Raw genomic sequence first — 576,716 nt, 5'->3', positions numbered from 1 at the left:
TTCTAGAAGAAAGAGATGCAATGCAGAATATGTTGGTTTATGTGGAAAGACATGTACCTACACTGGGACAACTGACCCTGGGATCTCAAGCTTATGGTACATAATGACCATTCACACAGTATTTTGGCCATCAACTACACTTATGGAAGCACTTCCTGCTCTTATCTCATAACCGAGCTTACAGAACCTCTCTGGAATGCACTTCTGAGTTTAAAGAAGACATTTATTGTTATTATTTCTTCACCACAAGGTTCCTGAGAGACGAAATTAGTAGATTGGAAGTACACGTTCAAAAGTAGTCGCGGCAATGAAAGCAAAATATATCAAAGTACTTCTCAGTTGCAATGCACACAGCAAATACATGTGATTATATTATAGCATAACTTCAAAGCAAAGCATAAAAGTCAACATTTCATCACCGTAGGGCCTATAGCTCAGCTTCATCTTTCTGGGGTCTGCAAGTTGATGAAACCGGTCAACTGCCAGAAAGAGATTTTCTACCCGAACCGGAGACAGGCAACTGACCTCTCCGTTACTGTCTGAAGTCAAAGCAGATTCAATCTAACTCACTCTGCCGTTGCCCAGAGCCATCATTCCAAAAGCGTGCCCCCTCCTCTCAGACTTGGGAAAACTACGCAAGCCTTTGGAGACTGGCCAGATCTCCTAGACTTCTCCTCTTCCCAAGGCTGAGCAGAAAGGAAAACACCAAATGTACTCTCTCTTATCAGCTACTGTATAGTCTGGTGTGAAGAACACAGCTTGGTCTGTCTTGTGGAAAAACACAGCTTGGAAAAACACAGCTCATCTGCAATGTCTCAACTGCAATGTCTAACCCCACGTTAAAGCCAATAGGCAGCTAACCTAAATATCAAATGTAATGTCTAATGTCATGTCAAAGTCAATAGGCAGCTAAACGGAATACAGAATGTAATGGCTAACGCCATGTCAAAGCCAATAGGCAGCTGACCTGAATACAGAATGTAATGTCTAATTCCATGTCAAAGCCAATAGGCAGCTGACCTGAATACAGAATGTAATGGCTAACTCCATGTTAAAGCCAATAGGCAGCTAAACTGAACACAACGTAAAATGTGCTACTGGTGAACATTGAGCAACTAATATGCGCAGTGGTGAAACACAAAGTCATTGGTCAAACACAATTAATAGCATCACACTTAGTGAGTGAGAAGGAGTAAGATTTATTTTTTTATATTCAGCAACTGTAACATGCAGCAATCATGCGCCGATCACAAGGCTGCTGAAAAGCTCAATACGTAATGGTGCTGCATTTCTTTCAAATGAGTGATAAATTAGTTATTTTGTAGTCTATTTATTTATAAATTCTTTGAAGAGAAATTATGTACATAGCAACAGTTGCATGGTGTGTATATATACTATTGCCATGATGATAACATTTTAAAGTAGGTCATTGAGTTGATGGGTGATGGAGGTTTAACAGAGACATGCTCTTGCAAGAAAATTGTTCTTAAACAAATGTAACGTATTTAGAATACTCTATTCAGTGACAAGTAGATGATACCCCAGGCATGAGGTGATCCTTGAACACAATCTTGAAGGAGATTGGCACAGAGATGGAGCACAATTGAGCTAGGGGAGACTTCCATTGCAGGGGTCCCAGTAAGTAGAAGGACCTACATTTTGAAGATGCAAAGAGAGGTCTGGGGTTCCTTGGTTCTGCCTAATGCTGAATTGCCTCTGATAGTGCAGAGAACCATGTTAACACAAGGCACCTATGATGACAGGTGTATATTCTGCTGTTGATACATATTTTTTAGAAAAGCGTTTGTGTTCTACTGACTAACAAACTGTTATTAGGTTCCTATTTCACTTACTACAAATATTGTGTTGTTTGTATAGTTATGATGTGACATCTTTAAGAGTATGATGTGTGAATCAAATGTTACATTTTAACTCATACTCTTATGGGAAAATCACAAAACAATTCAGGTATGTATAGTAGTACTACAACAGCACTACCTCATGTACTCATAAATACAATTCACATAGATGTGGGTGCAGCTACAAGTGCATAGAAGTACACCCATATTTATGTTTTCTGCATAAGTTTGTGAGAGGCAAAGGGGAGTAGCTTAAAAAGTGAGACTACTACAAATTGGAAGGAGAGAAGGGAAACTCAAGGAAGTTAATAAGGTTGGACATACAAATAGAAAGTTTCACCCACGAAAGGGTAAGTTGGTAAAATTCATAAAAGGTACAACCACATCTGCTCAAGTAATACAACAGCCCAAAAAGGTTCAAATCTACCTCAGCTAAGTGTTGGAGGAAGTCAAATACCACACATTATCATTTGAAAATGCTGCAACACAATACCACTTAAACCAATGGAAAAAGGCACTAACACTACCAGCAAAAAGAGGAAGATTAGAAAAAATAAATAAAAAGAAGAACCCACAAACAGCACACACATTAGATAGACCCAACTGCACAAATGCAAAAATGATGTCCAAATAGCAAACAAAAATGTATTTTCACATCTAACACTCTTGTTAATACAAAAAGTAAACCTTAACATTAACTTTACATACCCACCATCATGTGAAACATAGCAAATCCTCAACCAATCATAATCAGCGTAGTCACATAAGAGTCCACAAATCAGCGTAATCATTTTTTTGCCATTTTGGTGAATGTGTGTCATGGCAATTCTCTTCATTTTGAGGAAGAAATCCATGAGATGGGGGGAGAGAATATACAGTCAGATAATGAATCAAATAGGTAGATCCAGATAAGCAGTACTGGTCTTACAACTGCCACACTTGTGGCGGTCTGGACTCCCGCCAATGTGGCAGTCCGACAGCCACACTAAAACCCTTGTGGTCGGACCACCAGGGAACCTCCAGCTCCATTAAGATCTTGGATCCTGGTGGTGGCGGAGATCCTAATCCACCAGGTCAGCGCTGCCCTGGGGATTATGACCTCATTCTCGGCCAGCCTTTTCATGGTGGTAACACCGCCAAGAAAAGGCTGGCGGAGAACCGGTGCAGGGGGCCACAAGGGGCCGCCTGCACTGCCCATGCATTTAGCATGGGCAGTGCAGGGACCCCCGCTCAGCACCATCTGGTGCACCCTGCTGGCTACAGCATTGCCGCTGGCTCAATTTTGAGCCAGAGACAATGCTATAGTCTGTTTCCCACTAGACTTAACAGGCGGAAGCCGAGGTTTCTGCCCGCCAGGCTAGCAAGAAACTCTTAATTAGTCTGGTGGAGAGGTAGCCTATGTGGCGACAACCTCCCCGTCGAAAGTTCAGTAGACGGTGAGAATTATATGCTGAACTCCAAATGAGGCCCTATGTTTCCTACAGGAACAAGCCTGAACATGGTTGCAGATTGGGAGTAGGAGCTCACTTTACCTATACCCTACTCCCATGCTATCCATGCCCTTGTCAGTTTACTGACTGCACTCTACGTCATGACACTGGATATTTCTAGAAGGTCACCAGGGACACAATTTGCATATCACCAGTAAGCAAATCCTAGTGGTCATGATGTACTGAGATGCATCTTAAGGTGAGTATACCAGTATATCAGCTTGCCACAGTAATTGCTAGAAATGCATTGAGTGGTACAGCAATTCTATAGCAATACCCTTTTCTGTCAGGTGATAGGAGCCATCAATTGCACCCACAAGGCTCTTTAGTCACAGAGAACTGCATTTTTCACAACTGACATCAGTGGCACTCCATCAATGTGAACACTGCCTATGATGCAAATTTATGGTCCAGTCATAGAAACCATTGCTGATACCTATAACATTGCCAAAAGCTCTTTTTGGGAAAGAACAGAGATGGGTTTACAACTTCAGATCCATATTACCGGGTTAACTGATGACATATCATGATGGAATTTTTCAATTAAAAGAGATGTGGTTCACTCTGACATCCTGCTGCCATTGAGGCAATATTCCCTCCCCCATAAGTGTCCTAACGGATGTCTCTCCTGTTGTCCCCAGAGGCATCTGGACCCTTGTGAAGACATTGTTTCCATTCACTATAAACTGGAGCATTTTCAATTTCTACATATTCCAAGTGAAACTTACTCACATTCCTTGGAGTATAGGACCTTTTCACTTTTACAGCCTGGTCCATTCTTCTCATGTTGCAGTCCCGGGTGGGAGCATTTTAAATTTTGGTGTATTCCAGATCGGTTGGGCATCTCTCTGCCCTGCTGAGATCTGGTCCTCTTCAGAGGGCCAAAAAGCTCACCTAAATCCTATCAGGCACGTTGTATTGCGCATGAAGTCATTTGTCCAGGTGGGAGCATTTTAAATATACTGACACTCCAGCTAAGACAACCTTTTTGCTAGCATTCTCACAAGTGTTGGTATTTTTAAATAAATTCCACACATGCCATTTTAGCCATCACTGTTTCATGTGATATTTTGGGTCTTTACCCTGTACAGTATGTGCCCCTACCTGGTATCCTTATTTCCAGTGACCTGTATACTAACCTTTACATAAATTTGTGTTATTTTCTCACTGCCAGATTTGCAGGAGCTGCATTGTCTGTGATAACCTGAGGGGCCCTTCCCTTGCCAAATGGGGGTAAGATCCTCTCTCTGTATGTTTGTCTTGACAGACTCTATGACTCTGTATGCTTGATCTCTATTCATAAACATGACAGCATGAGTTTGGTTTGATATTCTTAGCACATTACCTAATTCACCAAGTGTGTGTATGAGGACCCTACATGGGAAAGTTCATTTATGTTTAATGTTGTTTGCTATTTTGTCCAGGTTACCTAACAAAGAAGTACAAATACCAGTATGAGTCACATTAGGTTGTAGGAACACTTTTCTGAGAGAGTATTCTTGCTCTCTCTGAGTGAGGATTAGGTTTGCATTTCTGTTTTTTGGTTCTGACGAAATGTTACTCTATCCTTTGGACTTTTAAGGCTTGAAACATGTCAACCACTCTTCTGTAGTGTTTTTAATTAGACACACAGGATTACACTGAGGAGAAGCTGGGAACATTAATTCTGGTACTTTCCCCCATTGTTTTTAATCAATTAATCAAGGATTTGTAAAGCACGGCTAATGACCCATAGGGTCTCAAGGCGCTGACATAGGTATTAGCAACCATAGTAAAAATATAGCAGCAGTACCTATAGCCAGTTTTAAGTCTCACCTTTTCCAGTCTTTCACTTCACTATATACTGGGACACACTTTTTACCCGCAGTATTATCTTGGCACCCATCAAAAATTTCTCTGGCAAAGAGCCCCCTCGTGGGGCCCGTCGGGCATTTCAGCACCAGCCCGACAAAGTGCAGGTCTGATGATGAAGCATGTCATCTATGGGTGGGTGAGGGCACTTGCTCCTACTAAGGAAATGCTCTAGGTGACCATATTGTTACTCCCAGCTGGAACTGAGGATTAAATATCACCAAACAGTGTACCTGGATTTATTTAGTGTTTATCTTCGGGAGACTGCACACTGGACTAACCAAACTTCCCAGTCCATCCTCATCTGTGACTAATAGCACAGTGGTTCAGCAGTAGGAATTTCCCTTGTCCTTTGAGGAGCCCACATTTGCCACTCTTTACATCATGTCAGATTTTCAGGGCCTGAGTTTTGATGATGGCATTGTTGACGACATACTCAAGACACCCTCCAACCTAGGTGATGACAGTGGTGGTCCATTAGGTAGTCTCAAGAAGGATTAGGACAAGCTCTCCACCATGAAAAAAGAATTGATCAAGGCTATGAGCTTGATTATGATCTTGGAGGATGGATTACTCTGTCACAAATGTGAAAGGTATTCCGTCCACCATACGTGATCTACATAGGATATAATAGAATTGTAATATGGCAGACAGGATATCCATTATGTTTATGACGGAGCAACCCCATCCACAAAGATCGTAATCAACTCCTATAATTCATGGTTCAAAAATGACAGACTACGTAAGTGCCAACATAGCCTCACCGGACTTCTTGTGACCAATGTTCCAAGCATTTTAAAAATGTTCTGGCATTCAGCAAAGAGTGGCCACAGATCGCATGGAAATGCATGAGAAACTTGCTTATTCTGATCATGAATCCAGCCAACCGGCTAGCTGATGTTGTTTCCATCAGAATCACTATGGCCAAAAATGCATTAAAAACATCAGTACAGATCCCCTTGTCTAAGACACACTTGGTGGAAATCAATGCAGAGATAAATGAAAGTAAAGAGTACATCACCCAACAAAAGATTTCTAAATTGCAAAATGACAACAAGAAGTTCTGCAGGGAGAAAGTCTTTCATGCACCAAGGAAGACTACAAAGACAAAGGCCCATATTTATACTTTTTGACGCAAAACTGCGCTAACGCAGTTTTGCGTCAAAAAAATTAGCGCCGGCTAACGCCATTCTGAAGCGCCATGCGGGCGCCGTATTTATTGAATGACGTTAGCCGGCGTTAGCCGGCGTTAGCCGCCGGCGCCGTCTGGTGTGCGTTAAAAAAAACGACGTACACCAGGCAGCGCCGGCGTAGGGGAAAATGGAGCTTGGACGTCAAGAAATGGGGCAAGTCAGGTTGAGGCAATTTTTTCGCCTCAACCCGATTTGCGCCATTTTTTTTCACTCCCAACCCCCATAGAAATGACTCCTGTCTTAGCAAAGACAGGAGTCATGCCCCCTTGCCCAATGCCCATGCCCAGGGGACTTCTGTCCCCTGGGCATGGTCATTGGGCATAGTGGCATGTAGGGGGGCACAAATCAGGCCCCCCTATGCCACAATTTTTTTTTAAAAAAACACTTACCTGAACTTACCTTGTGTCCCTGGGATGGGTCCCTCCAGCCTTGGGTGTCCTCCTGGGGTGGGCAAGGGTGACAGGGGGTGTCCCTGGGGGCATGGGAGGGCACCTCTGGGCTCCTTCAGAGCCCACAGGTCCCTTAACGCCTGCCTTTTGCAGGCACTAAAAAACGGCGCAAAAGCGGGCGTACGTCATTTTTTTTGACCCGCCCACTCCCGGGCGTGAATTTTGCCCGGGAGTATAAATCCGACGCACATGCCTCGGAGTCGATTTTTTAGACGTGAACGCCTACCTTGCATCTCATTAACGCAAAGTAGGTGTCCACGCTAAAAAATGACGCAAACTCCATGGACTTTGGCGCTAGACGCGTCTAACGCCAAAGTATAAATATGGAGTTAGTTTTGCGTCGAAATTGCGTCCAAAAAAACGACGCAATTCCGGCGCAAACGGAGTATAAATATGCCCCAAAGTCTAATCTAAATCATCAGCTAAGTCAGATTTCAAGACAAAACAGAAAAACTACATTAGTAGCTCAGCCTCTGATGGCTGGAGCTGTGATAGCAATTGGAGAAATAATCCAGGCCGACACTACACAATGGGTCCTTTTCCCTTCCAGCAATCACCTATGTAGCAACCACACTACCCGTCTTATCAACCTCGCCCACCAATGCAATACAATAATTTTTTAGTAAGAGGCAGGGACAGAGGACGAAGCAGAAACAAAGAAAGAGGGAAACAGGTACAGTTGGAGGAAGAGGAACCCCAAATGGTGACAAGGAGTCACGGGAAAGAACAATCCCTATCCTATTCCACACTTATATGACACCTCTGGCCAGCATCGTCAAAACAGGGTCCTGTTAATTAGCTTAATAGCCAAGTCTTCAGGGACTTTCAGAACTCAAGAAGAGATGGGGAGGTATAGAGATGAAGGTGTAACTTATTCCATGTCGTCACTGCTAGGTAGGAGAAGGAACAACCTTGCATCTGCTACCTCAGACGTGGGGGGTGAGGGTTAAAGAAAGGGAAGCAGAGCAGAGGTATCTGGTAGGCTGATGGATGTTCAGGAGCTGGTTCAAGTAGGTGGGTCTTCGGTTGTCTAGGGCCTCATATGCACGTGTCAGGAGCTTGAATTGGTATCTTTTCTGTACAGGAAGCCAGGGGAGGTACCTTAGGTAGGACGTGATGTGGGTACATCTAGGGAGATCCAGGACGGGTCTGCCTGCAGCATTATGTATGGTCTGTAGTTGTCGGAGAAGGTGAGCTGCGATCCCTGTGTAGAGAGCGTTGCCATAGTCCAGTCAGCTTGAGATGAGGGAATGGGTGATGGTGTATCTTGAGCTTTGGGATAGCTATTTGAATATCTTATGAAGCATGTGGAGGATGAAGAAGCAGAAGGAGGAGATGGAGTTGACCTGAGTCATCACGGTTAGGTTGTTTTCAATAATGATGCCTAGACTCCTTGTGTGGTCAGTGGGGGTTTGTGTAGGTCCAAGTTCTGAGGACTACCAGGATGCATCCCATGGGGAGCTTTTGTTTCCGGAGATCAGTGCCTCTCTCTTGTCCATGTTGAGCTTCAGGAAGTTGTCCTTAATCCAGTTGGCAACATCTGTCATCCAGTTGGTTGGTTGATGACTTTTTCTAATACTTTGGCCGGGAGCAGGGAGATCGGTCAGTATTTGTTGAGTTTGATGAGGTCTGCTGATAGTTTCTTTATGAGGGTGTTTTCTTCTGCATGTTTCCAGTCCTTGGGGAAGGTGGCTGTGGCAATTGAGGTTTTGAACAAGGTGGTGAGTACATGGTTGATTCTGGCTTTGCCAAGGTTGAAGATTTGGTGAGAGTATTGGTCAGTTGGGGCCCCTGAGTTAGTTGGATGCCAGTGGTGGTAGCGGGGTCATAGTGTTGCTTGAAGAAGTCAGTGGCCCAGGGCTGGGGTTTGAAGTTTCTGTAGATGTTGCCAATCTTGTTGTGGAAGAAGGATTGCAAGGTTGTTGCAGAGTTCCTTTTGGAGTAATGCAGTTTTTTGTAGTTGAGAGTTTTAGGGACGATTCTTTGACAATGTTGAAGAGTTTTCTGATGTTATTGGAGCTTGATTTTATGTGTGAGGCTAAAGCCTTTTTCTTCAATTATCTCAACTGTCTGTGGTAGAGGTTGATGGCTCTCCTAAAGGCAGTCTTGTTGGTCAGTCCTTGCTGGTGGGCCACCTCCTTTCCAGGTGTTTACAGTGCTGTTTAGTTTGTTTCTAGTTCTTCAGTGTACCAGCTAGACTGACAATTTCCTACATGTTCCAACTTTGCTGTTTGTGGAAAGGGTGACATTGCTGTGATTTGGGGCTATAAGTGGGGGCCTGAATCAATTATATTTTACTCTTAATGATTGCTTCATGTACAGAACGAGGTAAGACTGTGGGTTAGGTCTCTGGGGTGATGGTAAAAGCAGGTCAGCTCTGGACAGTTTTTTAAACGACTCAGGGGCATATTTATACTCTGTTTGCGCCGAATGTGCGTCAAACATTTTGACGCACAATCGGCGCAAACCCTGCCCCATATTTATACTTTGACGTCCGACCCCGCAGCATCAAAATTCTACCATGTGCGTCATTTTTTGGAAGGGGGAACCAGCCTTGCGTTAATTATATGCAAGGTAGGCGTTCCCTTCCAAACAATGACTTTAAGGCCTGTGCCCCATATTTATACTCTGACGTCATTTTGACGCACAGGAGGGGGTGGGCCTTAAAAAACGACGCACAGCCTGATGGGCGCTGTTTTTTAACGCCTGGGTCAGGGCAGGCGTTAAGGGACCTGTGGGCTCAGAAGGAGCCCAGAGGTGCCCTCCCCTGCCCCCAGGGACACCCCCTGCCACCCTTGCCCACCCCAGGAGGACACCCAAGGATGGAGGGACCCATCCCAGGGAAGTAAGGGTAAGTTCGGGTAAGTATTTTTTTCAGATTTTTTTTGTGGCATAGGGGGGCCTGATTTGGGCCCCCCTACATGCCACTATGCCCAATGACCATGCCCAGGGGACATAAGTCCCCTGGGCATGGCCATTGGGCAAGGAGACATGACTCCTGTCTTTGCTAAGACAGGAGTCATGTCAATGGAGGTTGGGCATCAAACAAAATGGCGCAAATCCGGTTTGAGGCCTGGATTTTGCCTCAAACCTGACTTGCCCCATTTTTTGACGCACAACCCCCATTTTCCCATACGCCGGCGCTGCCTGGTGTGAGTCATTTTTTTTGACGCACACCAGTCCGCAGCGCCGGCTAACGTCATTCCATAAATAAGGCACCCGCATGGTGCGTTGGAATGGCGTTAGCCGGCGGTAAAAATTTTGACGCACAACTGCGTTGGCGCAGTTGTGCGTCAAAAAGTATAAATATGGGCCTCAGTGTTTTTAGCGTAAGAGAACGCTCCAGGCGTTTGATTTACTTGTAGTTTGAACTGTCCACATTCTATCTTACTGTGACAGAATTAATTTAGCTGCAGCTCACCTGACAAAGTTTTCAAACTTGGATACCATTTCCTTAAGGATTTTCGAATTGTTTTGATGCTTTTTCCAAATACATGCATTTGAGGATCCCAGCTGGTGCAGTCCTCAGACGGTAACAATTCTTAACAAATTGGACGTCAACAGCCATAGAAAGGTTGACCAACAGGCGAAGTTTTAGGTAGTCCAAATACCTTCCGAATTGCCTCTAACTGAATTTGCACCAAGTAAGGATGCAGTTTGATGCCACAGGTTGGTGCACCGTAAACGATAGCTGGTACCAGCTTGGCTTTAAGGATCTGCAGCGCACTCCTTCCGGTAGAACAGTGCAGCCTATTATTTACTGATCACAATTAATGCTGCAGATACTGTGCTTAGCTTTTCGTGGCTTTCAGTTGATTTTTAAACGGGACTTTTGAGGCAATCCAGATTCCAAGATATTGATAAGCATGTGTCGTCAAAATCTTTTGGTCTGCCAGACAGCGCGTTAGTTTTACGGAAACATTATCACTTTCTTTGTCAGATTTAATTTCGAATCATTTGTTGTATTATATTCTTGAAGAGCATTTATGGCGCTTTGTAGGAGAATTTCAGTTACATTTAAAAGTGTCATATCATCAGTATACTCGAGCAAAGGAAGACATTGAATATCCATTTACAGGGGAAAACTGATTTAGGAGCACTGGTTGAAGGTCGGCTGTGTACAAATTAAAAAGAACAGGCGCCAAGGCAAAACCCTGTTTCAGGCCCTAATTAGTGCTTATTTTCTTGGACAAAGGTGATCCATTTCCATATACAAAAGTCAATGTCAGTGAACAGGCTGTCTGGAATTTTTCAGTCATTCAACTTCCGCAAAAAAGAGTGCTCCTATTGACTTTATCAAGTCCACCTCATAGTCCAGAAAACACACGTACAATGATGACTTCTATGCAATCGCCTTTTGTACCAACAGCATATTAGTGCGTACGTGATTCAGTTTTAATTGCCTTTTCTAAACCCCGTCTGACTGAAAGGTAACACTTTATGTGAATTGTTCCAGATTTCTAGGTCGGCCAGCAATAACTTAGCAAACACGTTAGCTTCGGAGTCTAACAGGGCTTTGGTTCGATAGCTTTACGGTTGAACAGTTGATCCTTTTTTATGTCTGGGATGTAAGATTGGCCCCTCCTGGATCTCTGGAATTGAATTGGAGCTTAAAACACCATTATAAAGTTTCAATGGGCATCTCGCCATGTTTTTGTTTCGTGTTTGAATGCTGCCAACGGGACTCCATTGGGACCTGCTGGTGGTTGCTCTTAAAAGCAGCAATTAAGAGTAATTTTACCAATGCCATGGGTTGTGCAAACCTCAGATGGTCCTTTTCCTGGCCCAATAGCTCCTGGTCCTTTTCCGTCACATTGTCCTTTGAAGTGGACTTTGTGAGTTTGCATATCCATGCCACAGACTGATGATCTACAGGTATTTTCCTCAGCACAGTACAACTGTAATTTATATTTTTCCCAAATCTCTTCATCAGTCCAAATCATTCCTGGAGAAGGGCCATCCAATAAGCTTCCAAAATGCATTGCTTTACTTAGTGCTAGCCCATTTACATATGCTGTGCCGGCTTTTGTTTTCAAAATCTGATTTTGCTTTTAGCATTTTTTACTATCTTCATGTTTCAATTTGGTGACAAGTTCTTTACCCACCACCTGACGCCGTTTCTTAATGCTCGTTTGAAATTCTGATATTTCTTTCTTTAGTAATTAATCTTCATTCATCCGTGTACCATGACAAATCCTTTTGACGATGATGTTCACCTGCCTGAGGTGAGATAAATTATGTCTTTTGGATTCGCCCAGGTTGATAGTGCTCTATTAACAAAGTGACAATGTTTTCCTATACAATAATTGTGAAGTAGTCCTCAACTGATTGAGTCATTTCTTTCAATAGGTTATCTCCTGAACAGCTCTTCCACTTGCCATATACTGCTTGTGCAGGAATATTCCATTTTACTTTACGTAGTTTGAGATCTTCGCCTAAAGAAGCAATGGCCTAATACTGCTCTTTGTAAGTACACTCCAAGTTGTAAGAACAAGTCTGAAAAAGATGACCACTTTTGGCTCGGGATGTGATTTGGAAATAAGTAGTCATTTCAATGAGACAAGTGGATACACATGTGTAGTTCAAAATATTTGACACACTCCCAGCCTTCTTTGGTGGCTTACATTGGTATACCTGGTTGGAATCGTCCACTAAGATTGATCAGCCCATTGTCAAACAAACTGGCCCAAAAGCGTTTGTTACCATTAGGTGCTTTAAAGGGGAAAGGCACAATTTCTGGAATCCTACAATATTGTTGGAGTTCCACTGGTGCTGGCTCTTATAGGACTGCCAGAGAAAAAACCTGATTTGAATCCCCCATCAATATTATTTCATGCTCTGGGAATGCCTGCTGTAGAATGTCAAGTTGCTACAAGAATGCTACTTGCATCATTATCTGGTTTACAGAGTCCAATGGAATGTAAACATTTAAAAAAGGATTCCATCTTTACCCCTTTCGTGAAATGCTATATTAGTTACAAGGATGTAACTGGGCCTAGTCTCGATTACCGGCAGCTGCAATGTAATTTAAGTTACCAGGTCACTTGAGTCTGCAATGATAGGATAATTTTATTTCTGTTTGAATGTAAGAATTGAAACGGTTAAACCAACTACTATATTCATCCAAATTCATGTAAACAAATTATAGAAACATTGATTTACCCAGTATATGATGGTCGGGTCTGTTTTTAGATTTTTTAGCCCCTGTAATAATCGAGAATAGGAAGAGGGGGATATTCTTGTTATTCCTAATCCAGAGTGCATCTTTCAGCTAGGGCTGTTCACAGTGTGTCATCAATGACCATGGTAGCCACTCCCAGTCTATAAGTGCTGATGCGTGGGTTTCATCATTAAGTGTGACTCTCCACTCAGCTGATCGTGTCTCCATCTTCATGCTGGAGATGCACAGTAATTTTTGCCCAGATGTATCAAGCAATTTTGCATTTGCAAACAGTGCGAATGGCAAAATTCGGCTGGTTGCGAATGCAAAAATGCCTTTCAAGATCGCTTAAAAATCGATTCCTTAAAATTGCGACCCCATTTAGAGAATCGCAAATTGCGATTCTCTTAATAGGAAATCGCAAATAGAGAATTCCTATTTGCGATTTCCAAAGCACATGCATCAAGCATATCCTAATGGCGAATTGGGCATTTAGGAAATGCAATTACCACCAAATCCAATTTGGTGGTAAGCATGTGCAATCTTAAAAATGCATTATAAATGCATTTTTAAAAATGACATGTAGCGCACACATGCCCTTAGGGCATGTGTGTGCTTCACATGTCCGCAAATATTTTTTGGGGGTGCATCAGAGGGGGCCATAGGCCCCCAGCACCCTGGGGTTTGCATTACCTAATTTGCTAATTTCTAACTGGAATTCGCAAATTGGGAAATGCAAAACCATTCGCACCTGTGGGCCTACAGGCCCATAGGGATGAATGGAGTCACATTCTCTAATTGAGATTTGGTAATAGCGATTGCGAATCTTAAGAAATCGATATTACCGAATTGCAAATTTCTTACATCCCATTTTGCAATTAGGCGATTTCTTAAAATTCGCTATTTAAGACATGCAAAACGGATCTTTGAGATATCTGGCCCTTAGTCTGTTTGATTTCATGAGATGCCCCTGTGTGCTTCTCAACTTCGACTAATTTATATGATTGGGACGAGTTTTACTGATCTCTGCAAGTGACTTTTTTAGAGATGCTGGGTACCTGGGGCAACCTCAAAAACTATGTCAATGCTCCACTCTAAAAATGTTTACTTTTTAAAAACATAATAAGCTTTATGGTACCTGGATCCACACAGCTTATTCTGGTGGCTTCTATTACCTTGCAGCTTGCCCCCATTTGTCCTCTGGAAAAGTCATACATTCAGTGTCACTAGACTTTATGCAGCCAAGTCAGGGACAGCACCAAAAAGTCATAGGAGGGTTTCCCTATTTAAGATGTCGTAGCTGCCTTCCCGGCAATAGTGTGGAATGAACGATACACTTCAACTTTCTTTGGGAGCTTTCTGATGCATTGTCTCAATAGTGTAGCTATTGTTAGTGATTGATAATGCAGCTGCCTCTGTGTCTGTTACCCGACATCCCTCAGACAACGCCGTTAGATTTGATGTCAAGTGTTTGTTATGGCCAAACTGTGTTGTGCCGTTATCATTTGCTAGCCAGGCATGGGTATGCAGCAAAGTAGTTTCAACATGAAGTCAACTGCAGATAAAAGTTTGTAATGCATGCCCCATATTTTCAGGTCACCTATACATTGAGTATTCTATCACATTTACAGCTGAGTTGCAAAGGACCTTCTTGACCGCTATCATTGGCTATCAGGAAGGGATCACACTGCACTTCAATAATTTTTCTCTGATAAACTGGGGGAATGATTGGCCAACCTGAGTATTATTTAATATACTGATCTCTGTTTCCTTAATGTCTGTTCTATCAGTATGGCAGGTGGCTGATACTTCAGCGCACATCTTTCTAGCAGACTTAGCTCTTTGATGCTCCCTTCTGCTTCAGGTTCCTGTATTGTTTATGCCACGGGAGAGTTTTGGCATGATTGAGATTCATGTCACTGTTGGAAGATGACCCCACGGCATTCACGGCCATCCCTAGAGTATCAGCTATATTGGTTTTCACTATCCCCTGCCATATCTCTCCAGATCTGTCCTCTTAACTGAGCAACCGCGGACCAATACAGATTTGATTTCAAAGTTAGATGAACCTCCCTTTGAAATGATTAAAGGATATATTTCCAACTGAAACTTTGAGGGTTTGCGATCCTGCAAAAGAGCTTAATAATATTATTTGATCTGTTATTATCTCTCTTAAATAGTGTTTTCAATTCTTTTTGTTTTTCTTGAGAGAGTTGGCTGTTCTTTTTTAAGATACGACCTGTTGCTATTTACAATATAAACGTTTTGTATCAGTATTTTCAACCAACGGCTGCTTTAATGTGTGTGTTAGTCCTAAATTCTAAGTTTCAGGGACACACACATCTTTTCAGACACTAGAGAATGGCCCAGTTTGTGTAATTTTGGAACTACTGGCAGTCGGGATTATTGTTTCTTGGTTTGGGTCAGCTGGGCTTACTTCTATGGTGATGTACTTCCTGATGTCTCTTTCAATGTAGAGCTAAGCTGTTATTATTGTGTGTAGTATACTCGGAAGGGTTCCTAGTTTTTCAATAATTGCTGCCAAGAACAGTGACTACCAATTGGTTCCAGTTCTTTACTTTTCAGTCCTTCAGAAGGCATTGTAGACCATTTACCATCTAACTCTTGCAGACAAGTTGATATTTTTCAAAGTATGTGAATTGTATGTTCATTTTATGAGTTTGATTATCCAATGAGTCTGTTATCAAAGACAAAAAAGATTGTCGAATTTAATGACATCAATAGCGGGTCAGACTGTGTATGCATCTCAGATTTATCAAACATTGACGTTGGGTGAGTCCTATTTCTCTGGGCTGGGACAGATGGGTAATCGTTGTGGAACCTTCAAGAGCCTGTGAAAATTGTTATTACTGGACCTTGTGCAGTGGCAGTGGCCCTTAACCGTGCAAGAACTTTGTGAATGGTACACTCCGAGTTCCTGGTGCAAAATGCTTAGAAGTCTCACTCAGACCTTCCTGGGCTGACATGACTTAATCATTCTTTGCACTCGATATAAAAGGGCTGTCCACCCCAGATGGAACAAAAAGGAGAAAGTAACCTGTGATTCCCTTGAGTCCCAACTATGTGGCAGCTCAGTTACAGACCCATCCAGAAAACACCTACCTGGGGTGCGAGCTGATGGTGTGGACTTTGATCCATGCGTGTCTGCACATGAACTGTGTTCAAGGTAGGGTTGACATGAGAGGTGACCTCTCCTTCGCCCTGTGTTCAGTTCAGATCTGAGATGCTAACTCTGCATAAACTGGAATCCTCCAGTGTCTGTTAAGTATTCTGCTTCTCATCTAACGGAGGAGAGGGAACTGATCTAACTGTAGGGGTATGACTCAGTGTTTCCAAAAGTACAAGTGGGGTATCTGCTGAGTGATCTGAACCTATTCCCATACTCCACATCGCATCCAAATTCGTATCTGTAGGACTCTCAAAACCCACATTATCACAGCTGCGATGATCATATTGTTCTTACAAGTTTGGCTCACAAAAACACTGGTGGCATCAACTCTGCCAAAGTCTTATTACCAACTGATTCCTTGACAGGAGACAGATTGCATTTTTCAATGGAAAATGTGTCTAAATCATCAATTTCTACTTCTCTATAACATTTTCTACTGTTGGAAGTTGAAGCCATAGTATGGCTAAGTGCTCTTGTTGATAGAGCTGCTAAACTTTTCCAATAATATTTAGGTTTCACCTTCTACCCGTTCCCTTGATTGAGGTCAGGCCAGATTTTTGTAGCTTTGGTCTGGCTCTAGTCTGTCTCAATGCAATATTTAGTAACTGGTAGTGGTAAAAGTCTGTCTCTAACAGTAATGATGCACTTGTGCAGTTGAGGTCTCTACAAAACAAAGGGCTACACCAAGGCTTTCCAATATTCTCTTCAAAGTCTCTCAATGCCTCACAGCCTCAATGCCTCAGACCCTTAATCTCCAGACAGAGAGTGGAGACCACTGCAGATCATCGAAATTAACGATTGCCAGGTACACTGGCCACAATTTAGGAGAGCAGATGGCAGCAGAGAGCAGCAGATGTCAGGTAGTAATAATTAGTGTTAATTAGCAGTAGCATCGGGGACAGCAATAACATCTGGTACGGCTTTTGCACCTGCTAATACCTTTTCAGGTGCTTCACAGGCCCTGAAGTCCTAGCCCAGTTCCTTTTCAAATGGGAAGATGGTGGGATGGAGTTGTGGGGGGAAGTTGAAAAGGAGAAACAGAGGTGAGAAGCCGGAAAGCTCATGAGCTGCTGCACACCCTCAACTCCTTCAGCTCCATAGCAGCTGCAAGCTGCACCAGCCTAACATCAGCCGCTTCAGTGCACTGTGGGTGCTGGCTGTAGTGTTATGTAAGGATGAATGACTGAACTCTTTTGGTTCCTGAAGAACTCTGTAGAGCTGTGATGTAAGTTTTAGAATGTGGTGAAGTGAAATGCAGGTTTAGAATGTGGAGTTTGAGGCTGCAAACAGACAAATAAAGATGTGTAATACATAGCTCCGTGTGTAGCATATTCATTGGCAGGTACTCAGGCTGGGGAAGACACTACAATTGGCGATGAGATAGGGGATACTTAACCCAAAGATCAACAGTACTCTCCCAGAGAGTGTGCCGTGGTCCAAGCTGTTGGAGGCTGGCCCTCTATGTAGTGTACAAAATCGAGTACACTATGCAGAGGGTTCAGGCAACCACACGTTGGTTTCCAGAGGTAAAAATCAGACCACCTAATGCTCCATGTTTTAAGGTAGCTGGTCGAGCAGTTAGGCTAATCCAGGAGATGTGCTAAATATTTGCTGTACTCACAATTCCAATCATGCACCCCACACACTCAATGAATAACTCAAGACCAGAATTTATAAACATACTTCAGACTTTTATATACATTTTAAGACCAAGATCTTTAGAATACGTTAAGTACTTTTCAAGTTATGACTTTTTGAAGTTTTAGCAAAGTTAGTCTCTCTGTGCGTAATTACACACCATTGGAATCAATGCACAGTCACCTTTAAAAATGCATTAAAAATCACACAGTTGAGTTACCAGTCTCTTCTCTTACAGGGTGGCTGGAGTGGTCGGTGGGCACACTGTGCCAGCTGGAGAGTCTCGGGCGGCTTCCTGTTCCGGCAGGAGCAGCATTGGAGAGGTTCTTCGCACAGGCACAGAACCATCTGGAGGCGCCACTTGGAAAAGGAGCTGGTTTGCAATTTTAAAGATGGTGTCTTGGGGTTCCCTTGGGCTGTTGAGGTCTCAAGGGGTTGGGGACCCGGGGCACACAGCAGATCCCGTGATGCAAGGCCCAGGGCAGCCAGGTGCAGGGCGTTTTGGAGGTCTTGAATGCCATGTGCCACGGAGTCCACTGGAGCTGGAGCTGAGTCTCTTTGAGGGTGGCTTACATGCCAACGGGGACACTCTGGTCGGAGATTCGAGGTGTTCCTGAAGTCCCTCAACTGGGGATTCCTCCCGATCCTTTTTCAGCTCTGGGGGAACTGGTTTTCTGCTGGTCCAATGTCAGCTGACCAGTACCGAGGGTATTGCTGTATCTTGGCCACTAGAGGGCGCGGTGCCACCAAACTTGGCACAAATGTGGGTCATATCCAGGTGGCTGTTGGTGTTTCTTCGGGTCCAGCTGTGCTCTCCGCTCACAGAGATATCAACAATTCAGTGAAGCGATGCTCACTGGTTTGTTGGTCCTTTGCAGGATTCTTGATTTTCTTGACTGGTGCCTCCACTCAGGAGGGAAATTTAGGCTACTTGCAAAGCCTGGAGGTCCTCTGGGGCTTTTGAGGTCAGTCCAGTGGTCAGCTCCTCCGCAGTGGCGATAGTTAGGACTCTGGTGTAGCAAGCAGGGGTTTGGAGCCTCTTCTGGTGCAGCAGGTCCTCGGTTCTCGTCCTGGCAGGTTCTTTGGTGCTGTCTTCTTTCTTCCTGTTCAATATAAATCTCTGGTCTAGGGGAGACCACTAAATACTGAATTTGGTGGGGGTTTTAGTGGGAACCTGGTAGTGTCCAATGGGACACTTACCCTTGGGTGGCTACACCCACTACAGTGACCACTACAAGTGGGAAGGGTCACTTCCCTAAACCTGATTGGCTATTTTCCTCAATTCCAAGATGGAGAAAAATGAGATAGAGGGTCCACTTCGCATGCAAACCCTTAGGGGTGGTGCATGCTCAGTGAGGCCACTCCTCCTACCCTTTGTCTTATTTCCCTCCTTTGCTCCCACCCAGAGTGGGAGTTTTCAAAGGGGGGAAGCCCTCTGCTGCTAGCAGAAGGCCTGGGGGCTTGAGTTTCAGGGGCTGTAGCCCTTTGAAGCACACCACCAGGGTGTTGCACATTCCTGAGGGAGGGGGAGTTAGCTCCTCCACCCAGGAGGGGCATTGTCTTACAAACCAGAGAGCCATGGCTCTCCCCCAGGTTTGTATATTGTCCGTCTGGAGTGGCAGGCTGGATGGAACCAGTCAGCAACTATGCCAGTTAGGGTTAGCTTTTGTAGGGGGCACCTCTAAGGTGACCCCTGGGTACATTTAGGGATAAATCCAATACTGGAACCAGTTTGGATTTATCATTCTGAGTTGTTTGATACCAAACAACCCAGGGTGCAGAGTATCCATCATGTAACTGGGAAACTCGTGTTTGACCAGTGCCCAGTACATGCATGTAAAATGGCTGCTCTGTTCACTCACTATGTCTTGGGTTTGTCTAGGACACAGTGGGGGCATATTGCTCATGCAGCTATGCCCTCACAATTGGTACTGTACACCCTGCCTTAGAGCTGGAAGGTCTGCCAGAGGGTTGACTTACCGATATTATATGCAGTGTAGGGTGGACAGGGCATGCAGAGGGTGTGTCATGTCAAGTTTGTCTTTTTAGGTATGCCCCAGTACCCTCAGCCTGCAATGGCAGAGCTGAGTGCATCTGGGTGCAGGACCCTTGGGGATGGCACAATCAGTGCTGCTGCCCTCAGGGGTCTACTCTTACTAGCTCTTGCCCTGGGTACTGGGGTACCCATTTATTAGTGACTTATGGGGATCATTAAGAGTGTCTCCAATTGTGCCAAGCATCACAACAGATTTAAGGGAAGACCTCTCGCCGAGGAAACCTGTTTAGTAGGGGCCCTGAGCACTACCAACTTCTGGAACACATCAACATCAGACAAAAGGTGGGGGCTAACCATGCAAAAAGAAGCCTTCTCTCACGAAAGCAAACTGCTTGTGTGTGCCACGTGTGGCTCAGTTGAAGTGCAGAATCAATGTTTGGCATATGTGGAGTCAAAGGGCAACTCCAGTCAGGGGGGGGGGGAAGCATTTGAAGATGAAGAAAGCTTCACTGAAAAGTCTACTCATCGCTGGCCAATAACCTACTAACAAGGCAATACAGAGAGGTACCACACTACTATGCAATATAAAGCTATATGTAAACAGAGTGATAACACTAAAGGCAATCACAAACAGATACAGAAAAGAGTGCTAGCTGACAATTGACAACAAAATATACTGTTGCTACACTTACCAAAACCTCGAGAAGAAGAGCTCTACCACCTCAGCAGAGGTTGAGGAGACCCAAGAAGAATCACAGGAATTGTGCTAACTGAGCTGCCAATACCTATATCAGCACACCACCAAAGTTGCCGGTGGTGGCTGAGCATTACTCCAGAAGTCCCCAGAAAGTGAAGGGATCCAATGGAGACCAAGAAAGAGTTCACAGTTCTGCAGATTTTACAAGATGACGGTCAGCAGATTACATGGCCTGGCCAATGGCATGAATGAAACAGGTCTTAATGGAGAGCAGATGAAGCTGGAGAAAACTCTGATATCAATGTTAGTAATTTCCATAAATGGTTATAATGCTGCCACCTTCCTGAAACCACCAGCATTGTTTGATTCAGTAAAAAAGCAAAAGATTGGTGATAAGTTGACTGTCTGGATAGAGGCATTTGATGATTTCATTGATGCATTAGAAGAAACAAATAACAAAAAGATTGTCAAATACCTGAAGAATCTTGCTAGTGAAAGTGAGAAAGAAGTTATAAAGAATATGCTGCGAGCTGATGAAGTTACGTACTGTCAAATTAAAGAAGCCTTGAATCTCAAATTCAATCCAATGCCAAACGTAGGTTATGAATGGTACATTTTCAGTCAAGAACAACAAACAGTTGGTGAAACCTTAGACAGATTTGTTGAGGGACTGGATACACTCATCAAACACTGTAAGTTAAACAAATGTAAAAATGAGGAAGCAATATGTCTCAGAGTTATTGACGGATGCCTGTCAGATTCATTCAGACGACTAATGCTGAGAAAAACTCTTAGCTTGGAGCAAGTTCTCATGGCTGCCAGAGCAGGAGAGCATGCCAATCAATAAGCTGCTGATATTAAGGCAAGATGTGCCCAAAGTGAGTTAGTCATGAACGTGAAAAACAAGCAGAAAAACAAGGCTGAAGGACACAAGATGATGTCTTCAGAAAAAAAGAAATTACGTGTGGGTGTATTGTACTGGGAGAAAACTAGGCGCTCTGGGTAGCGAGGTGAATATCAACGAAAAATGTCGAATCTCGAAATGGTGCACTCTTGAAAGACCACACCCAAAAGGTCTTGATAGATGCTAAAAGCACTATTGCAAATATAAAGTACAAGAGGCACTCATGTTTTTTTTTTTGATACTTCATCGATACACACGCGTACTCGCGCTTCACGTTTTGACTCATTGGAAGGTGGATTGATCTAACTGATATCAGATAAGTTGCTTAACGGAATTATTCTGGGATTCGCTTGTAAGGGATACTTGTGATATAGGACGCATCTACATATATGTTTAGCCCTGATGAAGTCATTGGGAAACTCCCGGACGAAACCCGTGTTGGCTATCAATTTAGATGCGGCTGCTAAAATTTAAATAATAAGCTATGTCATCCTTTGAAGAATATGATTGAACCTTGATTTGAGAAAATCTGGACTGGCTATCAATTTGGATGCGGCTGCTAAAGTTTAAATAATGAGCTATATCATCTTTTGAAGAATATGATTGAACTTTGATTAGAGAAATCTGGACTTGGACTTTGGATCATAGCAATCTTGGAACAACAGATCAATTAATTCTACTATTTGGATTTGGACAGCGATAATGTAATTGGGGATTATGTTGTAAATAATCCTATTAATTTTCAGAAATATATGACAAAACATTGCCTATGTATACTGACTCATGAGTACTATTATTTTTCATGTTATAATGAGTGCCTTTAATTGTACTTTATATCGGAAAAAAAGAAGTCGTATTTCAGGTGTGGCTTGTCATTTCCACACAAAGGTAAACGTCCCGCCATTGGACAGATATGCAAAAGTTATCAGAAGGAGAACCAAGGCAAAGGAAAAAGTAACTGCATTATGGCGAGAAGACAAAATGGCTGATCAAAAGTTCCAGATGCAACATTCAACACACGTTCGCAAGACCAAGTGACAGCATCAGTTGGGACAAATCGACACCAAACAAAGTTGATTGTTATCTAAACCATAACCAAAACGTTTGTCAGTATTAATATCAAGTGAAAGTGAATAATATGATTGTGCAATGTTGATGTTTACCTCAGAAAAATATACAAATGTTGGACTGGCCACATGTGAAGAAAAATACCGGTCAAAGAACAGTCCACATGCAAAAGCACCAAAGTCGTTCAAAATTGTCTGAAGATGACACTGAAAATTAATGGTTGTTCACTGCATTTCATTATTGACAGTGGTATGTCAATAAATATTATGCCTAAGAGTAATATAATGAACTATCTCCATTGCCATGACTGACGCCATGTACACATGTAATGCATCGGCACCATTGAAAAGTAAAGATTTATTCGTAGCAAGGATGTAACACAAGAAAACAAAAGTACAAGCGCTCATTCATGTGCTTCAAGGTATGGTGTCAAGTACCTGTTTGCTCAGTTTCATCTGAGCTCATGATGGGGGACTGATCTCAGGGAACTACAACACTGCTCATCACGAAATAGTAAGACCGTTCCCTTTGTAGTTTCATGGGTTATAAAAAATTAAGACTATGAAAGTACAATTGCATATTAACCCATTGGGTGCTCAAGACGAGCTGTCTCGCCCTCGGCAACAGTTGCACGGTGCTGAGGACGAAACCAGCTCATCCGGCTATGGGAAAGGGCGAAGCACCCCCCTCTCCTGGGCAGGGATGGAAGGGGAATCGCTTCCCCTTCCACCCCCACCCCCTCAACCCTCCTTTGGCATCTGACGACGTCAGCACACGACCGCACGCTGACCTCATCAGAGGCCTAGCCCTCCACGCTGGAATGTCTCCTCCGATCTAGTGGAGGGGGTGAGAGAGGCATGAAAGGAGAGGAAAAGTCTTTCCTCTCCTTTCATGTCTCTCTCAGCATTTCTACTGCCTGATCACGATGACATCGGACAGCAGAAATGCCACCAGACACCAGGGGGCAGATCAGCCTATTATAATTAGGCCGATCTCAGAAACCCCCAGACAACAGGGATCTTTTTTTGTTGTTTGTGTTTCTATTTTTATTTGTGGGGAGCGACCCCTTAGGCAAGGGTCGCTCCCCTGGGAGCAAAATGAACTCTAGGCCATTTCTGCCCCCTTAGGGGCAGATTGGCCTATTTTTATTAGGCCAATCTGCCCAGGAACCACTAAACACCAGGTATTTTTTTTTGTCAGTTTGACATGAGGGGAGTTACCCCTTAGTAAAGGGTCGCTCTGCTTGTGCGGGCAAATTTTTTTTAGGCCATCTCTGCCCCCCTTGGGGGCAGAAACCTCTAGGCACCAGGGATTTTTTTTTGTGGGAAGTAATCCCATAGGTAAGGGTCGCTCCCCTGGGGCAAAATTATCCTTAGGCCACTTCTGCTCCCCTTGGGGGCAGATCGGCCTATTTTTATTAGGCCAATCTGCTCCCAAGGGACGCAGAAACCACTAGACACCAGGGATTTTTATTTTTTTGCACCAATTTCACGCAAGGGGAGCAACCTTTTAGGCAAGAGTCGTTTCCCTGGGGGCACATTTATTTTAGGCCATTTCTGCCCCCCTTGGGGGCCAGAAACCACTAGGCACCAGGAATTTTGTTATGCGCCAATTTCATGCAAGGGGAGCGACCCCTTAGGCAAGGGTCATTCCCCTTGGGGGGAAATTTATTTTAGGCCATTTCTGCTCCTCTTGGGGGCAGATGCAACTTAGGCACCAGGGATAGATGTGTGTGTATGTGTGTGTTTTGTTTGAGGGGGCAGCCCCATGGGCAAGGGTCGCTCCCCATGGGGGCACATTACTGTTGGCCATACCTGCCCCCCTTGGGGGCAGATAGTCTATTTTTAGAAGGCCTATCTGCTCCCCAGGGGGGCAAAAAGCCCACCAGAGGCCAGGGAAGATTTTTGTTTAAAAAAAAAGAGGGTGGGGTAAGGCCATACACCCACCCCAAATAAATGGGGCCAAAGTTGTTCTGCCCACCAGTGGGCAGATGAGGCAATTGCCCCCGATCCACTCCCCACGGGGCACAAAGCCTACTAGATGCCAAGGAATTTAAAAAAAAATAGTGGGGTGGTGGTTACCAACTAGTGTGGGCATGGTTATGCCCCCACCCCAACTGAAGGGGGTGACAGTCTTTCAGCTCTCCCCCGCATACTAAAAATTCTTATCCCACAGCAAGCAAGAGGGCATTTGATTATTTTGGATTTTGGTTTTACATTTGTACCATGAGAGTTTGTCTAACCCTCAAAATCGTTCCACTTGGAATGGTGAGGGCTGCACTTTTTGGACCTTGGGACGCTGCCATGTAGAAAACTCCACAAGAACTAGACACATCTGAAAACTAAACATCTGGGTGAGTCCAGGGTGGTATGCTTCACATGAACCTGCACCATTTTACCACAATGCCCTGCAAACCTCCAACTTTGCTGGAAATCACACATTTTTCCCACATTTTTGTGATGGAACCTTCTGGAATCTGCAGGAACCCACAAAATTCCTACCATCCAGCATTGTCTCATCTATACCAATAAAAAATTCTGCCCCACTTGTCAGCCTAAAAATGTTTTTTTTCAAACTACCCTTTTGGACCCGCTTTGCTTCCCCCTCAATTTCAACATGTTTTTGGCTCTTCCCTGTCACAGGCACTTGGCACTCCTACACAAGTGAGGTATCATTTTTACCAGGAGACTGAGGGGAACATTGGGTGGTACGGACTTTGTCCTGGTGCAGTGATCCCACACAGAAACATGGGAAAAATTTGATTTTTTAGCTAAATGTGAGGTTTGCTGAGGATTCTGGTAAGAGAACACTGGGGGATCCACGCAAGTCACCCCTCCCTGGATTCCCTCGGGTTTCTAGTTTTCAGAAATGTTTGGGTTTGGTAGGTTTCCCTATATGGCTACTGAGCCTAGGACCAAAAACGCAGGTGCCCACCCCCCTGAAAAAACAGGTTGTTTTGGATTAGATAATTTTGATGTGTCCACATAGTGTTTTGGGGCATTTGCTTTTGCGGGCACTAGGCCTACCTACACAAGTGAGTTACCATTTTTATTGGGAGACTTGGGGGAATGCTGGGTGGAAGGAAATCTGTGACTCCTCTCAGATTCCAGAACTTTCTGTCACCGAAATGTGAGGAAAAAGTATTTTTGAGCCAAATTTTGAGGTTTGCAAAGGATTCTGGATAACAGAACCTGGTGAGAGCCCCACAAGTCACCCCACCCTGGATTCCCCTAGGTGTCCAGTTTTAAAAAATGCACAGGTTTGGTAGGTTTCCCCAGGGCCAGGTGCCGGCTGAGCTAGAGGCCAAAATCAACAGCTAGGCACTTTGCAAAAAAACAGATCTGTTTTCTTTGGAAAATGTGATGTGTCCATATTGTGTTTTGGGGCATTTCCTGTCTCAGGCACTAGGTCTACCCACACAAGTGAGGTACCATTTTTATCAGGAGACTTGGGGGATGCTGGGTGGAAGGAAATTTGTGCCTCCTCCCAGATTCCAGAACTTTCTGTCACCGAAATGTGAGGAAAAAGGTTTTTTTTGGCCAACTTTTGAGGTTTGCAAAGGATTCTTGGTAACAGAACCTGGTGAGACCCCACAAGTCACCACATCTTGATTCCCCTAGGTGTATAGTTTTTAAAAATGCACACGTTTGGTTTTCCTAGGTGCCGGCTGAGCTAGAGATCAATATCCACAGCTAGGCATTTTCCAAAAAACACGTCAGTTTTCAATGTAAAAATGTGATGTGTCGATGTTGCGTTTCCTGTAGCAGGCATTAGGCCTACCCATGCAAGTGAGGTACCATTTTTATAAGGAGACTTGGAGGAATACAGAATAGCAGAACAAGTGTTATTGCCCCTTGTCTTTCTCTAAATTTTTTCCTTCCAAATGTAAGACATTGTGTAAAAAAGACGACTATTTGAGAAATGCCCTGTAATTCACATGCTAGCATGGGCACCCCGGAATTCAGAGATGTGCAAATAACCACAGCTTCTCAACACCTTATCTTATGCCCATTTGGAAATACAAAGGTTTTCTTGATACCTATTTTTCACTTTTTATATTTCAGCAAATGAATTGTTGTATACCCTGTATAAAATAAAAACCCATTGCAAGGTGCAACTCCTTTATTGGCTCTGGCTACCGAGGGTTCTTTATGAACCTACAAGCCCTATATATCCCCGTAACCAGAAGAGTCCAGCAGACGTAACGGTATATTGCTTTAAAAAAAATCAGACATCACGGGAAAAAGTTACAGAGTAAAACATGGTGATATAGCTGTTTTTTTACCTCAATTTAAATATTTTTTTATTTCAGCTGTTATTTTCTGTAGGAAAACATAGTAGGATCTACACAAATGACCCCTTGCTGAATTTTGTCTATGTTTCGGAAATGTTTAGCTTTCTGGGATCCAGCATTGGTTTCATACCCATTCCTGTCACTAACTGGAAGGAGGCTGAAAGCATAAAAAATAATAAAAATGGGGTATGTCCCAGTAAAATACCACAATTGTGTTGAAAAATGTGGTTCACTGGTTCAAGTCTGCTGTTCCCGAAAGCCGGGAAGATGGTGATTTTAGCACAGCAAACCCTTTGTTGATGCCATTTTCAGGGGAAAAAACACAAGCTTTCCTCTGCAGCCCTTTTTTCCCCATTTTAAAAAAAAAGCAAAAAACGTTTTGCTGCATTTTGGCTAATTTCTTGGTCTCCTTCAGAGGAACCCACAAACCCTGGGTACCTCTAGAATCCCTAGGATGTTAGAAAAAAGGACACAAATTTGGCATGGGTAGCTTATGTGTACAAACAGTTATGAGGGTCTAAGCACAAACTGCCCCAAATAGCCAAAAAAGGCCTGGCAGCTGAGGGGGATATGGCCTGGCAGCGAAGGGGTTAAATAAGATGTCCATACTGTTGCTCAAAGACACATACAAATTGCATTTAATCGACAAGAAACTGTTGAAAAGCAACTGGACTCATTATTTAAACATGATATTAATGTGTTTTCTTCTGGTCTGACGCCATAGATTTCTTCCATAGTGGTAGTGCTTAAAAAGGCCAGTGAAGGAGCTGTACGCATTGGCGTGGATATGTGTCAGGTGAACATAGGCAATTAAAAGAGAACGCCATACCAGTCCATACATTGCTGACATGATAACACAAAAGAATGGCGCAAAGGTCTTGCCTCCCCTTGATTTAAATTAATGATATCATGAGTTGAAACTCAAGGGGAATTGCAGGTACCTTTTCTACACATATTGCTCTGTTTCGATATGAGAGACTAATTTTTGTTGTGTCATCAACTGCAGAGATTTTTCAAGATGTCATTCAATGCATCATACAGCCTGTCATGAAAGCCTTTATCTACAGCGAAGCCATATTGTTTTTTGAAACTACATGGAAGGAGCACAATAAAGCTCTCAGGCAAGTATGTTGGTTACTTGTTGATGCAGGGTTAACGTTGAATGCTGAGAAATGTGAATTCAATAAGACAAAGCTAAAGTTCTGTGGCCATATCTCATATACATATGAGACTTTGCCATTTTGAGTGCTCCATTAAGAGAAATGGCAAAAAACAATGTTTCATTTCACTGGTCACTTAAATACGAGCAAAGCTTTAAGATAATCAAATAAACTATTGATTATGTTGCTGAAATTGAATATTTTGATCCAAAGCTCCATACAGAAGTTGTTCTGGATGCAAGCCCAGTCAGGTTAGGCACAATCCTTGCACAGCACAGCAAACACCCGCATCCTCAAAGACATATTCTACCATATGTAAGTAAATGTTTGTCCCAGAATGAACGTGCTTATTTACATCCTGAAAAAGAGAGTTCAGGAGTGGTGTAGGCTTGTGAACATTTCCGCATGTTCTTATATGGACAACCTTTTATGCGTCTGACACGTTTTCAAGCATTGCTGACCATCTGTGGCAATCCAAAGACAATGATGCCTCCTGGCATTGAATGTTGGGGTCTACGGTTACAAGAATACAACTATACAATTGTGCATCATCCAGGAAAAGATTAAAACCCTGCTGACTATTTCTCCAGTGTGCCTATACATTGTCAATGTACCCCTTCTAAGACAGCTGAAGCCTACATAAATTTAATTGAGAAATTAAACATGCCTACTGCCATTTCATTAGAACAAAATTGTCACTGCCCTGAATCAAGATAGTGACATGTTAAAACTGAAAGACATTATTATAAATCAGTCATGGAACCAAAATACTCAACCCCTTACCAGTGAAAGTGAATACAAGAACTTTAAAAATGTCGAAGATGAACTGTCCATGACACGAGCAGTGATTGTCCTGAGAGTCTGTGGCAACAGATAATACAAGTGACCAAAGATGGACATTGTGGAATCATTGCCATGAAACAAGCTCTCCAAGATCGAGTTTGGTTTCCTCATTTAGAAGAAAGAGTTGAAAAAGAATTAAAGGCTTGTCATCTATGCAACTACCAGTCATCTCAAACCATTCAACACCTCTGAAGCATATCAGAGTTGCCAAAGCATGCCTGGGAAAGAATTGCTGTTGATTTTTTCAATCTACTTGATAATGGACATCACCTGATGGTGATTGTCAATGAATACTCCCTTTTTCCATTAATAGAAGAGCTCTTGTCTGTCACTAAGGAAAGAGTCATTGAGAGATCATACAGCATCTTTGCAACAGAGGCATTTGTGCAATATTAAACTCTGACAATAGCCACTTTTCAATAGTTGAGAATTCAGAGACTTCCTCAATCTGCTTTATGTGAAGCATCAGAAGAGCACACCTCTTTGGCCATAGGCTAATGGCCTTGTTGAACGTTTCATGACTACATTAAAGAAGGCTGTTTAGTGTGCTGCATTGGAAAAGCTTGACCTCAAGACTCTTTTGAGTTCTACCTTACAAGCTTTCCGTTCGACGCCTCACTCGACCACAGGTGAAAGTCCTGCAACATTGATGTTTGGTAGAGCAATGATGACCAAGTTATCTCAATGGACCAAAACAAGATCAAGAACTGAGGAAGCAACCCATATACAAGACTTGGATCTTAAAGGGAAAATGAAGGCATGTGCTGACAAGAGACGAGATGCAAAAGACATTGGCCCAAACTTAAGACAAGTGGAGCTGTATTATATGCAGCGCCACTTTTCTTGTGCCCCTTAGCACCCCCCTAATGCCACCATGTGTGTGCTGTATTTAACATATGGAGCACCATGGTGCAGGTTAGGTACAATAGCCTCATAATTTTTGATGTTATTGTACATTGCAGGATTAGCGCCAGAAATTTTGGTGCTAATCCTGCAAAGCACATATGTGCCCATTATGAATAATGATGTGCCCCTCTTTGATGCCTGCTCTGGGCAGGCATTAAAAATAGCCGCTAAAAAGGACCCAGTGGAATCCCATAGATTCCACTGTGCTGTTTTTGCGGTCCCCCTAACAGGGGAACGCCCCCTTGCATCCATCATGCCTGGCGCAGGTATAATGTAGCGCAAGGCATTACAAAGTAGTGCAATGCATGCATTGCACCGCTTTGTAAATCTGGTGTGGCGAATTTTGCCTTGGGGGCCACATTAGAATCATTTAAATGACACTAATATGGCACAAGGAGGTGCTAGGCGTTCTTAAATCTGGACCATTTTCTTTCTTAGAGGAGACTGAGTGCTCGTCCATCAGCTGAGAAAACGTAAGCCTTGCACCCCATTTGATGCTGAGCCAATCAATGTTGTAACCACAAAGGACACATGGTGAATTCCCAACATCCTGGAAAATCCTTTACGAGGGATTCCTCGCATTTCAGACATGTGACTAATTACTCGTCAGATAGTGATGTCAACCTAGAGACTGGTTCAGAATGGACAATTGGAAAACCCAGACTGCTGTTGCTCCTGCATCACCAACGCAGCTCATGGACACTCCTATTGCCAATTTCCAGTTTCCAAAGACAAAATCGGAATGAGTAATCAGAGCACCAAGAAGGCTCATCGAAGAGCTATGATTGTGTATAGGTTTGTAAAAAATTGATTTTTTTTTATTTAACTGAGGGGGAGATGTAGTGTCATGTGAGTATGAATGACAGAAACCTTTTGGCTTCTGAAGGACTCCATAGATTTGTGATGTAAGTGTTAAAACATGGTCAATGAAATTCAGGCTTAGAATGTGGAGTTTGAGGTTGCATGTGGATGAATAAAGACGTGTAATACACAGCCCTGTGTGTGGCATATTCATTGACAGGTACCCTTGCTGGCGAAGATACTACACTGGTAGCACCTAATGCTGGTGATCCTTAACCCACACCCCGTTCAGGCTTGGGCTCAAAGTTCGGCGGGCTCCCCTCCTCCTCCTGCTTGTAGGTGCTCAATTTTTCACTCCACATGGCCCACCACAGCACCCATGCCCCACAGCTCACTCAAAGAGAGTGGCAGCAGCCCAGCTCAGAGATGGGCAGTTTTGTGCCTACCATGGCAACCTCCTCCACCTCCGTGTCTGTGGGTGACTCACCGACCCACCAGATCAGCAGAGGCCAAGGCTTTGAGGACTTCTGTGGATTTTACGGAGCAGCCACTATTAAAGCTCCATTGAAGACATTGATACTTTGCTGAGTGGTCACCTTGGGCCATATTCATACTTTTTGACGCACAACTGCGCCAACGCAGTTGTGCGTCAAAAATTTTAACGCCATTCCAAAGTGCCATGCGGGTGCCTTATTTATGGAATGACGTTAGCCGGCGGAGCTGACTGGTGTGCGTCAAAAAAAAGACCCACACCAGGCAGCGCCGGCGTAGGGAAAAATGGAGCTTGGGCGTCAAAAAATGGGGCAAGTCGGTCTGAGGCAAAAAATCTGCCTCAACCCGATTTGCGCCATTTTTTTTTTACTCCCACCCTCCATTGACATGACTCCTGTCTTAGCAAAGACAGGAGTCATGCCCCCTTGCCCAATGGCCATGCCCAGGGGACTTCTGTCCCCTGGGCATGGTCATTGGGCATAGTGGCATGTAGGGGGGCACAAATCAGGCCCCCCTATGCCACAAAAACAAAATATATATATATACTTACCTGAACTTACCTTATGTTCCCTGGGATGGGTCCCTCCATCCTTGGGCATCCTCCTGGGGTGGGCAAGGGTGGCAGGGGGTGTCCCTGGGGGCATGGTAGGGCACCTCTGGGCTCCTTCCGAGCCCACAGGTCCCTTAACGCCTGCCCTGACCAGGTGTTAAAAAATGACGCAAAAGCGGCTGGACGTCATTTTTTTTGACCCGCCCACTCCTGTGCGTCATTTTTGCACGGGAGTTTAAATAAGGCGCACATGCCTTGGAGTCATTTTTTAGACTGGAACGACTACCTTGCATATCATTAACGCAAGATAGGTGTCCATGCTAAAAAATGATGCAAACTCCAAGATCTTTGGCGCTAGACGGGTCTAACGCCAAAGTATAAATATGGAGTTAGCTTTGCATTAAAAAAAACGACGCAATTCCGGCGCAAATAGAGTATAAATATGCCCCCATGTTTGATGAGCCAGTTTGGCAACGTTTTTCGTTTTCTGAAAAAAAATCTTCATACCTGGCAATTAGCTTTCATATAAATTAAGGAAATGGCCATGTCATACAGGTAGGTTATTCCCTACACGTCGTGGTCATTGCACATTTTCAAAGCTTCAGACTGCCATGTCTCACCTAACAGTCCTGAGCAGGGAAATCTTGTGATGGTCACCTCATCCTAAATAGGACGGGGCAAGCACCGATGTGACCTGTGCCCAGTACACTTATAGTGTACACAAGAGTGTTGTTTGTACCCCATCTTGTTACCAGGGCTACTTTCACTATAAATATTCAGTTTCCAGACTGGTCAGAGTACCTGATATCTTACTGAGTTATAGCATCTTTATAGATTCACAAAATCATTTATGAGTTCAGGAAGTAGTAATACAGGAGTACTGTTTTAAATACTCTGACATGCCTTTATCAATTTTACCCAAACATTTAAAATGGAACAAAATGGGAATATCAAAACAATGATATTCAGGCCCATATTTATATTTTTTTAGCGCCGCATTTGCTCATTTTTTGACGCAAAAGCAGTGCAAACTTCCAAAATACAATTGTACTTTGTAAGTTTGCGCCGATTTTTCCTCAAAAAACGACGCAAATGCGGCGCTAAAAAAAGTATAAATATGGGCCTCAATTAGTACAAACGGAAAGGACAGCTTCCTGTTTGCTCTTTTACTAATAGAGAACTGGATATTTCTGTGCCAATTCACAAAATCATGTAAGGGTACATCAAGGAGTACCCAGGAAGTACTACTTCCCAAACTTGCAAATGCGTTTGTGAATGCCCCCTTTTAGGATTTAATCATGTTTTTAAATTTGCGAAAAACTTCTCCTCACTTGTGAAAATATTGACTTACAGTCTAATATTCCTGACCAATCACAGCAAAATAATACATAGCTCTCACGCCTAAACATAAATTGCTTATCAAGGTCTTTGTAAAGGAATCCCAATTGTATATTCTCCTTTGCTCAGATTACTAGAAAAATCTTAATAGAACTGACTGTTATGCGCACAATCCCGAATGAGCCCAAAACTGACCTAATGTTCTCTGAGATGTGGTTCTTGGTAAGTGGGAAAATCTTCCTAAAATAATTGCTTCAAGTGCAAACTATGAAACCACATGAATTGTGAAGTACTCGGACTTTCCTAGAGATGGGGGTGAAGTTGTAAAATTCGCTAAACCCCATGAAAAACAAGCATTCAAAAATATCTACACTGTGCTTCCTTAATTGCCTTTCCGTTTGTAATGCATTTCTGAAATATAATTGTTTAATCTGGCATATTGTCCTGTCTTTAAACATGGGGTTTTATACCTTTTTTGTGCGGAGCACGTGCATCTGCTCAGCAACATTGAACCGAGCATGAAAATTCAAAACATATCTGTTTATTAAAAGCATTAACATATGGCGAACCAAGCTATATAATGTAATTGCATTTGAAAGTATTCACTCAGTATATTTTTTAATATTGCTTGCGTCGATTCTCCAGTTTTTCATTCAGAAATTGACAAATGTTTCAGCATATCCGGATTGTATTTTCTCTTTCCCCTCATCTTTTCTTTTCTTTTAACCATTGGCCCAAACCGCGAATGGAAGTGGAAGATTCCACTGCTGTGGGCAGTTCCATTACTTTAAGGTTATGCCCTTAAAGGTTTCACAACCAGTTTTCTTATACCAATTAACTCATTGACATTTCGTTTTAAGAAACTAAGTTGCCACAAATAGCAATGTGCGCAGCAGAACCGCTTCGTGTTCTTTGCTTTTTCAGCACGTCACTTCGGTGGGGTCTTCTAGCACACCTAACCCCTCCAATCCTGGCACATACACCCTGCAGGGAATCACAGAAACTGCAGCGGCCACTGACAGGTATTATTAGTAAGACTCTGACCACAAAACTCCCTTTTTCTGGGGGCTCGCCTTATCATTACACCAGTTGGCATCACCCAGACACTCATCTCTCATTATAGAAGGCCACTACATCAATATAAAAGAGAACAAGCTAGAACTCAATTAATGGATTTGCCAATTTAAGGCCTTACCTAGTGTGTATATTTGCTGAACCGACGTAGTCCAGATTTTGATATTTTCCCTGTTTTAACAGTTTTATAATAACAGAAACTGGACAGCAATAAAAACGGAAGGAAAAAAACATTTAGAATGAGAGACTTTAAATAAAAGTAACAAAAGCCGGTAGTAGCCGGACAAACATATTTTACCCAAATAAGGCTTTCGGATCATCACTATGGCTAGATGTCAACTGTGCTCTAATAATTATGTGTAGGAGGCTGGACTGGCTTGTAGTGAGTACCAAGGGGTACTTGCACCTTGCACCAGGCCCAGTTATCCCTTATTAGTGTATAGGGTGTCTAGCAGCTTAGGCTGATAGATAATGGTAGCTTAGCAGAGCAGCTTAGGCTGAACTAGGAGACGTGTGAAGCTACTACAGTACCACTTAGTGTCATATGCACAATATCATAAGAAAACACAATACACAGTTATACTAAAAATAAAGGTACTTTATTTTTATGACAATATGCCAAAGTATCTTAGAGTGTACCCTCAGTGAGAGGATAGGAAATATACACAAGATATATATACACAATAGCAAAAATATGCAGTATAGTCTTAGAAAACAGTGCAAACAATGTATAGTTACAATAGGATGCAAGGGGGACACATAGGGATAGGGGCAACACAAACCATATACTCCAAAAGTGGAATGCGAACCACGAATGGACCCCAAACCTATGTGACCTTGTAGAGGGTCGCTGGGACTATTAGAAAATAGTGAGAGTTAGAAAAATAACCCTCCCCAAGACCCTGAAAAGTGAGTGCAAAGTGCACTAAAGTTCCCCTAAGGATAAAGAAGTCGTGTTAGAGGAATAATGCAGGAAAGACACAAACCAAAAATGCAACAACAATGGATTTCCAATCTAGGGTACCTGTGGAACAAGGGGACCAAGTCCAAAAGTCACAAGCAAGTCGGAGATGGGCATATGACCAGGAAATGCCAGCTGTGGGTGCAAAGAAGCTTCTACTGGACAGAAGAAGCTGAGGATTCTGCAGGAACGAAAAGGGCTAGAGACTTCCCCTTTGGTGGACGGATCCCTCTTGCCGTGGAAAGTCATGCAGAAGTGTTTTCCCGCCGAAAGAACGCCAACAAGCCTTGCTAGCTGCAAATCATGCGGTTAGCGTTTTTGGATGCTGCTGTGGCCCAGGAGGGACCAGGAGGTCGAAAATTGGACCAGGAGGTAGCGGGGACGTCGAGCAAGACAAGGAGCCATCTTAGCAGCAGGTAGCACCCGGAGAAGTGCCAGAAACAGGCACTACGAGGATGCGTGAAACGGTGCTCACCCAAAGTCACACAAAGAAGTCCCACGTCGCCGGAGAACAACTTAGGAGGTCGTGCAATGCAGGTTAGAGTGCCGTGGACCCAGGCTGGACTGTGCACAAAGGATTTCCGCCGGAAGTGCACGGAGGCCGGAGTAGCTGCAAAAGTCGCGGTTCCCAGCAATGCAGTCTAGCGAGGTGAGGCAAGGACATACCTCCACCAAACTTGGACTGAAGAGTCACTGGACTGTGGGGGTCACTTGGACAGAGTTGCTGGATTCGAGGGACCTCGCTCGTCATGCTGAGAGGAGACCCAAGGGACCGGTAATGCAGCTTTTTGGTGCCTGCGGTTGCGGGGGAAGATTCCGTCGACCCACGGGAGATTTCTTCGGAGCTTCTAGTGCAGAGAGGAGGCAGACTACCCCCACAGCATGCACCACCAGGAAAACAGTCGAGAAGGCGGCAGGATCAGCGTTACAGAGTTGCAGTAGTCGTCTTTGCTACTATGTTGCAGTTTTGCAGGCTTCCAGCGCGGTCAGCAGTCGATTCCTTGGCAGAAGGTGAAGAGAGAGATGCAGAGGAACTCGGATGAGCTCTTGCATTCGTTATCTAAAGTTTCCCCAGAGACAGAGACCCTAAATAGCCAGAAAAGAGGGTTTGGCTACCTAGGAGAGAGGATAGGCTAGCAACACCTGAAGGAGCCTATCACAAGGAGTCTCTGGCCACTCAGAGCAGCCCAGTGTGCCAGCAGCACCTCTGTTTCCAAGATGGCAGAGGTCTGGAGCACACTGGAGGAGCTCTGGACACCTCCCAGGGGAGGTGCAGGTCAGGGGAGTGGTCACTCCCCTTTCCTTTGTCCAGTTTCACGCCAGAGCAGGGCTAAGGGGTCCCCTGAACCGGTGTAGACTGGCTTATGCAGAATTGGGCACATCTGTGCCCAAGAAAGCATTTCCAGAGGCTGGGGGAGGCTACTCCTCCCCTGCCTTCACACCATTTTCCAAAGGGAGAGGGTGTAACACCCTCTCTCAGAGGAAGTTCTTTGTTCTGCCATCCTGGGCCAGGCCTGGCTGGACCCCAGGAGGGCAGATGCCTGTCTGAGGGGTTGGCAGCAGCTGCAGTGAAACCCCAGGAAAGGCAGTTTGGCAGTACCAGGGTCTGTGCTACAGACCACTGGGATCATGGGATTGTTCCAACTATGCCAGGATGGCATAGAGGGGGCAATTCCATGATCATAGACATGTTACATGGCCATATTCGGAGTTACCATTGTGAAGCTACATATAGGTAGTGACCTATATGTAGTGCACGCGTGTAATGGTGTCCCCGCACTCACAAAGTCAGGGAAATTGGCCCTGAACAATGTGGGGGCACCTTGGCTAGTGCCAGGGTGCCCTCACACTAAGTAACTTTGCACCTAACCTTTACCAGGTAAAGGTTAGACATATAGATGACTTATAAGTTACTTAAGTGCAGTGTAAAATGGCTGTGAAATAACGTGGACGTTATTTCACTCAGGCTGCAGTGGCAGGCCTGTGTAAGAATTGTCAGAGCTCCCTATGGGTGGCAAAAGAAATGCTGCAGCCCATAGGGATCTCCTGGAACCCCAATACCCTGGGTACCTCAGTACCATATACTAGGGAATTATAAGGGTGTTCCAGTAAGCCAATGTAAATTGGTAAAATTAGTCACTAGCCTGTTAGTGACAATTTGGAAAGAAATGAGAGAGCATAACCACTGAGGTTCTGATTAGCAGAGCCTCAGTGAGACAGTTAGTCACTACACAGGTAACACATTCAGGCACACTTATGAGCACTGGGGCCCTGGTGAACAGGGTCCCAGTGACACATACAACTAAAACAACATATATACAGTGAAAAATGGAGGTAACATGCCAGGCAAGATGGTACTTTCCTACACAACCCCCCCTCCCCCAAACGAAGGACAATAAGACTAGCCATGACCTGATGAGTCTTCATTGTCTCAGTGGAAATATCTGGAGAGTCCATCTGCATTGGAGTGGCTACTCCCAGGTCTATGTTCCACTGTATAGTCCATTCCCTGTAGGGATATGGACCACCTCAACAATTTAGGATTTTCACCTTTCATTTGTTTTAGCCAAAGTAGAGGTTTGTGGTCTGTTTGAACAATGAAGTGAGTGCCAAACAGGTATGGCCTCAACTTCTTCAGAGCCCAGACCACAGCAAAGGCCTCCCTCTCTATGGCAGACCAACGCTTTTCTCTAGGGGTCAACCTTCTACTAATAAAAGCAACAGGTTGATCCTGGCCCTCAGAATTAAGTTGTGATAGGACTGCCCCTACTCCTAATTCAGATGCATCAGTTTGGACATAGAATTTTTTAGAGTAACAAGGGCTTTTCAGGACAGGTGCAGAGCACATGGCCTGCTTCAGCTCCTCAAAAGCTTTCTGACAGTTTGCTGTCCATAATACCTTTTTAGGCATTTTCTTGGATGTGAGGTCAATAAGAGGGGCTGCAATGGAGCCATAGTTCTTAATGAACCTCCTGTAATACCCACTGAGGCCTAGGAAGGCTCTCACCTGAGTCTGAGTGGTAGGGGGAACCCAATCAATAATTGTTTGGATTTTCCGCTGAAGTGGTGCAATCTGTTCCCCACCAACAAGGTGTCCCAGATAAACCACCTTACCCTGCCCTATCTGGCACTTTGAAGCCTTGATAGTGAGGCCTGCCTTTTGCAGGGCCTCCAAAACTTTCCATAGGTGGACCAGGTGATCATCCCAGCTGGAGCTAAAGACAGCTATATCGTCCAAATATGCTGCACTGAAAGCCTCCAGCCCTTGCAGGACTGTGTTCACCAACCTTTGAAAAGTGGCAGGTGCAGTTTTCAAACCAAAAGGCATTACTGTAAATTGTTAATGGCCTCCAATGGTTGAAAATGCAGTTTTAGGTTTAGCATCTTCTGACAATTTGATCTGCCAATACCCTGCAGTCAAATCAAAAGTGCTTAGATACTTGGCAGATGCCAGTGTATCTATGAGCTCATCTGCCCTGGTTATATGGTGAGCATCAGTTTTGGTTACCAGGTTGAGACTTCTATAGTCTACACAAAACCGCATTTCCTTCTTTCCATCTTTGGAATGGGGTTTTGGTACAAGTACCACAGGAGAAGCCCATGGACTTTCAGAGTGCTCAACCACTCCTAGTTCTAACATTTTCTGCACCTCTTGCTTTATGCAGTCCCTGACATGGTCAGGCTGCCTATAGATCTTACTTTTGACAGGTAAACTGTCTCCAGTATCTATAGTGTGCTCACACCAAGAAGTGGTACCTGGCACAGTAGAGAAGAGTTCAGAGAATTGATCTAGGAGATTTATGCAATGGTCTTTCTGCTCAGCAGTAAGACAATCAGCCAAAACTACACCTTCCACAAGAGCATCTTGTTCTGTGGAAGAGAAGAGATCAGGTAGAGGATCACTGTCTTCTTCCTGTCCCTCATCAGTTGCCATGAGCAGGGTGAGATCAGCCCTGTCATAGTAGGGTTTCAGGCGGTTTACATGGAGTACCCTAAGGGGACTCCTTGCAGTGCCTAAGTCAACTAAATAGGTGACTTCACCCTTTTTCTCAACAATTGTGTGGGGTCCACTCCATTTATCTTGGAGTGCTCTTGGGGCCACAGGCTCCAAGACCCACACTTTCTGCCCTGGTTTGTACTGAACCAAAACAGCCTTCTGATCATGCCATTGCTTCTGGAGCTCTTGGCTGGCCTGAAGGTTTTTACTGGCCTTTTTCATATACTCAGCCATCCTTGATCTGAGGCCAAGTACATAATCCACAATATCTTGCTTTGGAGCTTTTAAAGGTTGTTCCCAACCCTCCTTGACAAGTGTTAGTGGACCCCTAACAGGGTGACCAAAGAGGAGTTCAAAGGGGCTGAAGCCCACTCCTTTCTGGGGTACCTCCCTGTAGGCAAAAAGGAGGCATGGTAACAGGATATCCCATCTCCTGCGGAGTTTTTCAGGGAGACCCATAATCATGCCTTTGAGAGTTTTATTAAATCTCTCCACCAGTCCATTTGTTTGTGGATGATAGGGTGTAGTGAACTTGTAAGTTACACCACACTCCTTCCACATGGCCTTTAAGTATGCAGACATGAAATTGCTTCCCCTGTATGATACTACTTCCTTTGGGAAGCCCACCCTAGAAAATATTCCTAGGAGGGCCTTTGCCACTGCAGGTGCTGTAGTGGTCCTTAAAGGAATTGCTTCAGGGTATCTTGTGGCATGGTCCACTACCACCAAGATAAACCTATTGCCTGAAGCAGTAGGAGGGTCAAGGGGGGCAACAATGTCAACCCCTACCCTTTCAAAGGGAACCCCAACCACAGGCAGTGGAATAAGGGGTGCCTTTGGAGTGCCACCTGTCTTGCCACTGGCTTGACAGGTTTCACGGGACTTACAAAAATCTTTTGTGTCCTCAGACATTCTAGGCCAATGAAACAGGGGAACAAGTCTGTCCCAAGTTTCCATTTGTCCTAGATGCCCAGCTAGGGGAATGTCGTGTGCAAGAGTTAGGAGGAACTTTCTGTACTCCTGAGGAATCACTAATCTCCTGGCAGTTCCAGGGTTAGGATCCCTTGCTTCAGTGTACAAGAGGTTGTCCTCCCAGTAAACTCTGTGAGAGTCACTGACATCCCCATTAGCCTGTTTGACAGCTTGCTGTCTTAGACCCTCTAGTGTGGGACAGGTTTGCTGTGCCACACTCAGCTCCTCCCTGGCAGGCCCCCCTTCACCCAAAAGCTCAGCAGTGTCTGCTTCCAGCTCTTCTGGTGTAGGTTCTGCACAGGGTGGAAATTCTTCTTCCTCAGAAGTAGAATCCACTGTAGAGGGAGGGATAGTAGGAAGTGTTTTACTTCTACTAGCCCTAGCTTTAGGGAGCACTTGGTCCATTGTTCCAGGATCCAAGCTTCCCTGTCCTTTTTGCTTTTTGGCCTGAGCCCTTGTTAAAGCAAAAATATGCCCTGGGATGCCCAGCATTGCTGCATGGGCCTCCAACTCCACATCTGACCAAGCTGATGTCTCCAAATCATTTCCTAGTAGACAGTCTACAGGTAAATCTGTGGCTACCACAACTTTCTTTGGACCAGTAACCCCCCCCACAGTTGAGATTAACAACAGCCATGGGGTGGCTAAGTGTGTTGTTGTGAGCATCGGTTACTTGGTACTGGTGACCAAGTAGGTGTTGTTCAGGGTGGACCAGTTTCTCTATGACCATAGTCACACTGGCACCAGTGTCCCTGTAGGCCTGAACCTCAACACCATTTATTAGGGGTAGCTGCTTGTACTTATCCATGTTAAGGGGACAAGCAACTAAGGTGGCTAAATCAATAGCCCCCTCAGAGACTAACACAGCCTCTGTGGCCTCCCTAACAAGGCCAACCCCAACTAAGTTACCAATAGTGAGCCCAGCTACTCCCTTGGATTGGCTATTAGTAGGTTTGCTCCCACCACCACTTCTATTAGTAGGGACACTAGGTGTAGCAGTAGGGGTTGTAGTGGTAGGAGGCTTGGTGCTTTTCTTTGAACAACTGGGTTCTGTTGTCCAATGGCCTTTTACTTTACATAAATAGCACCATGGTTTCTTTTCTTTGTTTTGATTAAAGGAGGATTTGGACCCACCACCCCCACCAGAGTGTTTTTGTGGGCCTGATGAAGACTCATTTTTAGATTTGTCCCCACCCTTGTCAGAAGACTTACCATCCTTCTTTTTGTTGCCATCTTTGTCACCCTCTGTATGAACTTTTCTGTTCACCCTTGTTCTGACCCATTTGTCTGCCTTCTTTCCCAATTCTTGGGGAGAGGTCAGATCAGAGTCCACCAAGTACTGGTGCAACAAATCAGACACACAATTATTAAGAATATGCTCTCTCAGGATCAAGTTATACAGGCTGTCATAATCAGTAACTTTACTGCCATGTAACCACCCCTCCAAGGCCTTCACTGAATGGTCAATGAAATCAACCCAGTCTTGTGAAGACTCCTTTTTGGTCTCTCTGAACTTTATCCTGTATTGTTCAGTGGTTAAGCCATAACCATCCAGGAGTGCATTCTTAAGAACTGTAAAATTATTGGCATCACTTTCTTTCACAGTAAGGAGCCTATCCCTACCTTTTCCACTAAATGATAGCCATAGGATAGCAGCCCACTGCCTTTGAGGGACATCCTGTACAACACAGGCCCTCTCAAGTGCAGCAAACCACTTGTTAATGTCATCTCCCTCCTTATAAGGGGGAACTATCTTGTGCAGATTCCTGGAATCATGCTCTTTTGCAGGATGACTATGGGGAATACTGCTGCTGCCACCATGGGTTTCTAAACCCAGTTTCTGTCTCTCCTTCTCTATTTCTAAAGTCTGTCTATCCAAATCCAGCTGTTGCTTCTTGAGCTTCAGTCTGGTTTGTTCCACTCTCAATCTATTGAGCTCCCTTTCTAACAATCTGTCATCAGGGTGGGTGGGAGGGACATGCCTTGAAACAGAAGTATGGTGAGAATGGACAGAAGGAGACCTGTCCCTTACAGAGGGCACCCTAACAGCTTGGCTAACAGAAACATCAGTACCACTGTGGTGAGAATAGATGCTTTTGCTATGATGTGAGACAACACTATTAGTATGGTGTGGCTCTTCATCATTACCAACTATGCTAGACTGTCTAGTAATGGGCAGACTAGGAAGTTTCTTTCCTGAATCTTTTCCTGGGGGAGTCCCTGGATCAGATTGGGAACCATTAGCTACTTTTTCTACAGATGGGGCACTTCTAGCCTTATCCTGTTCTCTAAGCATGTTAAGTAACAGTTCCAAGGAAGGATTCTTCCCTACACTCAAACCTCTCTCTACACAGAGACTCCTTGCTCCTTTCCAGCTAAGGTGGTCATATGCAAGTTTGGACAGATCAACATTTTGGCCTGTGCCAGACATTTTTAGAGAGAGTTAAAGTGATAGAAAAAGAGAAAAAAGTTTGTCAGAGCTTTTAGAAAGACAGAGAAAAAAACTTTTTAAACATTTTAGAAAGTTAGAAGTACTTTTCAGCACTTAGAAAAGAGTGAAAAGAGGAAATGCTAATTTTTTTTGGCTATGTGTATATACACTGAACTTGTTTTGTATATTTTTCTCTTATGAAAAGTACAATGACAAGAGTGGTAAGTAGTCTTAAAGCACTTATCCCACCGCTGCACAACCAATGTAGGAGGCTGGACTGGCTTGTAGTGAGTACCAAGGGGTACTTGCACCTTGCACCAGGCCCAGTTATCCCTTATTAGTGTATAGGGTGTCTAGCAGCTTAGGCTGATAGATAATGGTAGCTTAGCAGAGCAGCTTAGGCTGAACTAGGAGACGTGTGAAGCTACTACAGTACCACTTAGTGTCATATGCACAATATCATAAGAAAACACAATACACAGTTATACTAAAAATAAAGGTACTTTATTTTTATGACAATATGCCAAAGTATCTTAGAGTGTACCCTCAGTGAGAGGATAGGAAATATACACAAGATATATATACACAATAGCAAAAATATGCAGTATAGTCTTAGAAAACAGTGCAAACAATGTATAGTTACAATAGGATGCAAGGGGGACACATAGGGATAGGGGCAACACAAACCATATACTCCAAAAGTGGAATGCGAACCACGAATGGACCCCAAACCTATGTGACCTTGTAGAGGGTCGCCGGGACTATTAGAAAATAGTGAGAGTTAGAAAAATAACCCTCCCCAAGACCCTGAAAAGTGAGTGCAAAGTGCACTAAAGTTCCCCTAAGGATAAAGAAGTCGTGTTAGAGGAATAATGCAGGAAAGACACAAACCAACAATGCAACAACAATGGATTTCCAATCTAGGGTACCTGTGGAACAAGGGGACCAAGTCCAAAAGTCACAAGCAAGTCGGAGATGGGCATATGACCAGGAAATGCCAGCTGTGGGTGCAAAGAAGCTTCTACTGGACAGAAGAAGCTGAGGTTTCTGCAGGAACGAAAAAGGCTAGAGACTTCCCCTTTGGTGGACGGATCCCGCTTGCCGTGGAAAGTCGTGCAGAAGTGTTTTCCCACCAAAAGAACGCCAACAAGCCTTGCTAGCTGCAAATCGTGCGGTTAGCGTTTTTGGATGCTGCTGTGGCCCAGGAGGGACCAGAAGGTCGCAAATTGGACCAGGAGGTAGAGGGGACGTCGAGCAAGACAAGGAGCCCTCTTAGCAGCAGGTAGCATCCGGAGAAGTGCCAGAAACAGGCACTACAAGGATGCGTGAAACAGTGCTCACCCAAAGTCGCACAAAGAAGTCCCACGTCGCCGGAGAACAACTTAGGAGGTCGTGCAATGCAGGTTAGAGTGCCGTGGACCCAGGCTGGACTGTGCACAAAGGATTTCCGCCGGAAGTGCACGGAGGCCGGAGTAGCTGCAAAAGTCGCGGTTCCCAGCAATGCAGTCTAGCGAGGTGAGGCAAGGACTTACCTCCACCAAACTTGGACTGAAGAGTCACTGGACTGTGGGGGTCACATGGACAGAGTTGCTGGATTCGAGGGACCTCGCTCGTCGTGCTGAGAGGAGACCCAAGGGACCGGTAATGCAGCTTTTTGGTGCCTGCGGTTGCAGGGGGAAGATTCCGTCGACCCACGGGAGATTTCTTCGGAGCTTCTAGTGCAGAGAGGAGGCAGACTACCCCCACAGCATGCACCACCAGGAAAACAGTCGAGAAGGCGGCACGATCAGCGTTACAGAGTTGCAGTAGTCGTATTTGCTACTATGTTGCAGTTTTGCAGGCTTCCAGCGCGGTCAGCAGTCGATTCCTTGGCAGAAGGTGAAGAGAGAGATGCAGAGGAACTCGGATGAGCTCTTGCATTCGTTATCTAAAGTTTCCCCAGAGACAGAGACCCTAAATAGCCTGAAAAGAGGGTTTGGCTACCTAGGAGAGAGGATAGGCTAGCAACACCTGAAGGAGCCTATCACAAGGAGTCTCTGATGTCACCTGGTGGCACTGGCCACTCAGAGCAGCCCAGTGTGCCAGCAGCACCTCTGTTTCCAAGATGGCAGAGGTCTGGAGCACACTGGAGGAGCTCTGGACACCTCCCAGGGGAGGTGCAGGTCAGGGGAGTGGTCACTCCCCTTTCCTTTGTCCAGTTTCGCGCCAGAGCAGGGCTAAGGGGTCCCCTGAACCGGTGTAGACTGGCTTATGCAGAATTGGGCACATCTGTGCCCAAGAAAGCATTTCCAGAGGCTGGGGGAGGCTACTCCTCCCCTGCCTTCACACCATTTTCCAAAGAGAGAGGGTGTAACACCCTCTCTCAGAGGAAGTTCTTTGTTCTGCCATCCTGGGCCAGGCCTGGCTGGACCCCAGGAGGGCAGATGCCTGTCTGAGGGGTTGGCAGCAGCAGCAGCTGCAGTGAAACCCCAGGAAAGGCAGTTTGGCAGTACCAGGGTCTGTGCTACAGACCACTGGGATCATGGGATTGTGCCAACTATGCCAGGATGGCATAGAGGGGGCAATTCCATGATCATAGACATGTTACATGGCCATATTCGGAGTAACCATTGTGAAGCTACATATAGGTAGTGACCTATATGTAGTGCACGCGTGTAATGGTGTCCCCGCACTCACAAAGTCAGGGAAATTGGCCCTGAACAATGTGCCAGGGTGCCCTCACACTAAGTAACTTTGCACCTAACCTTTACCAGGTAAAGGTTAGACATATAGATGACTTATAAGTTACTTAAGTGCAGTGTAAAATGGCTGTGAAATAACGTGGACGTTATTTCACTCAGGCTGCAGTGGCAGGCCTGTGTAAGAATTGTCAGAGCTCCCTATGGGTGGCAAAAGAAATGCTGCAGCCCATAGGGATCTCCTGGAACCCCAATACCCTGGGTACCTCAGTACCATATACTAGGGAATTATAAGGGTGTTCCAGTAAGCCAATGTAAATTGGTAAAATTAGTCACTAGCCTGTTAGTGACAATTTGGAAAGAAATGAGAGAGCATAACCACTGAGGTTCTGATTAGCAGAGCCTCAGTGAGACAGTTAGTCACTACACAGGTAACACATTCAGGCACACTTATGAGCACTGGGGCCCTGGTGAACAGGGTCCCAGTGACACATACAACTAAAACAACATATATACAGTGAAAAATGGGGGTAACATGCCAGGCAAGATGGTACTTTCCTACATTATGTAAAGTAGTATTTGAAGAGCAATGATGATTCGGACCACCGTAACTTCACTCCATATGATAAAAATATTTTAAGTATAAACTATATTTTTCCAGAAAAGTAAACATTGAACTAATGTACCTCATTGTGAGAGTATATGAAGATAGAGATAGGAAGGTAGCCTTATTGACTGTTAAACGTTCATGTTTCCAATTAAATTAAGTTGACACTTGTCATTGTGAAAAATAAACTTTGGTTACCTTCGAAACCTTCTTGAAGGCACAGAGTGATAGGGCCAGACTGAACAATGGGATCAGTGGTTTTTCGTATTCTTTCTCCCACTGATGGATTATTGCACATTTAGGCCCTCATTCTGACCCTGGCGGATTGAATCCGCCAGGGCCGAGGGCAGCGAATGCACCGCCAACAGGCTGGCGGTGCATTCATGGGCATTCTGACCGCGGCGGTAACGCCGCGGTCAGAAACGGGAAACCAGCGGTCTCCCGCCGGTTTCCCGCTGCCCATGGGAATCCTCCATGGCGGCGCAGCAAGCTGCGCCGCCATGGGGATTCCGACCCCCTTCCCGCCAGCCTGGTTCTGGCGGTTTACACCGCCAGAACCTGGCTGGCGGGAACGGGTGTCTTGGGGACCTGAGGGCCCCTGCAGTGCCCATGCCAATGGCATGGGCACTGCAGGGGCCCCCTAACAGGGCCCCACATTGCTTTTCAGTGTCTGCTTAGCAGACACTGAAAAGCGCGACGGGTGCCACAGCACCCGTCGCACACCTTCCACTCCGCCGGCTCCATTCGGAGCCGGCATCCTCGTGGAAGGCGCTTTCCCGCTGGGCCGGCGGGCGATCTTTTGCAGATCGCCCGCCGGCCCAGCGGGAAAGTTGAAATGCCCCCCGCGGTCTTCTGACCGCGGGGCGGTGTTTGGGCGGTTTCCGCCCGGCGGGCGGCGTCCGCCGCCCGTCCGGGTCGGAATGAGGCCCTTAGTCCTCATAACATGAATGTACAAAAGAGATGACAATTTACAAAGGTTATGATGCGATCTAGGCCATATTCATCTGCAGTGGCTCTGAGGAAAGATGTCCTTCTGTAGAGCGGGGCGCACCAGACCCTACCGCTTCTGCCTGGTACAGCTAAGTGAACATAATATGTGATTTCCAAAATATCCATGATTAGCAAAATTACTGAACCTAGACCAGTAACTCTGATTGTAATGTGCCCAATTAAGGTTAAGAGGTAGGCATATCCGAAAACCTATTACCTGAAACTGAAAGAAAGAAAGAAACCCTTGAATTCCCACCAGGATGTATACATGGCAGTAATTGGAACTCTATGGTCAGGAGAGCTTGAGCTGTCACCTAATGGCAGTGTGAGAGTAGTAGACTAGGCAGATTCAGAGAAAGGGTGGGTAACAGTAATTGGAATCTGGTACTAAGACTGCTTAAGGATTAAGAATGTATCGGATACAATGAGCAAAAGTGCTGACAGGGAGCAGTAGATTAACCTGCTCAATAAAGACCACAAGAAGATGGTCCGTGAGATATTCTTTAATAAGGTTTTCTTGACTGAGAAGAGAACATCAGGGGGATGTGCTTTTTTCTGCCTCTCTATGGGCCAGATGTATCATTATCCCGGTTTGCATTTCTTAAATAGCGATTTTTAAGAAATCGCTATTTATGGAATGCAAAATGGGATGTATGAAAATTGCAATTCGTTAATAGCGATTTCTTGAAAGTCGCAATTGATATTACCGAATCGCAATTAGGGAATGGGACTCCATTCATCCCTAGGGGCCTGTAGGTCCATAGATGCCAAAGGTTTTGCATTTCCAAATTTGTGAATTCCTGTTAGGAAAAAATAAGGGCATGTGTGCACTATGTCATTTTTAAAAATGCTTTTTTAATGCATTTTTATAATTTCACATGGTTACCACCAAATTGGATTTGGTGGTAATTGCATTTCCTAAATGCCCAATTCGCATTCAGGAAATGCATACATGTGCCTTGGAAATCGCAAATAGGAATTCCCTATTTGCGATTTCCTATTCAGAGAATCGCAATTTGCGATTCCCTAAATGGAGTCGCAATTTTAGGGAATCGTTATTTTTGCAATTACTTAAAATTGCACTGCGAATTCCTTTCATAAAAAAGGAAAGGTGATTTTGCATGCGCAAACAGTGGAATTTTGCGATTCGCACTGTTTTGCGAATGCAAAATCCTTTGATACATCTCGCCCTAAGTGTATTAGGAAAAGTAGAGATACCCTTTGGGTATTTGGTATCAGACATTTAGATCACGCTCAAGGTAGATATTTGCTGCTCAGAACTTGATTAGATCCTATTAGAGCTGCAAAAGAGTAGCAGGGAAAATCTGGAACTATATGAACAAAGAGGTTTTTTTTTCTCTTTTACTTTTTATGTTTACATGTTTGAACCATATTGTTCCATTCTGGCTAAGGTGGTCTTACTCAGAAAGGTGCAGGAGGTTGTGAATTGAAAGGGTTCAACGAGGAATGCTTGCTGAGATGTTCTATTTGTTTAGTCAAAGTGCAACTATTGATCCTGGACTTATCTTCTTCTGCTAAGCATTACATTATACAAAACAGTGATAGATGGAATTCTTGAATTAATCTCAGCCACTGGTAATTACTCGGGCTGCATCCCAGGCCATTGTTATTTTGCACACCATGGCACTTTAGTTTGGACTCACCCAAATGCAAATCATTCTTGACCCTGCTCCAAAGGGAGCAGTCCAACTTTATCTTCCAGGCACTCTCTGAATCTGAACAGAAACAACCAAGGACCGGTTTCACCCTAGTTAGAACTCATCAACAAGATACAGCTTGATTTCAGTGACACAGTGTGCATGGGACTGACGTCGGGCCCACGTTTATCAAGCCTCTATGCTGATTCTGCTGCTTTTACGGAATCTGTATATTCCCATTCACCCCATAACTACCCCAAAATTGTCTTACTCCTAAGCAAAAAGTTAGCATAATGGAAGGGAGAAACATTTAATCAGTATATATCATGTAGGTACAGTAGAGTGGAATGAAATAATAAAAAACATTAAAAAAGTGACCACTAAACCCTAAAAGTTTGTCTGAATGAAAAAATGAAATAAAATAAATGCTTATCAAAGCTCCTAATGTCTTTAGTTTCCTGTTAACAAAAGAAAGCTATAGGTGTAATGTTCATCGTGAAAAAGATCTAGGCCCGTATTTATACCTTTTGACGCTAAACTGCGCTAACGCAGTTTAGCGTCAAAAAATTTTGCGCCGGCTAACGCCATTCTGAAGCGCCATGCGGGCGCCGTATTTATTGAATGGCGTTAGCCGGCGCAAGCAGACCGGCGCTGCCTAGTGTGCGTGGAAAAAAACCACGTACACCAGGCAGCGCCGGCGTTGGGAAAAATGGCGCTAGGGCGTCTTAAAAATGGTGCAAGTCAGGTTGACGCAAAAAATCGCCTCCACCCGATTTGCGCCATTTTTAACGACGCCCAGACGCCATTTACATGACTCCTGTCTTAGTAAAGACAGGAGTCATGCCCCCTTGCCCAATGGCCATGCCCAGGGGACTTATGTCCCCTGGGCATGGTCATTGGGCATTGAGGCATGTAGGGGGGCACAAATCAGGCCCCCCTATGCCAAAAAAAAAAATTTAAAAAAAAAAAAATTATACTTACCTTAACTTACCTGAATGTCCCTGGGGTGGGTCCCTCCAGCCTTGGGTGTCCTCCTGGGGTGGGCAAGGGTGGCAGGGGGGGTCCCTGGGGGCATGGGAGGGCAGCTGTGGGCTCATTTTGAGCCCACAGGTCCCTTAACGCCTGCCCTGACCCAGGCGCTAAAATCCGGCGCAAATGCGGGGTTTTTTGCCCCGCCCACCCCCGGGCGTCATTTTTGCCCGGGAGTATAAATACAACGCATTTGCGGCGCAGTCATTTTTTTAGACGGGAACACCTACCTTGCATCTCATTAACGCAAGGAAGGCGTTCACGCAAAAAAATGACGCTCTTTCCTCATACTTTGGCGCTAGACGCGTCTAACGCCAAAGTATAAACATGGCGTTAGTTTTGCGCCGAATTTGCGTCGAAAAAACCGACGCAAATTCGGCGCAAACGGAGTATAAATATGCCCCCTAGAATGACTTTTGGAGCATTTTTATCACTACTCCGAGAATAGTCTCCAGCTTTGTTTCTCTGATGCACATTCGCCACCTTCTCCCATCTATCTCTGTTTTGGTACTGGTTTGTCAAGATGAACTTAACACCTAGACTGTTGAAGAACATGTGAAGATGCATCAAATGGAACCAATCTGTCCAACGCTTTCCACAAAAAAGGTTAAGCCACTCAGTTCCTTCCTGGAAAGTTTCAGAGTGATATGTCAAGTAGGGTAAAGAAAAGGAGAGGTCCCAAAAACATGCAATTCCTATAGGGTTTATACGAACAGCACTATAGCCAAAACATTGTTGTTCAAATTTATGTTTGTATAGTGGTGCGGTACCGTAGAGGAGTAGTGTAAGCTCATAACGTGCAATCTAATTGGTTGACTGCAACCTAAAGAAAATGTTGTGGCTGCCATTTCATGGCTTGGGATCTCAGTCGCTCTGTCTTAAGAAGTAATAACATATAAAGGCACAGGGCCTGGCTACGCTGATCCCCTAGGCCTTGTGAGGTGGTCCCAGAGGGACCCACCCCATGTGGTCAAATGAAAAATATTTTTGTTTGTGGTGGTGGGATACTATCCCCAGGGTGGTCCCCTGTAAAAATTCCCAGACACACAGCGGTGCCATGAAAAAAATAGTGGGGACCTTGGGGCATTGATTGATCATGGGGGTTGGGCAGAAACTGGGGGTGTGGTGCCTGCAGAGGGTTGGCCACCGGCGGTGGGCTTGGATGTATGCCCTACACCCAAACCCACTCTGTGCAGCACAGGCTTACTATGGTAAGGTATGGTAAAATAATATTACTTCACATTAAAAAACGTAGAAATTCAGTGAATAAAAAGGTTAAAGTGACTTTACAGTTAGGTGAAAATGTTAGTTTAAACATACCATTTTGTTAGTTTAAAACATACCATTTTAAACACACGAAAAAACACTGACATTCACTAGTTGTAGTTATGTCAAGTAGCTATACCTCATGCTGTAAGGTAACTTTAACTGGCACCCTCGCCATGCACTGCTAAAAAACCCACATATTACATCACTCATGACATGTTCTATGACAACACTGATAATATCTCTGCAAAATCTGCAATTACATCATTGATGCATGGCGGGGTCTCACGTTACAATTATGTTTTGGACATGTTTAGTTAATTTTAACTTGTCAGTATTTTTCCTTCTGATTTGCTTCTTGGTGTTCCCAAGGTACTCTATAGGGCATACATCTGACGATTGAGTACTTTCAGTCACACAGACTGACCAAAAAAGATCTCTGGCAAATATCCCCCCCCCCCCTTAGGGGCCCATTGGGCATTTCAGTGCTGACTCAACAAGGATCACGGCTTGATGATGAAGCCGTCCACCTTGGTGGGTGAGGGCCTCTCCCTTCTAAGAGCCTTTGATGGATCATCTAGACTACTTTTACATTTTGTTACAGAATTGCACAATTATTTTGATGATAACTGATAAAGGGAGGTGGGTGGTAAACCATTCATTCCTCTCAATCCCCTCCTCCATTTTTTAGCTTGTAGCACACTAATGACCATTTCTAATCACTAGTACTGCATACAATCTAATGACTTTGACAAATGGAGTTGAAATCTGCTATTCAATTTCACATAGAATCATTATTCAACCGCTGTCTCTGGGCTGTAAGGTTTATTTGAATGCACACTGAAACTGTTCATTTGAGAGGCTTTTTCTGAAATGGATATAGTCCACCTCCACACTAATGCATGGGTGCCATGTGTTTTACAGTCTGGATCTTTGAACTACCAGGATCTGCCTTTATGATTTTCTATTTGAAACACTGTAAAATAAGGTTTGCCATAGATAAATGGAGGTTTCTTTTGGACATGGACTGAATGGCCAATTACCACAATTATTCTGTTGAATTGCCCAAGTAGACCATGAGTACGATACAGAGAACCTTTGACTTCATGCTTGTATTCACCATAAACCTGTTAAGACACTGAAATGTGGTTTTCTGTTGCTGAACTTTTGAAGGGTCAAACACAGGGTGACCAATTGGTTCTGGAGCACATAAAGCCTGTGTAGGAGTTTCTTTAAGAGTTTGGTGTAAAATAATGCTGCAGTGGTCAAGATGGATCATCACAAAGGATCTTGTCATCTTTACTTGCTGGCCAGTTGTGTATAAGGGAGATCATAGAGCTTTCTTGGAGACTGAATGACAGTTCAGAGTTGAGTATGACTTACAGATTACTGACTTTCACTGTGTTGATCATGGTAGAAAGAATGTGATCTTGTCTGAAGAGTCTGGCAGCGAGTGCTGGGATCAGTCCACTGCACCTCTGTGCTGATCTGTATGTACCCACATATACTTCCTTTCACAAACCACTGTTGTCTCCAATCACAATCGCAACAGCAATACCAGCAACAAGTAAGACAGAGCAGCACGGAGAGCACCTACCCTTGCAATGCCAGATCTACAAATGCATTTCTTTGCATTAAACACTGTAGCTGTTCTGCTAGTGGCTAATTTCAATCAAAGGTAAAGAATGAGATGCAATGCTCATTATCACCCACACGTCACTGTGGAGTAAACAGAGTGAGCGGGAGATGTTTTCTGTGTGTTTTTACCTCCTCAATATTATAGGCCACTCTTGGAAGCTAAACTGGATTGGACAGGACAGTCCACAACTCGCTGTGCACCTCATACTGATGCCTCAGACTTCAGATGCCTGATGCTCAAAGTGGCCATACTTGTTACACATGAAGGGGTTTTGTGGTTGCCTAACAACATTTGTAACACCAGTACTTGAGAAGTACAGAACATTGGATTGACTGTCTTGTTTGCTCTTTGTGGCCCAACAGGCAATCAGTAGCTGGATTATTGTACTTTGTTGTGTTAATGTAGCTTAAACAGTGACACTGAACCTGTGTTTTGCTTATTTGGGTCAACCCACTGTCCCATTTATTCTGTAACAATTCCATCCATCTACTCAGAATATTTTGCATGAATAAATTAAGAAGCTTTCTGAACACTCTGTTCTACTAATAATCATCTGCTTTTAATACACCATGTCCGGCATACTTCTCCCTCTCATTTTCTACTATCTGCAGATGAGGCTCCCATGGAATGGGCATGTGGTACAAGGGTGTCCTGTCGTATGTGAAAGTATTAGAAGGTGAAATGTGTACCCTTCAAAGTACATTATCTCTATTCAAACATTGTCTCAGTGGACAAGGACTCAAGAATTGAAAGTACTTCCACCGATAGGTCCACTGGGGTGATATGAACGTGTTCAATTATGTTGTGAAACCATTGCCAGGTCCATCGGGGTGATATGAATGTGTTTAATTATGCTGTCAAACCAATTTCACCATGTTATGGAAGAATTCAACCCAGAAATTGAAAGATATACATGTTATTCAAGGAGCCATAAAGTTGCAGGTCAATAGAAGTATGCATTGTTGTATTTAGATCGTAGGGAGCAAGCAGTGATTTTGAAACTATAAACATTGATCAGGTCCCAAGAGATCAGATACATATGTAGACCAAAACTATAAAAGTCCAAGAAACTGATTTAACATTGTACTCAGCCATAAATATAGAGCATAGAGGGTGCTGAAAGACTTGTAGAAGAGTTAAGAGGTCAAACCTCACTGGAAATATATTCAGTAGGCTACAAAGTATTGACTGACAGACCATAGAAACAGATAGATGGTAGATATACAAAGAGAAGAGGAATTCTATCAAATCTTATATTTGTGGAATTTTGAGACACATACAGAGTTCAAACGGTTATCTAACCATAGATAGGATGTGCACAAAATACAAGAATAAATTACATGTTGGATGAGTTTGTAAAAATTCTAAAGTGAGTTTAGTAGGTGGGAAGAGAACAATAGTTTGAGTTTAAATCTCAAAGTGATATTGGGATTGTGTAGAGGCAGAAAGGAAGGGCAAAGACCTACCCAACTGCATGGTTGAAATTAACAGTGCAGAAATAGTGATAAAGGTGGACTGTTGTGCTTGGTTTACCATACTAGGAAAACATTCAGTGCACAGATTGTGGTGGGGCAGCCAGAGTCATTTATGCACAGATATTCATCCTAGAGGTTACACTGGATTTTGGACAGAATTGGCCTCATATTATTGTGACAGCATGCCTATCAAAATGGGAAGAATCGGGGGTACGTAGACAAGAAAGGTGATCCAACTTTGGGGTGGCCACACCAGGAGGAGATGGGATCAGATAATATCCGAAGGCGGATCCCCCAGTTTATGTTGCTGAAAGTGAGGATAACCATGATGCTGATGTTAATTATCAAATCAGGTGGACTTTGACAACTTAAAGAAGATATTTTGTCCTGGGTTTAGCAACACTATGGAATGGGAAGAAATGTACCTTCCTTTATAGTATGGAGGAAACATCAAATACATTTTGCAGGATTTAGTTACAAAATACGTCAATGAGCTTATTGAGTCCTCTCAATAGGTTGCCCCTGTGGTGATATCACTACTTTAGGGTGATCTCAAATTGTGCATCAATTTGTACACTCCTAATGTGGCTATATGGCTTGACAAACACCCTCTCCCAAACCACCATGAAATGTTATCAACCATAGCTAGTGCCACAATATTCTCCATAGGTTGCTTTTTAAATGTCTGTCATCAGGTGGTATGTGCAGGAAACTGCAGACATTTGACTGTGTTTGTGATACCCATACCCGTATACACCTTTTTAATTGGCAGGTGCTGCATTGGTTCCAAAGAATTACGAAAGAGACTTTGAAATGGTTAACCCGTGTATCTGTCATTCAAGATGACATTGGTATTTAGAGGAACCAACAGGAATATGACACAAACTTTCAGAAACGTCTTTTAGCACTCGTAAAAAAAAGTTAACTCCGAAGTTGAGCAATGCAAACTCAGATACCGAGATGTTGATTATCCTGGACAGTGCATATTGAGTCAAGGTACCATCCTTAAATTAAGTTATGTTAAGGATGAAGCTGCGGAGCTTGACTCTAAAGAATAGTTGGTGTCTTTTATAGAGATCATTGATTTTTTCCCCACATTTGTGAATGGATGTGCTTTGAAGGTAGGGCCTTTGAGAACCTAACTGAAGACAAAGTTTACATTTTTGTGGGGCAAGCATCAAAGGGACACTTCCAGACTTCCACACAAAAGAAAGTCATTGTCATAGTCATTCATCATCATTTACTTTATTTCGGTAAAAACATACCATAAAAGTACAATACATACAATCCAAAAGAGAAGTGGTGAAAAGAAAATGCAAATAAAATAAATTACAAACACTTAAAAATAAAATGTTATAACAAGATATAACAATAGCATAACATTTTTCCTTATAAATATGATACTAAAAAGACATCCAGACCCTGCTAAAACATCGGAAAAATAGGCTTGCGCTAAGATGCAACGCCAATCCTACTACTAAAAACTGCTACCAAGTCTTGTTTTTTAAAATTGCTAATCTAAAGCGCCAAATTGATTAAAAACTTTTTGCCACAGAGCAAGCTATTTGTACAGATGGGTCTGATTTAAGTACTCTCTCTGCAGATAAACAGTTCCTAAAAAACATTTGTTTGCATAAGGGAGTAATCCAGAGGGCCCTCTGCTTGCCATATGCACGACATTGGAAAAGAACGTGAAGATCAGTCTCTTCGTGCTTACAGCCCATCGGACATAACTTAGACTTGTTCATGGAATTGGGACATTTGTAAGTCAGAGAACACAAAGGAAGAGACCCTATTCTAAATATATTGTAAAGAGCACGGGCAAGAGAGAGTGCAGCATCCATAAAAGGCTCGAACTCATAGTGGCATTTAAATTGCAGAAACCTATCCGAAATAGAAAAGGGCACAGCTTCAGTCATTTGTGCAATTTGAACTTTAAGCCAGAAAGCATCCTTCAAAACCTGAATAGCATTTTTGGAAATAGAAGGGGGGTCTTCCAATAGGACCCGAGGCCAAAATGGAATAAAGGCCGTTCAACATAAGCACACCACTTAATTTTGGTATTGGATTTAGTGTCCATCAGTTTGGGCAGCCCGCATCTAAAAGGAATAAGAGCATCGGTTGACCATAGCCGAATCCAGAACAGTAGTGGCCTTAAAGCGGCGATCTGGTTGATTGGAAAAAGATTTAAATCCATTTGGATAAGCAAAGAAGGAGTACTAGAAGGAACTCTTAACAGCGTCTTTAAAAACTGGTTTTCTGCCCTAGCCAGATCCTCTAAGTTGCAGTGGCCCCATAACTCGGCACTGTACAAAGCTCCCCCCCCCCCGGCTTGTGATTTGTATATTTCAAGAGCAGGAGTCCCAGCAAACCTGGGGGAGCGGGTAGCAAATCTCACAATGTCACCCACCCTTTGCTTCAGGCATATCAGAGATTTCTGGAGGTGGACATGCCAGAAATGAGAGTCTTCTAGTTTTACACCTAAGTAGTCAAAGGTGCACACTCTTTCCAGTAAAGCGCCTTCTAAATAAACAGGTCTTTTCATTTTGTGCTTTTTGTCTCCAAAAACCATATATTTAGTTTTTGATTAATTGATTTCCAGACCTTGATCTTTACAAAACTCCACAAATCTAGCAAGCAAACTAGAAAGGCCCATAGCTGTTCGAGAAAGCAGCAAAGTATCGCCAGCGAATAAAAGACATGTAAGCTTCTGTCCACTCAAAATGGGAGCATCACAAGAGCAGTCCAAGAGATAGGGAATACATGCGTTGATGAATAAAAGAAATAAAGTAGGCACAAGTACACAACCCTGTCTCACACCACGAACTGTGGGAAATGCTGTAGTCAGTTCGCCTGCCAAACCCCATCGTACTCTAGCACAATTACCTGAATAGAGGTATTTCATTGAGAGATACAAATGTATTGTCTTTCATACTAAGTTGAGATCTAATGGGGATATACCAGCTTCTTGGCCTACTGAGTTTTCCAAGTGATACGGTCATCAGGGCTACAGCTCGCTCATTTCTGCAATATAGGCACAATACAATTATTGGGATTGTGTGTTGATGATGACATCCTGTTAGCATCATTTGTATGTTTTGTGCCAGGTGTGGCTTTTGTTTTGTGTTAAACCTGTTTAAAAAAAAAAGCTACTAAAAAAGAATGTATTGACTGATGAATACTAGTAACGCTGGCATTAGGGAATTTGTGGTTTCCGAATCATATAAATGGAGAATGAATAGTAGCCAATAATAATTGTGAGGTATTGAAAGACATTACTCAGTGGTAAAAAAAAGAGCTTCTGGCCTGTTAGTTGGCTGCAGAGCAGGACAGGATGGTTTTTGGGGGACTACGTTTATTTTACGGATGGCTCATAAGCTCTTGTGAATGTGTTAGCTACAAGTGGGGTGAGAACATTTACTGAAAGGCTTGTTATGTTAGCAGCAAAGCTCCAAATATTTGGGTTTTCAATTGAGTACGTTCTTGGGAAGAACAACTTACTTGCAGACGTGTATGTCATCATTACCTCTCAAAGAACATGAAATGTTATGTTATGTGATGTGATGTGATGTTATGTGATGTGATGTTATGGTCAGAGCTCCTTTTATAGCGGCATGGGACAAACAGGAGCCAGTGGACCCAACCACAGTGGTTGAGACCTTCTACTCCTAATGTCCCGGGGCCCAACTAAGGGCCTGATTTAGAGTTTGGCAGAGGAGGTTACTCCGTCACAAACATGTTGGATATCCCATCCGCCGCATTACAGTTCTATTATAGCCTATAGCATATGGACTTGTAATGCAGGGGACAGGATATCCATCATATTTGTGATGGACTAACCCCTTTACCAAACACTAAATCAGGGCATTAGTATGAGCTCCGAGCAAATGGGCCCAGTACTCAGCGGCAGCATTTGTTGAGCGGTCAAAAGCTTCTCATGGCTGAGGTAAGTGTAGGATGAGCACAAGTTCACAACTCAAAATACATCTAGCAATCCCCAATAAATGATTGTCCAATCAAATACTTGCTTTTACACAAAAGGCAGTATTTATATATGAACACAAACTATAATATGGCACACCACAAATAATACACACAGGGCCTCATTATGACATTGGCGGTAAATGCCGCCTACTGCCATGCTGACAGTCGCCAACATATCACCATATTATGACACACACACACCAATCCGATAGAATACTGCTACATACAAAAATCCGCCAGCCCAAAGGTCAGTGCAAAAGTGGGAGTCCCAACACCCATACCGTTACTCCAACAGAACAACGCCCACCACATTATGACCCACAAATCACCACAGCGGACATTCAATGCTGGTAAACCATTGGCGGTACATACTGCTGCGCTCAGAATGGACACCCACATACAAAACACCACCACATTGGCCAATACGAAAAAAACACACACCTGACACCCATACACACAGCATATACACCCACCCACAGCAATATGAAAAAAACACCCACATTACCCACAACCCTTTATAATTACAAATCATTGCCACCAGACTAACACCAAGACCACTGAGACAACTAGACACACACCACTTACACCCATACATCCCTCACGTACCCCACATTACACAGGCCACCACATTACTCAACACACTCTCAACAACACACACCACACACCACCCATGTCCCCACAAGGCACTCCTGTTTAACTGAGGAGGAGTTAAGGTTACTGGTGGAGGAAATTGTCAGGGTAGAGGCACAAATGTTTGGAGCACAGGTACAGCAAATATCCATTGCAAGGAAGATGGAGCTATGGTGGAGAATCGTGGACAGGGTGAATGCCGTGGGACAGCAGCCAAGAACAAGGGATGACATCAGGAAGAGGTGGAATGACCTACGGGGAAGATACGTTCCTTAGCAGCAAGGCACCAGTTCGCCCTACAGAGGACTGGGGGTGGACCCCCACCTCCTCCCCCACAGCTCACAGCATGGGAGGAGCAAGTCTTGGCAATACTGCATCCTGAGGGACTCACTGGAGTAGCCGGAGGACTGGGCACTGGTAAGTCAACATTTTACACTCATCACCCCCATATCTGCATGCCATCACACCCCCTCACCCTCACTCCCATCACTCCACTCCATCCCACACACTGCACCAGCGCAGATGCCTAACCCCAATGCCAAGCCCTGCATGCCATACAAATGCATGGAAAGCCCTCCTAGCGCTGCATGGACACCCATTACCAAAGCATGCACAGCATAGTGGAACTAACAATCCCACAATACATCACCATACACAAGCAAAGGTGGCAGGGCAACACCAACAGTAGAGGAGAAGCCAGGGATGCACAATTTGTACATCCCCACAGGTACCCCAGACAAATATCAGTGGGGAGGAGGTGCCACAACTATCCAGTCCCCCCACAGAAGATGCCCCCAGTGATGACAGTAACTCTGGACTTCAGGATCTGGATGACCTCCCTGGTCCATCAGGGACCACTGGATAGCTGGTCACCCAAGCCCACTCACAGACCACCACAGAGCTTCCCCTTCAGTATCCAACACCATAGCACCCACCCAGCGTACCCACACCTCTGTCCCCAGGACACGTCAATCAGCAGTATGCCCACCTGTACAGAGACCCCAGGCCACACCTTGTCCCCAAGACAATCAGGGACCTGGGGTCAGCGGCAGTGGGCACACCGTTCAGGGGACAGGTGCACAGGCCACCAGGGACACAGGGAGGAATGCTGTGCACCAGGGAAAGCACAGGACTAGGGAACCAACTCTCCAGGGGGTACTCTCCGAGATCCTGGGAGCCTACCAACATTCCCAGGACACAATGGGCCAGATCCTTGAAAACGTGCAGGAGAACAGGCAGCTGCAGGAGGGACAATATCAGGGGATCAGGGAGGACTTGCAGGCCATCAACACCACCCTGATCTCCACATCAGGGGTGCTGGCAGACATGGCCAACATCATGAGGGAGGCAACAGCACAGCAGCGGGTCCCTGCCACTAGCCAGTCCATTGACCAGCCCTCCACCTTCGCTGCCACTAGTGGGCAGGAGGCCCCGCCCCAGGTCCGACAGGCCACCAGCACCCCTCCACCTGCAGAAGGTGAAACTCTCCCAGCAAACGTTCCCTGCGACCCAGACAGAAGCAAGAGACACTTGCCAAGACCACCCGCCAGGAAATTAGACTCTCCTGATTGTCCCCCTTGTGTCCCACTCAGTCACCTTGTCCACCTTGAACTGCTGTTGCTCCCCTTCCTGTGGCCCCTTGGACATTGGACCTGTGCTACAAACAGACTGGAACAATACCCTGGACTTTCCTCCATCATCACCCCATTCCATTGCACCTTCCCCTAAATTTCCTAGCACTATAATAAACACCCTTGAACACAACTCGACTATTTGTATGTCATGTGTTGAAAATGTCTATTTATGGAAACATTTACATCCATTGCAAATAAACTGTACATTGTGAGAGCATATAAATAATGACCTATAGCTGGCTGTAGTCAGCACATCAGCACACTGTTGTTATAGCACCAACATCTGTAAAATGACAAACCATATGTGACAGTAAGTAGAGGTAAAAGGAAGTTAATGCCATCATGCCACAGCCACACAGAATACACCAGTAGTCATAGAAATGTGAAGTTGCACTGTCTCACCTGTGTGTCATTGGAAGTACTCACGGATAACTGATGTTCTGTTGTCCTCATCCTCAGCCTCTTCATCCTCACTGTCATCAGGGTCTACTGCTGCCACAGGGGCATCTCCTGTCTCCTCCTCCAGCAGAAAGGGTACATGGCGCCTGAGGGCCAGGTTGTGAAACATGTAGCATGCCACTACTACCTGGCCGACCTTCTCGGGAGAGTAGCACATGGATCCACCTGTCACATGGAGGCACCTGAACCTGGCCTTCAGGAAGCTGAAGGTCCTCTCGATGATCCATCTGGTTCACCCATGTGCCTCATTATACTGTTCTTCAGCTCTTGTTCTGGCATTCCTCAGAGAGGTCAGCAGCCATGATAGGTTTGGGTAGCCAGAGTCACCTGCAGGTATTGAGGGACAACATTTAGCCACACACAATCCTATGGCGTCAGCACCAGAGGCATACACTTACATACAGTGGGTGGGGACCAAGACTCACCTATTAGCCACACCCTGTGCCTCTGTAGTTGGGCAATCACATTTGGGGTGCTGCTATTCCTCAGGACAAAGGCATCATGCACCGACCAAGGATACTTAGCATTCACGTGGGAGATGTACTGGTCTGCTAGGCATACCATCTGCACATCCAGTGAGTGGAAACTCTTACGATTCCTGTACACCTGTTCATTCTGGCTGGGGGACAAACGCAATATGTGTCCCATCAGTCGCCCCAATAATATTGGGAATATGTCCCATTGCATAGAATCCAGCCTTCACAGTGGCCAAATCTTCCACTTGGGGGACACGTGTTTTATCAGGGCAAACAACACTCTTGCCAACACGATTGAGAACATTGGCTGTGACATTTTTGCTGCCAAGCCCACTGTCACTTGGAAAGAACCAGTTGCCAGGAAATAGAGCACTGATAGCACTTGCACAAGAGGGGGGATCCCAGTGGGGTGACAGATAGCAGATATCAGGTCAGGCTCGAATTGGGCACACAGCTTTGTGATTGTGGCCCTGTCCAGTCTATAGGTGAGGATTATGTGCCTGTCCTCCACTGTAGCCAAGTCCACAAGGGGTCTGTACACTGGGGCATGTCTGAGCCTCCTGTTCATCCACAGCAGTAGGTACCTAAGGGACACAAGAGTGAGTAGGTTGTCACAACTGGAACAACTAAACCACAACTGCAGTCCACATTGTGCACTTATGTACTCGGACAGTATTAATGATGCAGTAATTGTCGATATGCCTGCCCCCCCCCCCCCGAAATGGCGAACACATGTCCTGTATGTACGGACAGGTGGAAATGAGGTAACTCCGCCGACATTGTGGTGGTGCAATTCCTCATTGGATAATATGGGGCTCTATGGAGTAGGCGGTATACACCCCGGCGGACATGACCGCCATTTTCTATCTGATTCCTCACTTGTTTTCTGACCTTCAACAGGAGAACACCTACACTGGGTGTGCTGCTGTGACCTGTGTCTGGAACCTACCATGGCCTATGTGACTGGGGAAAGGGCCCCAGCATTCACTTCGAAGGAGTTGGAGCAACTGGTGGATGGGGTCCTACCCCAGTACGGACAGCTGTATGGGCCTCCAGACCAACAGGTGAGGTCACTTTGGGCACGATGCAATGCAGAACGATGCATGGAGATGTGTGTGCAAGCATCATGTCATCAGGGGGTGAGGTAATGTCTTAAGGCGGAGTACATGTTGTGAGCTGGGCTATGTGTGTGCCAATGGTGATGGAAACGGGTATGGTGGGCCATTTGCGTGACAGGCTGGAGTGTTTGTTTAATGGTGTTCTCCTATCTGCATTGCCTCTGCAGGCCAGACATTGCAGTGTGGGTCGTCTGAAGGGCAATGGATGTATTGCAAATACAGGTGACCTAGGTTGCTAGCTGTCCTTTTTAGCCAGGGCATCGTCGGTCCCAGGAGTGCTGCAGTTGGCAGTGTGTGCTCCTCATCTTGCCTTAGTGACTAGCCATATCACTGGTAGTGCAATACATAATGCTTAAGCCTGTTCCCTGTGTGTGACGGTGATGTATATGCCAATAATGGTGTTGTTGCAGTCATTGACCCAGTGTATCCTTTGTCTCTCTCCCCCATTTCTTGTTTTGTCATCCTGTCCTTGTGTGCATTAGCATCATCTGGTGGAGGAGCAGGGGCACCAGCGACAGACCCAGGAGGCAGAGTCCACCGTGAACCAGTGGGACGGAGGGTGAGGGGAGCACCTCAGCGGGGACTGGAAGAGACAAGACAGACTCAGATACCTCCTCTGATGGGAGCTCCCTGGTGGTGGCGAACACCTCTGTGACCACTCCAGGTGCAGGTACAGCCACCACCCCGTACCAGCACTGCCTTCCCAGCAGCCTCTCAGCGAATTGCCCATGCCCGCTCACCCAGGAGGGTGGGCATATTCTTCGTCTCAGGCACCTCAGGCCCTGCCTCAGTGAGGAGGCTATTGACCTCCTGAGATCCATCTCTGTATGGCAGTCAACCATTGTGAATGCAATCCAGGGGCTGGCATGCCAGATGCAGCAATGCAATGCAATCCTGGAGGGCATTCACGGTGGATGGCGGCCCCACTGCGATCGATTCAGGCTTTGGCCTCCTCTCTGATGGCAGCCATTGTCCCTGTTTCTACCGTCCCCCCTCCAACTTCCACTTCCCAGTCCCATTCTCCTCAACCCCAACCCATCCCAGGCACACATACAGACAAGCATGCACACAAGACAACACCCAAGAGTGTCACAGGCAAACACAGGCACCACACTTCATCCCACAAGCACTCACGCAGACATGACAACATCCACTGCCTCTACTGTCTCCCCCTCCTCCACCTTCCTCCCAGTCACGTCCACATTCACACCTGCATGCACTACATCAACATCCACCACCAGCATTACCACACCAAGCAGCACACACAGCTCACTAGCAGACACCTCCACAACAGCCATGCACGCGTCCCCTCTGTCCTCTCCCACCCTGTCTGTCCCCCCTCCTAAAGGACACAAACGCAAGCACTCACGCACCCAACAGCCATCCACCTCACATCAGCATACAGGCCATGCACCTGCACCCAAATCTAGCAGACACCTCCTAAAACCACTCCCTCAACCTCCACTCCCATTACTCCTCCCTCCTCCCACCCCAACGTCCCTAAAAGGCTTTTCCTTTCCCAACTTGAACTCTTCCCTCCTACCCCCCTTCCTGCCCGTATGAGCAGGGTACCAAAGACCCAGCCCAGCACCTCAGCCAAACAGTCTACGGGACAGTTGTAGCACCACCTACTCGTGGTGGTAAGGATACCACACCACCATCGAAGAAGGGGAAGGAGACTGCATCTCCAGGCAAGAAGGGGAAGGAGCCTGCACCACCAGGCATGAAGGGGAAGAAGCCTGCACCCCCAGGCAAGTAGGGTAAGGAGCCTGCATCCCCAGGCAAGAAGAGGAAGGAGCCTGCACCTCCATCCAGGAAGGGGAAGAGGCCATCCACCCCTGCCAGGAAGGGTAAGGGATCCACGCCCCATGTAATGGAGGAAACAAAGACCTCTACTCCAGTGGAGGCTTTCGGGGTGACACCTACACCACCACCAGCTGTTATGGGCCCCCACCGCCAGCTGATGAATTGCAGCCACCAGCAACTGCGGAGGCTGCCCAGGAGACTCCCTTGGACTGGGCAGTGTCCCTCTGTGTACATGTGTACATATCTGTTTCATTGACAAATTGAATATATTTTTTAGATGTTGATTTGATTACAATCACTTTCATCCATTCCTGTTGTTTTTGCATTATTCTGCCGTTTTTCGGGGACTAGTTGTTTTTAGTGTGCAGTTGGTTGTGTGCATGGTGTGTGTGTCTGGTGTGTGTGTCACTTTCGTTTTCCTCCCTCCCTCTCCTGTGTGCTAGGCTGCTGTACTCACACTCGTCGTCTTCGTCGGCATTGGTGTTCCAGGTGGAGCATAACGTAGAAGATCATCGGGAAAACTTGCAGTTCATGTTCCATGGCGGCGTTGTTCTTCTCTGTGTCCTCGATGGTGAGTCCTTTCTCTTCTGTGGTGCGCTTCCGCCAGACTTTTGATGGCGTTGGTACCACCGCGGAAAAGGTGGCCGATTGTAGGCTCACAATATGGTGGGTGGTACTTTGTCTTCCACCTGGCTGTTGGCGGCTACCACTGTAGTGAGTGTTGTTTACGCCCTGACAGTTGGTGTGGTACATTGGCTATCTATGGGAGTTATCACCGCCATGGTCATATTTTGCTGGTAGTTACTGCCAGCCTGCTGGCAGTATTACCACCACTTTATCACTCACCCCCAGGGTCATAATGAGGGCCACAGTCTTCTCAAGACAGGCCCACTAGCCTTTCTCAGGTCAGTTTCTCAAGTAACACCTCCCCGTATAAGATCTTTTGTTCTTACCCAGTTATGTGAGGTGACATTCTAGCTAGGTCCCTTCAATGAGTTCAAGTCTTAGAAGCTCCACAATGGTTTGACCAAACCCACTGTCCATGTGCCATACCACATAAGTCAGAGTAGGCTTCTCCCAAGGCCCGTGGACCAGTATTCAGTCTTATCTGCTGGAGTATTGAGGCAGAGTAACTGAGCACGTCTGTAGCCCAGCGATAAGCAGAGGTCTGGATCCTGCAGTTAAGGCTTCACGCGTCCACAGTGCCTTTCCATTCACACGTTAAGCCTTCCTGAATTCAGCGGCAGGTCTGGTTATATTTTGTTATGTTATTGGTGTTTTTATAGCAGTTAATCACCCGTGAGGATAGCCAAGCACTGTGTAGCAGATGTGTGAGGAAAGCCCTGGGAGCTTACTCGAAAAGCCAGGTCTTGAGCCTCTTGCAAAAGTCAAGATGAGAGGAGGAGCCTCTGATGTGTTGTAGGAGATTGTTCTAGGTTTTATGGGCCAGGTACAAGAAGGAGCGGACCCCTGCTCTGCTTTTGTGTATGCGTGGGATGTATGCTAATGAGATACCAGCAGAGCGAGATGTCTGGAAGCTTGAGTGCACCTGGATTTGAGAGGTTGAATCATTGATCTTCTTACGCTGGTTAAGACCTACTTCTTCTTCATGGCTGCCGGTTGCCTCAGGACAATGGCCCATTCACTGGCATACCTGGGATCATGAGTATTGGTACACATGGCAATGCCCCCTCCAGCTCACAGCACTGTACAGGGAGGTGGTCTGCCTTTCATTACAGTAATACATAAGACAACATCCCTCAATCTGTTCTGCGGCCTGACTAAGTATACGGGGTGCTGAGCAGTACCAATGAGGTGATGGCCCTCTACAGGTCACAGCACTGCACACAACATTAAGCCCTCTCTTACCACATTTCCTTCCTGAGATGGGCCCCAGCCCCTTTGACCTGTGAACTCTTTCAAAATCAAAGCCCCCTTTTTGGAGTATATTGGCAAGCCGGCTCTTCTTTCCTCTACTGTGAGTTCCACCCAGCACGCAGGAATGCAGTAATCCACAAATCTGTCTAGGGGGAATCTTTGTCCCTCCACTTGTTCCTCCAAACAGACTGGGGGTTTACAGTCTGGGCCTAGAGGCCTCATGCACTATACCACTCCCAGGAACTCATGCATCCATAGTGATGAATGCAAACCTGCCTGTAGCTTTCCATAAACTGCTACCACTGGAACTCACACATAACAGGATGCCATGTACAAACCTGTACACAGGTCTCCATGCACTACTGCAATGGTCAAACATACATAGCAGCGAGCCGAATAACGCATGTCCTTGTCCGGCACTCCATCGATCCTGAGGTAGGCCAAGGGCAAGGTAAGCACACAGCAACAGAATGTCAGTAAAGTTGGCCAGTAGGCCCTACTCTCATGATGCAAGTACACCGACTTGGCATTGCTACTGATTACTGATTGTGAAACGCTTTGATGCATTCACTATGCTTGTGCTACTTAGCTCTTGGTAATGGCTGAAGCCTTCACCACTATGAGGATAGCACATTGTGCACCCCTCCTGGTCTAACCACACCACAATCTGTTAGACAGGCCTAGGTCATGATGCACACGGATGTTCTGTATTCACCATGTGAGGGACTTTTCCACCCCAACAGTTATATTATGTTATGTTATGCTATGCTATGCTATTTCATGTTATGTTATGACAAAAAAAGCAACAGACATCTTAAGTTCTCTTACCACTAAGTAAATCGGAGAGAAATGGAAAATAAATACATCACTTAAAAAGGGTAGTCTTTAGTTTTTTCTGAATAAGAGTGCAATTAAATGCTTCTTAATTCTAACTGGAGTTTATTCCAGGGAAGGTTAGGCAGTAGTGAAAATGATTTGTCTAATGTTTTCAAAAGGGTTGACTTAATAACAAAGCTGATGATGAGCGATAAGTACAAGAGGGCTTGTAATAGCTGAATTTAGATTTTCAGAACTCTGGGACCTCACCAGACCACCAAATGGAGGATGGAGAACCCACAAGTGAAGTTGCTTATGTTCTAAAAGATGTTGAGAATGGGCTGGTGTTTGCATGGGTGAGGTCTCAGGATTAGTGGAGAGAGAAAATAGATTTGGATACAGTGTGCACATTAGTGGTCCATTAGTTGGAGAAAGGCTGGTCAAAAGAGTCCAAGAAGGTGAGGGTTTTTTGTGAAACGTAAGGAAGTATTTTGATGATAGGGGACAGGAGAATGCCCACATTTACTCTGAGGGGTGTATTCTGAAAATATGCCACATGAGCCTTTTGGGAGTGTTAGGAACAATAAGGGAAGCCAGAGAGTAATGTTTGTGGCCTGGGGAGGATGAGGGAATCAACAAATAGGTTTGTGACTGTCAAATATGTAAAATGAGCCATAAGTCTGCAAAACCATGTGTTGTAAGATCAAACCAGTAGACACACAGGAAGGAACATGGTGAAAGCTGGATGAGAAAATAGTTGGGTCTTTTCCTATGTAGTCTAGGAAGAATAATATTGCCCTGGATTATTTTGCTAAATGGTTCATGGTAGGGAAATGAAAGCTAGACAGTGGCTGAGACTTATAGTGCCCTGCAATCCTAAGAAAGAGGATAACCTGTAAGGGTTGTGGAAGTCCTTAATGCAGCAATAACAATCTGTAATTGATCTGGTTGGAATTTGATTAGGATTTTCTTTTGTAAAATGGTAAGGAGGTAGAGAGGTGGTGATGACATTAAGTATGAAGAATATTTGCAGGGAGTGATTAATGTGTTTCTTGGTGTTCCGGGGGCTGAATCATCTGGCCATGAGATGAGAGAAAGTGAAATTGCTGTTCAATGGGTGTGAGAAGTTGGAATTGCTAGTGGGAAGCGATATGGAGTTGTTGAGGAGTGTGCTACATTGTGGGACAGTGCAAGGGAAGGTTAAAAATGATACAATTATTGCTCAAGGAGAATTCCCATGAAGTGTAAAGATTATATTGTGATTTAAGGTTCAAGCATATGATGTTTTTTTCTGTTCACAATTTTCTTGTGCAGTGTTGATGCCTATGTGAAAAATGTAAAGGAGGAAAGTGTGGGGGTTTGTCTTTAGGTAGAGTCTGTTTGAGGTGTCTGTGGAAATCCAGTGCTTTAAGTGGGCAGGTACTGTCCGGTACTGAGTACCTGCACTTCCTTAATTTAAAAGGGAGAATACCTGAACATCTCAGCACTGCTGCAATACATTTAATGAAAGAGTACCAGCCCTTCTCAGGAGCAAACAGGTACAGTGGCTAGTGAGTACCAGCACTTCTGTGTTTCCAGTTAGAGCACTGTGTGTAATGCATAGTGCATGTATATGGAGCACATGTGGAATGTGGTGGGGAGAATGTGGAATCTACTAGGGGAGACAGTTAACCATGCAGGGCAACAGCCTTTCTGTGTTGCTCTGTATGTACCCATTTCTACAAGCATTTTCCTGAAGGCAGCACCATGTCTGTTATTGGCCCATGCAGTGGCTCTCATCAATATTGATTTTCAGTTTGTATCTATGCTAGCCTTCTGAGGTCATATAAGATGCAATGTTCTTGCCTAAAATTAGACAACAAGTATAAATAAAGTAAAAGTAAAACAAATCTGTATTGCTTCCACCTCAGCAATCTCAATGACGGCAGCTCCGCAAACCTCCTGGATAAATTGAGCAACATCGGACTCAAACAACTGGGCACCAGTTGCACACACAATGCAGGACATAACATAACCTGTATCCCATTGTCACAGCTAGAGACAGGATCAAATTCTCCCACTCAGCAGAGCTAATATGGACTGACCACTGTATCATACACTTCACCATAACAAGCGCACTGGAACCCTCCTTTGCACCCCCTGCCCTCCACACCCAGGTGGGGAAAAATCACTGAGCTCCAATGGACCACTGCCCTCAACATCAACAGGCCCAACTCCTCAAGCAGCGTGCAGCAAGTCTTCAACTTCACTGACTGGAACCTCAACTGCACCAATGTAATCGCCCCCAAAAGTAATTCCAACACCAGAAGATCCAGCAAGCCTACCAGCTGATTCACACCCGAACTCCACCCACTGAAGAGAAAATGCAGTGACTAGAAAGATGATGGTGCACAAGCAAAAACCCAGCTGATCACACCACCTTCGAAGCAGCCCTCAATAGATAACATCACCACCACAGGGAGGCGAAAAAGGATGCCCTGATCAACCGCATCAAGAAGAGCACCAACCGCTCTAAGGAACTTTTCAGCATCATCGAAGAGTTCTCCTGCCTGGTAGCCACTGAGAACACAATCCAACCCCCCAGGCCGTCTGCGACATGCTGGCAGACTACTTCCATGACAAAATAACAGCCATCTACTGTAACCTTGCCCCTCCACCCACCAGCCTCCACCACCTTCTAACTCTGACTGAAGAAACCCACGGCTACCTGATCACTGACTGGAAGCTGCTAATGACTCAGGAGACAGCAGACATTATGAGCTGGACCCACTCCGGATAACCCAACAACCCTTGCTCTCACACACATCTTCAACCTGGGACAGAAGATCAGCCGTATTCTCACTCTCATCCTCAACACCTAAATCACAAAGGCCACCATTTGTAAGTTCTGGAAGCACGCAAAGGTCGAACTGCACCTGGAGAAATCGTCCGCCCACCCTAATGATCTCAAAAATTACTACCCGATCCCATTGCTACCTTTCCCTACCAAAGTTCTAGAAAGAGCCATGAATCACTAGCTCTTCGAAGACCTGGAAGAACACAATCTACTGGATGCCTCCCAAAACAGTTTCCGCTCCAAGCACAGCACAGAAACTGCCGTGATCATGGCAATGGAAGACATCAGAGCCCTCTGTGTTGAGAGAGTAGCCCTAATCCTCCTCAATCTCTCAGCAGCGTTCACCACTGTCTCAAATCACTCCCTCATAACCAGACGCCACCACATCAGAGTCCGGAGCACAGCCTTCAAGTGAATCCTCACAGGTTGCACCCAGAGAATCTTCCTACCACCTTTTACTTCTGAACCCAAGAATATAATTTGCAGTGTTCCCCAGCGGTCCTCACTCAGCTCCACCCTCTTCAACACCTATGTGACACCACTGGACAACATCGTACATACCCACAGACTCAACATCATCTCATATGCCAATGACATGCAACTCATCCTATCCCTCTCTGACGACCACACCAACACCAAAGCCAACATCAGCAATGACGTCGCCGAGAAGATGAGATCCTACTGCTTGAAACTGAACACAAACAAGATAGAAGTGATCATTTACGGACACAAAAGCTCCCCCTGGGATGACACCTGGTGGTCCACCTAACTCGGGCAAACTCCGACAGACCACCCCTGCAAACTCGGCATCATCATCAACAGCCAACTCACCTTCAAGTGACAGATAAACACAGTGGCCTCCTCCTGCTTACTCATCCTTCGCATGCTCCGAAAGATTTTCAGATGGATTTTTGTTTCACAGTCGCCCGTGCGGGGTTATTTTTGACGCATCCAAAGTACATTTTCACACTAACATTGTTAGTGTGTGTTTAAAACTACATGAAGACTCTTTTTGCTTTTTAATTGATGACTTGTGCATGGTGGACTTTTGCCGTTTGGTCTTGTTTTGTTTAGATAAATATTCTCTATTTTTCTAAACCTGTGCTGGGTCATTTTGTAGAGTTTTCATTAAGTTATTGTGTGTGTTGGTACAAATACTTTACACTTTAAGCCTACTGCTCTGTCGAGCTACCAAGGCGGTAAGCAGGGGTTAGCTGAGGGTGATTCTCTTTTACCCTGACTAGAGTGAGGGTCCTTGCTAGAACGGGGGTCACCTGACTGTCAACCAAAGGCCATATTTCTAACAGATACCCATGGGAGCCAGAAGAACGTAACCCAAGCCCTCATCACCAGCAGACTAGGCTACGGAAACACACTATAAGCTGCCTCCACTGCCTCCAAACTATTCAGAATTCCATAGCCAGACTCATTCTAGGCCTCCCCAAACAGACCAGCATCATCCGTCATCTCAGAAGCCTCCACTGGCCTCCTGTCCATAAGAGATGCAAATTCAAGATTCTAACCCTCGCATACAAGGCCCTCCACAGCATTGAACCCAAATACATTAACCACCGCCTGACTTTCCACCAACACACCAGAGAACTCCCCTTAACCTTCCTCTCCCTTGCACACATCCCACACACCTGCTGAAGCCACTGCGGAGACCGTTTCTTCTCCTACCTCACTGCCAAGGTATGGAATGACCTCCCGCCCAGCCTGCAAACCACACAGACCCTTCCAAACTTCAGAAAAAGACCCAAGACCTGGCTGTTCATTGAGAGGCCGTTACTAGTCAGCCTCAGTTCCCCAGCACCTGGATACCCCCGGGGTGATAAACCGCGATCTACAAACTTCGATTGATTGATTGATGTAGTTAAAACCATTATAATTAAACACTACGTAACATCAGCATAACAATTACATTACCCAAAAACAATTTACCAACCATAAAAACAGAATTCAAAATAAACAAATTAATTGAGGCAAGCTGAGAATTCAGATGATTTACAATATTATTTAAAAAATCAAGCATTCACCCAGTTGCTCAAAACAACATTGAAAAAGTTTAACAATCCTGTCACCCAATTGAACATTCTCACGGAGAAGCAGTGTGCATGCACTCTGTTGTTATTCTATCTTCCATTCCTTTGAAACATATAATGAGTTGCCCTAACATTAAGGACAATGCAGATTAGTGCAAGATATCATTAACTGCAAAGCCCAAAGCAGTCATACTAATGTGATGATTTCTCATATTTCGCGTTAGAGAGTATAACAAGAACATTTGAATTTTGGGTTCAACATATGTGTGAGTATGTACTCTGAGAAACTTTTTTTTTTAAAGAATGTGTTTCTTCTTTAAATTAAAGGGCCGCCACCTCACTTTTATAAATCATTTAAAATAAAAATAGAGAGAAACATATTTCAGCAATCACAACTTAAGTGGCATTTTAAAACAGGATTGCACCATGGGCACGGTTCTTGTTCACTACCACAATTAATTTTGATCTAAATCAGAGCCTTAAATGAATCAGTTGGATGATATTACTGACTGAACACTAGAGGCAGACCTAAGCTTGGGATACCACATCTTGATCGGAGAAAGAGGCACCAGGGGTGAAAAGCAAGACCCTGTGATGCGTGGGGGGATCCCTACCTTTCAGGGGCACCCAACATTTCAGTGGCCCTCATCCAGCCCAAAGCCAATTGTCTTTAATTACTCTGAGTAGTGGGGCAACAGTAAGGATAGCAAGAGTGCCCTATATCCTGAACAGGGCAAATGATAAAGTGCTCACCTTTTTTCTTCTACTGTTTTGATGACATTTATGGTTTGCACCCTGACAATACACACTCCCAAGTAAGTAGGTACATGAACTGGTTCCAGCCATGGAGAGCCCACTTACCAAGAAATTAAGATCAACCTAAGCCTAAAGGCAAAAATCTTATTTTTTACATTTGTCTGCAAATCATTGTTCTTGTCAGTGGTCAAAGTGCATTAAAAAAAGCATGGGAACTGTTATGGTGCATGCAGTGGGGAGGGGTCAGTGAGCGTTGGGGCTGGGTCAAAGATATCGTTAAAAAATGTAAATATTCTGTAAGTTTTCTTGGTCTTTCACCACCAGGTAGCTACATAAGAAATAACAAGCAGCTTAAATGAAAAATACATTTTTAAAAGTTGCTACCCATTGGGAAATGCACTATGTTACATTATGAAACTTTTATTAGTTAATGCACTGAAGAGGTCTGTGTGTAACCAGAAAGCTACAGAATGAAGGTGGTATTCTGAACATGGCAGGAAAGCCCACTCTGCCCGCAGTGGCAGTAATTACCGTCGACAGCATCGCAGTGTACGATCGGCATATAAAGATGACATTAGTGAACTGGCTGCAAACAGGCCTGGAAGCCAGTTCACTACTACCCACTTCCAGGCCTGAATCGACTGCCGGGCCGAAGGTAGCCACCTTCGACCCCGTGGTCAAGCATGGATGGGTGGGATGATGATCCCATTTCCACCTGGGATTTTCTGATGGGATACCCCACCAGGTAATCCCTGGTGGAATGCATACTTGTGACAGGAATACTCATTCCTGTCACCAGTATGTGACATGCTAAGCCCACCCCCACTGCCACAATCCCCAAATACCCCCCCAAACCCCTGGACCCCCCCGAACTCCTAAATCCTAAACACTACCCTTCCTCCCCGATCTCCCTGTAGTCCCTCCCCAACCCCCTGACCATACCCACCTCAGTTTAGCCCCCCCAACCCCTAACCCCACAAATACACATATAGACATGCACACACACGTTCATACACGCAGACACACATCCCCCATCACAAACACATACACCCAGGCATGCAATCACTCCACACAAACCCCCGCCCCTTCTTCCCTTCTGGGCAGCACTTACATGTTCCGTGGCACTTCTCCGGGAGGGAACGGGATCCTAGGATGCTGCTCCACCAGCATCGCCTCATCTCCATACACCGCCATGCCTATGACTGCATCATTATAGGCGTGGTGGTGTCTGGCTAACGTTGCGGTGAGGGTGGAGCAGCGTCCACCCCGACACCGACAACCAGCATGGCTCCAGACGTCATTATATGGCGGGGTGCCTACCACCGCCACTCACGGTCTTCCATCGACCGTCGGCACGGTTGTCGGCAGTGTATTCCACCATGTTTAAAATGACTGCTAAATCTTGGTTGGTGCAGTGGAGAAAAGTGTCTTGTGTATTTTTTGTGCTGTGAGGTCACACCCTGTGGCAGAAAGCACTGTGAATATGTAATGAATTATTTGAAACTTACATTACATACAGTATAAGATAGACTGCTACATAATGCACAAAATGTTTAAGATAAAATATAGTGTACGACAAATTTTTTACATTACTGTACTTTCAACACTTCCATCTGTAGTAAGCATGCTATGAATACAATTACAATTAAAAGCACACACTTCACAGCCCAGTTGTTAAATCTTTGCACTACTATTGAAAAAGATTTAGGGCCTCATTATGACCCTGGCAGGCATGAAATCGCCAGGGCCGCGGTGGGGGGCCAAAGCAGTGGCCCGGCCTCCACATTATGACCGTGGCAGAGCTGCCACTGTCGAACCGCCAACACCGACAGGTTACCGCCAGCTGACAGCCTGGCCAGGCAAAGACTTGTGGAAAGGGGGTGCCAGGCGCCCTTGGGGGCCCCTGCACTGCCCACGCACTTGGCATCAGCAGTGCAGGGGTCCCCATGTATAGCCCTATCACACTTTCCACTGCCCGAATTATGGGCAGTGGAAAGCACGTCGGATGCTGCTGCACCCGCCACATTGGCGTTGGCTCGATCGACCTGGCGTCAATGTTAAGATCCAGTTCACCGCAGGACCGGCGAGCGGAAAAGTGAGTGGTGAACTTGTAATATGGCTGGCGGTGTTTTGGCCGCACTGGCAGTCAGGTGGTGGCACACATTTGGAGGGCAGCCTCCCCCACCCACCAAACTCATAATGAGGCCTAAATCTTTGTCATCACAAAGATTTGAGTGATGAGGTCAATTAAAGGCAGTACCGGCTCCAAAGCATCATTCACATTTGCGGATTAACTTGTTGTGCACATTTGCATTTCATTCAGGCAAGCAGGTGCACTGGCAGGAAGGCTTGTTTAGTTGTCTGCCCAGCTTCAGTTTCACCCCCAGGAGGCTCACTACACACTTCAGCAGAGGCATTTAAACTGTCTGAATTAACTGTCCAAGCATGTTTTTTTGTTTAGTTTTTTTACAAAAAGGGGAACAGTGTTTCATAAATTATAAAGGTAGGGGCACATCACGTCCTTCTGATCCCACACACTTCAACCATTGGTTCTTGTGTATAAACCGTCAGAACATTTACATAAAGTTAAAAGCCAACTGCTGTATCTTCCAAAAGAACAGTGGGGCCCACGGAGATTGAGGGACCCACTTCTCGACACCTAGAATTGTTTTCACTACTTACAAAAGAATGGGTCTTCATTTTGTTTTCTTAAATTAGGGTCCATGACACACTTGCCACGGTAGTGGTATGCGTAACATAGACAAACAGCTATTGGCAAAGCCAGTAGGCCTCACCTATATGAGAGCTATTAGCTTTTGCCAATGTCTTTTAGCCAGTATGCAAAATATATTATGAAACACTAAAATAAAATGTATTTATAGGACTAACCAACAGATTTGAGTAAGAGTAATCAAAGATTTTAATAGTACATCTATTTTTGTTACATCTTGAGTTTCAAAATTAACCATACTTTTTTACCTCTTAGCTCATTGTAGTAGGAACCGGGGACCATGCTAGTCTGGCCCATTTGCGGGAGTGAATGGTGAACAAGTAGTGAAAACAAAAGAAAGACTCAAATTTCCTATCCCACACTGAGCAAATACAACAGGCATGCTTGACTATTTATAGGAGTCATTCGCTGTCATTCCCGAGCAAGGTAGAAAATAATGGAATGCTTTAACCTTCTTTGTATATTAATTAACTTCATTAGCTACAACAATAGTGCACATAAATGGCATGGGATGGCAAAATGGAATGTACATAACAACTTAGTATACATTAAATAACACATGAATTCTATTTTTTGCGCTAGAACTGCATTAACAAGTAATCAGTTGAAACGACTATCATGTTTATTCCAAAACTGTTCTGTTCATTACCAATTTAATGGAAGCTTCCGTATCCTACTTGTAATAAGGGAGGTAGATGACACAGAGAGGAGGGGTGAGAGGGAAAAGTAATGGACAAGTCTGAAAACACAAGCAACCATATGGAGTGCTTGAAAACATAAAACAAACAACAAAGACAAAGCAACTACAGGGGAAGCAGTGATGTATACTATGACAGAGTACATGCCAGGTGGCTCAATTAGTTCAAAGCACAAACACTGGAAAAGTGAATGGACGGCCCAATTTGAATCTATGCATTGGCTCAACATTGTATGATTCTGAGCAAATCACCTAATTGCCCCGTCCTTAAGCAAAAAACAAATAATAATAATAATAAAAAATTAATGTAACGTTTAATGTGTCTCCGTGTCTAAATAAAACAATTAAATAAAAAACATGAATGGAACATAACTGGAGCTCAGATTAAGCACTCCAATACCTTCAAGTTGTGTTTCTGCTAGAGGGGAAAGAAGCACAAGAGGGAGTGGGAGGGGAGAAAAAACAAAGTAGTATCTTAATCATACCTCGAGCAGCAGACGGACACTAATTAGGTTTAATTGATTTGTGCTTTGTTCATGCTCCACTGAAGGAACAGAACTGTCGCAATGGACTATGATGCCCAATTCAAATTGAAGAGTAAAGATTGAGTGAACCAATGGTAAGAAAGGGTGGGCTTCAAGCCGGTTACTGTAAACAATACCCCTTAGAGCAAACAGCGCATGTGCACTGTTAAGTGAGACCTAAAAAGCAATGGGGCCAGGATACAGCAGTGCTCAAACCCCCTGTTGGTACAGATTTTCTTAATTATCATAAAATCATTGACTACCCTTGCCAGGCGCAGGAGTTAATGTATCAGAGCACTATTAATCTTAGTAAGCTGATACAATTCCTCATTATGTCAACTTCTGCAACAAGAAGACTTGAGGCATATAATCATGCAATGGCATGTGCTCTTCTTCTAATCATAGACGGCAGTGCTGGTGTGTTGCTGATGGTTTCATCATCACATCTAAACCCTATTTGGTACATGGAGAGAATGTCAGTGACATAGTGGGAGTACTTGAATCCTAAACCACAGGTATAATCATCATAGAATCCCCGCCACTGGTCGTATGGACCTTTGTTCTTCGACAAGAAGAGGAACTTAGGAGCTAGCATTTAAATACATTTCATAAACAGTGAAACCATTAGTCCTCACAGGACATGGCAAGTAATATTTAAATAAATTCAAAAAGGATTTATTAACAAGATTTGATTAAAGCAATTACATTAATCCATTAAGAATTCCAGTTCAAGAAATCCTAAATTTAAATAGCCTAAAAGTCTATATTTTAGGACAAGGAAAAACAGAACATTAGTGAGACTTACATAAAGAATACAGCATGTCCGAAAAGAGTGTGCCATAAAGGAAATCCCTAATCAAATTTAGCTAGTTTGCCTCAAACAAAAAGTCATTTACTCCAAGCAAGTAAGGTAAGGGGTCAGTTTCAGAAAACCAAATATATGTCTCTGAATGAGAGAATAAGAATGTTAAGGCATAAAGATATTGCACTCGGGCTGAAGAGATCAGTAGAAGTTAGAAGGGTCATCTTAGTTTGAAGTAAGCAAGCGGAACCTGGGAACCTCACTATCAGTCGACTAATTAATAACAAATATCTATTAATTAGCTAATAAAAATACATCCAGAAAAACACAGCATTTGCAATGAAAAAAAACACAAAGTGCAAAACAAATGAGTATAAAATGTGAAGGTCTTTTATCCTTTCACTTGTAAATTTAACATTCAAAATGATAATGGAAAAAGTGGCTAACATTAACTACTTAACATGCTAACTTGGGTGCTGCTCATAATAGCTCAATGTAGTCACCTACTACACATCATATGATTTATCTGCACGTTATTTAGCAATGTAAATCACATAGAATAGCCATCACATCAAACACAAATAAATCTCCAATGAACACCTCATAACTGTGCTAAATCCTTCATCTTATCATTAGAGATTTGCAAATCCTTCATTTATTTATAAGCTTAAAACATTTTCTCTGTCATTTCCATTTCCTCCTTTCTTTCTTTTCTGCTTGCAAACACCTAAATCTCTTATATAAAGCAAATACACGAACTAAGCAAATTCCAATAATCAAAATAGACCTTAATTTAGGACCTTGGATTTCATCACCAGTGCTTCCAAACGAGTTACTTATAGCAGACGTTCCCTTTCCTAGGGTCCCTAAAACACTAGTTGATTTCAGATCTTCTAATTCACATTTCAAAATCATATATGTTCTTTGCAAAACTCTCTTATTCTTTGCTCTTGTCAGGTATGTGTGCACAGCAATGCTGTACTTTCAACTTTTTACAGACTCCACTTTTTTCCACCAACAAAAATATTTAAAACTACTCTATCTTGCAACACCATACACCTAATAGTCACTAATTCTGTATCTATTTCTAAAAGAACACTAGATGTACTAGATGCTAGTTTATCCAATACTGAAGAAAGCTTTCTAATCTTCTCATCATTCAGGACTACACCTACTGAACGAATAATCACACCAAAAATAACTCTCACTAAATCTGCCTCATAATTAGTACAAAGCTTAGATCTATGAGTTGTTTTTTTCAAAGGCCTCTAAACTACTTATATGACATTTTTGAGAACACTAAAACTAGTTAGCAGGTACCCTCCCAGTCAGCGGTCAGATAAAAATATGCATCCTGAACGCACACGAAAAATACTCCAGAAACAACACGGTCCTCTACAGTAAGAATGTGAAATGACCTTCAAAATATGTGTGCTCACATCCACTTAATCCTATATGTCAAGTTCAAGTGTATGTTCTTTTTTTGTAAATGCACAACTTTTCTTTCAATCATCAGTCTAATTACGATCTAGGAAACACCTCCTCTTTTTTTGTATTCATCTTTCTCCTTTTTCTATACATTCTTTACCATTTCTTCCACTTTTGTTGCTTTATGAAATTGATTGATGGAATATGTCTAATTGTCTTTATATGCCCCAACAGTCTGAATCCTAGTAGGGAACCCAAAGCAATACCAAGCTGTCTCCATCTTCTTATCTTGTGGGTGAGCGTTCATTCTCTTATGAAGAGGTATCTTGGAGAGGATAAAATCATAATTGGACAAATAAAACTCAAAATGTTTCTGACTATAAAATAAACTAAGCAATATATTACAGGTGATGCCATACAAAAGTGTAATTAGATGATGTTACTTCCTCAGCAGCTGAAGCAGGTGAATGTGTGCATAAATAACAATACTTAGCATCTAGAGCATGTTGGTATCCTTCCACTGATCTAGAGAAAACGTTTGATGTAAATCTTTCTCTGACGCATCTATATATGAAGCCCTAATTTGTATGTGATCTATGAATGTGCAGGAAAAGTAGATGCGGGGGTAGATTTATTGGTTCCTGTAGCAGGAGGAATACTCATACCAGCTAAAAGTTGTATTTATACGAACACAACAACAGTTTTGTTTAAATAAATAAAAAAGTTATTTCTGTTAGGCAATAAAGAAAACAACAGCCAGAGTTCAGTATCCTACCCCACCAACCCAGTGTTGAGAGCCAGAAAGGTTGGGGCTGTGTGTGTCACTCAGACACCCAAATATCAGACATTGGTTGTCGCACAAGGGTACCCCACCTTGGGAAGCGTGTCAGCCAGAATCCAAAAAGCGTCCCCGGGAGAATAATTTAGATTTATGTGGGCTAACATGGAGTCCTGAAAGCTCTCCAAACTCGTGCATGACATTTAACAGAATTATCACTGAATATGTCTGTTGTCACAGATATTCTAGGGTGTCATCAGCATAGAGTGGGACCATGTGATTGATCTCCAACAGCATCGTGCTCCATGAGCCCATCGTCCTGCACAGTCTTTCTGCCAGAGACTCCATGACAATGACAAACAGGAGGGTTGAGAGGGGGCAACCCCTCCTGGTAACCCTACACAGTTGGAAGGGCACCCGAAAGCACCCTGGCATAATGGTCAGAATAAATCCACTGGATATATTTAGGGCCTAAGCCCATTTATCACAACACATGCCATAGGTAGGTGTTGCGTTTCAGGGTGAATCCCAATTGGTAAGTATATATTATAGTTGGTAGCCAAGGAAGTAAACGTGCTGCCAGCATGCTGATAAGGAGTTTCTTGTCTATATTTAGGAGAGAAATTGGTCTGTACGTCCGTAGAACAATCTTCATTGCCTCCCAATCTAGGGCCCCGCTACTCACTGGGTCCCAATTTCTATCAAAATAATTTATCAGTGTCTCATGACTGTCATTGCAAACAGTGGGTTCATCAACCCCTCCACACAGAGGCGCCACAGAGGGATTCACAAACGCCTGAGTTCCCCCCCCGAATCTCGGCAGGACCAGAGACTGGTCCAAGAGATATTGGGCCAAATAGGAGACTTCTGTTATTTTTTTGGGGCCATCTCAGCAGAGACCAAACAGTAGTCCAGTCGACTGGGAGTTCTGGTTGCAAGGGTATAACAGGAGAACAGTCTCCTCATTGGGTGTCTATCTCTCCAGACATCACAGAGGTGTAAGACATGCACCATGTCCTGGAGCGCCTGGTCAGGTGGGATTTTGTTTGGTCCCTGGGAGGCTTCCGATCTAGTACACCATCCAAGACACCATTACAGACCCCCCTCAAACACCGCAGCCACATTGAGGTACGGCGACGCATCAGCTGTGGCCAGGGCATAAAAATCTGGGCAGCCATTACTTGAGTCATAAACATTTATTAAGCATTCTTCATAGCCGTTCAGTGTCCCTTGTAAGATGATGTAGCAGCCCTCAGGGTCAACAACGTGACTCTCATGGGGGAACGGGATGCCCATGGCCACCCATATGAGCACTCCCCAGGGCATATCCTGAATATGAGGTTGCAAAATGGTTGGAGGGGGCAAAAATATGCTGACAGGAAATACATTCACCCCATACATGCATTTCCTTGAGGAATGCGCTTAAAACTTTGCATCATTTCAGATAAGCATACACATGTCTACGTTTGTCCAATTGAGCTATACCTCTAACATTCCAGGTTATAAGTTTTGTTACGTGAGCAACCGGATGCCATAAATACCATACAGGCTAAACCCACCAAACCAGTGCAATCTTGTGCACATACAATCCATAGCTGGATATAATCTGACCAACGAACAGTACGCATATAGTCAAAAGCAGAGCAAACTTCCCTTCCCTGACTCTTTAAAAAAGTGAAAACCTAAATTTCCCTTTAACTCCCTCTTTCCCTTGGTAAGTGTGACCAACCCTTCATGTCCAGTCAATGGCAAGTTGTGAGTCAACATACGACGCGCCATTACCTCAACGTTTTAGTTCATGAAGAAACACAGGGCAAATTATACACCCTCCCTGTGACCCCCTCTCCCCAAGACATTGGTGTTTCACCAGAAGTTAGGCCCTCAGGGAAGGTGCAAGACCGAGGTACTCAACTCCCTCACCGGGGCTGCTAGCCTATTAATTGTTGACCTTCCCTCTGTCATTGTTGGGACAACTGGAGAATTAGTGATTATAATTTTTCCACAATTATATTTCCTTGTTGTCCAAATAACTTACAGTGCGCCATGTCGTCCTGTTCCATTAATTCTTTTATCGTCCTCCAGGCTCTTTCAATGTCCCTTTCGTCACTGGAGATGCACTGACTAGTGCTGCATGCATGGCTGAGACAAGCCCTGTTGACTTGGGTCTTGGCTAGATGTATGTGCCATTGAGTCCAGGAAACATTGGCATCTCCTGGAGTAAAAAGGAACAGGACCTTTCCTTTGTGGTGAACTCTCACTTTTACCAGGAACATTAGGCTATATTTCATATTAAGGTCACAAAGTCTTCTCTTGACAGATAGAAACATTTTTGCTGTTCCTTTACTCTGTGTATAGTCGGAAAATATAGAGATAGGATGTTGTTCAAACATCAATGGGTCTCGTGTGCGGGTGCTTTACAGGATGGTGGCACTGTTGCATAAGATAAACAGACAGACAATTCGGCGGTGGAGCCAGGGCCCTGTGCGCCCTTTCTATTGTAAAAAACTTAGAGTTTCCACTCTCAGGAACCAATCAGTTCTCTCCAGGAAGAAGGAGTGTAGTAATCTACTTCTCTAGAAGAAGTTTGGGGGATTGTCCCTCCACCCCCTCCAGGAACCCCACAAATCTTAGGTTGTTTCTGTAGGGTTGCCCCTTGGAGTTTTCCATCCGATCATCAAGCGGGTCACCAATTCTGCAGACTGATGACTGTGTCACAGAGGGACGGACTTCCTCTTGCAAGGAGTACACATATTGCTCCGTGGTCGTCACAAGGTCTTCCACTTTTCGTAGATCAGTCCCCACCAGGTTGACATCAATGGCAACAGGTTTAATCTTGAGAACCATCTTGTTGCGTGAATTTTGGATTGACACTAGTAGGTCTGCCAGAGACAGAGCCGCACCTGCCACCATATCCATTTTCTCTGTTTAGCCAGGTGATGCCTCCTCTGCGATTTGTCCTTCTGGGGGAACAGGGTGTGTGGAATTGACAATTTTATTCACTTGAGCAGGTTTAATCCCCTCGTTTTTCTTGTGAGAACAGGCCGCCCACTGAACAGGGAGACAAAAGTGTGACCCTCTGAAAGACTTCAGTGATAGCCACCCAACACCTCCATCTGGTGGGAGCACTCATCAAACAAGGCCACTGCATACAACAGCAGCGCTAGGCTGGGATAAAGTAGATCATTCACCGTCAAGAAAAATTCCTTTCACTACAGCCCGAGACAAAAGTCTTAGGGCATAACTGGCATTATGCAAATGTAGGTATGTCTCATGGCCTGACTAGACCCTACTCCGGCAATCTCCACGTAGCAGCGTGCTGTCACGGGGGCAAGGTGGTTGCAAGCCAATGTACTTCCCTTTGCACTGGGTATTCCCCAGTGCTGGTAGGTCCTTCTTGGCAAGTGGTTAGGGCCACAGCTGATTCACCTCTTTCTGGGCCCCCCAGTGGATCTACTTAGTTTGTCGAGGGGGGCAGTGGAGGGCAACAGATTGATGGTTTGCAATGGATAGACTCTTGTGCCTGCCCTGTACTTCTAGGACCCCTCCTCTGGATTTGGGGTAGGTGGGCTGGGGCCCTTTCAGGAGGCACTCACCTGTGGGTGCACCCAGGTGGGGTGCCACAGGTCTAGGTGCAGCACTTCACCTTCAGGGCTAATGGTGGGAGTCAGAGTGTGCCATGGATGCCGCCCGACACTGCCACAAAATGCCCCACATTGGACTCAATCTGTCACATCCCAGCTGAGCGCTTGGATCCCACAGGTGTTCACCATGGGGCCCGTCCCATGGTGCAGCCTCTTCAACTCCTCATCTACTTCCTCTCAGAGGGATCGTGGCCCCCCCCACCAGTCAACCAACAGCAGTGACCAACAGGCTACTTCACATCGGGCACCAACACAGTGCGGGCCAAGGAATCAGGAGGGCCTGCCCGGCACAGATCGCCAGTCCCTGTCACATGCTCCACAGTCTGGCAGCAGGGAAGTCAGCCACCTCTCCCCTGGCCCAGAAATCATACTTATCACCTGGGGGACCTTGGGGCCTGCAGCATTGGGATTCCCAATGTAGCTCATGGCCCCCATGCTTCTCCAGGCTAGATCGTCATCTGGAGTCAAAAAGGCGCTGACCTGAGTGATTGAGGCTGCACTCACTGGCGCTTTACACAGTGGCTCGACAGTCTGCAAAGGCTAGCATCCTGTTGAATATCAGCACAGGAGCTGGCAAAAAGTGGTGGACAAAATTAGCAGGATGAGCCGGGATTAAGGTAGGATTCCACTCGCTCCGGACTTGAGCGCTGAAAGGAGCATTTAAGTGTCCATCTTGCTTGGGCCCCCCTAATAACTGCTAATGTCACAGTAATCACGTCTCTGCATCTATTCTTGGTATGGAAACTCATGTTTGTCTACAGTCAGACGTTGAGTAGATTATAGCATCAGCAGACAAAAGTAATCTTCTGCAATTGGTTCTACTTGTGCAAAGTGAGCACAACTTCATTGTTGTTAGTTGTGGTAATTTCAGCCATTTTACATACAGCGATCTTCATAAGACACCTCTAGCCCTATGCCATCTTCTTCTAGCCCTATTCCATCTTCTTCTAAACTGAAAACCCTACTCTTAGCCTACAACCTTGGTCACAAGGAATCTTTGGAATTCTTTTATTTTTATTATTATAATTTGTTTACTTTTACTCAATAATTGCAGAGTTTGTTCCAAGTCAGTTCAGTCCAAACACAGCTCATTGGTGTCAAATCAAATTTATAAAATTTGGGAAATCAATCAGCAATTACTATTGTGGCACATCATAGGGGCTCAAGTGGTTTTGCTCTCAGTTCATTTGAGTCATAGATTATCGAATTAGACACATTATGTAATAAATGCACTAAGGCACTGACTATCTGTGACACGCTACTCTAGCTCTCTTTGAGCTTCTTGGTGTCTGCTGATCACCTTCAGCGTCAATCACACCATTTGACTCTGTTTCTTTAACAATGGTTTGTGGTAGGCATTCAACTGACACACTTGATCTCAGCCTCTCTCTGTTCCTTGGTCATTCTTCTCTGCATTTGACTCTCCCACTTCTCTCACTTGCCCCTTCACCAGGGTCACTCGTATACACCTGTGGCTGCCATGTGGCACTTCCCATCTCTGGTCTCGTCTCCTTCTCTTCAGACACTTCTGTTCTACTCTGTGAGACATCTGGGACTTGGACAGCCTAGAAACTCTGGAGCACAACACCCACCTCTGGTCATTTTGGGTGGGCAGGCACAAGAGGTTGCAAACTTGCTTAGAGACAGGCAGGCACATAAGGTTGCAGACTTGCTTCTGGACAGGCAGGCACATGTACTAGCAGACTTGCTTCAGGCTTCACCACATCTTCGAGCTGACATCTCACTCTCTGAGTATAAAAAGCATGTATCCAGTTAGGTAATCCTCCACACTTTATGACAGTGTTGGTGATCAGGATCACCTGATAGGGACCTTTCCACCTCAGTTCCAAATACAACATCTGAACGTGTTTCTTCACCAGAACCCAATCGTCAAGATTAGGGTTGTGGCATTAATCTTGATATGGAAGGGCAATAATAACTCCAACCTAGTGAGAGACATCGGCCATTCTTTTGGAATAGGCATCATGTCATCTGTGATATTTACAAGTGCATTTGCAGGTACAGCATGCAATCTCATGGCACGTCCCACAAGTATTTCATGTGGTGTCAATCCAGTTCTTCTGATAGGAGCACTTTGGAGACATATCCAAAGCCAAAGGCATAGCATCTGGCCATTTCAAAGAAGTGCACACACACACTTTGGTTTAACAAGACTTCAGTGTTCAGTTCATTGATCTGTTCTACAATACCCGAAGCTTCTGGTCTGTAGTTACAATGTAATTGTTGTTTCACTTGTAGTGCCACACACAGCACTCTAAGAATTTCATTATTAAAATGAGTTCCTCTGTCAGACTCAAGAGAAACTGGAAATCTGAACCGTGGTATGATTTCTTGAAAGAGTAGCTTGGCTACAGTAAGGCTGTAATTTCTCTATGTTGGGTAGGCATCCACACATTGAGAGAAAAAGCACACTATTACAGAACATATCTCAACCCATTGCAAAGATCCAATTGCATCCTGAGAAAGGATCCTCCTGATATACCTATTTGACTCAATGTTACTGGTGTTCTTCTCCCTGGCTTCATTTGCTGACAGGTCATACACCTATGGCACCATTCTTCAACTAGAACCCTAAATTGGGGGTTGAACCAATCCTGTCTGAACAATCTCAACTTGGCATTTCTCCCTACGTGTGGAGGACAATGAAACTGTCAGCTCATTGGAAATAGAAAACTGTGAGGTAACACAGACCTTCCATCAGTTGAGGCCCATATATCATTTACATTCTTGATACATCCTGCTCTGACTCATCTTTTCTGTTCACCTTCTGACACATTCGGCTGCAGTTTCTTAACTTTCTCCCAAGTATCAACATCAGATCGCACAGATTCAACATTATCTCCTACGCAGATGACACCCACTTATCCTCTCACCGTCAGAAGACCCATCAAACACCAGCTCTACTTTCAGCTTTGGTACATCTACTGATCTAATTTTTACCCGGCTAATTAATGGTAACCCAGTCTCACCTTTCTTTCTTCTCTGCGGATTCTCTTCGAACCGTGAAAGATGTTGTCATTAAAGTATCCCATACCTCCTTGAACTACTGATGTTTTGTAAGATAAGTCTTCCTCTGTCTTTTAGTGATTGTAGATTTTGTGGTGGCCTCCAAGCAACAATCTGAGAATTTTGTGATGTTGGGATAAAACCTGTTTTGGCCATTCCACTTACAGTACGTACCTGAAGCTGCAGGATTAGAAGCAATAGTCACTTGGGTGGGTACCACAGGAATAGGTACATTTTGAGCTAGCATTGTTAGTCCCATTGGAATAGGAACAGGCACAACAGAGGCAGGAACAATCCGGGCAGTCAAAATAGTGTTTGTCTCAGTAGCTGAAAGAGTTGCAGGTAGTGTTCCAATCTCCATTTGGTTCAACAGGGGCTCTGGCAACAGTACTACTGCTGGTAGCACCACTGACTTGAGCTGTGGACTGTGCAGCATATGGTGGTGGACATGAGGACAATTCATCTAGGAGATCATCACTAGAGTCACTATCCGTGCTAGATTTTATGCGGCATCAGCATCTTTGATGCCTTGTGTTCTTTTCTTTTTGGCTTCTTGGTTATTAATGTAGGATACATCCTAGTTCCCTCAACTATGCATCTCCTCCACCTAGGCTGCATTTCATCCCATTTAGCATCAATGTAGGTATGCACTGTTTTCTGAGCTCTAGTCTGGTATTTCTTTTTCTCTTTTGTAAGGGCAGGTCACGTCCTATAATTTAAAACCCCAAATTCTGCTGGACTTGGAGGAGGTTTCATATAATACAGTATTCCCCTCAAGTTCTCAATAACTCTCAAATTAAAGTTGCCATATTGTGGAAATCTTGTGCCATTGACAAAGGCACAAACATGTGTGAAGCCCTACACTTGCTGCCATGTAATGACACAATGTACCTTCTGGTGAAGCTTCCTCATGGACAGGAACGTGCAAACTACCCCTCATTGCATCTCCAGTGGCTTTGAAACATTTCGTGGTTACAATGATTTAGCAATAAAATGAACATATTTCAATTTTAAAAAAAATGCTGCATTTTAATCCAAATCACAATGTAATACAGATCGACTTGTATCCAATCTCAGTGCAGTTCTTTTCTCCTTGGACCTATGACAATGTAAAGCTTGATGACACAACAACCAAACACAGTGTGGCACTTCATGCCAACTGACCTATCCCAGCACAGCACCTTCTGACTAAATCCTTACTTTCTGTAGCAGTTCACCCTCCTTTATAATTCCCCGTTCATCAACTTCCGCAAGCACTAAAATAAGCAGAATTATCACTAACAAACCAATCTAGTCTGCTCCAATAAAGAATTCAAAATAATCACTCACATAAGGAACAACCAGAAATAACACTTTCTATCTTACACTCACACCAATAAAATGTCTGCTAGAGGGAAAACACCCTGACCATTGCAGATTCTCTTCTGGGGTCTACCAGCACTAATCATTGTTAGTACATTCACAACAATCATCTATAGGACCCTCCCTATCTCAACTGTGCAGCCGTTGATTCCTCACAAACCAACACCACAAAACCAAGTAGACAAGTAATACCACAATATACTTCTTATCTATTCAGGGATCCTGGGCTGCAACAAGCCCAATAGTATCTTCAACTGCTCAGCATCAAGGGCACATAAGCTATATACAACTAAACCATAAACAACATCACAACGCAAAACACACAATTTTAACACAACATTGTAAGCTCAACATAAACAATTGTGATATACAACCCTGCCTCCTTCACTGTATATCACCTTCGGAACCACTTGGCGATCTTCAAAGTTGGGTCATGATTTTTAAGGGCATGGGCCATTTGGGTTGGGGCACAGTCCAAAAACATTTAAATTTTCTGGACCTTCTAGCTCCTTCTCTCCCATGACATAACTATCAATCTTCTACCACTTAATCGACTGGTGTACTTGAATCAGTTTATGAGTATTTATAGTCATACAAATCCCACCACAGATCATAAAGACCTTTGTTCATCGATGGGGAGAGGACGTTAGGAGCTAGCATTTAAAAACATTTCCATAAACAGTGTAACCATTAGGCTCCAAAGGAAATGACAAGGAGAATTGAAATATATTCAAAAAGGATTTATTAACAAGATTTGATTAAAGCAATTACATTAACCCATTGAGAATTCTGATTCAAATGACATTAATCCAATAAGAATTCCAATTCAAGCAATAATCAGTAGCAATGCAAATCTAAATAGTTCAAGTCCTTATTTCAGGACAAGAAAAAATTGAATATTAGTGAGAATTATACAAAAATACAGCATTTCCAAAAAGGGTGTTCATTGAAGAAATCCCCAATCTAAGCTAGCTACTATGGCTCGAGGGAAAATGCATTTACTTTAAGCAAATAAGGTAACAGGTCAGTTTCAGAAAATCAAATAAAAGTCTCTGAACAATGGAATAAGAATGCTTAGGCATAAAGCATTGGTACTCAGCTGTAGAGATCAGCAGAGGTGAGAAGGGTCTTCTCAGTTTTAAGTCAGCAATCTTCTCTCCTAACTAACCTCAGGGACACACACTATTATGATTCAATAAAATTATTATTTGCAACATTTAAGCTTGTTTCCACTCTCAGGAACCAATCAGTTCTCTCCAGACTCTGGGAGCAGGTATATTCCTCACTTTCTCATGTCCATACAATGATCCATGCATGGCTCTGTCACACTGGATAGAATGTTGGCTAGTCTGCCCTTCCCACTGGTCGCTCTCCAACACTGGCATCTTCCTTTCTTACATGAGAATGTCACTGTCGCTCATCTAATGCCTGACAAATATCTAGTCACTAGCTACTGAAAATAAATCTGAAAAAATGTGTCTGCAATGAAAAAACATATAACGTGCCAAGCAAATGAGTATATAGTATGCAGACATTTCAGCCTTTCACATGTAAAGTTAACATTTAAAATGACAAAAGAAAAAGTGCCTAATTTTAACTATTTAATAGGTTAACTCAGATGCTGCTCATAATGGCTAAATACAGTCACCTACTGCAAATTGTATGATTAATATACACATTATTTAGCAATGTAAATCACATTATTATACTTATAAATGTGTTCATTATGCAAATATAAAGTTGTGCTTCTCGATCTAAGCTTGACATGTCCTCACAATAATTTTTGCAGAGATGTTTTCCTCAGAGGTCATACGATAGTAACTTGTCAGGATTCTCTTTCTTAGGCACTGAGAGCCAGGGTCAGATAGGGACAGAAAATAGGCCCTGGCACCACAATAAAAGTTGTCCGTCAGTAAATTAAAAATCTGCAAAAGTGGCCCATGTATGCTGTATGTGTTTTGGAAGGTGTGGAGAACAGTGTGCATTTGAGCTTTCTGGACACAATGTCTGTTTAATATCATGGAAATTAACACTAAAAAAAAGTTCTGTAAGTCAGTTTGACCCTGTTGGGGGCAATTGAAACAAACGCACCAGGAGTCCAGAAGGGTGGAAGTTGTGCAGAGTGAGCTGTCTAGAGGTTTAAGAAATTATTGTCAAAAAAGGATGGATCTAGAAGTTTGTTCAAATCATTTACCGCTTTGTTTTCTACCACCTTTATGTTGCATCGTGCATTAAGAACAACCATGTCTCCCAATGGTTTGATTTGCTAACATTTGTCTTCATGTTTCCTCAAAGAAAAATGATTAGCTGCCAAGTGGAAGGCATGGGCTTTGGACAAAGATTGAACAGAGGATCTGGAATCTAAATTTTTTTCAAATAAAATTAAAGATGCAGGATTAAAATTGATAAGGTATCTTGAAAGAATTAAAGATAAGAAGAGATGCATTAAAGCCTGTATTAACCTTCCTGCAAATGTATTCCAAAGGATCCGAAATTAAGTTTAAAATAGAAAAGAAGGCAACTATGCACAAATAAGCATAAATCATTTAGAGATGGGTGTTGCCTAGTAGAATATCATCTTATGAGAAATGCTGCAGTACTTTTTAAAACCAGATTCTAGAACAAAGGCTAAATAGCCCATTCATCATAGGCATTCAGAGTTGCGCACGACATTCCAACAAATGTCATATCCCTTCTACATACTTTGTCCTCACCTTCGCTGCAATATAAATTGTCTACATCTTCAACAGGGCAATTCATCTTTTCAGAATGTCTTAAAGCTATTTTTCTTTTCGATCTGGCATTTAGCGGACTTCAGTAAAATCATAGGGTTTGAGTCACCTCATTTATTCCACTAACCTGTATTTATGGCCATATTGGCTCCATTAATGAGTGAGAGCCATCCTCAAAAGCCTGTCTATCAGAAGTAAATGGTTTCAGGCTGAATAATTCTTACTGAGAGTTTGGATAATTCTGCAGTAGTAAATCTCATGCAACAGGTGGTGACTGGGCAGATCAAGGTGCGGCTTGTCTTGAAAGTTTGTGAATGCTTACAAACTTGTACGTTTACGCGTATTCACAAACACGTACCTTGCCCTTTTCAACTCATCAAATGAATCACCCCCAAAGTTGGAAGGAGTAGAGCAGAAATGTTTTCTCTATTGGTAAAATTGTTTCTGTATAGTGAAAAAAGAAAGACAAGTTTTTGCATGAGTTCCTTTGTAAATTGGGCTCTCCCATTTTGGTAACCCAGTTTGGTTAATTGTGTAATGACAAAACCACAAATGTAATTCCTATTACCTCAGTCAAAGGTCAACACAGCCTCCTGACATCTGCCCTCGAGGAATTTCATGTACGATTGGCTTTAGCCACTGCTTTCATGTACACTGTTGCAAGGACTACTTTCTCCACTTTTTATCTAACCACTGGAATAATAGGGATGGTGCTATACCTATGACTGTATCTAGGAGCCCCTCATCAATGCTTGGATAGCCATCAGTCAGAGTTATATATTTCTTTAGGAACCAAAACAGCCTTAGACATTGTCCTTATCAAAAGTCTTGATTCCTGTAGCCAAGCAGACCAAATATTATTCAGTTTATTGGCTGTTTCCAAACCTGTATCCCACCTCATGACCTCTCACCTTGGGGAGGCTGCAGTACTAGCCACGAGTCAGACAGTTTTTCTCTCATAATTCAATCTGAATTTAAACTTGTTCATGGCTGTATCCCTCTAAGCAAAGGCCTATCGTTTATGTGCGGAGTTCTTCACCCTAACTGCAGGGTCTCCCTTGTCATAAAGTTACTTTTAACTCATAGTCTGTGACTACCCCAAAATGTAAATTTATACAAAAGTGTAAGTTTACCATTATAAATTAGGCCCATAATGTCTGCCAATAACAATTCTGAATTGATAACTTACTGTAGTTTTGCAACAGTACTCATTTTATAGTTATTGTAATTAAAATTGTACCACATAGTTCAGTTAATTGTATACAAAGCAAAATGAAACATATAACAGCATTTACACAGATGAATGTAATTATAAATGCGTAACATTGAAATAATAGATCACTGGTGAAAAACAATATTTTACAACATGTTTGTGGTTTGTGACGTTTAGGAAAGGTTGTTAGCTTCCTGGGTGAGTCCTCCATGAGTTGTATTTTCCCACCCGCAGGACTGATGGAAAAAAGGACAAAGAGTTATACAGTACACCTATTACTTTAGTAGCATTTCAACTGTATCTTTGTTCAATTAACTTTAAATTGCATGCCAAGCGTAAGTAAGGGGCCTCACGCCCGAAGATTTCAGTCATATGATTGTATTGTCCTATGAACTACCATGGTAGTATGAACTATAGTTTCTCAGTGTGTGAGCTTTCTAAAACTCTTTCAGATCATAACTCAGTCACATAAGGTGTTAGAACATGTTAATTTTTCTTGCGTCTATCCCAGTGTTTACAGTTCTTCATGTTGCTTTTGTAAATGAGTGTTCTTAATTACATAGCTGCAACTGGACAGTGAAAATTATTGAGTGTTATTACTTTGGTTGTACACATTGAGAATTGTAAATCGTTTCTCCTCCTACATTAAGCCTTACCTGTCCAATCATGCTTCAACTTGGAGAGCAATATGTGCTATAAAGCAACCTGTTGGTTCCGGTGACATTTAGGAACCAATCAGCATTAGGCCTCACACTTTATTTTGTGACCTAGTCCCTTTAATGGCATTACTGGACCACAGAAATACAGTTTTCCCATTTATCATGTGTCTGTCTGTAGGTGAGTTATATATCACAGCAAACACTTTGTTAAATGGAAGCTATTGTTATTTTCTCACATTATGAATTGTGTTCTTATCAACTAAAAACACACAAAACCCCTTTAAAACAACTTTGGTTTAGGGACACTACAGTAATGGCCTAAAACTTTAAAATCACTGAAAGTTTAGACATATGGTAACCTTTAAAGCCATCTGGTAGCATTGTGAAGCATGAACCATAAAAATATAAATACATGTAAAAATATTGTCAGATAACCAAAATAGCAACAACAAAAAAAAGACATCTATGGTTATAAATATATCACACCTACACATTAACTAGAAGAGTTTAGAATGGTGCTCCACTTCTCCTAGGCTCAGCTTCCACAGAAGCTTAACCAATAAACAGCATACACTCATCTGAGAAGAGGCACTCAATTATTTTTAACAAATAAACAAAGTATCATTTATATGTCAAATAATTTTCCTTCTGGGTTAATTTCCTTAATATATCAAATATAGTCCGTCAAACAAAGTGGTTCCGTCAATATCCCCATATTCCATGCATTTGGTCTTGCAGATAGGATGTGTACTTTATAGCACAGCACCAATATATTGATGAATCCACCAACAGTCCAATATTAACACCACTCTTCTTTACTGTATTCAATTACATCTACTTTATTTCAGAACATTCTTCTTTGAAAATACATCTACATTAGTCCTTGTGGTTGGACAGGCTGATGTATATGTGCTTTTAAAGAAGGATTGTGGTATGAAATAAAGAGACATCATTGAATGCAATTGTTACAACTAGACTGTTGATGAGACCCTCAAGATATGGATACTGTGTTAGAAAGTACACATCCTGTCTGACAGACCAGATACTTAGAATATGGGGCATTGATGAAATCACTTTATGATTGAATGACTTAACTAGTTATATTAAGGAGATTAGATCTGAAGGAAAACTTTTTTAACAATATGACTGATACAATGTTTATGTGCTAGAAGTAAGTGAGTGCCTCCTCTCAGATGAGTGAAAATCAAAATATCAACTTTACATTCATATAATGTGAGGTTCAAGAATACCGATTATAACAATACTGTGGGCCAAAATATTGACATTTCAATAATTAGTAATACTGACCAATATTTATACGTAATGGACATTATTGTAATTTCTTTTTAAAAAAAATCTACATTTATATTAAAAAATGTAACATATTTAAAAATAAAATGTAGAATAAAAATAACAAAAAACTCAATTTATTATTGTATAAAATACTTAGGGCCTGATTGAGAGTTTGGCACACACGGTACTCCATCTACATTTGATTGCGTACCCTGTCCACCAAATACACAGTCGAGCTGCTTCATTTAGGTTTGGGTGGAATATAAGTGTCCTGTTGACAAAGCCCTGGTTGGCTTTGTTGATGGAATACTTGATCTGAAGTGGTAAGGGCCGTTGGTGGAAGGATATTACAATGTCTATCCTATTAGGGTGGCTGTTGTAATGCCCTATCCTTTTTTTCCTTTCAGTCGCCATCAGGAAAGATCTGGCAGTGAGGCCTGAAATAAACAATAACGCGCTATTAAATGAGTCATCATATTTTTGGTTTTTCACAAACAAACTCACAATTTGAAAGTTTGCTTTTTAAAAAACAAAACATTGTGAAGAGTTTGATGGCTGGCCATCATGGCTGATGGAACCATCCATTAAACAGTTCCTACACTGACAGGAAATGCCATGACAGCAGTTCCAGTCAATGTAGAGAGAGGTCCGTGGAGCCTGTATACATCTTCACATTTAGTAGACAGGATGTCCATCAGGGCAACAGAGTAAAGTACTCCGTCATCCTGAGGGACATTAATTCGTCCACCAAACTGTAAATCAGACTCTTAGTTTTTATAAATAGATATAACTTTAAAATAAACATGACAATGAATCTAATATTAATGTACACATTATAATATATTATTTGTAAATAAAATATGACTTGTAAAGAAAAATATTTATATAGAATGATTTAACAAAATATAAATATGTATGATTATAAATGCTTTTTAAAAGCACTTACTTACTTCTTTATTTATCTAAGTTTAGACCATTAAAGTGCAATAAAAACATCAATACATAAGGAATAAAGCTCTTGACAAATAGTAAAAGCAGACACAGTCATTGGTTTCCTTATAATCTAGAGGAAATAATTAAAAAAATATTAAAAAACACTTAAAACACTTAAAGGAAATTGTATATTTATATGACATTGTATAATAATTAAACCAAAGACGATACATTTCATAGATACGTAATAAAGGGTAATATATTTTAAATATTAAATTGCATATAAATGTGTAATAATTGGCAAACAAAATCTGATTTAATATTCTAACACAAGTTTAACAAACATTTTGGAAATAGAATACAATGGAGGTGGGGGTTCAAAGTTACTATTCTAACTCTTGTCTACTAAGAAAAATTGTGGAAGGTGCATATATGGGGGTCAGATTTAAGTCTTAATGCCATTTAACACACACTGGGGAAGATGCATACCTTGGGGGGAGCAGTCTCACTATTCTTACTCCAGTTAAATATAAATTGTGGAAAGTGCACACATTGGGAGGTGGTCAGATGTACCACTACTCTAAAATCAGTCTTACAAACAATGGGGAAACTGCATTCATTGGTGGGTCACATTTTCAAAGCTAGTTCCTTCCAACAAATTTACATGGGGTAAAAGTTAATAGCTAACAAATATTTGGAAAAGCGAACAGTTTCAAGGAGGTCAGATTGAGTGGAGAAGTGTGTGGAAAGTGCATTTGTGGTTAACGTATTACTCTGATTTCAGTCCAAAGACTGGAGAAAGCGTATTCATTTACTATTCTAACTCGGTTCTAACAAACACTTAGGTAGGTGCATATATTTGGAGAATCAAATTCACTACACCCAAATAAAATAAGTACCCATAGAAAATTATTTAAGATATTCAATGAAAACATTTGAAAATCCTATCTTACAATTGGATAAAACAAATGATAAAGATTTAAATATGATAATGATAACTAAAAAGATCCTTCAGACTTGCAGATACAATATACAAACCAAACAAATATTTTACGTACTTAAATTGTAAATTACTAACAACTCATTACATTTTAAAAATAAAACCACCCTCACATTACCTTAATACGCCCACAACCCATTCAAAAATACTATCATTTCTTTAAAAATATATAAACAAATATTTATTAATTTTCATATTAATTGGACATACAGTTACTTCATTTCAATTAATTAAAAATGCCCTTTTAATATATTAATTAATATCAATTTGTATACAAACATTTAAAAAACTACCTTCTTATATCTTAATAAACCATACAATCTAAATTGACAACTTAATTCATAAATTACATCAATTAAGCATTTGAACAAATAAATGACAAATAAAAAATATGTAATAATTACCTTAGGAACCAACTCCCATTTGATAAACATATAACTAAAAAAAGACTATTCCTAAAAAAGACTATCCACCAAAACAGCCAATAAATCCCACAGCCCGAATTAAAATTTTATACAAAAATAAAACAATTAAACATTAAAAATAAGAGTTTACAATTATATATTAATTACCAAATTATTGAAGTGGCATTAATTAATATATAGTTAAAAGAAAAATCAACATCCCCTAACCCTCAATCAGCTAAACATCCCAAAGAATATACTTTACTACAACATTTTAAGATAGTTTGAAAAATAAAAATAAATTTTACAATGACATACAAACTACAGTTTAAAACATAATGTAATTCAATAAAACAACATTATAGAGCATTATATTAAAGTAAACATAGATTTAACCTTTGATAAAACTGTAAAAAGACACAATATTTTGGCTATAATATTATGGGCAGACAATTGTTTTGAGTCGATATGTAGGTGGAATAGGCCACTATCATGCTGATAACTTCTAATGCGATATGAAAACCGACATTAAAAATGCCATTATGTGTTTTGCAATTACAACACATTGTCAACGATTTTGACTTTGCTAAGAAATTGTACATCACTGCACTTGGAATTGAAAATTCTTACGTTTAACATTTCACTGATTGCTACTGATTCTCAAATTGATGATCAGAGATTCAAGAGACACATTAGTTCTATAATTGTTTCTAAATAAGGGGGGTGCGCTGAATCGAATGGGGGAGCCTGAAGTCCAATCCCCAGCATCATTTGTGGCAGGAGGAGGGACGCCTTTCCACAACTGGGCCTGGAGGTGCATAAAGCTCACTGACTGCTCCTGCGGCACAGGACTCACTGAATCGAACGGGGGTAGCCTGAACTCCAATCGACAGAGTCACTTGAGGCAGGAGGAGGGCCACCTTTCCGCAACCATGCCTGGAGGTGCATTAAGCTCATGGACTGCTCTTGTAGCGCAGGACACGCTGAATCAAACAGGGGGAGCCTGAACTCCAATCACTAGCATAACTTGCGGCAGGAGGAGGGCCACCTTTCCACAACTGCGCTTGGAGGCGCATAAAGCTCACGGACTGCTCTCGCGGTGTGGGATGTGCTGAATAGAATGGAGGGAGCCTGAATTCCAATCCCCAGCTTCACTTGGAGCAAGAGGAGGGCCACCTTTCCACAACTGTGCCCTGAGATGCATAAAATTCACGGACTGCTCCTGCGGCGCGGGACGCGTACAGGCATGCCAGGGCCAAGACGAGGAAAAGAGCAGGCCCGTCTGCGTCCGTCCGCTCCTGGGCGTGGCTGGGCTGGACCTTGTCTCTTGGTTTTGCCTTTTATGGGCCTAAATTATAGTTTCTTTGCTGTTGTTAATCCTGTATCCAGATTAGAGTAATGGGCAAAAGCAATGTCAGTGCATCTGTTAACTCTAAAAGAAAAAAACTACATCTACAGTCTCCACAGTGTCATTTCTTACTACAGCTATGTCCACATTAAATACCGAAATTGAATCAGTTGAAGAGAGATTGGGGACTGGGACTGGGGACTGCAAAGAAATCATTTGTCCCCTCTTCTCAGTCCTTGCAAGGGTCAGCAATCAATCCAGCTTGGAAAGGGCAGTGGGTAAGGGACTATGTGGAGGTTACTAAGAAAAGGACCGACCATTAGACACTAAGGGTTTCATTACGAGTTTGGCAGGCAGAAAAGGCTGCCCGCCAAACTTCTGCGGCCATGGTGCCGCCAGTGCGGTCACCTGCCTGCACACCTCATTACAAGTTCCCGGCTTGGTCAGCGGGTGTAAACTGTGTTTCTGCCCGCTGGCCCAGCGGGGAACAGCCCACAACATTGACGTTGGCTCATACTGAGCCAGTGGCAATGTTGTGGTGCATAGGGTGTAATAGCACCTATCGCGCTTTTCACTGCAATGAAAAGTGCAACGGGGCTGTCCATAGGGGCACCATGCCCCCGTTTCCACAAGCTTTTACATGACAGTGCAAATGTCATGTAAAAGCTGGTGGAGAGGGGGGTCGTAATCCCCAGGGGGGCACTGCATGCAGCGCTGCCCTATTTGATTAGGACCACCACCAGTCCCTCCAGTAGAGGGAAACTGGTGGTGCTGGCCGTTCGACCATTGTCCAATTGCCATGGTCATATTGTAGTGGTCTGACCACTGTCAAAGCAGGGTAGTAATTAGGGCCTAAGTCACCAAAAGAGGTGTGCTTTTTACGGGGAATTAGATTTTTCTTCTAGTACAGATGGTGATCTGACCATTAATGCCAAAAATGTACGATTGGATGTCGGTGGATGCTGCACCACCCTCACTGCCACGTCAGTCCATACCCTGCAACGCCTATAATGATGCATTCATAGGCATGGCGGTGTATGGTAAGGCGGCGATGGCGTCGGTGCAGCATTCAGGGAGCCCGTTCCCTCAAGGAGCAGAGCCACGGAAGAGGTAAGTGCTGTCTGAGAAAGAAGGGGGAGGTGGGTGGGTGTGTGAGTACATGGGGGTGTGAGTGAGTGTATGTATGGGGGGATGTGTGCCTGAGTGCATGTATGCATGTATGTAAATGGGTGCATGTGGATGTGGGGGTTTGGGGGGACTTGTATGTAGGGGCGGGGGTGGGGGATGGTGAGGCGCAAGCTGGGGGGCCTACGTGGGGTTTCGGGGTGGAGGGTTGAGGGGTCGGTTTTCAGGGTGAGAGGAATCTAGGGGCTTGGAGGGGTGGATGGGTGTAGTGTCAAGGGGGGCTTGGCGTGTCACATACAGGTGACAGGAAGGGTATCCCGCCAGGAAATCCCTGGTGGAAATGGGATCAAAATACCACCGCCGGTCCGGCCTCCACCGCCAAGTCGAATGTGCCTACAGTTGGCCTGGCGGTCGAATCTGGCATGGCTGTGGGTGAAGCAGCCGGTTCACTACTGTGTTCAGAATAAGGCGGTCTGGACCGCCATGCCGTTGGTGGTGATAACCGCCACCACCGGCGTGGCGGTCCAGACCGCCATGTTCATAATGACCACCAGAGACTCTCTCCTCGGGGCTGTCATTAAGCCTTCATGTGGCTGCACATGAAAAGGTTGGTCAATCTGGACCTAGAGGGCCCATTTAATCAACAGTTACCCCCACGGTTCGGCCAGAGAATGCTGTTGAGATTTTTGAGAAACCCATAACCGTATCCTTAGGAAATTACGAGAGAGTGCGGGCTTGAGGCGAAAAGGGTTGCAGAGTTCTGAGTCTGATCATTTTCCCAAAGGAAGAAACCTACAAGTTTTGCAACTTCCCCCACAATGCACTCCTTATGTATTTGTGTTAAAAAATTTCCCTGCACTACCTAATACAATTATGCAGCAGGAGAACCAACTGAAAAGCAAGGTGGTTTTCAATTTGAAAAACTCTTTGAGGGGAGCAAATGCAGAGTTTCTTTGGAATGGTATTATTGGAGTGAGCACAATGGGTAGAATATAGAAAGAAATGATTCCCCGGTGATTGTGTGGTGGTAAATCTCAGAAACCCTTATCAGGTAGCTTGGATATTGGACCAGCTTGGAACACTGCAGGACTGTGATTCTAATATCAAGGCTGTTCCGTTGCGATACTTCTATCAGCCCACTCAAGCAGAGTGTAGTCGGCTGGGGGGAACGCCCAAGTTTTGCATTTCTAATCAAAATCGCTATGGCCCTTTGGGCACTCTTTTGGAAGAGGTAGATTGACAAGGGGTGAAGGTTGAGTTTTTACCCCCAGCCAACTCGGCGACCTTGAGTGATTCCCCCAGTGCTGAAATGGATGGGGTTAACTGTAGTTCCCCACATACTGGTTACATGAGTGGTGGTTTGGAGGCGGCGAGGGCGGGAGCAAAGGGTCAATCCACTCCACAGGAAATCAAAGTGCAAGAGCTCTGATATACAAGGGTTAAACTCTACTACGCAATATGTGGTGGGTGGAGGGATTTCTCTGCATCCTTGGCAGATATTATTCTGGAATGTGGCCATTATGGGGAGAAACATGTCAATAGTAATTGGCTTGCTCTGATAAAAAAAACAAGCAGGTAGCCTGTTCACAGGAAACATGGGCTAACATAGACATTTATATTAATGGTTTCCAATCAATAACAACTTTGGCTAAACGGATGCCTGCAGGGCAACGTAGTAGGGGTCTGCTAACTCTGCTTAATATTTCTTCAGCTGTTAAAGTGATTAAATATAGAACTGATTCCCCATACTTCCAATTAGTGGTGTTATCATTGAAGGGTAGCATGATAATGCTGTTAGTCAATTTTTATCATAATTTCTTGAGCTCTAATATTGAGATCATACATTCCCTGGCCAAAACTATTGAGGAGATGGTGTTTTATGGATAAGGATTTTATAATCGTGTGGGGAGGGAATTTTTAATATCTCCCTTTGTGCTGTAGGGGATGGTAAGGTCTGTGGTCAGTGACCACTCTCACTTTACTCATAATTCCTGTGGGGATAAATTAAATAATCTTATGAGATTATATGATTTAGTAATGACAAATGATATTTCAATTAATTATACTGCCCCTGATATAACCTTTACTGGGAAGTGGTGTGGCTCAGTTATCGATAATATGTGGTGTCAAAGTCATGGCTCCATAAAATGGGTGGCTTTCAGGTAATTCCCAGTGGCCTAAGCAATCGTAACCCATTGGTCATAACAATTAATAATGAATTTAACAAAGGTAACTCTCAGAGAGTGGGTTGTCCTACTGAATATCAAAGAAATAAAGGTGTGCTTTGTAAATGGCAAACAGTGGACACAAAGGCTCTCTTATCCTTTATAGTCAGTAAAAATCTGAGTTTTTACAGGCATCTGTGCATCCATAAAGGGGTATCTAACGCTTCCTATTCACTGTGACGGAATCAAACCGGTAAAGTGGTTTGACAAAACATGCACACATGCCCATGGTAATCTTATCAGGGCCTTAAAGGCTACCCCAAGAAATCTGACAGGGCAACGTAGTAGGGGTCTGCTAACTCTGCTTAATATTTCTTCAGCTGTTAAAGTGATTAAATATAGAACTGATTCCCCATACTTCCAATTAGTGGTGTTATCATTGAAGGGCAGCATGATAATGCTGTTAGTCAATTTTTATCATAATTTCTTGAGCTCTAATATTGAGATCATACATTCCCTGGCCAAAACTATTGAGGAGATGGTGTCTTATCTTGATTTTCTCTATTAACTTATGTAATGTGTTATTTAGGTTATTTTATGGATATTTTTAAAGATCCAAATAAGGATTATGACTGACTGACTTCTATACAAGACAAAATAAAGCATTATTAATTGCCCATTTCAGAATTCGCCCTTTACTTTTCATTGTTTCTTTTGCTAGGGGTTTGGTTTTAGAATTGGTGTGAAATGAATCCAGAGTCTTGTACCTTTCCAATGTAATTTACAAATGATTTACAATGTAAAACAGTTTAGCATTTGAGCTTACTAATTCTCTTTTGCTGCTTTTAATTATATTTTAATGGTGCACACATTTATTTATTCAACAATGTAGAGGCCAGATGTACGAAAATGCAATTTTGCATTTCTTAAATAGCGACTTCATAGAAATTGCTATTTAAGAAATGCAATGAACTAAGATACCGATTTCCTAATAGCGATTCTTACAAAATAGGAATCGCAATTAGAAAATCACTATTAAGAAATCCGATTTCATTTGAGTCAATGAGACGGTTTTGCATTTCCAAAATAGTGATTTCTTATTAGGAAATCGCTATTTAGGAAATGTAAAACCAAGGAAGGCAATGGGCAAAAAGACCCCCTTAGTGCACCCCCATAATAGCGGTCCACCTGTAGAGCACACATATGCCAAAGGGGCATGCATGTCCTCTGTTGCAATAAAAAAATACTTGGGGGTGCTTTCTTGAAATTGCACCACATTACCATTGATTTCCAGTAAATGGTATATGCACCTCCTAAATGCCCAAGTCGCATTTAGGAAATGCATGGTACATCAGAGTAGGAATCACACATAGGAAATCCCTATTTGCGATTTTCTATTCTGAGAATTAGAAATTGTGATTTCTACAGGGTAGACATCGCAAGATTCCTCAAAGGGCTTTGTACATAAGAAAAGCCCAGTCGGGGGCGGAGCATGCCGCCAACAAAGAAGGTCGCGTTCTGAGCGAGCTCCGGCACCGCCGAGGTGAACAGACCCCCAAAATCCGACATCATTCTGATAGTGACGGGGCACAGTGCAAGCCCCGAGCCCCGAGCCCCTAGACCCTGGAAGCAACAGCCACGGACACAGCGATTAGAGCACCGAAGACTGCATAAACAGAGCCTACTGATCGGTGCAGTCGACCAGAAAATGGCGGACAGAGCAAGGCAGCCTGGCAGCGGTAAAGGAGGCGAGAGACGGACGTGAACAGCCCCCATCGCTGCCTCCTGCTTTTCCTGTCACTCCTGAGAAGCAGACAGCAGGACAGCCCTAGAGATCTCAGATGAATGCCATCGGAGATGGCCGCACGCTGTATTAGCGAGACCAGCAGAGCTGAGCACAGACCCGAAGGAGGGGACAGCGGTGTGGTGTGTGCCATCCCTCGCAGCCCGACCGCTGTGGACTCCATGGCACAGACCCCCAGAGAGAGATAAGGGGGGAGATCTGCAGAGTGACGACCAGGAAAGAAAGAGCAGGGGCAGGAAGCCAGAAGCAACCGGACAAAAAAAGCAGAATAGGGAAGGCCCGGGGGGCACACAGGAGATACGCATGTGGTGAGCCTGGCAGAGCCTAAGTCTGGCCATGATGCAGCCAAGAAGGGCAAGCCCATTACGCAGATCATGACAAAGCCTTCTTGAGAGCTTGCCCGTGGGGCAATTCAAGGATGACCGAAAGGAGGCAGGCAGCTTCAACGTGTGCAAGCACAAAGTGAGGAATAGAAGGCTGAGACCATGGATAAAGGCATTTCTCCCAAGCAGTCACAAACAAACAGCCCCCTTTACTGGGGGTGAAGGAGACGCAGTTAACATGTGCCGCCATAGAGGAAAACATAGTTTGCCTGGATGAGGCCACTCTGGCCTCAAGTGCTCCCGGAAGCTTGAGAGAAACTGAGATTGAGACAGATGGAGCTGAGATCTCTGGCAGAAAGTCATGCCAGGCAATACGCCATAGCGGTTCAGTGCAGGCACTATGAGGTGGATGACAAGGCAGGCAAAGTGCTAGCATGCCTGGAGCGCAGGGACATAGAACGTGCGTGGGCACTAAGGGTATAAAACTCAGAGCGGGCCATGCAGACAACTGGTGCAGTCATAGCAGAGACCTTTGCAGATTATTATGAGAGCCTGTATGTATTTAGGACAGATATGTCCACTGAGGACTAAAGGGACTTCCTCAGAGAAATCCAACTGCAGGATCTGTAGAAAGACAATAGAGATGCATTCGAAGTTGAGATGATGGAGGAAGAGGTGACCCTTGCACTGCGTGACTTACAGATGGGGAAGGTTGCGGGCTGAACGGGATCCAAGTCGAACTGTATAAAGTTATGGCCACTGTGATTGCCAGTCCATTACTAGAGATGTTTAAGGAACCAAGGGACAAGGGTTGCCTACCCGCAGACCAAAGAGCAGCAATGATTACAATGATCCATGAGGAGGGGAAACCTCCGGAAGCTTGTAGTTCATATCGGCCCATATCTTTACTAAACATGGAGGCTAAGGTACTAACCAAGGTGTTAGCCAATAGGTTGCGGGGGGTAATGGGATCCCTGGTATATCCAGATCAGTCAAGCTTCATGCCGGACAAAAGTAAGAGACTCAACTTTTGACGCCTGTTTGGTGTGTTGCACCAGACCACGGGGCCTCACGCGGACCAGGCAGCTCTAACGGTGCTGGAGGCCAAAATGGCGTTTGACTCCCTGGAGTGGAACTATATGTTTGCAGTCCTGGAGCGACTGGGGTTCAGGCCGCAGTTTTGTGCATGGACCAAGCTACTATATGCCTTTCCCATGGCGCGAGTGATGGTCAATGGGGTGGTGTCACGAGAATTAGAGTTGAGGAGGGGCACCTGACAGGGTTGACAACTGTCCCCCTTGCTTGTTGCTCTACCGTTATAGCCACTAGCAGCATGGATCCAACAAGATCCCTTGGTGAAAGGAATATAAGCTCCAGGTGGCTGGGAGGTGCATACATCATTACACGGGGACGATATTCTCCTCTATGTCTCAAGGCCCTCACTGACGATAGGCAGACTCATGCAAATATTCAGAGTAATTGGTGACCATTTGGGATGTACAATAAATTGGTCAAAATCGGTGGTGTATCCGCTTTCCTGGGAGAGGCCCTGCCTACCACGAGATTGCAGGGCCACGGTTGTGACAGAGGGCTTTCGCTACCTAGGAATACATAGTTAACCAGAGACCCCAGGGACTTTCTGAGGAGAAATCTGACCACCCAGTTGGAAAAACTTAAGGGGGATGCGACTTATTGGCATGAGTTTCCCTTGACCTGGATGGGGAAGGCTGCTCTTTATAAGATGATGAGCCTGCTGCATCTCCACTATGTCATGCAAAACACTCCATACAGCATTCCACATGAGGTCTTTGGCACAACAGACTCGGAAGTCCGGAGACTGTTATTGGGGTGGTGGGTGCCAAGGATTGCTCTAGCCAAACTGCAGAGGGGCTATACAAGGGAGGATTGGCGATACCGGACATTCAGAAATACTATTGGGCAGCCCATCTTCTCTTAGTCAATGACTGGGTGTCTGGAGACCAGCAAGACCCAGCATACAGTTTGAAAAGACACCTTATGGGAGTGGGGGACCCAAAGCTCTGTTATGTGACACTCGACAGGAGTGAGCCCTACTGCACCACACGAGGGCAGTGATCCGGGCCTGGAAAGAGGCAACTAAACACTTAGGGTGAATTGGAAAACTCACCCCTTTATTGCATAGTGACGAATTGGCTGTAGTGCGAGGCCTACAAGGATTACAGAAGTGGGAAACTATAGGCATAAAGCACCTGGGAGACGTGTGGAGGGGGCAGGCATTTGTTAGTCTTGAGATGCTCAGGGAGGAGTACGCATTGGCACCCAGTGAACATTTTTGGTACATGCAACTGGGGCATGCATTGAGTAGACACATCAGGGAGGGGGACCATCTGCCGGACGCTTCCCCTTGGAAGATCAAATCCTACTGGAGCCACTTCCTAGGCGGGAAATTTTTGCAATTTATAAAAAGCTAATCAATAACTTCCCTGACCCGCTGAGTAACTTGAAGGAGAAACAGGAGGTTGACTTAGGTCCCCTAGAGCAAGATGAGTGGGGGGAGGCTAGTGGCAGCGCCAAGGATATAGCCATTAGGGCCAGATTCAGGCTGGTACAACTAAAAATTCTGCATAGAGTATATTACCCCCATACTTTGCTAAAATTGTCAGGGTAGAGAATCCGAGCTGTCTGAGGAACTGCGACGAAGATGGCACATTTATACATGTACAATTGGAGTGTCTCAATATAAGGGAATACTGGCCCGAATAGTTAGAGAAATGTCTTGCATCACTGCACTTGACTTTCCGTTGGACCCTAAGTGGCTTATCCTGGGAATATCAGGAGAGCACACCTGGCCCAGATACGCAGAAAATTGGCTGAAGCTAGCGGCTGGAGTGGCTAAACTTAACACTGCAAGAGCCTGGGGGGGGGCACAGTCATCCCTTAAATATTAGACTGGCAACGCAATCTGGACTGGTGTCAGCCAATTGAGAAGGTTATATATAATGGCAGGGGTTGCCCCAGGAAATGGGAAAAGATATGGGGGTGTGGATTACGACTCGAGCCTAGACTGTGACCCATAGGAGGGCGGGTAATGAGGGAAGGAAAGGAAAGCAGTCTTTTGCCAAGACAGTGAGGTGGCCGTAAAGGCGCCATGGAGGACTGGATGACAAATCCCTCAATAAGTTGTAAGATGCTATGTAACTCATGTATGTACCCTCTATGCATTGGTATATATGACAGTATGAATCCTGTTTATGGTTTGAAAAACAATAAAAAGAGTTAAAAAAAAAAAAAGAAAAAAGCCCAGTTAGCATTTCTTAATGGCCAGAAATAGCGATTCAGACTGTTAAGAAATGCAAACAGGCTTCGTACATCTGGCCCTAAGCCTCAAAAACTTTGCACTTATTAAATTTGTGGAGTAACCTTTAAAAATACTGCTGTTGTCATTCAATAATAAAAACTGTTTTTCTTGATATTAAGATGTAATATTTTGGTTTTAACATGTACGTTTATTTAAAATATTTTACTCAATGCATGGCGTATATTTTAAGCTATAACTTTTGCTCGTAGAATTTTCATCTTTTAGACACAGAAATAGTCACTCTATTATTATATTTCTTTCAACTGTAGACCAGTTTTGAACTCTGAGTTTCATTGTCCCCTGCTGACTTACAAGTAATAAAACAGCTCAATCAAGTCACTGAAAGATTTGCTTTATCTGCAAATCTATTTGTACCTGAAGAAATTGCTCTATCTATTCTGCCTACAGATCAGGTAAAAGATGGCATGTTTGTTCCTGTTCCTGAATGACAAAATGGACCTCTGACATCCTGGAGGTAGTAACACTGTCTCAGCCTTAAGGTAACCGAAGCGGCTGAGTACACAATCATAAAACCTTTAAAATCTGCAATCAGGAATTGTCTTGTGTATGTTGTGCCAAGGCTAAAATCCAATGTTCCTTTGAAGTAAATGCTCTGTCCAGATACATTTAAATATGGGATTAGAGAATGCATAAAACTTTGATATAACCCTACATAAAGAATGTCTCTAGGCACTATATTACCGCTAAGACACCTCATTTTCCAAACAAGAGTAATTAGGATTGTGGAAAAGAAGTGTTTCCAGTTTGGTTTTGAATGCCTCAGTTGTGGGAATATTTATCTCTGATTTGTTAGAGATGGAAGAAATCAAATATGCCACATGCCTTTTGACCACAGGCTATTGCTTTAAATCCATGCACGAAGCCTCGCTATGGTCCTGAGATATGAAACGTCTATGTGGCACGAGGGTTCCCCACTTTCTCCCATATATAACCCAGGCCAGGAAATGGAAGTACTTGAGCGTAATGCATAAAGCCTTGAATCAAATTCTAGACATTAATTAAAGTCAGGGTAGCCTTTATCTTGCCGCAGGGATGGTCAGGTGAGCTAGTATTTATTATCAGACAGTATCCCAGATTCTGTACCATCTTCAGTCAGCTGATTAATTTCTTTGACAATTTCATATAAAGGACAACACCAAAGTCAATTCAGGAGTGCATTAATGCTCCGACTAGTTGATACTGTTTGGGGATTCAAATTGACTATCTTTACTCATCGAACAGGTGTTTTGCCACTTTTCCATTTGTCATTCTAAGTACAATCAAAAATTCATCCAGTAGGTACTCCAAATTTCTTACATGTGATTTACCACTCATGATAGATTAAAAAAAAGACCTGTAATGGAAGAGAACTCAATCTGTTTGAGAGTGCCCAAACTGACTCTGGTCCCTATGAAGACCACCTACGTTTTCCCCGCTGAGCTTAAGCTACCTCCTGTTCATCTAGGTTTTGACTTTTTGAAGAAATGATTGCAAAGTTTCCTGGTTCCAGGAGTTCCCCTCCATCCCTTAGAACTCATATTGGAGGCCATAGAAGGGAATACAATGTTGGTCTCTGATGCTCATTAGTGGTCTGACTTTCAATCACACCCAGGAGAGCCCGTCGGATATAATCCTACCTGGACCACAGATAGTACATTCCTGGAAAGTCTCTTTACATGTCTGATTATGTGAGTGTGACCCAGATAAATGGGCAGAGATGTTTTTTTTTTTTTATGCTGCCATAAAGTTATGCGACTGAAGGAACTTTCAGTTAAGCATGGGCAGTTTGCATCTGCATAATACAAATTGTAGAAGAGGCAACAAAAGTGTTTATGTTCTCTTCTGTAACTTCAAAAAGACACAGAATGCTTAGAAGTTGTACAATTGTTGACTGTGCTCCCTGGTCCATTTGACTATGAAGCCCTAGTATTTTCTTTGCACACATTGACAAAATCCTCTTGTTCAATATTATTTGGGCATAGACTTTGACAGCTTATTAGGCTTCAAGAGCAGGCTATGTGTTTTTGCCAAGCCATTTACTGTTGTATTTAACCATTGAGCATATCTGTTGGATTTGTTCAATGAGTTTTCCATACCAGACATAGGGTTAGATGAACAAAGCATTGTTTAGGTTGCAAACTCTCTGATTCGGAGTTTGTGACCCCCAAAAATGTTATTTTTGCAATATACTATACCTGCCCTAGGAGCTGGTAACGGTTTACCAACTCCAAAAATGGGTTTAGAAATAGGTACAGAATCTCTGTTTGGCAAGTGCTGTCATGGAGGTATCCCTTCTAAATAGTGATTCCTATCCATATGTGTCAATGGGTAATTACCAAAATAGTGGTTGTAAACCATTGAAAAGTTATGGACCCCCAAGTTGGAGAGGTAAGCCAGTCGCAAAAGAAAGGGGCCCTTGTGAACCCCATCCCCTTTGTGAATGTGAACAAAATGTTTATAGAGAGCTAGGCAGTGAGCCATAGGACCACTAGAAACTCTCAAACAAACTTAAAAAACAATCTTTTTAAACATAGCTCGGTTTTCCTGATGATAACAGTCTGCGTTAAAAAAAAAAAAAGTTTGCAATTGAAGAGAGGTTCGATTTGCAACTTCATATTCATGAGGCGGGTCAGATCAGTACACATTAGATCTTAAAAATCTTTACTGGACGTAATAAAATACTGCCCGCAATTTGCAACCAGTATTTTGCAACCATATATTCATATATCGCATCTATGATCCTAGTCTTGTTGTGCCCAAAGTCTGTATTACTTCTGAGCCCGCTAGGCATAGTCTCTAGCTGAAGAATATATGTAGTAGGCCATGCAACAAATTACTAAAAGCAAGATTATCAAAATGCCAGACTTTTATCAGCCTGCTGGAGTGGTTACAGTCCTTTCTCATTTAGCTTTCTACAGAATTATTGAGCATGTCATGCCATATGTGCAGACCCTCCACATACATGTACAGCTAAATCTTGTGATGTGAAAACTATGAGCATTTACTGGGCTCAAAATCTACCTACGAAACAAGCCTTGCATCCACCATCGAAATTGTGTTAATTCTTCATGATCAGGACATGATGACTAGTTTTTGAGTGATTTTTTTTTGTCTCCTGCTTTCTTGCCATTAGTAGTGGTAATACATATGTTTTATTCATACCTTGTCATCTCTATTTTCAATAAATAGTGATAGTTTGTAGATTTAGTTGTTCTGTATTGACAGCTGATCCAAACTACTTACTGGAACCTTACTTTTAACTCTATGTATCACACATAACACTATTTTCTGTCTCATGTTCTTTTCATTGTCCTGTGATTATGTTTACCTCTACTCTACGCTATGTTCTTTTGTCCACCATGCTGCCTCATTTAGAAACCAGTCATATGCAAATCCGTCCTGCCTGTGCTCCAATAAGAACAGCACAGCTGAACTGATGGGCCGAGTCCTCCCTTAATCAGAAGACAAGCAACCCAAGACCGGGTTCCCCCTGTTAGTCAGGTGTAGCTTGGCTCCAGTACCACAGTGAGCAAGTGACCCACGTTTGGGCTCATGGAAACTCTTGTTCCCTCAAGCATAGCTGGAGGAAGATTTATGAGACTTTAAGCTGCTGGACAGACCATCATTTGAATTAAAGCTATGGTTCAAAATCAATGGATAGGGGTTTCTACCTTCTAACTGTGTCTTTGCGGTTGCCCACCATAAGTTCAAACAAACACTCTACACTTTGGGGCTTAGCATGTGTATGGATGTAAAATGAATGCAGTATTATGATAGAAACACATACAATTTGAGCAGTAGATAAATTGTAATAAATACAGTATGTGTATAGTGTATTACATTCACCATGTACAGTTACAGCTTTTTGGTATTAATGTTAGTAAAACGGCATTAATGTTAGTAAAATGAATGCAGTAATATGATGGAGACAAATACAATCTGAGCAGTAGATGAATTATAAAAAAATGGAGTATGCGTATAGTGTATTACATTCACCATGCATAAAACCACAATTTTGTAGCATTAATGTTTATAATGTGCAAACAAGAACACTCTAGAAAGTGTAATTGTTGCTAGAATTTGTGCTTTGTTGCAGCAATTGTGAGTGGAAGAACAGATTGGCAAGGAGGTATAGCACTTTGTAGCAAAAAAATCTGTCTACAAATCAGCTAAAATGAATATTTGTCAAATATTATCTTGTATTGGTGGACAGTGCAAGACAATGCTTTTGGATGAAAAACCCCAAACGACAGTAATAGGAATTCTGATACTAGTAAACCTCGTTGTACACAGGAGGACCAGAGAATAAAATTAAGGCTGAGTGCTACATTGCGGTCATTAACTGTCTATCACTGGCATTTCGAGACAGTGTAATGATATGTGGCATTGGGTCCCTCAAAAGATTTGTGAACAACACCGCATAGTGCTCCAGCATTTATTGTGGACCCAAGAGGAACAATTGCAGCAGCTATTGTCTCATCAGGTATAAAGAGTACATCAATCAGTGAGACAGGAGATGAGCAATAAGAGGAATACATGATTATACACAATCAGTTGCACTTCTAACACAATTAACAAAAACCCCAATTTCCCCTAAGTTTCTAGCAAACAATGTCTACCCAATAAAACAGAAAGGAAACCGGACAATGAATGCAGCATATCCCAACACCGACACTGAAAAATGCATCCACATGGCCTTCCCCAGTGCTCATAGAGTACAAATGTGCATGACTGCACTCACTCAAACTATTCTTCAACACATGATTGACTTACTTCACTGGTACACTGTACCCACTCAAGCAATTAAACTTCTGACTGACTGCACTTGCACAGACAAAGTCCATATTACTATCACATAGTGGACACACTTAGCAAAAGGCAATACTATATGTTCACCCAGAATTCTGGGTCACATGTACAAGTATTTACAATTACATGACAAAACTCACTCCCCCTCACATCCGCTGAATACATGACCTACAAAAATGACACTGTGTACTTCAGTTGCAAATTTATCAGAAAGGGCAAGCATGTGCTCACTCATTAATTCAATTACAGGTGATGAAGATGGTAAGGAGGAATAGACAAGGGTCTTTGAGTGTAATTGAGATGCAAACCAGAAAATATCATTGCCATGTCCTTAAACGTTGGCAAGAGAGCTGTAAGAAATTGGGTTATTAGTTATAAACACAATCACTGTCAGAGAGAGCCAAAAAAGTCACTAAATAAACCTGTGCATGATACTCTGGTAGCTTGCCACAAAAACAGTCAGGCTTAACTTAGAGGTAATGTGTAAAGTATTTAGGCAGTCCTCAAACAGTAGTAAAGTGAAAACACAACACAAGGAAAACCCCAACTCAAAATAGTAAAAAAAGAGATAACAAAAAATATTCAAAATTATTTGAAAAAACACATCATTTAAGTGAAAGAAGCATTTCTCTGTCTGTTATCAAACTGAAGTCATCACTTATTAAGTATAATAAGGTAATCCAGTGTTAGTCTATAGAAATAAGGGTCTTACAAAAGTGAAAAAATGACTTCAGACGTTTTTTTACTGCCAGGACATCCAAAACTTAAGTACACATGTCCTACTTTTTAAATAGCATGCACCCTGCCCTCCGAGTGGTTGGGGCTTAACTTGGGGGTGATGTATAAGTATAAAAAAGGAAAGTTTAGGCCAGGAAAAAGGTTCATTTTGCCAGTTTGAATTGGCACTACAGGTTGCAGTGGTAGGCCTGAGAAATATTTTACGGGGCTATTTCAGTGGGTTGCCCAATGAGTGCTGCAGCCCACTCGTAGAATTTCATTTACAGGTCCTGGGTACATGTACTACCATAGACTTGTGATATATAAGCAAGTGAAATGTTCCTATCAGGTGTACACCAATGCTATCACTTTTAAAAGGGAGAGCACAGGTACTTTACAACTGATTAGCAAGAATAAAGTGTGCAGAGTACTAAAAGGCTTAAAAAAAGGAGTAAGCAAAGAAAGGCAAATATCCAAGTGGCCCTGCAGAAAGGGCCAGGTTCAACAAAGGCTAAGCAAGTTAATACTTGTTGCTGACATCTGCTGCAATTTAAGGATCATGAGCAAGGCATATTCAGACTTCCATCCTTCTGATATTAGTCAATTTAGAAGCATGACATGAGAAGAAGTAGTGCCGGCCATTTAGAGAAGTTTGAAACAAGAGCAGTGCAGCATGACCCACTAGATTGCAAATTATTGTATAACACCCCATGGCCTATTATCTGTGGGATGGAAAGACAAACCAAGGTAGTCAATCTATCTTCTCATCTCAATAGAGACATTTGCAGCAATGACAGTACCTTCAACACTGTCCCTGACAAAATCTGGCGATGTGATAATACAAAAAGAGTTAGGAGGTTGCACAGCTGAGGTGGATGTTGAGAAAGCCCAGTCAATTTAAACATCTGGAAACACCTCAACAACATGCACTATTGGTAATTGCCCAGCATTCAGATATTGTCATACAGTTGGCCAGAACTGAGGCAGAACAAGACTTTAAATATAAGGACTTTCCTAACAGCTGCAGATACAATCAATAATGGTTGATACCCTATTTGTTTTTAAATCAATATAATAGGGTGTGTTAGGAGCTATAGGGAACCAAGTCAACAACATGGCAAATGTTTGGGTGGCCTAAAAATAAATAATCTCTCCTTGGCTCAAAATTTGTGCAACTGAAGGTGGTGAATTGCACATATTTCATCAGCTAGTATGAGCAGTAAAGCCATGACTTGTATAGCAGAATCATAACAGACATCTTGGAGTTTCAGGGCACAATATTGGCACATATGTCATACTCCTGCTTAGTATTAGGTCACATCTCCATGTTCTAGTTATCCAGTCCAGGCTAATGTATTTATTAAGGCAACACATTATTTCATGAGCCTCTGGTGTCCCACTTAATGTGATACCTGAGAAGAAGAGATCCAAGAACTATGGCTCGGACAAGTGTTTTCCTATGCCATCCTGCTGAAAGACAGCTGGATGTGGATTGTCCTCTGGATAATACAGATCACCGCTGTCAATTAGTGGGTACACATCACCTTGTGGCACAGGCACACTGTGTTATATATTGAAACTATGGAAAATTCAGCAGGGAAATATGAAGTGATGCACTCTTTCAGCTCTAAGTGGTGGAGGTGCCCCAAATGTTGTTTAGGGTAGAAAACGTGTGTTGTGTTCGGCACTGTACACATGTGTGCAATATGTTTTTTGTGCTGCACAATGTTCAGGAGCCATAGCATGAGCAGATGAGCAACATCTACTATGGAGACAATTGGGCATATACCTAAAGAATTGGGATTAACATCACTACTCATCTCAGTTCGGATTTCAAAGAAACAAAACTGATTGTTACTGCCTTACCCTAGATTGTGAGCATACATGCCTGTGTAGAGGGGTGGCAATTATGCCTACATGTCCTACCAAATATCTTGGTTGTAGACATGCGTGTTCAATCACTTATATATCCATCTGTCTGTTAATTTTATAACCACTGTACTTTTCCTCATTACTGTTGCACTTTGAAACAATTTTCAGGTTATGCTATCACAGTCAATGGTTGGGTCACCTTTTTACTCCTGTTTGACTCCTGCTCTATGCATTGCTCTGAAACAAAGTTTGGAGGAGTATGTGCTTTGTAGATCAAATAAAATAAACAAAAATGCAAAATCTGAAAAACAATGCCTCATTAAAATGGTTGAAACGTTAGTCAAAGCGGACAAGCACATACATTTATTATGTTAATCAACCATCCCTTTCCTCAGAAGGAGTCCAGGACTAATAGAGAAATAATTGGGTACCACCACAAAGCCTATAATGTAAAGTAGATGAGGCAATGTTTGCCCATTTAAAGGAGAAAATAATGCATGCAATACATAACAACAGTGATAAATAAGACAAATACAGGCATTACCCACATTAGTCTATTGGGTGGTGCTGAGCCTGACGACTATTTCCATATGCTGGTATAGAACATACTAGATAATTTTCTGAAAGAAAGTACGAGCATACTTTCGAATTGGAAGTTCAATGTTCCATCCAGGAGCATTGATAAATATGGCAGAGCTGCACCCACACCTCAGATCCCTACAAAGAACTAGACAAAGAAGAACAAGGACTGCCCTGCTGAACCTCTGACCAGCACCTGGACACTGCACTCTGAAGGACTGCACCAGCTACACACTTAGGCTTCACCACTAAAAGGACTTTGCCAGCCTTCTACTGCTTCAAGAAGGGACTCCCTCTTTTGCTACAGGTACAAAGGAGTTGCCCAAAGACTCTGCATCAAGTCCTGTAAAAAGAGCCCAGCTGACCAGTGTCCATTTGAGAATTCTGACCATGTGCATTCTGGGAACTGTAGTCCCAACTCCCAAGGAGCAACTCAGACCTTCTGGAACCCTGGATCATGTTGTGGACACTTCAAGGACCCAAAAAGGATCTCTGGAAGAAGATCCAGCCATTTGGAGACGTTTGGAGCAATTCTATAAGTGGAAGAGGTGCATTGTGGGAGTTGTACTCCCAGACCCCCAAGAGGCAAACCAGAGCCTCTGAACTTCTGGCTGGTGCTGTGGACCTCTTTCCTGAATCAAGAAACTCTTCTGACACTTGCGTGTGACACTGTTACCTTATAGGTGGCCTGAACTCTGGACTTTGTCTCTTTCCAGTGTGGCCTTTTTTTTTTAACCCTTTGAGCTCTAGTTGCTTCCATGTGCTAGAAAACATTAATTCTTTAAAACATCATATCTCCGGTTCCCCTTATCTGATGTTAATCATTTTGGTATCATTTTAAAGACAGAAATATAATCTATTGTTATAAATTGGTGTTGCATTTTAATTCTGTTTTGTGTTTTACTTAATTACTGTTTTGTGATTTTTAAATGCTTTACACTCCTTGTCGCTCATTGCCAAGCTAAAAATGGTTGAGCTGGGTTTAATTTATTGAGACCTAACTGGACCTAAGTGGAGGTTAGTGACCTATTGCTAAGTGTAGGTACTTAATTGCCCTTACCAATAATGCACTTTCCCATAATCATCATATGTTTGATATCCCTATGCTTGACCTCTAATAAATTGCCTCATTACTAAGGTTTTAAGTGAAAAATAGGACAATAATGCCTGAAATTAAATGGGTTAGTTTGTGATTTTTAATATTAATTCAGTCAATCAAACAAATCAGCAAAGTCTCACATTTCTATAATTTCCAGATGATCTTTATTCTTTAAAGTGGGTGATTTCTTAGGTATAGCTCCTTAAGGTAAGTAGACATTTTACACCAGCATAATGAATAGCAGTAATAACTCCTAATCTAATTATACTTCACAAAGACTACTGTTTTGCTTCATAGATCATTAGTGTTTTTATATTGGTTCCATTGAACTTGTATTCAGAAACTTGAAAGTCTTCAGCCTTTATTTCCTAAATATTCCCACATCTCTTAGAGTGGCTCCTTAATATAGAGAAAACCACCTGCTTACAGAGTAATCCAGTGTGATCCCTTCTGAATGGCAACTGCTATAATTTCTGCATTTTATCTAATAATTATTACCAATGCCCCAATTTTAAGTGTAAAAAATAAAACAGACTAGAGTCACACTATCCTGGTACCTGATATAAATTTGAATATTTTTCTTGATTAGAGTAACTCTTTAGCCTTTGTACCTTTTGCCAAATAAATAGGTATTGTATTTAATACAACTCACAAGGAATTACATGTTTTGTATCACTGGACAAAATATTCCCAATTGGAAGTTCTTCATCCTACATAAAAACACATGAGAATAAACCCTATTCAATTTCAAGGATCAGATAAAAATCTACTTGGTTGCCACAACTTCTGAGAATATTTTACATTCATCTTAATGTAAGAATTTTGACATCCATGGTCTTGGGCCTATATGCCTGGTTTGAACATCCAGTGTGTGAAAAAATCTCCAGCAATTTAGAACACTTAATTCTCCTCTGAAAATGTTCAATAGAGTAACCTTGATTTTATCTTTCAATGCTTTATAGAAATGTAGTAGAAGACGTTTCTCATGCTAGAGCACCCAGGTTCCAGACCACAATCAGTGTTCTATTTGTAATTTCTGCAGTCACATTACTTCACCAGTTTTTAATATTGCTAGGTCTAGTATTTTCCTATTCATAACCGTTTTGTTAAGAATTTCTGTCCCAAGAGATTGTTTCAGTGCGTTTTTGTTTCATTCATTCAAGCTCCTCTTTATTTTAGTTTAATAGATTTATAAAGTGCATGGCTACCCGCAGGCCTCCCAGCGCTGAAAGAGGACAAAGGCATCACAGTGTGAATTTGTGCTGGAAAGAGTAGAGTCTTCAATTCACCTTGAAAAGAGAGTTTGAAATTGTCCCTTCATAGTGACATGGGGAGGGCATTTCATGGATTCGCTGCTTTGAATGTGAAGGACCTACCTCCCCATCTTGTTTTTTTAAGAGCACTCTATTCTGTGTGTATTCATTTTCAGTACTGCATTGAGATCTTGTACCAACTTTATTTTCATTTCTTTTATGGACCTCTCAGATATCAATGTGATACTTATTACACAAACTATAAAAGTGTTTAATTCATAGACCTCTGAGCTCTTACTGAACTCAAAGTGTGTATGTGCTCCCATGTGTTCTACGAAAATGGCCTTAAAATAACACATCAGGCACCTTCAATCTGAGATTTGTGTGTGTTTTTTTGCTGTTACTATTTATATCTTCACTTTAATAGTGTATGATATGATATGAAAACTAATAACTGATTCTATATCAGGCTCAGGCAAAATTTTCTGGCAAATTTGGAGAGTCCATGTTATGCTTGCTATGTGAAATTCCCAAAATTACACCATGTTGCATAAATTATAGCATTGGAACAACCAGAATGTGAATGGCTGTTCTTCATGGGACTTGTGCTGTTGGTGCTATCTTTTTTAGCATAAAATGGATCCTTCTGTCCAAAATGAGCAGCAGGACTCATTTTGCTATAATATATAATGCCAGATTCGCATTATATTCCTAAAATGTCTCAAAATTACATGAGAGCAAAATATGCTAATTTAGCATACCCTCATTTTTTATCTTCTTTTAAAAGATCACCAACTTAGCATAAAATAGGAAAAATTGAATACTTGTGTGTGTTTGCATTATTAAAATAGAATCTAAAAATCCCTATGGTATCTGGACATCATACTCAGATCAATTTTCATTATCTCTAGGAACTTCAAAACCATGATGTTGATTGTGCTCTTCTTCGATAATGTATTATCTAAATTGCACCTTGTATCACATCACCATTATCTCCAAGACCGTATAGGTTTAGCTATAAATTCATTAAGATGATTGAGGCAGTTCCCTACAGCTCATACATTGCCTCATTACAAGTTTGGCAGTCCCAACATGGGACTGCCAAACTCACAGGCAGGACACCACCGCCATAGCAGTAACGTTTCCCCAAGCCTCCCTTAAGGGAGCAGAGGTCAATATCCTAACACTCCAACACCCTCCCTACCAGCAAGGACGGAGGTCCTTTGGCAGTCCGACAGCCAAAGTCGTAATTTGACAGTCGGACCGCCAAGCAGCGGCAGTCCGACCGTCATTGAGTTTGGCAGTCTCATGACCGCCAAACTTGTAATGAGGCCTATAGTCTTTACATAATACTTGTAATTCATGTATTCATTTTTAATCCGATTGATGCATGTATACAATAGATCTTATTTCTATTTTCAATACATTTTCAAGTGTCATTTTTCTTGAAGTTATTGTTTCTTCAACATTTATTCATGCCCACCTCCACTAAGTCTTTATCCCTTTTCCAGTTCATGTACTCCCAGCTAACCATCTTACATGGGGGTCAGGGAGACCAGTGTCACTTGTCTTCTAAAAAGTATGCTTGAGCTGTGCTTTTTTCTTCCATTTATGATGTTTCTTGCTGCTCTTTTTTCTTCACATACTAACTTTTTTTCTTGCTAGGTTACTTTTTCAATAATTTCTACCATGTCTTCCAGTCATTATCCAATTCAATTTCAAACACTAAACACTTCTCCCATATGCCACAGCTGACTATAGATTTCTTCAGAGCCACACCTTCATTGGTTTGTATTACCTTTCCCTTCTTGGATATTTTGAATAAAATCAAGGTTCTGAGGCTTCTTCTATCTGTTTACTAACTTCAGGCTTGTACTCTTGTCTAGATAAATAGAGTGACACTATGGGGGACAGAAGTCAACTTGGAACCAGCATTTGTGTTACAACACATAATCAAAAATTTTGGCCCAGACTTGGGTCCCTTGCTCACTGTGCCACTGGATTCAAGGTAGCCTGGCTGATGAAGGGTGATATCCTGAAACCGGTCCCAAGATGCTTGTTTCCGGTCCAGGGAGGACCTAGCCTGGAAGTTCAGGCTGGACTGTTCCCATGAGGAACAGGGTCAAGACTGATTTGCATATAGCTGGGTCCAAACTAGGGTGGCATGGTGCGCCAAAGAATGATGGATTAAACCCAGATCTGTGACTGGGGGGGGGGGTAAGTGTTTGAAAGGTTTCAACACTCCATCCAGCACCCTTTTGTGTTGCTAAAGTTGCCCTAAGTGGTAAGGATATGCCCAGACGTGGGTCCCTTGCTCACTGTGCCACTGGTTTCAAGCTTGCCTGGCTGATGAAGGGTGATACCCTGAAATCGGTACCAGGATGCTTGTTTCCGGTCCAGGGAGGACCTCGCCTGGCAGTTCAGGCTAGATTGTTCCCACGGGGAACAGGGTCAAGACTGATTTGCATATGGCTGGGTCCAAACTGGGGTGGCATGGTGAGCAAAAGAACTATGGATTAAACCCAGATCTGTGACTGTGGGTGAGTGTTTGAAAAGTTTGAACACTCCATCCATCATCCTTTTGTGCTGCTAATGAAAGCTATGCTCCTGCCTACAATAACTTATGGGAGCGAAATACAAAGAGGAGGAGACTCCCAAACTCTAGATCACACAGTATGTAAAGTTTATCGAATTAACATCAGCCTTCCGAAATACACCTCTCCTGCCCAAATTAGACTGGAGTTCGGTCTATTGAATCAGTCTCTGGCAAGACAAGGTGCATACATAAACTTCTGGAGTAACTGATTGATGGGGGACACCAACTTCTCACAGCATCTTCAAAAAAGCAGCCTCGAGGTCAATTAAGCTCCAGTCCTTGGTGGAGGACAAAGCAGCCTTCTCAAGGAGGACCCATGCAGTGCATAAGGTCTCTACTAGATAAGGTGTTACTAAAGGTGAGTAACTTGTCCATCTGATAGAGACATCTAGTTTCAGTTTCCCTACCTTAGAATAGATACCCAAGCAATACCATCTCTGGAGGTGGTTCTGCAAACCAAGATCACACCAGAAAGTCCTGCAGGAGCGAACGGGCAAAGTACCCATCCCTACAGACCGGACTGTCCAGGCAGTATTGTTTGACAAACATGTGCAGAGATGCCCATGTTGCTGCCTGACAGATATCCACAACCGGAACTCCACATGCTAATGCAGTGGTTGCAGTTTAAGCTCTGGTAGAATGAGCAAGCAATCCCTCAGGGGGTTGCTTCTTAGCCAATGTGCAGCACATTTTAATGCAGAGTAAGACCCATCTGGAGATGGTTCTCTTCTGCACTGCCAGACCTTTCTGAACGCCAACATAACCAATAAAGAGTTGATCATCCACCCGGAACTCTTTGCTATGAAAGTATGAACAATAGGACCTCACAGAGAGGGTCTGAGAGGGGGTCAACAGTCTTGTCTGTGCACCATTGCACAAATTTCTTCCAATGACAGGCGTATACCATTTTGGTGGAGGGATGTGTGGCTTCCAAGATAATGTTACAGACTTTTGGCAGAAGGTCAAAAGCTGTCAACTGCCACCATTAAATCTCCACACAAAAAGAAGTCTTGCGACAGAAGATTCTACCAATAGGGCAGTCTGATCAGAGCATCGATGCCCCTGTTCAATAGCTCGGGATACCAGACTCTACGTGCCCAGACTGGAGCCACAAGGATTACTTGGGCCCAGTCATTCTTGATGTTCTTGAGAACTCTGGGCAGAAGTGGTATGAGTGGAAAGGATACAGGAGGCCTGAACTCCACTCGAGACAGAAAGCATCGCCAAGCGAGTGCCGCCTTCGAAACCCCAAAGTTGAAAAACTGCTGACATTGCATTTTATCTGCAGAGGTGAATATATCTAGCCAAGGCTCTCCCCACTGCTAAAAGAGCTCTTGTGTCACCTCTGGATGGAGATGTCATTTCTGATTGACTAAGCATTGTCGGCTGAGTTTGTCTGTTCTGATGTTCAGAATGCCTGCCAGATGTTGAACCACCAGGGATATGCCCTACTGTTCCAGCCACGTCCAGAGGCACAGAGCCTCTTGACAAAGGGTCCATGAGTCTACTGTGCTTGTTGCAGTTCCATATGGTGGTGGTGTTTGATATTAGTGAACTCCTGCACTACGTTCCCTTTGAGAGAGGAAAGAAATGCTTTCATTGCTAGTCTGATTGTGCGGTGCTCCAACAGTTTGATGTGGAGTCTGAACTATGCCGGAGGCCAGATGCCTCTGATCTCTACCTCTTCCAGGTGGCCGCACCATCCCTGGAGTGATGAATTTGTCACTTCTATTAGATTTGGTTGGGGAAGGGAGAGGGATCTGCCTCTGACCCAATTGTAGTTGGTTAGCCACCACTGCAGATCTTGCACTTCTGAGATCTGGACCATGTCGGAGAGATTTCCCTTATGCAGCACCCACTGGAACTTCAGGTCCCACTGCAGAGCCTGCATATGCCATCTGGCATGTGTCACCCGCAGGATGCAGGCAGGAATGAGGCCCAGCAGCCTCAGAGTCATTCTCACTGAAATCCAGGATAGAGACTGAAACATTGGTATCATAGCCTGAATATCCTGGACTCGCTGCTGGAGAGGATAAGCCAGAAACTGCACTGCATCCAGAACAGCACTGATAAAAGAAACAGTCTTTGAGGAAGTTAGGTGTGATTTTGGCATGTTTATAGTGAACCCCAGCAAATGCAGGAGGTCTGCCGTAGTCTGGAGGTGGGAGAAGACAGCCTGGGGTAAGCCCGCCTTGAGCAGCCATTTGTAGAGATAGGGGAAGACTGAAACCCCTGATCTGAGCAGATGAGCTGCGACCATCGCCATCCCCTTTGTGGACACCCGAGGGGCACTGGTAAGGCCAAAAGGGAGCACAGTGAACTGAAAGTGCTTGTGACCCACTGTGAACTACAAGTAACATCTGTGTGCAGGCAGGAAAGGAATATGGAAGTAAATGTCTTGCAAGTCCATCACTACTATCCAGTCTCCTGGGTCCAGTGCAGATAGGACCTGGGCCAGAGTGAGCATTTTCGAACTTTTCCTTCTTGAGGGGCAAACTGAGTGACCAGAGGTCTGGGATGGGGCAGAGGCCTTTGTCCTTTTTGGGCACAGGAAGTAGCAGGAATAACAACCATGACCTACTTCTGACACAGGGACCCTTTCCATGGCTCCCTTGGACAGGAGAATCATAACCTCCTGGCGGAGACGTACCAAGTAATCCCCCTTCATCCCATCATAGGATGGTGGTATGGATGGTGGAGTAGTCTCGAATGGGAGGGAGTAGCCCCTCCGGACTCTCTGCAAAACCCACTTGTCTGACATGATGGGCTGCCAGCGGAACAGGCGATGGTGAATCCTGCCTCCAAATGGTCCCTGGTGGTAAATCCTCAGACTAGGAAGGTTTGGAGGCAGCTGTGGGGAAGGGCAGTAGACTGGCCAGACTTATGGCTCCCTGATCCACGAAGACAGTGGATCCCACATCTCTGGGCATGCAGAGGCTGGACAGCATGTGCATCACGGTGGCTGGAGGGGAACAGATGTGGTTAAATGCCCCTTCTGTAGCCACAAATGAGAAAAAAAGCAGGCTGAAGTGAAGGATGGGCAACCACAAAGCCCAAGGACCTGGCTGTAGCACGAGAATCCTTGAAGGGCTGGAGAGCTGAGTCTGCTTTGTCTTCAAAGAGATGGGTGCCATCAAAGGGCATGTCCAGAAGATTGGCTTGGACATCTCCCAAAAAGCCGAATGTCCCCAATCAGGCTTGGTGCTTCAGAGCCACCGTTGATGCAACCACTCTGCCCTGTGAGTTGATCGTGTCCAGTCTACATTTGATTGGGAGCTTTGCTATGTCTCTCCCATCAGCAACAGCTTGAAAGAGTACAGCTCAGGCCTCCTCCAGGACCTGTGGCAGCACTTGCACAACTGTATCCCACAGCATGCGAAAGTAGTGGCCCAAAAGGCATGCAGTGTTCACGGACTACAATGCCATGCTGGAGAAAGAAGACATCTTCTTCCCAGGTTGGTCCAGCCTTTTGGATTCCCTATCCGGGGATGTGGAAGGGAAGGCACCCTGGGATGTAGAGGTTTAGATAAACAAGCCTTCAGGGGAAGGATGTTGCACCAGGAACGCTGGGTCAGTTGGAGCAGCTCACTGGTGGTGGGCAACAGTCCTGTTTACAGGAGCCTCTGTGCTGGGGTTGGCCAGGGTACCCAGCAGGACATCTGTAAGGGTTTCATTGTGGTTCAGAGTATGAAGCCCCAGGCTGAACTACCTCTGTCAGGACATTAGTCCAAACTGCCACCAAAGGCAGCTCAAGGCCCAGGACCTCAGCTGCTCTTCACATCACCACGGAATAGGACGCTTCCTCCTCAGTAGCCACGGCAGGAGAAGAAGCATGCCAGCATCAGGGGTTGTATCCAGACCACTGGGGTCACCCAGGTCCATACACCAGGTCAAAGTGTTTTGTAGCTGTTATTTTGAATGGTCCAATGAACCCTCCCATTCCTCACTGTACCCCCAACCATTAAAGTAAGCATCAGGATCCGACATAGGGGCAAGGCCCCTGTCGGAGTCGCATGACTCCGGTCTAGCTCTTTGTCAAAGTCGGCAATGAGGATTGGGTCAACGGCACCTGGGGACCCAGCACGGGCAGTGTTTGGAGCACCGAATTTGGAACCACTGTGGGGAAGGTCGAGGTTGTAAAAGAGATGCCTGTTCAGATCCAGGAACAGATGCATGGGTACCTCCTGGAGCAGAGGCCGATGCCGCCGCCGTGGAACCCGAGGGGGCCACTTCTGACCCTGCAGTGCCTGAAGACATTCCAGGGGAGTCAGACTTTCCAAAGATGAGGCGCATGGTCTCAGAAAACTCTCTAAGGTGTCAATCCAGCTCCCAGAAACTGTAGAGCTGACCCAGACACAGGCTATGAGGACAGAGGCCTAGAAAAATGATGCTCCATTTAACTCCTCTCGTTGGCCGACAGATAGGGTGAAGTTGAATATTTTTTCTTCCTCTTCGACTTCTTCTTGGGTCTCATCTTAACCGATTGCCCTGAGGACTTGGAGTAAACAACAATAAAGGGGGGCTCCTTGACTGTTCTCAGGGCCTTCTTCTCGATCAAGATCAAGACCGATGCAGAGCCAAGCGCCGGGCACTCGAGCATGACTTTGGATCGTGGTTACGCTCTAGACACCACAGGCACACCAAGTACGGATCTTTTATGGACATCGACCAACTGCAGGATATGCAAGGGTTGGACCCGGTCTTCTTCGATGCACCAGGAGTGTCAACACTCACAAATCTTTGAGAAAAAAAAGTTCAGTCAAAAAATGACTGTGGCGTAGCTCTTCTTTGGATAAGCGGTAGGTTGGAGTGGAAGGAAAAGAACTGACGTCAGAGCACCCAGGCAACATCATATCCAGCATGGACAAGAACGGGCACGGAGCTGATGGAATGGCATGCAGGGGTACTGCTTGAGAAAAATCTCCAGATCCCCTGGGAGCAATTCTAAGGTAAGGAATCTGCAACTAGATGACTATCAGGTGCTCAAATTTACCTGGCTTGGAGCTTTCCTGCTAAAAGTCAAAGGTTTTACCTGGACTTTGGCCCATGACTATTGTGAAACCTATATCGACCACAGACTGCTGATTCACTTTGCTGATGATTTTTTACTTCTATTTTCAAAGATTAGGTCAGAAGATAAAATGGTCTCCAGGTCCCTGTATCCGATCCACGCTCCTTTTCATTCTGCCTTAACTTTTGACTATAAAATGATATAGGGTGACCAGATACCCGCAGTTGGCGCTTTGTACTTTTTAGTGCTAGAAAGATCTCAAAATTTGAAAAATCGTATCTCTGGTTTGCTTTAACAGATTTTTCTCATTTCATGTCTTTTTTATCACTAAATTTTACTAGTTTCATATATTGAAGTGTGATTTTGATTGTGTTGTTTTTTACTCATGGCACTCACAAATGATTTAGACATTTCTCCTATGTTAAGCCTATCTGCTCAGTGCTACAGCTGCTAACGGTTGAGCTCTAGTTTAAATTATTGAGGCTTTACAATCTAGTGAGGAATAGTACCATTATTACTTCTAGAGTACTCCCATCTACTTCAACTAATATTACACTTTCCACAGGTATACCAAAGATTTTTATTTGTTTTGGGCTCTGAAGCCAAGTGACTGAAATGACGTTTTCATGCAATAATGAAAATCTTGTTTTAACAAAGCAATATACACAATTGTGAGGGGGTGGTCCTAATGACTTGCCAATTTCATTGGCTCTCCTAATCTATCTTTTAAGTTGGATAAGTTCCTTACTGTGTGACAAAGTCGATTATGGAAGCTTAGTATGGACATTGTGCTAGATTGTTCAAGATTTAAGACAGGTAATGGTGTATGCAATACTAGGGTTATCCCAAATGAATAAAGGACTACTTGTTCCCAGAGCTCATGAAAATTGGTTAAAATAAAAAAAAAAAAACCCTAACTTCTAGTTGTCTGGGCAGGCTGTTGAAGTAGAGCACCCATTGGGTAGTAAATGGAGAAACTGATTGCTACATGGTCTGACCATGTGATTGTCTTCGTATTGAATGATGATGAAATCAAGACACAAAAAATTAATATAATGTGTGTCCTGCCTATGAATGGTATCTGTCATCCTTTGATGTAAAGCTGTTCATATTTGTCACCGTTTGCAAAACTAAAGATGATGGTGCAGTGATGTCTTTCAATAAAGTCTGTGACTGAAATGCATTGGACTCCAAGGCAACCGGTGATGTCTAGTGAGCTATATCGAAAAAACAAGCACAGTATTCAGCGGTGAGACATCCATAAAGGGGAGATGAAAAATCAGAAAAGAGTTGTACGAATGGTTACAGGTTTAATGTGGTAGAGCAGTTAACTATTTTTTTTACTCTTTATTTTCCTTATACAAATACAGTACAAATAGGAAGAAGATATGTTTTTAAATAGCAATAAACACATATAGGTAGTTTTCAAATATAATGATGTAAAAAAATCCATACTACAGTGTCAGGTCCATTAGAGAAAAGAATCAATGAGCAACTCCCCAAGAATAGGGAGTCGCCACATAGGTTACAGGTCATTTCATATTAAATGAATTAAAGTGCCCAGATCTCAATATCTCCGACATCTTTTGGATGGTTTATACTCAGCCTGCCAATGTTCAAAATTATAAATATCTAACATTTTCTCTGACAAAGTGGAAGCTCTTGTAGTATAGAATGATTCCATTACCGAGCAGGTCCCAAAACAATGTCTAAAATTGCTAGAAAAAACAAAACAAAGATCTGGTAATTAAACAGCATCATCATCAATATGGAATCTGGTATAAATAGAAATTTAGTAGCAGCCATGACTCAAGAAAACATCTAGTTCCAATAGTAAGTTAAGCTTGAATATATATCGAACAGATACTTCACTATTGTCGTCAAGCTGTTGCTCAGCATAATAGAGCACTGGACAGAATCTAAAGGGTAAATCCTCACCAAGCCAGTTTGACCATTTATATGTCCATACATCAATGCTCCATAAAGATGGTATATAGAAGCTTGCTATTTTCCATGAAGTCGTGCTCAGTATGGTCTTAAATACATTTGGAAGCACATCTTCCTTAAATATTGCCCTAATCAAAGATATCAGTGCTCTAACCTTTAAATATCTGAAGAGATTTCCATTCCGAATTCCAAATATCTCATAACTTATGAAAAAATTTGAATATTCCTTGTGAGAAAAGTTGGTTAACAAATTTAATTTGAAACCATGGAGATTCCTTCGGTATGTGGATTTGATTAGAGTTCAGCTGGTCTAGGGAATCCATGAATTTGTGGAACAAATATAGCCACGCCTTCTTATATATTTAAGTGATTTATATTTAATATGTTCAGGATGTAATCTGGAGTCAGAGAATCGCAAGAGGTTGTATTTGAGGAAGATTGTCCAGTACTCCTGCAATAAAAATTGGTGAGACCTTATCAAAATATATCAGCTTGGCCCACCTACCCCAGAGGTCAGCCCAACAGTAATATTGGAAGTTTAAAAGGGCCTGTCCTCCTGTATGCACATAAAAATAAAGATAATCTAACTACTTTTTGTGGTCTACGATATACCTATATAAAAAAATAAATGATCAGTCACTATCGTTTTTGAATTGTTGAAGATGTATATGGGGAAAGTCGAGAACAGACATTTTGGGGAGAGTAATTATCTTGATGATAATACCCCGGCCTATTAAAATATTAGGAAGTCCTTCCCAATTAGTCAAGAGTTGGTAACTTCCTGGTACTGTGCTTTGTAAATGGGGTAAAAAATTCTGCATAATTTAAGGTGAGCCTAACTTTCAACTAACAATGTTTTTCACCTCATAAAGCCTGATTAGAGGTCTGAGAATGTACCAATATGATTTCAGTTGTCTGCTCATTCAGTTTATATCCTGTTAAATTACCAAAGTAACATGCAGTTTCTTGAAGCACTGTTAAAGCTGGTAATGTTTTTGGTGTAACATTTAACAGATCATCCATGTAAGCTATGCGTTTAATTCACAGTTGTGGAGTCCAGACCAGTTCAACTACAGGATTGCCCTGGAGTAGCCAAATTAATGGCTCCATATATCAGGCATATGAGCTGGGTGATGGGGGACAATGGGTGGAATGTGTGGTTTCTGCCTAGTCATTTAATACTGTGGCCAATTTAGAATGAGCTATAGAGCCCCGTCCCTAAATTGTCATGTTGCCAGTGTGAGATTACTTTTTCAATTTTTGGAGTTAAGTCTAGCAGCAATAACTCTAGTATTGATTTTATAATACTAGCAGAGCAGCAAAATTTGGCAGTATGAATCTATTTGTTAAGGTGGTTTATCCTTCTGGATTAGCAGAGTTCCAGGATTCCAGGAATTAACCATAGATTTGAAATTGATATATGAAATAAAGTAAGTATTGCAGAAGACAGTTGTAGATATATTTCTACTGGTAATGCATCTGGATCAGTAGCTTCCCCTGCAGTAGCGTGTGCTATATCTTGGGTTGTAATCAGAGTACTGCTGGAGTGAAGGTACATGTGGTCAGAATCCTTGTGATTTCAGACAGAATAGTATCCCAGGATTTTGTGTTATATAATGACTGGAACCCCTTATGAATGCTTTATCTGAAACTACCGGGCCCTGAGCAGCTACTAATTCAGTTATATTAAACTCAGTGCTCTCAGCCTTTACCTGAGAAGCCAGGTAGCTGCCCTACCTTATCGCCTGAGGAACATCTACTATAGTGGCTACTAGGACTGCATTAATCAGTATTTTAATTCTTGACTAATTAAAGGTATCCCCTGCCAAATTACCCATGCATTATAATCTGTCCTTATGTCTGAACTTTGATGCTGTTGTTGTAGAGTGAGCATTTCCTGCTCCTCGATCGTATGTGCCCACTTAATGAACACATTGTACTCTTAAGTAAACTCTGTAATAATAGCCTGCATTGTGTCCCAGACCACTTGTAGCTTTGCCAACTCTACATTGAGATTCAAATGCTACTGCAGTTAGGTAAAAAAAAAACAATGATCTTGTAGGAGATACTTTAGAAATATCCAAAATCTGCATTTTGATCCCTCTCAACAATAGTAACATCTCGAGAAAGTGGAGCCTAAGCTGATACCCATATATAAGGTGATGTATAAGAGAGGATTGCCCTAACAAACTAGCACTGATCAAAAAATAATAAATTTGTGAGTACGGGGTCTGAATCAGTGAAAAGGCAGAATATTTTCAATCAGTATTCTGCCATCTCCATGGATTCAATAATATCAAGTTAATTGACTTTATGGCTTGCTTGACTTTACACATCCTGGAACGTGCTGCAAGAGTAGTTTATCAAGTTTTAATAACTAGATTCAATTAAAATCCCCTGCTAGTGTAATATTTCCAACTTTCGTTAAAAGCATGTTTGATATATCATAAAATAAATCTGGGTCATCTGAATTAACACCATTGACTGAGTATCTGTTAATAACTAGGTCATTACATTTGATAACCACAAAAGCCCATTTGCACCCAGAGTACACCTCACGTGCCAGTATCTGAAACCAGGTATTAAACAATAATATAGCTGACCCCTTAGGCAAAGCATTAGTGGAGATGTCAAATATGTGCTTGGCACCTAGTTATTTATACAGATGTATATCCTTGGCTGCAATCCTGGTCTCTTGGAAGCATCCTATGTCGGGATCAAGAGTCCATAATTCATGTTGAATAATTTTAAGTTTAATGCAAGTATTCATCTCTTTCACGTTAAAGAGGACTATCCTAATCTTGGAGCTACCTGTGTCATTCACCATATGGTAAAAATGTGGAACACATTGAACATCTTCCTAAGGGTTTTTTAAATGCATCCTTCCCTCGCCCCTCTGCCTTAATACCATGTCCTCGGTTTACCTTCAAGCCTTCTCTACCCTTTTCTGCTGTTCCTCAATCAATCCGGCCAACAGCTGAGTGCCCCGCCACTACCTGCCCTGGGTGTGTTGACTACACCCGATGATGCACAGCTTCACAGCAGCCCTGAACTCCCTTTTAATTAATACCATTGCACAGTTTCAGACATATAGGGAAAAAGATTTTAAAAAATAAGGGATAGAAAAACATTCCTCTCAAAACATAATATATTGTGGTTAACGAGGGGTATTCTCTTAGTCTGGGTCTAAGGCAGAGCCAAGTCCCTGGTCTATGCCTTAGTCTGATTCTGAGTAATAAACTGATGTGCATCTTCAGGCTCTGAGAAATCCCTGAACAAGCCCTACCAATTAATCAGTAAGTTAGACCCTCTAAATGAGACCGAAACCATGAGTGATTTAATCTCTGCAATAAGGGCCGTAAAATCACAATTTAGTTGGTTGTTTTAAAGCAGGGGTCCTCTAACTATGGCCTGCGGGCCGGATCCGGCCCGCCAGGGTCCTGAATCCCAGGGGCCCTGTCAGCGCGACCGGGCCCCTTTAAAAAAAATTCAGACGCAAGGTAATGGAAGGAAGTGACGGCCGGTCACTCCCTCCCAGCTCCCTCCGCGCGGGAGGGTCCCGGTCAGCGCTGATGCATAGCGCTACCGGACCCATGAAAAAAATACAGGCCCAAGGGATTGGGCGGAAGTGACAGACGGTCACTTCCTCCCCGCTCGCTCCGTGCGTGAGGGGCCCGGTCGGTGCTACTGCATAGCGGGCCCGGGCCCATGAACAAAATACAGGCCCAAGGGATTGGGAGGAAGTGACGGCCGGTCACTTCCTCCCAGCTCCCTCCGCGCAGGAGGAAAGAGACAAGGCTTTGCTTGTCTAGGGGCCCGTTCAGCGCTGCTCCATAGCACGTCTGGGCCCATTAAAAAATGCAGGCCCAAGGTAATGGGAGGAAGTGGTGGGCGGTCACTTCCTCCCTGCTCCCTCGCCTTTGTTTGTCTAGGGGCCCGGTCAGCGCTGCTGCATAGCGCGACCGGGCCCATTAAAAAAAATGCAGGCCCAAGGAAAGTAATGGGAGGAAGTGACGGCCGGTCACTTCCTCCCAGCTCCCTCCGCGGGGGAGGGAAGAGACAAGCCGCGAGGACAGGACAGCCACGCCGACCTCCATGAGCCACAGCCACTCTCCTGCAGAAAACAAAAAAGTAAGGAAAATTAGCTGTGTGCTTATACATGTATGTATATGTATGTATGGCAGTATCTATGTCTGTATGTATGTGTTTGTATATCAGTATGTATAAGTCTGTCTGTCTGTCTGTCTGTGTGTCTGTCTGTCTGTCTGTCTGTGTGTATGTATGTATGTCAGTATGCAGGTCTGTCTGTGTGTATGTATGTCAGTATGTGTATGCCTGTTTGTCAATATTAATTGCATCAAGCAAAATCAATTGCCACAAGTGTGTCCCCAATAATTGGGCATAACACAAATGTTGATGTTTACTGTATGTTTGATGTATTTTGCATTAATTGGATACCACTGCCCACCCTCCATAAGGGCTTCCTGTGAATGTAGGAAGCTTGTCAAGTATTATGAGGCTTCTTTGGCAAGCAAGCTTGGACAGTGATGAAGCATGATACCCGGGGGGAGTGAGGGGTCATTCATTACACATTATTGTGATAAGTGCCTGCTAGTGAGAGAGTGTGTGTGTCTGCTAGTGAATGTGTGAGAGAGAGAGAGAGAGAGAGAGAGAGAGAGAGAGAGAGAGAGAGAGAGAGAGAGAGAGAGAGAGAGAGAGAGAGTGTGTGTGTGTGTGCGCGCGCGTGTGTGTGTGCGCGCCTGCTAGTGAGTGAGCTTGTGCGTTACTGCTGAGCTCTGACCATTTCCGTTACTGCTGAGCACTGACATTTTTTTATTTTTGTTCAGTCATTATTGCCGGTATATATATATATTTTTTTTGTAGCTGTGTATTTTTTGGTATTTTATTAAAGCAATTTTTAATCCCTAGGAAATCATTGTGTCAACAAAAAGAAAAATTGACTCAGAGTGCAGGGTATTCAAAGAACAGTGGACTTACGATTACTTTTTCACGCAGTACAAAGAAAGAGCTGTTTGTCTTATATGCCAGAATTTAGTGTCTGTGTTCAAGGAATACAATCTTCGTCGACACTATGAAACTCAACATAAAGATCAATATAATTGTTTGGTCGGACAAGTGATAAAAGATAAAATATTAAAACTGAAAAATGGATTGACAACTCAGCAATATACTTTTGTGAAGCAAAAGCTGCTAAATATATCATCATTGCAAGCAAGTTTTCAAGTTGCCAAGCTCATAGCGTGCACTGGCAGACCATTCGTAGAGGGAGAATTTGTTAAAGAATGCCTTCATTCTGTTGCCAAAGAGATGTGTCCAGAGAAGGCTGATTTATTTACTACAGTGAGTCTTCCAGGACCTACAATTACACGAAGGACTGGAGAAATGGGGGAAAATTTGCAAACCCCCTCAAAAAAACGTTGCTATTTTTCATTGGCACTCGACGAAAGCAATGATGTTCATGATTCTGCACAACTTCTAATTTTCATTAGTGGGACAAATGATTATTTTGAAGTCACAGAGGAGTTTGCTGCACTGAAAAGCATCGAAGGAACAACAACAGGAGAGGATATCTATGAAAAAGTTTGCCAAACTGTGAATGATTTGGAGCTGGACTGGGCTAAACTAGCCAGTGTGACAACTGATGGTGCTCCTAGCATGGTGGGGTCTATGAAAGGAGTGGTTGCATGCATTAAGAAAGAGATGGACAAACACATCCATTCACATCCAATATCCATACCCTGCCTCATCCACCAACAAGCACTGTGTTGTAAATCACTGAAGTTGGACTCTGTCATGAAAATTGTGGTATCTTGTGTTAACTTCATTAGAGCAAGAGAGTTGGTGACCTGATCCAATGAAGTATACCGGGTACAAATACAGTTTTTCGTAATCGTAAGAGAACAGCCAAGTATTCACTGGTCCAATACAGTTTTTTATGATTGAGGCTTCAGATGTGACGCGATCCACAAGCAGGCGTGACTGGAGACCGGCAACAGACGTATCATGGTCTCCGGACTCCCTTCTAACGCTAGATATACCACACATATCTGGTCTATATTCATGACCACTGGAGTATAATAACACTACCAATACCTCTAATTTTCGAAAGCCTTGAAAAAGTCCAGTGTGACGAAACACGTGTCGGCTGTTTTCTTTCAATCATAAAAAACTGTATTGGACCAGTGAATACTTGGCTGTTCTCTTACGATTACGAAAAACTGTATTTGTACCCAGTATACTTCATTGGATCAGGTCACCAACTCTCTTGCTACAATCACCAAGGAATAAATGGCCTTTACTGTGACCTTGAGATGTGCCGTGGTTTTCTGTTTCACTTAAATGGACTGTGACCTACTTAGGTTACGACCCTCACACCTTGTGGCTGGGTGTGATACCACTGGAGCACTCTTCCTCACGAATAATGACTCTCTCAGTATAAACTTCAATCATTTATTTTGGCAGACATTTTGGAAGTGCGCAACACTCTTACACAGCCACATCTGCTGGTCTTTCTGTTGTTGATATATTGTGTACCCTCACCCAGTCTTTTGGGGAGGGGGGGGAGTGGGAGTGCAAAAGGACCATGATGTGCTTGTGCAATAGAAAGTAGAGGAATATCCTTAAACTTGTGTCAATATTTAGGCAAGTTTTTAAGCAAAATGTGAGCTATTGAGGTAAGAGTATTTATTTTGCCATTTTCAACCACCTCCAGGCCAACTATAATCATGAGGTTCTAGGGACCCGATCTATTTTTTAAGTCCTTACATTTTTTGGTCAACGTAAAGAGCCGACAGTTATAAAAAGACTGATGCACATTTATTTGCTCTTTAGTATTGTGAGGCGATCATCCATCTTGTGTGCTGATAGGGTAGAACATTTAGAAACCATATTTCGGCTTGCATTTCAGTGTCAAAATTAGGGTGATCAGAATTCTAAAGCCAAAAACCGAGACATTTCACAAAAATAGAAGGACTACAATTTTACTTCAACCCAGCACACAGAATGGCAGTGCTCACAAACATAGCATTACAGAACAGGCACTAAGAACAGAAATAAAACAAATGTTTTGATTTCAGTATCATGCCTATTAATTAAATTGCTTTCTTACAACAGCTAACTATCCATTCTTTGGAAAACATAAAACGGCACCTCCCTGTTATAAGTACCTTCTCTAAAAATCGGGACAAGAGCTGAATTTCCCCAAATATGCTGGGGCAGCTGGTGAAAAACCCAGTACTGTCCTGGCAAATTCTGGACACCTGTTCACCATAGTCAAAATAGAAGTTTAGTTTGAAAGATATCCTTAAGGATATGGGCATAGCCTCCTCAGCTTTGGAAGTCAGTTCTGTCCCACACAAAGCTCTGGAAGCACGTAGGGAAGGCCTCTTCTACAACACAACCCAATGTGGCAACTTTAAATAATGGCTAAAGATTACAAATTATAACCCAAACTACTATAGGCTGGATGTGGAAGGCCTGCTTCACTAAAGATATGGTATTTACTAACATGATGGCTAGTTTATGGGAAACAAAGGCAGTAGCCACCATTTCATATGTAGACACATCTGACTGGTGATCATGCATAATAGAATGAGAAACTGGTGCTAACTCAGGCATATATGCAAATCTCTTTCTTGGTTTCCGCAATAATCTAGGCAGGAGCCATTCCACAGGGATAATTAAAAGATAATAGAAAGGACTGCAAAAATATGAAGAAAGTTACGGTTGCTTATTACGAAATGAAAAAAAAATTCACATAGGAAGGGAATAAAGGAAGGCGATAGAGAACAAAGATTCTAAATGCTTTTCTGGTACGTTGCCAAATAAGGTAATGATACTGAATGGGAGGAGCCTGAGCTTCTGAATTAATTCATGTCAACAAACAGGACCCTATGTAATGAGAGGCGCTATGATTTCAGATTGAAGCTCAGATTCAGAAACAAGTATAACAGGAAAAGACTGTGGCACTGAAAACAATTCCACTTACATCACAGAATGTATTTCATGATGTTTAGGATGCATTATCAGTGTGTATCTTTAAGCTGTATTCAAACTACATAGAGTTCAAGAATCCAAGACAGACGCTAAAGTACAGCCTCCCTCAAAAAATTAAGTAGCATAATCTTTATTGCTATTACCCATATTTCTTTATTAGACATGCATGTCAAGCTTTATGGAAAAGTCATCCTGCCACCTCCCAAAAGTCAGAGTAATCCACTTTGATTGTTTGCCTTTCTCACTGTGGGTTGTTACACTACAGCCAAGGGCTATACCAGTTGTTAAAAGAACTGAACTAGAGTTATAGGCCCAAGCCACAGGTGAGGGCCTATGTCGAGGGAGGGGGCCTTTGACAACCGGTGTAGCCCCTGCTGGGAGGCCTAAATGGGTATTAGAGTATTCCACCTACTGACACGACAATGTTCTAAATTAAAAAGTGAGAAACAGAAAGACAAACATTGGTATGTTTTAGCAGATGGATTATACCAGACCTTATTAGCCCTGAACCAATTAATTGCCTTCATTGGAGATCCCAATATTAAAATGTTCTAATCCTGCCTTATAGCCTGCTGGCAGGGGTTATACCAGTTGGTAAAGGTCCTGAACCCGGGTTATAGGCCCAAGCTGCAGACCAAGGCCTATGACAAGGGAGTGGGCTTTTAACAACCAGTACAGCCCTCGGCATAAGGTCTAAAAAGTTATTAGAACATTCCACCCACTGAGGGTAGAGTATTCTAAATTAAAGAAGGGGAAACTGAAAGACAAAGATTGGACGATTGCAGCAGATGGCTTATATCAGCCCTTGTAAGTCTGGGTCTACTCCATTGTCTTCAATGTAGGTCTCAAAATTCCACTGTTCTAATTGGCATTACACAACAGAAAGATAATAGAAAAAGAACAACTCCATTTAGCCCTTATGGTCCTAAGCATTGTTTTGACAAAGTTGGGAGAGTCGCATTCTGTACTGTTTTGTAATCTTTAGTAATCAAGAAAGAAATGCTAAACTTCTCAAGTCCTGAGAGCATCATGGTACTGTGCCATTTTAAAGTTCAGGGGCAGACTTTGGCCTCTTTATATTGCATGTTTAAGGCCTCCAGTTTAAAGTTTTTAGTGGTATTTGTACATCAATACAATGAAAAACCCATCTATTTATTTCTCTGTCTGTATTTATTTTTTTTCCAAAGAGAACAAAATGGAAAATGTGTGTGAAAGGCTCAATTCGGTCATATACGATTGTTAGTTCAATGATTGTGCAGATGACATAGCAAGGAGTTAAAAGGGATTTTTCTAGTAGGTAGGTTGCTTCCTCCTCACCTTTCGCTACTGCCAGCTGCCTTCCTCTTGATTGGTTTCCTTTTTCTCTTCTCCCCGTGCATTTTTGCTTTTCTGATCGTCGTTGCCGCTGCGCCCCCGTGGCCCCGCCCCCTCCCTCCTCCTCAAGTCTCCCTCCGTTTTCTTGATTCCTGCCTAGGAGCCCGGCTGCCCCGCCCACCTGCCTCCTATTGGTCAAGCCACCCCCTCCTCCCAGCTGCCACTCCCTCCCACCTCCCCTCTTATGCCAGCCACAGTGTGGTGAAGGCAGCGACCTCTGACCCTGCTTCTAGCAGGTAGGTCGTTCCTCCTCACCTTCCGCTACTGCCAGCTGCCTTCCTCTTGATTGGTTTCCTTTTTCTCTTCTCCCCATGCATTTTTGCTTTTCTAATCATCGTTGCAGATGCGCCCCCACGGCCTCCCTCCTCCTCGAGTCTCCCTCTGTTTTCTTGATTCCCGTCTCGGAGCCCGGCTGCCCCACCCCCCCCTGCCTCCCATTGGTCAAGCCATCCCCTCCTCCCAGCTGCCACTCCCTCCCACCTCCCCTCTTATGCCGGCTGCAGCGTGGTGAAGGCAGCAACCTCTGACCCTGCTTATAGCAGGTAGGTCGCTTCCTCCTCACCTTCCGCTACTGCCAGCTGCCTTCCTCTTGATTGGTTTCCTTTTTCTCTTCTCCAGTGCATTTTTGCTTTTCTGATCGTCGTTGCCGCTGCACCACCGCGGCCCCGCCTCCCTCACTCCTCCTCGATACTCCCTCCATTTTCTTGATTCCCACCTCAGAGCCCGGCTACCCTGCACTGCCTCCCATTGGTCAAGCCACCCCCTCCTCCCAGCTGCCACTCCCTCCCACCTCCCCTCTTATGCCGGCCGGACGTGTCGCTAGCGCGCCAGAGGCACGCCAAAGGCAAGCCCGTCTGTATCAAGACCGCGCCCAGCACCAGACCCCCTGGCCAACACGCCCCCGCGCCACCCTTCACCATTACACTACCGACGAACTCCACGCCCTCAATCCAGGATGCTCCTATATCTGCTTCCAGTCCACACCGACGCGCACCAGAGGACCCTTCTCCTGCAAAGCCTGCAACTTCACCTGCAACTTAACCTCCAAACACCATATCAAAATAACAGACAGCCGCCTAAGATGCATCCTGCTCAACACCCGCTCCGTCCACAAACATGCAGTTGAACTCTGGGACCTTCTGACCACATACTCGCCCGACATCGCATTCCTCACCGAAACCTGGATGAACGCAGCCTCGGAACCAGACATAGCCATAGCCATACCAGAGAACTACAAGATAACCAGAAGAGACTGCAGCAACAAACCAGGAGGAGGAATCGCCATAGTCCACAAAAACACCATAAGAGTCTCCACCAACTCCGTCGACACCATCAAATCCGCCGAGCACCTCCACTTCAAAATCCACATCACCGCCAACAACACACTCAGAGGAACACTGGTCTACAGACCCCCTGGCCCTAGACCGCAGTTCCGCAACGACATCGACGACACCATCAGCTCTCAAGCCCTCGCCTCAACGGACTACATCTTCCTCGGCGACCTGAACTTCCACCTAGAAAATAACAACGATACCAACACCACCAACCTAATCGACAACCTCGCCAATCTCGGCCTCAAGCAACTCGGATCTTCACCCACCCACTCCGCAGGCCACACACTCTATCCCATCTTCTCAGCCAGCAACCACGTCTCCTACAGCCACACCACCGAACTCAGCTGGACAGACCACCAATGCATCCACTTCTCCTACCAGAAACCAGTCACTCACCACCACCGCACACAACCCCCTGATGCAACTGGAGCAAAATATCAATAGATTAACTGATCTCCACCATCGCCCGGGCCCCACCCCTGGGGCCCCAGACCCCAACAGAGCCACCACCAACCTGCATCGCTGGATAGAAGGCTGCGCCAACACCCTTGCACCGCTAAGAAAAGAAAAAAAACACCCCCCCACAGAATCAAGGCCAGCTGGTTCACCCCAGACCTACAGGAATCCGAAAGGCTATGTCGCAGAATGCAAAAAACCTGGCACCTTGACCCCACCAATTCCAACAACATTGCCTTCAAAGATGCCCTACGCAAACATCACCAACTGATCCACAGCACCAAAAGGACCCACTTCAAAAACGGCATTGACACCAACGCTCACAACAGCAAAGAGCTCTTCGGAATCATCAAAGAGCTCTCCACCCCCAGAACCTGCTCCAACGAACCCCCGCCATCACAGGAGTTCGGCAACTCCCTCGCAACCCACTTCCGTCAAAAGATAGAAGAAATCCACAACAGTTTCAACCTCCAGACCCACCAGCTAACTACAAACACCTACGAACCCAACGCTCCAAGCAACACCCACTCCCTCCACACCCGCACCCCCGTCAACATAGAAGACACCGCCAACACCATGGCCTCCATCCACTCCGGATCACCATCGGACCCCTGCCCACACCATATCTTCAACAAAGCTTACACCATCATCGCTCCAATCTCTGCAACACCATCAACAGCTCCTTCGAGTCAGCCACCTTCCCAGAGAGATGGAAGCACGCAGAAATCAATGCCCTGCTGAAGAAACCAAAGGCAGACCCTGACGACCCCAAGAACTATCGAAAAATCGTGAATAGTCAACTATCCCGGTTCTTGGAAGACAGCAAGGTACTCAACACCTCCCAATCCGGATTCCGCAAAAACCACAGCACCGAGACCGCACTCATTGCTGCCACAGACGACATCAGGATCATGCTCGACGAAAGAGAAACAACAGCACTCATCCTCCTGGACCTCTCGGCAGCTTTCGACACGGTATGTCGCCACACTCTCAGCACACGACTCCACAACGCTGGAATCCGCAACAAGGCACTGGATTGGATCTCGTCATTTCTCACGGGCAGAACCCAGAGAGTCCGCCTGCCACCGTTCCTGTCAGAAGCCTCCGGAATCACTTATGGCGTCCCCCAAGGATCCTCGCTCAGCCCCACACTCTTCAATGTTTACATGGCCCCCCTCGCCAACATCGCACAAACACACCACATCAACATAGTCTCTTACGCAGACGACACCCAGCTCATCCTATCTCTCACGAAAGACCCTACAACTGCAAAGAACAACCTCCACAACGGACTTCACGCCATGGCCAGCTGGATGGAATCAAGCCCCCTGAAGTTAAACACAGACAAGACAGAAATACTCATCTTTGGCACCAACCCCTCAGCTTGGAACGACTCCTGGTGGCCCACCTCCCTAGGATCCGCACCCTCACCCACCACCCACGTACGCAACTTGGGCTTCATCTTGGATACCACACTCAGCATGACTCAGCAGGTCAATGCCATCTCCTCTTCCTGCCACAACACACTCCGCTTGCTCCGCAAAATCTTCAAGTGGATTCCCGTCAAAACCAGGAAAGCTGTCACCCACGCCCTGGTCAGCAGCCGATTGGACTACGGAAACGCCCTATATGCAGGAATATCAAACAAACTCCAAACAAAGCTGCAAAGAATCCAGAACGCGTCTGCCCGCCTTATTCTAGACGTTCCACGCCACAACCACATCTCCCCCCACCTCAGAGACCTACACTGGCTACCAATATCAAAGAGGATCACCTTCAAAGTCCTCATCCACGCACACAAAGCCCTCCACAACACAGGTCCTTCCTACCTCAACAACAGACTCACCTTCCACACCCCCACCCGCAACATTCGCTCCGCCAGCCTTGCCTACGTCCCCTGCATCAGTCGCACCACTGCCGGAAGATCCTTCTCTCACCTAGCCGCCAAGACCTGGAACTCCCTACCGCTCCACCTCCGCCAGACCCAAAACCTCGTGTCATTCAAGAAACGCCTCAAGGCATGGCTCTTTGAGCAGTAGCCCTCCCCCCGCGCCTTGAGACCCTAACGGGTGAGTAGTGCGCTCTATAAATTCTCGATTGATTTAATAATCAAGTTTAAATAGCCAGGGAGGTAGAAGTGTTTGAAACACCATACTGTTTCAGAAGGCAATTTTGTTGTACAGTAAATGGCGGCTAAAATCCAACAAGTATTCACTGGAGTTTGCATTTATTTATCTTTGTCCACAAAACACAAGACAAAACCGATAATGATGAAACCAGCAACACAAACACTGATACATACAGAAATGTGAAAACATGAATACCAAATAAGTGAGAATAATATTTACATTACATATAAATGGTACTAAAAGCTGAGTCAATGTTTAATGCTAGCCAAGCAAAAAGTAGTAAACCTGGTTGTAATTCTATCTGTATTTAACAACTGACTCAATTTTGTGCTTAGCTTAGCTCCAGATGCCGTCACATCGGCGGCACAGGTATTTTTCCACGCATTGCTTGTTTTCTACACTGAACAAGTTTATGCTCTTCTTTCTAGCACAAGGTTACACCGTGTTGGAACAAAACATGGGGGATGTGAAAGGTACATGATAAGAGAAGGCTTCAGCCCTAGGAATGTTTGCATCAAGGAAAAGTACAGCTTCTCTGGCATGCGCATCGGGCATTCCTTTGCGTGTTTGAGATGCAGACCATTCTTTTGCCTGTTTTCGACGCAGATTGAGCACAGACAGCACTTGAATTTCATAACTTATGCCAAGGGAGGGTGATGATGCGAGAACCTTCCTCTTGGGTTTGTTTAAGGCATATAAGGTGGGAAGGCTTGGCACTGAGTTAGGAGTTCTCCTGAACGTAGATGCACGGTTCAGGGTAAAATATCCCATGGTGGATAGATCTCCTAATGCCTCAGCCGTCCAGGTCTCCTCAGCTTGATGTTGGCAAGGATGAAGAAGTGAACCCTCATGGTGATGCATGTAATTCTTAATTATCTAGATTTGCTATATATATGTTCACTGCATGCATATTTATTGTTGATGTATTGCACTTTATCTACCTAGCCTTATTCAGCTGCTGTGAGTATTTTAGTATCTGCATGTGTTCTGCTGCATTCAAGTTAAATGCTCATGTTAAGTTTTTGTATGTCCTTGTTTGAGATCTGGGAAGTGCCTTAATAAATTCATTACTCAGAATAAGAGTGCTGCATTCTTTGCATTATTTAGCTGTGTTCCCTCTTAGTATGAAGCTATACAGAACACTGGTAAAACTATTTTTGACAATATGTTATATTTTAGAAAAGAGCTGAAAATTATCAAAATATATTGAGAGTTTTGAGGCATTCAGCAGGGACAGGCCAATGCCATGAAATTAATCAAAACAGATTTACAGTAATAGGGATTTACAACTTAAAGGGCTCATGGCTATCCACCACTCTATCTGAGTTCCAACACATATACAAGGGAAAATTATAGCCAAAACATACTAGTGGCACTTTAATTTCCATTAGCACAAAAATGGTTGAAAATGTGTCAAGGCAGAATATCTATAAAGACAATATTTGTCACCATGGCAGCTTGCACAGCAAACATTTGTGGGAATAGTACTCTAGAAAAATCTCATCTACAGAAAACAGGGTTTGAAGATAATGTAGGTCACTCAACAATGGCCACAGAAATTGTATGATTTAAGGTAGTCATGTCAAATAACAAGGATTACATTGAATGTAAATGTAGTTACAATGTCCCAAGTTAGGCCAGCATAATGTCTGTCATTGTCTAATGGATACAGCTTCCAGCAAATTGGTCACCTTATGAATGTTCTTTCCAAGCTTCAGAGCAGTCTGGAAAACGTTATTACTCAGCACTGCCTCTCCAGCTTCACCGGGTGGTACTAGACAGCTAGGATTCCATTTCCATGCATGATAACAGCAGAGTATATAAGGAGCTGAATAACACAATGGTATGGGTTACCGTTTCTCAATGGTTCTTTGACACGGTCTGAAGGTGTATCTCCGGACTCCCTGACAAATTCGTTAGCTATCAACAGTGTCTAGGTAAAAAGTCTCTTCAAAAGGCCTCAGGCTTCAAGCCTTGTAAAAAAGTGTAGAAATAAGATGCCTCCTTCAGATCCCCATGATGGCTGCATGTGGTGTCAGAACATGAGCCGGTGGCCTGTGACTCCTGTGTCTCCATTCACCCGAAACCAATTTGTTCCCTTATAGCCCCTGAGTGAAGGAAACAGAGTCTAAAGAGCACAAGCTCTCTCCTAGGGATAAACACAATAAAGAAACCTTAAACGGCTGCCTGCTTACTATTCACAGATATCTGGCACTAATTTCCATATATTAGACAAATAATTTGCTGTGAAGTGTACAGAAACCAAGATACCATCAACAGTGTCCTACTGTATCATTCATTTATTTAGGGATTGTATTAAAAATTATTCATGTTATGATACAATATTTTACATGAGGAAGTCATTGTGTCATTTGCATGTTTGCCTAAGCTTGTTATGTGGTTCCTACTCAGATAATAGGACTATGTATTTCGGATGGCAGAGTGTGGGAGACTGAGGGGCTCATTCCGACTTCAGCGGTCTTTTGCTTAGACCGCCGAAGTCGTGGGTGCCAGAGGACCGCCAGTGCTGATGGTCCTCTGACCGCCATATTCCAAGTACCGAAGGATTTCCGCCACAATATGGGCAGAAATCCTCCAGCAGTCATGCTGGCAGTCAGCAGTACAGAGGCGGTTCCACTGCCGACCCCACCCGCCAAAAGGACTCTGCCAGCCGTATTACGACCTGTAATATGGCCTGGCGGTGTCCTGATGGAGGGGCTTGGCTGGCAGTGGGAGAGCCGGGTCCGTTCCCTCAAAGAGGAGCACCTCGTTGGGCGAGGTAAGTGCCCTCCGAAAGGGGAGGGGTGAGGTGTGTATGCATGTCATGAATGGAGGGGGTTAGTGGGGAGTGTTTGTGCGTGCATGTGTGTGTAAATGTGGTGATGGTGATGTGTGATGGTGATGTGTGTCTGTATGCATGAGTGTAAGGGTGTTGTGAGTGAGTGTGTGTCACGGTGTGCGTGTCTGTGGGTGTGTGTGTGTGTGTGTGTGTGTGTGTGTATGCGGGGTTGGGGTTAAGTACGAAGATCAGGCGGGTCATTACTGGGAGTGGAGGGGGTGGGGGATTCATCTACCAGCAACAGGAATGCAAATTCCTGTTGCCAGTAGCCTTTCTGCCAGGGATTTCGTGGCAGTGCTACTGCCACAGAATCCCTTGCGGAAAGGGGTCTCGGAATACCGGCGGCAGTATTGGGTGGCTGGCCGGGTCTCCGGCCCGGCGGATCCAACCGCCCTGACAGTAGGAATGGAGAAATGGCTGTTTGGCACAGGCCAAACCGCCACTCTCGTTATATGGCGGTCTGCACCCCCAACCTGGCGGCAGTCAAAAGACCATCGCTGGCGTGGCGGTTCAGTTCCCGCCATAGTCGGAATGACCCCTGAATCTATCCACACCATGAATGACTGTTGGCCTAACTCCTGGCTAGCTCACAACGCCTCACCAGGGGTGCAAGATGATTTTGGCAACCTGAACATGACACGCCCCTTCTCAAGGAAACAGATTTGACCCTTTTTGTGTTGTTCCTCCTGCATGACAATGTGAGACACAAAAGAAGCAAGATAAGTTTTTACTACATTCATTGAAACAATTGCAATCTGGCATATGAAGAGTGAGCTGCAATAATTAGTCAGATGAAACAAAGCAAAGCAATACAAACCTGGTGAAAAAGATAAACAATATAGCCATGGTGTATGTGGTTCTAGATGTTTCAGAGGCTCCTACCTAACCCTAAGTCTACGCTGAGAGCGTAGCGGGTGTACCCTTCTGCCTACCCAAATCTAAGAGGTTGCCCCAACCCCATACCTGGAGACAGTGTCAGGAGTTAGCCTGTGGTGTAGATAGAAATCCTGTCAGGAGGCTGGTGGATCAGTGCCAGCCAAGCTGCATGTTGCACAGCATGCGTCGTGGAGGGAATGCCCGCTGCCTTCTCTGGGTCAGTGCCCTGCTTATATAATTTTTGGAAAGTGGGGTTTTGGTAGTACGAAGCTACCACTGGGACTAAGGGCACTAAGGCCACTAACCAAATATAGGCTCAGTAAAGGTCTCCGTGAATTAGTCCCTTGCTCAACCTTTGGTAGTTGTAACAGAGCAGGCAGACCTAACTTAGGTGACAAGAGTGTAAAGCCTTCAAAGACACCAATACAGTAAATAAGTGAGACAACACACAATAAAATCACATATACAAATGTAACCAATTTTTAAAAATGTGTGAGTAAATAGACACCAAAATGACAACAATTCAATGTAGGGAACAAGATATATGAATTTTAAAAGAATAAACATTTTCTAGCACTTAGAAACACAAAGTGCCAACCTTACCAAAATTCTCCAAACTTCAGGAGGTGTTTTCTGAAATCCTCCTTGCAGGTACAAAAGGTCCAAAACACAAATCCGAGGGTCTAGAATCTTCTGGTTGGCCCTTGGAACCGGACATATGATTTTGTTTAAAGAATAAACACTTCCTAGTGCTTAGAAACACAAAGTGCCAACTTTACCAAAATCCGCCAAACTTCTCCAATCTTCAGGAGGCGTTTCCTGAAGTTCCCCCTTGCATGTACAGAGGGTCCAAAACACAAATCTAAGGGTCTGGAATCTCCTGGATGGTCCTTGGAAAGTTGGACCACAATTCCCACAGTGCACCTGGCCAAATCCTTAAAAGTACACTGGATGCACTCCAGGCTGGGGAAGATGCAGTTGAAGCTCTGTTAACCTGTAGCTGCACAGAGTCCTTCTTGAAGAAAGGCACCATCCCCAGGGCTATAGTACCAGAGTGTGCTGCAGGCACAGTTCACTCAGAAGTGCAGGCCAAGGGTGCAGATCCAGATTCCAGCACGGCAGTCCTTCTTTCTCTTGTAGTTTCAGGCAGCAGATCTGAGAGGCTTTGCACCTCTCGCATATTTATTCCCAGCTCCTGGGCATCAGGAAGGTGGGCACCCAACCAATAGAATGCAGAGTGATGCCCAAATGCATGACCACTTCCTCCAAAGTGTAGCATATTCCTGTCCCAGAAATCACCATTCTTCCAAAATCCATTATGTCTGAAACTAAGAGATGACTAAACCATCCTCCAGTGTGGCTCATTTCCATAGCTATCCTCCTCTTAACATCTGCAAATTCCTTCCTTAAGCCTGATATCTAAAAGAGTGTGTGTGAGAGAGAGAGAGAGAGAGAGAGAGAGACAGAGAGAGAACATAGCACTGGCCAGGGCTTGGCTAAGAGAGCCCAGGGTAGAGTCAGTTATCATTAGCATCACTCCGCAACAAAACAAAAAAAACAAATGGGGATAAACAGGGAAAAAAGATGACTATGCAACAATAATAAATACGATGTTGAAAGTGCAGCCACAATGCAATGCAGCGTCTAGGTGTCAGAAGCGGTCTCCTAAACAGGCATCACAAACTACCATATTGTGTACAGTGTTCTTAGCCTCAGTCAGAAAGTACAGATTACATGTGGTGCAAAGGCTAACTAAATAATCAGTGTGTTCCTTGTATTCCCAGAATAAAAGCAAGATGAACAAGTTACGTACCTTAGGTAACACTTTTTCTGGTGGATACAGTAGCTACCTATGGATTTCTCACCTAATGAATTCTCCCAGCATTCGACAGAAACTTTCTTTCCAGCACTTCACGTCGACGAGGACATCACAATTGCACAGCTCCACACGCAACTCCGTCTGACGTCACTGTAGCAATAAGTCCTCGCCAGCGTGCTGATGTCAGTTTCACCATTTTCTACGTGCCTTCGAGGTGAACAGGTGAATACCAGCTTTCACAAGACCAACATATACATACCAATCCAAATACAAATCACAATATTTGTTTAGATTAAAAAAACACCAAAAATATATACATTTATAGCACAAGAAATCTCAGTATGACAGACAGGCAATGGGTGGGACTATGAGGAATCCACATGTAGCTACTGTATCCACCAGAAAAAGCGTTACTGAAGGTAACTTGTTCTTCTGAGAGATACAACTACCTGTGAATTCCTCACCTTATGAATAGAATCCTAAAGCAGTCCTGCACTTGGATGTGGGTGTCTGACCGGTCACACCAAGAAATCATGCAAAAGAGAACATGCAAAATGGCTGTCCCTCCTAACTTCTGAGTCTAAGCAATAATGCTTTGCGAAGGTGTGTCAGTAAGCCCAAGTTGCAGCTTCACAAAATTCAGCAACTGGGACACCTCAAACCAAAGCCAAAGTGGCAGACTTATCCCTGGTGGAATGGGCCCCAATACCTTCAGGAGGAACCTTCTTTGCCAGTGAATGACAAATTTTTATGCAAAGAATGACCCACCTGGAAAGAGTTCTCTTGTGGACGGCTTTGCCCTTCTTCTTGCCCACATATCCAACGAAGAGTTGATCATCAGTATAAAAGTCTTTTGTCCTTTTAATGTAAAAACTCATAGCCCTTCTTGGAACTGGGCGATTAAGTCTTTCCTCCTCCTTTGAAGGATGGGGAGGAAGGTAAAAGGACAAGAGTGTTATAGATTGCCCTGTATGAAAGGGAGTGACAACCTTAGGAATGAAAGCCACCCTGGTTCTTAGCACCACCTTGTCAGCATGAAAGGATGTAAAAGGGAGGTTTCACACTAAGAGCCTGGAGCTCACTCACACACCTAGCAGATGTGATAGCTGTGAGGAAAATGTTTTCAAAACAAAGTCTCAACGGACAAGCATGCATAGGCTCAAACGGTGAACCCATTAAAAAAGTTAGAACCAAATTCAGATCCCACTGAGGCATGAGAAACAGAGTGGGAGGAAACTTGTTAGTCAGGCCTCTCAAAAACCTAATAACGATAGGATACTTAAGTAAAGAAGGCTGATCCGCTAGGCACAGAAAGGCCAACAACGCTCATAAATAACCCTTCACAGTCGCAACTGCACATCCCTTCTGTGCCAAGGAAAGGACGAAAAGCAAAACATCAGACAAATGGGCCTTCAAGGGATCAATTTGCTTCTCTCCACACCAAGCAACAAATTTTGCCTATCTGTTAGTATAGACAGTCTTGGTGGAGTGTCGCCTGGCCGATAAGATAACATCCACCACTTCTGGAGGGATTAAAAAGGAACTCAGATTGACCTGTTTAATCTCCAGGCATGTAGGTGCAGGCTCTGGAGGTGGGGGTGTAGAACCTGGCCCTGCGAATGTGATAGGAGGTCTGCCCTGAGAGGGAGACGGAGCTGAGGGAACAGTAAGAGTTGGAGAAGGTCTGAGTACCACACACTTCTTGGCCAATCCGGAGCTATTAAACTGACTTGAGCCCAATGTTGGCGAATCTTCCTCAGAACCTGAGGAATCAGCGGTGGAGGGGGGAACGCGTAAAGTAACTGGTCGCACCAAGACATCTGAAATGCGTCCCTCAATGCTTCTTGCACCAGATACTGGAGGCTCCATAACGACAGGCAGTGCGCCTTCCCCCTGAATGGCAAACAGATCTATCTGTGGAAAACCCCACATCCGGAAGATGTGACGAACCAGGTCTGGATGGAGACGCCACTCGTGATCGGCCGAGAAATGCCGACAGACTGTCCGCACGTACATTGAGAACCCCAGCCAGATGGTTTTCTACTATGCTAATCCGATGGGCCTGAGCCCAAGACCAGAGCCGAAGAGTCTCTTTGCAAAGAAGGTACGACCGAACTCCTCCCAGCTTGTTGATGTGCCACATAGCGGTTGTGTTGTGAGTCAAAACCTGAACTGACTGACTGCGAAGGGACGGGAGGAAGGCCTTGAGAGTCAGACGTATCACTCACAATTCTAACAGAATTATGTGAAACATCTGTTCCACTGGAGACCAATGACCTTTGACCTCCAGGTCCCCCAAATGAGCTTCCCCACCCTCTTGTGGAAGCATCCGTTATGACCGTTGCCACTGGAGTTGTTAGTCAAAACAGCCTTCCTTGGGAAAGGTTGCCGTCCACAGCCCAACATCACAGATCCATTGCAGCGTCTCTGGAGATCATTATCGACTCTTCGAGATCCCCTTTGTGTTGAATCCTCTGCTTGCGGAAGCACCATTGGAGAGCCCTTATGTGCCAACATGCCCGAGTGACCAACAGAATGCAAGAAGCGAACAGACCGAGCAGACGTAGGACCTTGAGGACTGGAACAACCGCTCCATTTTAAAACATTGGAATCAACACCTGAATGTCCTGAATCTGCTGAGGCGGAGGACAGACCCGATTCAAAGCTGTGTTCAGTACTGCCCCTATGAACAGGAGGCGATGTGAGGGCTCCAGGTAAGACTTGGGCACGTTCACCGAAAAGCCCAGGTGGAACAACAACCTTGTCGTCTCTTGCAAGTGATGCAGCACAAGATCTGGGGACTTGCGTTTTTATCAGCCAATTTTCCAGGTAAGTGAATACAGATACTACCTTCCTTCTGAGGTCCGCTGCAACCACCGCCATCACCTTCATGAAGACCCGAGGTGCAGACCAAAGGGAAGGACCGCAAACTGGTAGTGTTGCGACCCTACCACGAAACGGAGATACTTCCTGTGCGACTTTAGAATGGGGATATGAAAATAAGCATCCTGCAAGTCGATAGACACCATTCAGTCTTCCTTCTTCAACGCCCGAAGCACCTGTGTTAGAGTCAACATTTTGAATTTCTCCTGTTTGAGGAACCAATTCAAAATCCTCAGGTCCAGGATAGGCCTCATTCGACCATCCTTCTTGGGAATCAGGAAATATCTCGAATAGCATCCCTGACCCCTTTCCTGCTCTGGAACCACCGACTTGCACCTCCTGCTGGAGCAACAGGAGATGATCTTCTGAACAAAACGAATGACGGGGAGGGACGGGATGGGGAAACTCCTGAAAAAGAAGGGCATAACCTTTCCCCACAATATTTAGTACCCAAGAGTCCGATGTGATTCCCACTCGAGGAGAAAATGAAATATCCTGGCCCCTATGGGAGAAGCATGATCCAAGATGGATAGAAAACTAGGGCTGCTTTCCTTGTTGGGTTCCCAGAGAGGAAGAGGATGAGGCAGGGTGTGCTGCTGGGTGTCTCCATGTATCCAACCTTCACCCGCCCTCTAAAAGATCTATAGAGAGGTTAGCAGGAAGTTGAGTGCTGGACTGTGTGTCCAACCCTCCCCCGCCCTCTAAAAGATCTATAGAGAGGTTGGCAGGCAGTTGAGTGCTGGACTGTGGCCTTCCATGATAAGAGGATCCACAGCCAAACCGCCTAAACCTCCAAATGGACCTAAAGAAAAAGTTACTTACCTTCGGTAACCCCTTTTCTGGTGGATACCCTAGTTACCTGTGGATTCCTCACCTAAAGAATTTTCCCCCATGCGCCAGCATCCAATGGAAATTTTTCTTCTAGCTCTGCACGTCGACGAGGACGTCACAATTGCCCGACTCCCACGCGACGCCGTACAACGTCATCCAGGCAATAAGAGGTCCTCGTCGGCGTGCAGACATCAGTTATCACCATTTTTTACGTGCCTTTGAGGCGAACAGGTGAACATTGATACTACATATTTGACATGAACACATCAATCAAAACTTATATACCATCATTTAATTCAACCAATAGAAAACATAACGAGTAGAAATAAACATCCTACTGTATACAGTTCTACAATATCAAATATATCTACATATAAATATATAAATATAAAATTATATACACATATAAAAATAATTGCATCAGTATATACATATCAACAACATACATATGCTCACCCAAGGAAACCTTGGTAAGACCAACCAGGCAACGGGGAGGCGGTGGGACCGTGAGGAATCCCCAGGTATCTAGTGTATCCACCAGAAAAGGTGTTACCGAAGGTAAGTAACTTGTTCTTCTGATGGATACAACTACCTGTGGATTCCTCACCTAAAGAATAGAGTCCCAAAGCAGTACCGCACTCGGTGGTGGGTGCCTGAATGGTCAAACCAAGAAATCCTGCAGCACGGACCGCACAAAATGGCCATCCCTCCGGACTTCAGAATCCAAACAGTAATGTTTAGCAAATGTGTGGAGGGATGCCCAAGTTGCGGCCTTGCAGATGCCAACCACAGGAACACCTCTAGCTAAGGCCGAGGAGGCCACCTTAGTCCTGGTGGAATGGGCTCTTAACCCAACAGGAGGTTCCTTCTTTGCTAAAGAATAACACAATTTGATGCAAAGAATGACCCACCTGGAAAGCGTTCTCTTGTGGACAGCCTTGCCTTTCCTCTTCCCCATGTAACTGACGAATTGTGACATCATCGTCGACGTGCAGAGCTGGAAGAAAAAATTCTGTTGGATGCTGGCGCATGGGGGAAAATTCTTTAGGTGAGGAATCCACAGGTATTTGTACCCATCAGAAGGGTGTAGATACTGGCGCCTGTAGCCCCAAAGATCTTTGAAACGTTCTAAAGGGGAGTCTGCCTTTGACACAAACAACTTTTCGCCATCAAATGGGAGGTCCAAAAAAGTTGTTTGAACGTCTGTGGTAAAGCCAGAAGACCTAAGCCATGCATGCCTCCTGGTCGCCACCGAAGTGCCCATTGCCCTGGCTACTGAGTCTGCTGTATCTAGACCAGACTAGATAATCTGTTTGGCCACCACTCGAATGTCCAAAAGGAGCTCATCAAAATGCCCCTGTATATCCTGAGGCAAGTTCGGCACTACAGCTCTTGCCTTGTCCATCAGGGCATGAACATACCTCCCCAGCACACGGGTAGTATTCACCAATTTCTGGGCCATACTACATGAGGAGAAACTTTTCTTGGCTGCTTGCTCCATTCTCTTGGATTCCCTGTCTGATGGAGTAGTGGGAAATGAGTCAGGTGCAGATCGGTCAGAACAAGAAGCTTGTACCCCCAAGCTCTCAGAAGTCGGATGTTGGGATAAAAATGGAGGAGCTCCAGGAGCAACCCTGTACCTCCTTGCCACAGTCCTGGAAACCGCTGGAGACATAAAAGGTTTTCTCCAAATGTCCAAAATAGGCTCAGTACGAGCATCATTGAAAGGGAGTAGGGGCTCCACAGAGCTAGAGGAAGGATGCAACACCTCCGTCAAAATGTTTGTCTTTACTTTCGAAGCTGGTAACGGAAGTTCCAAAAATTCAGCAGCCTTCCTTATGACAGTATGATAGGATGCTGCCTCCTCTGTAAATTCACCCAGAGATTAAAGATCCCACTCAGGGGAGGTATCCAGTCCACTTGCAGAGTCCGGACCCTAAAACTCCCCCATAGGCTCAGGAATCTCTCCTTACTCTAACAACTGTTGCTGGTATTCCTGCTTTTCCAAGAGCCTCAAGGCTCTCCTCCTTGATCTCAATCTGGCCTCTAATCTTGGCGTCAGAGTTAGCCGACATCGACGCCGCCAGCCTCAAGGCAGATGGACGTGGTGAGGGAGATGGTGGAGATACACTGAGTACCGACCAGGATCCATCCGGCACCGGTATTGACTCCATCAGCGTCGGTATTGACTCCATCATCGCCATCCATGTCATTGGTGCCAAACCAGCACTCTCAGCCAGATAGAATGTCACAAACTGAGCCGACTTTACGGCGCTGGTGAACCCAAGGAGAACGCTAATGGACCCGTGGGACCGGCCAGTGCGCCAGCATGGGCCATAGTTTTGTTAAAAATGCTAAACACAGCATTAAGAAAAGCCGCTGGATCCGCTCCCAGGGTCAGGAAGGTAGAAAACCTCTGGTCATCTTGAGGCGCTTGGGTCGGATACGAAACTTGAGCCACCGGCTCCTGAGCCAACATGGGTGAAAAGTGAGTCGGAGGACTCGCCGGGGACTCGATGACCTCAATCAGTGATGGTGCCAGAGAAGCCTGTGGACTCTGAGGCTGGGGAGTAATAGTTGGACTGACCTCCCACACCGTATGACGTCGTCTCAGAGGAGACAGAGACCGATCTCTGGAAGAACGGCGTCGAGAATCGTGTTGGCGCCGCTTCTTATGAGATCTCGATGACTTGTGAGAAGAGTCCCTCGCCTTAGATCTCCAATGACCCTTGTATCCCCCTCTTAGCTTTTGCTAGGAAGAGCTTAGCCTCTCTTTCTTTTAAGGCTTTCAGGTTCATCCTCTGGCAAGACACGCACCCTTCCACATCGTGGTCCAAACTTAGACACCACAAGCAGTCCTCATGAGGGTCTGTGACTGACATAGGACCCCTGCACTCACGACAAGGCTTAAAACCTGATTTTTTTGGCAGAGACATTGTAACAAGTACAACAAGACACCTTCGAAATAATAGCTGTTCGAGAGTCAGGAAAAAAAATGTTAGCGTTGAAGGCGCAAAAAAAAAAGGGAACTGACATCAGCACGCCAGCAAGGACTTCTTACTGCCACGATGATGTCAGACAGAGTCGTGTGCGGAGCCATGCAATTGTGACGTCCTTGTAGACGTGAAAAGCTGGGTGGAAAGTTTCTGTTGAATGCTGGTGCATTGGGAGAATTCATAAGGTGAGGAATCCACAGGTAGTTGTATCCATCAGAAAATAAAAATATGTAAAAATCACTGTTAAAAGCCGCCTTACTAAAACGAAGACAATATAAACTGTAAACTGAGGCTAAAACAGGGGTGACCAACTCGGGTCCTAGAGGTCCTCGCAACAAGCTTAATTCCATAAACCAAAGTTACAAATGAAGAGCCTGCCAACTTCTATTTAACTACACAATTCTTCAATCAATCCATTTTATTTTGTGTAATAATGCCCCAGAATGTGTTGATGCGTTCCCCACTTATGTTTTTACAGATCTTCTCCAGACAGCAGCAAAGACATCAACAAGCTCTTTAATGCTTTCCAAGGCTTTGTACTGAGATCTTTTCCTAAAATGATCCGTGCCTATCGTGCAAACTGCATCTTTAATTTTTGATAAAGTCCTTTCCCTCCTGTCAAGAATATGTTTGGGAAGAGGACGTCACAGAGGATGATGTTGAACATGAACCCTGACCAAGACCATGTGGGTGCAGGGACTGGGATTTAATCTGTGCCGAAACCTTTACTCTACAGCACACTGACAAAACATTCTAGCATGTTGAGAAGCCCCAAAAGTCAACAGATTATTTTCTATTTTTTAAGCCAAGTCATAAATTCTAGGCGCTGTTGTGGTATCCTGGAAGTAGGACTCTTTCTCCATCCCATCCACCCCAATGTAATCAGTATCTCCGCAACCCGGAAATTAGTAATCATTTCTTAGAAGTGTTTAAGGTTTATCTCCTGAGGCACAATATTGTTGGTACAAGTTATCTTTTTCTGATGTTTAACAAAATGTGTTATTTTAATATACTACAAAATAACTAATCGTACATTACAGAAGTCCTAGAGTAAAGGGATGAAAAGACTCATCTAAATATTAATTGAAACTAGCCATGTGGTAAACTAATTTTAAGACTTTGTCTATGGTCGCTTGCACAGTGGAATGAAATGATGTTCATCCGAAGAGTGTGGCTTTTAATCTACCATGCTCTCCACATAGTAATAGACCTGGGAAGTGCATGTTAACGTATTCCATATCGTTGTGAACTTCAAGTTAACATTCTAGCAAGACTCATTATCAGGTAATCACGTGCTGAATGGAAACAACCGAAACTGACGTGAGATCACTGTAGAGGTAGTCTTTATTTTTAGGGGGATATAATTAGTACATTTTGATCATAAGTCAGAAAGAAACACCAAAAGACTCCAACTGGCGAGTAGTGTCTTATATGTGAGCCTGTTCATACTTCATCTAGTGGAGAAAAGGCCCTTGAATGTGGAGTTCATTGAGAGATGTATCATAGGGTCCCTTTACTCTAGCTGCATTATTATGCCTGCATGGGTTCTACTAGGTTTCGGGTGATGTCCAGGTTAGGCTGGTGGACATGCTCTTTAATAGTGAGTGGTTACTTAAAGAGAATGTTGTTTCTCCCTGGAATGATTAAAAAAAATAACAGGACTCCAGCACAAGTCTTGGACCTGGCCTCCCCAACTGGCCAGTTCCCTCAACAGTACCGAACGTTTTGTGGCTCTTCTAGAGCTTTACTGTCTTGAAAGTGACTGCTGTCACAGTCCACCCAAACACCACAATATATATATTCTGCTCCTTTCAAAGAAGAGGAGGCTCTAAGAGACAATACCTGCAGAACATCAAGTCCCTGTCCTCCTCTGCGTGTTATATCGCTTCCAAGACCCTCTGACCCCTACCCGTCACATCATTTTCTGTGGGTGGTAGGGTGCCCCATCTTGTCACCTGCTGGGAACAATCAGGATGGATTGCTGTACCATTCGGCTAATCCACCAGGATGAGATGCCTTACGTCCTTATACCCTTCTCAGTGGCATTTGGATAGATCCATTAACCCATGAGTATTGCATGGATGACACCGACAAGTCCCACAGGTCAGGCGCTGGATTGACCGCGATTGCGTCTTTCCATCGGAGATTGAACTACCTCTTTTGGGCCTTTATTGTCTCCATTTTATTCACTAGTAGGTCAGCATCCTACACTCGGCAGTACAAGTTCTATATCTGCCTACCACAGTGTTCAGAGGCCATCAAGCAGGGTGTTTAGTAGTACTTAAGAAAAACCTCATTCACAATGACAGTCACGTCCCCGGTACCATAGATTGATAGTTATCACGCACAAATACACTGGGCAATAAAAGAAGCGAGTAGGTATTAAGGGACACATCGAACTCGGGGTGTGAGATCAAGCGCATGATAATCAAATGGGTGTGAATGAAGCCATGCCTAAGAGAAAGAAGGCATCTAAGAGGCTGGTAAATAACGTTCATGGAACAGATCTACCAATACGTTAAGATGTGTAGATGCAACATGCAATATTTATGAGATGATGATCATGACTGGAACAAACATTAAAAGCACACATTTTCAAATGGTTGGTGTACGTAGCAGAGCGTCATGCGGATTTTATTAATCCATTCCAATATAAATCAAAATATTATCGTGGCTCGATTTGTTGTTTTACTACTCAAGTAATCGCATTTCCCCAGGGGCTAGATCAGTCCTACAGAAAAAAAAACCTAAAATAAGTAAAATAAATTATGTGCAGAACGTAGTTACAAGACAATCACACGTTAAGCAGTGCAGAAGTATAACCAGTAGACCTAGAGGCCATCTTTTATGAACATTCTCGACTCTCTAACTCTTAAATTGGAATTGTACTGGTGAACCCTAATTGTTTACATCATATTCCCTGGACAAGACTCTTTTAGTAATCATGAAGGGAATTATGTTAATTAGGCCTCTTGGGTGGGCCTGCTGTCCGATAAAAGCGTAATGAATAACTGCACCCGGGCAAGTTTGTTGCTGGGCTTTAATGACAGCACATGGGCATGACTGGAGAACAACTCAATATGGGGCTCCACCTGGTTACGTTGGACTTCATTGGTGGAGAGGGAGCAGAACCTGCTTTATATATATATATATATATCATGGTACATCAAGGCTTATGAAATTTTGATGTGGGAGTGATGTGTGTCTGTTCCTACGGGGCTGTACGTGTGCTTGGGAAATAAGGGAAGTGGCTGGGCGCACAAGAATGAATCTCATCGCAGCAGTTATGTCTTTGCGACGCGCGCTCTACCACAGGTATGGACTTAAAGCATCACTTGGGTTTTGTATATTCTTACCCTGGTTATGGTATTCTACCTCATACCGCGGTTTAGTGGTGATTGTGAATTCAGATGAGTAGTGCACTGTGTGGGGCCATCCAAAGTTTGTTGTAATTGAAAGGTAAGATGTGAGGCTGCCTGTGCCATATGATGGTATATTATGGATATGTGAATCTTTAACACATAAACAAGTCTTCATGTCCGTCTGAAAATGCACCCAGGTGCACAGGGCTTCATAAGGGCTGAAAGGGTGTGTATGACGGTGGCACCTGGAATGAATGGTAGCATCTGGTCACATGTTGCTTTTCTCGAACAAATAAACCTGCATCTGGCAACATATGCCTCTACCTGACCAAATTAGTATACATCTGGGAAGATATTTAAAGTACCTATGCATACAGCCTTTACCTATTATTAGAATACCTGTAACTGACATATGAGGCCATTGTCTTGGTTTACGTGATCTACTTTGGGATAGGATACCTGTATTTGCCACGTCAACTGTATTGACCGTATGAACATTCAACTAGGCCGATCATGGCCACAAATGGGCAAATTGCCATAAGGAACTTTGGACAGGTGTTAAAAATAAAGCTTGGGAGATTAACAGTAGGGTTGAGGGGCAGTGTTGTGCTCTTCTTTTAGCAGATGAATGGCATACCATCCTGGCAGACACAATGCAGCATGGCATCCTGTTAGTTCCAAGGTACATTAGCAGTCTACATATTGCATCAAAGAGGTCCTCTCCTCGGTGATGAGTAGTATTGATTAGGTTTCTTCTCTAAGACTATAGCAAACTACCAGCAATTTTGCTATTTGCGTTCTGTTGGGCAGATACCTTTGGTCTTGTGAAATAGTGCATCAGAAATAGGAGCACATCTATGGAGTAATACGCCTGCCAACTCATCATGATATAAGATGCGTTAATCAGGGTAGAAGGATTTATCGGTAAAGGACCAAGCTGGAAGCTCGAACAGTAAAACAACATTAGCCACAGGAGAAGGGTTATATAGGTTATTTCGGAGGAAGGGTGTTTAGCACACACTCAGATGTATAAATATGAAGGGATGATGGCAGAAAAATGATATGAATCTAACTCTCATACACATTTTGGCAGTCCAGCCTACAAAGTTTAAATTGTTCATCATAATTTAAATATTTGGACCTATGTTTCTTTTCCATCTGATTTGGGCGTGAGCAAATGTATCAAGGGCTCCCAAAGTGAAATCAACTTTATCTGCAGAGGGCATCATAGTGTGGCTATAACCATCCATTTCAGCTCGTTGGTAAGTGAGCCAATTTTTACGTCAATTCATAATCCCTGGGATTTGGGAAGAGCACCCATATATAGCTATGGCCCGTCTGAGTTGTACAAGAGCCAAGTCCTCAAATTTATACTTGGATTTGAACGTCTTATGATATGGGCACCAGTCCAAGTAAGTAGGTTTTGGGGTACTACATGTTTTGTTTAGTCTACCTGGCCACACGGTCAGATGGGTGGGGATTTAGTTGCACCAATTCAGAATGTTATAGCAGGACCAGGTCATGTGCCAGAAGGCGGCTTCATCCGCAGGACATCTGGGGTAAGTGTGCGGTGAGTTTAAGGAACATGGTATGAACATGCGCAGGAATAAAGTAGGTATGGTTTAAGTAGTTGAGGAGCATATTCCGAGACACACCTTATACATGTTTCAATGAAACCAGCCATTCATTGTTGGTTCCTCCACATGATTGCTGTTCCATTTAATTTTAGGGCATTTAGGTTCTCCTTACTTGCCTCTCCAATTGCCTTATACAGCGTGGTAACTAAACGTCATTGGTGTCTCCACCTGAGAAGAATTTTGTCTGTTTTGCCCATTTTAGGCTTATTTTTCCCGGACTTAAATGTGTGCTGAACTACATTTGTTAGAGTGGTATGCCTGAGGAACTGACCCAGAGGCATACGGTGTCTCTTGTGCAGTGTTCTCAGGGACATCAGTGTTTTTGTGTTATATAGTTGAGCCACAATAGTATTCAGAGTCTGTGTCAGCTGCATTCTCCATTGTCTAAACCTGCCTATGCTTCATAGTTGTATGGCAGAAGCGTCTGGCCTCCCTCTGGTATGTCACAAGTAGGCGTCTTAGAAGATCGGGTGGACTGACCAGATTAATTGGTGGTTGGCAGCAGTCACATTTTTCCTTGACAAGGATATACTAAACGCTAATACTGAGGGTGTCATGCTTGCTTCCATGTGAAACCTTAAGGTGTTTTTTGCCTGGATATACATGTAAATAAAATACGATGAAGGAGACCTTGAGACACGTTTTAAGTTCAATCACCTAACAGTGGCTTATGCGGGGGGTAGGTAAATAATAACCCATTATACTTATCTTTTGGGGAAACATGTTGTAAAGTCACTAACCAGAAAACAGACACGAACAACTGAACCGAGTGATGTTACAGCAATCATTTAATGCAGTTGGAATACAATATACATTTAAATGTCATCAAAAGGCTTATTAGATTCAGCATCTGCTGCAGATGCATGCAACTTATAGGACTGAATTCAGACAAAGACAGCCTATCATCCTTCTATGGCCAATACCACTGAGCTGAGTAAATAATATAATCTAGTATGAACAGGTCTAGATAAAGGCAAATTCTGCAGAAGCAAGTATTCCCACCACTCCCTTTTATTCATAACTGTGCAAGAGTGCGTTAGGAAACTACGTTTAAGGAATCATTCTTTTGCTAGGACATACCTCAAAGTTACTTAAAAGCATTATGTTTGCAAACAAACACACATGGACAGGCTGAGTTAAAAGCAAGAACTAAGAATACCTATGTGTGAAGTATGAAATCAACATAATAAGGTAATACACTACTACAACTTACTGTAAACGTGCTGTTTGGTTCTAATGACCAACAAACTGAAAACAAGCACTGCACAAAGCAAGCATAATTTGTCAATTAAATAAAGAAAGGCTGCTTGTGGACTACATACAGTCTGTAATGCCTATAAAGCAAAGACACAGGTTTCATTGCTGCTGAGAAATGCCATCAAGATCATCATTTGTAACCCTGTCTCCTAAAATAACACTTTCCGCATTTTATTATTGGATGTTCTTGACATCTCCGATAAGACCTCTAACCAGGGTACCAATTAGTGTGCATTTGTACGTGGTGTAAACCTGAATGAGGTCGAGCAGTTTATTCACACGCTGAAATCAGTAACTATTTAACACACTATTTTTTGCCTTTACCACGGAAGCACTGTAAAAGTGCATGGCATTCCCGGAAGACTTTTACGAAAATATTAAAGTGAATAGGCTGAAATAAGAGAAAGATGAAGAGGTAAGTAACTGTCGTTATTGACAACAATTTAAATGACAATGTAAGTACAGATCCTTCCTAGCATTGCTTTCTTGTACCTTGCAGTAGAGGTAATGTATGTCAAGAGTCCAGAAGCCAATTAGCTCATATGCAAATTAAGATCCTGCATACAAATAATTATTAATGTACACTTAAGTACTGGGGTACAGCGCAGATCTCTGCAATTGAAGGGTAAAAAAAAAAGCACAATTTTTCAAGTGCGCGTTTCCAGGTAAACAGAGGTATTGCATACCAACAGTAGCTAAATGTAAAACAAACAATCATGTTTGCCTTCGTATTTAAAGTAAAACTTGGCAAATTAATACGTTTAATTTGGATGCAATTATCACATTTATCATTCACTCGTTAAAAATATCATAATTGCTACGGATAACCCTTTTCTTATTTACATTGTCTCCAAAGTGTTGGCAAACGTTACTGTAGCTATTCCAACAAATGGTGTAAAACAAAACAGCAAGTACTCGGGAGACTAGATAGGTGTAAATGTTTTTATTATGCAGTAACAATCAAAATATATATATATATATGCTACAGTTTTTCACTGCAAACTGCTAGTAGAAAGTTGATCAAAGTTGGGTAATCTGACATTTTCTTTAAATGCTTTGGAAACTGCAGAGACCCCGACACAGGAAACGAAGTGATTGCACAGTAGAGACTGAAAGGTGTTGCAGTGCTGCTCTCAAATTGCAAATGATGGCAGATGTCTTCCACTTAGCCAAATAAATCCTCAGCAGTCCCCAGCTCACAATATTTGAAAAAGACAAATACATAAAGCACTGTTTGGATTTTTGCTCTCAATTTACTATTTAAATACAACTGTATCCAGCATAGCTGCCAAACACTGAACAATATTTGATGTCATGAGAACATCCACATGTTCTTCCAAATGGCGTTTAGGATCCTGCAACAAAAAGAAAAATAATAATAAATAACCAATAAGCACGTTTAGGGACAAAATAAATGTTTAAGCCTCAAACATACGTAAAACGATCGTCATTTTGTATAACCTATGCCATTTTCTACAGCAAAGTAAAATAAAGATTTGTTGAGCTGCAATAAAACAATTTACTCACCTGTGAACTTGAAACGCCAAAACTTTCGATTTTTAAGTAGGTTACCATTCTTTCGCTTGTCATGGTGAGCTTTACCCTACTGCTGGACTTCACAGGCAGTAGCTCTCCCGCAGGCACGATCAATCAGTTTGAAGGGCAGCACTGAGAAGCAGTGTGCAACTTCATGCATAATGGTTGGGAGGTACAATGGCTGCAATCAGAACAAGATCAACATCGAAGGTAACATGAACGGGAAATTTGTGGAGTCCAGCCTTATGGTGGATCCTCCCTTCTCTGCCCAAACCACAACCACATGTTAAAGCTTGGCAAGCATAAGCACTTCAAGGCACGGGGAAAGTGGGCCATTGCCCAAGACCCCCACCTTGTAAGGGCCCCCTAGTAAAGTGACCAGCCTCAGTTTCGATCACGTTGTCTAACTTTTATTTATTTCTTTGTCAGGACGTCTCTCTTCCTGCATCTACCTCCGACTCGGTCTCTCTCTACACATTGTCTTTTTTAAGGACTGTTTGGCTGTGGGCGAGAGTACTTCAGCAGCTTCTGTATGGAAGTTTAAATATAATATTGTTTGGCATCGTGCAAGCTTAATTTTTCAGAAAATAGGCCATTAAAATTAAAAGCTGTTCCGAACAGGTGGCCCCAAAACATGCCTTTCCTGGGGCCCCAAAACTCAAGATGACACTGTTGGCGTAAGACAATCTGAATGAGCAAAGTGATTAAGAAATAGCTATTGCTGTGCATTTCTGTCCCTTGCAAATATATTTTTTGTTTTTAGGGTCCTTATCCAAACAGGGAGTAATTAGGCTTTTGAAAAAAACAGGCTCAAATGAAATGCGGGTGGGAAGGGTAGTAAGGTCTTTAGAGATGGTATCTATTTTCTGCTACAAACTATGATTTGTGGAGTGGGGTTACCTTTTCCACAACCTGGAAGGGGACTGGATGGGACAAGCTTTCATCTCTAAGGTCAGATTGTTATATAGCTCCCTAACTGCAAACACTGATTGTGTCAGATTTCGGTCCAGTTCGAACAAGATTAATTGGGGAACATGCTAGGGCTGTCCCCTCTCCATCTTTTTTTCTTGCGGACCCTAGAGCCTCCATCATCTACAATGGGCACCTAAGACGTCAAAGAAGAGAGACAGCACTGCTGGCCAACTTAAGGCCATCCTCTATGTAGATATTATTATTCTTATGATCACAAGGCCAGAAACCTCCCTTTCCACACTAATGCCCATCATGTGAGAAACACTACCAATATCACACATCACCAAAGTTAGCCTACATGTATGCAATATGAAGTGGGTAAACGGCTTAAATACCTCTGGCTCCATATAAACAGGAACGAAAAAATATGGTGTAATAACTTGAACCCCCCAATTATTCAGACCAAACAATGATTTACCTATTGGTTATCTCTCAATCTGCCTCTGTGGGGCCGAGAGCAGATGATTAAAATGACGATGACACCCAGGTATAAGAGTTTTCAATATACCACCACTGTTAATTCATACATTTCTGCATTTAAAGACTGATGAGGATATTAGGATGCGAGTTTGATGTGGTACAAGGCCCAGACTGAAATCTCTGAAGGTATGGGTTAATGCCACATTTTGGACTAACAAACATGGTAACATACGACTAGGAACACCAATTTTACCCAGTAATCATACTTTCCTTCACTTGTGACACATGGTCTAGTATAAGTCAATATAGAAGCACGGCACTCTGATGTTCATTGGGTCTGCCTCTGGAATGCATCCACAAATACCTCCCACCGAATATCAATGCATGCTGACTGACAAACTTTATACATATAGGAAACAAAGTGAATCCTCTAATGTATTGCTTAGCCCGCTTCAGCATAATGAGGGGCTACTGGATGGAGATCCTTCCTGTTACAATGGACAGACTGGCTCTTTCTTGAGGGATCGCATAAAAACATTTAGTCATTACAGGCTGAATGTGGACTAGAAGATAAACATTCCTGGCAATATCTTCAATTACTATCTGCCCGAAGAACCTCCTAGCGTCTATCTGACCAGGCTACCTGAATCCCCATAAAAAAGTGTTCTTAGCCACTGAAAATTTTAAGAGTGTGACCGGGAGGGATGTGATTTATGGTTTATACTCTGAGACTGTCCCATTCATCAGAGGTAATGGGGAGACATATGAGATTGGTTGTCCGCCACTAGTGGACTAAACCACTCCAGTGGCACACCTGGTTATCTTGTTTGACATCACTGTAACCGCAAGATTGTCTCATCCACAGCCAGAGATGGATAGCAATGTCTCTGGCTACAGCCAAGATCTGCATTCAATATCACTGGAGACTTGATTTGTACCCATCGTTGACGATAGGTTAAATGAACTCTTATGACTAACACTCTGTGAACATATGATTTATAAGGTTAATTATCAAAGGGGCACCTATGAATAGGTGTGGGTCCCCTTCTCAGACAGGGCACACTATGACTAATGTCAATAGGTTAGGGGTGTCCTCTATATGCACCGGCTCTCCCACTGGTGGGGGCCTGCTGACCCTGCTGGGAGGGTTTCTTACTTCTACATGAATGAAGGACTGGTTTGAGGTGGCGATTAACACCGTAGGGGTCTGTTATTTGCAAAACAAGTATTTGAGCTTCATCTCTAGGTGGAAGAAGACTCATTGCCTGATTTGCAATTCCTTGTATACGAGGATTACCAGAACAACACATCATCTCTGGGGAGATGATCTTGCAGAACTGCAGACACACAAAGCCTTACAGGTCCTACTCATGTCAGGTACAGGGCGACAGCTAGTGTCCTGGCTTTGAAAATCACTCTTGTCCATGTTCGCAAGACCCCATCAGACACTGTGCACTCACTGGGAAGGTACCCTGAATAGGTCATTCAAAGATAAGGAGTAGGGCAGGTACTGAAGCATCCATGTACACACAATTCAGTTTCCTGCACACAATGTACTTAACACAACACAGACTGAATTGGATAGCGGGAATGTTGAAGATATATGGGCATTCATATTTTTATGAATCATTAACATCAAAATTTAGTTTTACTCTCTAGTACACATGAATACACTGATTATAGGTGCTAATAATTTTGAAATCATTGTCCTGTGACATGCAGAAGTGTGATTTCCAGACCCTTGTTGACTAGGTCTCAATTTAGGCCCAGGTAGCCACATTTCTTAAAATTGATGTTTTCCCACAGCACATTTCATCATTCTTTATTTCGCAACACACAATCAAGTAGAGTCATGTTTATTTCCACTAAAACTGCTCTTACTGTTCTAAATGAATTTCCCCGATTTGGGCACAAAACTGTAACTATCCCCAAGGTCCTTCTGTTAGCTCACTGTACCCATTGCCATTCACAACAGTTTGCTGTTTATATATCTACTTTATTCTACCATCTCCAAATGACCTTAGCATAGAATGGGCTGAATCAATATTCATTTAGTGGGATAGTGCTACATGCTAAAGCAATAGGACGTTAAAAAAAACCTGTGTTCTGCTTTGCTGAGAATGCAACATTTCTGAGCATACCACAATGAATTGGCAGTTTCAGTGATTTAATATAGGAAAATAGGGTACATAAACCCTTGATTTTGGGAGTGAGCCAGAAGATTTTCTGATTCCATAGGGATGTTGTCCATTTCTCTATTGATTTGTTGCACACTTGGGACAAACTATTTCTGATTTTGCACTACTCTATAATGATGTACTTGCTAAGAGCCTTCAAGGCATTTATTCTGAACTGCATCTTTTACATTTTAGAATAAAACCATTACATTTATTCCACTGATCTAGAACTCAGTTACTGAGTCCCCCCTTTTCTTAAGTGGCTGTTGTTTCTGATATTTTGATGTATTGGGAGATGCCTCACCTTGAGGACACATTGCCTCTTGAAATTGAGGTTTAACACCATCTCCAATTCATCAATCTGTGGGGGGACTGTTGAGGTACATTTTTGGAGTGAAAGAATTGAAAGGGGACTCTGTGCCCACAGGAACAATGGACAGGAGCTGGCTTAGATGTAGCTTAACAGATGTGGACTTCAGTCACATGGTTTGGGATTGCCTCACCATCTCTCGATTCTGGGGAACAGTGGTGTCTGACTTGGAACGAACCATGGAGAGAACTATCCTACTTGATCCTGGTGTATGTTTACTAGGTATGTATCTGCGCATTCACCATGGGCAAGTGAGTAAAAGGTCTGTAGATTTGGTGTCAGTCCTGGCTCGAAGAGTGAGGCAGTGCATTAATGCTCTACTGAAGGTCCCTCACACTAATTGGAAGAAAGAGCTGAAGAAATGACTGTGGCAGAAGGTTCCACATTACTCACAGAAGAACACCGTGGAATCCATAAACATCATATTGAGGACAGTTGGTCAGCTGCATAATTTACAAATACCAATACCAAATTTATTTGATGGTGGAAGAGACAGATGATACTTAAGAGGAGGCACCACTGACCCCTCCCCCTTATGGTAGCACCTCTATTCTGACCCCATGGTAATGCATGGTTTCAAATGCCCTTGATCTACCGTTTAAAACAGATTAAGTTGTTAATGCCAACTTTATTATTTATTTTGGTTTCAGCGCAACATGGAGGTCAAACAATACAAATGATGGTAAGTCCATTTAACAGGTAAAAAAAAAAAAAAAGTGAACATATAGCTCTAACTGGCCTAATTATCACTGATGCAAAATGTAATGCTGCATATTTTTCTATTGTATACCAACAAAACTCAATAAAGATATGCTAAGAAAAAAATAGACTAAAAGGCTGTCCAAATATACCTTACTGTGGATGCCCTCTGTTTTCAGCCATATTTATTAGGACACACATAGGGGTTCTGTGCAACACTGTCTTATTTTGATACGAAACCGCTTTACCCTGTAATATCTCTGATGCACCCTAAATTCCATGCTAACTATGCCAAGACATATGCTCGCAATTTCAAATGGACTGAAACAACACCTCTAGTAGATATGGCCAATATAAACCTACTAATAACGACAAAAGTCATTATTCAGATTCCTACCAATGCACAATGTCCAGTCTATTCCTGGGGTACATAGGGTTCTCAAAGGATTTGTAAAATGTTAACGTTCGATTTTTTATTTAAATTGTGTGTGTGTTGCTGTTACCCGTTTCACATGTTCCATCTTACACTCACTCCACATATCACCCTACCTCGGCTCCATGACTCTCGAGCATGATACCAATTGGTTTAATCCTACTATTTGTTTGCTGATGGTGTTCTTATTGAAAGGTTTGCTGGTTTTCAGATTGTGTTACTGAGTTTACTGGGTAAATATCCTCGTCTGAATTTAAAAAAAAAAAAAAAAAAAAAAAAAAAACTCCCGGAGGCCATTAAGGGATGTGTTAATGACAGAGTTCACAAAATATTCTTCCCTGCCCAACCCTTTAATTTTTAAAACAGCTGGCTGGTATCATTTTCTTTACACTCTGCAAATATGGATGCGATGCTGGAGGTGAATGTCTCCACCACCTGAAAACAGTCCTATGCCTCTCTGTACCTGGACATTTATCCGTCATCTGAAAAACATAAGAGATGTGGTTGCCCATGAAGCGCTATTTCCTGAATTGAGTCAGGACACATAGGAAAAGGAAGTAAAGACTGGTATCAGGAAAATAACTGCGAAGGAATGGACCTACTACACCCTCAGGTGGATCTCTTCCTGGAAGAGGGGCTGAGAGCTTTCAACATTATGTGGTTGGGACATATTAGCCGAGGTGTAAATCGGCAACCAAGCAGTCTACTCCTTTTTATATAAATGAATCATCCCGATGCTGAAGGTCATCAGAACCTTACACTGAGGAAGCAGCCAGCAGCGCCAATAAATCATTGGTGAATGTACACTACATAAAGATTTGTTAACATAACATAGCACATTGCTGTATAGTGAACGGTTCCCCATTTTTTTTTTTTTCCCACAAATGCCACCTTTGGAAATATGGCTATAAACACTGTTGGCCTGGAAATGCTTAGCAATATCTAATTTATTGAGGAGAGGGATAGTCAAAATGAGCGCAATGTAATTACAGAAGTAAACCAATGCATGAAAGTCTAGGAGAGACATGAGTGTAATTTGCAGATTCGGAATAATCAAATATGGATAATGAAAGCAAACAAGGCATCCTAACATTTCATCTTTAGGTCAACTGCACCACTGATCAGACTAAGCTAACCACCCGATAAAGATATGTTGCACAAATAAGACAAGGAGCCACATTACCTCGGTGGCCTATCAAATGCTATAGAGAAAAAAAACGTCATATCTGTGAAATGGTTTTCTTCTGTCCCTATAATATGGTAGGAGAATTGGCACATTTTAGAGGTGCTTCAAAACTTAAAAAGGGTTGGGTTGCTACAAGAAAGTGGTAAGCTTTAAGTACCAGTGCAGATTGTCCTCAGCATGGAAGATGGAACTTACTAGTTGTGCACAGAGGTATACTTAATTAGGAATTCAAATGATTTTTAAAAACTGTGGAAGGCGATGAGCTCTCCAGTTTTTCTGCTGGTCCAACCAATCCAAAATGTATGAAGCAACAGTAATGCATTGTGACGGAACTTCCATCTGTAGAGTCCCCACCTTTTGAATTTCCCCCGGTGCCAGACTGGACCCGGAAACTCTTGCAACAGGTCATACATGCCAATATGTGGCACCATTTCCCCGCCATGACTCCATTCCATCTCTGGACATGGAACTCAGAGCTACATATATATGTATCAACCCTGAGCACGGACATTTCCTAGTGTTCAATGCCTTTTGATGCAGATCCAGAGCTCAGCTCCTACCTATTTTTGTATTTTTTACAGAATCCCTTTTAATTCCAAAGCTTACTTTAACAGCGGTTACCCCTGAAAAAAGACAGGTTTCAAACCGTGTAGCACATTGCAGAAAGAGACTGCAATTGCTTTATTCTCTAGTCTTTAGCAAAAATTATCCAAAAGAATAACGTGAACAGGTAGGTTTTCAGTTTTTTGAAAACTATTAAATCAGGTAATGTACTCACATGAACTGATAACGAGTTCCAAATACTTGCTGAAGCACCAGTAACGGATTGCTTCAATGTTTGTGTTGTTTCCAATTTCAGCCATCTAAGATGCAGTGACGTCTTGCACACTGACGGTGTAGTATCAGATAATATTGTCATTAGATAGAGTATTGTGGTCTTCCTAAGTGTATTGTTTTAAGTGTCAAACTATTGTACATTTTATAAGTTCCTCCAATGGAAGTCAGTGCAAAACCCTCAAAACTGGGGAGGTGTTGTCGAATGTGTTCTCCAATAGCAACAATGCATATGAGTGAAGTATTGCTTTTACTGGGATTAGAACAATTAATGAAAGACCCGCCATGATGGCTTTGTCAAAGTCTATTTTATAGACAGCTGTTGCATGAATGGATGTCTTTAGATGGTCTCTAATGGGGGAAGTTGTATTCTTTTTAGTAAATGAAAGAGAAAGTTGGCTGATTATGCTACTAATAATTCTAAATTTTCACAGCTTGGTCACAGAGTTTAGGCATAGTAGCTGATTTCGTAACGAGGCTGCTTTTAATGTTGTAGATTTTATTAAAAGAAACGCAGGGGAACGTTTTAGCATGTTTATTTATTGTTTGCTTTAAGCCATACTTGTCAACGAAAACTTTTAAATAAAGCATTAAGTAAAAATATTTGCAATTATTTTGTGTATTTGTTGCTAGAAACCTCTCTTTTTTTCTCAAATATTTTTTCTAAAAAACACTTTCCAATTTTAAGGCATAAATTAAAATCTTTGTTTTGCATTTATATACAGATACAATTCCCGGTACATTTTAAATTTTCACTTTTTTAAAAACCAGCAAAAGAGCGAAACACAACATTATAAAAAGGATTACGCTCTGAAAATAATACAGCATATGTAGGATCAATTCTGGTTCAGCATTTCCATCTTCTAAAATAACAAGCATATCAATAGAAGCCTTTTCATCCTCATAGGTAACAATCCCAGTCTCATCAACAGAAGCAATTGTCTGGTTTCCTTTGATTGTACGTTGGTTAAGCGTTGCACGGTCTTCCACGAAGTGGCCTAATCAAGTACAGTGTTGTAATTTTTCTTTATTGCGCAGGTCGTTAGGTCACTCTGATAACTTTCCGCTCTCAACAGTACTTTGCTTTTATTTTCTGATTGCAAGGTGATTGTGACCATCCTAACTCAGGGTTTTCATTTGTTTTTCAAGCTGGCAAGATTTGAATCTACGTTCCTATGCCATGACACCTGATTATTCTGAAGACAATCTTGCATAATATGTCTTAAAATACAATTTTGAGCATTCATAATACTTTTGTATGTAACAGAATTCTAGCATAATATTTATATGGCAACACTCATAAGACCAAGACTGAGCCTTACTGCAGTCTCAAAGGAGCCCTTAGGCAAACTTAATTTTTTCAGATCTTCATTTCAATCTTGTAGAATTTAAGAAGGTACTTTCATGTGCACAATTCACAACCAAAGAGGAGTAAACATGCTATTTTTGAATGTAGGTTTGTGAATATGTTTACGCACAATTTTGTCTCACTGCAGAACTGAACTAACAAAATACCTGATTTAATTCCAGCTTTAATTATTACTAAATATACATTTGGCATTAATGACAAATTATATGTAAACATAACACCTTGATAGTGAAAGCCAAAGAGGAATAAACACTATATTCTGATCATAGGTTTGTAAATGCTTTTTCCACAGAACTGTCTCATTATAGAATTTAATTAACACAACTCCATATATAATTACTGCTTTAGGTATTACTAAACATTCATTTGGTTTTAATGACAGCTTATATATATGTGAAAGCTTGACTGAATCCCCAATTAGGTACTATTTTACCTAAATTCGTTTTTTTATTAATCCCATTCTGAAGATCATTACCTTTGTTTTTTTCACTATATGGCTTCAAGAAGTTTGCTCTACACTATACATTAAAGTTATACAGGATTTGCTAAAAATCTATTGGTGCTGGATTGAACAAAATTGTGTAGTTTGGTTAAAAAAAAAAGAAGACTGTAATGGTTTTAAATGCAACCTTGGTGGAAAGCGCGACCACGCTGGAGAGCTTTTTGTGTACCACTATATATATCTGTTTGAATAGCACTATGCACTTTGTACTCTACATGAAATAAGAAAATAAATTACCTCTTGAGCTGATGGACGGTGCCGGCGTCATTCCTGCCATGAGAAGCTGGTAAATATTGCCTCTCGGATGCTGTGTGTAATGATTTATGACTATATATATATATATATATATATATATATATATTTTTTTTTAAAGTAGAGGTGCAAATATACAGTCCTGCTTTAATCCATTGAGATCCATTATTATCTGGGGAAGTGCTTCATTCCCTCCAATTGGATTCTTGTCCATAAATCATTATGGAGTTCAAATATTAATGCTAAAATTGAAGCTAGTATGCACCAAACTGCCACACTGGCCAGTAGAAAGTTTCTATCTACTAACACTGATACAGTGGATACATCAATTTATGCTACATAAAGATATATTTGCTTATCTATAGCATCTTTCTATACTGTACGTTTTAATACTAAGCAACAATTGATAGTCAAATGGATATTCCTGAAACCCATCTGGACCGAGGTAGAACCACCTGCTTGTTTCATCCCTTCCTCTTGATATACATCTATCTTTTATTAACAAAAAGTAATACAGAGAGATTGCCATGCAGTCAACTAAAGTGGAAAAAATACCACTGTTGTACATAAAACGATCTGGAAGCCACTTCTGCATCTATGGTTTAGTATAACCAGGTTCTGTTCTTTAAATATCCAGATTTTGTATGTCTTGACTTTATGGACGATCTCTGAATACATTTTGCATTCTGACAAAGGCTTGTCTGATCTTATATGGAGTCTACTTCTGCTTTTTGTATTTTATCTTTATAGACTTTTCTAGATTTAACTGTGGTCTTTTGAGAGCAGTTTTTATGTCTGACATTTCTTCTCCAGTGATGCAATCTGATTTGGTACTTAGGAAGTATCCCACTGGAACACACATTGCTGCTTGTAACTGAGGTACTTTTGATTAAATCATACTCCATTATGTACAAATTCTTTTTTAGTTTAATCCTTGAACATTTTGCACACATTTTCGTTATGTTCCATTTACTTATTTTTGGAATGAGAAGTGTATTCATGGAGGATTCTTTGATGTTCATGGAAAATCTAACTCAATTTTAATCTTAGTGTTGGTACTGAAATGACAGCCATTGAGAGGAAAGTAAAATGGAATTGTGCAGAGTTTCAACCAGCCCAACTGGTTTGGTGGGAGACATGGAGTGTTCTCAACTGATGCTGTTATAAAGTCTAAGAGTCTGCCTTTATTTTGTCTTGAGTGCTTGGAAAGTTGGTTCATATTGTGCAAATTAAAAGACTGACTGCATTCTGACTGAACTTGGAGGAGATGTTTCCTAATTCAATGTAGAAGTGTTCCATATATATTTTGGTGTGTGATAATATTTGATTTTGAGTAATATAATTCGGCCACTGGATGCATAAAATAGGATGAAAGTACTGGTGGTCTGTACATTAAGTGTATGTTGAGGGTTGACCAAGGTGACATCATTATCACCATTTTCAGGCACTGAAATGTGGAGTAGGTGTTTGTGGATACCGATCTGCAAGATGTATGTTTTTTTGTGATGACTGCCAATTCAACACCTCCACTTGGATTTATCAGATCTAAGTAAGCTATATTTTGGCAGTACTGAAGAGCACAAGATGGTTTAGGAGAAACTCTTTAGCAAAGTGTCTTAAATGCATAATTGGTCCACATTATTTTTTTATGACTGAAGCGATTTATGGGTAATAGTCATTAGGAGACTGTGTACAGGTCTATGTATTTATTTTCTGTTGATGTCTTCAATTTAACCTGAGTACTTCATTTATAAGAGGTTGCCCAAATTTGCCTTTTTGTCAGAAGCAGGCTTGGGAGGATGGCCATGGTGAATAAAAGGTATCAGTCTATATATTTTTTGTATACAGATCTTGAAGTGTTTTTGTCTGACTCCAAGTAAAACAAAAGACACATGTATGGGTAAAGGTTTCTCAGGAGTGCGACTGGACCTAAATGTATACTTTCTACTATAGTGATGTTAAGAGAATACTTTGTAGTGAACTCTTTCCGGCATATGTCTAATGTGCTCTATACTGCATGCAAGACTATCTCAACTACACACAAGACTAGTGTAATTCTGTAGCAGGGTTAAATTAAATATTCAGTGGGTGTTTGGCTCTGACTGGTGCAGCTACATGCTCTAACTACAACCTCTCCTGACCTGGACGCAAGTCTCTGTCTCTAGCATGCTTAGACAACACTTGACTGTGCCTATATATTAGTAACTTGTGTGGTAATATTAAATTGTGGACCCCTGCAGTAGTCTTGTGATTAGGCGATTTGTTGTAGCTATCTTCTCCCTCACCCTGACTTGTCCCAGGGCTTGTCCCACTAGTCTCTTTCATGTGTTTTCTGATACCAATAGGGTTGCTACAATTTAATTTTACTAGAGAATCACATCTATTTGGTTTTAGGATACCCCAGGCATGGATGGTTGCTCGGCTCTCTGTGGTGTAATTTTTTACGCCTCCACCTGCCTTCACCAGAGTTAGGTATTTTGTAATTATGTGTTTATGGGTTATTTTTCCTGTGTAAATTTCAGAGTCAACAACAGTAATATTTAGCTTGAGCTTCAGGTCCTGCTCCAGTTCAAACTGTTCACCAAAGGCATGTGAAAGGTCTCCTGTTTCAATTTCATGACTCTTAGAATTTACACACTGGCCATTTACAGCAACTTGCCAACCAATTCGCCTGGTTACATTCTTTTAAGGGCATGGTTGTTCCGCTTTTTTTGATATTTGGAATTATGTTGACGAAAACAATTTTATTGTAAAATGCCAGGAAACTGCTGCAAATTCTGTTTTATTTAATTAGTGGCTCTGTCTTGGAAGAAAGAGTCTGGGACACCTCATAAGCCACTTTTCATGGCTTTGTCAAATATATGGAGCTAAAATCATTTGGCAGAGAAGGCTAATTTCCATATATTGGAGGAAAGGTATATACAGCACAAATGTTTGAGTTAAGGATCGTAACCCCTTCTATGCCCAGGACGTAATGGTTACATCCTGAGGCACAGTGCTCGTGTGCCCAGGACGTAACCATTACGTCCTGGGCACACGAGCCCAGAGGGAGCGCTGGCGCTCCCTCTGTGGGGTTCCCCCCACCCCACCCAAGGCAGGGATGGAAGGGGAAGACCTTCCCCTTCCACCCCCGACCCCCCCCCCCCCTTGTGACATCAGCGCGCAATTGTCACAAGGCCTCCTCCTTCGATCGGAAGAGAAATGCAAAGCATTTCTCTTCCGATCACGTGGAGGAGGCAAGAGAGGCTTCAAAGGGAAGGAAAATAATTTCCTTCCCTTTGAAGTCTCTCAGCGTTTCAAAAGCCGGATTGCAAAGCAATCCGGCTTTTTAAACGCCCACTAGACACCAGGGATTTTATTTATCTAAATGAAACTGGCATGAGGGAGCGACCCCTTGGGCAAGGGTCGCTCCCAGGGGGGTATTTCTTTTTAAAGCCTTTTCTGCCCCCCCCGCGGGCAGAAACCTCTAGGCACCAGGGATACATTTTTTTGGGTTGTTTTTTTTTGTTTTTGATTTTAGAGGTGGGTCGCTCCCATAGGGGGCAAATTATATTTAGGCCACTTCTGCCCCCCTTGGGGTGCAGATGAGCCTACTTGAATTAGGCCAATCTGCCCCCAAGGGGGACAGAAACCACTAGACACCAGGGAGTTTTTTTTTTCTTTGTGAATTTCACGCAAGGGGAGCGACCCCTTAGGCAAGGGTCGTTCCCCTGGGGGACAAATTTATTTTAGGCCATTTCTGCCCCCTTGGGGTGCAGATCAGCCTATTTTAATTAGGCCGATCTGCCCCCAAGGGGGGCAGAAACCACTAGGCACCGGGGATTTTTTGTTGTTGTTTTACAGATGGGGAGCAACCCCTTAGGCAAGGGTCACTCCCCTGGAGGGGCAAATTGTATTTAGGCCATTTCTGCCCCTAAGGGGGGCAGAAACCACTAGGCACCAGGGATCTTTTTTTTTGCGCCGTCATGCAAGGAGAGCGATCCCGTACGCAAGGATCGCTCCCCCCTGGGTGGGGTGGGGGGGCAAATTTATTTTAGGACATCGCAGGAAAAAGTTAGAGTAAAACGTCGAGAAAAATGGCTGTTTTTTTCACCTCAATTTCAATATTTTTTTTATTTCTGCTGTTATTTTCTGTAGGAAACACTTGTAGGATCTACACAAATGACCCCTTGATGAATTCAGAATGTTGTCTACTTTCCAGAAATGTTTAGCTGTCTGGGATCCAGCATTGGTTTCTCACCCATTTTGGTCACTAACTGGAAGGAGGCTGAAAGCACAAAAAATAGTAAAAAAGGGGTATTTCCCAGTAAAATGTCAAAATTGTATTGAAAAATTGGGTTTTCCAATTCAAGTCTGCATGTTCCTGAAGGCTGGGAAGATGGTGATCTTGCCACCACAAACCCTTTGGTGGTGCCATTTTCAGGGGAAAAAAAACACGAGCTGCCTTCTGCAGCCCTTTTTTCCCAATTTTTTTGAAAAAACAAAACCAAATTTTCACTGTATTTTGGCTAATTTCTTGGTTTCCTTCAGGGGAACCCACAGAGTCTGGGTACCTCTAGAATCTCTAGGATGTTGGGAAAAAAGGACGCAAATTTGGCGTGGGTAGCTTATGTGAACAAAAAGTTATGAGGGCCTAAGCGCGAACTGCCCCAAATAGCCAAAAAAAGGCTCGGCACACGAGGGGGAAAAGGCCTGGCAGCGAAGGGGTTAAAGATGAGAATCTGTAATTGACTACACATGAAGGAATGTTATTTACTGAGGTAGTTCTAAATAGTCATATGATAGCCCAAGCTTCTTTTGAGGATGGCAACAGAGCTAGCTAAAATCTTGTTGGAAGTTCAGTAAGAATTATGTACAGGTAAGTGTAAGTACAGCACTTGCACAGAAAGACAATGAATTATTTCAAATCTCCACCCCCACCCTGCCCCAGGTGCAGTATCTAAGTTTATAACCATTACCTAATGAGTTATTTTGGGAGTAGCTATGAAGGAGGAAGTGGTGAAGGGGATAGCCATTTCACCATGTCATTTATAAAAAAATCAATGAAATCTCTTCCTACTCCATCTTGCCTAATTACATCTCCGAATTATGGATTACGGTATTACATCCAACAGGCATCTCTCGAGATGTTCCTGAAACAGAGCAAAGGTAGAACAGCCTGCGCGTCTAAATTTTATCTAATCTTTATAAAAAAATACTGTCAATTTAATCTCAGAGAGATTGTTCGCAAACACTCATGACGAGCGCAGTGTCTTATATTTTGTGAAAGTGCTCCAGCAGTAACTTTAACTTTCTTGTACAAAGAAAAGCATTCGACCCACTGACCGGGGTATTCCTGTTTCAGGTTATAAAGAATATGAAGTTTCCTTTCCAGTTCCAGAAACTAATACAACAGGTATGAAACAGAGCTTCCGCTGTGCGGCTATTTAAAGGAAAGGAGACTGGGGAATTTGGACTGAGCAGGGAATGTGTCTGGACGTGTCCACTATTTTAAATTATGTTGGCAACGTACTTTGGGACGCTTGCTTGGGGAATAAGTCTTCATCCTGTTTGGATAGACAGCATAGAAACTGGGGAGGGGCGGGGTGGGGGAGGAGGTGGGTGGGGGGGGGATTTGGGGGTACCATGCACATGAGAAATCATTACCCCCGGGCATTAAGGGTTAAGAAAATAAAAAGCAATGCATTGTATGTCACCTGGGCAATTAAGGGTTGCCATTGGTAAAACAAATATATCCTCAATATTGTACCTTAGTTAAACAGAATTTGAGGACAGTTTTATAACCTGGTGACACACACATTCGTCAGTGGTGGGTTTAATTAATGTACTGAAGATGCTAATCATCCCAATGTTTTCTTGTTTCACGCACTCCCATGACCGTTAAGTGAAGAACTGTAAAGACACTGGTTGGACAGGTGGCATCATTTGTGGGGTCACACTGTATCAGCAGACTGGATCTAAGTAGAACGGAGGAGAAGGGACGAGTGTTTTCAAAGCTCCACTTTAGTACAGTGATGGGACCTCTTTTACGAAGAATTTTAGATAGGGAATAAAAAGGTTTTTTCCAATACTGCTGTAATGGAATAAACTCACTGAGGGGAATGACCTCCTCCGAGATGCTAACAAATATTAACTCCGCATTTGTTTTTTAATTATAAACTTTTTCATGAGAGTAATGTGTGGTATTCCATCACACTGACAAGACTGAGTATGGATGATTCCAGCACTGCCTTGATGGGCATTTCCACTGCTTGCAGTTGAAATAAAATCATCAGGTACTTGAAAGATCAGAATTTTGCACAGCTGATAGGAGATAAATCTTCGATTTCTTACTTCGAGATAAAGCAAAAAGAGTGGAAGCATATTTTATACAGCTCACTCTAGTTTCACATATACTAGAAAGACATTTTCATAGTCTTGACCCTAATAAACTAGCATACATAATCCTCTGAACCTCCCAGATACACAAGACTGGGTAATAGCCAAATGATCTAGTCGCTCTAAGATCTCATTTTCTTTGGATGGCTCGTAGCTCGCTTGACTGCACACAACTAGAGTAAAGAGACAACACTGACTCTGAGGAAAGGGGTTCAATAAGATCAAATCTTTAATCAAACCGGAGAACGTTTATTATAAGTTAAAGTGCCAATTAGATAAGGTGATCAGGTCTGAGGCAGCTTTTACAGTCAGAAGACATCACTCGCAGGCAGGGGGTGCTTTTATGTTAATTCCTATAGACTCTTTAGACACGCCTGCAGCCCGAACTGCTGATCTGTATTACACCAAATTTAGATTTTGTTCCATAGATCACAGCTTTTGTTTTTGGTATAAATCCGTTCAGTAGTTTGGGATATTAAAGCAAATCCAAATGTGTTTATCTAGAAGCGCAAGTACTTCGCAAAATAGTTCTGACTTCATGCGGGGATTTGATTGGCTGTCAACACTTCAACGGGTAGGAGTTAGCAGCCATTTTGTGAGTCTGCTTCAGGGGGCAGGGTAAGTATACCCTAAGCCCTTAGGCTTGGTCCAGGGGTTCCCCTGGAATCCTGCTAGGGCAAAAAAAGCACTGTTTAAAAAGAATTCCCAGCAGAATTCATTACTTTTGCTGTGAATCTGGAAAAAAAGCAAGCATGGTCTCCTGAGCTTGCTATTAATTTTGCCACCAGGGAGCCAGGTAGCGGGGGAATATTTATTTTAATTATTAAGGAGGAGGGCACACAGGGCCCTCCTCCTAGGGCTGTTAAAAGACCCAGGGACCACCACATCCCCGGGCTATGTTTTACAACTAGGTGGGGGTGTGGGCAGCGCAGACTCCACTGGTCCTGGGGACCATCACCTCCCTAAGGCAAGAAGCAAAAAAATGAATGGGGGGGCCCCACGCTGACCTCCCCAGGCTCCGGGGACCACCACCTATCCAGGGCTACATTATTCAAATATGCAGGGGGCTGCGCTGACCCCCCCTCCACTCAGGGACCGCCACTTTATCGGGGCAAGAAACAAAAAAATTAATGTGGGGGGGCACGCGGAAATCCACCCCACGGTACTGGGGACCATCACCTCCCCAGGGCTACATTATTTAAATATGCAGGGGGGGACGCAACTCCCCCAGACCCCAGGACCACCACCTCCACTGGGCTAAATGTGAAAAGTTATGGGGGGAGGCACGGACCACCCTGGCCTGGGGACTGCCACCTCCCTAGGGCTACAATAACAATTAAAGAGGAGACCAGGACATGAGGCCATACACCACAGCGCATGGTCTGCGACTTGGACCTACGGCCAAAGCCCTTATAACCACCCAACTTTTGCACCTTGTTTGTGGAGCACTGTGGCATCTGTATTGGATATCTTCTCATTTCTGACCAGGTGGAAGATGATCTAGATGCTTAATGCAACACCTATGACTGTGTACTAAAGCTTTACCGAGGAACCATTTGTGTCTTAGTTGCAATTAATACAGGTATTCCTGTTTGGGATATCGGGATGGCCCTTGGGTCAATACTAACTGAAACCTTTCCGCAGGTCACTGATTCACTGGTGAAGCAAGGGTGTATGCAAAAGTGCACACGTTACAACACAATGGACACATAGTTTTACCTTCATGGCAAATACTTTTTCTGGATGGTAGAATACAGCTGATAATTGTACAATTGATGAAGATCTCAGAGCGGCTTTTAAAAGTTCAAATATATTGCAGAACGTTCAGATTTAAATAATCTAACATGAACCTCAACCTAGATTACTATTACGCAGATCCAAAAACTTGATTTGCAGTTATCTTACACTTTAGTGTACTGTACCTATGTGTCTTAAGGAAGGGTAATTTGAATCACAATGAGAACGGCATTTAAATATATTACTAACCAGCAGCAAATTAGATGGCTAAATTCAGTTCATTTTGAATACATTTAAAGATAAAACAAAACATCTTGTTACTGCAAGGAGAAGTCCGTTCTTAAAAGTTACAAAAAACATTATGTAGTAACTATTCAAAAGTATTATTCAATAAAAACGTTCCCTGGGAGAAGGGGCTCGCGCCATGAACACTGAACACTGAAATCGGAGCACGAGAGAAAATAATCTAAACATTCTACTTTAAAATAACGTTTCATCCTATCCAAATATGCATATTTTAAATTATTGTCTTGTTAGAATACGAGTAGAGGAGCACAACAATTCCAAAAACGCATCCTTGCCATGACATGCGAAAATGACCCTTGCTTTAAGTCGGACACTTTTCTACTCCAAACCCATGATACAACTTGCAGAATCACATTAGGCTATCAATCGAAGGCGCAGGCCTGATGAAGACCCCGTAGACCGAAAACATGGTGGCAACCTCTTAGACACTATATAAAAACTGAAATACAACACAATACAATAAAATGAATTGCTCTATTACAGATTATTAAGCCTAACAAAAGACACTCCCTCTCACCTGCTTTCCAACATTTTTAATTGCCAGTTGTTCCGGTGTCATTTTATCTTCTTCTTCCACTGCCTGTTAAGTACAAAACAAAAGTGCATACATTATTGTTTTCCTTTTCGAAGCATTAGCATTGCAGAGTTTTACAAAATATTTTATTTATACTGATGGAAATCTTGCCCTGGGGTCTGTGAACACATCCCGAGGCCTTAAAAGGCACGGTAAGTAAGAAATAAAAGATCAAAGTGAAAGACTCAAAACCAAATATGCAATCAAAAACGAAAACAAGAAAATACTCAATGATTTTCGACTGGAAAGCCAAGCTTAGCACAAACAGATCGCGAGATTCTTTTCACAGCGCCAGAGTGTGTTTTATGACCCAGAATTATAAAGCAGAGGACACTGTACACATACATTGTATCGAAGTATTTACCGTTAATCTAATTTGAGTCGATACTTCATTGTCGCAACTCTCACTCAATGAGAAAGAGCCTACGTTTCAGCAAAAGGAAAATATTAGCATTTAATATTTAGACATATTTTAAGCCTGTTTATTTGGGGACCCAGGTATATATCAGTCTCAATGAATTTCAGATCTTTAAATACATTCATAAAGGACAATCCTATAATTGCAGAGTACAAGTGTACTGTGTGAGAAGTCAATGATATAACAGTCTATGATTGCCCACAAATGCAGAAATTAAAGGATAAGAGCAAACACCTATTTGTGCTGTTTTGATGCAGGTGAACCGTGCTGTGGAAGCAAGGCTAGGTACACTTTCGAGCAACAATGAACAAACTGCAAAACGTGCAGTAACAAATTTGGCAGCTTTAAAATGTATTTTTTATTTAGGAGAGCACCCAGTCAATATTGGGCAACTTAGCTGACGTACTAGTGCCAGTAGATATGTCCCTTAACACTATTTCAGTATCAGTCGATAACTACCTGGAGCGACCTACTAAGGGAAACGTTGATATTTTAAATCGGAACCTTAAAATTTGGGGTGGAGTTCATAAAATTCTTTGTTAGATTGTCGACTTTTTCAAGGTAATATGTGGGCGGGGGTATCAGGAAGTAAAGTTGTTGCACTTTTGTGGTCATAAACCTACATCATTTTTTAAAAATATAAATGAATCGAACTGAGTGTCATTTTCTGGGAGGTCAAGAAAAGGAGTATTTAAAAATGAAGACAACCCGAGTTTTAGTCACAAATGAAATACTTTGTCAGTGAATACAACATTAATTTTAATCAGTGTTGCAAAGTTTACTGTGACTTAGCTGTTTGAAAAACTCAGATCTACTGAGCTCTTATGAACCATTTAAGAGAAAAAAGTGTTCTCTCATTATTTCTTCTGGCACCTATGGCTAATGGTCCTGACCAGTGCTTAATCTGTAAATAAAAACGTGCCTTTGCCCACAGCTCTCACTCGAAACACGCAGCTGCTGCAATTACATGTGCGAGCACAGAATACTGAGGCATCGTAAACCTGAAGCCATCTCTGGCCTCTTTAATCCATTTACAGACACTCCCTGCCTCTTCAGGTCACTCTTGCAGCTTTTTTTCTTCCTTTTTGAAGCTTTTTCATTTTCTCTTCCTCCTCTTTCCCATATGAGGCTTTTGCTCGCAGTAAATGCTTGAGGCAGCAAAATAAGTGCCGGCCCTCAAAAATAAGTGCTGGTGCCCCATACCGGAAACCACTGGCTCAAATTAAGCACTGGTCCAGACAGCCCAAACGTTCTATAAATTCACAATTAACTTCTGCATCTATTTGGGTAAAAAGTGTGGAATGTTCTAGCAAAACATACTCCTGCTGCTGTTTGAAGAAAGTGTACATCAGTTGATTCCCACTGTCACTTCCACACGGAGTTCTAATGAACATCTAGGTCGCTGGTCTTCTAAACTCTGATAAAACTAAATACCTGAATACCCTGCTGCTGGAGCAAATCTGCTGAATTTAAACCATTTCGAATGGAGAAAGTTGCAGCAAATGAAGGATTTAATTTAAATGTTTGATGCAAAATTAAGTAGGATTTTTCAAAAATTAGAAGGTAAGTACTTGCTGTTAGAAATGGGGTCTCTAGTTGGCAGAGGTATTCCCCTTTGTACAAACAGAGACCACAATCCCAGTCAGGGTAAGTCACTCACAATCCAAATTATCCTGGGACCACCCTCTGGTAGTTTGGCACAGAGCAGTCAGGCTGAACTTAGAAGGCAATGTGTAAAGTATTTGTGCAATAAACCATACAGTAACACAGTGAAAACACCACAGAAATACACCACACAGGTTTAGAAAAGTATATGATATTTATCTGATTAAATTGAGGTCAAAAAGATAAAGATTCAATAAGCACAAGTTGAAATATCACTTTTGCAGGATTAAGAAGAACCTTAAATCTTAGAAATCAACAGTTCTCTAGTTAGCACAAAGTACCTGGTTTGCATAAAAAATAACACGCACGGAAACCGCAGAGGAGGAGATGCATAGAAAAATAGCGTGTGCGTTGGAATTTCTGGCGCAACACAGACGATGCGTTGTTTCCTTCCACACTGCAAGGGGCTTTGTGTCAATTTCCAGCACGAAGGCTTGGTTACTCACTCCGATGCAGGGATCTTTTTGACGCCCAGTGACGATGCATGGAAAACCTGGGCGTGCAGAACGAAGTCACAGACATTGCATCGATCTGGTATAGCGATGCGTCAAATTTTCTGCCGCACAGCAGGCGCTGTGTCGATTTTTCCCTTGGAACTCAGGCTGCGTCATCCCGGTTTGGCTGTGCAGCAATTTTTGCATTGCGAGGCGGGCTGTGCGTCGATTTTCGGCGCACAAGGAGTTTCTCGAAGAGATAAAGCCTCTTTGGCCCAGAAAACAGGACCCAAGCTCAATCAAACCCTTAGAGAGCACTTCTCAGCAAAGTCAGAGGGCAGCAAGGCAGCAGGGCAACAGGACAACAGCAGGGCAACAGTCCTTCACAGCAAAGCAGTCCAGATGAGTCCTTTGGTCAGCCAGGCAGTTCCTCTTGACATGTTGCAGGTTCTGGTCCAGAAGTGTCTGATTTGGTGGGGTTAGAGACCCAGTTTATATACCCAAAAATGCCTTTGAAGTGGAGGAGACTTCAAAGAGTGATTTTGAAGTGAACAAGGCCCCCTTTCAGTACAGGTCTGTCTGCCAGGGTCCCAGTTGAGGGTTTGGCAGTCCATTGTGTGAGGGCAGGCCACTAGCCTTTGAAATGAAGGTGTCAAGCCCTCCACCCTCCCTGCTCAGGAAGACCCATTCAGTATGCAGATGATTGCAAGTGCGACTGTGTATCCTGTGTTTGTGGTTGTCTGGGTAAAATGCACAATGGGGCTGTCAACCAGCCCAGCCGTGGATTGGAGACAGGCTGTAAGGCGCAGATGGATTTTAAGTGCAGAAAAATGCTCACTTTTTAAAAGTGGCATTTCTAAAATAGTAATATAAAATCAAACCTCCACAGTAAGTAGGATTTTGTATTACCATTCTGGCCATACTAAATATTACCTGGTTACCCCTTTCTGATCAGAATCTACCACTCAAACATTATATGGGTAGCCCTAATGTTATCATATGAAAGGGGCAGGCCTCACAGTAGTGGAAAATGAATTTAGGGGGTTTCCACTACCAGGACATATAAAACACACATGTACTGCCTTTTACCTACATAGCACCCTGCCCTATGGATTACCTAGGGCCTACCTTAGGGGTGACATATGTAGAAAAAGGGGAGTTTAAGGCTTGGCAAGTACTTTTAAATGCCAAGTCGAAGTGGCAGTGAAACTGCACAAGCAGGGCTTGCAATGGCAGACCTAAGACATGGTTAAGGGGATACTTATGTGGGTAGCACAACCCGTGCTGCAGGCCCACTATTAGCATTTAATCTACAGGCCCTGGGGCACATGTAGTGCACTTTACTGGGGACTTACAAGTAAATCAAATATGCCACTTGGGAATGAACCAATGTTACCATGTTTAGGGAGAGAGCGTATGCACTTTAGCACTGGTTAGCAGTGGTAAAGTGTGCAGAGTCCTAAAACCAGCAAAAACAGTGTCAGAAAAGTGGAGGGAGGCAGCAAAAAGTTGGGGAATGACTACCCTAAGGCTTTTAGGTCAAATACTCGCTTTTAGTCAGTTATGGCCCACAATAATTTTAAGGCTTAAAATAATTAATAAAATACCTCCCTATTTATCTCCAGCATCCTCTTACTATAAGTTTCATCATACTGCCCATCTTCTTTGCTCAACAACTCTTTACTTTTAAAACAGTAGCATTTTGGAATTCAAATAAGAGTTTTTTTTAACATCTTACTTTAATAAAACAGATTTTAAAGGGGTAATCTACTATTTGCAGACACATTAGATAAATGAATGTTGATCAAAAGCTCAATTTATGTAACACAAAATGCAACAAGTTCTGGCCAAAAATCGGAAATCTATTAAAACATGGTTTGTTGATCAATAACTTTCCTTTGTCTTAATTATTCCAATACTTGATCTTTCATTCTGTAGTGAAATGAGACTTCTGCGTATGTGAATTATGTGTACTAAAAATACACAGACAGAAATGAATAGTTTTGTGCTCAACTAGACAGTCATGCTTTCCAAACGTGCTGCTTGGACATTGTTTTTCTTTTTGCTTCCTTTTAAGTAACTTGCTTTAGCATTTTCTTACATTAACCCCTCAGATGCCCTGGACGTAACGGTTACGTCCTGTGCAGCTCCGCTCGGGTGCCCAGGACGTAACAGTTACGTCCAAGTAGGGGCCTTTGGAGGAAGCGTTAGCGCTCCCCCGGGTGCCTCGCACCCCTCTCTCCTGGGCAGGTATGGAAGGGGAATTGCTTCCCCTTCCACCCCACCTTACCCCCCTAGCGTCTGATGCTTCAGCGCGCACCTGCGTGCCGACCTCATCAGAGGCCTACCCCTCCTTCCAGCGCTGATCGGAGGAGAAATGCAACAGCATTTCTCCTCCATCCACGCGGAGGGGCCGAGATAGGCATCAAAGGAAAGGAATGGCCTTTCCTTTCCTTTGATGTCTTTCTCAGCATTTCTGCTGCCCGATCATTATGTGATCGGGCAGCAAAAATTCCACTAGACACCAGGGATTTTTTTTTTTTTTCCTTTTCAATTATTGAATAAGGGGAGTGGCCCCTTGAGCAAGGGCCACTCCCCAGGAGGGCAATTTATTTCTAGGCCATTTCTGGCCCCCCTTGGGGCAGATCAGCTATTATATTTAGGCCGATCTGCCCCCAAGGGGGCAGAAAGCGCTAGACACCAGGGATACATTTTTTTTGTTCACTTTATATTTTTTTATATGTGGTGAGCGACCCCTTAGGCAAGGGTCGCTTCCCTGGGGGCAAAATTAATTTTAGCCCATTTCTGCAGATCAGCCTATTTTTATTAGGCCAATCTGCCCCCAAGGGGGGCAGAAACCAATAGACACCAAGGATTTTTTTTTTTTTGCGTCAATTTCACGCAAGAGGAGCGACCCCTTAGGCAAAGGTCGTTCCCCTGGGGGACAGATTTATTTTAGTCCATTTCTGTCCCCCTTAGGGGCAGATCGGCCTATTTCTATTAGGCCAATCTGCCCCAAGGGGGGGGCAGAAACCACTAGGCCCCAGGGATTTTTTTTTAGCCAATTTCACGCACAGGAAGCGACCCCTTAGGCAAGGGTCACTCCCCAGGGAGGGGGGCAGAGGGGAGGGGAATTTATTTTAGCCCATTTCTGCTCCTCTTGGGGGCAGATCGGCCTATTTCTATTAGGGGGTACGGTGGGGGAGGGCAGTAACCACTCAGGCACCAGGGATTGGTATGTGTGTGTGTTTTGTTGTGGGGGCAGCCCCTTGGGCAAGGGTCGCTCCTCATGGGGGCACATTACTGTTGGCCATATCTGCCCCCTATTTTTGGAAGGCCCATCTGCCCCCCAAGGGGGCAGAAAGCCCACCAGAGACCATGGAAGATTTTTTTTTCTCCAAAATAAGAAGGTGGGGGTATTTTCTATGCCCCCACCCCAAAGAAATGGGGCCAACGTTGTTCTGCCCACCAGTGGTCAGCTGGGGTAATTACCTCCATACCAATAAAGTGTCAGAAAGTCTACTAGATGCCAGGGAATTAAAACAATAGTGGGGTGGTTGGTACCAACCAGTATGGGCATGATTATGCTCCCACCCCAACTGAAGGGGGTAACAGTTTTTCAGCTCTCCCACGCACACTAAAACATCTTATCCCAGGGCAAGCAAGAGGACTTTCTATTATTTTGGGTTTTGATTTTACATTTTACATTTGGGCCATGAGATCTTGGCTAACTCTCAAAACCGTCCCACTTGGAAAGGGGAGGGCTGCACTTTTTGGACTCTGGGACGCTGCATGTAGAAAAATCCACAAGACCTAGACACATCTGAAAAATGTACATCTGGGTGAGTACAGGGTGGTGCGCTTCACATGCATCCCACACCATTTTCTTACCCACAATGCCCTGCAAACCTCAAACTTAGCTGGAAATCACACATTTTTTTCCTCATTTTTGTGTTGGGACCTTCCGGGATCTGCAGGAATCCACTAAATTCCTACCACCCAGCATAGTCTCATCTATACCGATAAAATTCTGCAGCACTTTTCAGCCTAGAATTTTTTTTTTCAAACTGCCCTTTTGGATCCACTTTCGTTTCCCCTCAAATTCGACATGTTTTTGGCTCTTCCCAGTCACAGGCACCTGGCCCACCTACACAAGTGAGGTATCATTTTAACCGGGAGACTGAGGGGAACGTTTGGGGTTAGGTAATTTGTCCCTTTGCGGTGATCCCACACAGAAATGTGGACAAAATGTGATTTTTTTTTTAGCTAAATTTGAGGTTTGCTGAGGATTCTGGGTAAGAAAACACTGGAGGATCCACGCAAGTCACACCTCCCTGGACTCTCTTGGGTGGCTAGTTTTCAGAAATGTCTGGGTTTGGTAGGTTTCCCTATATGGCTGCTGAGCCCAGGACCAAAAACAAAGGTGCCCACCCCCCTGAAAAAACAGGTAGTTTTGTATTTGATAATTTTGATGTGTCCAGATAGTTTTTTGGGGCATTTCCTTTCATGGGCACTAGGCAACCCCCACAAGTGAGGTACCATTTTTAACGGGAGACTTGGGGGAACGCTGGGTGGAAGGAAATTTGTGGCTCCTCTCAGATTCCAGAACTTTCTGTCACCGAAATGTGAGGAAAAAGTGTTTTTGGCCTAATTTTGAGGTTTGCAAAGGATTCTGGGTAACAGAACCCGGTGAAAGCCCCACAAAAGTCACCCCATCTTGGATTTCCCTAGGTCTCTAGTTTTCAAAAACTGCACAGATTTGGTAGGTTTCCCTAGGTGCTGGCTGAGCTAGAGGCCAAAATCCACAGCTAGGCACTTTGCAAAAAAACAGCTCTGTTTTCTTTGGAAAAATGTGATGTGTCCACGTTGCATTTTGGGGCATTTCTTGTCGTGGGTGCTAGGCCTACCCATGCAAGTGAGGTACCATTTTGATTGGGAGACTTGGGGGGAACACAGAATAGCAGAGCAAGTGTTTTTGCCCCTTGTCTTTCTCTACATTGTTTCCTTCCAAATTTAAGACAGTGTGTAAAAAACACTTCTATTTGAGAAATGCCCTGTAATTCACATGCTAGTATGGGGACCCCAGAATTCAGAGATGTGCAAATAACCACTGCTTCTCAACAAATTATCTTGTGCCCATTTTAGAAATACAAAGGTTTCCTTTATACCTATTTTTCACTTTTTATATTTCACCAAATGAATTGCTGTATACCCGGAATGAAATGAAAACCCATTGCAAGGTGCAGTTCATTTATTGGCTCTGGGTACCTAGGGTTCTTGATAAACCTACAAGCCCTATATATTCACGCAACCAGAAAAGTCCAGCAGACTTAACTGTATATTGCTTTCACAAATCTGACATTGCTGAAAAAAGTTAGAGTAAAACATGGAGAAAAATGGCTGTTTTTTTTCAGCTCAATTTCAATATTTTTTAATTTCAGCTGTTATTTTCTGTAGGAAAACCTTGTAAGATCTACACAAATGACACCTTGCTGAATTCAGAATTGTGTCTACTTTGTAGAAATGTTTAGCTCTCCGGGATCCAGCATTGGTTTCATACCCATTTCTGTCACTAACTGGAAGGAGGCTAAAAGCACAAAAAATAGTAAAAATGGGGTATGTCCCAGTAAAATGCCAAAATCGTGTTGAAAAATGTGGTTTTCTGATTCAAGTTTGCCTGTTCATAAAAGCTGGGAAGATGGTGATTTTTGCACTGCAAACCGTTTGTTGATGCCATTTTCAGGGGGAAAAAATCACAAGCCTTCTTCAGCCCTTTTTACCCATTTAAAACAAAAAACGAAATGTTCGCTGTATTTTGGCTAACTTCTTGGTCTCCCCTTCAGGGAAACCCACAAACTCTGGGTACCTCTAGAATTCCTAGGATGTTGGAAAATATGGACGCAAATTTGGTGTGGGTAGCTAATGTGGACAAAAAGTTATGAGGGCCTAAGTGCGAACTGCGCCAAATAGCCAAAAAAAGCCTGGCACCTGAGAGGGAAAAGGCCTGGCATTGAAGGGGTTAAAGTGGAGTGAATTCAAAATCAAACCATGTTGCCTGTGAGTCTAATGTAAGAGAATGATGAAACATCTAATCATTCTTATTTACTAGGTACAAAAATCTGCTTTAAGTATAAAAATACAACTACATTAAAACTAATTATTTATAACATTCTTTAAATTAAAAAAAAAAAATCGTCATCAAACAGGCTAATTTGATACCTGAGACCAGGGAGTCAAGATCCAGTTCCTGTTCATTCCAAAAGAAAAAGTTACTTACTTTTGGTAAACATCTTTCTGGTAGATACCCTTATCTTTCTGCCAAATTCTTATCTGTTGAATATCCCAGGTGCCAGACTGGATCTGGAAACTTTTGAAATAACTCTCCTGCCAGCTGGAGGTGCTGGCTCCATGCCGACAAAAGAGCCATGTAACACCTGTGCCAGAACCCTGACGTTATTTACCCATCTGTTTTTCCAGTGCCCTTAGAGGCAGACATTTGGAAATTATATCTACTATTATGGTAGTGAAGTGCAGAAATCTAAGTTTGAACTTAATTACTAAGGATCACAACAATTCTTTAGAACAGGGAGGTGGGTGATATCAGTGAGGAATCTGTAAACAGAGTATCTCCCAGAACAAATATAATTGAAAGTAAGTAACTTTTTTTCTTTGATGGATATTTCTACCTGCAGATTTCTCACCTGTTGAACAGATCCTAGAGCAGTCCCCTCTCTAGGTCTGAAGGGTAGTCAGACGAGGAAAACCTGGAGCACTGAGCATGCGAAATGACCGTCCCTTTACACCTCTGAGTCCAAACAATAATGCTTGGTGATAGTGTAAATGGAAGTCCAGTGTCACCGCACAACACATATCAGCTACAGCAACTCCCACGGCCAATACAGTGGAGAAAGATATTGCCCATTGGGAAATGCCTGGATTCTCTATGGTGGTTCTATTGTTGCAAATATGTAGCACATTTTGATCCATAACATTATCCAGTGGAAGAAAGTTTTCTTCTGGACTACTTTATCCTTCTTGTTGCCTGTGTATTCAATAAAAAGCTGGTCGTCAGACCTAATCTCTTTGGTAATTAGCTGACTGCTTGCCTGGGTTCCAGCTGGTGTAACTGCTGCTCCTCCTTGGCGAGATGGAGCGGGGGCTTCAAGGTGGGAAGGGCAATAGGTTGTCCCAGATGGAAAGAAATGAATACCTTGGGGAGAAAAGCTGCTTTTGTTCAAGGCCAAGCTTTTCCAAAAAAAGCATGTGGACAGCAAGCATATGCTCAGGTACAGAGTGACTTGCTATAAGTCCAACTAAACCTTTGCTATCTGGCTTCCACCTTCCTAAAAAACTTTGGTGAGATATTTAGGTATAGATCTAAAAATATAAAGATAATAATGAGGGAGCATGACCATTTTGGTCACATTGTAACGGCCTAAATATAATTCATCCCATAAAGATGATCAATGGTTTTAAGACTAGTGTATTATAAGTAAACTCAATAAAATTCTAGTCTTCATGGATATTTGCACATCAAGTCACTTGACTGATTTGGTCCCATAAAGTCTAATGTTAAAGCAGGAATGTAAGCCACCATCTGTGTTTTGTCAACATTGAGCTTCAATCCGGACAGCTGCCCAAACTACCATGCTGCCCTTTTAATAGAAGTTAGGGCACAAAATAGCAATGTCATCTGCATATGCTAATACTTTAAGGTCCAGATCCTGAAGATGTCAAGGGGGCAGTGAAATAGATTTTTTAGGCTTAGATGTAGGGATCTAAATAAGGAGCAAAAGTCTGGAGAGACAAGTGTCAGCCTTGCCTTGTACCCCTATTTATCTGAATGTGGTGCAACAGCCCCTCCCCAAATAAGCCGAGCTATTCATGAAATGTACAGGGCTATGTCAAGACCCAAAAGCCTGGGTGAGAACCATAGATCCATGATAGACCATAAAAACCACTGGGAGACTCTGTCAAATGCCTTTTCATTATGCAATAGAATTATCCCGTCTGGTCCCTCATACACTACGAAACCTCTTCTGCAATTATTGCTGTATTTATATGGAAAGTTGTGTCTCTGAAATGAATAGAAACATGTTACCTGGGATCTACACTGCACTGTGGTTAGACAATTAAAAGGTATTCTTGAATAAATGTTAAAATCTCAATTAATCAATTAAATTGGCTATTAAAAAATAAATAAAAATAAAGGTCTTGCCCCTTGAAGGTGGCACCGTATAAAGTGATATCAGTGAATTAAATGAATCATGTCATCAATGGCATGAGGGCTCTGAAAAAGCTTTATAATATTCCATGGCTGTATGGTCTGGGCCGGTAGCCTTGGCAAGGCTAATCTGTAAAACTGCCTTTTCTATTTCTTCTTCCATTATTTGTGCCACTAACATTCCAAGCTGATTTCAAGCCAGTTATTTGTATTTGGAACTTCCTTAAAATATTTGCTAATTTGTTTTTGGAAGGCCTTGCAATTTTGGTTATATAGTGTAGCACAGAACTGACAAAACACTTCTCTTATCTCGTCCTGATCCATCATCAAACCTCCTGAATTATTCTTTATTTTCAAAATGGAAAGTATCTTTTTAAAAAAAATTTTTTTTTTACCTTTAATCCACATGCTAATAGGAGTCCCATCCCCTCACTTTTTACAAACCGAGTAATCTGATGAGCCTGCAACTTTGTTAGCCCGATACGATATTCTTTTATGAAGATCCATTTGAGCAGCCAGTAGTTGCTCAAAGACTCTTGATGATTTAGCCAGTTATTAAAACAATCCAAGCAGCATGCTCTGTTTCTAGTTGCAGGAGAGCCACACTTAGACAGGACTCCACAGACTTTTCTAACTGTTGTTTTTGAACAGAGAAGCTCAGTGTCCGATTCCGCACTAAAGCCTTCAAAGTATTCGACATCATCATAATAGTTGTTGAGTTTACATTCAAGTCAATAAAGCTTCTAAGCCTAACTTCCATGTGATTGATATATTGGTCAACTAGCAGCAACACATGGTTGAATGCCCAATGGAAAAAGGAAGCAAAAAGACCAAATAAAATCTCCCTTTTTACAGAGGGAGAGAGCATTATGATCTGAAACTACCCTCGGATTAAAAGTAATACCTAAAACGGAGCCATAATATGACTGACAAGAGACATAACAATCCAAGATGCTGCCTATGGCGGGCTGAAAAGTACATAAATCCATGTTTTAACAGACTGCAGCTTCGCCATGTGTCAATTAGTGCATATGATTCTTTGATTTTTTTTTAATGAACCCCTTCATTAGGTCGAGCATAGCAGCGTGCTAGCACAGTTTTTTCCAACGTGTTGGTATGTATCTGGGATTTTAACCACACCCACTGCATGCCCATCACAATCAAACGTTCATGGGCTTGCCTTTCAAAAATCCTTTGTTTTCATTGGTAACTGCTTTACATCTGTCCCTCCTTAGGGCAGTTTTGTTACCGCCTTAGGCATCGCCCCTGTTACATGGATAATTGCACTTTTGTCAATAAGTTTGACTGGGAGCGAACTTCTTTTTCCCGTTTGTCTCTCTCTCTTTCCGGGTTCAAGGCGGCGCTTTTGATGCGCTCGCTTATGTCAACTGTTTTATTTTTTATTTTGTTTGTGTGGAAAGAAAGGTCCAGTTAGGAATTTACAACGCTATTAGCTTTAACGCGAGACCCATTGCATTGCAAATGCTTGTTTTTTCATACCACCAGTGCTGATTAAATCCTTTCATATAGCATCAAGTCCAGGTTGTACGACTACACTGAAATCACCAAATAAAACAATAGGGTCAGGCCACCGTTGTTATTCACCCAACAAAAATATCGTAGTCTTGTTACCAAAAGTCTGTTGGACTCATTTAATGATATATGCATCTCCTGTTAGCATAGGATGCATTGTTTAAGTGTGGATAGTTCTTACTTAATAAGCTCGATTTTGTATGACAATCTCATGCCATTAATGCTCCTACATATAATGTGCAGACATTGGTCACTCTCACATACCTTTTATCCAGTACATTATTGTTCTGGCACTCCCTGCTCTTAGTGAGCTGCTGACTGTATTTCGTTTCCTTTTTTTGCATTATCACCCTTCTGCTGCACAGCTCATCATGTGCCAAAGCCCAAGTAACTTTTGCCCTATCCCCATCTCCGCTCCCTACAGCCACCTCCATCCACCTTCTCATCCCATTCTCCACATTAACTGTCCGAGTTATAATGTATATGTAACTTAGTGTCTAGTCAAAATAGACTCTAATGACAGAGGTAGACTTCAGTACAAGATGCCTAAGAGACTACCAGCAGCATTAGCAACAAGTAAGTATAGGTTTTTCTATTAATCATAGCTTTTCCTATCATGCTTTGATAATAGCGATAGGCTGATGATTTTAAACAATACATAAATATATAAAGAGAAAAAAGAAAAAACAAACTAACATTATACCACCAAGACAGCCATGACCGTTACTCATAAAGGCCACATCCTCTGATGCTCAAAGCAACAGATAGCTTAGATATCAGAATTAAATTTAAAAGTAATAATGTTCCCCTAGGGAATGAGTTCTGCAACCCTGTGATTACTGTCATTCTTATGCCGCTGTTTAGGGAATTCCTATACTTTTGTTAATCTTCACAGTAATATCTCTGGCCCTTATAATTGATTTTTAAATTAGCTTGCTCCAGGAGTAAGAAGGAGGCCCTGATTTTTTGCAGGGCAGGAATTTGCACCCATGAACACCATCTGCGCTCCCCTGCCTCATGACTGAAGTCAGATATTACGAAGACCTCCACACCAAAGGATCTAATCTGGGAGTGCACTTGGGCCCCCATGAAAAATAAGATGAAGCACCATCTGCTATGCTATTATGGGCCTCTTGACTGTTTAAATCCCACTTCTAAGGTATGTGACCCTGGGTCCAAAAAGCTGTGGGAGGATGTTACCACTGGCTCCACCTTTGGAACGCACTTCACCAAAGAGGTTTGACTGCTTTAAAACTCAGGAAGTTTCTCTCCAGTTGATTTGCCTATCTGCGTAGAGTTAGAGAGCACAAAGTAACTCAGAGTTTGGAGCAAGGTTTCTTGATCTGATCGGTAGAGGCAACACAGTTTTAGAAAAAACAGGTAGTCTTCACCTGAGACATGTATGCTTTCTCCCTTGGCTCCCCACAACTGCCCTGTTTGTTGTAATACCACATGACACTGGTGCTGTCTGTTAACACCTGAACCAGCCTTCACTTGACAGAGTGAAGAAAGGCTTTCAATGCCAAGCAAATTGCTCTTAACTACAACAGGTTGATGTGGAGCTAAGACTCTGCCAGAGACCAAAGTCCTCTGATCTTCATCTCTCCAAGATAGCGGCCCCAATCTAGAACTGAACCATCTGTCACTACAGCTCCGTGTACTGTGTGGGGAAGGCAGAGGAGTCTGCCGCTGACCTAATCGCGTCTCGTCAGCCACCACTACAGATCTTCTGCAGTTCCCCCTAATATCTGAACCAGGTCAGAGAGATTACCCTGATGTTGAGCCGACCTGGACTTCAATTCCTGCTGCAGCGCCTGAATACGACATCGAGCATGCGTTACCAGCAGACTGTACAAGGCCATGAGGTCCAGCAGCCTCCAAATCAGTCTCACTGAAATCATCTAGGATAGAGGCTGAAACATCAGAATCCTCGCCTGAATATTCTGGACTCGCTACTGTGGAAGATAGGTCTGAAACTGCACCATCTCAAGAATGACTCACATGTAAGGGAATGTCAGAGGGATACAGGTGAGATGGTGAACCCCAGAGAATGCAGGAGGTCTGCTGCAGTCTGGAGGTGGGAGACAACTGCCTGAAGTGAGCCTGCCTTTAACAACAAATTGCAGAGGTACGGAAACACTGCAAACTCTGACCTCTGCGGATGTGCTGCAACCAAAGCTATCGCCTTAGTGAACACCCAGAGGATACAGGCAAGGCCAAAAGGGAGCACAGTGAACTGAAAGGCTTCTGGCCCTCTGTGAACGCCAGTTAACACCTGTTGGCAGACAGGACAGGGAAGTAGGCATCCTGCATGTCCAGCGCTACCATTCAGTCGCCAGGATCTAGTGCAGACAGAACCTGAGCCAACATGAGCATCCTGAATTTCTCCTTCAGGAAGAAGTTGAGAAGACACAGGCCTAAAATAGGGTGGAGGCCTCCTTCCTTCCTGGGCACCAGGAAGTAGCAGGAATAGTAACCATCACCTACCTCTGATGCTGGCACCTTCTCAGGGCCAAAAGAGCCTGCACTTCTTAAAAGAGTAGAGAGAGGTGGTCCTCTGTCAGACAGTTTGGAGAAGATGACATGGACGGTGGCGTTTATAAGAAAGGAATGAAGTAACCAAGCTGAACAATTTAAGTGCCCACTTGTCCAACGTTATGGACTGCCAGCAGGGCAGGTGATATCAGATCCAGCACCTAATGTGTTTCAGTGATGGCAAGTAGGCAAAATAAAGGGATTTTAATGCTGAGGGTGCCCGAGGTGGTGAGGGGTAGCAGACTGGGAAGACCTCTGGCTGTGTCTCCCATGAGGCTTGTGAGAACTGTATCTGCAGGCATGGAAGGACTGGAGAGACTGTGGCCCTTTGTAGCGGAGAGTGGATGAATGCAGCTAGGAGCCCCTGCTGTGGCCATGAAGGTCCAAAAGGCAGAATGGTGTTGAGGTGTGGCCATGGAGAGACCCAGCGACCCAGCAGTGGCCCGGCTGTACTTAATGCGCTCCAGCACGGAATCTGCCCTATCACCGATGAGGTGGGTGCCATCGAAGGGCATGTCCATAAGAGATACCTGGACATCCCCCGAAAAGCCAGTAGATCTCAGCCAGGCATGGTGTTGGAGTGCCAAGGATGATGCAACCGCTCTCCCTAGCGAGTTTGTCTTATACAGTCTGCAGCCTATTGTGAACTTTGCTGCTTCCCTGTCATTGGCAATAGCTGGTGTCAGTATGGTTTGGGTCACCAACCAGACCATGGGCAGCACTTGCTCAACTGAATCCCGAACTAAATTTGGTGCAACAGGCCAATAGACTCACTGTGTTCACCGACCACAGAGCATCTTTCTACAAAAATCACCAATGTTTTTATTCAAATGTATATTTCAATAAGTCACACAATTCAATATTTAATAATATTGTTTTTAAAAAACATATCTGACTCTTTTTAAAAAGATATCATTATTACATTTTGTGAGTTATAATGGTTAAATAGAGAGATATATTTAAAAAATCTGTGTTTCTTTTAATGTTTCCATCCAAAAATGCAATTATTAACACAACCAAAGGAGGGCCTTGCAGGTCCAACTGAAGAGCAAAGAGCTCCAGCTAGGAGTGCTTTAAAAATGTATGATAAGTTCTCCTATAGTCAGAGGATTTAGTGACCCAGGAGACTTACTGTTTTTATTTTAATAGTTCTGGGTGGCTGTTGCGACTCCCTGCCCTTGTCAAAATTACATTGGTGGTGTTCTCCCCGTTCTAGGGGCATCAAGCTAAAACATAAGGGGTGCTCCCTCCTCAGAGTAGTAAATTATGAATGAGTGGATCCAGTCGCTCATTTATTGTTCACTTTCAGGCCTCTAAAAATCATAAAAACTTTACTAGACCTGCAGGTCACGTAACTTGAACAATCGACTTGATCTAACTGTAATGTAATTGACCCGGAAACAGGTCTCAAATTGTGTGATCTTATGTAAATATTGTATTTTACAGTTGGCTTATTCTTCATTCTCACATATGAGTGCACTTTCAAAAATGCGAGTTCAACATTTCTGCTATAAAAAAAAGTCCTCTTTTGTTTGAATGAATACACTAAAGGTTTGCTCCATGTATCCTAAATCTAGCCCACATATAGGCTACACATGATCCACACATGACTTGCCCCTTCGTTTACTAATAGCTTTGCCATAAGGACAGGAGTGTTTCTCAGTTCATGTTTAAACACTCACTTTTAATAAGTATATTTTTGAAGTATGATGTGGTACAGTAAATTTCCAAGAAATGTCGAAAAACCTTCCCACGAACTTGCAGCTTTACTGATAAAACTATATAGTGTATTAACAACAATCTGTGAAAATTAGGTTTCAGAAAAAATATGTATAATTTGCACATCACCAAGTAAAGTGTTCTGCTTTTTCATCCTATTAAAATATTTTTTTCATCACACTAGTACAAAAAATGGTCTTTCACAGCTACTGAAATATATTTTGAAATGAATGTTGAGTTGACTTAGTTATATAAATGTTGTGTGTTAGGAAAGGCCCGATACCCACAGCCTTTCATTTCACACGTCAGACAGTTCACCTTACAAAATCCTGGAACTCTGCAGTCACAAGGAAAAGTATTTGCATTGCAAGAAGACAAACTGACTTTTGACCTCTGTCTCTGAAAACAGAGCAAATGTGACAAGAATAAGATTTAAAGGGATCTTAATTGCTAATTCAGTTTCTGTCTGAAAAGAACACCTGTTCTTTGTCCACTCGCCAGAAGGGGAGAGTAGGTTCTAAAAATAGCTTGAGCTCATAAAAAATGACAGTGGTTGTGTAGATTTTTCGAGCCCTGACTTTTTTGTTTTTGTTTTTTGTTTACTGTGGGTGTCCCGGTGCCAACCCAGGGAACCAGTATATAATCTTTTTATAATTTGAATGGGCATGTAACCCTCCTGCCGTGCCATAAGTGGCCCAAGGGAGCCTATCCCCAGAACCTTTTTCTATTAAAATAAGGCAGGTGGAGAGTGGCTCTGCTCCTCGAGCCAACCAGGGCCCAAGAGACACCATCCCTCAGGGGTCATAATTTAATGATAAGGGGAGGTGGGTGTGGTCCACCTCCCAGAGCAAACAAGGGCCCCAGGGACCACACACCATGGGGCCTCTAGTGGGTGCTCCAGTGCCAAGCCAGGGCACCCACAGCTACTATGTTGGAGGCCGCATGGGACCCAAGCCCCCGCAGCCCTAAGCTGGATCCCCAGCCAGCACCATACATGATGCTGGTGGGAGCTGGCACTTTGTCTTTGCTCCGCCTGGCAGGAGCAGCTGTTTTAAACTGCTCCCACCTGGCAGGAACAAAGTGGAGTTCCACGCCTGTGAGAGTCCAGGCCCGCACTTTCTCAGGCAGAGAACCAGTGTCCTAGGGAGAGCTCCCCGGAGCACTGAAGATTATCACGCTCCAAAGGATGGGGGACCTAGGGCAGATAGAGGCATGGGGAGAGAGGCACATGGACCCCACCCATTCTTTTAGTATTTTAGCCACGGGCATGGGGTCCTCAGGCTGCATGCCCCCGCCCTTAAATTAGCATTTGGTCTTGGACGTAGGGTACTAGAGGCCCTCTCAGACTCAGGGCCCAACTGATACCCCGCTCCTCACAAATACTCAGGATCGCAGCTTCACTTACGTCTGCCCCAGGAAATGGGGTCTATGGAGCCCTTTCTTGCTTGTGGGGGAGGAGGGCACCCACTCACACCCCCTCCCCCAAAATATAAATGATAAGATCTCCAGGCCTTTCTCAGGGGTATGTTTTATTTATAATCAAAATGCTGTTTTTTTTTTCTTGCTTTCTGGTACAAGATACATCTTCCTGCAAAATTTTGTGTAATTCTGTTTTGTTTTGTAGTAGCGCTGCCTAAAAAAGTGTATGGAATATGCATTGGGATTTTCAGTTTTGGGAACCCCCCTTTTATCTCTGCCCTTGCTTGATAGATCACCCTGAAACTTCCTTGCGCAAACTAGCCAAGTCAAAACTCTCTTTACTCGAAATGTTAAAGACAATCTAACAACATAAATGACAAACATCAACGACAATATAAAAATACATTGGTTAAAAATCAAGACTCTTCCAGTAAGTCACAGGCGCCTTAAGATAACTACTCACTCTAAACCAACCTCACTACCCCGCAACAGTTTTAAGAACCTGAGGGTGACTCAACATTGCTTAAAATTATGAAATTTAAAAAGAGGTAATAATTAGCATATCCTAAAAGGTTTGCACAATGTGCAAAATACCATAAAGTGCAGTAAAGAATGCGTGGAGACACTGTCACAGGCACATTTCATATCAGTTAAAGTGTCACTATGACCCCATGGGAAACACAACATATAACATATGGTACCCACCTTGAATTTTATCAATAAAGCTCTTTCCCAGTTATTGGTCACATATGTTCAATACGGTTGTAGACCAACACTGATTTTCAGAACTGATTTATTCCGCATTAGTGTTTTTTCCAATTCCAGATGTTCATTTCAATACATTTACCCAGAAACAGTTGTTTCACAATAGTCTTATCGACCTTACATACAGATAAAGGATTGCCAAACTACATTTGTCCCAAGTAACAAAAGTATGTTTAACATAAGCAAGCCACGGAATATACAAGCCTCGAGTACACCAAGTACAATCTGTAATAATGTTTTGAGTAAGAGAGGCCTCGTGATTGTTCCAAACGGAGAGCCATAATAAAAACGGCCCCCATCTCAATAGATTCCTCGAGGTACGGTACAGTAGGGCCATCTCTTCATGACAGGTGTAATGGGGCACTAAATGTGGAAAGGAGAGAAGTTGTCTACAAAATGATTTTCTTCAGCTTGCAACAAAACAAACTGCCGTCACTGTAACCCCAAATTCAACCCCTGTAACTTGCAACAGGTACACATTGCTTGGAATAAACATCAAGGAGAGAGATAACAGGCCTGCCCCCCTGCAGATTTACAAATGTTAAAAAGGCATCAGATAGCTTGTTTAAATTTGGAATTTCTAAAACGAACATTCTCTGCCCAAGAGCCATTAGAATCAAAGACTAATCCAAGATATGGAAACCTAAAGCACTTTCCATACGGTTCACATTAACCAATAAAGTATGCATCGAATTGCGTTTGGGGCTGCAAGCCATAATCTGTGATTTAGTACAGTTGGTGAGCAGGTCAAGATCGAGTATAAATTCCATAAAAGCTTGCACCAGACTTCTGAAGGGATTTGGAGTCCTTGCTTTAAGCACGGCATTCTCAGCATACAACAATAAGGGTACAGAGGCAGAGTTGAAATGAGGAACACCAGGAGAAACAGTGCTTGGATAAGCGTTAAGCTTATTAATATATTAAATAAAAAGGTGCTAAAAAACACAATTGCTTGACTCCACATTTTTAATTGATGGGGTTGGATAATTCGCCGTTGGGGTCAAACCTCACTTTAGCGCTCAAATCTTGGTGTAGATAAGCCAAAAAGGGCACATTATGGCATCTACACCCACCTCCAGCATGGCCGCCCATAATTTGCTGATAAATCCAATCAAAGATTTGGGTCTGTATCGGTTGGGGTCAGCCCGGCTGCCTTTTTTAAAAACAGGAACTGTGATAGAACTAGATCATGAAGAGGAAAGGGCATTCAAGTCATTAAAACATTGGCCAACAGCGGGACCCAAAGATCGACTCTGCACTTAAAAACATCAATGGGTACTCCGTCTGATCCTGGGGCTTTAGAGGTGGAGCTACTATTAAGAGCACTAATCACCTCCGCCACAGTAAACTCAAGCTTATCAGCATTATCTTTATCAACTTGCAGGGTTAACTCTGTATAAGAATAGCTATCAGAAGTACCGCAATAAATCGTTAAAATGAGCTACCCATTGAGCCCCAGTAATATGGCTACTCAATAAGGGTGGAGACGTCTTCTGTGCTTGTAATTTCCTAACTACTCTCCAGAATTTCTGAGGATTTTTAAGAGATGCTGCACAGGTTAAGGGATCCCAATAAGCCTGTTGAATTCCTCGCTTCCTGGCTCTCAATACTTCTTTATATATAACCCCAAGCCTGGGCAATCAAATCAGGGTTTCTGGGTTTGGTTGACAGAGCAAGTCTCAATTCCCTATATGCTTGGGAATAGGATTTATCAAACAAGCGGTGGGAGGACAGGCTGGTCCAATAAAAGGCGCAAGCAACAGATTTTTAATTACATTGCACTGCAGTCAAAGCATAGATTATCCCCTGGGGAGATTACAGCCAAATGCTTCAGAAAAATATCTAGGTTATCCCAGAGAGGTTCACCCAGACATTTTGCAGGAGCAGACAAACGCCATGCAAGCCTGAGGCCTTTATGCAGGGGGGATGGCTGCAGGACTGCTTCCTTGGACCCCTCAATAGTGTCTGTAAGTAAACAAAATATAGCAGTCAAAGGATTGTGGTCACTAAAAACCGAGCACAATTTCTCGCTTTTATCCAACTACTGTGAGAAGCCTTGGGTAATGAACAATAGTCAATGATAGATTCACAACCCCTGTCCCCAGTAGGCATGTACTCTAGGTACACTATCATAAACAGACACATGCATATTAACAAGATTGCAACCCAAAATATAGTTGCCCAACTATTCACCTCTCCTATCATTGGTGCCCGTGGCTTCTACTCCAACCTACTGGTGGCCTACCACTATGGTCAGAAGATGGATAACTAAAATTTAGCATAAAAATCTCCGCAAATCATAATGTTGCAGCCCAAAACAGCAGAGCTAAAATTAAGCACACATTTATCAAAATCATTGTTATAAAAATCAATAATATAAAATTTAAAACAATGAAAGTCAATAAGTTCTAGCACCTGAGCCTTTGGTCAGCTAAGGTTCACACGTGTTATTTTGGTCTTAACTCAAAGTTGGATCTACACTAATATGCCTCCCTTTGGTCACCCTGAAATAGGAGTAGCAGGAATGGAAAAACAAGAGTAGCCATTAAGAACTACCAGGGATATAGTCCAGGTTTCCTGCAGAATAATAAAATCATACTGTCCAATCGGGGCGAGTCAATCTCTATTACCCAATTTGCTATTAACACCAGCAATATTCCATGACAGAAAAGAAAACTTGTGAAGACCACCCCTGGGGTTCTTGCAGGGTACTGAGCTCTGGACAGATAAGGTGACCTCCGTTCTTTAAGGGGATGAGAAATCTGTAGAACAGACATCTAGGGTACTGGCCCTTATTACCCAAGAACAAACTTCATTACTAGTAGCCTTTGCCACATTTAAATGCATATTATCCATGCAGCGTGCAGAAAGCATCAGATATGCCTGCCAGTCAGTCACACCCCTCCAACCTTTCAAGGGGCATAAATTTGTTACAAAGAGTGACCCCCAGAGAAACCGGAGGTGCAGTGCGCAGGATTGTGTCTCATAGCAGGAGCTGGTCCAAAAGATGATGCAAAAAAGAAAGGCATATAAAAAGAAAAAGCCCAAGTGAAGGGCTAATATCTGAGAAGACCTAGGAAAGAAAAGTTCTGGCTGAGTTATGGGGCTACGGACAACATTCTGTTCGCTAAAATTAACAACTATACAATCGCCTGGGAATGCCTTAGAGGATGGCTTGATCCACTCGACCCTTCTTGCCATTAGGATTTGGGCTGAGAACAAGATCAAATCCCATGTACTTGGTTAGTCATTAAGGAACCCTAATAATCAGCTCTTCAGTTGACTCAAACCTGGGCCAGCTTCAATCTAGGTACATTTGCCAAAATTGAAACATATGGACACACCTATGGGGCAGATTCAACAACATTCCTTACCAGAATTCCCATAGCACCTGTCTGAATACTCAGGACCAGTAAGATCAGCATGCTCCACATATGTACAAGATCACAGTTGGTGAAGCATGACTGCTTGCATGGACAAAGGGAGAAAAGGAGCAGGAGTCATAGAAGTTCAGAACAGGAACTGACAGTCATTCGCTGTTCGGGGCCATGAAAAACAAAAGTATTATCCTGTGTATCAGGGCCACACTGCTCATTAGAATAGAAATTGTTAGCCACGTTACCCCCGTTACGCTCACTAATGACAATCTTGGGATTACCCCCAGCTAGAGGCCCGTCTGATAAAATACCAGCAGAGGGGTTAGCGCCTTTAGGTTTGGATAGTTTGGTCAATCTGGCCTCTATATTGTCCAAACGATCTTGCAGGGGCTTTAAATGCATTTTTTAGTATTTTTTCAAACCGAATACAAATTGTATGGGATTTGGACACTTTAGAAGTAGCCACCCCTACATCAGGTTTAGTTTTACCCCCTTTCGGATGGAGCCTTTCTCTGCATGGATCTTCCTTTCTTCTTTTTAACAGTGGCTCGTTAGCTGAGGAGGAGGCAGGATTTTTTTTTACACAAACTATATTAATATTCATGGGATGAACAGACAGCCCAGCAAAGTCATTAGAGGCATTAGATCCCAGTGAGTCATGAAGATGGACGGTTACAGTGGTATCCCCCATGTCCACTCCAAAAGAGAGTTAGAAAGAACCCATGCTGCACGTAACAGGAAGGAGTCAATAGTGATGTTCGTGTAATCCGCAGTAGCGCAGGCCACAGTTTTCCTTTTACCCATTGTAGTGGGCTCAATGCCTTCCAAAAGGAGTCAAAGGAACAAAAGGACAAGCAACCTACACCACGGAAGTGAGTCTCCTAACACTGAGGATTTTGAAGGATGGAATACCCTGTAACGGGCCGCTCAACTGAAATAAAAGCTAATAACCCATTGAGTCAATAAGTCCTTAACGAGAGCAAAATTGCATAGGAATATTATCTGAGACCCCCCCCACCCTTTTTGTCCAGGCAGCCACTTGACCCCGAAACTTTGAAGGAAGGTGCTGACGTGGATGAACTTGTTTTTCAGGAACGTTTTGTGAGGATTTGTCAATCAATGCCAAAGTTATTAGCAAACCAAAAAGGCTCTTCCTATCTGAACTAGGTTCAAACTATAACTAAAAAGTAGATACACCTTAATTTATGATTTAAAAAACATTCTGAAATGCTAATAACAAACCACAGTTATAAAACACTCATTGTTAGTAAATAAAGCAAGAAAAAGAAAAAAAAAAAAAAAAAAATACACCAAAACTGACCAGTTATGGTTAAATGAAACAAACTAGACTTTGTGGCCCCTGCCATGGACACCTGCAAGATATGTAAATATCAATGGCATCACTGTTAATCTGGGGTTCAGCAAACCAGTATTAGAAGTGGGCAAACGCAAAAGTAGGTTAAACTGGGAACACATCCTGTAAGTTACTGTCTGTAGTTATACTCTAGAATCAATCAACCTATAAATACTTCCTAAATTGAACATGTTTACAAAAAGTGTAAGTCCAGGTTTTGAGATTATACCCCGCCCCAGCAATTCTTACTTCAACATCATGAGAATTACTGTACTTTCACTATTCTCATTCCTCCTGCCTTCCTCTGTTTATATTTGCTGCTATCAACCTTCCCAATATATGTCTATTTCTGCTACCACACATCGATATCTTAATGTACAGAAAGGTTAAAGTATTCAAAATTATATTAAAGAAAGCCCTTTCAAATTAAAACTACAAAAACATATACTAGAAACAATACACAATCAAACCAGTAAACATCTTTGTCTGCCTAACCATTCTGCACTTTCTTTACAAGACCCTACTCTCAAAAACATCTTCATTGTTTTATTAGTAAATATGAATAAATGCATAACATGCTAAAAATACTACAAAGACATTATTACCTCACTACATTTTCAGCGTCAACAAACATTATTCCAACAACAATTGAATCCATTTATTTTAGTGTATAACACGGGAGTCAAATCAAATGAAAATATATCCCCAGTCAAATATCTACTGATAGTCATAATAAATTAAACCCTTAATGATTTCTGGGGCCAAGACAAACATTTATGCTGTTATTCCAAGAACATTGCCATTTGGTGGCTCAACTGAAAATAAATCAAATACCTTGTTATAATTCTTTGCCAATTCCAGCATTTCCTTTACCACGCTCTCATTGAGTTTGCAATGCTCATTGTAGTCTTGAAGAGTTAATCCTTCCATCCAACTCTTTTTATGTAAATTTAGCAGCATCTGAAAAGCAAAACCATGTCTAAGTCATCAAGAACATATTTCAGCACCAATACTGTTTCACCAAACGTGTTCTTTCTATAGGGTACCAATTATTTGTAATTATGTATAAGCCCATCACTTTAGATGTATCACCTCACAAAATGATCAAGCAACCAAGATGGAAAAGCAAGTGTTGACAATTTCTACAGCACAGATTAGTCTCATGTTGCTGACATATCCTATGTACAATTATTATAGTCTTTCACTTAAGTAGGGAGCCATGGAAGGGATGCAAGCCAATGAAAAATGCAACTCAGAGAAAAAGTAGGAGTTTCATAAAATACTTTCTTCTTTACATCTTGACAATCTCCATGACTTTCCACCCCATGTTCAGTTTGGTAAATTATAATTTACCAGAATCAGGATGTAAGGGGTTAAATTTGAGAAGTCATCAATGATGCTAATTAACATGTCATGAGTGATGTGATGTCACAAGCAGTGCACGGTGGGCAAGCAAATTATAGTAATCTTAGTAAACTATAACTTGTAAACTTCAGGTTTTCTTTGGTAAATGTTAGTTTTACCTCATTTAACACTTAGCTATAACCACTTTAACCTTTGGTTTTTCCAGTTGATGAATAAAAAAAATGTACAAAATGCTACTAGTTTAACAACTGCAGAGCTTTTAAACAGCCAAGAAGATGGGTAGGCTAAGTAAGCAGATGTGGAAAGGGCATACTGTACTTGGGCAGATGCCTATCTCTTCAACTTTTCGTAGCCCCTTTAAAATACATTATGCTTCAAATTACTAAAAGCCCACATCTTCCCTCACATTTTTAATCCTCTAGCTTCAAGTCTCCATTAACAGCTCAATGCTCATTTACTTCAGCCCACTCTTCGGGAAAGGCCTTAAATTAAAAAAATAAAACATTTCAACTAAATTGTGCTCAGGATTGCCTCACTTCTGTCTTGAATACTAGTTTCTCATTAGACCTTTGAGGTTTAAGCTTCAGTTGATCACTATGGAGTTAACAACCAGGCTTCTGCTGGGGATGAAATAATGTTTCAATCTGCAGGTCAGAATGTTTTTCTGACATGGATGAAGAAGATATTTGGGAATTCATAAAATCACTAATTTTGTTAATTTCTAAAGGAAATGCTTTAGCTTTTACAGCTTTGAGTTCATCCAGGTAGATTCAGGTGTACCGCTGTTTGTTTATAAATGGAAAATGTTAGCACTCAAGTTGATCATTAGAAGGCTGGAGGAAACTGCAGTAAAAAACTGGGGTGTCAACTAACAGACTGCTGTTGTTGGAAGCCCATTCTACTCAGAATATCAGCCTTTATTCTCACATGACAAAGGAAAAGGGTGTGAACTAATAGAAAATGTGCTCTCATTTTAGTTTCTGCAGCAACCCCCACAACCTCCATACCATAATCATGAGAGAAAACAGTTTTCTCTCAAATACTGTTCATGAAATCCCAGCAGAGGACCAGCATTTTCCACAGGACAGAATCATTTGAGAACACACAACTCCTAAAATTAGTATTGACCCACCAACAAACGATTTAAGCTGTGACTAAAATGTTATAAAACCATTATTTGTGCTCTTGTATGCCACACACCAAAAGAAGCCTTTAATACATGAATTTCCTTTGGTTTGGGGGGTGGGGGGGGGGGGGGAGGGTTGGAGAGGGGGGCATGTTCCAAGTCCTTTAAAGGCGGCCCCAACACTTTGCTTATGTTGAAGCCATCCAATCAAATTGAGTCACTTTGGGACTCACCCACGTGCCCCTTGGGGTTAAAGTGTATTCACCAAGGCCCCTCATATTTTTTTTATTCATTTTTATAACACAGGGACTATGTCTGTGAGTCCTGTAATGGCTGCTACAATATATTGTGCAGGTTGTGGCCAGGAAATCAGCATTAACTAGTCCACGTTAAATTTGCCAATCATAGATCTGGACAGCAACAGTCCAAATATATCTGGATTTTTAATCCATCCATAACCACCCAAGCAACTCTTTAAACACAGATGTCTCAAAAACAGCTTAACGGATTTACTGACTTCTGAGTAATTGTCTAACTTTCTGCCAATTTTGGTGTAATTCCGTGCATCTGTTTTTTCTGTAGCTGCTTTAACATGCTCTTATGGGAAATCAACGTTTTGGGGACCCCACCCCCCCCTTTTTCTTAGCCCCCACTTGATGGATGACCCCGAAACTTTCCTGGAAAAAGCTGAGGTGGATGAAATTTCTTTGTGAAAAGTTTTGTGAAGATTCCTCAAATGGAACCAAACTGAACAGTAAATATTGGAAACGCCGATGACCGCCACTAGGTAGTTATAGTTAAGGCAGCTGTTTCATAAGAAAAGCGTTCTTTCCAAAAAGGTGCTACTTTTTGACTAGTGTGTGCATGGAAAATTTTGGAGTGATCTGTCTAGCAGTGGCTGAGAAAACAAAAGGATGAGGTCCCAAAACGCGAAATTCCCATGCATTTTTCACAGACTTCTTTAGACAAATCTACATCAAAAACTGCTGAATGAAATTACATCACATTTAGTGGAAAGCTAGATCTTGTACTTTTTGTGATTTACTGTAAACCTGTTCAGTAGTTTGGGATATCATAGTTGAAAGAATATCGATATCTGGATAATTGGGTTCAAGGGACTCCAACCCAAATTAAAAAAAATAGAGTGCTTTGATTGGCCCAGTGAGCCTTTTTCTCTTGGGCCAATATGCTCCCGCAGGAGTCAGACTCCAGCGGGAGCAAGTGTTCAGTTTGGCTGCCAGCAATATGAGAAAAATGTTCCTGGCAGCCATTACAGGAAGTAAAAAAAAATATATAAGGGGGCAGGGTAGGGATACATTGATCTACTAAGTCCCCATGGAGGGGAAACCCCAAAGGAACACTGGGTCTAAAGAAATACATATATATATGTATATGACCAGACATGGCATGGACGGTATGAATGAGGGTTACAAAGGTCAGTTTATACCACAAGTGGAACTGTTCTCACAATGTTAAAATGATTATTTCACCAACCACATGCTTTGAATAATGTACACCCTGTGGCTTGGAAAAACCTTGAAAATAAGATCTACTAAGGATGTGAAAACGTCTACGGGTGTAGAGAAAACAAGGTTTTATGGTCTTTTAATTTATGTGAAGATGGCGGCAAGGTGATTAAAGAACTGAGTGTGAACAATCAGTCCGTTTTCACTGACAATGTTTGCACCAATGATAACAGGGAAAAATGTTTAAAAAGGAAATCAAATGAGAGACCTATTGATTTACGAACCAGCATTGAGAAAGGCAATTTCTGCTGAAATGCGTCTGCCTAGGTTTGAATAAATTGAAAAGTGGAAATCCCGAGAATGCTTGGAAGTTCCTTCAGGAGCAGTGGAGTTTGATTTAAAACATGAATGCCACCACCTCTGGGCCACAGTTTAACCCTCTAGGGAGTAGGGATGCACAGGCCCCTTCCTCCGAGCCTTCAGAGGCCCCTTAGAGCCCATCCTGGCAAGCAATCATTATATATGGGGAGTGGGGACGCACGCCCCCTCCCGGAGCTATCACTGACCCCAGGAAACCACCCTGGTGGCTGAAATAATTGAATATGAAGAGGACAGCCAAGTGGCACCCCTCTCCGAGCCATCACAAGCAACTGGGAGCTCACCCCTTGGGCCAAAATATGTCATAAAGGGGAGTGAGGGACACACAGCCCCAATCCTTGGGCCATTAATGGCTCCTGGGACCCCATCCCCCAGGGCTGGCTCACTAGTTATTCCCTTTGGAGCCCAACTCTAGGTACATAGCAGTTTCACTGCCTGCACCGGTGTGGGCAGAGAAAGCTGTGTTTGTTCCCCCTTAGCAGGAATATGTTTGTATCTCAAAGCAGGAGCAAACGAACAAGTTACTTACCTTCGGTAACGCTTTTTCTGGTGGATACACCAGCTACCTGTGGATTCCTCACCTTATGAATTCGTCCTTGCGCCAGCATCCAACGGAAAGTCTTCTTCCTAGCTGTCCACGTCGACGAGGACGTCATAATGGCACGGCTCCACGTGACTCCGTCTGACGTCACCGTGCCAATAAGAGGTCCTCGTCGGCATGCTTACGTCAGTTTCACCCCATTTGTTTACGTGCCTTTGAGAAGAACAGGTGAGAACCGACCCATAAAAAAATAAAAAAATACATATACACAAGAACACTTCCCATAATTGCATATATTCACATGAAATATAAATATCAAATTATTATAGAGATATATATATATATATATATGGAAAATGTCACTTACCCAGTGTACATCTGTTCGTGGCATTAGTCGCTGCAGATTCACATGCTGTGCACATCCCGCCATCTGGTGTTGGGCTCGGAGTGTTACAAGTTGTTTTTCTTCGAAGGAGTCTTTTCGAGTCACGAGACCGAGGGACTCCTCCCATTTCGACTCCATTGCGCATGGGCGTCGACTCCATCTTAGATTGTTTTCCCCGCAGAGGGTGAAGTAGGAGTTGTGTATGCTAGTAATAGTGCCCATGCAATGGAGTGAATGCGTATGTACATAATGAAGTTTAAAGTTTACAAATGTACAAATGTTTAAGATCTACTTCTAAACAAAAATAAAGTTGTTCTACGGACAAATCCTAAATTTTTACCAAAAGTAATCTCACCGTTCCACTTGAATCAAACAGTAGAATTACCAGTGTTCTTCCCACAGCCAGATTCTGTAGCTAAAGGGCACTACATACATTAGACATCAAAAGAGCACTAATGTACTACATTGACAGAACAAAACAAATTTGAAAGACAAAACAACTATTTATTGCCTTTCAAAAACCTCATACAGGAAATCCAATTTCAAAACAAGGCATTGCTAGATGGATAGTTAAGTGCATTCAAACCTGCTATCTTAAACCTAAAAGAGAACTGCCTATTACACCAAAGGCACACTCAACCAGAAAGAAAGGTGCTACCATGGCCTTTCTAGGAAATATTCCAATGAACGAAATATGTAAGGCAGCAACATGGTCTACGCCTCATACATTTACCAAGCACTACTGTGTAGATGTGTTAACTGCACAACAGGCAACAGTAGGTCAAGCTGTACTAAGAACATTATTTCAAACTACTTCAACTCCTACAGGCTGAACCACCGCTTTTGGGGAGATAACTGCTTACTAGTCTATGCACAGCATGTGTATCTGCAGCTACACATGCCATCGAACTGAAAATGTCACTTACCCAGTGCACATCTGTTCGTGGCATTAGTCGCTGCAGATTCACATGCACCCACCCGCCTCCCCGGGAGCCTGTAGCCGTTTAGAAGTAGATCTTAAACATTTGTACACTTTAAACTTCATTATGTACATACGCATTCACTCCATTGCATGGGCACTATTACTAGCATACACAACTCCTACTTCACCCTCTGCGGGGAAAACAATCTAAGATGGAGTCGACGCCCATGCGCAATGGAGTCGAAATGGGAGGAGTCCCTTGGTCTCGTGACTCGAAAAGACTTCTTTGCATAAAAACAACTTGTAACACTCCGAGCCCAACACCAGATGGCGGGATGTGCACAGCATGTGTATCTGCAGCAACACATGCCATCGAACATATATATATATATAAACCTTTGCAACTATAACTGTGCAATCAGGCAGGCAACGGGGAGGCGGGAGGGACTGTGAGGAATCCACCGGTAGCTAGTGTATCCACCAGAAAAAGCGTTACCGAAGGTAAGTAACTTGTTCTTCTGATGGATACAACTACCTGTGGATTCCTCACCTTATGAATAGAGTCCCAAAGCAGTACCGCACTCGGTGGTGGGTGCCCGCCTGATTACACCAAGAAATCCTGCAATACCGAGCGTGCAAAATGGCCGTCCCTCCTCACCTCAGAATCCAAACAGTAATGTTTTGCGAAGGTATGGAGGGACGCCCAAGTTGCCGCCTTACAAATGTCCACTATTGGAACCCCTCTTGCCAGGGCCGAAGTGGCCGACTTAGCTCTGGTGGAATGGGCCCTGATACCCTCAGGGGGAACTTTCTTCGCCAGTGGGTATCAAACTTTTCTACAAAGGATGACCCACCTGGAGATAGTTCGATTCTGCACCGCTCTGCCCTTCCGCTGTCCAACATACCCCACGAACAGCTGATCCTCCAGACGAAAGTCTTTTGTTCTCTCCAAGTAGAAACTAAGAGCCCTTTTAGGGTCCAACCGATGGAGTCTCTCTTCATCTTTAGAGGGGTGTGGAGGAGGGTAGAAAGAGGGAAGGGTAATAGTCTGTCCCATATGAAAAGGAGTGACAACTTTTGGCAGGAAAGCTGCCCTGGTTTTCAGCACCACTTTATCAGGGAAAAACATGGTAAAGGGAAGTTTAATGGAAAGGGCTTGAAGCTCCCCAACCCTTCTAGCAGAGGTGATTGCAATCAAGAAAACAGTCTTAAGGACTAAATATCTTAACGGGCATATATGCATGGGTTCGAAAGGCGAACCCATCAGAAATGTCAAAACCAGATTTAAATCCCACTGAGGCATGTGAAAGGGCTTGGGAGGAAACTTATTAACTAAGCCCTTAATGAACCTATTTACAATTGTAGATATGAATAGAGAAGGCTGGTCCGGAAGGCAAAAAAAAGCCTACAGAGCCGCTAAATAGCCCTTAACTGTAGCTACCGCGCAGCCTTTCTTTGCTAAATCAAGAGCAAACAAAAGAACATCTGAAAGGAGGGCCTTTAAGGGATCTTTTTGATTCTCTCTGCACCAAACCACAAATTTTGCCCACCTAACGGCATAAATGGATTTAGTGGAGTGTCGCCTGGACGATAGAATAACATCCACTACATCTGGTGGGAGAGAAAAGGAACTCAGGTTGCCCCGTTCAATCTCCAGGCATGAAGGTGCAGGTTCTGGAGGTGGGGGTGTAGAACCTGCCCCTGTGACTGTGAGAGGAGGTCTGCCCTGAGTGGGAGACGGAGCGGAGGGCACTGAGAGAGTTGAAGAAGGTCTGTGTACCACACCCTTCTCGGCCAGTCCGGAGCAACCAAGATGACTTGGGCCTGGTCTTGGCGAACCTTCCTCAGAACCAGAGGAATCAAGGGTATGGGGGGAAACGCGTAAAGCAACTGGCCGCTCCAGGACATCTGAAACGCATCCCCCAACGCTCCTTGCATCGGATACTGGAGGCTGCAGAACAACGGACAGTGCGCGTTCTCCCGAGTGGCGAATAGATCCACCTGAGGCGAACCCCACATCCCGAAGATGTAGAGGACCAGGTCCGGATGGAGACGCCACTGGTGATCTACTGAGTAGTGACGACAGACCATCCGCACGTACATTCAGAACTCCGGCCAAATGATTTGCTATTAAGCACATCTGATGGTCCTGAGCCCAGGACCAGAGTCGCAGAGCCTCTCTGCAGAGAGGGTACGACCCTACCCCTCCCTGCTTGTTTATGTACCACATCGCGGTAGTGTTGTCCGTCAGGACCTGAACTGACTGACCGCGAAGGGAAGGGAGGAAGGCCTAGAGTGCCAAACGTATTGCCCGCAATTCCAACAGATTGATGTGCAACATCTGTTCCACTGGAGACCAATGACCCTTGATCTCCAGGTCCCCCAGATGAGCTCCCCACCCTAGAGTGGAAGCATCTGATACCACTGTGGCCACTGGCGGTGGTAGCAAAAACGGTTTTCCTTGGGAAAGGTTGCCGTCCACCAATGAAGATCCGCTGCAGTGTCCCTGGAGATCCTTATCGAATCCCCGAGATCTCCTTTGTGATGGAACCACTGCCTGCGGAGGCACCACTGAAGAGCCCTCATATGCCAGCGTGCATGAGTGACCAACAGAATGCAAGAAGCAAACAGACCGAGCAGGCGTAAGACTTTGAGGACTTGAACAGCCGCTCCATTCTGAAACATTGGAATCAGCGCCTGAATGTCCCGAATCAGCTGAGGCGTGGGTAGGCCCGAAACAATGTTGTGTCCAGTACTGCCCCTATGAACAGGAGGCGTTGAGAGGGCTCCAGCTGAGATTTGGGTACGTTTATCGAAAAACCCAGATCGAACAACTGGGTTGTCATCCGCAGATGAGACAGCACAAGCTCTGGAGACTTGGCTTTGATTAACCAATCGTCCAGGTAGGGGAATACCGCTATTCCCTTCCTTCTGAGATGTGCTGCAACCACTGCCATCAACTTTGTAAAAACTCGAGGTGCTGAAGTAAGCCCAAACGGAAGGACCGCAAACTGGTAGTGTTGCGACCCCACCACAAACCGGAGATACTTCTTGTGCGACTTGAGTATCGGAATATAAAAGTACGCATCCTGCAAGTCGACAGACACCATCCAGTCTCCTTCGTTCAACGCCAATAGCACCTGCGCTAGGGTCAGCATCTTGAATTTCTCCTGTTTGAGGAACAAATTAAAAATCCTCCAGTCCAGGATCGGTCTTAGACTACCGTCCTTTTTGGGGATCAGGAAATATCTTGAATAACAACCCTGACCCCTTTCCTGCACCGGCACCAACTCTATTGCGCCCTTTGATAACATGGCCTGAACTTCCTGTTGCAGCAACAGAAGATGGTCTTCTGAACAAAATGAAGGACGGGGGGAAGGGAGGAGGGGACTCCTGAAAGGGGAGAGCATATCCTATTTCCACAATCTTTAACACCCAAGAGTCCGTTGTTATCGACTCACACTTGCGGAGAAAAAGACTCAGCCTTCCCCCTACAGGAGAGGTATGAATGATAAAGTGGGGAAAACTAGGGCTGCCTCTGCTGTTGTCCACCAGAGGAAGAGGATGAGGATGAAGGCTGCTGGACTGCCCCTCTAGCTCTACCCCTGCCCTCTAAGGGAACGATAGGGTGGATTGGCAGGTTGTTGGGCAGAGTACTGGGGCCTCCGAAAGGCAGAACCACGTGCAAACCCCCTGAACCTGCGAAAAGGTCTATAAGGAGTAGCAATGGTAGTCTGTAAGCCCAAAGACTTAGCTGTAGCCCGACTGTCTTTAAACCTCTCAACAGCAGAATCCGCCTTTTCTCCAAACAACTTCTCTCCATCGAATGGTAGATCCAACAAAGTGGTTTGAACGTCCAAGGAAAACCCGGAGGACCTCAACCAGGCGTGCCTCCTAGTAGCCACAGATATCCCCATGGCCCTGGCTACCGAATCCGCCGTGTCCAGGCCAGACTCTATGATCTGCTGCGCAGCCGCCTGGGCATCTGAAAAAAGAGATCCAAAGGGCCTCTGTACATCCTGCGGTAGATCTCTGACCATCTCCTTAGCAGAGTCCATAATGGCGTGGACATACCTGCCCAGCACACAGGTCGCATTGCAGCCTTGAGCGCCATGCTGCATGATGAAAAGATCTTCTTTGAAGACTGCTCCATCCTTTTGGACTCCCTATCAGTTGGGACCACAGGGAATGTTCCTTCGCAGAGCAAGACGCCTGGACTACCAAGCTTTCAGGAGTTGGATGGCACGACAGGAAACCCAGATCCCCGGGTGCGCCCCTATGTCTCCTTGCTACTGCCCTGTTCACCGCTGGAGTCGTAACCGGCTTTCTAAACAGATCCAGAATGGGCTCATTCAACGCCTCGTTGAAGGGCAGTAAAGGATCAGCAGTGGACGTAGAGGGATGCAACACCTCAGTCAACAGGTTGGTTTTCACCTCCGCCACAGACAAAGGCAAGTCTAAAAACTCTGCTGCTTTTCTGACCACTGTATGAAAAGATGCTGCCTCCTCTGTAAACTCCCCCAGAGATGCAATGTCCCATTCGGGGGAAGTATCCAGGCCGCTTTCAAACCCCAAGCCTTGGTACTCATCCAAAGGCCCAATCTCACCTTCTTCTAACTGCCTATACTCTTCCTCCTCCAGGAGTCGTAATGCCTTTCTTCGGGACCTAAGGCGTGATTCCAAAGTCGGCGTCGATAATGAATTTACCGACGCCGAAGACTTCGAATCCCGGTAGGGCACAGGAAGAGTTGGATGACTCCTAGCATCACCCCGCGCCGACACGGACTCCAATGACGTCTTCCGCGGAGCCGGCTGGCATGAAGGCGACGGGGCCGGCCGGAAAGGAGACAACATTGACCTCGAATGATGTAGCGATGGTGTCTGCTGACGCGATGATGGAGCCACAGACCCAGCTGGTGAAGATCTTCCACGACGAGACATCCTCGGTGCCGAACCGACACCTTCAGCTGGGCAAAATGGCATAAACGGAGCCGCCTTAAACGGCGCCGGGGAGCCCAAGTCAAACGCCAAAGGCCCCGTGGGACCCGCCGGTGCACCAGCAGGAGCCATGGACTGGAAAACGGCAAACATTGCATTTAAAAATGCTGCCGGATCGGCTCCTGGAGCCGGGAAAGCAGGATATTGCTGTTCTTGAGCCTGCTGCACATCAGGCTCCTGAGGCTGAGGCGTCACAGTAGGGCTCACCTCCCATGTACTTCAGCGTCGAGTAGAAGGAGACCTCGATCGGCTCTGCTCCGAGAGTCGTGACGGCGTCGTGAATCATGGTGACGTCGCTTCTTATGCTTTTTTGGCGAAGCATGGGACGAAACACTCTTATGGCCCTTCTTCTTGGCTTTTGCCATGAAAAGCTTAGCCTCTCGTTCTTTTAGAGCCTTAGGGTTCATGCTCTGGCACGACCTACACCCCTTGACGTCGTGCTCAGAGCTAAGACACCAGATACAATCCAAATGTGGATCGGTTACAGACATCAGACCTCCACATTCTTTACAGGGCTTAAAACCCGATTTCTTTAGGGGAGACATTGTAACCACCAAAACGCAACAGTAATCAATGAGCCAGGAAAGAAAAAACCGTTAGCGTCGAAGGCATGGAAAAAAGGAAAACTGATGTCAGCACACCGACGAGGACCTCTTATTGGCACGGTGACGTCAGACGGAGTCACGTGGAGCCGTGCCATTAGGACGTCCTCGTCAACGTGGAAAGCTAGGAAGAAGACTTTCCGTCGGATGCTGGCGCAAGGACGAATTCATAAGGTGAGGAATCCACAGGTAGTTGTATCCATCAGAAACATAATCTACTCCTAGCGGGTGGGAGCTTTGAAAATACTGCCAGCAGACTTTTGATGCGGGCAGGGAACACATCAAAAGTCTGCTTCTGCCTGGAGGGAGCAGCATTAGTAGCTGCTCCATGTGGGCGGGAGCAATGCCTGCTCTCCCACGGTCCCAAGCAAATCTATGATGGGCCCTGGGGAATGGGGCCTCCAAGGTCATAAACCCTTGGAAAGGGGTGCTGTGCGGCCCAAATTCCTTTTTTTTTAATTTATTTTTTTAAGTAGGAGTCCTGGGAGACGGGGTCCCCAGAACCTAATAAGGCCCGGGCAGGGAGCCACGCAGCTGCCATTTCCTTGGCCCTGGGCGATGGGTTACCCAGGGTCTAATAAATCTCTGGGAGTGGGGCGACTTTCTTTAAAAAAAACAAAAAAACTAAAACAAGAAGAAAACAAAAAGGCCATGGGAAATGGGGTCCCCAGGGACTTATAAGGATCGGAGAAGGGGCCACACAGCCCCCCCCCCCCCACCCTTTTCATTTAAAAAAATGTCTCTCGTGGTCCCTTGGGAGGGGGGCCAAGTGTATCCCCAGGGCGTAAAAGGGCTCCCGGAAAGTGGGCCACGATGTGGCGACCCTCCCCTTTAAACAACATTAGGCCCTGTGGCCAACCCCAGCCGTGCTGGGCCTTTGGGAGTTGAAGTTCCGTATGGTAATAAAATATTACTTTGCACTTAAACACTAGAAATTCACTGAAAAACAAAAAGGTTTAACTAAGGTTATAGTTAGATGAATAGGTAAGTGACAACATTAACGTTTCAAACTGGGAAAAACACAGACATTCACCAGTTAGTACAGCGAACTATAACTTGTGCCCATGTCATACACTGCTTATGACCTCACATATTAAGTCACTCATGAAATTCTATGACTTCATTTATAACATCAATGATGACTTCTCAAATTACATCATTGATGGCATCGGTGATAATATCACCGACGACCTCATCCAAGTTTGTTTTGTACTCACTGGTCTGCAAACGGGTATAGAGCTCTGAAATTAAGTACAAAATAGCTCAGAAGAATATGAGGCATTATCAAAGCCATCACAGAAACAACTCCCTTGGTGTAGAAAGCATGGCTTCTGTGCCTCACTGACCATCTACCACACAATTCACTGCCAACGCCTCGAACACTGCCAGCACACCAGCGCAGTACAAAAACAAACATACTACAGCTAACATTCTAACCACTAAATTGAATTCATAAAATTACCCAACACATCTCCCCCCTTTACAACCCAGCAAAACATAATGAAGGAAATATACAACCTGCAAAAAATAATAATATAAATTGTATATTTTTTTCCCCTTTCTTAAAACATTTCATAACTATCAAAATATTTAGATTTGTTAATTTTCTTCTTAAGTCTCCCCTTTAAATTGCTGGCACAACTGCTAGGCACTACTCTATCAAAATCATCAGAGTTGTTTCTTTCACTTACTTGTACATCATCAGTGACGTTTCTATCATTAACTTGTGCATTCCAGACTGCTACCATGTTTCCCTCATCAGCTTGTACCAAATCACCACTACGTTGTCCAACATCTCTCACTCTTCCTTCTTGAATCAAATTCTGGACTTCACTTATATTCTGATTATGATCTCCACCAGTAACAACCATGTATTTCACAAATCCACCACTCTCTAAACTCGCATTCCCCCATTTGTCCTGCACTGATTTTTCCAGAAAGCACCATTGCCATCTGGAATCTTAACAACATCTCTCTTGTTCCACCACGTGCCATTTTTCACCTTTACAGCATGTCTGGAAAATAAAACACCTTAATTTTGAGTCCTCCTCACATTACTTCTGCCTCCTACACTGAATTGAACATCACTCACATTTTTAAGCAGGTCATATCTCATTTTGCTTGCAACTTGTGATTCTTCTACTCTTCCCTTTATTTGACTCACATCGTGAATTTAATCATTCACCTTAGTTTCTTGTACTACCCACCTCGGAGACAGCTCGTAACAAGAATATCTTCCTCTTGACGTGACAAACGGGGACACCGCTCTTGTAGAATGTGGTGTTTTATGATAACACCAACCTCTTACCGCTACAGCATCCTGAACTGACCTCCCTGAAGTAATGGCTATTTGAATAATCTTTTACTCGTTCCACCAAACCACTACCTTGTGGACTGTACAAAGCAGTAGTGATGTTTAATATTTATGCTGTCCAAAAACTATCTGATAAAATGTGACAAATTGTACTCCATTATCCGTGACTAAAAATGCTAGTATACCCTCACATCGAAATAATTATTTAAAAAATGTGACTACAATTTCAGCATTGGGTTCCATTTGGAATGATAGCACACAGCCACCAATGCATAATGTTAAAGATCACACAAACCCCCAATAGTGTCATGACCACACAAACTTGCCAAGTCAAATCAAAGAAGTGCATGAGAAAAGCAAAGAGATATCCTCAGTGGAGACAGCAAAGCCCTAACTGGAAGAAGGTTTGCAGAGTAATCTTGCGCTTATTTCAAAGGAAGAATCAAGAAGAGAAGATCCAAGATGGCCGCTGTGAGTCCTGAAGGTTAGTTACAGTTCTAGTCTTGCAATCGGTTGGTTGCTAGGTTACGAGCTCTCCAGCTGGAAGCCTTGCACTTGAGGTCTGACAGGAATCAGCTGTGTGGAGAGAGAGCGCGCTTCGGAACAGAAACTCGTGTGAGGTAAAATTACATTTGAAGATTATATTACAGAAAACAGATAAATATTGTCAAGGTTTATTCGAAGAGTTTGATAGTAGACCGGTCCCGTGGAAGTCGGCAAGGCTACAGAGTTAATGTATGAATTAACCTTATGTTTACAAGGTTCTTGTTTAAGATATTAAAGTCAAAGAAAAAACAAACTTCAAAAGAGCAAGTATCTACAAATGTCAAGGTTATAAACAAAGGCCAAGTTTAAAGGAGAAACGAACTGTCAACAAATAAGCATTTACAAATTCAATGGTAATAAACCAAAATAGAGTTTAAAAGAGAAACGAACTTAAATAAACAAGCATTTACAACTACAAGTTATCGACAGATGTCGAAGTAAGGAAGGAGAAACTAACTGTAATAAACAAGCATTTACAAATACAAGTATTGACAGAAGTCACAATAAGACAGGAGAAATTAAATAACATCAGCTGATTTGAAGAACGCATTATCACCAACTATATATATATATATATATATATATATATATATATATATATATATATATAGCAACATAAAACCAATCTCTAACAAAGGTTGAGAAGTTCTTCCAGAATCAGTAATAAGCATTTTTTAAGAAGAGCTATCATTTATAGAGAGAAGCAAGGCTACAGAGAACTCAGGGTGAGTGAAGAAATAATAGAATTAAAGAGAATTAAGTGTTGAGAGTAGAAAGTAAAAAACTGATGTTGTATGTCCCTAGTAATTGCGACTGACTCTTGCAGGTGCTGTATCCAATCTTAGATGTGAAGAGGCAGACTGAGTACTGGCGTTCATCATCTCTGTGGCAGTCTCTCTACCATCCCATTCCCCTTTCCCCCTCCGGGGTACTCAGCACGAAGGATTAATATTCGTTGTTAGTAGCTCGGGTCGGGACTGAGGAGTTATCTTCTGCTTCTGAGGAAATCGAATTGAAGTATCCTGACAAATAGCTCCTATAAAGTCCCTGGACACAGTGGTACATTACGAGTGCGCATTCTTTTACCAGCTTGTCTACACTTCATGCAACTGTTCCCCATCATCTCGATTTCAGTGTCCATTCCTGGCCACCAACAATACAAAATCATAAGTTTTTTCATACCAGTAATACCAACATTACCTCTATGAGCCAAATTTATCAATCTCTCTCTCAGTTCCACGAGCGGATTCACGTTCACTCAAACCTCCTTCTACACTCAACTCTTCTTTACTTTGAAGTAAGGCACATATCCTCAGTCAATGACCCTTCTCTAGGCCAGCCATTTAAAATATACCTTTCAAGAATTTTTTGACGTTTGTCCTTGCTCGCAAACTCCCTCCAGCACCGTTGTAATTTAACTCCATCCACCACACTCACTCCGTCAACCATTCCAATCACAATTTCTTCCTTCTGACAACTTTTTCTACACCCCTAGATACAGGACATCTGGAAATGAAATCCGCTCTACAGTTTTTTCCCCTCGCCACATATTTCATCTGAATATTAAAGTCATATAATTTGGATACCAACCTTGTTAATCTAGGACTAGTCTTACTAAATGTCTTGTCGTTCTAGGGCTAAACCAACAGGTTTTGATCAGTAACTCATATAAATTGTTTGCCCCACAAATATGTAGCAAAATGTTGTGCACCCCACATACCAGCTAAGGCCTCTATCTCAATCGTGCTGTAATTTGCTCCAGGCTCAGACAATCGCCTAGGTGCGAATGCTATTGTGTTCTCATTACCACCAACTATTTGACTTAGTACAGCACCTAAACCCATGCCACTCTCATCAACAGTCACTACTGACATATTATCCCAGAAAGGTTTTCAATGTGGGGCATTGACAATAAGTGACTTAAGTGTCTTAAAAGCTTCTTTTTGCTATTTTCCCATAAAAATCTTTCCCCTTTACTCAGTAATCTTCGTAGCGGCTCAGTCTGTAGCACAAACGTCTGTACAAACTGTGATTATATTCACAAAGACCAAGAAATGATCTTAACTTGTCTTTGTCAGTAGGTGATGCACATTTCTCAATCCCTATAATAAGATCTTCCTTTGGTGATATACTTGAAGCTGATATTTTATGTCCCAGATATTCCACAGTTTGGCATAAATTTGCACTTTTCTCTTTTCACAGTAATTCCATGATCTTCCAGAATGCTTAATACCTTATCCAGTTTCTGTAAGTGCGCTTGAACAGAATTAGAACAAATCACTGTGTCATCCTGAAAAGCCATTACACCTTTCATTCCTTCCTCCAAATAGTTGATGCATAAGTTTCTGAAAAACAGACGCTGCCGATGCTAGCCTAAACGGCATGCGTAAGAAACTAATGCACCAAAAGGTGTAAAAAATGCTGTCAGAGTGATAATCTTTGCTAAATTCAACCTGGTGGTAGGCTGCTTTCAAATCAATGGTAGTAAAAACTTTCATAAATCTCCAAATTGTGCTAGCATGACATGAATTCTTGGCAATGGAAAACAATCCACTTGTATGTTTTTATTGAGTGTTCTTAATGTAACAATTAGGCCAAGAAACAGCTAGGTATTTGTTAGTTCTTTATTCAGAGTATCCCATCCACTTTCACACAGCAACAGCTATGCCAAACTCCAGCCTGGGGAATAGAATTCCCCTTACATTCTACATTCTAAAAGCAATGTAATACATCTCACACCACACACCTTCCCCCCCCAATACATTTGAACATAGGGAAATACATAATATGAACTACAAAGAAAGAATAACTCAGAACACTAAATATGAAGAAAACCTTAGTAAAGAGGAACAAACGAAAAATTAAGTTAACAATTTCATGAAACTCTTTTTGATATCACAACACGATTGAGGTTCCATATCCTCCCATCCTTAATTTTGACAGCATTTCTGAAAAGTTTAATGACTATGAATGGACCCATGAACTTACTTCCACTCTTACATAAAGGTTTCTTCACCAAAATTTCATCCCCACCCCAATGCTAGTGTTTACTACACTCTTCATCATAATATTAATTCCTTCTTTCCAAACATTTACTCGCACGTTCATTCCCCACTTTCATCCCAGACCAGGAAACACTGTCATTTTTACCCCCATAATACCCAACCCGGAGCCAACTGAGTGTTACCCTTGCGACCTCTGAACATTATAAAGGGAACCTCACCAGTCGTTGAATGTGGTGTAAACCTGTAAGCTTGCAAAAATTCTTTTAGATCTTCTTTCCAATTCCTACCCGGAGAAACTTCCAACTGTACACATTCTTTCACACATTTATTGAATCTCTCAACAGTACCATTACCCTCAGGATGATACGAAGAACATGTTGTGTGCCCAATGCCCCTGAACCTTAGAAATTCCTTCATCTCAAAAAACACAAATTGTGGGCCGTTATCAGTAACAATCGTATTAGGTAAGCTTTCATGACTGAAAATCTCATTAAAAAACTCAATTCTGCTGACAATGCCTATTTCAACCCACCTAGAAAACTAATCTATCAAAACCAAGATACAGTTAGACCCTCCTTTCCCATGTATCGGACCCACAATGTCGACTGCCACTACATCCCATGGCTTGTTAGAAAACTCCCTGACACACATCGGAGGTACTCTAGTTTTGTATACTTTGTCACTGTTGCAACAATCGGGACATTCTCTGACCAGCCTTTCAATCATCAAGTCCATGCCTGGCCACCAATAATTGAGACGAATTATGGCTTTCGCCTTACTCATCCCCTTGATGTCCAACATGTCCCAACTCCATAATTTTGACAATCAATTCAGATGGAACAACTTATCTTAAACCATGCAAAAGAAAAACATCTGCTACTGACAATTCATCCTTTACTCTCCAATATCCACCTAGGACCTCATCACGCTTTACACTAACTCCACCCACTCTTTAGTGCTTCACAAACTCGCTGTAAAACAGAATCTTCCACTACAGATCTCAACAATACCTCTTCTTCCACTATCCCTTCCGTAATGCTACACACACTGATTACATCCTCCTCATCTTCCTCATAGCAATCTTCAACTTCAGAACTAAGTTTTGACAAACAATCGGCAATTTTGTTGTTCGGTCCTGGAACATAGAAAATTTCAAAACAAAAATCTTGAAAACCAACGATCCATCTGCTAATCCTACCAGAGATCATGTCTAGTCCCTTCCTCGTAAAAACCACCACAAGTGGCTTATGATCTGTGAGAATAGAAAATTCTCTTCCCCACACAAAATTCTTGAATTTGTTGATTGCCCAAAACACACTCAGGGCCTCCAGTTCAATCGTTGAATAATTCATCTCCGCTCCTCGCAACGTTCTAGAACTATACATCACAGGCCTGAGATCATCACCACTTGCAATATCCTGCAACATTACCGCCCCCAGACCTTTCATACTGGCATCCGTCATAGTTACACATTTCTTCCCAGGAGCAAAGGAATTCAAACAATCAACTGTCGACAATTCCTTTTTTATACATTCAAATTCCCGCTTACACTCCTCATCCCAGGTGAATTCAATGCCCTTCTTAAGCAGGCTAAAATAGGCAAAAACTTTGCATGAAATTCTACCATCCCAAGAAAGGACAACAGCTCATCTTTCCCTTCAGGATTATGAAACTTTAAAATGTTTGCCACAAGATCATCCTTTGGATATAGACCCTTGGAAGTAATTTTGTGACCTAAATATTGAATCTCTGTTTTATTAAAAGGACATTTTTTTCAGTTTGAGAGGCAAACCATGATCTCTCAATATGTTTTAAACTCTTTTTACCCTCACTTCATGCTCTATTTTAGTCTGCCCATGAATCAATAGGTCATCTTGAAAACATTTTAACCCCTGGTTCTGATCCAAATAATCCATATATCATGAGCTGAAAAACGACAGCAGCTGACACTAATCCAAATGGCATCCTTATGAACCAAAAAGTCCCAAAAGGGGTGTTAAATGTGGTATAATCTCTTGAGTCAGGATGTCACATGACTTGATGATATGCAGAGGTCAAATTTAGGGTGCTGAAAAACTATGACCCATGTAGAAGCAAGACCATCTCAGTTATGTTGGGAAGCTTCTTTGATCACGGACTACACATTTATTGAGACCCCTAAAATCAATGCATAACCTGATGTTGCCAGATTGTTTGCACGCAACGACAATTGGCGAACTCAACTCAGACCATTCTACTGGCTCAATCACACCATATTTGCATAACCTCTTTATTTCATTTTCAACATCATCCTTCATTATAATCCATTGTGCTTTGCATGCGTGGGTTTGAATCCCATCCGTGTCGCCAGTGTAACAATTAGTCCACGACACAGCTAGGTATATGTTTATTCTTTATTCAGAGTATCCCATCCACTCTCATACAGCAACAGCTCTGCCAAACTCCAGCCTGAGGAATAAAATTCCCCTTACATTCTACATTCCAAAGGCGATGTATTACATCTCATATACCACACTTAAGTCAATGCATAATCTGAGATCACCATTTTTCTTAAGAGCAACCACTATAGGTGAAATCCATTGAGATGGGTTTATAGGCTCAATTACATCTTCATCATAAAGACTTTTAAGATGCTCTTTTAACCATCCTCTGATGCTTAACCCGACATTACACACTCTGTGAACAACAGGAATAGCATCAGGTCTGAGAATGATTTTGTGTTCAAAACCTTTCACCATCCCTAATTTATCTTGAAAAATAACCTTACACTTCTCAAAAACATCCTGAAAGGAATCCACTTTCATTAAAATTTTCTCCACCAATGTGATTGGTTCATTGATGCCAGGCCTAAGTATCATTCCAAATTGTCCCTGGTCTCTCCATCCTAGTATGTTATATCCTTTCTTATCTACATACATTTTGGGTTTTATACACCTGTGTTGATATTGAATCCATTCTTCAAAATAATCATGTTTCTTATTTCCTGACCACCCCCCTCCCCCAACCAAATGCAACAATTGTGATGTCAGGTGGATATAATGCAATTCTCTTCCATTCTGAATGATAATTAACCTCCAAAATTATCGTAATTGGTGAACCTGAATCTACAGCGACCTTCATAATACAGTCCCAATTTTCAATTCACATATTGGATCCTTAGTGGCATTAAACATATTACTATGTGATGCATCAGATGATGAAAGGATGTATATTGACATTACACATTTCTTATCGAAATTCAATTCATTAACATCACTCTGTATAATGTGATTCTTTTGTTCAAACATTTCATTCTTTGAATTCTTATTTTTATACGCAACTACAGCTACATATTCTGTATGTCTGACCTTTGCTTTACTTAACTCCTTAGATGCCATCACAGAACATTCAATACCTCTTTCTACCTCCAATGTTTCATTTAAAGTGGGATTACTGCAACATAACATTTTTGCTTGCACTCTTGTATCAAAATAATTCAAAACTAAATGATCCCTTACATATTGATCGTAAGAACCTGTAAACTTACAAGTGGAAGATTAAATTCTTAATTCTGCTAAGAAATTATCAGCAGTTCCATGTTGAAACTGTTTCCTTGTGAAAAATGTTTGCCTCTCTACTATGAGACTAAGATCATCTTTAAAATGATCTTCAAGCCTTTTCACTGCTTCAGTGAATACATCCCATTGAATAGATGAAGGAAGATACAACTGTGGTTGATGATAAAAAATTATTTGACCTTCCGCTCCAAGACAATTATACAAAATTGCCTTCTTCCTCGTAGCTGGAAAATGTAACCCATTGATGGCCACTAAATAACTTTTAAATGTCTAAACCAATGAAGCCACTTTAATCTAGGTACACCTGGTTCGGAAAGAAATGGTAAAGGCAGATTAGTAGTTTGCATTTTTACTGTGAACATAAAAACGTTAATGAATTCTTTAAATTATTCTTTCTGTAACACGTTATTTTATGTACATACAGTAACTAGACAGCATGTCCATTGCCAACATTGCATACCAGATAAGCGTTCCTATCGCTGTGAAACAATAACCAGTTAAAGGTTGTAAAGTGTGCCCATCGCTGAGTGAAAGTTGCTTCTTAACCACACAATGTAAAAGATATAAAGTGGCAGGCAACTGATAGTGTGCCTATCGCTGTTACAACCTAGTATAAAATGAATGCTCCAAAAGATAGGCTGTGACAGGCAATTAGAAGCGTGACCATCGCTGTTGCAATTTTATGTAAAACAAATGCTCCGCAAGATGTGCCATGACAGGCAAGTGAGAGTGCCTGTCGCTGTTACAACCTTGCTCCAGTTTAACGTTGCCCAACTTCTTAAAATGGCCGACAAAACATTGTTAAACATGAACTTTCACTATCAATAGGGCATGTAATTTGTACGCATGGGCAGACCAAGACAATCCTCACTCCAACCTGAACGAGGATGGCGCATAAACGGCTCACGACAACAGGCCAAGAACACTTCGATAAGCAAGTAAATATTTAAAATGTGAGAGCGTCTAGGTTGTTGTTGTGACAAGGCCGAAATTTTAAGATGTGCCACCGTATATTAGTAGGCCAGAGCAGACAATTTGAAATGAGAAACCATATTAGCTGATATTAGACACTGCAGCACATATTCAATCTTAGTACACAGAAGCAGTTTACTTGGGGAAAAACCTGGCCCGCTAGCAGAGGACATAAAACAGGTAGGCAGTAACAAGTGACAAAAATGTACGCAGGTTCTACGAACGGTGCTGACGAAAGCCTGTCGCCTAATTATTCTGTGATGGTGAATAACAGGAAAAGGCTTTAAGTCAAACATATGTCTGGATAATGTTTTATTCTTCCAAGTCCTTCAGCACTAGCATCCTCACAGCCCCGACAGTCATCAACTGCCAACGCCTCTAACACTGCTAGCACCCCACGCAATACAAAAACAAACATTCTACAACTTAATTCTACCACTACATTGAATACATAAAATTACATAACTTTTTTTTTTTTATGCTGATATCTTAAAAACTACTTAACAGGTTTACACCAAACCAACAAAAGCATGCTTTCCTTTCATGCCAAATATGTTACAGTTAATATAATTATTAGAATTAGCATGTGGAAGCATCCTTGCTCACCACCATCCACATAACATTATTTTTCCTCTGTACAGATTTGCACATAAATTGCTATACTAGACCTTAGCTTACTACACAAAGCAATTGCCAGATTTGGTGCAAATCTGTTCCGGGCCATAGGTTTGGCAAATCAAAAAATGTTCTATCAATGTAAGGATGAACCATTATTAAGCATTGGTGACTGTCACTGTGTTCTACATGTTTATTTATTTAAAAAAATATATATACTAGAGCAGAGGTTCCAATTTTCTTTTTTTGCAAGAAGACCTACGTTGGGTCACTAAAAACTATCTTAAACTACAATAAATATTTGCGCTGTCACAACAGAGAGTACATCAGGCAAAATTACATATTAGTAGTTTCCCATTGCAATATTACCGCTAATAGTTGCCATCTACTGCCTGTGCATCTCATCGGGTTATTAGCCATAATGTCATAAAAAAGCTTTATCAACATAAAATGTCTATACATGAATAATGAAATTCCACAGATAGTGGCAAGTTCCTCCAAGAACAGAGGAAATATTAGTAATAAGTCTTCTCCCCTTAGAATGAAATACTATTCCACTATCAACACAAACTATATTACAAAAATGCAGTCATCTCAATTACAAACAACAGTTTGTTTCTGAAAATAAATGCATTTTGTTAGCAAATACAAGCTTTTCATATGTGGTAAAAATACACCCAAAAAACTCCTCCAGAAATGTTTGGCTCACAAACATCAGATTTACATTTTAATTAAGTACTTACATGTAGAACTTCCTAGCATGAACTGTTTATGCCTTACACGCTCAAATGTTAAACACTACATGCCAGGGATGTCCACGATACTCTCAAAGATGTCCACACTATGCCAAGGATAACCATTATGTGAGAGGTGGACACCATATGGCAAAGAGTTCCCAAAGTATGCCAAGGATGGCTACCATTCGTATGCTAGGACCGACTAACACAAAGCAAAGAATGCAAACAATGTCAGATATGGCTATCATTTTCCCAGAGACAACCAAGGATAGGCTAAGAATTCCCAGGATACATTTAGGATAGCCACAATAAGCCCAGGGCTAGTCATGACTAGGCAAAGGATGCCCAAAATATACCTTAGTTGGTCACTGTTATAACAGTTCTGAACACCATTACACAAAGGAACTTCACCATTATGGCAGGAAAGGTCATGTTTAGGCCAGAAGTGTTTAAAATATGACTGACACCAGAAATGGCCAACTTTATCAAAACAAGGACCCCCCATATACTTCAGTAATACTAAATGAAACTGGGTTTAGCAGTCAGGTATTACCATATGGAAAGAGCACTGTCTGACAGGGAGGGTCCATCCTACACCCATCCCCTCCTCAATTAGACCTAGGCTTAGCTACACTCCAACTTTGGTTCCTGTACTTTTTAGTTCTTGAGAAGTTTTCATATCCAAATCCCACACTTACATCCTGATTCCTGAAGTCCTGAACTCAACCACCCTGCTTTCTTCTTCCCTAGCCTCATGCTCACTCGTACACACAGGAACTGACTGCATGGAGGTTTGCAACACAATCAATCATGATGCTGCCATGACAACTGTCTTTTGTGCTGTGATGGTTACTGTCACACACACACACACTTGTGTGAGTGTAGGATTCTGCTACTGATTAATCTAGCTGCAGGTGTTGAGATGAGCAGAACTTCTTCCTGCCTGATGTCCCTGGAGCGGACTACAGTTCAGCACCAAACCATCTAAATAAAATACTGGATTAGACTACATCTCTCTAAACTAACTAGCAGCTTGTCAGCTACTGGTTTCGCTGGAAGTATCTGTTGGTGATCCTCGTCTTAAAGGGATGTAACCTCTTTTATAAGGTGCTTTGGGGATACTCAATGTTCAAATGTGCCCTTCTGCTCATGCATATATTTTTGTAAAACTCTGAAACCAAGGGATTATGCAACATGCCTTACTCACAATCACTGGCAAATCCAATAGGTCTTGCCTTCAGGACCTACTGTTTTAGCCAATGGTTTTAGCCATGCTGTACAGCACTGCTAAAAAAGAGAAATAACAGTCTATGACTTGGCCGGTTGCATCATTTTGTATTGCATAAAGCAAGTATGGGCACACCTATAAAAAAATAAAAGAGAGAGAGTTTTTTTTGTTGGAAATGATCATGTTTTGTTTTGTATTCCCTCAGCTTTTTCCTGAACCCTGTTTTGTTGGCACTAGGATTATCAACACTTGACTAAAGCTAACAGTGGTATAGTGCTCTCCATTCCAAACATGATAGAATTGGTATACCCTTGATTGACATATTTAATTTACTTTTAAGTACTTAGTAAATGGTACTAGATGCATCCAGGGCATGCAAAGTAAATGTTACAAGTCAGCTGCAGCACTCATTGTGACACCACTAAAGTAGCATTGTAAAATATGTTTCAGGACTACCACTGCGCCAGCAGTGCAGGAATCAACCTTCCTTTTTAATACGTATAAGCCACCCCAAAGGTGGGCCCTACAGTCTCAGAGGGCAGCGTGCATGGTATTTAAAACGCAGGACATGTGTACTTTTACTTGTCTGGCAGTGAAACGTCCCAGACGTTTTTCACTGCAGCAACGCTAGCTCTCACATAGACTAATACCTGGTTACCTAATTACATTTAAAAGTGACAACTTCAGTTTGTCAACAAGTAAAAAATAAATACTTCTTCCACTCATTTGAATTGTAATTCACCATCCTCTCTGTAAAGATGATTTAAAAATACTATTCTAAAAATTCCACTTAGAAATTTTGGCAAAGTTGCCATTTTTCTGCCTAAAACAAATGTACCTTCTTGCGGATGTCCAGGATCTCATGACTGCATATCATATCACACTACACAAGAGCCATTGATATTCCTTTCAGACAGGGGACAAAAGTGCATTTGGTGTGGGTGTGTTCCTCTTCTGGCCTGAGAGATGGACTGGGGGTTGTACTCAGCCCTTCCTTAGCTTCAAAGGTTAACCTGAGGGATGTACCCAGCCCCTTCCTAACTTCTGAAAATGCCTGCCCTGTCACCGGCAAATGCAGCTAACATCTGGGCCTGCCTGCCCTTTGTTTCCCTAGACAGACTGGAGACAAAAAGGGGAAAGGGAAGAACCAACCATAAACAGTTTAGTGTTAGACAATGTGGGTGTCTGCCACACACATAGGCTGACACTGGATATAAAAGTGTCATACTCAGAACCTCTCATATATACACTCCTGGACCTGTGGGAACTCAAAGGAAGGACAGAAAGAACACTGGCCCTGCTTGCATTGATCCCAGGACCCCAGAAATGCCTCCATGGGTGACAAGGCTGACAATCTGAGCACAAGGGACACAACAAACTTCAGGAGGCTTTGCTGTAACTGCCCAACTGACCAGTAGGAACTGGATCTTCCTTAAGCAGGCTGCTGGCCTCTGTTGGAGTGAGTCCTAAAACCCAAGAGGTGCCCAAACCACCCCCATCTTGGACTGTTGGTTGATGTTAAAATGTACTCCTTTAGCCATAATGCTGCAAGAAGTAGACTGCAGATGAGAAATCAGAGGTTCTGGCTTCCTCAGCTACAAAAGAACCGTCCCCGGTCTTCTTGCAAACCACAGAGACGATTCACCGAGGTCAACGCAGGACCGGCATGCGACTTCCGATGCAACCTTCCCAGACACAGACCTCAGACTTCACTGTCTGGACCTCTTCGTATTCACAACACCCACATCGCATTACCCGCCAATGCGAACTTCTGATGGTCTAACAGCTCTTCGCACCAATGACTGCACTGAGAAAATGAAGTTCCAGACAAGGCCTACAGGCTTCAGCAAACCTCTGCTGACGAGACCCTCTCTGGATCAAGCCAGCACCCTTACCGATGACAACCTAGTAGAGAAGAGCCTCTCATGTGAAAACTGGTCGACGTTAGAAGGAAAACTTTCCACTGGCATGAACATGGTCCCTGCATTCGATCTATGCTCCATCACGTTCAGCCCTAAGTTTTGAGGCTGATGGAGAAAGAACTAGCATCAGCGTGGTGTTTATTGTAGCTCGCAAGGTCACTTTGACATGGGATCAGGTGTCATCTGTTGAGTTGGCCTGATTTGAAATAAAAGGGAACAGGCGTTTAAAATATAAGTGGGACCCTAATATGCACATGCAACCGCCACAACTGTGGGATTATGTATTGATGACCTTCATCATATGGTCTACGGGTTAAATAAATGTGGATGCCCTGGAAAAGTTCACAGTGCTGAACAAAGTCCGAAGGTGTTGTCTTTGGCTGTAACATTTGGGATTACGAAATATCAAGATTGTCTTGAAATCAAAATCAAAAGTTGTAGAACATACACAACTGAGTAAAAAGTATTAATTAAAATGATGTGTACATTGTGCAGCCTTCAACTAATCTGTCCTAATATTTCAGAACCAAGTAAAAAAACTTCAAACATACCTTCTGTTCAAGCTCATTCTTCCTGTAGTTGATGGTGATGGAATAATAATGTCGATTCAATCCATGAATAAGAGCCTAAAAGCACATTAAAATATTAACATGTAATTATGAGATGAACTATATAAGGTATACATATTTTAAAATTTTTATTTATAGAAGCATAACGCCATATGTAAACCTTACAATATGTAAACATTACAGGAAAAGCTAGCTGGGCCTAGACTCTGTTAATTGGATCAAAATGTAGACACTGACCCACTTTGATTGCTTTCTAATAATCCACAAAATACAGACACGACTAAACTTTTATCAATATGACTGAATATGCTGCCTCTTTAGATAACAGTAAAAAAATGTTTTTTTAAAAGGTTTTGCACATACCACAGAGCACTGTGTCTTCTGCACTTTGTTAAATATCTTTATTCAAGTGATGATATACCCCGTGAATATGTCTGTGTGAAAGTCAAGAGAACTTTGGTCCCCGTTGTACTTCTATTTAAGTATTTTGGCATATGTTACCAATTGAATAGAAGAAAATATATTTATGGCCCAAATTAAAGGAGTAATGGTAGAGATAGGTAATTACTAACAGCATTTCAAGGAAGCATTTTTGGTTTGTTCTACTTGGGGTACGAAGGCATGGGTGGGTTCGTCCAACAAGCACTTTCAAAGGATTTTACAGGTAAGGAGTGCAACACTTTTAAAGATAAAGCTTTCACAGCCTTTTCCTAAGAAAATTTGGTTTCTGCAGGCTCTCTCATTTTGGTGCTCTTAGACAGAGGAATCGAAGTTCAACTGCACACCAGCAGCTCACCAGACAAATGGGACCTTAGTAGCTGCAACAGAGTTTGATATCTTAGTTGATCGATACCCTTGTAGCTTCCCTAATATAACGTTTCCACGACATTCGTTCCTGGCTCGTATGAAGTGAGGTCGTGTCAAATGTGCTTACAAAGAACCCATTTTTCCACTAGTTGTATTATTTCTTTTAATGGATGTGGTAAAGTCGCAGGTTAAGTAATCCAACAATTTGAGGCATTCAGAAAAATAATGTTAGTTTTTAATGGTAGGTGGCTAGGCAGAATACATGGAGCTCAGCTGGCTGATCACCCTTCCACACCAGGAAAGCCCGAACTTCCAGCACTGATTGGTCGTTGTCACAATTGCCAACCCAACACTGCACACTCTTCTCCACCTAAGATCGCAGCTGTGCAGGGTTTTTTGGGAGCGGGTGATAAGGACAAGGTTTGGGTAACACAATGTTGAAACGCATGTTACAGAAGTTCCCAGGAGCCAGGACAGCTGCTGGGCATGTGTAGTCTAGTATTACTGACTACTGTGCATGTGAACATTTGTAGAAGTTGTATCTTAGAATTAAACCGTCTACTTTTTACAAGTAATTTCTGTGGTTTTTGACATAGGTTACAACTATTTTATGCGAATCTACTGAAGAAGAACGGCCTTTCACATGTGATGCTATGCGAGAATGTGAGAATACCTTCAGTAATTAAGACATGTCCACTCTAAAGCTTGGTGGTTGGGTTAATCTTAAAATAATGAAATAATAATGAAAATGGTGGTGTTGCCAAGGATCCTGTACATCCTGAATAATATACAACATAGACAACAAAGCTACGCTTCACAGAAGAGATGAGCGTTGGTATCGATTTGTCCCCTCAAAGAACCAGTCCTGCTTCTGGAAACACTAAACAGGGCATATGTGTTTCAAGCATGAACAAAATTTTAGTGTTGGGCAGACTGACATGAAATGATCAGTTTAACTAAATAAATGAGTAATGCTCAACAACTCACAAATGGCCTTTGTTGTGTATGGTTGTATTACATTTTCATACAGAGGACAGTGTTAAAAGTACATTGCAGCCTAGTGCTCAAGTGACTTTGCTGTACAAAATATGGTATTGACTAGAAGCACAGAGAATTGCATTATGACGATTAATGAGCTGACAGTTTCCTGCAGAAAGAGGACAGAACATTAAGGATTAATTTTCCTACAGAATTTCACTTGTTCATGGTGTAGTACGGAAAAACAATAATACAAATTATAAACATTTTTATTATTTTTGTGAAACCCATGACATTCCAGGAATGTAGTTGAAAAGTTGTCTGATGTCCCGGCGCAGTGAGTCATGTCAATAGGAGGGCCAAGTCACACACTCACCATCAAACATTATCTCTGTTCATAAAGTGTGCTAGTATTATCAGGGACGTCACTGAAAATTGTGTCCATGGTGTCATGTGTGAGGCCATGATCCGTGCCTTGTGAGTTACAGTCTGTGCAGCGTATAGTAACTGAAAACTGTTGGTTTTTTTTTTTTTTTTTTTTTGAGGTGTTTTTTTTTTCTTCTAGATTTTGTATTGAAAGCATAAGAGGATAACAGCATAAATCACTTCAATTGGGTTTACACACAAAAAAACTTTATGGTTGTGAGATAAAAACAATAACAATACAGATTATCAACTATATTAACCCCTTTTGTGCCGAGGACGTAGTGGTTACGTCCTTCGGCACAGTGCTGCTGTGCCGAGGACGTAGCCACTACGTCCTCGGCACACAGCCCAGAGGGAGCGCTCTCGCTCCCTCTGTGTGCTTCCCACCACCCCCCAAAGTCAGGGATGGAAGGGGAAGCCCTTCCCCTTCCACCCCCCCACCCTCCCATAATGACGTCAGCGCCCGATCGCGCGCTGACTTCATTATGGGGATATCGCCGCACAGGAAGCCATTTGCTTCCTGTGCGGCGTTGAGGGAAGAGGTGAGTTCCTCTTCCCGGTGGGTGGGGGGTTTGGGCTAAAGAGGCACTGGGGGAAAGGAAAGGCTTTTCCTTTCCCCCGGTGTCTCTTTGAGCATTCCTGCTGCCCGATCGCATTGCGATTGGTCAGCAGGAATGCCCACTAGACACCAGGGATTTTATTTTTCTGTATTTATGTACTGTTTCTGGCACGCGGGGAGCGGCCCCTTGAGCAAGGGTCGCTCCCCCTTGGGGGGGGGGGGGCATGTCTTTTAGGGCCATTCTGCCCCCCTTGAGGGCAGATTGGCTACTTTTTAGCCAGATCTGCCCCCAAGGGGGGCAGAAAACACTAGATCACCAGGGTATTTTATTTTTATGTGTATTTATATGGGGGGGGGTGCCCCCTTGGGCAAGGGGTGCCCCCTCCAAGGGGGCAGAGAACTGTTGGCCTTTTCTGCCCCCCTTGGGGGCAGATCGGCCTATTTTTATTAGGTCCATCTGCCCCAAGGGGGGCTGAAGCCACTTAGGCACCAGGGATAGTGTGTGTAGTGGATGGGGGGGGCGCCTCCTTGGGCAAGGGTCGCTCCCCTTTGGGGGGCATGTCTTTTAGGGCCATTTCTGCCCCCCTTGAGGGCAGATCAGCGTATTATTTTTAGGCTGAACTGCCCCAAGGGGGGCAGAAACCACTAGAACGCCAGGGATTTTTTTTTATGTGTTTTTTTGTGGGGGGTGTCCCCTTGGGCACGGGGCGCTCCCCCCAAGGGGGGCATTGACCTGTTGGCCATTTCTGGCCCCCCCACTGGGGGAAGATGGGCCTATTTGTTTAGGCCCACCTGCCCCCAAGGGGGGCAGAAGCCACTTAGACACCAGGGATAGTGTGTGTGTGTGTGTGTGTGTGGATGGGGGGGGGGGGGGGGGGCTTGGGCAAGGGTCGCCCCCCACTTTGGGGGCACATGTACCCAGGCCATTTCTGCACCCCTTGGAGACAGATCAGCCTATTATTTTTAGGCTGATCTGCCCCCAAGGGGGGGCAGAAACCACTAGAACGCCAGGGATTTTTTTTATTTGTTTATTTTTGTGGAGGGGCGTCCCCTTGGTCACGGGGCGCCCCCCCCAAGGGGGGCATTGACCTGTTGGCCATTTCTGCACCCCCTGGGGGCAGATGGGCCTATTTTTTTAGGCCCACCTGCCCCCAAAGGGGGCAGAAACCACTTAGACACCAGGGATAGTGTGTGTGTGTGTTAGTGGATGGGGGGGGGGGGCCTTGGGCAAGGGTCGCCCCCCACTTCGGGGGCACATGTACCCAGGCCATTTCTGCACCCCTTGGAGACAGATCAGCCTATTATTTTTAGGCTGATCTGCCCCCAAGGGGGGCAGAAACCACTAGAACGCCAGGGATTGTTTTTATTTGTTTATTTTTGTGGGGGGGGGGCGCGTCCCCTTGGTCACGGGGCGCACCCCCCCAAGGGGAGCATTGACCTGTTGGCCATTTCTGCACCCCCTGGGGGCAGATGGGCCTATTTTCTTAGGCCCACCTGCCCCCAAGGGGGGCAGAAGCCACTTAGGCACCAGGGATAGTGTTGTGTGTGTTTTTTTTTGTTTGAGGGCTGTCCCCTTTGGCAAGGGTCGCTCTCCATGGGGACACACTACTAAAGGTATTTTCTAGCTTCCTTGGGGCAGACAGGCCTATTTTTTTAGTAGGCCCATCTGCCCCTATGGCAGAATCCACTTAGGCACCAATTTCTAAATGTTTGATGGTGGGGTGTTTGTCAACTGAAGAAGTCTTTGCATTTGTGATAAAAAATGTTTTCCTCCTTTTTGTTCTAGTTCAAAGCTTTTGCTTTATTTGCTGTGGCTCCTTGCGGTTTTGGCAGTGGTTGACCTGCAGTTTGCACAGTTGCATGTTTTAGGTAAGTAAAAACAATTTACTCCAAATATTGTTGCCATGCATGAATGACATGTTTGTAGGGGGTGTACTAAATGCAGGATTGTGTGTGAAATTGTCCTTAGGTTTGTGCACAATGATATTTCTTTTGTCTTATTTCTAATTTGCCTTTCTTTCTTTATTTTTAGTGGGATATCATTGGTGATTGCTGTGTAGTTGCTGGTGAATCAAGCTTTTTCAGGCAAGTGAGCGGTATAGTTTTTGAGTTTATAACTCTTACTAACAAAGCTACACTTTGTTACTTGTCTTACACAGTGCTGGTTGTTGGTGGTGAATTTGTCCAGTTAATTTTAGCAGGAGAGATCATGGCTAGCCGCAGGATGACCGCTCAGCAGGTGGTTGGTATGCTTTTTGAGTCACGGTCTGATCATGACTATGAGACGGACTCTGCATCTGAAGCAGAGGAGGAAGTCAGAGATTCTGGCAGTGATGTTTCTGTTGGAGGGGAATCTTCTGATGATGAAGCCACACTCAGTGCAGATGAAGGGCCTGTTTTAGAGGAGGACATTGATGTGCCAATAGTGCAGCAACCTGGTGCTGAAAGGTTTCCCGTTATAAGACCTGATGTCTGGGTTGCCCCAAACATGGAGCAGCCAGTGTTGCCTGCCTTTACTGGTCTCCCGGGGTGTAACGCCAATACAGAGAACTTTATGCCTATCAATTTCTTTGAGTTATTCATGGATGATATGTTTTTGGAAGAGATTGTTGAACAGACTAATTTGTATGCGGAGCAGCATTTGAGGGACAACGCTGCTAGACTTAGGCCACACTCTAGAGCTGCCCAGTGGATTCCCACAAATTTGGAGGAGATAAAAAAGTTTTTGGGTTTGACTTTTTTGATGGGGTTGATAAGGAAGCCGTCACTGGCTTCTTATTGGTCTACTAGTCCCTTGATGGCAACAGCTATATTTCCAGCGACCATGAGTCGTAATCGGTATTTGCTTCTTCTTAGGATGCTGCATTTTGTTGACAATGCATTAGCCTTGCCACAAGATCACCCAGTTTCTGACCGTCTTTTTAAGATTAGGCCTGTCCTTGATCATTTTGTAGATCGGTTTTCGGAGGTCTATGTTCCAGGCAAAGAGTTAAGTGTGGACGAGTCTTTGGTCCTCTTCAAGGGTCGTTTCGTTTTTAGGCAGTACATTCCTAGCAAAAGGGCACGATATGGAATTAAATTGTATATGCTGTCTGAAAGTAGGACAGGATATGTGTATAGTTTCCGTGTGTACACTGGTAGGGATTCCAATATTGACCCCCCTGGTTGTCCTCCCACTTTTGGAGTTACTGAGAAAATTGTGTGGGATCTTGGTAGACGACTGTTCAACAAAGTTCACCATTTGTATGTAGATAACTTCTACACTGGTGTGCAGTTGTTCAAGGAATTGTTTAGAGTGGACACAGTTGCTTGTGGCACAATCCGTTCTAACCGGAAAGGCTATCCAAGGGAACTTGTCTGTAAAAAACTTGAGAGGGGACAGTGCTGTGCCTTGCGGAACGAGGAGCTGCTAGCTTTGAAATTTTCAGACAAGAGGGATGTTTACATGCTAAGCACCATCCATGATGAGAGTACTTCCCCTGTGACTGTTTGGGGCCAGGTTGCTGAAGTGCGCAAACCTGTGTGCATTTTAGATTATAATAAGCACATGGGAGGTGTAGATAGAGTTGACCAGAGGTTGGAACCTTATGCTGCTATTCGTAAGTCTTACGTTTGGTATAAGAAGTTAGCACTTCACCTCTTCCACTTAGCAACCTTCAATGCTTTTATTGTGTTTAGGGATAGGTCTCCAGAGTCAAAGATGACATTTGTGAAATTTCAGGAGTCCGTGATAGAGAGCCTTATTGTGGTGGAACAGGCCAGACTTCCTAGAGAAGCAGTGGTGGAGGATGTGGCTAGATTGAAAGATCGCCACTTTGCTGAGCACATTCCTCCCACACCCAAAAAAGACTTTCCAGCTAAGAAATGTAGAGTGTGTTTTCGATGAGGTATCCGGAGGGAGACTCGAATGTACTGCCCAGATTGTCCTTCAAAGCCTGGGCTGTGTGTCGGTGGTTGTTTTTTAAGAATTACCACACCCAGAAGAATTTCTGGGAACAACCATGAGTGTAAACTCATGTCTGTTTTGTATTTTCATGTGTTTAGTTTCATGGTTAGCATTTCTGTCATGTTCTTAGTTAGAGCTTTTGTGTTCGTAGTTTTGTAATTCTTTCTACTTAGTTAGGGGTTCCTCTGATTAAAAATAAAAAATAAAAAATGATGCCATTGTGTGTGGAGTGGGGCTTGGCTGAGAGTGTACATATTGACTTGCTGTTGGCTACTGCAACACACTGCCAGCCAAACACCAGTCCACACACTCCCATCAGCTGGTGTGATTGTTGTATCAGGCATGTGGGCGTATGTAAGTGATGGGCCCTTGAGTGGCGCTGTCTGTCGATGTGAGTGTTGTAATGTGCTGGGCCCGTGGCTGGCGGAGTGAATGGCCTTGTGTGTGTCATGTATGAAAGTTGTGTGAATGGACTGTAAAGCGGTTGGTGCCTTGTCGCGGCTTTACAGCTCACGAGCTGTGAGTCATTGGTTCAGTTTTTTGCCTTTCAGTTACTAACAGTGCATTTCATTTTTGTGAAAGCTCTTGTTAGTAAAATTTGATCCACTGAACCATCACTCACCCTCGTGCCAAATCCAACCAGTATGTGTGGTAAAAATGACAAAACCTGCTCCGCTGTAATCAGGCGTCGCAGCACACCTGTGACACGCTAGGTGCCTCAGGTGGGACCCCGATGATGAAGCATGCCACCAACTTGGTTGGTGGGTGAGGGGTCTTTTTCACATAACCTAAGTGTGTTTCTTTTCAAAATTTTAGTGTGTGGCACATCACGGACGTATGTGGGCACATCAAAACGATATATTACAAAACTATCTGTATTTGGGGGGGAGAGGGCACCTATGTTTTTGGTCCTGTGTGCGGCCTTCATCTAGGGAAACCTACCAAACCCAGACATTTTTTAAAAATAGACACCCCAAGGAGTCCAGGGAGGTGTGGCTTGCGTGGATCCCCCAACATTTTCTTACCCAGACTCCTCTGTAAACCTCAAAATTTGCTTTAAAAAAGCATATTTTCCTGACTTTTCCTCGAAGGATCACCACTCCAGCACAAAATTCCTACTCCCCAGTGTTCCCCTCAGTCTCCCAAGTAAAATGACACCTCACTTATGTGGGTCCCCACAGCAGAGTCAGTCTAAAGATGTATAAAAGAATATGTCCTTATAAACTCGCTGTGCTATCCCCTCTATCTCTACAAGTTTTGGGCCTTATTCTGTTGCAGGCACCTGGCCCACCCACACAAGTGAGGTATCATTTTTATCGGGAGACTTGGGGGGAACGCTGGGTGGAAGGAAATTTGTGGCTCAACTCAGATTCCAGAACTTTCTGTCACCGAAATGTGTGGAAAATGCTTTTTTTTTAGCCAAAATTTGAGGTTTGCAAAGGATTCTGGGTAACAGAACCTGGTCAGAGCCCCGCAAGTCACCCCATCTTGGATTCCCCAGGGTCTCTAGTTTTAAAAAATGCACAGGTTTGGTAGGTTTCCCTAGGTGCCGTCTGGGCTAGAGGCCAAAATCTACAGGTAGGCACTGTTTTCAATGAAAAAATGTGATGTGTCCACGTTGTGTTTTGGGGCGTCTCCTGTCGCGGGCGCTAGGCCTACCCACACAAGTGAGGTATCATTTTTATCGGGAGACGTGGGGGAACGCTGGGTGGAAGGAAATTTGTGGCTCCTCTCAGATTCCAGAACTTTCTGCCACAGAAATGTGAGGAACATGTGTTTTTTTTTAGCCAAATTTTGAGGTTTGCAAAGGATTCTGGGTAACAGAACCTGGTCCGAGCCACACAAGTCACCCCATCTTGGATTCCCCTAGGTCTCTAGTTTTCAGAAATGCACAGGTTTGGTAGGTTTCCCTAGGTGGCGGCTGAGCTACAGGCCAAAATCTACAGGTAGGCACTTTGCAAAAAACACCTCTGTTTTCCTTCAAAAATTTGGATGTGTCCACATTGCGCTTTGGGGCGTTTCCTGTCGCGGGCGCTAGGCCTACCCACACAAGTGAGGTATCATTTTTATCGGGAGACGTGGGGGAACGCTGGGTGGAAGGAAATTTGTGGCTCCTCTCAGATTCCAGAACTTTCTGCCACAGAAATGTGAGGAACATGTGTTTTTTTAGCCAAAGTTTAAGGTTTGCAAAGGATTCTGGGTAACAGAACCTGGTCCGAGCCACACAAGTCACCCCATCTTGGATTCCCCTAGGTCTCTAGTTTTCAGAAATGCACAGGTTTGGTAGGTTTCCCTAGGTGGTGGCTGAGCTAGAGGCCAAAATCTACAGGTAGGCACTTTGCTAAAAACAGCTCTGTTTTCCTTCAAAAATTTGGATGTGTCCACGTTGCGCTTTGGGGCGTTTCCTGTCGTGGGCGCTAGGCCTACCCACACAAGTGAGGTATCATTTTTATCGGGAGACGTGGGGGAACGCTGGGTGGAAGGAAATGTGGCTCCTCTCAGATTCCAGAACTTTCTGCCACCCAGAGAAATGTGAGGAACATGTGTTTTTTTAGCCAAATTTTGAGGTTTGCAAAGGATTCTGGGTAACAGAACCTGGTCCGAGCCACACAAGTCACCCCATCTTGGATTCCCCTAGGTCTCTAGTTTTCAGAAATGCACAGGTTTGGTAGGTTTCCCTAGGTGGCGGCTGAGCTAGAGGCCAAAATCTACAGGTAGGCACTTTGCTAAAAACAGCTCTGTTTTCCTTCAAAAATTTGGATGTGTCCACGTTGCGCTTTGGGGCGTTTCCTGTCGCGGGCGCTAGGCCTACCCACACAAGTGAGGTATCATTTTTATCGGGAGACATGGGGGAACGCTGGGTGGAAGGAAATTTGTGGCTCCTCTCAGATTCCAGAACTTTCTGCCACAGAAATGTGAGGAACATGTGTTTTTTTAGCCAAAGTTTAAGGTTTGCAAAGGATTCTGGGTAACAGAACCTGGTCCGAGCCACACAAGTCACCCCATCTTGGATTCCCCTAGGTCTCTAGTTTTCAGAAATGCACAGGTTTGGTAGGTTTCCCTAGGTGGCGACTGAGCTAGAGGCCAAAATCTACAGGTAGGCACTTTGCTAAAAACAGCTCTGTTTTCTGTGATGTGTCCACGTTGTGTTTTGGGGCATATCCTGTCGCGGGCCCTAGGCCTACCCACACAAGTGAGGTATCATTTTTATCGGGAGACTTGGGGGAAGATAGAATAGCAAAACAAGTGTTATTGCCCCTTGTCTTTCTCTACATTTTTCCCTTCCAAATAGTAAGACAGTGTGTAAAAAAGACGTCTATTTGAGAAATGCCCTGTAATTCACATGCTAGTATGGGCACCCCGGAATTCAGAGATGTGCAAATAACCACTGCTTCTCAACACCTTATCTTGTGCCCATTTTGGAAATACAAAGGTTTTCTTGATAGCTATTTTTTACTCTTTATATTTCAGCAAATGAATTGCTGTATACCCGGTATAGAATGAAAACCCACTGCAGGGTGCAGGTCATTTATTGGCTCTGGGTACCTAGAGTTCTTGATGAACCTACAAGCCCTATATATCCCCGCAACCAGAAGATTCCAGCAGACGTAACGGTAAATTGCTTTCGAAAATCTGACATTGCAGGAAAAAGTTACAGAGTAAAACGTAGAGAAAAATAGATTTTTTTTCACCTCAATTTCAATATATTTCTTTTTCAGTTGTTATTTTCTGTAGGAAACCCTTGTAGGATCTACACAAATTACCCCTTGCTGAATTCAGAATTTTGTCTACTTTTCAGAAATGTTGCGGTTTCTGGGATCCAGCGTTGGTTTCATGCCAATTTCTGTCACTGACTGGAAGGAGGCTGAAAGCACAAAAAATCGTAAAAATGGGGTATGTCCCAGTAAAATGCCAAAATTGTGTTGAAAAATTGGGTTTTCTGATTCAAGTCTGCCTGTTCCTGAAAGCTGGGAAGCTGGTGATTTTATCACCGCAAACCCTTTGTTGATGCCCTTTTCAGGGAAAAAACCACAAGCCTTCTTCTGCAGCCCATTTATCCAATTTTTTTGAAAAAAAAACGAAATTTTCACAGTTTTTTGGCTAATTTCTTGGCCTCCTTCTGGGGAACCCACAAAGTCTGGGTACCTCTAGAATCCCTAGGATGTTGGAAAAAGAGGACGCAAATTTGGCGTGGGTAGCTTATGTGAACAAACAGTTATGAGGGCCTAAGCGCAAACTGCTCCAAATAGCCAAAAAAAGGCTCGGCACAGGAGGGGGGAAAAGGCCTGGCAGCGAAGGGGTTAAAAATGATTGTTCACATGGTCCCCCAGCATTCCTGGCAGCGAAGGAGGCAGGGCCAGCCTTCCTGACGCCGCAAAGGCTCAGTGGCACTCCTGCAGCGCGGGGCATTTCTTCTAGGGCCGTCTGAGGCCCTGCTGCAGCACGTTAGTCTGCTGGGGTTGGACTCTGTCCCCCAGCACTCCTGGCAGCGCGGGAGGCAGGGCCAACCTTCCAGATGCGTTAAAGGCTCGTGGCACTCCTGCAGTGCAGAGGTGCACCTGAGCCAAGGGCGGGCCTCTCTGTGCCCATCTGCAGCCGGGCCCCCCTTTATGATTCTGACATAGGAAGGACATTAAGGAACTGAAACTCTTAAGGTTCTGTCAAAACTTAATTGCTGCTACATCATACATTATTTTCACAGCCTGGGTCAACATTTTGTGTTGGACATAGAATAAGCTGAATGGGGAAACGTAAGACAAATCCACTTTGGACAGTTTTTTGCAGCGGGCTGTTGAAGCCCTGAATAAAGAGATTTAACTGGCCGAAAGTAGATTATCTCTCTCCTTGCCCGCTTCCTCCCCCACATGGCTGTGGCCCAAGGTTTAGAGAAGGGAGGAGGAAAGGTCCAAGCAGTGATACAACCAGTGGTCTGAACTGCCCCACCTTCCCCTATTGCTCTTTGTAACCATCATACCAGCATTCAGCCTACCAGTCACTCTCAGGATATTGAGAAAAGTACAGGGGACGGCTGAAAGTTTTTTAAATCCAGGGGGGGGGGGGGAAGGAGGAGAGGAGGGGCGGGCAGTGTCTAACTTCTTCTAAGAAACAACATTCAACTCCTACAAGGCATACGCAAAATAACAGGATTCAAACTCTTTTTGAGGAACTCTACCCTAGTATAACAAATTTCCTTGGTTGATGCCCTAAAGCCGATAGTGACTCATTTGGAAAAGACAGAAGAACAGCTTTTGTCTTTATTGGAAATTGCCAAACAAGAACATCGAATAAATCCCTCACAAGAGATCAGAGGGGACTTGGTTCTCAGGACTTAGCCAATCAATTTACTACTGAAGCTCGAGGTTCCCAGGTTGCCATCTGCCGTTGCTGGATAATCTTTTCAAGACCAAGGTTTTGTTTCTGGTTCTGCTAGGTGTTCTAGTTATTTAAGGACACAGGTTGTAGCGATGCCCGTCTTGTTGGGCTGCTCACAGGATGTTTCAGACACCCCTATTCCCAGGACTTTGAACATTTGTTGTCAGCAATCTATTCCTCCACTTGAATCCCAGTCTCTAGGTGTCTCTGATATTTCGCCCCTACCCCTAGAATATACCCATATACAATGGTTTTAGGGGGAGTTGCTCCTTAACCTAAAGGAACACAGAAATCTTGCCAAAGTCTCAATAATAAAGCAACCTGGTGCCTTTTTTTTCCAGAAAATTCATCAAGTGGCGTTGAGTGTCACATTCGAGATTACAATTTAGCAGTCACTGGAACAAATAATCATGGTCCGCAGAGTAAAATGGATTGATCCCACAATGAAATCTGCTGACAGAGATTGTATTGACTTAAGCTTTAAGGACCAAGGATGTGTAGGTTTTTTGCTGACCCGATTGAACGCTGCATGTCTAAATTCTTCTAAAATAAGGGCTAGGCCTTTAGGGGTTTTTTTATCCTCCACCACCCAGTCACACCTTTCATAGACAGGCAAATCGAATATCTAGACCCCACCAAAATCAGCCACCAATAGTAAACTTTGCCCACCCCAACAGATTTGAACCACTATCAGGGCTCACAGAAGATGATTGATGCTGGAACCACACTAACAAAGCGAAGGTAAACGTTCTACAGGGGATGGTTAATACCCCTCCATTATTGGTCACATCCGCACACACTTCAAATACAGTAAAGATTAATGTTGTGTGGGCATGTGGGCTTTCCTGGAATATTATGGGATTTCGGGACAAATCAAATAATGAAGATTGGCAGGCATATCTTCAACATATGATGTCTTCTGTTGTCAAGAAACTTGGGCCATCGACCCCATAAATATAAAAGGATATAAATCATAGTTCACAAGCTACTCCTTCACCAGCTGGGAGAGGGAATGGAGGTTTGGCTATTTATGCTTCATGGCCCATTAAGAATTTGATGGTAAAGGAAATGGTGTCAAGTCTGTCTTATCTTGTGAAATTACAAGTGAAACATATGTTAAATGTGGTTGTAGTCAATTTATTTTCTTTTCAGTGCAACCAGTAGAGATTATTCATGAATTGGGGAGATTACTGTTAGATATTGTGGATAGACAGGGAAATGGCGACAGGCCAATCAGATAGGTAGGATATTTTAATATTACTAAATACCTCGAAAGTGGGAATTGTATCTGTGGATTTTCTAATCTTTTGGGGGGTGATATAAATAATTTTAAACACTCATCATATGGCGAATCTTCAAACCAGATAATCCAAATTCATAATTTGAGTTTTGCCTCAGATTATTGTCCAAATGACAAGTTATGGAATCCAACGTTTACAAGCAGATGTAGGTGGAGCACTGTAGACTTTGTTCTTTCAACAGCTGATTTCGCTCAACCCCTTTTGCAATATGAAGTGTTTGCTTCCCTTTAATGATCATAACCTTATTGCTTCGCCTTTTGACTTTAGCCTGTTGGTTAGAGTGGGTGCAACAAACAAGTTACCTGTTTGGTAAACAAAGGGGCTAGAATAAATCTGAGTAATCTGGAACCAGATAAATTTTTATATAACCTGACCAGTAAGGTTTATGCTGACATTATTTGTTGCCTCTCCTTTGACATCCCCCAGATAGGCCTCTGATTTGACTAAAAATAAGCCACTGAGGGTGCGTGCCCCCAACTCGTAGTTTAGCCTAAAATGTACAGCAGCCCTTAAAGTTTTAAAATAAACCACCAACAAAGTTCCAAGAAATGCAGATATTAGGGCTGCTAGGAAGAAATACAGGCAAACTCTCGAAAATAGAAGGCTTGAGATTAGATCTAAGGCCTGGGAGGATCTAGAAAAAGCAGATAATATTTGAAAGATTCTAGGTTGTGCTGGGAAGTTGTCAATCGGCCTTTTTTTCAGAAAATTCCTCAAGTAGTACTGAGTGTCACATTCCTGAACAGGACTGGATTAACCATTTCTCTACTATTTTTTTTGTTCTGTTAAATCGGATCAAGAAAGGATTGCCCATAATAACGACATGATGCTTGAGCTGTTACTAAAGGAGGATTGACTGGCTGATCTTGGAAATATTCTGTGACAATAGCTATTCAGGCTGCAGCTAATGGTAAGGCCCCAGGCTCAGATGGGGTACCTATCGATCTTTTTAAATATAACATTGATCTCTGGGCCCCTCTTTTAACAAATGTTTTAAGGGCAGCAGTTAGGGGAAACTTAATTGAGTCACGGAGAGAGGCTACAATAATACCAGTCTTTAAAAAAAGGTGATCGGAATCAGCCCACTTGCTATTGTTCAATCTCACTAGTAGATTCCACAGCTAAGATTCATGGGCGGGTTATCATGGAAAAATTGAGGAATGGGCAGAGAGTACATCGTTTTTTTCACCTCTTCTATATGGTATTTGGCCTAACTTAGGAACGGTGGAGCAGGCCCTAAATCTGCATCTTATTTGGGGGAAGTACATTAAGGACAGGAGAGGTGCCCTTCATATGACATTTATGGACCTTGCTCCTGCCTTTTACTTTGATGATAGGACGAAAGTGTGGGCTTTAATGGAACCGGCAGGTGTGGATCCCATTTTGCTGGACCTTATTAAATGTTTGCATTGGAATTCATCCCTTAAATTGTGTTACACACATGCAGGGAGGGGATTGTACTAAATCAAGAACAGTAAACAGAGTAGTGAGGCAGGGCTGTGTTCTGGCCCCTTTTCTGTATTTTATATTAATACTCTTGAAAGATTTTTGGGGGCATGTAGTAAAGATATCCAGAGAATAGGTTCTCGCTCAGTGTCAGTTCTTTTGTTTGTGGATGAAGCTGTTCTCCTAGGGTTAACAACAAATGGTCTCCAAAGTCTCTTAAATGGTTTTAATGCTTTCATGAGTAATTTAATTCAAAGTAAATCATCAAAAATATTTTATACCGATCTGGAACCCTAAATGTACAAAATCAAAAAATAAAATATTGGAGGGACAATGATAGAAAGGGTACCTTCTTTTAATTATTTAGGCCTTTTAATGAATGCTGATGGATCTTGGGAATGTTTAATTAATCAAAGAATCCAAAAGATGGGGACAGCCTGCAAATCGTTATGTAGATTTGCACAAAAGCTAGGGCATAAACCGATCAGGGTGATGATTCAATTGTGCAGAAGTAAGTGCCTATCTCTTGGTGCCTATTGGACAGGACTGTGGGGCTTTACAGATCATGGAAAACTCCAAGTAGAAGAAAATAGCTTATTATGTAGACTCTTATCTTTACCCAAATCCACCCCAAGTTTGATTACACATACGGAAGTGGGGGTAGGATTTCTGGAAGATCTTATTCGTATAGCTCCCTTATTATGGGTAAAATTATGGAGCACTCTCAGGGCTGTTTTTTCCCCAGTGAAATTTTGAAGGACCATTTAAACCTTGACAACATGAAGGCTATTCCATGGCTGGATTATGTCAAAGTTTTTTATTCGCTTGGTTTGAGTGAGCTTTTTAACTCCTCTGAAGATATAGGTTTTTAGACCAAGGAAAGGCTTAAAAAGGTCTTTGTCCCACACCCAGAAGAGGCTAGGATTGAAAAGTATCTTAACTCATATACAAAATTAACTACATGCAAATGTGTAATGTTTCTGGCACTGAATCTTATCTAACTTGGTTTGTAAATCCGCAGTACAAATTTTCTCTGACAAGGTTAAGAAAAAACACAATTCATTATTTAGTCACCTTTCTCCTGGCTGGTTGTTGGGTTGTTTTCCTTTCGAAATGTCCATGTGATGCCGTCTCTACTTAATCTACCATGCATTTTATGCTGGTCTGTACTTTGTACCATTCATTAAGGGCTAGGTTTTTTCGTCCAATTCTCTCTGATACAATATTTAGGTACCCTAGAAATTTGCAATGCTGTACTTAGTTATATTATTGCAGATGTGAAACTTAGGAAATTGTATGCAATGTAAAACACTGTTTGCTGTGATTTTAGATTCTTTAATTTATTTTTTAGTGATTGTATCTTCGGATTTGCCATTTTATTTTTTTAATCTGTGACCTCTATATTTATTTCTTTATGTGCTTTTATGACCACTATATTGGTCGAATAAAGATTTTTGAGTGATTGTTCACACTAAATATGCAATCAAAATAAGCAGATTAGTTATCTTGAGCAAAATAGATTTGTTGCTCCAATTATATTCTGTGAAGGTGTTGCCCTAAAAAAGCATAGACCTATCGCAACAGCAACTGATTATTTAAGAGGCCCCAGTAGTTGCAATTATGGTGCACTCAAGTGCTATCATGACAAATTAGAAGAACCAAATTATGTCCAGACAAGATTAGACTTCACTCAAAACACTCACTGAATGCAAGTTGTTTTTAAAGATGTCTCACACTCCAAACCATTTTAAAGTACAGGGCATGTCTCTTAGCCGAAAGGGGGGGGGGGGAAGATTAGTAACTGTAGTTAAATCAGTGCTTTAATTGGGCTGGTACCTTCCGGTACTGAGTACTGGCACTTTTTTATTTTGAGAGGGAGAGTACCTGCACTTCTGCAGAAAAACGTTATACTTTCAACTGGAGAGTACCGGCACTTCTCAGAAACAAGTAGGTACTCTGTTACAGAGTATCTGCACTGCTATTTTTCCATTTCACGCACTAGGTTTAATTCAAAGACACCCACAGAAAATAGATCTGGATTCATTGGAAAACACAAATAAAAATCTGAAACATGTCATCTATAAATGGGACTGTAAACATGGACATACCTGAACAATCAAGTATCTCAGTGAGAGTGAATCAGCAATATAACTAAATCTCTTGGTTTGTGAATTCCAAAATAACAGCACATGTGAAATTTAAATTTGATTAAATTAAAAATGCTACAAGAACAGAGTAAAAAAAATATCATTCTACTTGTGTAATGTGCAGTGAAATAACCTTCAAATTAATTCTATTATTATGCTGAACCCAGACAACATATTTTAACTTGCAATTAGTGAACACTTCAGGAAAGCAATGAACTACACAGTAATCACTTTGGTCTTCGTTGGAGATGCTACTTAACCTTTTGCACAAAAATAATGAAGCAGTCTGATGCTATGGGGTTTACATGAGAGGTCATTACATATAGGCTAAAAAGGTCCGGTAATATATTCTCCTGAAACATGCAAGTATGGGCTTGCCTAGACCCAATCAAAAACAGTGAATGCTATTCCATGCTCATTATAGGTATCAGCTTCTTCCGATTTATATGTCAAAAAATGTTTTTCACTTGATGCCTGCGATACAATATATTCGTTATGGAAACAAACAAAATAATACAAGTATACAATATATTCGTTATGGAAACAAACAAAATAATATAACTATTACAAAACTGAAGGGATGCCAACAAAGTCGCCCAAGTTCCTGTAAGCTTTAAAAAAACACAAATCCCATGACATCTGTCTAATTGTAAAATATGGTAAGTTTCAAATTTCATTTATGTTCTCCCCCGAAATAATAGACTTGTTTTGTTACCAAAGTGTGAATTTTTGCAACCATACAGTAGCAGCTACGGGTGCCACGCACCGAGTTGCTGTTAGTGAGCCTGGAAATGCGGTGTTCAGGGCGCTTAAGAGACAAGAGGAGTAAACAACGGAATTTCATAGCACAACGGCATGTGTTCCAAAGCAAACGAGACAGCAGCGCAATGAAAGTGGCATCCATGTTCAGATTTCTTTGGCAAGTTTGAGTAAATTGCTACACTTCCAGATGCTTACTTCAGATTTGTTAAAGTCAAGGTTTCTACCACAAAAGCTAAATACAATATTAGGGGTAGCATTAAAAAATAAAAAAGGGATACCATTTGTAAAGCATTTTAAAAGGCACCCTCTGATATTTAACAGCAATTGTTTACTACCATCTAGCGATTTAATGTTTCGGTAACGGGTAGTCGAAGAATACACAAATTCGTAAAACTGTTCGGCAAATATGCTTTTGTCACCGCACCTGGAAAATATTTCTAAAACTACTAATCCCTGCATATCATGTTTGACTTTGCTCGATTCACTTCAACAAGACTGTAGTAGGGATGCAAGATATTTATGTGCAGATGGAAAGTCGTCTTCCGTATGTTCAGTGAGTGATAGTCTACGATTTATGCCATGGTATCCCGCTGATGTAAAAAAAAATATATATATATATATAACTATCCCGAACCAACCAATGGCTAATTAATGTTCTGAGTAGACATTAGACGGCCTTTAGATAATTATAAACCGCAGGTACTAACAACAGTGAAAATCGTCTGCAGTCAGGTATTGTGCTTTGCTCACTGCTTTGAGTGATATTTCGAGTTGTTTTTCAGTCAGGCGAAATATCACGGCTTCACAGGTCGCCACTCTGTGGCCAAACCTTGTTAATATCGCAAAACACGTACCAGCCCTGTAACTGATTAAATAAGTGAGAAGTGGCAGGATTGTAGGGGGCTGAAAAGATGTTTAGTGCACCTACATAAACAGCGCTCGTACACCTGCTCTGCGGCAGACTCGCTCAGGCTCCCTTGCATACAATATGACTTACCTGTATGGATGGTTTATTTAAGTGACCCAGATTTGAAGTTGTCTGTCTTGGTTCATGCCCTAGGACCATCATGTTAGCGTTGATCAATCTGAAGGCATCAATAACAACCTGCAAAAACAAGGTGTCAAATCAATGTTTTTTATTTAAAGCAAGCAGTTGGGTCGTGTGAAAGAGGCTTGATCTGTTGCTATGGGCTTTGGCCTAATTCCAGAAAAGCGTTTAATTATAATAGTAATAAAGAACCTCCTGCTGACTGAGACATCATCACACCAGCAACTAGCTCGCAATGTAACTTGACACCAATTACTGCAATATCTCGGAAACATGAGGATAGTTTGGGGAGAATTTTTAACATATCGAATCCAAAACCAATCCGAGACTTTTTGTTTCACCTTCCAAAGCATGCACATGTTTACCAGCAAAATCATATCGCCTTGAAGTGAGTGACCGGTAGATACACAAACAGTAAGTGAGCGCCGGCTTAGGGACCTTGTCTGAGGCCCAAGCCTGTCACATCAATTATACCAGCACAATGCTCAAAATGACAACAAAATTATAGCCAGCAAGGAACTTTCCCCTTGCATTTCATTCTAGTCAGATGCTTCTGCCTCTCTGGGCTACGGAACAGCCTGAACCCAGTTTGATGCGTTCACATTTCCCAGTGGTTCGTGCAGTTCAGGGTAAAAACAGAATAAAGAAAATTCAAGGTCATATGTAGTTTTTGAAGTGAACTAGGCACCATCTGGCTAATACTTTGATTAGTTTTAACTGTAAATCTTTATTCTGTCATCTCTTCTGTGGTTTGCCGCTCTTCTGTTGTTATTATCTTGGCAAAACACCCTTGCAATGTGAGTAACAGTTCAATGCAATTTGTATTGGCTGCTCTTGGATGAATGCAAAAATGCTCAACATTTTAAAGAGTAATTTTTTCTAAAGTAAAAAAATATAATGAATAAGAATACTTATATTTAACTAACACACTGTACTTTAAAGTGCCATTTAAGTACATAATATTGAGTCCGTGCAATACAGGAAAAAAAAGAATGCGTCCAATTACCCACTATCTTTCACGGGGGACAGGGCAGAGCTGTCCAAAACTTATAAGATTCTAAGATGGAACTGGTTCCCTCTCGAATAGCCAAGGTTTATCAAGCAACGCCGTTAAATTAATCATAAATTGTGTGCCATTGTATGTTATGGAAACAAAGAATAAGTACATTTAGACCCTCATTAATAGTTTTTCAACATATTACCAACCTCCACCCCTTTGCCTAGCATTACCTTTACCAGAAGTCCTGGTAATTCCGGGCTGAGGGGTTGGCAAATGGTATTTATGAGATTTTCAGGAATAACATCTGGTTGAAATACCTCTGATGTGATGCGTTGTGTTCCTATGTCTGGTGTTCTCATACCTTCTGCTACTGGCCCATCAGAATTTACAGGGCACTTGTAATGAAGGCCTAAGTGGCACATATTTTTTAAATTAGCAAGTCCCCATACATTTGCAAGCTAAATACGAATGAAAATCTAAAACTATATACCACCTTGATATTTTCTTTCTTACAGTGTGATGAGTGAATTATACATCTGCACAAGGAGCAAAACACCCCTTCATATTGTTGTCCTTGAGCAGATGGTAGTAGGAATCCTACACTGTAAGTTGCAATGTGCAAGAATGTTATACAAAGCCTTCACCAATCACCTTCAGGTTCTTTATGAGAAAAATTCTAACATGTTATTCTAAAAAAACTGCATGCCAACTCATTCCAACGAAATAAATCACGTGCTTGATATTCCAACAGACAACGTCCTACCCTACACAATAAAATGTATTCACTCTTTTTTGGCCTTAATATAAAAGAACTGTAACACACTATAAAAACTCTAAATTTCTTAAGAATGAACACAAGTTGCTCCTATCACTGGTTAATGACAGTTCTTTCACTTTGGGATTGCTATAACTACTATTGTGGTTAAAGGCAAAGTAGTACCTAGAAGATGATCTTTATTAGAAGTATATGCTGAATCACAAGCTATCTTGTTTCGCTACCTCAATTTAGGTTTCATCAGGAACTCTGGCGATGTAGACTTTTACCAAAATTCTGTTTGGTTTCTAAGAATAGTTCGGAGGTATAGGCTCTCTCTTAACGGACACATTTCCGCCCTGTTACATTGTGCAGAACATAAACATTATGGTGTTGTTCTCCGTCAGGAAAGCAACTAAACATGTACTTGCTGATAAAACTTACGTAGCCACTTACCACACTTTCTAATACAACATCATTTCAGCCTGGTAACTGTGTAACATTCGGTACACAGTTATAGTAAAGCTCCTAAATCTATTTGTGGGGTTTCAAAGGTATTTTAAGAACAAATTGTGCCCACTGTAAATTAAGACTTGGTTCACAAGTTTAACGTGTATGTCTGTTTACTGGGTTGTCTGCTTTTTCCGTATGCTAGCCTGTCTTTAGAATTTTCAATGAAAGGCTTTGTTCAAAAAAGGACATGATATTTGTGATCACCAGGAAGTGAGGATGAGAGTAGACATTATTAAAAGATCTCATTTGAGCAGAACCATTAAATGTGTTAGCCAGTTCCAAGGGGAAACCTAGACTCATAAATGTTATACAAACTTTAAAAGACATCTTTCCCCAGGACAGGAAGGGCAAATGTTGCTACATTCTCCAATTATGATGTGCAATGATGTTCTGACAGGAAGCAGGTACGTAGATGCTGATGGGAAAGAAACTAATCTGCATAAGATTTGCCTTAACTTCATTGGTCTTGCAAGTGAGAATACTTGCCTTTTCCAAGAGCTTACCTTAAGTCAACATGGAGGATAGTATTCTCTCCAAACATGGTTATGGATACTGTAATTACAGACTGATTACAGGGCCGGACAGGCCATAGCGGGCATCAGGCTTATTTTTTTTTTTTTACCGGTGGGTGGAAGGATGGGGGCTGTTTTTTCAGCAGTGGAGGCGGGTTTTGTTCCGGATCAACAAAAGCAGCAGTACTCCACCTCCCCTCAAACTCTCTCCCCCCCCCCTCCCCCTGGACAGACCTGGGGGCTGGTCTGACAAAGTTTCCAGGGCTGCTGTGGGTTTCCCAGTCCAGCCCTGACTGAATAGCTCAACAAGCAGAGGTAAACCGGACCTCCTTGCCAATTGATGCTACACACCTAGTCATGTATATCCTCCTGTCAAGCACGAGTTTTGTAATGTGATACTGAAGTTGTCTGCAAGACCTAGCTGCTGTGAGAACATGCCAAGATATAACTTTTTGACATGTTCCATAAGCCCTTAGCTAACATCAAGTCCATAGAGACCACTGAAAGCAAAGAGCTTGCAGTTGCTTAGGGAAACATGTGCCCCTCAAAGGAGATGGCTGGGACGATCAATATCTGAAATGTGGCAGGGGTTGTTGGTCTCAACAACCAATATTATTGAGATGTAATAACCCTAAATACTTCAACAATACGGGCAAGATTGTTTTTAAAAAATAGACCACAACGTTAATGCTTGTAGAACCTTTGCAGTCAGACTCATTTCATAGTATATTGTTTAACCGAGTTGTATACAAAGCATGGACAAATCTCTATTTATAAGCAGGAGATAAGTGTGACTGACATCAACAATGTATGTATGCTGTAATACTGAAAAATCAATAAAGATTAATTAAAACATACTATGTCCCTTATAAAGTGTGCTTTGAAGCTCTCAATATTTATAACTGTTGAAATGAGAAATGCCAGGTAGCTGGCATGCCCCTTCAGTAAGAGAATTAAAAATGTATATTTACTGTGAGGCTTTCAATGCTTGAACACCTCCATTATGTAAAAGAAAACAAAACATATTTCTGTAACTTGGCAGGAAAATCTATCCTTGCAACATGTTTCTAGTTAATACAAATATAATAAATTGGTGAATTTGGTTGTTAAAATAAATGTCACAAAGATGACTTTCTGAATAGTCGTTTATATTTGTCTGAGCCACCACGGCCTCTTCACCCGGATCTACCAGGCTCTCGCTCCTGAACAGATAACTAGATTTCCCTACTACGGGGCAGACCTGGTACAGGTATGAAGTACAGCCATCACCAGTCCTCCTGGAGACCAAAAGGACTTTTGTGGCATTAGCCTTGCTTGAGGATTCCTGCAGAAAGGCAGATTAACATCAGTTACAGGAACATCAACCAATATGCCCCTGAGAAACATGAAGGGAGAGAAGTTGTTACCAAATAGCCACGAAAGGAACAGGCAGGAACTCTGGAAAATATTTATGTGGAAGTGAGGAGCTGCATCTGAAACTAACATTTCCCCAGCCAGGTTGGCTCATTTTACTCATAGAGGTGGCAAGTAAATGGAGTGAGCAAGTAGGTGTTACACTTAAGGGGACATATTTTTAAAAAGCAAGCCCTTTGGCAGATTAGGAAAGCTACAGCAGTTGTTTAGAGTTCTGCCATTTCATAAAATCTTAAAACAATGGTTTCTGAGAAAAATTTAGCTTTACATAAGAAGACATGTTGTAAAGTTGGGAAAGACTGTTGTAACTAGGGGCCAGATGCATGAAACCATTTTGAGATTTCAAACCCTATAACAAATCACATGGTTTGCAACAATAAGATGACGTTTGCCATGTCTTGAACCCACTTTGTGAGTCAGCAAAGGCTTTCTAAATTGCAGAATGGGAATAATGACTCACTTTGAATCACAAATACGAGGGAGTGTGAAAGGAGCATCCCTTCCCATTTGCTATTCGCAATGAGATGCATCACAGGCTTTCAAGAGAAACTGCAGTTGCAAACCACTGACATGCAATGCACTCAAAGGAATTGGCAAGAGGTTCACAATGAAGAAGCTGTCCACTTTGGACCACTTTGGAAATCAAGTTGTGCCACCTTGTGCAAGCAGGAAGTGGTCCAGAAGGCAACTCACTACCTATTCCCACCAATGTCTTACAAGGAGGGATTTTCTTCTTAAAGCTGCAACGATTCCTTTAAAGGACAGTTGTTTAAATTAAATTAAAAAAATAGAAAAAAAAAAAGATAAATCCTGTTTGCTAAAGAATAGCGAGGGATGATGAATTGCTGTTTCTTGCAGGCCACCATACCATTGTTTGTAGCCACTCACACAGAGTCACAAACAGCAACATTCCCATTAAATATTCATTAGGCAGGTTATTCTGCAACACTCTGCAACTAGAGATGTTGGTACACAGTGTATTATCACATAGGATCCATCACAAACGTAAAGACTGGTCACAAAGTGAGTATCACAACTGAACCTAAGCGGGAATATTATCACAGACCTGCAGCAATCAATGCTGGTGTACCTCTTGGGAATCAGAACAACACTGAACTAAGACAACAAGGTGGGCAAAAAAAAGTTTGCTTGGTCTCTGCCTGCAAGAAGACTAAGGCCAGGGCTCTTGTTCACTTGTGCCCAATGTTCAAAGGCAATTCCTTTTTTTTCTCCAAACTTTTTTTATTGGTTTTGCCGTCATGAAAGAGGAAATGGTACAATGAAAACAAAACACATACTGTGTATAAGATTGCCCCTAACAGGTCAATGTAGCGAGGTTGTCAAGTCCAAGTGCATAGCAATCTTAATCTGTTGGTTGGTATCGGACGACTCCGCGGGTGTTGTGGTTACCGTGTTGATGTTGCGGTCATATATAGGCACCACCACGGCACGCTGACGTCAGTTCTTTTCTTTCCACGCCAGCCTATGCGCAGATCTGGAGAAGAGCTACACCAGTAATTTTTTTGACTAACTGCGACATTTTGTTGAATTCGTTTTTTTGACGAGTTCTGATGCGTCGAGGGATGTCCCGCAAGACCGGATTCAAGCCCTGCGACTCCTGTCACCGCATGATGACCGCACCACGTGTGCCTCTAGTGTTTAGAGCGTGACCACGACCCGAAGTTGAGCTTTGAGTGTCGGGCCATGAACCCAAAAGCTTGGAGGTATCGGTCCCTAAAGCTCATGGCAGCCCGACACTCAACTCCGCGTCGTTCCCGGTCCCGTTCGAGAGGATGGTCAGGATACCGGTCATGAGTTCTTCTTCGTCCAAGTCATCTGGACATTCGGGTAAGAAGAAGAAGTCAAAGAAGGCAAAATGTTCTTCGACTTCGCCCCGTCGCTCGCACGACGCAGGAAGAGAGTCAACGCTTTAGGTCTCCATCCTCGGAGTCTCCGTCTGGGTCCGCTCCGCGCCTCCCCGAATTTCTGGGAGTTGGAGCTACCCCTGCCCAACTAAAGGAGTTCTAGTAGGCCATGCGCCTCATATTTGGGCAGCCCGACCCATCCTCGGCGCCTTCGGGCCACGGAGAGCCGGTGAGGGCCCCCCTGGGGTCCAAAGTCAGCAACGTCGGTCTCTACTCTGGAGGGCACCTCAGGATACACTTCCGGATCTGTCTCGACGCCAGTCATGCCACTATGATCTTGGCCGGCGTCCGGTCAGACCTCAATGCTTCCGGCGCTGACTGGGCCCACAATCGACATCGATCCAATACTCATCCCCAACAACCCGGAGCTGGAATGACGTCGATTGACGCCGATACCGTTTTCCACGGGCTCTGCTGTGCCCAGGGTTGATCCTGAACCATATTATTATGGGTATGGATATGGGGATAGTGTAAAGAGGTCGCTGGGCCCTATAGAAGACCAGCTTGAACCCGAACTGGACTGGCTTCAGGATTTGGGTGATGCCATCGGGTTGGAAACCTCCCCTGACACTGGTATGTTTTCTCCCCGTGCCGTGGCTATGGAGGAGGGAGCATCATACTCAATGGTGGTGAGAAGGGCAGCTGAGGTTCTGAACCTCGAGCTTCTTTCTGTGGAGGTCAGGCCTAACCTCTGGACCGATGTGCTTCAGCCAGGGGCCTCCAACTCTGAACTCCTTCTTCCCTTCAACGAAGCACCTACAGACGTCCTACTGGGGACCTGGTCCAAACACCCAGCACAGGGGCTCCTGTGAATAGGACAATCCAGTCTGACGTCAGGGTAAGTTCAGGATCTGCAACTAAAAGTCTCTATCAGATCAGGTGTACACATAAAGGGTGTCGGAGATGGAAGAGAGAAGAGGTGCCCAGCTCTCGAAACCTGCCAGAGCTTCCCTCCCAATTCCCAAGCAGTCCCTAAGGCAGGTATGCCCCAATTTCGGCTTCCAGACAACCCAGGAGTTGGGGGACACAGTTCCAGCTGTATCACTCAATGAGTAGCCAAGCATTCCTAAATTTTATAGTATTTCTTAGAGCAACACCTGGCAATATATATAGGACCCTGCAGGCCAAAGGCAATTTTTAAAAGTTCAGGGATGCTAGTCTCCTGAAAATCACACAAATTCAGGACATAAGTCCATCTTGGAGAAGGAAGTACCAAGCCTATTGGGACTGGAAAGTGGCCCTAAATAAGACAGGGTGGAGTGGTCTGCATCCCTCATGGAATTATGGCACGGTGACCTGAAAAGACAATTTGGAGCATCCAGAAAAATGTATCAAAAATTCAGAGGAGTACAGACTTAGAAATATTTTGACCTGTGGAGAACCAGGACAACGGTAAAAGACTACACGAAAATCACAAATTCTGCTGACAAGATTTCCTGGTTCATCACTTGGATTCCTCGTTGCACAATCTTTAATAGAACCCAGGTATTTGATCTTATGGCGCCCGGCCCGTGATGTGCACCAGGTTTACCACGTTAAAAGTTTGAGCTCCAAAAAAGTGACTACATTCTAAAGTAGAAAGAGAGCAAACTCTACATGTACAGCCAACTTAAGACTCATGGGATTTCTACCACGAGAAAAAGTACTAAATTAGAAGGTAACACTGCTGAGCAGTGCAAATCGCTAGGCTTTGCCTGACAAGGGCTCCATTAAAGTCACCCTGAAACAGCAAGTAGAATCCATACACCCGTGTCTCAGGCTAACAGGTATTTTGTATTTCCCCCATTGCTCTTAAAAGATGCTTTGTCTTTTAAAAATTCATAATCCGTGAACCTTCTAATCATCCTATTTTTGGATCGAGCGTATGCGTCCGACCTCTTGTGTACTTTTAAGTATACTTCTTCTGTGGGCTTCCAGCTATTTAATTTGTCAGTTTCAGTGACATTTAAAAATTCTTGCTTGCTAGTGGTCAGGCATGCCTCTTTGTCCTTCCTTCTTCTGTGTGGAAGCAGGGTCCAACTACTGTATAATTATGCTTTGTCCTGTTTATCTGGTATGTAGGGGCCTTTCTTTTTTACTTTGTTTCCAGCTCCTGTCCAGGGAAGCTTCCCTTTTCATTTGCAGAGCATTCTTCCTCCGAGCTTAGCTGTAAACAGGCTATAAATCAGGCTGTTATCTTGGTCACATTCAGTCTTTGTGGGCTCTCTGCACCCTCTCTCAGCCGTCTGGCTCCCAGCTCTTCCTTGGCTTGGATTTTCTTTACCAAGTGTGCTGAGAGCAAGGGCAGAGGATCGCTTGTAAATGCTTATCACCTAGTCACCCAGCTGTACCAGGGCTCTGCAATCCTTAGAGACAGTGCCCATTTCTGCTCCATACTGGGATCCCACTCACAGCTCCATCAGTGTACCTCAGTTCACACATTCCAAGTCCTCACCCGTGCCAGTGGCAGAAACCCCACACACGCTGTCTGCCAGAGCACCTCAGTTCTTGCAGTCAGTATACTCTGCTGCTCTAGTACTGGGACCTCGGGCGCAGCTCCATCATTGCAGCGCGGTTCAACACACCAAGCCCTCAGTAGTGCCAGTGCCAGGAACCCGATACACGCTATCTGCCAGAGCACTTAAGTTCTTGTAGTCAGTATACACTGCTGTTCCAGTACTAGGACCTTGAGCGCTGCTCCATCAGTGCACCTCAGTTCTACGCCGGCGAGGTCACTTCCTTTCCTATACTGGGAGCACACTCACATACAGTTCAATTACAGCAGCTCAATTCTAATATTTAGTGCCACTACAAAGCCAATACTGGACCCAAACGAGCAAAACAAAGCTCAGCCAATGCACCTCAAGTCTAACATCGAACGCCACTGTTGATGGGAACCACCACAGCTCCGCCTGAATCCATAAATTCTAACATTCAGTGCACATTTCTTCTCAGTACTAAGGCTCAAACACACGCCATTCAGGACTCCTCGCTTCTGTGGTTCAGAGGCAATACAACTCCCATACTGGGCCTCACTCGCAGCGTCACCAGGGCACCTCCAGGCTAAAACAGGGCAACACTGGCACGCCAATGCTAGGTTCTACACATAGCTCCATTAACATACCTCGTTCCTGACCTTGTGTGCCTGTTACTAATCCAGTACTGCAGCCCACATACAACTCTGTCAATGCAACCTCAACCCTAACCTGCAGCGCCTCATTATTCCAATACCAGGAATTACAAGGTGCTCCGTTTCTCATTCCTCACCCACTGCCTTTGTTATTCCAGCACTGGGCCAGGACACAGCTCTGTCTATACCCCCAATCCTGATCTGAAGTGCCCCGATATTGATGTATTGGGGTTCACATACAACTCTTCTAATGCACCTCCTGCTGTTCTGCAGTGCACTTTGCTGTTCCACACTCTGACTTCTGTTTGAGGACATGCGGAAGCCATCTTTAGTTGGAAGTGTCTGTTTCACCTACCTCACTCTGTTCTTTTCTTTACTCTGTTTACTCTCATTGTTTTCTTTCTTACCCACTTTTCAACTGTTTATTTCTACTCCTCTCCCTTTTTTTTTTAAATTTCCCTCTTCCTCTTGCTACCTCCTCTTTCAAACTTGCAAAATCTTGGCTATTGCTTTCGTTGTTTAGTTCCTTTCTTTTGTCTTCATCAGGCATTCATTCTTTCACAATTTTTTTCTCTTCATCCCCCTTCATCCTTTCTTTGTCTTTTTTATTTGCTCTTTCCTTTGACTCGGTATGAATCCTTTCACTTTTTTTTTTTTATCATTCTTCCTTACTTTTGCTGGTGTTTTTCTCATCTTCATCTGTCAATTAATGTTTTACTGTAAATCCCTAGAGCCCCGATCACTACACCCTGGGTTTGTATGTTTAAGCCATCAGGTACTTGTCAGGACCCGAAGGGTCAAAGTGATTTTCCCATTCTGTGTCAGTGGGAAATGTGTGTGGACATACAAGCCCTGGTTCTTTCGCTGCTTGTTTCTCTCACCATCTCTCTTTTTTCTCTAATGTTCATTTTTCCCTTTTTCACACTTCCTTCATTAGATTTCCTCTTTATCTTTTGATTGCTAGCTTCATTCCCTTTTTCCTTTTGTCTCAAGGTTACCCTATTTCTTCTCCTAGTTGTATTTTAATTTTCTCATTCTTTCTTCCCATTCTTTCTTTTATTTCTTTGCAACCACTTTTCTTTCTGCCTTTTGTCTGTTGTATTCCTTTTGCTTCCCTTTTTCTGCCTCATTCGCTTTCTCTCCTGAGGCCTAGTTATGAATGAAGCAACATGTGCAGTGGCATCGGGGCCCAGAGACCTATGGACCTCAATCAACTCTAATTACTGCTGTATTTTCCTACCGGAATTTCAGTCAACCATTTTCCTTTCTTACTCCAGGGCCCATGACAACGTTACTAAGCCACTTGTCCTCTCCATCTTTACTTCCGACTCCCTCTTTCCTTTCACCCTCAATTACGTCCCAAATAATATTTTTGTTATGGTGTTTTGAGCATTACACTCTAATGCCAAAAGTTTATTTCTGCAAAAGGTTTATATGATAATTGTATATGTTTTAAGATGGGAAAGAAGGGACAATGGAAGTGCTATAGTTTAATGCTGGACCACTGGAATTATACAGCTGGAAAAGACAAAATTATGAGGCAGGGTTGACCAATTTATGAGGTCAGGAAATCCTAGTTATGAATTTACAATGCCAATAGCTCTAACTCAAGAAAATGCAAGACCTACTGCATTGAAAATGTTTGTCTTTTTAGTGTTATTTTAGGTAAATATTTTTGCGAATTATTACTAAGTTGGTTTCAGAATTGTATCTGTTTATATTCTTTATTGTAATTTTTTTTTCTATGAGGATTCTCTTTACACACTTTTGCTAGGAGAGAAGTTTGCGGTTAGCAGGATTAAGTTTAGGATTTCTCATTATAACTTGTTTTTTTACATCCTGGGCCCTGTGTTACTTTACTATTTTGGAGCTCATCTTTAATTTCCCCTAGTTAACAATTCATTTCCTCATTAATCCTGATAGATATTTGCATTATGCTGTTCTCAAGTACTGCAAGCATATCAGATGAGGCAACTAGTGGACATACAGAACTATACATTGGGTGCACTATGTGCTGCTTTGACTTAAAAGCACCTGCATTGTATGTGGAAAATCTAACATAACATTTAAAGTTCCTTTGAAATAAAAAAAAATACTGTTTGTCATGGGTGCATCTGGAAGTAGACAGTAACTCCTTGAGGGCCCTCTGACAAAAACTCTTAAGCGCATCAAAACACAATGTAATTTTATGTGCAGTAATTTTAGCAGAACAGCTACATTTTAGGTATCTCAATAGCCACTCTAACACAATTAGAACTAGACGTTTTCAATCTTACAATTATTTTTAAAAAAAGAAAAAGAAATATATATATATATATATATATATATATATATATTTCTCACATTATCAGCTGTAGTCGTTAATCTGCTCCACAGGGAAGACATTCTGCTAATACCCTCAGCAAATAAGTAAAGTTCTGGTTGTACCATGGAGGTTACATATCCTAACTACACCACAAAGAATGACACTGAGAAGAAATGTTAGCATTCCTTTTGAGAACCTTTTTTACAAGCAGTAAAAATTAAATGCAACTAGAATTAGAACTGAAAAAGACTGAGTTGAAGATGTTGTCAAGAATGGATACAATTGCTACTCCTAAATTCAAATACGGATGTAGCAGTCCGTGTTACACTCTTGACTCCATTAAGAAGTGGAAGCAGACACAAACTGTGGCTTTCTGAAAGTTTATGATATGAAAATACATCAAAAAGTAGTTCTTGCCTAGTTTCAAAACAGTTGGTGTTTGATGGTAAGCTGTATGCAGAAGAAAATAAAAATTAATGCATAGAAACCACTGACGAATTGGTTATTTAGTTTCACCTTGTTGCATCACGAAATTCTTTATACAATGCAATGCCTTTGATTAAAACACACACTGCATCAAAATGAAACTCTGAATTTCTGTTTTTAAACCTGCTTCAAGAAATTAAGCATCTCATCCAAAACATACTGGCTACAACTAATTTTAAAAGGAATTTGGAAGCACGCACGATTACAATCGATGTTAATAAATGGATTTTCCAAGGTAAAAAAAAAACAGATCAGAGCATCTCAAAATAGACTAATTAATGTCCAGCCCTCTAAAGGGTAATGGGTGAAGTAAGTGTTAATTACACCATGGTACCAGTCAAAGAATATACCCTGAGGGCACTGAGACGTGCACACACACTATCCATTTAGATGCAAAGTATGATGACAGACAAATGGCCACCAGATGGTTAAAACAAAACCCAGAATTGTTCAGCCCACATAGCTTGGGCAGAAAATAACTGTGAAAAACAGATTGCCAATAATTCGGGAATCTTTCACATAGCAGAATCCATAAGATTTTATTTTAATGTTTATATTAATAAAATACCATACACTGCATTACTGAAACAAATGACAAGTGAATGGCAAGTTGTTAAATTGTACTATCTGCTACTGTCAAATAAATCATGGAGTGCAGTAAAGCAATTCGAAATACAATGAGTACTTTGAAAATGATTCACTAGACAGACTCTATGGCCATTTTATTTTGCTGGTATAAGTGTCTGGAGACTTTTCAGAGGTCATCTCACTGTAGAAGGCTTCTAACAAAACCATTAGCGGTTTGGCGAGCAAGGGGAAAGCTCTTCCTTTCTCTTTTTGTTTATTATCACTGCATGAATGTGTAGCATACAATAGTTTATAATTTCTCGGGCTTGTTAAATTCATGTTAAAGGTCTATTTTCTTGTTGAATACAGTTTGTTCATATATTGCTGCCTATTTCATACCCTCAGTTTTAAATAGCACCTTTGGTCGATGCGCAAATCACAGATCAAAACAGAAGACTAAAAGAGGGGCTGATGATGCTATTTACATGTGTGATTCCTGCTGTCTTCTTGTTAGTAGCTTTAATATAATAGAAGACCTTGTCTGTTTTGTAATTAACACATCTTTACTGGAGAGATATTTGGAAGTGATTGCTGTGAACGTACCGACTGGCTAGTAAAATAAACACAATCACACACCACTTTCTGTTATCAGGCACATTTGTGAATAGTACACATACTCTAGATCAACAAACCGATGCATAAGCCAAGTAGAAGACGCATTTGTATAACTCTTTATTTTTCTGGTAACATGTATTCACTCTGACCTTGCAAATATAATTAGCAAGTAGGATGTGTGGATTTCACCACCATGGACATGTACTAATTGCAACTCTTGGAAAATGGATGCTAAATACTTGGACGCTGCCAATAAAAACACAAATGCATCGTTTGGTACATCTGTGTTAACTTGGGAAAATGATAATACGATTTAATAATAAAGCCTGCTTTCCATATGTATCCTACACAAAAACGTCGAGTTTATGACCTAGATATTGCACTTATTGTGAGGTTTGTAAACTCCGAACTACATTCAAGCCCTCAACTTTGATTTATGCTTGCTGAAACAGCTGTGCTTCAAATGTACAAGCGATCAGTGAATGACACAGGTTTTAAAGGATTGTGTGGACTATGGTTCAGTGTGCATGCGGGATGCATTCAATGTACACACAAAGTAATTATAATTTACCAATCTATATTTGCACAACACGATTATGGTCGTGAATCTATGACTATGCTCAAGCGGATAACATTGACTATTGTTTTAAAAGTCACTTGATCTATTCAAATTATTTGGAAATGAACTGAAAAAAGAGTGGAACATTCTAGCAATTAACAATTAAGGCTAATAATGTGCTTAAATTCCGCAAGCTATATTCCAGTGCTCAAATGAGAAGTCAAATATGTTTTAAATTACCACAAACAGTAGTGCTTTTATAGCAGAGAAGTAGGATGACCTTAAATTAATCTGTAAAAAGCGCTGTCCTATTAAACACAGCTAGTAAAGAAAGATGAATTTGCAGAGAAATGCATCCCATACAAGTGAGATTTTTAAGACAGTGTTAAATGCGAAGATTTACTCTTGTGAGAGTTCTAGGACTGAACACTGTTAAAACCTGGCCCATGGAAGTTCGTCGCAGACAGAACCTTAAAGTGTTGAAGGAGTGGCAAGATTCATCACCAGGATACTGGCAGATTCACTGGGAGGTTTTGTCAACTTAACAAGGGATGCAGCATTTATCAGCAATACACGCCGCTGCAGCATCTGGTTTAAAATAATCAATACATGTAAACACGCATACCTATATACCCTTAAAATAGAATCGCATGGTACTTAAATACAGAAAAGCATACACTGTCAATATCGTCATGTGACGCTGTCGGGGCAAGAAGGGATCAATGATTTCCGAATGCACCAATAAGGCTTCAACACGAATTTGTGGGGGTCTCTAACTTGTTAGCTCAATATTGTGTTTGTGTTAAAGCAAACGTACCTATTTTCAGCTACCAACACTGAGTTCGGATTTTGGGGTGACTACAGAGGCTGGCTGGTGGCGTTGAGGTTGCAGAGGTCATAGGGAGATCTGCCATTTTGACCAGTTAATCATTATGGAATGGAAAAAGTCTAAGTCAGTTGTTGATAATGCGCCATGCTAGTAAGGCCCAACTGCAGAAGTACCGCAGCAAACTAACAACACGTTAAAGAAGTATTTTCAAGTGCTTAGATTCTGCCATCTCTTTCAGTTGATTACCAACATGGCATGATTTAACAACCTCCCATTCAGAACATCTCTACTGTGCAAATGTGAAGGCAGCCATACAAGCTGAGCAAATGGGAAAAGTGAATAGCAATGGAGAGACTGACTACAAGGCAAGGAAGGAGGACGATCAGGAGAGAACATGGCTAGAAATGGGAAATGATCAGACTCAAGAAGATGGGTCTAGAATAAACACCCCTACATAATTCTGATGCTTCTGTTACCTCTAGAAGAACGTCAACATTTCTAAATGTGGCTGGTTTACAACATTGGTTCTACCATCAAGTAAAACATGATTGTCTTCAAAAAGCCAACACCCAATATTTGAGCCTTCATACTAAATTTCTAGGCTATCAAATTTTTAGCTTGCTCTTGAGAGAGTTTCTTCATACATGGCATACTTCAGTCCTATTTCAAATGCCTTACTGATTTCCATACCAATAGATGTTCAATTCTGAGCTACCCTTCAACACAAAAATGTACTTTTGCAGCAAATTAATTTAGCACAGAGTGGGTCACTCTTGAGGTCTGGAAAAACTAACAATTGTTTAATATCAAAATCATTAACAGCAGATGGAAATTACTTCCCATTGCTTCACATTGAGCTACACAAACTGATAAGTTATATCAAGTCATACCAACTGTGTTTTCAAGGTTTCATAGGTCAGCTCTTTTTCAAGAGCTTCTTACATTTAACAGCTTAAGTTGCCATTTTTGAAGATCTCTTTTCCATGCCCGTCCCCCAAAAAGTACACCCAAAAGTTTCATTTTACACAATTGTTTTCAAACTATTTGCAGGACGTCTTCATTGTCATTTGAAGGTGTATACTTCCAAATCCCATTACCTGACAACAAACCGTTTTTAAAAATCTTGTACATCAGTGCCACACCCTAAATCAGTCTGACAACTGGCACGCACTGCTATCAGGTATAGCTCTGGTTCAGTCCAGTTATTCAGCACTATCACTGTCTCGTTCTGTTGAGGGTTGCTTCTGTAAAGTTTATATCTCAAAAATATTTCCTTTGCGGTGATTTGTCTATAGTTTATCACTTATATAGAAACTGCTCCTTTCAACCAGCATTTACAGTTGAGAAATATGGTATTGTTTCTAGTCTTTCAGCAAAGGCATTTACAGTATCAGAAATCCACAATTGAACAACATTAAGACAAATGTTGTAGAAGGGAAAATCATTGCATACTTTAATTTAACGTTGCAATTAGTAAGCACAATTTATCATCAAAAGCTTTCCCAGAGCCAAACTTGTAGACAGATCCATGGGGGTTAATTTACCAAAAATCTAAATCCCTCATATAAATTACACACATATGGCGTATTTAGCAATGTGATCCACCCAGAGCAAACACAGTTTCATGAGATGGTGTAACTTTTACATCAACAAGCATTCACAGTCTTAGAGAAACAGATTTAAGAAAATGTGCAGTCTCTCCTTTGCAGAAGTCTAATTAACAGAACAGGCTTAGGTTTAGCTTTTGGCAGTACAAATACACCGGAAAGCAGGTTCATAGAATGGTACTACTGAAGACCAACCACACTACAATTAAAGTCCTGATCAGCAAGTAAACATTTCAAGAGTGAACATTTGCAGGCTATTCTTCCACTATAAGTTCAGTATTAAAGTTTTTCATCTAAGCAAATGCATAAGAATGTGCAGTTCTCTGCAGCAGAACTATTTAAGGTCTCAATTTGCATATTTAATACAATTTTTAGATAGCTTATTCACACTCTTCTCATCACTCTTAACATTTCCAAGATATAACCATAATTACAAGAGTTTACAAGGGATCATTGGAGCACAATGACAAAGCAAAGCGCAGAGAATGGCAGTTCCACATGTATGATGCTTGGTAATAAGGATACCCAATGTATATGATTGTTTCAGTCTCATAAGGGAGTCCCTACAGTAATCTGCAGAATGACATTAACAGTACAAGGGTTAAGGAGCAAGTACAAATAACTATCTACAAACTAACAAAATGTAACGGGTCTGTATTGGAAGTCGTGGATGTGTTAGTGTCAGTGTTCACATACAAATTCCCATTTAAGCTTGTGTGTCATAATGCCCACAAGTTTCAAATAAGTTGTATGATTGGGAAACTATCCACCGTGCACTTAAGTATTTTTTTCATTTATTCCTGAATGACTGACATACTCTTTGTTCTAGAGTAAGTGCTCAAAAGAGATTTTATTCTTCTATGTACACCAAATTTCCCAACTAACCTCTGTACGTACATGTAAGCAAAGCTAAACGCAACTGTATTGTTAGCATAAAATAAGGTATTATGGCAAAATTGTCAAGCACTGTTTTGAACTCGAAAAATAAAAGATGCCAATACCTTCATGTTTAATATCTCATTAGCAACCTAAGCAAAGAGTTCTAGCATACATTGCCAAACAAAGCCTGTTTGATCGTCTTACATTGGGCTCTATTCATGGGGGACACACAACTATAAGCAAATAGTTTCAACGGGTGTCTAACAAAGTTATCATGCAGTACAAACCTACTGGGGTCTGATGCCCCATACATTTTTTCCTTAATTGTCATCATTAAGCTTCCCATGAACTGGATTTTAACACTGTTGCAAAGATACATCTAAACAGGCAAAGGCAACGAAGCAAACCATGCTAAATTTGAGGAAGACCTACACATATTATATGGGCCAAGCACTTTGGACATATTCAGCTTGCCACTTTCACCCTTTGGTTACCTACATGTAACTGGCTATTAGGGCCTGAATAATTTTCAAACAAGTGTCATTTCTGTAATGTACATTTAGGAAGCATACCCATTTCCATTTTCTTCCCTCAATAACATAATCACTAGCCATTTTGAACCAAACATATAAAGCCACCTACCACAAGATTTTAATTGTATTCATATTTTGTTTGCAATTAGATTTATCTAAGCCTTCTTTATTGACACATCCTACGAACATTTACAGTTTCAACAATCATAACTTCAAATAAAATACATATTCCTGCTATGTAGGTAGCTTTCACAAATGGCTGAAATATATTTTATGATGGCTTTTCAACTATCAAAGGAACTCGTTTGGTACACTCTTAACAAATGTTATGAACTCTACTGTAAGTACCAGCTTTCAAACAATCTTATTAGGACCTCTGCATTCACATAAGACAATCAGATGTATGATGTGGCCTTTAGTCACTTATGAGACCTGGTGGTGTCACACCATCAATGTATATGTTCACTAAATAAAAAATTCAATACTTGAATGCAGATCCAGTGTTAGATTATCAAATTTAATGGCTACCAAAATAATCTAATCAGGAAAGGGTTTATCAGAATGTATCCAGGCAAAAGGAAATTATATATTTGCATTTCAGCTCTCTACTGATCGCCTTATCTTGGGACCCGATGCCTATCTGCGTTGATATTATTAAGTAGCTGCTTTAGGTATTTCAGAAAATCGTTACCCAGTGCCTGCATTGATTAACATTAGTCAGATTTCCATATGATTAGACAACACACTGGTAAACAATATAAAGACTTGTTAGTCACTTAATGGATGATTAAACACAGCTAGTCAGCGTTAAGCGATTCCTTGATTAACATAGTTAGACCACTCAAATATTTGCCTCTGATTTGATTCTGATATTAGAGAGAAAATATATATATTTTAAAAAAAAATCATTAAACGTGTCCTTTTGGGTTGTCCCAAAACGACGAGCTGACTACACTGAGAAAAAAATACGTTGGAGATAGTGTATTGAGGATATGAAAATGTTATCTACATGCAGTAAAGAAATATTGAAAGAAAGGGTAACAGGCATAAAAAGAAATTAAAACACCAGATTAAAATAGCAAACAAAAATAGCGTTTCCACTATAAAAACACAGTGTGTGTATGCGCATATTTGTGTGTACACGAACTTGTGTGCACACAGAAAAAAAAACAGAAAAATACATACAGAAGTTAGGTAGTTTGCCTTTTAAATTAAATTAATTATGAAACTATTGAATACATATATGCACTTCTTTCACAGCAACACGTGAACGCGTTTTCCAACTGTACTGAAGCAAAGATTTTGTGATTAAATGCACTGAAGTTGAATTATTTGTAAAACTATTTTGCAAAATAAACATTTAAAAATTAGGGACAGTTTACTAGATATAATTATAACTTAATAGAAATATAAACCAGGCCTCTGTATTCGCTGTAATTATAGGTGAGAATTAAAATATTAAAATAACAAATTCATACAAAACAAATGTCCATCAGAAGGCAGTTTAAGTGTATGCAAATATAATAATTAAAAATACATTAAAAGCTTAGTGTTAAGCTATTACATTAAAGAAGAGATACAATTTTACCTCAGATAGCTTTAGAAAAAACAATTTACACAGAGTGTAAAAGATAATGTTGATGTAGTGGTAAAATTATTTCAAAACGTTTCTGATAGAGACTTTAAGCCTCAAGTTACTCACCTTTTGAATCCTCCCCAGGCAGGGGACTGGCTCAAGAAACGTTTTTGTCGTACCACTGCTTGCCGGGAAGTTGCGCCGTGCAGCTCTGCTCTGCCGTCATTCCACTCCAGATATGACGTGCAGGGCCTTTAATGGCACTGCTCCCGCACACCGACATAAATTCCTTTGTTTCCACGTCTCTAGACTCTGGTCTTCTCTCATCTCTCAGGGACTGCTTTTTGTCAGTTAATTCTTCACATTTTTTTTTTTTTTTTTTTTTTACAGTGTGCAAGTAATGTCGCCCCCTAACATGACAGGTTTTAAGCCCTGTAAGGACTGTCAAAAACAGATGTCTGTGACATGTTTGTCTGTGGTTGGAACAGGACTCCAAGACCTGCGGGAATTGCGTGCGGATGAGCCTAAAGGCCTATCAGGGAATGTGATGTGAAACCTTATGTCACTAACCACAAGAAGACAACGCTTGGACCAAGTTGAATGCTCATTCCCACAGTCAACCAAGCCGCACTCGAGGCCGGTCTTCATCGAGCTCCAAATTCACAGGTAAGCATATGAAACTTAAAAAGTTTAAGCGGAGTTCCGTTCCTTCGTGAAACTCCCATTTCCTTGACAAAGCACATGGTCAGCATCAACTGTCCAGTTCCCTCTCCTGAAGCCGGTGACTTCAGAGCTGATTCCACAGCTGGTTCCGCCAGAACCAGACATTCCAGGGACTTCAGACACACCACACTAAATCTAAAAGTTTTGCTCGGCTATGAACTGGGTCTTTGGTTCTTTATCCACTCCTCTGGCCCACCTTTTGGCCTCATGGAGCTCAGAGGCCTACCACTGTGATAACCATCAGTGGGTTTGCCCTCTGCGCCAGCTGGACCTAATGTGACGATTCCGCTTTCAGCTCCAGTACCAACATAGCCCTTTGAACCCTTACCCAATCCAGGCCTAGGCACATCAACTTCACCATCTTAAGAGGAGGCCCAAATGTCCTTTCTGATACAAACCCTACATTGGCCCGCACTCGATCAACACCTCAACCGAATCCAAAAGAGGTTTCTGCTCTTGTCTTACCAGGAGGCAGGCCACACTCCTTATATCATCTTTTGGGCACAGACTCTGACAACGATCCTGATGAGGTTGAAGAGTTCTCTCAGCCCTATGCCTAGGGCAATTGGTATGAAGACACAGCCCTTGAACAATTTAAAGAGAGCAGGGCTACCACTCCCTCTCTCAGCCTTTCCAGTCAGCCTTGTCAGCAACACTTCTAATGTTCCTTTTGAGGCTTGGGCAGAGGCATTGCCTACCACCAGCCTATCCGCCTAAACAGGGAACCAAGCAGTTTCATAGGAGAGGCCAAAGTGCCCACAACCCCAAGGCCAAGGTCAACATGCCCCTCTCACTCCACCTTCCCCTGCAGCCCCAGCTGCAAAGCCCCTTTAGTGGACCCTTACAGGGTCACAATGGCCCAGTGGGAAGTAGAATCCACAGATTCTATCCAGACTAGCAAGCGATCACATCGCACAGGTGGGTCCTCCAACCTGCTTGCAAAAGCTATGCCTTACCATTCCTTTCATTCCTGCCTCACCTTCCACTATCTACTCAATGACCGACACAGGACCACCTCTCCATTTCGTGGCAGGAACTGCAAGCTCTTTGGGCCAAAGGGGCTATCGAGAGGATGCCAATGCCAGAAGTAGAACAGGGTGGTTATTTCTGGTAGCCTCCGGTGCCCAAGAAGAAAGTTGGTCTTCAGACTACTCTAGAACTGTGACCTCTCAATCCCTTCTGCTGGAAGGAGAAATTCAAAATGCTCACAACGGTCTGGTCTGCCCTCAACCGTGAAGAATGGATGGTAGTGTTGGACCTGCAGGATTCCTGTCTCTATGTACCCACCCTGCTGGCCGATCAGTGCTACTTGTAGTTCACAGTCGAAGAGGATCATTTTCAGTTCACTATGTTCCCCTTTGCTCTCAATAGCACCCCTCCAGTGTTCACAAAGGTTGTGGCATCCTACCTTCAGAGGTCAGGGGTGCCAGGCTTCTCCTATCTTGAAAAGTGGCACTTGAAGGTGGGCTTGTTCTAGGCAGTTGTCAACCACCTCCAGACTGTGTCGACTTCCTATCATCTTTGGGGTTCATTATCAATGAGCCGAAGTCAGACCTGACTCCTCAGGCACTCCCCTTCATTGGAGCCACTATGAATATGGTTTGGTTTCATGCCTTTCCCCCAAGAATGAGGCCAGGACATTCATGCTACTATCTCAATGTTTCAGCCTTGATTTCAGCCTTGACCCTGGATTTCATCGAGGTTGACTCTGAGGCTGCTGGGATTGATGGTCTGCTGAACTCCTGTGGTTAAGCACACCAGATGGCATATGAGGGCTCTGCAGTGAAAACTGAAGTTCCAGAGGGCCCAACATGAACCAACCACATCTAGATCAGGAGGAAGCTGCAACAGATCTGCCTTGGTGGCTTCTGGGCCACGACTGGGTAGGAGCGGCAAACACCTTGCCTTTCCCCACCCACAACTGACAACGGTGACTGATGCATCACTTCTAGGTTGAGGGGGCCATCAGGAAAAAGTGGAGCTCAGAGGCCTCCAACCTATTGAGTGTTCATGAATACCACTACCACCATGTAGTACTGCAACAAACAGGACTGGTAGGGTCATAGGCCTTGTGCCTCTGAAAAAGGCTGGGCCCCCAAGGAATTTTCCAGGTGGTGAATTATCATACAGGCGCTTTCATAAGCAGGGCAAACTCATGGCCTTCCAGTAAATACCAGAGTTCTCAAGAAGATCAGGACAGACCAGGCCCAAGTCTTCATAGTGGCTCCAGACTGGGCACAGAGAGTATGGTATCCAGCACTCATGGGCTTGAGAATCTGTCCTCCAATTCGCTGCCTCTCTGGGTGGACCTGCTGTTGCAGCAACAGAGCAGGGTTCTTCACCACGGCCTTCACAATCTTCCACTTCAAGTGTGGAGATTTAACAGTGACAGCCAAACACCTGTGACCTTCCTCCAGAGGGGGTTGATGCTATCTTGGAAGCCAGGGGTCCCTTGACAAAAACTATATACACCTGTTGCTAAGACAAATTTGCAGTTTGGTGCAGCGCTCACCAGACCGACCCCCTCCATGTCAAACTATCTGATGTTTTATTATTTGTGCTGTCTCTTGCCCGACAAGGCCTTGCCCTGGACATAGTTAAAGGTTATCTTTCAGCCCACTGAGCTTTCTAAAGGATTCCTGATCAGCCTTTTTTCACTTAAATCACCTGTTGTGGTGCATTCTTTTAAAAGGCTGCAACATATGTTTTCCCTGTGTCCGTTTGTGATGCCGCAATATTGTCAGTAGGTGTTTGATGAGTACTCCATTCGAGTTGTTCAACAGCTGTGATTTAAAGCTCCTCACCATCAAAACTGTGTCCCTGGTCACCATTACTTCTGCACAACGTAGGAGTGAGCTTCAGGCATTATATGTTTATCCTTCATACACCACCTTCTTTCCCGACACACTGGCTCTGTACTAGGGTATCCTTCCTCCTGAAGGATGTAATGTCCTTCCACATCGGCTAAGCCATCACTATGCAGCATTATATGCTCCAACTCACCCCACTGAGGTGGAGGAGAAGCCCCATTGCTTGGGCCTCAAGAGAGTGCTTAGCTTCTACATCAATCACACCAAAGACCACCGGGTGGAAGAGCTCCTTGTGGGATTCATTGGAGCGAAAAATGGACTGGGCTGTGCAGAAGCGTACCAACTCGTGCTGGATCATGCTCTGCACTGGTGAAACCATCTCTGGAAGGACTGCAAGCCTACTCCAACCAGGGCAAAAGCTGCAACCACTGAGTTAGCATGCTGCTTCCCTGTACTAGACATTTGCCAGGCAGTTACATGGGCATCCCTCCATATGTTCATGAAGCACTAATGTGTGGACAGCTATGTCAGCTGAAAAGGGAACTTTGCCCGCTTGTTCCTTCTGGTGTGAGTCAATCCACAGCTCGCCTCCCGTAGATACAACTTTGGTATTTATTTAAAAGGTAAGGAATCTTATGCTAGAAGTATCTATCAGAAGACCAAATTACTTGCCTACAGTAAAGCTCTTTCTGGTAGAGACTCTTTCTAGCCGCAGATTCCTCACTGACACTCCCAAAAGCACAGGCCAGCAAGAGATCAGGCACAAGTGAAGCACACCAGCAGAGCCACTTACAAAAAGAGAAAAGCACCATGGCCTTGCATAGCAGGGGATTGTGCAAGATGACACCAGGACCATCTCTAGTTCCAAATGTTTGTGGGCCTCTAATGCCTGACTGAATACTTCTGCATTAAAATCTCCTGTTATGATCATCTGAGCAGAGGCTTCAGAATCTAAGGTTATTTCAATTATTCTTACGATTTCCATTAAAAGAGAGTTATAATGGGATCTGGGGGGACATAAACATTAAATAAAAGTAAGATAATTCCAGGAAATTATTCCTAATCCATTGCTAATAAAGGGAGCTTGGAGACCTTGTTATATTTGTTTTCATTCAATTTCAAAGAAAGCCAAAAACATGTTGTTTCTGAGTCTTTGTTAGCCGCAATCGGAGAATTTCAGTTTCTTATGTCTTCCCTCTTGGTCTGCATGTATTGAAATGTCAGCAGGGCCCTGTTAAATATACCATATTCTCCAAGCCAAGTAGAAGAAAAAGAGGGTAATTTCCTCTTGTTGCTCAAACAATGACTCAGCTGTGGTGAAGGGGAAAATGCTATATCACCAACGTCAAATCCATTTTTATAGTATTTCACATTTTTGCAGGGTTATAGAAGGAATCTGAGCAGACCAAAAACTCTACATGTACAACAGGACAGTCAAAGGAGCCCAATTTTATTTCAGCTGCGGAAAGAGGCTACTTAGAGAATACTGCGAAGGACCCCTATTAATCTTTGTCTGTTCAAAGAGGTATTAACATTTGAAAAGAGATCAAGAATCTCCAAACCCTGATAAGTGTTGGAAAGAGATTCTACCTTCCCTAGATCTAAATTATGTTTAGTGCTGGCTGCTTGGCTAAAAGATGGATGCCCTTTCGCCAGTGACTTCGTATTAGAGAATTCCAAAGTATACGGTTTTAACATTCCTTGTTGCCTGTGGTTAGCGTACAGGGAAGAGGAGAGCAAACATTTACCTCATGACTAGAGTACTATGAAGTTTTCCCATAACTGCAGGTGTTTTATTTCAACGGTGGTCATCTTGTTTCTATTTGTAAATAAAATGTTTTTCTTGGTAATTCTTCTAACTCTTCTCCTTTTTTCCCTTGTTTCTTTGTTTTAACCTTGTTAGCCACTCTAAGAAGATCATCTTTTGGAGAAATTGGGGCTTCAGATATTAAAGAATGGGTATCTATGTCATTAATAGGTTTATGTTAAAAATGGGTAAATCCCATTGAAGATAATGGGATTTAGATTTCGACGGAGACGATATCTGTCGCCGTTGTAACGGATTAAGCTGTCCGCCAAGTTCTAAATTAGGCCCTTAGTCGTGTTTTTTCTAGAACATCAAAAAGGGTCTTCCTCAGGACTAAGACTCTATGCAGCCTGGAGTCACATGAACTTTAACACAATTTAATAGCCCATTACTCATTATGGTTCAGAGGGCACATTCAAAGTGTCTACCCGTATAGTGTGACCCCTCCCAGTCGAGATGGGGTGAATAAGAGTGGACCAATCAAAAGTCCACAAGTCACAATTTCCTAATCTTTTCGATGTTGGGCAGGAGAAAAATGATTGGAAGGGATAGCTGCTCCAAGTGCAACACTTCTTAAGAAGAAATGCAACTAGGACAGGTTGAAACGTCAATATTACATAAATGTTGTGCCCTGCATTTATTCTGAATATGGCAAAATGCATTCATAATTGATAGAATGGGACAGTGTGAAACAGAAGCTCAAGGAACAAAACAGCACTATATTGATTACATTGTTTTTTCTTGTTTTTGTTGTGTTGTTTAAAAGTCAATTGACCACACTGCATGATCACTTCACTTTTGTCACTCCTTAAGACAACCTTGCTGAAATTATTTTTATGTAAACCTCGCTAAATGAATGATAATATATGTAGACAATCAGATTATGCTCTGTCTGAAATAATTTATTGATATGTCTAAGTTATATACACAAAGTATATATTAATGAAAATATTTCTTTCCCCCCGAAGGCACCCCTTGCCTAACAGCAGCTGCAGGCTTTATCAACAGTGCCAGACCCGCCCTCATGCGGCGCCCCACGGGTCAAAAACCTATTGGTGCCTTTGACCACAAGCTTAAAGAGTCATTTTGGAGAAAAACTTCTCAGGGGCTGGCCCACAGCCACAGTACCGTTTTGTCCCTCCCCCTTACAAGCACAACACCCCTGAACACAGCAGCCTGATACTCACCGAAACCTCAGTTGGCAACAAGTGCTGATACTAGTGCTGGGCGATGTGTGAGGGGAGGGGAAGTAGGCAGAAGATAAGCAGAGAGAATCAGCCAGCCACTGCCAGAAAAGTCAGCAGATTCCAACTGATTCAGGTGGCGCATGGGCAACAGGAGAGTTGTGTAATCCAATTTGTGACCCGTAAGGGGCTGACACGTTCTGGATGGCTTCAACACAGGGGCACGAAGGCTGGATGGGGAGGAGCCAAGATCCTGCGCAGCATACAGGCACACAAAGCAACTTGTAGCACAACTGAAACCAGGACACTCTCTAGAAAGAGATGTAGATCCTAAAGAGCAGGCCACTTGCGCAATACGTTCAAGAGAACGTGTGTGAGTGAAGCATGTCACCAAGTTCTTGAGTGGAAGAGCAATGAAAGTCTGTGCAACAGGATAATGTATGTAGGGCAGTAAGCTACCAATGCATTGTGCAGGAAGCACAGATCACAAATCACATGCACAGAATACTTGTGAAGGCTTAGTTTACAAGACTGCAAGTTACCATGGCTTTGTCCAGATACTGGTGTTTGGAGTATTATCAGAGAATATGCAAGAAGACTAGAGCTTTTTGCAGCAGGAAACCAAATCAACAAACGGAAAACTTGTCGCTAGAGCCTGTTCAACCATGGGGCCACCAAGACTTTTTGTGCACCAGAAGTTCCTCTGCAAGAGACAAGGGCACAAAACTAAATAAAAAGGCCCACTACACCTGTTGGGAAGAAGCTTCAAAAATGTTCACAATGCATCCTGAAGTGCCAATAACACAGCGGGACAGGATCTGAAGGTGTTCTCAAGCATTACAGGTACTGCACATCCTACATTATTCCTCTGGCTAAATTAGCATGTCACCATGGTCCTGAAGCAGATGATCAGCTGCATGAGGAACACCTACCAGTCGTTATACTGCACCAGTCAACAAGAGTCCAATTCATGTTTCCAACAATAAATAGTCTAGTAGGAGGGGTGATAATTAAAAGTTATTTACCATGGGTAACAATATGTCTGGTGGGTACATTTCCTGTAGATTCCTCACCTCTGAGTACACCATCCACTGTTCAGAATGGGCTGAAAAACGTTTCCCAGAGATGACTCTCCAGCAACAGGTGGCACCATGTTTCTCCAACTGCAACTCTACCTCCAGCTGTGACAGGATCAGAGTACATTGGACACCAAACACTGACCTGGCATCAGTTCCTGAAGTTCTCAGACCCTATGTGCGGTAGCTATCACGGGTCATGGGACTTTCAAACGTCAAGATGTCAGACAGTTGATTTTTTTTTAAAGAACTGATGTCTTCTGAATCACACTGAACAATTTTGTTCCAGCAACCTGCTTAGACTGACTTATATTTGAAATATTGTATACCACCCCTATGCATACAGAGAAGAGGAACAGATCAGCGAGCAAGAAAATCTTTGCCCAGTTTGGTGCTATTAGAATGAACTATAACTGATAGCTTTGCACTTTCTGCATTATGTTGGACAGAAGCAGGATCAACAGCAAAATGGTAAGCAGACTCTGAGACCACCTGAATCTGAAGGCATCTACCAGGGAACCGACTGGATAGAAGTCAAAGGCCAAAAGCTAAGGACACTTCCAGTTCAAGGCTGTGGTAAAGACATCCACTAAAGGAAATCCTAGTCTGGAGAAGATCACTCATTTCATTTGTGGTTCTCAATTGAGAGGCAGCTGAGCACCAATTCTCATACTGAGAGAGCCAGCAAAATGAGCCCTGAGTAGGAAGATTCCCCATTGTTGCACACAGTTTGACAGGTAACTTGCCACCCAACATACAGTCCATGGCGCCACATCACCCTGTCTGGTGAACAAATGGACAGTAGTGATGTTGTGAGACATGTAGTGGTGTATGTGGTTCCCCAAGAGTGAAGGGAGCCAGGCCTTCAAGTGCAACACAGACCAATCTCAGCTGAAGCCCATTTCTATGCAGTTGCTATTCTCACGAAGACCAAAGGCAGCAGGCTGTTATTTTGCCCAGAGGAACCCCAATCCAGCGAGGAGGCATCCATGAGCACAGCAGAGTGAAGCCACACTGGGATGAATGGGCAGCCCATCAAGAGGTTGAAAGGGTTCATCTACCAGTGCAAATAGGGATGCAAAGACTGGAAGATGTTTCCGGATACTGAAGTCACTGCCTTCCCAGACAAAGGAGGACCCTCATCTATTATTTGGTGTGAGACACTATGATGATGCATGAGGCTTGGAGACCTACCAGCTATAAGAGCTGCAGGACTGCGATCCAAGTGAGAGTGAGACTGAGCAGAATCATCATCCAAATATCTGAGATTGCTTTGGAAGGAGAAAAGGCCTTTCCGTGGGTTGTGTTGAGCACTGCTCTAGTAAAATCAACCTTCTTTTCTGGAGGTGAGATTTTTTTTTTTGCATTGATGGTAAGGGCCAAATCGTGGAAGAGGCACCATCTGGAGATTTCCATTGGCCAACACCGGGGACTTTGCTTTCACCAGCCAGTCACAAATCACAGAAATATATGCATTTTCGACCATTGCATTGATACTGTCCCTTCGTAAAGACATGTGGGGGACTGTTATCAGTTTGAACTGTAGGATCACAAACTGAGATTAACTGTCAAATCTCAGTACTGTCAAAAAGCACATGTGGTTGGGGAGAACTGAAATATGAAAGTAGGCATTCTAGAGGTTCAAGGACACCAAACGATCTTTGGGTTGAAGGCCATGAGGGCCTGGCTCAATTACAGCATCCTCGATTTGCCCACCGGATGAACATGCTCAGCAGGCGGAGATCCTGTAAAAACTTAGGTTTTCATCTTTGGGGACCAGGAAGTAAAGTCCTGTAACCCTCTCTTCCAGAAGCACTACTTCCATGGCCCCCTTGTCCAGCAAGGCAAAAACTTCCACCTCTTGATGGCTGAGCCAGAGAGCACACTGAAAGAATGGGAAAGGCATGGCCCGATGGATTAGTTGGAAACCCAGCAGTCTGCAGCCCTACAGTAACCACAGACCGTTGGGGATTATTGGAGGAACGGCTGCAGTTGGAAGGCTTGGGCTATGAAGAGATCCATAGTCCTACTATTTTGAAATGTTTCAAGAAGGAGATGGCCTTCTCACCAAACAGCTGTTAGCCAGCAAAGATCATGTCCATAAGTGTAGCCTGTATTCCTCTAAAAAATATCCAGTGCAATGAATCCAAGCATGCTGATTCAGAATGGCAGCCGTACCCATATAACCAAGCAATGTTGTCCGCAGTGTCAATTCCATATTTTAGGATCTTTTTGACGCATGCATCACAGGTGTGAAAACTGCTTTTTCTTGTATTACGCAAGCTGATAACTACGTTTTGCAAATTCCCATATGCCATGTACATATTGATCTAGAAGGCAAGTTACATAAGCAGGTCATGAAGGTAAAACTGCTAGCAGCAAAAATCTTGTGGTCCAAGGCATTGTGTTCCTATCTGGGATGATTTAGTGATGACACTGGGAGTTTGCATGGAAGAATACATTTGAAAACTAGCTTTTAGGGTTATTGGGGAAACGAATAGGAACCGAGGATCACCCAGAGAGATCTATGCAATATGCCTATGGAAAGAAGGGCCAGAAAATGGTTTTGACTTTACAGTCATGATAGGAGGTGGGCCTTATGATAGCAGGCATAAGGGTTCCACCAGGGTTGTAGATGATTGGAGGATTTCTGTTAGAATTTTAGATTTTACTACCGCAGTGGGATTGATATGATCAAAGGCTTGTGCCAAAAAACCTCAGCCGCAATGGGGCCACAGGGAGAATTCAAGCTACTGACATTTTGTAAGTCAAGATACAGCCCAGATTCTGTATTTAGAGAAGGAAGTAGGTGATCAGAGCCTGAGACCTCATCTCGATATGGCCATAGAGCTTGCCAGACAGGTATAGATTCTGAATATGAGCCAAAACCTTCCTCCAAATACCTAAACCTTAAAGTCCATGTCTTTTTGGATTCCCGTTCTGACTGTAGGCCATGTCTGCGGCCAGACCATGACATAACTTCTTGTGACTCCTTTGCTTTCATGCGCCTAAAGGCCATTAGGGGGTGGGAGGTAAAACTACTTTTGGCTATGGCCCACAGGAAGATCACTGAAAGACCTTCCTCGTCAAAAGGTAAAACACCATCCTGGGAATGTCAACACAAAGGGATCGTAAAACAAACAGTGCAACACAATGAAAAAGTGTTCTCACACATTGAAAAGTCTTGCTCCTGAGATCATCAGCATCAGTAGCCTACCGGGCCGACCTCTATGCTGAACAAGGAATTAAAAGGTGAAGAAATTGTTCGAGTCACAAAGGTGAAGGTTAAGGCCAATTTTAAAGCCAGCCCATGTTGTGAACCCCTCACAACATGAGGGGGTCTCGAAGAACTCATCCACCCGAGATATACCCCACACTAGGCTGAGATAGTTTGGACACTTGCGACTCCATGATAACTCCAGCTCAGGCTGTTGGCTCTGACCTTGAGAGACACCTGTAGGTGATTAGCAGTTAACCAGGTCCACTAACAGTGTGTCCAAAACCACAATTTCAACACCTACATACAAAGGAGGGAGACTCTAAGTCCCCTTCTTGTTAACATATCACACTGATGTTGTGTTGTCCATCAAGATCTGCACAGACTTTGGATGGAGGGAAAGAAGGCCTTGAGTTCCAGCTGAACTGCTCGCAGTTCCAAAAGGCTGGTGTGAAGAACCTGTTCTTCTGGAGACCAGAGGCCTCTGATCTCCAGAGGAACTCCCCACAGCAAAGTGAATGCATCTGTCACTACTGTACTCAAGGCTGGAGGGGGGAAAAGGTCATCTCACAGTTGAGGTTTCCCTCACTCCCCCACCAAGCCACATCTGCTGCAGTGCTGTGAGAGATCAGGATGGAATCTGCTAGGTTCCCCAGTAATGTAGCCACTGCCCGCTGAGGCACCACTGCAAGGCTCTCATGTGACTATGTGTGTGGATGACTAGGACAATGCAGAAAGCTCGCAGACCTAGTAATCTCAGAACCTTCAGCACTAGAGCTTGCGCACCTTGCCAAAAAGTTAGGACCATTTTGAACGTCAGCGATCCTCTGAGGTGGGGGAAAGTTGAGAAGGGTAGTGTCCAGTACCGACCTTAGAAAATGGAGTCATTGGGGGTGTCAAAGGTGAGATTTGGGCTTGGTGACTGAAAAGCTAACTTCGAACAGGAGGTATACTGTCAATTACAGATGGCTCACTACCACCTCTTGCAAGCTGGCTTTGATTAGTCAGTTTTCCAGGCACAGAAAGTCTGGCCATTCCTGACCGTCTGAGATGGGCCGCAATGACTGCCATCACCTTTGTGAAGACTCTGGTGCTAATGTTACGCCAAAGGGCAGTATTGCAAAATTGTAGTTCGTAGAACCCACCACAAACCACAAGGGCTTTCAGTGTTACTGCAGGATAGGAAGTCGAAGTATGCATCCTGGTGGTAGACTTCCATCATCCAGTCTTCAATCTCCAACAGCAGCAACACTTGAGCTAGGGTCAGCATCTTGAATTGTTCCTTTATGAGGAAGAAATTAAATTCACTGGAGGTCCAGGATCAGACACAGATAGGCTTCCTTCTTGGGCACTAGGAATTAATGTGTGTAACATCTCTAACCCTTTTCCAGCTTCAGCACTAACTCCACTGCTCCTTTCTGTGGGAGAGCTACCACCTCTTGTAGTATAGCCAGGTGGGCTGGAGGAGGTAAAGAGGGTGGTGTGTAATGGAGGGCATAACCTGAAGAAAGGGAAGAGAGTATTATCTTTATACTATTTGCAGGACCCACTGCTCCCAAGTAATGGCCACCCACAATAGGCACCACAAGGAATTGGAGGAGCTGACCAGCTCGCCTGGAGGTACTTTGGGGGGGAGGGGGAATAGAGGGGAGAGGGAGGGGAGGAGGCACAGTTGATGGGTGCATCCACTGAACTTTCTTCTGTCTCTATTCTGACTGACCAACTGGTTTGGTTGCTACTGGCTTTGGTTGGCATTGCTGCTATTGGCAAAAGGAGAATCCCTTGAGAAGCCATGAAAATGCAGAAATTCGCCATAACATCTGGAAGAGGGCGTAGCTGAATTCCTAAGGAGTGGACTGTAGTCTTGCTTGCTTTAAATCTCTGACACCATGTCAGTCTTGTCGCCAAAGAAGCGAGCTCCGAACAGAAGGTCCATCAAATTTGCATGGAAGTCAGGAGAGAATTTGAAAATACGGAGCCAAACATGCCCCCAGGTGGATATTGAGGTACCCAAAGCACGGGCCACTGAGTCAGCTGTGTCCCGGATTTATTTTATAATACTGTGAGAGGCACTCTTGTCTTGGTTCATTTCCTCAAAATGGCCTCTCACGTCTTACATCACATGAGGCACCTCTATCCAAGCCATATCGCAGAGGGCGTGGGTGTCTTGTGCAAGGAGACAGTCGGTGTTAATGGACTTTTGAGCCATACTTTCTGCCAATAATGATTTCTTTCCCCAGGCCACAAAGTGCTTAGATTCCTGAAGGAAATGTTTCCACCAATTATCCCAATGTGCAGGAAACCTGAATGGCCAGACTCTCACATGAAGAGTAAGCTGATAGGAAGAGCAGATCAACTGGAGCTGGGCGATAGCGCCATACCACCAGACTTGTTGACAGCAGGAGTGGAAGTTGTTTTGCCCCATAGCAGTCAGGACTGGATCTAAAAGGCCCATCATTAAGGGACAGCAAGGACTCCACAGTTGCCGTTGTTGGATGTTAGTCCTGACGTCCACCATTGGTAGCTCAGCAGACTATTTTGGTACTTCTGTATGGTGATCTCAGAAAGTCAGGCATACCAATATCACTTCTGGCGTTGGAGGGCTATTTGGGAATTTCATATCTAATGCTTGGGAGGTATGCAGGCCAGCAGCTGATAAAATGCCTTCAAGGTCATGCACTTAATCGCCATCATAACCCTCATGTCAGTAAAGATCCAGAGTGTCTGAGTCTGTCCAAATAGGTCAAGTAGCCTCCTCCCATAGTTTCCCTCGTCTATGAGCTTGTAAGCCTCTGTGTGCTTAGGAGCAAGTTCAGGGGCTGGTGCTGCACACACTGTATCTGGCGCAGGTGGAGGCAGAAAGGGTGCCAGTGGAAGCGGGCCGTCCAGACAATAGGCACTGTGTAATGCTGCACCAGATCAAATGTATGTGGAATAGGCATCAGGCCCAAAAGGGGTGATACAACACTAAAAACTCAAAGAAGAAATTGGGCCCCAAAGGTACACCAGAAAGAAAAAGGCAGTACATGGTGCTCAAAAATGCCACAGAATCAAAACATGGTGTGTGGAACAAAGGAAAGACTGAAGCAGGGCTGCTCGGAGGGGGAACTATAGGCTCCATGGTAACCAACTCCAATTCAGAAGACGAAGAATCTGTAAGGGTTAGAAGGCACCAAGGCGAATTGCCTTTCCCATGCTTCTTTTTTTTCCTGCTGAAGAGTGTGAGGAAGGCGATCTAGAACAAGGTCTTGAGTGTTTGACTACTCGTTCTTCTCTGGCCATAAAGAGTTTTGCTTACCACTCTTTGAGAGACTTCAGGTACATGCTCTGGTATGATTAGCAGGGACAGGAATCATGGTTTGATCCGAGGCATTAGAGGCATATAGAGTGGGGATCTGTCATTTTTACCTCACAGTCTCCACAAGGCTTAAACCTAGATTTCTTTGGGGAGACATGGTCGTACACAAAAATTTGGGATAGGAGGAAAACCCCACAGAGGGTGCTCCAAATCCATGTTTAAGGTGTGGAAAAAGGGGATTGGTGTTGTTGCTGCTCTGGGGTGGGTGCTACATGCCTAAGTGAGGACTTCTGTCACTACTTTCAGCACAGACACAAACCCGGCACCCCTCCACCAATCACAACATGAAAACATTGAAGTCTCTTGTAGGAAGGTAGCCTCTTTCTAGCCTTGTTACCCCCACTTTTGGCCTGTTTGTGAGTATATGTCAGGGTGTTTTTAGTGTCTCACTAGGATCCTGCTAGCCAGGGCTCAGTGCTCATAGTGAAAACCCTATGTTGTCAGTGTGTTTGATATTTGTCACTGGGATCCTGCTAGCCAGGACCCCAGTGATCATAAGTTTGTGGCCTATATGTGTTCCCTGCGTGGTGATAACTGTATCACTGAGGCTCTGCTAACCAGAACCTCAGTGTTTATGCTCTCTCTGCTTTTAAAATTGTCACTGCAGGCTAGTGACTAATTTTACCAATTCTGATTGACACACTGGAACACCCTTATGATTCCCTAGTATATGGTACCTTGGTACCCAGGGCATTGGGGTTCCAGGAGATCCCTATGGGCTGCAGCATTTTATTTGCCACCCATAGGGAGCTCAGACAATTCTTACACAGGGCTGCCACTGCAGCCTGAGTGAAATAACGTCCACGTTATTTCACAGCCATCTTACACTGCACGTAAATAACTTATAAGTCACCTATATGTCTAACCCTCACTTGGTGAAGGTTAGGTGCAAAGTTACTTAGTGTGTGGGCACCCTGGCACTAGCCAAGGGGCCCCCACATTGTTCAGGGCAAATTCCCCGGACTTTGTGAGTGCGGGGACACCATTACACGCGTGCACTACATATAGGTCACTACCTATATGTAGAGTCCCAATGGTAACTCGGAACATGGACATGTAAAATGTCTAGGATCATGGAATTGTCACCCCAATACCATTCTGGTATTGGGGGGACAATTCCATGCATCCCCGGTCTCCAGCACAGAACCCGGGTACTGCCAAACTGCCTTTCCGGGGTCTCCACTGCAGCTGCTTCCAGCCCCTCAGACAGGTTTCTGCCCCCCTGGGGCCTGGGCAGCCCTCCCTTTGGAAATAGGTGTGAAGGGCCTGGGAGGAGTAGCCTCTCCTGGCCTCTGGAAATGCTTTGAAGGGCACAGATGGTGCCCTCCTTGCATAAGCCAGTCTACACAGGTTCAGGGATCCCCCCCAGCCCTGCTCTGGTGCAAAATTGGACAAAGGAAAGGGGAGTGACCACTCCCTTGACCAGCACCTCCCAGGGGAGGTGCCCAGAGCTGCTCCAGTGTGTCCCAGACCTCTGCCATCTTGGATGCAGAGGTGTGAGGGCACAATGGACAGCTCTGAGTGGCCAGTGCCAGCAGGTGAGGTCAGGGACCCCTCCTGATAGGTGCTCACCTTTCTCTGTAGCCAATCCTCCTCTGAGGGCTATTTAGGGTCTCTCCTGTGGGTATCTCAACGAAAGCAAGAGCTCACTAGAGTTCCTCTGCACTTCCCTCTTCGACTTCTTCCAAGGATCGACCGCTGACTGCTCCAGGACGCCTGCATAACTGCAACAAAGTAGCAAGAAGACTACCAGCAACATTGTAGCAGCTCATCCTGCCAGCTTTTTCAACTGTTTCCTGGTGGTGCATGCTCGGAGGGCTGTCTGCCTTCACCCTGCACTGGAAGCCAAGAAGAAATCTCCTGTGGGTCGACAGAATCTTCCCCCTGCTAACGCAGGCACCAAACTTCTGCATCATCGGTCCTCTGGGTCCCCTCTCATCCGGACGAGCGTGGTCCCTGGAACACAGGAGTTGGGTCCAAGTGTCTTCGACAGTCCAGTGGCCCTTCTGCCCAAATTTGGTGGAGGTAAGTCCTTGCCTCCCCACACCAGACAGTAATCCTGTGTACTGCGTGAACTGTAGCTGCTCGGGCTTCTGTGCACTTTTGCAAGACTTCCTTTGTGCACAGCCTAGCCCAGGTCCCCAGCACTCCGTCCTGCATTGCCCAACTCACTGAGTTGGACGCCGATGTCGTGGGACCCTCTTTTGTGGCTCTGAGTCGACCGTTGTCCTCAGATCTTCTAAGTGGCTGTTCAGGTGCTTCTGCAGGTGCTGCCTGCTTCTGCGTGGGTTCTCTGTGTTCCTGAGCGCCCCCTCTGTCTCCTCCTCCAAGGTGCGACCTCATGGTCCTTCCTGGGCCCTGGCAGCACCCAGAATCCTCAACCGCGACTTTGGCAGCTAGCAAGGCTTGTTTGCGGTCTTTCTGCGCGAAAACAACTCTGCATCCTCCAGCACGCCGTGGGACATCTTCTGACCAAAGGAGAAGTTCCTGGCACCTTCCGTTCTTCGGCTTCTTCCACCCGGAGGAGCACTTTTGCACCTTCATCCGGGGTTTAGTGGGCTCCTGTCCCTCCTGGACACTTGCGTGACTCTTGGACTTGGTCCCCTTCCTTTACAGGTCCTCAGGTCCAGGAATCCGTCTTCAGTGTTTTGCAGTCAGTTGTTGTCCTTGCAGAATCCCCTATCTTGACTTTACTGTCTTTCTGGGGTAGTAGGGTAACTTTACTCCTACTTTTCAGGGTCGCGGGATGGGGTATCTTGGACACCCTTAGTGTTTTTTTTTACACTCCCAGTGACCCTCTACACACTACACTAGGCCTGGGGTCCATTTGTGGTTCGCGTTCCACTTTTGGAGTATATGGTTTGTGTTGCCCCTAGGCCTATTTCTCCCTATTGCATTCTATTGTGTTCTACATTGTTTGCACTACTTTTCTGTTACTTACCTGATTTTGGTTTGTGTGCATGTAATTTGTGTATATTACTTACCTCCTGAGGGAGTATATCCTCTGAGATACTTTTGGCATATTGTCACTAAAATAAAGTACCTTTATTTTTAGTAACTCTGAGTATTGTGTTTTCTTATGATATAGTGCTATGTGATATAAGTGGTATAGTAGGAGCTTTGCATGTCTCCTAGTTCAGCCTAAGCTGCTCTGCTATAGCTACCTCTATCAGCCTAAGCTGCTAGAACACCTCTATTCTACTAATAAGAGATAACTGGACCTGGCACAAGGTGTAAGTACCACAAGGTACCCACTACAAGCCAGGCCAGCCTCCTACATCTCTGGATCTATTTGGCACCAGGGACTACTCTACTGGCCAGTTATCTGTAGTTAGAAGTAGCCATCTAAAAGAATTTAGGAACGTGAGTCATCTGCTGGATGACGTATGCATCATAATTATCAGGCTTGTAAATAGGAGATCATAGGCATAGTAAGAGGTGAATGTCTAAGCGTGAGAAACATGGCTAGTAAAGGTGATTACAGGATCCCTTACTTGGAAAGGCATCATTACTGTCAGCCAGATCAATATGTCTGAATAAAGAAGTTACCATCAGGAATGTCAGTTTGAAATAAGTATCTGCAAGGAATGCTGATTACTGGCGCTCTCAAAAGGAAAAAGAACCAACACAAAACAATTTCACACAGTGACAGCATGGAGCACTGGGGACATGCTCTGCAACTGTTGCAGAAGTGATTTCTTCTAGAAACACGACCATGAAAGCGCTATGTTATTAATGCACTGCCACTGCAGAGTACGAACAGTTCACCCTTCAGGTGCAATTGAATAGGAATGTATTAACACAATTCCTGTCAATCAAATGCTGAGATTACATATCTAAGCCAATCAACAAAGATGTTGTTCCAACAATCACCATGTTCTTTTGTTTTGCTGTTTGTTTTTACTTTTTTTTTTCTTGTTATGACATGGGCTTTGGCGAACATCTAAAGCGGTCTCTCAGCATACTTAAAAAACCTAGCGGTCTTTTTGGCAAGACTACATACTTTTTTCACATCATTATAAAAAGAGCTTATTTTTAAGTTGAAGCCTCCCAGACAGCATTGCTGGTTGCTAAAGACTTTACTGGGGATATTAAACTAACCTAGGAAAGCATTCTGCCCATTGATTACAATTAGCTTTGCGTTTTTTTAACGCACATTTACTTGCTTTTCACTTGCTAGCTTTAAGCTGTCCAGCATGTTTTGACCACTGCAGTGGAGCATAGACTGTTTATTGCATTCTTCCACAAGTGCTTGCTTTCTGTAAACATGGTTTTCAATTTTGTTCTGATCTTGTCACATTTGCTGTAGAGTCAATGACAGAGGTCAAATGTAGACTCTGTCTTCCAAGAAAGATTTTCTTCTCTGAATTCAAGGTGAGAGGAATTACCTGAAAACTTGGGGTTGTGAAATAAAAGGCTTTTTTTTTAGCACGCAACACAATTTAAGTGTCTGTAAATGAACTGTGGAAATATTTCAGAATGTATCAGAATTAGGAAAGCACAAATGAAGTACACTTTTTGGTAAGCCTGAAGCGTGCTGGAAACAAACATTTTAATATGATCAAATGAATACACTAGGTGCTGCCACTTTCACACATTATCGTAAAACCGTGTCTGTACAACTATAATGCTCATTTCAATTGAAAATCTGTTGTCTATAATGGAAGTGCACTACCACACCATGCGTACTCCACTCTTCGCCACTCCATTCTACGGCACTTTATGCCACTTCAGTTTATCCCATTCCACGACACTCTACTCCATCTACAGCACTCTATGCCCCACCACTCTACAACACTTTACTCCTGTCCGCTCTAAGCCACAACACCTTCCCCAATCTATACCTCTCAATCATGATACTTTACTCCATTCTACTTTACACCCCTCCATTCTATGCCTTTCTGCTCTATGACATGCCACTCTACTCCACTCTATGCAACTCCCTCCATGCCATTTCTATAACATACTACGCACTCGATGACACTCCACTCTATGCTACTCCACTCCACAACACTATGACACTCAACAGCACTCTATGCCACTTCACAAAATCCAATTTCATAGCACTCTAATTCACTCCGACACTACACTCTATGCCACTATGAGGCTCTTCACTCCACAACACTTTAACCCACTCCGTTCTACACCTCTCCACTTTACGACTCTCTGATCTACTCTCCGCACCTCCACTGTGCCCCACTCCCATCCTACGACACTTTATGCAAATCCCTCTATGCCACTTTACTCCACTCTAGTCCACGCTATGCCCTCCACTTTATGCCACTCACCGCCACTCCACAACACTCCACTCTCTTCTACACCACTAACTTTCAGCCACGCTAAACAGCAGCCACACTGGTGTACACCATGGCTAAAACAAATTGGCAAATCCAATAGCTCTTGCACAGGTGAGATCTAATGGTTTGCCATTGCTTGTTCACTTAGGAGTTCACCCAATCCTAGAAGAACATGTGGAACACAGCATAAAAAAAAAAACACAGAAATACAGACTTTTGCTAGTTAAAAACAAATATTTAACAATGCAACAAGGTTTATGAAATAGAGATGTACTGAACTATAATAACTATGAATTTCAATTACTTCAATACTAAGTAATATAGGTAAAATTAGCATAACACAGCAAAGTTTGAGTGAAGCTTAACTGTAATTTACTTGTAATTTAAGTTTTAGTATGAAACCTTCACTAAATAGTAATCATACACTATTCGATTTAAAAGTCGAAAAAGAACACCCAAAGAAAAAGACTCCAGCTCTTGTGCAATGCTGACGTTTCTGCGCTGATCGCCTGTCAGTGTACTTAATAGAACTTTTCTCGTGCATGTGGGAACATAGAATCGTATGCAATTCTATTTCTAAAAAACCCTTGAAGAATGCTAACAGACCAAAGATTTTAATTCCTTACGAATACATATGCTGAAAGAAGCAAACACAGAAGCATTTTCATCCCACAAAGAAATACGTCAAAGAGACATCAACCTTATAACACTTCCGATTGTGACAATGTTGATGTGCCAGGTGTGGAAACAGAACTAAAGTCCCTCTAAAATATCTTTTATCGCCGGCAAAGACCCCGTTATCAACTGCTTAGTATGTTTCTAGAATGTTTAAAAATTAAACAGAACATGTGACCCGGGAAGTGCAGCTGGGTTTATGACCATTTGGTTATTTATGCTGCCATGCACTGTCAGGCATCCACAAGTAAAAAACATCATTGTCTGTCCCCTGTAAGCCCACCGCATAAAAAATTCAAAGAAACGTTACTTTTATGCCATTCCCGCCGAAAAGCATCACAAGTTAAAGCTGCTTCATGCCAAACGAATATCAGTGAATTTGAGTCTGACGTTTCAAACACTGAAATTATTTATACAATGTCAATTTTGACTCTGTGAGCGTGACTCCTAGGAGTATGTACATTTCCTTTACAATCCTTAGAGGATTTCGTACTTCGTTCGAATCTATTTCTTAACTTCAATGAACATATCCAAGGGCAACAAAATCAGTGGAGATTAACCCATTTATTTGACAAGTGAAGGCTAGAGTGGTGGCGACACACTTTGTCAGAAAGAAGTCCTTTCCTGATGTGTATAAATGTGTCATACTTTTTGAACAATGCAGGATAAACGTTATGTGCTTTAGGTACTAAAATAAAAATATTTTTCCGAAAAGGAATTTATAATCTACTAATTTGAAATGTACATGTCGAACAACAGCGGGTAACTACTGGAAAAAGGAATCAAACAATACCAGGTTTTAATTGTCTGATACCTGGGATGCTTAAATTGTCCTTAGTCACCAAGACATAAAAAGGTTAGGTGAAACTTGTTATAGCTCAATTGGGCGTCACATTAAACCCCAGATAAACGACATTTTAGGACTTGGTCACTATTCTTGTACAAAAACATGTAATGGATGTTAAGTTCTATAAAAGGTTTCCTATATTGTTTCCAAGGGCCTCAATAAGAGGGTCTTCTTTTTGCAAGAAGCACGGCATGTTGGGAGTGCTAATGCTAGCTGGTATGCAGGACCCAAACAAGGCCTGCGCCCTTGAAGCACAAAATTAGTTGAAATTGTCATTGTTTATGTACCAGACGATGGGACAAGCAATATTCATGCAATGACGAAACAAAAAGGTATCAAGCAGTACTACAAAAGAGCAGAGGTGATGAAAGTAAATAATGTACATTTGCTGTACCGGGAAAATTAATGATCTAGATGCATCTTCATGTCGCACCAGAGTGTTACACTGTTATTTGTGCACTAGGGGTGTGTCAAGCTACATCCAAATGGCTAAAGACTAAAGAAAAACATGTATATATAAAAATAAAAAATAAATTAAAAAAACAGCCTGATATTTGGAAGATCTGTTCTCCAATCATTCCAGAAATGTGGGGTAATTCATAGAAAATATTTAGGTGCAATAACATGACAGCAGTAAAAGTAAAGTTCTAGAAGTAAATTTGCAAGCAAGTTTACAAGAAAATTTGTATAGAGTATACTGATGGAAGAGCAGAGCCACGTTGCCCTTTTAGGAAAACTTATGACAACCATCCCAGGATCTTCCCTATGCTGCCCGTCACTCTATCTTCTTATAATACATGGGAGCTTACTATCCGAAATAACAATTTTCTTATTACAGGTGACACATGACACATCTAGTCACTTATAATAAAGAAATAATGCAGCCAATCAACTGTAATGTAATGGATACAGATGGGAAAAACCCTGATGTGATTATTGTATTTTAAAACAATATCCCAAGATGGGTCAATCAATGAGACTCACAGGCCGACTTGCAGAATCCAGGAATCTTACACAACGGTGAACAGTCAGAAGTTTTAATCAGAACTTAAGGATTGTGTGAAACTGTACTGTAGAAAATGCACTTGTACTAACCAACAGTACTGACCCAAGAGTGTTCACCACCTCATCTGCAGTATGTATTTTAAGTTAGCCTCAAGGAAGAAGCTGATTTTTTTTTCTTTTTGGGGTGTGTGCGTTGTGTTATACAGATCCTGTGAGTTTAGTAGGACTGTGTATCTTTCAACAATACCTTCACAATATAGAGACTTAGTATGCATATATCATCAGCAAATGTTGGTTTATTTTGGATAGCTCACATTACCACATCCAAACCCCTAACCTAACCAAGGCAATAAATGTTACTGGTAACCTCACAAAGGACCACTGATTCCCAAGGAATAAGTGGCGCTCTAACCCTTTCGTTTGTTACTCTTGCATGCTCCAGATAAACACAAGAAATATACGAAAATTTATTTTCAAAACATTTGTTGAAATTATCATGCTCTTGCAAAGAAAACGTGAGCTGTGGTTATTAGACAGATGAGACATTACTGTAATGAGCACTATTAGAATGGTGACCAATACAATTCAAGCATGTCATTATCTATGTTACTCTACTCCCATCTGTCTCTAGCACCTATACTAAAGAGAGCACGGCGGGAGCACCCCATCAGTGGTGTGGAATTTAATAAAATATCTACTTAAACAAATTGCTTCTTAAATTTACTTGTCCTGTAAAAAAATCTACTTGTCCTCCTTTGGTGCCAAATAGTATGGCAACAAATTATGGCATCAATCTCTTTATGTAAGAGCTCTGATAATAGCCTCTCTGATTGTGCCAGTGCTACTACTATAGTAGGGATGGAATACTTGCAATTCCAATCTCTACTATAGTAATTTCCTTATTTTGCACCTTTCCGCAGATCTACATACTGAGGCTGGAGGAAGCAGTAAGTAGCAGTTCCTGGGCTGGAATGCCTTTGAGTCTGCAAACCTACTAACTTGCACGTTTTAAGGATTTCTTCTCTAATCTTTTCCCATAATGATAAAGGTTGGAAATGTACTCATGACAATGGCAGAAGTAGAAGTTCTTCCAGGGTTGGGGGGTTGTGAAAAAAGTGGTTGGAGGGAAAGTGAACTTGTAAATGCTCAATAGATTTTCACGAGCAAATCTACACATGCCTATTTGCTCATGCTAAAATACAGTTCACAAATATTGTTTAGGAGGGCGATTTCCTGGCCTACTTCAGTGAGTTCTTGTGAATTCATGAAAGCCACTAATCCAAAGACGTGCCATGGGTGGACTTTTGTGACTTTCTTTAAGAATTGGGTCCCTAATTAGGTCTGACATTAACAAAAACATTTTGGGCCAGATTTACAAGTTCCTAGCGCCTCTTTGCGCCACACTACCATCATTTTCTTTAATTAATGTGGCGTTAAGGAGGCCATTCTCCTTTGCCATTTGTACATACTGGCGCAATGATTGCATTGTGCAACTTTGTAACCCCTTGCACCACACTGTGCCATTTTTAGCTTCTTTTTTAACACCTTCTCAGAGCAGGCATTAGCATAAAGCAACCGTTACTTTCAATGGGCCCTCTTACTTTGCAGCATTAGCGCCACAATTTATAGCTCTAATTCTGCAAAGTACTGCAATAGCGTCAAATTCTGGCACTACTGTCGCAATGTGTGCCATGGTGCACAGTATTGTAAATAAAGTGCACACATGGTTTCGTTATTGGGTGCAACAAAAGTGGCGCACCACAGCTGATATGGAATTTTCCTGCAACTCTGGCTTTTTGTTTTTATTAAACTTCTATTTCTTCATCTATCGGCTGGCTTTACTGTGATATTTGCACCTAATCAGAGAACATTCTGGGAGCATTATACTTAGCCTCATATTGTTAAACTTTTCAAACGTGTGTACACTTTTATTTTTTATTGGAACCACTGTCAGTAGTGGAGTGTGACCTTAAAACGTTGATTTACAGTGCTCACCCTAATAATGAAGGCTTTTCATTAATGAACCATACATACAAGTTCAAACAGCAATAACATATGGAAACACATGTTACCTCAACAGTACAGTACGCTTCTCTGTAAACTGGCAGCCAAAGGGTTTGTTCTACAGGGGGTTGGGACTACTTGTCCAAAGGACAAAATAAACATGTCAACTTTTTGCCCTTGACCCCATAAGTCCCAGGCATCGGGAGACAGGAATTCCACATCTCTGACCTTATGTTAGATCATCTGGGATAGTCTAACCTCCACCCCTTGGTTTTAACTGTCAGGAAGCCGGTCTAACGGGACAGGTCATCCTACTTTGCAGAATGAAGGTAGAAGTCAGCAAGGCTGCATCTCTGTCACAGTTCCCAGTGGTTCCCAGCATGAAGTGCTCCTCTCACCGAGCCTAGCATGGATGTTGTTTATATAATAAAACACGTTCGTTATCACACTATGGCAGAGGTGCAAAACAGCTTCTTTGGCTTGTCTAACATAAATAGGTTGTCTCAGATGAGCAAAAGGCAAGAAAACAAGGGCACTGCGTTCTTATTGTAGGACACTGGACTAAATGTGCAGACTTCAGGGCGACAATGCCTACCAAGACTAAATGCATATGTAGTACAATCTTCTGTTAGAGGAAAATATGTATCAAGTCACCATTAGGAAAGGATTTCAATGCAAAATGCATTTCTACATTTGAGTATAAATGGAACGTAAAGCAATAGGTACAGTTTTACCTTCATTAAAGGTGACTTATGTGTAACCACTGCAACCTCCAATTATGCAGCTCACCCAATTAGTTGTGTTAACATGAGTATGTAAGGGCTTAGATGCAAGCATGTTTGTTTGTAAAGTTTTGAAATATTAGTATGTTCAGTAGTCCAATGTTAACTAGAAAAATCATGACAAATTACATCATATAACGGTTTAACACACTGTGCATAGTAAGGTATGTATGTTCTAGCAATGTTTTGAAAGCCTAAAAGCGATTGAAGCTTTTTGTAATGTACTTGGTGGTTGTAAGAGGATATACTTCTCTAAGAAGTGTGGTGCAAGGCTTCTGCCTTGATTTGATAATTCATATCCCAGAAAGAGGACACTGATAAAAGCAATTTTAGAGAACTAATGGGGATTGTGCAAGAGTCCATTTTGCAGCATATGCTTCTTTAACTTCTTTAGGAGCAAGATCAGAAAAGGATGGTAGTATTACATACTTCCCCTCTCAGACTTGTCTAACAAATTCAGATGGCCAATCTACCTTAGCCAAGAGAACATCATATGCATTAGTCAAATTCTGCCAGAATATTACTTTCATAGTACGCAGTATATCACCCTCAAATTGGATGGCCAAATCATACAGTTTATCAGGAGGGTTTGGCAGCTAATCTGGAGTTTCAATTTGCATGTAGTCATTAGTCGGTATTGCTGCCAGATACTCTTCAAGAGTCTGGTGAACTATTGTGACCTCTGCTGTGCAATCAGGCAGAGTTTTCCCTGCATCTGGATCAGAAGAAGAGTTCTGAGTACTTGTGACATATTTAGTGGAAATTCCTGCCACTTTCCTCTTTTGAAATTGCAGTTTTTATGGGGAAGTTTCTCTTTTGCTTTTATGATGAGATCAGGAGCGCTGAGTCCATTTTTGGTTTCACATACTCTTTGGGAAGCATTCACCATGTCCCACTCTCTGACCTTTTGCTTGAAAAAGTCCTGTAAGGAATGAGAAGGATGTGTAGCAGAAACTGATACCTATTAAGCTGTTTTACTGCATCACGGTTACGTATATTATAACTTTTTCATAGGACTCAGGTGGCAGAGATCCAGTCTGTGTTTCCGTTCTGTCTTTATTTTTACCCCAGCCCTTTTTAGAAGACACAGGTGTCTGCTGGTAGAATCTGTATCAGATTTTGTATTTTTATTTGAGGCTTACTATGCCTGGGTCCCAAACTATCCCGACCTATTCACATATAGGTTTCAGAAATAATTTTAGGTAGCTCAGGTTCCCGACCGGCAACGGATGCCAATGTGAGACACTGGCATATCACCAAACAAGATGCCTCCCCTTTAATAATGTTTACATCTATTTAAGACACAGTGGACAAGCTTCAATTAGTTCCATTCCAAACCTAGGGCAGGGCCTGTTCATTTTGAATTTGCTTAAGCACTTCAGAAAAAACAACAATTGATGGAGCACCATGTGTAATGACATAGATGGCAGAAAAGACAGTAAGTAACCCATGTGGCACAATCTTTAACTGAGGGAATAGTTCCAATTGGAAGACACATAGTGAGAATTCTAAATTTATCTTGGGGTTCCCTACGATGAAACACTTCTTCAAGATGATGTCTTTTTTGTGCAATCTAAAATGAAATTTTATCCAGTTTGGTTGTTATTTCTAAATATTCATATGTTTTATAAGCAGCTGGAGCTGCAGTGTTTGTGTGAATTGCCTGTGTATTGGCATTGACTGCAGGAAAATTAACCCAGGAATAAGAAACTTTGCACTTATAAGCTTTAAGTGCCTTAATCACGAAAGTAACATCTCCACCGTCATTGGCGAGTCCATGTGCAAGTAAGTGAGTAGTAACAGCCTATCCACAGGAATATTCACTGGCTGCACCATATTTACTGAATAAAATTAAAAGAAAGGAAACACTGTAGTGGGGTAAGCCTTTTAAAGGCTCAAGCTTGAACAACCCACAGACACAGATAGGTTCTCTCTATTAAGCCGAGGAGCATAAACATTTTTCACCAGAGACGCCTCCATACGAAGGTGGAAAGCAGCCTCAGCACACATAAGAAAACTAGTCAGGAGATCCATTAAATAAGTACCTGACCTAGAACGCTGGTGGCACCATGTGATATGGTTCCTATGAGTTAAGTAGGACTGTGTGTGTGTCACAAGAACTTCACAATATTGAAACTTATGGCCTCATTACGAGGTTGGTGGCTCGTGGAGACGGTCAGACCACCGTAACTGGCAGTCCAACCGCCACATTACAAATCTGCCGGGCAGACCCTCCAGGAGACCACTGTCCCCACCAGGAACATGATTGAGACAGCGGTCTGAGTTTTACTCCAGCACCGCCTGGCTGATTACAACTCAGCTTTTGCCAGCCTTTCCATGGTGGGGACCCCGCAATGGAAAGGTTGGCGGAAAGCCAGTGCGGGGTGCCCCCTGCACTGATCAAGGCATGGGCAGTGCAGGGGCCCCCCCCAAGCCCAACACCCTCGGAATGCGCACTGTCTGCTTTGTGCTGTGCGCATTCCGAGTGTGCGGTGTGCTAAGATATTGGCCTTGGCTCCCTTAAAGGAGTCAAAGGCCAATATCGTAGCACTGTATGATGTTTGGCAGTTGGCTCATCTGGCCGCCAAACTTGTAATGAGGGCCCTAGTCTACATATTCAACAATAAATGTTGGTTTGATTTGGCTAGTTCACACTACCACATCCAAACTCTTAACCTTACTAGAGTAACAGATGTCATTGGTAACTTCGAACACGACCACTCTGATTCCCAAGGAATTTGTGGAAATAGATCTAACCCTTTTGTTTGTTACACTTGCATGGCCAAGGTATACAAAAGAAAGATACGGAAATGATCGTGTTCTTGCAAAGCAAATGTGGGCTGCGATTATCAGGCAGTTGAGACATTACTGCAATGAGCATTATTAGAATGGTGAAAAATACAAATAATTTAACCATTTTAATTATCACTAATGTTACTCTACTCCTATCTGCCTCTAGCACCTATGCTAAAGTAAGAATAGCGGGAGTACCCGCTGCCAGATCAATTGGGACAGTCGAACCCCCTTACCTTGGTCTTTTGAGTTAAGAAGCCACTCTAAGTGTACAGGCTATCTTCCTTTGCATGGTGAAGGTCGGAATCAGCAGGGCTGTATCCCAGTCACAGTTCGCAGCAGTTTCATGATAATCCCAGCATGAAGTGCTCTTCTTACCAAGCCTATCATGGATATTGCTTATATGATAAAACACCCTCCTTATTGTACTATGGCAGAGTTGCACAGCAGCTTCTTTGGTTTGTCTAGCATGAACAAGTTGCTGACAATGCCTACCAGGAATAAATGTGTGTGTGTAGCTTATTCTTGTGTTTGAGAAAAATATGTACAAAGTCCCCATTAGGAAAAAATTTCAAGCTAAAATGGAAATCTAAAATGGAGACTAAGTGCAGGTCCTACAACAGTTAGAGAGGCATGAGGGGGGGGGAGAGTTGTGCAGTAGCCTGGCTGATACGGTATATGGTTGCCTTTATCAAGCATATCAAGCAATATGAAGAAAGACAGATATGTTCTAGTGACCATGAATTGCCTTTGAGGCAAACAGTATGACAAGAGTACCTCAACATAGAAAACAGTCAGTCATTAACTTACCAAGAAAGGTGGCTTCTGTAAATCCCAGGAAAATCTTAAATCAACACACAGGCTACACCACGAAAAAAAAACAGTCCCCTCCTTTGCAACTACCACAAGTTCATACACTTCTAGAACAACAGAACACTCAAAGTAGCTGGTTTCCATCTGGGAAGACATCTCAGTGGCATACCAAGAAACTCCTCAGTTGTATGCTACTAAATATATTAAAAAAAAAAAAAAATCAAGTGTTTTAAAAGTTCATGAGCATTCAAATTGTTAGGTATTCTTCAACCACAGCTTTTGTAATCGTGCACGATGGCAAAATGTATCAGTACAGTCACATTAAGAAGATTCTAAAAGCCATGGGTGGGGCATTTTCATTGCTTGAGGCCCAGTATGTATTGTTTGGGGTCAAGCACAAGATATTTCGGGTTTAGTTTACACACTAGACAAGTAGGCCCCAACCTACTGCAGCATAAATCCTTGACACTCGGCTTACAGTATCACAGTTATGAATCTGTGAAAGAGGACTGTGTGTCTCTAAGGCAAGGTTTTTGTCCATATGTACAGGTTGCTAAAACTTGTATTAATTATTCATCAAAGCAAGGGTTTACTATTAGGGCAGGCACTCTAAACAAATGCATAAGCTCAGTTGCTTTGCCGACAGTGGTTCCAGTATAAAAGCTTGTAATCTGTTTTTATTAACGATTTGAGGCTATTCATAACGCTAATATACCCCATAATAGGCTGCGAGACTGCAAATTTCCCATCCCTACACTCTTTTGTCCACCTGAGAAAAGTGTTTTACTCCTGCTCATTACAGTAGTAAATTTCCAAGCAATTTCCGGACAGAAAAGAGAAAGGAGTAGTTGATGAATGACATTAATTAAACATGTTAGCTTGTGGGTGTGTGCAGATTTACAGTCATTCCAACCCCATATCTGACAATTCCGGTCTACTTACAGTCCCTCTATATAACTTGCAGAAATATGACAACATCAAAGCTTTTCTAGGATCCAAACTCTTGCATAATATGAGCCCTAAAATAGTGAAAAAAGAGGCTATTAACAGAGCTTGGGTATGACGAGAATGCTGGAGCAATTTGTCACTGCACTGCATGGCACCAAAAATGAAAAGTGGACTTTGTTTAAGGATAAGTACACTTCTGAACCTTCCCATCCCTAAGACAAGCAGATATTTTATAAAGGTCCACACTCTGAAAAAACCTCAGCACTTGGGCCCCTCATGGTTTTGCTTACACAAGGCAAATATCCCACAAGAGGGAGTCAAAGAACCGTATTCATGGCACTTGTACAGAGATGTACAAACCGGCGCCAAAATAGCACTAAGTAAATCCGATCCTCTGCCATTAAAAGGCCTTTGAGAATTCATAGCACCTTCGGGCAATACGTCACTGCTCGGGGTTTCCAGATTTTTATAATGCTACTTGCAAAATAACCCCACCTTGCAGTCCTGCTTCAAAAGTATGAAACTACAGGCTATCCATACACAGCATTAACATTTTGATTGCTACCTTCTTGTGCATTTAGGCCTAGGCAAACCATAAGTCAGAGCATTTTGCACATTGCGTCACGGTAAATTTCTTATCTGCATAGCTTTATCATGTCCTGAAAATAAAACAAACAACTTAATTTCAGTTTATAACCTGCTCAGAAAGCTATATTAACAAAACTCAAAGGGCGCACGGAAAAAGCCAAACTGTGGTGAAAACAAGCAAATTTGTTTAAGTGCAACATCCTGAGTTCATAAGGAAATCGTCTCAGGCGCACATTGTGTAAGAAACAAACGAGTATGCTTAAAAACTGTCAGGTCATGATTTACTGCACTCACCTCTGAAAATGGTTTCTCTAAACTGCTGATGTGATCCTGATTGCAAATTAAACATGACTCCTATCAATCGTTATTAACTAGTCTTATTAAAAAGGTACTAGTCCTGCTCTTTTCCTATCACACTCCCGAGCTTACTAGATATATGGTCCTCTTGCGGCTAGACTACAGCAACATTGGTGAATGTACCAAACTTTCAGAAATGCAGACTCAAGAGGCCTGTATATACATTAACTGAATTATCATATGCACACAACCACTGTCTTGAGGTCTTATTAATGGCTCTAAGTAGAACAACAAAACTAAAATTGCTTAGATCGACCGCAAAGAAGCCCGATTAAAAAAAAATAAAAACATGGAGGAGACGATCCACTGGTCACTTACTTTATAACACGATTACCCAGACACTGAGAACACGACCAATTTACCAAATATTTAGGAATGACCTGAAATTATATGTGCCCTAATTAGACAGTTTGTGTTGACTACACTGCCACAGAGGTATCACCCACTCTCTCTTCATACTCCTCCAAAGGGGAGAACCGATTATCAACCTTGCATCTGGTGTATCAAACCTAACTAGCCCCACCAAGCACATCATCCGACAAAGAGAAGTTCAGGTCAGCCACTAGATATTAATTCAGAGATCCTATAGGTGTAACATTGGCCCTACTATTGTTAATTATAACTAGTAGTTGTATGCCACACAATCTGTTATTAGTTTAGCATGTCTGTGCCTTCTGGTAGTCTAGAGAATGACTCTAGAAATATTTCAACCGTAGACCAGCATCTGTTTTGGTTTTGTGGAGGAATATGGTAAGTAGAGTATGTATATAATACTGTCAATCTCAGTCTTCGACTCACAAGTGCTCATTAGAGCCGAGAACGCAAATGTTTATGTCTCCAATTTTCTCCCAAATAAATACGTATATATGCCACAGTGACTGTTCCAGTGGGGCCTACAACCAGATCGGACAACCATTAAGGAACCATTAGGAAATTGACAACAACAATCTCTTAACGTTATTAGATGGAATAAAGTCAAATTGGCAGTATTAATTCATACACAAAATGACACCATTTACAAAAGGCTACAAAACACCAGCTATTTGGATCCGATTAAAAAAAACAGTTCCATACTGACAAAGAGTGAAAAAAGGCACCACAACATGTTCCGGACAATACATGGGTGAAAAAAGGCCAATCATAAAGTCACATGTGAAACCTCTACAACAGTGTGAAAATTTATCATATAAGCAAACTCTATTTATCCATTAGCAATGATCGACAAAGGAAGCTGCTCATTTCATTTCTTTTCATGTCCCCACAGTAGAGAGGATGATGGGAGTAAGGTTTATGTGACACCCCAATTTAGCTAAATAATAAGGGCTGCATGTCACGAAGGGGTTGACTATAATATCTGATTTAAAAATGATTTGAAGTCACAGCAATATAAATTTGACTTGATATGACAAGAACATGGTTAATATTCTTCAATACGAATTCCGCAACTGCCCTCAAATACAGAAAAGAAATATGCATTTTAGGAAGCGATGCAATTGCTACTCCCGCGGTACAAAAAAAAAATAATAACTTTCATAAATCGTGTTTTATTATCATTTTATCCAACATTACAATTGAAGTACATGCTCAAACAAGACACCTCAGCAGTATTTTAAAGCAGAAAACCGTCTAGTCAATTTCTGTATATTCTGTAGTTTTTCTAATCCGCTCTCCCTGTGGTTGAGCAAAATCGAATTGCCTCTCACATTTTCAGACAGCTCTGTGAAGGTGATAATAGAGCTGCTCCCTGCTGTCATGAGGCAGGAAATAGGAAAATGGCATATGGGGCTAGAAAGAAATAATAAAAAAGGAACTACACAAGAACAAAAGAGATCTCAACAAAGGACAACTAGAACCCAATATGCCTGGTTAGTTAATCTCTTTTCAGTCATTTAACATACATAATCATTCATCTGCATTCTCACTGCAAGATGTGAAGTCTTCAGAAAAACTTTAATTGTCTTCACCATATTGTCTGCATCTAAAAACCGAATGCCATGTAAAAAAAAACACTGCCACTAAGCGCAGCAACTGAAAGTTAAAAAACGCCCTATGCAAATAATATTTTTTCATTTTTGATACTCATTTTACATTCATCATTTACGGAAATACAGCAATGCGTTTGAAAAAAGAACAAAAAAACATTCATAATTCCAAACACATCACTTATAAAGCGAAGTGACAAAAGCTGATTATATATTTGTTGATGTTACATGCTTTTTATTTGACTAAAGTAGGGATCTGCACAATAACATCAAGGTTACTTAGCTGTACTTTACAAAATTACCACGCCATGGATAGGTTTGAGGTCGGCACTTTTTACAAAGATTTCAAGTTATTTGTGAAAAGGGGAAAAGCTGAAATCTCACCGTACCTTGCCTTTCACGCTCTGTATAGGATCCACCACGACTGCCACAGCTCTTTCCGACAGGGCTTCAAAGCTCTGCTGAGTGTTGATATCAACCCCAGAGAGCCAACAGCCAAAGCCAGGGTGACTGTGATACCAACCAACAACCATCTCTGGCCTGAAACAAATAATTTTTACAAGCTTAGGCATTAACAATGCGCAATATGAAAACAAGTGCCATGCGAGATAGGCTATACATTAGATGAAGGCCACTCAGGTGTGAAGAAGCACCACTAGAAGCATTTACCATATGATCGTGAAAACAGAGACAGGAACAAGAGCGACAAAGGAGTGCTATCATTAAGGATACACATTAGCAACTGTAGATCATGCTTTCAATTTTTCACCCTGTTACCACACTTCCCTGAGCCAGTTTTACCCTTTCAGCACTTGAGTAAATATCCACTCTTTAAATATCAATTAAACCAGCAGTAGAAGTAGGAACTCTGTCGAAAAGCAATTTGCACTCTTCTGCTCAACTGCTGAGCCTTTCGCTAACATTAATTTTAAAGTTTTTTCACAGTAGAAGACTTTTAGCAAGCAGATGACAACTGCTCAGAGGAAAAGGATAACATTTTGCAGTGTTTTGTTCAACAATGCTTTGGCAATGTTTTAAAGGATTGGTTTACAAATAATGCAATTTTGCACCTCCGACAGTAACTGCTACACCATCTTTGATGACAGATACAAAATGTGCACATAACATTAACATCTCATAAGAAATGGGAGGTAATCTGCTAGGACACTGCTCACATGCAGAGGCAATGAGCCGGCAAATCTCTGCAACAGAAGAGTGCAGAGATAAAGTTTATGAAGAAAAACGACCAGCAAATGTACATATGAGCAAATAAATTTAGCGTGAGTGGCATTAAATGGGGAAGGTTTCCCCACCATGGTATCTAATGCTAGATAATGAATAAGAGCAAAGCTTGTGCTGTAGGAGAGTAAGGCTGAAGCATTAAAGGCACTCTCACTTGGTTCAGAAATTATATCCTGAGTTTTGTTCTCTAAATGCCTGCCACTTTACAACTGATTTGCTCCTCGTGAGGTTATTTGGGTTTTTTCTTATTCTCTCCACAAAAGGTGAAAATGGAAGGAGAAGTCAAAGGCAACACTAAATAAAAAACAGTAACTTTGTTGGGAACAAAAGAACAATATTTGAAGAAGGAAAGTGGGAGTGGATGGTGACAGCATCTGCAGATCATGTGGTACTGGATTAGGCACAGCTTTGCTTCCTTGGAAAAGTCAAGCAACGTTAGTGGTGGGACACCGTCTGCCGTTCAGTTGCAGGAGTTTGGTGCAGGCATGCTTAGTCTATGCTGTGCCTACATGGTTTAGGTCGGGACAACACGGAGCAGCACCCAATAAACCAAGCAACTTAGTAAAGTGAAATTAACCTATGTTAATTTGAGCTTAGATGGGGGGCACACAGCTGACTGGTGGCACAATGGTACAGAGGGTTGATTCTTAATTAGTTAGAGGCAGTCAAAGGCTCAGGTTTTGAGATCTCTATTTTGGTCAGTTTAAAAACTTGAGGCTGCCGGGCTGAGTCAATATTACACAGTGGTCTGCAATTACTAGCTGAAGCTCAACTAAAAGCACTGCAGAGTAGCTTTTTGTAAAGTTTGGCCTGGCAATCACTTTATCTATCTTGCCAGACTCATGCTTTCCAAAAATAAATAAATAAATGTTTTTCGAAAAGGAAATCATAATAAACAAGCTAATAACATACTAAGGGGTAGTTCTTCTAGAGGATCCGGCGCTCACCTTTCTAATAGTAAAAGTATAAATTCTACAAATATCCTTAATCTAATCCGATGGTGCTTAAGCTAAGGAAAACCCTCCCCTAACCAAAACTTAGCAATGGTAACATCAAAAAAGGTTAACCTTAAGTCAAATCACGTTATGCACTCGTCATCAACAGTAAATTATCCTTCAGTAAATATAGAAGAGCCCTCAATTAAGTCCAATAGAACCCAAAATTTGGCATAAATTCTTCTTTATTCTTCTTAATAAATTTTGTCCCAAATTTAGTTCCTGCCAAGCCAACGTGTTTCGTCTGGGAATTACCCTTGACTTCTTCAGGGCTTTCTGTATCTCTTTAATTCCATTTGGATAGGACCTCCTGTAATTAAATTCGTCGTTTCAGTCGTTTCAGTTGTCACTGCTTATATCAATCCTATTTGTGCCAATCTTTATTACCAAGAGGCGTGCATTGGTAGACAGACAGAAAGGTAGAAAGACAGATAGACAGGTTGATAGACAAGCTGGGAGGTAGATAGACTGGCCATTAAAACAACATGTAGCTAGATAAAGGAAGACTTGTAAATATGCATACAGGAAGATATAGTGACAAATAAGCACAGCTTCAATTAGTAATGGGTGTTAAATATCTATATGCACATGCCATACAAGAGCACTGAAAGCAAACTAGAAAACCCTACAAGCAGGACATACAGACTAAAAAGGACAAAGTATGATTGTAATCATCCATTATAAATGCATACCATTATGACATACATAAAGAAGTGCAGTTTTAAATGCACTTCATTGTTTGCATACTAAAAAGAGGATAAGTTTATAAAGAACAATTTCAAAAGACACAAGCATTGGCAAAGTCAGGATATCTTGCCTTAACTCTTTGTTTAATATGTCTGTACGCAACGTATTTCTGATTGTGTTCAGGACTTTTAAAACATAGTTTTAAAATATGCAGTCTTAAAGCAGGAATCAGTAATTGCAAACTTACAAAAGTGTGTTATTCTATTGCTAGCAGGGTGGCTCAATAAGCTAAACAGTTGAGGCAGACAAACTGCATAGTATCTGAGTCCGCAAGCTGAAATCACACCAGGATTGATCCTAGGGTTTCCACTTCACAACATGCGATTACTGACACTGCTTCAAAACCTGGGCTTTCATATCACATGCTAATGCATTCTGGGTGTTGTAGTGTTATGCTTCCAATGAGTTAAGTAGACTATCACTCCTTCTAGAAATGGTTAAAAAGCCAGAATTTGATTAGAGTGAAGAAGGGTCCTTTAATACATGACCTAAGGGTGACGAAACCAACTAACTCACATTTCCATCCTCCTGTGGACTGGTAAATTAAGTACCATTAAATAAAGATAGACAGACGACAGAAAATGTACATCTCTTAGCTGAAGTATGTGTGCGCTATGGTGCACTAGATGAAAGACAACTTGTTTTAATGAATGTGTTTGGAGTCAGGTTAGAAAAGTAAGCTCAAGATTGGTGGAAGTATAAAAGCAGCGCCTTAGTGTTTCTTTAGAAAATCAACAAAAAAAAAAAACAGGCCACTGTTTAGATTAATAAGGCACACAGTCTGTTAACAAAAGGTACTGTACCTGTATATTGGTGTTATGCACTCAGCAGAGCGCCCAATTTATTAAAAGATTCATACAGAAAGTAAAAGTCGTTAAAAAAAGACCAGGAGAGGGGAAGAACCACAGGAAGCCAGGACAAAAAGTAAACGTGCGTCACAAAAACAAATAATGACACCGAGGAAGGACATTACCTGGTAACCCTTCATCTCCTATATTCAACACAGAGGCATCTTAAAAGGGAATACTTTTACACTGAGCACTGCACATTACTATAGATTTTTTTTTTTAAACTGCCATTTTTCGCAAACACAATTTAGTAAAGTATTCCATAACTTTTTTTAAAGAAAGTTCATACTACTGTAAGGTCAGATAGTAGAACATTTAAACATGAACGCGAAAAGCGCTCTGCAACATGAGAAAAATTACTAGGCGTGGTTGGGGCATAATAGACTATTCTTTACAGCTACGCTAACAAGATTAATATGGCAGAGCAGAAGGGACGCTTTGTTCTCATTAAAGCACGGACCAAAAAACAGGGTCTTCTTTAACCCCAGTGAAACACTGGCAAGTAAAGGACACTCATTGTGAGGTGGCTGCACACATGATTTACGCATGTGGATAGGCAAATGCATCACAGGTCGAAGTAGCCAGTGGCTAAAATTGGCGGACCCCATGCTCTATGTTAGGGCGGGAAGAAGAAAAATATGAATGATACAACAGACCAACAGATGAAGTGGAATGTCTGAAAGGCCCTATTGGTAAGTATAATAGGAATATAATTTTGGTAAATTTAGAAGGTCTTGGCTAACGCCAAACCTAACAATGCATACATATATATTATACATACATACATACAGGGCCTTTCCATTAGCCCTCTTCATCCATCAGTATGTTCAACTCTCATTCACACTTTCTTCCACCCATCACAGCATAAAGAATGGAACAGTAGTGGAGCCCACCCCATCCACTGATAATCTTGCAAAGTGGTTGATGACATTTGCCTTATCACATGGGCAGAGCCACCTAAAATGAGAATTGGGTGCTGGACCATTTCTTTATTCGCATATTTTTTATAGGTTTGGCAATTGTTGTACATTTTGTTTATACTTGGTAAAAAATTAAGTTAACTATTGCATTCTTGCTGAGGCCAGACCTATTGCCTCTGTCAATTCTTGTATTTAGTTTGACCCACTGTTAACCTAAAAAAGAGGGATGTTGAGCTCCTGTTTCTGAAAAGGAGAGCTCTTCATCCTTCCCATGTGCGCCGAAATGTGCCCACTGTAGGTGAAGATCTAGTTGTATTCTATAGCTTGTTGCTCAAAGATGCAACAACCTCAGGGGCAGAAGATGCCATGATGTCGAACAGGATGCCGTTGATGATAGAAAATAATGTGACACTGAAAGAAATGGCAGTAATCACAGTGCTTATTCGAAGAACCCTATTAAGTACAGACACAGCCCAACACGAGTGGAGACAGAGAACTCTTTTGACTTAACCATTTTAATGGGATGAGACTCTGTACAGTGTACTTTAGTTTGTCCAAGATTTCAAACCAAGTTCTTTACGGTGAGAATCTCAAAGGCAGACAACCCATATGTCATGCTTATATTTCCAGTACTTCATTTCACTAAATAAGTGGTACTTATCAAAGAAAGCAGGTAGGGTGTTAAATAACCAAGTGTTGTTGAGAAGTTCCCAGTGAAAAACTTCCAGGGTGCCTCATTAATACGCGTGTCACGTCCCACACTTATGGGAAGGATAGGTGGGGCTGCGGGAGGCTACAGGAGGGCAGGGGGCAACTATTACTGCCACCAGCTCCTCCCAGACTGCATTCACCAACCTGATCCACTGTGATCGGTTAATGGGAAGAAGGGAGGTGGGAACAAAGGAGCAAAGGCAGGAGACGCAGTTCAACTCATTTCTCGCACATTCACCACTACCATCCTACCAACGGAAGAAATAAATCAGGAGAGGTCAATTGGACGAAATCAAACTAGGGTTGTTTCCAATCCCTCCGTTCCAATTGCACCTCCTCTCCCTTTCAATTTCACACAGCTCCATAATTTCACAATACTTATTTGTCCAAAGGACGCCTTGTGAAATAAAGGAGCTGTGTGCCAGTGCCCCCACATTTTCTATGTCTAATAAAAAAAATGCAAACTGTTTTAGGCTTTTCTTGTGGAGAGACACACAATTCTGTGCCTCATGCAGGAGCCAGAAGTAGTAACGATTTGTTCTCATAACAAGAAATAATCCAAACTGCACATGATTTGTTGCTAGGGCTTAGACAGAGTGCTCCTTCCTCTCACAATACTTCTCTTTTCATAAGAAATATTGTCAAAGGAAGAAGCTTTGGCCCTCATTAAGACATTGGCGGTAAATCGCACTTACCGCCACGCTGACAGCCACCAACTTACTGCCGCTGCGGTGCATATCCTATCACCATATTATGACACACACACCAATCCGACAGAATACAGCCAGACACACAAGTCCACCAGCCCAAAGGTCAGTGATAAATTGGCGGTATCAAAACCCACACCGTTACGCCAACAGAACAACGCCCACCACATTATGACCCACGAATCACCACGGCGGACATTCAACTGCGGTAAACCATTGGCAGTACATACCGCTGCACTCACAATGCACAACCACATAGAAAACACCACCACATTGAACAATTCAAACAACACACATCTGACACCCATACAAACACCCACATTACCTCCAACCCCTTACGACTACAAACCATTGCCAGAGAGACACCAAGACCACTGACAACTAGAGCCACACACTACTCACACCTATACACCACTCACGCACTCCACATCACACACACCAACACATTACCCACACACACCAACACATTACCCACACACCTCACAGAACACCCATGGCACCACAGACACACCCCTATTTCACAGAGGAGGAGCTAAGGGTCATGGTGGAGGAAATTGTCAGGGTAGAGCCACAACTATTTGGAGCACAGGTGCAGCAGATATCAATAGTAAGGAAGATGGAGCTATGGCGGAGAATCATGGACAGGGTCAACGCCGTGGGACAGCACCCCAGAACTAGGGATGACATCAGGAAGAGGTGGAACGACCTATGGGGAAGGTACATTCCATAGCAGCAAGACACCAGCTCGCTATCCAGAGGACTGACAGTGGACCCCCCACCTCGCCCCCCACAACTCACAGCACGGGAGGAGCAAGTCTTGGCAATACTGCATCCTGAGGGCCTGGACGCAGTCGAGGAGGACTGAACTCTGGTAAGTCAACTCTCTACTATTATCACCCCCCTTACTGCATGCCATCAGATACCCTCACCCCCATCACTCCACTGCATCCCACACACTCCACCATCACATCTCACTAATGCCAATGCCAAGCCCTGCATGCTGTACCAATGCATGGAGACCCCTCACAGCCCTGCAGGGACATTCATCACTACAGCATGCACACCATAGAGAACTAACAATCCCATCATACACTAACTTACACAAGTGAAAGCTGGCAGGGCAAATCCAACCATAGAGGTGAAGCCACGGCTCTACAATATGTCAGACATATAAACCATAACACATCATTTACATCCCCACAGGTACCAAAGTCACCGGAGAGGAGGTGCCAGCACTATCCAGTCCCTCAACTGAAGAGGCCTACAGTAATGACAGCAACTCTGGTCTTCAGGATCTGGATGACCTACCTGCCCATCAGGGACCACTGGAAAGCCGGTTACCCAGGCCCAGTCATACACCACCACAGAGCCTCCCCCATCAGGAAACAACACCACAGCACCCACCCAGCGTACCCACACCTCTGTCCCCAGGACACGTCAATCAGCAGTGTCAAACTCGACAGGGACCCAGGCCACACCTCTCACACAAGACAATTAGGGACCTGGGGTCAATGGCAGTGGGCACACGGTTCAGGGGACAGAGGCACAGGCCACCAGGGACACTGGGAGAACTGCTGTGCACCAGGGGGAGGACAGGCACAGGGAACAGACTCTCCAGGAGGCACTCACAGAGATCCCGGGAGCCTATCAACATTCCCAGGACAGGATGGGCCAGATCCTGAACAACGTGCAGGGAAACAGGCGGCTGCAGAAGGACAGTACCAGGGGATCAGGCAGGACTTGCAGGCCATCAACAACACCCTGATCTCAATAGCAGGGGTGCTGGCAGACATGGCCAACATTATGAGGGAGGCAGTCTCACACCAGCGGGCTCCTGCTACTAGCCAGATATCTGAACAGCCTTCCGCTGCCACTAGTGGCCAGGAGGCCCCATCACAGAACTCACAGGTCACCAGCACCCCTCCCCCTGCAGAAGGTGAACCACCCCGCAAATGTTCCCTGCAATCCAGACAGAAGCCAGAGACACTTGCCAAGACCCCCGCCAGGATATGAGACTCTCCTGATTGTCCCCCTTGTGGCCCACTCAGTCACCCTGTCCACCTTGAACTGCCATTGCTCCCCTTCCTATGTCCCCTTGGACAATGCACCTCTGCTACAAACAGATTGTAACAATACCCTGGACTTTCCTCCATCATCACACCATTCCATTGCACTTTCCCCTCTATATATTAGCACTTCAATAAACACCCTTTGCAAAAAATCCATTTGGAGTATGTCATGTATATCAAATATGTATTTATTGAAACAGGTACACATATTGCAAATTAACTGTACATAGAATGAGCATAGATTAATGAGCTGTAGCTGGCTGTAGTGATCACACCAGGAGTATATTTCAGGTCACCAACATCTGCAAAATGAATTGCCAGAGGGAACAGTAAGTGGGCACAGAAGTGGGAACTATCAGCATGCCACTGCCGCAAAGATTACAAACAAAGTCATTAAAATGTAACGTTACACCGTCCTACCTGTGTGTCACTGGAAGTATTGTTAAATAACTGATGTTCTGTTGTCCTCATCCTCATCCTCTTCATCCTCACTGTCCACAGGGTCTACTGCTGCCATACGGGCATCTCCTGTCTCCTCCTCCTGCAGAAAAGGGACATGGTGCCTGAGGGCCAGGTTATGCAACATGCAGCATGCCACTACTATCTGGCAGACCTTCTTGGGTGAGTAGCACAGGGATCCACCTGTTAGATGGAGGCACCAGCCAAAGGTCCTTTCAATGATCCTTCTGGTTCGCCTATGTGCCTCATTATAACGTTCTTCTGCCCTTGTCCTGGCATTCCTGACAGGGGTCAGCAGCCATGATAGGTTTGGGTAACCAGAGTCACCTGCAAATATTGAGGGACAACATTTAGCCACACACTATCCTATATGGCCCACACCATACTCATACACCAACATATACTGGGTGTGAACCAGGGGGGCTCACCTATTAGCCACACTCAGTGCCCCTGTAGTCGGGCCATCACATTTGGGATGCTGCTATTCCTCAGGACAAAGGCATCATGCACTGACCCAGGATATTTAGCATTGACATGGGAGATGTACTGGTCCCCCAAGCAGAACATTCATGGAGTGGAAACTCTTACGATTCCTGAACACCTGTTCATTGTGACGGGGGGGGTGGGGGCAGATGCAATATGTGTCCCATCAATCGCACCAATTATATTAGGGATATGTCCCATTGCATAAAAGCCAGACTTTACTGTGACCAAATTTTATCAGGGCAGACAACACTCTTGTCAGCACGTTTGAGAACATTGGCTGTGACATTCCTGCTGCCAAACCCACTGTCACTTGGAAAGAAACAGTTGCCAGGAAATGGAGTACTGGTAGCACTTGCACAAGAGGGGGGATCCTAGTGGGGTGACAGATAGCAGATATCAGGTTCCAATTGGGAACACAGCTCAGTGATTGTGGTCGTCAAGTCTATAGGTGAGGATAATGTGCCTGTCCTCCAGTGTTGCCAAGTCCACCAGGGGTCTGTACACGGGCGTTTGTCTCCATCTCCTATTCATCCGCAGCGGTAGAATCTAAGGGACAAGAGAGTGAGGAACCGGTCACAATCTGAACAATGGCGCTACAACAGTAGTTTGCATTCTGTAAACATGTAATGGGTCAGTGTGATTTGTCCAGTATGTGCTAATATCTCTTGTGACACAGCATTATTCCAGAGGCTGGCCTGCCTGTCCCCCCCCCCCCCAAACTGGCGTCCGCCTGTCCTGTGTGGAGGGACAGGTGGAATTGAGGTAATTCCACTGACGTTGTGCATCGGGAACCGCTGTGCAAATCCTTATTGGTTAACACTGGGCCCTATGGAGTACAGTGGCCAATGGTGATCTACGCCGGTGGTGACTGTACGCACCGCCGCGGACGTGACCACCATTTTCTATAATATTCCTCACTTGCTACCTGACCTTCCATAGGAGAGTACCTACACTGCATGTGCTGCTGTGACCTGTGTCTGGAACCTACCATGGCCCGTGTGACCAGGGAAAGGGCCCCAAGCCTTCACTCTGGAGGAGCTGGACAGACTGGTGGATAGGGTCCTACCCCAGTACAGACTGCTGCATGAGCCTCCAGACCAACAGGTGAGTGCACTGTGGGCACAATGCATGTGAAATGAATGCATGGAGTGGTGTGTGTGTGTGTGAAGGCCTCATGTAAAGGGGGTGGGTGGATGTCCTCTTGGTGGCGTACAGGTTGTGTCCTGGGCTATGTGTGTGCCAATGGTGATGGGAACGGGTATGGTCGGCCATGTGTATAACAGGCTGGACTCATTGTCTAATGGTATTTTCCTGTGTGTATTGCCTCTGCAGGTCAGCCACCATCAAAAGAAGGGTATATAGCATGCCATTGCCAAATAGGTGCGGACCCTGGGGGTCTATGGCAGGCGGAGCACTCACTGTCGCAAATGGTGGGAGGACCTGAGTCTTTGGGCACGGAAGACGGCGGAGGCCCAGCTGGGGATGGCCTCCCAACGAGGGAGGGGTGCCCATCGAACCCTGACCACCCTGATGGCCCACATACTGGTGGTGGCCTATCCAGGGCTGGATGGGCGCTTGAGGGCATCACAGCAGCCACAAGGGGGTGAGTACAGTTCCCATTATTACAACTTACGCATGGTAGGGTGGTATCCGGGTGGTGGATGTGTGTTGGTGGGTGCCTCTAGGCCAGGCCTGACATTGCAGCGTAGGTCCCCTGGTGGCTAGGGTTGTGAAGGGATAATCAGCTACCTAGCTCATAGGCATCCACTACTGGTCAAGGCTGTGTGGGTCCCAGGTGTGCTGCATTAGCCGGAGTGTGCCGCACCCCATGCCTTGGTGGCTAGCAATATCACTGGTAGTGCAATGCATAGTGCGTAAGCCTGTTCCCTGTGAGTGAGGGTGTTGTGTACGCCAAAGGTGGTGTTGGTGCAGCCATTGACCCAGTGTATCCTTTGCCCCCCCCTTTCTTGTTTTGTCATCCTGTCCTTATGTGCATTAGCATCATCTGGCGGAGGAGCAGAGGGCAAGGGGAGCACCACAGCGGAGACCGGAGGGGACACTTCAGACACAGATACCTCCTCTGATCGAAGCTCCCTGGTGGTGGCGGACACTTCTGTGACCACCACAGCTACAGGTACCACCGCCACCCCCGTACCAGCACCTCCATCCCAGCAGCCCCTCTATGAGTTGCCTGTGCCCGCTCACCCAGGAAGGTGGGCATCTCCTCCACCCCAGGCACCTCAGGCCCTGCCCCAGTGAGCCCTGCTGCTCTGAGTGAGGAGGCTATTGACCTCCTGAGATCCATCTATGTAGGGCAGTCAGCCATTGTGAATGCCATCCAGGGGCTGGCAGCCCAGATGCAACAATCTAATGCATTCCTGGAGGGCATTCACACTGGATTGGTGGCCCGACAGAGATCGATTCAGGCTCTGGCCTCCTCTCTGATGGCAGCCATTGTCCCTGTTTCTACCGTCCTCCCTCCAACTTCCACCGCCCAGTCCCATTCTCCTCAAACCCAACCCATCCCAGGCACACATACAGATGAGCATGCACACAAGACAACACCCAAGAGTGGCACAGGCAAACACAAGCACCATACTTCATCCCTCAGGCACTCACACAAACACCATCTGGTTGCAGACAAAACAACATCCACTATTTCCACTGTCTCCCCCTCTCCCTCCTCCCACCTAGTTATGTGCACACTCACACCTGCATGCACTACATCATCAACCACTGCCAGTATCATCACCACACCAAGCACAACACACCTCACTGGCAGACACCTCCACAACATCCATGCACACGTCCCCTGTGCCCTCTCCCACTGTGTCTGTCCCCCTCCTAAAGTACACAAATGCAAGCACTCAGACACCCAACAGCCATCCACCTCACAACAGCATTCAGCCCATGCACCAGCACCCAACTCCAGCAGACACCTCCTACAACCACTCCCTCAACCGCCACTCCCATTCCTTCTCCCTCTTCCTGCCCCAACGTTGCTAAAAAACTGTTCCTATCCACCATTGACCTCTTCCCAGCCCCTCCTCCTCCCCTCTGGCCTGCACATATATGGCCAGGGTATCACAAACCCAGCCAAGCACTTCAGCCACACAGTCCATGGGCCCAGTTCCATCCGCACCTACTCGTGGTGGAAAGGAATCCAGGCCACATTTACTGGGGAAGGAACCTGCGCCAGCCAGCCTAAAGGGGAAGGAGCCTGCACCAGCCAGCCTAAAGGGGAAGGAGCCTGCGTCAGCCAGCCTAAAGGGGAAGGAGCCTGCGTCAGCCAGCCTAAAGGGGAAGGAGCCTGCGTCAGCCAGCCTAAAGGGGAAGGAGCCTGCGTCAGCCAGCCTAAAGGGGAAGGAGCCTGCGTCAGCCAGCCTAAAGGGGAAGGAGCCTGCGTCAGCCAGCCTAAAGGGGAAGGAGCCTGCGTCAGCCAGCCTAAAGGGGAAGGAGCTTGCACCAGCAGGCAAAAAGGGCGAGGAGCCTGCACCAGCAGGCAAAAAGGGCGAGGAGCCTGCACCAGCAGGCAAAAAGGGCGAGGAGCCTGCACCAGCAGGCAAAAAGGGGGGGGGGGGCCTGCACCAGCAGGCAAAAAGGGGGGGGGGCCTGCACCAGCCAGCCTAAAGGGGAAGGAGCCTGCGCCAGCCAGCCTAAAGGGGAAGGAGCTTGCACCAGCAGGCAGGAAGACCAAGGAGCCTGCACCAGCAGGCAAAAAGGGCGAGGAGCCTGCACCAGCAGGCAAAAAGGGCGAGGAGCCTGCACCAGCAGGCAAAAAGGGCGAGGAGCCTGCACCAGCAGGCAAAAAGGGCGAGGAGCCTGCACCAGCAGGCAAAAAGGGCGAGGAGCCTGCACCAGCAGGCAAAAAGGGCGAGGAGCCTGCACCAGCAGGCAAAAAGGGGGGGGGGGGCTGCACCAGCAGGCAAAAGGGGGGGGGGGCTGCACCAGCAGGCAAAAAGGGGGGGGGGGGCTGCACCAGCAGGCAAAAAGGGGGGGGGGGCTGCACCAGCAGGCAAAAAGGGGGGGGGGGGGCTGCACCAGCAGGCAAAAAGGGGGGGGGGGGGGCTGCACCAGCAGGCAAAAAGGGGGGGGGGGGCCTGCACCAGCCAGCCTAAAGGGGAAGGAGCCTGCGCCAGCCAGCCTAAGGGGGAAGGAGCTTGCACCAGCAGGCAGGAAGACCAAGGAGCCTGCACCAGCAGGCAAAAAGGGGGGGGGGGGGGGGGGGCTGCACCAGCAGGCAAAAGGGGGGGGGGGGGCTGCACCAGCAGGCAAAAAGGGGGGGGGGGCTGCACCAGCAGGGAAAAAGGGCGAGGAGCCTGCACCAGCAGGCAAAAAGGGGGGGGGGCCTGCACCAGCAGGCAAAAAGGGGGGGGGCTGCACCAGCAGGCAAAAAGGGGGGGGGGGCTGCACCAGCAGGCAAAAAGGGGGGGGGGGCTGCACCAGCAGGCAAAAAGGGGGGGGGGGGGCTGCACCAGCAGGCAAAAAGGGGGGGGGGGGCTGCACCAGCAGGCAAAAAGGGGGGGGGGGCTGCACCAGCAGGCAAAAGGGGGGGGGGCTGCACCAGCAGGCAAAAAGGGGGGGGGGCTGCACCAGCAGGCAAAAAGGGGGGGGGGCTGCACCAGCAGGCAAAAAGGGGGGGGGGGCTGCACCAGCAGGCAAAAAGGGGGGGGGGGGCCTGCACCAGCAGGCAAAAAGGGGGGGGTCTGCACCAGCAGGCAAAAAGGGGGGGGGGCCTGCACCAGCAGGCAAGAAGGCCAAGGAGCCTGCACCAGCAGGCAAGAAGGGCAAAGTGCCTGCACTAGAAGGCAAGAAGGGCAAAGTGCCTGCACCAGCAGGCAAGAAGGGCAAAGTGCCTGCACCAGCAGGCAAGAAGGGCAAAGTGCCTGCACCAGCAGGCAAGAAGGGCAAAGTGCCTGCACCAGCAGGCAAGAAGGGCAAAGTGCCTGCACCTGCAGGCAAGAAGGGCAAAGTGCCTGCACCTGCAGGCAAGAAGGGGGGAGGGCTGCACCAGCAGGCAAGAAGGCCAAGGAGCCTGCACCAGCAGGCAAGAAGGGCAAAGTGCCTGCACTAGCAGGCAAGAAGGGCAAAGTGCCTGCACCAGCAGGCAAGAAGGGCAAAGTGCCTGCACCTGCAGGCAAGAAGGGCAAAGTGCCTGCACCTGCAGGCAAGAAGGGCAAAGTGCCTGCACCTGCAGGCAAGAAGGGGGGAGGGCTGCACCAGCAGGCAAGAAGGCCAAGGAGCCTGCACCAGCAGGCAAGAAGGGCAAAGTGCCTGCACTAGCAGGCAAGAAGGGCAAAGTGCCTGCACCAGCAGGCAAGAAGGGCAAAGTGCCTGCACCAGCAGGCAAGAAGGGCAAAGTGCCTGCACCTGCAGGCAAGAAGGGGGGGGGCTGCACCAGCAGGCAAGAAGGCCAAGGAGCCTGCACCAGCAGGCAAGAAGGGCAGAAGGGCAAGGAGCCTGCACCAGCAGGCAAGAAGGGCAAAGAGCCTGCACCTGCAGGCAAGAAGGGCAAAGAGCCTGCACCTGCAGGCAAGAAGGGCAAAGAGCCTGCACCTGCAGGCAAGAAGGGCAAAGAGCCTGCACCTGCAGGCAAGAAGGGCAAGGAGCCTAGGCCAGCAGGCAGGAAGGGCAAGGAGCCTGGGCCAGCAGGCAGGAAGGGCAAGGAGCCTGGGCCAGCAGGCAGGAAGGGCAAGGAGCATGGGCCAGCAGCTGTGACGGAGCCCCCACCACCAACCATTGTTGTGCATCCATCTGAGGGTGCAGGGGATGTGTGGGAGCCTCCCATCACCATCTGCACAGTGCAGATGTTACCGCCAGCAGACGCAATGTCACCTTGCGTCCATGGGCTGGTGTGCGGCCTGTCCACTCCAGAACCAGTGGGCATGACACTCACTCGAGAGACTGTGGCCTTGCACTCCCCTGGTCAAAGCACAGGGCATTGTTGTGCCCTCCAGAACCAGTGGGCAAGACACCCTCTCTAGAGACTGAGGCCCATCACTCCCTAGGACAAAGCACATCACTCCCTAGGACAAAGCACAGGGCATGTTGCCCCCTGCAGAACCAGTGGGCAAGACACCCACTCGAGAGACTGTGGCCCATCACTCCCCAGGACAAAGCACAGGGTATGTTGCCCCCTCCCGAACCATCGGGCAAGACACCCACTCGAGAGACTGTGGCCTTGCACTCCACAGGACCAAGCACAGAGCATGTTGCACCCTCCAGAACCAGTGGTCCTGTTTCAGCTGCCGGCTGAGGTGACCCCTCCCTTCCCCCGTCTCCCCGAGGTGCCTGCCTATTTACAAATTGATGCCCCTGCAGTGTTCTTTCCGTGTTGATGCAGGTGACAAGTAGGGCTTTGGACTTTGGCCTGTGGCCATGTGGCCCAGTCAAAATGAGAACTGGGCTGTGTCCCTTGTTCTGTGCATTTGTATATATCTGTTACATTGCCTAAATTATTATTTCTACTGTGTTGAGCTTATTACAATCAGTTTGGTAAAATCTTTTTGTCCTTGCATTATTCAGCCAATTTAGGGGGATTAACCTGTTTTCTTGGGCAGCTGGTTGTGTGTATGGTGTGTGTGTGGGGTGTGTATGGTGCATGTCTGTGATACTGTCGTTCTTCCCCCCCCCCTTGTGTGCTAGGTGGCTGTACTCACCGTTGTCATCTTCGCTGGCCGTGGTGGAGCAGAACGTAGAATATCATCAGGAAGACTTGTAGTTCGGGTTCCATGGTGGTGTGGTTCTTCCATGTGTCTCCAAAGGGGAGTCCTTTCACTTCTGAGCTCAGTTTCCACCAGGCTTCTGATGTCATTGGTACCGCCCCGGAAAAGGTGGCGGATTGTGTTGTTGTAATATGGTGGGCGGAAGACTTCCGCCTGGCTGTAGGCGGCTACCGCCGTGGTGGCTGTTGTTTCCATCCTGGCGGTCGGTGTGGTACATTGGCTGTCTTTCGGAGATCTTTCATAATTTGGCGGTAGTTACCGCCAGCCTGTTGGCAGTATTAACGCCACTTTATCACCGACCGCCAGGGTCGTAATGAGGGCCTGTGTGTTTCTACCCCTGCAAGGAGCCAGATGGTGTTTGGGCACACTGAGAAAAACTGCAAACAGTGTCTGACTCATTGCTAGGGCACAGTGCACAACAGGAGGTCAGAGTAAAGATTTCTGAAAACTAGACACCTGGGAAAGTCCTATGTAGGGTGGCTTGTGCGGATACAACTTTTTTTTTTTTTTTAAACTCTGAATGTCTTGCAAACATCAAACTTTTATTAAATTAACTGAATTTCTCATATCCGCGATGGTAAGCTCAACAATTGTTTGGGTAACAATAAAAGTGCCACCACCAAATGTTCCCATGCTTCCACCAATAAAAACACTACCTCACATGCAGATATGGCCCTATTATAATGGACAAGAACAGGTCAAATATGATCCTGTATACTCAATGAAGCATTGATCTGGTATTCACATGTTCAACATTTTGGCCTACTCCTCTTCAGTGAAACAGGCCCACCCCCATGTGGTCCCATTTCTATCAGAAGATGTTTTGGAACATTGGGCGTCAGGACTTTTGCAGTGTGCTGGAAATTTCAGAAGATTTATATCACAGAAAAGTGGATATTGTGTTTTTAATCAATACTTCAACGTTTGCTAGGCGATCTAGGTAACGATATGTGATGGGATTCAGGTATGCCACATCACTCTAGGTTCCTCTGGGTTTCTGCTTTTAAGGAATGCCTGAGGTTGGCAGGTTTCCTTGGGTGCCTTAACCAAATTCTGCAGCCATTTCCAAGGCAGCTTTCTCTATCAAAATCATTCCTTGCTGTCTAGTGTGAGGACCTGTAGGAAGTTGGCTCTGTATGTGCTATTTCAAAGTAAGGAATAGCATGCACAGAGTCCAAGGGTTCCCCTTAGAGGTAAAATAGTGGTAAAAATAGATAATACTAATGCTCTATTTTGTGGTAGTGTGGTCGAGCAATAGGCTTATCCAAGGAGTAGTGTTAAGCATTTGTTGTACATACACATAGACAATAAATGAGGTACACACACTCAGCGACAAATCCAACCAATAGGTTTTTATATAGAAAAATATCTTTTCTTCGTTTATTTTAAGAACCACAGGTTCAAATTCTACATGTAATATCTCATTCGAAAGGTATTGCAGGTAAGTACTTTAGGAACTTCAAATCATCAAAATTGCATGTATACTTTTCAAGTTATTGGCAAATAGCTGTTTTAAAAGTGGACACTTAGTGCAATTTTCACAGTTCCTAGGGGAGGTAAGTATTTGTTAGGTTAACCAGGTAAGTAAGGCACTTACAGGGCTTAGTTCTTGGTCCAAGGTAGCCCACCGTTGGGGGTTCAGAGCAACCCCAAAGTCACCACACCAGCAGCCCAGGGCCGGTCAGGTGCAGAGTTCAAAGTGGTGCCCAAAACACATAGGCTAGAATGGAGAGAAGGGGGTGCCCCGGTTCCGGTCTGCTTGCAGGTAAGTACCCGCGTCTTCGGAGGGCAGACCAGGGGGGTTTTGTAGGGCACCGGGGGGGACACAAGTCCACACAGAAATTTCACCCTCAGCAGCGCGGGGGCGGCCGGGTGCAGTGTAGAAACAAGCGTCGGGTTTTCAATGTTAGTCTATGAGAGATCTCGGGATCTCTTCAGCGCTGCAGGCAGGCAAGGGGGGGATTCCTCGGGGAAACCTCCACTTGGGCAAGGGAGAGGGACTCCTGGGGGTCACTTCTCCAGTGAAAGTCCGGTCCTTCAGGTCCTGGGGGCTGCGGGTGCAGGGTCTCTCCCAGGCGTCGGGACTTTAGGTTCAAAGAGTCGCGGTCAGGGGAAGCCTCGGGATTCCCTCTGCAGGCGGCGCTGTGGGGGCTCAGGGGGGACAGGTTTTGGTACTCACAGTATCAGAGTAGTCCTGGGGTCCCTCCTGAGGTGTCGGATCTCCACCAGCCGAGTCGGGGTCGCCGGGTGCAGTGTTGCAAGTCTCACGCTTCTTGCGGGGAGCTTGCAGGGTTCTTTAAAGCGGCTGGAAACAAAGTTGCAGCTTTTCTTGGAGCAGGTCCGCTGTCCTCGGGAGTTTCTTGTCTTTTCGAAGCAGGGGCAGTCCTCAGAGGATGTCGAGGTCGCTGGTCCCTTTGGAAGGCGTCGCTGGAGCAGGATCTTTGGAAGGCAGGAGACAGGCCGGTGAGTTTCTGGAGCCAAGGCAGTTGTCGTCTTCTGGTCTTCCTCTGCAGGGGTTTTTCAGCTAGGCAGTCCTTCTTCTTGTAGTTGCAGGAATCTAATTTTCTAGGGTTCAGGGTAGCCCTTAAATACTAAATTTAAGGGCGTGTTTAGGTCTGGGGGGTTAGTAGCCAATGGCTACTAGCCCTGAGGGTGGGTACACCCTCTTTGTGCCTCCTCCCAAGGGGAGGGGGTCACAATCCTAACCCTATTGGGGGAATCCTCCATCTGCAAGATGGAGGATTTCTAAAAGTTAGAGTCACTTCAGCTCAGGACACCTTAGGGGCTGTCCTGACTGGTCAGTGACTCCTCCTTGTTTTTCTCATTATTTTCTCCGGCCTTGCCGCCAAAAGTGGGGCCTGGCCGGAGGGGGCGGGCAACTCCACTAGCTGGAGTGTCCTGCTGGGTTGGCACAAAGGAGGTGAGCCTTTGAGGCTCACCGCCAGGTGTGACAATTCCTGCCTGGGGGAGGTGTTAGCATCTCCACCCAGGGCAGGCTTTGTTACTGGCCTCAGAGTGACAAAGGCACTCTCCCCATGGGGCCAGCAACATGTCTCGGTTTGTGGCAGGCTGCTAAAACTAGTCAGCCTACACAGATAGTCGGTTAAGTTTCAGGGGGCACCTCTAAGGTGCCCTCTGGGGTGTATTTTATAATAAAATGTACACTGGCATCAGTGTGCATTTATTGTGCTGAGAAGTTTGATACCAAACTTCCCAGTTTTCAGTGTAGCCATTATGGTGCTGTGGAGTTCGTGTTTGACAGACTCCCAGACCATATACTCTTATGGCTACCCTGCACTTACAATGTCTAAGGTTTTGTTTAGACACTGTAGGGGTACCATGCTCATGCACTGGTACCCTCACCTATGGTATAGTGCACCCTGCCTTAGGGCTGTAAGGCCTGCTAGAGGGGTGTCTTACCTATACTGCATAGGCAGTGAGAGGCTGGCATGGCACCCTGAGGGGAGTGCCATGTCGACTTACTCGTTTTGTCCTCACTAGCACACACAAGCTGGCAAGCAGTGTGTCTGTGCTGAGTGAGAGGTCTCCAGGGTGGCATGAGACATGCTGCAGCCCTTAGAGACCTTCCTTGGCATCAGGGCCCTTGGTACTAGAAGTACCAGTTACAAGGGACTTATCTGAATGCCAGGGTGTGCCAATTGTGGATACAATGGTACATTTTAGGTGAAAGAACACTGGTGCTGGGGCCTGGTTAGCAGGGTCCCAGCACACTTCTCAGTCAAGTCAGCATCAGTATCAGGCAAAAAGTGGGGGGTAACTGCAACAGGGAGCCATTTCTTTACAGGACCCCTACCCAAATCCATTTAAATTCCACAGTTCTGATAGTCCCACAATAAGAAGACCGATCGGAACAAAGATGGGGGTCAAGCTTTAGCAGAGATATGTTTCTGTGCAAAGGGGACTGGAGGGAATTGCTGTGCTTTGGAGAAAAGTTTATGAAAAAAGGACAAACATCATATTCAGCATGTCGTGCTGGCCAGTCAATCAGGGTGCCAGAGATTTGGCACCTAGCTACAGAAACCTCAGGATGTGTAGATGTTGAAAATATATGTTTTGCAGTTTCATATAACGCAAAACCAACCCAAAGGCATTGGAGCGATTTAAATGAGCACCAATTACATTACACAAGACACATTAATTTTTTTCAAACACATTTTTAACACAGTAAAATTAAGTGATTTTCCCAGAATCACAGGATGATGAGCTGATACTAAGACTCTAACCTGGTTCCCCAGGTCCAAAGTCAGCAGATCGGCCAGCAAAGCCACATACCCTTCCGAAGGAGCCTGGGTGATACTTCCAATCCAAAGACAGGTACCTAAAGCACTGTTTCATTTGCTGTTGCTTTAGAATTTTCTGAAATGCCCTGCATCGTGTTTACCGCCTGTGTGCACCCCAAACCCATACAAGCATGTTATCCCCTGGTCAGAAGCCCATGCCTTATTGATAGGAGATGCAGCAATTGACAGCTCTAAATGTTGCAGAAAAAAAAACATGTATTGATGCTCTAAGATACTAAAGAGGTACCTGTGTTTTTACAACCTAATGCCATTTTTTTCAAAACAGCTCCGTTCAGCACAAAGGTTAACAGACACCCTTAGCAAGGATGAAGGATTTAAGGTGGCAGATCGATGTGAAGGAGCTTTATTTCCAACTTGGTATTCTTAACATGTAGTTCTGGAGGAAAAAGAGCTTAACAATTACAGATAACTGTTTTTATTTAAAAGTAAAAAAATACACAAAAATATTTTGAAATTATGAGCATACTTATGTATTATAAAATTGTTTACGAATAAACAGATAATCGGCCCAGGATCAAAGAAAATCCCATGATGGAGAAATGCTTATTACCTTGTATTGAAATTTCCACTTTACAATTAGCAAATGGAAATTGTGGTTAGGCTGAATAAAAAAAAAATCATTAAGTAGTGAACGTCAGGAAGGGAAGATGGGTGTTTTCACTCTAGGCAAAATTGACCATTTTGCCACCACTGGCAAGCTGCAACAAAGTGTGATTGAGAAACCGTAGGAAGCTGCCTTTTATTACCATGTCAATGGATTGTCCTCGCCACTGGAGCAACATCAGTGAACCACTTATGAATAAGAAAGACCGTTCTAGATGCACAGGATGCACCAATATACGCCAAAAGAAAATGTACAACATGAAAAAGATTTTTAGCCGGTGGAAAAAAAAAAATCAGATATCAGAAATCTGCACAATTAAATATTATCTGCTTTGTTAATGGCAGGTAACAAGAGCTCACGAAGGATGAATGGTACTGTCAGTAATAATTGGCCTAAACTCATCGATGGTAGCGCAGGGTAAAGTTTGTGTTTGAGACGTGTTATGTTTTTATGACCCGTTTATCCGTTGGCTGATTGATGAAGTTATTAAAAAAAAAAAACTTTATTCATAATCACGTAAAGTACTATTTTTGGGATTAGAGAAAGCAGATGAGCTCAGAAATTAAAGAGATCATGTCATTAAATAGCTTGGAAGAATAAAGAACAGGGTTTGTTTTTCGCCTATTAATCTTGTTTTACTTAAGTCTCAGCAGCTTACATTGTGTTACGCAGACAGACCCCTCATATAAGCACTGAAGCAGAAGTGTAAACTAAATACCTGAATACAGTCAATAGATTTAATGTACACAAATTGCTTACCTTCCTGTCTGCTTCAGCATATCCAACATTTTGGCCTGAAATACAGGATCAACAGCCTCCACACTGACACCCTATTTCAAGAAAATGGAGAAACATTTTAAAAAAAATACAAAACCTTACACCTTTAAACATACAGGAGAACAGAATAAGACTGCTACAGGTTTGTTTCTAATTTTCAAATCCAGGGCTGAAAGTAAAAATAGTTTTGGGACAATTATAAATAAACAGACCTGCCTATAAGATAGACAATGTACACTCAATCAATCAGTTTTTATAAAGAGTGGCTTCTCACCCATAAGTGTCTCAAGATGCTGGGGGGCCTCATCCGAAGAGCCACGTCTTGAGGTTCTTCCTGAAGATGGTGAGCAATGGGCTTTGTGTAAGGTGCAGGGGGAGGTTGTTCCAGCTCTTTGCTGCAATATAGGTAAAGGATCGTCCTCCAGCGTTGGTTTTACGAATGCGAGGAACGGTAGCTAGGGCCAGTTGGGTGGAGCAGATGGATCTGGTGGGGGGGTGGGGTGTGGAAGGAGGTGTGGTGATTCAGGTAGGCTTGTCCTACGTTGTATATGGCCTTGTACGTGTGGGTGAGTATCTTCAAAGTGATTTGTTTCTTGACCAGGAGCCAGGGGAGGGTCCTCAGGAGTCGTTCCTTGCTGAGGTGGCATTTTTCCGAAGGATAAGCTCGGTCTTGTCAGAGTTGAGCTTGAGGTAGCTTTCTCTAATCCCGGTGGCGAAGGCTTCGATTTGTGAATGGAAGTTCCTTTTGGCTGTGTCCGTGTCTTCGGTAAGGGAGATGAGGAGTTGTGTGTCATCGGTATAAAACACTATGCTCATTCCGTGGCTTCTGACAATGGCTGAGAGTGGGGCCATGTATACGTTGAACAGTGTTGGACTCAGAAAGGATCCTTGGGGGGAGTCTGCAATGGACTCCAGTGGGTCTGGATGTGTAGGGCAGGAGTCTGTCCCTCTTAGTCCTCCCGGAGAGGAAGGAGTGGATCCATTCCAGGACATTTTTCTATGGATTCCAATGTCGTGGAGTGTGGTGCCTAGAGTGCTGTGGGAGACCATGTCGAAGGCTGCTGAGAGGTCGAGGAGTATGAGTGATGCGGTGTGGCCACGTTCGAGAAGTGATCGGATGTAGTCGGTAGCTGCAAGAAGGGCAGTCTCTGTGCTGTGGTTACTGAAGAATACGGACTGGGAGCTGTCCAGGAAGATGTGGGCCTCGATGAAATTCCGTAATTGTGCGTTGATTGCTTTCTCCAGTACTTTGGCAGAGTAGGGTAGCAGTGAGATGGGCCGGATTTCTTTTTTAGTTCTGATGGGTCGGCCGAGGGCTTATTCAGGAGAGGTCGTGTTTCCAGACCTCAGGGAAGGTGCCAGTGTTGATGGAGCAGTTTATCATGTTTCGGAGCTCGGGGTGATGGATGTGCTGGCTCTGATGGATATGTGGTGTGGACAGTGGTCTGTGGGGGCTCCAGAGTGGGTGCTGTTCATGATGCTAACTGTTTCCTCTGTAGTGAGCGTGAACCAGCTGTGGATGGTCTGGGTGGGTTCTGGTGGGGTGGGTCGGTCGCAGGTTCCGATGCCAGGTTTGTCTTCCGGGAGGAAGCTGTTGTAGATGTCCTGTATCTTGCAGTGGAAAAAAGGTGGAGAGTTTGTCACAGAGGTCCTGTGACGGGGGATGCTGGTGGCTGCAGAGGGGGGGGGGGGGGGGGGGATTAGTGAACTTGATGACTGAGAAGAGTTTGTTCGTGTTGTGTGTGGCGGAGTTGATGCGATCTCGGAGTGCGTCCTTCCTTGCGTTCTTTATGTTTGAGCAGTGGGTGGCGGTTGCGGCTCTGAAGAAGGCGAGGTCTTTGCTGGTTTGGCTGTTCTTCCATTTTTTCCTCTAAGCGTCTACGGGTGCGCTTTGATTCTTGAAGTTCGGTGGTGAACCAGCTGGCTTTCTTTGGTACGCGTTTGGGCGATGCAGAGCTAGAGCGTCGGTGCATTCGGTGATCCATGAGTTGAGATTGCGCTCTGCGGTGTTGGTGTCATCGAAGGAGGGAGAGATTTGGCGGGAATTGGGGTAAGTTGCACAATGGTGATTTTGTTTCATTTCCTGTGGGGGGTTCTGGGGTTGCGGGTGCGGATGCTGGGTGCGGTGATTGTGAAATGTATGCAGCGGTGGTCTGTCCAGTCTGGGGTGGAGATGGTCTCGATGGTGATCCGGCTGCTTGATGTGAAGATGGGGTCCAGTGTGTTTCCTGCAATATGTGTAGGTGCTGAGACCAGCTGTTTGAGGCCAAAGGTAGCGAGGCTGTTGAGTAGAGCGGTGGTCTTAGGATCGGTGTGGTCCTCGAGATGGAAATTCAGGTCACCAAGGAGGAGGTAGTCATCCGACGCAAGGGCCTGAGGGTTAGCAATGTCTACCATGTCGTCTATGAATGCTGGGCAAGGAACACTCATGTTCTGCCTTTCCAACTCTTTCCCATTCACCTAACTTTGATGATCTCTGACACCTAAGGGTGTGAACCGAACTGCTATACGCCTGTTTATTATGAAGAACCACATCCATGCATGCATGCTTGCCCTCTTCTGGTCCCTATCTTCAGACGAATGGTATGCATCTGAAGCTGCTTCTCTAGAACTCAGTACATTTCTTAAGGACTGCCTAGCCCAGGTCTTTCAAAATGTTTGTTCTCAGTCAGTTTTTCAGCTTGTGTACACACCTTTAAACTATGTGCTTTGCAACATTGGTGGCTTTCAGCTACTGACCTTCATAATCTCTTAATTTTGTTCTTAGGAAAACACATCTGATGCATGCCCACTTTCTCTTTCCTTCCATCAGTTGAAGGTCACTTCGAAACCACCTAGCATGCTTATAGAGCAAAGCTGCAATGATTCCTAAAGAAATATTGGATTTAGTTATTGGGACGTAGATTCAGGAGATGAAAACTGTATCTCTGGCAAATGGTGAGTTGCAAAATCTTCTGCCTACCAGTGAAGTAGTGGGGCATTCCCCCAGGGACTCTGATTCTTCCATATGATGGACACTATCAGTGACTTTAGGCAAGTGGTGTGAGCAACTGTAGGCTTTTCAGACAACGTATTCCAGACAAACACCGTTTTTACCCTCCAGTGAAGCAGTCTCATACGTCCCTGAAGCCGAATGCCCTTCAAGGTGAAACTCACCTGCTCTGGCGATTTGTTGGAGCATGAAATCGACTCCGGGTTGTCGTTTAGGCACAGAGGCTCAAGACAGTTGCTCAGAAAGATCAAAACAGGCTGTCTTTTAGAGTAAATTACTATGAGCTGGTAGCACAAAAAAGTTTAGTCAGCCTGGGTGAAGTATAGAGTATTGAGAATCTGATCTCTCCAGTAACTAGCATTAGGTATATAAGCCCAAGTCCAATTTCGGTAGTCGGTTGCAGTTCCTTTCTGCTCAAGTAGGCCCAACTCCTCCTCCACCCACCTGGTTCAGCCTATCGACTGAATTGTGCACATGGAAGTTGAGAAGAAAAGCAACATCCTGTCAACAAGCAGAGCACTGGTGGATAAAGCTGAGGAAATCACCAACGGAAGGAGCTCTGCATGGGGGAGTAAGTTCCTAGAGGATGTGGTTGAGAATAAATTCCAAAATACTCCATACCATTTTACAGGCATTTGGAAGCAAGCACCCAAAGATCATCAGAGATTAATACACATTTACACTCCAGAACTAAGATGTGAGAAGCAAGGGTCAGAATAATTTGATCCAAGGGTAATTAACTCTGGGCCACTTTTGATCTATGCTTGAACAAACAATATATAACAATAAAAAGATACAAAAAACGAACCTCTGTCCCATTTGTATCCCATAAGAGAGGAACTAATCCAGCGTTTCTGTTTTTAAGCAAGCCCTAAAGATTTGTCAATCCAAGAAAGGAGTCAAAATATAAAAAGATATGGTAGGTATTGTATCCAACTAACAACTGCCTTCAGAAACATCATAGTGCATCCTATAAAAAAAAAAAAAAAACTATCTTTTAAGCTTGCTGTTACTGAGCATTTTTAGATACAATACCGTTACTACAACAGTTCAGGGTGTTTAGTCATAACAACGAGAGATTCAGTGTAGTGGTACACAAGATACATGCATCCCTTGATGGAGGGTGAACATGAGTGACGTACTCAAGAATATGTGAACAAACAAGGAAATAAACCAGGAGGAAAGAACCAGATACACACACACACACAGTCAGTGCATAGGAAACATCTATGTTCTTCTCACATATACAAAGCTGTCTGTTGTCAAGTAGAGCACCAATACTGCAAGTGGATGACAGAACCGGGGGTGAAGAAGAATGGGGGGGGATGGTTTGCTTGCAATTACAGATGGTCGAGCAGGGCGGCAGGTGGAGCAGCTATTTCATGCAACTGGCAGAGGGAGTGGGTCTCTAGGGTGGGCTCTGTGCTAGCAGTGGAGTAGTGTGTCAGGGAGGTTGGTGCACTGCCCCAGATTTAAAGGCTTCAATCAAAGTGTCCCATTGTTGCGAGATGGGATATTTCTACAGACCTTGCAATTCCTCTGACTGTAGGGCTGTGCCTTCGGCTGACGCCCATACCTCCACCTACCGAGTTCATGGAAGCTGCTGAAGGGGGAATCTCACTTTCTAATAGCGTGTGATCCTCCTCTTAGCCAAAAGAGGTGCTAGTCAAGGAACCTGGCAACTGCTTTGTTTTTCTTTGTGCGCATGAACAAACCAAGGGCGCAAACTTCCTAAGTGCACAGTGAGGGGATTCCAGTGGTGCAGAAGAGGCGGGCAGTGACAAATGTCTAGTAACCTGAAAGTTCATGGCACAACAAAAACACATGTATGAAATCTCCATCCTTGCCTAGGCATCAGGGAAAGAAAGCACCCACTCAACGGAAGATCCGATTGATCTTTGCAGGGGTGAGAAAAGCTCTATGAAGGATACAGAAATGGATTAGGTTGAACCACGCATTCCAGGGTATGCCAGGATCGCAGCCAATTCCACGTTTCTGCACACCCTGCCCAAATCTCATCCCACCGGTCGAGAATTGAGAGGGACAAACTGATATGTTCAGGCAATGCGCTGGGGAACCACGTGACCAGGTGGTGCCCCGTACCCAGTGAATGTAGATATTGGAGCACCTAAATGGTGTTCGGCTCGGGCTGCAGTGTACCCTAATGTGCTTTCAGCAGGTCGATGATCGAACTGTATGTGAGGAACTGCCCAAGAGGAAGCCTAGTTCAACTTTGCAGGTTGATAAACGGGATGAGTGCAGCATCAGAGAAAGGGTCATCTAGGGTATGGAGGCCTGTTTCGTGACAAGGGGCAATAGCCGTTGTTGTGACGTGTGTACGTCTTCAGAGTGTGTTAAGTAATGGGTTAGAAGGAACATACAACACCGATGTGTTAGTGCGGCAAAAGCATCACAGTGCCACAGACAATAGACAGATGTATGGAATGGGCTTGCGGGCAAGCTGGTGAAAGAGACGCAGCAAGCATTTCAAAGCCCATAGGGAGGATGTCAGCATTGCCGTGTCATCTAGATTGCAGCTAGGCAGCAACATTGTAGTGCTTAAAGTTGGGAGCCCCTAGTCCACTCCTGACAGTTGCAGGTATAGCTTTGCCAGTTCCACTTGACTACGGCTGCCATGCCAGATAAAATCACCAAGCATATGCTCAAAAGCAACAAACAAGGATTTCTGCAGGTATATTGAGTTACTGGTAAAATAGTATAGTAATTGTGGGAGTGCCACCATTTTGGCGAGAGCAATGGGTCACACCAGCAACAGTGGTAAAGTCTTCCAGAATGCTACTAGCATGTGAAGGGAGGAGAGTATGCGCTGCGTTTGAACACTTGTGGGATACTGGATACTGAAGCCCAGTCGGGGTGAGGTGGCAAGGAAATCACACTACCACTGGTATGTCTCCCCGCACAATCGCAGGCCTTTGTCAGTTCAGTGAAGAAGTAGGATTTTCGGTCAAGAACCCTGTGTAGTCGGTCAGATAAAAGCAGAGTTTTAGAGGTGAAGCTTTTATAGTTTGAACTTGACGTGCTCGAATGTGGCCCTCTGGGACTGCACAGCCAGTGAGTAGTCTGGAAACCGCATCACATGGTGAATGTCCACCATCAGTGGACCCGCAGTGTGAGCCACGTGGAGTATAGCGTCTCTATCTTTGAAGTACAGAAGTTTGAGGACTACAGGACATGGTCTGACCACGTTGGGAGTCGTCAAGTCAGCTCCCTGTGCGCTCTCTCAATGAAGAAAAATTACAACAGGGCATCTGAAAGCATGAAGGATCTTAGCCAGCATTCCATGTAGGCAACAGCATTCTGTCCTTCCACATTTGCAGGAAGGCCCAAGACATGGAGTTTGCTCCTGCACAAGCATTCTTCCACATTGTCTGCTCGAGGCTCCAGTAGTTTAACAGTCCTGTAGTGATTGCAGACTTTTCTGAGTGTCTGCCAACACTAGTTGGAGATGAGCTAGCTCAAGTTCAGTACCAGTAATTCTGTCCACCAGTTCCTGTGGTCATCTCAGAGGATACAGAAGTCTACTGCCAAAGAGCTAATCTTGTTTTCCTGCGGAAAATGGATTTATTAACTTGGCATGAGGGCTCCATCTTGTCTAACCTTTAGCTCATTTTTTTATATGCTACGAGCAAAATTGTATGCCTTCAGCAGCCATGCACACTTTCATTTCATAAAAATGTGCTGGTTTCTTAGAATTGCTTTCAAAACTTTGCAGATGGCCTAACTGCCCCTTGGTCTCAGAAATTTTATTTCTGTGCTTGAACATCCTGTTCTTGTGGTTCAACGGGGTTACAGGAAATGTTTGCTTGAATGTGTTTGGAAATTATGACGCATGTATAGTGTGGTAAAGTGGGTACTGCAATAAAGACATAGGAAGGAGGGGGAAGAGGTCAGTTGCAGTTGGCCAGAGAGAGTTAAATACACTTTGTGGGGGTGACCCGCTGCAGCGAAATAAAATGCTATCTAGAAGCCTTCTCCCAATCCTTGTATTCTATCTTGTGGACATTCAGCCTCCTAAAAGAAGAGGAAGGAGACCGCGGATCGTGGGGGCCCCTTCTAAAAGACAAGTTTCTTCCAGTTGCCATCTAACGTCGCCAACGTCCATCCCCTGTAAAGAATTTCTCCTACTGAGACCCAGTAGGAGGCCGAGGAGACATTTGATCTTAAGAATACGAGGATCCGGACCTGATCTATTTAGTGAGACTGTTCTATGTCACTTGTAACTTGTAAACTTATATCCTGGTATTAACGTCACATTGATCTTGGTACGTGTTTGTGACCTTCTCAAAGGTAAATTCTGCATTTAGGACAACCATGAGTAAGCTCAAGAAATGCATTTCTAAATGTTGTTGTTGTTTCTGGACCCCTCATGTGGACGAGTCTATACCCATGCCAGCCAAAGGTAGTCTAGCCTGGATAGTAATGAAAAGATATGGTGGGGAACCGACCCTCTGGGGCCCAATCTGGCACAAGTATACGAAGAAAGGGGTAGACAGACAGTGGCCATTAAATGGATCCTTTGACGATGACAAATGACATTTTTACAACAGACATTATTTAAGAAAAATATTAGACAGGCAATGTGGGACAGTTATCAGACTTGGGAAAAAGAGGCTAGAAAAAGGGCCATAAAAGAGGCCAAGAATATGAAAAAGAAAAAGAAAAACTGCCAGCCTTGAAATTGAAAGAATATAGTGAGGCTAAAAATGAACAAAATATTGAAGAAGGAGACAGGGAATTTAGAATGACTATAAATAAAATGTGTCCCTCTCGGTCAGAATATGACATACAACAAAGGGCAACAAAGGACAAATTGTTGGAAAATCTTTTGGAAAATCCTCCGCCTTATGTTCTAGTCCAACCCAATGCTCCAGTGCAAAATGTTAACGTTAATATCCCTAATCCTGTTCCTCATGTTGCTATTCTTCCTCCCCCTGGATCTGCCCCTAATGTCCCCAATGTTGGCAATCGGGTTCTTGGCCCTCAAATATTTAATCCGGCTCAGACTATAAATATTCCTCCCAATCCAGTCCCCATACAAACTACACAAAATGCTGCTATACCAAACACTACAATGGGAGGCACACCTCAATTTAATAGTACTCAAAGTATAATCTTGACTCCACAGATTCATTCTAACATGCAACAAGGAACTATTTCTTATACTCCACAACAGGCACCATACATTAGTAACAATGTTAAATCTAAGAAATACAAGAAGGGACACAGGCCCTCCACTGTAGGACACACTTCAAACACCACTCCATGTAGTGCTCGGAACAACCCCAAGGTGACATCTCCTCGCATTGGTTTGCAAGATGGTCTCCTCTCTGAAGGTGAAAGAATAAGTAGATCCCTGTAAAGAAATGGCTCCCTGTTGCAGTTACCCCCCACTTTTTGCCTGATGCTGATGCTGACTTGACTGAGAAGTGTGCTGGGACCCTGCTAACCAGGCCCCATCACCCGTGTTCTTTCACCTAAAATTTACCATCGTTTCCACAATTGGCACAACCCTGGCACCTAGGTAAGTCCCTTGTAACTGGTACCCCTGGTACCAAGGGCCCTGATGCCAGGGAAGGTCTCTAAGGGCTGCAGCATGTCTTATGCCACCCTAGGGACCCCTCACTCAGCACAGACACACTGCTTGCCAGCTTGTGTGTGATGGTGGGGAGAAAATGACTAAGTCGACATGGCACTGCCCTCAGGGTGCCATGCCAACCTCCCACTGCCTGTGGCATAGGTAAGTCACCCCTCTAGTAGGCCTTACAGCCCTAAGGCAGGGTGCACTATACCACAGGTGAGGGCATATGTGCATGAGCACTATGCCCCTACAGTGTCTAAGCAAAACCCTAGACATTGTAAGTGCAGGGTAGCCACAAGAGTATATGGGCTGGGAGTCTGTCAAAAACGAACTCCACAGCTCCATAATGGCTACACTGAATACTGGGAAGTTTAGTATCAAACTTCTCCGAATAATAAACCCACACTGATGCCAGTGTTGGATTTATTAAAAAATGCACACAGAGGGCATCTTAGAGATACCCCCTGTATTTTACCCAATTGTTCAGTGCAGGACTGACTGGTCTCTGCCAGCAAGCTGCTGAGAGACGAGTTTCTGACCCCATGCAGTGAGAGCCTTTGTGCTCTCTGGGGACAGAAACAAAGCCTGCTCTGGGTGGAGGTGCTTCACACCTCCCCCCTGCAGGAACTGTAACACCTAGCAGTGAGCTTCAAAGGCTCAAGCTTCGTGTTACAATGCCCCAGGGCACTCCAGCTAGTGGAGATGCCCGCCTCCTGGACCCAGCCCCCACTTTTGGCGGCAAGTCCAGGAGAGATAATGAGAAAAACAAGGAGGAGTCACTGGCCAGTCAGGACAGCCCCTAAGGTGTCCTGAGCTGAGGTGACTCTGACTTTTAGAAATCCTCCATCTTGTAGAAGGAGGATTCCCCCAATAGGGATAGGAATGTGACCCCCTCCCCTTGGGAGGAGGCACAAAGAGGGTGTACCCACCCTCAGGGCTAGTAGCCATTGGCTACTAACCCCCCAGACCTAAACACACCCTTAAATTTAGTATTTAAGGGCTTCCCTGAACCTAAGAATTTAGATTCCTGAAACTACAAGAAGAAGAGGACTGCTGAGCTGAAAAACCCCTGCAGAGGAAGAACAGAAGACACCAACTGCTTTGGCCCCAGACTCACCGGCCTGTCTCCTGCCTTCCAAAGAAACCTGCTCCAGCGACACTTTCCAAGGGACCAGCGACCTCTGAATCCTCTGAGGACTGCCCTGCTTCAAGAAAGATAAGAAACTCCCGAGGACAGCGGCACTGCTCCAAAAGAACTGCAACTTTGTTTCAAGGAGCAGATTTAAAGACCCCTGCAACTCCCCGCAAGAAGCGTGAGACTTGCAACACTGCACCCGGCGACCCCGACTCGACTGGTGGAGAACCAACACCTCAGGGAGGACCCTCTGGCGACTCCAAGACTGTGAGTAACCAAAGTTGTCCCCCCTGAGCCCCCACAGCGACGCCTGCAGAGGGAATCCCGAGGCTCCCCCTGACCGCGACTGCCTGAACTCCATTTCCCGACGGCTGGAAAAGACCCTGCACCCGCAGCCCCCAGCACCTAAAGGAACGGAACTCCTGTGCAGGAGTGACCCCCAGGAGGCCCTCTCCCTTGTCCAGGTGGTGGCTACCCCGAGGAGCCCCCCCCCCCTTGCCTGCCTGCAACGCTGAAGAGATCCCTTGATCTCTCATTGAAAACCCGACGCGTGTTTGCACACTGCACCCGGCCGCCCCCGCGCTGCTGAGGGTGTACTTTTTGTGCTGACTTGTGTCCCCCCCCGGTGCCCTACAAAACCCCCCTGGTCTGCCCTCCGAAGACGCGGGTACTTACCTGCTGGCAGACTGGAACCGGGGCACCCCCTTCTCTCCATTGAAGCCTATGTGTTTTGGGCACCTCTTTGACCTTTGCACCTGACCGGCCCTGAGCTGCTGGTGTGATAACTTTGGGGTTGCTCTGAACCCCCAACGGTGGGCTACCTTGGACCAAAAACTGAAACCTGTAAGTGACTTGCTTACCTGTTAAAACTAACAATAACTTACCTCCCCCAGGAACTGTGAAAATTGCACTGTGTCCACTTTTAAAACAGCTTATTGTGTTTTATGTAAAAAGTATACATGCTAATGAAATGATTCAAAGTTCCTAAAGTACTTACCTGCAATACCTTTCAAATGAGATATTACATGCAAAATTTGAACCTGTGGTTCTTAAAATAAACTAAGAAAATATATTTTTCTATAACAAAACCTATTGGCTGGATTTGTCTCTGAGTGTGTGTTCCTCATTCATTGCCTGTGTGTATGTACAACAAATGCTTAACACTACTCCTTGGATAAGCCTACTGCTCGACCACACTACCACAAAATAGAGCATTAGTATTATCTCTTTTTGCCACTATCTTACCTCTAAGGGGAACCCTTGGACTCTGTGCATGCTATTCCTTACTTTGAAATAGCACATACAGAGCCAACTTCCTACAATCCCGAACAACCGGAGTGGCCTTGCCGTCACTGTAAAAAGGTGGATGACGGATGCTCCATATACAAATTCAGCCATCACTTTACATGAATGTAAAAACTATTATGATTTTCAGCAACACTGTCTTTTGGACTTGATGTCTAAATGGATCAAGGGGAAATGTTCTGAAAATTGCATCGATATACCAACTACCATAGGCCTTACCCAATACCATGCTGGCACATTTAACATGGCCCCTATTGACAAAATAAAGGCAGTCAAGGAGTTGTTAGACACTGCATGATTACTAGATGAACTTCTTAAAGCGCCATGGTGGGATGATAGTCTAGATGACCTAACACGTCAGAGACCCATGAGGGAGATACACCCTAGACCTAACCAATGCACTTGTTTCACAATATGTACATACTACCTGGCAAAGATTTGAACTTCTTAACATATGAAACGGCCTTCCTGACAATAGAAAATAATCCATCCAAATTTTATGAGGAACTTGAAGCCGCTAGTAACTTATGTGTCATGACTTTTAAGGATATTGAAATGTTTATTGGCACTCTTTTACAGATCTCGATATGGATACAAATATGGGACGTAGATGATGTGGCAAGGTACGTGGCTACTCGGAATGTGTTGGAAGGGGATGACACCACCCGAGTGGCTTGCGACCTCCCTTCTCAGCACCTTCATGACTTGCCTGAGTGCATCATACAACACCTCCAAACACTCATACCTAGAAACTATGTAGATTGGGACAAAATAACAGCTTGTAAACAGAAAAATGAAGAAGAAGAAATATCTGATTATTTTACTAGGTTTGAAGAAGTGTTTCGTGATCATAGTGGTCAAGATATTAATACACAGACTGGCCAACGAATATTAGCATATAAATTCATGAATAACATGCAAAACAACCTCTGTGACTATTAAAAATACTGAAAGTACATGGCCAACTAAGAGCCCTTTAGAACTCCTAGTTATGGACACATATTATAAAAATGTGTTCAAAAACAAGAAAGAAGTCTGTGATAAGAAAATGAAGGATTTGAAAACAAAAGCGTTAATGCACCAGGCTTTCCCTAATCAGGCCCAGGGTACAGGACAGATACAGTGGGTAAGAGGACGTGGACGGTGGGCTGGCAAGGGACAAACAAATACTCCTGCGCAACAAGGAAGGAGAGCCATAGGATATAATACCTGTAGATATTGTAAACAAGAAGGGCATTGGAAAGACTTGTCCAGAACTACAAAATTCTGGCCAAGGAATGCAGAGAGGAATGGGAAATAGGAAAAGGCAGGAAGGAAGAGGTGGTCCATCTAGACAAGATTTTGCTGCACATTCTCAACAACAGATGCACACCAATTACTTTGATACAACACACATGGACAGATCATATGTGATAGATGACCAAGTCGACAATATGGACTAGGGATGCACAAAAGAGGGCGAAGGGAGATTGGCAATTCCAGTAGATCAGCGGGGACCGTAAGTAGACATGCAGGTGTGTGGTGAAAAGCAGCCTTTTTTGTCAGACACTGGAGCTACCCGCACCTGTGCCATTCACAGCCATCTTCCTGGGGCTTCCCTCTCTGGGTCTATTAACACTTCACTTGGATTTGCTGGAATGCCCGTATGAAGCCCCAAATCAAAGCCTTTGGATTTTACTATTGGACCTTACAGTTTTCCCCATTCATTCATCCTCACTGAAGACTGTGCCGAAAATTTGTTAGGGTTGGATTTGTTAAAGAACTGCATGCTCATATTTATTGTTCCCCTGATGGGAGTATATGTGACAATTGCTAATCCTTCCATTTCAAAGAGTTACCCTGTTCTTTCCGCATTTAATATACCCCAGGAGTTGTCACATATAGATCCGTCTCTTCAGGCTACAGGTAAAAACAATGTGGGTTTCATAAACATGGAACCAGTCAGGATATGCGTTAGAGAAGGCGCATCCTTGCCCTGCATACCACAATACAAGTTATCCCCCGAAGCTGAGGAAGGACTTTTTTCTGTAGTACAGGACCTTCTTCATAAGGGTATTGTGAAGGAGAGTTATGGTAGTTCCTGTGATAGTCCCATACTTCCTGTCATCAAGAAAAGTCCTACTGGACAACAGACAGAATACAGATTGCTTACTGATCTGCAAGCTATTAACAAGATAGTAGTACCACAATTCCCAGTTGTACCAGATGTCACTACACTTTTCAATATGATTTCCCCCACTGCCAAATATTTCTCTGTAAAAGATAGCTTTCTTTAGTATACCAATTGCTGAGGAAAGTCAATATTTATTTTCCTTCACCAACAGATGTTTCAAGTTTTGTCGAGCTGCCCAGGGGTATACGGAAAATCTGTCACTTTTTTCGCAGACTTTGAAAAGCCAATTGGACACTTTAAAATTACCAGATGGCAATGTCCTTTTACAATACATTGATGATCTCCTCATTGCATCTGACACACTTGAACAATGTCAACAAGCCACACAATTGTTGTCATATTTAGCTATACATGGACATAAGGTTTCTTTACCCAAGTTGGAATATTGTCAACAGGAGGTATCCTATTTAGGGCACCTCCTGTCGAAGGAGGGGTGGAAGATTAGACCCACAAAGAATATCAATAATTTGCAATTTACAACGCCCACAAACACAGAAAGATGTTCGAGGTTTTATAGGTATTACCTCATATTGCAGACAATAGGGACCTAATTATTTCCTCATAGCGAAACCTTTGGTTGACCTCAATCTCAAAGATGTACATGTACCAACTACTTGGAATGATGAATGTGAAAGAGCCTTCTATGAATTGAAAAAGGCTTTGTGTAATGCAGCTGTGTTAGCCACCCCAGATTATCAGAAATCATTTACCCTATTTGTACAAGAAAATGGTTGCAGTCTTGCATTATTGACACAATCACACGGAGACAAAAACAGACCATCTGCTTATTTTCCATCCACCTTAGACCCAGTAGCACGAGCATTGCCACATTGTTTCAGGACTGTAGCAGCAGCAGCAGCAGCAAAACAGAGTGAAGGATATGTGCTTGGACATCCATTAACAGTGATGGCACCCCATGCTGTAGATGCCATACTGAACAAAACACAGACACAATATTTGACAAATGCTAGGTTGGCAGGCTACAAACTCACTTTGTTTTCTCTGCATATCACAATACGGAGATGTAATGTTTTGAACCCAGCAACTATGTTACCTTTACTTAATGAAAAAGTGTTACCAGAAGAAATACATGACTGTAATATCAGAACAGAACAAGAGACCAAAGGTAGAGTGGACCTCACTGACAGGCCATTGGAGGAGTGGGATGGAGAATTGTGTGTTGATGGTTCCTGCTCAAAATTATCTTATGGGACCACAGTTGCAGCCTATGCTGTTACTACGTTACAGACTATAGTGGAAAGCAACAACAACTCTGCACAAGCTGAATTGAGTAAAGAATTGAAAGTTAATGTGTACACTGACAGCCAATATGCATTTGGTATAGCACACTTGTTTGTTAAATTATGGAGAGAAAAGGGGTTTATGACCTCTCATGGAACACAAATACCTCATGGCGAACTTATTGTAAAATTACTAAATGCTTTAACGTTACACTAGAAATTGGCGGTGGTAAAATGTTCAGCTCACAAGAAAATTGAGAATGATATAGGAAAAAGAAATGCATTTATAGACAGGACAGCAAAAACATACTGCACAAGCTTTGTACAGTACCATGTATGTGACAGGGACAGCTTGATGGTTACCAGAAGTTGAATGATGAACCAGACAACAGACTGTGTAAAGGATATTCAGGACGCAGCTACTCTGGAGGAACTTGCTGAGTGGTATATTTGTGCCACTTTAGATAGTGAAGGATGTTGGGTAGACAAGACAAATAAAAGGAGATGGATGTTACCTAATGCTTAGGGGAATGCCATAGTTCCCTCAGCACATGTCCCTGCACACATTAGAGCTCAAGGAATAGTAGATACATTGGATCAAGTATGGCATGACAAGAACATACCAAAATATGCATGTTCTCATGTACAAAGGTGCATCATATGCCAGACATACAATGTAGGAAAAGGCACTTTTGTCCTTAAAGGAAATTTTGCACCACCGGACTTACCATTTGAAGTCCTGCAAATGGATTTTGTAGAAATGGAACACGTGAACAAGAAAAGGTATATGCTGGTGGTAATATGTACCTTCAAGTCGATGGGTGATTCGGCCTGCCTCGAACAATTTGGAGTGACAATGGAAGTCATTTCACTGGGCAAATAATGGATCTGGTCTGCAAAGGGTTCATTGTGCCTATCATCCACAAGCAGCAGGTTTAGTGGAATGCTGTAATGGTACCTTAAAGAATAAATTAGCTAAGATATGTGCTGAGACAAAACTAAAATGGCCAGATGCACTGCCTATAGCTTTACTGTCCACGAGAAACACACCACATTCTAAAAACAAAGTCTCTCCTTATGAGGTAATAATGGGGCGACCCGCTAATGTTTGGGGTGTACCTAGGACAAAGAAATTTGCTGAGATAGACTACCCACTGTTTCTAGACTATTGTGTGCTGTTAACTGAACAATTGCGTTGTATCCATGAACAGGTCAAAGAGGCACTGCCCAGGAGACTTGAGGACTCTGGACACTCCATCAAGCCAGGAGATTGGATCTTTGTAAAGAATTTCCAAAGGAAAAGGAGCCTTGAACCCAGGTGGAAGGGGCCCCTGCAAGTTCTCCTGGGCACCCAGACTGTGAAATGTGATGGGAAGAAGGAATGGATTCATGCATCACATGTAAAAAAAAGTGCCCTTTGCTTTTTTATGACCAGTCGATTTTAGACAATTGCCCGGATACTGAGACTGAGCACATTCCGTACCAAGTTCCTTTTAGGAACGCAGAAGTGATTTTAAATGGTGAAATAAGGACACCAGAGGAACACGCAGACAAATCCACTTCTCCCTCTGAACTCTTTGATTCTGCGATATATGGACCTAGATATGATTTGAGAAACAGGGTACGGCTGAACTATAAAGAGACTTAAAGGAAGAAACAGTCCCAGGAGATATTGCCCCCCAATCCGGTGGTCAAGACCGCCAACATCCGGACCAGTATATAAGCTTGACAGTGAGGCTTGGAAGTAAAGGACACCGGGGATTATTATATATTTTGTCTGTTAGAGTAGGGAAAATAGGGAAAATGGCAAGGTATGACAATATCCTGGAGGAAAGAAGGGTAATGAACAACAAAAGACGGGGAATCAGAATATTTGCTGCATTGCTTTTTGTTTGTTAACTTATATTGGTGGCGTTTCTATTGCTTGAATGGTACGTTTCCAAACATAAGGTTCTTCACACCATTGTTCCCTCTCCAGAACATCACTTCATAACTTTAGAACCCTACAAGGAGGCCCACAGAATAAATGATATGAATTGTACCTTCATTAAAATATTGGGAGCAGCCCAGCGGGCCTATAACAAGCCCAACTGTTACATTTGTGGTCTGTTGCCTCTTTCTACCGATACTACAAGCCCATTTGTTCCTATATCTTTTACCAAAAATGGAGGATGTAGAGCTTATTATGAAATATCCAAAGTGGTTAGTTCAGCAAAAAAAAAGAAAATAATTGGACACGCACCCTGGTAAAGGACATAGCCAGAATATGCTGGGCTGATTATACTGCAAATAATGGTACCGCTCTGGAAATGGAAGAATATGATTCCACAATAGACCGACTGGTGGAGTGAAAACAATGCAATATTACCAATGTAAAGGTAAATGGCAGACTATGTATCCGTGCCCATGGCACTCGTCCTATGGCTAATAGTGATTGCTCCATGGTAATAACGTTAAACTGTACCAGATGTCCCTTGCTTTTACTGTCCACATATTCATACTTTATATGTGGAACAAGTGCCTATACTTGGTTCCCAAAAAATTGGTTGTGCACTTGTTTTATTGCTTTCTTGGTACCTTCCGTCTACCCTGCCCCACCAAATTAGCATAAAGATCATCGACTGCAGAAAAGAGGTAAACCAAAGGGACACAGTAGGGGAGGTAACAAAGGATTTCTTTTTGGGCCTATTCTTTCCAGTGGGAGCAGGTCTTGCTAGAAGAGACATAGGAAGACTTACATGAGTAGTTGAGGCTGTCATAGATGAGACTGCAGGAGCCCTGGCTAACATAACTGTTGAAATGCAAGCCAACAGATTAACGACCCTTCAAAACAGAATTGTTTTAGACAGCATCTTAGCTGACCGTGGTGGTGTTTGTAGGGTCATAGGGTCTTCTTGCTGCATTTATATACCAGATAACGCTCTCTCAATAAATTTGGCCATAAAACATTTGCACAGAATAGCTGCCGAGATACACCAGGAGACAGGTACCTGGTCCCTTTCAGGATGGTTCTGGGGCCTAAATTCCACATGGGGATGGAAAGTCTTTATTGTATTGCTTACAGTTGCTTGTGGAATATTGGGATTTTGTTTTTGTATCAACTGCTTGCCTATGATATGTTCTATGTGCGCATCTGGTTGTCGACCACCTGCTGTTTCAAGAGAAAGGCAATGCATGTTAAGAGATGTAGGCCATAGGGAAATGTGTGAGATTGAGTAGTAGACAAATTGTTCGCCTCACGGCCAAAAGGGTGATTTGTGGAAAATGTATTTCTTAACGTGGCGTGAGGGCTCCATTTTGTCTAATCTTTAGCTCCATTTTTTATATGCAATGAGCAAAATTGTATTGTATGCCTTCAGCAGCCGTGCTCATTTTTGTTTCTTAAAAAATGTGCTGATTTCTTTGAACTGCTTTCGAAACTTTGCAGATGGCCTCACCGCCGCTTGTTCTCAGAAATGTTATTTCTGTGCTTGAACAACCTTTTCTTGTGGTTCAACGTTTGCTTGAACGTGTTTGGAAATTATGACGCATGTATAGTGTGGTAAAGTGGGTACTGCAATAAAGACATAGGAAGGGAGGGGAAGAGGTCAGTTGCACTTGGCCAGAGAGAGTCATCGACACTCTTTGGGGGTGACCCGCTGCAGCGAAACAAAATGCTATCTTGAAGCCTACTCTGAATCCTTGTATTCTATCTTGTGGACATTCAGCCTCCTACAAGAAGAGGGTTGTAAATTTTGTTCACATTCCAAAGCGACGTGCGGCCTATCACGTGCCACCAGTATTATGTCTAGTTTGTATATTATATCTAGTTTTCCTCAGCAGTGGGTGGTTGCGCTGCTGTGTCACCAGTAGGTTTGTCCCTTGTCTCCCCAACAGTGTGGTCCCATCATACGGACCCTAGGAAGGTGCAGCAGATCAAAGGAGTTCAATCGAGAAGTGGCCAATCGTCCTGCAGGCAGGCAGGACAGCACCCACGGCAGGCTGGAAATTTCTTGGGTCATAGAAAGAGGGATCTCTCCAGTTGCAAATGAGACCCCTGTGGGTCAGCATAGCTGGCAGTCCCGCATCCAGGGCAGATCTTGCGCATCCAGCTGGGGTTCAAGTTCACAGATCCCTTCAGCCCGCCGGTTAGGTGAAGTACGTCCACACAGCAGTGAATTCACATTGCCAAGGAGCCTCGCAGTCATCAGCAATCCACTCCACTGGGGCTCTTTCATCTACGGGGGAGGCCCCAAAGGATTGTGAGAATCCAACCTCTCCACCCAGCTGATCACAAGTGTGAACATCAGATACAGAAGTTTATCCTTCCCCCCGATCCACTTCGCACAGGCCCGCAGCAGAGGGGGCACAAATGATCAACAACAGATGCCTCAGTATCTTTGACCTTCCCAGTGAAGATTCAGCCTCAGCTGCATGGTCACCTCGCCGCCCATCCACAGGGAAGGGGGTGGGCTGGGGAGGAAGAAGTAGTAGGCGGTCCTTAGCCAGGAGTACAATCCAAGCAACTAGGCACGGCAGGGGTCACATCCCCCAGACTTCCCCCACTTCGTGTCACAGCAGACAGGGCCCCCTATGTCAGCCCCCACTGCAAGCGTCAGGTTATGGCACACACTCTCAGGTCTGGTGGCTACAGCATCAGCAATTTCCTGCTGGATAGTCTCCGCTGCAACTCTTTTGCAGATGTAGGGGGGGAGGGAGAAAGAGTATAGGCTGGGGACAGCTGCCACAGTGTCCTCTGTCTCTATGGGACCAATCGGCAGCCCCAGTCTGCTCGCCGCTTACTCCCCTTGGGTTCAGGTCGGCTGCTGCACCACCAGGCATTCTCCTAGCATGGCAGCGAGCAGGCCTCATGTGTAAGGGCCAACCAATAAGCTTCAATGTCTACCGCGCCTCCCCACTTAAGACGGGTGTCAGAGAAGGTGGATGCAACAAGTAGTTGCCATCTGCCAGGAGGATTAGGAGGTCACCTACCTCAGGGAAGTCAGTCTGCCATCTTGGCCCACCAGACCATACCTCCTATAAAAGCAACTCTATTAGGGAGCTGTTTATGCATGGACTCCTCCTACTAAGATTCCATTCAGATAGCTTTACCAGATAGAGAAGAGACCACAAGGCAGAAGGTCACTACATAGCAATTGCATAAATGCAACTTTTCATGGACTCCAGGCCCACCATCCAGCATCTCTGAAAATTCTATCTCTATCTACATCGGAAAAAAGGAAAGGCTGGCATCGAAACCATTCATCACTAAGTTCAGCACCTAAAAGTTAAAGTCCAATTAAGCCTTCCACTGTATTAAAGGTGTCACAGAAGTCTGTTAAATTGTTTATGAAAGTTAAGTTACATTTTACAAGTGATACTTGTATTTGGGAAAAATTTTTCTACTGTAGTGGGGAGCTAAAGGAAGTATTTTTAAGGCACTGGACACTTCAAGCATGTTAATACATTCAAGCTTTACCGCTGCAGGCACAGAGAGAGTTCTTTTGGTAATTGTAAATGTTTGCTAAACAAATTTGTTCTCCAAGATTTTCAGAAGGCTAAGTTATCCACTTTTCCTGAGAGACAGGAGTAGTGGCTTTAACTATTGTTTTTGTATAGAAAGTATGCCTGAAATTTTCCCACTTGCTTGAGAATAGAAGGAAATCATTTAATCTGCTCTTAGTATGCAGTACTGAAAGTAGTCCAAATCTGCACACCTTAACTGTTGATGTGTGCCCTTCCATAGGGTCTGCCCGTCAGAAGGGTGCTGCTCTTTCTGGCTTGATCCAGTTAGCGCTACAATGACAGGGAAGTTGGGACATAACCTAAGCTCAGAAGGGCTACCGCAATAGTACTTGTAATATTCATTTTCATTATCCCTAAGTGTACACCAACCTACAAGATACACTGTTCATAAGTGGTAAGGTTTCAGGTCTGCTTTTAAAAATATATTTGACAAGAACTCCTTGAAATATCACATTATGGGACTATGATTGATACAGCTCAGAATTCTATTGCCATAATTTTTTTACTCAAAGTTTAAGACAAAAAAAATATATAGATAAAACAATAGCGCTATGGGTACTAATCAGTAGTGTTGTCATTAAACACCACTCCTCTACCAGTATAAAGAACCTAGCCAGGAGCAGGGAATATGTTAGCAAGGTACTCGCTTCCCCTTAAAATGCCTCCTCGGCTTATGGTATTGAATTACTTTTGACTCCTTCCACCGAAATGGGTGATTAAGTACACACAAGAGTGAGGATGGTAGGCAAAGTGTATAGAGCATACTTACTCCTATGCCCTTAGACCCATTTTTCCGTAATGCAGAGATTTCCCAGCATTTATGTGGCAGTCAACTAGTAAAACATCCACAACCGTCCTCATCCCCAACCTCGGCTACAACCTTCAAAAAGTAGGTTCATCGAAAAACATTCCAACAAATTCTTGAAAAACTAAGGCATCTGCTCTAGAGGTAAGTTTCAATGTGTAACGTTTATTAAAAAAGTGAGGCATAGCTCGAGTGACAACACTGCAGATTATGCCCTGAGGGCCTTGTATTAAGAAAGTCATTGATACTGCACTGGGATCATTTGTATGAACATTCCTGGCGTAAAAAGGGCAAAACGCTCTACACAAAACATCCTTCCAGAAAACAGGAAACAAAACATTATGTTATATATCTGGAAATCACTGTACCCAGAAAAGGGCCACCAAAAAGTAGCATAGTTTGTCAGGAAGTGAACGAAATCGTCATCTTCGAGAAGACGTTGGGAGCCCTAATGACATCCAGATTATAAAGGATGCTTTTAGTATGCAAAGAATGGTTTAGGTTATAAATAGGACGCTGAAGTTCCTCGTAAAATGTAAGTCGCACAAACGAAGGAATTTGGGATTGACTTCAAAAAACACTTTTGTGCCTCTTTTAGGATTTGTACTCATGCCTGCATCATTTTGTTTGCTTACTACAACGTTCACAGACTATGCAAGCATAAAACTTTTTTTTTCTTCTCCTAAAGTGCATCATTTCTGAGGGCAAGCTAGTGCCTGAATTTCATAACTGAAGGGAGGAGGGACTGCTAGAATCTTCTTCTTGAGTTTAATTAAGGTATATAAGGTGGGGAAACTTGGCACTGAGGAAGGAGCTCACCTGAAAGTGGACGCACTGTTCAGGGAAAAAAATCCCATGTTGGGAAGACCTCCTGCCTCAATCGTTCAGGGTTCAACTGGCTTGATGCTGGCAAGGATGAAGGATTCAACCCCCATGGTGATGCATTTTCATTCTTAATTATTCTAACTAAGACTGCTGTATTCTTTGGCATTGTTTCCTCCTAATTTAAAGTAGAGCAACACAACTTGGAGTCACAAACGGGATTTTCGAAGTAGAAGATTAAAACGTGAAAATGTTTGGCAAAAAAAAAAAAAATCAAAGGCAGTTTCCCAGGTGCCAAATGACATACCAGGGAAGGAAAAAGCACCCTACAATGCTCTTGCAAATTAATGGGCTTGCGGTTTAAGTGAGAATAGAGGAGCATGTCTTGTAGATGCAAGTATTAAATTGATTGCAAAAAGTGCCCATAGATAAGGGGCGGGAATTATCTCTCTTAGGCAGACGGGGCTGGATCCCGTTATCTCCTTATAGAAAAATGCATGAGAAATGTGTTCAGTTAGATCAAGAAAATCAGCAATTGGAGAGGCAGCTAGTTGAAGCCAAGAATAAATTGATCATGCTGTTGTCAGAATAAATTACTGCAAGGTAAAGTTGACACTTACCAGTCAGTGGCAGAGAAAGCTGCAGTGCGCATTGCTCAGTAGAAATACAAAAAGTGCAAGTTAATCAAAAAGAAAGTTCATTTAGCCATTGCTAAAGCAGATCTAGACTGGAATCTGGATGTTTGGAATGCTAATATTTGGGATTCCACTGACTTTTCTGATTCTGGCAAAGAGTCTTGCCAATATAGTGGTGGTCAGGGCGAGGCAGACAAACAGAAAATTATTAATGTGTAGCCCATACACAGACGAAAGCTACAACATGGACTGTAATACCCCCAGGGGGGGAACACTCTGGACTCTCTAGAGCAGTGGTCTCCAAACTTTTTAATGCCGCGCCCCCCAGTTGAAAAATAAAAATCATTGCCCCCCCCTCAGAATTTTTCACAATTATTTTTATAAAAATGGCAATGTTTAAATATGTCTAGATGTATTTAAACATTGCAGTTAAGCACTGTAGCCTTTTAAAAAAAGCAATAACATGTTTCTGCTAAAAAAAACAAACTACTGTTATCTGTGTAATGCTTATTTTAGACAGAGCCTGCCCCCCCCCCCCCCGGATCACATGAGGCCCCCTTAGGGGGACCTCCCCCCCCCAGATTGAAGAACCCTGCTCTAGAGGATTATACTCAATGGGAAGTTAATGATATTAGGGGAAATATTGCTTACATGGATGTTGCGATTATTTGACACAGGAGCTTTGGTAGTGATACTAGATATAGGCGATGCTCTGAAATTTTGCATACTTAGCATTGATCCCACAGTACAGGAGCAGTTTTGGGACTATCAGGGTAACCAACAGATCACCCTACTGCAGTTAGTAGTCATGGGGTATAATAAGTATCCTAGAGAGTCAGACTGGCCACAGAAGGATAAGCCCAGGTATACATTAAGGGATTCAATGCGAGAGAATTAAGGAAGAGGGCACGAAAACTGCAATTTTTCTGTTGGATGGACTGCTGACTGTGTCAGTGTGAAACTAAATAATTTGCTTTGCTCCCCCGGCCTACAAAGATATAACTCAGACAGGTAATCCTTTAAAGGATGTACCGAAGGCGGTCTGTGAGCTGGGAGACTGATCAAACCTGAGAGAGCCTTGAGGTCTGAAGGTCATACAGATAATAATAGAGTATCTAGGAGGGATATGTTTATGTCATTACTGAAGGATGATGTCAACAAGAACAGATAGATGGGATAGATATCAAGAGTCTGTAGGAGATGTATCGCAAGCAAGGGTTGGACAGAAAGGAGGGAAGAAGAAAGATGAATAAGCAGGGTAACGAACGTATGAATCAAGGCAAGTCACAGATGCAGGAGGAAGGAAAATAGAGGGAGAAAAATGTTTCTCAGAGGGGGAAGGAGGAGGAACACTTGAACACTGACTGGCTGACTGAGGAAAACAGAAGGAGAGAAATCTCCTTGCAGATATGAGAGCATATATCCAGACTCGACTTGGGCAAAAGTCAACAGGGTTAAATCAGATTAGGAAAAAGGCCAAACTCCGGTACAGGGGTGGGCTCGCAAAGATAATAGACCCCATGTAGATTTTGAAATTCACTGGAAACATAAAAGTGTTCAAAAGGTTCGGGCCTTGGTGAACACTGGAGCGGAGGCCACTTTAGTATATGGAAATTCGAAAAAGTTCAAAGGTCAGCACTACACCATCATACGGTTGGGTGGAAAGCAAACTCCAGCTGTGCAGACTAATGTTCAAATGAAAATAGAGAGAACACCAAAAAGAGAAAATAATGTTGATTGCGCCCCTCTTAGAGTATATTCTTGGAATTGGCATTCTGAAGGGAATCACTTTATATTTGGAGGATGGGTGTTATCAATTTGGACCAAAGAGATACATTTCAGTGGCAGCAGTGAGGATGGGTCATCTGAAGATACCCTCAGTGAAAGTGCCTCCAGCCACCATGATGGTTCATTTGAAACAGTATCGTATCCCGGGAGGGCATGAAGAGATAAGTAAGACTATACAGGATTTGATAGAGGCAGGTGTGGTGATCCTAGTCACCACTGAGTGAAACATTCCTCTGTGGCCCGTACGCAAATCAGATGGGAGCTATATAATGATCAATTATTGAGAATTGAACAAATATACATCCCCTTTGACTGCTGCAGTTCCCAACACAATCACTTTGTTTGAAAAGATACAAAAACATAAAGGGACCTGGTATGCAACAATTGGTATCGTTAATGCCTTCTTCTCCATACCATTGGCCCCTGAGAGCTGGGGGCAATTTTCTTTTTCACACCGTGGAAGACAATTTAAAACGTTATGTTTGCCTATAGGGTATGTACATAGCCCAACCATCTGTCACCAGCTGGTGGCACAACACCTAGATAAAGTACCTATTATTCCAGGGTATCATTATAACGATGATGTGATGATTCAGGTAGAAATGCAAGAACAGATGCAGACTCAGTTGGACATGGTTGTGAAACTTGTGCAAAACTAAGGGTAGATGATCAATCCAGATAAGATGCAAGGACTCTCTCAAAATGTGAAGTTTCTGAGAATTCAGTGGAATTGTTGACATAAGGTGGTGTTGCCACAGGTAATACAAAAGATACTAGAATTTGCCTCATACCATAATTATCAGGAAACTCAGCAATTCATTGGATTGGTTGGCTTTTGGAGACAGCATATCCCTCACGAGTCAGATGTTGGCCCCTTTGTACAAGGTGACTCGAAAGAAACATGAGTTTGAATGGGCTGAGCAGCAGCAGTGTAGGTTTGAATTGGCAAAGAAGGCAATTCAACAGGCTTTAGACCTATGGCGAGTAAAGGAAGGAGACATTGAATTACATATAAGCATTCAGGGGAAATATGCAAATTGGTGTATATGGCAAAAACAGGCTAGAAAGTGGATGCCCCTGGATTTCTGGACCAAAAAGTTACCAGATGCTGGAGAACGATGTACTCCCTTTGAGAAACAGTTACTAGAGTGTTATAATATTCACTTTGACCTCCAGTGTTTCGGTTTATTGTTTTTGATGCACATTATAACAATTAACAAAACAATGCTGGTAAGAGGCACTCATAAGAACCTGTCCAGACTTTCCCATGTTCCGCATTCGACCTGAGACAAGGTGGTGGGGGCCCCGTTGGTTGCCTTGGATACTGAAAAGGATTTGGCACCCTGTCCTGGGAGTACCTCTGGGAGGTACTCCAGCAGATGTGATTAGGCCTGGGCTTCCTGTCATGGATCAGGCTACTGTTTGTGGAAGCCAGGGCGAGGGTGTGCACAGGACAGCTAATGTCTGGCACATTCCATGTGGAAAGAGGGACTCAGCAGGGCTGACCGCTGACCCCACTCATCTATGCACTCCCCATGGAGCCTTTGGCGATACATTTAAGGGTTGAACTTAATGAATGGAAAGTGCAGGTGAGAGACATAACTCATTTTGTATCTATGTATGCAGATGACACACTGCTATATGTAACTAACCTGGAGCATTCAGTGCCTCTCCTCCCGAGACCTAAGGCCAACTTTGTGAAGGTGTCTGGCCTGCATGCTAACCCCCACAAAACAGTGCTCGTTCCACTGGCATCCTTAATTGGAAGAGTGGAGGTGGACCTCCCGGTGTTGGGACTGAAGTGGGAAATGCATCAGTTCCGCTACCTGGGGATGCAGATAACATGTCCCGGACCAGCAGTAGGAGTTAAATATCGAAAGGGTGATGGGTGCCCTCATGGCCTCTGTAGAGTTTTGGAAATCATTGCCACTATCAGCTTTTGGTAGGATACCATTAAGTGAGATGGTCCTGCTACCCCGATGTCTCTACACAATGCAGAGCCCATTCTGCATCATGCCAACCTCCTTATTCTGCAGACTGAACAACTTACTGGTATATCTAGTGTGGGCCAGAAAGTGTAGAAGGGTCTGCCAGGAGGTCCTGAAGTTAGATATGGCTGAGGGGCGACTAGGCCTCCCAGACCATAAGTCATAAAAGTTAGCCAGCCTTCTCCAATATACGGCTCAGTCGGGCGAAAATGGTCGTAATTGGAAAAAGATGCTACTGGAGGGCTCAGCCGCTGCAGCCGCTGACCTCCCTAAATTACTCATGCGAGGTCCTTGACTGCCAGTGGGCACCAGCATGGGAACCAACGGTTCCACATGCCCTGAGACGAGTGCCCTATGCTAAACTTATCCTTATTTGGGGGTTGCATCCTTTTATGTGCATACAAAACTCCATGGATGTCACACACTGGATAGAAGGGATAGAAGGGGGATGTCAGAGAGCTGGAGAACTGTATCTGAACAAAGAGGCAGGCACACACTGCGGAATCAGCCTGGGACAGTTCCTGCAATACGCAAGTATGGCCCGGACTGTTAGGGAAATCTGGCTGAACTTTCCAGATGAACCTAATGAATCAAACATTCTGATGGTGATGCTGGAACCAGGGTCCACTAGAGGTACCATCTCAAGGTTATGTGCCTCCAGGAAAAGTGACAAACAGGCGTGACACCTTCGCGGGACAATTGAAACAGGGACTGGGCAGCCCCACCTATCTAAGGGGGAATGGAGACGTCCCCGAGCACTAGTGCAGGAAATACTAGATTTAAGTTGACACAATTTAACCATTTACACAGAGCGTATCTGACTCTGCAATGTCAACACAGAGTTTATCCAGGCCCGCTCTGCTGGATGTTAGAGATGCAGGGTTTCGCAAGGCGACTTCGAACACGTTACATGGACATGCCTGGCATTGAAAACATTCATGGAGTAAACAGTACAGGAGATGCAGAGGATGTTGGGCGTAACAACAGAACAGTGTGTCATTACCTACTGGTATTGTTGCCACTCCCTAAAAAGGTAGCAAGATGAAGTACCAATCTGCATAACTAGGGCTGCTTCTTGCCAGACGCCATATCGCTATCCACTGGGCTAGCCAAGCGTCACCGGCAGGGAGCAAAAGGAGGGGGGACCTACCGGAATGGGCCTTGGCAGACGAGTGTCAGATCAGGAGGGTCAATCTAGACGATATTGCAGAAAGGGACCTAGATATCTGGGGAGCAATGATGCACCCTGGTACAAGTTGATGAGGTGACAGACAGCGGCTCTGCCCTAAACTCACTAGAAACTGCACCTGTGACCACAGATGCAGAAGACGACGACTAAATCAGACACCCCAGCGTATCCGCAACCCTGTTCGCCTTGCACAGGTGGAAGGTTTCATGATAACTGGTTGAGTGCATTGTGTGGCGGGGACGACCTAGGAATATGCTGATCACAGGGTAGATGTAAGGTATGACAATCCAGCACCACTGAGAGCCCCCCCAACATAATTTCTTCATCTATGGTCCTCTGACTGATAAGACATGGGCTATCTAGGAGATGTACTGGTGTGCCCGTGTCTCTCTTCCCCGCGCTGCCCCCTCACCCTCTCCCCGCGCACCTCCTGCCCATCCTCTCCATTTCGAGGAAGCTTGAACACCCATGTTGGACAACCACCTCTCCACGAGGAGATGGGGTATCACTGATGTGCTGCAGGTTTCTTTGGTTTGTTAATGTTCTGGTTCAGAGTATCACCCAGGCGGCTCTTTTTTGCATAGATGTATGAACTAACTTATTACGAAACTGCAAATAAAGAAATAAATAGTAATTAACAAAACAGAAATTCTTGATCCATTGTCTAATGTCCTTAAAACCGAACAGAGTTAAACCTTGAGCTTTTACAAATAAAGGTAAAAGGAATCGGGAAGAGAATCCTCACATCAAGGGAAGCCATGCGCTGAAAAAATTTACAGGGATAAACAGTTAGAATAAACATCATTAAAAATCATTTCTGAACTTAGATGGCCATTTCTGATTAAGTAATCCATTGTAACCTCTCTTGACAACATCAAGTTTATGTGCAGAGATTAATCTTTCATAAATTATAGTTTGCAGCAGGACACCAATTACTATAAAGCTATGCAGCCAACTTAGGAAGTCTCCAATGCCAAATACATTACTGAGTGTGTGGTAAGAAAGAAAACTTTTATCATAATGCTTTCTCTAGCCAATCTTTAACCAAGATCCTGCTACATAGTCTTGGCAGCAAGAACCCAACAGAACTTATATTCATCTACTGACTGCAGTGGAGGGATTACAGAAACTTCATCTTATAAGTGAATGCCAGAACCCATTTTAAAGTGTCTGAATTGTTTATCTGAAAAAAAACCAGCCGTTTTCAAAATGCTAAAGCTTACAAACAAAAAAAAAAAAAAAGAGAAATGCTTAAATCCCACAAACCAATTCCTGTACTGTGGCAAATACACTTTTCAAGGCTGGTTAGTTTTAATATTCTCATATAGTTGGAGCAACCCATTTATATTAGTGTCTCTGGTACTAATAAACCATCTCATTTGTAGTGGTGTTTTTTTCTTGTTTTGGCCCATAGTCATTGCCAAGGGTTTTACAAATGATATTAGATGCACCTGGGCATATTAATTTGTGATCTAAACTACAGCACAGAAGACTGAGGTAGCCTACTGTGGCCACTGGAGCACAAAAATAACCATGAAGGTACATGCAGTCCTAATATGGTTATCAGGAGAGAAATCTAAGAAGCATCAGAGTTTGAACACACAAAGATTACAAGGACTGACTTCCCTGTAGAGATCCTCTATGTTAGGCAAATGTAATTCCAAGATCAATAATTGAAAATGCCCTGACAGCAATGGAGAGATCGGAATGGCACTGCATTGGCAAGACACTCACAGTCTTGCCCAACAGGATAAGCGAACAAATGGCATTAACCTGCACAGCTGTAAATGTGGATTCATTTATTTCTCAATTCCTTCATCTAAAGGCCTTTGCGGATTAGAGAGAACCAGGTGCCAACTACTAGGAGTCTCTGAGAATTGGATTCCTGAACTACACTTAACAAAACAAATTCACCCAAACAACAGTTCACTCACAAGTCAAAGAAAGGAAGGACAGAGATAGCTACTCTTTGGTGCATCAGCAATCCACAGGGATAAACTTAGTCTCCTCAGAACTCTCAGGTTTGTTTCTATAACCCCCATTTGATCTCAAGAAGACATGTTGCTGTCAAAGGCCAGGGGATTTATGTACATTTTTTAGAATTAGCTGAATTCTGCACAAGTAGATTAAGTGTTTAACACAAGGAAGGATGACACAGCATACAATTGAAAGATTGGGTCTTCATGCCTTTTCACTGTTGCACACAAAACAAACTATTTCACAATATTCTGGTGGTAGCATGGCAAAAGGTACCACAATTTAGAACAGCTTTTTAAACCTTTAGGGCAGTGCTTCTATTTGTTTTTCTTATGGAATTCTCTAAAACAAGATAAGTCGCACATTTTCAAATGTTAAATGCAGTGGATGAATTAGTCACATACACTGTATTACTTTTGTACCTTTGTAGTGTAGTGGATACGAGTTAGTCCACCAAAGTAAAATAAAAAATCCTTTTGTTGCAACCTAGTGTCACAGTGACAAAAGTGAAAACAATCGGTGTCTTTAGACACTCACTGAATTCACTTTCATTGGTGTTTACGGTTGGGGGAGGGATACAACTCTGCCCCGAATACTGATCATTGCAGGAGGGTGGGTAAGATCCCGCTTGGGGATCACCAGAAGGGAACGATCCCAAAGAAGGGATCTGTCTTCTACACTACCAGAGATTAGATGGGTGGAGTGCCCCCCTGGGCCTTGGTTAGTTCTCACTCTCAATGAAAATTTGCTTTTTGCCCTTTTTGGGGATTTACTCCCAACACAGCCTCCTGGGGAAAGAAAGCCCATTAGACAGAAGGGAACATCTATTAAAAAAATTAAGTGGGAGATGCCCACCCTGACACTGGGGCGTACCCCCACCCGAACCAAAGGGCTGAACAGTCTTTCTGACCCTGACCCCGCCCCCTGCCCTGTTTACACCCAATTTACATAGGGGGAGGGGTGAAGAAGAAAACACACTACAGCAGGAAAGGTCATTTATAAAAGAAAATGGAGTTAAGGATGGCCTACCCTGATATCAGGCCCTGCCCTCCACCCTACAAAAGCACAACAGTATTGCTGCCTCAACTAACGCACCATTGAGGGGCGTTTGACAGCACAGTCACACAAATACTAAACATCTGAAAGAGAACAAATCTCAATTATCAAACCAACTGAGCATGAGGCTCCTTGGTTCTAAGGAAGAGAACCTGCCGTACTAAGGAATGAGAACTATCAGCCAGAGGGCAACATGAAACAAAGTCCCAAACACTTTATTGTAAACATGAAGGAACTTTACACCAAGCACAGACACTTTCTCTAGCTGATAAAATGAAGGTCTGGTCCTGGGAATTCCTAAAATGAATTCAAACACTACATTACTTAAAAGAAACTGGATGTGGGGTAAACCTTTCTAAAAGATAATATAGGATCAAAAAAGTACACGGTCCTCTTTTTTCGTAAACTGTATGCCTGCACCAAACAATATGTGAACAGCAAGGGTTCTTTTTTAAATACTTTGAAATTCAAAATAATTATATTCAAAGACTTAAAGACTTGAACTCAAAATAAAATCTTGGCAGTACTGCAGGCTTGGTTAGACTTTGTACACATTTGGCTGGATAGATGTCATTCTAAGGAAGACTGTTGCTGACTTTAACAATCTTCCCATTTGTTCAAAGTGGTGTATTAGAAAAAGCATGTATGCTAGTACCTGAATAGTGCAATAACATGATTTTGAAGGAAAGCGTATCAGTGCCCCATAGCAATGTTTAATTAAAACATTATAACAATGTAATACATTGTGCCATATGTTTATAATGGCAGTCAACAATGCATATGCTTTTTTAAACACACACTAAAACAAGTGCAGGAGTTTGACAAACTTTAACATATTTTACACCTGCAATAATCAGGTGGATAGATTTTATTATCAGTTAACACTTAGTGTCACTGCAAAATCTTTAAAAACATTTGTGGACAGAGAACCACATGAAGGATATATTTACTAGTTTAATAATATACAATTCTAAAATAAACAATGCACAATCTTTTAAGGAATACGAAAATAAAAATTCCATATTTGCAGCAGTGTTTCTGATTTTACCCTTTAAATCTGTGCTATATCTATGTTTGTGAGACTGACCTATTATCCAGTACCGAGACTACAGTAGTAATTTTTGGGATTCCACTTTAATCTTAAAACTGCTGCTTTCACAGAATTTAGGTTATCCTGATAAATGTATTAAATAATTTTGTCCTGCTCCAAATCTTCTCATTAGAGACTTTACTTTGATGGAACCTAGCAAACAAATATACACTAAAAATTATAAAAATTTTAATTACTGTTGCCTAACAAGAATTAGTCCTACCATTATTATTCAGACCCTAAGATGTCACCTGGTTTACATGATAAATCACATAACTCAGGCGATGTCTTATAGCTACCACCTTAAAAAAAACATTTTTTTTTAAATGTTATGTCACCCTTCGAAACAGTCACACAAATGTGATGAACTCTTTTCTGAATGAAACGCTTGGAGCAGAAAAGTAGACACTTATGCCTGTGTTTATTAGCTTACTTTTGATAGACGTTGGTAAGGATAGATTTCACTATTACTTATGATGTGCTTTAGACCCAACAAGTAATTTAATCAATATAGAATTGGTCAGACAACACTTTGAAAGACTGGCAATATCATCAGACCTGGCATCCTTGGGGTGGTAACCCCTGTCTTTTTGCCTCTACTTCCTGTATTTTTGACTGTGTGCTAGACTTCATTTTTGCTGATTCTGGTACTCTGGGCACTTTACCACTGCTGACCAGTGCTAACGGGCAAGTGTTCTTTGTGTAACTTTTAGCTCTAATTGGCTTTTCCATGATTGGCATATTTGACTTACTACTAAGTCCCTAGCAAAGTGCACTAGAGGTGCCCAGGGCATGTAAATCAAATGCTACAGTGTGATGCAGAGCTAATTGTGCCACCCACATGTTTAGCCCTGTAAACATGGCTCACACCTGCCACTGCAGTGTCTGTGAGTGAAGTTTTAAAACTGCCAATTCGACCTGGCAAGTGTACCCACTTGCCAGGCCCAAATATTTCCCTTTTTGTACATGTAAGGCACCCCTAAAGTAGGCCCTAGGTATCCCCATGGGCAGGTGCAGTGTATTTAAAAGGTAGGACATAAACTGGTGTGTTTTACATGTCCCGATAGTGAAATACTGCCAAACTCCGTTTTCATTATTGCAAGGCCTATCTCTCTCATAGGGGGCTGCCTTTACATATCTTTTAAGTGCAGTTTCCCATTGGGAGCAGATGGAGATGTGGAGTCTGGGGTCTCTGAACTCACAATTTAAAAATACATCTTTTGGTAAAATAGGCTTTTGGAATGTCAGTTTGAAAATGTCACTTTTAGAAAGTGGGCATTTTCTTGCTTAACCATTCTGTGCCTCTGCCTGCCTGTGGAATCCACATCTGGTCAGACTAACAGTTGGGCTGTTTGTGAATTTCTTCTAGACAGTATCACAAAGGGAGCTGCAGAGTGTCCTGCATATCCTCTTGAGTCTTCTCGACTAGAGTAGGGAGGGAGGAGCTGACACTTACACCTGAAAGGGTTGTGCCTGTCCTCACAGGATGCAGTCTCCAACCCCCTGGTGTGTGTCTGGGCAAGAAAGGATCTTATGAACAACAGAGACTTTCCTTTGAAGTTTGCATGCTTCAAAGTCAGAAATGGGTATAAGTAGTGGAACCAAAACCCCAGATTTGTAGATTACTTCTGGATCAAGAGGAACCTCTGTCAAGGAGAAGAACTGAAGAGCTGGAGGAAGAGTACTGCCCCTTTGTCTATGAGTGTGCTTTGCTGGGTTTGCCTACAGTTGCTTCTTCTACCTGAGAGAGGACAAAGACTGGACCATGTGGTGTTTTCCTGCTTGTGAAGTGTGTCCAAGGGCTTGGACTGAGCTTGCCCCCTGTCCTGAAGTCTCATGGCCATCAAAGACTTCCTCTACCAAAATCTGGACTCTCTTGCTGAGACTCCTACAATGCCAAGTGGTGCCCTATCCAGTCCCTGGGCCATTGAACGGAGAAGCTGGTGGAACCAAGTCTGAAATCCACACCCAGGAGCTGAGCGGGAAAACAATTTAACATAGCACCCACCTCGCGGCTGAAAAATAAACACACCACCTGCACAGCAGCTAGAAAATCAATGCAACACCTGCCTGTGGCTGCCGAAATAGATGCATCTCCCACACAGCAAGGTTCTTCACCACCACCACGCGCCAGGATTTTGCACGCATCACTGGGCGTCAAAACCACAGTGAACCTGTACGGACCCGAGGTTGCCCATCCGGAAAATGATGCATCGCTCTTCAGCAGGAGAGAGAAACGACACATTGCCTACCCGACCAGAGAAGAATCAACACACAGCCTCACTACCAAGTCAGAAATCAACCCATCACTACTTTTCCGACACGCTCACCCGTGCTAGCTTAATTTTTGACACATACCAGGTACTTTGTGTAAAACCAACACAACTATTGATTTCTATGGGTTAAGACTCTTTTTAGTTTAAAAATATGTAACTTTGTTTGTGTATGTTGGATTCTTGTTGTTTTGGTCTTCTTTGATTTAGATAAATATGAGTTATTTTTCTAAACTGGTGTTGTGTCCCTTTAGTAGTGTTTTCACTGTATTACTGTGTGTGTTGATACAAACACTTACCACATTGTATTTGAGATAAGCCTTACTGCTTATGCCAAGCTACCAAGTGGATAAGCAGGGGTTGTCTGAGGAGTGTAACTCCCTTACCTGGAACTAGAGTGAGGGTCCCCGCTTAGACAGAGTGCCGACTGACTGCCAACCAGAGACCCCATTTCTTAATATCGTCATATCTATCCAAGTTGCTCTTAAACAGATTTTAGAAATAGGTTTGGATTCATCCATGTACATGATTACTACCTCGAGCGCTATGAGGCACGCCATTTGGAAAAAAATAAATAATAAATGGGTTAAGATGTTAAAGTTTGGAAAATAAGTATATGTTCATCCTTAAGGTCTAAATTTCTCAATTGGTTAAGAAGATGTTGTACAAATGCGTATTGTCATAAATGTCTAAGAACTATAAAACTTCGGACTACAGGGGTTGGAATGGAGTACCGTTTGAGGTAAAAATGTATTAACAACTACATTTAGTGCTGGAAAGAAGGAAAACAACAGCTGTGCAAAGGTTTGGTGAAAAGTCAACAGCGCTCAGGAAAATTTCAAAACTAGTAGAAAAAACATCAATATACTACAGTAACACTTCTGATGACCTTCTCTGATTAAAAAAAAAAAAAAAGTAAAAAAAAAAAAACTTAGCCAGATCACTGCTGACCACTGGAAGCCTTCAGAGCAAGTACCTTTGCACACATATAGAAAAGTAATTCAAAATATCCAAACAAAAAAGTTTAACAAATGTGTCCTTTCTACATTCAGATGAAAGAGCATTTTAGAGACTACTGACTAAATTTTGTTGCAATAATGAATTATATCAAAGGTTTCTTCTCTAGTAACCAAATGATGTACCTTTAAAATCAGATGTAAAATGCATTGTGATTACTTGAGTAGCATAGTCAATTTTTTTTCAGTGAGTACTCACCGTTCCAGACTGTGGCATAGCAAATACATCAATCACCCTCACTGTGTAATCATCAACAAATTCTCCAAGCATCAAACCCATAACTTCCATGGGAACACCAGCGCGCCCATGTTTCAACATCTGAAATATAAAAGGAAGCCAAATGTTCAGACTCACACCTTTAATATATATATAACCTAACATATCTTGAATGACTGAGCATTAACTTACAAATACTGAAGATATGTAATACAAGTTTTTCTTTCAAGTTATAAAAACATTCATGCAAACGCACCTGCTGACTAAACAATGTTTTTTCAGGATGCTGGAATTCGTGGTTTACAAAGAACCACTGAGAGAATAACACATCCCTCTGGCAATTCGGTAAAGCACAAGGCCACGTTTTCCTCTCACTATTTAACTGAATTTGTTAGTCATCTGCCAACTGTCACATTTGATTGTAATGTCCACTTCAAATAACTGCATCACGCTGAGTCCCAAACAATGTGTCTCATTGTTATAAACATTTAAGAGATGTCGGACTATGAGGAGCAAAGTTATGTTTGAAATGACAAAATTTAAAATCATGAAAACTCAAAGCTTGTTATTTTGGGAATAGAATTTCCGGGGTGCGGAATTCCAATAGTCCGACACACAGGACATATTGTTTGGGGGTCAAGGATAACAAGTTTTCATGTTTATTTTGCTCTTGGGACAAGTAGGCCCAATCCCCTGCAGCAGAAACCATTTGGCTGCCAATTTATAGGGAAGGTAACTGTTTGCAGTTGAGGTAGTATTTGTGTCTATACGTTAACACTGTTTGAACTTGTATTTATGGTTCATTAATGCAGAGCCGTTATTATTAGGGTGTGCACACTAAATAAACATTGTAAGGTCACACTGCACTACTGACATTGGTTCCAAAAAAAAAAAAAAAAAAAGTGTACACGTTTGAAAAGTATAACAATAAGTTTAACAGTATAAGGTTACTTATAATGCTCCCAGAAAGCTCTTTGATTAGATGCAAATGTTCTAAGAAGCTTGTAAGCAAGATTAATGATTCTTTACTTTCAAAATAAAATGTTTAAAAAAAAGAAGGAAAAAATATTTTGCTAACTCACTGTGAAATTTTAGGCTCTATTTCATTGAAGCATCATCTAGTAAAATGTGTTGATGCATGCAAGTATTTCCAAAATAATATTCATAATAGAAAATCAGAGTAACTATTTTCAACAAGATTATGGGAAACAAGAAAATAAACAAGCACTGGCAGGTGTGTGGAATTAAAAAAATAAATCTACTTGTCCATGGGACAGATTGCTTCTTATATCTACCTATCCTGTAAAAAATGTTGTACTTGCCCCTTTGTTGCCATGAAGTGCGGCAATAAATTATGGCAGCAATCTCATCATGTAAGAGCTCCAATAATAGCCTCTCTGATTATGCCAGGGCTAATACTATAGTAGGGCTTGAATACTAATCACAAAAGTGCACCAATGGTACATGTCTTTGAATTTAGTGGCTTTCATGAATTCACAAGCACTTCCAGAAACAAACCAGGGAATTGTACTCCTAAAAAAATAATATAATGACATCAAAACATGTTCAGGGTTTGCTTTCGCTTATTCCACTTTGAATTGGATGGTATTTTACCAGTCCAAACCTGCAATACTGTGCCTGGAGTGGTGAAAAGCTATATGTTTTTTGCTTGCCTATATCTTTGGCGTCGCTTGACGAATCTTCATGAAAATTTCCCAAAGAATTTGAGAGACACTTGAGCTGCTGTTTGGAAAGTTTTGGGATGATCCGTGAAGCGGGGGTTGGGCTAAAGGGGGGAAAAATTGAACCGCGATCGTGCCAAAATCACTGGACAGAATTACACCAAATTTGGTAAAAAATATAGCTTTTGGTCCAGAAAGAGCCCTTTTTGTTATTTGGTGTAAATCCATTCAGTAGTTTTTGAGTAACTGAAGAAAATCCAAATTTGTATACATAGGTACGCCAAGGCTATGCAACTGCTTCCGATCCTATGCGGAGATCTGATTGGCTGCCAACACTTCAAATCAGTAAGTGTTGGCAGCCATCTTGTGGGGGAAAAAAAAAAAGGAGGGCAGGGAAGGGTACAGACATCGTGACCCCGTAGCTCTGGTGCTGGGGTCCCTCCCAGAGCAAAAAAAGCTTTTTCTTTTTTTAATTTTTTCCTGCGGACCCAGCAAAAAAAACGAAACAAAAAAAGGTAAAAAAATATAAACAGGCTTCCACTTCGTCTTTTTGAAGCCCCTGGGTGGGCCAAGTCCTGGGGACAATGCCTATTGAAGTGTGTTTGTGGGGTGGAGGGAGGGGGTTTGGGGGGGCGGGGGGGAAGCATCTGGTCCCCCTACAGCCCAAGGGACTGCCACCACCCCAGGGCAAAGTTAAAGAATAGGGGAGCCGTTTCAGCCCAACCCACAGCCCCAGGGAGGGCCATCTCCCTGGGGCACTAAGTGAATTGTGTGCATGGGGGGGGGCACTCCCCCTCCCCCCTACCACAGCCCCAGGGGCTACTAATGCTGGAGGGGGGGCACACATCCCCCCTCGTGGCCCCAATGATGACTTTGAAGGTGCCACCAAGTCACAGCAAACGCTCTGCTCCGATGAAGGGAGAGCTGTCAAACAGCATGGGAAGCATGCAGAAAAAATGTAATAATTGAATATTTACTCTGGGCCCCGGGAGATGCGGTCCCAGGGGCCAATATCGGCCTGAAGAGGGGGACCATGTGGCCTTAGGGACTGGCTGCAGGCCTTGACCTGCGGCCAACCCCAGCTGCGCACGGTCAAAGCAGAGTCCCACAAAATAATGTGGGAAAAAAAAGAAAAAGGGGCCAGGGTAGGGACACCCTGACCCTTAAGCTCTGGTGTAGAAGCCCCAGAACCTCGCCAAGGCACAAAAGCACTTTCATAGAAAATAAAAAAAACATTTGCGCAATGTTTTTATGAAGCGCCCAGGTGGGCCAGGTTTCGAGAGCATGTTGAAATAAAGGAGGGGGGTGCGCTTCTAGGGAAGTTCTATGCTCCGCGTACCGCCACCTCCCCGGGGTTAAATCACAAAGAATGCAAGGGGGTCAAACAGCTCCCGCTTGCAGAAAGCGGAGTTTTCACCACTGGCGCACCAGACATTTCTGCAGTGGACGCATGTGTAGTCAAGCATGTGGCACTATGGCAATGCAAGATGCCATCATGCCTCATAGCCACATGACTGTCTTGACCTATAGGTGTTGATTGAGTTGAAATTTTAGTAGCAGCTTCTGGATATTTTGAAACCTGGTTGTGTTTGGGTAGGCCAATCCCACCTGTGTGTTGAGAATATCACCTAAATACAGCTGAATCTGTAAAGAGTTAAGGTGTGCTTTTTGTATATTGATGGTAAATAATAGTGGATTGAGAAGATCTGAGTGTTTTGATGACATAGAGAAAGTGTACTGGCTTTGATGAACCAGTCATCCAGATATGGGAAGACCTGAATGCTCAGTCTGCGCAGAGGTGCTTGTACCAGTGATAGACACTTGGTGGACACACAGGGTGCTGTAGTGACTCCAAATGGGAGCACCTTGAACTGGTAGGGTTTGCCAGCTATAACTAACCTGAGGTATTTGTGGTGTGCTGGGGTGATGTGAAAGTAGGCATCTTTTAAGTATAGTGCTGACAGTCACCCTGCTGGAGAAGTGGGATCACATCCTGTAGGATGACCATATAAAAGTGCTCTGATAGGCTGTAGAGGTCTAAGATGAGCAATAGGAATCAGTCTTTTTTGTGGAGTAGAAAGTATAGGGAGTACATTCCTGAAGCTTGATGTTGAAGAGGGATGGACTCAATGGCTCCTTTGAGCAATAGAGCCTGCACCTCCTGCTTAAGCAGGTTTTGATTTTCTACATAGAATTTGTGTTTTCGAGGTGGTATGTTTGGAGGAGTGGTGATGAGCTCCACATAATAACTATGTTGAATAATGTCCAAAACCCACTGATCTGATTTTTTTTTTCCCGGGTGGGGAAGAAATGTTGTAATTGACCCCCGACTGGTGTTAGATGGTTGAGGGATTGTAAAGGGAGTCACTGCTTTGAGGTGGATGGAGCGGTACGTGCAGAGGCACCTTTCCCATGACCCTTAGAGTTGTTTCCTCTGTTCATGCCCCTGTAATAGCCCAATGCAGGGGAGGTTTGACTTTGCTGCCTGTATAAGGGGGTAGAGGTATCAGAAGATGTTATATGAGTCAAGTCAAAAAGGGCCACAAGGAGTCAGGGTTTGGAGTGCCCCCCCACCCCAATTTGGCTACCTTGGTGCCCTTTTTTCATTTTCTCTAACACTTGGTCTACCTGGGTACCAAACAGGTGCTCCTTATCGAATAGAGCGTTCAAACGTTTTGGCTGAACATCTGGCTTGAAGCCAGAGATTCATAGGCAAGCATGCCTGTGCAGCAATGCACTTGTAATGATGCCTCTGACAGCCATGTCTGCTGAATCTAGGGCACACCTGATTGAACAGTCATTCAAGGTAAATTAAGAGGGCATCGGGAGTTTGCCCTGTCCCCTTTTTTTATACTCCTCAGGGAGATGTTGGAAGAGTCCCTCCAATTTGTCCCAGTGGGCCCTACCGTATCTTGCCAATAAACACTGTGTTGGCAATTTGCCACAGATTGTCAGCTTGTGCTGCCGCACTTTTCCCTAAAGCGTCAGTGAGTTTAGAGTCCTTATCAAGTGGTGGAGCATCAACTGTGGTCCGTGAATTAATCCTTTTACATGAATTAGACACGGCCAGTGAATCTGGGGGAAGCTGGCCTCTGATGTAAATAGGATATGAGGGTGCTGCCTTGTACTTTTTGTCAACTCATTTCATTTATTTCATCCATGTGGCGCAGCATTTCCTTTAGCATAGGGAGGTACTGGCATGCCCTACAGGTGCTGGATAGTGTTTCGAAGTGGAAATCATCTTTGATAGGTTCTTTATATAGAGGGACCTGGTTATATGCTGCCGCCCTACTGAAGTTCCTAATAGGATGTTGCATCATACAGGGGTGATGGCTTGGCTGGATAGAGATCTGGGTCAGTAGCTCCCAGGGGATCAATATCATAATTGTTTCCAGTATCTGTGAGCGGTGGTAAATCATGTTAATCATCCACCTTCCCATGATCACTTGTGGAAGAATGTAGGGATCCCTGTGGTGTAATGTTTCTGGGATCACCATGCGAATAAGGTTGTGAAGGGGGTGGTGGTGGAATGAGGGGGTTTGGCGGGTAGAGGAGTAGGTGGGGGTGAAGAAGCAGGAAGAGGAAGCCACAAAAGACTGGTGGTTGTTCTTTCTTTTGGGAAGCATCAGCAAGTCTTTGGCTTCTTCAAAGGAGAGCTGGCACCAACTGCACAGGCTTGGCTAAGATACGGCCAGTCAGAGTTTGTATATGAAGTTTCTTTTGTCTGGGATTGAGCCGCTCCTGCGTTGTTTGAAGCACTGGTTCTGGAGTCGATTTCAGTGCTGAAGTGATCGGAGCAATGGAGGTGGATGCCAGGGTGCTCAGACCAGAAGAGGCAGATGGACGGCTCAGCGCCCAGGCTGGTCGGCTTGGTGCAGAAGAGGATGGTTTTGGCTTCCCTTTCAGTGCAGAGCCCAAAAGCGGGGTGTCCGCAGCAGATGGTCGGTGCCTACCATGGCCTGCTGGCAGTGGGGGCCTGAGAATAATATATTTGTTTGGAAACAAGTGTTTCTTGGGTGGCAGGTGTTCATTGATCTTGAGGTCTGAGTCAGAGCAGGAGTCTTGGATGGAAAAGGTTTCTTCTTCAGCCGCAAAGGCCTCGTGGATTACTTCCTCAACATCCTGTTGTCCAAAGATGTTGTGTGTGTACTCTACGTCCCTGAACTGCATCTCCCTGTGACGCGCCCCCAGGTCCCATTATTGTTTCTTCAATTGGAAGGATCAACAGGCCTCGCAGTCCTCTTCCTTATGGTCAGGAGACAGGCACAGGTTGCAAACTTGTTGAAGGTCGGTCCTCTGGTACTTAGCGTGGCAACTGGGACAGAAGCAGATTGAAGTGCATTCCATTAGTAACGCATTGTTAGTCGAAGCCGATAAGATGGAAAATAGGCCCAAAAGGGAAAGGGTCGAAGGCCATGATTGGAGCACGTCAGAACCAACGGCCGATGGTTTTCTATTCATTTGATTTTTAACAATGGAAATGTGATTGAGAACAATACAGATGAGAGTAAAAGTGAACAACGAACCGAAAGGAGAACAGTCCCGAACCAGAGCACAGATAAACATGTCACACACACACAAACATTTATATATATATATATATATATATATGTGCTATGCCAAGCTAAATACCATCACCCGTACCAAGTCCAATCGGCTAATACCACAGGGAGTCTATCGTATTACACTGGTTTTAAACTATCACTCCTTTGGTATCCACTACAGAGTAACAAGAGCAACAACAACAAAAAAAAAGAGCTCACTACCAACCAAATGTCATTTAACTTTCTGCATCTCAAATCCGTATGGGTTCCTCACCTTCCTTACTACACTCCAAATAAAATCTTCCAAAAACAAATATGAAAGCTAGACTCTATGACTAAGATCCTTCAATTCTCTTTAAACTCCCAAACGAGCCCGATATAGACATGATACGTTTGAATATCATGCTCCAATTTGCTTAATCAACCTGAACCACAATCACACATATCTTTCATTCCCTATGTCACCTTCTCCCCAAAAACAACTAATGAGTCAACCACAAACCAGTTCACTTTCCAAACCTGCAATGTGCCTATCTGTGGAGCGTGCACCAAGTAGTAAGGGAGAGAATGTCAGATGGTGATCCATGATGTTGCCATTCTCTATTAAAGTCCAGTCAAGATATACCGACAAGCATGTATTGGTTCTCTTCTGCCAAACCAAAAAGCATATCTACTATGCATAAATAAGGCCTGATAAACAAAGTGTTCTGGCACTGACAACTCCTTGGAAGTGCACCATAAAATATCTGATCGAATCCCTTTATTTTAACACTCCTCAAAAGTGTTTAAAATAGTCAACATTAGTCAACTTCCTTATAAAGAACCCAAGAAAGACACATGAGAAGGAGAGCTATATAAAATTACAAGTTTGAAGCCCCAACAGCAATGGTACAAACATTCTGAAAAGCCAATGAGCTCAAGGCAGCAATGTCAATGCTGCAGAAGAATTTTCTAAGGAGAGAGAACGGTTTGTATTAAGAATCTAAGACCACCTTTTCTTTTGTTGCAGAAGGAAGGCTCAAACACCTGATCTTCCAAGATAAGCTAACTGTTGCACTTCTCAAAAATAGTCCTGATTCTGCCTGATAGTGAGACTCTTAGGAACATTTTCTAAATCTTTACTAAACACCTCAATGCTCAGGATGTGATCACTATGGAGGTCCTATTCTATTACCTATCTAAATGGAACACTATAAATACTTGCACCAGCAGCCTCTGTTCCACGCCGTACTATCCTCGACGATAGTCACTATTCCAGAGAACCTAAAGAAAGACTACAGAAGTCAGATTGCCTAGTCATGTGTCATCAAGCTATACTGAGATCACTGCTGCGTACATTACCAATGCACCAAAGTGAGCAGCATGGCAGTTTAGTGCACTACACAGAATGTAAAAATAAATAAGCAAATAGTACTGTTGTTGAGTCCGGGGGAAGGGTAATCGCTAACACCAACACAAGTAACTCGAGACTGGCTTTGTCCTTATTAGGTGGCTTCAGTGGGTGTAGCTTTGTTCTTGTGGCCAAGTGAGCAAGGGCAAAACTGGTGTTAGGTTGCTTGTATTCTGGTTCTGAGAAGACCTGTTGTGGCAGTTTGGGCTGGACTGTTCCTATTGGAGCAGGACCAAGAGTGATTTGCATACTGCTGGGTCTAATCTGAGGTGGCACGGTGAGCAAAGGAACAATAGGTTGCAAGGTTACCCCGAGGAAATGTCAGGGGTTAGGCTTGTTGGAAGCATCCTCCCATTAACGTTTGCATGTTTGATGTAACATTTAAGCTGACTTCAAACACATATGCAGAATTAAGATATACTTAATCTGTACCTGGCGGAGTCTGGCACACTGTAGGATATTTTTAAAGTGTGTTCTGGATCATTAACAGAATCCTGGATTTTTTTTTCATCACCTCGCTGATACCTAAATACCCTACTATTGGAAGGCAGCTTCCTGGTAAGAATTATAAATACTTTGATTATTTTATATATTTCTTTTTTAATTCTGAAGGGCCCTTACATGGCAAGTAAACAATGACTGTTCTAGTAATGCCACACATCTTACACTGCTTCAGCATGTGGCACAAAGTTTTGTTTCTAGCTGCAGGGCACAGATTACATGAAGGATGCATACAATTTGATACTGCAGAAAATTATTCTGTTCCAAATCATGAAGAAGGGAGAGTTGCATCAGGGGACTCTACGCTGAAATCATAAGCACTGAACTCTACCGCCAAGGTGGGATATGCTATTGCACTTAAAAAAATAAAAATATAATTTTCTAAAATAATATTACAAATCACAGCAATTCGCCAGCCTACTAAAGGCAATATTGCCAGATTTTCTTTTACTTTTGCTCAAAAAGCAGGCTACCTAAAGCTTCTCAAACAAGAAAATACTTTACCACACTTTTTGTTTTAAACATAAATGTGAAAACAAGAGGGCAGCATAGCTATATGGGCTGTAGCATGAATAGACTGGCAAAATGTCACTGTTTCTTTAAGTAAGTTCACATGACCAGTACCTCATCATGCCCTGTTTGAACAGAGACTTCAGATCCTGTCCTTTATGTATTCACTCTTTCTATTGTCCCACTGGAGAATAGGTAGCATATGATTTCAATGGAGATTCCTCAAAGGAAGAGAACAAGGGTTACAGACAACCAACTTTTTATATTGATAAAAGCACTGAATAGAATAGCAAGCCCATGCCAACCATCAGGTAGTGGGAGGAAAAAGTCAGGATCTACCCAAACAAATTTCTTAATAAAGCTAGCCTTATCTTGGATTCTGTTCTGGAATCCAAATCGAGACAGAATTGTTAATGTGTGGAATGAATGCTATGTAACCAACTGACAAATCTCTGCTACGGGGATGTTTACCAAAGCGCTCGTGGCAGCTTTACCACCAGTAGAATGGGCCTTGAATTTACCCAGGAAGCATCCAGGGGCTTTCTAGTAACAGAATATGATACAAAGATACAATCCATCTTGGAATGTTTATGAACTAGCCCATAGCTTACGAAGAGATAGTGAGACATGCAAATGCCTCTCGCATTATAAAGATAACATTTAGAAACCCCCCTCTTACATCAAATGTTGTAAAGACCTCTTGCATGGAGAGGAAGGAGTCTGGAAAAAGAGAAGCAGTGAGAATTACATAAACTTTCAAGACTACCTTGGTAAGAAAGCCTAAATTTCACGACCCCTGCATGAAGATGTGATTGGTGTTAGTACATCTTCCTTCGAAAAAAGCAGGCTGCCTGTATGTATGGTTTTGGAAAGGCGGCCTAACTATTTCAGGAGGATCACATTAAGATCCTAAGGAGGAGAAGCTCTCCCTAATTGTGGGACACCCTTTTTAATGACTCCCATGAAGTAATTTACAGCAGCCTCCCTGAAGTATAAGGTTTGTGAAGGACATTTTCTGTAAGAAATAATAGCAGCAAAATGTACCTTTAATGAAGTGGACTGCACATCAACTCAATAGAAAAAGTAAGGAAGTGCCGTTTCTTCCTGACACTTTGTTGGTTGAGATTTTTGTCACTAAAAAGAGATGCACGTGAAGGCATAGGAAGCTCTACTAAATGGGTGTTTAGCTTTGATATTTCCAAAAAGAACGGAGGTAGAGGTAGCAATCCATATTTTATAACTTCAAGAGCAATGCCACCAAACTCAAGAAGGTAAGATGGTGTGTATGACCTGCCCTTGAACTTGTTAATTTGATCAATACTGCATGGAAGCCTTATGTGTGGTTATGCCAAATGATGTAGAAGGTTAGCTACCACTACTGGCATAACCATTTTCCATGCTACAAGCATCATCTTCACTTTACAGTAAGTCAGTGTGATTATTGTGAATGGGTTCATGGGTTTTGCAAGAAATGTGTACAGAATTTTCCCTGACCAGTCAATCAAAAGTATGTCCCCCTATGTTACTTTGGTTAGTACCTGGAGGTTTTAATCTGGCAATTCCCTGTTTTCTGCATTTGCGAAGAGATCCAGTTGCAGCTAGGTGTCAACGTTTTCATATAGCATTTCGCTGTTTATAGGATACTTGTGAGTTTCTCAGATAGTCCAACTCCAATAGGTTAATATAGTACAGTATCTTTGTAGAATATGTGCTTAAAACTTGAAGATGATCCATATGAGTTTCCCCACTTTAAGGGGAAGAATCCAATACAACTGTTTGACTTGCAATGTCTTGACGAAACATAGCTCACTTGAGAAAATATTCATCATTCCACCTCTACAGTAGTGTCTCTACTGCTGTCTGGGCTGGAGGTAGTTTGTGTTCCCAACTCTGAGTAATATCACCATTGATTCTCACAGACTCTGCTGACGAGGTCTCATATGGAGATGAGCATGTAGACTAGGTACTGGCCGGTACTGGCCACTACTAGCCCCCCCCCCAAAAAAAATGGGACAGAACACTCACATTTATTTACACACACACAAAGTTTCCTGCAAAAGCACAATTTCAGTACATACAGCATAATATATTACATAGAGCTTACCTGACCCGAACGCGGAGTAACACATTTTAGCCTACTAGCGTATCCAACTGAAACCACAATTAACTGCTGGCATCCTACACATGTTTTGGACTTGCCCACTGTGCCAGACAACTGTCTGGATTGAGGTTTGCACAATACGCTCACAAACTACTGGTCTGAAGTGCATTACAATGTACACAGTTTTGGATACAAATCACAATATGAGGGAAGGCTTTGTCCTTGACCAGACTCATTGACTGGCATGACAAGAGTGATCCGGTGGGCAAAGAGCATCTGTATCTCTATGCCATGAAGTGGAGCATGGACTTTGTAAACACCCCATTGCTTTTATTTGGGATGACTTGATCCTCTCATTCACAAATGACTTGAAAGATGGTACTAGACCATCCTAGGTTGGCTTGTGTGCTATACCACATTATCTATTACATGGCTCTACACACCACCACACATATCATTTCCAGTGATAAAATCTAACCAAACCCTCATAACTCCTTTCCGTTCACTCTTACACACCACATACACTGTTCTCCAAAACACATCACCGCCCCCTGCACCAAATTACACTCACCAGCAATACTTTACATACAAATCCTTCTCTGAAAACCACAACATCAATATCTCCTCTCACTACTTCACAAAAGAAAAGTTACTTACCTTCGGTAATGCTTTACCTGGTAGGGACACAGACTAGCTGCAGATTCCTTATCTTAGAATTCTGTCCATGCGTAAGACTGGATCCAGAAACTTTTCCTCAGCAGTACCTCTGCCCGCCGGTAAAGGCATGGAGAGACTCTGTAGGGACGCTGTCCCCGGACACGAAATCAACGGAGTCCATATAGTCCCTCCCTTGATGCGCTGACGTCAGTTTCTTCTGTGACTAGAATCCGCACAACATGGAGCCAAACAGAAACTGGCAGAGGAAGAGTGTATATGCCAACTAGGATGGAAAAATCATGATGTTATGTGCACACTATTGAAAAGACAGCAGAGACTAACCCAAGCGAGACTTGAAGAGAACACAGTTCACAAGCAGGGAGGATGGGTGGGTCGAAAAGGAACCTGTGGCTAGTCCGTGTCTCTACCTGATAAGGAGTTACCAAAGGTAAGTAACTTGTCCATCTGATAGACAACTAGCCGCAGATTCCTTATCTTAGAATTAGATACCAAAGCAATATCACCCCCAAAGGAGGGTTGTGAACAGATTACACCAGTCTCGCAATGAACAACCTGGCAACAGGGGATTATGATAAGTCATGACTGGAAAGGAATGTTCCTGAAGGGAATGTGGTAGTGACCACAACAAGTGAGGCAGTTGGGGCTGCCAATAAATAACGGAATAAAAAAAGGGGGTAAAAATGTCAAACATACTGTGAGACATAGGCACGCAACACTCATCAAGAGAGAACATGTAGAGAACGGTGGAAAGAAGTCAAAGGGAACAATATTGGTACCAGAAGGACTAGAGTAAATGTGCTATGGACAGCTGTATCACTGCAGAAGTAGATAACCCCAAAACACAGCATACGTGAGAAGGAACACACAAAGGGAAAACTGAAGAACATGATTTACTGAAGCAAATAAGACAACACCATAAGGTGTACACAGAAAAACAGCAATGGGTGACCTAGAAGAACAAGGAGAAACTAGCTCTAGAACCCAACAAGAAAATACACTTGGAAGGACAATGAATGCATAGCCCAAAATATGCATGCGCACATGTACACCATAGACAAAACAGAACAACATATGAGGGTTGGCAATAGAACCCTTCTAGTGGAAATGGAATGGCATCAGGTAAAAGACTTAATGTCACAGTGTGCTCACAATACAATGAAATAACTTGACAGAAAAATGAAGGGGAGGAAGAAACACCTTTCAACAAAAACATCAAAAAAGAGGAAAGAAAGGCGGCCATCAAGGGTAAGAGAAGTCGGAATAACTATCTGCTCAAAAAGGCCGACAGAACTGTGCAGCACAGAATGCAAGAAAACAAGCAAAGCAAGCAAGGGGAAAAAACCATTGAAGAGGAAGGAAAACAGCGGGGAAAATCTGATGGTAAGACCAGGGCAGAAGAAGCAAAGAAATTAAAGGTGAGGCTGTCAACAGACAGACCTAGTATAGAGTCCCACCACTTAGTGTGAGGATCTGTGTACCTGACCATGAGGCCATGGAAAAGTCTTAGGTTGAGAACAACAGGATGCTCAAGACCAGCAGACTAGTCAATGTCTGGAAAGGAGCAAAGTAATCAAACTTAGAAACCTGTAAGGTTAGAAAGGAAGTCAACTAGCGCCTGTGGTCCAGGGAACCCTGGGGGGTCCACAAAGCCTCTTCAGGGGTCTGCGACAGCTTTGAAATTTGAATGATATCAACAGATTAGGTCCCCAGCTTTTAGTAATGACTGACTAGGGGGTCCCGGATTACAATAATGATTCAGGGGGGTCCCTGGATTCCAGTAATGATGAAGTGGGGGTCCACAGAAGTCAAAAGGTTGGGAACCACTGACCTAGTGGACAGAGCGAAAACAGTCCCACCACAGAGCTACAATAATTTGGAATGCTCGGGAGGAAACAGATTAAAAAAGATTCATCAGCCTATACGCGTCCCCTTGTAAGTTTACTTATTAAGGACCAGGCGCGTTAGCAGTTTTTGGTAGCAGCTTGATGGTTAGTTTCCCTGGATAACTGGTTATGTGGTGATTAGTGGTAATGGTGGTAGTTTAAGGTAGGGTTAGTTGTTCGTTTTTATGAGGTTTTAAATTAGTTTTTCTCAAATGGCAATTGTAGCAAAGATGATGTCCCCTTAAGCTCAGAAATGACTTTCCCAGATCCTGGATCCCGCTAGTAAAGATAGGTATGTTCTCCGTATTTCTGTGATAGTGGGAAAGTGGTAGGTTGCGCTTGCAAAGGCTTAAGCAAATTGCAGGTGAATTGTGACGTATGAGAGGTAAAGTAGGGAGTTTGCATACTCCGGTTAAAGTTTAGTAGGAGTGTGCGTACTCCGCAGTATGACAGTAGGGAAGTCGCCAAACTTCATATGTGTGTGGCACTTTGCGCTAAAAAATTGTCCACGTGTTGTTGGTGATGTACGGACCCTGCGTGGTCTAAGACTCCGGAGTATATTGGCAAGTGTAGGAGACACTTGGGTTATATGTTGTAATCTGTCTGGTTTAGTAGGTTGATCGGGCGTGGTCAACAAGTCGGTGTGTAAGTTAAGCGGATATGAGAAATTTTTTGACTGAGATTTGGGGAGTCCTATGTGCACCAGGACAGACCCATTGATCAGCTGAGAGTAAAATTTGCAGGTCGAATTTTGCTTGCGAATGTTGGAGACTGAGAAAGAGGAATAGCTGCATGAACGAAAGTGCCATCAGTGAAAATCCGTAAGATCTCTGAAGCGATTGTATACCCTCCTGTAGTAAACCAGCTGATTTGTTTTGGTTATTGGTTTTTGGTTAGTGCTCTCAATAATTTGCATTAGTTTTGTGTGAGTCGGAGAGTAGGAGGACGAGCCGCAAGACTGTCATTCGCAGTGTGTAAGTGTGATGTCAGAGTGAGCTGCGCTGGGATAGGTTGGTTAGTAACAAGAGTCGCGAGCGGATTGTCAGCCGTTCGTGAGAGACAATTGGTTGAGGAAGCGGGTAAAGGAAATCTTGGGAGTAAAAGTCATTTCCTTAATTGATTTGAATACACAAAAGATAGAAAAAATGAAGTTTTTCAAAGAGTTTAGGAGTGCCATGAAGGGTGATACATACATTAAGGCGACAGTTGGGGAGCTGTCCCCACCGAAAAATTCCCTGGCATATATTGTGATGGAGGAGCGAGGTATTGCGCAATGTCTTTGGTTAAAGCAGTGGTGCAAGTTGACAGAGAAACAGGGAGCTTTAGCATTTCCAGAGCATGGAACATTTAATTTGAGAATTTTGGATCAGTTGCGAATGACATTAGATGAGACAAAGCCACTTCCGAGGCCAGCACAGTTAGAGGCTTTAGCGGTTTGGGATCTTGTAGCCAGACAACAGCAAGAGATGAAATTCCAGAGAAGAATAAGATGGTAGAAAAGTCCTTGGCAGAGGCAAGATGGGATTGGGAGCAGAAGAAGTGGAGAACGGAGAAGTTACAAGGTGTTAAGTTGTTTCCTGCTATCACAGAGGAAGATGGGTCAGAAAAAGAAGATGCTGACAAGAGTGATAAGAATTTAGGGGCTAAAAAGAAGAAAAAGACCTAGTGTAGGAAGTTGGCTCTGTATGCACTATTTCAAAGTAAGGAATAGTATGCACAGAGTCCAAGGGTTCCCCTTAGAGGTAAGATAGTGGCAAAAAGAGATAATCCTAATACTCTATTTTGTGGTAGTGTGGTCGAGCAGTAGGCTCATCAAAGGAGTAGTGTTAAGCATTTGTTGTACATACACAAGCAATAAATGAGGAACACACACTCAAAGACAATTCCAGGCCAATAGGTTTTAGTATAGAAAAATATATTTTCTTGGTTTATTTTAAGAACCACAGGTTCAAGATTTACATGTAATACTTCAAATGAAAGGTATTGCAGGAAGGTACTTTAGGAACTTTGAATTAGCAAAATAGCATATACAGTTTTCACATAAATCACATATAGCTATTTTAAAACTAGGCACAGTGCAATTTTCAACAGTTCCTGGGGGAGGTAAGTGTTTGTTAGTTTTTGCAGGTAAGTAAACCACCTACGGGGTTCAAGTTTGGGTCCAAGGTAGTCCACTGTTGGGGGTTCAGAGCAACCCTAAAGTTACCACACCAGCAGCTCAGGGCCGGTCAGGTGCAGAGGTCAAAGTGGTGCCCAAAACGCATAGGCTTCAATGGAGAAGGGGGTGCCCCGGTTCCAGTCTGCCAGCAGGTAAGTACCCGCGTCTTCAAAGGGCAGACCAGGGGATTTTGTAGGGCACCGGGGGGGACATAAGTCCACACACCGAAAGTACACCCACAGCAGCACGGGGCGGCCGGGTGCAGTGTGCAAACACACGTCGGGTTTTCAATAGGTTTCAATGGGAGACCAAGGGGTCTCTTCAGCGATGCAGGCAGGCAAGGGGGGGGGGGGGGGCTCCTCGGGGTAGCCACCACCTGGGCAAGGGAGAGGGCCTCCTGGGGGTCACTCCTGCACTGGAGTTCGGATCCTTCAGGTCCTGGGGGCTGCGGGTGCAGAGTCTTTACCAGGCGTCGGGATCTGAGGAACAGGCAGTCGCGGTCAGGGGGAGCCTCGGGATTCCCTCTGCAGGCGTCGTTGTGGGGACTCAGGGGGGGGCAACTCTGGCTACTCACGGTCTCGCAGTCGCCGGGGAGTCCTCCCTAAAGTGTTTGTTCTCCACAAGTCGAGCCGGGGGCGTCGGGTGCAGAGTAGCAAGTCTCACGCTTCCGGCGGGAAACGCAAGTTGGTTTAAAGTTGCTCCTTTGTAACAAAGTTGCAGTCTTGGGTGAACAGAGCCGCTGTCCTCTGGAGTTCTTGGTCCTTCTAGAGCAGGGCAGTCCTCTGAGGATTCAGAGGTCGCTGGTCCCTGGGGAAAGCGTAGCTGGAGCAGTGTCTTTAGAAGGGGGGGAGACAGGCCGGTAGAGCTGGGGCCAAAGCAGTTGGTGTCTCCGTCTTCTCTGCAGGGTTTTTCAGCTTAGCAGTCGTCTTCTTCTTAGGTTGCAGGAATCTGAGTTCCTAGGTTCTGGGGAGCCCCTAAATACAGAATTTAGGGGTGTGTTTAGGTCTGGGAGGGCAGTAGCCAATGGCTACTAGCCCTGAGGGTGGCTACACCCTCTTTGTGCCTCCTCCCAAGGGGAGGGGGTCACATTCCTATCCCTATTGGAGGAATCCTCCATTTGCAAGATGGAGGATTTCTAAAAAAGTCAGAGTCACCTCAGCTCAGGTTGCCTTAGGGGCTGTCCTGACTGGTCAGTGACTGCTCCTTGTTTTTCTCATTATCTCCTCCGGCCTTGCCGCCAAAAGTGGGGCCGTGGCCGGAGGGGGCGGGCAACTCCACTAGGTGGAATGCCCTGGAGTGCTGTAACAAAGGGGGTGAGCCTTTGAGGCTCACCGCCAGGTGTTACAGTTCCTGCAAGGGGGAGGTGATAAGCATCTCCACCCAGTACAGGCTTTGTTACTAGCCACAGAGTGACAAAGGCACTCTCCCCATGTGGCCAGCAACATGTCTCGAGTGTGGCAGGCTGCTAAAACCAGTCAGCCTACACGGGTAGTTGGTTAAGGTTTCAGGGGGCACCTCTAAGGTGCCCTCTGGGGTGTATGTTACAATAAAATGTACACTGCCATCAGTATGCTTTTATTGTGCTGAGAAGTTTGATACCAAACTTCCCAGTTTTCAGTGTAGCCATTATGGTGCTGTGGAGTTCGTGTATGACAGACTCCCAGACCATATTCTCTTATGGCTACCCTGCACTTACAATGTCTAAGGTTTTGCTTAGACACTGTAGGGGCACAGTGCTCATGCACTGGTGCCCTCACCTATGGTATAGTGCACCCTGCCTTAGGGCAGTAAGGCCTGCTAGAGGGGTGACTTATCTATACTGCATAGGCAGTGTGAGGTTGGCATGGCACCCTGAGGGGAGTGCCATGTCGACTTACTCGTTTTGTCCCCACCAGCACACACAAGCTGGCAAGCAGTGTGTCTGTGCTGAGTGAGGGGTCCCAGGGTGGCATAAGTTATGCTGCAGCCCTCAGAGACCTTCCCTGGCATCAGGGCCCTGGGTACCAGGAGTACCAGTTACAAGGGACTTACCTGGATGCCAGGGTGTGCCAATTGTGGAAACAAAAGTACAGGTTGGGGAAAGAACACTGGTGCTGGGGTCTGGTTAGCAGGCCTCAGCACACTTTCAAATCAAAACTTTAGCATCAGCAAAGGCAAAACATCAGGGGGTAACCATGCCAAGGAGGCATTTCCTTACACCTATGTAGAAGAAGAAGATTCAGACGTTGAGGATCTTATTACACAATTGTTTAGGGACCGACCTCAGCCATATGTAGCACATGTAGGGGGTCCAAGTACTAGTTCTGCCCCAACTGCTCCAGCCCAAGTATTGGGGACAGTGGGACCAGTGGAGACAGATAATGGACGGGTACAAGGGGTAGTGCAGAGTTCTCCTAATGCAGTGACTACTTCAGTGGTCCAAGCTCAAATGCACCCACCGTTGATACAGAGAATTTATCCAGATGTACCAGTTCTTGAGACAACTTCGAACTTAATGTTGCCAGCGGAGCAAATGCTTCTGAGGCCAATGCTAGTTCAGACTGAACCAACTCCAATGTTGTTGCCTCAGGCACAGCCACAGGGTTTGCCGAAGTTTACGCCAATGACAGGGACACAGTCAGATGTAACACCAGTGATGAATCAGACTATGGGAGCAGCCCTTCCACAAAATGCGAGGTCGTATCGTCTATGGTTAAGACCTTTGATGGATCTAGACCTTTAATGGATCTTAGTCCACTTATTGTGTTTCCAGATGCGATAAATGGCCCAAGTGCAAGTCAAAGCGTGAAGCTTTTGACACCGCAGACTCCAAGTGCAGTGGTACAACAGGTGCCAATGCCGAATGCCAGTAACATCTCATTACAGGGATTGACAGCACAGCAATTGAGTTAATGGGTGGAAGGTTTAAATACTCCTCAAAATACTTCCAAGGGTGAAGAACAGATAAATCGTGTAAGATTAGCTACAGAAATAGCTGAGCTAGTTGAGGGAACAATGGGAGTGAACAGATTGGAATCCTACACAGAAGAAGAGTTGAGGTACTTATATCCAAGGCTCACAAGGGAGGTGAGCAAGATACATAAAAAATTGGCAGATCTGGCAGACAAACATGACATAGAGATTGAGAGAACCAAACATTTGATAAGGAGTTACAGGTTAGATTTTGAGGCGAAGGATTTTGAGCACATGAGCTCAGCAGGGACGAAAGCGCATCTAAAAGAGTTATTGCAGAGTGCTCAGATTTGGGGAGCATTAGAGAAGTGGGAAGGCAGATGGGAAAAGAAGAAGGATAAATGGAAACGAGATTCACAAGAAGGGTCTGAAGGTGTTCAGAAAGAAAAGTATCCAGTAAAGATATTACCGATGAGGGAAATTCCAGGGGGACAGTTTGTTCATGTCCCATGGCATAGGAGTGAAATACTGTCATTGTCAAATGATTATCCAAAACTGAGAGAGAAACTGGTTGAGTGGTACCAGCAGACAGATAGATTTGTGAACCTTTCTAAATGTCTGTGGGAAGACTTGAACACATTTTTGGAAATAGTGGTTCCAGCTGACTTATGGGCTGAGTGCAAGAGAGCAGTAGATTGGCCAACGAGTAAACTGGAAAGGGATAAGGTTACAGGTGCACCATCACCAGAAGTGATGAAACATTATTATAAGGTGATTGAGCTCCTGAAGACAAGAATGTTGCGTAAAAATATCAATTGGCAGAGAATTGACAGGACAGTGCAAGAAACGAAAGAGTCAATACATACTTATTATGAGAGATTGCTGAAAGCATTCAAAGAGTACAGTGGTAAAGAAGCAATTGAGCCAAAAAACATGTTGCACTTTGTGTTCAGGTTTGTCAAAGGATTGAGACCTGAAATAGGGCAGATGATTAAGAGTTATTTGATTTGCTGGCAAGCGAAGCCGATTGATGAAGTGTTGCAGTATGCGAAATACCGTAGTGATAAGATTGAGTTAAAGCAGAAAAAGTTGAAGGAGAAAGCGATGGTGATGCAAATCAAGGCAGCTCAGACATGAGTGCAGGGAGCTTTAGTGCAACAAATGCCGCAGCAACAGGGAACTGTCATGTTCCAACCTCAGGTGAGAGGTAGGGGTTGTGGAGTCAATATGACTCATGGTCCAGATTTAAGTACTGAAGTGGTTCAAAATGATGTGCAAGGTATGAAAAAGATGTTACCGTGTCATCTGTGCGGAAACGTGGGACATTGGACGCGGGAGTGTCCGATGATGGTGCAGGATGGTGTTTGTTCAGCAGGGTGGTGATGTCAATACATTTCAAACTGTGAAAGTCCCTAGAATGAGAGGATTTAATCAGAATGTTCAGAACCAAGTGCAGAATTTTCAACCTATGCAGCAGGTGCAAGTGCCGTGTACACAACTGACACAGTTGCAACCAATGCAGCAGCAGGTTCCCATGGTACCTGGCCTGCAAATGCAGATACCTCAAGCCCCGATGGAACAGCAACATGTGATGCTTACTCAGCAGGTCACAGGTCAGAGACAAGACAGAAGTAATGACACAGTGCACCGATTCCCACTACATAGTGAGAATGAAATAAACAATGAATGGATGAGTATGAGTTCGGATGAAGAGCCATGTATGCTTGCAGCGTCCTTAGAGGTAGATCAGAGAGGACCTTTTGTGAAGGGAAAGCTGATGGGTCACAGAGTCTCATTCTTAGTGGACACAGGAGCTACGCATTCTACAGTGATAAGTGCAGAAGTTCCGAACTTACCTCTTTCAGACAGAACAGTTCAGGCTGTCGGGGTAGAAAATAGACAATTGACATATCCGATCACAGATCCAGTACAGGTTGAGATTGGCAACTTCCAGGGACTGCATAAGTTTGTCGTCTGTGACTCAAGTCTAGTATCCCTACTGGGAAGGGACTTACTGTGTAAGACAAAATGCGCCATTAGTTGTTCGACTGCTGGAATATAGGTTCAGACTAATAGTGACTATGAGGAAGAACAGACCTCTGAAACAGCAAATGAAAATGTTAATGAGGAATACCCATTGATTGAGTTTTTCCCGATGTTTACTGTGAAAGAATTGCATGCAGACTTGCAGGGAACAGTACAGGAAAATGTATGGGACCTGGCAGGTAAAGAAGTGGGTTTGATCAAAGGAGTGGAGCCCATTAAGATCACTTTGAAGCCGAATGTAGTGTTTCCGCAGCTTCCACAGTATAACATGGCACAAGATGTTCTGATGAAAGTGGCGCAGATAATAGGAGATTTTCTAAAACAAGGGGTTTTGAAATAAGTGTTGAGCAGTCCATGTAATTCACCTATAATGGGCTTAAAGAAGCCACGTGGAAAAGTGCGCATTGTGCAGGACTTGCGAAAAGTGAACGACATGGTGGTCAAGTGTTGTCCTGTAGTGCCGAACCCAGCAGTGATACTGTTTCAGATTCCTTGTGATGCTGAGAGGTTCACAGTGGTTGATTTGTCACAAGCTTCCTTTTCTGTGCCTCTTCATGAGGATAGTCAGTTTCTTTTTAGTTTCAAATTCCTAGACCGAGTCTACAGCTGGTGCAGACTTCCACAAGGGTATACAGAGTCACTGTCTCTGTTCATTGAGATCCTGGAAAAGAATTTTGAGTCATTGGAACTACCATACCAATCGACTCTAGTGCAGTACATTGATGATTTGCGGATTGCATCCAAGACAAGGGGCTAGTGTAAATATGACTCGATTGCCCTGTTGAATCATTTGGGAAAGTTTGGACATAAGGTATCACCTTTGAAATTGCAGTACTGTCAGAAGTCAGTGAAATACTTGGGACATCAGATTGAGAAAGGGTCAAGGAGAATCTCCAGAGAAAGGATTACAATCACACTGCAGAGAAGTCCTCCGACTTCACAAAGAGATGTCAGAATGTTCCTGGGAATGGTAGGTTATTGTCGTCCGTGGATTCCAAATTTTGCTGAGATTGGCAAACCATTGCAACAGCTGACACACAAGGATGTCACAGATCCCATTACGTTAGATGAAGATCAGATGAAAGCGTTTACTGAATTGAGAGAGCGTTTGTGCAGAGCTCCAGCGTTGGGAATGCCTGATTACACAAAACCATTCACATTGTTTTGTCATGAGCGTGATGCTTGTTCTTTGTCTGTTTTGACACAGGTCCATGGAGGTGCTTATCGCCCAGTAGCCTATTTTTCAGCTACCTTGGATCCAGTCGCAGCAGCTTTACCAGGTTGTCTGCGTGCAATTGCCGCAGTTGTTCAAAGTCTTTCTCAATATGAGGGAGTAGTGATGGGATACCCTTTGACAGTAATGGTGCCACATTCTGTTGAGATTTTACTGACAAGGACAAAAACACAGTATTTGACTGGTGCAAGACTGACAAGGTATGCGACGAGCATATTAGGTGCTCTAAATGTAACATTGAAAAGATGTACCGTGTTGAATCAAGCAACATTACTTCCAAGTGATACTGTTGACATTGAAAAAGAGGAAGACATCGAGCATGATTGTCTTGAGGTAACTGAACTGTGTGCAAAACCAAGGCCTGATATCAGAGATACACGATTGGAAGAAAATGATTGAATTTTGTTTTTTTTATTAATGGCTCATGTCTAAGAGATGATACAGGGACATTGAGAGCAGGATAAGCTGTATGCACAATTACAGGTACATTAGAAGCTTCCTGGCTTCGAGGTGTATATTCTGCACAAGTGGCAGAACTGGTAGCTCTTACTAGGGCATGCCATGTCTCTGCAAGACTGAGAGTCACCATCTATACTGACAGTCAATATGGATTTGGAATTGTTCATGATTTTGGTCAATTGTGGTTGCAAAGAGGTTTTCTGACCTCCACTGGTACACCAGTAAGAAATGGCAACAAGATAAAAGAGTTGCTGTATGCAGTACAGTTACCTGAAGAAATTGTTGTGGTAAAATGCAGTGCACATCAAAAGGCACAGCATTACATCTCACTGGGTAATGGATATACAGATCAAGTCGCAAGATTTTACACACTGAATTGTATATCGTTCAAAGACAAGTGGGAACTGATGTCAGGAGAAGACAGTACATGTACAAGTTTTACATTGAAAGTAATTGATACTTTGGAAGAGTTGAAAACATTGCAGAGTAATGTTGACAAAGAAGAGAAACGTCTCTGGGTTAGATTAAAATATGTTCAACGACCTGATGAGATTTGGGTTTCTGAAGAAGGTCAAATGGTCCTGCCAAATCGTTTAATGTCTCCAATGGCCAGGTACTACCACGGACAGGCACATATTGGGAGGGATGCCATGGTTAGATTGTTTAAAATTGATTGGTTTAACCCTAAGTTCAGGCAGGCAGCAGAGGCAGTATGTCACTGCTGTATAATTTCTCAGCAACTAAACGTGGGAAAAGGGACAGCAGTGAATTTGAGCAGGAGGTCCATTCAGCAGAAAGCAACTGGATTTCATTGAAATGCCTGCGTGTGGAGGGTTGAAGTATGTGTTGGTGATTGTTCTTTAGTCACTGGATCGAAGCATACCCTCCAAGAAGGAACAACAGTCTTCAAGTGGCAAAGCTGTTGCTTAGGGAGTTCATACCACGTTTCGGGTTCCCGATCTCTTTAGAATCAGATAGGGGAACTCACTTCAATAACAAGGTGATTAAACTCTTATGTGCAGCACTAAACATCGAGCAAAAGTTGCATTGTAGCTATCGCCCTGAAGCATCAGGACTGGTGGAACAAATGAATGGTACCTTGAAATCAAGAATTGCAAAGATGTGTGCAGCTACGAATCTGAAATGGCCAGATGCATTACCTTTGGTGTTTATGTCAATGAGAAACACACCTGACAGGAAGACAGGGCGTCGCCCCATAAAATCCTCATGGGCAGAGCAATGATATTACCAGCAGTTCCAGCCAATGCACTTGTCAATATTACAGATGATATGGTATTGGACTACTGCAAGGGTCTGGCTGATGTGGTTCGCTCTTTTCTCTCAGCAGGTGAAGGCTACTACCCAGTCACCCATCTATGATCCAGGTCACAATCTGAGAGCCGGAGACAGGGTCATTATCAGAAAACATGTTCGCAAGACCTGTTTGGAACCGCATTGGAGGGGTCCTTACCAGGTGGTGTTAACAACTACGACAGCTGTGAAGTGTGCAGGACTCCCGAACTGGATACACGCAAGTCATACAAAGAGAGTGGTACGTCCACCAGATCATGAAGAAACGTTGTTGAGAGCACCAACAACAGGGAAACAGGTCGCTGCACCTGAGCCAGAAAAGGAGCCAACGGAACCTGAAATTATACCAGAGTTTGAGGAAGATGGTTCCATTACCCCTGTAAGAGACGAAAGTGAAGAATTACAGGAGGGTGTGCAGGAACCTATCTCAACGGACGTAGTAGACGAGCCTAGCTCAACAGAGGTTCTCTCAGAAGCAGACGGTGCTGAAAAGCAAACAGAGCAAGTGCCAGACCAAGAGGGTGAAAGAGTTGAGACGGATCAAAGTCAAGGTGATTCGACTCATCCTGAGCCTGTTGCAGGTCCAGCAAGAGAAAACACCATAGAGAAAGAGAAGAGTCCAATCTTGAGAAGAATATTGACGGAAGAAACAAGAAAAGGAGACGATTGGCCTGAATCGCAGATTGGGAAGAAAAATGAACTGGTCATAAATGAAACAAAGAAGAAGTGGACACTACAAGAAATGAAGAATTAAGTGAATGAGAATTAAGTGGTGACTGAAGGTTGAAAAGAAAGAGAATAGCGAGTCAACGTTACGCAGGTCCTGAATGGGCATATGCAACTACCAATGAATGGCAACACAAGTTTATGTCTTTTTGTTTTGATTGAGAAGTTCCGAGTCAGTACTTTGATGTAACCTGAAAGTGATCGGGAAACTGAATTGTTGAGCTAATCTTAAAAACTTAAGAAAGAGACTGTTTGAAAATAAAACCGAAAGAGACATTGATAACCTGATATGACAATTGAAAACCGGATGTGACAAGCTGCTAATCGATTTTGACAAAAGGAAAAAGGGTTCCTGAATGTGAAACTGAACTGTGAGAAAATAATGTTTCCTTCATTTTTGATTTTTACTGCACTTTTAAGATTTACTTCTGCTTTCTGATTCTTTACATATCATGGCTGAGTTAAATAATCAAGATAGAATTGCTAGGTGCTGTAGATACATGAGTGCTGGTTTGGCCGTTATGTGTGAAATAATGTTTATAATAATGATTGTGGGAATGTCTTTTCTAATTAATAATAATAAACTTTATTCGGAATGAAAAAATTCATCCATTACAGCAAATAATCAACAATACATTATTAATATAACAATAAAACCATATATAGTAAAAACACCCATCAAAAATATAAACATATAAAAACCTCATTCATAGAAAACAATAAGATAGAAGAATTCATTCTAAAAACTCTACATTTTTACGCCAAGTAATAGCTCCCTTCAGGAATGATCCCAGGCCCTTCTACACCAATACATCTGAGGCCATTTGCAACCACATAAAAGCAGGACGATATTGCACAAAACCCTTGGGCCTTAGGAGAGGTAATAAAAATCGAGTTCTAAACGGCGCATAAAAAACACAAAACAATGTAAAATGGGGCAAGGTCTGTTGGGACACCCCATCACAGGGGCAGGGTCTAATAAATGTTTCCCCATACTGACCTAGCAGGAAACACAGATTACTTCTAATGATCCCCAGACGGAATCGAGTTATAAGAGACCTTTCCCTCACATCCTTTATCTCTAAGAGATAGCGCTCAGGACCCACCCACATCTTTAGCATGATGAAATCCCTGATCGATTTTTTCCCTAAGGCCTCCCCCTCCCTCTTGGTCTCCTGGATTCTCAGAAAATTATCCTTAACCCATTTCTTATCATAGCTAGTCAGGCCCTCAGGATAGTCAAACAATTCAGGCCGCCCCAGGTCATGAGCCATCTTCCTTATGTGCGTCAACCAGGGAATATTCTTTGCATTGTCACAAGCCAAACAATCCCTTAATATATCCCTATTAAGAGTGGCATGTTCGTTACTCCAGATTGAGATCCATAACAGAAGGGGAGCCAACTGGATAGTGTCCTGCACAAACTCAAGCTCCAGTTCAAGGTGAAGGCAAAAACCAGGGATATTTTGTCCAACTCCCAATAGCCTTCTGCAGAACCGATTTTCTTCCACCGTAAGGGCTCTGGTATCCCTATACCCCCAAAGTGCCGCACCATACAGCAGGACAGGGAGGCATTTCCGCCGATAGATTTCAAGCAAGGGCTTGATAGGTTTACTACCTACCCTTACAGCAAAGTCAAAAGTCGCACCAACTGATGCATGAAAAAGCACACCCCTTCTGGTAATACAGGGTTTCCAAGATCCTTTCTCATCAAAAATGACCCCTAAGTATGGGAACTCATGGACCCTGCTAATAACTTGATCCTCCACCCTTAGCTCCCCCACCCTGCTCAAGGGTCTTCCGCAAACCATAAAATGTGATTTCTTAAAATTGACCTCTAAACCCAAAGCTGACATAAAGGTGACATAGGCTCTAACTATTTCCCGGAGACCATTCACAGTGCGGGCCATGAGGACCGCGTCATCCGCGTACGTCAGCACAGGGATATCAATACCATTCACCTTTGGGACATCCCTACAATGTTCCATCAAAAAAATCAGACAATCCATTTATATATAGAAGGAACAAAGTAGGAGCGAGGACACACCCCTGGCACACACCCCTTGAAAGCTTAAAAGCCTCTGAGCATTCCCCATTAGGCCCCACCCTCACATTTGCAACCGTCCCAGAATGGAGATATCGGAGCAGTTCTACAATATTAGGATCCAACCCCAACTGATTTAACCTCTCCCATAATATAGACCGGTTCACTTTATCAAAGGCACAGCTAAGGTCCATAAAAGCAAGATAAAGGGTACCTTTCCTGGCCTGCGTGTATTTACCGATCATCATCAGTAGATTGAGACATTGTTCTCGCGTACCGAGGCCTTCCCTAAAACCATACTGGTACCGGCTTAAAATATCATTTCCTATCATCCAGGCCTCCAGACGCCTTAAAATAATCCGTCCCAGAATCTTCGCAGAAGAGTCCAGGAGAGAAATAGGGCGATAAGACTTAGGATCATTTTGATCGCCCTTTTTAAACGCTGGGACAATACATGCCAGTCTCCAAGAGGCAGGAATGCCCACAGTAACTGCTGCATTGAGAACATTTAAGAGAATAGGTGCCCATAACTGGGGGTTAGTTTTATACAAGTCCATAGGGATCGAATCCGGGCCCGGAGTTTTATTACTCACGCTACTCTGTATCGCATCAATAGCCTCCTGAATCGAAAACCTGATTGCTAGGTTAGGAGCCATATCATACTCGTTCTCCCGGTTATTTCTTAATGGAGTACCCTCAAAAATTCTACAAAAGTGAATTACCCAGGCCTCCGGGGCGATGTTACAGCCAAGGCCCTCAGACGTTTCTGTTTCAAAGGAACCTCTATTTACCACCTTCCAAAACAAGCCCGGGTCCTTCAAAGCTATGGCACGCTCTAACTCTTTCCAGGCTTTATCTTTATGTTTTAGCTTGCTATCCCTCAGGGCCCTTTTATACTTCATTCTAGCTTCTTTTACGAGGACCCAATCTCTAGGATGTTTCTTAGTGGCCATCTTTAGGTTTGCACTTGCATCATAGCAGGCCTTGTCATACCAGCCACATTTGCGTTTACTGGGGTGGCTGCCTACTGAGAAAAGGCAGTCTCTAACTGCTGCATTTACTACTGTTATTGCATCCATAACAGTCTTAGGATTTGGAGCCTCTATCAAGAGTATTCCATAAATAAGTGTAGATTTTCCCCCACCACCCTTCCTACAACTTTTTGGGAATCTACTTGCTTCCACCCAAGCCGCCTACCCTGGTCCTTTATCACCACTGCTACAGGCCTACCTTGTCCTAATTTACATAGGGCCCCAGGGAGTTTAAAGGACACTATTAGGGGATTATGATCGCTGAAACACTCCCCTAACACCTCACCCCCAATCACCAGATCTTTCATAGGTGGAGACACAAAAATATAGTCAATAGTGGATCCAGACCCTCTTCCCACATAGGTTGGGAGTTGGTGAGTGCCTACTGCTTCTACATCACAAAAATTCAGAAGGCCCATCTTCCTGAGTTCCTTAATTAGATCCTGCAGACCGTCCGCTAAATAATCCTCGCAGTCACAGATAAAGGGATTATCCACAGTACTGAGCCTTCCCAGCTTAGCATTAAAATCTCCAGAGACAATAGCACGGAATTTCAGCCCCACCTCCTCCATTCTATATTTCAGAACCTGAAGAACGGAGAACAGGGCCCCAATTTGGCGCCCCACATCCCACACAGCGATATAGAAGTTTACCAGCAAAATATTAAAGTTATTGGAGAAGATTACCCATACCAGCAATATACCTTGGTGGTTGCAGTTAATTTGAAAAGCACCCACTATCTTAGAGAGGCGAATTAGGGTAACCAGGCCACCTTTCGAGCGGCCACCAAGAGACTGCACAGCTGGAATTGCATATCTGTCATACCCATCCCACATAGACAACCCCTCCGACCAGGTTTCCTGAAGCATGATAGCATCATAGTTAGCCACACACCCAACCCACACCTGATCAGATAACTTAGCATCATAGCCCGCAATATTCCATGAAATAAGATTACACTGTGGAGGCACCTCTTCCCGTATAGCCAGGGTCTCTGTACATTGTCAGTCCACCCCTTCTCATGATATGAAAGGAGCTATTACTACTTCTGCTCCTGAAACTACTACACTAACAGCTTTAGAGAGATTTAAATTAGATGAGAAGTATTTGCATGACTATACTAATGCTAATGGAGAGCTTTTCTTCTAATGTTTTCTATCGTTTGTTGAGTGAGTATGTTGAGACAATGGATGAGAGGAATTGTCTTGTCTGTACGCAAATTCCTTTGTCAGTAGAGGAAGGGGTTACGTACCATAGTCTTCCTTTAACTTATTGAATAAGCTGTAGTTTGCTACTAACGATTTTATAATCAAGAGCATATACAGTATTTTTTGTCTAACTCCTTCATTTGTTCCTTTTATTAGATATCGGAGTAAAATAGCTAGAGATCATGATATAGTACTAGTTAGAGGATTCTTTGAGCCAACACTAACATTTGGGACTACTTATGCACACCAAAATAACCTCACATGCTTGCTCACACCTTTAGAGAAGAGCTTCATAGGGCATACTGATGATAGGAGAAAAGCATTAAAAAAAAAATTTGAAAAAGGTTTAGAGAAAAGGACATACAAAAATGATTATGCTTACACTGCTATTAAAACGCAAGGGAAATTAGCATTAAATGCGTTGCATGTAGGGAAGCTTAGTGTATATATAGGCCAAAATCGCACACTGACACTTTATTTGTGGGAACGAGTGAACATAGGCATGTGTTTTTGTTTCAGAGTAAATGGACTTTTATGCTGAATGGTCAGGATCCGCTATTCCTGGAATCTACTGTATCTGTGGACTTAATGCTTATTACCGTCTTTCCTAGAGGATGGTATGGGACATGTTATTTGGGGGTAGTTTTCCCTAAAATTTATCAGATAGATGACTTAAAGAAGTTTCAGAAATTGACTGAATTACATCATAAGCGACAGAGGAGGGAAACCTCTTCTGCAATTGTGGGAGATATCTTTGGTGTAGTGATTCTCTCAGTGGGAGTCATTTTGAATTCAATCAAGATACGAAAGTTGTCCACTATTGTGGATAACATGCTGACAAATTGTACCGGAGCAATACTCCTGATAGATACTGAATTAGCTGCGGATAGAGCTATGACGCTTCAAAATAGGCTTGCTTTAACCATTCTTTCAGCAAGAAGACAGCGGAGTCTGTAAGATGATTAACTCTAAGCATTGCTGCTCTTACATACCTAACAATGATAAGGAGATAAGAGACTTATTAACCTGACTAACTCAAGTAAGGATTTGAAAGAATTGAAGGAACAAGGTGTTTGGGAAAAGGATTTGTTTCAGTGGGAAATAGGCTTAGTCAAATTTGGAATGGGGCATTATTAAAAAATCATACAGGGAATATTAATTGTGATTGCTTGCATATTAGGATTATGGGGTACATGTAAATTATGTCAAAAGATAAGATTGAAAAGATCTAAAACATAATCAGAGGAGGGAAGAACGAAACAGGGAAAGAATTTATAGGGAAGATTTAAGAAGGAGACAAAATACAAGGGAAACAGAACTGTGAAATGTTGGTAAATGAAAGGTGTGATGACATATTTAGTCATCAGAGGAGGGACTGTTGACGCAGATATGCGAATTAGAAATTATTAATGAATGTTTATGTGTTTTTGATTAATGAAAAGTTTGTAGAGAAATTAATTGTAGGGAAAATAATGTGCACGTATGAAAATTTGCCCACGGGATATAGCAGCCACTTATACGAAAGTTGTATTAAAATAGCTAAATTGTGTGAAATAATGAAAATGTATAAGAATAATGTAGTAATATGTCATGTTGAGATGTATAACCCATGTTTTGCATTCATTTGTACAATTAACTAAGCTGAAGTTATGGCATAGTCTTCTCCAGGCCCCACACAAGAAGCTGAATTTCTAGCGCACTGCAGAGAAGTTGATGTCTTAACCTAACCTTGAACCACCTCATGTTAAAGTCGCCTAGCTAGAATTTTCTGCAATGTACCGACGGACAGGAGATGATGAAGTCAATTGGATACAATTATGTGTAGGGTAGGCTAAATGTACTTTCCCAGGACTTGAACAATGGGAGCACTGACTGAAGAGGAATATGCAACATTTCTGATACCAGGAGAGCCAAATTATTAAGACATCGTACAGTGGACCAGTCCGTGAACTGTGAAAGAAGAAATACTAGAACTCATAGATTTGAAAAATTAATATTATAGGTTAGAGTCATATCTGCAGATTGACCAAGTAGGAATAAGGGGGATGGACTGGGAAACTCTAATAAAAAGTAATGACAAGGGGCTAAAACTGGATTTAGTTATTCTCTTAGCTAGATGTTTTTCCAAATTCACGTTTTCTAAACTGTTCTGCATGAAGTCCCACGTGCTAATGTCAATCTGGGTTAGTTAGGTCTTTCGGGTGACTTGACAATGAAATGATTGACGGACTGGTTTGCTGAACTCTGCTATTAATACTGCTAAATTCATCTTTATTAGCTTATGTTGAAGCATTCGAACATATGTTTTCTCAAGTTTTGATTAGATTGTTATTGGTGGTTGCTAATAAACTAATTCTGAGCTGATTTAAATAAAGTTTGAGTTAACCAAATGCATTAGAATTGAATTAATAGGGAAATAAAAAATTGCTAAACGCTTATTGAGTTGTGGTTATTCATGAAATGTTGGTTATAATTGTTGATTAACTAATGATTCACTTAGTGGTTAATGATCGATTGCACTGATTGATGTCACTGGTCACTACGTGATCAGGATACTCCATGCGATCCAAAAGTCATCGGCCTATACGCGTCCCCTTGTAAGTTTACTTATTAAGGTCCAGGTGCGTTAGCAGTGTCCTAGTGCCAGGCACAAAAACAGAAACTGCGGGTACAGAGCAGCAGCATTTGAACCCGACAGATCCTCTAATCTTTGCATTTAGACTTCTCTTGAATAGCGAGAATCCAGGGATAGCCCTACAATAAAACAAACGTCTTGGAAAATATGTAAAATACATACAGCATACATTTGCTAAATTACCGAATATTATACCCGTGACTGCGCAGTCAACCTGCAGCGTAGATATCCGGTGACTAAAAAGGCACAGCAAAGGGGGCACATCAGGGCAAGGCCTGGTTATTCCATCTTTAGTACCATCAGTCTCGGAATTAATTTTACCTAGTAGCCCTTTCAAAATGCCCCTCTCCTCAAGACTATAATGAGGGCTGAGGTGGAACACTAATATATGCAACAGCTGTTAAGCAAATGTGCAACAGAAAGGAAAACATGCTATGGCGTAATGTGGGTGCCTTTTGAATTCTTCATTCCGGCATTTCATTTTTATTCTCATCGTGACACTCTTAACCCCTTTGCTGCCAGGCCATTTCCCCCTCAGGTGCCAGGCCTTCATTTGGCTATTTGGGGCAGTTCACGCTTAGGCCCTCATAACGTTTTGTGCACATAAGCTACCCATGCCAAATTAGAGTCCTTTTTTCCAACATCCTAGGGATTCTAGAGATACCCAGAGTTTGTGGTTTCCCCTGTAGGAGACCAAGAAATTAGCCACAATACAGCAAAAACTTTGTTTTGTTTTTTTAAATGGGAAAAAAGAGCTGCAGAAGAAGGCTTGTGTTTTTTTTCCCCTGAAAATGGCATCAACAAAGCGTTTGTGGTACTAATAGCACCATCTTCCCAGTTTTCGGGAACTGGCAGACTTGTATCAGAAAACCACATTTTTCAACACAATTTTGGCGTTTTACTGGGACATGCCCCATTTTTACTATTTATTGTGCTTTTAGCCTCCTTCCAGTTAGTGACAGAAATGGGTGTGAAACCAATTCTGGATCCCGGAAAGCTAAACATTTCTGAAAAGTAGACAAACTTATGAATTCACCAAGGGGTCATTTGTGTAGATCCAACAAGGTTTTCCTACAGAAAATAACAGCTGAAATAAAAAAATATTGAAATTGAGGTGGAAAAAAAAAGCAGTTTTTCTCATGCGATGTCAGATTTTCAAAAGTGATATACCATTACATCTGCTGGACTCTTCTGGTTGCGGGGACATATTGGGCTTGTATGTTCATCAAGAACTCTAGGTACCCAATAAAGGAGCTGCACCTTGCAATGGGTTTTCATTGTATACCTGGTATTTAGCAATTAATTTGGTAAAATATAAAGAGTGAAAAATAGGTATCAAGGAAACCTTTGTATTTCCAAGATGGGCACAAGATAAGGTGTTGAGAAGCAGTGGTTTTTTGCACATCTCAGAATTCCACAGTACCGATAGCATGGGAATTACACGCCATTTCTCAGATAGATGTCTTTTTTTACACACTGTCTCACATTTGGAAGGAAAAAATGTAGAGAAAGACAAGGGGCAAGAACACTTGCTCTGCTATTCTGTGTTCCCCCAAGTCGCCCGATAAAAATGGTACCTCACTTGCGTGGGTAGGACCAATGCCTGCGACACGAAACGCAACACGGACACATCACATTTTTACACTGAAATCAATGTGTTTTTAGGAAAGTGCCTAGCTGTGGATTTTAGCCTCTAGCTCAGCCGGCACCTAGGGAAACCTACCTAACCTGTGCATTTTTTAAAAGTATACACCTAGGTGAATTCAAGATGGGGTGACTTGTGGGCACTCACCAGGTTCTGTTACCCAGAATCCTTTGCAAACCTCAAAATCTGGCCAAAAAATGCACTTTTCTCACATTTCAGTGACAGAAAGTTCTGGAATCTGAGGGGAGCCACAAATTTCCTTCCACCCAGCGTTCCCCCAAGTCTCCCTATAAAAATGGTACCTCACTTGTATGGGTAGGCCTAGTGCCCGCTAAGGTGAAAGACTGTTACCCCTGTCAGTTGGGGTGGGGGCATAACCATGCCTATAGTAGTTGGTCGCCACCACCCCACAAGTTTTTTTTTTACTCCCTTGCATATAGTAGGCTTTCTGCCCTCCTCCTCTCCAGGGAGTGGATCTGGGTAATTGGCCCATCTACCCACCGGTGGGCAGAACAACTTTGGCCTCATTTATTTGGGATGGGGGTATGGCCGTACCCCCACCCTCTTTAAAAAAAAAATTAAAAAAAAAAAAAAAAGAAAGAAAATCTTCACTGGTCTCTGGTGGGCGTTCTGCCCCCCTAGGGGCAGATATGGCCAACAGTAATGTTCCCCAATGGGGAGCGACCCTTGCCCAAGGGGCTGCCCCCGGCAAACAAAAAAAACACACACACACACACACACACCAATCCCTGGTGCCTAAGTGGTTTCTGCCCACCCGGGGGAGAAATGCCCTAAAATAAATTTTTCCCCCAGAGGAGCGACCCTTGCCTAAGGGGTCGCTCCCCTTTCGTGAAATTGGTGCAAAAAAAATCCCTGGTGCCTAGTGGTTTCTGTCCCTCTTGGGGGCAGATCGGCCTAATAAACATAGGCCGAGCTGCCCCCAAGGGGGGAAAAAATGGCCTAATATAAATTTGCCCCCGGGGGAGAGACCCTTGCCTAAGGGGGAAGAGGGGTGGAAGGGGAAGCTTCCCCTTCCATCCCTGCCCTGGGAGCAAGGGTCATGGGGGGAGCGCTATGCTCCGCCCATGAGCCGGTCCAAGTACGTGACGGTAAGGGGTTAAGTAACTCGCACAACAGCAACAAAATGAGAAAGGCTGCTCTGTCAAAGTGTGTGTGTGATATGCAAGTACCAAAGTTTACAATGTAAATGTTTGAAAAACTGTAAGGCCATGGTGGGTTAGCTAATATTGGTAAGTCTGTGAGGTTCCAAGGACCAGGCCATTATAAAGTTGGTGTACTGTACTGTATTGTAGTCTCATTGCATTTATGCAGCGCTTACTAACCCTTTACAGCGCTGAATCAAATATGGTGGATAGCATGCTATTCTGTACCCAATGTTAGAGGTTAACCTAGTGTTAATATTTACTGTTCTATGTTGTTGGTTAGTGGGATAGCCTCATGCTTTGAGGAGATAAACATTTCCTCCAGTTTCTATGGGTGGATTAAGTTAATAGGAGTTGTGTGATTCTTGGAGTGAGATTAGGAAAGTGCAAAAATTGGATAAATAAATAGGGCAGTGGAGCTTAACTATTGTGAGGTTGAAACAGGAGGGTTCACAGAAGGATGATTTAGAAGCGTGAAATGAATTGATAGAATTAAAAGGTTAGATATTGCAGGAATGGTTACTCAGAATAAGAGTTTATGATTCGTAAGGAGAGATACACTTAGTTACTGTAGTATAATATAAAGTAAGGCAGATATGTTATAGAGTAGGGCATATTGAGAGGCACCAAGACAGGCAGTGGATGGAGCACAAAGAAGGTATGAGTCAAACAGGAAAGTGGGAGAAAGAAAACTTCCTAGTTATAATGAAGATCAAATTTCATGCTGGACGTTTTAGGAATATGGTGGCACTGGCTTGGTATTAGCCCTTTAAAACAAAGGTGCAATCACCTTAGGAAGCAGGCAGTGCTAGCACTTGCTCTTACCACACACTTAACAGGATGACCTTCAACAGGAGGCCATACTGAATTGTATGAAGGGAAGAGCTCCCTTCAATAACAGCATCCTGCTGCTCTTCATAGCAACACGACTTTGGATGGAAAGTAAAGTTGTGCCACCGTACCTCCGTTTGACTTTTTCTGGCTTGCACTGAGTTTTTGCTCAGAGCAGAACATTCTGCAAGTTTAATGTAGCAGCATAATTTGTGGATGTTCCCCAGCAGACAGCTGGGCTCTGCTGGCCTAGGGGGAGTTCGCAAGGCGTACAACACCCACAGTCAAAAGGGGTTACTGTCTTCTTAAATTAGGATATGTGTTGATGGCTGCCAATTCTAAGTCTAGCTGCACATGCTTTTAAGCTACACTTCTGCCAACACAAGGGTTAGCGGACATGCCTTCTGGAGGAAGTAGTCACTGGTCTTCAATTGGACTTGATAATCTACTTGGTACCACCCTTCAGTGAAAAGAAACCCCAATAGCTCTCTGGGTGATCAAGTAAATACACATCACTTTCAACAACCGTGCACGAGCTCCTCCTGCCTTTTGTTTTGTCTCTTTGAGGAACAAAAACAGAAGTGCCGACATAGCTTGGGATAGCTGTACCACTTAATTGTCGTCAGGTTTTCTGCAAGAACTGTGCTCAGGGTTGTTCTCTGCCCCAGACAATACATTGGTGTTCCCTATTCAACAAGTCTATTCTCCTCTGCAAGAAGAAAGGACTCATTCTGTTTAAAAGATAGAACACTGACTGGGTATTGAGTTTATTGTATGTAACAGCTTGGGTTATACTGTGTTTGTGTTTCCAACCCTCTACCATCTCCTGCAGTAAGGAGGATTGCCCTTGCTGAGTAACTTGTGAATCCACTAGACGGGCAATAGTAGTGGAGGCTGTGGGACACTAGTAGTAAACCAACGTACCCACCAGTAACGATTTAGCCCAGTAATTACTAACTGCCCCAGGGCCAACCCCAGAACACATCCTATCAAAGCTCATAAAACTAGCATATACACTTAAACATGAATGGCAGGAAGAACATAGACATATTCTGCTTAGAATGTACCCCAGTACTGATATATTATGTTCTAGTGCTCACCTTAAAAAGGAAATAAAATCTCTGTGTATGGCGTGTGGAATGGCTGTATACATTAATGCCAGTGCACAGAGGTGCTACTGAATCTCATTATAAGGAAGAGATAATTAAAAAGGTACAGAAACTACCATCCCCTTATTGGTGATTGGAGATGAAGGTATTCATTTTAGGGAAAATTTGCTGAAACAGCCACCGGGAAGAGAACTTTTGAGGTAATTGCATCCCAGTTACCCTCCATCAGTAATGTGTTGGAAGATGCCAGTTCCCATCAACAGCCATCTCCAATCCCCACCCCTCACCCTGCACAATCCAAGCCTGATAATGAGCGTCATATGAAGGGACCATGAGTATGTTTTTCTAAACTTACTGGTTATTCATAACACCTTCACAAAATGTACTCCTCTTTCAGCAGAGAAGGTTGCTAAACTTACTGAGGCAACAAAGTCACGGGCACCCTCAGATCGAGGATCTCCTCACATTTTGCACAAGGTTTCAAATATAATATCAGTTCATCTTACTGAAGTGCTAAACCAAGCATTCACAACAGGACATTTTCCAGTAGTATGGAAGACAGTTTCTGTCCTTCCTCTGCTAAAGAAACCTCCCTTAGACCCTCAAGATGTGAAAAGATATCGGCCCATTTCACACCTGCACTTTCTTGCTAAAATACTAGAAAAGGCCATGAATGAGGAAATTACAGCTATTCTAGATCACAATCTGCTTTTAGACACAATCACTGTGCAGAGTTTGCACTACTTGCAGCCACTGAGAAAATAAGAAAGATGGAGGACAGTGGTGGAAAGGCAACATTGATTCTTTTGATCTCTCTGCTGCCTTTGATTCACTTCTTGTCAATAGGCTAGAACCAAGTGGCGTTGGAGATGAAGCACTTGCTTTGCTGAGCTCTTTCTTACAAGGTAAGGAGCAAACTGTGACCTCTGGCAATTCAGAGCCCAAATCATTTTCTCTCCCATGTGGGGTGCCTCAGGGCTCTTCACTGATCCCCACCTTGTTTAACAGGCGCAACTTGCTGAGCTCTGGAGCAGCAGTCTCATTATTCTTCACCATTCGACAATAGCACTTCTGATCTGTGGCTCAGGGACATCCATTTCCGCGTGACGGCTCTGGCGCAAGTGAGAGGCAGAGTGAAGGAATCCTGAGCAAACGGTAGACTCAGGAGAAACACATTGGGCATACAGGCTGCAACCCAGCAGGGAGCATGGCACTGAGCTAGTGCCAGCTCCAGCCAGAACATCTCCTGCAGAGCTCCACTGCCTTGTGGAGCCAGCACAATGAAAGTGCTGGTATGATCGCTCCTGGAGACACATCAGCTGTGCCTTATTGCCAGCGGGACATCATCATAAACTTGGCCTTGGGAAAAAGCACAGATTCCTCCAACTCAACTGAGCTACAAATTGCCAGGGGCAAGCCAAGGTTGGAGGAATGGGCGATCCGCAGAGGAAAAGTATCCTTTGCCTACGATCCCTTGGGGCAGACAGTCCAGCACAGCTTTCTCACACATTAACTACAGGGCTGCACGTGCCGCCCGATCTAGGGGTTGGCAAGCCTGACAGGCCGCAGGACTTACAGATTGGCCCAGAGGAACTGCAAGGCTGGATCATACACCCCGATGCTGCTAAGGAGGCCCCGGGAATCGATGCATCAACAACAATGATGATCCTACAGGCACTCGAAGACACCAGACGGGCCTTGGAATTTCAGATTGGCGCAGTTGGATTTGATATAACCCTGCTTTGGCAGGATCTACAGAAGAGAACAGAATGAATCACAGAAACAGAGGGTGGATCTCGGTAGGAGACTGAGTTTGTCCTCCAGTGTGGAAATGTGACCCATTCTAAGTCATGCAATCAATGCTAGCAAAATTGAGAAAGACACATGTGGAACTGTGCAAGCGTGTGGAGGATGCAGAGGTGTGCCCCTGATGCAGTAACGTGTGCTTTGTGGGCTTCCCTTGGGGTGGGATGGGAGGTGCAGACCCTGTTCAGTTCTGATGGCCTAAGCAACACCTCCCATATGCAAACTTCTCTCCGTTCCTGAAAGGGCGCACAGGGCTCTGGGTCTGTGGCGGCCTACTGGGACGCCGCTGGGCATGTTCGCTGCCAGTTTCCTCAACTACTGAGACAGAGACACCATGCTGCGTTCGGTGCGGACGGTGGGTGCTCTTCGACACGAGGCCGACAGTACTCTAATCTTCCCTGACTACACTCAAATTGTGCAGTTGCAATGATGATCCTTTGATCAGGTGAAACAGAAGTTGCGGACACTGGACCTGTGATACATGATACTCTTTCCAGCAAAAGTGAAGGTTCTTTTCCAGGACAGGGTTTATTTTTTTGAGTCACCACAGCAGGCCTGGGAGTGGGTGAAAGAATGTCCCAGTCTATCTAAAGGCTCGATCCAGGGGACCACAACTCCAGGAACTGCACTGCCCTCGACAGAACACTGCAGATGAATGAAGCATTAATCTCAGCCACAGAAGATCAGGACAGCTGAACAGTGCTAGGAGGGGCCAGAGAGTCTTGACTCACATGTTGACATATCGGAGTCTGGAGAGGAGGAGACAGTGGATGATGAAGGTCAAGGAAAAGAGGAAAAAAGAAAGACTGCACAAGTGAAGTCTCACAGCGGAATTATCACAGTGGTCATGTGCGGAGCATCCTCAATACAGGACCAGTGAGCATTCTACATAATGGCTGTATCGTTGCATTCATTCAGATAGGGCTGCCTGTGGTTAGGAGTAGATCCCCGTCATAAGGAAGCCCTTACACCAACCTAGTTTGCTTCTGGACAGAAATATTTTGGTTATATTGGGGCGACAGATACTTTGGAGATGGAAGCATAGATTCGAGGGGCTTTAGTGCAGTGGGTATGTTGGGGCTGTTTGAGTTTTGTTGATTTACACTTGACAGCAGCACTACGGACTTTGATATGGGTCACTCTTTACTGTGGCAGACTAGCACAAGGGGGCCAGCGCGAAGTGGCTCCAAGTAATGTCCTGGAACATCAATAGATTGAACAATAAAATCAAACGGGAGAAGCGGAGGCAATCATGTTGTATATAAAACATCATGCACCAGAAATCCTTATTTTAAAAGGTTCCCATTTGCTAACCACACACTGCAGTTTTCTAGGCAGGCAAGGGTATACACATGTATCACTCTGGTTTTACCAGAGGGTCCAGAGGTGTAAAAGTGATTGCTATACAAGACACTGCCCCTAACAGTGCAACAGGATTAAACAGACAACCTAGGTTGCTACATTATTATAGCAGGTCAATTACATGGGTCTTGTGGTTTATTGTTAGCGTGAACGTCCTTCTTACCCTGATGAAACACCTGCTAAATACACTGACACAACTCTAATTGGGGTAACCCCGGGGATGACAATTGCAGGTAGGAATTTGAACTTTGTGGCAGACTCCACACTAAACACCAACAACCTCTCACCAGTACATCGTTCACCTCACTTCTAATAGTGGATATCCGCCATGGGCCTCCCTGGACACCTGGCACAACCACCACACATCAGACACACAACATATGTTCTACTCTTCTGCACATGCAACACACTCCTGCATAGACTACATACTTATATCAGCTATAGAATGCCACAAAGTAACAGTGCTTTCCCAGGGACTCTCTGATCACAGAGCTGTGATGGTAGCAGACCAAGTTTATGGGGGCTCAATAACTGGTGGCTGCTAGAAGACACCGTTTTGGAGTCCCTCTGTGAAAAAAACTGAGACATACTTTAAGATCCATGTTCCTGCTATCTCCTCTGTTGTGGGGGTCTGGGAAGCCTTTAAGACAGCCATTTGCGGTCAAGCTTTCGGCCAAATCAGAGGGATACAGGTGAACAAGACAAAAAACAGAGGCCCTGAAGAGACAAATTAATTTGCTGGAAAACAGGCGGGGTTGGATGGGCAAACACAAGATAGTCTGCGCTCACTTCACCAGGCTCGCCTGGAATTAAAACAGAAGCTCCTTGACAAAGCCAGAGTGGGTTGGCTGCTCTCCCAGGGTAGGATATATGAGCATGACTACAAAGCGAGGAAATTATTCTACTGGCTAGCTAAGCTTGACCACCGTTCAAGGATGGTCCCAGCCATACAGGATGCAGATGGTACGTTACCAACAACCATCGTTGCCAGAGGGGAGACATTCACTGCACATTATAAAGACTTTATGCATGTGTTCATCCCCCATTACTGGAACCCAGAACCCAATAATCAAAGATTTGCCCACACAAATGTTGTCCAGAGACGGCAGAGGGGACCTCAACCTCCTCCTCACTGATGAAGAAATTCAGGAGGGCACTGTGCTGACGGTCTCTGGGAAAACTTGGGTCCTAATGGCTTTCCAGTAGAACTTTTCAAGAAATATGCCTTGCTGATCATCCCTTCACCTCAGAACGCTCTTTGACAAGGCTTTTGAACAGTCAATGTTACCCCCCCAACCTGAGAGATGCAACAATGTTTGTTTTACTTAAACCATCCAAACATCCTGACCGCTGCAATTTCCACCACATCATCTATTAAATCAATACCGTAGCAAAGATTCTGGCAAAAATGTTGTTGCTCCGACTGCGCACAGTCATTTGCTCAGTGATTCATGCGGAGCAGAATGGATTTAAGTCCAATAGGGGCATGCAACGTTGCCTCCAGCACCTGCACCTCGTCCCTTCCAGGTCCGGGGAGGTTACGAGTCCTGTGGCAATCATCTCCGAGTCCTGTGGCACTCATCTCCCTTGACCTGGAGCAAGCCTTAGACACTATGCACTGGCCATTCATGCATCAAATCTTGATCAAAATGAACATGGGCCACATTTTAACCGATTAGTTGATGCGCTTTATACATTACCGTTAGTGCAGGTTAATGTCAAAGGCATGTTATTGGACCCTTACCCAATTCAAAGAGGCACATAGCAGGACTGTCCTTACTTAACCATCCTAATTGCATTGGTCATAGAACCACTGGCCGAATGGATTCACAGGAATGCCCAGTTTACTAGCCTCCAAACGGCATGGTGGCCACAAGGACAGAATATCACTTTATGCAGACAACATGCTCCTTTGTTTGCAGGACCGAATGTCTCACTGCCACAAAATCCTTGAGGTATACAAGGATGTCTTGGGACTAAGGGTCAAATTGGCCGGAATCAATCTATTTCCCTTTTTGCCGGGGCTGGGTGCATTCCAAGCCAATGCTTACACTTTACAATTACAATTGCTTACAATTACCAGTGGCAACCAACCACTTATGATACCTTAGTAGGGAAACAGCTATCTTCAAAGACAGAATCTGGGAATTAAACATTACCATCTTGATAGGGATGAAGAAATTCACATTTCAGCGACCTCCCCCCTGCAATTATGGTGGGGTGGCATGTTTAAGATGGTGACCGTCCCCCCACTTCCTATGGGTCCTTCACAAATATCCATACATACTGTCATCTAACTTTTTTCAAAATGTCCAAACGATGATATCTTGGGTGAGATGTACGATGCATTTTACTGGTCATAAGCGGACCATGAGGCCATTTGCGATCAGTAAAACTAATTTCCCTATCTACCAACCCTATTTTGCGAGTCTGCAGCTATTACCAACTAGCAAAATAGAGCTTGCAAGTGGTTATTAGGAAGGGGCATGTAAAGGGCCTCCCTTCCCAACAGCGAGTCACACTGGTATGTATGAATGTTTTGCAACCGGGATTGCGGTCGCAAAACAATCATACTTTACCAACTCCTTGAAGGAGGCGGCAACCCATTCTCAAACAGGAAAGGGGGCGCCTACATTTTTTTAAGAGCAGATAGTGGCAACTGCTCATTCTAAAAAAAAAAAAAACTTTTTATTTTTATTTTTGAAATGCATTCCGATTTCCTTTAAGCAGAACAGCATACATTTAAAATAAAATAGCTTTTTTTAAAGAGCAGTCACAGACATGGTGGTCTGCTGACCCCAGCAGGCCAACATCCCTGTGAGTGCCAGCCGTTTCCAACGAGACGCAAATTGTGACCTGCCTCATGAATATTAATAAGGCAGGTCCCTTGCCACCCATTTGGGAATTGCAAATAGTGTCTCAGACACTGTTGTACATCAGAGTTTGAGACTCGCAATTTGGGAGTCGTGAAAAAATGCAAATTGTGAATCACGAACACTGAAGGTTGTTCTTCTGGCCCTAGTTTCCTATGGGTGTCGACGAAATGCCGCCAATCCCAATATGACACTGGCGGGGGATGGGCAGATGTTCAGTTATATTATTGGTCGGTACAAAGGCTCCAGAACAATGAATTGGTACATAGGTACAGACATGACACTGCAGTGGTTGGAACTCACAGTCACATAGAAACATGCGTTACCTGACATGCTCTATGGAGGGGCAATCACACAATCTCTCCCTACAATAATGAAAAATCATGGCACCCGTACGGTGGTGACCTCATTGTGGCAGGGTAGATGGATGCCAGAGGTACAGAGCCTCTGGGCAATTGTACAATGGGACATGATTAGCATCTCACCGCTTGTAAATGTATGGATATATAACCATATAAAATCCTTTGCAGAACTTAAGGCTGACTTTTCACTACATGATTCAAAGTTCTGCCAGTATCTACAGTTGCAATACACTTTGGCGGAATACTGGCATAGGCTGAGGGGGCTCTCAGATAGTAATTATCTGGAAGACAAGCTGGTAATGAACAGGATAAAAAAGAAGGGCATATCACAACTATACCGAGCCCTGATTTCTCAACGCCCCTAATACCTTTATACAACTCCATGACAAATGGGCATTGAATGTGGAAGAACTTGATGACGATTCTACTATTCACCATACAGAAAAACTGGCAATCTATATGTGCAGAAATGGGGGAAAGTCATTGGCCTAACGGTATTGGTCGACCCCGAATGGAGATACAAAGTGTGATGGAGGAATGGGGAGGCCCTCATTGCATGTGCCTCTTCGTAACTGCGGGGTTCCTAGCAACAAAGAGAGACCTAGCGATACCCTGGAGAGAAGCTGAGGCACCTGCACTCTCGGAATGGGCAAGGGGGGTGGACTTTCTTGATAAAGTTGAAGAGCCTGTGTACGAGGCACGTGGGGCCACCAAACAACACAAAAAGATATGGGAGGCCCAATGGGTTCACTCACAAAGCTGAAGACTCTCTAAGCTCGCTATATTGAATGTACATGATGTTGTCAAGAGAATGTGATTGTCAGAAATGTCTCATGATGTGATGGAAGTAGTGTGCTCTCTGTACGTTTTTCACTGCTGTTATTTTATGGCAATACAACGAATAAAAAGTTATTATTAAAAAAAATCCAATATGATGATACACTGATTAGGCACTTCAAGGACCCTAAACCATGACTTGAATGTCTTGTGGGAAGTCAGCAGAGAACATTTAATTTACTGAGCGGTCTTGCTAACATAGTTGCATCTTACAGCGTCAATCCATGTATGGTTCTTCCTGAGCTAGTAATTTAGAGAAGACTTGTGACACAAACTTAAGAGTCACTTGGAAATCCAGAAATCGAAACGTTCCAAAAGAAAACTTACACGGAACCAAAAGCATCATTAAGTGCGAAACCTACCTTAAGGAGAGCAAGTGACGAAATGTACACCTGTTCAGCAGTGTCCACTGCAGGAGCGTCTGTCGGGGGACCCTAAACAAATGAACACAAAAAGTACACTTTATCTCGTTGCTGGTTTCTTTAGTACATTAAAGTCAGGCTTAGAATACAGACACTACTTCCTGCTTGCAAGCTGCGAAACCCACTTCTTAAAAGAGTATGTTGTGTTTTTTTAAAAACCTATCAAGCAAAAACTCCTAAGGAAACCATAATGAAAGACAGACAGAAGGTGCCTGGCAAGATTCTACTTTATTTCTCTACTTAAACACAAAATTACAATTTAACACGGTAAGATATGTACTAGTATTACGTCGTTTGTCTGCACTGTAGTAAACTTGAAATAAGGCGCACAATCTGAATGGAACAGCATTCGAGAACACAGGTGTTTGAGACACTTGACTGCGTGTGCAGTAGGGAGAAAGAGGGAGTTTGGGGAGGACGCTGTAGGTGGTGGCTAAGATCTACAGGTACTAGATGCTCATAGATGCGTCAGAAACCGCCCTAGTCTCTCCGTGCAGACGTTTAACAGGAAGGGTGAAACCTCTGGGGGTTTTATACCAAAAGGTGGGAAACATGACCACTTGTAGCCTAATGAGTGACAAACATGAGAGCCAGATGCCGTATTCACTACATCTTTAGAGCTTAGTTTTTCCTCACTGAAACTTCACAAACAAAATAAAAGGATTGGGTTTATTCTCCGCTATACTCTACACTATAACTGGGACAAGGAATTTATTAATGAAAATTACAAAAAAAGGAATTAAAACATTGAAAATGCCAGGGAAAACTGCACGCTTTTATCAAACGGCTTTAATATTGAGTACGAACCATTTATAATTGAAGTGATTCACGCACAAGCTCTCTACAGTAATGCAGAACAAGTGTTGCTGGAACTGCCAGGAACAGGCTATCGTTCTTAAACTGTAAAGCCTCTTCAATTTTCCTATCACCCGTGTGTTTCTTTCAGTGGTGTGAATGTAAATGCTGCTGGGCTAGCTTGATTAACTGGCACAAACATCAATTTCCCATCGCACTGTATAGTTGTGAGCTAAACATAACTTGCACACAGGGGCTAAGGGAGCGCTTTGCAGAGCAATAGGTATAGTGAGAAAATGCATCTTCAGTCCCTGGGGAGACAAAACTGTGAACCAAATAGGCGGGCCACCACCTTGCAGCGGTGACTTAAAAATTAGACCGATTTCTTTCCAAACCATCAATGCTATTATACAAAACATGCCTGCTAGTGCAACCGAGTTTGTTAGAATTGTTTTCATGGAGATCTCCTTTTGTCTTTTTTCTCTTCTGAAATATAAAAGAGTCTGTATCAGCTATCATAAAATTAATCTTAAAAATACTTAACATGAAAACAACTTCAATAAAGTTGAATAAGTCTTTGTTACGCTAGATTTTTCCTAATAATATAATAGGGAAACGCCTTGCAATGCATTAAAAATACAAAAATGTCTCAATTTACAACTACGTCAACTTGTAAAGAAATTAAGTAATGCCAACTAAATTTATTTATGAACCGCAAACTGGTGTTTTACTTCTTTCTTACATCATCTCCCAAATAACACCTTCTAGACTCTTACCTCGTCTATGCCTAGTTTATCTATACTAATCCACCACTATTCCACTTTGGATTCTAGAGTTGCGTGCTAGTTGCCAAAAAACACTGACGCCTCATCAATACAATTATGATTACATATACCTTACTTTGTTCCAAAAACACCAGGCAGAACACACACAAACTAAAGCACTAAGCAGTACGTTCACAGAAGCATTTTATAAATTCCCCTAAGAATGTTATATGCGATACAAAGGGCTTACATTCAAGCATAAAAGAAGGTTTCTCAAACTGGGAAAGAACTGCTTCTTTCCTTTAAACCAAAGCTCCAAACATTAAAGAAGAAGTGCAGAATGCTCGTGGTTTGAAGGTGGGAACGCTGATAAACTGGTGCTGTGGAAACCACCTAAATTTTAAAGCATATTTTTTGATGCATAATGTATGTATGTTGAAAAAAACGAAAAACCTCTTCTCCGCTCTTGAAACATTATTTATTAAACGTATGCACCGTCTGTAAACATCTTTATCCCTTACATTTTCACAAACAGCACGGGCAAGCCATCAATGGCTTAGATGGAGTACAGAATATTTATAAGTTGGAAATAAAAGCCTGGTCCTGTCACTACCCACAAAGACTCTTGGGGAAATTAACAAAAAAAGCAGTGGAAGATGCACAGATTCTCAAACACTGGTTTAAAGTACGCATGTGGTAAGAGAGAAGTCTGTAAAAACAAACAAGTAGGCTTCGCCAATGCCCAAAAATTACCTTAACGTTCTCTTTTGTTTTGTAATATTAATGTCATCTTGCTAAACGCCCTGTGTTTTTGCTGTACTACTTAAATCATCTTTCAGTATTTTTACCAATAAAGTTAGGAAACCATAATTGCTGGGGATGAAAAAGGCACTTCACACAAAACACACCTGTCTCACACATTCCTAGTGCCCAGATAACTCGACAACCTAAAATAACATTTTAATGTAGATTTCTCATTTTAGTAGCTATTTTTTCTTTAAATGAAGTCAACTGCCTCCATAGCAATACGGACAGACGACAAGATGAAGATAAAATGCATCCTCAAAGGGAATAGGTTTCGCCTTTGGCACCTACTGGCTTTTGCCAATGGTTTTAGCCATGTGGCACAGCATTAACGGCTAAGAATGCATAAAAAAATAATAACAAAAGCTTTTCATATGTCCGGTTGCATTATTTTGTAGGAAAAAATAACGCAGCTGTGTTTTTTTTCTTCTTGATTACAGGCCCGAGTTAGATGGATAACAAAAAAAAACATTAGAGAGCTTTTATTTTTAACAGAAGGTCGAAGGTAAGCAATATGGGCGGGGGGGGGCGTGGAGCAACACTGGGGAAGGAAGCAACATGGGGGCACAGGTGAGGAGAAAGCAACTGGAGCTAGAGGGAAGGAAGCAACATTGAGACGCAGACAGATTGAAGCAAAACGGGTGTGAAGGCGGGGGAAGCAGCATAGGTCGCATGTGGGGGAAATCAAATGAAAGAAAGCGACTTGGAGCTAGTGGGGGGGGGGGCACCATCGAGAAGACAATGCAGGGCGTGGGTGAGAAGCACATGGGTGGAAGAGAAACAAGTGGCTGGTGGAGGGGTGCAGAAAAGTAAACAAGGGAGACAGCTGGAAAAGACATGCACTCTAGCAAAGTGCATAAATTAAAAGAAAAATAGAGCTTGAAAAAGCTAGTAGTGGAAGGACACAGTAATGCTTTCATGCTCCAGAACAGCTATAAACACAACAGCAAGGAAGGTCCACATACATTAATAAATAACAAACATTTGCAATGCAATAGGTCTCACATTCACTTGAGTTGGAGCTATAGCCATTCTAAATGCATAACTGGACGGTTTTTGCCACATTAATTGGTCAACCCTCCCACTTTATTTATATACACTTTATTAATCTGTTAATATTAGGTAGCTTTTTAAACCTGTTGTTTTCTATTTGGTATCACTCTAAGTGTCACATAAAGAACTGAAATGTCACATCCGCAGAGTGAAACTATGGATATATGACACAATCACTCTCAACTTAGCAGCTATGTGAAATGTGCTATTAAAGGACAGTGGTGTCCCTCTCCTCTGACTTGAGCATGCAAGTTTATGGCGTAAACATACTTCTTCTATTTATTTGCCTGCTCGTCGGTTCTCGAGCTCCTCTGAGACAGGACTGCGAGCATAGAGTCACTGCTGCTCCGATAGGGCCCTCCACCCTGTTACTCAACCTTTGAGATCGGGGCAGCCTCACACACACCTGGCAGCTCTCACCACCCACACCACTGCAGCAGTAAGTGAAGCAATGTCATGCTTGTGTGCTGCTGTTCAAAACACCCAACCACAATGCTTTGTGGTAGGGTTTATATAAATGTCAGTGTATGCTCGAAGAGCTAACAGGCCATAAACAGTGATGCTGATAAACAGGCTGGAAGTGCATATTTTCAGTTAAAACGAATGTGCAAGTAGTTTTTTTCATAGTGCTTGGACTAAATGTTCGAGAGTATTGGAAATGGCATTTATTGATTTCCATAAATATAAATCATTGTTTAGTCCAATTTGTTTTGTTTGGTTAGTGATGTTTCTTTTGGAGTGAATTGTGTTCCTTTTGCCCCATTAGATATTTCAAATTATTTGCGTATTGCTCTGTGCTAGAATGCGCGACCACGTAATGTTAAAACAAGCCGAGCAGAACGCTACAATGTGCAACCAACTAATGTAATAACGAGCCATGCAGAACTAATGAAAGGCACAGCCCCATATTTAAACAAAGAGCAGTGTGCCCTGCTGCACTAATTAAAGGAATTGCAATGCCTCATGTGGTCCATGAAAACCTGGTACAACAGGGAGAATGTGTGGCACAACAGGTAGAAGGTGTGGCACAACAACTAGAGCTGCAGACTTTGGAACCGAGGACCTGGGTTTGAGTCAGGGCGTCAGCTCAACACCACCTTATCGTCACGTGCCTCCAAAAATGAATATGTCCTTCTGTAATGTAGCTGGTACTCATGTAAAACCTCCAATACCTTTTCAAAGTTAAAACAAGTAATTAACTAAACAAGAAATTAAATAAACAAGCGATCCTCTGCCCTTGATCAGCAGGCACACTCGGAAAAGAAAATCCAAGCCAAGGAATGGCTGGAGCCAGGCAGCTGAGAGAAGGCGCAGAGAGCCTACAAAGACCAAATGCAACCAAGATAACAGCCTGATTTATAGCCTTGTTTACAGCTAAACTAAACTGAGAGCAAGAATGCTCTGAGAAGCTTCAATGAACACAACCAGGCAACAAAGAAAAAAAAAAGTCCCCTAAAGACCAGATAAACAGGACAAAGCGTAATTATGCAATAATTAGTGCCTGCTCCCAAAGACAAAAAGGAGGGACAAAGAACCATGACAGACGACTAGCAAGAAAGGATTTTTAAATGACACTGGAACAAGCAAATAGAATGGCTTTAAGCCCACAGAAGAAGTGTATTTAAAAGTATACAAGAGGCCGTATGCTTCAGCTCGACCTAAAAATTAAACCCTTTAATGCAGAGGATAAACCATTTATGTCCACTGCATCACCACTCGTGTGGTGGACATGAATGGTTCACCCACTACACTGAAGAAGAAAATCATTGAGGTTCAAACACCAGGAGGATTTTATACTTCAAAAGGTCTGAGACAAGACTGAAATAACCCAGGGACCATGCGAAGACCATAAACATTATACATTGATTTCACATGGTCACATCTGTTCCTGTTGAGGGCAATAGGCCCAGCTGCACAAGCATGGTACTGCTTTTATCAGAATTGTGGGAATGCTGGTTAAGGTTTGCAGGACATTCTGTCAAAGAAAACTTAATGGGACCCATGCAAGTCACACTACACTGGGACTGCCCTTTGTGTCTAGTTTTCAGAAATGTCTGAGTTTAGCAGGCTTCCCAAGCAGTCAGCTAAGTCTGGACCCAAATACTAAGCTTCCCACATCACCAGAATGGGTTAATGTGCAAAGCAACTTATGATGTCACCAAGTTGTGTTTTGGGTCTTTTTTGTCATGGGGATAGGCCCAGCCACACAAGTGGGATACTTTTTATTAGCGAGCAGTGCAGGAATAAAAAATAAGAACATTTGTTATTATCAACTGAGTTGTTGGTTTCCCAGTGTAAGCCAGGGTGTAAGAAAGCACAAATTTTGGAAAATGCCCGTAAAGCCGAATTTGGAGTTTTACAAATATCACAATTCCTAAACTCAGTATCCTGCACAAGTTTCCATTTTTTATTCATTAGATTTTACCATGTGAATGCTGCATGATCAGCGAATAATGAAATATCATATGCTGCAGCTCAGTTGTTGGTTATGGGTATCTTACACATATATAGTGTTTGTTGACTGTCCAAAAATGTATGTGCTGGCACTTTTATAACACAAAACTAGTTAAGGAGCAACTGAGCACTGGACAGAATAGTTGGAGAGGGCCGTACTAGACTGTGCATAGAGTGGGAAACAATTCAGGTAATCGTACAATCCAAGAAAGGAAAGAAGAAGGGGAGAAGCGTATTATTCCTTTGTTACTCAGCAGATAGGTAGGAGGAGCTGGGAGGTTCTTACCAATACAAGCAGTGAGGCTTTAGCTTATTTAATGTGGAGGGATATCATGCCTGATGTGTGTGGCTTGGCAGTCTTTACCACCTTCAAGGTGATGCACAGGCCTTGCAGAAAATGTATTGTGGACGGGTAAACAATCAACAAAGGACTAGAACGGTTGGAGCAATGCCATCACATTTTTTTCAGCCTTTTCACTGATTAAGTGGTATTATGTGGGATACCCTTCTGTGGTGCTAAAGAGGACTGTAGCAATACCCAAGCAGGACAGGAACAGGACTATACACTTGTTCTAAATTTTGATTTTAGGAATAAGTTGTTCATTATACATAAAAGTGAAGATTTGCATCAGGCTAACTAGGTTTTCTTTGCTAGGAAGGAGATTTCATGGTCTGTGAGAGTCATAGTGACTTATAATACGTGGCAAGAGTTTGGGAGCGAATCTATACCTTGTAGTCCCTGTTCTTATAAAATCCAGCACTAAAATCAGATACAACAAAGGAAGGGCTAGGGTCCGTAAACTTTAAAAAAAAAAAAAAAACATTTTCTAAAGCCCTGCTATGCTGGCTGGTGTGATTGCTTTCAGCTCTGGAACGCCGGGTTAGGTAGCTACACGCTAAACAAAAACATCATAATAGAATAGAATGCTTCCTCTGTCATCAAAATTAGATAAATGTGCTGTTTGGTGGAGGTGGGCAGGGATGTATTTTTAATTATAGTAATTTTGTGCAGCTGACAAACATGGCATTAATACACACCTAAAGCCCATCTCTCCAGTAGAACAGAGTGGAACAATCTAATTGGATGTTTCTATAAAAGCTGGTACTAAGTTTCCCCTTTGGCTGTATTGTCAAGATCTAGATCATTAAGTGCACGGCAAAGTTATGTTACTTACAGTTTTTGCATGCGTAGCTGCAAAACCTAGGGTGCCCTGCACCATTCCTTCAAAAACAGTACCTTATCAGTCATACTAGGCACGTAAAAGTACACCAACTAGTTGAGCAGAGAGAGGGCCAGTTCTATTTCAATTCATATGCACTAGTAAAAGTCTATATATTTCAGGAACAAAAGGCCACAACCTACACTAAGGGACAAAAAAAAGCTTTGCTCAAAGCATAAACCTTGATAGTTTGCCCTATGTGAAAGCTTTCAACAAAGGAATATCCTAGGTTGAAATCCGTACTTTAGTATTACTGAAGATATATTCTGAAAGATCTACAGAAATTATCCACTCAATTATAAAAAAGGGAAATACATACAAAAGTGAATTCTATCTTAAGTCTTTTCTCTTCTTAGATACTTTTGAGAAGATGCCAATGGACCATAGGGGCAATAAAAAAAAAAAGGCAATCATCACTTTAATTTTTGGCCTGAATTTACAATGGGATTTGCACATCTGCATGTGTATTTAGATTTGAGGAATCCCCTAAGGTTCACCTTTTTCCACCCAATAAATGCATGTAAATGCAACAAGCTGCTGCTCCAACGTAGTAAAATCCCTTCATTATACAGTCACAAAATCGGGAGGTTCTACTTTAACTTTTTTAGGTCAAGCGTTCAAGCGCTCTGATGTGTTGCAAGCTATCGGTGAGCTTTTAACCATGCCCGCCCATCACTATCACTTGTTCATGGGTTCGCCTTTTTAAAATCCTTTGTTATCATTGGTAAATATTTCACGTTGGTTCTTCCTTCGGGGGGGGGTGGGGGGGGGGGGTAAAGCTTTAGAGACACGGACCCTGTTACATACATAGTTGCACCATTGCTGATATGCTTGACTGCGAGCGAACTTCTTTTTCCTTTTGTCTCTCCTTTGCGCTCATGCTGGCCCCTGCACTTTGAATCAGCTCGCTGATGTCAACTGTTTTACTTTTCACTTTCAATTTATGTGGCAAGAAAAGTCCAGTTATGAATTTACAACCCTAATAGCTCTAACTCGAGCAAACGCACGACCCATTGCATTGCAAATGATTGTTCCTGTTGGAATCGTATGCGGGTCAAATTCATTCTTTCCATTCGAATTCTCGCTGAACTTGAACTGTGTGGAGACAACAGAAAAGAGGGATGTAAAATTAGCATGTTCAACATTTATGCTTCGTGTTAAATGAAATATATAGGCCTTGAGAACCACCGATATAGCTAACAAAGTGACATAAAACAGGATGCCATCTAGTAGAGCAGGCTGACGTTGACAAGATCCTGTCTCCTCTTCCCGGGCAAATGGCTTTGGGGAGAATGCTTGGGTCCTTATGCCCCTTTTCGAGTTTCTGTTTTACTTCTCCAACTGAATGTAGCTATCATGCTTGCTCTCAGCCATTCCCCAGACAACTTTTAGTACTAATTTTTCTTTGGCTTTTCTTACATTCTCCTGGTTTTGACACTTCTATTCGGATCTCGTTTTAGTCTGTTACACTAAATAAATATCCAGTAAATTCTGCTTGCTTAGCAATAAGACCGTCTGTAACTAGTTTCATTCTATTCTCGAAACACTTATAGTCCGTTATTTCTGAAGATTTTCTATTTTTCCCAAACAGACATAACTGCTTAGCCTTTTTAAAACACTTTCTGTATCGCCTGTTGAATGTGCATACTGTGGTTTTTAAATCGGAGACTCATTTGGTGACATTTAAATCGTGATATTTTTATATTGTGCGTTCTTGAAATAAAACACACTGAATTGCGGGGTTTTCATAATGCTAAATAATCCCTTCCCATTATTGTGCACGAGATCTTTATATTAAAACCATTTCAAACTACCAAAGCGAATACAGTGTCTCAAGTGTTATGCAAGTGCACATGATGTGCGACAGAGTTAAAAAAAAAAAAAAAAATGCAATTATTAAAATTAGAACAAAGGTAAACTGATTTTATGCAACTTAATTCAAGGCTAGGATAGTACTGGTCTTGACCAGTCTTAACGTGTAGTTAAAATGAGACACTAGTCGAACTCTTCTGCAACACTAATGCAAAACTACATCTAATCATTTGTAGTCTGCTCATAATGACTGGGTCTCTAAAGAAAAGAGTATCATAACCTGAGCACCACATACAAGCGTTTCACAGAGAAATAACAGTGGTTGTTACATTAATGAAGGCTACTCAGGCTTTTCTTTGGAGGTGAAACCATGATCTCACATGCCGCCCTCAGCAGCACGTTTTCAGCACTTGTCATTGCTACAGCAACCACAACAATGCCTCAATGTGTTACCTAGTCAGGCCTTCAAAAATCTATTAATATGATTAGTTGAAATTCCCCACTTTTCCCGTAGTGCAAAATTATATCAATTATGTTTCTAGTTGGGTAGTGTTATTGCAATGCCTGCTGAATAAACAAGAACCTAAGTGACAATTCAGAGCACTTCAGTTCTGTTTTTTTTTTTGTATCTTACAAGGCGTAAAATTAAAAAAAAAAAAAATCACGAGGTGAGCATTTATGGCAACACATTGCCAAAGTAGTACACTGTATCATGTTTTTTGGTGAACTCAATTGTCGGGTTTATTTGAAAAATAATGTGCTGCAGCTGCTAACAAACGTGTTTATTTTGTTCTGTATCTTAAGCATAATTTGTTATCTCTTACCGAGAATACAGTGATATTTTTTTCTCTGCAGCGCAAAACAGGTTCACAAATGGAGCAATTATCAAGAATACAATGATAATGAGGTACTGAGCTATGCAGAACGTATCTTAACTTAGAAGCGTCCAGGAATATCACATTCTTAGCTGTGTGTAAAATGTGATGCAATTAAAAATGTCCAGCTTTAACCATCCTCAAAACATTTAAACACATGAGGAAAATATAAACGTCAGATGCTTTAGAAACAGACATATACATGTATATCTACTTTAATTCTTGGCCAGTACAGCAAGAAGCAACCTTTAAATACTTTAATTTTCTAAGCATTAAACAACTAGTGTGAAAAACAAGCTGCATGTAAACTACTTTGACTGCGTCTGGTTCAATGACTAGCTGAGGCAACCTGTTCTAGGAGGTGTTAATTGGCAATAGGAGTACAAGTCAGAAGCATGTTCCCCATCGTCCTAGCCCAGCAAGGCTGGGTCATTAAAGTGGAAATGAATTCTTTCATGCTGTTTTAACCCTTTAGGATCATAATTTCGTCTGTACTGGCACAAAGAAAAAAAATATATATATTTTTAAATTAACTATTCATTAGACTACAGTGCGAAACTAAATACCTTCCCAATGTAATGTTCTCACAAAGGATGCCACTATAAAACATTAACACAATCACAAAAATTAAAATAACGCCGATGAAACATACTAAATGACTCTGCATTAGGGAATTAACTACATTATGGACAAGGAACATATGATAAAAAAGGCTAGCCATTATGAAGATTCAAAGACCAGCTTTTGTCCAATGACACCCAGCATAGCCGATTTTTTCTTTTTTTTTTTGAAAAAGCATCGGTTTCATTGGTCTTTTAGCTACTGAGCTGCAAAATGTTTATACCTAGGTGTAAAAAAAATCCTTGGCAAAGCCAATAGGTCACGCATATAGAAGAGCTACTGGCTTTGGCAATATATTTTGCAGTGTTGTACACCAGTGTGGCTGCCATTCAGCATGGCTAAAAGTTAGTGGCGTGGAGTGTATATGTTGGAGTGTCATAGAGTGGAGTAGGAGGAAGAGTGTCAGAGTTGAGGGGAGTAGAATTCAGTGGTTCACTGGCACACAGTGTTGTACAGTAGATTGAGGTGGAATAGGGTGGAGTGGATTAAGGTAGTGGGGTGGATTCAGACTGGAGTAGAGTGGGGTGGATTCAATTGTGGTAGAGTGTGTTGGATTGAGTGGAGTCGGGTGAATTGGTGTAATAGATTGGACTGTAGTGGGGTGTATTGAAATAGGGTGAGGTGGACTGGGGTGGATTCAAGTGGGGTGGACTGGGGTGTGTGGTTTGGATTTGGGTGATAGGCCTGGGATGGATTGGGATGCAGTGGACTGCAGTGGGCTGGACAGAACTGGGGTGGGTTGGATTGGAATAGAGTGGGGTGGACTGGAGTATAGTGTGGTGGATTAGATTGCAGTGGGGTGGATTGAAATGGGGTGAGGTTGAGTGGGGTGGATTGAAATGGGGTTGGGTGGGGTGGATTGAAATGGGGTGGGGTGGGCTACAGTGGGATTGACTTGTGTCTTGGGGTAGATTGGATTGGGGAGGGGTGTGTTGGATTGGACTGGGGTGGATTCGAGCAAGGTGGCTGGGAGTAGGGTGGATTGGATTGGGGTGGACTGAACAGGGATGGGATGGAGTGAATTGGATTAGAGTGGGACAGGTTGTAGTGGGATGGATTGGAGTGAAGTGGATTGGAGTGGGGTGGGGTGGACTGGAGTGGGGTATGTTGATTGGACTGGAGTGCAGTGGACTGAACTGGAGTGCAGTAGATTGAATTGGGGTAGAGTACTGCGGATTGGAGTAGAGTGGGGTAGATTGGTGAGGAGTGGATTGAAATGGGGAGGGGTGGACTGTGGTGGGCTGGATTAAACTGAGTTGAATTGGGGTGCATTGTACCGCGGTGAGGTGGACTGGATTAGCGTGGGATGAACTGGGATGGAGTGGACTGGAATGCAGTGGATTGGAGTGGGGTGGATCGGATTGGGGTGGATCAGAATGGATTGAGTGGGGTGCATTGGGCTGAGGGGAGTGGATTAGGGTGGGGTGGATTGGATTAGGGTGGTGTAGATTGGATTAGGGTGGTGTAGATTGGATTGGGGTAGATTAGATTGAGGCAGATTACATTGGGGTGGTGTGGGGTAGATTGGATTGTGGTGGGGTGCAGTGGATTGATTTGGGGTGGATTGAAGTGGAGCAGATTTGAGTGGGGTTTACTGCACAATTATTTTTTAAAGCATAATTTCCGAAATTAAACATAATAAAAAAACAATGTTGTTCTGCAATATTTGGAACAAGATAATTGTCATCTTTGGAGAAAAGAGCCCAGAGCAAAAAAAAGAGAGAAAGAAACTGGAATGCAAAGTAAGAAAAGACGACTTGTCAAAATAAAAGTTAGCTATTAAAAAAAATAAAAATAAAAATAACTTTGCAATTTTGTTTGTCTTGCAGAACACATGTTTGCCAGTCACACGCCTTCTGTTTTCAAGGCCCTAGAAGTTAAAAAAGAACAAAATAGTACCTTAATCATGTTGGGAGCAGTGAACAGACACTGATTAAGTTGAATCAATCAGTGGTTGGACCTTGCTCCACAGAGGAGCGGAAATGATGCTAGACCTGCAGATACTAATTACGAGACTGAAAAGAAGAGTGCCACGCACGCCAACACAAGCGACAGGCAGGCTCCAAGCCCTTTACTGCCCACAGGAATCTTGTACGCAAGATGCATGGTCCAGCACAGGCACTCGCAGACTCAACCCTAAAAAAAAAATAGTAAACTACTGGATCAACGTACATCATATTTTGCAACAGGAAATGCTCTGCCACAAAGTTAAGTGTTTGGAATTTCACAAACACTGTTTTTGCCACTTCTAAACATTGGCACAACATAATTATAATCTCAGATCCAAACCTAAATTTGCAGCAGCTAGAGATGGATACATATATGAGATAAGGAACAGCAACTATACTGATGCAGTGTATTGCAAACAACTGAGAGATGAGGCACTACTGTATGAAGCTGAACAGAAACCTCTTCGAAAATCACAAAATCCAAAATGACTTGAATATGTGTAGGGATGGAGGTACTTTACTGTAACTATGTGAGGTCCTGCTCAAACTATTCATATTTTTGTCCAGATGCACACCTTGTTCTAAAGCAATTCCTCATCCCTATTCAAGACAAGCTTGGATTTCAATAATCCTTAACCACACCAATTCAAAATATATCTAGCACCATACAATGTAAACTTGTTTGGGGACACTGGATGCCCTTTCAACAGTACTGCAACTAGTTATTGCAGGGCAATTCAAGGGTCAATATCTTTAGGGCAGAGTGTGTACTTGTTTTAATTTACTCAATAATAGGTGTAATAATACTGTAAGTTTACATTTAGAACTAGGTCAACTTATAGTAAATAACTGCACTCAAAGGGAAAGGACCAAGAATCATCAGTTTTGGAGCTGCCAAATTTATATTCTGTCAGATGATGGACTACAAGAACACGGCTATGCTGAAGATCGTATGATTCACAAACTGAAGATGAGTTGGTTTTAGCAAACCCAAATGGCATTAATAAAGCCAAAGCTGCAGCAACAGTCAAGAAGCAGTGCCGTAGAGAATAAAAAAATGAATATCTCTTGTTACAGTCTAGGTTGGGCTACTGATAAGAGGGAAGATATGATCAATATGAGCATACTCAGTGTTCTGCTCACAACCAATATGCAGTGCTGTGGTGGCGGTCTAAACTCAGGATTGTGGGGCAAGAAGAACTATTTCTGGCAATTCAACCTCGGCAACCTCCATGATGGAGTTCTTTTCAATGTCAAGGTCTTTCCATTGGAAAGGTACCCTCAGAGGCACATCTTCTGCAGGTGCAAAAACATCCTGAACGGGAAAACTCTAGTACAGCCCAGAAATTGAGGCTTAATTACCCCCAGACTGCCCTACTGACCAATATAGATGTCATAAAATATGTACACAGTCTGCCCTTGTGAAGTACATGTACTTCATGAGTACTAGATGCAAATATCAAGTGAAGTACCCCACAAATGTTGGTACAAGACCAGTGCAAACATCAGAGAAACTGTCAGGCACAAAACTACGCAGACACAACAGTCAGGTGATTGATGGCAACAGTAGGGGATATTGGTAAAAGCAAACTGAAACTAAGATGACTGGTTTACTCTTGGAGCTCCTGATGATGATCCTTCCCTCTCTCTGGAGTGTTCCAAGTGCATGAGAAAACTCACCAGGAGGTCCAAACAACAAAGTCAAAAACTTCTGCCTATTGCACACTGGCTGATGTACTTGAAAATAATTTTCTGGGACCTGTGCATGGAATCACCAGAGCAACAACCCATGCACATGTACACGGAGATAGAGAGTGTGATGGATATTGGCAATTGTGTCACCCCCCCCCCCCCTTCTAGGTGAGGATATTGGCAATTGTGTCACCCCCCCCCCCCCCTTATTTGGGGTTCAACAGCATCAGTACTACAGTGTGAGCATAAGACGCCAACCACAAGACAATCAAATGAAGCAAGACAGTCACACCAGCGATAAATCTTTCCAGAGGAGGCCAAGTGCAGAACAGGGGTAGCACCAGACATATGCAGGTGCACGGTTAACCTAAAGACATGCTACAATGCTGTGTATAGAGAAACAACAATCAGATGTAAACCAAAAGGGAAGCTAACTAAGAGAAGAACAATGGTTCTGAAAGGTTGTGCAGGCACATTCCCAACATTCTCTGCAGGGCCCAATACATGCATTAGAACAAGTTAACTATAAACATAACCTTAATTCTCAGTACATATCGTTTAAGATCATCATAACCATAACAACGACTTTCCCAAATAAGGTTTTCTCATCTTCTCCAGTAGTTCCTCCATATAACTCCTACATTATGGGTCGAATTGGCGTTTTTACTCAGTCTCTGTTTATCATGGTGCCCTTGGGAGATTATAAAGCCTTAGGCAATTAATTGTTGATTACACTTCTACAATATATCTATAATAAAATACCGCACTTCCATCTAATTACGTTAAGCACTGTGAAATCAAACTGGTACTCTAATTCCATACAATTTAACCTGTTTCATGCATCGGATGGCCGGGAGTCGTCAGACGACACAGTGCTTGTGTGTGTCAGACAGCTCATGGCCGTACGCGCATATGGCACTTGAAATCCCTCTGGTGCGAGCACCAGAGGATTACCTGCTGAAAGAAAGCCTCATGAGATGGGAAAAAGCTTCCCCATATCCCAAGGCTGTTACTTTGGTTTCAGTGAAATGACGATCAAGGTGCACGGTTCGCTGACGTAATTTCACTGAAACAGAAAGTGAAATTAGCTGAGCGCTCATTTCACTTTCTCTGCATTGGTGGTCGTCGGGCTATCTCAGCCCCCTGAGCAACAATCCAGATGGGGAAGGTTTTATTGAAAGGCGAGAACCCCCCCCCTTCTTAATTGTATCTTTCTTAAGTGGATCCCTGCGCCCAAGGAGGGTGATGCCAAAGCAGGAATCCACACTACTAGACACCAGGGAGGAGGAACAGCCCATTGGCAAGGGGTTTTGCTCCCCCAATATTTTTATATGGCACAATTCAGTCTTTCTACCCCCCCCACCCCCAGAGGGACGACAGGGGCAATAGCCCCCTATCTGCTCCCCAGGAGGGGCAGAAAGGCCACTAGCACGACAGAGAATATTTTATTTACTTAGTGTTGGGGTGGGGGCTGTCCAGGCAGCTTCAGGATGGGCCTATCCATGCCCCCACACTCCCAAAATCTGGGCAGTCTTTCTGCCCTCCCATAACCCCTTCGCTGCCAAGCCTTTTCCCCCTCCTGTGCCGAGCCTTTTTTTGGCTATTTGGGGCAGTTCGCACCTAGGCCCTCTTAACTTTTTGTTCACATAAGCTACCCACGCCAAATTTGCGTCCTTTTTTTTCCAATATCCTAGGGATTCTAGGGGTACCCAGACTTTGCGGGTTTCCCCAGAAGGAGGCCAAGAAATTAGCCAAAATACAGTGAAAATTTCGTTTTTAAAAAAAAAATGGGAAACAGGGGCTGCAGAAGAAGGCTTGTGTTTTTTCCCCTGAAAATGGCATCAACAAAGGGTTTGCGGTGCTAAAATTGCCAGCTTCCCAGCTTTCAGGAACAGGCAGACTTGAATCAGAAAACCCAATTTTTAAACACAATTTTGGCATTTTACTGGGACATACCCCATTTTTACGATTTTTTGTGCTTTCAGCCTCCTTCCAGTCAGTGACAGAAATGGGCGTGAAACCAATGCTGGATCCCAGAAACCGAAACATTGTCTGAAAAGTAGACAAAATTCTGAATTCAGCAAGGGGTAATTTGTGTAGATCCTACAAGGGTTTCCTACAGAAAATAACAACTGCAAAAAAAAAATTGAAATTGAGGTGAAAAAAAAACTGCAATTTTTCTCTACGTTTTACTCTGTAACTTTTTCCTGCAATGTCAGATTTTTGAAAGCAATATACCGTTACGTCTGCTGGACTCTTCTGGTTGTGGGGATATATAGGGCTTGTAGGTTCATCAAGAACTCTAGGTACCCAGAGCCAATAAATGGCCTTCACCCTGCAGTGGGTTTTCATTCTATACCGGGTATACAGAAATTAATTTGCTGAAATATAAAGAGTAAAAAATAGCTATCAAGAAAACCTTTGTATTTCCAAAATGGGCACAAGATAAGGTGTTGAGGAGCAGTGGTTATTTGCACATCTCTGAATTCCGGGGTGCCCATACTAGCATGTGAATTACAGGGCATTTCTCAAATAGACGTCTTTTTTACAAACTCGCTTATATTTGGAAGGAAAAAATGTAGAGAAAGACAAGGGGCAATAACACTTGTTTTGCTATTCTATGTTCCCCCAAGTCTCCCGATAAAAATGGTACCTCACTTGTGTGGATAGGCCTAGCGCCCGCGACAGGAAATGCCCCAAAACACAACTTGGACCCATCCCTTTTTTGACAGAAAACAGAGGTGTTTTTTGCAAAGTGCCTACCTGTAGATTTTGGCCTCTACCTCAGCCGGCACCTAGGGAAACCTACAAACCTGTGCATTTTTTAAAACTAGAGACCTAGGGGAATCCAAGATGGGGTGACTTGTGGGGCTCTGATCAGGTTCTGTTACCCAGAATCCTTTGCAAACCTCAAAATTTGGCTAAAAAAAAAAAAACACATTTTCCTCACATTTCGTTGACAGAAAGTTCTGGAATCTGAGAAGAGCCACAAATTTCCTTCCACCCAGCGTTCCCCCCAAGTCTCCAGATAAAAATGGTACCTCACTTGTGTGGGTAGACACAGCGCCCATGAAAGGAAATGGCCCAAAACACAACGTGGACACAACATTTTTCCACAGAAAACAGAGGTGTTTTTTTGCAAAGTGCCTACCTGTGGATTTTGGCCTCTAGCTCAGCCGGCCCCAGGGGGGGGCATAAATGGCCTAAAATAAAATTGCCCCCCCAACCACCCCGGGGAGTGACCCTTGCCTACGGGGTCGCCCCTGCGTGACATTGGCGCAAAAAAAAAGATCCCCGGTGCCTAGTTGCCAAATCGCCCGATCTGCCCCAAAAGCGGGCAGAAATGGCCTAACTACAATTTGCCCCTCCAGGGGAGCGACCCTTGCCTAAGGGGTCGCTCCCCATCTCTAAAAAAACAAACAAACAAACAAAAAAAAAATGTGCCCAGGCGCCTATAGGTTTCTGCCCCGCCCTGGGGGCAGATCAGCCTAATAACAATAGGCCGATCTGCCCCCAGGGGGGCAGAAATAGCCTAAAATAAATTGCCTCCCCCACCCCCCCTCCCCAGGGAGCGACCCTTGCCTATGGGGTCGCTTCCCTTGCGTGACGGCGCAAAAAAAAAAAAAAAAGATCCCTGGTGCCTAGTGGTTTCTGCCCCCCCCTTGGGGGCAGATTGACCTAAAATCGGCCGATCTGCCCCCAAAGCGGGCAGAAATGGCCTAAATATAATTTGCCCCCTATGGGAGCGACCCTTGCCTAAGGGGTCGCGCCCCACCTCTAAAAGAAAAAACAAAACAAAAACCAAAAACAAAAACAAAATAAAAATTATCCCTGGTGCCTAGAGGTTTCTGCCCCTAGGGGGGGCAGAAAAGGCCTTTAAAAAAATGCCCCCCCCCCCCCCGCCGGGAGCGACCCTTGCCCAAGGGGTCGCTCCCTCATGCCAGTTTCATTTAAAAAAATAAATCCCTGGTGTCTAGTGGGCGTTCAAAAGCCGGATTGCTTTTGAAACGCAGAGAGAGACTTCAAAGGGAAGGAAATAACTTTCCTTCCCTTTGAAGCCTCTCTCGGCCTCCCCACGTGATCAGAAGAGAAATGCTTTGCATTTCTCTTCCAATCGCGCTGGAAGCTGAGCTTCCAGTGCGATGGGAGGAGGCCCTGTGACAATCAGCGCCCGATCGCGCGCTGACGTCACGGGGGGGGGGGGGGGGTGTGGGGTGGTCAGGGGGGGGGGGGAGGAACCCCACAGAGGGAGCGCTAGCGCTCCCTCTGGGATCTGTGCCCAGGACGTAATGGTTACGTCCTGGGCACAGCAGCACTGTGCCTCAGGACGTAACCATTACGTCCTGGGCACAGAAGGGGTTAAGGGAGGAAGATGGGGGCAATAGCCCCCAACCTGCCCCCTGGGGGACAGAAAGCCCATTAGGCACCAGGGACATATATATATTTTTTTATTAGTGTAGGGGCTGCCCAGAATGGGCACGACAGTGCCTCCACACCCCTAAAAAAGGGAAGTTGTTCCGCCAACTTGAGCAGATGTGGACAATAGCCCCTGATCTGCTGCCCAGGGGTGCAGAAAGCCTGCTAGGCACCAGGGATTTTTTTTGTTGTTTTAATTAGTGTAGGAGTGGGGGCAGCCCAGAACGGGCATGCCATTGCCCCCCTTTGCAAAAAATGGGCACAGTCTCCGCTTCCCCTTGGGGGGGGGGGAGGGGTAGGATGGGGCAATAGCAAAGTCTACCAGGGACTATTAGGGGTGGAGGCTGCCCAGAATGATCAGCGGGCCAAAATGAGCCCAGTCTTTCGCCCTTGCCGCCCCCCCCTGCTGACTAAAGCATCTCATCCCAATGGCAAGAAAAGGAGATTTTACTCTTTTGGGTGTTGATATCGCGTATGGGCTAGTAGCTCCCATTATCGTCCCACTTGCAATGGTAAACGGGTGCACTTTGTGAGGTTGGGGAGGATGCTGTCTCAAAAAGCCTACCAGACCCAGTCACTTCTGAAAAGTAGACATCTGGGGAAGTCCAGGGTGGTGTGCGTCAAATTAACCTGCACCACTTTCTTACCCACAATGCCCTGTAAACCTCCGATATTGCTTGAAGTCACATATTTTCCCAACATTTTTGTGACTGAAACTTCCGGAATCTAGGGATCCACGAAATTCTTACTCCTAGCATTGCCCCGCGAGTGCAACTAATAACTCTGCCCCACTTGTGTAATTGGGCCTAGTATCAACGACAGGAACGGATCCAACAGAGGTCAATAAGAGTCTCCAAGCAATCGCTCCCATTGTCCTTGGTTTGATCCATTCCTGTTGCGGCACTAGGCCCAGCCACACAAGTGGGGCAGCGTTTTTATTTGTTTATCCACGTGCAACCACATAAAGTAACATACATTTGCAAAGCAATGGGTCTCACGTTTGCTTGAGTAAGAGCTATTTGCTTTGTAAATTCCTAACTGGACATTTCTTGCCACAAACTGAAAATAAAAAGTAAAATAGAAGTTAACTCGCAGTCAAACGTATTATCGGCAAAAATTCAATTATCCATGTAACAGGGTCGATGTGATGCAAAGCTCTCGGCTACTGCCCAGCGAGATTGCACTGCGTAGGAAATAAATAGAAAGATGTAGTCCAGAAACCATACGGAAAACACGTAGCCTCGTATGTTTTCAGTAGTTTGCCAGTGCGCTCGAGGAAGGTCAAACACAGGTAATAAATTACGTATGCATGCCTTGAAAGCAAGCAAATTTTCAAAAGCAAGCACACAAACCAACCAAACTTATGGGCATGCGGTGGGCGTGGTTACAAGCCCATAGAAAGATTACAGCAGGGACTGAGCGCTTTGCGCTCAACCCTAAATTTGAGCCGTGCAGAATGCTACAATGTGTGAACACAATGTAAAAACGAGGCGTGCAGAATGCAACAAAGTGCAAGCACACAATGTAAAAACGAGCTGAGCAGAATGAAAGAAAGGCATGGCCGCCATATGTAAAAAGAAAAAAGCGCTGTGTACCACGCTGCACTAATTAAAGGAACTGAAATGCCTCATGGGGTCCATGAAAACCTTCTACAACAGGGAGAAGGTTTGGCACAACGACTAGAGCTGCCGACTTTGGAACCGAGGACCCCAGTGGAGTCATGGCATCAGCTCAACATCACTTAATCTCCATGTGCCTCCAAAAAATAAATGTGTCCTTCTATAATGTAGCTGGTACTCATGTAAAGCCTCCAATAACTTCGCAAAGTTAAACCAAGTAATTAAATAAACAAGTGATCCTCTGCCCTTGCTTGGCAGGCACATTCAATAAAGAAAATCCAAGCCAAGAAATGTCGGGAACCATGCAGGTGAGAAAGGGTGCAGAGAGCCCACAAAGACATAATGCGACCAAGATAACAGCCTGATTTATAGCATTGTTTACAGCTAAACTGAGAGCAAGAATGCTCTGAGAAGCTTCAATGAACACGAGCTCACAACAAAGAAAAAGAAAGTCCCCTAAAGACCAGATAAACAGAAGAAAGCGTAATTATACAGTAGTTGGTTTCTGCTCCCAATGAGAAAAAGGAAGGACAAAGAGGTATGCCTGACCACCAGCAAGGAAGGGGGTTTAAATGACACTGGAACAAGCAAATGAAATGGCTTTAAACCAGTAGAAGTAGTTTATTTAAAGTATACAAGAGGCCGTACACTTATGCTCGATCTAAAAACAAAACCCTTTAATGCAGAGGATAAACAGTTTATGTCCATTGCATTACCGCTCGTGTGGTGGACATGAATGGTTCACCCACTACACTAAAGAAGAAAATCATTGAGGTTGAAGCACCAGAAGGATTATATACTTCAAAAAGTCTGAGACAAGAATGAAATAACCAAGAGACTGTGCAAAGACCATAAAGATTATACATTGAATTCACATGGTCAAATCTGTTCCTGTTGCGGGTGATAGGCTCAGCTACACAAGCATGGTACTGCTTTTATCAGGAGAATTGTGAGAATGCTGGTTAAAGTTTGCAGGACATTCTGTCAAAGAAAACATAATGGGATCCATGCAAATCACACCACCCTGGGACTCCCTGGGTGTCCAGGTTACAGAAATGTCTGAGGTTAGCAGGCTTCCCAAGCAGTCAGCTAAGTCTGGGCCCAAATACTGCTGCTTCCCACATAAGCAGAATGGGTCAATGTGCAAGGAAAATTATGACATCACAAAGTTGTGTTTTGGGGCCTTTCTCGCCAAAGGGGATAGGCTGAGCCACACAAGTGGGAGACTGTTTTAATAGAGAGAATTGTGGGAACAAAGAATAAGAACGTTTGTTATTATCAACACAGTTGTTGGTTTCCCAGTGTACGCCAGGGTGTAAGAAAGCATACGTTTTGGAAAATGCCCTCTGAAACACAATAGTATAGGTAAACCTGAATTTGGAGTTTTACAAATAACTGCAATTGCTAAACTCAGTATCCAGCACGAGTTTTTATTATGCCCATTTTTTATTCATTAGATTTTACCATGTGAATTCTGCATGATAAGCGCACAATGAAATATCATATGATGCAGCTCAGTTGTTGGATATGGGTTTCTTACGTTTTTGGACGTCAATAAACACTATATATCCTGCCAAGCCAGAAAGGTCTGCCTGTGTAATAGCATATTACATATGAAAATCAGCCACTGGGGGAAAAGATAAAAGATGAAAATATTGTCACCTAGATCTATTTTACCTATCCTTTGAACATCATTTTAGGTTTTAACAATTAGTTTTCTTGTGAAAACCATGAGTCAGTCTACTTTTTAAGACTTGGATAGCTTTTGAGGTTCACCCCTGATTTTCACATCAGTTTCCATTCCCAACTGCAAGGATGAAGAAACAACAAAAATATAGGAACTATCAACTAGCACTTAGAAAAACTGAAAAACATATGGTTAAAAAAAAATAGATTTGTGTTACAACTCTCCTTGTTCCTGAAAGCTGGGAAAATAGTGATCTTAGCATAGCAGACCTTTAATCGCTATTTTTAGAAAACAAATATGCTTTCTTGCGCCGCCCCTTTTTTCCAAAAAGCATTTTGCTATGTGTTTGCTGTTTTCTTAGTTTCTTCCAGTGAAATCCACAAAACCTTGGCAACCTTTAGAATCCACAATGTTTGTGATAAAGGACGCAATATGGGCTAGATAAATTTTGAGGGGAAACAGTTATGAAGGCTTAAGTGCGAAGTGACCCAAACATCAAATCGGGGCTCAACACTGGCGGGTTGGCCCTCAGCAGCTAAGAGGTTGATATCTGCATGAATAGTAACATAATCCCTACTATCCTTATCAACATTCAGTAGGTTGTATAAAAAATGTGGTATTGTATCATACAGTGATTATGAAGTCAACTATGCATTCTTTCTTTGGCGGTTTGGTCAAGAAGCATCCGAAAAGTATAAAACCCTTAATAAAGGAGTAAAGTGTTACTTCCAAGGGATGTTTCTGACCGAAAACATTTTTGTAGACAGTCACTTGAGGCAACCTGAAGTCACTTAGTTGCTACTAACTCGGTAGGTAAAGTGTCCACAATTCTCTGTGAACTGCATGCATGCATGCATAAATACATACATACAGGAGGGTGTTTCGCTTCTAGTGTCGCCGATAAAGTTGCAATCATACCCGCCTTCCACTCCTCTCTCCCAGGTGTGTGAATCAAAGGCTAGTGTCACAAACCCACTACTCCTAACCAATAACTTCTGGGCTTGTATAAATCCCTGCTCTCCTCCTAGCTTCTTACACCAGTGTGCCAAGAGCTCAACACTGAGGAGTCTGTATGTAAACCCATAAAAAGACCACAGAGAAGACATGCTCAGCAGCAAAAGGCCATGTAGCTCAAAAAGTGCAACGTGCTTTAACTAAAATGTGCAAAGACAGTCATAATAAATAGGCTTTTATTTTCAGCACTAAGCTGTAAAATAGTATCCTTAAAAGTGAGGATTTGACTGCACCTAGAATGTCCTGCTGACCCATGAACAACCAAATGCCTATTTTCATCAGTGCATATATGACTACACTTTTCATTGAGCCCGGTCAAGACTAGCTTAGACACAGGTTGCTCTTTGGTCTCTGAAAAGCTGCTAGGCCCATATGTGGGCAGATGAGAAGATGCACCTCACCCTGCAGCTGCTCCAGCAGGACACATTTCTCTCTGTCCCACACAGGACTAGAGACTGAGGTCAGCAACTCCCTACTTATTCTTCTCAGCCCCACACCTGAGTAGGAGTTCTGTTTCCAGGTAATACCACTGCTAAGACTCATGCAACAGCAGCTTTACTCCTCTGCAAATCATTTTCTCTGCTGCAGATGGTGCAACCATTTATGGGGCAGCCAAGGAGTCCAAAGGTATTGGTGGGGTATGCTTTAATTTTAGGTTTCTTCATCAGTTAGATCTTGGTAGTAACTAAGTGCTTCATCTACCAATTCATTACTTTACTGAATCATCCTTGTTGCCAGACATTAACACGTGCCCCCATGTTCCTGGTAACATGTAACAATCTTAACTATATATAGGAATATGTTTCTGTCCTAGTCTAAAGACTAAGAGCTGCTGGTCTTCACAGAGCAACACATCACCTACAGACACCTACAGAAATCTCCTAGTGGAACCATCTCACTTGCAGTAAATTGTAAGCATGAGCTTACTTAGTACCAGGTGCAAATTATAAGTGCAAAATACCCTCCCAGAGTCACACCAACTGGGTCAAGCTGTACAAATCCAAAGGGAAGAACAAATGTGGCAGCTCTTCAGGATGGCCAACAGCAGCAATTGATTTATCTTAGTTTTGGTATGCAGTACTGTCTTAAACTTTAGCAACAAATAAAAGTTAGGTTAAGACTCTGGTTCAATTAATTTTCAAATCCGGTCAGTACACTTTAAATAAGTTTGCCAAATGTAGGACATAAGTAGTTTCTGCATGATCACCCAGGACGCTTTTCCTTTTTCTAGACTCTGAAGACCCTGGACAGAAACTGGTGCCCAGAAGCCAGCCTGGAGGACACAAAGGCTGCAGGAGATAGTACCATTTTGTCAGGCGATATGACAATCCAAGATGGTGGGAACAGGCTGCTCGGCTGAAAGGGGGAGCAGGCACCTCCAAGCACTGTCACTTTTTGCAAGATCGCTTTTGAGTTATGGTATCAAACTTCAGCTGACCTACCTATTTGCCACCTCTGTCTTCTTTGGCTTGGGAGTGAATGTCAGGCGGTTCTGGAAATCAAGTACAAAACACACAGCTTGGGGTATGCGACCCTGCTCCTGAGGCAAGGATGGGCCGCGCAGCTGAGAATACGTCTTTTGGGGCGCAACAGAGTGCATGTGGGGAAGAGACCGCACTGGACGGAGAAGCAGCAGGTTGCCTCTTAGGGAGGAGGGAGCAGCTTCAGTCTCAACAGCAGAGGAGTCTATTTGTTGGAAGGCTACTGCCAGGGACAGTGGACTAGCCAGTGGATGGTGCTCCAGGTCAGTCTGAGTGCAAAGGCACCCTGGAGAAGGGCAGAAAAAAAGCTGGAGCCCAAGGGCAAGAGGGAGGACAGAGGGGGTAAAAAGAAGAAAAAAGGATATTACCAAATAAACCCTGTTTCGTCACAACAGCAGAAATCAAAACAGAAGCAGAAAAACAATATTTCTAAAAGCAGATTAAGGTAATATTCTTCCCAATCTAAACCATCCTGCTAACAAGAGAAGGGAGGAAATTAGTTTTTCCTTCGAAACAAGGACTCCAAGACTGTAAGCACAGGTCCCTCAATTGCAGGTGAGAGGTTTTCCAGCTCCAGTTCCCTTATCTAAAAAGAACAGAGACATTTTAAACAGTGCTCTGTCAGGCAGATTCTATTTATTAAGACTAAAAACAATCCCCGTTTGGCTGATGGGGAAAAGGAGGCTAATAAAGAATTGATGATGTCACCGACCCCTGATGTACAACAACTGCATCTATATTACAGCAATCGAATGGGGACACACAAAGAAATGGAGAGAATATGCCTCCCATGCAAAGAAAAATGTCCACTACTCACACTTAGATTATTTTCTTGTAGATAATTTATTATGTGCACTTGACGTACAAGTTACTTACCTTCAGTAACAATATATCTGGTAGAGACATATTCTAGTTGCAGATTCCATACCTTTGTTTCCTTACCAGAGTTAGTTTGCCCTGGCTTTCATGGAGCCCACCAGGTGTTAAACCACCAGAGAAATGCCCTGATGTTCCAGCCAAGTCCAGAGGCGAAGAGCCTCTTGACAAAGAGTCCACGACCCCACTCCGCCTGGTTTGCTGCAGTACCACATGGCAGTGGTGTTGTCTGAAAACCTGCACTGCTTTCCCTTTGAGAGAGGGAATAAATGCTTTTAATGCTAGTTGAATCGCTCGGAGCTCCAGAAGATTGATATGGAGCCCAGTTTCCACCGGAGACCAGAGACCTCTGATCTCCACCTCTCCCCTTGGGGCCACCCCAATCCAGGAGTGACATCTGTCACTACTGTAAGATCTGGTTGAGGAAAGGAGAGGGATCTGCCTTTGAATCAATCCTGATTTGTTAACCACCATTGCAGGTCTCACAGTTCCTTCTGTGATCTGGACCTTGTCGGAGAGATTCCCCTGATGCTGCGCCCACTGGAACTTCAGAGGTAATGCTCGGTAATGCAGAGGTAATGCTCAAAGAAAAATCCCCAGATCCAGACTGACGCCTGGGGAATTCAATGGTAAGGAATCAAAGGTAAGGAATCTGCAACTAGAAGCCTCTATCGGATATCACAGTTACTCACAGCCCCGTTCATATCTCAGACTTTGCCTCATTAAGGCTCTCAATCGCTGACCTGACTTGGCTGATGAGATCAAGATGGACCATGGGTCATAGACTATAGTACAAGGAATGTATAATGAATGGCACAGGTTAGGGTCAAAGGAATATTTTTTACTTTAACAATGGCGTGTTTGGGATGTGTGGGAAGCATGTAAGGCTTATTCAAGAGGGGTTATTACTTCTCTATCGCAATGCAAGGTCAAAGCTCAGGAATTTGTGTTCAAAGTGATGAGGGACAGAATAAAGGATATTCAGCTCAAGATACAGGCCACTACTCAATTGGACCTTTAAGAGCAATTAAGCAGGGATTTGAACGCAGCGCAGCAGGAACACAAGCTGAATTTGAAGCATAAGGAAGAAATGGAAAGCCAGTAATATTAGGCATTTAAGGATGAGGAAAGAAGAGGCCTGAAAAGTAAGGATGGGCACAGTAAGAAATAACAAAGGAATTAGAATAGAACAGAAACAGTGTCTTGGACCCGAATGGGATACATCAATTTTTCTTTACAATCATTTTAGATCAATGTACTACGACGATTTGTGCAGTTAAAAGGTGATCCACTCTGCTGTCAATTCTGGCTAAAGTAATTAAGTTTACCAGCTCTCACAGAAGTCTATTTGAGCAACTTAAACATGCAACTGACAGAAGAGGACTTGAAATGGGTGCTGCAAAGATTAAAAGGTGAAAGGCAGCTGACCTGATGATATCCCGGGGGAGCTACATAAGAAGTTGTCAAAATACCATCAATCCTAGAATAGATTTTCAATGTAATCTTTTATTTCCAGATCTTTATTAGTTTTTATGCAAAAAAACAAAAATAAAAACTGCCTTGATACAGCAATACACATCACATGTTGGTAAAAGCAGGTATAGTATGCCATTCTCTTGTACAAAGATACATAACGCACTGCAGAAAACAACTCATAAAACAAAGCATAAATTCAACATAAAACATGAGAATAAAAAACAGTAGAGATTATTACGATAGAAGGCATGACAATTCTGCAGATAGGTTTAGCGATAGTTACTGTCAGAAAGCCAACAGTATGGTGACTAGATTGTCAGGGGCTGCAGAGGTAAGTATTGACTACCCATCTGCCCTATGATGCCTTAAAACACTATTGACATAGGGAACACTCAGCATTAGACAGATATAGTGAAGGCATCGAATAACAACTACGTCATGTCATCAGTGCCCATTGCTTTGTATAAGAATTAATATGCAGTGATGGCTACAGGTACTTTCTTGTCAATTAGAAAGGCAATGAGTAACATAGAATGTGTTCAAGAAGGTTTTGTATTGGCAAAGCAGTTGTCTAACGTCTTCGAAACAGGTCTGGTCTGTGGTCTCCAGAGGGAATTTTGGAGAGTAATGTTATCAGCAAATAGTAAGTGAGAGATCTAGTTCAGCCAAGGTTTGAAAGAGGTGGCAAAAAGTTCCAAGATCTCAGGATGAGACAGCACTCTCTCTTTAATACGGAAGAAAGAGAAAAATCCTAAAACATGCAAACCTTACAGGCCCATCACCTTGCTGAAGAGACACTTTAAAAGTAGATTGAGTGGTAAGATGGATCTTTAGATCCATGAAGACCAAGAATGTTTTATTTCTGTCTGACAGATTCCGCAACTGCTCCATTTGCTGATTGGATTCATAAATCTTGCAGAGGAATCTAAAAGCCCACTTAACCACACTAGATGTGGCTAAAGCCTTTGGTAACATTACCTGGACACATGTGCAGGAGGCTATAATTCAGTTTTGTACCAAAATGGAATGTGTACGAACTATACAAGCACTACATGAAACATCCCAAGCAGGTTTACTGGTCAGTGGCATCTTACTCAAAGTTTCAAGAGTTTCAAGATTAAAAAAAAAAAAAAAAAGTAACCGGTCAAGGATGTCCATTATACCCCCCTCTCCTTTTTAACTTATATATCGAGCCGCTAGCCTGAATTCTAGGTTTATAGAAAGAAAGCATTCCCTCTGAAAATGGTGTGGTGTGTAACGAAGTGGTGATGTATGCAGATTACATTAATATACAACACAGACCAATAGCACTTGCCAGTCAAATTTAACCAGGTGAACAAAGAGTTTGAAAATGCTGATGTTTATCAGGTTAATGAAAATAAATCAGAAATAATGATGTGGAACATGGAATATCCAGACCAAAGAATAAAAGTTGGAATTGGATACCTAGGTATCAACGCTACACATAGTGGAAGATATACCTATAAAACATTTCCAGAAAACAATGAAAGAGATTTGTAATTGCCTGGAGAGGTAGGGAAATTTACCATTAACTATATACGGAAGAACTAATCAAGTCAAATTATCCATTATTCCTAAAATCACTTATTTTTTGGCAAGTTTAGATAAATTTACACCGGACAAGCTCCAATCGCGAATTAATAGTTTTATTTCCTGGAATTTTTTTTAAAAGAAGTTAAACTGTGGCAAGGGCTTACCTAACTTTAAACTGTACTGTTGGGCTTTTCCGATAAAGGCTCTCGACCTACTCTAGGACTCTCATGGTAAATCCAAAACAGGCCTACTTTATCAGGAGATAACGAAAAGGCTATGTAGGGATAATTTCCTACACAAGTTTGGAGCGCCAAAGTTCTTCAAAAAAGTTAAACTCAAGGTAATGCGGTCGTCGTCTTGTATCTAGTATTGAATAAAGAGGCTTAGAAGGATCCCATACTACAGAATGATGGCACCAGCTTGGGACTCTCCTGACACCCAAAAGCTTATGAAGGGATATTACAGGACACCAATGACCTTGGGTAGTATAGCGCATTGGGTGCCTTTAAGTGAAAATGGGGAGGTTGTCTCCTGGAACAGGCTGTAGGCCAAGCCCTTACGCTAGTTTCAGCTACACACAGCAGAAGAACATACACAGTACATTTAACAACTTGAAAGTGAGACGCAGGATATGACTAAAATAAAACTGAAAAAAGCTGTTAAAGGTAAAGTATCATTAAAATTACTCATGAGCTAGCACATATTTAAAAACACAGGTAAAGTGTTGCTACAATTAGGGTGTTCAACTGGAAATCCATTGAAAAAAGGCCAGTTATAGTTTACAGTAACTCACACTACAAAGCACTGTTCCAGATTTTACACATGATGTTACATATATCATCACTTATTCCTTCACCTTTGGCATCACTGACAACATCACTATGTATGACCCAGGCAATATAGCTCGATCCCAGCAAAAGAAAAATTAGATCCAAAACACAACATCTTAAGGCACAGTAACTTAAAATTGGCCAGCCTGTATTACAGTGACTCGATTATAAAGATAAAGCCAGAAATTATTGCCAAACAGAATTCACCTACAAATGCAACGTATGCCTTTCATGCTGCTGCTTGACTGGGGAAATAAGGCAGATGCAAGAACCTATTTTCCTTCAGATGAGATGGGGCTTAGAACCGAAAGAGATCTGTTACAGGGCCTGGGCAAAGCCCATGTCTTACACTCAGCCGATTCCATACATGGTAAGAGGTTGCACACAGTGGGTATGGCCATACTGTGTTTGGGTGCACAGCATGACAGAAAGACAGGCTCTACACTCAACCCACAACGCGCAAGGCTCAAAGGTAATAGGCCTTTGGCCATGCCGTGAAATCCATTCCTTCTGCACTCATCTGAAGGCCTTCCAATGTGGATTCAGTCCAGGCAGGGATTTGAAGGAGCGCTGGGCAAAGAGTAAGTGATATTTCATAAAATAATAAACAGCACAGAGCTACATAATAACAGTAAACAAACAAATTTACAAACAAATGACTAAATATCCATAGTGGTGTAACTGACGCTAACCATCTGATCAAATGGATACACCAGGGATTGCCATCAATGTAATAAGTTATGTCTTTGACATTACGTGTGAGGTCATGAGGATTTAAGGTGGGTTACAGTTATTCACAACAGGTGAATTTCAGTGGGTTTCCAACTGAAAGTTTTTTTCAGTGTACATACAACTATACACACACAAACATACTTTTAAACATGGGACATTGTAGACTATGACAGTTAATGCATCCAGACACATGGATCCTCCTTTACAGTGACACACACCATCAATAGTACGCGGGGCACCTTGATTACTGAAGGAATATTGGCTGATGGGACATTGGGAGGGCACACCATTCTACAAGGTCCACTGTTTAAGCACAGGTTCTTCACTAGAAAAGATTATATTCTAGTAAACTCTTTTTGAGAAAGTGTAGTAGGTAAACTTAGTAATAGATTGCTAAATGTCTAAAATGACTAGCTTCAATGGCACCACATACATCAATGAGTGCCTTAATAGGCTTGGATACAGCATCAAATGTTACACTGAAAAATCGTACAGCAGCTTTTTTCAACATAATATGAACACAAGAGATGGCAGGTGCTAGAGTACAGGTGGAATGAAGTTGTGCTCTGTGGGGGAATATATTGACACGGAGGACCATAACACCGCTTAGAAGCAGAACACAGCGGAGAGCTGTGATACATAAATGCTGGAAACGAATGACAGTTCTGCAGTCAGATCATGTATATTTGTGTCATTTCATGTAAGAATACAAGAAAGCAAACTGCACACTCATGAAAAGTTTGATTACAATGCCTATCTGGGTTGACAAGAATGGGGAAAGAGACAAGGCATGTATGATCTTTGTATGGAAACATTGTAGAAAGCACAGAACGTCTGAGATAGAATTGAGAAGGCAGTTTATAATCTACAAGCAGTAAGTGACAACATTTATGCCTCCTACAGGTAAATGTATACAAGTGTCAAGGCAATACAAATGAAGCAACATAGTGAATACATTACAGATGTCTCAATCATCTGACATAAGATGCCATGGAAGTTCCATAACAGGGCAGCCACAGTTTGGCAAACTGCAAAAACAAATCTTTATTTGACAGAGAGCAGCTGAAATTTATATAACATATTGCTGGACTTGGCCTTTTCTGCACGGTTATCCCCAAACTTTTTCCCTTTATCCTCCTGTGTTCTGAACACATTTTTCTTGGCTTTTAGGACTCTGCATTCTTTATCACTGCTACTCAGTGATGAAGTGCTTGTGCTCTCTCCTTTAAACATCTTAAACTAGTTTACACCCAACTGACACATTGAATTTATTTGTAGGTCCCTAGTAAAATGGCACTACATGTACACAGGGACTGTAAATTAAAGGCTACTAGTGGGCCTGCCGCACAAATTGTGCAGCCCACTTAAGTAGACTTTTAAATGTGTCTGAGACCTGATATTGCAGCCTGGGTGCAGTTTTAAACTAACATAGCAACCTGGCCAAATATACATTTTGCTAGGTCTAAACCTTCCTTTTTAAAACACATAGGTCACCACTAGGGTAGACCATAAACAGCCCTGAGGGCATTGTGCAGTGCATTTACAAAGCTGGACGTGTTTTTCATGTCCTGGTAGTGAAAACCCCTTGCATTTGTTCTTCGCGAATGCAAGGCCTACTTCTAACATTGGGTTACCTTATTACATTTAATAAATGCTAACTTTCAATTGGGAGCAAGAAGGACTGTTGAATTTGATATCTAAAGAACTGTAACTTAAACACTTTTTAATGGTAAAGTTGGATTTTAAGTCACAATTCTGAAAATTACACTTTCACATATTTATGCAGCCTACAGGGCAACCCAATATATCCCCACTGAACTGGGTAATATATAGTTTAAAAAAAAAAAAAGTGTTTGTGAAGGTGGTTTTCACTCTCTAATTAACATTACATGTATCTTGACAATGAATGTAGCACTCAACATGGAGGTCGGCGACGATTCAGTCTCAACCAGAAATCCTTAAGACCATCATCAATACGCAGTGTCAATATGGTATAAAAACTGCAAATACTTCACGCTAAAGCTCCAGTCCATCCATTCACTATTTTATGTAAAGATGACACAAATGCACTGCATAGCGATGCTTCAATGACCAATGCGACAACTTTAATACAACCGCGTCTGAACAAAACAGCATTGTCACAGGGTATAAGATTAAGACCAGCAGTTGCGCCTCAACGATGGAGCTCTTCCATACTAATAGGCGTGAGAATGCGACTCAATCGTCGACGATATGCCCTCCATAATATGATCCATCGCATAAAGTTGCATTAGTCTACGTTTCAACAATTATAGTGGATATATAATTTACTTCTGATGTGTTGTCCTTCTAAAGTTCCCCTATGAATGTGGTCAGGGAATTTGAGGGAACTCCAGTGCATATTGTGTCTACTTGATTTATGCACAGCCTTAAAAAGCCATTCAATGATACTGTGTTATTTTAATAAATGATTCCATCTCTGCAGATGAAACAACATGCTTATTGTTGATTAATTTTTGTGTGCAACCTCTATATTGAGTGCTACATTAACTGTCAAGATATAGGTACTGTTATTTAGAGAGTGAATAACACACCGACAAACAGTTATTTTTTTACTTTTAGAAATTTGGCATTTTCTTGTACCAACCATTTGGTACCTGCAGTATGTTTGCTGGGACACAGGACTAGGTATAGCTGGCAGTTGGTCTTTCCTTATTGCTCCCAGATGTTGAGATAAAGGAGAGTAGGTGTTGGTAGGATGGGCCTTCTCTGACTTGAGAAGGGGAGGGGCCGTCACCTACCACACAAACATCACAAAGGCTCGGCCTGAGCACACTTACAAAGGGTTTGACACTAGTCTTTTGTGGCCCCAGACAACCTGGGGCCTGGGCAGGAATGCAGAAAATTCCAAACACTTCTGGGGTGGAAGCCTCTAGAAACTTCTCCTTCAAAGTGAACAGCAGGTATAAATAATGGACCCTCAGATCCAATTCTTTAATATATCTCTGGACCTGTGGAAGACTCAGAAGGACTGCTATGCTGCTCAGCTGCAACAAGGACTGCTACTCTGCAGCATGAGTGAGGGCTGGATCTGCATACTGAACCCAGGACAACAAGAGTGACTGCAAGGGATACTTGGCAGGCCCCCTGATCAAAGCCTCAAGGATAAAAAAGGCTCCTACCACCTTGAAGTCAGCACCTTGACTCTGTCTGCCTTGAGTCCTATTGCCCAAGTTGTGACACCCCAGTCCTGGCACCTTGGAAGTGGGCCTGAAGGTGCTCTGCCAGCCCAGCGGTGGTCCTGTGAGGAGAGCCGATTCAGCATGATGCATCTCCTCGCACCTGTATTGGAAGCGCCGATGCACAACACAGGATCTCACATCACGAAGTTATCTGAACCACCACTGCAAAACACATCTGTGATGCAGGCCTTCGGATTGCAAATCCCTCATCAACTGCCTCCTCGAGGATGACACAGGACTTTGAATCGCAACTCCCACAGTTCCCTCAGAACAGCTGCTGCACAATGCATCATAGAAGTGGGATCTTGCAAAGCTCCTCAACCAGGATTGAACAAAAGAGTCATGAAACAACCCTGTTCAGCAGGCCTAACTGGGTCCCTATATCTGTTCCCCGCTCCAATGCAGTTGACTTGAACTTGTAACTTTTTTCCAGTTCAGCGCAACCAGAGAACCACAGTTGGCACTTTGTGCTTCTGGGCACTACTGTCCCTTAAAACTTTAAAATTACATATCTCTGGTTCTACTGAATGGATTTTGTTGTTTTGGTCTAAAAAAATTCATTGAGTGTTACACTATGGTTTTAAACTGGTGTAGGATTTTTCTTGTGTTTTCACTTTATCACTGTTTGAAGTACTGCCTAAATACTGTACACATTGCCTCCAAGTTAAGTTTGACTTCGTTGTACCAGGCTACCAGAGGGTTAAGCAGAGGTTAATTTGGGGTTTGCTTCTATCCTCCCGCCCCCAACAGAGATTGGCGTTGCTGCATGAGTAGAGTTACACCCCCCTCAACCTGTAACACAATTTCCTACACATATCCTGATAGACCCCCACTCCTAAAGGTATGATTCACTTGTCTTTAGTGCGCTGCCATTTCCTCTTTCGCCTCACTTATAAAAGCATGTGTGATATCACTGTCCAAACTTCTCTCCCCAATTACATGTTTTACATAGCGCTTCATAAGACTTTCTTGCATTTTCTAAACATGCTAAATAATGATTTTTAGTGTTGCTATTTTATCATGCTCTAGAGGACGGAAGCCTAAGGTGGCCTTGGCAGGATTCAAATGTAAATCACACGTACCTCAGTGACACATCTCAGTGACGAGGACTGACCTCACTGCGCAATCTTGTGGAATGTAAAGATAAAGCATACTTGGATGCTGAAAGCTGAATTCTTATGCCATGTACTACATTTGGGCTACGAAGGAAGGAATGGGGAAGTCTATTACATGCAAAATTATGAATATGAGTTAAAACAGGGCACATGTACCCTCTGGAATGGGAATGAAAAAAGGATAGCAGGTAAAAACATTTACCAAACAAATGGGGCGCTCGAATCCTAATTTCATGACAGGTGCACAAGCAGTCCTTTCAGACTTACTTGTTACTCGGTTGAGTGCTAAATAGAGCCATGAGTTTTAGAGCCTTCAAATTGTCCTTCTACATCCATATTCCACGTATTTCTCCCTCAGTCTTTCTCCATCATTCACTCACAAGCAGTGTATATTTCTCCTCAGTTTTGGTGTATCCCTTATAATCAACACACCACCATGTATTGGAAGTACAATTTCTTGTTGTTAGTTGTTGACATTCTTATCAATTGTTGATTTCAAGGGATAGGGTCATCAACAATTCCTCTTAACTCGCCTAGTACTAATCACAGAATTTTCAATGAGAAATTTACACCATCTAAATGAAGGTGGCAGACTGGGTGGCATCACCGAATGCATCACTGGTAACTTCTAAACACTTTAGTTAAACCTCTAGCTTCAAAGTGTCTCCAGCAAAGTTTGTGTGTGTGCATACGGGCCACAGAATCACTAAGGAGAATCTATGAAAGTAGACTAATGTGACCAAGGAGTGTACCTATACTATGGTCATGCAATGCTAGAGCCACAGCAGTAGCACAACTAAAGACGCTTAAATACCCTGCAAGCAGCAACCACAATGCACAACTCAGTGTTAAGAGCTATTAGTGAAGTCAATGAAATTGGAACATTTATTGCGGAAAGAGTTAGAGAAATAATGCATACCTCTGTTGAGGGACAATCTTTAGCATGTGTTTCCTCTTGCTCATTTCACATAAGCAGCATTAGCACATATGTTTAAGTTTCTTTTGGTTAAATGCTTCCCTTGGGTTAAAGATTAGAGCACTTTGAGTGGAGAAGCTGGAAGAACAGCATATTTTTAAATTGATATGTCCAGTTTCCTACATTACAAACACCTAGGAAGAAACAGAAATTGGAAAAACAAATGGGAGAATAGCAGTAGTGGGACACTGTGTGAGTCTGGAGAATGGTTGATTTGCATGTGACAACAAGGGGATACATCACATTCATAGCTCCATGGATACCTCATGAAGGAAGCAGCATTTTAGAATGCTAAAGACGACCTAAAAAGCAAATAATGCTAAGTGGATGGTTTGCCTAGAAAGTACACTATCTCCCTAGGTGAACAAAGACCTGGTCAAATTGATAAGAGCCATAAAAATATGATAGCACTTGCTGTACCCCTAACCTTGTCAGCGTGTAGTCTAAGGCAAAAAAGGATAAGGACATCCAGTCCTTGAATTAGCTGGAAATCAAAATTACTTTTAGTGAAGCATTCCTAAAACAAAAGCTGTGTGCTTGATACAAAGAAAGAGTATGCACTTACTTAAAATGTGCTGAGTTGGTAGCAACCAAAAGAAAGATTGCAGGTAACCATAGCAACTAAAAGCATTTTCTAGGTACCATGGCAACTGAAACCGGCTTCTATGTAACCTTATCAACTAAAAATACAGACTTTCAAGTTAGCAATTGAAGGTTGCTGGTGGACATCAATTTAAAGTGTGTCATCACCAAAATGGTGCAATGATGTATTCCAGTAATTCAGTGAACAGGAGTTTGTTCTTAGACGGAAAAGAGTGCAGTATACCACAACAAGGTGTCTGGCTCTTCTATCTACCAAGCAAAATGCTGAGTTTTTCAGCAAAACACTTTGGGGGTCCAATATCCGTTAGAGGTCTTTATATGAAAAGCTGTTGGAGTGAGGTGGTTGTAGCAAAATTGTGCCATACCTACCAGGGTGGAGCAATGATTCCCAAAGAGCTGTGTTTTTGATGTCACCAAATAATGTTTATTAAGTTGGTGGGGATCAACCCTTCTTTAATTAATAACAATTCCTGAGAGTGGTGTAAAAATGAGTCATCAAAGTCAAATCACAGCTAGAAAGCAGGTTCATTGTTTTCTGCAATTTCCAGGGTAAACCAAACACAACTGTGAACTCCATACTGTGATACACTGGAGGCTTTTCTGGGTGCTTTCAATGCTACAATAATGTCAGCATACAATTTCATAGTGACTCAAAGTTCACAAACTCTGAGAACCAAACTGTGATCTTGGTATTTACTTTGAACTTTTAGACTCTCAAGGCAAGGGGCTGAAGGTTTTTTTTTTTTTGTTTTTTTTAAGAATGGATTATAATAGGGCTTCAGTAAAAAAAAAAAAAAAAAAAAAAAAAAAAGAATTGAAAGATTCCTAGTTTATTTGTCCCTCTGTTCTCGCCTCTACCGTTAGACGTGTGGGAACCACAGTTTCAAGTAGGACATTTTTTTTACTGCTTTCCTTAAGCAATCCCCCAGTTTTGGAAGGGAAGGGGGGGGGGGGGGCACAGGGGAGGAGAATCACTGAAAAGAAAAAAAAATGGCTACCAATTCACCAAGCCTTTATGCATGATGAACCCAAACCCCTGCATCCGGTGTAGCAGATGCAGAGGTCACTCCTTCTCCTACCTAGCAGTAAAGACATAGAACGAGCAACCCTTTTATCTCCATACCACCCCATCTCTTCCAGGGTTCCCAAAGCCTTGGCAGACCTGGCCATTCAGCTAATTAAATGGACCCTGCTAGCACCTGGATGCCCTCAGGGCTCCACAAATCTGATTGATTGATTGAATGAATGATTAATTAATTGATTGACATATGCCTTGGGCTCAAGGTGCTGGCTGCTGGCAAAGGGTTGCGCGAAGGGTGTGATCACAGGCTAGGCCCTGCAATCTGCCAGCTACTGTAGGCCAAAGCTCACTTTCATCGAGGGTTAAAAATAAAAAATAATGAAAGAAATTCACTGGAAAGTTTTACAAAGACAGGTTGTCCACACTATAAATATGTACATATATACTGGAGTTTATTGAGCGACTAAGAAAACACCTTCAATCCTTGGCAAGCAACTCCATGGTCTGTGGTTCTGTTGGTGGGTTCAGATGTTGGAGTCGAGCACTAAACACAATAGTGAGTGTTAGAAATTGGGTATCCAGTTGGCAGAGGTATGCATCCTGTCTAAATGGGGACCTCAATCCTAGTCAGGGTGAGTCACAACACAACCCAAATTATCCTTTGCGCACCCTCTTGCAGCTTGGCACAGAGCAGACAGGCTTAACTCAGAAGGCAATGTGTATAGTATTTGTGCAATAATTCATACAGTAACACAGTGAAAACACCACAAAAATATACACACAGGTTTAGAAAAATAAGATAGTTTATCTGAATAAAATAGATCAAAATGACAAAAATTCAATATGCAATAGTCGAGATATCACTTTTTCAAGGTTTAACTGAGTCTCAATACTTGGGGATCAATGGTTATACCCTCGTAACACACAGTACCTGGGATGCAGTAATAAATGACCGTGCACATGGGCCTCAGAGGAAGAAGGTTGTATTTCCAAGTAAAGCACAGACTAGGTCATTTCTTTCCACGTTGCAAGGTGATGTGTCAATTTCCAGGAGCGCAGCCTTGGTTCCTCACTGCGATGCCGGAATATTTTGATGCCCAGGGACGATGCGTTGAAAATCCTTGCCGCACTGATACAAGGAGCAGGCGATGCATCAATCCGGTAGGCGATGCAGTGAAATTTCAGTGAGACAGCCACTGCGTCGATTTCTGCAGACGCTGCGTCGTATAACCGACGCACGAGAATTTCCTGAAGGAATAAAGTCTCTGTTAGCCATGAGACTTCAGAAACAGTAGTCCAGCTCAATCCAAGCCCTTGGAGAGCACTTTAGGAAGAAGGCAGATACCTTCCAGCAGAGTCAGGAGAAGCAGGCAGCAGGGCAACAAGCAGGAAAGCAATCCAGATGAGCCCTTTGGGCAGCCAGGCAGTCTCTCTGACAGAGTCCAGGTGTAGGTCCAGAAGTGTCTGATTTGGTGGGGTCAGAGACCCAGTATATGTACCCAAAAACGCATTTGAAGTGTTGGAATTAAAAGAGTGGTTTGGAAGGGCACAAGTTCCCCTTTCAGCCTAGTCCTGTCTGTCAGGATCCCTGTGGGGAGTTATCAGTCCTTTGTGTGAGGGCAGGCCACTGGCCTTAGAAATGTAAGAGAGAGAGAGTCCCCTCCACCCTTCATGTCCAGGGAGACCCATTCAATTTGCAGGTGAATGCAGATTTGACTGAGTATCCTGTGTCTATGGTTATCTGGGTGGAATGCACAAGGGAAGCTGTCAACCAGCCCAGATCAGACGTGGATTGGAGACAGGCTGTAAGGCACAGATGGCAGCAAGTCCAAAGAAACGCTCACTTTCTAAGAGTGGCATTTCTATAATAGCAATATTAAATCTAACCACCAGATAGCAGGATTTTCTATTACCATTCTGGCAATACTAAACAAGACGGTGCTACTACTTCCAGATCAGAATCTACCACTTAAAGGTTTATGAGGGCAGTTCTAATGCTAGTCTATGAGAGGAGCAGGCCTCACAGTAGAGGAAAACGAATTGGTGAGTTTTTCACTACAAGGACTTGTAAAACACATAGGCACATGTCCTGCCTTTTACTTACATAGTACCCTGCCCTATAGGGTACGTAGAGCCTACCTTAGGGGTGGCTTATACGTAGAAAAAGGGGTGTTTAAGGCTTGGCAAGTAGTTTTAAATGTTAAATCGAAGTGGCAGTGAAACTGCATATACAGGCCTGAGACATGGTTAAGGGGCTACTTATGTGGGTGGCACAATAAGTGCTGCAAATCCACTAGTAGCATTTAACTTACAGGCCCTGGGCATGAGTACTGCACCTTACTTAGGACTTGCAGGTAAATTAATTATGGCAACTGGGTTGGAATTTATGTTACCATGTTTAGGGGTGAGAGCACATGCACTTTAGCACTGGTCAGTAGTGGTAAAGTGCACAGAGTCCTAAAATCAGTAAAAAAAAAAACAGGGTCGGAAATATGGAGGAAGGCAAGCAAAAAGATGGGGGATGACCACCCTAAGGCTGTCAGGTCTAACGTAAGGTATGAGTTGCTAGGTAACATATGCCAAAACACAACATATTCCCAATTTCCCCCACATTACCTTGACGATTATGGTGCACAGGGAACACAAATCAGCCCACTGGGAAATATCTTTATTAATCTTTTTTTCCATATTTGTTTTACTCATTTTTCATATAGTAACTGTCTTTAGTTTCAATACAATAGTCACACATTATTACAATTATTTAAATGAGGCAAAAATATTTTCATCCAGCCATATGAAGCTCAATATCACTTTGTCATGTATCATGTATACATATACCAGTCAGTAAAGCCATCAAAAGAAAGAAAATAGGAGAGGAAAAAGATTAACATAATCATAATCTTCTATGATGCATACACTAAACCAGCATCTTAGACATTAGCATGGCAATTTGTTGACACCTTGTCTAAAAACTAAGCATTAGTCTTTATCCAAATTAACCGTTCATTAATACCAGTAGATGGTGCAGTAACTTGGCTCTAGTTCGTAATATGTCCCACACTAGGGCTGCAACCAATGTTGTACTCTAATGGGTTTTACTGTGCAAAAATGTCTAGTGTTCAAACATCTAACTGTTACTCCTTTTAGTCTAATCTCAGGGAGGCTGCTAATCGTTTTTAGCTTCTGGTTTCTCAACAAAAGCATCCCAACATCCCCCTCCTTGTATTGGTATCCCCTTCAATTTCATATTAAAGTAGTAGGCAGCATCAGCGCGCGTGCAGGCCAGAAGTGATTTCAACCACTCTGTCACCTCTAGAGCAGTTGAGGCTTTCCAGTGCATGGCTATTTGACGTTTAAATAGGATTAAGGATAAATCAGAGTTTGTATTTTCTTTGGATTACGTGTTTGGATCCCCAAAAATGCAGGACTCTGTTGTGTGTGACAAGCCATATTCCATGATTTCACGATCAGTTCTCACTATTATGTCCCAAGTATGCTGAAGAGTGGGGCATTCCGATACCATGTGGTAAAAATTTGCCTCAGTTGATGAACATCGGGGACATGTCGGGGTCACCGTTGGGAACATGCATGCTATTCTATGTGGGGACAGATATGTTTGATGTAGGTGGTTGAACTGCGTGTATTGAAAGCATACATTTTAGAGAGACACTCTAACTGTTGCATCGCTTGGGTCCACTGTATGTCAGTTAATGGGGCAGCCAGTACTGCGTCCCATCTCGCTCGTGCTTGCGTAGCCCCTTTAGGTGCTGTACCCTGCAGCGCCAGGTAAATGGTGGTGATAGCATGCTCATTGCCCCCAGTCGTAAGCAGAGTACACAGCATCTGAGAAAACGGAGGCTCTCCATCACCCTCTCCCCATGTGACTAATAACCATCTTTGTAACGCATAATATATCAAAAGATGACCAATGGTCATCTTAAAATTGTCTTGGAAGTCTTGAAATGATAGGACACCATCATTGTATAGATCCCCCAATGTTGAAAGTCCCTTTGTTTTCCATATTTCCACCACAGTTCGGCCAGGTAAGCTAAGCAAACCTGGTGTCTGCCACATTGGGGTGTGGGGGGAGTATAGTGGGGATGTAATGCGCCCCAAGACATATTTCATCCAACACACGTGTGCTACCCACATCTCCACATTCGGCAATCTGGTTCAGGGACATCAACCTAAAATACACTGGGGTGCCATTAAGGAGTTTCTGGATCCTGGGTCTTTCTGAACAGTCCTCAGAGCCTAGCAACCGAATTGGCCATTGCAATTGGGCTGCTGAATACATCATTTATAGTTGGGTGCTCTCAATTCCCCTTCTAGTTGCGGTGTTTGTAGCGCTGCTAAAGCTACTCGTCATCTACCATCGCCCCAAGTCAATTCGGTTAGTATGCTATCTACTTCTCTAAAGAGGGTTTGAGACAAGTAAAGTGGGAGAGCTGCATAGTAGTATAGGAGCCAGGGTAAAACTTTCATCTTAGCTACTGCAATTCGTGCTACTGGGGACAATGGCACGGAGGTACAGAAGGGCAAGGATTTATGTATTCACTTCAAAGCTTTATTCAAATGTCCCTCCCCGAGGTCATCTACGTTATGACAGATCTGTATTCCCAGGTATTTAAGTGTTTTGACACCATCTTAAGCAATAATTAGGAAGAAAGCCTCATTCTGGTGCTGGGACTGGAGCAAGATGGAAAATACACAATTTGTCCCAATTTACTCTCAACCCCGATAGTGCTCCAAAACCCTCTTTCAAGGTCTTTAGGCACGGGAGTGTAGATCAGGCATTGCGCAGGAACACCAATGCGTCATCTGCATACAGGGAGACTACATGGGACTCCTCATAGATTGGAATGTCCCACTGCTCCGCTCGGAGCTGCAGTTCGCATGCCAGCGGCTCCATAGTGAGCGCAAACAGCAGCAGCGACAATGGGCATCCCTGCAGAGTAGCCTTGGATCGGTAAAGGTTTCCGATATAATAATACCCATGCCTAACCTTGCCAGCAGGGTTTCATATAGTATTTTAATCCAGCTTATAAATACGGGACCAAATCCCATCTGCTCAAGCGTGGGTCATAGGAATCTCCACTCCAGTGTGTCGAAAGCGTTCTCAATATCCAGTGACACTGCACACATCCCAATACCATGGTAGTGCATCACATCCACCAAACAGTCGCCAAATATTAATAAAGGCGTTCCGGCCTGAAGTGAAGCCCCATTGGTCTGGATGTATTATCTTACTGATTATGGGGAGCAACCTATTAGATAATACTTTCCCCAGGATTTTACATTCCAGATTTCATAGGGACAGAGGCCTATAGGAGTGGACATCTAATGGATCGCAGTCAGGCTTAAGTAACATCACTATCAGAGCTTCCCGGAGGGTCCTGGGTAGTTGACCTGTCAGTTGGGCCTCATGAATGACCTCTAGTAATTTGGGCGCTAGTATTGCTGTGTATTGTGCGTGGTATTCGACGGGAAGACAGTTGATCCCCGGGAACTTATTCCTGGTGATCTGCTGTATTGCCAATTGTACCTCAGCCAACTGCAGTGGTGTTTCTAGTTCTTCTCTCTGTCCCGGTGAAAGCGTGGGTAGCGACAGGGTTTTTAAATAATCATGTACACAATCCTCTGGGGGAGGAGGCGTAGCACTATACAGCGATTGATAGTATGCCCTAAATGCGGTATTTATGGCAGCCTGCGTAGTCATAATCCGTTCATCATCCATTTGGATCGCTCCTATTGGGTGCCTAGTGCCATCATTCTGGACTAGCCAGGCTAACAGTTGGCCAGACCGGTCTCCCTCCGCATGTAGCGTTGCCATTTGTCACCTATAATCACGTCTCCCCAATCTTGCCTCAGCCTTTTTATATTCCCTTCTTAAGTTATGCAATTTCTCCACCACCACAGGTTGTCCCACCATTTCCATCTCTAGGAGTCTAATTTCTGCCTCCAGTTTAGTCACTTCAGCACTGCGTAGTCTCCAGACCCCCCATGAGGCCCCCAAGCAATAGCCCTTCACCACAACTTTATGAACCTCCCATGCAGAGGCCCGCATTATTGCTGTTTTATGATTCTGCTCAAAGAAGGTGGTCAATAGTATCAAAAGAACCGCCCTATATGGGGGTATCCAAGAGAGCCTCCAGTTGGAGACACCATGTGGGAACTTCAGATCTCTTCCTACCCCAGTGCACCAGGAACATCAGTGGAGAGTGATGAGAAAGTGTGTGCGCTAGGTATTCGGCTCCCTCGGTTCTCCCTCCCAAGTAATATCTGCACAGAAATAAGTCAAGGCTGGTATGAGTGTTATATACCCGTGAATGATAAGAAAATTCTCTTGCCAAAGGGTTGCACATTCGCCACACATTACACAGATGATGTTGTGCCATCCATTCCTGCAAGTGGAGTGATACCTGGACACACGCCAATCCCTGTAAGGTGGGAATTGATCTATCCAGTAGAGTGGCAGACGCACAATTATAGTCACCCCCCCATATTCACAGCATCTGGTGGTTTAGTAATAATACGGGTGTGAGGGTATCTAGAAATGCCATCTGGCCAACGATTTGGGGCATATTTACCTGCTATCAATAAAGGAGAGCCATCCAGATAGCTCTCCAGGGCCACATATCAACCATCTTGGTCAATCTTCATTGTTCTCACCACATAGGCCACATTTTGGAGCAATCCATATCAGCACCCCTCTGGCAAAGGCAGAGGCTATACCTGCCCTCTCCATTTTCTTTGCATTGCAGTTAGTATGGGCTGTGTGATATATATTTCCTATAGCACTGCCACATGTATATGGTGACATTCAAGATCTAACTGCATTTTGCATCGCTTGGTTGATTTAGCCATCCCTCTAACATTCCATGTGAAGAACCTATACCGGGGGTAGTGCCAGTAGACCAATCACCCATGTATGTGTCATAGTGTAAGCCCTCAGTCTTCTCTCAGGATCCATGGGAGAAGGGGCTGAGGGTCTACCACATCCCTATGCGTTGGGAACTTCATATTTCTAGAGACATAGGCGGTCATTCCAACCGCGGCGGGCGGCGGCGGTAGCCGCCGCCTGGCGGGAACCGCCGAATGACCGCACCGCAGTCAAAAGACCGCGGCGGCCATTCTGGCTTTCCCGCTGGGCCGGCGGGCGACCGCCAAAAGGCCGCCCGCCGGCCCAGCGGGAAAGACCCAGCAACGATGAAGCCGGCTCCGAATGGAGCCGGCAGAGTTGCTGGGGTGCGACGGGTGCAGTGGCACCCGTCGCGATTTTCAGTGTCTGCAAAGCAGACACTGAAAATCATTATGGGGCCCTGTTAGGGGGCCCCTGCACTGCCCATGCCAGTGGCATGGGCAGTGCAGGGGCCCCCAGGGGCCACACGACACCCGTTCCTGCCATCCTGTTCCTGGCGGTAAAAACCGCCAGGAACGGGATGGTGGGAAGGGGGGGGGGGGGGGGGGGTCGATATCCCCATGGATTCCCTGGGCCAGGGGAAAACCGTCGGGAAACCGCTGGTTCCCCTTTTCTGACCGCGGCTTTACCGCCGCGGTCAGAATGGCCCAGGAAGCACCGCCAGCCTGTTGGCGGTGCATCCGCGGTCGTTGGCCCTGGCGGTCGGTGACCGCCAGGGTCAGAATGACCCCCATAGTGTAGTGCCCTAATCATTATGTCTGACATGTATCAACAATCCCATGTATCACAGTGTTTTAAAAGAATTATGGCAGATAGAGAAGAGAGAAAAGAAAGTAAACATATTAAACTGAACATCCCTCCTTGCTGGGGTTCAAAACAGCCTCAAGTTCCCCAAAAGAACGTTACAGCAAAAAAACATTATCTGATTTCCATCTCATACAAGCTTCAACCAATTTGGTTCTTCTCTGGAGGTGTGATGCTCTTCAATAGGCGCTAGTCCAGCTCGCCTGTCATCAAAACCAATGAATCAAGCTGCATGTTCAGCGCCCCTTTTGGACCTTTCCTTAGACCCGGGAAAGGGTGAGGTAGCACCCCTCCATTAGAGCAAATCATATGACATATGAAGCGTCAGATCCTGCACCCAGAGATCAGCGCTCAATGAAGTCTCTGAGTTATCAGTTACAGAGCTGACTTCCGATCGGGGAGTTGAATCTAATGGTGCAAATGAGTTTGCACTAGTGTCACCTCCTCCACTGCTTTTGCCTGTGCCCTCCTGCCATCTGCGCACGATCCGGTCAGGGTGTTGCTTTTTTGCATCAACGTCTGGGTTGCGACCACTCCCCTTCAGTCCTATCTACAACAGTTGTTTCCACTAGGCCTTTGGCGTGAAGCCCAGTCCAGGTACCCTATGGGGACGAGAAGTATGAGGCCCCTCATATACAACATTTCAGCTTGGCTGAATAAATGAGGGCATATGCTAATGAGAGTTCACGAAGTTTCCATTTCACTGTGTTACACGAGTTACGCCATTTTTTTCACTTCTGTTGTGAACTCGGGAAATGCCATTATTGATTGATTCTCATAATGTCATGGTCCCTTTGATCGAAACAGTTGCAATATCAGATCTCGGTCTCAATAACTGAGAAGGCAGGCAATCAGTCGGCGAGGATTATTTCCCCGGTGGAGGCGGTCTAGCTGGAATCCAATGTGTCCTTTCCAAAGAGACCAAAAAAAAAATATATATATATATAATTTAGGAATCATGTATAAGTACTGATGCCATCAGCCAATTTTCTAGAAACAGCTCAGTATTTGGCCTTGCTGCGTGTTCTGGAAAACCCAGAAATCGAATATTGTTGCGGCTGGACCGACCCTCCACATCTTTCGCTCATTGGTGGAGTGTCTTTCGTTTGTAGTTCCTACACTTGTGTCTGTAGTCCCTGCAGTGTAGGTCTCATGCTAGTTAGTTCTGAATCCGCATTATCCACCCCATCAGTTAACTTATGGCAATACTCTCAGAAGAGATTGACTTCTATAGAGACTGTCGATTTTAGCTTCCAGCACATTCTTAAAGTCACTATCGCTAGTAGTATCTTTTTGAATTGCACAGGAGATACCGCGGAGAGTGGCATCCAATCTATTGAGTGAACCTTCTGGTCCAGCACTTTAGGAAGCCTGTGGTATGAGCCCTATGGGGTCCTGCCCAGTAGTTTTCAGGGCTTTGGGGCGCACCATCATGGCGAGCGACAAGCCGCCCTATGTAGCAGTAACAATGGAACAGTATGCGGGGAGTTACTCGATGTGCGGTCTAATTATAGTGGCGTACCAAGGATTATCGTGTCTCTTTGTAGATGAGCTCGATGGCTGATTCACTCCAACAGTTGCAGTGATGAGACTTGTGGGGGATCTTACATGCCTCTGCTACTGTGCATGCAAACAAATATTGTGTTTCTAACTGGGGCACCCTCCGTCATTCTAATATTTCCAGGGATCAAGGAAGCCAAGGCCCGGTCCCTAATCTCAAGCATACTTTATTGTTGATAGTGTCCTGTTAGCTAATTATCGTGCTCCCCTCCACTCAGGTCATTTCTCTCCTCCTTGAGGTCTGAGGTAGTGTCGCCTAGGCTCCTTCCAGTGCACTAATTCCCCAATTGTAATCGTTGTTCACCTCTCACGGATCACTACGGGCTATGAATTACTGCTCTGCGGTAGCAAGTCCACCATGGGATACTCGTAGCCCTCCGTGAGATCCTTCGTATGCTTTGCCCTAATCACTCATGGGCATGTGTCCCAGCCTCAGTATCCAAGATACACTGTCCACCGCCACAGGACCACTAGCAATGCTGCACCATTCTCGCTATGCAATTGTTTATTCGCAGCTTCACTGTCTCCCCTCGAGGCAGGCCCGGACTGCCACTAGCTCCAGGCGGTTCTCCAATTCTCCCGCCATCATCAGGGACAGCACCCCCACGTATCAGCAGCATCGCCCCTCAGGCAATTTCTCTTCGACTCCCTGGTGGGAACAAGAAGAGCACAGGCTGGTCAGCGCTGCTGCTGCTCCAACCTCACAACTCCGGTGACTGCCCATGACCTTCGCAGCTCGAGGGGCAGCAGGCCCTTGCAACCACAAGCAACAGGGGGCACCCCCACTCACCCTCCTTTCTCGGGGAAGCTCCTCTCGCCACTCCACTGTCGCCTCTTCTGCCGGTTCCACACCGCCTCGCATGTGGGGAGCGAGGGCCCATGAGACAGCGGCGCCATCATTCCTCCAACGTCTCTGCTGCTGATCGCTGTCCTCCTCGGGCCCGGCCGCAACAGGCCATTGTGGCCGTTCACTCCAGTAGTTCCACTCAGGCATCAGACCCAGATACAGCTATGCCAGGTGATCACTGCACTCCCCCAGTCACAAGGCCTGATCCACTCCACTTACGGGAGATAAAAAAACATCTGGGCCCGGCAATATAGGATGCTGGGCATGCAGCACGGAGCTCAGCAATCTGTGTCCAGTCCGGCCTCGCGTCCCTCATTTTTCATCTTTACATTTAGTAAATTTTCGAGAACAGTATACCTCCTTTACCTCAATCACCATATTCTCACATTCTACCAACACTTCAACTTCGTTCATCTTGGTACTCATTATGAACATCACTTAAAGCATTGACTTCTTACGAACCTCCGTTCCACCCTTCTAACTTGCATACTCTGAAGAAATGCCCAACTTTCTTACATATGAAACATCTTGCTTTAGTGGCAGGGTGGGTCGGATTATGTTGTAGGTCTCTTGCTTTCACATCTATATCACATGCTTCTTTTCTTTCTTTAGTGCCACTTTACGAAACAGTTTTGGCCCAATCCTTTTTGAATTTCGTGCACTACATTCACATTGCTGACAATTCTTTTAGTTGACTGTCATTGGTTTCTTTTACACATCTAGAAGTATTATTCACTCAACTTACTAATATTTTCTCCTGGATTTCTACACTGTTGGTCCTATTGATATATTTGTCTCATAAGTTCTTCATGCAAGTCTCTGAAGGACCGAAACATACTGTTCTGCACTTTCCCCAAGTAATTGGGCATGAGATAAAAATATATCTCTCTCTGTGACTATGCTAACTTTCTAGCCAAAAGTATCTTCTACAGCTCTTATGACATCAAAATATCCATCCTCATGCACTTCATTTCAATCTTACACATCATCTCCATTACTATCGCAGTTCACTGGTGTAGGTAATGTTTTCAACACCTTTCTCCCTTCAATGCCCAATTTGTGCTTTAACAATGCTAGGTGTCGCTTAGACACAAATACATCCCCACCCACTACCTCCAGCTAAGTTGTGAATGATTCTGGCCACTCCTCCCATCGCATAGGGAGACCTGGATTTTGTAATGATTTGGGAGAGGCTGTAACAGAAGAAACATACACTACTACCACGTCTCGCACACAACAGGTTAGAATAATGCAATTTGTTACAGTGGTCATTGAATTTAAAACAATAAAATACAATGTTAAAAGAAACAAATTAGGATAATTAAAAACAACAAGTTAAAATAATTAAAGTAGTCACCACTGACTGCTAAATTTAAAATAATACACTAATACAATTAAAGTAGTGACCGTTGACACTTTCCTCAACTTGCAAGACTGTGAAGTCTATGTGCCCCCAGGCCTATTTCTTTGTTCGTGGTAACTGTAGTCCTATTTCCCTGTTTTGATGTGCAGGCCAATGTTCTACTGCTCTCACCCCACTTATAAATTCACACTGAGCTCAGTCATCTTCTAATGTGACAGTCTTGAATTAAAAGTTCACAGTGCCTGCCCGTCATGTAAATACTATCTTTCAGCGACAATTACCTAAGCACACACTTCGCTTTGCAAAGCAACTCTGAGGTCAAAACATCAGACTTGACAGATCCGGTCTTGAGTCCAGTTCAGCAAAATCTGTATCCCCTCCTCGTCACCAGTTTTTCAAAGATAAGTTGTCCACACTAGATATATGTATTTACATATTGGAGCTTATTGAGCTACTAAGAAAGCACCTTTAATCGCTGGCAGGCTACTCCACTGTGAGGTTTTGTTAGAATTCTGGAATCCCCTGCCTAGCATGGACACGACAGCAAGGTAGACGTTGCTAAGTAATCAAAACACAACAAACAATTAGAAAGTGAGTTACTGTTCTTACTCCAATGTTACAAGCCACTGAACTCTAGAAATTATGGCTACTAATGCACACAACTCTGCCATGCTCAAATCATCAGGTTGCAAAGGGTTCAGAAACAAAGAAAAGAGTACTAACAAAACAACATGGCAGTTTCTGCAATCCAAAACTGATATTTCAGTGGTTTGTCGTGGAAGAAGCAGCTGCAGTTTTGCAGCTCCAGAGATTAAAGCAAAAATGTTTTTTATTTTTTATAATTGTATTTTTTAATACAGTTGATGTTCAGCAAGACAGTTGTTCTAAAACTGCAAAAATATAACGTTAGATCTTTAAATAAGTGTTTACTTCCAGACATCCCACAATGCCCGAACTTCCCTGCAAGAAAAAAAAAAAAAAGATTCTCCACAAGATTATACCTTTGTTAATCTGAGAATTTTCCATTTATTTGCCAACTTCTAAATTGGGGTAAGAATCGAGGAAGATCACTTATATCAACTGGCCTTGGGTTGCTTATGTTACGGTTCAGGGATGGCCTGTCTTGGCAGTTTGGGCTGGACTGCTCCTACTGCAGCTGGACAAAGACTGATTTGCATATAACTGGGCCTCATTTGAGGTGGTATGGGGAGCAAAAACAATGATCGACTGTGATGTGCCACTGAGTACATACTAGCAGCTAAGATAAATTCAATCATTTCACCTATAACGGTTTTATTTCACTTATATCAAACAGGTGAACTGAAAAGCTCTCTTGATTTGTACACCTGTGCAAGAGGAATATGGGTAACTGAATGCCTATGTGAGGTTAAACCATGATACAAGGTCGAGCAGACACTCTCTAATGCTTCAAAGTTGGAAATCAGGTTAACATCTTAGTAATAAGAATAATTTTATTTCTGCTGCATCGGAGTGTTGGAATTAATTATTGTTGGTTCATTAGTCACACAGCTCTCTGAACGAACTAAATTAGCAAAGGGATATTATAGGGTGTTGAAATTAACTTTACAGTACTCAAATAAGTTACATCAATACAAAATTGACTACCTCAAAGAGCTGAGGAATCTGTATAAATGTAACAATGATGGATCTAATTAAAAGTGTTCATAAAAATAAAAAAAACAAAAATAAAATAAAAACAATTGGTAAATAATTACCTTGTGTAGCAAAATATGTGTTTTGACCACTGACTTCGTATTGCACCACTTTGCACTTGGCTTAGCTGCCCACCGTCACATCAGTGTTCAACAGTTACTGACCATTCAGTTTAGCCTTGAATTCATTCTGCCTATTGAATTTATCGTAGCATTAAACACTGCCACGTTAAAGGCTGCCAGTAATTTTCCACATTATAAACTGTGCATTCTGTCTTGTTCTCGTGCTTTTTCTCACCAAGGGCTTTGGTTGATAAGGTTGTACTCAGACGGCAGGGAATGGCCTCGGTTTCACTTGACATCTTGGGATTGTGGCCAAACCCCAACGTGTTATTTCAAAGCATAACTAAACTAGCCAGCATGTTTGAACACTTCGTGCGCAAAAGGAGGGGTTTTTCCAGAAAGCTCCTTTGTTTTAAGATATCAAACAGACCCGGCGTGACAGTGAGAGTCAGAGGCCTCAATCAGGATTCAGACGTCGAATGCCTGATATAGATTTCCCATGAGAGCGGAGATCTCTCTTTCTCGTAGTCAAACGGGGTCGTCGGCTTGCTGGCATGAGAATGATGAAGCACCTGACAGGGCCTACAGTGATGCATTTTTAATTCATTATTTGCTTTGCATTATAATACAGATACATATATTTGCTGCGTATATTGCAGTGGAGAATCATTTTGATATGCTTTCATTTTATTGCTGTGACTGTTTTTAAACGTGTGCTTTCAACATGCTAATCTCCTTTTAAGAACCTTGCGTAGTGAAATAATAAAAGTTTTCTTTGGACTAAGAAGTACATTCCAGAGATTTTTTGTCAGTGTATGAGTTTGTCAGCTCGGTCATTAGTGAAAAGCAAAACACCCTGGCAAAGCAAACAATGTTTTGTAGATAAGCAATGGTATAGGATTCATTTTATTAACGGGTGAAAGGATTTGGCCAAATTCTGGAGATTTACAAAATATTTAGAAATATTGATTGTACAAGCAAGGTCAACCAGGTGGAGCCCTTTCTCTGGGTGCAACACATATATATATATATATACATATATATATATACACACATATATATACACATATATACACACACACACATATATATACACATATATATATATACACACACACACACACATATATATATATATATATATACACACACACATTTATACACACATATATATATATATATATATATATATATATATATATATATATATATATATACATACACACGATATTCTGGATCATAGACCCATTTTCGATAGACTTAGGCTCCATACCTCTGCAACGCTGTCCCCGCAGATGTGTCTTCGGTAGAGAAAACAGCAACTATAAAAGTATGCCAATCAGCGGGTGTTCTGAGGCAGAATACTGCCCTATTAAATATTTTTAAACAGGACGATGAATTCTTGGTTGGTAAAACAAAGCCTCTTTTTGTGGGGGCGGTCTACACTCTGGGCAGATTCCATGAGAACAGAAAGATCTATTTTACATCAGCTATTCAAGAAGGGAAACCCAATAGATCCTTGACAGTGACCCCAACACACTTGCAATAAAACTTCTACCATCTCAAAATCTGGGTGGGTCATTGATATTATTAACTAAATTGTTACATACTTGTAGAAGTAGGTTTGTGACACTTTCTGGATTCCCTTGGGCCCATTGTCCTTATCATGGCTTCCTACTTCTTTTCATAGCGTTTTTGCACATATTATCTTCGAAACACTATCTTCATTTCCAGGTGGGAGGGTTGAATGTGAACCAAGAAAATTCTTAAAGTTCCAAAACTATTACAGGTATTTACATGGTATGCATTAACTATTTAATGGTATTCTCCCCTCTTGGGGGGGCTAGAATGAAATAAGTTTGTCAACAGGTGCTTTAACACTCTTTGTCCCACTTAATTAGCTTGGCTATCCATATAATAAGGTTTTGTGAAGGTGTGTACGGGAGATTTTGTGGCTGCCATACAGGTGTCTTTTATGGAGATATTCGCTGTGAATGAGACTATCGATCTTGCAACGGTGACTATGATGGCCGATGAACCTCTGCTTGCTGCTGCAAAGGAGATACAAAATCAATTCCCTTCCTGATTTGGTTTGTTTCCTACAGGCATAGGACTGTAATTTTGACATCAGGGTGTGAAGAGTTTTTAATCACTTGTGATCTGGGGTTTTGGGAAAAAGTTGACAGCTACACAGCTTGGATGACATGAAAATGTGAAAAGACGTGGCTAGAATTTGTGGATTTGACCTCATTATCGTTCTGTCCCTATGTACCTGCAGGAAGGCACTGGTGTTGGTAATGCCTATGCTTCACTAACTCTTCATAAGGATAAAATGGCAATCAGAAAAGCTGTCTTGAGTGTCAAGCATTTGAACCTGACTTATCAAATGCTCGAAAGTAGGCTTTATGTACTGTGATAGCACTAGGTTTCAGTTCCACATTGGTGTGGGTGCCAGCCTTAGTGGGGCCACCCTGTTTGACCATTCTAGAAATCTCTTAACCACTGGTGTGTTCAAGAAACCTATTCTTATAATGTCAATTGTGTAGGCCACTATGGCACAGAGTTGTACCTTAAGTGAGGTAAATTAAAGGTTCCTTATCTGGCAGGTTGGTGAGGTACTTAACCAGTGTAGCGACCTGTGTCTAATTGAACCCATGTGCCACCCTGTCACATCAGTGTATGCATCTGCTCTATTTCACTATGTAGCATTTTCTTCTGATAGGCCTTCTCCCTCCTTCAAAACTTCAATGACTCTCTGTGGAAGCTGCAAGGGTCCATAATATTGGTTCTGATGAACCATGGTACTAGGTTAAGGGTTGCTGGTTCCAGGTGACATACCTGTCACCCTTGCATTGTGAACAAGTTCTGATTTTGCTAGTCTCATCACTCTGTCTTGTGCCATTCCCATTAGATCTGAGAACCATGCTTGCAATCAAGATTAGTGCCATGGTCACTTGTTTGCACCTGCCCAACATTAGTGGTACAATGGGATTGGGGGGAAAGTATTTGCAAACGTCTGACCTGGTGCAGGTAATTGGACTCAAAGTTTGGTCATATTGTGTTGCAAATTTATATATATCTGTGGTTTGCTCCATTTCTGAAAATATCTATCAACTGTTTTAGTTCCCACTCATGTGAAGCACTTGCTTTTCTGCCTCTGTGTTTTGAATTCCTGTGAAGTGCAGGGCAACTACACTTATTCTTCTCTGAAAAGCACACTTTGATATCTCCTGAGCTTGCTGAGGCAGTGCGCGCAACTTTGTCAGCCCCCTTTCTGGAAGCAAAACATCTTGGTCAACCGGTCTGTTCACGAACCGTTCTTACCCTGATTTATTTCTACAAGGCGATAAGGGCCAAAAAGGTTGTCTTTAGCTCTAACACATGTTTCTTAATAGATTAAAACATGATTTTTTGATACATAGGTAGCAATGACATCTTTTTCAGTAGGGTAATTAGTTAGGCCCAAGTAAAGTAAACATGTAGAACAGACTGCCATTGTGAGTTTAATAGCATACAAATGTATTTTCAAATAGGCTAGAAATGTGATCAACTTGTGTTATGGTCCTCTTTAAACTCCCAACAGTCCCATGAAGCGCTACCAGCATATTATGTAATGTTTTCAACTTTCATGTTCCATAAATGCTTTGTCTCTCCCATATGTATATGAAGATGTTAAGAAATAATGCTGCTATACAAAGCAAATGCCAAATTATGTTAACAGAACTCAAAGTCAAATCTAAAATACTGTCAAAGCTGTACAACACTAGTCCCTGGAATTTAATGTGACGTTTTCCCGACCAGCACTAGCAATACTCTTTGCTCAAAATGGCCACCCTGATTGAGTGCGGTCAGACACAAGGGGATTAATTTTGTCTTGCACTAGCGATCTCACACTTAACCACAACCAAAGCCCGCTCCCTGCGGCCTCTTTTGCCAGCTTTTCCCCATCTCTGTGCATGTTTGGATCCCCCAACAGCTCGCAGTGAACAGAAACAGATGACATGGCTGTCTCAACCCGACATGCCTGACCTTAAAATGGAGGGCCACTCCATAGCATCGAACTAAGCTTACAGCAGTACTCAGCATTACTGTAACATACAACACTTGGCATTACTGTAACATTCTCGAAACAGTTTCCCACAGTGATTTCAAATGCAACAGGAATTGTCAATGCACAACAAAAGATTGGCATGCTTCTGACATAGCACGTGAAGCTTTTCAATAAATGGCTATTCTAGAAGGGCATAACATCTCTAGTGGCACTGGCTTTGGCATTTCATGGTCAGAGGTTCCGGCTACCTCTGATATGAGACCTGTAAGAGGGGGCTACAACAGTTTGATCCAAATGATCATTAGAGTCTGTTGTCACTACTTTTATCCTTTACAAGTTCTCATCCCAGTGTGCCATGTATATACCAGCATACTATGTATTTATTTTTCCTATACTCCATACCAACCAAAAAGGGCCACGGAACTGAGACACTAGTCCAGAGATTTACCTACTCATAGGTCGACAAGAGTCCTTGATCATACCCTCAGTGGCCTGGCCATGGCTGAAAACAACACTAAAATAAGCCTTATTTGGACCTAAGTGGAACCACCCCCTTCCCCAGACTCACCTATTAAGGGTAAGGCGGACATAAACAGCATCAATTAAAATGATTTAAAGAAACTCGCTGAAGTACATGGCCTTTCTAAATCTACAAAGTCCAAAACGGATATGATGCAGCTAGAAATGTGGGCCGTAAGAACAAGCATTAACACCATTAACAATAAAGCGGCTGAGGCAGAGTCCCGAATTAGTACGGTGGAGGACATGGCTAACAACCCAAAGACATTATTAAACTTCAAGAATTATGAAAGTCATTGCAAAGATACATGGCGGAATCAGAAGATAGAAATTCAAGAGGAAATTTGCAGATTTTCAGAATGCCTGAAGGAGCAGATGAGTCAGCAGATTCTTGTATTTCTCTCCTGGAGAAATGGCAACCATAAGCAACGGGACTGTCCTTCAAACAGAGTCCCTTCATGTCAACGATCAAATAAAGCCTTTACCTGACAGATTGTTTGTAGGCAGTTACACTAACAGCATACTGTGTTGATACTGAACTTCATACGTAAAAATAACCATATTACCAAAATATTCATATCACAAGACCACTCAAAGTCGACTGTGGATATCAGTGATTTGTGGCACTTAGACCCAGGCTAAGGAATTTGACCAGGCAGTTTTCTTTTGCTGGTCCTCCAAAATTGAGAGTCTGCGTCGATGCGAAGCACCATATCTTTGTTGATCATGAAGACCTGCAAGCTTTCTTGGATGAAAGATCACCTGGCCATGGAAACCAAACACACACCTAATAACAAGAATAGAATCGGAGCCCTGCCCTGTTCTCAGAAATTATGATATTTGTGTGATACCTTTGATCTGAGTGTTGCTCACATGTGCAACACTGGAGCTCTTCCTTGTGCTATTGCAGTTAAGTGTACCTATCTGCATAATTCATCTACCACTGACTCACTATAATGGGGAAGTTTAGTACCTTCTATTTTTAAGCGGCACCCCTTCAAGTGGGGGTTTTCTGTCGTCACAACATAATGCTACATTTTGCCTCATTGTTTTTATTTTTGCCTTCTTGTGCTCTAGGCTCTGCCGTCACTTATCTCATTCAACACTGTATTGATGCTTTACAAACTGTTCGGTACTACTGTCTATATCAGACATCGTTTTCATGATATGACGTATTTTTGTTGTAATATATTGTGACTATGCGCTCTGATGGCCTCTAATTGTCTACGCCCTTGGATATGTCCCCACGCTTGCGGAGTAATATGAGAAACAGGACCCTTGTGCAAGGCTTGTTAAAGCCAGAATATCTCTCTGTTATAGTCTGTTTATAACTTTTGGACCTCATTTACATCTTTTACACTTGCTTCTATGATGTAGTGCACTTATAATATGGGTCCAAGCTAAACACCTTAAATGCTGTCCGTTATCCTACAGAATTAGATATACATATTAGAAGTTTGCATGTGAACTAATGGCTATTTGTTTTCCCAGTTTTATATAGTAATTTGAATTTGGATCCAGGCTCACAGAACCGCACTAATGTTTTATCAGATCTGATACATTATTTCTATGATGGCTGGAATACTACCCCGCTGTCGTCTCCTTCACATTCAGCATTAAAGGAGGGGTGGGTGTTTGGTTGGAGTGTGAAGTGCTTTTCGGAGGGTCTTTTTTTCAGTATTTTTGTTGTAATATATTTTAGCTCTTTTTCACACAATTTAACCTTTTTGACATGACAAACCAACCTTCTGATCGCCCTTTGTTCACTCCCTGGCAACAGTATGCCTTTACAAAGATCCCCATATGGGTCATGAAAGTACATTTATATCCAAGGAGGACAACTTCACTCGCACTAGTGTTAATAGATATGTGCCAGCCTTCGTTCGTTTGGGTAAAATAAGAGGGCCAAGGTGATCCCTATGCCCATGTATCTCCAAATCATTTATGGATTCCCACAATATGACCAGCTCTCCCCTCTCTAAGAATCTGAAGGTGATCTCATTAAACATCAAGGGGCTCAATCAGCCGGTCAAATGCAAGAAAACAGAAAACTATTTATATACACTCAAAGCAGATATAATCTTATTACAAGAAACCAAGATAGGACCCAAAGAGGTGACTTCCTTTGGGCACAATGGGATCAATGCAGCTCTATGCTCACCCGCGCCACACAAGAGGAAGGATGTGGTGAACTTGACTGCCAGAAACTCACATCTGTCTATAGATTCACATGTGTTAGACCAGTGGTTCCCAACCTGTGGTCCCAGGACCCTTGGGGGTCCGCGAAGCCTCCTTAGGGGGTCCGCGATGGCTTAGAAAATTAAATAATATTAACAGATTAGGTACCCAGCTTTCAGTAATGACTGAGTGGGGGGTTCCCGGATTCGAATTATGATTCAGTGGGGGTCCCCGGGTTCCAGTAATGATAAAGTGGGGGCCCACAGAAGTCGAAAGGTTGGGAACCACTGTGTTAGACAATGAGGGGAAGATGGATTTTCACAAAACTTTCTACAAATGGCAACTCCCTCTATGTTCTTAATGTTTATGGATCAAACTCTGACGATCCAGACTTCTGGAGCTCCTTATCTGCCCCACTAAGCCAAAAACCAGGAGACAGACTGACCATCAGAGGTGGCGACTTTATTTTCCCCCTAGAAGCTATTTTTGGATAGGCAGTTAAAAGCCGTATTTCAGGCCCCAAAGTCCCACAAATCTCTCCTCAAATTATGCTCAAGATTCAACCTGCGTGATTGCTGGAGACTGCAACATCCTGGACTACACTTTTTTTTCCAACCACAAACAAATCATACTCAAGAATCGCATAATGTCTCTGTACCCCCCCCCCAGGGGTTAACACAAAACCATCTTGTAAGTCTGGCGTTTCAACGACTAATCCATTAAAGATGCAGCGTCTAGTGACATTATTGAAAACACCATCCTAAACAACATTAATGACAATACATCTGTAGATGTCTCCCCTACCACTGACTGGGACGCACTTAAGGCAAATGTTAGAAGCACTTTAATTGATGAACAAGCTAAAATGAATAAAGCCAATAGTAGCAAGCTTTCAAGGTTAGAACAAGAAATGAAGACCCTTCAGGCTCGTCATATGTCTAATTTGGACGTACCCATACCCATCCTCCCAACAATTAAAAGATAAAAATACAACAGGATACTGAGCAAGAAAGCAGGAGTTTGGGTTATTAAATACAAAAGCCTGAAACTGTGCCAAGCAAATAAGGCCAGAAAAATGTTTACGTCCTATCTTAAGCATAAACAGAGCCAGAAGGGCATCAACGCTCTCACAGATAATTCAAACGTGATTCAAACCAATCTATGAAAGATACTGGAAGTCTTCAGAGACTTTTATGAGTTGCTCTTTAATGATGATTCCCAGTCTTCCTCCAAAAGGTGCAGGGTGTACACTTACATTGAATCACAGAGAAGGACAAAAACATCCTCAATAAACCATTAGGCTCGACGAGATTGTGGCAGCCATTAAACCCCTCAAACCAAACAAAGTTCTGAGTCAAGATGGCTTCAAAGCAAGCTTCTACAAGACATTTGCATCCTCTCTTACTCCCACATTATTAGATCTTTGACACCACTTTGCAGAGTCAAGAACTGTTCGGGTACCATAACAAGTGAAGCTTCTATAGTGTTGATCCCAAAGGAAGTTAAGGACCCAACACTTGCTAAAAACTGTAGGCCAATCTCACTAATAAATTTAGATGCAAGATCTATGTTAAAATCCTATATAAAAGACTGGAACTTTATTAGCTGTGCTTAATTAGCTGAGCACAGGTAGGCGTAATCAAGAATCTCATGTCCAACACTCATCTCTTATGCCATTTCCTTAAAAAATCCAAGGCCACCTCCTTTGATACGGTAGCGATATCTTTATATGGCGAAAAGACGTTTGATAGACTCTTGAAGGCATTTCTCTGGGAAACACTATTAAAATGTAACCTAGGTGAGGATTTGACCAGAATGGTGATAGCTCTCTATAGTGAGCTCAGCGCTAGAGTGCATGCAGGTGGTCTTATGTCCCATTCCTTCACTTTGGAGATGGACGAGTCATGGTTGTCTGCTATCTTCTTCCCTTTTCGTCCTGGCGCTGGCCTTGCTTCTTAACATCCAACCAAATGACTTGATCTTCGATATTGCTTTAACAGAACTACTGTCAAAATAGCGGCTTATACCAATGATATTCCAATTGTGACTGAGAATGCATGTCACTCCATCAATGCACTATACAATTGATGACTATGCGCTAGTTGCAGGATATAAACATAAAGCCAAATCAGAGATGAAGGGGAGAAACAATTTATGCACCAGAGACCTGTTGGATAATTCAGGGCTAGTGTAGCAACCACAGTTTTTAAAATAATTAGGCATAAAATGTGGATATGGTTTGATAGAAACCTAACAAAACAATGACAAATTGATACTAAAGAAAATAGAAGACTTCTTGGCTGGATGGAACCTCAAATTTATCACCTAGTGGACATAGACAGTAAAATGAGGGTGAACCCAACAGTCAATTATCTCATAGGTATGCTGCCATTACTATTATCCCTGTAAAAGGACTTCCATCAAAAATTAGATAAGATATTAGGAAAATTAATATGGCAAAACAAGTGCCCCAGGATATCCATTAAAAAAAAATAAGACTTTCCACTATTCTGCATGGAGTAAATCTGTCTGACTTTAAAAACTATCAAACTGCATTTCTAGCTAGACAGAGATCCTCATTCTCTCAACAGACTATGCCCCACTCATGGCTTTTAGTTGAAAGAGAGATTATTGAAGATATACATCCCATTATGCTCTTGTCTACCAAGATTAGACCCTTCCATCAGGCCAAATACATTTTGACAACACAAAACGGGCTCTTACGAAAATAGACAAACTTCTAGGGGTCCAAATAAACTAATATAACTTGTCTTCACTATGGAATTCTAAATCGAGAATATATGGCACACCTGTGTGCTGGCTTACCTTGTCCGCCAAGGACATCCACTTCTTGAAACAGCTTGGTATACAACAATCATCTCTCTCCTTTGAAGAATTCAAGCGCCAGTGCAATCTGTTGGAGTTGGACTTCAGTGATTTCCTTAAACTTAAATCTTGCACAACCAGGGTTAGTTGCTCCCATGAGGACCCCTCTCTGCCTAAATTTATAGACTCCTTCAACAAATCTGGCCACCAAATCTCAAAAATCTACTCCTTTCTAAAACCCAAAACTATGTGCCCGAACTTCAACTTATGAAAGAAGTGGGATGCGTCCAATAGTATATCTCTGAATGACTGGAAACCAATTTGGAAATTGGTTGTTTCCCATAAAATTGCCATTCCCTATTCCAAACTAAATATCGGCTCATACGTAGGACGTTTGGACATCCTCCCTCCTCCACAAGACCCAACTTGCTGTAAATGCAATAGGGAGATCGAGGATCTACCTCACCTACTCTTTTATTGCAGTGCTGTTTCCCCCATTGCTGGGATCAGGTTTATGACTTTTTTGTCTCTATTTGGAGTCCGGCTGAAGGGTGACTTTGTATCCCTCATTCATGGTTTCCTAGATCCAAGGCCGGTCAGCTAGCAACACTCTATTAATAGACATCTTGCCGACTGTGGCCTGTATGTTGGTACTCAATAATTGAAAAGACACTTCGGCTACCCCCTATAAGTCTTATATGTACTGGATTTCGCACTTAAGAGGTGCTGAGGGTATTGCTCTTCAGCACTGTACTGGGAGAACGTAGTTCAGACCTGTAAGGAGAACGCTGGACAACTACTTTGCCAACACCAACCCCCCCCCCCCCTCAACGCCTCTATCTACCACTCGGAGACACACCACATAGTAGATAGGTGCCCTGACTCCCATTTCTACTTACTAGTACCTCTACAATAAGGAGATGGGCACTGTATATGCTGATGATTAAATACATTCACATTCATATATATTCATATACATACTATTCTGATATCCCGTCTATGTTAGAATATTATCTGTTTAATTATGTTTTTACTACATCTTCTTACAGAGTGCACACCAACGATTATCCTTTGTACTCTCACATGTTTGGTATTCTCACGCTGTCTGTTATCCAGGGATGTGAATATGAACAAGATAACTTTCAGAAAGGTTATATCAACTGCTGTACTTCCATTTATTTCTTTTAAATTTTATAACCCATAATTTGTTTTATAATTTGTTATGCCTTTTTCATTATTGTAATATTTTATATTTTTGTTTGACTTCTCTATAGCAGTATGTATTTTATACTGCTGTTTCATAATCAAATCTCAAATAATTATGAAATGATGAAAGCCAATTCACAAATTTGGTTTCAATCAGAGCTCTTTCAACAGATTACAGTTTTTCAATACATCGTGCTCCAATATTAATTGATTAAATTACAAGTGAAAAGTCGTTTTGTGGCTTCTAAAGAGTTTTCTTTTAACCTCAATAATAAATCAGTTGTGTGTTTCAATACGTGGGGGATCTTTATCAGTAATCCGTGTAAACAAATAATGAACAAATCAGGTTATGGCTACAATACAGAGCCATCTACAGAGGCAATAGGTCATAGAGGTAAGTATGCCTCATTTAGAAGTAGATCTGGTAACACTAGGCAGAATACAGACACTTTTTCTGGTTCCAAAACGCTCCAGTTTCAGTACCAAAACCACCTGCTTGTATTGCATGGTTCACAATGAATTCACTTTTCCTCTGAATTTAATTAAATAGATTTTTATACAATCATACAGATTTATCTTGTTGGTGAATCTAACATATTTGCCTTATTCCATGGTGTGTCTGTAATTAGAAAGGAACCGGTCTTATGAGTGGTCTTTACCACTAGGCATGTATCCTCTCCTATTAAAATAAATCAGTCTATTCAAATTTTGTCGTTTCCCACTTTTTTTTTGTCTTCTAATAAATCTTTCCCAAATCTTTCAACAAATCGGTTTCAAAGATTTCAACGAAAGTCTTTAACAGGCACTTTTGGCATGTGATTAATTTTCGAAACCATTCTGTCTCCTTTGTTAGTCGTGGAATTCTCAGACGGTAAGAAGAAAGACTTCCAATTAATCTTGCTGAAAAATTGCACCTGTGACTCAAATAACAATCACAATGTGAGGTTGAATGTTGTGAAACATTTCAGAAAAGTTGAACACAACAAAACACAATTTAGTTTTCAAATCTGTGAAATAGATTCTACATCAGCAAAAACAAGGATACAATAAAACAAGATTGCTGCGATATGAATGTTTTGGATAATTTAAGTGAGTATATTCAGCAGATGAAAAATTATCAACTAGATTGGCCTTATTTCATTTGAACTACTGAAACCTACCAGGAAAACCTAACAATTAGGATTTGAATGGGAAGATGATGGGTAATAGAAATCAGACCTGAAAAAACATTAAATAAGAAATGCTGTTGCAGACTATTAAGCTTTTTTTGTACACAGCTGGCAAAATGGAATGGGTTTTCCTGTTGGACATGCATGAATTATGTGATCAGCACTGGTTAAAACAAAACTTAAGTACTCTGAAATGAAATCAGTTGTATTTTGCAAGAAGTATGATTACTGGTTTGTATTTTTACCACTAAAGTGGCACCAGTTCTCCGAGGACGGGACAGTAACTATGCCAAAAGCATCAAAATGAGACCTGTAAAATAATTCATGACTGAGAAAGCTTTTACTGTTTAATAAACTTAAGAAAATGCTTAAAAGACCATTCTAAGTTGACTCGAATTTATACAGCAGAAACGCTCTGTATTTCTTGTTTGGTAAAGAAACCAAGATACCATGTTTCGATAACTGGCAGTAACGGTCACCCCCTTAATATTCTACTTTAATACCCATTCTTTTCAACTATAGCATTAGCTCTCCACTTCATTCCTATTGTGTGTCACTGCATTCCAAATGTATTTTCAAATCAACCGCACTAACCCCAAACCATTCCCAAATGCTAAAAACGCAGATGCTTAGATAGCTAGAGTTTTGCAAATCTTATGGAGCTTAAACACAGGAATGTCTTATATGAACCACAAAATCCTAATTAGAGGGCATCTTTTGTCATCAGCCTGCCATTCTTAGTAATGGGAATCAGAATGACGCTCAAAGCAAAAATGTTGGGAGTCATAATGCCCAAATCCTAAACATGAAGTCATCTTGTAGTTTGCAGAACAAAAACAACAAAAATCCTACAATTCACCTCACAGCACGATAAAAATATTGTGATGGGGCAAATAATACATTTTACAGAACAAACGGAATGCTCTTGGAAATAACCTATCAACCAAATACATGATTAAATTCTTTAAGGTTGGCATGAGGCTGCTCAGCTTTTATGCTGTTGCACAGGTTCTGGGCAGCGCACAATTTTTCAATGAATAATTAAAAGAACATGGTTTGAAGAAAGCAAGAAAAGACATAAGGGAACCGGCTTCCTGCCTTGACCACAATAATCCTGATTTTGAAAACTTTGTACAACGCTAAGTTACGGACTTGAATGGGAATAAAGTTTCATGAGCAAGGGAACTACGTAGCAATGTTTCTTTTCTGCCACCAATTCACAAAATTCAGCTTTATTCACCTCTGTAAAGGAGACCTCCACCCTCACAGCTGCTTAAGACTCAATGATGAATGCAGTTCAAAGTGGAGTCTCAAAAGGAGGGCTTACCTCTTGCAGAATGGACTAACAGACTTCCATCATAGGATACTGGAAGCGTTCACTTAACTTGCCTACAGCAGACCACATATGAAGGGTTCTCTGGAGGGAAACAATACCTTCACCTCCTATTATGCAGCAATGTACAAACCCCTGCCAGAGGCCTTAACAGCTGACCTTCAAATGTTCTTGGAGCCAACACTCCACACCAGACACTCTGATACAACGGGAGGACATTGATACCCCTTTAACAGTCCAGGAGGTGAATGCGGTCATAAAGCTTTGTCCACCGGCGAAATGATAGGGACAGATGGCGTTCTGAACAAACTTTATAAATCTTTTCAAGACTGCACTTACAACAGGGAGCATCCTTCTCACACTGTGGGAAGCCTCTATGGTGTTACTATTAAACCCCAGAAAGAATCCATTAGATGTTACCCCACAGGAATATTATTCATAGACTACACAATATTGAGCATGATACAGGCCAAGAGAATACAGCAGATATTACCATGGTTGATCCAAAAGCATCAGAACGGGTTTATACCAGGAAGAAATATATCTTTGAGTGTCCGTCGCCTCTATCAACTAATGGAAGCTGTACAAATGGCCCCACACAACTTTATTAGTACTTGATATTAATAAAGCGTTCCACTCACTTAACTGGGATTATTTATTCACAGTCTTTGGGCCCTATGTTACCAAGTTAATCTTCTTACATGACACCTCCCTATCACTTGGACCCGTTTCAGGGGGTGTCCATCCTATTCTATCCCAGTTGGGCAAGGCACCAGACAGGGCAGTCATCTCTCTTTGCTGCTCTTCACTTTGGCGATAGAGCCACTTGCTACCAGGGTGCTGGTTGGAGGGGAGGGATGGGGCATTACTTCACCGAATGCCTGCCCCTCCTCCGGCTATCTCAATAAACACAGATGATTTCCTCCTATACTTGAGGGATGTCACCTCAAATATCAGACACATAGCATCTCTCTTGACTACTTTTGGTTTGGTGTCCGGTCTCATCAATTGGGATAAATCCTGCTTGTTCCCAGGGAAACCTGGAGCAGCACAATGGGGAGTAGAACTAGGGGGAGGTCCCATTTGTTGGGAGCCATTCTTAGGTCATTATCTGGAAATTCGGATATTTCATTCACTCTCGGACATACTTGATGGAAATATGGGGCAGCAGTCACCTCCATTAGGTCATCTCTGTGTTTCTGGAAGTCCCTTTCCCTATTGGTCGCAGTCTATATAGCAATTACCAAAATGATGTACTCCCCTTGTCTTCTCTACCACTTTCAGAACCTCCCAGTTACTCTAACCAACAATTCTTCTGATACTTTCATGCCCTACTAGGTGAACTCGGATGGCACAATGCACGATGATGGGTAGACACGCGCAAGCTCCAACTCCCACCAGACCAAGGGGGTTTAGGGGCTCCCACCTTTGAATAAAATTACTTACAAGTCCAATTACAATGGCTTACATATTGGCTGGCAGGACGAGTCTTAGAAGACAGGGGCACATTCGGCCCCTCCATTGACCAGAGAAGCTCTCCTCAGACTCCTGTACCCTAACGCTCAACTTCCGCAGGATTCCCCTCTCCCACTGTGGGTGGCCGTCACTTGTCCGACAAAAGCAATCTGACTCACCAACACCCAACCACCTTATTCCCCCGGCAGTTCTGCTGCTCAGCTTGCCGACACGGAGGCATGACCTCTTTAGTCAACAGATGCAAATATAGGAGAAGTATGGGCTATCTAGCTTAAAGGCCCTATAACAAAGTGGCTAACTGATGTCGTTCGAGTCCCTGACCAAGAAGCATGATCTTGCCAAAGGACAATTCCTCCTCTAGGCTGTCCTGAATGACACTCTGGTTGACATTAGAGCAGCACATGAGACCAAACCAGATTCAGACACAGGCACAGACACACACACACACACATGAGGAGGGACACCTGGGAAACAAACTTTGATAGGCCACTTCAAAATTAAGACAGGTAAAGAGCCCTGGCATACCCATGAAAGGTGCCATGGTATGCCGGTCTGAAGTTAAGGCAATCTTACATTCTTTATAAAACTTACCTCTGCCCTAAACCGCTGGCCTTCACATTCCAAGACACTGCTGATACTTGCAACAAGGTCATCACCCCTGGGATGGACCTACAACACACATTATGGGACTGCCTGCAGATTCGGTATTAGTGGAGCACAATATTATCCAACAGGGAGCAAGTTAAGGGAAACACAGGCATTTCATCATTGGAGGCGGGAGCCCTGGGTATTTTTGTGAGATGAGGCAAACAGAAAACAGCAGTATGGTTCCTTGATCTAGCCCTCATCCTAGGCAAGAAAATGGTCACAATGCGCTGGAAGCTCCCCACCCCGCCTATGCCCTGAACACTGGCAGGGCACATTCACCCGATGGGCAAAAGCAAGTTGGTGGCCTTACATGGGGAGGAGGTCAGGGGACAGCGTGGCCATAACGATACCAACCAAAGATTGGGGGGTGGTGGAGGGCACTACTTCCTGGTGGACCGATACACCCCAGACTCTCAGACTCCCCAACCGCAAAAACCCAGCACCTCCCCCCAACTGGAGGACAACAAGCCAGAGCCACATCCCATATCCGCCACTGATGAACCTGTTTCCTATTACCTTCCTTGCTCCCTTTCACCCCTTCTCTTACAGGCCACCCTGCACAAATTGTGAATAGACGGAGACCCTATGTAGTGTGTTGTTTCTTTTATGGAGAGTTGTAATACATAAACAGAACCCCTGTGAAGCAATAATAATTATTTGTAATAATTGCCTGTACACCTGATGCCTATTTACATGTTTATGCTGTATTCATGTGTACAAAAAAAAAAACTAATAAATGGATATCATTAAAAACCTTTAGGCTGGAGGGAATTAAGCACAGCACCTGAATGAGATCAGTGTTCCAGAGATGTGGCTATCATCGCCTGGTAGCGTGCTGTCATTTACAAACGGTATATTTTCCATTCAAACAGCCACTTAATTTGCACAGACATATAGTTTTACTGTTAAAACAATATTGCACACAAATAATGGTGTGGAAAATAGTTGTCAATGAATATTTATCATTTGGCATCACCAAGAAAATGTGCCATGATTTATTTTGGTCCTATTAAAATATTTAGGCCTTATTATGATCGGACCGTCGGACAGCCAATACGGTGGTGGGGAGGCGGCAGCCAAGTCGGCAGACTCCCCACCACCACAGTATGACTTCCCTGCCAAACTGGCCTGCACCGACAGTGTGGCAGCATTGGCCTCGAGCCAAGGCCGATGTGCTACATTGTCTGAGCCGGCAGCACATTCAGAATGCGCACTGTCTGCCAAAGCCATGGCAGACAGTGTGCATGCAAGGTGTGCTGGCAGTGGGGCCACTGCACTTCCCAAGACATGGTCATCAGCAGTGCTGGAGCCCCTCTGCATCTCCCCATTCCTTCCTTTCTGCTAGCTATTCATGGCAGTAACCCCACCATGAAAAGACTGGTGGAAAGGCAAGTTATGATCTGCACTGCCGTGCCGACATCTACACCGGGGTTCTTGACCACGACCTGCACCGCCACCAACCCGACCAACCCATAATCTTGGCGGTGGTTGCGGTCCCCTGGCGGTTCGACTGCCAGCATCGTAATCTAGTGGTCGGACCGCCACCGCGAGTATGGCGGTCTTATGACAGCCGTACTTGTAATTAAGCCCTTTGTTTCTATCACACTTCAGAATTACAAAAATGTGCTTAATTAATGCTTTCTGACTGCTGAATGTGTAATTTTCGTGTACAGATATTTACAGGTATTTACATTTGTTGTGTCGTACAAAAAAAAGACATCCTACAGTCTTTCCTTTCACACTGTGTAACACAGGAAGATTGTCACATAATTCACTTTACTTTCTCTGATTGCAAAGCAAGAGGGGTTTGTAAACACTAACGCCTACAATAAACAAAATAAGCAGCAATTTATCAGAAGACGTAGCCTGACATTTGACCTGTGTCATGTCACGGAAGCACAGCAAATGTGGGAAGATAAATATAGAATTTAAAGGCATCTTTAATGAGGTCTTGGGCTTACACCACCCACCAAAAATTGAATCACGACCGGGATCCACAGTTTGGGAAACATTGTACAGAAGGATACATAGTGAAGTTCTGGCTAGACAGTCAACAGAATTAGGGTAGCTAAATCAAAAACATGTTCAAAACCACTCAACTAGTCATAGATAATTTCAAGTGCGATTTCTTAAAGTGTTTATGGACACCTTTAGATGTGTTCCTTTTGTAGAGTTAGCATGATGGACTAACCTGACCACCCAACCACTTTTTCATCCCTTAGTTCGGTTTCATGCACTCTTACGGATGAGCAGGATCAGAACATTGCAGTTTTAAAAGGAACATCTGAATAAAGCCTGCTTGGACAGTTAATTAAGTACAGCAAATTCATTAAAAAAAAAAAAAAAATCTGAGAAATATACCCAGTTTTTAAACTTCCATCTTCAACACTGGCTGTAATCATGTAACATTTTCAGTAGAGCTAAATCAATACAACATGTTAATCAAAGTTAAAGGAAACAATATGGATTTGTTTTGGAAAGAAAACAGCAGCTTTTTCTTGATTAAAACATATAGAGTGAAATTGGGACCAAGACAAGTAAGCATGTAATGGAATAAAGCTACAGTGCTCATGCATAAAGCACCTTCAAGAAGAAATGGAATGATAGTTACTTCACACTATAAAATATGTTCGCAAACACTGACATCATCAAACGTCTGTGGAAAATAAAAGATACAAGTCTATCAACTGATGGAATTTCAAGACACACCATGTGTTCAAAGGTCATACAACAGTACTCTAGCAGAAGATAAAATAGGACATTCATATCACTAGCTGGTCACTCAGGTCTTGTTAATGGCACAGACTTCATAAATATTATCACTATGCTTCATAAAGTATGGCGTGTGTAAGCATTAAAATAAGAAATAGTTCAATAGTATTACAATGGTGCAATGTTTAAACTCATACTAAGCTAAGGGAAAGGTTTCCAAATGCCACTGATGATACTGATCTGGAATCCTTCCAGTAATCCCATCTGACTAAACATTTTCACAGATGGAGGCACTTGATGGCTAATTGGCAAGTTCATTGATGAAATGGAATAGCTTCTGCTATTTCCGATTTGGATTGCTAGTCAAGGTCCAAACACAGTTTGAAAATACGGGTCGTTGTTGAAAAAAAAAATAATAATAACTGGTGACAACTGCTAGATCAAACATCAAAAGACTTCCAATGTTTGTGCTTTGTAGTATTGATGCAAAGCACATTACTTTGGTTCAGTGTTTTTTCTTTGGGTCTTTGGTTTCGACATTTAGCTACTTTAAAATAGATTATCTACATTGGATTCTCCAAATTAAATATGCAGAACAACATTATCTTTCAGTGCCAATATATTTATTCTCTTTGTACAACTCCCATAAAATCAAAACATATTTGCAAGCTTGGATGTGCCCCCAAACCCTCAGAAACAAATACTGTTTGAGAGAGGTGCCAGTGACCAAAACACAGTCAACCAAGCTTGGGTGTTCAGTGTCAAGTAATGAGACTGTATGACAACATGGACAACTCAGATATTTCCTTAATAGATTTGAATTCTGTTTGTAAATATTAGTTTGAATCTTGTAAGCTGCTTAGCCCTCTGTATACACTCACTCAATAACAGAAGAAGCACAGGATTGGGGTATCTGAGGCTAGGTGCTGAAGTCTAAAGTCAGATTTTAAGACTACTGAAAAGCAAATATGTAAAGTTTGGTGCCAATCTGGACAGCAAAGTTTGAGGTGATTTATGAGATTTAGCCGTACTGCAGCAAACAATCACTCATAAAATGAAACTGAAAAATAAAGGGATCACTTTGAGATTTGCTCCTGCAGAAAGGGAACTCTATGTTCCTGACACGTAGAGTGATAGAATTTGCCCGTCATGTCCGTCTAGGACGAAACAAGACAAAAAAAAAAGGAACTGGATTGGAGAACTGTTTGGTGGCCTGGGATGGACATAAATAACGTGATAAAAATTCTGCATGTGCTCTAGTAGTGACAAAATACACAAATGAGTATCCAACCACTGCAGCCGGTACACTAGCCAAGGAAACTATGGGTAAAACTAGCAATGGGTATCATGGATGCGTTTGGCGGTCAAAAAAGATTTATCATGGTTATAACGGACTATTATTCCAAGTGGTCTGAAGCAGAATTTGTTGGGAAGTAACAAGTAAGTCTGTCATATGGTTTATGCAGGTAACGGAGAGTATTTGCCCATCTAAGTTAGTGTTCAAGATTTTGAATTGGACATCTGGACAGAAGACTCTGAAACGTAGCCATTCTTGTGTTCTCAGAACTGCACCCCTTGCTACTTGGCAGAAGCCCGAATTAGACATGTGTGTTGCCACATCTATGATAGCTGCTGATGCTCTGGCTCCCTTCTGGACTATGGCACTAGCCTAGTACATTCTCTGCTCTAGGATTAAGTTCTATTAGCAGTGAGATGTTCTGCCATATCTTCAGGTCGTTACGGTCAACAATAGCTAAGGCACTTGTAGCCTTTATGGAAGCTGCCAAACCTGCAGCTCAAGTTATCAATCCTTTGGCCCTCCCTGTTGGGTAAAGGCATGAAATGATTTTTGTTCACCCTTGCACGGCATCAAAGATGATGGCACACAAATTAGAATCGCCTGCCAAACAGGATGGAATAAAATAAGGTGTGTTATATTTCTTTTCGAAACTGGGCGCCACTACTTGCACTGCTGCTGGTGTCTTCGTTAACTTAAGGTATTATGACAACACAATCTAGGATGGAAACTGATTTTATTGCATTACTGGTTTGTTACTTAAAGTCAGTTCCAATGGGGAGAAAATGCTTGAAAATCGAATTTCCATCATCAATCGGTAGTCAACATAGCAGTTGGTGATACTGCCACTGACAGGATTGCTGTCAACAGACACAGTGTCAAAGGCTTTGTTAACAGTGCTGTCATCGATAGAATGTTGTTGAAGGTGGCTTTTTGCTCACCAATGGATCTATATGACATTTCTATTGAAGGACCCTTGGAAAAACGCGTCAGGATGCCAGATATGTTAGTTTTTGCCCAGGTTGTTCTTCACCCTTTTTGGTGCCTTTTTAGAGGAAGGTTGTTTGGACTGTTGGTAAGATGCTTGCGGCTGCTTTATTAGTACAATCCAGTTGAAGAAACTTGATAGGCTTTCATTATTTGTGCCACATTTGTGGAAGTGTTTGGTAGGAAACTTTCACATAATCTTCCTCTGAGGAGGGGACATCCAATTTAAAAGGGGGAATTGTGTTCTTTTTCAGTACGTAAAGAGCCAACCTCCTTTTCCTGTCTTTAAGCGCCTTTAAGGGGTTTTAAAAATGTCATGGTGAGGCACTTTATCTTTGGGATAAGGCAATAAATGCATTTATGATGTGGATCATCATTATACCTCTTCGGTTATCCACAGTCCATGCAGGAGTTGAAAAGAGATCTTTTCTCTTTGTCAGACAGTGGTAGTTGGAGACAACTGGAAGACCCCCTTGGCCAGCTATGAGGTGAAAATCCCAAAAATACAATTCACCATCTGCTGAAAGTAGAGGACAGGGCTGGCTGATGTCCAGGATGGATGAAGTCAACTGTGAAAATGTAGACAGTTCAAGGGCAAACGGGTTGTAGCGGGAATCATTCTGAAGAGCTACCTCATACAGTGTATGGTAGAAAGTTGAGCTATAGTGGCATCTATAGAACATGAGCTTGGAACTTTACTGGCTAAATTGTGGGTTGTTTCAAATGAGGTGGATGTGCTACTAAACCAACACTGTTGTGGAATGTACTTTGGGGCATCCCTACTAATACTTCATAAATTAGAGAAAATCCAAAATGTAGCCACCAGAAAGAGCTCATATCACGCCAGCTCTCATTTCCCTACATTGGTTCCTAGAGGCTTGACAAGCCACATCTAAGATAATCTGCACAGCTCACCAAAAAGGTGACAGGACTGGATCACTTGGGCTTCCCAAAAAAAAAAAAAAAAATCCTTACTTATAATCAAGGTAAAAAGTCTGCACACAAGCAAGACTTGCCCTTTTATTGACTATGAAGAATGGACAACAATCTCAAGTTCCAAAAAATATTTGCAAACTCTTCCCACCACTATAAATACTGCCCCAGAATTTGAACTACATGGACAGCTATTATATATGTATGCACATATATTATAAACACTGAAATTCACCAGTTACAGTTATCTCTAGCAACTATAACTTGTGCACTAAAGTAACTATTATTCCCGCCCACCCCCAACATGCAGACTGTTGTCTTCAAAGATGTAATTTCAAATGTTGGCAAGATATTATCAATGATGCAATAGTATGTGTTATGAGTGATGTAATATGAGGGGTAATTAGCTGTGCAAGGCCTGCAGGCCATGCACCTTACCCTCGAAGGCAAGCAACCCTAGTCCTTGCACGGCCTTCGCAGCTTAGGGTTGGCCTGTGGCCAAGCCCTGCGTTCAAACCCCTAACACGCAAGCAATCAACCCCATGCAGTTCACGACCAACCACTCGAGAGCAACTAACCCCATGCCACGCATGGCCTTCTGGCATGCATAGCATGCAGTTGGTCTCGCGGGTCCTGGCCACATTCAGGAAAGAGCAACACCACCAAGAGATAAAAAGCGAGCCTACTGGCTTTCTCAAGGGGTGAGCACATCAATACATATAAAGCAGATCTATCATCCTTCTCCAGAAATAACCAATATTTTCAATTTAATGTATATATCACTAATTCACACAATGCAATATTTAATAATAGTGATTACTATAAAAATGTTTAATACCTTTTTGTAAAACAAAAAACATGCCTGAGTTTTCCTTTAACAGTTTTTAATACTGCATTTTCTCGGCTGAAAATGGTGAACGAAAGACTCAAAGACATATTGGCTTTTTTTTTTTTTTTAATAAAACCAACATGTCTGAGTCTCTTAACATTTTTCATCCCCCAACAAGCTATTAAAAAGGCAATCACAAGAGGGCCTTGCACTTCAACTGAAGAGCATAGTATTCCAGCTAGGAGTACTTTAAACAAGCATTTGCAATGCAATGGGTCTCGCATTTGCTCGAGTTAGAGCTATTAGCGTTGTATAAAACAGTTGGCATAAGTTGGACGATTCAAAGCACCATAGCCGCCATGAGCACGAAGAAGAGACAAAAGCTAAAAAGTTCACTTGCAGTCAAACGTATTGGCAATCGTGCAATTATCCTTGTAACAGGGGCTGCAAGGCGATAACAAAACTGCCCCAAGGAGGCAAGGAGGGACAAACGTAAAGCATTTACCAATGATAAAGGATTTTTGAAAGGCAAGCCAACGAATGAGTTAAAGTGATGGGTGTGCAGTAGGTGTGGTTAAAAGCCCACAATACCTACAACAGGTCAAAGCGCGTGCATGCTTGACATAAAAATAGGACAAGTTCTCCTGCGGTCATGGTTTTAATGACCCAGGAGACATACATAGCTGCTATATTTCTTGCAGCCGCCACAACATTAAAAAGGCTTGGTGATGGCATTCCCTATTCTATGTGCCACCAACCTGAAAAACTTATATACAAATAAGCACTCAAAGGGCATAAAGAGACCCTTCTTAAAAGAGCAATGAAAAATAAATGATTGCCTCTTGTTGCTCATTTATTATTAATTTCAGTGTCCAATGCCCACCCGGGAAGTCCTATTTTTAAACAAATTGAGCAGGTGGCATGCAGCCCCCCCTTTCACAATCTTTACGGCCACTGTCACCATCCCCCAGGGCCTTTCTGTTTTTTTTTTTGTTTTTTTTTATTAAGGGGAGGGTGGCACTCAGCCCCTCTCCAACAGTCACTATGGCCCAGAGAACCCCATCTCCCAGGGCCTTATGGGGGTGCCCAGTTGCCTGCCCTGGGGATCCACATAACACTATGATGGGGGTTGCGTGGGGAGCATAGTGGGTGCAACAGGAGCCTGCTGTTTTTTTTTTTTTTTTTTTTTTTTTTAAATATCCCTTGGGGAAAATCGGGTCCCCGCATCCCTCCTCATCTTTGTATTAGTTTGTGGGACCCAGAGGATGGGTGCCCAAGTCCAAAAACGGCTACAGAGGGATATATATATATATATATATATATATATATATATATATATATATATATAATTTCTACAGGGCAAACCTAAATAAAAGGCAGAGGAGTGCTATACAGTGTCAAAGAAAAGCATAAAGTCAATGAGCGACAGAAGAGGAGGCTTGTTCGTAGACTGTTAATGCATTGAGATATAGTGCTCCAAGTTCCTAGAAATTAATAAAGGCTTCTTTTTCAAATATTTTACTGAAGAATGGTAGGTGAGTGATTGACCATAGTTGGCAAGGTCATTGGGGTCTTATAGCTTTTTTTAGGAAAAGGTGGATCTTGCCTGTCTTGTGAGCTTCTGGGAAAATGCCTTGAGTGAAAAAGGGATTGACAAAGGGTGAGAGAACGTCCCAGACAGAGCTTTGATGAGGGTAGAACAACAATCATGAAGAGTGGCTTTGAGGGAGTTAAGAATGTCAGCAAGATCTTTTAAAGATAAAGGTTTGGCGAATAACCATTGTAAAGGAAATATAAATGGCTGCATCAATCGCCACTTTCACAGTGACACTATAAGCTTAAGCACTGCTAAGCATGTGCACCATGTTTGGAGCAAGTCTGAAGTGCTGCATCTCCCATATAGGCTAATCTACAGACAACACCATTCCAATCAAGCATGCACTCCGAATGAGGTACCCAGGTATTGATGTAAATCAGAGCCCGCTTAGCATCCTTATCAGGGCTAGAAAAATTCACTTGTATTGGCCAGTCTTATTTGATCAGGTCGAGCTATTTGTAATACTTACTCATTCCTTCTGGCAGTTGACACTGAACAGGTGTTCTGTTCAGCTGAAAAGTTGAGGGGCAAAAAAGATGCCTTTAAATCTTGTTCTTATGTCACAGTTGCTCTGTGTTCCCAGACAGAGGTCAAAAGCCAATTTTTCTTAAAATTAATTTTCCTTCTGACTGCAGAGTTCCAGGACTTTGTAAGGTGAACTGTGTGACCTGCTGCTTAGAATGTAATGTAAAAGGATATAGGGTGTCAGGTTTTTTTTCTAACACACAACTTTTAAATGACTAAGTCAACTGTGGAAACATTTCAAAATATATTTCAGTAGTTGTGAATGCCCTTTTTTAAATATTTCTCTGTGATGGAAAAATCTTTTAATAGGATGAAAACAAATCAGAATACTTTAAATCTTGCTGTGCAAAGGATGTGTTTTCTGAAACCCAATTTTCACAGATTGTTAATACACTATATAGTTTTATCAGTAAAGCTGCAAGTTAGCGGAGAGGGTTTTGGAAATTTCTTGGAAAGTTACTAAGTTTAGATGACAATATGTTACAACATAATGGTTTAGTAATATATTTATTAAAATTGAGTGTTTAAACAAAGTGAGAAACACTCCTGCCCTGACGGCAATGTTGTTAGTAAACTAAAATAAGTCCTAGGTTATGTGGGCTAGACCTCATGGGTGTGTGGGCTAGATTCTTGTGATGCATGCAGCAAACTTTAGGCTACCTAATCAAACAAAATATTTTTTTTGTACTGCAGAAATGCTGAGCTCACATATTTGAAGGTGCAATCATATGTAAGAATTAAGAAAAGGCTACTCTGTAAACTATTTGACTAGGATCACACAATTTGAGACCCATTTACGGGTCAAGTACATTACAGTTAGGTTGAGTAGATTATTTAAGTTATTCGAACTGTAGGTCTAGTAACATTGTTATGATTTTTCGAGCCCTGCTCATTTAGGGTATGAACTACTATACAAATGTGCAATAAACAAAGTGTCTCCTGCCATTGAGCTATTTAATAATCCAGGGGACCTTACAAAATCCTCAATAGAATCTCCTTGCTCTTCGAAATGGAGATTTTGATTTATTGAGATGTCCCTCACATAGGTCCAAAAGGGCAATTTTCTTTTTTTTTTGCCAGCAACAGTGGTCCTTTAAACCTGTACATATTTCACAAACCAGGAAACTTCAAGACAGACCCAGTTGTCAGTGGTGTAGTTCTGACCTCTTCACTGTATGCCAATGAAGAGCATATTAATAAAAGAAATAAGCATAACTACAAGTAAAAGAAGGGAATGTGCTGCTGGCTAAAAAGCCTGAACTGGTGGAGGACTCACATACGTGATGGGGCACTGCCAGCACTGCAGTCACTTGTCAGATGAGCGCTAGTCATCTCTAACAGGTGAGCATCATCAGTCACGTCAGCATTAAAACAGACAGGCTGCCAGGACTGAAAAGTATTTGGTCACCTTGCAGAATCACCTTTAGAAGGTCGACAAGGCTGTGTAATGGTCACTTATATGACAAATGTGTATCTAAAGTGAACTAAATGAGTTACAGCGCACTCAATTGAGCGACATATAGAATAAAGTCAAGTCCCACATAAACTCCAAAAACATCTTTTAGTCTTCATTCCATCAATTAAAACAGCCTATGCGTTTCATTCCTTTCCCTAAAGGAACTTCTTTAGGGCTGTGTACAATAGGAACGTACACAAATTTCAACAACTATACATGAGAGATACTGGGTGTACAATTCACAAATACTTAATATACCGTAATTTGAACACACAATCTTATGTGCAAACTAAAATGACATCTATAAATTGTTCTATCGTGGAGTCATTAAGGAAACCAAATGTGTATGTGTAGAGGTGATACTGATCAATAGGGCATCGCAATGGAGAGACATCCCTGTTAGTAAATAATATTGTCAAACAATATTAGGTTTGTGTGACAGCTGTGGGTCTGAGGCACCTAGTATTTTCAGCGTTATTTTTGGCCATCAGACCCCGTAATTCTTAAATGGCTGAGGAGTGAGCAACCTGGGATGGTATCTAGATCCTTGCTTAAATTATTAGAAGAGCTACAGACATGTCTTATATGTCCTCTCCCCGATCTTCAGCCTGACACAGTCCCCTCACAAAATGCACTGCAACTGCCTGCAGCTGCAGATTTTGATTAAATACCTTGCATTTTAATTTATATTTAAAGGACTTGAAGGACTGACACAATGGAAAGTAACTATAAGAAAATAATTTGTGAACATATGTATTACATTCCTGCTACTCAAGAATTAATTGTGTGGCTGGAAGGTAGGGGTGCACCACCTATGTTTGAGAAGTAACTCCATTCGCAAGGTATACCAATCATCAAGCTGTTTCTTCTATTTTTGCATTTTATTCCACGTGTTCTGGTTCCTCTGTTCCCCTTCAAGTCTCTTTCCTTCTCTCAACTACAGGGACTTGGGCCATTTCCCTTCAGCAGTGTGGCATTCTCACCCTAACACCCTGGCCTGTAGTCTTTCCTAAACTCTCCACCCAGGCCTTATAGTTAAAAGGCAGAGAGGTTAAGGGCAATTTCTGAAGTTACTACCCTTAGACCTGGCAGGATCGGGAAAGGGTGTAGGTCCTGAAACGTATTCTTCTGTTGCCCCTATCCTTCCCTAATGTAGGTAAATGAGGTCCTTCCATGGCTCAAACTCATCCTTCTTCACTTATTGTTTTCACAACAATATTGTCCTGGGCTAGTCTCACAGCCGCCATACCCAATGGAAGACACACAAAAACACACAGTCAGTCTCTCTCTCTCGATGTTACAGTTAGGATTATGTTTTAACCCACACAAAACCATAGCAATTCAGCAGTTATAGTTATACTTTTAGTTACAATTATCTTAAAAACTATAACTCATGGCCTAAAGTTACTTAAAGGCACAAGTAATAGTTTCTTCAGATAAGTAGATTTATAACTGCTGCATTTCTATGGTTCTGTGTATGTAAAAGACCAACCTAACTATAACGTCCCTGTAACCTTTGTTTTTTTTTCAGTGAACTTCTATTACATAAAGTAATGTATAATTACCGTATGTTAATACAACCACCAACGCGACTGGCCTTGGGGCATGTGCAGTGAGGTTGGCTGCAGGGCCTGGCCTGTGGCCAACAATGCATGCACCCAACCCCATGCTGCACACGGGCTTGGCCAGGCGTGGTGGGTGTATGGTTTGTGGGGGAGGGGAGGTGCTGCATGGGGAGGAGAAGTTTTACTGGGCTTCAGCTCCATGGAGCCATTGTGAATTTACACTGGGGGTCGTGCTGTGCACCGCGGTAGATCAGCGGATTTCGGCCAAAAAATAAATCATAAATTAAAAACTTTTTTGCCCATGAGGGGTCCCTCTGGGTCACGATACTTCTATTCTGAACCCTAATGTGTTTTTATTTATGGCCCGGGGGTCCAGCCATGAAAGAAAATGGTGGCCGCAACTTTCATTTCAGGTTGCAGCCAGCCACTCTGGGCCTTGCTTTTCGCTTGGATCTGCGGGTAACCTTGGATCCAAATTACAGCTCTTTCTAGACCAAGATCTACCTTTTGGCAAAATTTGGTGTAATTCCGTTACGTGGTTTGGGCTGTAGTGGGGTCTAAAAACTGCAAAATCCCGACAGATACTGCATGGGGAAAACGCATTTTGGTATTCGAACCCCACCTCCCACTGTTCTTGGCCCCCGCTTGATGAATCCCCCCTACAGCTTTGCAGACAGCACTAGAAGTACAGGTACACTAGTAAGGCAAACAAAAAACATTAGGTCTATGGGAAAAGTTGGTCCCAAATATATATATATATATATATATATATATAACACACACACACACGCAGATTATACATCAGTAAATCAGGCAGCCCACTCCCCACCTCTTTATAGCCTTTCCTTGGTGGCCTAACCGTACAGCCAGTGATAGGGCCTTTCTTGCTCTTTGGTAGATTCCACCTAAACACTTCATAGTCGTAAAACAGTGTCTTCAAGGTGTGGCCCCTTAGTTGTTCCAGTTGCTCCTGGATAGACTGCATATGCTTCTTATAGTATTCATATTTCATAACACTGATGCCAAATGGTTTGACGTATGCCTGCATAACCCTTTCATGAGCATCTGCATGGCTCCTTCATGACTGCTAAAAATACATTACATCTGCATACACACTCAACTTAATGACTCCTGCATAACAGATTGCCTAACCTAGTTTAGCTATACTGCATACCAGACTGCAGGGCAGTTAAACGTCTAACGTTTATACTACAAATTGCATGACGGTGGTCTTCAAACGGTGCAATATCCGAATGACAAACAGTAACTAAGTCAATATGCATTACAGTGTGTAATGATTTAGGCATTCCACAGAGTTGCAAGCTACCCAACTTTTATAGCCACTTGTAAGTCCTGATCTTGACAAGCATGATAAATATAGCAGACCGATTTGCTGTTCAATGGACTTGAAAACACCCATAACATAGCAACTCAAATATATAGCCACAAGTTATGCCTATCGTGTCAGGCAATCACCATCCATCTACGGCAACCAAGTCGCTCAACAATAAAAAGGACAGGCATCAATGCCCAAGATGCCTGCTGTATATGATTAGCATATTGGAGGACTTTAATACAGTCCCTATTCTGCACCCACCTTCACAACCCTACACACCCTGTACTCATCATTCTCCAGTATGAATTTAAACACTCAATTGTATTAAGAAAAACTTATTTAACGGTTCATTGTAAAGCAGACCCATTAAGTGGATCTCTATGCTTGCCCACCTTTTAGAGCCCTATCAATTACAGAATGGAAGTCCTAACGCCTGTGTCCAGCACCTAAAGTAGTTAGTCACTTGGTACTCACCATTAGCCATATATGAATCGTGCAGAGTAAACTACAGCAGCCAGCTAATGTAATCGGAGCTCTACACATCTCTCATACATCCTTCCTCCATCACACTGCAAAGCACTACGACCTAAGACACAATAAATGCACGACTGGCTGCTCAAGCACAACACTACATGACTCCCACAGCAAGTACAACACACTACCAATCAAGCACTCCACCATATTGTAGTGTGCTACATGACAACTAATGTGCTTTGCCGTCTCATAATAAAGTATGAAAAGTTCTACAAATGCTACTATAATACAATGCCTTTGTACATTTCCCTTTACACCTTTTAATCCCATCATTGCCTTTTTTCCAATATTCGTTTCAGGAGAAGCAAACGTTTCATCTCTTTAAGACTGTGCTTATGATCTGTCTTTCCATCACCTACGATATTTATTTTGCATTTATAAAAATATAAACTTTTACTCTGGATGCATCATATGAGCACCATGTTATATTTTTTGACTTATTTTCTTTGGCCTAAAATAAAAATGTCCTTTATCTTTCCCCTTTTCTGTGAACCAGATGCCTTTTACTAGCAAACTAAGAAGCACCCAAATAATGGTATCCACATCAAGGTGTTGTTGCCACTGTGCAGTTTTTGTCCACATGAGGTAGATTAAACAAACTAGAAGCAGTCGCTCACCTGTATTAGCTATTCTGTAAATGTATCTCTTTGTCCATTCGTGTCCAGTCCCCCTCCCCCCAAACTCCCCTAAATGAAAGTGGTGAGTAACAGCATGTTTTACCTATTGTTGTCCCTTTTCATGCTCTACTATGCAAATGGAGGAGACACCAATGCAAGTAATTGTAGTAGTATTTATTTCGCGCTACTACCCCCGACGAGCGTCGAAGCGCTTTTTGGCGAGTAGCGCGCTACTCTGGAGCACAGGAGGAATTAGTGCGGGATTAGTATAGGAAAATATGAGTACAGTTTTAGTATTATTAAGAGTTAATTTGAGCAGAGGATATGTGAGGTTGTTAGTTGGATTGACTAGAGTAATGGAGGGATAGAGGAGGGAAGAATCTAGAAGTGTTAATTGTGAGATTATAGAAATAGGATGAGGCTTGGAGTGAGTGAAGGAAAGATGGAAGAGGGAAGAGTCTGTGGAAAGGGTTAGTGAGATCATAGTAGAAGGAGGGGTTTTGGATGAGTCAAAGGTGAGATAAATGAGGGAACATTTAGTAGGGTTGTTTGAGAGATCATGGCAGTAAACTGAGGTTTGGGGTGAGCTAGATGTGGAAGCGGAGGGAAGAGTTTAGGCAGGGTTATTTTGGACTTGAAAGTAGTAGGATGGGTTTGGGATGAATCAGAGTGGGGATGGAGGATAGATTGATAGAGACATGACATAGGGTGATGGGTAGACAAAGTAAAGCTTATAAGAGTGTAAATGTATATTATCTTTATGTATTTATAATGTTATTTATGTGTACACATCTTTTTATCATTCTTTTATTTTTTCTTTTATTGATTCATTATTATTATTTAACTCTAATTTATTTATAATTTGAATTTTATGTATAGATTTTTTTTTTTTTATTTCAGCTTAAGCTGAAAGAGATCCAACTGTAGCACAAATCTGAAATAACTTCAACCGCTGTTAACTAAAAAACTCTACAGGGTGACTATTTTTATCAATAGAATGATCTGTGGCCTTATTTTGTTTACTCTTGCCTGCAAACGTAAATGACGAGTACATACTATATTAATATCTTTACAATCTGAAAACCATAAAAAGATCAGCTGTATGTAGCACACAACATTAAATGATGTAGACAAACAATCCATGTTACAGAAAAGCAGAGCAAAAGTCTTGGAAGCATAGCCCACACGTAGTGCATTATCAAAAACTACAAAACCAACATTTTCAGCCTCTGCTTCACCTCATGAATACATCATAGCAGGCTTTCCAGGCAACATCTACAGATTCAAACAAATAGTGTCATTACCGGGTGTCCAATTTTGTGATGCCCCATTAATTCAAACACATAAATCTGCCTATCTTTCACAAGTTATCCATCAAATCTTTACTCAAACATATGGCTTATGGGAGTCATTGTTTCCACCTCAAATAATCTTACTGTGACTAGAACTAGAGTAATAAATAGATATGTAAATACATAGTAAGGGAATATATGTTCAAGGAATTTAATAATGGGTATAATAATATGAGAAGAAAAGTGGTATTGTATAAACACAGACTTTCAAGATCTGTAATATATAAGTACTCCTGCAACATAGTATGGCGGTACAAGAGTCCAACCTAGTACTTCAAAACACAAGTACAAAATGTTATACATAAGTTGGCGATCACAAATTTTCATGAAACATCTTGTAAAATGATACAATCGCTAACTGTGTGTTATTTAACATCTGAGGTAACAACCTCCATTAAAAATAATTTGTAATAGTTACTATTGCCAGGTGAGTTAATTAAATTAACTGAAGATTATGTTAAAAGGAAAATCTGTACCTAAATCTCAAGTTATGTTATTGAAGACGTTTTTGCCTTTATACTTTTAGGATATTACTCCTCTACTAAATAAGTTGCACTGGTTGCCTGTCAAGCAAAAACTGTATATAGAATTGATGGCTGTGCTGCAAGATTCTTTTGGCTCTTGACACATTTCCCTTTGCCAAGTGGCTGGTCCCTCATTGACCTGCCAGATCTCTCGGATGTTCCAACTCTAATCACTTGGATGTGTTCTGGCTTAGGTCAGCTGGTGACAAGCCCTTTCCTTCTGGGCATTTCCAATTGGAATGCCATACCATCCTTCGTCATAGCCCCCAACCACCATCTGGCATTTAAAAAAAAAAATGCATGAGCTGCTAATTCAAAAGGCAGCCAGCTGAATTGTGCATCTTTATAGAGGCACATGTACACATCATCAGGCATGTTTGCCAGTCTATGCAATGAAAATTTCCATTCACCTTCTGCAGGGGCCTACTGAGGTGTACATTGGCACAAACAATTTGATTGTGCTGCTGTACTGAACCAGGGCATTAGGAAAGCCCCAAACTTCATTTTAAACAGATAAGCTCACCCTGAAAAACATCTAACAGATATATAAATATAAAGTTACAAGCTACGGGCATACCAAAAGAAGACTAGTGTTTTATGTACTGCTGTAGCATCAGAGTCAAGTAATACCGAATTTACCAAATGCACACTTCTCTGCCAGACTTGTGGACTCTAAACATTAGCAGGAACAGATATTTCAGGGTTCCTTTTACAGTTGTAAAGGTCTGACGGATGGACACGTCAAACGTGACAGACACTCCTCAAACTTTTACAATGTTTGTACAAACATGCAAGGCGGGTGTTTGTTTTTGAAAAAAGTAAAACTAATGGCCCCCACACCATCTGTGTTGTCTCCCATGGTGTTAGGGCCATTATTTATTTTTTTATTGTCCCACACTGAACAGCAAAAAAAACATACATTGGCTAATCCAAATTGGGCATATGGTGCTATATGTGCACTTTCGCATCCCGTTCTCCGTTGGGTGACTGTCGGTGACAGAGCCGAGGCAGGCTCCATTGCTGACATAGTTACGGTCACACCCCTATAATCAGGCAGGTGGGCTTTCAGTTTGGTGGAGAGGGTATGCCAATTACCGTTGTGATGGAGTATCCTCTCCGCCAAACTATAAATCAGACCTCAAAAAGTTACTTTTATGATCAAGTTGGGACGTAACAACAGCAGGAAGTCAGAACCTCCTAAACGTCCAGACACTGGAACAAGGTGAAGAAGAAAATGAATTAAACTGTTATACAAAATAGCATAAATAAATACTATGACTACTTAAAAATGACAAATCTGCTACATTCAAAACACTTCATGTATGGTCACTAAATTTCAACCTAGACAAGGTAAAGTTTAAAAAAGTTTCAAAAGTTAATGACATTTAGGAATACTTTCTCATACACTTTTGTCAAGACTGGGCCTAGAAAAGCTGTGTGTATCCCAGCATCTGTTAGCATAAATATTAGGAAAAAAATATATACTCTTGGTCGAAGGGGTAAAGACATTCAGAGAAAAGATGAGCACATTTGGTTATCTAAAGGAGTTCTACTTCACGTTGGCTTTGTTAAAGCAACAATGTCATTTTAATCTATTAAATGAATATAAAACCAAACCACGGACATCACTGATTTGGCAGGAACATTATATAAAGTTATACGTTGTGTGTCCAGTCACAAACGATGCACAGTAACAGGCAAATATATTAGGTCACGTGTGAACCTTTCAGACTCATTCTGCCACATTTAAACAGGCAGATCAGATGAAAACAAGATATACCCACAATTGCTTTGCTTCCTCCCAAACGACTACTTATGACAGCATCAATATATAAGCACAATCAGCTTAGGAAAAATAAATTGTTTCGCAAGCCCACTGATATTGCTATGCAGCTGAATTACGCCTTTGGTATTCTTTTTTAAAGAAAGTAGAATGCGATGTTACAGCTCATACAAAGAATGGATGGCTATAGCTCAGCAATATGTGGGTAAGTGATGTATAAGCTTCCCCACACAGCTCTGCCAATTCAAATCAATTTTGACCTCCAAAACCCCTGCTATTCTAGTACTCAGTCTCCTGAGCAGATTGTGCCAAATTCTGCGTTAGGCTTCAATATCTCTCACACTTCTGCAATAGAATAGGTCTCATTATTACAATTTGTGCAATCTGCTGGGACGAAATAACATTTTCATAAAGTATAATATGGATTCATACCGATCAGATGAATGAATGGACAAATAGAATGGAAATATTTTATGTAATGCTATCATTTTTTAAATTCAGATCTTAAACCTGTGCGTTTTTAAACAGAGTATGGCATTAACCATTTTATAGACAAGATAGATAGATAGAATTTTGACAAGTTGAAATCTAATCATGAGAACATTCAAGTAAAACAAACTGCAACATGTGTTCTACCACATTCGGTTGCCTGTTGTGTATGGAATTAACCAAAGCTGCACCCATTTATTCTTTTTGGTTGAATTAACCCCTTAGCTGCTGGGCCTTTCACCCCCAGTGCTGAGCCCTTTTTTGGCTATTTGGGGTAGTTAGCGCTTAGGCCTTCATAACCTTTTATCCACATACGTTAACCACGCCAAATTTGCGTCCTTTTTTTCCAACATCCTAGGGATTCTAATGGTACCCAGAGTTTGTGGTTTCCCCTGGAGGAGACCAAGAAAATAGCCAAAATACAGTGAAAATTTCGTTTTTTCAAAAAAAATGGGAAAAAAGGGCTGCCGAAGAAGGCTTGTGGTTTTTTCCCTGAAAATGCCATCACAAAGGGTTTCTTGTGCTGAAATCACTATCTTCCCACCTTTCAGGAACGGGCAGCGTGAATCAGAAAACCACATTTTTCAAAACAAATTTGGCATTTTACTGGGACATACCCCATTTTTACTATTTTTGGTGCTTTCAGCCTCCTTCCAGTTAGTGACAGGAATGGGTGTGAAACCAATGCTGGATCCCGGAATGCTAAACATTTCTGAAAACTAGACAAAATTCTGAATTCAGCAAGGGGTCATTTGTGTAGATCCTACAAGGTTTTCCTACAGAAAATAACGGTTGAAATAAAAAAATATTGAAATTTAGCTGAAAACAACAGCCATTTTTCTTTATGTTTTACTCTGTAACTTTTTCCTGCAATGTCAGATTTCCAAAAGCAATATACCGTTTTGTCTGCTGGACTCTTCTGGTGGAGGGGATATAAAGGGCTTGTAGGTTCATCAAGAACCCTAGGTACCCAGAGCCAATAAATGAGCTGCACCCTGCACTTGGTTTTCATTCTATACTGGGTATACAGCAATTCATTTGCTGAAATATGAAGAGTGAAAAATAGGTATCAAGAAAACCTTTGCATTTCCAAAATGGGCTCAAGATAAGGTTTTGAGGAGCAGTGGTTATTTGCACATCTCTGAATTCTGGGGTGCCCATACTAGCATGTGAATTGCAGGGCATTTCTCAAATAGACGTCTTTTTTACACTCTCTCTTATATTTGGAAGGAAAAAATGTAGAGAAAGATAAGGGGCAATAACACTTGTTTTGCTATTCTATGTTCCCCCAGGTCTCCCGATAAAAATGATACCTCACTTGTGTGGGTAGGCCTAGCGCCCGCAACAGGAAATGCCCCAAAACACAACGTGGACACATCCAATTTTTTTGACTGAAAACAGAGCTATTTTTTGCAAAGTGCCTACCTGTAGATTTTGGCCTCTAGCTCAGCCGGCACATAGGGAAACCTACCAAACCTGTGCATTTTTGAAAACTAGAGACCTAGGGGAATCCTCTGAGAGGAGCCACAAATGTCCTTCCACCCAGCGTTCCCCCAAGTCTCCCGATAAAAATGATACCTCACTTGTGTGGGTAGGCCTAGCGCCCGCGACAGGAAATACCCCAAAACACAACGTGGACACATCACATTTTTTGACAGAATACAGAGCTGTTTTTTGCAAAGTGACTACCTGTAGATTTTGGCCTCTAGCTCAGCCGGCACATAGGGAAACCTACCAAACCTGTGCATTTTTTAAAACTAGAGACCTAGGGGAATCCAAGATGGGGTGACTTGTGGGGCTCTGACCAGGTTCTGTTACCCAGAATCCTTTGCAAACCTCAAAAAGTGGCTAAAATAACACGTTTTCCTCACATTTCGGTGACAGAAAGTTCTGGAATCTGAGAGGGGCCACAAATTTCCTTCCACCCAGAGTTCCCCCAAGTCTCCTGATAAAAATGATACCTCACTTGTGTGGGTAGGCCTAGCGCCCGCGACAGGAAATGCCCCAAAACACAACGTGGACACATCAAATTTTTTCATAGAAAACAGTGCCTACCTGTGGATTTTGGCCTCTAGCTCAGCCGGCACCTGGGGAAACCTACCAAACCTGTGCATTTTTTAAAACTAGAAACCCAGGGGAATCCAAGATGAGGTGACTTGTGGGGCTCTGACCAGGTTCTGTTACCCAGAATCCTTTGCAAACCTCAAAATGTGGCTAAAATAACACGTTTTCCTCACATTTCGGTGACAGAAAGTTCTGGAATCTGAGAGGGGCCACAAATTTCCTTCCACCCAGCGTTCCCCCAAGTCTCCCGATAAATATGATACCTCACTTGTGTGGGTAGGCCTGGTGCCCGCAACAGGAATAGATCACACAACGGTCAATGTTGGTCCTTACGTGAGGCAGCTGTTGACCCTGGGGTGATCCATTCCTGACGCAGGCACTCGGTGTAGGCACTCAAGTGGGGTAGTGTTTTTATCAGGACAGGTGAGGAGTCACTGGGTGGTAGGAATTTTGTGGATCCCAGCATATTCCTGTAGTTTGTGTGACAGAAATGCGAGAAAAATTGAGTTTTTATTCAACATTTCAGCTTTGCAGGGTATTCTGGGTAAGAAAACTTTGGGGAATCCACACAAGTCACCCCTCTGTGGACTCCCCCGAATGTCTAGTTTCCAGAAATGTTTGGGTTTAGTGTGTTTCTCTATATGGCCACCGAATCCAGGACCAAAAACACAGGTGCCTGCCTTACAAAACCAGTTTGTTTTGCCATAGATAATTTTGATGTCTCCACAATACGATTTGGGTGGTGGAATTTGGGGCTGAACTAAATTGGGGAGCTCCCAAGAGAGCACTCTCTCTCTCTCTCTCTCTCTCTCTCTCTCTCTCTGCTTGCCGCCGCATTCACCTGCTCTCTGGGTTGGGCTAACCCACTATTACCCAGTTGCACAAACAGCTTGCGAAGGGACAGCAGGACTGTCCTCATCACCTCCCTCATAATGTACTGGAAGAGGAGTTATCGAATGGGACTCCTCCGACTGAAAAATCACTCCCAGAGTCTGCGCCATTGTCCTATCCCTCAGATGCTGTCTCAGTATCTGATGTCTCAGTCTCTGATCATATGTCAGAGCGGTCATCTATAACCCGAGTGCAGGCAGCAGTCATCCATCAAGATGCCATCTCTGCTATTGGCTAAACTGTTGCTCTAAAACACTAGCCTACGTAGACAGTCACAAAATCGATGGTGTGTGTGAGATACGTGCAACAGTAGAGGCCACCTTACCTGCGCTTCTTCCCTCAATCAGCACGTTCTTTCAAGACACTCAAAAAACACCTTGTCACATACCATTCGTCCCAGTCTTTAGCACCTCCTGCGCCCAGTCCAACAATCATTATTGGTGCTCCCACTCCCTCCTCCTAGGATTCCCTCATTACCACCCAGCAAAAGTGCCCTTCATCTCTCCATAGCCGCCGTCAACCCCGCACATACATTTAATTGGTATTATAGCGCAGGTAATGGCTGACTTTACTAATGTACTCAACTATTTACATAAAATACAGATTTGCTCTTTGCAGTAGGCATATAAACCTTCTGCGCTTCTTTATGGCACTAAAACTGCCACTATACAAGTCTGACCCTTTCCCCCCCAGGGAAACCACACACATATTGACAAAAGTGATATATATATATGACAGCCAACCACCTGAAACTCAACTCAAGCAAAACCAAAATAATCCTCTTTGGCCCACACAAAAACACCTGGGACCCCTCATGGTGGCCAACCACGCTAGGCCCTGCACCCACCCCTGCCAACCACGCACGCAACCTCGGCATCATCCTAGACTCCTCCCTCTCGATGACCCAACAAATCAACGCTCTCACCTCCTCATGCTTCAACACACTCCGTATACTGAAAAAAACATTCAAATGGATCCCCACAGAGACCAGAAAAAACTGTCACTCACGCACTCATCAGCAGCAGACTTGATTACGGAAACGCCCTCTACGCCGGCACCACTCTAAAACTCAAGCGCAAACTACACGCATCCAGAACTCAGCAGCACGACTCATCCTCGACCTCCCCGGACACGAACACATCTCTCCACACCTCAAATCCCTCCACTGGCTCCCCATTGACAAAAGGATCACCTTCAAGATCCTCATCCTCGCACACAAATCACTCCACAACACAGGCCCTGCCTACCTCAACGAGAGTCACCTTCCACACCCCTACACGAAACCTCCGCTCAGCTGACCTCTCTCTCGCCTCTGTCCCCCGCATCAAACACACCACCACCGGGGGCAGATCCTTCTCCTACCTTGCCCCCAAAACCTGGAACGCCCTCCCAACCCACCTTCGCAAGACCCAAAACCTACTTCTTTTCAGGAAGGGCCTCAAAACCTGGCTTTTCGAACAGTGAACCTCCCAGCCCCTTTCCCCCCCCCCCCCACCCCCCCCCAGCGCCTTGAGACCCTCACGGGTGAGTAGCGCTTTATAAATTTCTTTGATATATATAGATCTCTATTGACTTCGACACTTGGGAGATACGTGATGGGATCGGTGCAGCCGTCAGATGGCTATCAGTCCATCTGTTGAAGAAATAATATATATAGATAGATAGATAGATCTATATATAGTTCTATTTTTTATTTTAGTTGTTGTATGGTTCCTTGGGGGCCAAAATGGCCCCCAGGGAAACCCTACAACATCTAAAAAAAAATATTGCCCCCACAGGCGACCCCCTGTCTTTTTATTTTATTTTATTCATTTTTAAAAAAAAAAAATTAAAAAATCCCCTGGGGGGGGGGGGGGGGGATGGGGGCGGGGGGGGCACGATCGCGGCCGCAGCCCGTTTTCTGAGGGGGCCAACCCCCCCCCCAGTGAAATCCCTGGCGTCTAGTGGTGTTTCCTGGCTGTGCTGCGACCGGGGGCCAGGAAACACTTTCAGGAAGGCCTCGTAAGAAAGGGGAGACTCTCCCCTTTCTTACGAGGCCTTCCCGAACATGGGGAAGGCCGTTTTCCCCATCGAAGCAGGAAGCGGCCGCAAGGCTGCTGCCTGCTTTGATGGAGAAAACAACTTTGTAACGTCAACGCGCCTCGCGGTGCTCTGACGTCACAAAGGGGCGGGTGGGGGGCGGGGGGGGAGACACGGAAGCTTCCGTGTCTCCCGGGGAAAGGAAAAAAATAATAATAATCCTCGGGTGCGACGCACCCGAGGATTTACTAATACCCTTCCTGGTGTTGGCCACTGGTCGTGACCCGCACCAGGGAGGGAGTGTGGGCGTCGGCCAGTGGCCGACGCTCGCACTAAAAAGGTTAAGGAACCTTATCAATAGGAAAACATGGACTAATTTTATTCATTATGAAAGAAAAAACAGATCACGAAAAATATACATCTGGGATAAAATAATCAAAAATTAAAGCTGGAATCTGCCTGTCAAACGTGACCTCTTTTAGTTTACTTTTGAACAAAGCTGAAAGAGATCCAACTGTAGCACAAATCTAAAAGAACTTCAGCCGCTGTTAACTAAAATAAACTCTACAGGGTGACTATTTTTTGTCAATAGAATGATCTGTGGCCTTATTTTGTTTACTCTTGCCTGCAAAAGTAGATGACGAGTACATACTATATTAATATCTTTACAATCTAAGAACCATAAAAAGATCAGCTGTAAGTAGCACACAACATCAAATGATGGAGACAAACAATCCATGTTACGGAAAAGCAGAGCAAAAGTCTAGGAAGCATAGCCTACACGTAGTGCATTATCAAAAACTACAAAACCAACATTTTCAGCCTCTGCTTCACCTCATGAATACATCACAGCAGGCTTTCCTGGCCAGTCAACATCTACAGATTCAAACAAATACAGTGTCATTACCGGGTGTCCAATTTTATCATGCCCCATTAATTCAAACCCATAAATCTGCCTATCTTTCAAAAGTTATCCATCAAATCTTTACTTAAACATATGGCTTATGGGAGTCATTGTTTCCACCTCAAATAATCTTACTGTGACTATGATGCCGCTGCCCCCCCCCGATTTGCAGGAAGATATTGTTTCAGAGGCCAGTCTCACTGCAGCTCAACAGCTATCCTCCCCATCTTCTTAACCATATGCCTTCCCAGGACGTCATTCTCCTACCTAGAACCAGGATGTTAAGCAAAAACTACCAGACTATCATTCCTTCATGTGGACTTCATGCCTTTCATCCACTAACTCTCAAGAGTATGTTTGGAGAAGTGGGGGATATTCTAACAAAACGAAAATGGCACATGGTGCTTGCATATGAATGACCACTTCAGTACGAATAACCGTGATAAACTACTTAGCAATTCAGTGGTTTTGAGAAAATGCCTCTTTCTGCATGTTCACCCTCACTGCTGGTAGAATCGGGGTGCACTGATGCCTGCTAACCAGACCTACGTACCAGTGTTCTAAGCCTATACAAATTACATGCCAATTGGGTGTATCAAATTCGACAGGGACTAACTTACTTATAAGCCCCTTATATATGGTACCCAGGGAATGTAAGGAAGAGTGCCCACTCGGGCTGCATCACTGTTTGTGCCATCCTGTGTGTGACAAAGTACAAAATTGCCCCCCAGCCTGCCAATGCAAACTAGAAGGGCAGTGTTTCCACTTCCAGTACGACTTCACACCAATTACAAAGTCACCATATCCCTTAACACTATATGTAGGACTCCCCTAAGTAAGCCTATAGGGTCCTATGGCAAAGAGCTGTATTTTAAGTACAACATATTTTTGATCGGTTTTAATAGTAACACTTCCAAATTGTTGTTTTGCTGTAGCTAAAGTGAGTAGCCCCATTGGCTAACTTAACTCAGTTACCGGTAGGTAACCCAACCTGGCTAACTCCTGAATGGGACTACCTAACTGGATTATGTAAAGCATCAAATTAATTGTGGCATTAAACCTGGCCTGATACCCAGGTCGAATTTAGTATCACTATTAAAAGGTAAGAAACTTTTGGGAAGTTGCCACTCTGTGCCCCTGCTAGCCCAGCAGCCTCACAAAGGTTCCCAGGATGACCACTCAGGGTGTTAGCGCAAAAGGTGAGCTTCAAAGCTAAGGTCGCCTTTGAGAGGAAAGTAGGGCCAACACCCCTGAGCAGGAATCCTTTTGTTTCTGCTGGCAAAGTGGAAACAGGGTCAAGGAGGGGAAACTCAACTCCAAACTTGTTCTGCCATGGGTGTGTAGCCCTCCAATAACCACACCTCTAGGGTGGGCTACAGAACTCCTAACGACTGAGAAAGAGTGCTTCCATCTTGAAAAGGGCAATAATGCAGCATTCTGGGATAGCCAGATGCCACCCATCACACAAAACCCATCACTAAGTTGGAGTGGACCATGTAGTCCATTGGCTAGTGACCGTGTAGTCCCCTCAGGGCACTTTCCTGGGAAACATATGGCCCCTCTGGAACTCTGGCCCTAATATCACTCTGGAATCAGAGAGATGACAGAAGGAGTGCCCATCGGTCCTTGGACACGCAGAAAAAGAGGCTGCACCATCAAAAGTATTCCATATGCTGCACTTTGGCCTAGCAAAGATTTGACCATGCTTGCAGCTCATGGCTCTGGGAAAAGTTGATTCTCAGCCCCAGCCTACAACAATGACTCCAAGGATCAGTCTGCTGATCTCCTGAAACCAGCTCCAAGGACACAAGCTGAGGTTGCCCAAACAAACAAGTTGGTAGCCGCCGTAGAAGTTTTGTCACTACCAGTCACCAGGCACCCAACAGGAGAAATTCAAGTTAGCCAAAAGGTGCACACGAGTCTGCCTAACACTGGAGTGCTATCCAAGTCCGGATTTGCTGCACCCAAGGGACACTAGCCATCACCTAAGGATTTCGCCCCATCCACGGTGCAGACTTGCCAGTAGTCCGGCATCAGCTGGTCTGCTACTGCAACATAGAGAACATCAAAAGACCCCGATATCTGTATCCTAGCTCATCTCATTTTACCAGTGGACCGTCGAGCACCCTCATAATACCCTTATTGACCACACCACAACCGGAGCATCTTTTGCCTGCATCCCTCAGCATCAGGACCACTTAATTATCGTCTATGTCAGCTGTCCCGTGAAGGTTGGATTTTGCTTAAAAAAACACTCTGTTGGCAAGGTAACTTTCCAAAGTGTCCACTCTGGCCCCCTAGACCTCTGTCCTGCCTGAATTGGGTGCCCAACTAGGGATGGAATAGCCAAACTGTTTCAAATGTTTCCACAGTGTGCAAAGTTTTTGTTTGCAGTTGCATTTAAAAATGATATCTTCTCAAATCTGTATCTCCAGAACCTTCTGGTGGGTTTTGTTAATCAAGGTGTCTAAAAATCCCTTAGAATATAATCTATTTTTATAAAATGGTGTCTTCTCTCTTTCATGTGTCATTACTTTATTATTTTGTTGTCTGGTGCTGTTAAATGCTTTACACATTGTTCCTCTGCTAAATCTTACTGCTTGCAGCCACAGCTACCCAGTGTTGAGCTTGAGGTTGAGGTTAAGGAAACAAGCCTGATTGGACCCAAGACGATATTTGTGAAAATACATCACTATAAGGTCCCACTGTCAACACATATTGTACACCCCAATCCTCACAGTGGTATTTAGACTTAACTATTTCATGAAGTTACTTGCTATGCAGACAGTTCCATGGTGATGTAAAATGCAGAAAATATTTCACAGGCCCTTGTGAAATACACGTTTTCATACTGCAGGCACAGCCACACCTCTGCGGATAAAGATGATGTATCACTGTAAAGGAAATCCGATTTTTGCATTCTCAAAGTCTTTGACACCCTTCAACTTATCCGTAAGTGTATCTCCCAAGATATTACCATATTTGATAGACATCAGACAAACCGTTCAAAAGTTATAAAGGGAAAGGTCCCAAAAACATTTTTCATTTACCAATGCAGGCCCTCAAGAAATCTACTCGCCCACTCGATTTGGCAAGTCAGATTTATCAGGTCGAGCTAAATGTAGAACCTACTCAGTGGTTCTTGGGAGTTTACAAAGAACAGGTGTCCTGTTCATTCAGCAAGTGAAGTTGCAATAAAGATGCTTTTAAATCTCTTTATCTCATCACATTTGCTCTGTGTTCAGAGAAAGAGGTCAGACGTCAGTTGACTTCCGACTCCAGGGGTCCACTATTTTGTAAAGTGACCTGTTGTACAAGGAGTGTGAAATGAAAGGCTGTAGGGTGACAGAGTTTTCCTAACGCACAATGTTTAAATAGCTAATAAGTAAACTGTACAAACATTTCAAAATGTATTTCAGTAATTGTGAAAGCCCATGTTTAGTAGTTCTGTGGGATGAAAAATATGTTTTAATAGGATGTAACCAAATCAGAACACTTTACTTGGTGAAGTGCAAATAATAAATATTTTTTCAGAAACCCAATTTTCACAGATTATTTTTAATACACTATACAATTTTATCTGTAAAGCTGCAAGATACCACCAACGTTTTTGGTCATTTCAATGGGAAATTTACTGTTGGTAAATCACAGTGCACTATGCCATGCTTTAGTAATATATTTATTAAAAGTGAGAGTTTAAACATGAACTGAGAAACATTCCTACCCCGGCCGGCAATTCTATAAGTGAACTAAGAGGCAAGTCAGAGATCATGTGTACCTTATATGTGGGCTAGATTCCAATTACACATGGAGCAAACGTTTAGTCTATTTAATCAAACAAAAGAGTTGTTTTTTTGTACAGCAGAAATGCTGAACTGACATATTTAAAAGGTACACTTATGCGAGAATGAAGTAAAAGTAGACACTGTAAAATAAAATATTTGCCTAGGAATATAGAATTTTAGGCCAGTTTATGGGTCAAGACATTTCAGTTAGGTCGAGTAGATTATTCAAGTTACTCGACCTGCACGTGTAGTAACATTTTTTGAATTTTTATGATTGAGGCTTGCAATGTGAGTGGATATTTTTTTCTAGGCATAACTCCATAGATTTAGAAAGCATGGTCATTCTGTGTTTTCTTGGTTTGTGAAAATCTGTTCAGTTATTCTGGAGGTTCAAGACAAAATGTGAGGTTCTAGTGTGCTTGTTAAAGTATACATACTTTCCAAAATGTTTGCAAACATTTAGCTGCGTATTTGAACAGTATACAGGGAGTGCAGAATTATTAGGCAAATGAGTATTTTGACCACATCATCCTCTTTATGCATGTTGTCTTACTCCAAGCTGTATAGGCTCGAAAGCCTACTACCAATTAAGCATATTAGGTGATGTGCATCTCTGTAATGAGAAGGGGTGTGGTCTAATGACATCAACACCCTATATCAGGTGTGCATAATTATTAGGCAACTTCCTTTCCTTTGGCAAAATGGGTCAAAAGAAGGACTTGACAGGCTCAGAAAAGTCAAAAATAGTGAGATATCTTGCAGAGGGATGCAGCACTCTTAAAATTGCAAAGCTTCTGAAGCGTGATCATCGAACAATCAAGCGTTTCATTCAAAATAGTCAACAGGGTCGCAAGAAGCGTGTGGAAAAACCAAGGCGCAAAATAACTGCCCATGAACTGAGAAAAGTCAAGCGTGCAGCTGCCACGATGCCACTTGCCACCAGTTTGGCCATATTTCAGAGCTGCAACATCACTGGAGTGCCCAAAAGCACAAGGTGTGCAATACTCAGAGACATGGCCAAGGTAAGAAAGGCTGAAAGACGACCACCACTGAACAAGACACACAAGCTGAAACGTCAAGACTGGGCCAAGAAATATCTCAAGACTGATTTTTATAAGGTTTTATGGACTGATGAAATGAGAGTGAGTCTTGATGGGCCAGATGGATGGGCCCGTGGCTGGATTGGTAAAGGGCAGAGAGCTCCAGTCCGACTCAGACGGCAGCAAGGTGGAGGTGGAGTACTGGTTTGGGCTGGTATCATCAAAGATGAGCTTGTGGGGCCTTTTCGGGTTGAGGATGGAGTCAAGCTCAACTCCCAGTCCTACTGCCAGTTCCTGGAAGACACCTTCTTCAAGCAGTGGTACAGGAAGAAGTCTGCATCCTTCAAGAAAAACATGATTTTCATGCAGGACAATGCTCCATCACACGGGCCAAGTACTCCACAGCGTGGCTGGCAAGAAAGGGTATAAAAGAAGGAAATCTAATGACATGGCCTCCTTGTTCACCTGATCTGAACCTCATTGAGAACCTGTGGTCCATCATCAAATGTGAGATTTACAAGGAGGGAAAACAGTACACCTCTCTGAACAGTGTCTGGGAGGCTGTGGTTGCTGCTGCACGCAATGTTGATGGTGAACAGATCAAAACACTGACAGAATCCATGGATGGCAGGCTTTTGAGTGTACTTGCAAAGAAAGGTGGCTATATTGGTCACTGATTTGTTTTTGTTTTGTGTTTGAATGTCAGAAATGTATATTTGTGAATGTTGAGATGTTATATTGGTTTCACTGGTAATGAAAAATAATTGAAATGGGCATATATTTTTTTTTGTTAAGTTGCCTAATAATTATGCACAGTGATAGTCACCTGCACACACAGATATTCCCCTAACATAGCTAAAACTAAAAACAAACTAAAAACTACTTCCAAAAATATTCAGTTTTGATATTAATGAGTTTTTTGGGTTCATTGAGAACATGGTTGTTGTTCAATAATAAAATTAATCCTCAAAAATACAACTTGCCTAATAATTCTGCACTCCCTGTAATACAAATAATACATACATAATACATAAAGTATTTAAAATAAATTGTTGGGTTATGGTGGCGCAAAGTTTGTTAGGCTCAATCTAAATCACCAAGCCATATGTCACTTAGTCCGTTTGACATCCTAGCTACCCAGCTTCAATTGTCTACCTTCAAAAGAAAGGTCCCCTTGGAGGAAGGCATAAGTTCCCAGGAGTAAACAATCAACATGCACACAAATATTAGAGTAAAATAGATTTTCATTTACCCATGGAAATGAACCAAATCCACAAATGTATCTCAGCAATTGCACATCAGGTGCTCCAGGGCGCAGCGCAGTGAATTTAACATGTGCTGGGAGTGGTTATAAGAAACACCAACAGCGTTAGATTGTGTTTTTGCAAGTTGTTCTGTGAACAGCGAATTAGTAAGTAATTGGGTGAAACTGCACACTGGAACAACAATATCCAGCATGCCCTCAATTGTACACATCAGACCACACGGTGGCCCCACAATTAGAGGAGTTCAAAACGAACATTGGATCTGTTGTGTCTCCTACTCCTGCTATCAACTGCCTTCTACATGAAGACTGCATGCCTAAAGGTTTGCCCAACCTTGGCTCTTCTATCTTTACTTTACAGACGTTTTATGGCTTGCCATGCTGCACTCCAAGAGAAGACAAAGTTTTGATCTCATTGCCTATCCTAGATTGGATAGAGTACTGGCTCATGAGTCACATTTCTGCACTGTTTGACACACTCAAAGTGTGTATTACTCGGGTTCTTCACTACTCCCATCTAAATTTTGCTGGGTTCTCCTCAACACAGAAAATTCCCAATGGCATGCTCTTCATCATCAGTTCAAATCCAGAGCCGGGCTGCACAACATCTCAAGTGAGTTTATTTCCTCAACAGAAGTCACAGCTCACACGGTTAGTGTGGGTATTTGGTTCTAACCATTTTACATTATTTTACCACATTCATCCAGACCTCAGTGGGTCTACCAAAATCAGAATGCCTCAAGTCTGCAAACAGAAAACACTAATAGGATTTTAAATCCCCTATAGTTGTGATCAATGTGCTGTTCACAAAGCACTGCTCATTAAATATTCTGATCAGCATCCTTTGTCACAGTAACAATGGGCAAATGTCATATGGAGAAACCTCTGAAGTACCTTGCAGAGGTACTGAATTTCAAAGTGCCCCAAGGAGATTGACTACAGATCCTCCTGCCACAACTCTTCATGTTGATTACTGTGAAACAACCCCAAGATAAAAACAGTAAACTCACACTGATATAAAATGTGGAATACGCTCACAGGGAGAAAAGTAAAAAAAAAGGACCTTGCAATGTACAATGCTACGTTCTGGCTCAGCCTACTGGTCACTCCAATGGATAACTGAACTTAAGAAATGGACTGACAAATAATAACAGCCTACATTAGACACAAGTGTGGCAAGGGAACATTGTTACCTGCACCTAAGTCAAGCTGTTTGTCATGGGTCTGTGCTCCTGCCAGAACAGGTAGGGCACTAGTGGGTACCTGGTGTGGAAATGTAAATCAAAGTACATGCAAATAGTGCAGCGCATGCTTCACAGTCAGAGTAACCGCTATGGGGACACTTGCCCTTTGGTGCAGAGTGCTTCTAGACACTCCATGTCAGCTTTCTTAGACTCCATAGGATGGCTCAGTTTCCACGAACGTAAGATAGCAGCAAGGCACATAAAAAAAGGGTTTCAGCAGAGCTTGAAGCTTAGTTATAACCTATAGGAGAGACCCAGCTTCAAAGCACAGTGAAAAATATGACCTATTTTTATAAAATTGTGTCTTCTTTCTTTCTTGTGTCATTACTTTATTATTTTGTTGTCTGCTGCTGTTAAATGCTTTACACATTGTTCCTCTGCTAAGTCTTACCACTTGAAGCCACAGCTACCCAGGCTTGAGCTTGAGGTTAAGCATGTCCATTGCATATCTCATAATTGCCACGAAATTCGGGGAGGTGTTGGAGAGGTGAAGCTTAAATTCCCCCTTCAGGACAGGTCTTCACTTACAAGAGAAGTTACTTCTGGAATGTTTGACATTCCTGACATTGGGTTTGTAAGCCCCTCTCAAACCCACAATGTGATGTGATTACAAATCAGGGATACTGTGCTCTCAGTATGCCATGTAGGCCTTGAGGACGACACTTAAGTAGAACTAGTCTGGAGGGAAATTATATGTGTTCAACGTAGAGAGTCCTCTACATGTGGGCAACATCAATCCTTTGTTTTACGACCTCATTCAAACTAAAAAATGGACAATAAATTGTGATAATTCCTAGCCCTCAAGCAAATAAGTGTTCATGATCGTCACTCTGTTCTTAACTGTTATCATGATTTGTCCAATTAGGGCTCAATATTTGAAGTTCGCCAAACTTAGGGCCTGATTTAGAACTTGGTGGTATTACCGCCAACCTGCCACCACAGACTCAAAAACATTGCCAGGTCCATAGTGTTCCACCTGCTGTATTGTGACAGAGTTGCAGACCACCACAATGGAGTGCTCTTACTAGCCATCAGGTTGGCCAGTTCCCACCGACCATATTTAAAATGTCACAGTCCTGCAGGCGGTGTACTGGTGACGGATTGCTGATGGAGGTAGACCATTGCAGGAACCATTGGGTATTGAACAATGGCAGTGGCGATCACATAGAGGTAAGTGGCACGCGCACACACACACACAAACACACACACAGTATACCTTAGCCATATATGTCCACCTGCACGGCACACAACACCACATACAGACTATTATCCATTGCCAATCCACCAAAATATGACATCTGCAAGCAAAAAGCACACACTGCCCTGCATGCATTACACAACATATACACAGCATTAATCTTACACACACACACAACGACACTCTTCTACACAAACATGCACACAAAAGCACAACTGCAAACATCACAACAATGACCACCACACAACACAAACCTGAATGTTGCACACAGCAACACTACACTCAACCCAAACCACACAACAGACATGAGACCTACATGCACGTGACACACATACAGACACAACCACATCACCCACTCCAGCTACCCTTATCTCGACTAGTCAAGTCCAATCACACACACACACACACACACACACACACACAAATATACATGTACTGACTCACACACACCCAAACCTGGACTCACAGCATCACAGGTACATATTCACTTGCAATGTGCACATATGGACATGGTGACAGGTGGGATGCCATCGTTATTGTGATGCCAGCTTTCATCTGACAATGAATACTAACACCACAATAGTAATAGGGTATGTGGCTTGTACCAGCGTATCCCATTGATCACTGACACAAATGTGTTCTCACCATATGCATGTCAGAGCTATTTACAAAAAAAATACCTGTGGCATGTATATTTCTGCAGAGGTTCCGAGCTCATGTGCAGTGCCCACGCAACGTATATAGTACATGCAGTATCCCAAGCCTACGACCCAGCGACGGCTGGGTCATATCTCCTCCATGGTCCAGTGGCAGCAGCTATGGCAGGTGATGTCAAGTCCGGTCCAGTCCAAAATGGAAGCAGAAACGTGAAAAGAGGTAGGTTTTGTGCCCCCTTTACCACTCCAATACACCAACTTAGGTGTGGAGGTCAGCCGGCCATAGCTGGCTTGGTGGTAGAGCACATCCAAATCGACTAGGCAGTACAGGTGGCTGGAGTTCCACTCTCAGTCCCTATTGCCAATGCCACCGTCAAGATGGCTGGAGATTCTTGAGGGAGTCGGCTGGACTCGGGCGATCTTTTGCCTATGGTCCCGCAAACATCTATATCGGGCTCGTGAACTGTCTAGTAGGCGGACGGGTTTTCCGTCGAGAAATCGAAGGCGGGACGGTTACTTCCAAGATCTAAATCAGGCCCTTACTATTTGTTGTTGCTTTCTTTGAAGACTGAAAAGAAACAACAAGAGTCTGGCAAGTTTCCATTATAAATGTCTTATATTCTCAAGCCTGGAAGCAAAAGTTGCAAGTAGCATTCGCCCATCATGCACAAGGAGTTTGATCCAAAGAAACTACTGTTTCATTCTTTCACCTTCTTAACAGAAATAAGGCATCTCAGGATCACAGTGGGAGAAACAGAGCAAAGCTAACCAAGCCATATCTGAGAGGGAGATTGTATCAAGAAAGACAGATTTTAGTTGATCCAAAGAATTCCAGATTGAAGCAACTGACATGTACCAGCATTAGTTTAAGGTGGTGTCAGAAAAGGGGATGGGATCAGGTAATGTGCCAGGTTACACAAAGGGGTACCTCACTGGTTACCGACTTTAATAAATGCTTTTGTTCAGCCAGTATCCCAGACGTTATCTTTTTAGTTAAGGGTATTGGTTATTCAGTATGAAAGGTTTCGTTATTTTAATTAGCATTCCACTCTTGTAACACCTACTGGCAAAACTATTAATCGACTAGACTGTCTTTCAATTACTTCCTTTTCTTCATTGTAAGGCACTGCATTGAGCTTATTATGGGTTCTAAATATTGTCTTGTGTTAAGCCTCGCACCACTAGCTGAGCAGCATTCTATGCTGATGAAAACTAAAATAGCTTCTTCTGCAGAACGTGATGTACTCAAACCAATTTGTCCAGTCTTGAATTCTCCCCATAAAACTGTCATATTAAAACACCTCTCAAGTTTTACTATGTTCGAAGCATGTTAGCCACAACATATCACGAGCTTCAAAGCAGGCAAAATATACCTTATTATGCTTTAGAGGTATTTTTGGTGCCCACGGAGGTCCTATCCTTAGTTTTACCCTTATTCTGATATTTTCCTCAAAATTAATTTAAAATATTTTTTCATGGATATGTGGATAAAACAACCTACTGTGTATCAATTCTTAGATGAAGCAAGTTAGCATTTTTGACAACACAGTTCTAATGCATTGTGGTACTTCAGAGACGTATAACTATTTATAAAAGAAGAAAGCTGTATTAGGACAATGGCTGTCATTTACACATTATTTTACACTTATGGTGCCAGATGTACTAAATTACCTTTCAGTCACCAATAATCAGATTCACAAAATAGGGAAAACTGCAAGGAAGGTTATTCTAATGTATGTATCCCTTTTTTAGGAATGAGTATTAAAAAATACAACGTTCACCAACTCCTAAGTGTGATTACAAATGGATATAATTAGTAATTTGGAAAGGGCATTATATAACTGCTCCTTTCCAATTGTGAACCGGTATCCTGTGTATAAATGGTCTGCGTCTGAAATTTCAATTGCAAACCACGAAAATGTTACTGACTCAAGTTGAATGCTGAAAAAGGATTCAAGGGGAGAAAACCTTTTTTCCTCCACAAAGCAACCCCATTTTCTTTATAGAAAAGTGGCTGGTTAGAAAGGAAAAAAAAAAAAAAAGAAAAGAAGTTTATTTCTTTAAAGCCAATCGTATACATGGTTGTCAGTTGGGGGGTGGGTGGGGTGGCACCAGCCACCATGCCTTAAGGACACGGGGGCGACAGGGCTCCTCGCCTCTTGCAATTCCACCCACCCCCCCTCCCTCCCCAGTTTGATACCTGGTACCATCACCACTGTCTTGGAGAGGACTTCCCAATACCTTCTGGACATTGGCATTCAGGAGTGGAGAGCCTAGAGGTGAGGCCGCCGCCTTCTCCCGCAAAATGGCAGCCCCACTCTGCTTGCAGCGGCTGCCCTCCTGAAATCTATGACCGAAGTTTCTCTGGGTCTGGTGGTAGGGCACTTCCTGCCTATGAACACTGCCTGGGGGCTGTCTGAACTTGGGCACTCCGCACACCTTTAGAATGTGACCTACCAACTGATGCCCGCATTCATGCTAGTTAAACTCCTTGGGGGAGGCGACCCCTCTTTTTTGCACTTTGTTAAAATGGTCAGCTCTTGTCATGGTTTCCCTTCTTTTTGCTTCTGAACTCCCATTTTTGACCCTGTGCAGAATTTAGTTTTAGCTGGCTTTAGGACTATGGGAAATTTAACACAGCTTCCCCCTCTAAATTGTATTGGTGATTGGTTTATCCACGATTGGCATATCTGATTTACTAGCAAGTCCCTAGTAAAGAGCACTATGTGTGCCAAGGGCCTTCAGCACTGATTTTGCTACCCACATGAGTAGCCCTGTAAACATGTCTCAGACCTGCCACTGCTGTGCCTGTATCTGCAGTTGTAAGCTGCCATTTCGACCTGGCAAGTGTATCCACTTGCCAGGCCCAAACCTTCCCTTTTACTACATGTAAGGCACCCCTAAAGTAGGCCCAAGACAGCCCCATTGGCAGGATGAAGTGTATTTAAAAGGTAGGACATTTACTGGTGTGCTTTACATGTCCAGATTGTGTAATACTGGTAAACTCGGTTCTCACTATTACAAGGCTTATCTCTCTCATAGGTTAACATGTGGATTGCCTTGAAATATCTTTCAAGTGCAATTCCCGATTGGGAGCAGATAGAGATATGGAATTTAAGGTCTCAACCCACAATTTAAATATAAATCTTTTGGTGAAGTTGCTTTGTGTTTGAAAATGCCACTTTTAGGAACTGTGCCTCTGCCGGTCTGCTGAAAACACGTCTGGGTCAGGATGAAAGTTGGGCTGTGCATTCACTCTAGACAGTCACACAAAGGGAGCCGAGATGTGCCCTGCAAATCCTGATGACCCATCACCACGCTGATGGATCTTCCCAAACTAGAGTACTGGTAGGAGCCGACACTTGCACCGAAATAGGGCTGTGCCTGTCTCACACAAAGCAGACGCCAACCCACTCGAGTATGTCTTGACCCGGGGCATGGAAAGGCAGGGTCTTGTGCACTACAAAGACTTCTCATTTGAAGTTTGCCTACTTCAAATACTGAAATGGGTATAAGTATTGGACCTCTGACACCACAGTTAGAACACTTATGGACTGAGGAAATTCTGCCAGGAAGAAGAGCTGCATGTTGTAGGAGGGACTGCCACTGCCTGTTGCTTTGTTGTGCTGGCCTGCTCCTTGCTGCTTCTGTCCTGGGAGAGAAAGATCTGAACCTGGCTTTCTACATCTCGCTTCCAAAGGTTCTCCAAGGGCTTGGACTGAGCTTGTCTCCTGTTACAAAGTCTCAGGGACATAAAAGGCTCTCTTGCTGAGAGTCCAGACGTGCCAAATCTAGTTCCTGGGCCCTTGGGAGTGGCTTATTGTCCAACTAGGAAGACACTAGTGCCTCAACTTCCAGAATGACTTTTGGACCGGCACTGCTCTTTGACCCTACGCCAATGCCTGCACAGGAGCCGTGGTCTCCGTTGAGTGCAACAACCGCAAACTACAATGCAGGCCAGATGCTACCACAGTGCCTCTGAAGTTACGCCACAGCCCAAGTCCACAGTGCCATGGCACTTGACTCGGTTGCAGCACCCGTAGCCCTGTTGTGTGATTGAGACACCACAAGGTCGTCACCTCGCGTCTTGACTTGCTGGATTCATGAATCCTGCCTTGTTGTAAGGAAACGATGCCTCACACCCCCCGGTAGCAGTAAGGAACCGATGCTGCACCAGCTCCAACGGCGCCTAACCGACTCTGTGCAACATCTTTGTTTCCTCATGGTTTTCCAAAGTACTGGAACCACGGTCTCTACGACTCTGTGGACGACTGCACTCCCTCGCAGGTCGCACCGGACTACTGGAAGTGACTCCGTCAAGCCATTGTGATAGCCCCAGGTGGAGCTATTGTTTTTCTACGCACTATACTTGTGCATGTTGGATTTTTGTAATTATGGTCTTGTTTTACTCAGATAAATATTGACTATTTTTCTAAACTGGTGTGAAGTGTATGAGAGCGGGAGTGTGAGTACACAAATAATTTACACATTGCCTCGGAGACAAGCCTACCTGCTTGAGCCAAGCTACCAAACAGGTGAGCAGGAGTTATCTTAGCTGTGGGACTCCCTTACCCTGACTAGAGTGAGGGTCCCTACTTGGACAGGAAGCAAACAACTGCCAACAAGAGACCCATTTCTAACACTTTGGCAAACCAGGAGGACACACAGCCCATAGAGACCACCCCCACCTCTTTACTCTTAACAGAGGTGTTTGCCCCAGGAGCTTGCTCCATCATGTGGCCCAGCCCTATTCCTTGGAGCTGCTCCCTGGATTCCACACAGATGCTGCAGTCTGTCTTGCAGGCCTAGATCCGCCATTTCTGGTACTGTTGGGACAGAACAGTGGACAGAATAACTCCCCAATACATTACACTGCGTGCCTGTATGCCACACCGTTTTGAAGCAGGCCTTCCCTCATTGTGCCCCTGACGTCGCCTTCCAGCCCGCCCTTGATGATAGCGGTGAGTTTTTTGTGAGGCTGGCACCCCTACCTTTTTGCCTAACTAGGGTGAAGCCTCCACCTGGTTGACCTTCTCCACAGTTGCCTAGGGTTCTCCTGAGCTCAGGAGTTTAGTCGCTCCCTCCCCCGTTGGACTTCAGAGACATTATTGGAGATTATATGCCCATCTCTGGTGTCAATATTCGGCACACACAGCTCATCAAGCAGGGTATTGAAGGCAGAGAAGTCATACATGTTGGAAGTTTGATAAGCTTCTGGCTGCCACGGACGCAACAGGGGATCAACTGGAGGGCAAAACTGACCCCCTTTGCATAGAGTTGGGTCTTATCCATGAGGACCCGGGGAAGGTCTCGGAGAAGGTCACTATCAATGAGTTCGCAGTTCAGACTCTACAATGAGTGGTTCATTTGGACGATTTACATATTTCGACCCTTGAGGCACAGACTCAGCACCAGGCCGCCCACCTGGACAATAGGGAGAGTCAGGCTAGGTGTAATAATTTGCGCATTGTGGGGCTGTCCGAGCATGTTGAGGGTATCTTCAAATTCTTTGCCTTAGAACGTGCACACAAGAAACCGGCTCGGGAACCACTCCACCACAGCTGGTATTGGCCTGCCTCTGTATTTCTGGGATCATGATCATCTTTTACAACAGACTTGTGCCCATTGCCCATTCATGGCGGACAATGCCAAGGTGTCCTTGTACCCTGACTTTACCCTCCAGGTTCAGACGCAGCGGCCATCCTTCATGGCAGTAAAGAAGAAGTTGCAGTTTGGTGCTTGTGTATTCTGTGCACTTCCCTGTCCGCATGGGGATCCAATCAGAGGACAAGGTACACTTTTCTTTTTTTTTTTTACTGATCCAGTGGCAGCAGGGACTGGAATGAACTCTATGGTAAAGGTGCAGTGCGTCTAAAGCCCTCTGGCCTATCCGCTCTCCGCGCCCTAAGCATCAACATTCCCAGAGACGTGGGGCACCACTAATATGCAGGCAGCTCTGGAGCGGTCGAAGGCGGTTGACATGGCTGCCACTACAGGTGCGACCTACAATTCCTGATGCTACTCTTCCACCTCCGACTCTGAGGTCTCCACAACTCCTGGTCTTGAATACATACTACCCAGAGTCACTCTGAAATATGTGGATGACTTGGTTTGATGTGGTCCTTTGAATCTGTCTTGAAATGGTTTCCTTTTTCAATTTGAAGTTTAAATTGCAAGGTGGTTTGCGGGCTGTTTCAATGTTTGCTCTTGGTAATCGTGCTTGAGAAGTCTGGGGGTGGTCCGGGGGGTTGACATGCAGTGTCCATTCATACTGTTGTCTTTCTTGAGTGCTGCTTGTCAAACTCTCCCAGGCAGCTCCCTCCCCACGTATATTCTTCCGTTATGGATCTATTTGGCCTTTTGGTCGTTAGTTGGTTCCCCTTCGGGACCTGTGGGTGGTGTGATTTGGACAGTATGGTTGTATGTCTCAGTCCTTGGAGAGTGTAGAGGGGGTGGGGGAGATGTTGGGGACTTGCTTTTTTGTTTTGTATATTTGTTTGCCAGTGGTGGAATCTATGGGGTTGTGGCGATGCTCGTTTGTTGCAATGAGACCCGATTGGCTGTGGGTAGGTACTTCTGATGGCAGGGCCACCAAGTGGTTTCTTCCTCTTTCTTTCCCCTCCCCCTCTTATGATTACACAACTTAAAATACTAACGTGGCATGTTCGGGCCTCTCTTCTCCTACTAAACATTATAGTGTGCTGTCTTTTTTAAAGATCTGGAGGTCCATATTGCATTTCTTCAGGAGACCCATCTTACAGAGCCTGAGGGCCGTACCCTTCAAGGGTGTTGGCAACCAGCTCTATGCTACTTCATTTTCTGCCTTTTCGTGGGGCGCCCTGGCTTGGATCCGGCCTGGAGTGCCTTTCCGTCTACACAGGTTGGTTACAGACCCAGAAGGTCACTATGTGTTAGTACTAGGGAGCCGGAATGGTATAGATGTTTCCCTCTTCAATATATACGCACAGAAACTGTACCAATCCTTGTTTCTTGCCAGTTTGACACCCCTCTCCTATGATCCCTTATTGTAGAGTGGTGGAAGGGAACTTTCTGTCGAAGATCTCACTTGGATAAGTCCTACCCACCCCTGAGCAGTGCCAACGCAGGTAAACTGGTGGCGGCCGGCTGCTCTTGGTCTGGCCACTGGGATTTGGTAGATTTCTGGCGGGCCACCTGGAGTCACAAGTCCACTCCTACCGCTCTGGTTCACATGACCTTGAGGTTCAACTTGACAGGTTTTATACCTGTAGGGACACTATGCGGTTGGATGACTGAGCTAAAGTACTTAGCAAAAACATACTCCGACCATGCCTCTGTGCTGGGCACGTTTTAATGGCCTTCTCCCAGACCTAGTGTGCCTATGGGGCGCCAATGCTCCTAAATGTTCAAGCCTTCCACGGCTTGATGGGGGAACAGATCTCTCAATATTGGACTGATGATGCTAATATGACCTCTGTGGAGTAGGTGGCTATGAAGGTGGTAACCCAGGGTATTGTATTCTTGGACATACAGCAGCAGGAAGCAGTGGTGTTCCTAGTGCACTTTAGGGGTTTCCAGAGGGTAGGAGACCCTTGTACTAGTGGAGCGCCTTCACCATTTTGATTACAAGTGTATTTGGTCAGGGCTCATGTGGAGCGGGATAAGTTGGACAGAATGCTGGCTTGGCTTTTGCGAGATACCGAGGGCTAATGGTCTATCGTTTCAATATGGACCCCTTCAGGACACGATGCTTTCACACAGGAAGTGATTAACAGAGTCTTTTTGCAATATTACCGTGACCTGTACTTCTTGAGAGAGGCAAGTACTGAAAGGGAGAAGCCGGACTACATTATAAATGTTTCTCCAGTGTCCCTCGAGCCAAAAGTGGCAGAAAACTTGGGGGCAGATATTACTGAACAGGAGGTGAAGGGAGCTATATAAGGACACGGTGAGGGGTAAGGTACTGGGCTTTCTCATTGGTACTCATTCCTAGGCTGGTGATGGTTTGTAATGACTACAGAGGATGTGACCAGCTCCCGCCTTCCCTGACTGAGGGTGCTAATGTGTCACTTCCTAAAAAAGATAAGGACCCACTTCTACTTGACTCCTATCGCCAACCTGTCTATGCTTAGTGCATATTATAAGATCTTGAGTAACATTTTAGGGACCCAGCTCATTCCCTGCGTGTTTTCTGGTTCACCCAGATCAAACAGGCTTTATCTCTACGTGCAGCACTATGCCTAATATTCGGCAATTATTTTTGGCTTTGGATCCTCTGGAATTCTTTCCGTCGATTGTGCTTATTTCGGTGGTTATTAGGATGGCTTTTGACTCACTCAGCTGGGACTTTATTTCCGCTTCTATGCTCAACATGGGTTTAGGACTATCATTTGTCCAGTGGACAAAGCTATTCCACACTAATTCCCTGGCCTGGGCTCGTACTGGCACTTTGAACTGAGAGTCCTTTTTAGTGGAGCAGGGTACTCGACAGGGCTGCCCCCATCACCTCTTTTATTTGTGTTGGCCTTGGAGCAGTTTGCCTGTATGGTCCACTGGGGACTGCACTTTCAGGGCTTCACTCTTACCTGTACTTGTACTTACATCTCCCTGTATGCAGTCGATATGTTGTTGTATCTTAGGGGAAGGAATACCGACCTACTAGGCATGGTCTAGGCTTTATGGGACCCTGGTGCCTGCTAGGGACTCAAAGTAAATTGGAACAGGTCAGGTGTTTATCCCTTGAGTGGAGATGCCCAGGCATGTGGACCTATCCCCACAGCTCCAATGCTATGATGGGATCATGAGACTGTTTGGCATCTAGGTGTAGCTGTATATCACTCACTGGACTTGCAGTATGCAGGACACTATGGGCCCGTGTCCACAATGACTGCCACATCTCCTCAGTTTGCTGCCCTCCAGGTAGAAATGCCTCAAAAATACTTTCAAGAGCTAGGTGGTTTGCTGCTCTCACTTTACAGGGTCTAAGGTTGGGTTGCTCTCTGAAAATTGTTCCTGCCAGCGACTGAGGTTGTCCTAGCTGTGAGTAACCTGTAGCTGTATTATTTGGCGGCACAGCTTCAATGGCTCGTTGGCAGGCTTTTCAGTGTCAAGGCCTGGGTACTGCCGAGTGTGGTTTTCACACCAAGGATTGTTTCCTAGGTTTATTACTAAAGCCTACACCAGCTTCTCGGGTGCGGACATCGAGCAACCTGATTAGGGCTGCCCGCTGTGTCTGGGCTTGTGCTTTAAGCCAAACTCGATCACCAACCCTGTATACTTGTTAACTCCCTCTTTTGGTAATTCAGCATTGGGAGCACCCATGGGGATGGTCGGGTCACTGTGTATGGTCGGCAGCATGTACTGATGTCTTTGGAGACCTTTTTGCAAGTGGAGAACTGTGCCCTTTTTCACACCTCGAGGAGTCCTATGGTGTCCAGGTGGGCCATTTCATTCTTCATGGAGTGTGGATCCGTACGATACAGGAGCGGAAGTTGCAGAACCCCCTGTGCATGAATGCTTACACTTCCTATTCCTCATTATGGGACAGGTGCAGAGTGGGGTGCTCGCTCTTACTCATCTCCATTTGGTGTTCCCTGCACTCCAGTGTCTTTCATTCTACCCCTTTGTGGAAAAATTGTTTCTCACCCTTCGTGCAACCACTGTTCATTTGATATCAGGACAACCATATTGAATATGGCATCCATTTTGTGAGTGTTTTAAACACCCCGTCGCTGAGGAAATAGGCAGAAAAAGATGGAGCTTGAAAGCAGCTACATCGTGTAATATGCCTAAGGCCGAATACCAGACCGGCCACATACCTGTGGTTAAGCCAATTTTGAGAAAAACTAATTTCCACGGAATAACCTGCAATTGGAACAAGGTCATACCTGCCATTTACTACACACTATTATACGCTTCAGCTGTTTGCACATTTTTGTTTGTAAGCAATCTCCCACTCCTCTCCCCTGAGGCATACAAATGTTTTTATACCTAACTAGTGGAAAATGATTGAACCTCTGCCATTTGTTTGCATGTAGTAGAAAAATGTATAAAAGCTCTATGCTGCGCGAAGTAAGACAGACTACTCCCTAACCCGCTTGGTGAAGGAGCTCTCCCTTAACTCGAGTTATTGAATAAATCCTGATTATTCTCTACATCTCGGACCCCGTCTCTTTCCTTTTTTTATTATTTATTTAACTTACAAGGCAAATTCAGAGGTATTTTAAATTATTTACCACATTTTGGCGCCCGAACAGGGACTTTCCCTTCTCTACACGTGCCGGTTTTGCCGGTCGCGGGTTTTTCCCCTACTCTCTCTCGCGACGGACTTTAGGTGCACCCGGTGGGGATTTCCCGCTGAACTCCCTCGGAGACCCAGGGGCGGACCAGCGACCGGCATACACATGAGGCGGTGAGGGACGCGGAAAGTCCATACCCGAGTGCGACAACGAGGAGAAGAGGAGTCCGAGACGTCCGAGATCCCTCAAAACGTGCAGCGTCTGGATTCGATCGAAGAATAACGAGTTTGCTTTTCGGTGAGTACTGCTGAAAAGTATCAAGACGTTTTCTGTTTAACCAGAAACGGTACAGATATATATTAAGAATGTCATTATTTACTAAATTCAAGTATCGGGCAAAAGAGAAAAAATTGTTAGAGAAGGCGATTGCACTCCCACCCAAGGACACTCCAGCCAGGTTCATGTATAACAAACATGGTATGCCCGCCATTGTATTCTTGGACCTATGGGTAGAATATACTAGTCAATTAGCAGAACGATTTAAATGGCCAAGTACGGGGACTTTTGATATAGAAAATGTCCTCAAAGTAGAGGAACAGTTGTTCAGGAGAAAAGCAAGACAGGGCCAGTTAGAGGCCATAGAATGGTGGAGGAAAGAAGCCCAACGGAGGCAAGAGAAAGCGCAGGGAAAAGTTGAGAAAGCCAGGAGAATGTCAGGAAAAAATAGACAGGAGGAACTACAAGAGAAAGGAAAGGAGGTAGTTCTCGAGCAGATGATAAGGGAAAGTCAAGGAAATGTTACAGGTTTATACCCTGTACTGCCAAGTTGTGAAAATTCCTGCCCCGATAAATCAAAAAAGAATCCTCTCCTTCCCAGTGCACCTATGCCCCCTGATGATTCGGCGCTTATAGACTTATTAGATGTGCCACCCCCATATTCTACCAATACACGACCACTCTTACCTGTACATAATCTACCACCATCGGTTTCTCCTGAAACTGTTGAGGATCTCTCCGAAGCCGCAAAATTTCTCTCTATAGCAGAAAAGGATAAGAAGGACGAAGCGGAAGGGGGAGAACCAGAAGGACAGTGTCCACACAATCCCTTATCCACGATATACCCCGCCTTAGGGGACGAGGGAAAAAGACTAGTTGCCATTTGGAAAAAAATAGAAAAGATCACCGCTGTACAAAATAATATCAATGGTATGCTAGAATTCATGTTAAGAGGGGGCGACTCTACTCCCTACCAAGATGTCTTGAAAGGAAGAAACAGGAAACAACAAATGTATATATATACCTTCATGTTATATCTATTTGCCCGATACTTCCAATTTAAGAGATTAAGAAATCCGGCGAAATTAGAAGATTTAATGGAAGAGGTGGCGGAGGAAGAGGAAGGGGGGGATAAGGGAGAAGGAGTGGATTCCAAATTAAACAAATTATTAGATCTCATGAGGGAACATAGACATAAATTTAAAGAAGGAACGGTAACTCCAGAGAGGAAAATCAGTAAACAGCACCCTGTACGATGCGTACCACCACTAGGGGATAGGTTTGCTTCCCTACTCGCGTTCCCAGAACCTCCCAGTACCGAAGAATTATATGAGGAAACTGAGGAAGCTCTAGATTGGTTCTTTGAACAAGAACCGCCATTGACAACCGAGGAACAAGAACTGGTCCGTACTGCTACCCTATGGACTTCACAACCGAAGATTTATAATTCGGACATTATAGCCCAGTTATACTCTAGCTTACCCCTCACCCAGCGTAGGTTAGCAAGTCTGTACATGACACAACACTTGATGACACTGAATAGAGTTTTCAGACCCCATCAATCAGCCCTTGAAGACTTGTTATCCAAATGTACCTCCTTGGCCTTTTTGCAAGATCCTGCACACTTCCTTAACATATTTTTAGATGCACGACAGGAATATCATGATGAAGTGGCTAGGACACTCCTTCGGGCACGCCATACTGATTACGGGGAGAAAGAAATGTATCGACAATACCCTCTCAGAGAGGTCCATCCTAGAGTAAACGCCGCAAATGAATTGCAGAAAGTTTTTGTGTATACACCTCTTACTAAATTAGAAATAATGAAAATGAAAGAAATGGTACCACCGCATTCTAAGGATCCTGTTGGGTTTTTTAAGGAACTCACAGACGTCCTTACTATGGGAATATATACCTTAACAGATCTAACAATTATACTAAAAAATTTGCTGCCCCCAGGTATTTATGAGAAATTAAGGGGACAAGACTGGTTAGTGGATAACGCTAATTTGAATTGGGCCGCCTTAGAGACAAGTGACAACGCCAGGACAGCCGGAGCCGACATACCAGATGATGTGAAATTAGCACCGACCCTCATTCTTAAAGTGTTGCCCCAACTTCTTACCACAAGGAAAGAGGATTGGGATGCTATCTCCGCCTGTAAACAAAAGCCAGGTGAAGATATAGGGGATTATTATACGAGATTAGAGAAATGTTTTACGGCCAATAGCGGTCTTAAATTAGAAAGTGATTCATATGCACATCTTTTTGTATCCAAATTGGTGGAAAACAGCCTCCCGAAGTTAAGGGAAAGAGTTCAGAAGGTAGAGAGATCCTGGCAAGCACAAAGTCCCGCCCAAGTCCTACGAATATTACAATACCACCAAAACAGGATAAGGGGGGAAGAAGAAAGCGAAACGGTTAGGGTAAAAGAGACTAAGTTGAGAGCACTAGTGGCACAAACATTGATGCCCAAATCAGGGCCACAACCTCAGGTACAAAGAAAGGTTAATAATTCTAAAGGTGTTTGTAACTATTGTAAAAAACCAGGACATTATGTTAAAGATTTACAAGGGAACGTTACGTGCCCAATTCTAAAACATAATGTGGACACTGGGAAAACTACACCCAGAATACATGTTCCTCGAGATCAGTACAGACCTCAAGAAGGAACGCCCCAAGAACAGAATCAGGGAATACCAAATACAACGCAAATGTACATATCTGATGAAAATACTGCATATGCCGATTTTCCCAGTTTTTTATGAGGCTGCCCGGGGGGGTTGAGGATAAATTGCCCCTTATTCCTATACCTGTGGACCAAACTGGTCCATATGTAGACGTTCACCTCCTGGGACAAGACAAGAAATTCCTATTGGATACAGGGGCAAGTAAGACAACGATAGATCATAATGTGCTTCCGCAAGCTCCACTCTCTGGGAATAAAAATATTTCACTGGGTTTCTCTGGTCAACCCATTACAAATAATACATCAGAGCCACTACCCTTACAAATTGGCCCCCTTACCACTACGACAGATCTTCTCTTGACTGATGCTTGCCCCGAGAATCTATTAGGAATAAAACAATTGAAAGAATTAGGAGCCATAATAGTGTGCTCCCCCCAGGATGTGCGTCTGTTCCTCCGAGACTTCAAGGGCAATTATACAGTCAGAGATTTAGATCCTCGATTGGCCCACCTCCCAGCCGAGTTGTGGGCCACCAGACCCACATCGGTCGGGCGGATGGTCATTACGCCCCACAAGATCATTTTAAAGGAGGGAGCCATACTACCACGACTCCGTCAATATAAAATGCCTCCACAAGCTGAGAAAGACCTTATTTCCATTATAGAGGACCTCATCACTAGTGGGGTGGTGATCGAAGTACCATCAAATACCGTGAATTCACCCGTATTACCTGTGGCAAAGAAAGTACAACAAGGAGAAAATACCAACTATAGACTTGTGGTAGACTTACGGGAATTAAATAAATGTGTTGTGGCACAACATCCTGTTGTACCAGACATATCTACCCTTTTAACAACAATTGATTGTGAAGCCACACATTTTACCGTTATCGATCTCAAAAACGCGTTTTTCAGTGTACCAATACATGAAGACAGTCAATATTTGTTTGGGTTCTCATTGTCCGGAAGGAGTTTCCGGTTTACCCGAGCTCCTCAAGGATTTACTGACAGCCCGAGCATCTATAGCCAAGCACTAAAAAGACAGCTAGACACCATACAAATGCCTGATCAAACAGCCCTTCTGCAGTTAGTCGATGATATACTCATTACGGCCAGATCTGAACAGTCATGTGTCGAAGCTTCATTATTGGTATTAACATTCTTGGCTGAAAATGGCCACAAAGTGTCGCCAAAGAAATTGCAATTCTGTCAACAGCAGGTGACCTACTTAGGGCACTTACTGTCAAAGGAGGGAAGGCAGCTAACAAAAGAGAGAATACAATTGATACAAAATATACCACAGCCAAATACACAGAGACAGGTACGCGAATTCATAGGACTAACGTCCTACTGCAGACAATGGATACCCCAATTTGCACTAATATCAAAACCACTTGTAAAATTGACGACATTAGAAGCCAGCACGTCACCCCAGCTTCCCTGGACAGAGGAACACACGCTCGCTTTCAAAACATTGAAAGAGGCGATGTGTCAGGCCCCGGTGTTGGCCACCCCTGATTATCATAAAGATTTTACACTATTCGTCACTGAAAAGAATGGGACCGCTCTATCGGTCCTGACACAAGAGCAAGCTGGAAAACAAAGACCATGTGGATATTTTTCATCCACCTTAGATCCTGTAGCACAAGCTCTTCCCGCATGCCTGAAGGCTGTAGCAGCAACAGCTCAAGCTATTAGACAAAGCGATGCTATAGTATTGGGACACCCTTTGATAGTACGAGTCCCCCATGCAGTAGAACTATTACTTAACAGAACACAGACACAACATCTAACAATAGCAAGACTGTCAGGGTATGAACTGACACTTTTTCAACCTCACATACAGATCTTCGTATGCAATACCCTGAACCCTGCCACACTTTTACCCATTCACGAGAACATAGATGAGGTACATGATTGTATGGAAGTGATTGAACAAGTGACAAAACCACGAACAGATTAAAAAACACTCCATTACCAGATGCAGAAGAAAATATTTACGTGGATGGTTCCTGTAAAAGAACAGGAAAGGGGGAGATAAGGGCCGCCTATGCTGTTACCACAAATACTCAAATTTTAGAAAGCAAACAGATACCGATTCTCTCAGCACAAGTGGCCGAGTTGATAGCATTGAGCAGGGCCTGTCGATTGGGTAAAGGAAAAAAAATATATATTTATACTGATTCACACTACGCCTTTGGAGTAGTACACAATTTTGGAACATTATGGAGAGAAAGAGGATTCATGACATCGCATGGATCAAAAATACAACATGCAGACTTGATAACACAATTGTTAGATGATATACATCTACCAGAACAAATAGCTATAATAAAATGCAAAGCACACACAAAGGGGACAGATCATGTTATATTAGGAAATGCATTAGCAGATCAAACAGCTCAAGACATGACACAGAAAGACGTAGAGAGTACGCTGCATCACGGTCCCGAATTTATGCATATGCAGGTCACACGAGATATAACTATGGACATCCAAGACATACAGTGTCACGCCACAAATGAGGAAAAAGAAAAATGGAAAGAGGAAGGAGGGATACTAACTAATCAAGGATGGATGACATCACATAAAGCAGTCTGGTATCTTCCCGATGCCATGGTGCAGATTATTATAGATACAATACATGGACCAGCCCACCTTGGGGAAAAAGCTATGCTAGACGCAATACAACATATATGGGACAATAAACATCTTAGGGCAGAAGCCAAACAAAGAGTCCAAACATGTATGATATGTTGTCAGTATAATATTGGAAAAGGCACAACAGTAGGGGCAGGAGGATTTCATCCTCCTGAACACCCTTTTGAAGTTATACAGATGGACTATATACAAATGGAAAGGTGCAGAGGACAGAAGTATGTACTCGTATGTACATTAACACGATGGACCAAAGCTTATCCTGTACCCGACTATACTGCCAGCACTACAGCTAAACAATTGATTAAGGAGTATTTCCCTAGGTTCGGTCTGCCCCGAGTTATATATTCTGATAATGGTCAACCATTCTCGTCTGAATTAATGAAAAAGATATCGCTCCTGTTGGGATACCAGTGGAAATTTCACTGTGTGCGTCATCCACAGGCAGCAGGCCTGGTTGAGCGACATAACCAGATTTTAAAAAACAAATTGTCAAAAATATGTGCAGATAAGAAAATTGATTGGATAACTGCTTTACCTGTAGCACTGTTCTATATGAGAATGGTCCCCCATTCCAGGATAGGATTAGCACCGTACGAGATAGTTTTTGGTAGGCCTCCTAACATATGGGGAATACCACGTGCGAATGCTATAACAGATATTGAAATGCCTGTACTGACTGATTACTTGGCTTCCTTGATGTCTGCACTTCAATCTTGTCGTTCACAGGTTGCAGACGCATTTCCTGATAATACTGAGCCCAAAGAGCACCAGATCAAACCAGGCGATTGGGTTTATATTCGCAATTTTGATCGAACAACACCTCTTGAGCCTCGATGGAAGGAACCGAAGCTCGTTCTACTGGTTACCAGGACAGCTGTAAAAGTCGAAGGTCGTAAAGGATGGCTCCATGCCAGTCACTGTAAGAAACATTTTCCCAAGGAAAAAAGTGGACAGACATCGCCACTTCAGACACAACAGAACGCAGAACAATTGACATTACCCACAGAAGAAAGTCTCCACCAGACTTATAGATCTAAACTCAGGTCATCTACTCGAGCCCAGGTCAATTAAGTCCAAACAAGCTCTACTTGTTCGTGAAACGGCAGGGGCTCTGAGAGGTATACCTGACAAAAATGACGACGGAGACAGTGAAGCAGAAGATGTTGAGAGACAAATACAGAAAGAAAATGTGTGCGAAAAGAAATTTTTGTATAATGATGTTAATGTTGTTTCTGGCAGCAGCAATGTGTTTAGGTTGGGTTTTACATTTAATTTTTCCATCTAGTCAACTCCCTATATTCTCACCCAACAGTACACAAGAACATACCTATTATGATCTTACACCTCATGAACGGGCCCACAGATTAGCTATGCAAAATAACTCCTTTGTACGGATGTTGCACTATACTCACCAGGTTGCCAATACTACCGATTGCTGGATATGGGGACAGATTCCCCCTCATCAGAATGACGGAGGGATGCCACTGGTACCTTTTCCATTTTCATATAATGGTACCTGTGAGGCTTGGTTTGCCTTAATAACAGCGTACAATACCTCCAATTCCGCATGCCCTGAAGGAGATGTTCGGATATGTAAGAATGGGTGGCCATTGGGAGATATGAATACCGTCCTTAATCAAGTCTGTTATCCCGACGATAATGGAATACCACAGGCTAAGGGGACTATATTCGAAAGTGAAGAGTATAAACAGGAATATTGGTCTTCCAAATTAGTAAATACCAAGCCTAAAAAGAAAGGCGGACCAACCTCCATATCCGTTTCCAAAATGAAAGGACAGCTGTGTGTCCAGAAGACTGGTATAATCCAGGTAGGACACAGTGAATGTAATATTACTGTGAGTTTCGAGGATAAAGGCCAATCAACGTTTCCAGCGTCTAGACATACATATTTTGTCTGTGGAGAGATAGCCTATATACGTCTTCCCCTCGGATGGGGAGGAAGATGCCATATATCTTTCATTTTGCCTCCCGTTTTCCTTGCCCCTCCGATGTATCATAAGGATCGCCTACTCCCTAATGAGAGGCATAAGAGATCTATAGATACTTCGGGGATAGACCAAACAGAGACTACCCTGGAACAGTATACGGACTTCAATAGAGGTTGTTTCTTCTTTATTGGACCGATTCAGAATAGTAAGCTTATCCATAGGCTTACTCGAACAGTAGAAGCAGTTGTAAATCAGACTATAGCTGCTCTAGGAAATTTGACACAGGAACAATCCGCTATCAGAATGGTAGCGCTTCAAAATCGTCTTGTTCTTGATGTCATACTAGCAGAGAGGGGCGGAGCATGTAAAATCATCGGGTCGAGCTGCTGTGTTTTCATACCGGATAATGCCCCCTCTGTCTATGAGGCTATTTCTAAATTGCACAAAATTGTGTCCAGCTTACACCAGGATCCTGGAAACTGGACCTGGTCAGGATGGTTTTGGGGACTAGTCTCCACATGGGGCTGGAAATTGATTTCTGCTATTGGCATAGCATTGTTTACATTAATGGGATGCTGCCAGTGCATCCAGTGCGGCCCGCCACTCTGTGGATTGTGTGTTACCATGTGCATTCCTAAACCACACATCCAGAAAAAAGAAAATGTTAAGATTATGCTCCAAGATCATATTGATGATCTTATGGCCATCGAAATAGAGGACAATGGTTGCACTCTGGTGCAAGGAGGGAATGTGGAAAAGTAGTTTCTCACCCTTCGTGCAACCACTGTTCATTTGATATCAGGACAACCATATTGAATATGACATCCATTTTGTGAGTGTTTTAAACACCCCGTCGCAGAGGAAATAGGCAGAAAAAGATGCAGCTTGAAAGCAGCTACATCGTGTAATATGCCTAAGGCCGAATACCAGACCGGCCACATACCTGTGGTTAAGCCGATTTTGAGAAAAACTAATTTCCACGGAATAACCTGCAATTGGAACAAGGTCATACCTGCCATTTACTACACACTATTATACGCTTCAGCTGTTTGCACATTTTTGTTTGTAAGCAATCTCCCACTCCTCTCCCCTGAGGCACACAAATGTTTTTATACCTAACTAGTGGAAAATGATTGAACCTCTGCCATTTGTTTGCATGTAGTAGAAAAATGTATAAAAGCTCTATGCTGCGCGAAGTAAGACAGACTACTCCCTAACCCGCTTGGTGAAGGAGCTCTCCCTTAACTCGAGTTATTGAATAAATCCTGATTATTCTCTACATCTCGGACCCCGTCTCTTTCCTTTTTTTATTATTTATTTAACTTACAAGGCAAATTCAGAGGTATTTTAAATTATTTACCACACCTTCTTGGAGGATGTGCGGTCTTGTAAAAGGTTGGTTATTACTCTCAACTGTACTTTTTTGTGTTGCCTGATTACAGCTGCCCTGCCTCTTCGAAACACCTGCTTGCATTGTTTTATGTTAATGTTATTGTTTGTTTCACTTTATTGCAACGTATCATAAAACTCAATTAAAATATTGTTAACAAATACATAGCTGCCAACGGGCCACCGGAGGCCACCAATCTTATGATTGCCACTAATATGACAGAGTTGCAATTTGCAACCTACCTCATGAATATTTCTGAGGTTAGTCAGACTGTGACACTTGCATATCCAGTTCTGAGAATAAAACCTGTTGGTGCATAGGTCGATTTGCACAATACTACACTGTTCTTAAATTGTGACCAGGTGATTAGTACATATGAGCCTTAAAGAAAACAATACTCATAGTTCATAGATTTTATATAGTAAAGCCCTTTCCAGTGATAAATAAGTCCAGATTTGTGGGCTCATCCTGTATCGGTTTGATTTGTGTGTTTGCTCACCTGTGTGATACTCCAATCCTTGAACATACCTGTGACAATTTACAGAGAATGAAGCATAATGATCAGTTTGTAATCCCTGTGTAGTTGATGTAAATCTTGTAATCTCTACATATGTGATTCTCTGACAAAATTCACCAGGAATGAAGCATACAGATCAACTTGGAATGCCTGAGTAGCTGATGCCGTTCTGATATCCTGGTGCTGGACTATGTCCCCGGTGTTACTTCACAGTGATTTTTTTTTTTTTTTTTTCCTTTTCCAAATATGCGGATAAAGAAAATGAACAAACAATTCGAGAATTTTTCCAGAACTATCAGACCGACTAAAAACAGTGCGAAAAACAAAAACAATTTATGGTATCATTCTGCGAAGCGTATTTCACTTTTGGAATAAGGCACTGTTGTGAAATCGGGTTCTTGCTTTCAAATTACAAATATTATTGTCAATAAATATTTATTTCAGGCGAATCACCCCATTTCACATCAAAACATCAGAAGCACTGGCAGGGATGAGACGAAGGTCATTGAACTCTACAACTGTCCGTGAACAGTGAAACAAATCAAATGCAAATAGACATTTTGTCATGCGTGATGTTAAATGATGTAGCATACCGGAGTGGAGAATGCGTTTATTTGCAGCTTTACATATAGTCACGGAACTCTCAGAATCAACAAAAACAATGTCAACGAGTTAGCCGATATCTGAAACGTGTTAAATTAAATATATGTCTAGCTAGGTGTATTTTTCGATGTAAACGCATACATTATTTTTTAACGGGGTGAAATCTATGAAAATAGTTTATTTCCTTTCAGGCTAAAACGTTCAAATTACAGAATAATCCATTAATCAACGTAGTCACGTGCCCACGTTGACATCACACCCTCCTAGCTCACGAAAAAGGAAATTTAAGACAATAATTCATGCTTGTGTGATCGCGTAAGCGTGTTGAAGACTTTGAGTAAAGGAGCAAATATTTTTAATATGAGAGGTTGTAAGCATACTAACTCAGAAGTCACTATAAAAAACACGTAGTTTACCGAAAAAAATTTATAAAAAGTATCGAGCACAAGTAAAATACACCATTAGTGCAGCTCGAGAAATGATTCAGTTGACTTACGTTTCATAACACAACCACGGGGCAAGCACTACTGCTGCAGGGCAGTGATGACATCAAGTTCTCGTTCATTCTGCATTAAGTGTTACTAAGTTATACAGTGGTGTCCAAATATTAGTTGTTGGTGCACTACGAGTGAACTGACAGATCAAATACTAACCTGACCAAGTCCTGGCATGCCTCCGCCGAGTCTTAACAGTCTGTCCATGTTTCTAAAACACAAAGAAAACACAAAACCTTTAACCTCAGAAATGTTTGCTGTATTGTCATGTATATAATTCACCTTCCTTCACTAAGTATGTCAAAAATATTGGAGGTAATTACAACACAAGACTTCCTGTTAATTAACACCACACATTAATTCGAGAAGCTGTCTTCCCCACTAATTAACAGGCTTTATTTTTCTACTCCGGTACTACTTTATCCCGGTCTTGCACGAATATCTAATGTCATTTTGAAAAAACCTTAGCATAGATCAGTACCTGTGCTTTGAAGTCCAGCTCTTTTATGAAGGACTGAAACGAATTTCTTAAGTATTAGTAGATACCATTTCTATGACAAGAAAGCAAAAAAAGCAGTACTATAACCATAAGAAAAAAAAGATATAAGCAGCATACTCATTACTCTGTTCTGTGCCAATTAACTTACAACGTGTCTGTTATTATCAAAACTGCACGTGATGCACAATGTGCACGGATTATGAGGTAGTAATCAAAATGCATATTTCCGCGAATTAATTATATTTTAAAATAGTGTGAACATTAGAATATTGATTAATATATAGTTCAAGCTCACGCCTCCCTCCCTATACCAGTTTCTAAAACAAAGGACACATGCATGTTTTAATTTAAAACTATAAGGTAGATAAGAACACGACACTAGAGAAAACCATCGGTCTCTGCAAATAAATAGGGCTTTGCAAAGAAATCTCTGGTGTACTTGAGCTTATATTTCTCCACAACGAAGGTACTTATTTTAGCAGAAATATGGACTTAAAATCAATCGCCTACTATTTTAAGTTCGCTCAAATCCCACTTATACCACTGATTTTGAAGGGTTATTGAGATACAAAGCAAGCGAGTGGTGCATCCTATTTGCAAGCATTTCTTCACAATCTACTCAAAAGAGCCACCAATAAAAATATCATACTTTGAGGGCTCTTGGGGCGAGCAGTTGAGCTCAAATTGAGGCCTCTGGCCCACAGCAGGCCTGATACTGCTAAAGACCATGCCAGGCGATTCTTACACCTAGAGGCACGGGCTAAGACGGATTGGCCCTCCAGACCTTGGGTATAGTGAGTCGTCGAGGGCCACATCCCATGCCCAGAGCATGTGAGCTACAGAGGTGTATATAGCAAAACTATGAAACACCTTTGTACATATATTCTTTACTCATTGTAGAATTTGTTAAATAACTGAAAATAAATACATAGAAAAAGAAAATAGTAATATTTAAAGAAACTGCACATAAGAGGAGTAATAGAAATTCATTTGAACCATTTGATGCATCTCTGAAACAGAAAGAAACGTTTTGTAAATTAGAAGAATGTAAAGCTGATACCTGAATTAATTTATTCTAAGTAATTCTGCCGAGAAGGGGATTCAGAAGTAGAAACAAGGGGAAGGTTCGGAAAAAAAAAACAAAAAAAAACACTTGACAAGAAAAGTGGTTCCTTTGTTGTCATTTTGTATATACTAGCCAAGGTGGAAATGAATAAGACAGGTCACTTCGAAGTTAACATGTAGGTTTTAACTGAAATAATAAAATGTGATTAACGAATTGAGAAGCAAGGAAAATAGAAAAACAATATAAATCGCTTGGGATATCAGAAAGGACACAACCACTGCCATTTCTCATGAAGGGTGTGGCCAGTGGTCACACACTGCACCTTGAGCTGGTTGGGGATAGTTGAAGGCTGTGCTTTTCATGCCCTGAAAAGGGTGAGAATCATGATTCAAAGAAAAGTCCTATGCTCTGAATATTTTGGGTATGGTCAAAGGCAGAGTCAGAGTGGCTATGGAGTACGGTGGGAAAATAAGGGTGTGGACTGGGATGCAGAGAGTAGCTAGTGCCACATTTAGCTCACAGGGTACACTAGGCACGTCTGAATGAAAGTCCTCTGGCACGTCTGTTGTTAGGTGAATGGTCAGACGATTTACCCAACAACTACTTCACCTAACAACTACAGGGCACAGTTGGAAGCCATACCCTGCAGGCTGTGGATGCAGGAGTGTGGACAAAGCGTGGGTAATGCTCATTTCCTGTGACTAGATTCCACTGGGCATGTCCACAGGTCATGTGTGGAAGGGGTATTTCAGAAGGAACAGGAGTATATTACCCAAACCAAATAAATTGACCAGGGGATAAGAGGTAAAGGGAATCTATGGAAAAACATTGTCAAGAGTATGTAATTTTGGAAATTCACAGCGTTTTGAAAGCATGCTTACTATTATATTTTAAAAAATCGCCCGTGTCATGTCAGTTAAAGCTACGTGAATTGCAAAAGTTTGTTATTCTACAAGCTGGGTCGTGGTTCTAAAAAGCTTGGGAAATACTGGGGTAGCTGACTATAACCCACTGACAGTAACCCTGGAATTGGGTTGAAGTCTTAAGTGTTTTGAAATAGAGAAGCGGAGCTTAAACACTCCAAGAATAAAGCTATCTTGAGGAAATTGGTTAAGATTGATCAAACCAGTCAATTGTCATAGAAGGACCAGGAAGGGGGGGCGTTTAGAAGAGGAGGTGAAAACAGAGGGTATCATCAACTCATTTCAGTACTCTGTGGATTAATTAGGACTGCTTCAACTGGCTCACACCTTAGACAAATAAAGCCACACAAGTGGTTCAATACTGCCTGTTCATAAGCACACCCTAGTAGGTTATCTGCCCTAAAGACGGTTCCCCGCTTAGAATCTGAAGTGCAGATATGTAGGAAAAAATATCAAACTACTCAGGAAGCCAAGAAGCAGACCTTAAAGGAGAAAGCTTGGGAGGCAACTGTGGTGTCAGTTGAAACAAGGGACCAGAAATGTTTCTGGAAGGTAATGCATGTCCATATTTCCTAGCAGTCCACTCACATAAATTGGAAAAAGTAAAACAACCAGAAATGTGGTTAGACCATTTCAAGATAGTGCACTGGTTATCTGAGAGGGCCATCAGATCTAGTTTTGTGTCTAAGTGTAGGATAGCAGTCTGCAATCAAACCCTATCTTTTGTATGGGATGAACCCACAGGCAAGGTTTTATCTGACTCGCCTGAGGTTTCATTTGATTCTTTACATGGTATGGTTTCCTCTTTTTAGACATCAACACACAGACTGTGCCCCGGTGGCAAATCAAAGCACGTTGCACTTTATACTGTTTTGCAAGTTTTATGTGAATGCCAGGAAAAGACAGTTGATGCTGATACTTTGTAGTGTTATCTTGAGACAATATCGTACAGCACTTCTTTTTTTGCAAACCCCGCACTCCTAAGTTACTATCCTGGTCAACGGACCACAATTTGTGATTTGTATTGGGAATAAATTGAAGAGATATGGTTTCTATTTGTACATGTTTTCTGATCAAAGTTCAAAAAGAATATATATGGACGTCTACAGTGTATGTACGATATTTTAAAATATAGTTCTGCTACACAAACATGCTATATGTTTGATTCAAATATTAGACAGTAGGGTGTTACTGACTTAGTTGCTGGCAGCCAGGGCAGGGCCCCGGTCATCAAATAACCTGAACTAGATTGTATTACTTATAAAGACTTAGGAGTGTGCTATCCTTCTAACTTCATTTAACCTCTATAACCTGTTTGCGCTTAGCGCTCCCCCGTAGGTCAGTGCCAGGACGTAACAGTTACGTTCCATGGGACAGCAGCGCTGTGCCATAGGACGTAACTGTTACGCCCTGGAACAGAAGGGGTTAAAGGTCAGTTCTTGTGTACACAAGTATGCAGCACACACATCTAGTCAAAAGGCCAGGTTTTTATTCAGAGCCAGCTAATCACAACCACAGGCCAAGACCAGCAGGCTCTGTGGGTAAGGTGTGGAGAATGCAGCGTTTGGATGCATGTCATGGACAATACCTAAGCCTGTAGGCCACAGTCAAACCTCAGGCCACGGAGCATTTGAGGACAGGGGCACTGAACGAATTCAGTGGTTTCATTGATGATATAAATGGTGATGTGACTTCATTTAATATCTTACCTGTAATGTGTGGCCAAGTACAATGTACTGGTAACAAGGCATGCTGGTTGCTTAGTTCACCATAACTGCCAAATGTAATTGTTTTTAGGTTTTTAGAACACATTTTATGTGATGGAAGTAATCAATCCTAACTTATTTTTAACAAAATGAATATAAATGGACTAAATACGTTGAAACACATGTGCATATAAAAACCCGTTCATTAGGGCAAGTTATGGATAGTTTCTAAATTCAGTTAATCAATATGAGAGGGAAAAAAACAAATTTTGAAATCCCTGAAATAACTTCAATTGAAGAGGCATTATGGTTAATGGTAGGATATTAAAACAAATTAGGCTTTTACTGACAGCAACCTACACTACTATAGGACTTAGTCTCCATGCACTATTCATGACCTCATGCACAGCATCCCAGCTGCAAATAACATAATCCACTTGTACATTAATTTAACAGTGGCATCCCCTAACAACAAAAGAGAAGCTGAAAATGAAAGCATTTGTTTTCAATCTGCATGCGATGCTTTTTCAGTACGCAATCTTTGCAGTGTCATCTAAATGTTAACAGCGGTAGTGCTACCTATGAAAACGTTGACATGTTTAAGGAATCTATTACTTCTGCGTAACGGAATCAGCCCAGCATCGCTATGTATTTCTGTGAAGACAATGCAGGCATCAACTCCCTATCATTATATAAACTCTGAGAAGACATCTACATGTATACATTCAGTGCAGAACAAAACTATTCCCAGTTCAATGATGGGGTGAAAATGCAGTTATGGTACATAGGAGTCACAGTACCTTGTGTGACGGGCCAGATCTTTGTACTGGATCAATATGAATAAACATACATTTCTGTATAGCACCTACTGCAAATTATCACCTCACATTCCTAAAATCTTGGCAGATGAGAGAAATGAGTCACATGGCTAAGAAAACTGCCCAGGATTACAGTTTGATAAAGTAGGAAAGTTAGGATTAAAACATCGATGTCCTGGTTCAGTGGTGTGACAAAGCCCTCTGGGGTCAAGCTCGCCTGCCCCCGAGCTCTAGGGGGCCACCTCAGCACAGTACACTGTGCAGGGGCGGCAGGCCCCTGACTGGGTCCAGGGGGGAGGGGAACCCCTCCAAGTTCTTTGCAGGGAGTCCCCTCAAGTTTCGTTACACCACTGTCCTGGTTGTGAAGTATTTAATTTTGCTGCTAAATTACATCTACTAGCAAACACTAAATAAACCATTTAAAGATGTATTCATGAAAACCCAGTGCCTTAAGCATTTAATCTATCAATTGATAATCTTTTGCAACTTCATCGTCATAACTAGATAAATTGAATCTGCTACTACTCATTTGTACTGAGAGAAACATAATGTGACTGGTGAAATGCTAGAATTAATCTCTCCCACCCACACACTGAAGGAGATTAATCAAGATGTTACTCCCTTGTGGGCAAAAATTGTGAACACATCCCTCCAACAAGGCTCCTGAATATGGGCCAAGTATCCCCCCCTACTAAAAAACTGGGCACTGACAGGAATTACTTAAATAACGTCTGACCGGTCCCCAGTTTGCCTTTCCTGGCTAAATTCATAGAAAAATGCACTTACAATCAGCTTTCTGAACACATCAAGTACTTTGACATATTCACCAATCACGTTTCAGGCCGGGACACAACACTGAAGTCACCATACTAAACATACTGGATGATATACATACGTCGCTAGACCAAAACAAAGCTTGCCTCCTAATACTTCTGGACTTATCAGCGGGATTCAACATGGTTAGTCACAAACCCCTCAGAGAAACTCTTGAAATCATAATGGGGCTAGGAGGATCCGTCCATAACTGATTCACATCCTTCCTGTAAAGATCTACAATCTCACCAATACCATTCAATCTATACATGGAGCCACTCACTGAAATCTTGAAACAATCTAAAATATCGTACCACATGTATGCGGATAATGCTCAACTCTACAACAAACTTTCCTCGCATGGGGATATTTAGAGACTGGATGATACACGGAGGATAAAACAAGACTGGTTAGCTCACAAATCAGCTAAAATTAAATAATTCTTTTCCCCCAACCCCTAAGACCTCAACAACCACAACCACGGCCTCATAACCTTAAGTTGCTACCATCTGCAACTCCGTAAGATCAGTAGACATCACACTAGACTCCAATCTATACATGCAAGCTCATATACAATCAGCTTCCAGAAGCTACATCTGAACATTCTAAGAAAACTAAAACCTTTCATACAGCTAGACCTCAAAACGGTGGTTGAAGCTTTAGTGCTCTCAAGACTGGACTATGGCAATGCCACACTCATAGGTCAATCCAAAGCAAGCCAAGCCCCATTGAAAGCAACACTGAATGCAGCCTCAAGACATTTAACTGAAGATTGCATCCATAACTCACAAAGCCCTACACAATTCAGAAATAAAATACATGGCATATAGTATCATCCTATCAGGAGGAGAAAGGAATTCTACAAGTGCTATATCTATCATACTAGAACCAGTCAGATTCAAAACAAAGAAAAACCCACGGCCTCACTTTCAACAGTTCTGTTCCAAAAATATCTCCCTCTCTACCACCCGCAACGAGAGCAACTACCTCATTCAGGCTTTACAGGAAGGAAGTTAAATCCTTACTACTAAAAAAAATAAAAAGAGAGGTCAGAAGTGAACTCTTATGGAAATGTGATCCACCCTACTCATTATTGTATACTATTGTTATTATGCCTCGCTCCTCAAACTCTACATAGGAGAACTCTTCTGAATCGGTCATTCACCAGATTAGTTATTGTACAAAATTTATTTTTATATCTTGCCCTTCAAATTATATGTACAACGTATTTTATGTGACAGGTGTCTTTTCTGTACAGCAACCAACATTAGCTTTCCTTGTGCAGCGCTCTGATAGCGTGAAGGTCATGTCCGCACTTTATGAAAAAACTATAAATAAATAAAATATATAACCACAGTCACTGATAACTGCCAGAACCACAATATAGACCATCATGGCACTCCAGACAACCTCCAGTCTTATGTAGATCAGTACTTGTTCATGCTCCAATAGAAACAGATAAGCCCATACTGCTAAGCCATTTCTTGTTTAGAATGGAGAATAAGCAACTTCACACCGGCTTCAGACTACTTAAGTCTTGATTTTTATGTTAGATCAAACACATGACCCACATCTAGGCATCTTGGACATCAGGCTGGCTAAAATAAACAAGTTAAGTGTGGAATGCTTGTTTAAGTATAAGTCACTGGTAACTACTCGGACTACCCTCCAGACCATTGCTTTTTTCACACCAGGAAACACCAATAACCAACCATAAGCAAACCAGTCTTCAACTTGCACCAGTAGAAACAGTCCATCCTGAAATTCTCTACGGCTCTTCCGCAGTCTCTCAGATCTGGCATCTCGCATCTGTAGAATCAACCTTGCAGGCTTAGAGCTCTGATCCCTGGTTGCAAGGGTGCTTTATATGTAACGTTTCTCACTCCAGATATTGTACCATCAAATTTCAATATGCTATAAACACATTATAGAGATCTTAGCTCAGATGTATATACACATTTCTTCTAACATTCCCCTGTAATGCTTGGAGAATATTTGCATTGGACACAACCACCTTGTCCCGTGTGGTCAATTTCTTTACTGTTGTGCACTGGCCTGGATTTAAATATTCAAACATTTTAATTGACATCTATAGGCTCTTTCTATCCTGCCTCCAGTAAGGCTTTTCTGTAACAGCACGGAGGTAGCACTGAGTATGGTTCCTGTCGTCCTAGCTGCCTGATCTTTCCGCTAAACTATTATGGCCTCACTGGACTATTGTCACTTCTGCGCATGCTCCCAACTGTAGCTGTCTGGACCTGAAAGAGTAACATCAATAGATGCCACTACTCTCTCACTTGACAATATAATGATATATAAATGCCTGAATGCCAAAACACCATACTTCCTTAGGAAAGCACTCAGTGAGTCTAAAAACTGCTTGCTTAGCTATGTCTTGCATCCTTGTTCTGTGAAGTCTTGGGATTCAGGATGGTAACGTGTGGTGCCACAGAGCAACGGTGACTAAGAACGCTGGAGGTAAATGCCATGATTGGATTTGATGGTTAACTTTGATGTATACTTCATTAATAAAGAAGACAAGAACTCACCCTGCTCCCTCATCTTTATTACAACACTTGCGATGAGCTGGTCTATCGAACCCCTTGTTTAGCAGCAGGAATTTCTTCTGACCCCACTTCTAAGGAGGGGACTGCCGTTGGAGTGTCAGGCAGTGAGGCAGAGTTGATACAAGGTAAGGTGGGGTCTACTGCCCGAGTAACTCCCTGTTGCCATTTGAGCAGAACTGCTCCCCGCCGAAAGGGCTATTGCTTTGCCGATTGGAACCACTTTTGATGACAGACGCTATTTACGTGTTCAAGCAGCATTAGCTTTGGAGGCCATTTTGACACAAGAGTGACTGCCTGTTCTCTGCTGTTTAGTTGTGCATGACATTCTGCGTACATGGGCAACATTATTGACGGCCATTTTGTCCCCAGAAGAAGTGTCAGTTCTGCATTGCATTGCCAAACTTGTATCCAAACATTTACTGCAGTTTACATCAGTTGTCAAAGTGTCTCTTTATGTTTTACTTCAATAAGAACTGATTACATATTGGACATTTTTGTGTTTTTATATTAGAAAAAAACCTTTTTGATCTACAATATTCTGCTGCTTTTAATATTCTATCTTGAAAAGTTGTATTTTGTTATTCAGTCCTCACTCATTCTTCACTATGCAAGCTATCAATTCACCACCATCGTTTCTACAAATACCTGATGAACCAGCGATTTCATGGAAGGAATGATTTAGAGCTTTTAATGCATATCTGGGTGCTATAGATAGGTTTACATTCAAACCATACAGGAAAAGATGGTTGCTCGAACATCCCCTAGGCATGGTAGCACTAGAGGTTGTTTTAACATTTTCCGAATGTGGTGTTGAGGATTAGGATGAACAGCTTGATGAATATGAGGAAGCAGTAAAAAAGTAAGAAAAACATTTCGCTTAGCCACCAAATTTGGTTGTCAGGAGGCATAAATTATTTTTAAGGGAACAATCCACCACTGAAATCATTGGTATGTATGTGGCATCTCTGCAAGGATTTTAGCATCCAAATGGGAGTTTAATTCTTTCACAGACCAACTCATCAGAGACCAACTAGTTACAATACACATCAATTAAAAAAAAAATACAGGAGAGACTACTCACTTGGAAAAATCGCTCACTTGAAAAGCGATGGAAATTGCTAATGGTGTTCAAGACTCTACAGAATCTGTTAAACTAAAATATATATATATATATATATATATACATATATATATATATATATATACACACACACATATATATACACACACACATACACATACACACTTGTGTGGCGAAAGGAAGTAAACCTAACAAATAGTATCGGGCACAAAATAAGAAAAATTACAACTGGCTCTTGTTTTCATTGTGGATCCAAATCTCATGTTGCACTTTCAAACACTGTCCTGTAGAAGGTAAACAGTGTGCCAAGTGCGGCACTACTGGTCACTTTGCCAGAGTTTGCAGGTGAACAATGAATCTACTGGCATCAACAGAGTATCCAAACAGGCTAGTAATAAAGATGATCTAACCACTAACACACTTAATTTGGTTTTGCGGGTGTAAGGTAACAAAGATGATTTTCCAAAGTCAAGAGATCCTATCGAGACTTTTCTGGTTGGACAAATGTGTATACCTTTGTTGACTGGTTCAAAGTTGAAAATAATCAGCATTTCAAATAGCACTTTTGACAAAAATCTTTTGAACAAGAAATTAAACTTCGTGGATATGACACCCGAAGGTTATGATGGGTCACAAAATTGATTTGTATGGGTATTTTAACACCTGAGTGAAGTTTAAAGGACAAGAAGTTTTGGGGAAATCTTATTGTATTGTAATCGTATTTATATAGCGCTTACTACCCCTGACGAGGCATCAAAGCGATTTTCGGCGAGTAGCACGCTACTCTGGAACCCAACAAGAATTAGTGATAGATTAGTATCAGGAAATAATGAGTACAGTTTTAGTATTATTATGAGTTAATTTGAGCCGCGGAAATGAGAGTTTGTTAGTTAGATTGACTGGAGTAATGGAGGAGTGGAGGAGGAAAGAAATCCAGAAGTGTTAATTGGGAGTATATCCTTAATTTACTCAACCCAAAGGCTTAGGGTAAGTAAAGGGGGGTGGAGGAGGGAAGAGTATGTGGAAGGGTTAGGGAGAGCATAGAAGCAGGGGGAGATAAATGCGGGAGAATTTAGTAGGGTTGTGTGGGAGGTCACGGTAGTAGAGTGAGGTTTGGGGAGTTAGATGTGGAAGTGGAGGGAAGAGCTTAGGCAGAGTTATTTAGGAGATGAAAGTAGTAGAAAGGATTTGGGATGAGTCAGAGTGAGAATGGAGGATAGTTTAATAGAGACATGACATATGATGATGGATAGATAAGTGTGATAAGATAAGAGCAGGAATTCATAGATATCTAGTATAACAACCCACCCAGGAGCCATGCAATGACCCACGAACGTGCTAAGCACAGAAACAACATTTACACATACATACACACATACATACAAACAAACACACATGAATACACACACATCAATATACAATACATAATTAGAACCATGGGTAAAAGATACTTAGTCAAACAGCTTTAAAGAGTGTGTGTGTGTATTTTATTGTTATGACATATTAGCGATACATATTTTCTAAAGAACTATACATAACTAGAAATATACACAATCTGAAAAAAATATTTATCAACATAGGCATATGCAGTCCATAGTTGTTTGAATATGGTGGTTATAAAGGAAAGAGCCAACTCTTGAGTAGTTTTCTGAAGACAAGAAAGTTATCTGTGGCTCTTATAGTTGGGGGTAATGAATGCCATAGTTTGGCTGCTTGAACGGAGAAGGATGTACCACCTATAGTCTTTTTCTTGTATGGTGGTGTTCTAAGGCGGGGTGCCAATCTTGGGCGGAGGTTTCTTTGTTGGATGTATTTGGTTATTTTGTTTCTAATAAAAAGCGGTCCTGTTCCATGTATAGCTTTGTGGGTGATACAAAGCAGCTTGAAAGTGCATCTTTGGGCAACGGGTAACGGGTAACCAGTGTAGTGCTCTCAAGGCAGGGGAGATGTGGGCTTGTGGCTTTACATGTAATAGTAGCCTGGCTGCGGAATTCCGGGTATGTTGTAGTTTTTTCATAATAGATCGAGATGATCCATGGTAGAGGCCATTGGCATAATCCAGTTTGGATAGTACAAGCGAGATAGTAGCTTGCACCTTGTGTGGAAATCCGAGGTGGGGGAAGATGCGTCGTAAAGTCTTCAAGGTGATGAAGCTTGTTCGTGCTAATTTGTCCACTTGGGCATTCATAGTTAACTTGGAATCCATGGCGATTCCTAGGTTTTTAACTTCCTTGGATAATTGAGGAGGTGATCCGAGATCGTCAGGCCAGACGCACAGAGGGTCATAATTTTTCCAGTCACCACATATGAGTATTTCTGTTTTGGAGGTATTTAGTCTGAGATGGCTCCAGGTCATCCACTGATCAACGGCTCTGAGGCAACTGAAGATTTCTGAGTTTTCAATGTTTTTGGGGCATTCTAATTTAAGTAGTATTTGTGTGTCATCTGCACAGTTGTAGCCTGCGAGATGGAAATCATTGATCAGTTCTGGTAAAGATATCATGTAGATGTTGATAAGCAAAGGTGAGATGATTGATCCTTGGGGGACCCCTGCTTTTGAGAGGTAGGGTTCAGAAGAGAAGGGGGGAGAGTGGATGATATTAGATCTTTTTTGAAGATAGGAAGTAATCCAGTGGAGAGCAATCCCTTGTATGCCGGCTTTGTGGAGTCTTTGAATTAGGGTGTCATGGTCAACCGTATCAAAGGCAGCCGAGAGGTCCAAGAGAAGTAGTGCGGCAACTCCATTTTGGTCGACTGTGTTTTTAAGATCATCCCAGATTGCTATGAGTGCCGATTCAGTGCTTCTTCCTGGGCGGAATCCAGTTTGGAAGTCTGAAAGTATAGAATTGTCTTCAATGAATTTTGACATCTGGGCGAATGCTGCTCTTTCTATCAATTTGCCCAGGAAAGGTCCATTTGTGATTGGTCTGTAGTTATTGTGGTCTTGCGGGTCTAGGTTTGTTTTCTTTAATAAAGGTTGTATGTATACCTTTTTCAGGTCTACAGGAAAAGTTCCTGAAGTTAAAGAGTTGTTGATGATTCTTCTTACAGGTGTGGAGGCAGAAGTAGATAGAAGAATGTTCTTGAAGATTTGTGGTGGGCAAGGGTCAGAAGGGCAACCGGAAGGTCTGCTTGCTTTGACCAAATCCATAAATTCACCCTGGGATATTTGTTTGAAGGACCGTAGAGGTTGGATTGGTTTATTCTTAGAGGGTATTTTAGGAAAGGGGTTGGTGCTGATGATTTTCTTCTGTTTTAAATAGGAGTCCAATGTGTCTGCCTTGGTTGTGTAGTGAGTTGCCAATTTGTTTGTGAAATCTTGAGTAGTGGGATGACTTCCTTCCATGCATGTAGGTTTTCGAAATTCCTTGGTTGTAGATTGAGCATTTTGAATTCTATCTGAGTAGTACCTTTTTTTAGCTTGTTTGATTGATGATTTGTATATCCTGTTAAGTTTGTGTAGCTGCAGTTTGTCTTGACTGTTGTTTGTTTTGAGCCAGGTCCGCTGCAACTTTCTGATTTGTTGCTTTATCTTTTTAAGTTCTGTGTTTCTCCAAGGTGTTGGTTTTCTTTTGTTGTGTTTAGTTTTTCTGAGTGGTATTAGGATATCAAAAGCTTCCTGTAGCCACTCATAAAGTTTTGGAACAGAATTAATTGTATCTAGATCTGTGTTGGCTGTTAGTTGTGTTTCTAAGTCATCCAAATTGAGTTTGCTCCATAGTCGATAGGTGTATGTATATAAGTAGTTGTGGGGTGTGTTGATTTGTGGAGTTGTATGTCGGAAAGTTATCAAATGGTGGTCTGACCAAGTGATTGGCGTGATGCTATGAATGGTAACTAGTTCAGGCTTAGCAAAAATGACATCTAGGATGTGACCAGCGATGTGTGTGGGATTGTGTATAATCTGATGTAGGTTCAATGCGACTAGGCCAGTGGTGATAGCTTTTGGATGGGGCATATTGGGTTTGTCAAACCAAATGTTTAGATCCCCAAGAATGCATAGGTTGGAGTATAGTGTAATAAGGTTTGAGACAGTGTCTAGAAAAGTATCTAGGAATGTGGAGTTGTTAGGTGGAGGTCTGTAAAGGAGGAGAAAGTTACAGGAGGAAGTTGGAGTAGGGTGGCATCTGCTAAGGAGGGCTTCACAACCTTGTATGGAGATATTGTCTGTTTTACTGAGGTTCAATGCCTGTTTGAATATAATAGCTAGTCCACCTCCTCTCTTGCCTATACGATTTTGTGTGATGGTTTGATAGCCTGGAGGAACGGCTTCATGTAACACTGGGGCCATGTCATCTCCCAACCAGGATTCAGTTATGAATAGTAAGTCAGGTTGTGGGTCTGTGAGCAGGTCGTAGATGTGGTGCTTGTTTTTTTAGAGTGATCGAGCATTAATGAGCTGGCAGTTTAGAAAAGGTGTGTTAGTGGTAGTGTTGTTTTGTTTAGGAGAAGGGTAAGTAGTATAATGTAAGCTTGAAGCAGGAGTGTTGCTAGTTGTGATAACTGTTTGAGGCTCACAATAGTCTTGCTTTTCAATATAGTGTTCCTCTTCCAGCAGGTTAAGGAAGCATTTTGTTGGGTCTGTGTGTGTGGGTGGTGGACTTGGTGGCTGAGCGAGCCATGAGGAGTGACTGTTTTTTGTAGGGTAGTCTTATTATCTAATAGACAAGGGGATGCATGGTTGCTATGAGTGGCATGTTTTTTAGCGTTTGTTTAGTGTGGATGGGGTATGGGTTAGGGGTGGTGGGGGAGCATGTGGATCATGATGTAATGCTCTAAATTGTGCAATGGAGGAGAGGCGAGTGAATGAAAGTTGCTGGGTTAGGGTGCTTGTGGTAGGTGTTTGTGAAGAGTGAGAAAGTAGGGGTGTAGATAGGATGGAATTTGTATTCTTTGTGTAGTACTGAGGGTGGGAGTGGGAATGACGATACGTGTAATGTAAGTTTGTGTTGATTTGATGTGCTGATGTTTGTGGTCTGTATTGTTTTTGTGGAATAGTGAGAGGGGATATTGGTGTAGTTGTTTTGGTGAGGGATTTGTATGTGAGTTAGTGCTGGTGAGTGGAATTTGAGTGTTAGATGGGGTGTTGATGTGTTTTGGAGATGAATGTACGAGGTGTGTAAGAGGTGATGGATGTGTGTCAGGGGAGTTAGTGTTAGTTGCGATGACTGGAAGAGGTAATATGTGTGGTGGAGTGAAGTGTGGGGATTGTATGGTTGTATGTAATTGGTGAAGAGAGGGGAAGAGTGTTTGTAGATGGTGTGTTTGAAGGCAGGGTTTGTGCATTGTTATGATGACAGTTGGTCTGTGTGGAGCAAACAGCGGATAGTGTTGTTGGTTAGTATGAGCAGAGTGTGTGTATCTGGAAGGCTGAGACTGAGAGAAATGTATACTGTAGTTTTGTATTGTGTGGGTGATGGTAGGTTGTGTTAGTGGGAATGAACAGAGTAGTGTTTGCTGTGAGAATGCAGGTGTTTGACTGTTGTAGTTGTGGGGGATATGTGTATATGTGTTGTATAAAGGGTATTGTGTTGGGTGATGGGACAATGCAATCTGTCTGTGGTCAGTTCGTGATGCATGAGTTGGATGCCTTTGTAGAATATGTGTTTGCACGTTGAGGGATGTGTAGGGGCTGGAACCATTCCAGGTCCATTGAGAATTGGCCAGCATTTCTGGCCCTAGTCCCTGCCTGTCCCAAACAGAAACAGGCCCAAACAGGCAGCTGCCCTTGTCGTCTCCACCCTCTGGCCCAAACAGGCAGCTGCCCTTGTTCCCTCCGCCCTCAGGCCCAAACAGGCAGCTGCCCTGCTTCACATTCCAATCCGGACATTCTTGGGTGGTGCCAGTAAGGTTGTTTGGGTATAACCTTGAAACAAGGGTGTAGTCAGCAAAGTTTGAGGAATGATGACATGAAAGATGCAACTGTTACCTTATCCACATTGTGAGTGCTATGGAAACGGATGCTGAAGTTTTTGAAGAGAAACTTGGAAGACTTAAGAATATTGAACACACCAACAAACTTAAAGAGTAGTGTAAACCAGTAACATAAACTGAGATGTGTATCCATGTCGGTCACAGAAGGGATGGAGAAGCCCATTTGACAGTTGTGTTCTTATTGTGTCATTGAGGCCACAAATTCTTTTTTTGTGGTTGTACGAAGGTAAAACAATGAATTAAGAATGTGCGTGGACTTGAGAAGCAAAGAAAAACGGGTAGATGGTTATCCTTTACCCAAGACTGACAAGATGATTGTTATGTTAACGGGAGCAAATTTCTTTGCCACCTTGACACGCGCTCCACTTACCATCAAGTAATATTAGCTTTTCACATGCTTTGTGACTCCATTTGGAGTATTTCAATATCGAAGAATGCCTTTTGGATTCGATTCCGCTGCGTTCCAGAGAGTAATGAGTGCTTATTAAAGGGTATTTCTTTTTGTGTTAGTATTTCAGGATGACATGTTAGTCTTTGGAAAAATTATTTAAGACCATGACCAGAGATTGGATGAAGTTCTTAATGCGCTCTGACACAAGGGGTTGAGACTCGGAAAATGCAAATGTATGTTTCAAGTGCAAGAGGTGGAATATCTGGGACACTTAGTTTCTAGGAAAGGTGTTGCTCCATGTCCTGGGTTGCTTAAAGCTATAGAAGAAGGGCTTGTGTTAGCTGACCAGGAGCAAGTTCGAGCGTATTTGGGCATGTGCGAGTATTATGCCAAATGTATTGAGAATCTGCTACCAGGCCAAAACCACTTCATTCACTACTGCAAAATTCGCGTGGGGTGCCGAACAGGATCGGGCTTTCAAAAAACGTAATGCAGATTTAGTGGCTGGGACACGTTCACGTCCGTACTCACCATGAAAAAATATTGTGTGTTATGGTTGATGCTAGTGTGTGGGATTCGGAGCAGTTGTGTCTCAAGGGAAGTGTGGTTCAGAACACGTCATAGCTTTTGCCTCATGTACTCTATAGGTGCATGAAAGCTCTTACTCTGTTACTTAGCAAGAGATGCTTGCCAGTACTTGGGCGGTTGAACAGTTTAAAGCTTATTTTTGGGGAACCACATTTTTATTGTGCACAGATCACAAGCTATCGGTACCCATTTTGGAAGGTACCAATGTACAATTGACAAAAGCCACTGCCAAACTGATATGCATATGTGGAAGTCGCAAATCAATCAATGGCAATTGCTGTATTCAGTTCTATTAGTAAAACACCCCCACCCCAATCTCCTTTTTCTAAGTGTTAAACAGTGACCCTGGACACAGTATATTGTGTTCCCAACCTCAGGCTACATGCTCATCTACAATTACTTGTTTGATCCAGGGAAAGTGGAGGCAAAAAAAGTCTTCCTACTCCATTCAAGGGATGGGGTTTCAAACTAAAAAGACATCATTTAACAGCAATGGTGGTGATGGGGTTGAAGGATGGGGGTAGCGCTGGAAATGAGTGTTTAGAAGGAGAAGGCAAAGGCAGTAGGTCAAGCAAGGAGGTAGCAGGATATCTGAATATTGATCATTAATTGAAGGACTTTAGATCAAACAACCAAGCCCTTCTCTCACGCACACTTCTGACTTTGAAGAAATGAAAGTCATGACACCCTACACTGATTGTAGCACAGAGAACACGTAGGCCAGCCTGCCCATTTTGAGCATTTGTGAAGCAGCATGCCGCTAGAGATCAGCTGCCGTCAACTGTTACTTGTGGCAAACATTGCTAACTGGAACAGTGATCGCGGATGGTAAAAGCAGAATCTAGAAATTGGCTGGAAATCAGTATCAAAAACGCAGAAAGCACCCATCTGAAGGAATTCTGTGTGTACCCTCTCTACAGGAAGCATATCAGATCTGAGAAGGTGGATGGCACATGGTTACTCTACCGGCAACATGAACGCTGTTGACAGTGCTACTGTCCAGAAAATACTCAGTTTTGACTGCCACCACATCCTGCTACCATTCAGCACTCTTGAGCCTCACATACGCCTGATGACTGGATCACACACTGCCACCTATTCTAAACACTTAGATATTGCAGTGGTGCACTCAATTATGTGGTATTACAGAGTGTTTATAACTGTGCATGATTCCAAAAGTGGTATCACTATGCATATTCTAGCTTTATTCTGTGTGCACTTTCCCAATCTTGTTTTTAAGTCTAGTTGAGTGTAACCGTAATCAGTTTGTTAGTAGCTTATCATTAGATTTTGCCTTGCCCATATTATGACCAACTTTGCCTTCTCTCTGAATCTTCTGCTCTGAACAGACACGGAACACTCATCCCCATATTTCAGAGTGGCAATCTCAACATCTATATTCATATCAAGACAATGTATTTATTACACCGTATTCACGCCCACAAGCTCTAGTAGTCCAAGCCTTCCTGGGTCCTAGAGAGATAAATAAAAGGTAGACATGCCAGTCGATAGAAGACTACTGGAGAAGCACCAAACATCCGCTAAACAACAGTGGAACATATAGAGAATCCAACAAACACATGTTTGTGACAAACACAAACAAATATAAACCAGTTCAAAAGCAAAACCAAAGTGGAAGAAAACTGATGCATATTAAAATCTCGGGCCTCACAGCTTCAGTGTCAAACTCTTCACTTACTCTTTGATATGTTCAAAAAACGTAACTTTGAGAAACAATAACAGATCTATACTTCTGAAGAAGGATGTTTGGTATTTCCTTTTCCAAATGTACTCCTCTAATACATGAACACAACCAGTGATTTTCAGATTATACTCAACAGAAAGTATTAAAAACCACACACACATCTAAAAACAAAATACTTTACTTTCCAACCACCCCTTATTCAACTCTTCTATCATCATTCATTTCGTAATCTCCCCATCAGCTGGAAACATAGAATTAGTCTATGTGTAAATGTACCTAGGCTCCTCCTCTTTCCCTCTGTTATGGACAGGGTATCAACATCTGCAACAACATCAACAGGATTCACCCTGATCTCCCTCTCCACAATGCCAATGCACTCATTAACATTGTTTTCGATTAAAAGTACTGCAACAGCCAACTTGTGTGTCCTGATGGTACTCCTCCTTCAATGACAAAATTACCAACTTTGAAACAATGGTATTGTAAACTCCTTTGCTATCCCTAGCCATATCCTAGCAACAGCTACAAGCTGTCTGACTATCTGCTAGCCAGCAAACCTAGTTCAGTTTCTTCTAGCTGGTGCAAAAGTTGATCCATTGTCTAACTCCCCCCCCCCCTACCCCCCTGGCTGAATTCCTCTCTTGCTCGACCAAGGTACTCCGATAATCCTCAATGCTTATCGGTACCCAAAACCCTCTATGTGCCTTCCCATTTCAGACTTCTGCATCCACTCAGTTCACTGAACTGAGCCATCCTCAAAAGTGATATGATGGTCACTGCTACTACCCAGCATTCACAACTGCACTAAAATCACATCACTGTTAGCGTAAGACTTGGTCTTGGGCACCTTGAACCATCCCTTCAAATTATACTATTATGCTCCATTTGTGGTGTCAATGAAAAAAGAAGGCTTTTTCCCATCTTTAAAAAAGGATGTACAAATGTAAGTTTCTATATGCAGACCAACCACTTTGTGGTTTCACTCTAAACATATGATATCAATAGTTCACTTGTTTTACTCTTCTGTCTACAAAACAATCATGTTTATACACCCACTCTATTCTATAAAACACATTTATATGCTCATTCAAGATGCAGATTTGCTCCATGATATGGTATGCAAATCTTGGATTGTACTGTTAACTAGTGTCTACAAAACAAATATGTTTATATGCCCACTCTAGTCTACAAAGCACGTTTATGTGCCCATTCAAGATGCTTAGTTGCTCCATGATATGTTATGTAAATCTTGGATAGAAAGGTCCGAGGAGGCCTGGTGATGGTAATTACACTGTAAAAGATCAGTGCATGATAAAGGTAGAGAGGTGGGGTGAGAGACTGAAAGATGGGGCTAAGGAAAGGACAGGGGCGAGATGAAACTATGGCAGAGATAAAAACGAAAGAGTGAGAGATGCAAAGATTGAATAGAGTATGAGGTAGAGGGGAGAGGGGAACAAAGCAATAGTGGAAGACATAGATAGAAATGGAGAAGGTGAAAGAATGACAGGTGAAAACAGAGTTGAGAGGAGACCAGAGTGACTGAGATGGAAACAAGAAAATGGGCGGTTCAAAGAGAACCTGTCAAATATACTGTTAAATAGTTGAAAAGGTAGAACTGTTTCAATGCCACCACACGTCTTCTCTTGAATTCTATGTGTAGGATATGTAACTCAAGGCTAGATGTCCAGCACAGCACCATATTTTTTTTACAAAATGTGTACACATATTTAAAACAATGGATCAGTTATAGCGCAGCCTTACATCATTAAATACTTAGATAGACAAATCGTGATTAGGAAGTATAATAGTTCCCAATGAGAAAGAACTATTATTAAGCATTATAGCACGCTGTCGGGGGCAATGATGATTGTTAAAGGCCCCAACTTAGATCGATGGGCCTGAATCACAGACAAGGACCTAAAACAAAAAGTGAGTAGTTTTAACAACTGTTATAGCCCGAGGTCTAGGGGTGTAAGGCTATTACAACATTCCACCCACTAGGGGTGAAATGTTATAAATTATTAATGGAGAAGCAGAAATACAGACATTGGAACTTTAGATTAAACTGTCATTACCAGCCATTATTGCTCTAAGCCACTTCACTGTCTGTAATGGAGCTCTCAACATTCCAATTCTCTAAAAGAAATTATTTATCTCAATTCTGAGAGAGAGAGAATAGCTACATCACACCGTACATTCTATGCATAAGCATCAGCGGGATCAGTCTTGAGTTGAGGTGACAAACTTTAGGCTTTTCTCATGATTTCTTAACAGTATGAAATTCCAAAACAAAGACTATCTGTAGGAAGCTGGCTCTGTGTGTGTATATATATATATATATATATATATATATATATATATATATATATATATATATATATATATATATATATCTCAAAAAGGGATATAGTGTGCACAGAGTCCAGGGGTTCCACAGAGGTTTAACAGAGGCTAAAGTAGTTAATACTAATGCTCTCTTTTGTGGTAGTGTGGTCGAGCAGTTAGGATTATCAGAGGGCAGTGCAAAGCATTTGTTATACCCACAGAGGCAATAAATGAAGCACACACTCAATGACTAACTCCAGGCTGATTGTTTTTATATAGCAAAAATATGTTTTGTTACTTTATTTCTAGAACCACAAGATTCAAGTTGCAAGTAAGTATACAACATATGTATCAATACACTTTGTTTCAGTTTGGCAAGTTAAATGGTTTTCAAGAAAATATCAAATGTCTGTTTTAAAAGTTGACAGTGCAATTTACAGAAACAGTTCGGGGGGGGGGGAATTAGTACAGTTTTGAGGTAAGTACAAGACTTACAGTTCCAGGCATTAGGATGTACATAGGTTGGGGTTCAAGTTAACCCCAAACACCCACCAACAGCAACACAGGGCTGGCCAGGTGCAGAGGTCAAAGATGATGCAGGATTTAAAATGGAGTCCTATGCAGACTGGGGGCACTCGGAATCAGGCCTGCTTGCAGATAAGTACCAGGGTCTTCGGAGGGCAGACCTGGGGGGTTTGGGTGAGAACTGGGAGTCCACAGGGTGGCACCAAATACACACTCTCAGCGATGGCCAGGTGCAAGGTGCAAACTTAGCGCCGGGTTCCCATTGCTTTTAAATAGGCAGACCATGGGGTCACAAAGATGCTGCAGGCTAGGTCCAGGGGGTTGGTTCCAGAAAGCCAAAGGCTGGACAAGGAGGAGGGTTGTCTGCTGAATGCTGCTGAACTGGTGGTTGGATTCCCTAAGGCCAGTGGGCTGCAGGCGAAGGGGAACCTTTAGGCGTTGGGAATCTTCATCTGGTTCTCTCAGTGTAAGGGGGATCCTCCAGATTTAGGATGCAGGAGTCATCCTGTTGGACAGGAGGGGTCAATCCAGGGTGGACACTGGGTCAGAATCACATGGGGACCAGCTCTAGTTGGTTTGGCCACCTGGACATGGGCCATGGGTGTCGGGTGCAGAGTTGGCAGGACTCATGGATCCGGGACGGTTCTGGAGTACTTTGCTAGAGTTTCTTTCTGGACAGGGCTGCTGTCCACGGGAGATCATGGTCCTCTGGGGTGCAGGCAGTCCTCTTGAGGCTTTTAATAGGTTGTTGGTCCTGAAGGATGCGTTGCCTTTTCGAAGCAGGTCTTTAGAAGCTGGAGTCAGGCCTGTGGGGCTGGGGCAAAGTCAGTGGTGTCTTCAGTCTTCTCTGCTGTGGGTCAGCTTAGCAGTCCTTCTTTCTATTTGTCGTATTCATGAGGTCACCAGGAATCCGAAGAGCTAGGTTCAGGGGAGCCCTTAAATCCTGAATTTAGGGGCATTACAGGGGTCAAAGGGCAGTAGCCACTGGATACTGTCCCTGAGGGTGACTACACCCTTCTGGGGTCTACTCCCTTACGGGAGGGGGTGGACACAGACCCAACCCTACTGGTCCCTGTCCTCCAAACCAAGATGGAGGATTTTGCAAGGCTCTGGACACCATAGGGATGGTCCTAGTTGAAGTGGTCACTCCTTCTTGTGGTTCCTAATTGTCCTGCCATACGCGCCACAAAAAAGTGGGGCTTTGTCCAGAGGGGGGGTGGGGGAGCATTTCCACTAGTTGGAGTGCCCTGGGGAACTGTAACAAGAGGCCCAAGTCCTTGAGGCTCACCGCCAGGTGTTACAGTTCCTGTAGGGGGGAGATGTGAAGCATCTCTACCCAGAGAAGGCTTTGTTTCTGGCCACATAGAATACAAAGGCTCTCACTCCACGTGGTCATAAACGTGTATGGAAGTGGCAGGCTAGCACAGACCGGTCAGTCCTACACTAGAAGTTTGCCTAAAATACAGGGGGCATCTCTAAGATGCCCTCTGAGTGCATTTTCCAATAAATCCAACACTGGCATCAGTGTGGGCTTATTGTGCTGAGAAGTTTGATACTAAACTTCCCAGACTTCATTGAAGCCATAATGGAGATGTGGAGTTCATAATGACAAACTCCCAGTTCATATAGTCAGTCTAGCCATACTGCACTTACAATGTCTAAGAAGCTACGCCCTCATCCGTGGCATAGTGCCTCCTGCCTTAAGGCTGTAAGGCCTGCTAGAGGGTAACTTGCCTACGACACAGGCAGTGGTTTGTGGGCATGGCACCCTGAGGGGGGCGCCATGTCGACTTTGTCTTTTTCTCCCCACCAGCACACACACAAGCTGCAATGGCAGTGTGCATGTGCTTTGTGAGGGGTCCCCCAGGGTGGCATAATATATGCTGCAGCCCTTGGGGACCTTCCCTGACCACAAGGCCCTCAAAACCAGGGGTACCTCTTACAAGGGACTTAACGTGTGCCAGGAGCGTGCCAATTGTGTGGACACAATGGTACAATTTTAGGGAAGGAACACTGGTGCTGGAGGCTGGTTAGCAGGATCCCAGCACACTATCAGTCAAGTCAGCATCAATTTCAGGCAAAACGTTGGGGGGGAGAGGGGGGTGGGGTTAACCATGCCAAAATGGGGCACTTTCCTACACTATCATTCCAGCTAGGATCTTATAAATATTTCTGGTAAAATGTTCCATCACCAATAATACGTTTTTAACTTATTCCTACCACGCCCAAAGCCGCAAGGTGATTTATTAAATACTCGGAGGATCCATTTTAGTTCAAATGAGCATTGCTACTTGAATACATTACCAAAACTCTGCGGTTTTAATAGAGTTTATAAAGTTATGAACTACTTTACTACAAACACAAAAGAGCGAAGCCAGCACACGTGGTTAAGACAGATGAACTCACATACATTGACGGACAGCGCATACTTAATAAAGTCTTATATTGACACTTACAGGAGAGTTACTCTCGCCTGAGGGCTCAAAGCAGACTCAAACAAAACTCAGTGAGTAGAACGTACTCAAAGGACGCAGCTAACGTGACAAGTGGAAGGCTCGTAATAGTGACATTGCATTTATGCAGGTACAGCAGCACCCCAGCTCAAATTAAGTTAGTGGGGGTGACAGCATCACGTCGCAATGCGTGCAGAAGCATTAATTGTAATTAAAAGCTTGAGTTAAATATGCAGTCAACATGCATTCCTACATGGGAAATAGAGCGGAGACAAGGGATACGGAAACCCTGTTTTAGTTGCAGCCCCTGTGGGAACAAACATGAAGGTAACTGTAAAACGAAGGGATGACAGGGGTTGGTCTCCCAACCGGGTGGCGAGAGGTTCAGCGCAACCACAGGACCCTCACTATCAGTAACAAGAAGCGATAACGCGTGCGACTCACTGAGCAGCAAACGGAGATTCCTCTGTCTCTCACCAGCGTAGAATAGACTGTTTCTTAGGGCTTCTTCGATGCGTGCTGCTCCCTCGATCTCCGATGAATCAGCCAGAATTCATTCAAAGGAGTAAAGGCACCGGCAGTATCACTTCCGGGTGCAAACGTGTGCTTCCGTTCACAGGAAGATACGAAATCGGTGGTGGTCTGTGCGCATGCGTGGTGCCAGTACAAAGCTTCGATTATCAGAATTGTGCACTATGGAGTTTCGTCCGGCTTGCTTTGTGGCTTCTATGACTTAGGCTTACATTTCGGAAACTTAAGTTTCTCCATAATAGTTTGTTGTGAAACTATTTTAACCCCTTCGCTGCCAGGCCTTTTCCCACCTCAGGTGCCAGGCCTTTTTTTGCCTATTTGGGGCAGTTCGCGCTTAGGGCCTCATAACTTTTTCTCCACATAAGCTACCCAGGCAAATTTGCGTCATTTTTTCCAACATCCTAGGGATTTTACAGGTATCCAGAGTTTGTGGGTTCCCCTGAAGGAGACCAAGAAACTAGCCAAAATACAGCGCGATTTTTTTTTTAAATGGCGAAAATAGGGCTGCAGAAGAAGGCTTGTGTTTTTTTCTCCCGAAAATGGCATCAACAAAGTGTTTGTGGTGCTAAAATCACCATCTTCCCAGCTTCCAGAAAGAGGCAGACTTGAATCAGAAAATCAAATTTTATAACACAATTTTGGCATTTTACTGGGATGTACCCCATTTTTACTATTTTTTGTGCTTCTAGCCTCCTTCCAGTTAGTGACAGAAATGGGTGTGTTAACGCGTCCCTTCATGATAAATTAATACACATTGGGACTTGTTTTAGGCCAATGAATCTTTTGACCCTGTCGAGAGACAACTTAGGACGAGATAGCTAATCAACATGTCAATTAATACATCAATAATGTCATCAATATTTATCACAATAATGCATTTTACTTTAGTCAAAGACATTAATCAAATTCAAGACACCACCATGACCTTGCAGTCATGAATAACCACAGCAGTTTAGTATGAATTTAGTGATTTTTATTCCCTATTGTTTACAAAACTACTAGCAAATTTATTAGTCTCAAAACCAAGAAACATAATAGCATAGTCACAATATGGCAACTCCGATAAGATTTCATCAAGGCAAGAATCACAAACATTAGAATATAGCACGGCGTGAACATAAACTATCATTAGCAGAGTATATCAGTGTATGGTTCAACAAAGCATAGATTCAGTCATTTGTCCATAGGCGTCAGTTTAGTGAACCCCTCACCTAACCTCTAATTAGCATTGGCATGTTGGGCTTCATGCAAAACAATTTCGTAACACCAATTTGGAAAACATCTAACTATGGCTCCTGTCAAAAGAAAAGCAGTTGGTACCTAGAAAGGAAAGCAAACAGACAATTACAATTTCATTGTCATATAGTTAGCCTCCAAGTTTGGGTCAGCACTCAGTTTCTGTCTTCATCTTCAGGACATCAGTTGATTCGCCATCAGTCAGGAACTCAGCTCACGGGAAAGGGGCACATCCTTCATAAGGAGGTAAAGTGTAAACGGGTAATCTAAGGACAAGGATGGTTCTGAGTAAAATCAGCAAAGTCACTAAGCAAAGTGACAAAGTCTCTGGATCCTATCAAATCGCATCAGCATCTACCTAACTAACTAACTCATTTCCGTGTGTCAAGGGGTTTTATCCCTTTTTCATTGTACATTCCCCAAAAATCTAATTGGTCAAGGGGTTGCACCCCATCTATCTATAACCAATAAAAAATCACATTAAGTCATCAAATTTGTCACCCCACAACATTTCCCACATATTTTATTGGTGCTTATGATTGAAGTCTTTAGCGGGTGGTGTGTCCGGTATGATTTCATCGTCTTGTAGTCCTTTGCACATCTTCGGTCAGTGGCTCCATTGTCCGTCCCGGTTTAGGCGACCTTGTTAATCTACACTGTTGCATGTAGCAATTTTTTTTTTACTATCGGCAGGGTGAATTTCATGAGAACGGATCTACTACAGTTACATTCAGCTTCTATCTTTTGGAAAAAACAAGAGTTCATGTCCTTTAGCAAGTCAGCACACTGCACGATAGAAAAATACATTTAATATGAGAGCCAGGCGGCTAGGCCTTGACTCATGCTAACTAAGGCCTACTGCTTTATTAGCAAGAATCTAATACATTTAGCCTTTCAACATTAAAGTAAAATCACAATTTTAATAAACATTTCACCATTATTAGTCAGTTATTAGTCATTATTAGTCAGTTTCATTAGTCCCCATGGTCACATTTCAAGTGCACTTTTTAGCAAAACATGTTAATACAGTTTCTATGCTGCATCATTTTACATTAGTTCATAAACATTTCATGTTAATTATTGATTATATAAGCTACGCTCTCTCAGGTGTGAAACCAATGCTGGATCCCGGAAAGCAAAAAATTTCTGAAAAGAAAACAACATTCTGAATTCAACATGGGGTCATTTGTGTAGATCCTACAAGGTTTTCCTACAGAAAATAACAGCTGAAATAAAAACAAATGAAATTGAGGTGACAAAAACAGCCATATTTCTCCACATTTTTACGCTGTAACTGTTTCCTGCGATGTCAGATTTTTGAAAGCAATATACAGTTACGTATGCTGGACTCTTCTGGTTGTGGGTATATTTAGGGCTTGTAGGTGCATCAAGAACCCTAGGTACCCAGAGTCAATAGATGAGCTGCACCTTGCAATGGGTTTTCATTGTATACCGGTTATACAGTAATTCATTTGCTGAAATATAAAGAGTGAAAATTAGGTATCAAGGAAACCTTTGTATTTCCAAAATGGGCACACGATAAGGTGTTGAGAAGCAATGGTTATTTGTACATCTCTGAATTCCGGGGTCCCCATACTAGCATGTGAATTACAGGGCATTTCTCAAATAGTTGTCTTTTTTACACACTGTCTTACATTAGGAAGGAAAAAATGTAGAGAAAGACAAGGAATTCTGTGTTCCCCCAAGTCTCCCGATAAAAATGGTACCTCACTTGCATGGTTAGGCCTAATGCCTGCGACAGGAAACGCAATGTGGGCCATCATATTTTTACATTAAAAACTGACCTGTTTTTTGGAAAGTGCCTAGCTGTGGATTTTGGCCTCTAGATCAGCCGACACCTAGGGAAACCTACCAAACCTGTGCATTTTTAAAAACTAGACACCTGGGGGAATCCAGGATGGGGTGACTTGTGGGGCTCTCACCATTTTCTGTTATCCAGAATCCTTTGCAAACATCAAAATTTGGCCAAAAAACACTTTTTCCTCACATTTTGGTGACAGAATGTTCTGGAATCTGAGAGGAGCCACAGATTTTCTTCCACCCAGTGTTTCCACAAGTCTCCCGATGAAAATGGTACTTCACTTGTGTGGGTTACACCTAGTGCCCGTGACAGGAAATGCCCCAAAACACAACGTGGAGACATCACATTTTCCCAAAGAAAACAGAGCTGTTTTTTGCAAAGTGCATAGCTGTGAATTTTGGCCTCTATCTCAGCCGGCACCTAGGGAAACCTACCAAACCGGTGCATTTTTTAAAACTAGACACCTAGGGGAACCCAGTATGGGGTGACTTGTGGGGCTCTCACCAGGTTCGATTACCCAGAATCCTTTGCAAATCTCACAATTTGGCCAAAAAAACACTTTTTTCCTCACATTTCAGTGACAGAAAGTCCTGGAATCTGAAAGGAGCCACACATTTCCTTCCACCCAGCATTCCCCCAAGTCTCCCAATAAAAATGGTACCTCACTTATGTGGGTAGGCCTAGTGCCCCAGAAAGGAAATGCCCCAAAACACTATGTGGACACATCAAAATTATCAAATAGTAAACTAACTGTTTTTGGCTGGGTGGTAGGAATTTTGTGGATTCCCGCAGATTCCGGTAGGTTCTATTACAAAAATGTGGGAAAAATGTGTGATTTCCAGCAAAGTTAGAGGTGTGCAGGGCATTGTGGGTAAGAAAATGGTGCGGGATGCATGTGAAGCACACCAACCTGGACTCACCCAGATGTTTAGTTTTCAGATGTGTCTAGGTCTTGTGGATTTTTCTACATGGCAGCGGCCCAAAGTCCAAAAAGTGCAGCTCTCACCATTCCAGGTGGGACGATTTTGAGAGTTAGCCAAGCTCTCATGGCCCAAATATAAAACCAAAACCCAAAATAATCAAATGTCCTCTTGCTTGCCGTGGGATAAGATGTTTTAGTGTGCGGGGAGAGCTGAAAGACTGTTACCCCCTTCAGTTGGGGTGGGGGCATAACCATGCCCACAATGATTGGTAACCACCACCACACTATTTTTTTTAAATTCCCTGGCATCTAGTAGACTTTCTGCCTCCCCCCGGGGTGTGGATCGGGGGTAATTGCCCCATCTGCCCACTGGTGGGCAGAACAGCTTTGGCCCCATGTATTTGGGGTGGGTGTATGGCCATACGCCCGCCCTCTTATTTTGAAAACAAAATCTTCCCTGGTCTCTGATGGCCTTTCTACCCCCCCACCTTGGGGGCAGAAGGGCCTTCCACAAATAGGCCAATCTGCCCCAAAGGAGGGTAGATATGGCCAACGGTAATGTGCTCTCATGGGGAGCGACCCTTGTCCAAGGGGCTGCCCCCCCAAACAAAACACACACATACACACACACCAATCCCTGGTGCCAAAGTGGTTTCTGCCACCCGGGGGCAGATCGGCCTAATAGAAATATGCCGATCTGCCCCCAAGGGGAGCAGAAATGGCCTAAAATAAATTCCCCCTGCCCCCAGGGGAGCGACCCTTGCCTAAGGGGTCGCCTCCTTGCGTGAAATTGGCAGAAAAAAAATCACTGGTGCTTAGTGGTTTCTGCCCCCCTAGGGGGCAGATCGGCCTAATAAAAATAGGCGGATCTCCCCCGCCCTAAAATAAATTTGCCCCCCAGGTGAATGATCGTTGCCTAAGGGATCGATACCCTTGCGTGAAATTGACACAAAAAAATAAAAATCCCTGGTGTCTAGTGGTTTCTGCCCCCCTTGGGGGCAGATCGGTCTAATAAAAATAGGCGGATCTCCCCCGCCCTAAAATAAATTTGCCCCACAGGTGAATGATCGTTGCCTAAGGGATCGATCCCCTTGCATGAAATTGACACAAAAAAAATAAACATACCTGGTGTCTAGTGGTTTCTGCCCCCCTTGGGGGCAGATTGGCCTAATAAAAATAGGCTGATCTTCCCCCAAGGGGGGCAGAAATGGTCTAACGATAATTTGGCCCCCAGGGGAGAGACCCTTGCCTAAGGGGTTGCTCCTCACATATAAAAAAAAGGATTAAAAAAAAAATCCCTGGTGCCTAGAGGTTTCTGTCCTCCCGGGGGCAGATCGGCCTAATTACAATAGGCCAATCTGCCCCCAAGGGGGGCAGAAATGGCCTAAAACAAATTTGCCCCCCCCAGGGGAGCGACCCTTGCCTAAGGGGTCGCTCCCCTCATGTGAAACAGAAAAAAAAAATCCCTGGTATCTAGTGGTTTCTGCCCCACCTGGGGGCAAATTGGCCTAATAAAACTAGGCCGATCGGTCTAGAGTTAATTTTGCCCTAGGGGAGCGACCCTTGCCTAAGGGGTCGCTCCCCACATATTAAACAAAAAAAAAAGATCCATGGTGTCTAGGGGTTTCTGCCCTCCCGGGGGCAGCAGATCGGCCTAATTATCTTAGGCCGATCTGCCCAAGAGGGAGTGGGGGCAGAAATAGCCGTAAAATAATTTGCCCCCCCTAGGGAGTGGCCCTTGCCCAAGAGGCCGCTCCCCTTATGCAAAAACAACAACAAGAAATCCCTGGTGTCTTGTGGCATTTCTGCTGCCCGATCGCATTGCGATCGGGCAGCAGAAATGCAGCGAGAGACATGAAAGGAGAGGAAAGGCCTTTCCCCTCCTTTTATGCCTCTCTTGCCGCCTCCACGTGATCGGAAGAGAAATACTTTTGCATTTCTCTTCCGATCCGCACTGGAAGCTGAGCTTCCAGCGCAAGGGGTAGGCCTCTGATGAGGTCAGCGCGTTATAGCGCGCTGATGTCATCAGACGCCACAAGGAGATGGGGGGCGAGGGTGGAAGTGGAAGTGATTCCCCTTCCATTCATGCCCAGAGGAGGGGGTGCTTGGCTCTTGGGGGGAGCGCTATTGCTCCCCCCAAGGACCCATAGGAGAACGAGCTCATCCTGGGCACCCGAGGGGTTAAGATTTAGGAAGGTTATCCTTGTTCCAATTGCGGACAACTATTTATTTCATTTGGAGGAAGCCAAAGACTTTTGTTTCATGACACTACTCACCCTACATGAGAAATGTCATGTTTGTATAACGTGGGTGCTGACTCATACATCCCAATAGACCCGATTCAGGTGGGAGACTCCCTATTTTTGAAGCCAAAAATGGCTTTATTTTGACTGTCTCCCACCTGAAAATGCCTCTTTTCAATAATAGTGAATGAGAGAAATGTATTCTCCCAATAATTTTTTAAACAACTCCCACTTTCCTTTGGTAAAATGTTGGCATGTATGCGTGCCTCGTTCATTCGGCCTTTATCGGACACCAGTGGTTCTCAAGCGATAATCAGCAGTCCTAATGCAAATGCAGTTGTTAGCATTTTCTCATTCAAAAGGGAAAATACAGATTTTCCTTTTCTGGGTGTACCTTGCTATTTCCACCCTCAAACTAAATGTACTCATGCACTTTACAGACATAAATTCAGCCCTGTTTCTAGAAAGAGAAAATATATATTATACCTGACCAGTATTTTGTCGTTGCTGGCGGTGTTTTCATGCCAAGACAAGTAATGAAAAGTAGAGAAAATGGTAAAAATCCAGTATTTTCCCCCTTCAACTGTGTACTTAAATCAACAAAAACAAAACTTAACCACAAAAATGTATTTTGGAGTGGTCTTAACTATCCCTACATTTTTTAAGCAAAGAAAACCAAATTTGATTGTTAAGTAGATTTTACATAAACTGTTTTTAAGTAGCAACGCCTAGCCGATCCAAAACCTTAAAACAAGTAGAAATGGCCAGAATTTTTTCTAGTGAAACTCTACATAGATGCCAAAACTTCAGATTAGGATAGAGACTCTTGAATTTTTAAAACAAGTAGTTTTATTTTAGCTTTCGTCTGCTGGAAAGTCCTTCTGTTGAATGCAAGTCTGTGGAAAAATGAATTCCCCCCAAACGTTTTTCCAACGCTCCCTCTTATATATTCCTAAATGGTAGCATGTGTAGGAATGAACCAAGAAAAAGTTAGTGAACACGCAACAAGTTTAGTGCATATATACTGTTTCCAGGGTATCACCACTCTGGGGTGCCCTCTCCCTAACCATGCAAGTAGAATTGTTCCCATGTGAAATTACACCATAGAACCATGCACGGCAACATTTATGACTGGGGCAGGAGACTCACGGTTTCTATAGTAAAGCAATCTTAGTCAAAGCCACTAGTCTCGGCTTCAAAAAACGTTGTAGGCTTTGCCAATGACTTTGCTACTGGCATGCAAAGGCATGTGTGAAGAGGTATGCACACGCATGGCTGGCAATCTTGTAGTGGGTTTTCTATAAAGGCTCATTCATAGCTGGCTACCACTGTATGCGTAGGCATAGAGAAGCATATTCACATGTGTACTGTGATGCATTGTGAAATTTGTCACCTATTTTTGGCTTAAAACAAGGCTGCCAGCCATATTAGAGCGGTGGATTATAATGCTACAAAAAAGAAGAGCGCACAAAGTGCAAAAAAGGAAGCAAGAAGTCCAAAAGCTCTTATTAGCTGCTGGGCCAACTTAAAAAATAAAAAAAACATTTTTAAATATGTAAGATTAGGTGCAGGGCTTGGTGCTTTACGGGGGACAGGGCAGAAAATGATTCAAGTGGTTTGCAGCACTTTTCAGCTGTCAGGCTCTCATAAAAATAAATGAATAAAATACTTTAAAACATTGTAAGACAGGGAGACTTAAAGATCAGCATCTCCTCAAGCATAGTGTGCAAGGATGCAACTCATCCGTTCAGAACACTGTACACCAGAAATGCTCCTGGGTGGGACATACACTAGAATGGGATGAAAGCAATGAGAACTAGAGCAGGCAAAAGAGATCGACAATACCAGAACACACATTTATTTAGATGCACTGAGGTAGTGTGTTAACCAATGAAGAGCATCAGCCACCAGAATCTTCCCAAGATTGAAAACACAGGCAGGATAAATATACAAATCTCCACAGCCAAAGGTAATCTGGTTCCCTGTAAGAGGAGGCCTCTAGAAACTGAATGGGTTACAGCTTGACAGGTGTACATAATTTAAGCAAGGCTTCCTGCAATTAGAAACTGTTCCAGCTTCCCAAAACACAATAGTAAGTAAAGTGCTTAAAAATTCAGCCTTGTATGGTTATATATGGTAAGCGAAGTGCAGGGATAGAGAATGTCTCAAAGCAGAAACTGCTATTTTGCATTCTTCCAGGGCCGAGTGGGTTGAAAAGTGACCTACACAGAAATTCTTGGTGTTGAAGAGAGGAGCACTGGTAAGGAGATCATTCACACAAACACACATTTTATTTTTGTTCTCTGATCATGGGCACTGTTTGTTTTTAATTTATCTTTCACACTGGCAGTCCTAGTTCCTGTTTTGTTACAGGATAAATAAGAGTATGAGTCCTATTATGCAAAAGAAAAAAACAGTACTGAGACAGCTTGTCACGGGTGGACAAGTTCTAATTGGAAGGGCTGCATAGCATGTCTCAAAGCCCCCCGCGACCTGCAAATAAAGCAGATAAAAAAAATTGCTCCTGAGCCTTGTTCATTTCCGTTGGCCATCTTTTTGAGGCCCTCAGCGTATTTTCTGTAAATAATTGGGCTATTCTGCCTTGCCCCATCCCCTGGACACTGCTGAAAGCCCCTGAAGTGTCTGGAAATTGTGTTGCTCTGCACAGGAGTCAGTGCTCATCTTCTTTTGCAGCCGGCTTCCTCCGGTCCTCCAACCCTTCATCTTGAACAGCTTCCTTGTGAAAATGCAATTCCAGGCTGCCCTTCATCCCCAGTGACCTTCAGGCACAACGATGAACTGGAATTGTGGAGGTCTGTGCATGCTCCCCCCCGCTGGGATGCTCCCCAAAAATTGAAGAACACTGTAATCTAATAAAATACAATACAATTGTTGTAATTTTGATTCTAGTTCAAATCCTAAAATTAATTTCCTTTAGATAATCTCCATTAGTTTAAAAAAACTCATACTAATTTAATTCTACTTTGCCTCACATTAAAATAAGTTAATATATTAACAGTAAACCGTATTGTGCTTATCGTAACCCACATATGCATTATATCCTTTTAGTTTTTTGAATATCATTAATTTTAATTGTATGTGATTAATTCGGTACTAAACCAAAACTGAACATTATTAATTTCAAAGTAAATAGAATTAAACTATTTAATTATAGTAATAGTAAACCTAATTAGGAATATAATAATTTGTGTAAAAGGCTTACATATGCAGTGCAAAAATGAATAATCAATAAACAAAAGTTTACAAGAAAAAAGGAAGGTTTTGTTTGTCTGTAGGATTTATTTTTATTTACACAGCATGCGTCCCTATATGTCAAGGATGCACTTCAAACAGAAAAGTCTTGAAATTAACTCAATTAATCAACAATATATTCTTTTTACAACATTTCTTTAAATCAGGATAGATCCAAGAACAGTATTCTACAAGAAACCTAATTATAATATAGCCTAGAGCCTTAAATGAGCAGCAAAGCGACCTCCATGGAAATGCAATCCAGCTTTGCCCTGCGAGAAGTTTTTGGAACCAAAACTTACAGCTTCAGAAGGAGCACAACAATAGTGTATTCAGCTTTGAGCAGTCCTTGCTGACTTCTGCTTCTAAACCTGCCCCTTTGTAAGACACCAAGCTCTAAAAAGTACAAGAAGTCCAAGGTAAAACAGCTTGACCGGTGTGACCCACTTGGTGTAGCCAGCCATCACTTCATCACGGTCAGCCTGAAATCATGCCAAGGTTCTGGTCAACCTCCAGCTTATACCTTCCATTGATAATTTAAATCTTCTTGAGGTTTTTTGTCTTAAAACCTTAAAACTTCATATCTATAGTTATCTTTCTCTGATAATCATAATTTTGGTGTATATTTGTTTATTAGTTAGCTTGGGTAATATTACTGTGTTGTTTTCTTGACTTTGAAATTGATGGTACTTCTATTTTCAATCTAGCCTTTATCTACTTGAAGTTCAGCTATGCAAACTGGTTCTTCAACCCAGAAGGTTCATTCTCAAGTATTATGGAACTGTAATGAAGACTTGAAGACACAACAGATGTTAAGACAATGCACAAGTAATGGGCATGGGAAGCACCTAACAGTACATACATAAATTACTATTCAATGATTTACCTTCTTCATACATTTTATTGAATCATTTCATATGCTAAAACATCTGCACTTATTGTTTTTCAACATGCAGTTGCGCAGTAAACAGACTTGCTTTGCCTTCTCAAAGCCTAGGAGCTACGATCATTTGTCCTTTCTAGAAGTGGAGCTTCAATTGGGGCACCTGCTAAGTTTATATTTGTAAGTGCTTCCTGCTGAGTTTTAATTTCTTTGAAATTACCATCATGGCCCGAACAGAAGCTCACGTGCTCCTTTATCCTACAAGAGTCCACAGCTTGCACAAAATGGATACCCAACTGGAGCACTTTCTATGGGTTAGTTAGTAAGTGCTACCTCTTTAGGTAAAACCGCAGTGTGGGAGAGGTGGGGCTGCATGACATCCATGCTGATTTTGGCCCCTGGGACCCTATCCCTTGGAGACCACTGTAATTCCATTTGGGGGCGTCACGTGGCCCCCCCTCCCTGACCAACCTCAGCCCTGGGAACCACATGCCCAGGGCCGGCTTTCTACTTTTTAAAATATTTTTTGGGGAGGTGGGCCACACAGTCCCCCTCCCCCAGCTGATTTCGGCCCTGGAGACCCCACCCCAGGGCACAGCCTTAAGATTTTTATGTATTTGTTTTTCCCCATCCTCTGGGTCCCAGCCATCTGTCCTGGGTGCCCCGCAGTGCACCCAGTGTGCAATGGGACCTTGAGGGAGCCTGAAGGCCCCCGCAGTCCCAGCAGGCTCCCTGCCTCCTGCGAGACCTTGCATTGCTTTTGCACACAGGGAGCTGCTAAAGATGTAGCTCCCTGTCTGCAAAAGCAATTGTTTCCTCTATTTCCTTGCCCACGTCTCTGTGGGCAGGGAATCAAAGGAAACCTCCGGTTCCAACAAGTGAGAGCTGTTTGATGGCGGTCCCCAGGGCCATCTTTGGCTCCTTGAGAGGGGCCGCATGGCCCCCCTGCCTCAAACATTGTATTTGCCCCGGGGAGATGGTGGTCCCCAGGGCCAGTGGCCCGCAACCGACCCCCTTCATTGTTTAAATTCAGCCCTGGGGAGGTTGCGGTCCCCAGGGCTGCAGAGGGGCCATGCAGCTCCCCGCATTAATTAATTAATTAACCCCGGGGAGGTGACGGTCCATGGGGCTGCGAGGGGAGTACACTTCATCCACATTCATTCATTTTTAGCCCCAGGAAAGTGGGGGTCCCTGGCCTACAAGGTGGAGGTGCATAGCCCCCGCATATATTATTTCTTTAGCCCTGGAGTGGTGGTGATCTCTGGGGCTGCGAAGGGGGGCTACGTTGCCGCCCCGCATTCAATTTAAATGAAGCCCTGGGGAGGTGGTGGTCCCCAGGACATAAACAGGCCTAGGAGGGGGGCCCTGTGCACCCCCTCCTTTATTTTTTAACATGCCCCCGGGACCTGGCCCACCCAGGGGTTTTCTTAACACTGCACTTTTAAAAAAAAATTCTACAGCGGATTTGTGACCCCATCAAAATTTGTGGTAAAAGTTTTTTAAAAACAGTACTTGTTTGCTCTGGGGGGGGGGGGGGGGGGGGTCCCTCTGGGACCCTATCACCAGAGATAAGAGGTCAAGGTGTCCCTACCCTGGCCCCTTTTCTCATATTTTATCTTTTTTCACGTCCCTATATATACAAATTTTAATTTTCTTTATTATCTAAAAAACTACTGAATCGATTTACACCAAATCAGAAAAAGGTCCTTTCTGGACCAAAAGCTAGCTTTCTGCTAACTTTGTCAGGAATCTTACTGTACTACCCCTTAGCCTCAGCATGCTACACATTCTGCTGCACGCGTCAACAGTGGTGATTTTTTTTTTTTCTGGATGCAAATATATAGTAAATAAATTGTGTTAGAGACACACAAGCATAAGGGGAAAAAAGAGTTGCAGCTCCCTAGATCCTTCCATTAGCTTTAAGAAAGGAAATGCATGAAACAATAAATATACAAACTGCACAGACCCCATAAGGTCTTTTAGGAAGAGAGTCTGACAGCAGTATCACTGCCTCTCAAAAATAAATCAAATACATTAGTCCTGAACCAGGATACTGAAGCATTCATCCAGATTTTAAAATATTTAGATGATCATTATTAACTGGTATTGCTGCAAGTGTCCCCTGCTCCACAAACCAACTCACTGACTTGCCAATACTTTATTGTCCCTTTCATTTGCTTGCCTTTTATTCAGTGGCTTTTCATGTCCCAGCTTGTCCATCTTATATTTGTCCTCCACTGCAACTTAGCCTCTTGACTATCCTTTTGATTCGATAGCTTGTAGCCTTCCACTGTTCAAATTTAGGAAACTAGTTATTTCTTTTTCTTTAATTATTCCTTAAAAATGAGTGTTGTCTAGCTCTCTCCCTCATGTACTGCTTCCTCCCCCACATGCCCAACGTCCCATGCATGATCTGTGTTGCTCTACCCTTCCTGTGCTGCTCTTCCTTGTATGCTTCGCCGTACAACCATATTGCTTTCTCCCTTATGTGTTGCTCTGTCTTTCACCTGCTTCTTACCACCAAACACTCTGGGCTCCATCTTGCTTCCTCACTTGTGTGCTTCTCCCTACGTATTGCTGTCCCTCGTGTGCAGCTTTGACACTCCCTCCCGCCGGCTTTATTTTAATTTTATCATCCACCCCATGCTTACTGCCACCAGCTTCTTTGGTGCTCCACCAACCCTTGTGAACCTCCCACTTATTTAAAAAAAAAAGGTTTTTTTGGGAGAAAGTATTTTCACGATGAGAACATTTCATATTTGTTATTTACCAATTCAAGAGGTGTCCACCATCTTGGATCAGTAAATAAAAAAGCGCTGAAAATAGTATCTGAGCCATGACACATGCCCGAGCATGAATCGTTACGCATGCTGTTACTTTGTGTTTTGCCTTTTCATCATGCAGCACAGCTTCAGCAAAAAGCACTGAGCTTTTTCCCAATTGTAGAAAATGACCATTGTTTGCATGATGTACCCCCAGATTTTTGCCATGAATATTTTTGTTCCTCTTTAAATCTGTGCACTTTACCCCTGCCAGAGGTAAAGTGCCTGTGCTCCATCTGGTGGTACCAAAGTGTACCCAAGGCCTGAAAGTTAAATATCACTGGTAGACACTAGCACCCATTGTGCCTCCCATTACAGTGAGGAGCAAACACAACTGCGTGCCTACCATTGTAGCCTGGCTGTTGCAGTTTGAAACAAAAAAATTGATCTGTAAAAATAACCCTTTTTGACAGGATTAACGTGTCCTTTTAAATATTAAAAAGTCACTCTAAGGCATAAGGCAGCAACCTGCCCCTAGCTGTATGGTACTTAAAAGTAGAACATGTAAAAGTTTATGTTACAGTGAAAAAGCCCCAAAAGCTATTTTACTGTAGCAAGACTTGCTTTTCCATATGATAACACTGTGTTACATTATTACATTTAATAATGCTAATTTTGAGAAGGAAACATCTGTAAATATAATTCAAATAATATTTTTAATAGTTATCAGACTCCAGTTTAATGCTAAAGTCAAATTGTTAATAACTATTAAGGAAAATGTACTTTTAGAAAGCTACCTTTTCAGTGCCCTGAGCAACTGAAGGCACGTTTGTATAGCTCCAACTATCACCTGGCAGCGGAATAGCCCCCTTGATGAGTTGTGAAAACTCCTCCCAAAGCAGGAAAATGGCCATGGGTGTGGGGAAATGTTTCATTTCCTCTGGCAGGATGACCATTATGGCTCTGACCAGGAACTTGATTAACTTTAAGAAGTCTACCCTTTCACAGGAAAATGTTAGCTGACACCTGGACAGAGCCCTTCTTTGTCCCCTTTCAGACAGGCACCAATCCCTTCTGAATTGGAGCTGCCTCTAGAATTGGTTTAGAGTGACCGCAAAGGTAGGTCTGCTGTAATCCCTGGAAACACCTCATATGTGGGCACACAGGCTCTGCACAGGGGAAGAAAAACATTTCCCTCTTGGATTTATGCAGAGAGGGGCATTGTGGGATGGGTGTTGTAGGGCACACAGGAAGCACTACCAAAGTGGGCAGGGTTACGCCTGGCAACGTTTATTTTATTGTTTGCGGTGGGGCTAGGAGATCCCATCCACAGGCTGGTGCCAGGCATAAATATTGCACTCACAGTACCCTTCTCAGAACACTACTAGTCGTGTGGAAGATCAGAAAAAGACTGAGCCTGCTGTCTAAGACCTGGGAGGAGCCCAGAAGACTGAACCCGCACTCCCTCTTGTACCCAGGACAGCAAGTGGACTCCAAGGGTCATAAGACTGACCTCCTGTTCAGGCTACTGGGGCACAACAAACTGCAAAAGGCCTTTCTTGAAATTGCCCAGCTGACCAGTTCCAACAGGACCTGCCCTGGATCTTGCTGGTGGCCCCTACTAGAGTGAGTTGTGTCCCTCAATTGCAGTTCCTGAGGTCCTGGAACCCCTGTCTGTGACCTCCTAACATCTCCTGAAACCTGGACCTTACTATATTTTTGGCTCCAAAAACCTCTGGAGGACTGGGACCAACATACCAGGCTGATTCAATAAAGGTGCATTGTAGCTGGGCTGAAGATTCAGGTTGCTGGTACTGCAAGCTTTTCCACAGCAGGACATATGATTCAGTAGGAACTTGGAAGCAAGGTATCTGGCCTTGTGGAACCTCTTTCAGCTCCATCCTGCAGCCTTGCCAGGTGGAAGAATCTGAGCTAAAAAAAAGTGACTAAGTATGAATGTAGAAATATACACAGAGCAAACATACCAAAAGTATCTGACAGGCGAGGGACCTTCCTTGTACGGGAAATTCAAATTTCTCATTCTTGGAGCTTTCTGGCCAAAAGTCAATAGCTTCACCAGGACCTCGTCCAGTGGCTATCCAACGTAGTAGAGTCCTCTTTCGCAACAGCCTGCTTTCTTACCCTGCTGGGGACTTTTGACTTTGATTTCAAAGATAAAGTCGGGGTCAACCTTTAACTTGTGCCTAGGTACCAATAAAGCACAACCAGACAACCATGGTTATTGCTAAATCCTTTAACATTTAAACTTTAAATCCTTTAAAGAACTTTAAAAATCCACATCTCTGTTTCCCCTTATTGGGTTTTTGTCATTTTGGTGTCTTGGTATTTATTACAATGCACTTCATTTTTTTATTTTGATTTGTGATTTTTCTTGTTTTTTGACTTTATTACTGTTTTGATACTGCATAAACACTTTAAGCCTTGCCCATCAGTTAAGCCTGTCTGGTCTTTTCAATGCTAGCAGTGGTGAGCTTTAGTGGTTCACCCTAACAAGGATTGTGATTATTACTTGAGGTGGGTAGGTTTCCTTCTCAACTAACACTCCCGATTTCTCACACTGATTATGTACAGGATTGGTAGGCAGCATTGGCAGAGCTTATAGGTTGGAAAGGCGAGACCTGTTTCCTTTTCTAATGCTTATTGCCTGTCACATTCCCCTCCCCGTCAGTTCCTGAAGCCATATTGGTCAAGCAGTGTGTGAGCTAAGTCAGCTGCTGCACTAAGGGCAAGGAGTGGGAGAGTGTCTCGGACCCAGTGAGACAATCTGTCCTAGTTCAAGTGACACAATACATTGAACCATCTCTCACAAAACTAATCCCCATGCTGCCTTGAGCACTTTGAATCATGTCACCTAATTGAGCCTTAGCCATAGCTCTGTCTATGGGGTATGACCATATCTGCGCATGGGCTGCAGTGGAAGCAGCACAGTCCTGCATGAAGATGTTTAAAAGCCAGAAACACCAAGCTGAGGTGAAGCAGGGTTGCTTCCTGGCACTGCCTCTGTAGTCTCTCTTCAGTTTCTCACCAGCCCACACTGTCCTGAAAGCAACTCTCATACTCATTGGGGATCCCTCAGTATTTGATCTGAGCAGTCAGGGGGTGCTCTACAGTTAACACACTATGAATACCGAATAACTCCTTTTCAAAATGTAATTATATCCTGAATTTATTTCCTTCAAGTGTATAGATTAAACAATTTTGTATATTTTATCATTTTACTTCTTGTTTTCATTCTGTCTTTCCTTCACTAGGTACCCTTGCTTTGTTACTGATCCTACAAAGAGCAGAGAATGGGATTTGTTTGTTTTATAAGTTACATGATTGCTTCCTCAGTGACGTTTCTTTACCCCAAATGTTATCTACCATTGATCTCATATAATAGTTACATCTGCACTCATCAATCAATCATTTTCTATCTTTTGCATCACAAGAAACTCCCAATTTTCTGAACAACGACTTTGGTGATGGGCATTGTAAGCCAAGGGCACCCTGTTCTATGGCCGCAGTTGCCGCTACTTATGTGTTTCAGCTGAGAAGTCAATTGCATTGTGAGTTTGCACTTGTGACACAACCGTTGTTCTCTGTCTTGCACGTACATAGTGGTTAACGGTTTTACCAGATACCAAGGTTTTAAGTGGGTTTGGTACAAGTTATACTGCTTTGGACATCATGTACAGTGAATGAAGCTACATGAGTTAGGCAATCCATATAGGTGCTAAAGCATGCATGGAAGAAACCCTAATTAAATGGAAATAGAGAGGGATGAGTTTACATTAAATTGGCTGGGGCTGGGCAGTTTTGTGTGGTAGGTGGTTGTCACTGTAAGAAAAAGAACTGCCCTCTCACTGTTATCTGGAGAAATCCATGATCTAAGAGCACTGGTGTGCTTTAAGTAACTTCTATATAGAGTGACTACATGTGCTAAAAAGTGATAGTTAAATTGTTTCCACGCATGTTTAACCTTACTTTATATCACCCATCTCCAGATGTTATCAGATGATTCATACAGATTGTTTTTGTACCTGGTGGGTCAATTCTGGACATGGGAGCATAATCTAGCAGGCATGAATACATACTTCTGTTATGTTAGGGGCCTTCTGTGTAACACAAAGTTCTTTGAGTTGGATCACTGATGTGCCAGGGAGCCAGAGGAGTTGCTGAATGGTGGGTGAGGTATAATTCCATAACCTGAGGAAGCGGTCTAGTATTAATGCAGTGTGTTGGGCCAGTTGCCAGAAGTAAATATCTTTGCTTGAGAAGCCTAGAACAAGAGAATTATAGCATTCCAGTTGTGGCAGCAGAAGGTCCCCTAGTGATGGTTTTCAGATGAATGAAGGGTTTCTGTTTGCCCAACATGCTCAGCATGCCAATTCATGGTGCTTAGCTCCTTTTCTTACTTTCAGTTCATCCACTTTCCCCATCAGTGTTCTTGATGCGAGGAATGAAGTGGAGTGGAATTAAATTACACTCCTACCAGTTTTGTTTATAGACTTCTTGAGTGTGGTGACAAGGTGTCATTTTATAAAAATAACACATCTGAAGGCTAATGGGAGCCTTCAGGATGTAAAGGGCCCGCGCCTCTACTGAGCCCTAGAGGCAATGGTCTTTGAGGTAGATATCATATATTATTACCAACTGCATATTTATAAATAGCATACATTCAAATTTGGTCTGATTAAAGTCAATAAGGAGAGTTTGAGTTCTATTTCCAAAGTTTTCTTAAATCATTAGTTCATCAAAATCTTTATTAGCAAATCATTTAAAATCAATGAAAGTTACAGAACAACGCATATAGCGTGTCCCATAAAGTTCTATGGCCATCAGCAGCATGTATTTTTGCAGTCACAAATGACCCAGTATGGCCGTTTGTGACTGCAAAAATGCATGTTGTTACCAAATCACAAATTGGAGTTGTGCATAGATAGCGATTCAGTATTAAGAAGGGGCGTGTTCAGGGCATACCTTTCCAATACTGAATCACAGCAGTATGTAGGAATGTTTTGTGACTGAAATGCTGTTGCAAAACATCTGCATTTTACCACCTACTTCAGGTAGGTGGTAACCTATTCCCAATCGGTAAGGGGTCCCCAAGTGACCCCTTCTGCTTTGTGAATGATAGTGAAAATGTTTTTTAAGAGAAGGCAGTGGTCCCACAGGCCACTGCCCGCTCTGAAAAAATTAAAATAAAACTTTAGATTTTTCTTTTTTAAACAGATCCTGTTTTCCCTTAAGGAAAACAGGCTGCATTCAAAAAAATAAAAGATTGCTTTATGTAAAAGCAGACACAGACAGGGTGGTCTGCTGAGCCCAACAGGCCACCATCCTTGTGATTTTAGCGGTTCCTAATGGGTCGAAAATTGCGACCTGCCTCATTAATATTAATAAGGTAGGTCGATTTGCGATTAGCATTAGGAAATGCTAAATGAAACTCATGGAGTTTCATACATTCAAATAACAATTACCTTATTGCGATTTGCAGAGAGTGGCAATTAGGTAATCACTATTGAAAATAATGATACGTCTGGCCCTACATTTCTAATCTAATCTAGTTTCAGGAAAATAAAGTTGAATGAATATAATTTCTAGTTGAGTATCTCACTGAGAATGTCTTTTTTTTAAATATTTTAGTTTATAAATATATATATATAGATGGACAGAAAATAACATTACAGCAAAGTTCATGGAAACATAAAGAGCCACAAGAAATAAGAAATTGAGTTTGAAAATCGAAAATCAAAATCAAAGGCAAAGTCAAAATATTCCTGCTTCCACATTATTGTTAATTCATATCATATCAAATTTCATTTTATCGTACCTAATACATATTTCTAGTCAACTACTCATTTCGTTCATTCGGGCAACGCATATCATAGAGATTCCATTCTACGCACAATAGTACATATTTCTATTCAACTACTGTTTTAATTAATTCTGGCTACCTATGTAATACAGCTCCTTCAGACCCCGCTTGCCCTACCGATGTTTAGTTACCCTCCCAAATTTGTCAGTACTTACACGTATCAATAATTCTTTGAGCATAAAGTCATTGCTTGAGCTGAACTGACTTGACTTTAATCTCCCAACAATCAAATGACAAAGGTGCGGTTGTTCTCCATTGCTGCAAGTTTCAGTGATTTCGCAAATAAGGATGCAATGAAGAAAAACTGCTTAGATCGTATTGACAAATCTGGACAGCTAGAAAATCTAAACAAGGCCCCAATAAGTCTGGAACTAAGCTTTTGAAGTTGTTTGCTGATCCACTAGAACACCCTTTCCCAGAAACCAGTTAAGGCAGGACAGAGGAAGCAGACATGTAGCCAGTGTCCCACACCATGATGACATTTAAAACATTTCAGTGGAAGCAAGGGAAACATCTTTTTAATTCAAAGGGTTATATAATAAAGCATCCATTTTGTAAAGAAATACATTCTCTTGAAATTTGCACCCCTTAAAGCTTTATAAGAAAGTATATTATGCTGCTTTAAAGCTGAGAATATATTATACATCCCATAGCTAACTGTCATTTTTGAAGCCAACTGAAGGATTTTTTCCTGAAGCTCTTGCTAGAGAATACTGTACCAGTTCCCCACCCCTGATTGGCCCCTTACAAAAAGAGTTTGGGTGATTGTGGAAACAAGTGCCTCGGTTGAATTATGGGTTGATGGGAGCATTGAGTGAATATAATGGGTGATCTGAAGGAAGGAAAAGATGAACAAATCAGGAGTAGCTGGATTGTGATCTTCAATTGCTTCCAGGTCTTAACATTGCCTCCCAATATAAATCATCAAACTTGATAAACCCCAAATTCTACTGTAATTTTCAAAGGCATCTGGAGTCCAAATGCCTCAGACTCCGGAAGTGAAGCTGAAAGATGAAATTGAGTAGAATGATAAGCCTGTTGGAGTTCAACATCTCAAGACAAAAGGGGGTGAGGGAGTTTATGTTTAATATGTTTCGGTAGCCATGGAATTTTGAGAAAGCTTGACAATAGAAGGTTATCCTCGTACTGCATCTGCTTGAGATAAAAATTACTACCAGATTGAGGTGACCTGGTCGCACTAGCAGTCCAGTCCAAAAATGCAGCCCTGTAATATTTCTTAAAATGAGGTAAAGCTAAACCGCCATCTTCAATAGTCGTTTGGAGTGATTCCAGTTTGGTACAAGATTTTTTATTTGGCCCAGATAAACTGACAAAGCAACAAATTGATCACGTTAAAGAATTTCTGGGGGTCTTTGATCATTACATTCGTAAAAATAAATAGAAACAGTGGTAATCTCATCATTTTAACCGAAGCAGTACAACTGATTACGGTCAATGGAGTTTTTTGCCAATTATTTAAAAGAACTTGGGCTTTCTCAAAAGTGGAAAGATAATTCAGCGGGTAGAGGTCTGACATATTGTGAGCAACATAAATAACCAGATACTTGATTTGGTATGAAGCCCAGAAATTGGCCTGCATCTCACAAGGCAATACTGATTCACAGCTATTAAGAAGAAGTGCCTGGGACTTGGAATGATTGACCTATAACCTCCCAGGTCAGAGAACACCTTGATCTTACTAAAGGCTCACACGATATTCTGGCATTCTGCACCAATGTGAAATATAATATCATCTGCAAATCGTTTAAGTGTAAGGGCTCCTGCCAGAGGGACCTTGACAGATGCATTTTGTCTCATGGCGGCGGCTAATGGTTCAATAAATAATGCAAAAAGCACTGGGGATTCATCACATCCCTGGTAAGTCCCACGGCATATAATTACAGTGGCAGCTATTTGTAATTGACTAAAACTCTGGCCTCAGCCCCTTGGTACAGATTTAAAAGTGGTTTTACATATTCATGAGGGAACTTAAACCTACGCTGAATTGAGCATGACTTTTGCGGCCTTTATTTTTAGAAAAATAATCGAAGGCCTGAGGTAAAAACTTAGGGGGTCATTCTGACCCTGGCGGTCGGTGATAAAGCGGCGGCCAACCCGCCAACAGGCCGGCGGTCAAAAAAATGCAATTCTGACCCTGGCGGGAACCGCCAACACAGCCCGCCGCATTAACACTCCGACCGCCACGGCGGAACAAACAAACAGCGCGGCGGTCACCGCCAACAGCCAGGCGGCAGACAATGTACCGCCCACCCTATCACGACCCACCAATCCGCCACCTTTTCCGGGGCGGGAGCCCCGCCGATAAAAACACGGCGGAAACAGACATTTCCAATGGAAAACGCTCACCTCGAGACACTCCACGCGGAATCCGGACAGCATGGAACCCGAATTGAACATCATACCTGCTCTCGTCTACCTGCTCATCTACCACGAGTACGAACTCCGGCGCAGACGTCAACGGTGAGTACTGCACCTACGACACACGGGAGGGGGGAGGAAGAAAGGTTATGGGCATACACATATGCGACCCCCCCACCCCCCCAATATGTACACACCAATGTAGAGCAGGAAGTCACAGTGACACCACACAAAGACCCTTTAAAAATACAATGACACAACCAAATTTGGAATAAATTTTCATGTACAAAAAAAGCACCTGGAAATAATTGAGCAACCGTGAAAAATATTTACAAAACCCAAAAAGATATACACATCAGTGTATCACTGAAGTAACAAGTCCTGCACATCTTACGAATCTAACATGTCCGTGGGCCAAGGTTCTGCGAAACAAGGGCAAAGCCCACACACGAGACCTGAGTCCTTTGGAGAGAACACTGCAGGGGCATCTGATGTCAAAACTACAGGCACCTCAGGGGGAAGGGAAGGGGGGGCCACCACAGCCACATGAGTCCACGACGCCAGATCCACGAGGAGCCACCATGCCCACTGTACCATCCTGGGGAGTGCAAAGCCACAGTCTCTCAAGTCTCTGCAGTGGGTGGGTTGCCCACTGGACCATCCTGGGGAGTGCAAAGCCACAGTCTCTCAATGTCTCTACAGTGGGTGGGTTGCCCACTGTACCATCCTGGGGAGTGCAAAGCCACAGTCTCTCAAGTCTCTGCAGTGGGTGGGTTGCCCACTGGACCATCCTGGGGAGTGCAAAGCCACAGTCTCTCAAGTCTCTACAGTGGGTGGATTGCCCACTGTGCCATCCTGGGGAGTGCAAAGCCACAGTCTCTCAGGTGGATTACAGAGTCCACTGGTCAAGGAGGAGGCATGGTGGGCACAGTGAACCATAAACAGTGCCTGAGACGGCGGGACCCAGCGCAGCGGTGCATGACATGGCGATGTCCAGCGGAGCGGTGCTTGACAGGAAGGGTCCAGCGGAGCGGTGCTTGACAGGAAGGGCCCAGCGGAGCGGTGCTTGACAGGAAGGGCCCAGCGGAGCGGTGCTTGACAGGGAGGGCCCAGCGGAGCAGTGCTTGAGACGGCGGGGCCCTGTTCAGCGGTACCTGTCTTCACGGCGGGGCCCTGTTCAGCGGTGCTCTTCTGCACGGCGGGTCCCTGTTCAGCGGTACCTGTCTTCACGGCGGGGCCCTGTTCAGCGGTACCTGTCTTCACGGCGGGGCCCTGTTCAGCGGTGCTCTTCTGCACGGCGGGGCCCTGTTCAGCGGTACCTGTCTTCACGGCGGGGCCCTGTTCAGCGGTACCTGTCTTCACGGCGGGGCCCTGTTCAGCGGTGCTCTTCTGCACGGCGGGGCCCTGTTCAGCGGTACCTGTCTTCACGGCGGGCCCTGTTCAGCGGTGCTCTTCTGCACGGCGGGGCCCTGTTCAGCGGTACCTGTCTTCACGGCGGGGCCCTGTTCAGCGGTACCTGTCTTCACGGCGGGGCCCTGTTCAGCGGTACCTGTCTTCACGGCGGGGCCCTGTTCAGCGGTACCTGTCTTTGCGGCGGGGCCCTGTTCAGCGGTGCTCTTCTGCACGGCGGGGCCCTGTTCAGCGGTACCTGTCTTCACGGCGGGGCCCTGTTCAGCGGTGCTCTTCTGCACGGCGGGGCCCTGTTCAGCGGTACCTGTCTTCACGGCGGGGGCCTGTTCAGCGGTGCTCTTGCAGTATGTCAAGGGAGTCATACCTGGCCTGGACACCCTGCTCACTCGCCCTCCGACCGTGCTGTGTCAGGCCCCTTCGGGGAGTGAGTCCTGGGCCCTTTGGTGTTGTCCCTTGCAGCCGGGATGGGGCTTGTGGGGCCCTCCTGCTCCGCGCTTCTGGTGGTTGTCCTCTCCGCCCTGCTGTCCTTCCGCTCCTTAGATGGGGCTCTCGGGCCCTTGCCTCCCCTGGCTGCTGTGGCCGGTGAAGTGGCCGGAGTCACCTCCTTGGGGGCAGCCGTCTCTGTCCGCTCACGGCGGCCCTTCAATTTCCGGGTCCTCTTGCCTGGGGGGGGCTGGCTGTCCCCTTGCTGCTCACCGCAGTGTTACTGCCGCCAAAGGGTGGACTCCACATGCCATGCACCACTTGCACTGTAGAAGTTGGGCTGGTGGTGGCTGAGGTGCCCTTGGGACTTTTCCCAGTTGGAGGGGGGGGGGGGGTCGGGGGAGGGGAAGAGGTCAAAACTGGAGAGGTAATTTTTCTTGGGACCAAGGTAAGGGGTAGGAGTAGTGGTGAGAGAAGTGGAGGAAGAGGATGTGGTTGTATGAGAGCCAGGTGTGCTGTCCTTGGGTGCAGGTGACTGGGACGTAGGCTGTGGTGAGGTGGTTGGCTGTTGTTTGGGTGTCTGCCTGCGTTTATGTGTCTTGGAAGAGGGGGTGACAGACACAGTGGGAGAGGACACAGGGGACGTGTAAATGCCAGTGGGGGTGGTGACTGCAGGTGTGCGGACTGTAGTGGAGGGTTTGCTGGTGGTGGAAGAACTGGCCGATGTTGGGGTGCATGCAGGTGTGAGTGTAGACGTCACAGGGAGGGAGGAGGGAGACGAGGAGGACGGGGACACAGAGGTGGTAGTGACTGTTGATATGTCTGCATCTGTGTGTTGCTTGGGTGAATGCTTGTGTTTTCTGTGGTGCTTATGTTTGGATGAGCTGGCCTTGGGTGTTGAGGTGTGTGCAGGCTGGTCTGATGGTGTGGATGGGATAGGTTGAGGTACAGGAGACAGAGAAAGGGTGGAGGCAGATAGAAGAGGGAGACTAGAGACAGGGACAATGGCTGCCGTCAGTGCTGAGGCCAGAGCAGTGAACGCTCGTTGATGGGCAGCCTGACCCGAATGAATGCCCTCCAGGTAGGCATTGCTCCGATGCACCTCCCTTTCCACCCCCTGGATGGCATTCAGAAGGGTAGTCTGCCCAACAATGACCTTCCTCACCAGGTCAATGAGCTCCGCACTGAGGGCAGCAGGGGTAACAGAGGCAGGGGCTGAGGTGCCTGGGGCGAAGGAGACGCGCGCCTTCCTGGCCGAGCGGCCACGGAGCGAAGACTGAGGGGCTGCTGGGAGGGCGGTGCTGGTGCGCTGGGTGGCGGCTGTACCTGTTGTTGCGGGTGGCACAGATGGTGCCGCCACCGCTAGGGAGCTCCCAAACGAGGACGTGTCCGTGTCGCTGGTGTCTCCACCGGCCCCCGTTGTGGTGCTCCCCTCGCCCTCCGGATCACTGGTGCCCTCGGTGTCTGTGTCAGTGCCCACCGGGGCCTGGTGACCTGCAGCTCCCTCCTGCTCCGACGCCAAATCTCCTCCGCCGGATGATTTTAAAACACAAGAAGACAAAGATTTAGGGTGGGGGGAGAAATGAAACAAAGTTGAGTGCATGCCTTAGCAATACCCTTTGCAGAGAGGACAGACACAGGTGCCTCGTGCACTAAGTCGCGAACTTGGGGTACACTACTCAGTACTTCTGACTAGGCAAACAGGTCTAGGGACAACATACGCGCACATGTGTGATGCTGGAGCATGGGTAGCTGCACTTGGCACCCTACAGAGGTGGGGGGCGGGGGCACAGGGCCATGCCTAAGGGAGCGGACTACACTACAGAGAGCGCCCTGGCCTAATGTCACCCACAGCCCTCCTCCCCCACCCAGACGCCTCCAATGCGCATACAGATAGGAGAATGTGCGGATACTCACCCCCTTGTGTCTGCTGTGCTGTCCTCAAGCGCCCATCCAAATTAGGGTAGGCCACCGCCAGGATCCGGGACATCAGGGGGGTCATGGTGCGACTGGCACCCCTCCTAGGTCGGGAGGCCATCCCCAGCAGTGTTTTTGCGGTCTTCCTCGTTCCGCGGCGGATGTCCTCCCACCTCTTGCGGCAGTGGGTGCCCCGTCTGTTGTGGACCCCCAAGTTCCAGACTTCATTGGCGATGGCACGCCAAATATCGATTTTCTGGTGGGCGCTCACCTGTTTGACATGTACAGGGTGGGAAAGAGAAACCGTCACATATCTGCACGTTTGGAGTACATGCCCCCCCCTCCCCAACCTTGTCATGGTTCACATTCTCTCATCTGTCGTGCGTTGCACTCCTCATTCCCTCCACACCCCACCAACTTACATCCCCCCCCTCCACACAGGCATAACCCATTCAATGTGCACTGAGTGTACTCACCTGTTGGTCTGGAGGACCGTAGAGTAGCGCATACTGGGGGAGGACCCCGTCCACGAGCTTCTCCAACTCTTCTGAACTGAAGGCGGGGGCCCTTTCACCAGTAGCAGCAGCCATTGTCACTTCCAGACCGAGTTCACAGCAGCACTTGCAGTATAGGTCCTCTCCTGTGGATGATCAGGTCTCGAATGATTGAGCAGATAGAAAATGGCGGTCACGCCCGCGGCGGTGCGTACCGCGGCGGTGCGTCCCGCGACCGCCGGCGCACATCGTCATTGGCTCCTGAAACCCATAGGCTTCAATGTTAACCAATGCGTCTTCGCACAGCGGTCTTCGACCGCCTACCGCCACGGTGTGCCCCGCCAGCGCAGTGACCTCACATCCCATTGTCCCACTTCACAGGTCAGGCATCGGCCATTTCAAGGGCCCACATGGCTTAATTTCTAATGCGTCACACAGGCCTAGGCCTTGCAATGGCACACATACAAACATATCAAACCATACATTTACCTGTACTGTGCAAGCTGTGTTGTACGTACCTGTGAGTGGATTGACTCTGTACTCCATATTCTCCTTCCTAGGCACCGTCCGCTGGGACTAGCGATGAGAAGGAGGAATCCTCGCGTGTACCGGCCGCTGGTGGACCTGTCCACAATGGAAGAACGCAACATAATACTACGATACCGACTTGACCGAGCCTCCATCCATGAACTGTGTGCCAAGCTGGAGCCAGCCCTGATGTCCCCCATCCGCCAACCCACAGGAATTCCCCCTCTAGTGCAGGTTCTGTCTGTCCTCCATTTCTTTGCAACTGGCTCATTCCAGACAACAGTGGCCATGTCATCTGGGATGTCTCAGCCTATGTTTTCCAAGATCTTATCCAGAGTGTTGTCTGCCCTGATGAAACTCATGCGGAGCTACATCATTTTCCCAGAGGAGGGTGATTTGCCTACAGTGAAAGCTGATTTCTATGCCCTTGGACACATCCCCAACATCATTGGTGCAATTGATGGGACCCATGTGGCTTTAGTCCCCCCAAATGACGATGAACAGGTGTACAGGAACAGGAAGAATTACCATTCAATGAATATCCAGGTGGTCTGTTTGGCTGACCAGTACATCTCCCATGTAAATGCCAAGTTCCCAGGGTCAGTGCATGACGCGTATGTTATGCGAAATAGCAGCATTCCCTATGTGATGGAACAGCTACAGAGACAGCGTGTGTGGCTAATAGGTGACTCTGGTTACCCCAACCTGCCGTGGCTATTGACCCTAGTGAGGAATCCCAGGACCAGGGCAGAGGAACGGTACAATGAGGCCCATGGGCGTACTAGGAGGGTGATTGAGCGAACCTTTGGGCTCCTGAAGGCCAGGTTTAGGTGCCTGCATATGACAGGTGGATCCCTAATGTACTCACCAAAGAAGGTGTGCCATATCATCGTGGCGTGCTGTATGCTCCACAACCTGGCTTTGCGACGCCAGGTGCCTTTCCTGCAGGAGGATGGTCCAGATGGTGGTGTTGTAGAAGCCGTGGAGCCTGTGGAGAGTGAAGAGGAGGAAGACTCTGAGGACGACACAGACAATAGGGACAGAGTGATACAACAGTATTTCCAGTAACACACAGGTAAGAATCACCCACGCCATTTCACAATTGCTTATAGCCTCCTGCATCTGTACTTTCTGTAGTTCCCCACAGATGTTTTTCATTAATTTTTGCCTTTCCCTTCCCTTCTTAGTGCTGTCTGACTCAGTACCTGACTTCTGCTTGGTTCGCCCATGAAATACAGCGTATTGACATTGGTATGTTGTCATGACTAATTGACAGAACAGAAATTGAACAGTAATATGTAATACATTTGTAAATAATACAGCATGACTCAAAACAGATTTGTGTGCAAAATGTGATTTATTTACAGTGCTAGATATCGGTACATGTGATTCTAAGGGTGATGGGTGGGGGTGGAGGAATATCCATGGCAGAGTCCAGTTCTCAGTCTCACAGGTGCATTGTCCTTTTGCCTGTGGAAGGATGGAGCATAGGCAGTTCATGGTTGGACAGGGTGGCAATGTGGGACAGTGGGAAGACTTGAGGGGGTATGTCCTGCTGGCGGGGGTCTTGACATCCTACTCTGTCTTTTTCTTTGGTCTCAGGCTCCTCTTACGGGGTGGTTGTTCTTCAGCAGGAGGTGGGGTTCTGGGGGGCTGTCGAGGTGTTGGGACCTCCTGTCCACTAGCGCCGGCGGAGGTGGTAGGCTGTTCCTGGTCCAGGCTAGTGACAGGGGCCCTGTGTGGTGCACCATGGTCCCGCAACGCGTCCTCTATCCTGTGGAGGGCCAGGACGATGGTCCCCATTGCGGTCCCGATGATTCTCAGCTCCTCCCTGAACCCCATGTAGCGTTCCTCCTGCTGTGCCTGGATCTCAGTGAACCTGGCCAGTACCGTCGCCATCGTTTCTTGGGAGTGGTGGTATGCCCCCATGAGGGTGGTGAGGGCCTCTTGGAGAGTGGGTTCCCTGGGCCTCTCCTCCCCCCCCTGTCGCACAGCAGCCCTCCGAGCTGCCCGGTTTCCCCTGGCCTCTGTCCCCTGGACGGTGTGCCCGCTACCACTGCCCCCAGGTCCCTGTTGTTGTTGGGGTGTTGGGTTAGCCTGGGTGCCCTGTAGTGGCAGACACACCGCTGATTGAGCTGTCCTAGAGACAGAGGCATGGGCCCGCTGGGTGGGAGCTGTGCTGGTGTTGGCAGAGGGGGTCGGGTCTGGTGTGGCCTGTGGCTGCCTGAGGGGAACCGACTGCCCAGAGGTCCCCGATGGTCCGGGCTGGTCATCAGGTTCACTGTCGACAGAGCTGCTATCCTCAGTGTGGGCCTGTTCCGGTGGTGGGATGGACACTTCTGGACCCTCCTGGCTGGTGTGTTGTCGTTCGGGTCCTGCATGGGGTAAGAGAGTTTGGTTATTGTTTCTGTGTGTGCAATAGCGTGCGTGTTATGGGTGCCCTTGTCCCCCAGTGCAGGCATTCCCTTGAGGGAGGTGTTGTGAGGGTAGTTAGTGGGGGGTGGGGGGTTAGTGCAGTGGTCATGCTTAGGTGATGGGTGCCCATGATTTGTGTTGGCATGCAGGAGTTGGTGTTGGGATAGGTGGGTTGTGCTGGTGAGACATTGTCAGGGAGGATGTGTGCTGGGGGGTTGGGGGTGAGGGTGGGGGTGTGGGTTGGCATGCTGGTGGGGTGGGGGGGATATAGTAGTTGATATTGGACTTACCAGAGTCCATTCCTCCGGCTACTCCTGCGAGGCCCTGAGGATGCAGGATGTTCAAGACGTCTTGCTCCCACGATGTGAATTCGGGAGGGGTGGGTGGGGGTCCGCTGCCAGTCTTCTGGACCGCGATGTTGTGCCTGGAGACCATCGATCGGACCTTCCCCCGTAGGTCGTTCCATCTTTTGCGGATGTCCTCCCTATTCCTGGGATGCTGTCCCACCGCGTTGACCCTGTCCACGATCCGCTGCCATAGCTCCGCCTTCCTAGCTATACTGGTGTGCTGCACCTGCGAGCCGAAGAGCTGGGGTTCCACTCTTAGGATTTCCTCCACCATGACCCGGAGTTCTTGGTCCGAAAAGTGTGGGTGCCTTTGGGGTGCCATGGGGTGGTGTGGGTGAGGTGTGGGTGGTGTATGTGATGATAAGTATGTTGGTGAGTGGTGCTTTGTGCTACTATGTGGTGTGTGTGATGGTGTAGTGTGCCTCAGTGTGTCTTGCTTTGGATTGTCTGCTGTGTCTCTCTCTCCTTCTCTCAGTAATTATGGTCGCAGGGGTTTGTGGGTGATGTGGGTGTGTGTTTTATAGTTGGTTGATTGTGTGGGAGTGGTGTGTGTATGTGTATCAGGTGTGTGTATTTCAAATTGTCCAATGTGGCTGTGTTTTGGTGCTGTGTGTGTATTCTGACCGCGGCGGTGTGTAGCGCCAATGGAATACCGCGTTTGAATGACCGCCGTGTGGATTCGTGGGTCGTAATGGCATGGGCGTATTTCTGTTGGCGTGACGGTGGAGGTTTGGTCATCTCCAGTTTCTCGCTGCCCGCTGATGTGGCGGGCTGCAGTGGAGGACGGAATTTTGGAGGTTTGGCCGTTGTGGGTCAGAATGACCGTGGCGGTTAACCGCGGCCGCGGCGGTGTTATGGCGGTCTTCTGACCGGCGGTAAGGGCCTTTTACCGCCGAGGTCAGAATGACCCCCTTAGTATTGGTAGAGATAGTCTTCCCTGGCAAAAAACACACTGGTCTCCATGGATGAGGCCCTGGACTAGCGGAGTGATTCGAGCAGCCCAAATTTTTGTTAATAAATTGTAATCATTATTAAGGAGGCTAATCGGAATATAGGAATCCAGTTTTTATCCGGCTTGCCTTTCTTAAGAAAACTATTACTGCCCTAGAAAAGAAACTAGGAATTTCCTGGCCCACGAGCATTACACTGAATAATGCGACCAGGGTCACAACAATCTGCTCTGTAAGCACTTATGTAACTCTGTAGGGAGTCCATCTTCACCGCAAGCCTTCCCATTAGGAGATTTTTTTATGGCCTAAATTACCTCCTTCCAACTAATTGGCTGTAATGAAGCTGCCTAAAGCTCATCACTGAGACTGGGTAGAGTTACTAAGTCTATATATTCATTTATTTGGTGCTCATGAACTGCTATTGTTGGTGTATAGAGTTTTGTATACTGTGCTATGAAAACATTACCTATTTCATAGGGCCGGTTAACAAGAATCCCCTGAGCCTTGTCGAATATGGCTTTAACAGTTGATGATTTTTTTCTTTTTTTCACGGACCAAGCCAAGAACCTGCCCACATACTTGTTTTCTTCATAATATTGTTGAAAGCATGTACTTTGGTTGGCAACCTCCTGGGATGAGTAGTGGTCTTGCAGATTAGATCTAGCTTCCTGCATTCTGACCTCTGAGACTTGATCATATAGAACCTGGTTAGAGCGCATAGCTTGATCAAGCTCTTGCTGGAGCACAGTTGTCTTTTCTTTGCTTAGCTTAGCTTGCCTTGTAGGAGATGGCTTTTTCTATAATGAGTGCCTTACACAACTCCCATTTTGTGAAAATTGAAGCAGATTCTGCATTTCTGGCAAAAACTTAGTAACCGATAGCCTTAAAACTGGAACCCATTCCTCATCTGTCAATAAAGACTTATGTAGAGACCACCTGGGCCTCTTGATCAGTCGTGCTGGCAGAGACAATTGGACCACTGGATCCAAATAGTTTGAAAAGGGATTGGACAGAATGCTTGAGCCACCCCATCCCACTGGTGAGAAACTAAAAAAAAGTCAATCCTTAAGGCCGAATCAAACTTTTTAGAAAATCAAGTAAAATTGTGGGCCCACGAGTGATCAAGTCTCCAAGGGTCCTCAAAAGCCGAATCGCAAATACATTTAACCAAGAAGCATGAGGCTCTTGGTTTGTTTTGTGAGATACCTCAAGTCTGATATCCTGTATTATGTTGAAATCGCCTCTGACTATCAAGAGGCCGTGGAGGGTTATCAAAAGATCATAAAGTCCCTGCAAGGCGGTAGTCTGATCCTCTATAGGGTAAAAGCTCATACACAGGACATAATGAGTCTCTATTTTGACACTGACCACTGTTCATCTGGCATGAGAGTCTCGGAATACCTGAGGGACTTCTCCCTGAAATTCACAAGTTAGCAGCACCGCAACCTCCCATAGGGCCGCACTGGCCGATGCAAAAAAGGAGTAAGAAATAAACCCGGGAGTTCTTGGGTAATTTACTTTCAGTTTAAAATATGTTTCCTGAAATAGGATTACCTGAATTTGAGAGGACCTTAACCATTGAAGTATGGCTCGATACTTATTTGCATTGTTGAGCCCATTTGCGTTACGTGAAGCAACCTTGAAAACCCTAGAAAATAACAAATTAGATGCTTTATCTAACTGACCCACTAGCATTTGACAAGCCTTTTAGTAACCTTACAATTGGAAGATCCTCTCCACTAATCTCAACCCAGAAGCTGGAAAGCCTGCTTGAAGGTACCACAAAAAAAAGAGAATTGACCTTACTCCCCATCTGCACTTTTTCTCCCCATCCAATCCAGATTCCCCCCGACCATGTCCCAACCCTCAATACACCAGAAGGGGCCTGACCTGTCATAGCCTCACCACCCAATAACACACCTATCACCCCTGTGTCCCTCCACTCACCACCCACCAAAACCCCTTACCTCCAGTGCACTGGCACAGCACTCCTGGAACGTGCATCACAGAGGAAACAGCAGATAGGCCGGAAAAAGGATGCATTTCACAAAGGGAGCATTGCACTGCACACACTATAACCCCCCCAACCAACATTAAATACTCATTACATGCACAACATTTGTCATAGGCCTCTAAACTTTTCAGTGATCTTTATTTGCGTTGTTGCAGTTGAGTGACAACAGGAAGTCCCTCACCTGCTGAAGACTTTGAAAGATGTGGACCTGTCCCTTTTAGAGAAACTTAATTTTCAAAAGCTGGAATATGTCAGCCGGAACCCCGACCCTCTTGAAATCGTCTTTAAGGCCGATGAATTCTCGCAGGTTCCGCACAGCTACTACAGACATATCGGGAAAAACCCAAAAGGAGAAATTGCCCCAGAATGGAAAGTAGTAGTCCTTATAGCATGTGACAAGATCTGCTGCTTGATCCTAAAATCCACAAAGTTGGCTAATATACTACGTGGGTATTTCAAGTTTGAAGATCTTGCTGCTGGAACCTTGTGAGCCTACGTGATGGTAAGATCTGCATTTGCTGCAGCCTTATCAGGAAGGATATGCTCGTAGATAAGATCTGAGATCACATAAGTCACCATAGATGATGCTTCATAATCCTCAGATATTCCTACAAACCTTAAGTTTGAGCGTCTAGATCTGTTTTCTGCTTTGTCAAGTTTTAATTGGAGTTCCTCGAGCTCAGCCTGAATCTGTGATGGCACAGTTGAACATTTGTTGTTAGCAACTTCCAGATCAGAAACCCTCTGTTCCACTTGGGAGACACGAGACGAAAGATGTTACACACTAACATTTAGTTGTGCCAGCTGTTCGTTGGTCTTTATGTGGGCCTCTTCCTCCAAGATTTTCAAATCACGTAACTCTTTGAGAATCTGGTTGCGCATGCTTTCGATAGATGGCTTTTGTAATACATTTTCCTGTGACTTTAATGTAGTTAAGATAATTGGTTTCGCTGCTAGAGCGATAGATGAGTCAGAAAAGGGCTGCATATGGTTATCTTCACTATCCAAGGTCAAGCCCAGGGAAGGAAATGACAGATCCATCTCTAAAGGATCGCCTGAAGCTGGACTCATAATAGACGGATCACTTGATGACTCACTGGATACGGATACAGTCTTCTATTTCTCAGCCCCTTTATATTTGCTCAAATAGAGGATATGAGGGCTTCTCTTTTGAATGTTCAGCAGTATAAGCGGAAGTTAGAGAGAAAGGCAAAGGGAGATCAGTAGTAGTACCAGAGAGTCTCAGGTGGTCATTGATGATGGAACTTCTCTGTTCCATTACCATAGATGACCATAAAGCTCCTAAGGTCTGTGACGTCAGAGACTCCTGCAGTCTTATTGTCCTGGAGCTGCCGGAAACTGACACCATAGGAGTTACTTGTGAAATCAAAGCTTCATACAGCCATTCTGATTCCCTTTAGGAAGCCTCTAAGTAAATTTCCATGCTGAGACTTGGCCTTTGTCTTCCTTTTGCTGGAGTTAGGCACTTCATTTTTATGGCCTTTAGAGCCTTACCAGCAGCGGGAGGCTCATTGAGGTATCTTGAGTAATGTGCTCCATAATCTGCTTCGCAAGCTTGTTCAGGGGGACGCCGGAGTGCCACAATCTGCATCTCTGCTACAAGGACTGCTTCCGCTGCCCCTCCAGATCCTCTCTCCACCTGCAGGGCTTCTTAGAGCAACCCCACCGGCTGCTTCAACCCCTACCGGCCTTGCTTGCGTTAGAGTTAGACAGAATATAGTGCATGAAACATTGGAGCATATTTCTTGATGCTTTGTGCTGGACTGAACAAAACACGCCCCCCCCTGAGAGCGGCTATGGCAGGGTTGTGCACTTATGACAAACAGCAAAAAAATTGCCTCAAAAAGTATTTTTTAATAAGGTCTTTAGCTGTGTACTTTGATGGCTGCCAGATGTTGACAATCCCTTTCTCACTCTCTGAATCGCTGAGCATTGGGCGCTTACCAGTATGTGACGTGCCGCATCTGTGTTTGTATGTTTGTCAGCTCGGCTGCCTATAGCCGATGGTAGCTTGTTTACATGTTATGGCTCTCCAAACATCCCCCCTGCATTAACGTACTAGAGCAGTAGAGCTTTTAGCAGGCTGGTATGATGAGCCAGGTATGCGCTTGTGAGTACCTTTTGGAATGCGTAGCCCTTCCGCTGATCCACTCGCCGCTCAGCACTAATCATCTCCTCCGCCTCTGCCATCTGCCCGGCGCATTCAGACGAATGTTCCCAGGCTGAAACTGGTGCTGAAAACGTTGCTTAAATTACACAGGAGTCATCAGTATATATAAAAGTGCATGTACCACAGCGTAAAAACAGCTGCATCTGTCCTAGCAGCTACAACTGCTGCAAACGCCGCTCCAAGCCGCTCCAAGCACGCACACACTGGCCACCTTGCTGCCCTCTGGCTGTGGTTCAGCCACAGAGCATGACATGAGCTCCACCTGGTTTTGTCGCGTGGGCTCTCATTATCCTAAATGAGACTACTGGATTTCTAGGCAGCAGGATCGATAACGGTGTGGGGGACTGAGTCTGACCCACGTGTAAGGAACTCTGTCACCCTAAATCCGGTTGTTGCTCCGGCTAACTAGCAGTGCCTCATTTCTCCCACGGGGAAGAAATGATTGGGCAGCCGAGCGCATGACATCTTAGGAACTTCTCAGGGAAGTCGTGGTCACTCAGATCCAAACCAACTCTCTCATTCACAATATGGTCTCATATACAAATGACAAAGACAGTATAAGTTTTATATAATGTTTTAATAAAACGACTGTATTTTAGATATTAAGGCGTGAGCCGCAATAACCAGAACAATACAACATAGTAGGATTGATATAGTAACCAGGAGAGTAAAACATAGAAATAAAGCTATCATAATTCCTAACCGTTTCTACTCTCCCTCTGCTTGTTCTATTTAGAGCACAGCATGTTAAGCTTTCAGCTTGCCTTTCTGTATCACTAGGGAGACGGACACACTCATACCTGAGCAAAGGCCTGTGATCTGGTTCAGCATCTGCAACGAGGCAGTCAGCGTCTACTGTAGTTGTGGTTCCCTGGTCGGAATCTCCCTCTTGATGTATTGGGACAAGGAAGTGATTTTATAACTAACATGTCATCGTGATCACAAAATGTTCCTGCACAGGAATGGCAAGTCTAGACTCCTACCACGTCTATCGGCAATGTACCAGACTGTATCCTTGACTAAAGCACAGAGTGAATATGTTATGAAGAACTCCAGTGCTGAAGTAGGCAAAACAGTGTGATATGAATAAAAAACAACACCGTAGAACTGGCTATTCTGTAAAATAACAGTACGAAGCCTAATAGAAAGCATGTAGAGTAAAGTGCACAGAGGCTCTAAGCTGTTAGCAAATGAATAAAATATATTTAGAGCAAAGTGCACAGAGGCCTAAGGCCTGAAGCTAATGCGCAAAATATACGTAAAACTGACCACACTACACCCTCCCCTTGTCGGTAGCAAGTGGTTCTAACAACATAAAAAAAAAAACATGACCTAAATTTAAACCCAACATTTCGACAAGATGAGAAGACAGCAAAGTCAT

The 576,716-nt window shown here is 43.3% G+C and overlaps 1 protein-coding gene across 2 annotated transcripts; it reads right to left on the bottom strand.

Annotated features, from left to right (window-relative positions):
* Positions 1-158,037: 158,037 nt before the first annotated feature.
* PSMD14 (proteasome 26S subunit, non-ATPase 14) lies at positions 158,038-541,330 on the bottom strand. 2 transcript variants are annotated; one of them, XM_069224236.1, is made up of 11 exons: positions 541,180-541,330; positions 517,501-517,552; positions 397,588-397,659; positions 354,187-354,306; positions 319,381-319,451; positions 298,176-298,326; positions 246,288-246,395; positions 227,528-227,602; positions 201,132-201,257; positions 176,798-176,860; positions 158,038-158,464 (listed from the first exon to the last, which is right to left on the bottom strand). In XM_069224236.1, the coding sequence occupies exons 2-11, from the start codon at positions 517,546-517,548 to the stop codon at positions 158,366-158,368; spliced, it is 933 nt and encodes a 310-aa protein (XP_069080337.1). In that variant the 5' UTR covers positions 517,549-517,552; positions 541,180-541,330; the 3' UTR covers positions 158,038-158,365. The 2 variants fall into 2 exon arrangements, with proteins under 2 accessions (XP_069080337.1, XP_069080338.1); XM_069224237.1 differs by having other exon boundaries at positions 541,213-541,329.
* Between the last annotated feature and the right edge of the window lie 35,386 nt (positions 541,331-576,716).

This window comes from Pleurodeles waltl, chromosome 3_1 (assembly GCF_031143425.1).
Source record: "Pleurodeles waltl isolate 20211129_DDA chromosome 3_1, aPleWal1.hap1.20221129, whole genome shotgun sequence".
Classification (NCBI taxonomy): Eukaryota; Metazoa; Chordata; class Amphibia; order Caudata; family Salamandridae; genus Pleurodeles; species Pleurodeles waltl.
This window is presented reverse-complemented; position numbering and strand designations above follow the sequence as displayed.

Excerpts from the sequence above, each read along its gene's own strand:
- PSMD14 (XM_069224236.1), bottom strand. The coding sequence starts at position 517,548 with ATGGACAGACTGTTAAGACTCGGCGGAGGCATGCCAGGACTTGGTCAG. Across the intron at positions 201,258-227,527 it reads AGAATGAGCTTGAACAGAAG|ATGCTGCTAAATTTACATAA; the intron begins GTATGTTTGAAG and ends TTTGCTTTTCAG. Across the intron at positions 176,861-201,131 it reads TGGCAAAGAATTATAACAAG|GCAGTGGAAGAAGAAGATAA; the intron begins GTATTTGATTTA and ends TGTACTTAACAG.